At 37.5% G+C, this 512895-nt stretch overlaps 1 protein-coding gene across 7 annotated transcripts; it reads right to left on the bottom strand.

The window, feature by feature from the left end:
* Positions 1-132304: 132304 nt before the first annotated feature.
* Positions 132305-377253, bottom strand: MBD5 (methyl-CpG binding domain protein 5). Of its 7 annotated transcripts, XM_082630251.1 has the most exons (14): positions 377166-377253; positions 279704-279825; positions 198809-198983; positions 187491-187601; positions 186929-187207; positions 183360-183462; positions 182120-182300; positions 175158-177293; positions 161930-162955; positions 160103-160311; positions 155609-156817; positions 145038-145150; positions 136084-136159; positions 132305-132874 (listed from the first exon to the last, which is right to left on the bottom strand). In XM_082630251.1, exons 5-14 carry the CDS (start codon positions 187039-187041, stop codon positions 132803-132805), a joined length of 5238 nt encoding a protein of 1745 aa, XP_082486377.1. In that variant the 5' UTR covers positions 187042-187207; positions 187491-187601; positions 198809-198983; positions 279704-279825; positions 377166-377253; the 3' UTR covers positions 132305-132802. The 7 variants fall into 7 exon arrangements, with proteins under 7 accessions (XP_082486377.1, XP_082486380.1, XP_082486381.1 ...); XM_082630254.1 differs by having other exon boundaries at positions 145038-145111; positions 186929-187601; XM_082630255.1 differs by having other exon boundaries at positions 162629-162955; positions 186929-187601.
* Positions 377254-512895: the final 135642 nt, after the last annotated feature.

The following is a 512895-nucleotide window of genomic DNA, read 5'->3' as shown; positions in this document are numbered from 1 at the left end:
GGAGTGGGGGGAAGCAATGGTTGAAGAAATGAGTCATCCAGGGCTTTTATCTGGCACTTCTCAAGTTCAGAAATGATAGCTTTCTTCTGTTCCCTGTATTTATTGCTACCCTCTCTCAAGAGAAAATACTGAGTATCTATAATATACCAGCCACTCTAGGGGTACTATGTATCTATTATCTCAATTAATTGTATTTTAATAGAATCCCACTTAATTCTCATTATAGCCCTGTGAAGAAATTACAATTTTACTAATAAGGAAACTGAGGCTCAGACAGATAGTTTGCCAAGTTTCAACAATAATAAACTTGAAGAAGTAGGTTCAAATCCAGGTCTAGCCTGACTCCAAAACTCTTGTTTTCTCAGCAATGCCACCCTGTTATCCAAGCTCTTCAGTTTATTGACCATTCAACATTCTAAACTTGCTGATCCAAACTGCTGAGACCTTCCAACCAATGGCTAATAGAGTGCATAACCCAGAGCCTAAAGATACAATAGCCTCAAGGAGGGTAGGACCAACGTCTGCTCTGTTAATCACTGTATCCCCAGTTCTATGCCTCATGCATAGCTGGCACCTACTATATAGTTGTTGACTGATATTCCCTGAAAAAATTCAGTGATACTGACCCCGTTCCAGTCCCACTTGGAATTCACATATCTTATTAGCCTGTCACCTGACCTAGCCATTGCTGCCAGTATCTGCTCTTATGGCCTAACTGGCTCTTCAGCTTCCTCCTTTTGGGCCTAGGAATTTTAGAACCAATTAAAGCCATTCAAAGAAACTTTTGTGAAACCTGAAATTCAATTACAGGAATGGGTTTCTGCTGTAGTAGTTGTTGTTTTGTTCTTTTTCTTTGACCATGTAGCAGATTTTTTCCCCCAAATCTCCATTTTCCTCTTGCCCTGTAGGCAATGATTATAGAGCTGGGAATAAAACATTTTGAGGCAAATGACACAATACACTTTTTAAGTGAGACACAGCCTGTGTTTTCTTGGCTTCAAATTCAGTGCCTAAACCAGAATGCCTCTATTTCACATTTGGAAAGTAGCTTTCATTTGTATACAAATATTATTTTTCATAAAGTTTATTTCTAATCTATTTGTTGAATACCCATACACTTGTTAGTGCTAAAAACAGAAAATATTCTTCAACTTTTGAAGTAGAGCCTGTTATAAAATGTCTTTATCAAAACCTGTTTCAAATGATTGTGCAGCCTAATAGTCTATTTTAGTTTCCACATACAATGCACTGAATATAGTCATTCTAAAATCAGTCCACTTCAAATATTCCCTGGACCAATTCCAAAGGACATGCATTTGGCCAAGCAAGTGTAATATATAAACACCCAAGAATTAGAAATGGTTTTAAAGCTATATCAAAATAAAACTACTTCTAAATGTACTCTAAATTAGAAAGAAGGTCAAGTAACTGTAAGAATTGAAATTATATTCCAGTTTCTACTTCCCCGTCCTACGATCAGGGCAGGCAACTTCGAAATAATGAACAAATTACTTTTTGAAAGGAACCTTAAAACTAGTAAACACAGTTGCTATTCAACTACTCCAGAGTTTTGTAAATGTCACGTTCTTTCTAATTGGCTCCTTATTTCGGAAAACCCAATTGAAAGTTAATTGGGTTGGTATGTGAACTACATCCCCACCCCTCCCCCTTATGTTCCCAGGAATGAGCCCAGTACCAATAAAGCTTCCTTGTTTTCCATATGTAATCTGAATGTGGGGTCTGCATTCATTACCATCAACTGGAATCAGCCCCCTGGTTCCAGTGCCCTTTTACTGAGGCAACTCTGAATCTTTGAGACATGGGGACAGAGGCTGTGCTCAGAGGTGATATGCCAAACATCTACTTCCACCTTTATATTCCCCACAGTGGGAAAACCAGATGCTAAATAAAAATTGGCGGCTGTGCTTCTCTTAGCAGCAACGCTCCTCTCAGACCTGGCTGGAATCACAGGGTGCCACCTTGTGTATAAGTTGATGATTTACTTCCCAAGTTCCACAAAGGGTCCAGACAGACTCAAAAATAATCAGCCCATAAGCTTTGTATTTTATTAACCAAGGAAAAATGAGACACATGTAATTGGAGGAAACAGATTTGGAAACACATAGCTCCAGAGGGTGCACAACACTCAATTTTGAATCACGCCAACAGCCTGTCTCATTTGTTGCCCCATCCTGACCGGAAAACACACCCAATACCCCACACATGGAACAGATTGACGCTGCTCACTCAAGCTTCTGGATGGAGATACCAGAAATCAGTAAAGCTCTTGTGACAGAGCTAATGAATCTGACGAGGACAGTTATCTGTGTCCAAACAGCAAGTGAGCTATGTAGATTTAACTTCAGGACTCTGGATTTCTGAGAGGCACTAGGTTCCATGGAGGTGATGATTATGATCCTACTTATTTTAATAAAGTGCTGAGTTTGAAACAGAGAAATAATTGTTGGAGCAAGTCCACAGGAGGTAACATAGGCTCCTTTCCAATCCACCTACCTTGCCCTTGGGAAATTCCACACTTTAAATTCAGCACAGCTGCCATTCAGCTGAAGCCATGTTACATTCATGGAACTGGCTGGACCTTTCATGTTATTTTCAGTAGAGAGTTGGAGTGGAGAATCTGGGGCTTTGGGGCTGCAGTTGCACATCTCCTGTTGGTTTAGGTCTCCTGTAACATCCATTCTTCTCAGTTGCCTTCCCTGGCCTCCTCCACCAGCGCATCCTTTTCTCCTCAAGCATCTCTGAAAAGTAACTTGGAAGGTGGTTTCTCTCTCCCTGTGAGTGCAGTTCAGTTTCACTGATGTGCTGGCACATCTCAGACAAGTAAACCAGGCTCAGAGCATCGAGCTCTCTGGGGTCCCAAGTGTTAGATGAGAGGAGTCCATTGTTAGGAGCCTTGGGTTGCTATTCTAAATGTGGCTTCCTTTACCTATTTTTTTCTCTCTCCCACCACCAAAAGACTAATGTTGGGCTTCCCTGGTGGCACAGTGGTTGAGAATCTGCCTGCCAATGCAGGGGACACGGGTTCGAGCCCTGGTCTGGGAGGATCCCACATGCTGCGGAGCAACTGGGCCCGTGAGCCACAATTACTGAGCCTGCGCGTCTGGAGCCTGTGCTCCACAACAAGAGAGGCCGCGATAGTGAGAGGCCCGCGTACCGCGATGAAGAGTGGCCCCGGCTCGCCGCAACTGGAGAAAGTCCTTGCACAGAAACGAAGACCCAACACAGCAAAAATAAATAAATTAATTAATAAACTCCTACCCCCAACATCTTCTTTAAAAAAAAAAAAAGACTAATGTTTATAAACACAGATTTGTGAATGGAATATGCAGTTGGAATCCTGAATTAAAGAAAATTGGTAATTGATTTAGTAATAGCCACACTTTCTTGACCTCATCTTTGTGTTCCCAAGAACAAAATGGCCTGTTTCCTAAGAAAAGGGCCTGGTATCAGCATATTGAGAGACCTCTGAACTCCAGAGTGACTTGTTAGGAGGCAGAAAGGAAAACAACTTTGTCTCCAAATTAGAAAACAGGTCTGCTTGTCTTTCATCAGCTACTAATGGTGACTTTGGCAGAGAAAGAAACAGAAACCATTGAAATAAAATACACTAGTTACCTAGATATTTACTGGCTCACCTACACCCCTCACCTTTTTTTCAGAAGGGATTTCAGGTGGGTTTTGAGAATAGCTAAAATGCTAGGATAACATTTGGGCTGTAAGTTTCCTAGTAATGTGGCGTTTCGTAGCTGTGTGAAACTAGGAAACTTTGTCAGCTTCACAGATCACAATGTCCATTAGATAAAATGATTGCTCAGAAGATTTACAATTATTCCTGGTCCTAATCAGAATATCCAAGAGTAAATAGAGCAACTAGGTGGTATGAAAGACACCTTAACGGTATCCTTATAATAAACACAAAAAAGAGCATCCTCTGGCTATTTCTTATAGTAACTTTCTATATAAGCTGATGGCATCATATGCAATCCAGCATAAACAATCCTGCAAGGGTTAAAATGGACCTGGATGTCTGAGGCCAAGAGCCACACCCCATGCAGATTCTGGAGTGTGAATGGACTCTTCAGCCTCCAAGCAATTCTCCCTGAATAGTGTTTTTCTCTCAGCTGTGTCCTGATAAACTCTGTGACTGAGAGCTCAAAATTGTGGCTCTATTGCAACTGCCTGAAGTGTGGCTCTTCTAAGTGCCCAATTAAAGACAGCCTTAGGGCTTCCTTCCCTGGTGGCACAGTGGCTGAGAGTCTGCCTGCTGATGTAGGGGACTCGGTCCGGGAAGATCCCATATCTGCGGAGCGGCTGGGCCCGTGAGCCATGACCGCTGAGCCTGCACGTCCAGAGGCTGTGCTCCACAACGGGAGAGGCCACAACAGTGAGAGCCCCGCGTACCGCAAAAAAAAAAAAAAAAAAAAGGCAGCCTTAAATGACTGTGCTGTGGAGGACTGAGTTAACGTCCTTTTCTGGAAAGAAAGGAGATTAACAAGGACCAGTGCCTGAACAGAAAGCTGTCCCTCCTGCTCTTGCAGTGAGCTAAGGGTGCATCCACTAGCTGAGCCTAGAAGTAATTTTGCCTCTGCATAAACAAGATGTGCATTGCTCTCTCAGGTTAGATGGCATGGGGAGGTGGGGTGGAGAAAGGGTGCTTCTGCACGTTGCATCCACATGATGGTTGTCCTCTAGTTGGTGGCAATAGCTGTTGTTTGCCAGCTTTGTTTTCTAGCTTTGGGTGTAGACGCTTTTGTACCAAGTTCCCCATCTTCCACACTTACCCACTCCCACAGACCTTCGCAGCAGTGGTCATTCCCCTCTAGGGCTGGTACACAGGCCCGTGCCTACAGATGACCCTGGCACTTTAGGATAACTTAATGGGACTCCATGGACAAAGGGACTGTGGAAATGGACATCAGTTTGAAGGCCAATTTCCCCCACCACGTGGATGCCCTCCACTAAGTTTGGGGGCAGCTATAGCTTGGTCCAGAGTTTGCTGCTTGAAGACTCTACTGACCTTCTTGGTCCTTTCTCCTACTACTTCTCTATTTCATGGGGATGAAATGGCCTGAATAGTTTGTTTCAACCCATATATGCAATAGCTCCAGCTGTTTAAAACGTGCCTGAGTGCTTAACCAAAGAAAACATTTGAAACCTATTTTAGGCAGAGACAAGCCTGAACTATTCTACCGAAATATTCCCCCTAGTGAGGGAAATGAGATTGCAGGGAAAGGGGTGGTGGTAGAGAAAAATTCTTACTTCTCACTTCATAAACTCCTCTGTACTGAGTAAATAATAATAATAGTAATTCTAGATAGATGAATTTTAAAACTCCTTCTAAAAAATTAAAGTCAGATAAGGAAGCACTTGGGCTTGGGAGAGAGACCAAGTTGGTCTCCATGTATTCTACAACTCTTGTTATATCGCTTAACCTCTGTGAGTTTACTTGTGAAATTGATCTAATGTGCTTATCATGAGAACTAAATGAGACAACGTGGTACAAACTGGCTAACACAGTGCCTGGCAAATAGGAGAGGCCCAATCAACATTAAAACTACTATTTCTTTTCCCTGCCCTCTGCCTTTTTATTTCCATGGCTTGAGGTGGTTAAAATTAGATACAATTAGAACTGTAGCATATATAAGATGAAACCCTTCATTTCTACTCTGGCTTATGTTTTACTTTAAACTCTTTAACTTAAAACTAAACTAAAACAGAACATTCCTCCCACCCCCCAAAACACCTCATTCCCTGGCCCTGTTTGGGTCCCAGGCATGTAGAACTATTATTCAAATCATCACAGCCATAGGGCCCTGCCAAAGACATAACATTAGATCCTTCAAAGTGAGAAGATCTTATATTTATTAAGAATGGACATATTTATAGCTACATACTTAATCAAACCCTCTGAAAAGTTCAGTTTATTTTTCATTTTCCAGAAGTTCTCTTCAATAACTATCATGTGGCCTTAAGACCCAGATTTGAGGGGAAGGATCTGCTCTTCCTTCCTTCTTTTTTCTTACCCTCCTTCCCTCCTCCTTTTCCCTGCTTCCATTTGCTTCTTATTTTAGGAAATTCTAAAGCTAATTTTTAAAAGTTCAAGTGTCTGTCTAAACAGCAACACAGTTATTTCCTGTTCAAAATCAGACAGAGATAGGCTACTTACCCGTGAAAATTCTCATATCATAATCATGAGCTCGCTTGTGGCTGAGTTTATGTTCCCCTGGAAAATGAATGCTACCACCTGAGATTATAAAGGATATCAGCAGGGGTTCTAACATACTGGGAGGACTTCCAAAAGAATTTGTAAACGATGTTTGAAAATAAAGTTTGTCTGATTGTTTTCAACAAATCTGTTGGAACACATCCACCCTAATGTATGCCCTGCCTTGGCTTTGTAAAGAGCCAGACATTCCTCAGAGTCAAACCTGGTGACTAAAAGTGAGCAAGCCATTAGAGTAGTTTGTTTTTGTTTTGGTCACAGAGGAAGGAGGCAATGATATTGGTTTGCTTGCGTGATTCGTAAACTATCTCTGAAGGCCTTTTTCCAAAAGAAGAGTTCCATAAATGCAGTCAACTTGTCCAAGTCTCCACTTTGAAGGATCACACTGATTTGGGGGTATGTATACTGCTTACTATGTGCTTTTAAACCAGTCCCATCGCTTACTCACCTTCTCTTGTCTTTATGATCCATTGGTATAACTTAATTAAGAGGAAAATATTGGAACATAAGACAGGTAACCTTAATTTTACCCACCTTTCCTGACTCCTGAGCAATGAGAAAATTCTTCAGATGAGAGTTTAGCCAAAAAGAACAATAACATCCTTCTCGGCACTGTGTTCTCTGACAAGATATTTCTTCTTCATTATTTTTACACATTTATGAGCAGCTCTGAAGGCATTTTCTTTGAATAAGATGGAGAATATTCAAGCTTGACTTTGTTACTTTTAATATAGCCTGCAGTCTGTACAGAATTCATCACTTTCAGAGTCACCTTATTCTAATTAGAAATAATTTGCCATTATATGAAATAGTAAGAAGAGAGGGAATAGCCCCCAAAATACTTAGAATAGAGAATGTCAACTTCGTTTCCATCTGCAAACCGAAGATTCCTTTCCCACCCTTGAAGTTGTGCTTGCTCTCAATAGTACAGCTAACAGCCCAGAGCAGGCACAATTATTGACTTCTCCTCTGCCCTGTTGCTTGATCTATAGCAATAAATTCCCAGGGCGGCTGTGCAATTATACACAATGTGATCACTATCACAGCAGGCCCAGCTAGATATGGACACACAACATGATCACTTACCCAGTAGGCACCGTTCGATTTGATTACACAACATGATCACGACACAGCAGGTCCTTTAAATATGTATTCCTAACATGGCCGTGACTAATATACCAGGCAACTGGCATGCTTCTGGACTGCAACCACCATCCCTGCAGGAACACCTTGATGGGGACGTGTCATAAAATACCCAACTCCACATGTGCACTTAGGTGTAGACACCCTGCACAAGGTCGTTTAGCACAGCAGGTTCTGCCCTACAAAACTTTGACCATGGATACAATGGAAACAGATTTGATCCTGCAGACAACATGTGATGGGACCTTCCAATGGACTGCTAACATGGCAGGCAATATTCTGACTTTAGCCAAGTGCCTATAAGCAAAAGCCTAATGATGAACAAAAGAAAACGCTGCAACAAATTGCCCCAAAAGAATAGACAAGGAGTTCACTGCCTTCCGTGGAGTGTGGATTTTCCTGCACCCACACCTCCAGTGCCCCTGGCAGAAGAGGATGGCTTTAACATTATCCTGTTACTCTCATTAGAGCACATCCTTTTGATGGAAGGTGCTGTGTCTCTGAGCTGCTTTGATGTGTGTGAAAATACGCCAACTTCTTTCTGTAAAGTAACGTTATCAGCAGTTGTGTAGAATAAAAAAGAAAAACTTTTTAAGCAAATAAATGGAATACTTTTTTTTGCCAGCTTTAAAGAAACAAATGGATTTGCAAATTTGAAATCAAAATAAAATTTGAAATCAAATTAACAAAAAGGAGAGTAATTATTTTATCAAAGAACTTTTCATTTACTTTTAAATGATGTTACTCCCATAGATTCCAATTTGGCTGATCTGGAATGTGGCCCAGAAATGCACATTTAACAGATACACCAGGTGATTCTGCATCAGAGTATTACATACGGCTTCATCCCATTGGTTTTCTTTTCTCCTTCCTCTTTTCTTTTCTCTAATTTTCACCTTCCTCTTACTTTCCCTCTGTCTCCTCTCCCATTCTCTCATCTTTTTTCCCTTGGCTCTATCTTCCTCCCGTAATTTTTTGTTTTTTCTCTAGGTATGGGCAGGAATGGGGAGATTGGGTGAAGGGCCATAAGGAAAAGAGAAGAAAGAAAATGCTGTCAATTTCATAAGCCTCAAGTCACGTTCCAAAACAGTGTGAGGTCTCACTGTAGTCCCTGTGCCCCTTTAATTGTAGCACACAGATCATGCCACTTAAGTTTCTACAGTCATGGTTAATAGAGGGAGGTCACCAGGAGTCAAGAGAAGACAGGAAGAGATCTTGGACTGAGCCTGCAATCGTCCAAGTTTGTTTCCACCAACTAAAATATGCTGCATTTAAAGTACTTACAGCAAACCCAGGATTGGAACAACTATCGTCTTAAGTTCCCACTAATGGTCTTTGTAAATAAGGAGGATCCAGTATTCGTGGTCATCCCTTTCCTCTGCTTTCTACCCTGATTCTCCATCTACTTACTGGTCATCTGTTGTTTTTTTTGTTTTGGGTTTTTTTAAAATATTTATTTATTTGGCTGCTCTGGGTCGTAGTTGCTGCATGCGGGCTCTTAGTTGCAGCATGTGGGCTCCAGTTCCCTGACCAGGGATGGAGCCTGGGCCCCCTCCATTGGGAGCATGGAGTCTTAACCACTGGACCACCAGGGAAGTCCCGGTCATCTGGTTTTGTTTGCTTCTCCCCTGGACTGTTTCATTGAACACAGTGAAGTAATATAGTTTGACGAACCCTCATTTAGGAGTCAGGAGGTCTGCATCCCCATCTGGCCCTGGCATTAGCTACCCTGTGAACCTGGAGAAGTCCTGCAACCTCTCCAGTCTTATTGTCTTCACTGTAAATTAAGGGGGTTATCTGCAATGCTCATTTTAGCTCTAAAATTATATAGAATAAAAAGAAGTCATATTCCTCTCCTATAATGCTTCAAGATAAATAAGGCTAGGCATAAATTATAACAAAGTTTTTAGCATCCAGAATAAGTGATTTTTTTTTTGTCCTTAAAAAAATTAAAACTAGCAGTATCTTGTCTAGAGTCAGGATTAAATGGCTGCCAGATTTCCTACTGTATTTGTTAGCTCATAATCAAAGGTAGTCTGAATGGTAAAATATAAACTTAAAAAGAGGTTAATGTTTTGAATTAAACTACTAGTTTCTTAAATGTCCTGATTATTAAGGATATATTATTTTTATCATGATTATCATTTAAGGAAACTACAAGAATGCTTTTTTAAAATTAAACAGTTTGAGTGGATTAAAACATTGGCTTTATTATTATCACAACTCATATTTACGATCCCCCTGAGTAGCGTGGGGAAAAAATATTTAAACATCTTTTCTGAACACTTATAAACAAGATGAGAATAGGATATAGAAATAAGGCATATGAGTTCTTAGGACAGAAATCTTTCTCCTTGGACAAAAAGTATCAGTCTTTATGGTGATATTCCACAGAAGGAAGGAAGAAGGGTACAGGAGCTGCAGGGAGGGAGGAAGGGGAAGGACAAAACTAACACTTATGGAACAACGTCATTTATCAGGCACTGTGTCGTTTACCAGGCACTGTACGAGGCACTTTGAATTCATTTAGTACCTGACCACTGAATATCTTCTGTGCCTAGTATAAGAGCTGATCATGGAGTGTCAAGGAAGGAAGGCATGGCCTTTGCCTACATTTAATCTCATAAAAGTCCATCTTTAAAAGTCCATATTATTGACCCATGTTCTTTGCACAGCTCACCTTGCATTTTACTGCAATTCATAAAGTTTACAGTGTTTCCTCCCACCCCACCCCCACCCACAGGACATAAACATACCTTTCCTTTTCTATCCTATACCTAGTGTTGGTCATGAATTAAGTGCTATTGAGTAGAGAACTACACAGGATCTGTAAAGCAAGTATTACCTCCTTTTACTCAATTAACAAAATTAATAAGAATATTAGCATCCAACTTTTACCATCTTCCCAGACAGAGAAGTCAATCAGGAAAATTAACAACAGCCTGAAATTTCCTTGGATTTCATACAGTTCTATATTTTTTGTTTTGATTTTAATTTTTAAAAATTAAACTTACTTTAGTTAAAGTTTAAAATTAAATTAAAATTATTATTTTTTTTTTTTTTTGCGGTACGCAGGCCTCTCACTGCTGCGGCCTCTCCCACTGCGGAGCACAGGCTCCGGACACGCAGGCTCAGAGGCCATGGCTCACGGACCCAGCCGCTCCGTGGCATGTGGGATCCTCCCGGACCGGGGCACAAACCCGTGTCCCCTGCATCGGCAGGCAGACTCTCAACCACTGCGCCACCAGGGAAGCCCTAAAATTAATTTTTAACTGTACAGTTCAGTATCACTAAGTATATTCACATTGTTGTGCAACCAGCCTCCAGAACTTTTCATCTTCAAAACTGAAACTCTATGCCCATTAACTAACAACTGCAGTTTCCCCTTCCCCCAGTCTCTGGCAGCCAGCATTCTACTTTCCGTTTCTATGAACTTGACTACTCTAGGTACCTCTTATAAGTGGAATCATACAGTATTTGTCTTTTTGTGACTGACTTATTTCACTTAGCATAATGTCCTCAAGGTTCATCCATGTTGTAGCATGTGTCAGAATCTCCTTTTTTAAATTTAAGGCTAACTAATATTCCATTATATGTGTGTACCACATTTTGTTTATCCATTCATCCATGATAAGCACTTGGGTCACTCCTACATCTTGGCTATTGTGAATAATGCTGCTATGAACATGGGTGTGTAAATATCTCTTTGAGACCCTGCTTTCGATTCTTTTGAGTACATACTCAGAAGTGGAATTGCTAGATCATATAGTAATTCTATTTTTAATTTTTTTGAGGAACCTCTGTACTGTTTTCCATAGGGGCTATACCATTTTAGATTCCTACCAACAGTACACAAGGGTTTCAATTTCACCCTATCCTTGCTAACCCTTTTTATTTTCTTCTTCTTGTTTAATAATAGCCATCCTGACTGGTGTGAGACGATACCTCATTGTGGTTTTGATTTGCATTTCCTTAATGATTAGTGATGTTGAGCATCTTTCACATGCTTTTGGGCCATTTGTATATCTTCTTTGGAGAAATGTCTATTCAAGTTCTTTGCCCATTTTTAAATCAGGTTATTTGATTAAAAATAAGTAACTTGATTGTGTGGCATTTTGTGGTTTATGTAGTATTTTCACATACTTTACTATATTTTATATTCACAGTAACCCTGTAAAATTGGCAGGTAGGTATTTTGCCATCTACAATAACAAAAACTGAGAATGAAAGAAACTGAGTACTTTGACCAAATAGCCATTAATAGGCAGGACCAAGAGTTCGTGAGTTGAGTTCTATATTGTTTTTGTTTGAACATTTAAAAATATTTAGTATATGTAATCAATGGAAAAAGCACAGAATGAATTTCTGGACAACTCATTAAAAATCATAGACAAGATGGGAATTCCCTGGTTGTCCAGTGGTTAGGACTCAGCACTTTCACTGTTGTGGGCCTGGTCAGGGAACTAAGATCCCACAAGCTGTGTGGTGTGGTTTAAAAAATAAAAAAATCAGAGACAAGAAAACCAAGCTGTGAGTTTGAGATAAATTTCCTGGTGTCTTGTGGACCTAATCCCAATTTCCATGCCCCATTGCACTATATACATTTTCTTTTTCCAGATATCAGATCCAGGAATCTATTGTCAACAAGACTCTTTTCCAAACTATGAGATAGACATCCCTCGGCCTTCCTCCTGCATTCTGAGGGAGGTGAGACAAGGAAGCAGTGGGAAGGAACCCTGGGATATTCAGTCAAAGACATTTCCCATCACGGCCCTAGGATCCTTGTTCTTAATCAGATATGATTTAAGTTAAAGGTCCAAGACTCCCAAACATAATACTGGTTTTCCATATATCTTGACTCAAGTTTGATGCTCTTCCCTGGTTGACATTGTGTAAGAAATTAGGGGACTGTAAAATTAGGGGACTCATTAAAATTAAACAGAAGGTACACTGCTTGGGAATCTTTGAACTTTTCTAGAGTGTGTTTCTGCTTGCAACCCTGGAATAAGAGGGGATGTTGGGGAGAGAGGAAAGTTTTAGAAATAGTTTCTTTTCCAAAGACCATGTCCTTGGGACTTTCACCTTTTTCACATCATTCATTCAAACAGTCAGTAATGCCTGCTACACTATCCACTTTCTACCAAGTTAGTAATGCTTTCTACTAAGTGCTATAATGATCCAAAGATGAGAAAGTACATGCCTTCAGTGCCTATTGCCTAGTAGAGGAGACAAGACATATACACAGTTAACTATGATGCAACATAGAAAGTGATAGGTATCTTAAGAAGCCCACACAAAAATGCTATGGGGAGAGAAACTATGGAGAGATTACTTCTGGCTGATAGGCTTGGGAGTACGTCAGAGAAAGCTTTAGGGGGAAATATTCTCTGATCCTTGAAAATATATGAACATGTAGAAATGGGGCAAGAAGTTCATTCCTGGCAGAAAGAAATGTGTGAACAAAGACACAAAGGAGGAAAGGAGAGGATGCCTTCCAGGATCAGGAACCTGACGGATGAAGCATGGTGCGTGGAAAGATCTAAGAAACAGTCCACAACAATTCCAGTACTGGTCCTGCCTTTTAATGACTATTTGTTCAAAGTACTCAGTTTCTCTCATTCTCAGTTTTTGTTGTTGCAGATGGCAAAATATCTACCTGCCAACCCCACAAGTGTTATTGTGAATATAAAATGTAGTAAAGTATGTGAAAATACTATATAAACCACAAAAAGCTATACAAGCGTAAGAAGTTTTTATTGGTGGGTTGGGGCCCAATGATGGAAGGCCTTGAACATCAGACTGAGGGATTTGCGCAAGCCACCTGCATCAGACCCAGAGGTCCTTCACTAAGAGTTCCCATTGCTACCCAGGGAAAGTCCAGTTACCTCTTCTACACAATGTGATGTAATCTGGTACACCAGCTGTATACACATTTGGTAACTGGTATAGGTTACACACCTGTAACTCACTTTGTTAAATTAACTTGCTACAGTTTCAAAATTTTAAGCACAACCTTCCAGGTTTCTCTGTTTTCCTCTTCTATAGATAGACAGGTTTGTCCTCTCGCCTGGACGTTGGGGCCACCATTTCAAATTTCTTGTTTTCACAACTCCCCTTCTCAAGCCCACACTAGGACACTCCTCCCAGCTCCACTGATTCCTGAAGAATCAGACTCAGTCCTGGTCTGAGGTTTGGAATGCACTGCTCACCTCACATTGAAGGTAGTTCCTGCTTCACATAGATGAAAACAATTTAAATTCATTAAGGGTGAGTATATTCATTGGCGACAATGTCTCAAAGGACCTGCAGTAGAAGTTAAACTGTCATCGTTTTGAAATTTGTGCTGGTTTTTATTTTATACTTAACTTTTTGATTGTCATTAACAATGGATTATTTGCAAAATTAAAACCATTCAGAATAAAGGTAAAGTGAATTCCTCTTTCCTGCTGCCCACCCACTAATTGTTCCCAAATGCAGCACCATTTCTCTGTAATCAGATACTTTTGCCTGGACTCCTACTGGTCTCCTAACTCTACTGGTCTCCTAACTAGATGCTCCTGCCCAGTCTTACCTTCTTCCCATCCAGTCTCCACAACGGTGCCAGAATGGTCGTTCTGAACAGGTACACCTGTTTGCGCCTTTCCTTTGCTTCCTCAGCACTGCCTACAGCCCTCCATGACTTCCCCCTCTGCAACTTCTCCCCATTCCACACCACCCCTCACCACCCCACTCCGGTGTCATGCCCTTTCAGCCACACCCCACACCCACGGCACTCCAAGCCTGCTGTGCTCTTCCACAGTTGGCTTTTCCATGTGCTATCCCCTGGAGTTTCCACTCAGTATCCTCAGAGTCCACCTTCAAGTCTCATATCTATCAATCCCTCCTTGGTGAAGACACCCTGATGGGGATGCCCGCCCATCTTCCCCATTCCCACCCGGGACATCATGGATTCAGGCTTTCTCTCGGCATTTCGTGCAAAATTAACTCTATTGGGGCACTATTCGTATTTCATTATCACTATTTGTTTGCTCACTTGTTGCCACACTCGATGCTGAGCCTTTTATTTTTTCAAGCCTGGGTATCCAGCACAGTTGAGCCCAATAAATAGTTGTTAAAGGAATGAATAATGTACCCGCAAACCTTGACTTTAGAAAGTGCTCTACAAATCTTAGTTCCCTTTCGCCCATTTTCCTATCCCTTATTCTCTTCAGTGTCTTACAACCTTAATTTCCATTTCAGCTCGACCCAGGCCACCATATGGGGACCCCAACCACAGATGTCCACTTGGAGGGAGTCATCTTGCCAGTCATGATGAAGAGGCTATTTTCTATTTTCACGCAGACTAGAGTGAAAGAAAAAATTCTCACATCCATCAACTCTATTGCACTCTCTTGCCTGAATCAACCTTTCGGTTACACTTTGGAGAGAAATAGTCTTGTCATATTCATTTCTACCCAAGTCTTGTAAAATAGAATTTTACTCAACTGAGTAATGACAGAAAAGAAAACTAAAGGTGATATACCAACCAATTTAAACTGTAAATTCAGTTCAATATTTCATGGCTTCTCTGTGCCGGCTGGGGTGTGAGCTAGGCCTTCACACATATTCTTCCCTCTGTCTGGAATAATTTATTTAGTTCAGGTTTCTCAACATTGGTGCAATGGATATTTGGGGCCAGATAATTCTTCACTTTGGGGCTTTCCAGTGCATCCTGGGATGTTTAACAGCATCCCTTGCCTCTACCCACTCGATGCCAGAAACACCCCTGCCCCAACTGAGACGACCAAAAATGTCTCAAGGTATTGAGAAACGTCCCCTGGAAGGCAAAATCACCCCTGCTTGAGAGTCATTGACATAATTGATTCCTGCTCACCCTTCGTATTTTAGCTAATGTGTCACCACCTCTTGGAAGCTTTCCTTAACCCCTCAGAATGGATCAAATGCCCCGTTACATGTTCTTATAACATTGTACACCATTTCTTCAGAATATGTATCAAGGGTGGCAACTATATATTTATTAGCATGGCTATTTGCTTATTAGTTTTTCCTAGTCTATAAGATCCATGAAAATAGAAACTGGGTCTACTTTTCTCCCTGTCGTATGCCTTAGCACAGTTCCTATTTCATATTAGGTACCACCGTAAACAAACACTGTGTAAAAGAGAGAACGGGAATGCAGAGATCAAAGATGCCCTCAATAGAAAAATTCAAAAACTTTCAGAGGAAACATAGATATGAACCATTGGCCAGAGGCATCTAAGAAGCAATGTAGTTCATGGGAGATGGGAACTTGTAAGTAATATTCTTTCCATATACTTGAAAGACAGTGGAGAGCAGCTATGAAATTAATGTCTCAGGAAGGTCTCTGATGAGACACTATGGGGGTGTGAGAGGATGGGTACATACAGACGTGGAGTCATCTGCAAGAACAGTGCTGTGGAGGCTAACATTAGCCCAGGAACTGAGGCTCACGTAATGGACTACAGGAAAAATTTTACGATACCATCTTTAGATGGCAGGACTCGACCTGCACAGAAAGCAGCAGCCCTGTAGCCCTTAAGGGAACCCAGGACAGGAGGAAGGTAGGGGTGCATGGAATCATCCACTCCCAGTTTCTGATACATATTGTATCCATGGCTAAATTCAAAACAAAGTAAACATTTTAAAATTTCCTTTACTGAATGAATAACAGATCATTTTCCTTTGTGAAGATGTAAGCAAAATAGGAACTAAACTATTTATCTGCTGTCAACGTCTTTAAGGGCTCTTAAATTGTTCTCACCTTTTCTTACTCTAAACTTTCCATTTTGATTTGTTTGATGTTTGTTTATTAGAGGGGTGTTGGAGTCGGGGTCTTGGCAGGAAAAAGACGGACACAATAAAGGGATTGTTTATAGGATGTGTTGAGAAACCACAAGGATGGTGCTATACCTAGGGTCTAAGAGTGAGGCACTCTTGTCACCTCTAAGCCTGAGGGGGTAAAGGAGAGAGGAGTGGTTACAGGAACAGAGAGAGAGTTACATAGGTAGAGAATACAGAGGAGAATGCAGCCGGCTTGTAGTGAGGGAGGGAGGGAGGGAGCACAGAAAATAAATCTATACCCAGCTTTGCTCTGCTTCCCATCTCCACCTCCCTCTCATCTGCTTTTGCTTCTTAGTGGTAGCAATCCAGCAGGCAAGGTTACCTGCTGATTCAGTTCACAAAGGTGAGTCTCCAGGGTCCAGGACAGGGCGGAGAAGGGTACAAAGAGAATGTGGAGGGGCAGCAGAAAATATCCAGCAAACTGTTTCATTACACACCATTTCCAGATGGTGGACAATAATGTTATTTTGGAATTAACGCAACGTTTTGTAAAATAACATTGATTTTGTGATATCACTTTTTTACTGGGAGATAGAGAATATTTCAACTGTGTGCATATTTTGAAAGTAGACACAACATAGGAAATCCTGCATGGCTATCTCAGAGACTTGATAATTTCCATAGTCACTGTAGTGACTCAGACTAAGAACTAGTCTAGCGCCAGCTTCCAAGTCCCCTGTTACACTCTTGAACATGGCTGCATGACAGAGGCACAAAACTTAACCCGCTTCTGCCTCTCTCCTTTAGGGGTGTGATAGGATCACATAGTAGAGCCTTCTTAACTTTCCCTACAAAGGATGTAGGAGCAGCAGACGTGAGAAGAGTCATCATGGTTCTTTGAAGAAGTTTAGAGGGAGGGAGAGAGGGTGGGAGAGAGAGAAACAGAAAGAGAAATAAGCAGCTGTTGGGATGAGAGGGGTGCTGGGGCAATAGGTGGCTAAAAAGAAATGTTAGGATGTTTGCCTGTTTGTCATGCAATAATACATCTCTCCCCTTGGAATTTTCTGAGAGACCTAAATAAAGATTGAAATTACTTCCCAATTTAAATATGAAGCTGTTCAGAAAGAGACCCCAAGTCATCTCAGCCTTCTATAGGCTATAGGAGCAAAGAACAGATGGCCATCTGGACAAGGGCCCTAGAGCCAAAAGGAAAATCCAAAGAGCATGGGAACTCAGAGATGCCAGCATCAACATGATGCCTGGGTGAACTCTTCCCTACTCTCACCTACATTTTCCAGGAAGAGAGAGCACTTTCACCAAGGGCAACATGGAGAAAGTACAGCCTAGCTCAACACACTAATAGGTGCAAACATTAACAAATGGGTTGGCAGCCACACCTACTAGACAGACCCCATCTTGGGATGATGAAGCCTACTGGGGTGATTCTAGTTGCTGAGACCAAGCTTGGGCTTCTGTCTGTCCCACCTCTTGAGTCCTGACCTGGGCTTGTCGCCCATGCTCCCATCTGTCCTGCTCATTACTTGGCACTCTTTCCTGTTCACAGACTCAGCCTCCACCTGTATGTGCCGTTGATGAACCCCTTCTGCAAACTCTAGCCCTAGCATGCATTTGAATTCCAAGTTTTGATAGCTGATTTTCTCAGCACTGTATTTCTTCCAATTTTGTTTGGGATTCTTGACACTGTCTTGGCTTGAAATACTGATATACACTATTCTTACCTCATAACCAGGACCAGTTGGGGTCTGATGTTAAACCAAGCTCGTGCCACTATCCTCAAGATACTCCAGCCTAGCCAACTACCTCAATTCCTGCAAACCAATATTATATCACTAATATTTATTGTTTTTTTCCCTATAAGCCTAGAACTTTGCATGAATTCTCTCTTGTAATCCACAGGAAATACATGTATGTAAGAGAATACTGCCTTTCCTATTTTACAGATGAAAATACTAAAACATAGAAAGGTTGAGTAACTTGTCTAAGATCAGAAAGCCAGCTGGTGGTAAAGCTGGCATTGGAACCCAGGCAGCCAGACTGCTGAGCCTATGCTTTCACCCACGCATTTTAGAACATTTCCAACCTTCCGGAAAGGGGATGACCCAAGACCTTGCCTTCCTTCCAGTTTAGAACACCCTCCCTCACTCTGTACACAGTGAGATCCTTCTTCACATCTCAGTTTACATGTTTCCTCCTCAGAGAAACCTCCCTGTTCACCTGGCTAAAGATAGTCTCCCCTGCTTATATTCTCTCATGCATCCTGTTTTCCTCCTCTGTTAAATTTATCCCTTATAAAGCAGAAACTAATAAAAAAAAATTGGAATTAAAAAAAAATTATCCCAACAAACATTCCTTTGCGTGTTTACTTGTCGAATGTCTTACCTTGCTCTGTAAGGGACGGGGTCTGTTTTGCTCTGTACCATGTCCCTCACATTCAGCTCAGCAACTGACCCATAGTGGTCAATATTTTTTGAATAAAGGAACAAATGAATAGACTTCTTTCTGGCATTCTCCCCACTGTAGAACCTTTCAAAATTCCATGCAGTACCTAAATTGCTGGGTCTGTGGCAAATGCTTTTTGCTGTGTGCTTACTGCTGAGAAAGCACACATTCATCCTTTGAAGGTAGATTTTATTTTTAGAGGTAGATAAAAGCCTTTTGAGATCAAATTTGCAAGGAGCAAGTTTGTCACAACTAGGTAACCTAACTTTGGTTCAAAAGTGCCTTGTGATTATAAAATAGTAAGGCTGTGTGTGTATGTCCTATGGACACTGCAGAAGAGGGGTTCTAATGGTTGCCCGATGGCCGTGTTCCTCACCAGTGTACAATCTACAGGGAACAGCTCAACTGGTCACATACATTCTAGCACATCTGTTCAAGATTAACTTTACTGCTTTCTAATTAGATTTCCAGTGTGCCTCATTTAGTCCAGTGTCCTCAAACATTTTGGACTTTTGTATTCTTAAAAAGTATTGAAGATCCTCAAAGAGCTTTTGGAATAAGGATTATGTCTATCAATACTCACCATACTAAAAATGAAAACTGAGGAATTTAAAGGTCATCGATTTATTAGATCGCTTAAAAATTACATTTCTTTTGCTATGTTGTTTTGGAAAAAAAAAAATCCGGCGTCACCCACGTATGTGGTTAGAAAAGGAAAAGTGTTTTAATAGTCTTTTCAGATAATTGTGGAATTCTTTGATATTATACCCAAACTTAACATTTGGTAGTTTCTTAAAGATTAGTTCAATATGAAATAAGAAACCATGTCAATGAAATTTTTGTACTTTGTTACATTACAATCCATTCCCCTATCTTGCATGATTTGGATTGACCCATGCGTGATTTTGTAGTATCACGTATTTGGTCAGTTAGACCAAATATTGGTTCACTGAGTTATGCACATCTTCCAAAAGTTTTTGCATTTTGTCATACAATATCAAAAAATAACATTCATTAATATCACTACTAACATTGTCAGGAATCTTCAAGTACTGGGAAGTTGTCAAGTTGATAGTGGCGGATACGAAGTTTCCAAAATTAGTAATTTTACTGCCTGGTGTCTTGACTCGTGCAAAGGCACCAGCAGGTTTGCCCACCATTGCTTTCACACCAGTGCAAATGTCAACACAGCAGCAAGGCAAATAACATCTTAGTATCTTAATGAAAATAGCTTTGACCTTTCTAATCCCCTGAAAAGGTCTTGTGCACTTCCAGGAATCTGTAGACCACTCTTTGAGAATGGCTGTGTCCGTCTATCTGCTGTGAAACTTTCCAAAAGGCTTCAGCAAAGGTGTGGCATTATCTTCCAGCATAATGTGACCAGGCAATACACTGGTAAAACAGTGTAAGCCTGAAACTGGAAAATGGTTCAAAAACCATGAGAGAAAAGAGAATGTGTGAGAAGAGAGACTCAGTTATAGATGAGATTAGCAATTTTTGTTACAATATTTGGATACAAACAGATTATCGTGGCACTGATTCTAAAATCTGCTTTTCTTTGCCCACAACATGCTTCGAGAACAGTCGCAAGGGTCACGGTCTCTTGCTGGCTTCTTCTAATTCCTGTTTCTCAGAATGCAAACTCTAGAAATATTAATTTGCTTTTGAGGGGGAAAGGTAACAGGAATTCAGAGAGGAGGCCCATTTACCTGTAACCAGAATTTGCCTTTCAGCACAAATTCAGTTGCTTCATACCAGTTGGATTTGAGTTCTCACCTCTGGCTAATTTCACTTCATCTACAGTCTCTTTCCAGGGTGCTTTTCTGGTAGTGTTTAGTAGCTAATTCATAAATGCCTGATGACATCTGTGAGAGGACAACTTTGTGAGTAAGATATTTATTTTTAAAATGCAGAGCACAGTCGTTCCTTTAAAGCATGTGGCAGCCATAGAGCTGTTCTCCTCGTGGAGCAAACACATTGTGTTCACAGTCAAGGAGCAGTGAGCAGGGGAACCCAGCTCTTAAGTCCCTTTGTGTAATGTTGAACAACATGGGATGCTGTGTTTGCACAGCGGCCCTAGGGGAAGGGACCTCCAAGAGGGAGCAATCCAGGTAGGATCTGGATGAGGGGGGAAAGAGGGAGGAGAACAGGCCACATTTGTCACATTGGTGCAGTATGACTGTCGTCAGAGAAAACAAAACCTTCTGTCTTCTTGGCCTCTTCACTGGCTCTGAACGGTGCAGGCAGAGTTCTCCTGGGCAGAACCCATTCCACGCCTGGGGATTAGGCTTGTACCAAAACCTCACTCTAGCACCAGGCCAGTGAGCCAGAAGCACTGAGAGAGGTTGCTGACCAGCAGCCTTACCCTGAGACTGTGGAGGTAGGGTATGGGGGTACACACAGCAGTGGAATCCCAGAAGTGGATCAGCCACTGCTTCCTGTCCCCACCCCTAGAGTGGATGGCACGGACTCTGCTATAGCCCCTGACTGATGAATTGCAATCAAGAGAATTTTTCCCAACCTGCTGTGTCAATAGGCAGGAGGGAAAAGATTATGAAATATGAACCAGGAGAAGGGGAAGGGGAACCAGAATGTTTTTCTTCTCCTGAGGAAAGGCTCATTGACGGGAGAAAACTCAGCCTGAGCCAAGGCTGCCCATGGCAACAAAAACAAGGGTGCCTTACATTTTCAGAAGTACAACACTGTCGTGGGGCATTTCCACACTCCATGTCACCACAGCTGCAGCTCACTACAACCAAATGAGGTGGGCAAAGGGAAAAGCAAGCGTCACAACTCACAGAATTCTGGGGAATATTTCTAGAATAAGGAAGTATATGGCTTGAAAGAGCTGCCCGTACATTCGAGCCACAAGGCTGCTCCTCGGTGTAAAACTAAAAGTAGAAATGAATGCCAAGGTGAGTGCTTTTAGAAACATTTCTTTTTGATGTCACAAAAAAACAAGAAGGACCTGACCTTTCTCTCAGACGAAGAACATTCACAATGAGAACAGAAGGTATTCTGTTTTGGAGGTTTCTGATGAGATCGTTACATTTTTCTTTTCTTCAAAACAAGAATAAAGGCATCCAGTGACTTTCAGTTTGCCTTAGTCTCTATCACTCCAAGGGCATTAAGACTTGACAGTGCACACAATTCCAGTAATAAGCGTTTGTTTGGTACCCGGGTAAAATTGCCAGTATCAGGACTTTATCATCCTTAAGCTCCCATGGGCCTCCTGTTGGCACCTAGTGTCAGAAGAATTGGGAAAAGATTCAACTTCTTGGAGACCAGGCTTCACATCTGTGAAATGCGATGGCAATATCTACTTTACAAGTGCTGGAGTAAAGGAGACACAACACAGGTAAATGTGTACAGCACAACTGCCTGGCACTATAGTGTCAAGTAAACTTATTCGATGGTGTGCTGGAGTTGATTTGTATGAGCTCACAAGAGCTGATTGCTATACTTTCCTGAACTTTGCTAGCCAGCTGCTAAACCACTGGTAGCCTGAGACCTATCATGCTAAGAGTATTCACACAACAGAAATTAGCAAACTATAAGTCAGGGCTCCTCCCCACCCAGTCTCTAAAAATTTACAAATGTACAACTACTGCTCTTTTTTTTTTTTTTTTTTGAATTTATTTATTTATTTATGGCTGCTTTGCGTCTTCGTTGCTGCACACCGGCTTTCTCTAGTTGCAGCGAGCGGGGGCTACTCTTCGTTGAGGTGTGCGGCTTCTCATTGCAGTGGCTTCTCTTTGTTGCGGAGCATGGGCTCTAAGCGCATGGGCTTCAGTAGTTGTGGCTCACGGGCTCTAGAGCGCAGGCTCAGTAGTTGTGGCACATGGGCTTAGTTGCTCCGTGGCATGTGGGATCTTCCCGGACCAGGGCTTGAACCCATGTCCCCTGCATTGGCAGGTGGATTCTTAACCACTGCACCACCAGGGAAGTCCCTACTGCTCTTAATAAATATGTTTTTCTCTTTTCTCCTATTCAATATTGTGCTAAAAAATAGGATGAACTAAATATTTTTTGGGTATAAATGTCTTGCAGATGTGATGAATTTTCTTTCACTGGGGCAGAGCCTCTGTTGGTTTAAGGCGCCAATGAGCAATTGTGGGATTCCAGGAATCAGCAAGCTTAGTGGCTATAACAGACACTGTTGGCTGCCTCTCCAACAACCACTGCCCCCCACCCTTCCTTTCTTCCCTCATCACCAAACTAGATTCCTTGATTTCAAGGAAGGTAGGCTCCGATCCAAATTTACAGCCCCAGAGATGGATCACGATTGCTCTAGTCAGTCATGGCAGTGTGATTCTCCCTTACCATTGATTGGTCTAGCAGCACTCATATAACTGATTTCTGGCTTCCCTTCTCGGATAAAAAAGCAGACCCTTGTTCCATATGACCCAAAGCAATCTACAGAATTAATGTGATCTCTATCAAATTACCCATGACATTTTTCACAGAACTAGAACAAATAATCCTAAAATTTACATGGAACCATAAAAGACCCAGAATTACCACAGCAATCCTGAGGAAAAAGAACAAAGCTGGAGGCATAACCCTCCCAGACTTCAGAAAATACTACAAAGCTACCATAATCAAAACAGCATGGTAGTGGCACAAAAACAGACGTATGGATCAATGGAAAAGAATAGTGAACCCGCCCAGAAATAAACCCACACACCTATGGTCAATTAATCTTCAACAAAGAAGGCAAGAATATACAATGGAGAAAAGGCAGTCCCTTCAGCCAGTGGTGTTGGGAAAGCTGGACAGCTTGCATATAAATCAATGAAGAGAGAACACTCCCTCACACCATACACAAAATTAATCTCAAAACAGCTTAAAGACTTAAATGTAATAAAACATGACAACATAAAACTCCTAGGAGAGAATGCAGGCATAACATAGGCTCTGATATAACATAGGCCCTGACATAAATTGTACCAATGTTTTCATAGGTCAGTCTCCCAAGGCAATAGAAATAAAAGCAAAAATAAACAAATGGGACCTAATCAAACTTATAAGCTTTTGCACAGCAAAGGAAACCATCAGCAAAATGAAAATATTTGCAAACCATGTGACTGACAAAGCCTTAATTTCCAAAATACAGCTCATACAACTAAATAACAAAAAAAATACAACCCAATCAAAAAAATGGGCAGAAGACCTAAACAGACATTTCTCCAGAGAAGATGTACAGATGGCCAATAGGCACATGAAAGGATGCTCAATTTCACTAATTATTAGAGAAATGCAAATTAAAACTACAGTGAGGTATCACCTCACACTAGTCAGAATGGCCATCATCAAAAAGTCTACAAATATCAAATGCTAGAGAGAGTGTGGAGAAAAGGGAACCCTCCTACACTGTTGTTGGGAATGTAACATTGGTGCAGCCACTTTGGAAAACAGTATGGAGCTTCCTTAAAAAAACTAAAAATGGAGTTACCATACTCCTGGGCATGTATCTGGAAAAAACTCTAATTTGAAAAGATACATGCACCCCCATGTTCATAGCAGCACTATTTACAATAGCCAAGACATGGAAGCAACCTAAATGTCCATTGACAGCTGAATGGATAAAGAAGATGTGGTATATATATATATATATACACACACACACACACACACACACACACACACACACAACGGAATACTACTCAGCCATAAAAAAGAATTAAATAATGCAATTTGCAGTAACATGGATGGACCTAGAGATTATCATACCAAGTGAAGTAAGTCAGAAAGAGAAAAACAAATACCATATGATATCATTTATATGTGGAATCTAAAATATGATACAAATGAACTTATTTACAAAACAGAAACATTTTCACAGACATAGAAAACAAACTTATGGTTACCAGAGGGGAAGGGGTTGGGGAGGGGTAAATTAGGAGTTTGGGATTAGCAGATACAAACTACTATATATGAAATAGATAAACAACAGGGTCTTACTATATAGCACAGGGAACTATATTCAATATCCTATAATAAACCATAATTTGAAAGACTATGAAAAAGAACATGTATATATATATATATATATAGAGAGAGAGAGAGAGAGAGAGAGAGAACACACATACACACACACTGGTACTTTGCTGTACACCAGAAACTAGTACAACATTGTAAATCAACAATACTTCAAAAATAAAAAAAGCAGACCCTTGTTAGAAGAAAGCCTTTGAGTCTTTTTCTGCCCATTCACTTTGGTATGGGGATGGGATGCCACGTGACCATAAGACAACAGGCAGGCGGGAGAAAAGCCAACTTCCTGAGGAGGTCTGAGTGGAAGAGTGGAGAGTGTCTATTTCTGTGACAGCATTATTGAGCCATTGAAAATGGCTCTCACTAATAAAAAATGGTTTAAACCACAATTATATTTTTCTATTACTTATAGCCCAAAGAATTCCTATCTAATACAGGAAGGCAATATGTTACAAGTGCGGCCGTCTTTTCAAAGTTCCCTAGATTACATTTTGTAGTTAACACCTACTTATAAAGCCCACCCTGGCTCTAATCTCAAAGGGCAAAGGGCTCAGAGTGAGAGGGGACCATATTATGGTGAGAAGATAGGTATGGAATGGGAGGGGAGATATTAATGGGTCTGGGAACTCCCTTCTGGACCTATGTGGATTTATTCAACTATTATAATTGAATCAAGCAAAGATGGACATCACTTTGAAGTTCTTAAAGGAACTTATAGGGTATTCCTCTAGGCACAATTTCATTAGAATCTTCTTAGGATTACTTTATCCAGACTTATTTTGAATGCTTACCAGAAAGGATATCTGGGAAATTCATACACAGCTGGCAAATAAATGAAAGAGTTTTTTTTTTTGGAAGTATAGTTGCTATACAATATTATATAAGTTACAGGTGTACAATATAGTGATTCACAGTTGTGGTTGTACTCCATTTATAGTTATCATAAAATACTGGCTATATTCCCCCATGTTGTACAATATATCCTTATAGCTTATTTTATACCTAATAGTTTGTACCTCTTACTCCCCTACACTGGTCTTGCCTCTCCCCCCCTTCCCTCTCCCCACTGGTAACCCCTGTGGAATCTAAAAACTACAACAAACCAGTGAATATAACAAAAAAGAAGCAGACTCAAAGATACAGAGAAAGAGGTTTTCAGTGCTGGAGGAGGCCGTGGGGCTCTCTAGATGCTGTACCTATTACCCTTTCAAACAAAACTGGAGAAGAATGTGTCATCATACATGTGACAAAAGAAGAACCCAAAGACGATGAGGCTTCTCTAGCGGAGGAAATAGTGAACTCGCACATGATGTACTGGCCAGGTGTCAGAATCTGCTTATGACCCCTCCAAATGACACGAATTTTGCAGCCAAGTCAGGGGACTGCCAACAGCCATGGAGCAGGGAGGAGGACATTTCAATGAAGTCGGCAGTGTAGATCTTGTTTCTGGAGGCAGAGGCAGAGACCTCTCTGCTGGATGGTATGGTTTCCCTCCATGCTCTACAGCAGGGGTTTTTCCAGACTGCTATAGGAGCTCCGGGCTCAGGAGACAGGAAGTGGGATTCAGGAGGGTATGCAAACAGGCCTATATGCTTCATCTCCCACGGCCACAGTTCCCAGCTAATCTCTTTCTCTGCAGTGTCTGTGACCATGTCTGATGGCAGCTTCCTCGTACACCCCAAAGGCTATAAGCTTCAGAGAGCTCAGCTGGCAGGCAAGTGCTGGAGAGGAACAATGCCAATAGTGAGAAGCCACATTCAGGGCCTTTAGCACTGGGAAATGACAGAGAATGCTAGGAAGTCCATGAATGGCCTCTGAGGCTGTTTAGAGCTTATCAAGTCCTCCTTTCTCCTTTTGCTGAAAACTCCCATGGAAGTGAAAGGAATCTCTGTCTCGTTTATTTCAAAGGGGGGTTTGTAAAAAAAAAAAAAAATCCAACATTATCAAGTAGTTTCTTACTGCCTAATTTTCAGAGCTAAATATCTCAGCTGTTGCAAAACATATCTTTTTATATTAGTCAAAGAAACTGGTGGTGGGGTCTGACATCAGATGCATTTTCCATTTATACATTCTGTTTCTCTCTCTTTAAAGAAATAGCCAATGCTTAGGGCTTTTCGGAAACTATTTTTAAGGAACAACTGCTCACTGATAAGAGTTCATCAGGATAAAATCAACTTCAGGAAGCAGGGGAGTTACTGCAAAGTGTTCTTGTTATTTGGGATCAATGAACTCCAAATCTCTTAAAGCTGTCATAGACCCACAAAAGAAGCCTGTTCCCCACGTAGAAAAGTAAGCAAGGATGTGTCAGGGGCACTCAGGAGTCATGGCCTTTACTTGGGGGTGTGAGTGGAATATTCCAGAAGTGATGTCTGAGTGAGTGTACAACCACCCCACTTCTCCCTCATCCAGGAAGCAGGCACAAAAAAGCTGTGTGTGTGTCTGTAAGTTATAATCATGCTATGATTACATCATTCAAAATAAGACTATAAATAGTTTCAGTGACAGAGACAGAATCAAGTTACCTTTAAAAATGTGTGTTGGGGGCTTCCCTGGTGGCGCAGTGGTTGAGAGTCCGCCTGCCAATGCAGGGGACACGGGTTCGTGCCCCGGTCTGGGAAGAGCCCACATGCCGCGGGCATGTGCCTGTGGGCCCGTGAGCCATGGCCGCTGAGCCTGCACGTCCGGAGCCTGTGCTCCGCAACGGGAGAGGCCACGACAGTGAGAGGCCCGCGTACCGCAAAAAAAAAATGTGTGTTGGGAGCCATGCTTCTGCTGCTACTGCTGCCAATTTTTAAAAAATGGGACACCCCCCCCCCCAAAGCCAAATACCCTGCCATAGGGAGATCAGGAATTGGAGTAGCGTTGGGTGAAAGGGGGAGGAGGAATTTGCCCAGCTTCACACAGGTGGCCCATCACTCGCTCTTCCTCAGCTCCTCCGCCCTCCTGTGCCTCCATTTCACTATTTCTGCTTTCTCAGAGTTTTTGCTTCCTCATCTTACTCACAGTTTCTGTTTCCCCTTAACTTCTCTGACCATGTGTGGATCTAACTGTACCTCCCAATTTCTCTCAATACACCCTCTCAGCCCCTGAGCTTGCTTCTCCCTGCCTCACTGGCCAAGTGTTTCCTCATCCTGGGCTCTGGGAGAGGGTTTGATGGCTCAGTTCACCGCTTCCTATACAGCTAGCTGTCCTGAGGATTGATTGCCCTTAGATACAGCCAGTTGTAAGTTATGAATAGGGTCATGTGACTCAAAATGGGGAAGTCTTGGAGGTCTCTTGCTTGGGTGCAGTGCATGGGGCAGATAATAGGAGATTGTTAATAGTCCTATTAACAATGGTGGGTACCACGATTGACATGTCTAATATAAATGTGTAAGTATACAGTTAAAATATCCTCTTAATTTAAATTTATATTGAGGATTAAAAAAATTGATTTGTCTAACAGGACTAAAGTTTGTGTGTGTGTGTTTTATCCTGAATAAGAATTCTGAGCGAAGAGACAAATGCCATAGAATATGGATCTCAATTAAAATGTTGCCTCTTCATGGCCTTTCTTCACCATCAAATAAAGAGGAACCACTGAGCCACTTGCCCCCAGCTCCTCATCACTTTATTTCCTCCTTAGCTCCTATTATCTGAAATTACATTAAAAGATAATTTATTGCCTCTCTTTCCCTCCCCCTGAGACTGTAAGCTTCTTGAGGGCAGGGACTTGGTTGATCTTGTTTACCATTTTATTCTCCAGCACCTGAGACAGTGACTGACACAAATAAATATGAGTTAAATAAATGAATTAATAAATAAAATGGAGTTGATGATGAATATATAAGAGAAAAAGTACTTGTAGTCTTTAGAGCTCTAGCTTTAGTGTATATAAAAATCACTTGGTTCTTGGAAAAATGCAGATTCTTTGCAGATATCCTGATTGAGCTTTTTTGGGTTAGAGCCCACCATTGTAAACAACCACTCAGTGATTCTGATGTGAGTGTGCAAGGACCACATTTTGATATACACTGATGTAGTTGAACCTGCAAGACCTTTGACTTGAAATTCCCCACCCAATCAATACAAGAACAGATGTGAGATTACAGGGGCCAGAAGTTGGAAGATCAGAGCTTGTCCCCTTTGTCATCAGGGCTGTCATGAGCTATGTCTTATCAACTAGTTCACTGTCCCCAATTAGAGTATGCGCTGCTTTTACCAGAAGAAATAAATGGATGCTAGGCAAGCATAAACAACAGATTTCCACTACAAATACCTTGGTAAGATAGCGTCACTCCCAAACTCCTTTTCATGGTGGTGAGGCATTTCATGACCTGATTTCTGAAGATCCACCCAGGCACAGCTGTCACAACTAACCAATCTCACTATTAACACGGAAAGGCAGCCCTTCTGGCAGTTTCCAACAGACCAACATGCTCTTTATCACCTCTGGGCAAGGGTGTGTTGGTGAATGTTCATCAACTGGGTTTTCTGGGCCAAAAAGCCCTGATAAGTGGTGTTTACCCATTTCTGTGGTGTAAATCCTCCCACTGTGACTGAGTTCAGGCTGTCGGCATCCAGTTGGTAAATGTAGGGTTGCAAGGAGAGGCACACAGTCAGCTCTTCCAATAGGTATGAACAGGATCCAGCCCACCACTTCCTCTGGTTCTTCACACAGTCTGTTCTTTCTGCTTAGAACCACCTTCTCCAAGTTCTTCAACTTCTCCCCACACAATTCCAGCCTAATTCCTGCAGAGCTTCAACTGGTGGCCCAGCCATAGTCACCTTGCCTGGGGGTGGGAGGCAATGCTCCTCCTACCTGCTTCCGAGCCACCTGTGTTTCCCTCTAGTACAGATGCTCAGGAGTGTCTCCATTAGACCACAAGCTCCTGGCATCCACCAGACTTTGCACAGTACCCAGCACATAGTGAGTACTCCAAAATGTTTATTGCATGCATGAGTGAATGAAATCACTCATGAAATCTCTTCATGGGGGCAGCTGAGTCGCATGAAATCTCTTCATGGGGGCAGCTGTCAAGTTGACCTGGTACGAGGCCACGCAGAACATATTTATCAAAGATATAAACAATGCAGCTTGGAAAAGACTTTCCAAGAGTCAGGCTAGTCGCTGGCTCATTCTCACTTCATTAAGCTGCTTGTGCCCAAGAGATCAGTAATTGCATTTCTTGGTCCCTAGTCCTGCATTTGCCTTCCCTGTCCCTGAAGCCCCAGGGAGGCATATCATTAGTGAATGAGCACCTCTCACAAGGATGCAAGATGTCTGTGTGTGAGGTGAGTGCTTTGCTTGTTTTTGTTTGTGAGAAATGCTCACCAGAGGGACAATAAAGCCATCAGGATGGGGTGTGAGTGGCATGGCAGAGGATGCTGGGGCGATGGTGGGAGGGATATGGGGACAAGGAGCAGTCAGGAGGAAAATCTGAAGGATATTGATTCATTCTCAACGTATTTTCTGAGCTTGGAGGGAGTAAACATTCTGTATTCAAAGGGTTTTGAAGGTTGCTTTAATATCGCACCTTTTTCTGGGAAGTCGGAAATAGTAGATCTTTCTGACTCTCAGCAAGAAAAAATAGACCAGCCCCTCAAAGAAGGATCAGTGTCTACTTGTACAGGAGGTAGGAAATGAAGAGGTCAAGTCTCCTGGGTAGCCCATGGAAGAGACCTTCTGCCCATGTCCCTGTCCTGCCCCGTGCCTTCACCCCAAGGGACATTTAGGGTTGGAGTGCGTGCATGGGCACACATTTGCGGGCACACTGGCTGCAGTGCAGATGGGAAGCAGATGACGGACAGCTACTGCCTCGTGAGTGTGCCTTTATAGTTATGTGGACTCTGTTGAAAGGGAAGGGAACCATCATTCCTTGAGCCTTATAATATCTATAATATCACTGTTATTGGAAGAGTTTTTTTCCTCTTTATTCTCTGCTTCACTTACTCCTTACATTTCCTCCAACAGTTTCTAAAACAGTTTCACATGAGAACAAACATTTCCAGAGCTTCACTGAGTACCAGCCCTGTAGCTAGATGGAGGTAGAAAAACAGAGGCCTTGATCTCTGACATTAAGAATTTTACAGATAAAAGAAGTGGTTCTTTACCTGTGACCACGATCCCTAAGAGAGTCCAGGGATGGCCTTCAGGGGTCTTGCACATGCCTTGAACTTGAATGCAAAATTTCAGTTGTTTGGGGAAAGAGTCCATCACTTTCACTGGTGTGTCAAAAAGTTCCTTCCTGAAGCCCAAGATGTTAAGAGCTGGGCTGATGATGTAATAGAAGAAGGCTGCACTCAAGGTAGCAGGAAAGCACATGGTCTGAAAACAACCCTGTATGGGGGTCAGAGCTCAGAGGTGATGCCCTGAAGGAGAAACAGGTGGGCTTGGGCCTCAAACGGGTGAGCTTTAAATCCTGGCTCTGCCCCTGAGCTTTGGGGGACCTTGGGCAAGTTGGGTGACCTCTCTGAACGCAGGTCCTTCCTTGCTTTGAGATTTAAATGGGATAGGGTGCAGTGTGTTTGAAAAGCTGGGCGACAGGGCATAGATTATTTATTTATTTATTTATTTTTAACATCTTTATCAGAGTATAATTGCTTTACAATGTTGTGTTAGTTTCTGCTGTATAACAAAGTGAATCAGCTATATGTATACATATATCCCCATATCCCCTCCCTCTTAAGCCTCCCTCCCACCCTCCCTATCCCACCCCTCTAGGTGGTCACAAAGCACCAAGCTGATCTCCCTGTGCTATGCGGCTACTTCCCACTAGCTATCTATTTTACATTTGGTAGTGTATATATGTCCATGCCACTCTCTCACTTTCTCCCAGCTTACCCTTCCCCCTTCCCATGTCCTTAAGTCCATTCTCTACATCAGTGTCTTTATTCCTGTCCTGCCCCTAGTTTCATCAGAACCATTTTTTTTTAGATTCCATATATATGTGTTAGCATATGGTATTTGTTTTTCTCTTTCTGACTTACTTCACTCTGTATGACAGACTCTAGGTCCATCCACCTCACTACAAATAACTCAATTTCGTTTCTTTTTATGGCTGGGTAATATTCCATTGTATATATGTGCCACATCTTCTTTATCCATTCATCTGTCAATGGACACCTATGTTGCTTCCATGTCCTGGCTATTGTAAATAGAGCTGCAACTAACATTGTGGTCCATGACTCTTTTTGAATTATGGTTTTCTCAGGGTATATGCCCAGTAGTGGGATTGCTGGGTCATATGGTAGTTCTCTTTTTAGATTTTAAGGAACCTCCATACTGTTCTCCATAGTGGCTGTACCAATTTACATTCCCACGAACAGTGCAAGAGGGTTCCCTTTTCTCCACCCCATCTCCAGCATTTATTGGTTGTAGATTTTTTGATGACGGCCATTCTGACTGGTGTGAGGTGATACCTCATTGTAGTTTTGGTTTGCATTTCTCTAATGATGAGGGATATTGAGCATCTTTTCATGTGTTTGTTGGCAATCTGTATATCTTTGGAGAAATGTCTATTTAGGTCTTTATTTTACTTTTTTCCCCTGTGTAAGAAGCAGAGGTATGTGACTCCCAAAGACAGCAGTCAGCAGCACAAAAAGAGGTCCCCTCATTCCTGGGCTACATTCTATCAACTGTTTACCACCACATTGGCATGTGCGGCTGGCCACATGCCCTGTCCTCTGTCCCTCCCTCTGTTGCTCTCAACTCCAGTGGCATGGAGGCAGCTAGCAGCCCTCCTCCATGCTCTCACTCCTGACAGATGACTACCCTAGGTTTGGTCTGAGGGGAAAAGACTGCTGGTCAGAGAAGAGTTCAGTTGCATCTATTCATATGAACATGGTTTTTAAAAAATGATGGTTAGAGAAGAAGAAGCTTGGAGGAGTCTTTGTCATCCCCTCCTCAGGTGGGGTGACCCTGCTGCGTGCCCCCAGAGGGCCCTGCCCTTTCCTTCTCTCAGCTCTTTGCACCCAGATGGCAACTGCTTTCTGGGTGCTCTATCTTCCTCCCTGGCTCACATCCAGTGTTCACCAGCACAGAAAGTATCTTTCAAATAATTACTTCTTAAAGAAACTAAGGTCTTCCTGAAAATGTTGCTACTTGAGAGTACAGAGTTACACTTGGAGACAAAAGTTACTCAAGGGCTTCCCTGGTGGTGCAGTGGTTAAGAACCTGCCAATGCAGGGGACACGGGTTCAAGCCCTGGTCCGGGAAGATCCCACATGCTGCAGAGCAACTAAACCTGTGCGCCACAACTACTGAGCCTGTGCTCTAGAGCCCGTGAGCCACTTCTACTGAAGCCAATGTGCCTAGAGCCCGTGCTCTGCAACAAGAGAAGCCACCACAGTGAGAAGTCCGCGCACTGCAACGAAGAGTAGTCCCTGCTCGCCTCAACTAGAGAAAGCCCGTGCACAGCAACAAAGACCCAATGCAGCCCCCCCAAAATAAATAAATAAAGTTATTCAAGTAAGAAATGCCTTGTTAGTAAAGCCAAACATCTGAGCTACAACTTCCCAAATTCTTTTCTCCTGTGAAATTAACATAAGAAGATACTCAGGAAGCAAATAAGCCCGTTGGTGTGCTAACGGATTTTATTAATGCAAGGATAAGCATTGAGAAGCAAGGAGTGCTAAAGTGTCCTCTTAGAGTCCTACATCCACTTCACATTTGTTTCTCTGTGTGAGTAGCATACCAAAGACAACTTTGTGCCTGGAAACAGTGAGGGAAGTGGTTCCCAACCCCAGCAGGGCAAAGGATCACTTAGAAGGTTTTTGGAAAATACAGTTTCCCAAATTATAGTCCTGTAGATACTGATTCCAGAGGTCTGAAGTAGGGCTTGGAATCTGTTTTTAACAAATGTTGCCCATGACTCAGTTGATCAGTTAGGATTGGGGACTGACTTCTGAGGAAACTGTAACTGCCTAGACTTGAACTGATTCTCCATGACTCACGTCTTTAAAGCAGTGGATGAGTATGTGTAAGAATCACCCACAGAACTCATTAAAAATGCAGATTTCACATCCAGTAGAAAGTGGCTAAAATGACAAAGAGAGACAACAGCAAATATAGGTGAAAAAGGGGAGCAGCTGGAACTCTCATTACATTGTTGATGGGAGTATAAATCTGTAGTCTTTTTGAAAAGCTGTTTGGCATTCTCTTATAAGGTTAAACATACACCTACTCTGTGATCAAGCAAGTCCAGTCCTAGGAATTTACCCAAGAGAAGTGAAAGCATATGTTCACATAAAGACTTGTGTACTAGTTGGAGAAAAGACAGCCTCTTCAATGAGTGGTGCTGGGAAAACTGGACAGCTACATGTAAAAGAATAAAATTAGAACACTCCCTAACACCATACACAAAAATCAACTCAAAATGGATTAAACACCTAAATGTAAGGCTGGATATTATAAAACTCTTGGGGAAAACATAGATAGAACACTCTCTGACATAAACTGCAGCAAGATCTTTTTTTGACCCATCTCCTAGAGAAATGGAAATAAAAACAAAAATAAACAAATGGGACCTAATGAAATCTCAAAGCTTTTGCACAGCAAAGGAAACCATAAATAAGACAAAAAGACAACCCTCAGAATGGGAGAAGATATTTGCCAATGAAGCAACGGACAAAGGATTAATCTCCAAAATATACAAGAAGCTCATGCAGTTCAATATCAGAAAAAAACAAACAACCCAATCCAAAAATGGGCAGAAGACCTAAATAGACATTTCTCCAAAGAAGATATACAGATGGCCAACAAACACATGAAAAGATGCTCAACATCGCTAATTATCAGAGAAAAGCAAATCAAAACTACAAGGTATAACCTCACAGCAGTCAGAATGGCCATAATTAAAAAGCTACAAACAATAAATGCTGGAGAGGGTGTGGAGAAAAGGGAACCCTTCTGCACTGTTGGTGGGAATGTAAATTGGTACAGCCACTATGGAGAACAGTATAGAGGTTCATTAAAAAACTAAAAATAGAGCTACTGTATGATCCAGCAATCCCACTCCTGGGCATATACTTGGAGAAAGCCATAATTCAAAAAGATACATGCACCCCAATGTTGACTGCAGCTCTACTTACAATAGCCAGGACATGGAAGCAACCTAAATGTCCATCAACAGAGGAATGGATATTGTATGATATTGCTTATATGTGGAATCTTAAAAAATGGTCCAAATGAACTTATTTACAAAACAGAGTTACAGATGTAGAAAACAATTTTATGGTTACTGGGGGAAAGAGCGGTAGGGATAAATTGGGAGATTGGGACTGACATATACACACTACTATATATAAAATAGATAACTAATAAGGACCTATTGTATAGCACAGGAAACTCTACTCAATACTCTGTAATGACCTATATGGGAAAAGAATCTAAAAAAGAATAGATGTATGTATATGTATAACTGATTCACTTTGCTGTACAGCAGAAAGTAACACAACATTGTAAATCAACTATACTCCAATAAAAATTAAAAAAAAAAAGACTTGGTACTAGTATACATAATAGCTAAAAACTAGAAACAACTTCCGGTGGACACACTCTAAGGTGACTCCTGATAATCCACAGCCTTGTATAATCTCCTCTCCTAGCATCTGGGTGAAATCTGTGACTTGTTCTATCCAATATAGCAAAGGCAATGGAATGTCACCCCCACAATTATGTTATATTTTATAAGATTCCGTTTTAGTAGACTGAAGGGGGAGCCTCTCCTGCTGGCCTTGGAAGAGCAGACAGCCATGTTGTTAACCGTATATGGACAGGGCCACATGGCAGAGAACTGCAGAGGGCAGCTGATGGCCAGTAAAAAGCCGAGCTCCTCAGTCCCACAACTGCAAGGATCTGAATTCTGAGCTTGGAGGAGGTCCCTGAGCTCTAGACAGGAGTGCAGCCTGGCTGACACCATGCATGCAGTTTTGTGAGACTCTGAGCAGAGGATCCAGCTAAGCCGTGTCTAGACTCCTGACCCATGGAAGTTGTGAGATAATAAATGTGTGTTGTTTCAAACTGCTACATTTGTGGTAATTTGTTATACTACCTAGAAAAGGAATACACAACTCAAATGTCCATCAACAGGTGAATGTATAAACCAATTGTAGCACATTCCTGCAATGGGATATTACTTAGCAATAAAAAGAACTAATTTTTTTTTTTTTTTTTGGCGGTACACAGGCCTCTCACTGTTGTGGCCTCTCCTGTTGCGGAGCACAGCCTCCGGACGCGCAGTCTCAGTGGCCATGGCTCACAGGCCCAGCCGCTCCGTGGCATGTGGGATCTTCCCGGACCGGGGCACGAACCCATGTCCCCTGCATTGGCAGGCAGACTCTCAACCACTGTGCCACCAGGGAAGTCCAAGAACTAATTATTGATACATGTAAAAACATGGATAAATATCAAAAAACACGTTGAGTGAAAGAAGCCTGACTCAAAAGAGTATATGTGGGTTTGTCATATATGGCCTGTAGTATGTTGAGGTAGGATCCCTATATGCCCATTTTCTGGAGAGCTTTTATCATAAATGGGTGCTGAATTTTTTCAGAAGTTTTTTCTGCACCTATTGAGATGATCATATGGTTTTTATTCCTTAATTTGTTAATGTGGTGTATCACATTGATTGATTTGCGTATATTGAAGAATCCTTGAATTCCTGGGGTAAATCCCAATTGATCATGGTGTAGGATACTTTTAATGTGCTGTTGGATTCTGTTTGCTAGTATTTTGTTCAGGATTTTTGTATCTCTGTTCATCAGAGATACTGGTCTATAATTTTCTTTTTGTGTGATATCTTTTTCTGGTTTTGGTATCAGGGTGATGGTGGCTTCGTAGAATGAATTTGGGAGTTTGAGAAGGATTGGTGTTAGCTCTTCTCTAAATGTTTGGTAGAATTCGCCTGTGAAGCCATCTGGTCCTGGACTTTTGTTTGCTGGAAGATTTTTAATTACGGTTTCAATTTCATTACTTGTGATAGGTCTGTTTATATTTTCTAATTCTTCCTGTTTCAGTCTTGGAAAATTGTACCTTTCCAAGAATTTGTCAATTTCTTCATGGTTGTCCATTTTACTGGCATATAGTTGTTTGTAGTAGTCTCTTATAATGCTTTGTATTTCTGCAGTGTCAGTTGTGATTTGTCCTTTTCCATTTCTAATTTTATTGATTTGCATCCTCTCCCTTTTTTTCTTGATGAGTCTGGCTAAGCATTTCCACTAAATCAGGAACAAGACAAGGATGTCCACTCTCGCTATTTGTATTCAACATAGTTTTGGAAGTCCTAGCCACAGCAATCAGAGAAGAAAAAGAAATATAAGGAATACAAATTGGAAAAGAAGAAGTAAAACTGTCAGAGTTTGCCAATGACATGACACTATGCATAGAAAATCCTAAAGATGCCACCAGAAAACTACTAGGACTAATCAATGAATTTGGTAAGGTTGCAGGATACAAAATTAATGCACAGAAATCTCTGGCATTCCTATACAACAACAATGAAAAATCAGAAAGAGAAATTAAGGAAACACTCCCATTTGCCACTGCAACAAAAAGAATTAAAAACCTAGGAATAAACTTGCCTAAGGAGGCGAAAGACTTGTACTCAGAAAACTATAAAACACAGATGAAAAAAATCAAAGATGACATAAAGAGGTGGAGAAATATACCATGTTCTTGGATCGGAAGAATCAATATTGTGAAAATGACTATAGTGCCCAAAGCAATCTACAGATTCAATGCAATCCTTATCAAACTACCAATGGCATTCTTCACAGAATTAGAACAAAAAATCTTACAATTTGTGTGGAAACACAAAAGATCCCGAATAGCCAAAGCAATCTTGAGAAAGAAAAATGGAGTTGGATGAACCTAGTTGCAGGGCAGGAATAAAGAGGTAGACATAGAGAACGGACTTGATGACATGGGGTGGGAGAGCAAAGCTGGGGCAAAGTGAGAGTAGCATCGACATATATGCACTACCGAATGTAAAATAGTTGGCTGGTGGGAAGCAGCAGCATAGCACAGGGAGATCAGCTCAGTGCTTTGAGATGACCTAGAGGGGTGGGATAGGGAGGGTGGGAGGGAGGCTCCAGAGGGAGGGGATATGGGGACATGTGTATGCATATGGCTGATTTGCTTTGTTGTGTAACAGAAACTAATACAGTATTGTGAAGCAATTATACTCCAATAAAGATCTATTAAAAAAAAAAGTATATGTGGTGTGATAGAAATGAGAACCGTGGTTACTTCAGAGCGGTGGGGTAATTGACTGGAAAGGGGCCTAAGGAAACTTTCTGGAATGAGAGAAGTCTTGGTTGGGGTGGTGGTTACCTAGGGTATACATATTTTTCAAATCCCATTGAATGATATACTTAAAATATATGCATTTATTGTATGTAACTTATACTTCAGTTTTAGAAAAACACAAGCACCTCTACCTTCCAGATTCTGATTCAGTGGGTCTAACCTGGGCAGTAGGATGTGGCATTTTTCATTGTTAACAAGCATCTCCAGGTAATTCTAATGCAGAAATCCTTGGACCACAATTTTAAAAACACCACCGAGTAGTGGATTATTTAAGGAGGAAGGATGGAAGAATCAGGAACATATGGTTTCTTTTGACTCAATTTGGCTTTCTCCCAAGAGACCTGTATTCTAATTAGAACAACAATGTCTTCATTTGTTATTCAGCCAGTCAACAAACAGGCAACTTGATTCAGTTCAATTAATGGAGTATTTTTGAAGTACTTGCTATTTATCTTATTCAAAGCAACATAAGACATAGCCATTCTTCCAAAAGAGCTAAAAATTTAATTGAGGAAAATGCCCATATACGTATGAAACTGGAAACTGCAACTGTAATACAAACCAAACAAGAACCCACTCTTATTAGTTATCGGATCTCGTTTTTCTTGGTCACTTTCCAAAGTATTCCCAATGGTCTTGCTTCCCTCATATCATTTTATCTTTAAAGTCACATTTTTATGGGATAGTTAATCATTTTAATGATCATTCAGATGTTGTTCTCCCTTGTAGGTTTCTGTTTTTTCAATCTTAAGGGTTTTTTTTTTCCCTCTCATTTTATCCATTTTTGTTCTGGTTGGCCATGAATCATGCTGCCGGGAGATTTTAATAGCTCTCGGCTGAAGATCATAACAATAATCAGCCCCACCTGCCTTCCCTGATGTGTTGGCGAAGCTCTTGGTACTGCCCTGTGTTGCAAGAACCGAGGAAGGAGACTTCTTCCTGTCAGATGCCCAGCTGGATAGATTAAATACATCTTAATTCCCAGATGCTGCAGCTCTTCACTGAGCTTACTTCACTTGGGGAAATTTCTGTTAACTACCTAAGCATTGAATTTTAATCCTAATTAAGTATCACAATCCATAATGTTCATGCAAATTCATACTTCTGAAAGCTTCCTGACAAATTTCTACTTCATTTTCCTCGATTCCAGGTCATTCTAAATGATGCTTTTCTATTATGGACAATAAAATTGTCAATGGTCCAGAAAATAATGTTTATCTTTGGAAATACAGATGGAAACATTCTCTTTTATAATGGAACAATAAGATACTCCAAATTGGCAAAGGCTTTTCAAACATATTGTTGTTATAGTAAAGTCCCTTTGATCTAGAATGTAAATCCAGGGACCTAAACAAAACACTACATTAAAGAAAAGTAACCAGGGTGGAGAATGCACAGGGAACCTTTGGCCCAAAGAAGGAAAGGTTCAAATGGGCTGTATTCTAAGATAGGATGGGCTGTCTACATGGCTCCAAGAAATAAAGTTAGGTCTAATGGTGGAAGGAATGGAGTGACAGATTTTAGTGCAGTAAATAAGGAGACATTTCCTTACGAGGGCTATTCAAAGATAAGCTTCTTGGGAAGGTTTATTCATTTTCCATGGCTGCCATAAAAAATCATCACAAATTTAGCAGCTTAAAACAACCCTCACATACTACCTCACAGTTCTGTAAGTTTGGATGTAATGTGTTACAGAGCAGTAGAGAACTAATACACATAGATTTATCCCTAATGCCTCTTTTTTGCTCACATTCCATGTCTAATCCATCATAAAATTTAATTGGCTCTACTCGTATCTAGAATCTGACCACCTCGCACCATCTCCACTGCCACCACCCTGGCCCATCATCTCACTGCTTTCATGCCTGCACTACCTCAGTCTATTCTTTTTTTTTTTTTTTTTTTTGGTTTTTTTTTTGCGGTACGCGGGCCTCTCACTGTTGTGGCCTCTCCCGTTGCAGAGCACAGGCTCCAGACGCGCAGGCTCAGCGGCCATGGCTCACGGGGCCAGCCGCTCCGCGGCATGTGGGATCTTCCCGGACCGGGGCACGAACCTGTGTCCCCTGCATCGGCAGGCGGACTCTCAACCACTGCGCCACCAGGGAAGCCCCTCAGTCTATTCTTAAAGGAGCATCCACAATCCTTGCAAGACATTAGTTAGATCATGTCACTCCCCTGCTCAAACCCCTGCAATTGTTTTCTCATTTCCCTTATATAAAAGCCAAATTCTTACAGTGACTCTACATGTTGTTCCCTTCCCATTCCCATCCTCTCAGATCTCATCAATTATTAATCTACACTCCCTGTCCCCTCTCCCATCTCCCCCAACACTCCACACTCACCTCTTTGCCTCTATTTAAATTTGCAAGCCCCTCCACCCTCCACAGCCCTCCCTACATCCTTAGCACTTATCACCCCCTGACATATTGTTTGGGGTCAGGCCCTTGCTCCCTAGCCCAGGACTCCTTTAATGGGCAGTCTTACCCCAGAGTTCCCCTATGGGTTGGCAGAGGTGCTGTCAGATCTGCATATTGGTCTCAAGCCTTTCCCTGCCTAATCTTGCCTCCTTTTCCTTTTATCTTTTAAAGGCATTACACCCAATAATCTTTTGCATTCCTAATCCCACCTTAGTGTCTGCTTCCCAGAGACCAAAACTTACACATGTACTTTTTGCAGTTAGAAGCAATTTACCTATATTAACTCACTTAAATGCTTGGCTTTTTTTCCCTTCCAGCTTCTGTTCATACAGCTTTCAAAATTTCTTAGGATCTAAAACCCCAGCATCATGGGAATTAACTAAGCTTCCTAAATCCTTATTTTTATCAGCAAAACTCTCTTGTTCTTAACCTTAAATCATGGCAAAATTCCCCCATTTTTCTCTTTTTGGAGAGAAAATAAACCTTTGTTAGACCCTTTTGCCCCCTCTAATTATCTGTCTTTTCATTGCCACACTTCCTAAACAAGCTGTCTCCTTTATCTCCATGTACACTTGTCCATAGACCTGGCCATCTGATATCCCACAGCTCTCCTGGGACTACTGCTGTAGCCGGCACTCAGTAAATCCCTGCTTGCCTCTGTTGGTTAGTGGTCCATATCATCTCCTTTCCCCTCCACCTCATTCATTTGTTTCTTCTGGATTTTCTTTGCTTTCTCATCTTCTCCCTCCACCTCTGGTCTGGATACTCCCAAAGGCCCAGTACTCGGCCCTCATCCCTTCTGTCTCTGTGCACCTTCTCCCAGAGAACTCACTCACCCTCACAGCTTCGGTTGTCACTCGCATATTTCTAATGATGTTGATGTCTATCACTTCAGTGTTTTACTACCACTTCGGAAGAAATTCCACAGAGGAAAGCTTGACAGGGAAACCAGAAGCCCTAAACATAGACACTGGTAAGTTCGATGACCCAAAATTTAAAACATCTGCATGGCTAAAAATCCAACAAAGGAGTTTAAAAACAACCAACAAACCAAACCTACCATAAGCAAACTTAACAGATAAATCATCAATTGAGAAAAATATTTATAATTAATATGGCAAATGCTAATTTTCTTACTATACAGATGACCCTTACAAATTCATGAAAATGCCCCAAAACAACCCAGTAAGGAAAAAATGGGGAAAAGGTATAAATAGAAAATTTATAGGGTTAAAAAAAAAGGCAAGTGGGTGCCGAGATAACTGGATTTTGACATACAAAAGAATAAGTTTGGTCCCCTACCTCACAACATATACAAATGTTAACTCACAATAGATCAAAGCTCTCAGTGTAAGAGCTAAAACTATAAAACTCCTAGAAGAAAACATAAATGTAAATCCTTGTGACCTTGGATTAGGCAAAATTTCCTTAGATGTGACACCAAAAGCACAGCAACCAAAGAAAAAATAAAGAGGACTTTTTCAAAATTGGAAACTCTTTTGCATCAAAGGACACTATAAAGAAAGTGAAGAGACAAGTCACAGAATGGGAGAAAATATTTGCAAATCATATAATAAGGGATTAGTAGTACCTAGAATATGTAAAGAAAACTTACAAGTTAACGATTAAAAGTTTAAAAATTTAAAAGTGAACAAATAAATTTTAAATGGGCAAAGCATTTGAATAGATATTTCTTCAAAGAAGATATACAAATGGTCAATAAGCACATGAAAAGCTGTTCAATCTCAGTAGTCACTAGGGAAATGCAAATCAAAACTATGATGAGATACCTCTTCACATGTACTAGGATGGTTATAATTTGGGGAAAAAAAGGATGATAAAAAATATTGGTAAAGATGTGTAGAACTGGAACCCTTGTACACTACTGATTAGAATGCAAATGGTACAGCCACTGTGGGAAACAGCTTGGCAGTTCCTCAAAAAGTTAAATATAGAGTTACCATATGACCCAGCAATTCTATTCCTAGGTATATACTCAAGATAATTGAAAATATATGTTCATACAAAAACTTGTACACAAATGTATATAGCAACATTATTCATAATAGGCAAAAAGTGGAAACAACCCAAATGTTCATCAATTGATGAATGGATAAACAAAATTTGGTATATCCATACTATGGAATATTATTCAACCATAAAAAGAAAGCACTGATACCCGCTACAACATGGATGAACCTTGAAAACATTATGCTAAGTGAAAGAAACTAGTCACAAAAGTCCACATATTACTTGATTCCATTTATAGGAAATATCCAGAACATCTTGGAACTAGACAGAGGTGGTGGTTGTACTATCTTGTGAATATACTAAACAGCACTGAAATATATACTTTAAAATGGTGAATTTTATGGTATGTGAATTATATCTCAACAAAAAAATGAAAAAAAAAAGCAAGTGGCTAATACACATGGGAATAGATGATCAAACTCAATAGCAATCTTGAATATTCAATTGTTTTAATTTAACAATCAAGATTCACTTTTCCCGTCATTAGATTGGTAAAGATTTAAAATCTATAACACGGGCTTCCCTGGTGGCGCAGTGGTTAAGAATCCGCCTGCCAATGCAGGGAACACGGGTTCAAGCCCTGATCCAGGAAGATCCCACATGCTGCAGAGCAACTAAGCCCGTGCGCCACAACTACTGAGCCTGCGCTCTAGAGTCTGTGAGCCACAACTACTGAAGCCCGCGTGCCTAGAGCACGTGCTCCACAACAAGAGAAGCCACCACAATGAGAAGCCCACGCACAGCAACTAAGAGTAGCCCCCGCTCGCCGCAACTAGAGAAAGCCCGCGCGCAGCAATGAAGACCCAATGCAGCCAAAAATAAATTAATTAAAAAAATAATTTTTTAAAAAAGAAAGTTTTTTAATAGAATAAAATCTATAATACACATAGCGTTTCATGGTTGTAGAGAAACGCATATAGCCTGTTGGAGGAAGAGTAATCTGGCATATTGTGCTCGTACTCTTCGAGTAAATAAACTCAATTCCAAGAATTTACTCTATGCTTATATTTGTACAAATAAGTAATGTTTAAAGCTGTTAGCTGTAGCATTGTTATTAAGAGTTAAAAACTGGAAACCATTTAATTGTATAGCCACACAATGAATGGAATGTTAAGCTACTGCTAAAACAATAAAGCAGGCTTATATGGAAAGATGCCCATAATATACTGAAATGTTTTTTAAAAAGTTATCATATATACATACATGTGTATATATTATATATATATATATCAGCTATAATCTTTTAAAATGTTACATCACATATACACTTATATACCTTATACTTAAACATATATACATTATACATAAAATACATCCCATTTTTGTCCAAAGTGTATGTATGCTTGCATGCTAGTTTGTAGCATAAAGACTAGAGAAGCATACACTGAAATGTTAATAACGGTTGTTGGGGATGAAGGAAGATGAGATTTGGGGGAAATTTTACCTTCTATCTATCATTATTACTTAAAGTTTTGAATAAAGTTGGGACCTCCCTCATGGAGCAGTGGTTAAGAATCCGCCTGTCAATGTAGGGGACATGGGTTTGATCTCTGGTCCGGGAAGATCCCACATGCCGCGGAGCAACTAAGCTCGTGCACCACAACTACTGAGCCGGCGCTCTAGAGCCTGCGTGCCACAGCTACTGAGGCTGCGTGCCGCAACTACTAAGCCCACACGCCTAGAGCCCGTGCTCCACAACAAGAGAAGCCACCACAATGAGAAGCCCGTGCACCGCAGCAAAGAGTAGCCCCTGCTCGCCACAACTGGAGAAAGCCCGCGTGCAGCAATGAAGACCCAATGCAGCCAAAAATAAATAAATAAATAAATTTTAAAAAAAGATTCTCTCTAAAAATAAGCATGCTTAAATCTTCTATAATCAGAAAAACTAATCACTGTAAAAATTAGTAAATATCTTGAAAGCTCAAAATATAATATGAATACATTATGGTATATTTCAAGGTATTTTTAAAAGACCATTTTAGATAAGAAAATAAAATTTCTTAGAATCTAGGATATCCTGGAATCCTTTTTTCTGAAGTATTTCTTTACGTGTGTTTTATCATCAGTTAATATATTTGCCCCCCGCCTCTCACACAGTTACTAAGAGTTTTTATCTTTTTCTACCTGAAACATAAAAGAGCTGGGACTTTGGAAGTAAGAAGCTTCTGCTTGTGGACTATAATCCTGCTACATAGAGGATGGCTGTGCCTGTGAGGAATGATTAACTGCTAACATTACTCCGATTATCAATAACTTCACAGCTGATAAAGAACTCAGCGCATCTCACCTCCTTGAACCTCCTTGAGGGGCCTAATGCTATTCTAGGTTCCTTAAGATCAGGTTCCTGTCTCATTAACCACTGTGTCCCTGAGATCTGGCTCAGGCAATGTGCACAAGTAGGTGTTTTCTAAACTGAACTGAAGTTGGGGAGAGAAAGAAGCAAAAGGATCCCAATTATCCACATGCATTAGGGGGTAAGTAGGGGTGAAGAGGAGAACATTAAAATAGGAATCACCCTGAAGCCATTTAATAGGATTTCAAATTTCTCCCCCATCTCCCATCTCATTTTTTTTTTTATTAGTCTCTGCTTTACAACAAAGTGAATCAGTCATACATATACATCTGTTCCCACATCCCCTCCCTCCCGCGTCTCCCTCCCTCCCACCCTCCCCATCCCACCCCTCCAGGCGGCCACAAAGCACTGAGCTGATTTTTAAGATCTAGTTAAGAAGGCAAGACAGGAACTCCAGAGGAAAGTGACAAGAGGGAAATGGACAATGGGAAACGACAAAGGCAAGTTTCTCCTAGGTCCTGTTTTCCAGAAGCCAGTCATGTTCCCTGAACTACAGGCAAAGAGTATAAGGCTAGCCTCAATCAGATAAAAGTACCGGGCATTTCATTGTTTGTCCTCCAGTCATAGTGAATTTGTTTGTTGGTTTTTGTTGTTGCTTTGTTTTGTTTTTTGGTTTTTTTAAGCCAACCATGGTCTGGTCTCTCTTTGATATTTAGCTGAGCTATATCAGGAGGTTACTATTTGAAATTATCACGCTTTTCAAATACCTCAGCTGGTGGTGAACATGGCTATAATGCAAATGGTCTAAAGTCTCCTTTGAAACTGCCAAACTTGAGGTTTCAGGTTGAGTCTTGCAGTTGCTTTAAATTCTCTCTTTGCTCTGAATTCTGCTCAATTCAAATAAAATTCATGCTTCCTACATCAAGAAAGACAGGGAGCCATCTGAAATTTCCTGAAACACCTGGTACCAGGCAGGTTGAGGCAGGCAAACCTGTCATGCTGCCCTTGACAGGTTTGTGATAGCATCTTTTTTTGGTCTTTATGTTATTTACTGGCAAATTCCATGTAATGTCAGTACTGATGAATGCAAAACAGCTACTGTGACAGCGCTATCACCACTCCCCAGAGCACAGACTTCGATTGATCTAGAGCAGAGTTTTGCAGACTGCAGGTGGTGTGACCCATTGGTGGGTTACAAAAACAATTCAGCGGATCATGACGGTGTTTAAAAATAAAACCAAATAGGATAAAATGAAAAAATATCAGTTTATAGTTCATAGAAAATGTGAGAATTGTTCTATGAAACAAGTATTTTTTATATATTTTATTGCAGTATAATTGCTTTACAATGTTATGTTAGTTTCTGTTGTACAACAAAGTGAATCAGCTATACGTACACATATATCCCCATATCCCCTCCCTCTTAAGCCTCCCTCCCATCCTCCATATCCCACCCTTCTAGGTCGTCATAAAGCATTGAGCTGATCTCCCTGTGCTATGCAGCAGCTTCCCACTATCCATTTTACATTTGGTAGTGTATATATGTCAGTGCTACTCTCTCACTTCGTCCCAGCTTCCCCTTCCCCCCCACCCCAGGTCCTCAAGTCCTTTCTCTATATCTGCATCTTTATTCCTGCCCTGCCACTAAGTTCATCAGTACAATTTTTTTAGATTCCATATATGTGCGTTAGCATACGGTATTTGTTTTTCTCTTTCTGACTTACTTCACTCTGTATGACAGACTCTAGGTCCATCCACACCCTTACAAATAACTCAATTTTGTTCCTTTTCATGGCTGAGTAATATCACATTGTATATATGTGTCACATCTTCTTTATCCATTCACCTGTCGATGGACATTTAGATTATTTCCACATCCTGACAACTGCAAATAGTGCTGCAATAAATACTGTCGTACATGTATCTTTTTGAATTATGGTTTTATCAGGGTATATGCCCAGTAGTGGGATTGGTGGGTCATATGGTAGTTCTATTTTTATTTTTTTAAGTTCTCCATAGTAGCTGTATCAATTTACATTCCCACCAACAGCGTAGGAGGGTTCCCTTTTCCCCACACCCTCTCCAGCATTTATTGTTTGTAGATTTTTTGATGATGGCCATTCTGACTGGTGTGAGGTGATACCTCATTGTGGTTTTGATTTGCATTTCTCTAATGATGAGCAATGTTGAGCATCTTTTCATGTGTTTGTTGGCTGTCTGTATGTCTCCTTTGGAGAAATGTCTATTTTGATCTTCTGCCCATTTCTGGATTGGGTTGTTTGTTTTTTTGATATTGAGCTGCATGATCTGCTTGTATATTTTGGAGATTAATCGTGTGTCAGTTGCTTCCTTTGAAAATATTTTCTCCCATTCTGAGAGTTGTCTTTTCGTCTTGTTTATGGTTTCCTTTGCTGTGCAAAAGCTTTGAAGTTTCATTAGGTCCCATTTGTTTATTTTTGTCTTTATTTCCATTATTCTAGGAGGTGGGTCAAAAAAGATCTTGCTGTGATTTATTTCAAAGAGTGTTCTGCCTATGTTTTCCTCTAAGAGTTTTGTAGTGTCTGGCCTTACATTTAGGTCTTTAATCCATTTTGAGTTTATTTTTGTGTATGGTGTTAGGGGGTGTTCTAATTTCATTATTTTACATATAGCTGTCCAGTTTTCCCAGCACCACTTATTGAAGAGGGTGTCTTTTCTCCATTGCATGTTCTTGCCTTCTTTGTCAAAGATAAGGTGACCATATGTGCCTGGGATTATCTCTGGGCTTTCTATACTGTTCCATTGATCTATGTTTCTGTTTTTGTGCCAGTACCATACTGTCTTGATTACTGTAGCTTTGTAGTATAGTCTGAAGTCAGGGAGCCTGATTCCTCTGGCTCCGTTTTATTTCTCAAGGTTTCTTTGGCTATTTGGGGTCTTTTGTGTTTCCATACAAATTGTAAAATTTTTTGTTCTAGTTTTGTGAAAAATGCCATTGGTAATTTGATAGGGATTGCATTGAATCTGTAGATTGCTTTGGGTCATATAGCCATTATTGCAATGTTGATTCTTCCAGTCCAAGAACATGCTATATCTCTCCATCTCTTTGCATTTTCTTTGATTTCTTTCATCAGTGTCTTATAGTTTTCTGCATACAGGTCTTTTGCTTCCTTAGGTAGGTTTATTCCTAGGTATTTTATTCTTTTTGTTGCAATGGTAAATGGGAGTGTTTTCTTGATTTCCCTTTCTGATTTTTTGTTGTTAGTGTATAGGAATGCAAGAGATTTCTGTGCATTACTTTTGTATCCTGCTACTTTACCAAATTCATTGATTAGCTCTAGTAGTTTTCTGGTAGCATATTTAGGATTTTCTATGTATAGTATCATGTCATCGGCAAACAGTGACAATTTTATTCTTCTTTTCCAATTTGGATTCCTTTAATGTCTTTTTCTTCTCTGATTGCCATGGCTAAAACTTCCAAAACTATGTTGAATAATACTGGTGAGTGGGCACCCTTATCTTGTTCCTGATCTTAGAGGAAATGCTTTCAGTTTTTCACCATTGAGAATGATGTTGGCTGTGGGTTTGTCATATATGGCTTTTATTATGTTGAGGTAGGTTCCCTCTATGCCTACTTTCTGGAGAGTTTTTATCATAAATGGGTGTTGAATTTTGTCAAAAGCTTTTTCTGCATCTATTGAGATGATCATATGGTTTTTATCCTTCAGTTTGTTAATATGATGTATCACATTGACTGATTTGCATATATTGAGAATCCTTGCCTTCCTGGGATAAACCCCACTTGATCATGGTGTATGATCTTTTTAATGTGCTGTTGGATTCTGTTTGCTAGTATTTTGTTGAGGATTTTTGCATCTATGTTCATCAGTGATATTGGCCTGTAGTTTTCTTTTTTTGTGACATCTTTGTCTGGTTTTGGTATCAGGGTGATGATGGCCTCATAGAATGAGTTTGGGAGTGTTCTTCCTTCTGCTATATTTTGAAAGAATTTGAGAAGAATAGGTGTTAGCTCTTCTCTAAATGTTTGATAGAATTCTCTGGTGAAGCCATCTGGCCCTGGGCTTTTGTTTGTTGGAAGATTTGTGTGTGTGTGTGTGTGTGTGTGTGTGTGTGTGGTACGCGGGTCTCTCACTTTTGTGGCCTCTCCCGTTGCGAAGCACAGGCTCCAGACGTGCAGGCCCAGCGGCCATGGCTCACTGGCCTAGCCACTCTGTGGCATGTGGGACCTTCCCGGACCGGGGCACGAACCCGTGTCCCCTGCATCGGCAGGCGGACTCTCAACCACTGCGCCACCAGGGAAGCCCCTGTTGGAAGATTTTTAAGCACAGTTTCAATTTCAGTGCTTGTGATTGGTCTGTTCATGTTTTCTATTTCTTCCCTGTCCAGTCTTGGAAGGTTGTACTTTTCTAAGAATTTGTTCATATCTCCTAGGTTGTCCATTTTATTGGCATAGAGTTTCTTGTAGTAATCTCTCATGATCTTTTGTATTTCTGCAGTGTCAGTTGTTACTTCTCCTTTTTCATTTCTAATGCTGTTGATTTGAGTCTTCTCCCTTTTTTTCCTGATGAGTCTGGCTAATGGTTTATCAATTTTGTTTATCTTCTCAAAGAACCAGCTTTTAGTTTTATTGATCTTTGCTATTGTGAAACAAGTCTTAATTACATATACGTGTGTTTATGTATGTTGTAGGTTATAATTTAATATTAAATGCTTTTCTTATAGTTATGGTCAAAAGAGGTTGAAAGCCATTGATCTAAGCCAGAAGTTGGCAAACTATGGTTCAAAGACCAACTTGTTGCTTATTGTCTGTATGGACTGCAAGCTAAGAATGGCTTTAAAAGAAGTATATATCATGACATGTGAAAATCATGTGAAAGTCCATATTTCCTATTGTCCATAAAGTAAATATTATTGGAACGAAACCATACTTATTTGTTTACGTATTGTCTCTGGCTGCTTTTCCAAGAGTTGAGTAGCAGTTGCAACAGATACTTTATGGCCCATAAAGCCTAAAATATTTACTATCATTGTGGGAAAAGGTTACTGACCCACGATCTAGAAGACTTTCTTGATGCCTGTTTTTCAAGTCTAAATCTGTGCAATTTGGTTTGTAGAAGAAATAGGGCAACAATCTGACAGGATTGGAATATGATATTTGGGGAGTGTCGTGGACACTGCTGCTACCCCCCATGCCGCTGGGATCCCCATGCTCTTCTGTGTGACCCTCCTCTGGCATCTGTGCTTTCTAACAGCCCAGACCTGCAGCTTTCTGCACAGTCCTGCCCTTGGGCTTCTGGAGTAGCTCTGCCCACCTAGCAGTGCCTAGGAGTTTCAGCTCCTGCAGGCAGGATCTTGGCCAAGATGCAAGGGTATTAAATGCTAATCCTCTTGCCTCAAGTCATGAGTACAAAACTCTGAATGGTAACCTCCAGCTGCAGAGGTACTCTGTGGGATCAGGCCATGTTCACCTCCTCTGGGCTTTGCCAGAATCATACACCTGCTTAATTTCTCTCCCCTCTCCGTCCACCTGCCCCATTCCCTCTCAGAGCACTTCCTTAACACTTGAGGACACATGAATCCTAGTCTCAGCGTTGTCTTCTTGGGAACCCAGACACCGAGAGTGGGAGCGGGGTGGGGAAGGGGGGAGAAGTTCATAAAAGACAACTTTTTTAAACAGAATTCTGGCTTTAGTGGGTGCCACCAACCACTCTTGCTGAGTGCGGACTCTTTGCATGCTGCTGTTGGTGGTTTTCAGAAAGGAGGAAGGTAGTTTTTCTTACTGAAGATGAATTTGCAATGCGTTGTAATTTTAAAGAGCTCTGGGTGGAGTCAAGAGAATTGGATTCTAACTCTAATCGATCCACCGGGCAAGTAGTAATCTCTATAAAACTCCTTTTCCTCTGCTTGAAAAAGAACTAGATCAGCCAGTTTTTAAGGTTTCCTCTAACCTTCTGAGTCTCTTTGTGAAGTGGGTGATTGAACCCATCTTCTAGATGCTGACCAGTCTTGATCGGGCCATTGATCCCACAGACTTGGCTGGGCTCCAAAATCCAGACTCTACCCACACAGCAGAGGAGCTAGACCTGTCATCTCAGGTGGGTGCCCAGGGTTCAGCAGAGCCCCTCCAGGGGCCCCTGTGCTCCCCCTACCATAAACCCAGACCTTGGCAGCCAGTCAGCAGTGCTCAGAGACTTTGCTTTTATAATGTGGAGCCGCTACCAGTGGTTTTAGGCTTTAAAAACCTTTAAAACCTCTCCATCCCAGCCTGGACTCTGCTGTACTGGGCTTCGGACTTGGTACCAGATCTTTGGTCTGCTCTTATTTTCTGTCACGGTCACACTCCATAGCGGGCTGTTTTGCAGCAGTCCTATCAGTGTATCAAAGCACCTACCTGTGAGAAAGAGCATGTCTAGTAGACACACAGGGGGAGGGAAAACCCTAAAAAGGAGATGGGGAGCGTAGGGTGGGGTGGTGAGAAGGTGGGTGACTATAAGATGGCACCACTTTATTTTTATCTCAATCATTATAAAAACTTTAAACAACACAAGGATATAAAGTGTTTCTTCAACCAGGTCTAAGGATCCCTAGGGATTCCAGATATACTGTCTGAAAACTGTGGGCTCTTTATACAAAATTATTTGTAACTGTGTCTATTCATTTGCATAGCCTTCTTGATGATTAAGTGTGAAAAAACACTGTCATCCAGATTCCAGATGACTTAAAGCTAGACTTCAATTTTATTACCTTTGTTTTAATTTATGCTTATAACTTCAGGAGTCAAGTGACAAAGTGACAGCATATTATCTTTTTCTTTTTTCCCCACAATGAAACCAGCCTTATTATTTACTTTTAATGTTGTGTCAATAATCACAATCATTGAAAAACATTCCAATAATGCATGAAAGGGCAAGGAAAAAGTAAAAATCACTCAAAATCCTACTCCTCGTGCCATAAACATGACTTTTTCTGGTTTTTAACTTTTCATGAGCTGAAAAGCAGATCTAACTGCCATAATGTGGGCAGGTCCCAATGTCAAAATGATAACTGTCACCCTTATGTTGAATTATTTTCTAATTTGCACTTGAGTGGTATTTTCATATATGAAGACTTAAGTTTAAAAAAGTATTTAATAAATTGAGAATTCAAGCTGACATCCTGAAAATGAACATAATTAAAATGAGTAATGGACTACTTTAATTAATGAGGAGTAGTGAGAAAAGACCAGAAGCAGACTTAATATGAAGATGGTGCATTTGGGCTATCTGAAAGCCACAGGACATCATACTGTTGGTCATTTGAACATTTCATTTGCAGACAAAATAGAAACAATGATAAGAAAACTTGAATTATGGTCATTTTCTAAATGCTATGAATGATTCATATCTTTATCATTTTCTTTCTAAGTTTTGACTGTGAACTCTATGTTGAAACTGCATTTTTTTCAACATCTGAACCTGCTCTGTTTCAAAAAACAGAGCAAGTTCAGGTATTTTCCTGTTCCCCACGATATTTGATGTTTTAAAAATGTTATAATAATAACCTTACTTTTAAGGGAATAAAATCAATTTAGAGCTATCAAGTATCTTATCATTAAAATTGATCCAGAGTTTTGGTTAAATGTGGTCTGATAATCTTGAATTTCAAACATAGACCTGAAGTTTTTCATATTTTATAGCATGATAGCAATATAAAGAGTATTATTAAAGTCAAATGCAAAATGATTTAATACAGACTTCTACCTGAGGTTTCTCTACAATTGTAACTTCATCAGAGATCTCATTTCAGCATAACAACATCATCTACCAATTTGAGTTTTTATTATATAATTTTTTGGCATTTAATTTATAAATTGCCTTTGCATTTATATTTTTACTAATGCTCCAACTTTCTGGGATCCCCAGTTGATGCTAAAAGCACCAAGAGTGCACTGATTTCCAATTCTTGTACCTATTTAAATAAACTTTAGGATTAAAAATTTTAAACTAATAGTGAGTATCCAAAGAACTATTTTCCTTTAGAGGACTGATACATTACTCAAATTTGAGAAATTCCAGCGTAAGGCTAAAAAAATGTTTCTTGTTCCTGTTGCAGGCTTTAGACTGTAAATAAACATATATATTTAATATCAATGAGACCATCCCATACATGCTGTTCTGTAACTTGAATTTTTACCCAGTAATACACCACAGAACTCATTCTTTTCAATGTCTATAAAGTATTTGTTATATGACTGGTTAGCTAGTCCCTCATTAAAATACTTTTGTTGTTTCCAGATTTCACACTCTCATGAGGAACATTGCAGTATATTTCATTCTTCGTTTTGTAAACTTGTGTAGGGTAATTTTTATAGGTATGGAATTGCTGAGTCAAAGAGAAGGCACATTTAAATTTTTGATAGATACTGCCCAATTGTTTTCCAGAAAGGCTGTATCAATTTTCTATCCCACCCACAGAGTATGAAAGTTTTGCCACATTCTCACCAACACTGAGAATCACAGAACTTTTAAATCTTTGGAAATCTGACGGTTGAAAAGTTAAAAATTGTGTGTAAACTGAGTTGATGGTATTCTATGTTTCAAATCAAATGTGTATAGATGCTGCTGTGCTTGTTGAAATATAAAATCATTTCAAAATGTTATTTCATTAAGTTGTCTATTTATCATTACGCATTTTCTCAAGCAACAGCTCCTTAAACCACTATCATGCAGAAGTTTTTGATTTTGTTTCTTTCAAAAAAAAGATGCTCACAGTAAAATATCTGGAAGCCTGTAATTATTTGAGCTCTTGTCTACATGAGAAAACTACCCAATATGATGCAGAGAAAATGGCAGAACAACGCCTGGGATGGGGCAGCCCTGCCAGCTGCCCTTTCCCTTTGTACTGATAAATACCACCCTAGTTGCCCCTGTGTTCAAAGAGGTCCCAAGGAAAGATGGGGTCCTTCTCTAGGAGGAGCTTTTTTACTTAATTAAGGAATAAGAGTTTCCTTTGTCTTTTTTGTTTCCAAGTTCCAGAGTCTTAATTTCCATTATTGTGGAATCAGCATGAGTACACATTACCTTAAAAAAAAAGTGCTCAGCCATGTACCCAGGTGACATAAAAAGACATACTCAGCTGTGCCACTGCCCTTGAAGTTCCTTGATGGCAGGCTATGTGTCCCCTCTGTCCTTGCATCCCCCAGTGCCTGACAGAACACCTGACACGAATGAATGAATGAGTGAATGAATGAATGCTATAAGCATCCATGTTCACTCTGTAAACCTGTGCAGAGCGACATGCTTTCTAATAACTTTCTCTTTCTCACTCTTAACTGGGTTTTAGCCTTTAGAGAAATCCTTTTAGAAATTACTGGTACAGGTGTGTCTGATTTACTTTTGCTGGAATTGGTGACAAAATAGTTAAAAAGACGAGTACAAATTCTCTCTGAAAACACAACTGACTTCTTAAAAATGAACCTTCCTATGACAAGGGCAGAATATAACCTCCTAGCCTGCGTTCAGTTGACACTATTTCAAAGAGAAAATTTACACCTCTGCTAGTGTCGTGGATACTGGATTAACCACAGTTACCAATTCTACTAGTTACTTTCATCCAGAGACGAAAGTTTTGAATACAGATGGCAAATATGTTCCTAAGTAAATATCAAACACTACATTTCCAGTGACCTTTAAAACCTCATAATTTAGGGGACAAAAATAAAAAGCAAATCTAACAATCGCCAGTAAGAGAAGTCTCTCTGCCCTCTCTCGCTTTTCACTTCCTTCAAAAGACTTAAAAAATTGAGATATAATTCATATACCATAAAATTCACCCTTCTGAGTGTATAATGCAGTAGGTTTTAGTATATTCACTCATCAGCACCATCTAATTCCAGAACACTTCCATCATCCCCAAAAAGGAATCCCCTACTGTTCAGGGCCCTGAGATTCATTTCCTTTTAGTTACCTCTAGATAACAGTGCCTCTAGCCTTGGGGAAGTGGTGGCCATTAGTATCACAGGCCTTGAGAGAGTTCTGTTTCCAAGGATGCTTTTCTTTTCCTGCCACCATCAGCAAATGCTACTGACCGAGCACAGAAATCACAGGGAATTCTCTGTAGGGCAATTACTCTTTGTCATATTAAAAAAGAGTTGGGGAGGTGTTGTCTGGGGAAAGATTAACTGATGAGCACATGGATTATTGCCTTTGTTAAAGTATAGTATTTTTTTTTTTTTTTTTTTTTTTTTTTTTTTTTGCGGTACGCGGGCTTCTCACTGCTGTGGCCTCTCCCGTTGCGGAGCACAGGCTCTGGACGCGCAGGCTCAGCGGCCATGGCTCACGGGCCCAGCCGCTCCGCGGCATGTGGGATCCTCCCAGACCGGGGCACGAACCCACGTCCCCTGCATCGGCAGGCGGACTCGCAACCACTGCGCCACCAGGGAAGCCCTAAAGTATAGTATTGATTGTCATGGATGGCTGAAGACCACATCCTCCTGAAGAGATAAAGTAGCAGGGCAATTTCTTTCAGAGTTAAGCAAAGGCATTTGCCGTCACAGAGTCCAAGACTGGGTCTTAAATTCATTAACATAATACAAAACTCTTGCTGACAATTTTTGTCTGGGAATGGAGCAAGGTGGTTCAGGAAAGAGCTACATGGGAAGATGTAAGAAAGAAAAGCAGCCCAACACCCAGGAGTTGGCCTGGCACTCACAGCTAAGTCTTGTTCTCCCGTTGAACATAAACAATTGTACAGAACAATAACATACGGCAAGGCCGTTCTGTGACCACGATGGACCAAGACAAAGACCAGACCACTCTGTTATTACATCTGAATAGGGACTCACGTGAATATTTCCAAACCACAAAAATGACCAAACATCCTCCTGTCCTGGCTAATAGAAGTGGGTGCTGCTTCCTTACCAGCCCTAGCATTAGCTTACCTTCATTTCTCTCACCTTCTAGATAAGAGGTATTAAGATATCAAATCCTAGAATCGCCTGTCCTTTCTGATAGCATCCAATCCAGAGCAAAGCCCTGCTTGTTTGACCCTCCTCAAAATCACATAACTCAAACTCAAATCGCATCATAAGTCCTTTCCAACATCTCTTGCTGAAACAAGTAATGCACCCAACCTGTTCATCTACAGATATGTTTCTTTTATTGGTCTTTGGATGAAGGACATTGATGGGGGGAGTAGGTCATCTTCTATAAGGGTTACTTCAGGGAACCACAGAAGGGCTCCTACCTGAAACTATTTCACCTATGTACCTGCCACAAGGAAGACCTGAAATTCCACCATGAGAATGTTATTCCTTTGGGTCGACACTTAATGACTATTTAGGGAGAAATGCTCTCAGAGAAGAAAATGACCTTTGAAACACTCTCAATCATAGATGTTTAACTTTGAGGTAAGCCACTTCCATACTTCATTTGTTCATCAAATTTCCTTACATTTTAGCCCTTTGAAACTAGGATACCGCCTATGATCCATAGCATCTTAAATTCTTTGAAACATGGTGATATTTCTGAGCTCAAGTTTCCTCAATTGTGAGCCCCATTGGTGGGTTAAATACTATTTCCAAACCTCAGTCATTTGCATACAACTCTTACAATTTTTGCTCTGTGCACATTCTACAGTAATGACATTCATATTACATTTGTCTTTACAGTAGCTCACTTTTAAGATTTAAGTAAATCTAGCTTTCTCCTCATAATAATATCCGTGGAGTCCTGGGCAAGATATGCTAGTTATAGCTTTCTTTAAAACATATTAAAATATATACACAACTATTAAAAATTGTAAAATGTTGCTCACATTCCACCAAAAAACATCTCTCTTGTCCCCCAGTGGTAGCTGTGCCATCCTTGGACAACACTGAACTAGCTGATCCCTAGGTGTCTTCCTGGCTCCTATGTTTGGTGTTTCTATGGTTCTAAGAGGGGCACAGCCTGTCCACCAAAGTTTACAATCTAAGGGTCAAGACAGACATGAACAGGGAATTCTCTGTAGGACAATTACTCTTTGTCATATTAAAAAAGAGTGGTGGGGGGAGAAAACATATAATCAGACGTATTTCTAAACACAAAAATAGATCATATTAAGTATTTATCAATATATGGCTTTTAAGTAAGTAATAAGATAATTGTGTTGGAGTCACTGGACCTTGAAGGTTAATTAGCTTTATGTTTGTAAAAAGCACCAGATCTCTTGATACTTGGAAACACACATGAGGGATTTCAGATATAATCTTTTTCTTAAATATTTTAGTGGGTGTTGGGGATTTTGTTTGGGAGATAAGGGAACAGATTCATTTTGAGTAGTCTGGGAAAGCCTCTTAGAGGAGAAAAGATTTTAGAAATTACACAAATTCTTCCCTTTATTATGACCAGCCAGAGGTCCCCTAAGCCTTGCAATTCGAAGTATATTTGGTGAACATCGTCATGGCCAGGGAGTTTGTTAGAAATGCAGGTTCTCAGGTCGTAACTGCAGCCCTGCTGAATTGAATCTGCTTTTTTTCCTGATCCCAGGTGATTCATATGCACATTAAGTGTGAGAAGAACTGCTTTAACCACCGGAGCCTACCTTAGCAACTGCTTATCTAAAAATGGTCCTTCAAGGACATAGCCCAGGCCAGGTAGCAAGGAGACCAGAGGTCCCTGATAGATTAAATACATTAGATTCGTGTGTTTCCCCTCCACTGTCTTTGAGGGATGCCACATTAAACAGAAGACTTAGGAAGGTGTATTTTATTTAGGGGGAAAAAAATAACATCAATTTAAACTAAAATCAAAACCCCAAGCCATGACTTGTGGTCCAACAGCTGACTGAGTCTAAGAATCATATTAAAATAATACTCATTTTCTTCCTTCTTCCAAGCATCTCTACCATCTCACTGCCCCTGTACCCACTGGCTCAGAAACACATCTGTCCTCCATTGTAAAATTGCAAGCTTCAGCTTGAACATGTAAAGTGATAAAGATTCATATAAAGGAAAATATTTATGGGTGAATTTATTCACATGGAAAAGGAAGTGTCATCTTTTATGTGGAAAAGGCATGAGCATTTCTATGAGAAAACAGTTTCCCTGAAAGCATTAGCCCAGAGGACTCCTTTACTGAACTCAAGACCCCTGTTCCTTCCTTTATTCATTCATTCAGTCAATACCCAATATGTATTAATTGAAAGAATGAATGAATAAAATCATTTCCCTTCATGGGCAATAGCCTACAAAGCCTCCTTCTCCTCTCAGCCCCTCTGGAAACTCTGGATTCTTTCCAAAAGCCATTTGATAGAATGTTTTCTGCCATCCTATCAACAGAATAAATCAAAAGCATTTAAAAAATTGCCAGTGACTAAGTAGAAATTGGTTATTTAAAAGGCCAAATGAAATGAGCCAACCAGAAAATAAACAGTCAGTGGCTGCACATGGAGTTTCTGTCTTTTTAAGTGAGCCACACTCTAATCTTTAGATATAAGAGAAAAAGGTTTTATTTTGCATATTCAAATTCCTTATTCCTAGGTTTCCAATCTGAACTCAAAATACACCAGGCTCCAACACTGCCACCATTTTCTTTCTGTGTCTTATTTCATCAACATATTCAAAAATTTTCTTAACTAGCCTCTTAACATTTGCTGTGGGGAATAATAAGATGTTATTGTCAGAACATTGTCTTGTAATTATATGTAATAATGGACTTTGATATATCCATGTGAATAAGAGTAAAGTCATTTATTTGAGTTTAAATGTTCCTTAATAAGGACATTTTGATGAGCACATCTCAAACCCTGAATATTAATGTGCTTTAGTTTTCTCCAGGTATTTCTAGCAAGGAGGAAGAGTGGGAAGGAACTGCCAATTACTGTGCCCTTATTCCGTGCCAGGCAGTCTGCTGGGAGGTTGGTGAGAAATAAAGGTGGACAAAATACTAGAATAAAAGATATCGTAGGTGACCTACTATGTGGCAGGTATTGTTTTGGACTCTAAGTGTCTAAAGCAGAAACTCTAATGCAATGGTTCTCAGTAGTGGCTGTACAGTAGAATCACCTGGAGTCTTTCAAAATATATACTAATGCTTGGACCCCATTCCCAGAAATTCTGATTCAATTGGTTGAGGTGGGGCTGGGGACATCAGAGTTTTTCTGAAACTCCCTAGGTGATCTGCCTGTGGGCCAAAGTTGAGAACCACTGCTCTGAAATATGTGTATTATAGTATTATACTAATATCATCCATATGTAAGTCTGAGTGATAAATTTATTGAGATTTCAGTATACATAATAGATAGAACATCTTTCTTTATGATTCTTGAGAACAAGGGCCAAGTCTTTTATTTCCAGTACCTATCATAGTGTACAATCGATAAACATGTGTTGAAGATCTTAATGATGATGACTGGGAAGCTTCTTGAAGTCATATTCATACGGCCTGGCCCATCTCAATAAAATATATGTTTATTAAATGAAAAAAAAGTGATGATGGAGTGACATAGTACCATATTACTTCCTTGGAAAAAGAAGACATAGAAACTCTGCTAGCTCCACTGTTCCTGTCTCTGTGGAACTTTACTACCCATCTCCTCAGCAGCAAATGAGTAGCATGAGTTCTTTGCCACAGATGAACCAGAGTCCTGGGCCCATCTCTGCGCTAGCTGTAGAGGTCCTTGGACCCTCCCCTCCTTCATCTGAGCCTCGTCCTTGCCAGGGTCAAGTTGTGATCAGAAGGGGAGATCAGGGAGTGTCTTCAGTCGGGGGATGAGACACAACACTGGCACCATAGGAGAAAAAAGAATTCCATGAACATTGGTAGCCAATGACTGAATTCTGCTGTGAGAATATCTCCTTTATTTACTTACTTGGAGTCAAACCTTTGCCCTTTTACAAATTCTTCTCTTTTCGATATGACTGACTATGGTAGAACTGAGTTCTCAGGCATTCAATGAGATTCATAAGATCAAGGGATATTATGCATGTTTACGTGTGTCTACAAGTTGTATTCAAATGTCACCTTCTGTAATGGAGTTCCTTTGAACAATTTGTGATGCTAGAACCTAGGTAGCATATCTTGCTGTCTTGGTACACAGTATACAAGATGTATTGCATTGTGTTCTTACCGTACGAGCATCCCACCACATTACAACATTTTATAACAGAGATTTGGATAGACTGGGAGTCAAATTATTTCACAAAGCCTAAAATAAATGTTCTAATATTGTCAGCCTCTTTGGTGGATGCTAGTCTCTTCACCAAATACCAGTATGATAGAGAACTCTCCACTATTTGACATTAATCTATATATCTGGGGTGTGAGGCTCTATGTAGGATATTCTAGGAGGAGGTCACATGCTGCAGCATCAGCCACTGCAAATGCAGTTAGAGTTCTGAAGTGTTTCACCTAAGAAGATATTAGCTCTAACGGAAGCATCCACTGTTTCTCAGGCAGACACACAAAGAGCAACCACTAGGAATATACACAAAAGCAGGAGGAAGTTCCTCAATTCCGGAAGCCCTGACAACACATAGATCTGTTCCATGATACCACCTGGAAACCAGGACATTGCCAGGAGGGTTCACTTCCATATGATGGCATAACTGTAGGAGAAGGATCTGTGAACCAATTAAACAGCTTTTTTACAGCTCTTGTCTCCTCACTGGGTCCATCTCTCACTAATGCTCTTACCCAAACCTTCACTTTGTGTTCTTGATTACATTTTTAAATGCACCTGATTTCTAGAATGAGGAGATAAGATATAAATACACATCTATATTATATAACATATAAAAATACATAGATCCAAACATCTCATTCTTTCTTTGAAGTTTAATTCTTGTTATTATAGTTCATCCCATTTCACCTGCAAATTGCCTCTTTATCAACTTCTATCATATTTTTTTACACCTTCTTCTTGTAATTTTGCAGTAGCTTCTTACCATTCCAGCATCTTCAAAGTGTTCAAACACCCATTGATCAAACCAACTCTTTCCCTTCCACTCCCCACTGATATTTAACTGCCAGGGAATAGTTATGAAAAATAAAATCATATGAGGTGCCAGCCATATTGTCTTAATTTTCCTGACTCAAATCTTTTCTGGGATTTTGTTTATAAAAGATTGACTAAAAAAATAAAATAAAATAAAATAAAGATTGACTACTTTGTCCATAGTTTGATCTTTCTCTCCTTTCACATTTCTTCAGTTTCTCAGCTTCTTTACTGAGAGGAAATGATTGCAATCATCTAGGGAAATGTATCTAAGAATTAGAGTTGGACACTACAGGGGATATAATAGTTTGCTAGAGTTGCTGTAACAAAGTACCACAAACTAGGTGGCTTAAACAACAGAAATTTATTGTTTCACAGATCTGGAGGCTAGAAGTCCAAGATCAAGGTGTCAGCAGGATTGGCTCCTTCTAAGTGCTGTGAAGAAGAATCTGTTTCATGCCTTTCTTCAGTTTCTGGTGCTTTACTGGCAATCTTTGGTGTTCCTTGGCTTGTAGAAGCATCACCCCAATCTCTGCCTTCATCCTCACACAGCATTCTCCCTGTGTGTGTGTCTGTCTCCTAATTTCCCCTTTTTATAAGGACACCAGTTATATTGGATTAGAGCCCTCTCTAATGACCTCATTTTAACCTGACTACCTCTGTAAAAACCCTATCACTAAATAAGGTTACATTCTGAGTTTTGGGGGGGGTTAAGACTTCAAATTTTGTGGGGACACAATTCAATCTTTAACAGGGGATTACTTTTTCTGAGCTGTGCGTGGCTGGACTGGCTATGTCTTTCTTCCTCAACAGCAGACTGGACCAAACATTGGGCAGATCCTCTCAGTTTCTTTCTGCCTTTTGCTCACATGACAGTGGACTCACTTGGTATCATTTCAAAGGAAATAGTCATTACTGGAGAGAGTGAAAATAGTGACCGGGTTTCAAAGGACCTGTCCATCATCCCTATGGGAGAACAAAAACCCTCCCTACTCTACTCACCCTTGTTCCTACCACTTCTCACCCCTCCCATTCCGCACCTCTTCTCCCAAGCTATAACCCCATCTAACATTTTCTTCTGACCCTCCTCAGAAGTTACTCTGGCTTAAATCACTACCTGCTGCTTTGCAGAAAGCCAAGGAAGCAGCTTATTGAGGTGTCTTTCTCAAATAACAGATATGCTGAGCCCTCCTGCAGGGAACCCTTTGTCCCTCTAAGTCTGGAGATCAGGAAAAGTCTTATCTGTGAGTAAAGGGGTCAGTGGGACGAGCTGAAAATGCCACATCTGTGGGGGGTAGGGGGCAGGGAAATGAGTTGAATGAGACAGAAAGTAAATGGAGGAGCTCTGATGAAATTTTGGTAGATTTTTCCAACCCACGCATGATGTTTCTAGGCCTCCTTGTTACAGGACAGAACATACTCCTTAACTGTCTCTCAGGCCTAAGGGAACAAAGCTGCAAAGCTATGCGGTGGTTTAAGTGCCTCTGTGTTTTGTTTTTGACTTTGTTTTCCCAGTGGAAAAGCCAGTACTTTGTTCTCAACTAAACCATTTACAACCTTTGTGTTCTTCTGATTCTCTGACATCAGCCAAAATAAAAGGTACTTTTGCCTCAGGGAAACTTGTAAGCTAACTGAGTTCATACAGAGACCGGGAAAGCTTATTGAAAATCATCTCCTAATACATCAGGGTATTAGACTTTCTAGAAAGGTGATTACTAGGAGACTTGAGAGACTAAGAAAAAATGAAAAGAAAAGCACCTTTTGTTTGAGAGGATTTTTGGCAAAGGGCATAACCTGGGTGTGGTGGAAAAGGCAAATATTTACCTCTTACCAACTCTGTGACTTAACCTTTTTGAACCTCAATGTTTGCTTTTTAAACTTTCCAGATGAGGAAAATAATTCCTGCCTCAAGGGTGAATATTAAGTGAGATGATGCAGAATGACAATGACAGGTCATTTGTAGGCAAATTCTCCTGCCCATTTCAATAGAAGTATCTCAGTATAGTTTTGATTCAAAGGTAGGAAAGGAAAATTAGAAACAATCAAAGTGAGAAAAGGAAAGTAGTTATTAATACCGAAGCATCTCTCTGCCTGGAACTTGACAACAGGGCACCACTTACTAAGAGGCGTAGGATTGGCCAAATCAAGGTTGAGACCACAGGCACTCTCTGGCCACCCGCTCCCCAATCCAGACTTAGTCTCTTCCTAAAAGCATGTGGGTTTCTGGGCACAGAAACACATCCACCCGCACACACATGTTTACCGATTGACAAGGAGACTTCAGTGTTGTGCTGGCTCAGAAGGCGAGGAACCAGGGAGAGTCCCTTCTCCTAACAGTGTACTCTTTTTGTAGTGAGCAGTAACTGCATGTGCTGTCTTGTCCACGTGAATGAAGGGCAGAGAACAAGTCTGTTACTTCTCTTTCATGCACTGAAGTTCCGCAATGCTGAGCAGAGAGTAGATGCTCAGTGAATGCTTTATTAACTGGATTTTCACTCTGGCTATAACAGTCAGTTTACGTGGGACCAGCTCTCCACTGAACCCAACTAAAATATCTGGATTTTTAAAAAGAGCTACCTGTTTAAAGCCATCAGAGGGTTACCACAGCAGCAGAAATTAGGGGCAGGGTCCTGGAGAGAGAGGAAAGGCACTGAGGTGAGACCAAGGTTGGGCCATTTCTCCCCTCCAGGGAGTTGCTGATTCATAGGAGGAATGGGGTGAGAGGCTGAGGATACAAAGAGAAAGTGATTGTTAATCAACTGTATTTCAATAAAGCTGGGGGGAAAAAAATCAAAACAAATGCTCAGGGCTTCCGGGGTGGCACAGTGGTTGAGAGTCCGCCTGCCCGGTGCGGGGGACACGGGTTCGTGCCCCGGTCCGGGAAGATCCCACATGCCGCGGAGCCGCTGGGCCCGTGAGCCATGGCCGCTGAGCCTGTGCGTCCGGAGCCTGTGCTCCACAACGGGAGAGCCCACAACAGCGAGAGGCCCGCGTACCGCAAAAAAACAAACAAAAACAAATGCTCTTAGAGCTTTAAGGAAAAAAGAAAGCGATGATTAAGAGACAGAGAAGATGAGCAAAGTCTCACAGGGTTGAGAAAATAAAAACTGGAGCTGGGGGTTCACCAGGGAGAAGGGACCTCAGGCTCACAGCTGTGATACCTGAAGGGCTGCACCAAGGAGAAAAGACGAACCAGAAATAGCTCTGTCAGCAGCAAAACTGATATCCAACCTCAGATCAGATCAATCCAAGTCTGGATTAAGGCAAACAGCCCTATTCTAACTGCTTTCCAGAAGCAAAAGTAAATCTACTCTGGAGGAAGATGACACCATCCAGAACTTCTATACTTTTTCATACAATCATTCAATGATATTTATCTTTATATAGCTCCTCTCCCCTTGTCTTTCAGATCCTCTTGCTGAGATGTGGAAAAGGCATGGACAGTCAGAAACCCTGGCCTCCAGGTCTGTTTCCTTATTTAGAGGGTGAGACAGGTTTATCCAGCTTTGAATTTCTCTGTCTCTATGTGTGGAATACTCACAGCCATGTATACTCACACATGCTCACAGCCCAGGGAAGGAAGACACTCATGCCATGTGAAGCCACAGGAAACAGAGTGAACAACCAGGGGCTGTGGGAGGCAGGTTTTGTAGTACCAAGAGGGTAGGGGCGAGCCCTGCTTCCCATGGAGAGATGTGATTGGCTTGTTTGAAATGTTCCGTGGGCTGGCTGGGAAACGGGAATCCACTTCTCAGGGATAAGCAGGAGCTGTGCCTGGTCCCTTTGATAAGGAGGGTTGTTTGGCTAGAGGATCTCCTCTGTGGAAGCTGAGTGGGGAGGGGGGCTTGCATCTAGGCCATTTGAGGCTCTCCCGATTTTACCAGCCGTCAAGGTAGCACACAATTTTGAGCCTTCATTTCAGGCCTTACACTATACCTCCCAAGAAAGAAGCCCATGTATCTACACCCAGTGTCCAACTTCTGTTCCTCTCCTCAATTGTCTTGACTTTTCATGTATTCTCACACCTCATACGCCTTTCTTAGGGTCCTGTGGCTCTCACCAGAGTTTGGGTCCTTATCACTTCTGTCAGTGAAAAAATGTTGCCTGTCTCATCAGTAAACAAAGGATGTTGCATTAAGCCATCCCATTACAGCCACCCCGACTATGCACCCTGAGGAGACTCAGGGTGAGAAAGCACAGGATACTGGCCTCGGATAACTGAAGCACATATCAAAGGAATGATTTCAATGAACTCAGACTTTTGCATGTTCCCATACACAGAAAAGTGCTAAATTCGTTAACTTGAGATGTCTGGTTTTCTTTAATGAACAGTAATCTTTTGATGTTCTGACTACCCGGTCTTTGTTGCAAAAAAGCCTGGTCTTTGTTCCTATGTATCCTGGCTCTTCCCTTGCCTGTTCGGAGCAGTCCCTCAGAGCTATCTGAGACGCTGCCTCCCAGGCTTAAGTCCTCAGTATTGTCAGCCGAATAAAACATAATTATCAACTTTTAGGTTGTGCATTTTTTTCAGTCGACACCTCCCATCTGTTGTGATAACATCATGCAGTAGGTTTCTCTGCCTCTGTTTCTCCTCTGGTGGAATCTATTCTTGTCACAGCTGACATATTAATCTTCACAAAATACCACTTTAACCACACAGCCCCCCAGTACCTCCTCACAACCTGCCATAGCTCCCTACTGAACCTGTGATTTGGCCTTCCCAAGTTGTGTGAAAATGCAAGGACGGCTAGCACAGGACAGGCCAACTGAGCTAACAGTGATCAGCTGAGCTTCAGCAGCCAATTCTCTGACTTCAGGATGAAAAATTAGATACCTGGCTTCATGTTGCTACTTTCTAAACATGATCAGAGACTGAAACTTAAAAAGTAAAGTTAGTGCCAATTTTCTTATTGACATTTTTCTTTTCAGTGAAATAGGTCACCTTGGTTGTAAAAATAGGCTTCTTATTTATCAGCGTCAAAAGGAGCTATTTTCATTTTGAATGATTAAAAAAGGACGTGACTGTAATCATTTTTACTTTTTCTGAATTGATCCTTTGCAAGAAAAGATTGGGGAAGACAGACCCATCATAAAGGTTTTCATTTTCCCTGTTTACTCCCTGGATGCACTGCCTATCACAGGTACCACACAGCATCCCCGTCACATAAATCCATCACTCGTTCATCCAGCTGACTTTTTTTTCTAAATAGACTTTATTTTTAAGCACAATTTTAGGTTCACAGAAAAATTGAACAGAAAGTATAGAAAGTTCTCATATACATCCTGCCTCCATACTTGCATAATCTCCCCCACTATTAATGTCCCACTTCACATGGGATGTGTTACAGTAGATGAACCTACATTGACACAATGTAATCAATAGTTTACATTAGGGTTCACTCTTGGTGTTGTACATTCTATAGATTGGACAAATGTGTAACGACGTGTATCCACCATTGTAGTATCATACAGGATAGATTCCCTGCCCTAAAATCCTCTGTGCTCTGCCTATACATTTTTCCCTCCCAACTAAACCCTGGCAGTCACTGATCTTTTTACTGTCTCTATAGTTTTGTCTTTTCCAGAATGTCAATATAGTTGGAATCATACAATACGTAGCCTTTTCGATTTGGCTTCTTTACTAAGAAATATACATTTAAAGTTCCTCCATGTCTACTCATGGCTTGATAGCTTTAGTGCTGAATAACATTCCATTCTGGAGGTACAGTTTATTTATTCATTTACCTACTGAAGGACCACTTGGTTGCTTCAAAGTTTTGGCAGTTAAGAATAAAACTGCGGGGCCTCCCTGGTGGCGCAGTGGTTGAGAGTCCGCCTGCCGATGCAGGGGATACGGGTTCGTGCCCCGGTCTGGGAGGATCCCATATGCCGCGGAGCGGCTGGGCCCGTGAGCCATGGCCGCTGGGCCTGCACATCCGGAGCCTGTGCTCCGCAACGGGAGAGGCCACAACAGTGAGAGGCCCGCATACCGCAAAAAGAAAAAAAAAAAAAAAAAAAAGAATAAAACTGCATCTTGGGACTTCCCTGGTGGCGCAGTGGTTAAGAATCCGCCTGCCAATGCAGAGGACACGGGTTCGATCCCTGGTGCAGGAAGATCCCACATGCCTCAGAGCAACTAAGCCCGTGTACCACAACTACTGAGCCTTCTCTTTAGAGCCCGCGAGCCACAACTATGGAGCCCTCGTGCCACAACTACTGAAGCCCAAGCACCTAGAGCCCATGCTCCACAACGAGAAGCCACCAGAATGAGAAGTCCGCGCACCGCAACAAAGAGTAACCCCTGCTCGCCACAACTAGAGAAAGCCCACGCACAGCAACAAAGACCCAACGCAGCCGTAAATAAATAAAAATTAACAAAACAAAAAACTGCATCTTGCACACTTTTGGCCTTGTAAACAAACCTACCTGGGCTGGCCAGGCCAAATGAGACTGTGGTGGGATTCCCAATATGCAGCAATTCCCAATTAAGTGCTACTGTATATGTGTTTGAGTAAGATACTTTCTAACTGCACCCATGCCCAGGGCTGCATTATAAAATTCAGGTCTGGGCTCTTTCAGGGATACCAGATTCCCCCAATAGAAATTAGTCAGTTAGCCTGCACAAGCACTTATTGAGTGTATTCAATGTTCGGGTGGATGATGAGTGACTAAGATGACTAACCGCCCTCAGGAAGGCTTGAGAACCATGTAGAGAGCCTGTTACTACAATAATGTCCTTACAACAAACATTTATTGAGCAAGTACTAAGTGCCAAGTGCAATTGGAAGGTATTTCATCCAAGCCACACAGTGACCCAGCAAGGACATTTCACAGAACAGGGAACTGAAGCTTAGGCAGGTTAAAGGAAGGCCCTCCCCAGCTGAACTGCAGATACTTGTAGTGCATTTGGGACAATCCAGACCTGGCCCCTGTCCATTTGTTGCTATCCATAGGAAGCTACGCCTTGGGCCCTAAGATCCAAAATTATGTTCTCTATTACTTTCCTTTTAAGTCAAGGGAAGAGTCAAGGATGCCAAGCAAACACACACACACAAATCACAAAAAGTACAACAGGTCTCTTGTCCTAGCAAGGAAACTCGATGCCTTCCTGACAACAGTTTAGCCTCCTGAATTAGAGCAAGATGAAGACATCCAGCCAGGAATGACTATCCACTTAGGAGGGAAAGGGAAGAAGGGAAGTCATTCTGAGCCTTTGCAGCAGCAGACTCTGCAGTTTTGGGCTGATACCTGACCCAAGAGCTTTCTGTGACAAGCTGTTCAAGAGATATGCTGATTGAAAAAGAAGAGTGGCCAGGGAGATCAGAAAAAGAACAACTGCCATAACAAAATAACAAAATACTAAATAAAGCAAAGCAAGAAAAAGGAATTAATAAAAATATAAGGAGAAATCAGTGAACTGAAAACAGTAAAATTAATATAAACAACCCCCAAAGCTTATTAGTTAACAATAAAAAATACAATAGGTAATCTATATTCTTACTCACCAGGGCTGGTCTAGCTACTGCCACTGCTGAATGTCCAACCAACGGGCAACAGGAACAGGGCTGAGTTACCCATAAAGTGGGGACTAACCAACCAGTTGGTGGTAAGCTGATTACACTGGACTCCTCCCATTCTGCAAGGGTCAGTGCTTCCTCTTGACTGGTATGGACACGTCACAGGTTTTCTTTTGCCTTTCCAACATTGCTGTCCAAGGGCTTCCAGAATGTTTCATACACCAACACAGAATCTTGCATAGTAACACAAAAGACGAGGGAACTCATTTTACAGCCAGGGAGGCATGCTGTGGACACATGACCATGGGATCCACTGATTCTATTATATACCATTCCACCCAGAATTTGCCAACCTGATTGAATAATAGGATGACAAAGCCAAGGTGCCAGCTTAGAAAGGATACCATCTTCTAGGATGCAGTATGCACCCTAAAATAACGACCATTATGAAGGGCTGTATCTCCAGTAGGTAGAATTCATGGGTCCAGGAGTCAAGGGGCGGGGGGAGGGGTGGGAGAGGACGGCTGTGCTTATCATCACTCCCAGTGATCCACTTGGGAAATGCATGCTTATAGCCCCTGCAAATCTCTGCCTGCAGGTTTGGAGGTCCTGGTTCCCAGAGGGAGAAACTCTTCTATCAGGAGTCACAGAAAAAGTCCCATTCAGCTTTTTTTTTTTTTTTGGCTGCCTTAGGTCTTTGTAGCTGCGTTCAGGCATTCTCTAGTTGCGGCGAGTGGAGGCTACTCTTTGTTGCAGTTCGCGGGCTTCTCACTGGGTGGCTTCTCTTGTTGCAGAGCACGGGCTCTAGGCGCATGGGCTTCAGTAGTTGTGGCACGCAGGCTCCATAGTTGCGGCGCACGGGCTTAGTTGCTCCACGGCATGTGGGATCTTCCCGAACCAGGGCTCGAACCCGTGTCCCCTGCACTGGCAGGCGGATTCTTAACCACTAAGCCACCAGGGAAGTCCCCCATTCAGCTTTAATCTATGACTGCTACTTGTTCACTAGGGCTCCTTGAGCAAAGAGGCCAGCAGACGGGTTACTCTCTTGGCAGGGGTAATTGGCCCCAATCAGCAGGAGTAGGTAGACTACTTTTATACAATGGACGAGGTAGATTATGTTTGGCACCCAGGTAATCCACTGGGTATCTCTGGATGGCCCTCTGCCCAATTTTTAAAAAATTTGATTGAAGTATAGTTGATATACAATGTTGGGTTAATTTCTGCTATACAGCAGAGTGATTCAGTTATATATATACATTCTTTTTAATATTCTTTTCCATTATGCTTTATCACAAGATATTGAATATAGTTTCCTGTGCTATACAGTAGGACCTTGTTGTTCATCCATCCTATATATAATCGTTTGCATCTGCTAATCCCAAACTCCAATACTTCCTTCCCCCACCTCGCCTCCCCGCTTGGGGACCACAGGGCTGTTCTCTATGTCTGTGAGTCTGTCTCTGTTTCGTAGTCCTCTGCCCAATTGTGATGGTAAATCAAAAAGGGCAGCAGCTCTGTCCAGGGACTCAGAAACCTCAGGGACAAATTCCTGATTTCCCCCAACAGGATAGACACGCAGACTAGCAGAGACGCTCGCTAAGGTTGAAGAAAGTGGAGAATGGCCAGTAGATGATAAGCATCAGTTGTATCAAGATCAGCTATAGCAGTGGGGGCTATGGTTTGTGTCACTAACCTTACTTTAAGTTTCCCAGGGAACTGAGGAAAGTGGAGGACATGTTTGCAATGAGACAAATGTATTATTCTAAAAGGTATACTGAACTCACAAGGGGTGGACTGTCCTGGATGCTGTGGTGCATGCCCTGGAATCCCTCTTCAGGACTCAGGCACTCATTTCTCCAGCTGCTGGGGAAGTGTTGTTTGCTGGTGGCTTGGCTTTCAGCTGAGTCTCTTCCCAAGAACTGCCCTTGGCTGAAGGAAGCTACCTCACCCAAAGTTATACCCCTTGCTGGTCAGCCAGGATCTAGCTGACATGAGGGTCCAAAGGCCTGGCCTCCCTGCCTCAGTTGGAGACATCTCTGGAGGGTCTTCCCAGTTTCAGAGTTCAGGCCTCCACAACACAGTTGAACTTCTCCCTCCATCCTCCTGTTTCCCTTACTCTGTCACGGTGCTGTTTGTGAGAGCACACCCCAACAATCACCTGCACACAAAACCTCATCAGCCAGTCTGTTGCCTAGGAAACCCAACTTACAGTCCTGGTGATTGGACATTTTAGAAGCTGGCTCCACCGGCTTTTTTGTGGATACCAACCACTGCATCCTTGAGAGGTAAAGGGAAGCTGAGGGCAGGGAGTGCTGAAAGACGGCAGAGAAATCTCAGAAATACCCCCTTGCATCCTTGCTAATGGTTGGCTCTTTAGGGCAACAGCAGCAGGAGTGAAGTCAGGCGTTCCACAGGCCCAGACATTTTCCATCTCTCTCAACTTTTCTCATAGAGCCTGAAGCCTGAGGATCCTACATCACTCTTTTGGGCTGATTATTCTGCCTTTTGTGGCATCCTTGAGAGGTCTCCTGTTAAGCAATCAGCGAAAGAGGTAACTACAGCCAGGAATGAAAATAAAAGTGCTCCTTCCACCTGCTCTTAAATGTCTCCTCAAAGAGAAACTAAGGGATATTTCCTAAGCAGGACATGGCTTAACATCTTTCTTTTAAAATATATTTTTAGCAGTGTACAGTAAAAGGTAGCCTCATCTAAAAGGAAGCTTTATCAACCTCAAAACCATTTCTTCATATTTCAACTCTCTTCAACTTTTTAAATGTGACTTTCTAGTCTATTAGTCACCAAAAAGACATTTAGAGCAGACCAGAAACAAAGTTAGAGACAATGAATGAACCAGAAGATAACCCTTGTGGTTTGGGGGCCCAGCACAAAGTGAGAAAGTGGCTGTGTACGTTTTAGCCAGATTTTCCACAGCCCCAAATGTAGAAGTCTCCATGTTTTAAGGTTAACACTGGAGTAGGGACAAATGGCAAGTCGAAGAATGAAAAAAAAAAAAAGGTTAAATGAAGGATTGCTGCTGTTGCTTCCCTGCCAGCAGGCAATCATACAGAGGGAACCAGGGAGCACAGGTAGGTTCAAAGACACCTGCCGTCAGCCTGCTCAATGCCCTCCCCACTCAGTGCTCACTGTCCAGGCCCCAGAAACAGTGGCAGGAGATTGCCACTTGGTTTGTATCATAATTTTCTCCTCTCAGGCAGAAAGTAGGGTGTTGTGAGTGCCAACTGCTGCATGGAAGGAGATGACTGGAGGTATTTACTTCAGCCTGTCCCTGGCTTCCTGTCACACAGGGAAGGACTGGTCTGTAGGAAGGACGCTCTCTGTGCCACCTGAGAATCCTCAGGTCACTAAAGGGCCAGTTTACCATAAGATGCATCAATGCAGCATCCCGTTGGTCTTACAGTCAATTTCCTAATAAACTGACTCTCCTTTCCTCTCTTACAAAGGCTGAGCTATCAAATGTGCTTTTCCTCCAGCAGACGGTTTTGCATCTCAAGGCAGGAACAGGCAGTTAGAGGAATAAGCGCTAGCCCAGCGGAGCCCTGCTCAGCCCTCTGTGGCTCCCCAGCCCTGGCCCTCCTTTCCTCTCTTCCTGGCATCCTTCTCTGGCTCCTTTCCTGAGCACCGGGATGGGGATGTTTTCAGAAGGCTTTATCAAGCTGGCCCAACAGCAGCGCCCAACAGCAGAGCCAGGATGTGGTGATGCCGAGAAGCTCCACCACACACTCTCGAGGTGTGCCTGGTGGCGCAGCCCAGGCAACGCGTTCACACACACCCACGCTGCTTTCGCCAGCTCACACCCAGGTCTGGTCAACATTAGCCCCAAAGGGGACATTTCCTATGGCAGCCCAGAAAGCTCTTAGTTCATTTTCATTTAGAAATGGTTTTACCCCATGAGGATGGCTGCAGTCCAGCAAACATGCCCACCCTCAGGCTTAGGAAGCCTTCTGGTCCAACAGAAGGACACGGGACTGTGCTCTGTCATGGCGCAGATATTTTTCTTGAACACTTTTCTGAACCTTTACCTCGTTAGCCATGTCCTTTCACCTTTCTACCGTCGGAGGGTCCAGCGATCTTGTTCAGTCCTCTGGCTTCAGTCAGCTGGGCCACGGAAGAGACGAAACGAGAACACTGCTGTGGTGGAACGAGCTGATGAATATCACTTTGTGATCAGGCTGCTTCTAGAAAAATCTCTCCACCCTGAAAAACTTCTATGTGCTAACTTAGGATAGAAAGATGGCTGAGAAAGCACCATTCTAAAGTCCTGTCATTAAGGTGTGGCACATGTAATGATGAAAGCACATACAGAAACTGCATGGGAAGAACCAAATTATCCTTTTTCTTTTTTTCTATTCTTTTTGAGTTTTTTGTTTGCTTTTCCTTTGAAGAAGTGGTGGTCACGAAGACTCATAGAGTAGACAGGTGAGTGGGATGTTAAAATACAGCTCATAAAACTGTTGCAGGACTCACTGAAAGGATCAGGGCAGTGTGAGCCCTGGAGTCACACATCGAGGTCCAACTCTGCCTCTGCTCCCTGTCGGCTGTGAGGCCTTGGGGAAGTGACTTAACCTCTCTGTGTCAGGGATTCCTTATCTATAAAACTGGGGGAAATGAAAGGTCCTGTCTCGCAGGCTTACTGTGAGGACTGAATGAGTTAACACGTGTGAAGCTCTTAGCACAGTCCCAGGCAGGTATTAAGTGTTCAATACGCATTAGCTGGTAGACAATTTTAGAACATCTGCTTTTATCCTTCCTGTGACGGGAATCTTTCCATCTTGCCAGGTAGATATAAAAGTAGGGGAAAAACAAACCCCAAGAGATGGGGAGGGAAGAGGAGAGGATAAAAGATGGGACAGGAAGAGGAAAAAGGAGGGAAGAAGCAGGAGGCAGATCCCTGGGGTGGGTGGTGGGGTCCCCCACTTGCCTCTGTGGGCCAAGAGAGAGGCTTCTCCCCAGGGGAAGGAGTGAGTTATATATTCCAAAGAAGGTGAATTGCCCAGGGTCTCACAGGAGCCAGAATGAGAACATTTACAGGATTTCTGAGAAAACTGAGAAGCTGAGAGGCCACGACTGAATACATACCCCATAGTTTCACATGTCAACCCAGGAAATAATGCAGCATCAACAGTGGGGGAGCTGTGATTGCACCCTAAAGGACAGTCCACACACTTAGCATTTGTTGTCATATTTGTTGTTACATTCTGTGCAGAATTTTCTATTGATTAAATTTCTTGACGTAAATATGAAACAAGAGTATGAATCCACTACTTCATATATTCAAGAACGGTGGGGGAAAGGGCAGGGAGCTTCATGTCATTTGAGTATATTTCACGTCATTGAGTACGTGGCAAATGTACGTTAGAAAAATGCCTTGATGTGGATTCCACCAAGGGAGGAAGAGGAGTTTCCAAGTAGACAAGTAGGAAGGAGACAGACATACCAAGCAAGGGGAAGAATGTGTCTGAAGTCTAATATGCAGAACAGCATGGTTTGTGCAGAATGCACCAGCAGTAGAGTAAAGGGCAAGGAGAGGAAGATGAGGCTGAGAGCTGGGCCTAGGCTAGGACGCTGTGTATCTTGTCTGGGTACTTGAACCTGATCTTTCTAAGCTGTGATAAATCACTGAATGGTGTTGAGCAGGGGAATGTTGGCTTAGAAACACAGTGGAGAAGGGTTTCGAAGGGACCACGACTGGACAGTGGGAAAATTATGAGACCCCCAGCAATAGTTTGAGTAGGACTGATGAAGGCCTGAGCTAAATCAGGACTCCAGGGGATGGCAATTCACCTTCTGAAAGTGAAATCAGTAGAACTTGGAGAGCTTATCCATAAGAGAAGAGAGACTCCCTGGTTCTGGTTTGGGTGACTGAGGGGATGATGGTGATTCAAGAGACAGAGGGTGTACAAGTGGGGAAGATAACTTCCTTTTTGGATGCAGGATGGAGAGGAGGGGCTGGGTGGGTACGGGGATGTGTGTGTATATGAGTAGAAGAAGTGGACTGAGTGAAAGACACTTTCCAAAGCTAAATGGACAAGATATTTAGCTTATCTGCTGTTTTATACTGTCTTTGCCACCTCTCCTCTTTAGACAGGGAATATTTAAAGACACACCAAAGGAAGAACCAACAACTCACATTTACTAGGTGTTTCCTTTGTGACTTCTTCCGGTGGTTAAGTACTTTACCTATATTACCTCATTTGATCCTCAAAAGAGTCTTTTGAAATGAATATCATCATTCCTAGTTTACAGATGAACAAAGTGAGATTCAAAAGGATTAAGTAACGTGCTAAAAGCCTCACAGTTAATAAATGGTAGAGCTGAAACCACTCCATGAGAATAAAGAAAATTTCAGTAAAGAAGTAAGAAGTAAGAATTTTTCATTGTTCATATTTGGTGGGGGGAGGGATAGGCTGATGAGATATTTGGGTGAACAAATGCACTCTGACACTTACACTTATTTTATGTTCACGCTTTCAAAACATGTTCCCATTCCTTATCTCAGATTTCTCACAAAATATCTACATGAGGCTGCCAGGGCCGATACTTGTAACTCTATCAATCAATGAACAAACACTGGCCAAGTATCCCCACTGAGCGAGTCACTGCTCACAGGGTGTTTGCTGAAGTTTCCTTCATGGTCCTGCTCACAAGGGGTTGACAGTTGCTACAGGGGGCCATATAAGAACATAAGGCAGACGGGCAAAGTGCCAAATGGAGGCTACAAACCATTAGTTTTCAAACTGAGTCCTAGCTCCTCTAGGACAGTGGCTCTCAAGGAGTGGAATGATTTTGCCCTTTGGCAAAACGGGGGACATGTGGCACAGAGTGGAGATGTTTCTGGTTCTCGCAACGTTGTTGGGGGAGGGCGCTGACGTCTGGTGGGTAGAGGGCAGGGGAGCTGCTAGTCATCCCACAAGGCACAGGACAGCCCTCACAGCAGAGAATTCTCCAGCCCAGAACAACAGTGGTGCCAAGGTTGAGAAACCTGCTCCAGGGTAATACAATTACCTTGATTTGAATTTCATTTTTAAATTTACACTTTTTAATTTAATTTAATTAATTTGTTTGTTTATTTACTTTTGGCTGCGTTGGGTCTTCATTGCTGCACGTGGGCTTTCTCTAGTTGCGGCGAGCGGGGGCTACTCTTTGTTGTGGTGTGTGGGCTTCTCATTGCGGTGGCTTCTCTTGTTGCGGAGCATGGGCTCTAGGCGCGTGGGCTTCAGCAGTTGTGGCACGTGGGCTCAGTAGTTGTGGCTTGTGGGCTCTAGAGCTCAGGCTCAGTAGTTGTGGCGCACGGGCTTAGTTGCTCCGCGGCATGTGGGATCTTCCCAGACCAGGGCTCGAACCCATGTCCCCTGCATTGGCAGGTGGATTCTTAACCACTGTGCCAGCAGGGAAGCCCTACACTTTATTTTAAAATAGTAATAAAACAACAGATATGCTGAAAATTATTACATACTAAATTTTCACACACTGTACTCACCAAAGGATTAACTTGTGCTGCCAATTTAAATGCTTTTGTGGAGAACTTGGACTAAATCTTCCTAGCGTAGTGATTGTAAAGGAGAACAATTTCTTAACAAGATTACCCCCTTGAAGAATATCCTAAAATTTCTAGATAAGTCATTATTTTCAAACAATTTAGCCATTTCTAACTATTTGTGTGTATCAAGGTTTTTCTCAACAAAATACAGAAACACATTTGGAAGCTGAGGCTGACACAGACTACAAGCTGTAATCCACAACACGGTTTTATATTTTTGTATTTATCAAACAGCCTAAAGGATTGACTTTAGAAGTAAACGTCATTAAGTTTGAACTTATACATTTGAATGAAAGACATACTGATCTCATTTGGAAAAGAAATAAAGGTCTGTGCTACGAAAAAGACCTTTGAAAACCACTGGTACAGGGCATAAGATGTGGCTTGGCCCTGCAAGTGCGTCGTTCAGACTAGCAGCATCAGCATCACCCAAGTGCGTGGTACAAATGCAGAATCTCAGGCCCCACCATAGACCTTCTGGATCAAGACCTGCTTTTCAACAAGATCTCGTGCACCTTAGAGCGTGAGAAGCACTTGATCTATGGGACATCACAGAAATGAAATCAAATAGGGCTTATGGTAGGAACAGTAAGGCCTAAAAGCAAGGTGGGATTTCAGCAGGGTATGATTTGAATCAACTAGACTGGGAAACATGGGGCGGGTACTCTAGGCGGGGGGCGGGGCAAGGTGAGGGGGTCGGGAACAGACCGCCCTGGCCAGACAGAGGGTTCTGGTAGCAGAACACTTAGGAACAGTTTGAAGAATCTGGGGCAGAGAAGAACTTGGGGCTGAGAGAGCCCGGCCACCAGCCAGCTCTCCCACTCCGGGCCTGCATCAGACCCCCTTACCTTTGTTGACCTTGTTGATGAGCAGCCTCCGCTGAATTCCAGGCCAGGATTCCCAACCGTGTCGCCACCATGAATCAATTAAACCTTCAATAGCCCCGAGATGTAGGGGCTCATTATCTCCATTTTCTAGATGGGGAGCCAACCACTTCCGGAAGCTGTAATTACCCAAGGTCAGAGGGCACCTGGGGCAGGAAGTCTGGTCTGTAACAGCACATTCTTGGTCCTTCCAGCTTCTCTCTCCTAAGGGGCACAGAGGCCGCTGCTGCGAGCCCTTCCAGAGCTCCAGGCTTCACAGGGCCCCGGGATGGAGGAAGTGGGAGGCTGGCGGCTCGACTCGTCCCAGGCCGGGTTCTGTGGAGAGCACATGACTCTAAGCGTAGCCCGGAGGCAGGGGGCTGCTGAGAGCATTAGCTGGAAAGACGCTAGGACAGGGCAGAACTTGGGGAGTGAGGGGGGGTTGCTGGGGACGGTGGCAGAGGGGAGGCCTGCCTGCCCAAGGAGGCTTCTGGTGGGGCTGTTGCCAAGAGGAGTTTGAACCGTAAAAGCCCTCCAGTCCAGCAGCGAGGTAACTTCAGTTGAGTCAAGAATCACCTAGTCGGGCTTCCTTGGTGGCGCAGTGGTTGAGAGTCCGCCTGCTGATGCAGGGGACGCAGGTTCGTGCCCCGGTCCTGGGGGATCTCGCGTGCCGCGGGGCGGCTGGGCCCGTGAGCCGTGGCTGCTGAGCCTGCGTGTCCGGAGCCTGTGCTCCGCGACGGGAGGGGCCGCAGCAGTGAGAGGCCCGCGTACCACAAAAAAAAAAAAAGAATCACCTAGTCTTCTTAAGAATCCAGATAGGTAGAACTGAAGCCTTATGTGTCAGCTGAATTCTTTATAGGCCCCCCTACAAGCCCTGGGAAACAGAAGGTGCAGCTTGGCTGGCGGCCTGAAGCGTTGATTCTGCCTGGGACCACCTGACCAGCCCTGATTTTGCTAGGAGTCTGTCCTGGCTTTCTCTTGACCTCTTGAGAGGCCCAGTGAGGTTTCTAAGCCAAGGCAATGGAATGGACTCTAGCAGAGGGACCGGTGACCAAGGGATAAGGGGAAACCACTCCATCCCTGCAGGGCCCCCTCAGCCACCCGTCCTGAAGATGAAGCAGCTGGGACACCCCTCAGCCCTGCCCCCACTGCTCAGGGCACGTTGACATCCAGCTGGGGCCCCTTAACTCTGCCTGGAGGCTGATTCATCAGCTCCTGGGGGCTGAGTGTGTTAAGGCCCTGCCTCCCCTTGATGCTGCCCTTTGATTCCTGGTTAATGACTCCCAGCTGTGCGGGGTCCTGAGTTTGTTCAAACTTTCTGGTAAGAAAAGGCTGTGAAACCTGAGCTCTTCACAGGGTGGCTGTGGACACCTCTGGGGACAGAGCAAGGGCTGCTGGTCCTGGTGGAGGCTGCACCATGGCCTGGGCCATATCCAGAAAGGGAGGGAGACCTGCTGGCCAGGCTTCAGGCATGAGATCTGTCCCTAAATTCAAGGAATCGTCTTTGGGACAGGTCTCAGCCTAAAAAGCCTAGGACTTCACCAGAGCAGAGGGACATGGGTTTCTTGCCTCTCCCCCAAATTCCCAAAACTGACTCTTCTGGGATATTAAGAAACTGTTACTGACAGCAGCAAAAACCTAGGGAGGGGGTAATATTAAGCTGAGAATGTTTTACTATAGGAAGGCTTCTGCAAGGTACAGCTAACAGGGAAGTTGGCAAGGGTGGGAAGAGGTATGAAGGTAAACAAGGAGGCCCCAAGTTCATTGTTACGCACCTGGTTAAGGGGTCCAACAGGAGGGGTGCTCCTCAATCAGGAGGTCATGTGGGTGCAGGAGAATCTCTTGGGAAGCAGTTCCGGGGAAGGTGGGGGGCAGAAGAGAGAAAGGAAGACAGTGAAGCTCAAAGCAGAGTGGTCAGCCCAGCCCCAGCCCAGGCACCTGATTTCAAAACCTGAAACGCTAGATAAGGATAGTATGGCCATATCGTGGAATACTACCTAGCCACTAAACCATGCTGCTCTTTAAGACTATTTAAGTAGATGGGAAATGCTCATGATGTATCTGTAAGTGAAAAAAGCTTGTATTACAAATACTACATACAGATTCCCCTCGTTTTGTTGAATGCACACACAGATACACACGTGGAAATGTGGTAACTGGAAGTCGGCAAAGTGTCCACAATGGTTAGCTCTGCATAGTAGCATTTGTGGGTAATGTTTATTGTCTTCACATCTTTCTATACATTCCATATTTTCTATAACCAGTGTGCCTTGCTTTTGTAAACAGGGAGAACAGTAACTGTTTATGTAAATGTTGCACAGGTTTCCCGTAAACTGTGCGCCATGTCAAAGAGTCCATGGGCTGTGGGCCAGTGAGTTGGGGGCTTGGTGGGCACGGCTTGTTGCCCCAGAGCACCTATTCCCCCTTCTTCCTTCCTACAGAAGCCTCAGTGCTGTTTGCATCGTGCTCCATATCTTCCCTTTGCCCTTCCAGACCCACTTCTCTCTTCCTCACTTTGAGCCCTGGGAGGCTGACCTTCATGGACAACATCAAAAGCTCTGGTTGGGTTTGGCTAGTGGGGGACACCAGCAGGAGATCAAAGGGAGACAGGAGCATGTGGCTGTGGTATTGATTCCCCTGGCTTCCTCCCAGTGGGCTGGCTGTGTCTCTCTTTAGGAGGTCTTGACTCCTTCAAAAGGCTCACTCCACACAGCTCTGGCTTTGTGTTCCCTTCCCTGCCCCTGCAGGCCTTGGGGTGGTGAAGTGGGCAGAGAATGGTGGCCGCCAAAAGACATCCACGTCTTCATCCCCGGATTGAAGATGTGACCTTATTTGGAAAAAAGGTCTCTGCAGATGTAATTAAGGATCTTGAGAAGAGGAGATAATTCTGGATTATCCATGTGGGCCCTAAATCTAATGCCAAGTTTCCTCATAAGAGAGAGGCAGGGGGAGATTTGACGGGTAGGAGAGAGGAGGCAGTGTGACCACGGAGGCAGAACTGGAGTGATACGACCACAAGTCAAGGAACGCCACAGTCACCAGAGGCTGAAAGAGGCAAAGAACGGATTCTCCCCTAGAGCCTCCAGAGGGAGTTCCCAACTTCTAGCCCCCAGAACCCTGAGAGAATAAATTTCTGTTGCTTTAAACCCCAGTTTGTAGTCATTTGTTACAGTAACTGCAGGAAACTAAAACAGGCAGTAATGGTGTCCCCATTGTTACCTGCCCTGGTGGGAACGGGGTGCCATGGTATTTTTGTGGTCTCTCTATGCTTTCTCCACACTTTGGTAAATAGTCCCACTCTTTTAAAAAAATATTTATCTATTTGGTTGTGTTGGGTCTTAGCTGTGGCATGCCGGATCATTTTTTAGTTGTGGCATGTGGGATCTAGTTCCCTGACCAGGGATCGAACCCAGGCTCGCTGCATTGGGAGTGTGGAGTCTTAGCCAGTGGACCATCAGGGAAGTCCCAATAGTCCTGCTCTTAAACTCAACTCACATTACCCAGTTTTCATGAGCCACCCATTTCCTGCCTGTCTCACATGATGTCTGGGGTGGATCCTGGTTCATCCAAGCAGTCTCCTAACTCTGGCCAAGTCAGAGGGAAACCAGCGGCCTTCTGGGACAGTTCATTGCTCCTGTGAGGGAGCCACAGAAAGAGATGGTCCTTCCGTCCCTCTCCTTCTTCCAGACTTGGGCATGTCTGGGCATGATGCCTGCAACTGCAGCATCAGTCTTGACACCAGCTTGAGTCAACTAGTGAGCCAATGAATCAATTTACCAGCCCAGAAGGTGGTCCCACTCTTCCTGTCATGTGAAATAATACATTTCTATATGGCTTATTTCAGTTTGAGTTGGGGTTATGTTGTTAGTGGCCGGAAGCCTACTAATTGATGGAGAATTAGATTGGTTCTATGTTGCCTTAAGGCAGAGATGGTCAAATTGGCTTTAAATATCCTAGTGCCTAAAAAAAAAAAAAAAGCTTTCAAAATTTGAAAAATCTTGGTAAAAAAATGTTCATGACATATTCTACGTGCTCACACTTGGTTGGCAAATAGTAGGAAAGCAAAATGGGTAGAGATTTATAGTCAATCACCACGTTAAACAGGGAGAGGGCCTGAAATAACAGCGAAAAGGTGAAACAGAAACAATTCTTTGTAACATAACTGGATATTCAGTTCAGCAAATAACTATTAAACCTGCTATATGCTAGGCACTTAGCACTGGGGTGTCAGATGGGAATGAGACATTGGTCATTTTCCTTGAGGAGCTCATAGATTGTTTTTTTAAAAAATCTTTTTTTCCCAGGTTATATTTTATCCAAATCATGGAAGAATAAATGTGAAACTGTTCATCCAGCAACGCTTGTACTCTTCATTGCTGTGCTGCTGTTGATTGTATGCTTGGTGAGAAACGTATTGTTAAGGTCAAAATGAGCACAATTCAGAGGCAGAAAAATATTTAGAAAAAATTTTGATTCAAAAAGATCACATAAACAGAGTATGGGAGCAAAACTGGTCTTTACCCCAAAATGCTAAAAACGATGTTGTGCTTGTAAAGTATTACTTGGAACTGCAGCAAGTATCCCCCAGGGTCCCAGTTTGAAGAGAAGTGATTAAAGCTTGGGGTGGTGGGGTGGGGACAGGGTACACAATGATAGCATGCTGGGCTTACCCCCCAAACTTCACAGAACAAGGCAGATGGAGACAGAGCGGTTTCTTCACCAGCCAAGAACCCCGCCCCTCAATTCCAGGACCTGGAAGCAGACATCCTTCAGTAAGTATAGATGCATTCCTCAGTCAGAAACCACTCCCACCAGCCTGATAGTTCAACAGACAACCATTCCTTTGGGTCGAGTAGGACCACTCCATAAATCCTCTTTAATATACTAATACCCTCGGGAGGGATATTCAAATTAATTCACAACAGTGGGTGATTCTTTTAGTTTTTTAACAGAGCTCTGAGAGAATGGGACACAGGAGATGAAGAAGGGGAGATTAAGGGAGAGAATGGGACACAGGGGATAAAGAAGGGGAGGTTAAGGGGAGATATTAAGGGAATGAGGGCACAGGTGGCTCGTTCAAATTGGAAATCCCTGGGAAGCAGAAGGCTGAGTGAGGGGCCTGGTGACAAACCACTTACTTGTGCCTGTCTCCTTGGTCCTATTTCTCATCTCTGCTTAGCCTTCCTCTTTTGAGAAATGCTTAAATAGAAGCCAACCTCATCCAATGGACTTTCCCAAGGTTCACTCCACGGGACACTGGTTCTACAAGATACTCTTAGAAGGTGCTGTGTACTGAAAGTCCTTGGGGAGTCTACAAGTAGGTTAGCACGTTGATGCTTCTGAGAAGTACAGCAGCTGGGAATCCTAATTTGTGTTTACGTAACCCAGCATTTTCCAAACCTTTTTTTTTGATGAAATAACTGTTTAGTGCATATGAATTATCATGTCTTAAGAATGTATTCTGAGAAACGCTTATCTGATGCTTGTGGTCTTCAGTTGCAGTGTTTGCTATCTGAGTTTTCAGATAATACAGCCCAGACTTCCTTCTTTTGCTGTTTTCCCTTGCTGATGCCACCCCAGAGCACGTGAGCAGGAAAGAGAAGAGGCCAAATGCATACCGAACCCTCTGCTGTTTCTTGTCGGCTTTCCTAGCAAACAATTTAGTCGGGAACAGATTTAAATAATTCCTCACTTTATAGTTAGCTGATTAGCTACAGCTTGCAATAATCTAGACTCTCATTTTTTTTATTACTTTGGAAAAACTGGACTTATTCTCAGCAAAACTTTGCTCCTGTAAAAGCAGTAGCCTCCTTAGTAAGCATCTTTTCATTATTCTGTAATCTTTGGAAAGAGCCCAAACATCTCTCCTCCCCAAGGAGAGCTGGTTCAGGAAAACTACCATTGTTCCTGGCCAGAGAATAGTTAAAATAGAATCAGTACAAATGTGACTGGATGTCCAGGATGTTGCCTGGAAGCTGCCAAACTACCAAGTATTTGAGACCAAGTGAGCTCTCTGAACCAGACACTGAGAACTTGTTAGAAATGCAAAATCTGGGGTCACACCCTAGACCCCCCAAAGAGGAATCTGCATTTGAACAGATCCCCAAGTGATCTGTATCCCTTGTACCTCAAAGTCAAAGAAGTACCAGGATTCATCCCATCCTTTTTCATTTATTCAAAAGTAATTACTGAGCACCCCACTATACAACAGCTCTGTCCTACATATTGAGGACACAGTGGTAAAAAGGCAGAGAAGTTCCCAGTTCTCATGCACTTTACATTCTAGTGGGGGAGATAGACATAAGTTTAAAACAAAAGATTTCAGGAAGTGGTAAATGCTGGAAGAAATAAGAGCACCATGGATTAGAAAACAATTGGGGGTGAGAAACATTGCTCAGGAAGGGTCTCTCTGAATAAAGACCTGCACGACGAGAGAGAGGGGACATGAGACAGGCTGGAGCAGGCACACTCCAGGCAGATGGCACAGCTAGAGCAAAGGCCCGGAGGAGAGTATGAGCTTGGGAACAGAAAGAAAGAAAGAAAGCCAGTGTGGCTAAAACCTAGTCAATTAGGAAACTCAGAGGTCAGAGAGGTCAGAGGTAGGGAAGGGCCAGATTACGTGCATCTGTGATTCTCAAAAACTTCACATACATCAGAATCACCTGGAGAAGGGCTTGTTCAAACACAGATTGCTGGGTCCCACCCCAAGAATTTCAGATTTAGCCACTCTTGGGTGGTGCCCCATAATTTACATTTCTAACAAGGTCCAGGTGATGCTGATGCCTCTGGTCCAGGGACCACACTTTGACAACAACTGAGGTAGAGCCTTGTGGGGCCTTGTTGGGAGTTCAGTTATATTCTGTTTGGTGGAATGCCATTGGAGGATTCTAAGCAGGGGAGTGACAAGATCTGACTTTCTTTTCCTCTGTCACCACCAGAAGAGCAGACCTTTCCAGTCATCCATTGCCACCTGGAGTTGCATCCCTTTCCTGCTTTGCTCATCACCTGATTTGTCCCAATTTCCCACCCTTCCTCTCCATTTCCTCCCAAACATTCCCATTGTGTCTTCTGGACAACTCTGCCCCCCAACTCCCTGATCTCAGCCTGTAACGGCCTTCCCTGCCCCTCCTTGCCTTGCTTAGAGCCTGGCTGGTCCTGAGGACACTATTCCTGCAGTTCTTTTCTGGCAGAGCCTGTCTGATCTCTTAGAGTCCACAGACTTCAAGGCCAGGAGGTAGTGTTGGTGCCTGCTTGTTCTCCATTGTTGCTCCCAGAGTGTAAGTCTTATGGCCTCTCACAAAGCCCCTGCCCGTTAGAGGGTCCTGCTGTCCGACTCTAAGACTAGACCACGTGTTCTCGTTCACTGAGGGCTTCACCCCCTGTTCTCCATCTTCCTCTCTGCATGGCTCATGTCAACAGTGAAGTTAACCATACCGATGCTCCATCCAGCACACTGGCTTCTCAGTTTCCTCGACCTTCTCATCTCTAATGACCTTTTCTTCCTCCGTTCCACCTCAAGGTCATAGTCTGAACCTTGTCACCTTCAGAGTCTGTCAGGCCTCTGCAAGCTCAAATGCCCACTGTCTTCTACAGCCTCTGCTCCTACAACGCACTTGTTCGAGTGTCCATTGTAACAATTCTTCAACTCTGTTGGGATCGCCCTTCCATTGGCTCCACCACTTTTTACTATCCATCAGCTACCACCTGTGTTCACTCCTCTTGTCCAGCTTAGGGTTCCTGGTCCATCACTGTACATACTCCTTTCAAAAACCCTCATGCTAATAATTCCCTCCCCTTCTATTATAGCATCCTACAAAACACCATCCATTTCTCCATATCTGCCCTCAAGTAATTTAATGTTACTATGGAAAAGCCATGTCAGCAGACTGTTTTCACTTTAAGTTCATGATCACAGACCTCAAAGGGGTACTCACAACAGCTATGCAATTTTACTGTGTTTTTCTGGTAAACTAGCATTCATATTTTTTGAAGCAATTTTTCTATACCTTTTTTATCTTTAAAACTCCCACAACCCTTCCTGCTTCTTCCTCCAGCTGATGAACTCTGCTCATAATTTCATGAGCAAAGAGAAACTATCAGATGTGAACTCCCTCACTTTTCCACCTTAAATCTACACATCTACATTAGTTGGCCTCTTCTCCTTCTCTCTGGTTAGTGTGTCCGTCCCCTGTCAAAGGCCCATCAGTCCACTGGTGCTGAGTGGCCTCCCCTCATTTGTTCAATCACCCTCCATCAGCATCTCCCTCTCTATTGGATTATGCCCACTGGCATATACCCATGCTTTAGTATCTCCCATCTGTTTCTTCTGTAATTTATATCTGTACTTCTAAACAATACAGCTATTTTTAGCTTCTTCAATTTTAGACACTTTTGATTGCTTTCCTTCACCATCCTCATGCACATTTCCCCCCTTCCATCCTCCCAGTGTAGTCAGTCATATCACCATTTTTGGCTAAATCAGTGTTCAGTGTTTCCATTACCATGACTTAAGTACTCACAGCTGAACCATATAGGATGTTATTCTTTTATGGGTCAACTTTGTTTTTCTTGGGATTACTAATTACCTCATTTTTTCATTGCTTAGTTTTAAAAGTAGCTAGTACTAAGTTTTTACCAACTTTTCAAATTGTAAAGCCCCTTTCATGAGTCACAGGTAATGAATCAAGATGGCTTCATCACACTTGAGTCCGGTGCCTTGGCTTTTGTGGCTAAAGTATGACTTAGCTGGAAGTGTTGACCCGTGTTCTTGAATGTGGTCTCTCCAGCATGGTGGTTATAGAATGTAGCCTATAAGCCATTTTGTATCTTTTGTAATTTTGCATCATGTGCTTGAATTACCTTTTCAAAAAATTAAATATTTTTAGCCATGTCGCAGCTTTGCCTGGAGCTACACTTACCCCTAGAGGCCATGTCTAGTTTCTAGGACACTCTAGACCACTGTTGTCCAATAGAATTTTCTATGATGATAGAAATACCTCTGCACTGTCCAATATAGTAGCCATTAGCCACATGTGGCTATTACAGTTAAAATTAAACTAAGTTAAAATGTAATTCCTTAATCATACCAGCCACATTTCAAATCCTAAATAACCACATGTGGCTGGTGGCTATATCTTGGACAGCACAGCTCTAGAACATGGGAGGCGCTTACATGAATGGGATAAGCATGGGGAACATGGAGAGTCCTTGGGTCGATGGTCTCCCAATAGCTTTACACAGGTACTTCCTAAAACAACTTTAAAGAAATATATACCCCCTTGCAAAAATTAAAGTTGACGTCTAAATGCTTCATCCTTAGTTTGAAAGTTTATTTTTGTTAGGAGTTATAAAAGATTAAACATTTCATAAGATGAGAATGAACTATAATTAGAATAAATATTTCATGAAATGGTTTGATAAGATAGGTTTAATTACTGAATAATGCAGACTGAATCTGAAAGAAATCATGTAACAAATTTAGCACCACTAACCTATCCTGCTTTAGTTGCTCTAAATTTAGAGCATCTCAATGGGGGCCACACTTCATCCCTAACAGAAATACGTAGAAGACAGGGAAGGACAGAAAGCCGTAAGGGGCAAAGATGCCTTGATGAATCATTAAAGAAGCTCCCCAGAAACCAATATGTCAGTCTCCCCCTTTTCTGGCTCAAGGAGGTTTTTACACTCCAGAGCAAACTACATGTAAGAGTACAATGGGTGAGGGGAACATGGGAAATTTTTTGAAATAATTTTAGAAATCTGTACTTGGAAGTTAAGACTCTGGAAGTGGATTCTCTTTAGATCATTCGTGAAATTTTACCCCCTTGAAAAGTCTGTAGAACCTCAGGTGTACTTGAACCTGGATTTGAAGACAGCTGCCATTGGAAGATGGAGGCTGGGCTCAATACCCAGGTGCCTGTTGTTGCTGCTACTGCTGTGGAAGTTTCCACTGAAAGATGAGGACAGTTCCCTGGTGCCCCTCAAACTGAGACAGGGTGGCCCTGTCAGCATCCCTGCCATAGGCCACTGGCCTGCTCTCCAAGGATGTCACTAAGGTAGAACTATGCCTGGGGTTTCTTCCACAGAGGCTTGCTTCTCTTGTCTGGAATTTTTAAGCCTGTGCCGGGTGGAAAGGACCAAACGCAGGGCTTGGGAAGAATCAGCAGGACAAGACTTAGTTCCTCCCTACCAGTTGACTCAGCTCCAACACTTCCCTCCTCACCGTTGCCCCCTCCTCCCCTCTCTGTCTAGTTACTTCAGATGGAAGAGAGAATGGTGATGGATTTGGAGAAGCACAGTTCACTAGAAGAGGGGGAACGGGGCTGAGAGGGGCTGACACAGTGGACAGTAGGCTAAGTCGGGGCTGATCAGAGTGTCCTCCACACGGTGGTGTCATAGCTGACTTGCGGATCACTCACACGATGAAAATTGCACGTGGTCAACATTTCTCTTTAAAGTCTCTGAAATCGGCCTCTGAATACTGCTTATGGGGTGGTATTTTGGTGCCACATTGGAAACCAACACACCATCTCTCAAAACATCCAGTGGGAAAACCACATTTTTCTTCTGGCCAAGTAAGGATAAATTGGTGTTTCTTTGGTCAAACACTAGATGTGGGGCTGGCTTACGTCTAAGCACTATATTGTATAAAAAGTATATTTCTTTAAATTCGAGGATCATACTTAGCAGTGGGGGCCCACACCGGGAGGCGCTGGCAGGAGCTGAGACCCTGAGGGCGGAGCAGAGCCCCATCTCTCTCGCCTCCTTCACATCAGTGCGGGATGCACGGGCAGAGGCACTGAAAGCACTTAAATGGCCATTTAAAAATCCCCCTGCCCCTCTTTCTTGGCTCCGCAAATCTTTCGCTGAATTTTGTAAGTCTGCGTCTGTGTATGAAATGTCTCTGCTGTATTCCGTCGCCCCTCCACTATTTCCGGTCATTTCAGGAAGCTAGCAGGTATTCATGGGTTGCTACTATATGCCAGGCACTGCACTAAGCAATCTGCGCAGATCTTTCAGACAGGGGTTAGCACATAAGCCCCGCAATCTCACCCCACTCCCCATTTAAAAACTCCACCTCTGTCTACTTGCAGAGTCATAAGAGATACGGGTAACAAAGAAGATCTACACATTTGGCCCACTTTTTCACACACGAGATCCCTGAGACTGCCAGGAAGTGGCAAAAGTGGCAGCAATTAAACACCTAATGATCAAATGAGTGTCTAGATGGAGCCTGTCCTCGGGGGGAGGCAAAAGGAACCCAGAGACGCAGCAGCTGAACAAATTGAGTTGAAATTGAAGACGGACGAGTTGAGTCTGGAAAAATGAAGGCACTTCATTTGCCAAGAGGAATGTCATCTTGACAAACTTCAGTGGAAGAAGCTTATGCCAGCAATGTATTTTCTCTCGTTTTTTGCCTTGGGATGACATCTAAAACGTCAATTAACTTTTCCAGTATGTTATCAATTTGCCTATAATTGTCATTTTAAAGAAAAGAAATTGCCTACTGTGAAGATGGTTGATTTAACAGATTTTAAGACTTGTATCCATTTATTCTATCCTGTCCACCTTGGTGGCACATGCTCATCTCTTCTTGGAAATTGGTTCCATATTAACTGTCACAAGATTATTTCCTCGTTGCTGATTTTCTTCTCCCATCACATCCCCTTCATTAAACTTACACTGTCCATTTCCCAAAAGGCCACTGGGGAAGGTGTGCTCAGGCAAGCTCTCAGAGGGGTCCCCCTTGAGCTACTATCTAAATAGCCCATTTCACCCTGCAGACTCCAGAGAATTAACAAGCACAAACCAGCCTGAGAACAAGAGGCCAGCAGTGGGTGAGGTCAGCTCCTCAAGGGAATCGTATTTCTGGTCCAACGCTGCTAGTGACTGCCTTCTGGTATTTTTAATGATAACTTGACTGATACTATATTACCTCTGTCACTGTATTTTATTTGAAGCATTCATTACCAAACTATCAGGATGTTATTTATCCAAGTAGCTAAAAGGCTGGTGTTTCCCTCTTTAACTCAGAACCCAGCCCTTCTGCATCTCTCTGGACATCAGGACATGGTTGTTGATGTACCCCTGGTGCTGTCTGCCTGGAATTATTAGCTGGCTCATACACTCTCTCTGCTCAGGGGCTGAGTGTCTTTTAAACTCATGCTCAAGCCCCAGCTCACAATTCTGCTCACACTGCAGCCCTGTGAGATGCCTTTCCACTCCTCCTCTTCCTTCAAGGCCTGGTTCTAGGTCCCTTGACATCCAACAATCATTCTCTCCCTTCACCCATCCTGACATCTTCCTGATCTGAACTCCAATAGCCCTCCCAAGCTGCCTGATTCTATGGCACCTATTTCTGCCTTGGAGTTGTTAATGTGTTTCTATGGACAAGTGTTAGCTTCCCAACCAGACAGGCCTTCACCGTCTTCAGAGTGCAGGCTCTGGTTTATTTTTTATTTATTTATTTTTTAAAAACTTGTTATTTCGTATTGGAGTATAGCTGATTAACAATGTTGTGATAGTTTCAGGTACACAGCAAAGAGACTCAGCCATACATAAACATGTATCTATTCTCCCCCAAACTCCCCTCCCATCCAGGCTGCCACATGACATTGAGCAGAGCTCCCTGTGCTATACAGAAAGTCCTTGTTGGTTATTAGTTTTAAATACAGCAGTGTGTACATGTCAGTCCCAAACTCCCTCACTATCCCATCCCTCCACCCTTCCTCCCACCCCCACCCCCAGCCTCCGGTAACCATAAGTTCCGTTCTCTAAGTCTGTGAGTCTGTTTCTGTTTTGTAAATAAGTTCATTTGTATCATTTCAGCTCAAGTTTATTTATCTTGATGTCCTCCATCACCTCCCTTACCACCACATCTGGCACAGTACCTCAAAAGAGTAGGGGCTGAATTGCATGTGCAGCGTCAGTTCTAGAACTTGAGGGAGAACACTCCAGCCTCCAAACATGCAGCTTGTGGGCTTCATGGCTCTGCCAGGGTTCTTGCACAGCCTCCCTGTTCCATTGTGGAGCCATCAGAACTTTTGGTTGTGCCTGCCAAGGTGGCCCTTGGGAACCCCAGCCTGGAGTGCTGGATGGCAACTACCTGGGTGGCCTCTGTCACCCCAGGTGGGATCACACTGAGAGTCAGGGGTTGTTAAGTCCCTCAAGCAGTAGGGAACTTGAGACAGCAAGATGGAAAAGACCTGAGGTCGGCCCTGCATTTGCTGTATCTCTCTCTTGAATTCCTCAGGCGAGTGAAGAATGACCTTTTCATTCCCAGTCACCTGAACACAGTATTCACTGTTCCTAGCCCTGCCACCTTCCCCCCCTCCACGCCCCCATCTCCTGCAGAGGAGTTGTAGCCCTTCCATGTGGTCAGAAGTGGAAAGGTCCTCGCTCAGTTATTTGTTTATTCAACAAAGGCTTACTGAATGCCTACTTTGTGCCAGTGAACAAATCAGACCCCTGCCCTCATGGAGCTTGCAAGCTAGCAGGGGGAAGGCAGGCAGCAAACAAGGCACATAATCCATAATAGCCTTATCGAGGATGCTAGGAAGTGATTGAATGCGAAGGAAAAAAGCAGCTGGAGTAGGGTGGGGAAACATAGTTGGGCAGTGAAGGTCAACCAACCACCTCGAATATTATGGGTCACAGAATCCAAACCTCTAGAGAGCTCTTTCACTTATGGAAATGTCACTCTTATTTGCTGTGAGGAGATTTTCAGGTAAGAACTGGGAGCCTAGTAAAGCTCAGGGTTGGTAGCGGAAGAGGCTCTAGAAGGAAGTTCCTGGGATCTTCCTGATGGCGTTTGTATTAGTTTCCTAGGGCTACCACAATAGAGTGCCACAAGCTGGATGCCTTAGAACAACAGATAAATATTGTCTCACAGTTCTGGAGCCCAGAAGTCCAAAATCAAGGCGTCAGCAGGACCACGCTCCCTCTGAAAACTGTAGAACAATTCCTTGCCCCTTCCTAATTTCAGGTGATTGCTGGCAATCCTTGGTGTTACTTGGCTTATACCCACATCACTCCAATACCTGCCTTTGCTGTCACATGGCATTCTCCCTGTGTCTCTGTGTCTTCACATGGTTGTCTTATAAGGACACTAGTCAGACTGGATTGGGTCGTTATAAGTAGGGGCCCATCCTACTTCACTACAACCTCATCTTAACTAATTACATCTGCAATGACCCTATTTCCAAATAACATCCATTTTGAGGTACTGTGGATTAGGACTTCAACATATTTTTTTTTAGGGGGACACAATTCAACTATAACAGTATCAGACTGGAAAGAAATGGGGTGAGGGCCTCAGTATAGTCCAGCATGAGAGAGAGCCAGGGATGGTCATAAACTGCTCTTGAAGTGGAAACATTTTCGGAAAGCAAACAAACAATACTGGGCACAAGAGTATGGGTTTGGAAGAAAAGAAGTCTTGCAGAGGAAAGGGAAGGGAAGAGAAAGTAGGGCAAGAATAAGGATTGAGTTGGTGGAGAGGGAAAGTGGGTGTCTGAGCCCAGGAGGATACACGGGTGGTGAGAGGCATGGGAAAGGAGGGTGGGAGGCACGCTCTGAAGGACAGGAAACTACAGACTCAGTGTAGGAAATCTCATCTCTGCGAGTAATTATTTTCAAGTTCATGAAGCAACTTCCTGCATGAGGCTAGAAGGGCAGTGGGTGTTCTGACCAGCAGGCTGATGGTCTTGCTTCATGTTGGTTTAAAATGTGGAAGGGCACATGGGAAGAGCCCAGGGCTGTGGCATTTGGAGCCAGGTCCCCTGAGCTGTGGACCCGAGACCAGCCTGAGAGATACCACAGCTCGGGGGCTGGCAGAACTGCCTGGAGAAGCAGAGCTGCTTCCTGGGGGAGCTGAGCCCAGGGCCTGGCCAGGCACTGCCCACCCCACCCCACAGTGGGGAGCAGGCACAGCCCAGGTCCTCTCGGCTCCTTGAGAGGCAGACAGGAACTCACAGCAGCTAGACTCCCCAGTGCCATCCTGCCCATCTCTGCTCCGAGGGCTTCAGCCGTAGTTCCAGCCAAGAATGAAACAGCTGGGGTTGGTGGAGCAGATGTCTCCATCCGGGGTTCTAGGGAATCATGTATCGCCTCCTCCCAGACACAGTGCTGTAATTAGCACAGATCGTTGTAAAACACTGACCTATTTTTTAGGGTCGTCCCTCAGCAGATTTGGAAAGGAGGTGACGGTTTCTCTACAACCTCTAGTCACCCAGCATCCTGGGCTAACACTCTTGACTTCTAGATAGAAGTGAGTTCTGAACCTCTCATGTCCCTGGCAGTGTCCATCAAAATGTCTCTACCCTGTGTTTCATTTTGTTTCCTAATAGCTGGCAAGTCAGAACAACATAAAAGAACTAAGTTGTTAATAGATGATTATTCTCAACTGAGTTAGAGGTTTCGGTTGCCCAGAGCAGGAAGTGACTCTAGGCACCTAAGCAGAAAAGTCACTTACTTGAACGGCTAGGCGTCGTTCACAGTGTGTGGGCAGAGGGCACGAACCAGGCTTCAGTGGGAAACAAGGCCAAGCAGAGATGACTCTTGGGAACCATCTTCTTGGTTCCTGCCCCTGGTGACCCTGGACGCTTGGCACCATTCCTTTGGACTCGATGTGATCACGGCACCTGTGGATAATCTCCAGCTGGCCTGGGCCACTTCTCCAGGATTGACGGTCAAGTGCTGCAGCAGTGGGTTGGAGCACCAGGTGCCGTGTCTCTCTCCAGCTGTCTGGAGGTGGGGAAAAGACCATCCATAAATTTTGTTTCTATAGTAGAAAGTGGAGCCTGTTTTCCTATTTTAGGATTCTTCTTATTTTAGGATTCCTCCCAAATAGGAAGTGTTCAATGTGGACAGCCCACAAGAACAACTGTCTCTTAGAATAATATGTATGTATATTCATGAGGGTCCCCAGGACAACTCTAATCCAAAAGTTGCCTCTCCTGGGGACTTCAGGCACCATGGCAGATGGGTGGGGAGACTTGCCTAATCTCATAGGCAGAAACCCTAGAATCAATGCTCAGTTTCTCTGATTACAGATCCAAGTGCTGTTGACTGCAGTGGCCTCATTAAGTGCCTTGCACATAGCTGATGTCTACTAATATTTGCTAAGTGAATGAATGAATTATAGGTCTTCCACTATGTAATCACCTGCCTCAAACACATCATGAAAAGAGGCAGGATAGAATTATCAATCAATCAAATAAAACTTGAGGGCCCTGGGGTAAGTGATGTAATCTCTCCAGATCTCTGTCTTTATCTTGTAAGATAAAAGGGGGGATGAGGCTGATCTCTAAGAATTTACCTTTCAACAAACTGCAAAAAAAATTTTTTTTAAATTAATTAATTAATTAATGGCTGCGTTGGGTCTTCGTTGCTGCACGCCGGCTTTCTCTAGTTGCGCGGGCTACTCTTTGCTGCGGTGCATGGGCTTCTCGTTGCAGTGGCTTCTCTTGTCGCGGAGCACAGGTTCTAGGCGCGCGGGCTTCAGTAGTTGTGGCACGTAGGCTCTACAGCACAGGCTCAGTAGTTGTGGCGCACGGGCTTAGTTGCTCTGCAGCATGTGGGATCTTCCCGGACCAGGGCTCCAACCTGTGCCCCCAGAGTTGGCAGGCGGATTCTTAACCACTGCGCCACCAGGGAAGTCCTGCAAAAAAAATTTTGGTCACATACGAGACAATTGGAAATTTGAACCCTGACTGGATAATTTGATGATGTTAAAGAATTACTGTTACTTATTTTAGGTGAGATAATGATGATGTGGTTTGGTTTTAAAAAGTGCCTTTGTCGGGCTTCCCTGATGGCGCAGTGGTTGAGAGTCCCCCCGCTGGTGCAGGGGACGTGGGTTCATGCCCCCGTCCAGGAGGATCCCACGTGCCGCGGAGCAGCTGGGCCCATGAGACATGGCCACTGAGCCTGCGCGTCCGGAGCCTGTGCTCCGCAACGGGAGAGGCCACAACAGTGAGAGGGCCGCGTATCGCAAAAAAAAAAAAAAAAAAAAAAAAAGTGCCTTTGTCTTTTAAAGATACATGCTTAAATACTTTTGGATGAAGAAATATGATGTTCAAGATTTGCTTCATAATGAATTGGAAAGGAAAGCAGGCAGGAAAATAGGTGAAAAGGGCCTTGAGTTGATCATTGTTAAGGCTTGGCAATACATACGTGGGAATTTGTTACAGTGTTTTGTCTACTTTTTATACGTTTGAAAATTTCCATAATAAAATGTTTTTAAAAATCACAATTCTTTTCCTGCAGCCCCTGAAGTACCCATCCCAGTCAGAGCCTGATAGTTGCTTACCCAACAACTCTTACTCCCTGGCTCTTTCCTAAAAGAATCCCTGATTCCATCCAGGTGTCCACTCTTCCACACACAGCCCCTGTGATCAAGGCAAGGTGACCCCATCTCCACCTCCAGGCCTATTTGTCTCAGCCAATCAGAGCGAGCCCAACCTTCTCACTAATCATTGGTTCTGGAAGGACATGGGATGCAGGAGAAGTTTGCTGGGGCTTCTGAGAAGGTTCCTCTGTACTCTCCTGCGGGGCTGCTGGAAGCAGCACTTCTCTCCTGCCAGAAGGAAGGAGGTGGTCCCAAATGCCATCAGCAGCCATGCTACATCCTAGAGGAAAGTCAGCTCAGGATGAAGCTGACATGCTGAACAGCAGAGCAGAGACATGGACCTGAATCCTTGATATGAGTACTGAGCTTCTGGATCAAACAACCCTGAGGTCCACCCTCTCCCTCTGGACTCCCAATCACATGATATAATAGTTTTTCTTGTTGTTTGTGCAAATTTGATTTTTTCAGCCAGGAACGTATATAACCAAGAGTATCCTAACAGATGCAGTGCTCAGTGAACACTCGTCCTGACTACTGTGAAATGAGGACTATGCTAAAGGGAGGGAGCCCCCTGTCCCCCAGTGACCACCACTGTTTGGAAGCAGGAAGCAGACAGTGTAGGAAGGGCAGCGGTAGGAGTAGGTCTATCAGAAGGAGGAGGCATTGGAATGCCCTGCACTATTTTGAGCCTAGAGAGACAATTCTTCCTAATGTCAGACCATCCCTGCTTTGAATGCCACTAACATGAAGCTCCAGACACAAGACCAAGTGCTACCAGCAGGAAAGTTGTGCCCAGCCCTTGCTGCTGTGCATCGTCTTTGGAATACAATGGAACCCATTCCATGGCAAAATATCCATCACAGAAATTATGCTAATCCATTTTTATAATTAAGGGATGTCGAGAAAGGCCATTCACAGGAACAGGTGGCCGGGTAGGGTCTGCAGCCTTCAGAAGGCTCTGGCTTTCCCCACACATTAGAGATGGAATTGCTGGGCTTCTCCCCCATTCATGTGTCCCACACTTCTCATCCTTCTTAAGTGGACTTGAAATCCAAGATGGCACCCATGAATGGAGCATCTCTGCTTTTATGGGAGCTGGTGCTGAACATTTCAGGAAGCAATGAATACTTAACTGCGGAAATCCTCAGAGTAGGGGTCATGCAGGACTCTCCTCTCGCCCACACCCAACGCATGCAGCCAAGCCCCAACTTTTCACCCAATTACTCCTCAGCCTCTTGTTGATTCATCCTCCCTTTTCTAGTTTCTCTGCCACCATCCCTTTGCAAATCATCACTGTCTCTCACTCAGACGATTTCAATAGCCCAACCGATTCTTTGAATCAATTTCCACCCTTTCCAACTCCATTCCTTCCACAACAGCCTGAGTGCTCCTTTAAAAATGCAAATCTGGGGGCTTCCCTGGTGGTGCAGTGGTTAAGAATCCGCCTGCCAATGCAGGGGACACGGGTTTGAGCCCTCGTCCAGGAAGATCCCACATGCCACAGAGCAACTAAGCCTGTGCATCACAACTACTGAGCCTGCGCTCTAGGGCCCGCAAGCCACAACTGCTGAAGCCCACACACCTACAGCCCGTGCTCCGCAACAAGAGAAGTCACTGCAGTGAGAAGCCCGCCCACCGCAACAAAGAGTAGCCCCCGCTCACCGCAACTAGAGAAAAGACTGTGCGCAGCCACAAAGACCCAACACAGCCAAAAATAAAAATTAAATAAATAAATTTAAAAAAAAATAAAAATGCAAATCTGGGAAATCCCTGCTGGTCCAGTGGTTAGGAATCCGCTCTTTCACTGCTGAGGGTGTGGGTTCAATTCCTGGTCAGGGAACTAAGATCTCACAAGCCACAGGGGGTGACCAAAACAAAACCAAACAAACGAACAAAAAATGCAAATCTGCCAGTGCCTTTTCCTTGCCCAGAAGCTGTGAATTTCTTCCCACTACCAACCACGTCCTCCCTGTTTCTGCCGACCTCCCTCCGTACCTCCCTTGCCCCCTCTGCTCTAGTATCCTGGACATCTTGAATTCCTTATACACACCCATTCTCTCACCTCAGGGCTTTCCACGTAATCTGACCCCTCAGTTTGGAGCTGTCTGCTCTCCATCCCTCCACCCCCTCATTTGGGCATAGCCCACTCCTTACGGTCTTATCTTCATTGTTACTTCCTTGGGGAGAACGTTTCTTACTCTATCGCCCACCCCCAGCCAAGCGCCATCCTCTTTACCTGTGCCTGCGGTATCATGTCCTTCTCCTTCGTAATAAGCAGCACAGTTATTACGCTGCCACAGTTACAGGAAACTTTTACTTAATATCTTTCTTGCCAATTAGATTTAAGCTTAAGGAGGGTAGAGATTTTGTCCACGTTGCTCCACGCTCCATCCCAAGCACCTATCACAATGCCTGGCACATAATCAACGATTAGGCAATGAATACTGGTTGGCTGCCTGCCGGTGTAGCCGTCGCTGAGGCCTCCAAAAGTGAGGCCTCGCTGACCCCTCGAGACCCTATTTGGCCTCTTAAGCATCCACGGAGCTTCACATCTACCAAGTTCCTGCTCGAGGGGACAGATCACGGAAAGAAACAGAGGTAGATGGATCCAAATCCAGTCTGGAACCTGGAAGCAATGTTATTGCCTTACGGAGAGAAAATGGTTTATGAGAATGCAGGACCTTCCCCTCGTAAGCAGATTTGTTTCCCACTGTTTGTTCTAAAATGTTTGGTGTGACTCAAAGGTACACACCACAGACTTGAAACAGAAAGCAAAGGCGGAGAGGAAGAAAGGCTGGAGCCATTTCCTGTTCACCCACAGCCCGCGTGGGGAGAGGGTCCTTGTCCTTCTCCTGCTTCCTCGGTGATAAGTAGGGGCGTTTCAAGTCCCCACGTCAGTGCCCGCTCCTGGGTTGCAGGCAGACGTCTGGCGGGAGAAGCCACAGCTACGATGCCCAAGGCGGGGGCCGCTGAAGGGCCGTGTGGGGAACTGCTGGTCTCTCTCTCTCTCTGAGGCCTCTGGAGCAGCTCAGCTTCCTGAAAGGAAATGTGACCCGGGGTCACACCCTTCCCCCACCACACAAGGCTGTTGGGCCAGGCTTTTCAGGGTCCCGTGAGCCTCAGCTCCACTCTGGGTTTGAGAACACTCCCTTCTCTTCAGGGTCAGCCACGACCACTAGAAACTCATTGCCGTGTGTCCCTCTGGAAACACCATGAGGTCGCTCGCTGTCACTGGAGTCAGATGCGGAGCGGTTGACACTGTGCTGTCAGGGGTGGGTCACCGATGGGGTGGATTGGGAGTGTGGGCTCAGGTCGGGGCAGGCGAGGGCCAAGGAAGCCCAGGTCCCTGGACCCTGCCGGGTGGCTCAGGCAGCATGGCCTCTTTCAGGTGACCAGGCCACAGGGCCCCCGGGAGCCTGTCATGTTGGAGCTGGGGAAGGCCAGAAGCTGCAAGCATGGGGACGGTTTGTCAGAAGGGGCAGGATGGTGAGATGCAGCAGGCCATGTGGCTGAGAGCTCTTTAGCTCCCTGAGGCTCACTGTCCTCTGGTAACATGGGCTTGTAGGGGACCTGCAGAGAAATGCACGTGGATTCCCTGGCACCCAGGAGGCTCTGGATCCAAGAGCCAACGCGTACAATTACTACCCAGGGCCAAGCTCAGGAACCTGGCCTCCATTCCTCCCACCTCACCACGCTGCCTTCAGAGAGGTTTCTCTAACACACAGGCCAACCCTGTCAGTCATCAGCAAGGAAGCTTTTGGTGCCTTCCTGGGACCCACATCAAAACTTCTGCTGAAGTATCCCTAACAAGAGTAACGCATGCCCTGGAGCTGCAGAGATGAAATTTCTTTCAAGTCTCCTGTTCTATCTTAAAAATTCATGAATTTTTCTGTCTGACTCCATAATATATTCATGCTGGTTTTAATAGAAATATATCATTTTCTTCAAATATTCAGATAAAGTGTACAGCTCTACGAAGTTGCTGGGAGAAGGCGGCTGGGTGGTGAGGAAGAGATGTGAGAGTTTAACGCCTCACATCTGGAATTCCTTTTAATTTTCCCCATAACGGCATAAGGTAAAGCCTTTTTTTTTTCTGTAAAAGAATTAAAACATTACAGGCTTTATAGAGCAGGATGTGAGCATCCCCCACAATAGGAGTCCCTAAAAGAAACCCTGGTAAACAGCATCCGTGGCACCATCACGTCCCCGGCCTTGCCATGTTGTTGACCACCATCCCTGCCCCTGGAGTCTATGCAGTGTGTCTTGATCGTACAGTTACTTGCAGACACGGTTCTGAGCTTTTTAACTGAGAGCAGTGGCCGCCTGCCCATACCCCATTCTGTTAATTAAATGTAAGTTTTGGCCTGAAGTCAGCTCTGTCAGAAACCAAGAGAGGTGACAGAGGGAATCTAGCTTCTCAAGGTCCTTGCCTCACCTTGATTTTAGATGTAGCTGAACCTGTTGGGGAGTCATCGTCCAATGGACTCATGAGCTAGCAGGCAGCTCAGGGATCTGTTGGCATAAAGAGAGGAGTTGATGTGGACTTCGATTCAGAGCCTGGAGGGGAGGCAGGATGGAGCTGGATATTGTGGCATCGGTCCCCCTGCCCTGTGGAGGAGGGGATGGGATGAGAAAGAAGCTGCAGACCGTCAGTGAGCTGCTTGCAGCAGGGACTTTGGAGAACCAGATCCAGAGGATGAAATACAACACAGGGTTGCCCAGGTCTGCGGGGAATATAGAGGCTCAAAAGGAAGGCAGTGCTCCCAGAGGTCAGGCCAAAATGGTCATGAGCAGCTTCATGGGCGGCAGTCAGCAGTGAGGGGCCAGAGAGAGAGACGAGATTGTTCTTTCACGCAGACGAGACTCCAGCAATAGCCAGAGGGAGACATAAAGGGGATGCCTGGTCAGAGGCAATGGGCCAGGATAATTTACTGTTAACGTTTATGTGCCCTAATAAATATCCACATCCAGGGAAGGCTTGGGGAAATTCGGTTTAGAGAAAATTTCCATCAACCAAGCATTTAATTACATGATCACTTTTGCCTATATGAGTTCCTGGAAACAAAACCAAAAAAAAAAAAAAAAAACCAAATTGGAATTTATACATTGAATGAATTTGCCCCTTTAAAATGGTACCTCAGACAACAACAGGGATGGATTTGGAGGGTATTATGCTTAGTAAAATAACTCAGATAAAGACAAATATCGTATGATGTCACTTATACGTGGAATCTAAAAAATACAACAAACTAGAGAATATAACAAAAAAGAAACAGACTCACAGATCTAGAGAACAAACTAGAGGTCACCAGTGGGGAGAGAGGAGTGGGGAGGAGAGAGATAGGGGTAGGGGATTAAGAGGCACAAACTATTATGTATGAAATAAATAAGCTACAAGGATACACTGTATAGCACAAGGAATAGAGCCGATGTTTTATAATAACTATAAATAGAGTATAACCTTTCAAAATCATAAATCACTATGTTATACACCTGAAACTTATATAATATAGTACATCAACTACAGCACAATAAAAAAATAAAAATAAAGTGGTACCTCAGGAGGTTACACGCACATTCCAAGAGGCTCACGGTATTTGCAGAAGTATTTTTGGGAGCTGATTTCAGAACAATCCTGTGAGTCATACTTTAGAGTCAGTTGGTTTGATCACCCAGCTTATTATTCAGATTTGCCTTTAAGTAATTTTTGTTTGATTCCAAACAGAAAATCCTCTATTAAATGATTATGCTCTTTCACCAAGCCTGTTTCTCTGGAGACGGTAAATTTCTTGACCCAACAGGGCATGTCTGGTCTATCTTTGGCCACCCAAGCCCTGGCCAGGCACTTCAGAAATGCTTGATCGGTATTTAGTTGTGAGGTTGTTCACTCCATAGGGCTGTTTCCAACACTGTCACATCTTATACACATTGCAGGCATCAAAACATTTGCTTTCCTTCCTCAGGTGGCTTTTGGTATCAAATAGTTAATACTTATTCCAGAAAAGGAAGGGTTACTTAAATTTGCACCTCCCAAACCCCACAGTAGAAACATTTTCTGGAATGAGCATCAATCGTTTAGCTTTTTCTGTTGGTTGACGTCACAGACAACAGTCTGTCAACATTTTCCCCTACACTGGTTTTCTTTTCAGGGGCATAGAATCAAGATGAAAAAGCACAGCTCTGGGAGCACACAGAACAGAGACCTGGCACTCAAGGGATTGATTATGTATTCACTTATTTATTACAATTTTTTAAAAATGGCCCAGCTGCTTTGGCTCATACAAGCTGGGCTGCAACTTTTCACTTGATAGGATTCTCATCTGGTGGTTACAGTACTGAGTGATTTAATTCTAAGGGTTTTTTTAATCCACAGCCATGGATCCTGTGGGTTGATCCATAGCAGCCAGGTTCTCCGGTGGTGCACAGGACCACCTCACCTGACAGAAATCCTCTCCTGGGATCTGGAAGGCCCAGGCCCAGACCTGTCCATTTGTATCTTGTAAAATGTTCCCAGGTGATGCTGAGGCTGACCCCTCGTTGAGAACGTGTGATCTATATCCTTCTGACCACTGCTGCTCTGTGGTTTCTCTCCTGTGATGGTCATTATGCCTGATGAGTTATGTTTTGGCCAAATGACAGACTAGCCCAACTCCAACTGTCCTAGACAGAAGGAGAAATTTGTTGGTTCATGTAACTCGAAAGCCCAAGGATAGGTTTGTCACAAGAACAAGAAGTTGCCTTGAGTCAGCTACTCAAATGGTGTCATGATGAGGATTCTCTCATCTCTTGGCTTGGCCCCCTCGTGCTGGTGTTTTTCTCCGACCTCTTGTGGAGGCAAGATTGCGGCCAGCTGCTCTGGCCTCAAAACCCCCAAGAGTCCATCAGAAAGTTAACCTGTATTTCTCAACTGTTTGAATGAAATTCTGTGATCTGATCTTCTCCTTGGTCTAAATGGGGTCTGAAGTACCCATGTCATCTGTACCAGGTACAGGTATTCACTGGTAGAATACAGAAGCCACTCTAGATATTTAGAGCAGAGAGGGATTTAACTTTAGTCCCAGGAGCTTACAAAACTGTTGGATCGTCTGAAGAAATGCTCTAGGTTGAATCTTTAGAAGTGACTCCCAGAATACAGCAGAACTGACCTTCTCGGGAGAGATGGGGGCCACCATGAGAACAGGTGAGTTCAAGACCACCTGTCATATTTGTGAATCAGGGATCGGGAGACCAGGAGGCTGATGTCACCACTGCCACTACCACCAACCTACTTCTCAAACTCAAGACACGACTGACCAGATGCTGGACCACTGCTGCAGGAGAGAGTGTCTCTGTGAGCATGTATGCCTGCAGAAAACGTGAAAGTCATAGGGACACCATCTCTTCTGCAATTCTGCCTTCCAAATCTAGTTTCAGTGGAAAATTTTGGATTATAATTTGAATTCAGATCTTTGCCTATAGAAGAGTCGGGAAAAGGTATTTTTTAGCTGTACAGCTTCTGCAACACAGGACAGCACATTGGAGGGCACTGGAAAGGATTATGAGGGCCAGTACACCACAGGAGGAGGCTAGAGGAGACAAGGCTTTCCTCAGCCACGCCTTGAGCCACACCCCTAGCTTCTGGGACTGGGGGAAGGGTCAAGTCCACCTGCAGCCTGGGGACTAACAGTGGGACGAGGTTGGTTGTCCAGAGGAAATTAGGTTGTAGCATAACAATTATACTGTTACTAGAAGGAGAGGTAAAAGATGCTGGGTGACAAAACCCCCAAAATGTCCCCCAAAAGGTATATGATGCTTTATGGTTTACAGGTAATTTCACCTGCACCACTTCATTTGATTCTCACAAAAGCCCCACGAGGGGGAAGGTCAAATACTGTGATTCCCACCCTACCAACAGGGAAATCCAGACTCAGAGGTTAAAAGCTCACCCCAGCTAATCCCTTACAGCTGTAGGAGGCAGTGCTTCGATTCAGACTGACTCCTGATTCGAATCCCAGTCCCGTGGGCTGGAGCAGAATGTGGAAGAAACTTCTTTCTGAAGCAAAGTTTGCAAACCCCAGCCCTCGTGTGCAGAGCCTTGTGGCGGGACCTTGAGCAGGACAGCACTGCCGTGCTTTCTGGCAGCTACGGCCACGCTGGAGCACAGGGTCGTGGAGGACTCCACACAAGGAAAGGCGCAGGAAACTTGCACAAGCACTTGGGTGCTTTGCTCTCCCCTCATTTGGTCTTCATTTGAAGAATGAAACAGGGAGTTTCACGTTTGTTTGTTTAATGCTGAGTGTTCCAGGATGCCACAATATCATTTAAAATATCTGAATTTAGGGCATAGATGGGCTCATGTTTCTCCCAAACAGCAATATTTTTAGCATTAGCCATCCTCACATAGGTGCAAAATCTTCTTCGATAATAGATCAAAGCAAGTCGCTTCTCCTAGCCTTCCTTGTGGGCTGCAAAACGACAGGGTTTGCATAAACCAGATTAGGGCTGCGCAGAGCTGCTACCAGCATTACACATGGCTCCTGGTGTCATCACCCAGGCAAACCCCCAGTGCCGGATCAGCAAGCGATTCCTCGCCATTGACCCTCAGAGACTCGGGCCACCACAGTGACATAGACCTCAAAACTGGACTGCACAGTGTCCAAGCAATACCACATCTTGAGGAAGGGGACTTGCCTTGGGGTCAGTGGGGCAGTGAGAATTTGGGGGCACGTTCTTGGGGAAGTTGCCCCCTGGAAAACCTGCCCTACAGGCCCTGCACAGCTGCTGCCTTCAGACGGCTCTACTCACTGGGCAATGGGGCCAAAACTGTGATCAAGGAGGTTCTTCCTTTGCACATGTGTGGTTGGGTCATCACACCCCTAGAATTCTCACAGTCTGCCTTAGCTTGTCTGCTGTAACAAATGACCACAGACTGGGTGGCTTAAATCACAAACATTTTTAACAGTACTAGAAGCTAGAAAGTCCAAGATCCATGTGCTGGTGGTTTCTTTTCTGTTTGGGTGAGAGCCCTCTTCCTGGTTTGCAGATGGCTTTCTTCTCATGTCCTCACATGCTAGACAGCAGAGAGAGAGAGAAAGTTCTCTAGGCTCTTCTTATAAGGACACTAATCCCATAACGAGGGCGCTACCCTCATGATCTAATCACCTTCAAAGGCCCCACCTGTTAATACCATCACACTGTGGGTTAGGATTTTGACAAGTGAATCTGAAGGGACACAAACATTCAGCCCATATCCGTATTCTGCTATAGAGAAGGCCCTTAGTAGAGGCTGGTCACCCCTGGGTCCTGCCCAGAAGTGGCCAAGTTGGGCCAGTATTCTCACATTCACATCAGGCCCCAGTGAAGCCTTTATGACATTTCACACAGTGAGCTGTTTGGTTCTCTTTTCTCCTACTGTTTCATTTTAACCAAGCTGAGAAAATAGTTATGTTATTGGCTGAATTGTTTCCTCTCCCAAAATTCATATGCTGACACCCTAACCCCCAGCACCATCTCATCCTTGGGCCTAATTGCTCCCACTTGGAACACTGCTTTGGAAACGTTTTCGCCAAGTGCCCCCAGCCTCAGAAGAAGCCAGAACCTTGGTGATCTGACCCAGATCCCAGGGTTTCCCACAGCAACATAACTATCTCCCAAGCCTCCTCTTTGACTTTAAAAATTCACGTGGATTGTACATCCTATTCTATAACATAGCTGGGTTCACATCTATATTTTGAGTTACTTGCATCTGAGTGGAATGGATGCTCTCTGAAGATGTGGCACGTCTATGGTGGCTTCCAGTGTCTCCGGCACATCACTGTGTATGTCCAGGGGGTCTACGTACCCTAAGTGATCAGCCCCAAGGCTTAGGCTAGGATGCAGAGAATATATTAGAACTCCTACACATAGGTATTTTTTTCTTAACATCATTATTGGAGTATAATTGTTTCACAATGGTGTGTTAATTTCTGCTGTATAACAAAGTGAATCAGCTATACATATACATATATCCCCATATCCCCTCCCCCTTGCATCTCCCTCACACCCTCCCTATCCCACCCCTTCAGGTGGTCACAAAGCACTGAGCTGATCTCCCTGTGTTATGTGGCTGCTTCCCTCTAGCTATCTATCTTACATTTGGTAGTGTATATATGTCAATGCTACTCTCTCACTTCATCCCAGCTTACCCTTCCCCCTCCCCGTGTCCTCAGGGTACCACATCTTCTTTATCCATTCATTTGTTGATGGACATTTATGTTATTTCCATGTATTGGCTATTATGAATAGTGCTGCTATGAACATAGGGGTGCGTGTATCTTTTTTGAATTATAGTTTCATCTGGATATATGCACAGGCATGGGACTGCTGGATCGTATGGTAATTCTATTTTTAGTTTTCTGAGGAACCTCCATACCGTTCTCCATAGTGGCTCCCACCAACAGTGTGTGAGAGTTCTCTCTTCTCCACATCCTCTCCATCATTTGTTATTTGTAAGACGTTTTAATGATGTCCATTTTGACCAATGTGAGGTGGTACCTCACTGAAGTTTTGAATTGCATTTCCCTAATAATTAGCGATATTGAACATCTTTTCATGTGCCTATTGGCTATCTCTATGTCTTCTTCAGAGAAATGTCTGTTTAGGTCTTCTGCCCATTTTTTTGAGTGGGTTGTTTTGTTGTCGTTGTTGAGTTGTATGAGCTGTTTGTATACTTTAGAAATTAAGCCCTTGATGGTTGCATCATTTGCAAATATTTCCCCCCATTTTGTAGGTTGTCTTTTCATTTTGTTTATGGTTTCCTTTGCTGTGCAAAAGCTTAATTGTGGGCTTCCCTGGTGGCGCAGTGGTTGAGAATCTGCCTGCTAATGCAGGGGACACGGGTTCGAGCCCTGGTCTGGGAAGATCCCACATGCTGCGGAGCAACTAGGCCCGTGAGCCACAACTACTGAGCCTGCGCGTCTGGAGCCTGTGCTCCACAACAAGAGAGGCCGCAATAATGAGAGGCCCACACACTGAGATGAAGAGCGGCCCCCGCTTGCCACAGCTAGAGAAAGCCCTCGCATAGAAATGAAGACCCAACACAGCCAAAATAAATAAATAAATTACTAAAACTCCTACCCCAACATCTTCAAAAAAAAAAAAAAAGCTTAATTGTATCATTTTAGTGTATGTTCTACCCATATTTTTAATAGTTATAGTTTAGAACGCAGGACGTGTCAATAAACAAACACACACATATTGCAGGTGCCTTCAGAAAAAGTTTTCACTAGGGGTTGGTACTTTCAGAAATATTGGGAGACTCTTAGCCTAGATTAAGAACCAGGTGTTCGTGCCCAGCCCAGTGTCTGCACCCCAGCCCCCTACTTTGGGCTGCCCATGCTCACAGTGGTAGAGCACCTGTGAGCGGACCTTCCTTCTTTCCTTCCTTCCTCCCTCCCTCCCTCTCTCCCTCCTCCCCTGTCCTCTCTATCTCTCTTTCTTCTTCTCTTTGTTGGTTGTAGTCAGAGCTGGTGAGAAAAGGCGGGGGATATAAGAACACCCCTCGGGCAGGTTTCTCCCTGACTTGCGAAGGATGCAAAGACTGGCTTTCTTGGGCTTCCCTGGTGGCGCAGTGGTTGAGAGTCCGCCTGCCGAGGCAGGGGACACGGGTTCGTGCCCCGGTCCGGGAAGATCCCACATGCCTCGGAGTGGCTGGGCCCGTGAGCCATGGCCCGTGAGCCATGGCCGCTGAGCCTGCGTGTCCAGAGCCTGTGCTCCGCAACAGGAGAGGCCACAGCAGTGAGAGGCCCGCTTACCGCAAAAAAAAAAAAAAAAAAAAAAAGACTGGCTTTCCTGATCCTTCCATGTGTACTGCTCTCTCTCTCTTTTCTTCCCAAGCAGGTGGCCAAGCCCTTGTTTTTGGAAAGTCCAAGCCCTTTGAGGGGGTGAAGAAGAGGAGGAGGGAAGGAGAGAACAGTCCCTCACAGGAAATCGGGCCACAGGGAAAAGTAATTTGTTCCGTTTGACCTGGGAGGAGGAGAGTAGGTCTGAAGGCTCTGCAGGTCCCCAATCTCTGCCTTCTCCTGGCAGCACCTGGGGGAGCTCAACCTCCCAGCGGAGTGGCTGTGTGGCTCCTCACCCAGCAGGCTGTATGTCCTCCTAGTGCCTGGGACAAAGGACTTCTCTCAGAGGAATCTCAGGGATGTTGTGGAGAATAAACCCCAGGCTGGAAGGGGCTTAGAGAGTCTGGAGTCCAACTCCCTTATATAAAAAATGGAGAAACTGCAGCACTGAGATGTTAAAATGACTTGCCCAAGATCACACAGCTAGTTAATCCAGTTTCTTATGCTTTTTTAAGAAAATAATTTGGCTTACAATAAATGCTGGCAAGGGTGTGGAGGAAAGGGAACCGTCCAACACTGTTGGTGGGAATTTAAATTGGTGCAGCCACTATGGAGAACAGTATGGAGGTTCCTTAAAAAACTAAAAATAGAACTACCATATGACCCAGCAATCCCACTCCTGGGCATATACCCAGAGAAAAACATACTTCAGAAAGGCGCATGAACCCCAATGTTCATTGCAGCACTATTTACAATAGCCAGGACATAGAAGCAACCTACGTGTCCATCGACAAAGGAGTGGATAAAGAAGATGCAGTGTGTATATATATATATATATATATATATATATATATATATATATATATATACACACATACATATAATGGAATATTACATATATATATATAAAATGGAATATTACTCAGCCTTAAAAAAGAATGAAATAATGCCATTTGCAGTGACATGGATGGACCTAGAGATTGTCATACTGAGTGAAGTCAGACAGAGAAAGGCAAATATCATATGATATCGTTTATATGTGGAATCTAAAAAATGGTACAAATGAACCTATTTATAAAACAGAAATAGAGTCACAGATGTAGAAAACAAAACTTATGATTACCAAGGGGGCAAAGGCAGGGGGAGGAATAAATTGGGAGATTGGGATTGACATATAGACACTACTCTATATAAAATACATAACTAATAAGAACCTAATATATAGCACAGAAAACTCTATTCAATACTCTGTAATGACCTATATGGGAATAGAATCTAAAAAAGAGTGGATATATTTATATGTATAACTGGCTTACTTTGCTGTGCAGCAGAAACTAACACAACATTGTAAATCAACTATATTCCAATAAAAAATTTAAAAAATTAAAAGAATTTAAAAAAACGATAATACAAAAAAAAAAAAAACACCAACAACAAAAAACTAAAACTAAAAACAGAGCTACCATGTGATCCAGCAATCCCACTTCTGGGCATATATCTGGAGAAAGCCATACTTCAAAAAGACACATGCACCCCAATGTTCATTGCAGCACTATTTACAATAGCCAAGACTTGGAAGCAACCTAAATGTCCATTGACAGAGGAATGGATAAAGAAGATGTGGTACATATATACAATGGAATATTACTCAGCCATAAAATAGAACAAAATAATGCCATTTGCAGCAACATGGGTGGACCCAGTGATTATCATATTAAGTGAAATAAGCCAGACAGAGAAAGACAAATATCATATGATATCACTTATATATAGAATCCAAAAAAAAAAAGATACAAATGAACTTATTTACAAAATAGAAATAGACCCACAGACAGAGAAAACAAACTTACGGTTACCAAAGGGGAAGGGGGGTGGATAGATAAATTAGGAGTTTGGGATTAACAGATACACACTATTATTATAAAATAGATAACCAACAGGACCTACTGTATAGCACAGGAAGCTATACCCAATTTTTTTAATAATCTACAAGGGAAAAGAATCTAAAAAAATATATATGTATAACTGAATCACTGTGCTGTACACCTGAAACTAACACAACATTATAAATCAACTATACTTCAATTAAAAAAAGATGAAAACCAAACCCAAAACGAAACATGGAAGTGTACACTTTAAAAAATTAAATATAACACATTTAATATTTTACAAGCATTTCATAATTGCAAATGATTGCCCTGTTTCACCCCCTTTGATTTAAGCCTTTTTAAGACCCAGAACTGGTTACATTTCTTTAAAGGATTCTTTTATCTAAACGAATGCTTCTTACTTTTTATGAGGAGGTTTTCTCTGTCTGTCTTGTCTTTCTCAGCATCTCTGGCGCCCCCAGCTTGAATCACACAGTCGCTTTCGATCTGACTGCATCTGTTTAGGCACATGCATCATGTCACCCTGAGGTCACATTCTCTCATGCACACATTTGGAGGTTCTGTACCTAAGGGACAGTTTTCCCCTCTCAAGGTGTTTGTTCATAGCCACTGCTCAGATGCCCCTTGAAGCCCGCTTTAGATTTGCCTCAGCCACTGTCTTTGGAGTAACTTTGATGACAGCAAGTCTTTATCATTCAGGAGGTAAATTTAGTTTTAAGAACTACAGAAAGTCATTTCGGGCAAGTCTGGTGGATAGAGTGGGTAATTTAGCTGGGTGAAAGCATTTGGAGTCAAACATAAGAGGTGACTATGAAGCTAAAAGATATCCTACCCTCACCCCATGGCTATGCAGGCTCTTCCAGAGATGTTTAGACCAAGGACAGCATCATTGGAATATGCAGGAATGTCCTAAGAGGCCAATTCAGAGCGCACGGGGGTGGGGGGCTGCATTACTCATGCCAAAGACACTGCTTGTCCCTTCAACTTCTCTCCAGGGCCAGACTTCCTCGGGGGCATATTGATGCCTGCCTGTGGGAGACATTTTAGGGACACTAGAGTCTTAGACAAAGGGAGCAAGGGTTTTCCTGCAGCAAGAAGCCAGGAGGAAAGGACAGCAACATACACAGCACAGGGCAGTCTTGTCCTGGGAGGTGAGTGGGCTTCCCCCGCCCTGGGTCACAGGATGTATCATTTGGGGCCACTCCTCCTGGTTTTCTGTGGAGGAGCTTCAGCTAGATGGCCTCACCTGGCCTCTCTCCCTGCCAGCCCTCCCTCCCCCATGGGGAGTGAACGGATGGATGGTGAGTTTAGGAGAAACAGCTGAGGACCCTCCCCTGGGCCCCAGCTCCACTCTCTCCCCACAGTGTGGCAAGGAGGTGACCGGCTCAGACCACTAAGTCCTCAGAGATCACAGACTAGAGGCTGGAAGAGGATTTCAGAGATGATAGTAAACTGATTTCAGACCCTGCTCTGCAGAGCCTCACCTCGGTGGGCAGGATTCTGGAATTCACCCTTCCCCTTTGATTTGAGCAACTCAGCTCATATGTACCTCCCTTGTTTCTACTTCCTGGAAAAATTTCCTCTGAAGAAAGCCTTCTTGTGGTTAAAAAAACAAAACTTTTTTTAAAACCACAAATCTAGTACAACTGCCTCATTTTCCAGATAAGGAGGCCCAGAGAGTAAACTCTCACCTTCCTTGTTTTCAGTTCTGATTTGGGCGTTGAACATTTTCTTAAACTGGGTGATACTTTTTACCCAAGTTCCAAACTGGAACCAAAAGTATTACAGTGAAACAAATTTACCTTGAAAGCTGAATTCAGGTCAGTGACCATGACAATAGCCAACAAGAAGCAAACAAGTGTCAGGAAGCAAAGGAGGCATGGGTGTGAAGCTGCTTCTCTTCCCTTTACCTCCTCAAGTGCCTGCAGCCGGTGACCTCCGGCCTGAAAGCCGATTGGCAAAGGAGTCTGGGAGGCTCTGGTCTCCAGTGTTATACATTTTTCCATCCAGAGTTACATGCAGCCTTAGAAACATGTCTCTGCCAGGTGTCCCCTGGCCACTGACCCCTCCAGGGTCAGATCGTGTGAGGCAGGAAAGAGATGAGAGAGAAAATGGGGGACACGTGGGTGGGTTTATCTTCCTGCACCATCCTTCTCAGCCCCCTGCTTCCTGGTTACCTGTCTCCCTGTCTCAGTCAGCTAGGGTTGCCATAACAAAACACCACAGGCTTAGTGGCTTAAACAACAGAAATGTATTTCTCACCATTCTGGAGGCTGGAAGTCCATGATCAAGGTGCTGGCAGGTTTGTTTTCTCCTGAGGCCTCTCTGCTTGGCTTGCAAATGCCTCTTGCTGTGTCCTCACATGGCCTTTCTCTGTGCGTGCTCCCCTGAAGTGAGGATGCTCATTTCATAGTGTGTCCCCAGAATCAGGACTGGTACAATTCTCAGTAACTTAACAGCCCAGAAGTGGGCTGGGAACACACGTGCTGCAGAGAGCAGTTTCTATTTCGCTCTGGAAGCTCTGAAATCCTTAAAACCCCGCTGAAGGCCGGGAAAAGTGCCCTTGCCTAATATGACACACCTGAGACTTCCCTGCCCTTTGGAGATTTAGGTTAAACTTGGCCCAAACTGTAATTCTGTGGCCTCCCTAAAGTTCCCTTGCCTCATTATCTCCAGTTTCTCTCTGAATTTTTGTTAAGTTTCTTGGGCTTCTTGGCCTCAGACTAGACACAGGAGTCCTTTCTTTAGACTTTCCACACACATCCAGACACATGCAGCATTTTCACAGGTCATGTACTTTCCTGACGATTTCAGCTGGGGACACAGCGAGATCATATCAGTACAAGACAAGCTTCTGCCGTCTCCTCCTGGCCGCTTTCAGCCCCCACTTTCCCAAAGCCCAGGCTCCCTGCCTCATTTGGTCTCTGACGAGTGGTGTTCAGTTCTTTGTGCAGCAAGTGCTGTGGGATGCTGCCCAGACCCCCCCTTTCAAGGCTGAGGCATTCACTCCCCACTCGCATCTGCACAGGATGTTGCCTGCTGAAGCTCTCATGGCTGAGTCTCTCCCCAGGACCTGCCCTTGGCTCAAGGGAGCTGCCTCACCTAACAGGGCATCCCAGGCCCAGTGACTTCTCCAAGGGTGTGGGGTTCAAAGGCACAGCTCTTTGCCTCAGTTTGGGACAAGTCTTAGGGACCATCCTAGCTCAAGTTCCCCACGAAATTGGCTGCTGCCTTTGCTGCAATTTCTCCCTCTGCTCAGTCTGGCTGCCCTCACCCCTCACAGGTGTTGATCCTGAGAGCATTCCCTGATAAACTGCCTGCACTCAGCCTTCTACCTCCGAGACAGCCTCTGGAAAACCTGGCTCGAGACCCCGGGTCTGGCTGCCACAGGGGGCAGCCCTACCGTGATGCTCTGTACCTTGGTAGTTTCCCCAGAGTCCTGGAAAGTCACACGCTCTCCATTTTTTATCATCATCCTAATTTTATTGACAGAGCAACTAGGGCTCGGAAAGGAGGAGTCATGTAGGCCCAGTCTCACCGGCTCCATTAGTGGCTGGGTCAGCCAGCAAGGCACAGCCCCTGGGTTATGTGTAACTCCTCTTGGTTTGGTTAGTTGTCTAACTTGCCATTTGGCACTGTGGGCGCCTGATGGTAAAACTAAGCCATATGGTCCTGGCTATGGGACAAGAAAAATCTCTCTCTCACCCTTAATCCCACCCCTTTGTGCTTCCTTGCAGGTCTGCTCCATCAACAATCCCTTTTTCTCTCTAACATTTGCAGTCTCTCTCACCCAGAAAGCTCAAGTCTCCCATCTGATTTGGTTTGAGTTCTTTTGGTTGCCAGGAACTGAAGCCACTCTGGATGGCTCAGATGATCTCAGGAAATCCAATGAAACTCAAGTGCCTGACCTTAGGAAGGGTCGACTCCCAGGGGCTTCAGGGAGCACCTCTCATCTCCCTTTTAAGAGGCAGTGATCAAGGTGGCTAAAAGCCAGCCTATTTAATTTATATCATGGCTTTCCTGCAAGTCATCTTGGGCAAAACTTCTTTGTGTCTTGGGTTCCTCATCTGTAAAATGAGGACAATCATAGCACCCATCTCATAGGACAGTTATGATAAATAAATGAGGTAATATTAATATAAAGACTTACATCATGAGGCACCATAGGTTCATTACTGTCATCCCTTACTCCTGGCTTCTCCACTTCTATCCTTGTATCTGCTGTTCTCTTGTTCTCCTTTCCCAGCCACTTCCTGTGGGTCCTCATGACTTTGGTATGCACACGAATGGATAATGGCCACTTAATTCTCCTGTACCTGATTTTCAGCTCAAGGAACCATTCCCAAAGAATATCTTTCAGCTGTCTCTCTTGGCTCAGGACTCCTATGAGAAGGTACACGATTGTCCCCAGTCATCGTTTTTTTTTTGTTTTTTTTTTTTGACTTATTTTAAACATTTTATCAAGAAGGCACTTTTTTTAATACAGTAGGTCCTTATTAGTCATCAATTTTATACACATCAGTGTATACATGTCAATCCCAATCACCCAATTCATCCCAACACCACCCCCAACCCCCCGCCACTTTCCCCCCTTGGTGTCCATACATTTGTTCTCTATATCTGTGTCTCAATTTCTTCCCTGCAAACCAGTTCATCTGTACGATTTTTCTGGTTCCACATATATGCGTTAATATGCGATATTTGTTTTTCTCTTTCTGACTTACTTCACTCTGTATGACAGTCTCTAGATCCATACACGACTCAACAAATGACCCAATTTTGTTCCTTTTTACGGCTGAGTAATACTCCATTGTATACATGTACCACATCTTCTTTATCCATTCATCTGTCGATGGGCATTTAGGTTACTTCCATGACCTGGCTATTGTAAATAGTGCTGCAATGAACACTGGGGTGCATGTGTCTTTTTGAATTATTGTTTTCTCTGGGTATATGCCCAGTAGTGCGATTGCTGGATCATATGGTAATTCTATTTTTAGTCTTTTAAGGAATCTCCATACTGTTCTCTATAGTGGCTGTATCAAATTACATTCCCACCAACAGTGCAAGAGGGTTCCCTTCTCTCCACACCCTCTCCAGCATTTGTTGTTTGTAGATTTTCTGATGATGCCCATTCTAACTGGTGTGAGATGATACCTCACTGTAGTTTTGATTTTCATTTCTCTAATAATTAGTGATGTTGAGCAGCTTTTCATGTGCTTCTTGGCCATCTATATGTCTTCTTTGGAGAAATGTCTATTTAGGTCTTCTGCCCATTTTTGGATTGGGTTGTTTGTTTTTTTTAATATTGAGCTGCATGAGCTGTTTATATATTTTGGAGATTAATCCTTTGTCCATTGATTCATTTACAACTATTTTCTCCCATTCTGAGGGTTGTCTTTTCATCTTGTTTATGGTTTCCTTTGCTGTGCAAAAGCTTTGACGTCTCATTAGGTCTCATTTTTTAAAATATTTTTTTATTTCCATTACTCTAGGAGGTGGATCCAAAAAGATCTTCCTGTGATTTATGTCAAAGAGTGTTCTTCCTATGTTTTCCTCTAAGAGTTTTATAGTGTCCGGTCTTACATTTAGGTCTCTAATCCATTTTGGGTTTAGTTTTGTGTATCATGTTAGGGAGTGTTCTAATTTCATTCTTTTACACGTAGCTGTCCAGTTTTCCCAGCACCATTTATTGAAGAGACTGTCTTTTCTCCATTGTATATCCTTGCCTCCTTTGTCATAGATTAGTTGACCATAGGTGCGTGGGTTTATCTCTGAGCTTTCTATCTTGTTCCATTGATCTATGTTTCTGTTTTTGTGCCAGTATCATATTGTCTTGATTACTGTAGCTTTGTAGTATAGTCTGAAGTCAGGGAGTCTGATTCCTCCAGCTCCATTTTTTCCCTCAAGACTGCTTTGGCTATTCGGGGTCTTTTTTGTCTCCATACAAATTTTAAGATTTTTTGTTCTAGCTCTGTAAAAAATGCCATTGGTAATTTGATAGGGATTACATTGAATCTGTAGATTGCTTTGGGTAGTATAGTCATTTTCACAATATTGATTCTTCCAATCCAAGTACATGGTATATCTCTCCATCTGTTTATCATCTTTAATTTCTTTCATCAGTGTCTTATAGTTTTCTGCATAAATATCAGTGATATTGGTCTGTAATTTTCTTTATTTGTAGTATCTTTGTCTGGTTTTGGTACCAGGGTGATGGTGGCCTCATAGAATAAGTTTGTCTCCCTAGGTAGGTTTATTCCTAGGTACTTTATTCTTTTTGTTGAAATGGTAAATGGGAGTGTTTCCTTAATTTCTCTTTCAGATTTTTCATCATTAGTGTATAGGAATGCAAGAGATTTCAGTGCATTAATTTTGTATCCTGCAACTTTACCAAATTCATTGATTAGCTCTAGCAGTTTTCTGGTGGCATCTTTAGGACTCTATGTATAGTATCATGTCATCTGCAAACAGTGACAGTTTTACTTCTTCTTTTCCAGTTTGGATTCCTTTTATTTCTTTTTCTTCTCTGATAGCTGTGGCTAGGACTTCCAAAACTATGTTGAATAATAGCGGTGAGAGTGGACATCCTTGTCTTGTTCCTGATCTTCTAGGAAATGCTTTCAGTTTTTCTCCATTGAGAATGATGTTTGCTGTGGGTTTGTCGTATATGGCCTTTATTATGTTGAGGTAGGTTCCTTCTATGCCCACTTTCTGGAGAGTTTTAATCATAAATGGGTGTTGAATTTCATCAAAAGCTTTTTCTGTATCTATTGAGATGATCATATGGTTTTTATTCTTCAATTTGTTAATATGGTATATCACATTGAATGATTTGCGTATATTAAGAATCCTTGCATCACTGGGATAAACCCCACTTGATCATGGTGTATGATCCTTTTAATGTGTTGTTGGATTCTGTTTGCTAGTATTTTGTTGAGGATTTTTGCATCGATATTCATCAGTGATATTGGTCTATAATATTCTTTTTTTGTAGTACCTTTGTCTGGTTTTGGTATCAGGGTGATGGTGGCCTCATAGAATGAGTTTGGGAGTGTTTCTTCCTCTGCAATTTTTTGGAAGAGTTTGAGAAGGATGGGTGTTAGCTCTTCTCTAAATGTTTGATAGAATTCACCTGTGAAGCCATCTGGTCTTGGACTTCTGTTTGTTGGAAAGTTTTAAATCACAGTTTCAATTTCATTACTTGTGATTGGTCTGTTCATATTTTCTATTTCTTCCTGGTTCAGTCTTGGAAGGTTATACCTTTCTAAGAATTTGTCCATTCCTTCCAGGTTGTCCACTTTATTGGCATAAAGTTGCTTGTAGTAGTCTCTTACAATGCTTTGTTTTTCTGCAGTGTCTGTTGTAACTTCTCCTTTTTCATTTCTAATTTTATTGATTTGAGTCCTCTCCCTCTTTTTCTTGATGAGTCTGGCTAATGGTTTATCAATTCTGTTTATCTTCTCAAACAACCAGCTTTTAGTTTTATTGATCTTTGCTATTGTTTTCTTCATTTCTGTTTCACTGATTTCTGCTCTGATCTTTATGATTTCTTTCCTTGTGCTAACTTTGGGTCTTGTTTGTTCTTCTTTCTCTAGTTCCTTTAGGTGTAAGGTTAGATTGTTTATTTGAGATTTTTCTTGTTTCTTGAGGTAGGCTTGTATAGCTATAAACTTCGCTCTTAGAACTGCGTTTGCTGCATCCCATAGGTTTTGGATTGTCGTGTTTTAATTGTCATTTGTCTGTAGGTATTTTTTGATTTCTTCAGTGATCTCTTGGTTATTTAGTAACGTATTGTTTAGCCTCTGTGTGTTTGTGATTTTTCCGTTTTTTTCCCTGAAATTCATTTCTAATCTCATAGCATTGTGGTCAGAAAAGATGCTTGATATGATTTCAACTTTCTTAAATTTACTGAGGCTTGATTTGTGACCCAAGATGTGATCTATCATGGAGAATGTTCCATGCGCACTTGAGAAGAAAGTGTAATCTGCTGGTTTTGGATGGAATGTACTATAAATATCAATTGAATCTATCCAGTCTATTGTGTCATTTAAAGCTTCTGTTTCCTTATTTATTTTCATTTTGGATGACCTGTCCATTGGTGTAAGTGAGGTGTTAAAGTCCCCCACTATTATTGTGTTACTGTCGATTTCCTCTTTTATAGCTGTTAGCAGTTGCCTTATATATTGAGGTGCTCCTATGTTGGGTGCATATATATTTATAATTGTTATATCTTCTTCTTGGATTGATCCCTTGATCATTACGTAGTGTCCTTCCTTGTCTCTTGTAACATTCTGTATTTTAAAGTCTATTTTATCTGATATGAGTATTGCTACTCCAGCTTTCTTGTGATTTCCATTTGCATGGAATATCTTTTTCCATCCCCTCACTTTCAGTCTGTATGTGTCCCTAGGTCTGAAGTGGGTCTCTTGTAGACAGTATATATATGGGTCTTGTTTTTGTATCCATTCAGCAAGCCTGTGTCTTTTGGTTGGAGCATTTAATCCATTCACGTTTAAGGTAATTATCGATACGTATGTTCCTATGACCATTTTCTTAATTGTTTTGGGTTTGTTTTTGTAGGTCCTTCTCTTCTCTTGTGTTTCCCACTTAGAGAAGTTCCTTTAGCATTTGTTGTAGAGATGGTTTGGTGGTGCAGAATTCTTTTAGCTTTTGCTTGTCTGTAAAGCTTTTGATTTCTCCATCGAATCTGAATGAGATCCTTGCTGGGTAGAGTAATCTTGGTTGTAGGTTCTTCCCTTTCATCACTTTAAGTATATCATGTCACTCCCTTCTGGCTTGTAGAGTTTCTGCTGAGAAATCAGCTGTTAACCTAATGGGAGTTCTCTTGTATGTTATTTGTCATTTTTCCCTTGCTGCTTTCAATAATTTTTCTTTGTCTTTAATTTTTGCCAATTTGATTACTATGTGTCTCGGCATGTTTCTCCTTGTGTTTATCCTGTATGGGACTCTCTGCATTTCCTGGACTTGCATGGCTATTTCCTTTCCCACGTTAGGGAAGTTTTCGACTACAATCTCTTCAAATATTTTCTCTGGTCCTTTCTCTCTCTCTTCTCCTTCTGGGACCCCTATAATGAGAATGTTGTTGTGTTTAATGTTGTCCCAGATGTCTCTTAGGCTGTCTTCATTTCTTTTCATTCTTTTTTCTTTATTCTGTTCCGCAGCAGTGAATTCCACCATTCTGTCTTCCAAGTCACTTATCCGTTCTTCTGCCTCAGTTATTCTGCTATTGATTCCTTCTAGTGTAGTTTTCATTTCAGTTATTGTATTGTTCATCTCTGTTTGTTTGTTCTTTAAGTCTTCTAGGTCTTTGTTAAACATTTCTTGCACCTTCTCGATCTTTGCCTCCATTCTTTTTCCGAGGTCCTGGATCATCTTGACTATCATTATTCTGAATTCTTTTTCTGGAAGGTTGCCTATCTCCACTTCATTTAGTTGTTTTTCTAGGGTTTTATCTTGTTCCTTCATCTGGTATGTAGCCCTCTGCCTTTTCGTCTTGTCGGTCTTTCTGTGAATGTGGTGTTTGTTCCACAGGCTGCAGGATTGTAGTTCTTCTTGCTTCTGCTGTCTGCCCTCTGGTGGATGAGGCTATCTGAAACTGTGCAAGTTTCCTCCCCAGTCATCTTTTTGAGCCCGGTCACTGAAGCATTATGTCATTCACAACTTGGGTTGTCCTCCTCAAATCAGGTGCCCCCTTCGGTCCAGTCATCTGAGGCTGGGAGCCTGGCGTTGGCCAATTCCCTCTCCTCTCAGCAGGCACAGTGGGCGGGGTAGACTCTATGAGGAGGGAGAGTAGGGAGGGTGGAGACCCCAAGTATGCTTGCTGCCTCATCCTGCAAATGTCACAGTCCTTTGACTTCCCCTATCCCTATGGTTTCTCTCACTGCACATGTTGAAAGAGTAAACTTTTTTGATGGGTTTGCTTCCTCTCCACCTCCTTTACCCCTTAACTGCCCCCTCTACCCCCTCACCTGGAAGTATTTCCTCAGAGCCCCCTATTTGTCTTCTAGAAACAAAATCCACAGACATCTCCTCAGTCCTTTTTCTCTTTGCATTCCCTGCATCATTGAGCCTCCCAATCATCCCTCCTCTATGAAATCTCCCCTGACTTTCCATGCTGCTAACCGTCCTTATGGTCCTCTTGCCTCACTCATCATCTTGGCTACTTCTGCTGCTTTACAAGATACTTGGGTGTCTAACCTTCTTAGATTGTAAGCTTCTAGAAGTCAGAGACTACATCTTGTACAACTCCATATTCCACAAAGCCTTCCACACAGTAAGTGTGTAATTTACTTTATGAGTGTTTTATAACAATCCCCAAATCCTAGTGGCTTAAAACCACAAAGGTTTATTTCTTGCTCACGTTTCATGACTCTTGCAGGTCAGCTCCAGCTCTGCTCAGCTCTGCCCAGCTCCAGTCTCCAAATCTCATCCTTTTTCTGGGATTGAGACCAAAGGAATAACAACCGTGTAATTTACCTGGTTCTCACCATAGAGCTTTGGGTTAGTCTCAGTGAGTACTTGGAATTGGTTTCATAGACTCATTGAAGAATTGTTATGTGTCTGGACCAAGTGGGACCTACCTTCCTGGTAGATTCCTGGTATCTAGAGTGGGCAAAACAAGGTGAACAGCCCCTTAATCCAGAATTTAATGTCACCCAGGTTTGTTAGTATCTGGGTATGATCAGTGTTGTAGGCAGTCAGTAAGGTTATGCTCAGTCGAGGAGATTCATTCTTTCTGGAACAGACTGAGTCTGATGCCAATTCCTGGCAAGGATGAAGAGGGCCTTAGTGGGACTGCAACTAGTTAATGAATTCCAGCACTTTGTCAGGGACATGAACTACTTGTTAGAGGGCAAGATTTAAGACCCCAGAAGTTAATGCCCCCTCTTTGAGCACTGGCTGATTCTGAGCCATTTGTGATACAAAACTCAGCCCCTAAACTAGCTATAACAATAAATCGAACTACACCAAAACTCATCAGGAGTTGTTGCAATTTCACTGAAAATTTTCAGAGGCATGGAGGGAGTTCATGTTGCACAGCACGTAGCATCTTTCCTGTAAATCTCTTTACAAGAAGGAAATATCCTTTAGATAAGTCTCTTCTCCTAAAATCTCCCCCTGATTTGCCTGTGGGAAATGGGGTGGATTGAAGGGTGGGAGACCTGCCTCTTTCTTCATCCTTCCCCCACAAGAGTCAGCACTGCCTCTTCCAAGACGCTCTCTCTTGCCCTGCAACGTGGCTGGGGCATCTCCCTTCTACTCCACAAAAGGATTATCACAGCATCTTTCTCTTAAAGCCAACCTCCTTCCTCCAGAAACCTTTGCATAAGAGCTACCAGGAAGACATTTTCTCCATTTTGTTATGAACTGTACAAATATGCTTTTCATGTGAGGTTGGATACGGTTATACATTCACTCATTAACTTGGAGAAATCTATTTCAAATACCTGAACTTCATCTTATATATGAGCCTTGAGGAAATGGGTTAGTTTGGCTTAGTGGATGAGTGCTTGGACCCTGAGCCCACCTGGGCTCCTTTCCTGGGGCTGTCACTTTCAATCTGGGTAAAACAGACAAATTAGGGGCTTCCCTGGTGGCGCAGTGGTTAAGAATCTGCCTGCCAATCCAGGGGACACGGGTTCAAGCCCTGGTACGGGAAGATCCCACATGCCACAGAGCAACTAAGCCCATGCGCCATAACTATTGAGCTTGCACTCTAGAGCCTGTGAGCCACAGCTACTGAGCCCACATGTCACAACTACTGAAGACCGCGCACCTAGAGCCCAGGCTTGTGACAAGAGAAGCCACCACAATGAGAAGCCCGTGCACCGCAACGAAGAGTAGCCCGCACTCGCCACAACTAGAGAAAGCCCGCGTGTAGCAACAAAGACCCAACACAACCAAAAATAAATAAATAAAAAATAAATTTAAAAAAAAGGCAAATTACCTGAAATCTTTCAGTTTTAGATTCTAGATCTGTGAAATGGGGAAAAAATAGTACTTGTCCCATAGGATGGGGAGTGGTATGTCATTTAATTTTCACAACACGTAGAGTGCTTAGCATCGTTTCTCTCACATAAGTGTTCCCCAAATATTAGCAATTATTTTTATCTTAGCAATATTTATACCAGCAAAGAGACTACATTCCGATCACATATTTTGTTGAAAACCTATGTAGTGGCTTTAAATGTGTCTGCAAATTTTTGTCACTCCATCAGGGCAGGCAGTCAAATTCCCCTCTTCCAGAATATGGGCTGGCTTTAAGGCCTTGCTTCCAACCAAACGAATTGGGCAGAAGCAATAACATGTGACTTAGGAGGCTAGGTTAGTAAGGCAGTGCAACTTCCCACTGGCTCTTTCTAATGTGTCTTGGGACACTTGCTCTGAGAACCCAGACGCAATGCTGTGAGGATGCCCAGAGCACATGGAGAAGCCATGTGTTCTGGCTAACAGTGCCATCTGAGGTCCCAGTTGACAGCCAGCATCAATCAGCCACTGGACATGTGGGGAGGAAACCTTCATTATGACTCTGCAGGCACCATCTGACTGCAACCAACACCTCAGATGATAGCCATCTAGCTGAGCCTGGGGTAAGCACACCCAGGTGATGTGGATATAGCAGTGGTGAATCTTGACCAGAGTTGCCACTTATATTCTTTATTATTTCCTAGCTGTTTTCATGGGTGAATGTCATAGTTGCAGAACAACATATGAGTTACGTATCATCTAAATGGCCTCATTTTTAGGCATATTGACAAGTGGCCTTTGTAAAACAACATTATATGGTGCCATAGACTCCTATGGCCATCATAATACTCATTACACTTTAATAATTTCTTATCTTTGACAGTAGACTATCCATTCTGTGAGAGTAGGAACATGGCAGCCATAGTTACCATTGTATCCTAGAATAGTGCTGGCACATGCTAAGTGCACAACAAATATTTGTTGGTATGTGTATAGACGGATGGCTGTCGTTCATCTGGTTTAAGATGTTTCGAACGGCTTTCCAAGTTCTGCTGGCCTAAAAGACCTGCTGGCACCACACTTTTACCATGAGCTGGCTTCTGCTTACTTTCTGGGTTTATTGTCTACCTCTCTCCTTCCTGGACATCACATTCAAGACTTACAGGATCCCTCAGAGTTCCCGAAAACCACGCTATTCTCTACCTCTTTCCATCTCCCACCCAGCCCCTGGTCTTTGTACTTCTTTCCCTCTCTCTTGAATGTCCTTTACCTCTCCTGGAAATGCCTGAATTCCTGTACTTCCATAAGTCACTTACCTGATTCCACAATATTTAAGCCTCCCAGTAGTATCCAAAGCTGTTTGTAAGTCACATCTTGCCTGTGGCTCTTGTCAGTGTATGGCAATGATTGTTCACAAGTTTTTCTCATTTTCAGGAACAAGAGCCCTTGAGGAAGGGGCCTTTATCTCAGAGATAAGATGCTCTATAAATATTTATTGAAGAAATGAACAGACAAATCTCCTCCCTTGGAAATCTTGGCATTATCTAGAAAAATGGAAATCTACCCAAATTGCTTTATGGGAGTCACCATTGTCCATTTGGTTTCTTCTTTAGGCTTATGAAGCCTCCAGAACTCTGGGTTCAGATTAGAAATCTACTATGAACCAGTATCCCTCTGAGCTGGTCTCCTCAAGAGATAGTTTCTCAGGATAGTTAACTCCAAGATTTCTAGGAAAAGTTTGTCTTTGTGCCTTGAAAAGACCTTAACATATAAGTCTAAATACCTTATGACATCAAGATACTATGTTTTGCATTTTTTGCAAAATATCTTCATAAGCATGTTCATGTGAACTTCATGATAACCCTGTGGGTCAGGTAGGGTGACATCAGTTCCCCTCAGGACAGATGAGAAAACTCAGGTTGAGAGATGTTAAGGCACTTGCCCAAGGTCACACAGCAGAGCTGAGACTACAGCCTGGTTCAGCTCCTTTTCTACAATACTATGACCTTATGAATGAGCTGCCTAGAACCACACACATTGGGCTTCTTTCAAGAAAGCTCGAGAACTTTCCTGGGGCTGGGAGTGCATAGAATACACATGCATGCACACACTCAGGGTGCCTGGCCCAGGTAAGTGAGCATGGCATTGGCGTGTCCTCTCACTTCTACAAGGGTGGGAGCAGCAGTGTGGGGCCTACAGTCTGGCCCTTGCACATGGATCAGAAACTCTCCTGAGAAGGTGACCCTGTCTCACAGCCAGAGAGATAGATTTGATAGACACTTTGAGCTTATATAAAGATCAAGGTTAGTCATATAACCTAATATATAACATGGATTCCACGTCAGTTATCAGGTTTTCAGGACGCTTTCCTTCCTCTCTTCTTTCTTTACCTACCATTTAATTAGAACTGAGCATAGAAAGTTGAATAAGAAAAACTGGGTCCCTCCTCAAGGAGCTCCCGTTGATGGTGTGGTTCCATCGCTGCCTTTGGTATTGGAGCAACATGCCATGACCTCCCAGTATTTCATCACTTAGAGTGATCTCCAAAGTTGAGTGCACACACCCCAGGCACAGTGCAAGATAATCTACTGGGGTGAGAAAGAGGGAAAAAATAAAAATTTCTATTTCTGTTTGGTTCATCTCAGTCTTTCCTAATTTTTATTTTGGGTGTTTTGTAACACACATAATGTACTAATTCAGTAGTACACATAGTACACACACACACACACACACACACACACGTATACTTATATATAGTATGTCCCCAATTTTATTTTTATTTTACTGATAGGAATTTCTGATAATAAAGTTTGGAAACCACTGCTTCAGAACAAGGAAAGTTATTCTTTAAGGCAGGAGCCACATCTCTTTTTTATTTTGTTCTCTGCTCAGAAAGCTATGAGCTCCTCAGAATGGCCATTGCTATATGGCCTGATCTCTTGGCTAACCTGGTTGCCTTACGAAGCACAGAAACACAGTGCACACACTTTCTCCTCCTCCCGGGATGCCTCACCTGCTCCGTAATCACCTTGGACATTTGGGAAGAGCTGGGAAGCAAAGAGAAAGGTGGGGTGGGGGAACAATCTCTCTTCAGCTTTGCCTGCTCTTGTTCAGACAGATGGCTTGTCCAGAGAGAGCCGGTATATTACTCCACACCAGTCCTTGCATGCTTTCTTTCCTGGCTCCTGTGAATTTTTGCTTCCCAGTCTGTGCCAAATAAACCAGAACAATGAGACTCAGCCTGAAATCACAGGCTCCTAACCTCCATGCTTGTTTTGAAATTTGAAGGAACCTACCGATTCTAGATGATCCCTATTTGATTGGAAAAGGGGGACAGAAACTGTAACAGATCTCAGATTTCCTAAGGATATCTTTCCTGACCATGAAAGCTATTTAAGATTAACTTGGTGGGGAGAGCTATGTTCTGGGGGGATTCAGTCACAGTCCAGGGACCAAAGCCCCAGGTGACCAGTCATCCTGGCCACATTCCCCATAATCAGCGTTCCACAGAGGCCCATGGAGCTGAAGACAAGAAACCCTGGAGAGGCCCTGCCCCTGGCAACTAAGTGTTCAGCTAAACCTACTCCTTTCACCAGTGTTTGACAAATTCAGCCCCCTCTTTTAGCATGATGTGCCTAAGGCTTCAGTCTTAAAAGTATTTTTCATATACTTCAATACTATACCTAGATTTTTTTGTACCTAGACAAAAAAGTCTAGGTATAGTATTTAGATATAAACTTCCAAGTAAGAAACAAATAGTAATCCTTAATAGTGCTGAAAAATACTACCAGATTATTAGTTCTTTCCTCTCCTCTTTAAAGCATGCCTCCGTGTATTTATCTCTTTTCATTTTCATGCATGTCTGAGGACAGGCTCATCCTAGGAGAGTTATGAACTTCTTCTTCCAACCCTCCATATTCTCAAATCTTTGGGGAACTTCCTGACACTTGCTTGGTTCAAAGGCTTACTCCTCTAAAGAGCACCTATGTTGAAATCAGGGAAGAGAAATAAATGGCTCCATGTGAAGAGCAGGACTCCCTCAAGTGACCACCCCAAGAAGACTGGTTCAAGATAAGTGAGGGTTTCGTCGTTCCCATCTGTGGATGAAGGAACTGAGTGAGGCTCCACTTCTATTATTAACAGTAATAACAGTACAATAGCTAGACTTGCACAGCATTGACTCCAAGCCTACACTCTTCTAAGTGCTTCATGTCAATTAATCTATTTAATCCTCAAAAAATGTTATGATCCCAGTAGCCCCCCTTTCACATGATGAAACTAAAGCACTTAGAGGGTAATTTACTTGAGGTCACACTGCTACTGAATGACTGGACTCACACCCTAGGAGTCTGGCCCCAGAATCTTTTCAGGGGTTTGTCCTAACTCACGGAGCCAGTCAGGGGCAAGAACAAGGACACCAAATTTCAGCCTCTCAAGTCAAATACACCTTTCCCTGTTCTAAACGCTGCATTCTCTGATTTGACTGATTATAAATTGTTTAAACTTTTCACATCTTGAGTTACTTATTTGAAGGGCTGATTCTAACTTCACTCTGTGGCTGAAGTTCCATTTCTGTCCTGGTTACCACAGCCAATGCTCTTCTTGGAGAAATCATTTTCCAGACTAGTTTCTTGGGACATCATTTTGCTGGTCCATTTCTGCATGTGGCATTATAGACAACGGAATTCATCTGAGAAACACCCCGGGAAGCAGATTCAGAAACTGGGCTGGACAGCGTGCACCAGAGAGGGCTTCTGTGTTGCAGTTTGCCCTGGACAGGGGAACCACTCTACCTTTAAAAGGCTTCCTGGGGAGACAGCAACTTTACACACAACTCCTCCTTATGTTTGACAAAAACTTACCCTGGCAATAAGTTCCCTTTTCTAATTTAAACTTTCAAACTGCAGCTTAACAATAAACAGTCCCTGGGCTTCCCTGGTGGCGCAGTGGTTGAGAGTCCGCCTGCCGATGAAGGGGACATGGGTTCGTGCCCCGGTCCGGGAAGATCCCACATGCCACGGAGCGGCTGGGCCCGTGAGCCATGGCTGCTGAGCCTGTGCGTCCGGTGCCTGTGCTCCCCAACGGGAGAGGCCACAACAGTGAGAGGTCCGCGTACCGCAAAAAACAAACAAACAAAAACAATAAACAGTCCCTGAGTGCCTGCTATGTGCCAGGCACTAAGAGTTTATCTGCATTATCTCATTCTATCCCTCATCAACCCCATGAGGGAAGTGCTGTTATTATCCCTCTTTCTTAGACCTGGAGGCTAAGCACAGATAAAGTAACTTGCCCAAAGTCAAACAACTATTTAGTGGTACAGCCTAGATTTCAATGTAGACAATCCCCCTCCAAGGGCCAGTTTGTAAACGTTATAATGGGCTGTCTCTCTGTTGAGGCTCCATTTCCTGTGTACAGGACCCTGTGCCAGAGAGAAGGGCTGTTTGCTGGCATCTGGATCATAGAATTGCTTCTGGCACCCCCTTTTTAAAAACAGATAATTAGCTTTAAAAAGCCCTCGAGTTCAATGTTCATTGAATGTAGGAGGTGACTAATTGTGGTTGGGGATATTTTGAAGGGCATGTGCATAAACACTGGCTGGAATGGATGATGAAAGGCCATTGTGGTCCCCCTGCCGTGGGGCAGAGGTCCTTGTAGCCAGGTGGCCTTGTTCTGGGCCCTGACTCCCTGTGGTCCCGCTTTCCTGTGCTTTCATAACCCTTGGTAGTCACCTGGTACCTCTGACATCTCGCATGCTCCTCTGTAGCTTTCTGTTTTCCAGTGAGGTGTGTAGGATGAAGGGATGGTGCTGAGGGCCTGGACCTGACCTATACTTACCTGTGCATTCTGGGAAGCAGGCCTTGCTTCCTAACAATCTAACAAAATGCTTTGGGACTTCAAACGTTCCCAACCTCTGATCATCAAAGTAGAAACATTATTGCTCTACCAATAGAGGACTAATTTGTGTGAGAGACATAGGGAATCATGTTGGCAGTAACCGTAAGTGTACTGAATAGCATTTTTTCATGACTCTTAGTGTGAATTTACACAAACATAGTTATGTACATACCTCAAGACTGGGATGGAACTTGCTCAACAAATGTAATATGAAGAATTATGGTGGGCTCAGATCTTTTAAAAATTTTCCTTTTAAAAATGCTGCACCTGGAATATAGCCAATATTTTATAACAATTTTAAATGGAGTATATTCTACGAAAATCTTCAAATCACTAATCACTATGTTGTATACCTGAAACTAACGTAATCTTGTAATCAGCTATACCACAAAAAAATAAAATGCTGCGGGGACTTCCCTGGTGGCGCAGTGGTTAAGAATCCGCCTGCCAATTCAAGGGACATGAGTTTGAGCCCTGGTCCAGGAAGATCCCACATGCCGTGCAGCAACTAAGCCCGTGCACCACAGCTACTGAGCCTTCGCTCTAGAGCCCGTGAGCCACAACTACTGAAGCCCAAGCAACCTACAGCCCGTGCTCCGCAACAAGAGAAGCCACCGCAACGAGAAGCCCGCACTGCAACGAAGAGTAGCTCCTGCTCGCTGCAACTAGAGAAAGCCTGCACGCAGCAACAAAGACCCAATGCAGCCAAAAATAAATAAATAAAAAGTTATAAATAAATAAATAAATAAAATAAAATGCTGCACTTGATGTTGTCCCCTTCCAACTTCTTGTTCTTCACCTTCAGTCAGAATAATCTTTCTAAAACACAAACCTGGTCATATCACGCCCGTCCTTAAAACCCTGCCATGGTCCCCATTACCATCACGCGACAGTGCAGTCTCTTTTCTTCTTAATATTTTTATTTTTATGTATTTATGTATTTATTTATTTGCCATGTGGTTTAGCTTATGGGATTTTAGTTCCCCAACCAGGGATTGAACCTGGGCCCTCAGCAGTGAGAGCATGGAGTCCTGACAACTGGACCGCCAGGGAATTCCCTACAGTGCGGTCTTGACAGGACATGCCCTGACCCCCGCTCTGTTCTTTGCCCCACTTCTCTCCATACTCCCCCTAGCACTATGCACTTTAGCCGCTCTTCTTTCCTGCTTCCTCTAACCTCCAGGCCTCATACAAGCCCTTCTCTCTGCCCATAACAAGCTCTCCTTTACTCTCCCACAAGGCACACACTTCTTATTTGTCTAACTCTATACATCTTTTCCTGATCCTCACTCAAGCCTCAATTCCCCTTAAACTAGGTCAGGGGCCTGTGATGTGTACCCCATCCCAGCCCTTATCACCCTTTATCGTACTTACATGTTTAAGTGGTCTCCTCCTTAGCAGCTCTGTGAGGGCAGGAAATGGGTCTGCCTTATTCACATTGCTGCATATAGGTTGTGGCATAGAGTGGGACTCAACAAATGTTTACTGAATTAATAAATGTATCAATGACATCTCCAAGATCTATTGAACTTTTCTGTCAGAACTTCAAAGAGGATCACACAAAAACCACAGATACCTGTACCAGGCTGATGTAGAGAGCTATTAAAGTACATCGATATATACATACGTACATACACTTAGCCACATTCCTCATCTTGACTCAAGGGAGACAGCTGCACTATCATCGGGAAGCCTTCCACCAAAGTGGCCCATCAGTCTTCTCGCAAACTCTGAACCACACTAGGTAATTCTAAGCCCTACCTGGAAGTTCTCAAAACAGTATTGTCAGGCTTCCCTAGTGGCGCAGTGGTTAAGAATCTGCCTGCCAATTCAGGGGACACAGGTTCAAGCCCTGGTCTGGGAAGATCCCACATGCAGCAGAGCAACTAAGCCCGCGTGCCACAACAACTGAGGCTGCACTCTAGAGCCCGCGAGTCACAACTACTGAGCTCACGTGCCACAACTACTGAAGCCCGTGTGCCTAGAGCCTGTGCTCCGCAACAAGAGAAGCCACCGCAGTGAGAAGCCTATGCACCTCAACAAAGATTAGCTCCCACTCACCGCAACTAGAGAAAGCCCGCGCACAGCAACGAAGACCCAATGCAGCCAAAAGTAAATAAATAAATTAAAAAAAAAAAAAACAGGATTGTCCTGGGTCAATCTTACAATCAAAAGTGTCAAGTGTATTCAAGATGAAACTGAAGCTAGTATATGCACTTTCTTAAACATGGACTGAGAAGCATTCCTTTGGCATGGATTTTGTTTTGGATTTTGATCTAGGAATCAGTTTCCTGTTGATTACAGCATGCAAAACATGCCCATATTTTACACAGACATATGTTCCAGAACTGATTCCGTTAACGCAGTGGGTTTTGAATCTCATTTTGTCTCCCACCTGCGCCCCCCACTCCCACGCCCGGAGATATCTGGAAATGTCTGGAGTCACCTTTGATTGTCACAATTTGGAAGGGATGCTACTAGCATCTGGTGGGTAGAGGCCAGGGAGGCTGCCAAACATCCTAGAATACACAGGACAGGCCCCACAGCAAAGAATGAGCTCACCCAAAATGTCAACAGTGCTGAGGCCGAGGAGCTCTGAGTGGAGATGACACTCTGTAGATACCTTGGTGCACAGAACTAGGCCCTCTTTGTCTGTGTGGTGCTCTCCATGATGTATGGAAACAAAGCAGAAAAGAATACATTAAAAAGCAGTAAGAAGGCTGTGGTTCTCCCCTGCCTGTGATTTAGAAATTAAGATGCACAGCCTGTCTCTAAAGTAGAATTATTCAGTTTGAGGAGGTTTTCTAGGTAGATCCCAGTCTTGAATCAATGAATCTCCTATGGAAATATCATAATACAAGGCATTTAGTGTGGAATTGAATAGACTCTTGAGTGTGAAAAGGAGTTTTGGTGAATTCAAAACCGTATTTGTTTTTCACATTGAAACCGTTCAGGTCATTTTCTTTTTCTAAGAGTATAACCATTTGGACAAAAATATCCATTTGATATGCAGGTGAAATGTAAATTGCTACTCTGCTACACAGACAATCCAGTGTATTTATACTTAATCCATAAAGGCATGATGTTACAAAACACATTTGTATATTGTGAAGCCATCTGGCATCAAATTTTCCAATTTATAGACAACTTTGTATTTACATAACAAATTATTAAATCAACCATTTTTCCGGTTTATAAAAGGTCACTGAGGTACACACACAGTGTGTATAAAAGCAGATAAGGCTGATAATACATATTTACAGTAGATACAAATTAATCTTTCATATTTGAAGATAATGTTTTTTATATATTTTTTCTATATCAGACTGCCCACTGTTGGCAGGATTTCCCATGCTTGAGTTGTTTATTGCTTTTTGGCTCACTGATTTAATATTCACTTCTGGGTTGTTTACACATATGAATTACTAATTTTCTTATCTCTTTGGCTAATGCAAATGTGATAGAGTGAATGAAAGAAAAAGATAAACAATAATTCAGTATTACAGCTCTGGTTGGTTGATAGTATTTGTTCATAGTCCCCAAATGAGCCAAGTAATGCATAACTCATTTTATACACTACATTGAAAAGCCTTGAGTCTTGCATTACATCACTTGGGCATAAATGGGCAAAGTAAACAAGATATCAGATTTTCAGTAAGGTCTAGAATCTTGTCTTTCTTTTCAGAAAGAGCAATGTCACCAGCATCTTAAGCATCTTAGATTTTAAAATCTCAATGCGAAACCACTTGTGACTTACAAGGGAACTTTGCAAACTGCATGGAAGATGACCAAAGTTAACTACAATATGTTATCATGGTCTGAAATGAAAAAAAGAATCACCTCATGGGATAAGTCAGCTGAAAATCTTCATAAAACTTATGGAAAGTAGAACAACCACCCTCCACTCCTCCCAAAATTCTGCAGTGTTACGTTCAAAAAAGAAGCTTGTGTTTACTTAAAAAACAGACGTAGCAAATAACTCAAAGTCAGGGTTCAAATAAAAGACTAAAAGTGGCCCACGATATCACAGGGGATGAATATTCTTCTCAAAGAATTTTCATGCACAATAGGACTAAAAAGTACAAACCAAAAATGTTCCTTAAATAAATAAAAACCATGATTGCTTTTAATGCTACAAACAAGACAGATTAAATAAGTGCTGCTCAGTTAGATTTCACTCATTTGAAATAATCTTAAAAAAACACCTAAAGGTATAATTTATTCTCCTTGTGCTTCCTAAGATTGTTAAAGGGCACAAAATAAAATTAGGGACTATTAAGTTCTTTAAAAGAGCAAAATTTTTTCATTCTGTTTCCATTCTCAGATTTGTTGAAAAAAAAGTTTATTTTAGGGAATAAAAAAATGTACTAATGTAGAAGGGCTAGCCTTCATTTTAAAAAAATGAATTGGCTTTAATACAAAGAGAAAGAAATGGCTCTATGGGCAAAATTCAAGTACGAGTGACCAATTTTTTAAATTGTAAAGTAGGTGCAACATTTAAAAAAATGTTACAGCACTGCATGACCTGTAATGCTAACAATATTTACATTAACTGCTTACATGAAACCATAGAACTGTAGAAGAGAGAAAAAAAAGAAAAAAAACCGGGCTTCCCTGGTGGCGCAGTGGTTGAGAGTCTGCCTGCCGATGCAGGGGACACGGGTTCGTGCCCCGGTCCGGGAAGATCCCACATGCCACGGAGCGGCTGGGCCCGTGAGCCATGGCCGCGGAGCCTGCGCGTCCGGAGCCTGTGCTCCACAAAGGGAGAGGCCACAACAGTGAGAGGCCCGCGTACCGCAAAAAAAAAAAAAGAAAAAAAAAGAAAAAAAAACCAAACCTGTGTGGACTGAAACAATACCTAGCACCCACATCAAGCCATAAGCAACCAGTGAAATCACGGGCACAAACATACTTTACATGGTCTACTGATGTAAAGTATACACGGGTCAGGGATGCAGAAACCTAATTAGTTTAAAGTATCAAAAAGAAGGCTTGGCAGACATAAACTCCGTCTGAAGACAAAAAAGCAAAGGCTAAAAAAACTACATATCAACACACACAAAAACCCACATACACGCAGACACACCCAACACGCAAACACACATATGCTGTGAATCTGTAAATAAAAATAACCGTGTAGACAAAACAGTAGAAAAGCAGACTGGTACCAAAAAAAGGACAACATTAATGGTTTAAACATACCAAATACATCAACTTATAACAAAAATAGTCAACTAAAGTACACAAGGTTACTTCAGGTGACTGCAGGAAGGACCAGGCAGGCAATCCGGCCATGACAGGAAAGACAAACTCAACCTACCCCCAGAAGGAAGGGTTCCTGCCTCCAGGCCACGAAGCCCAGTGTAGCCAGTTGCATTCCATCAGGCTTGGGGGTAGGCGTGAGAGTGGGAATGGAAAGGACAGAGAGACACAGGAGACCTGGGAGAAGAACTAAGAGCTGTTGATATCAAAAGTGAGCCCAGGTGCAGTGCTCTGTGCTGTGGCCCCGAGAAACCAAACAGAGGAATGACCTTGGTCTCCTTTTTCCTGAGTGACTGGAACTCTGCTACATCATGGGACAGAGGAGCTGGAGGGGTGGATGAGAGAAGAGAAGCGAGGTGGTGGGCATTTAACGGGTTCAGAGTCTGCCATTGGAGGGCCTCCCAGAAGCCGAAGCAGTAGGCTGTGGAAGGAATCTCAGGTGAGGGGAAGAGGCAGTGCTCTCCAGAGGGTTAAGGGTTTGGAGGTGGGGTTGGTGGCTCTAAGAATAAAGGGATAAGGGATCCCTTCCTTTGACAATCCATCAATTGAATCCAATTCAATCAATTTCAGGCTGAAGGCCTGAAACTTGGCTCAATTGCCTGGGAGATAGGGTTATACCACCACCACAAAAACTGTGAAAAGAAGACATTTATGTTGTGCTACATTTCTTATTAATAACCTTGTACTTTACAATGGCTCACAGTTTTAGGTTTGTATACTTGCAATGTAGTATTTTCTCTCTACATTTGTTTCACATTGTTTTACTTAATATAATATAAATAATTTGGTTAATAGATTCAACCTGCACATTTCAGCCACATTAATATATATAAGAATCTGTTAATGGTATAAATAATTCTTTAAATAAAATAAATCTGATATCTTACATAATACTGATAAAAAATTACCATTGATAATAATTTCGTAAGCCACCTTAACTTCTGGTGTAAGTAATACTGATGAATGGATGTGAAACTTGTTTTGATGATTTGGACTTATTTTTGCTGCTATAGAAACACTGAATTATAATCAACCTTACCTCTGATAATGGTTTCAAAGTGGGGCTTTGCCTCCATGTATGGAAACAGAAAGTTTTATCTTGTCAGGTATTGTCTGCAAAAAAACCTCAGCTCTGAGCGTTAGTGGTGGTGCAGCATAAGCTTTCTAGTTCGAGGTGGCTATCAAATGTTAACTACAGAAATGATTCAGTAAAATATCCCATCTAAGAGTTTTTTCTTATAAAACCTATTCTACTTTAAAACTTAGGTAAAAAAAATATGCAACAAATGGTTGCAGTTTCTGAATTCTTAATTTAGACCTGTGAGCCCTTGTCCCTTTAGAAATCTGCAAGGTTTCGATTTCCTAGACACCCGAAATCAAGTCCAGTGCTTCCAGGCAAGGTTCATTCCAAACAGACAATATAAATGGACACTCAGTGGTGTGCAGTGTATGTCATAATTCAGTTAATACATTATCATGCCTTTTCTCTGCTGTTAAATACAAAAACAGCATCTTTTACATTATCATAGAAAAGCATTTAGGTTGTATTTTTATTTATCACTTTACACTTGTAGTCTCTGGTAGGTGTACTCCATAGAAACCAAAGAATTTTGTACACTATTTCTTTGTACAATAAAAGATAAAGTGTGCATTAGGTATGCTTGTACATGACAATATTGTACAATATTTACATTTTTGATATCCCCATGAAATTCTGCATTTTCTATATACAACATGGAAAACTCTTCAGAAACATTTGGACTATTTCTTATAATCACAATTTTAGTATTATAGAAAAAGAGTTTCTCAGTAATCTCTTGACTATCACTCTCATCATTCAGGGATTCTGATTGGTTTTCCAGCATTCATTATCCTTCCTGATCAAAAAAAAAAAATATTGTATCACTGTTTCTTTTAGCACCCTGTGGCGGTGTTAACCATCTGCCATAGTATAAATATTGATATAACAGTGGCTATATCAATACTTATATACAGCTATATCTGTGCACATTCCTTTAATAAACACTGCGCATTGGTGGAGTAGTCCCTGTTATCTGGAGATCTTCCTCCTCTTGGGTTTGGGGGGTCTCATTTGTCTGTCTCCCTGTGGGATTTGGTGAACCTGGAAATAAAAGAGATGGGAAAAAAACAACAACAACAGAGATTGAAATCACAAACACCATACGATTTCTGACAAAGAAACAGGGTAGGGAACAGACTCTGGCCCTCATTTTCTATCACTGCTATCCTGAGGCATTTAAAATTTTTAACAAGGCCCAGATCACAGCGTGCCCACAGTCACTACAGAGGATGAGGAATCTTGGAAACTAACAAGCAGAGCAATACTCTGTGGACCCCCACAACTAGTGGAATACAGAGGACGAACTGGAAAAAAAAATCAATGTGGGAAATGGGACTTGCAGTTGCTACCCCCGCTGTCCATTTAAGACAAAAATAAGACGTTTCCCATCAGAGATTCCCTGGATCACTGATTTCACTGAAGTCTGGAAAAGTGGATAAATATATACTAAACATATTTTCTTCTTTATTTCATCACTGTACTTATTTTATAACTGCTAAGAAGGGTCAAAGATAATACAAACATGCTCACAACTCAGCCCAAGGAGTTTTACTTAGGAAAAGAATCGGATGGAAAACAGAATACCACTACCATCTGTTGGCTAATCTAAGCTTGTGTAGTCTGGGAAGAGCAATTCATACAACTCATCTTTATATACAAATGCAGAAACTAGCCGCATTTAGGGCTGTGTATCAGATCGAATGGGGTGGAGCAGCAGCAGCACTTGGTTCCCAGGTATCAGACAGCATGTATAGTTTTGAGGGGCAGAGGACAAGTGCAAGGGAGGTGATCAGGTGCCCCACGTTGTATTGTGGCTGTTGTGATACAGATAGGAGGAGGCAAGGTCAGGACCCAGGAAAGGCAGGATGTGTCCAAGGCAATGGTGTAGTAAATGCTTAACAACCAGCTCCCTGTGGAGGGACACAAGCCCACTGTAGCATATGGCAATCTCTGTGGTATAATCCATGTTTTCACCGCGGCCAATGTCAGGCTACCAATGGGATGTCACAGAACTCAGACTTAGGAAGAGATGTGCAGAATCAGCTCTTAAGATCCACTAGAAGTTGGCTCAAATGCATGTTTTAAAGGTAATGTTTAGATAAAAGCAAAGGCCAATGCTATTCAGAGTCAAATACAGAAAACTTTAAAAAATATTGTATTTCAAAAATAACACCTATGAGTTTCTCACACTGCTTCATCCTCCTAACCCTTCCGTATACATTCTTTAAAACCACTAGTCTCTGATAAAGAGCCAACTGAAACCTTTTTAAAATTAAGGAAAGAAGCCTTTATTCAAGACTGCAAACTAGTAACCTGTGGATCAAATGTGGCCTGGAAAGGGATTTTATTTAGCTATATTGGTGTTTTAATATTTCAAAAATAGTTGGCAACACTAAAAAATGAGAAATTTTACTTCTAGACTTGTAGCGTCTCATGAAAAATGGGAAGATCTTGCAACACTGACACAATTCCTCACATGGCTCAGATGTGCTGCAGCATGGAAGCAGGAGCTCCTTCTGGACAGAGCACAGCCCCCAAGTCGCCAGGGTCCCCAGCACTGCTGACTGCCTGCTGGCCACAAAGGCCAAATGTCCTGAGACACAGGCTAGCGAGATATTGCCAAACCCACTTCTCTTCTTCCTGAGCAGGAACGGTGTACAGCACATTTACTAGTCCCCTTGAATTAAGAAGGCCACATGATGGTCTTTGGGTCAGGCCAGTGGAAAGTTAGCAGAAGTGATGAGCTCTCAGGTCTGGCCCATAAAACCTATCCTGGTGTCCTCTGTGTACACAGTCTTCTCTCCCCTGCTGGGCTGGATGCAAAGGATGTAATGGAGCACTCTAAGGCCCTAGGGAAGGGTGGACACTAGAAATAGAAAGAATCTGAGCCCCTGAATGATGGTGTGGAGCAAGCCCTTCCTCAACCAGAAGGAGACCCAAGTGAGGAACCATCTTTATGGTGTTGAGCCTCTAAGACTGAGAGTTGGTACACAGCCTACCTTGACCAGTGCATCTTGGTTGGCATTCCTTAATCCACTGAAATTGCTCTTTTACTCATACCTGACCCCTTTTACTTAATGATATTATTTGCCTGGCCCTAGAAGGCGTCTGAGTTTATAATCTCTGCTCCAGAATTTTCCTATAATTCTACCAGGAAAGTTAACATCTCAGGGCCTCAGTTTACCCACTTTTGAAATGATGTGTCGGATCACAAAATCTCTAAAGTCCATACCAATCCCAACACTCTATGAACGTATAACTCATCTGTCATTCAATAGCCACTAGACGACTTGTTAGGATTCAGATAACCTTCTTAACACAGTGTCAAGTAAAAGTAAATTACCTTTCATTGCTGAGTAGCTTTCGATAATTCACATTTATTAGAGATTATCAAAATTATATTTTGAGCATTTACATTATCCAATATATAAATTAGAGAATGATGAGTAAACTTCTCACATTCAACACTATTATATGCACCATCCCAAAAAAATGTAAAGAAAAAGTAGACTCTACTTCTTTAAAACCAGTGGTTAGGGCTTCCCTGGTGGCGCAGTGGTTGAGAGTCCGCCTGCCGATGCAGGGGACACGGGTTCGTGCCCCGATCCCGGAAGATCCCACATGCCGTGGAGCGGCTGGGCCCGCGAGCCATGGCCGCGGAGCCTGTGTGTCCGGAGCCTGTGCTCCGCAACGGGAGAGGCCACAGCAGTGAGAGGCCCGCGTACAGCAAAAAAAAAAAAAAAAAAAAAAAAAAAACAGTGGTTATAGTGTTAAATAATTTAACAACAGAATTTGGGGCCAAATATTTTATTTTTTTACGTAATAGTAGAAAGGAAATGAGAGGTCTATATACTCTTGATCTTGACCCTATGTTCAATTTCCCTTTTTGTTTTATGGGCAGAGTGAAATTTATATTACTGAATACTTAGGCCACACTAATGATCACTGCTATTCTGAGAGTCAAATGTAAAAGCCGTGATTTGAACTTCAATATTTTGCTGCTCTCATTTTAAAAGAATGTTATGTGGGGAAAAAAAGGTACTTATCTCAGGAAAAAAACATAGTTAATACCACTAGCTTATTTTTTCTTAAGTTATTTTTAATCTTTTCTGATATCAGTCTTTTTCTGAGCCTAGTAATTTAGTATTGCTATGTGAGTTGCTTGACAGTACTTAAGAGACTTTACCAAAAAGTATAATACAATTTATTTCCAAAGAAACATAATATAATGGAAAAATAAATTAACTTACAGTCCCAGACATTTTGTCCAGTTCACTCATGGCCTCATGAATAGCAGCTTCTAAATGGTTATTTAGCTTTCCACTTCTGGAATTAATGAAAACAACACACCAGATTAATAAATTAAAGAAACAAAATCTCAATGTAATTCCCTAATCAGAGAACAGAAGTACTCATTCCACAAGAGAAAGTCAATTTATATTCACATCTGACAATTCAGATGACAAAACACTCTGGGATTCTCACGACTGAATACTAATGATAGAGTCACATAACTACAGAGAAAAAATTGAACACATGATTGAGGAAAACGGATTCTTTCCCCTTCCACATGTTTCTTCCATAGTCTGATGATTTTGCAAGAAAGCTGGGCCACAGGTCTCTTTTCCCACAGATGTAGCTTGTCCTCTTAGAGTCCAGCCTGCTTTGCATTGCCTTTTGTTCTGGCTTGTCTCTTTTGCAGGCGGTCCGGCTGTGTGGCCAGAGGAAGGGCTCTGAACTTCAGGCTCTGGCCACTAGGGAGCTCCCTCTACCCTCTCTGGAGCGTCCTGGCTTCAGGAGTTGAGTAAGTGAAGGCTGAAATCCTGGTACACATTTGTTCCAGGTGGGAAACAGTTCAACTCGCTACACCTGAGGCTCTGACACATTTCCCCCACCCGCACAAACCAAAATGACATAGCTATTTGAGCAAATAAAGAATGATGGACTCAGAGTGTCTATCACTCGTCTGACCTTTTCTCTCCACTCAGCATACCATCACATGTACTATAACACATGGAACATCTGCCATGATTGAAAGTTTTATCTAGGAAGCTGTTGAACTAATTACTAAAATCAGGCAAATCTACACTATCCATGTCTATAGTTATGTCCACTCTAATTTTTCCTTCTTGATGCATATAATTACCCAATTATTCTGAGTACTAAGGTGATTCATTTCATTTATCTTGTCACAACAATTACCAGAAAAGCTGCAGAGGTAAACCTTTTCAAAATAGGCTGTTAGCATGGCTTTCCAAAGAATTAAGTCCTATCCCAGCATCTACATGGAGACTGGAAATTTGCAGTTGTAGAAGATTTTGGCTCACAGACCCATTTGGTTTGGCTCACATCATGTTTAGAAACATATTTGAGCTTTAGTGGAATGCTTTTATTATTTATTTATTTAAAATATTTATTTATTTATTTATTTTGTTTTTATAAATTTATTTATTTTACTTATTTATTTTTGGCTGCGTTGGGTCTTCATTGCTGCACACAGGATTTCTCTAGTTGCGGTTAGCCCTTCGTTGCAGTGCGCGGGCTTCTCATTGTGGTGGCTTCTCTTGCTGTGGAGCACAGGCTCTAGGTGTGCGGGCTTCAGTAGTTGTGGTGCACGGGCTTAGTTGCTCCGCGGCATGTGGGATCTTCCCAGACCAGGGCTTGAAACCGTGTCCCCTGCATTGGCAGGTGGATTCTCGACCACTGCGCCACCAGAGAAGCCCTTGTGGAATGCTTTTAGATGAGGCCTTTTGGTTTACCACAGCCCTCACCAAGTTTTACCCTCATACACCAGGACTGAAAAATTCATACATTTAGTTTCTGTATATAATCCTGAGTAGTGTACTTCTAGGCACCTTGTGGATGCTCCACATATTTACTAAATAAAAATATTTGTCTAAAGCTGAAACAACGGCTCCATATTTTGGGAAATATATATGCACTTAAGTCAGTTTAACTGAAAGGAAAGATTAATGTAGTGGTTGTAACTAAATTATAAGGGCAATGCAGCACCAACCTCTTCCCCCACCTTTTATTGGCCTGTAAGCTAGCCTCTTTTATATTCTTCCCACTTACTTTTAGAAATGTAAACAATGCAGAAAAGTGCATAGAATAAATTAGCAATCCCTACCAAACCCATTTCCAAAAATACTGTTAATAAATTACATATTTCCTTTAATTCTTTTTTATAAAAAAATTAAGCTGAAGTTCCCATTTGTTATCAATTCCTAGTCCCATACTCTCCCACCCTCCTCCCCAAATGCAACTAACTGTGTTGTGTATTCTTACAGTGTGTTTTAATATCTTATATATCCATGAACAGTACCTAGTATTGTCTTTTACGTGTTTTTTATATATATGAACAGTACCTAGTATTGTCTTTTACTTGTTTTTTATATATATATCATACAAATGGTGTCCTGATATACCTACCATTCTGCAACTTTTCTCTTTCCTTTTTACTGCTATTTTTGAGTACTGTCCAAGTTGATATAATCTATTCACATACTGTCTTTTATTTACCTACCTTTTCCAGTTTTAAGGGGCCCTGGGCATCTTGTGGAGTCAGACTGAGTTGTTTTCCCAGTGAGGAGTTTGCTAAGCATGATTCTGGGTGACTGGATAGGAATCCAATCCCAAGACTCTGTAGGGCAATTTAAGCTGAGCTGGGGTTGGGCTGGGGCCCCTTTTGTGGACTGTTTAACAAACGTCTTGACAGTATCACAAACTGCCCAGTTGCCTGACAATATTACACTTTGTGTAATGTGTTAAATAGCTTTATCCTTACTATTTCTTTTGTATAAAAGTATGAACATAAGTTTAAAAGATATTTGTTATGCATTTTTATTTGCTATCTTATGGGTTTATTTACTATCTTATGGGTTAATTGACTATGTAAAAGTTCTAAATATCTAAAAAGAGGTAAAATATTTCAGTGAAAAACAATCAGAGAATCTTGGTTCTCTCACCTTTAATAACAAAAACAGCTAGTATTTATTGAAAAGTTTATATGTGCCAAGAATTGTATTAAATCTTGATATACATTACTTCATTTAATCCTTATAACAATCTGATGAAGTAGGTATTATGACAACTGTTTGTATGCAATACTTCATGACTTTTTAGGGAAAATTGGTGAAACCAACTGCAATTTTATAGCGAAGAAGATGGATATTTAACTACAAATAGTTTTCAAAAGTAATAGAGTCATAAAAATGTTTTCTCTATGAAAAATTACAGTGACATCACCATTAGAGAATAAAAATAATTCAACATTATTTGTTGAATAAATAGACAAAATTTTAGGAGTTTGTTATTTCATTCTTCAACGAGATATTTAAAATGTTTATAAACACCTTGTATCAATTTAAGGTAATTAGTATGTTTTTCCTTTAACAAACTTAAGTAGTTATTAGAGGGTGAAATGACTACTTTTGGAAGAGAGAATAAATATGGAGACATGGTGCAGGAAATTACATGAATACATCATTGGAATCAAGAGGTAAAGAGAGTTTCCCAGATGTCAAATCTGCATACTAATTTTTACACTAGCTGGTCAAGTCAGGAAAAAATGAGCTTAAAAGAGGAAGAGAAAGCTCCATGAGTCCATGAAATGAAAAATTAGTCAAAATTCAGTCTTCTAGTCCAGAGGGCCTCCTTACAGAGTCTCTTCTACTATTTTCTCTTCCCCACTGACATTTAATAATAAACATTTTTACTGATGGACACTCTAAAAGCTACTTGATTAAGCAATAGATGTTCATATAATCACATTTCTAGTTATTAATGGAGATAATTGCCACTTACCTTCACTGCCTACATTGTCACACATTACCCTTATCCTCATTAGTTAAAAAAAAAAGCCAGGTACACATCTGCGAATGGTATGAGAAATAGAGGAAAATGAGAAGCGCACGTTGCTCTGGACTATCAGTTCAGAATTTAAGCAACTCACTTCATGTAGAACAGAACAAACTTGGATAAGATATAAATGTCAGGAAACTTGGATTCTAAAACCTAATCCATAGGGAAAGTATGCAGATTTAAGAAAATTCAACACTTGAGAGATCAAGATGGTGGAGTGTGAGGACACTGAACCTACCTGCACACCCCACCCCCTGCCCCAATGAATATACCAAAAATACAACTACTTGTTGAGCAACTCTCGCTGAAAATGACCTGGAGACTAGCAATAATGACTCCTCTACAACAAAGACTGTAGAAAAAGGTCCACATAAAGGAGTCTGGTAGGAAGGGAGGAGAAGATATCTGGTCGGGAGTCACACACAGAAGAGGAGGGGGTATCACCAGCTTGGAGATCCTCCCTGGGGAGCATGGGGTTCAAGCCACATTCAGGCATCCCAGCCCTGGGGTCCAACACTGGGAAGATGAGCCCCTTAGCTGGTTTGAAAACAAGTGGGGCTTACTGGAGGGCTGTAAGAAACCAAGACTCCGCTCTTGAAGAGTGCATGCACAGACTTGCTTACCCCCCCACCACACACACACACACACACACCATACACACACACACGCACACAGCGGAGAGAAAGCATATTGGAAACAGCCTGGTGCTTTGGCTGGCTTGCCAGCACACTCCCTAGCCTTCACTGGGTTCCTGCTCCAGCCCCTCTCGCTCTGGCACTGCTCTCCACTAGGGCAGGGGCTGCCATTGCCAGTGAGAGTGCACACATTTAGAGGGAATGGAGCCCGCACAGACCCTCTGACCAGGGCAGAGGCAGCCATTGCCAGTGCGCGTATCCCTGACCACATCTGGAGGGAGGAGAACTAGCTCGATATATCAAGTGAAGACACTACTTTAAAAAGATACATGTACTCTAATGTTCTTAGCAGCATTATTTACAATAGCCAAGATATGGAAGCAACCTAAGTGTGTCCATCAACAGATGAATGAATAAAGAAGTGGTATATATATACAATGAGAATACTACTCAGCCATAAAAAAGAATGAAATTTTGCCATTTTTAACAACATGGATGGACCTGGAAGGTATTATGCTTAGTGAAATAAGTCAGAGAAATACAAATGCTATATGTTTTCACTTACATGTGGAATCTAAAAAACAAAAACAAAAAAAATGAATCTAACAAAACAGAAACAGACTCAGATACATAGAACAAACTAGTGGTTACCAGTAGGGAGGGGGTGGGGTGAAGGGCAAGATAGGGGAAGGGGATTAAGATATATAAGTTACCAGGTATAAAATGAGATACAAGGATATAAAATACGGCACAGGGAATATAGCCAATATTTTACAATAACTTTAAACAGAGTTTAATCTATAAAAATATTGCATCACTATGTTGTATACCTGAAAGTAATACTGTAAACCAACTATATTTCAATTTTAAAAGATAAAGAAAATTTAATACAATAAGTATCATTTCTTGGTTTTAAAGTAAAAGTGTGATTTATGTTATTACTTTATCACTTTCCAGATTCATAAAAATAAGGTTACTGAACAAATATATATGTACATATAGGCAGAAGATTTGATCCTTACTTAAAATCACAACATATCTAAAAGCTATGTAATCTTTTTCTTTAATGAAGCTATTTCCTCTTTTAAGTAGAAAATTACCCTGAGTGATTCTTCAATAAATACATTAATATTTCTTTTGTGATTAGGCTGTAATAAGCACGTCACTTTAAAGATATTTATTTATTGTACAGTTTGATTTGATTATAGGATATTGAGAATTAAAATGACTACATAATGCTCTAAACGTCTAATATGGTGATAGAACGTTTCAACTGGCAAAAATACATGATGATTTTGTTTGTTTCAACTGTATCTTTACAATAAAAATAACTGTTTACTAAATACCACGTGCCAAGTACTATGTTAAGTTTCTCTTTAGAACAATTCTAAGAGGTTGGAATTAATATCCCCATTTTAGAAATGAAGAATTTAGGCTCAGAGAGGTTAAATAACATACCCAAGGGTACACATAGCTATGTAGTGATGGAAACAGGATTTCAACTCAGGTCAAAAACCAACTCCCCTACCCCCTGGTTCTCCTCCTCCTTTCTGATCACTATTCCCATCTCCTTCATTATCTCTAGTAAATGTTCAAGTGCCCCAGCGTTCAATCCTTAGCCCACTATTCAAATTGGTAATATGTGACTGCAGTCAATTTTACATAATCAAATACCACTTCTTCTCAGTTTCAGACTTGTACCTGTGGGATCACAGGTACCTCACACTGCACTCAACAGTTTTCTCCTGTGTTCCCCACTTCAGTTTCCACTACCCATGAAGTCATCCAAGCTAAAACCCTGAGAGTTGTCCTTGATTGCTTGCTCTCCTTCACATTGCAACCAAATCATCATGATGTTCTGTCAGTTTTACCTCCTAAATATATCTTGATCATATTCCTTCTCCATTCTCATGGCTCCCCTCCTGGTTTGAGTCCTCATCCTCCCCTGTCCTCTGACAAGGCCTCCTAAATGGATGCCCTTGTCTCCAATACTGTTCTCCTAAAATTTATCCTCCATATAGCTATATCTAAAGTGAAAATCCAACCACCTGTCTCCTTCAAGCACTTCCAATAACATAAAGACCCATGAGGCCTTACTAGGCCCTTTATGGTCTGGCTCCTGATTATATCTTTGGCTGCATCTTTTACAGTTTCCTGTCCCCTAAATCCAACTGCTGATCTTATCTAAATGCTATCTCCCACCCCCACCCCACCATCCTCATTTCCTTTGTCTGGCTAATACCTATGCATTGTGTAAGGCTTGGCTCAGCTATTAGCTCCTCTAGGATGTCTTCCATTACCTGAGTTTAATGCCACTTCTCTGTGATCCCAAAATATACTGTACATATTCCTGTCATTGCAACTTTAGCATCTTAATTATTTGTTTCTACATCTGCCTCCTTCACTGAACAGTGATGTCCAGGGACTATAGCATTGTGCCTGGTTGGCACAAATTTTTTGCTAAATTAATCTCCTTAAATTGGAGAATAGATAAATGACTAAATAAATAAATAAGTGATTGGGTTCAATATATCATTTATCATTATGTAACCTTCAACTAATTATTTAAGCTATTTTGGTCTGAGTGTCCTCATCTATAAATGGGTTCAGTAATTCTGGCCCATCTTCTAATTGGGAGAATAGAAAAATGGATTTTAAATCATATATGCAAAATGTAGAGTATTCTACTAGGCATTTATAAGGCAAGTCAGTCTACTTAGACAACAGTCTGATAAACAAAGCTGTTTTGCTTCATATTTTTGTCTTTTACCTCTCCAATCCATACTCTTAAGTTTATGGTTTCATGAGAGTTCCTTTAGATAATGCCACTTAGGACTCATATAAGTTCACCAGAAATAGTAAACTGGCTTTGAGGAAAAATGCTTAAACTGCTGTTTGTTACTCATTACCTTTCAGAAATTGCTTCATAGCAAATTTATTGGGAAAATACAGCTCATTTCAAGGCAGTATATCTAAATATTTGGAGGAGTTATTTTATTTCTGTGTTATCAACAGTTTTGGATATATTGCACATAATCCAGCTAACTGGCATACCTCACTGAAGAAAAGATTTCAGGGATATTTTACATCCAATAAACAAGTACTATCGGGCTTCCTTGGTGGTGCAGTGGTTAAGAATCTGCCTGCCAATGCAAGGGACACGGGTTCGAGCCCTGGCCCAGGAAGATCCCACATGCCGCAGAACAACTAAGCCCGTGCACCATAACTACTGAGCCTGAGCTCTAGAGCCCGCAAGCCACAACTGCAGAGCCCACATACCACAACTACTGAAGCCTGTGCGACTAGAGCCCGTGCTCTGCAACAAGAGAAGCCACGACAATGAGAAGCCTGCGCACCACAATGAAGAGTAGCCCCCACTCACCGCAACTAGAGAAAGCCCGTGCACAGCAACAAAGACCCAACACAGCCAAAAATAAATAAATAAATAAATAAATATATAAAAAATAAAAAATAAACAAGTACTATTGAATATTCTAAAGCAAATGGCCCACTGAAAATTTGTGACGTAGGTAGTTTGCAATTTCCCTCCTTTCATCCAGACCTTGTATGAATTTTATAGGCTTTATTCTACTACTAAGCTCTGCATTGGGTCACTGCAGTCAGAATAGAGGGGAGGGGACTTGCCTCACTGTTTGCCTTATCTATAGTGAATCTGGCAATTCACTTGGCCCTCACCACAACCAGTGCCAACTTGCTACCTTCCAAAGGAGTCCTGAACATAGGAGCACAGGAGTTTACTCCTTGCAGCTGGCATCTTTTTGAGACATTCTAGTGAGGTGGAGAGAGTCTCCCCAAGATTTGGTGAGTTCTAAAATTTTAGCTCTGGCAAGAATTACTGAAGACACCACTAAGAGAATGAGTGCCCTTTAATAGATATTATTATCATTATATAAGTCTTTTATACAAGATACGCTACTAATCATTATGTTTTCATAATTCTTAGATGTTGGATAATATGAAAATTATAGTAACTGAACAGGTGTATTGATTATATATATATTTAAAATAACTTTCCATGTACATATACAGAAGCACATTTATAGTTCTCTACCTTAAAATGAAATAATAGTTATGATATATAAAACTACATTGCATTACAAATTGTATTTCAAACATTATCTACTTGTCCATACTACATTTACTCAGACTACAAAGATCTAAAAAAAATTGAATAATAGTAATGTCCCAAAGTTCAACTTATTATTATAATTCCAAAGAAAGCCTATTGCCCCTGTCCCAAGAAAAAATAATTATTTACCATCATTTTGACTAACAGTTAATCTGCCAAAGTTATTCACATGTATACAACTAGGGGTGGGGGGGTATTCCCCCTCCCAAAGTATTTGAATTACAAAGGGATATACTTTTGTTACACTTTCAGAGACCAATTGCTACATGTTGAGAATATTAATCATATTTTCTTTCCCATTAAATGGGAGGGATGGAGACGGAAGGAGTAAGGAAAGAGCTGATGAAGTGGGAAACCCCACACACAGTATAAATTGTTAAGAAAATATTTTCTGTGTAGCTAATTTATCTATAATGGTCCTCTTGGATGATAACTATTAAGCAGTACTTAGGCAAGAACCAAAATGGACAAAATCAGTGAGATTTCATTGTCCCTTTGAAGGAAAACCAGTAAATTATATCCTTGAAAAACAAAACAGAAAGAAAATAGTGCTTACTTTCTGTTCCTTTTCCGGGCTCGGCTGTAAGCTTCTAAACCTTCTGTTAGTGTCTTCAACTTCTCGGGCTCCACCTGAGTGAAGGCATGAAGACCAAACCACATTACCCAGACCTGCAATTGTTAACAGTGTGTTTATTTTCCTGCTGTACAAGCAGGTGCTGCACTGGGGGAAGGGAGGCTTAACTCTCACTGCCCTGTCAAATGCTCTGTCCTCACTCCAGCAGAGGTTGATTCTGCGGCTCCCAGGCTGCAACATCAGGGGAAATGAAAGACTGGATTTCAAAAGTGTCAACATTTTCAAAATAATGTTTTAAGGGCAAAACTCGGAATTTAAATAACCTTCATTTCACAAAATCATATAAACAAGAGATCCTGGTTTGCTTTCTGCACTGCCTGATGCTCAGCAAAGCTGTATTCCATTAGGGATGAACAAGAGCGGTGGTTAGTGAAGGGGGTGGACTTTGGAGCCAGCAGATGGAAGTCTGAATCCAACCTCCTCACTTTCTAGCATGAATAAAACACTTACATTTCCTAAGCCTCAGTTTCCTCCTCTTTAAAATGAGGGCAATAATACCTACCTTCCTGCTAGAATCGCTGTGAGAATTAAAATGCAACAAGTCACGCTGAACACTTAGCTAAGCAGAGAGCAGCTAGTGTTACTCAGTATGCGTTAGGCTCTGTAGAGGCCAGAGAACGAGTGGGGCACTAAGCTGCACGTACTCCTTAATGATGTGGGAAGAGGGTGTTGCTACACCTGATGGGCGTGTCCTCTCCCCTGTCCTGCTTTCCCCCGCCAGCCTAGGTTATGTGACGTCTGCTATCTCATCGCAGCGTGCCACTAAATGGTGGCTGGGGGATTAGTGGGGAAGGGGAGGTGCAGCCTTTGCCACCTGCCCCTTATAAACTCTATCATGGTTCTTGAAGCCACTTCTCCTAAGAAAAGCAATTAATAAATAGGAAATGTTGTATGTGAATAAAAACACATTTAGAAAAACACTGCTACTTTTATTGATCTTAAACACAATCTAAGTAGAAACAGTACTGCTTGCTGTGTAAATATAGCTTCAAAGTAAGTCCCCCACCATCCCTTAACCCAGTTTCTCCCTCACCCCTACACTACTTTTGTATAAAAATTCAGAGGTTGCCAAAACGCCTAGTGGGTAAGAAAATTTACACTAATAAGCAAGGAAATGATTAACTTTTGTCTTTAAATCTTCCTGACTCATGAACACCATTCATAAATAATTTTTCTTTGGCCCCTTCAAATCTAGTACACAGTAATGATTAACAAAGGGTCTCCATTATCAAGTCTGAAAACAAGCATTTCTAATTATTCAATGAGAAAAACAGTCAAATAATGGAAACATTTTCCTTTTCATGACTTCTGTATTTTGTCCCAAAGGATCCAAATGTCTTATATACACACATTCTTTGGGGATACCTAATCTATTGTGCCAGAACAAGAGAGAACTTTGTTCCACTAACAATTCTACAGGAGTGATGAAATGTCTTATTGGGATGACTGGAAAAGCTTAAGTAAGATGAATATATCCATGTGTTGTTTTTTAAAAAAAGGTGCCTGGATACCTTTTCACATTTCACATTAGAAATGAGGTTCTATCTTGCATTCACTCACACAAAGAAAGTAGGAAAGATATTTCACACATTACATTTATGTAATTTATAGCTAATTCTGCTTATATTTAAATTATTTTCTTGGCAGCAAGCAGAAAGCTCTTCTGTAACATAAACTTCTATTAGACACAAACTGGTGTAGTGAGAGGTCTCAGCAGGGATTGATGCAGGCAACAGAAAGCAGATTCACAGTGAAACAAAGCAACACATCACAGTGAAAACTTACCCAATTGGTCTTAATTTTAAAAACTAAGTTAGGTTGAACTACTTTTAAAAAATCATCTATTTTTGTTTTTAATTAAGAAATAAGGGGCACTAAAAGCATTTCTTGTGCATTTATTATGTAGAAGGTACTGTTTTATTATTTAATGTGGTAATACTGCACACTAGTATTGTTTTGTCATATTACAGATGGGACTAAGTGAGTTTAAGCAACATGGCCAGCACTGAAACTCAGATCTGACTCCAAAGCAACCTCTCTCCACCACACCAACTCTAATATACATTGAAATATACATAATATATATAGGTATATATGTAAATATATACACACACATATATACACATGTAGGTATATGTGTATATACACATATACTCAAAAAATTAGGTCAAATTATTTTAAATCCAATTATAGTTTTATAGATACTTAGATGATACTTGCTCAAACTTATCTTCAAAAAATTTTTTACACTTGGATAATCTTCTGGTGATTTTTTTGAACTAATTCTCTACCATGATTTCTTCATTTAAATATGCCTCTAAGGTTCTATGGTAGCTCATAATAAATTACATTATTTATAAAGGATTCAATGACCTTGAAAGAGAAAGCAATTATGGTGCTTTCTGAAACTAAATATAAGACACACATCACTCTGTATTTCTGAGATGACAAGATCATACATATCCACAAGTAAATGTTTAGTTTATTTGGTTTCACAATTTTAGTGCTCTTCTGTATTATGAAATATAATACAAGAAGTGGGTGTGTTTTTTCTGGGGAAATATTCATCTACTTACACAATATTCAAGAAAGTCTTTAAAGATAACTCCCCCCCACCAAAGGTATCAGGGAACAACAAAATAAATTCCATCTCTGGTCAAATAGAAATCATATTTAATGATTTAATGAATACTCCCTCATAAATTACTTAGCTAACTTGTAAATGAAGAAAGTACTGGGAATCAAATACATAAATATAACATTAAAAAGATTAAACACATACATATTTTAAAATAAAACTTACACTGAAGGAGCAAGTAATTTAAGACACTAGTTTAATCTGTAATTTCATAATCTTATATTCTTGTATATGCAAAAGGCAGAAGCTCCAAAAGTTGATTCCTATCTTGGTGAGAAATTGGGGGAGAACTTTATCATGTATCTTTACCAATAATCTGCCAACATATTCTCATTCTAACAGTGATGATGCTAACAGTAATGGCTACCATGGTATAACTCTGCACATATGTCATTCTAGAATTAGAAAAAAGATATCCAGAACTTATATGTATTTATAGTACATATATTACCTCATGTATCAATATACACATATGTTGAATCCTAAGTCCCTTCTTTCATTCATTCAGATTCTTTAGATATAATAATTCTTTGACATAAATAGTCCTGTAGTCTGTTCCATAGGGTTAGAAACATACCCATAGAGCCAGCCATTATTATATGGTGGAAGTTTGAGTTTTCTGAACAAGTCTGAAGCTCTGGTTGCTTATTCTGTTCAAAAGGCACGTATTAAACATTTGGTAATTTAATTAAGTTTGATCTGGGGTCAGCACAGTAGCATGTAGTGTATCTCAGAAGTAAGTCTATAACAAAAGAAGACACAAACGTTTCAGAGAGCCAAAGTGACCCTCTGAAAGCGAGGTATAGTATGTATTAGAAGGACCTGGACCAAAGATCCTAGATCACTTTTGAATAGAGCCAGTTAACTAGAGAAGATGTCAAAATCCCCCCCGCAGGTTTTAATCCCTGATAACAGGATTAAATCTCTTAGTGATTACTTTGCTGGTACTTAGTGCTGAGGCAAAGCTGTCACACAAAGGTCAAAGGATAGAGCAGAGCCACGTCACAGATTTCATTAACAGAGATAAAACAGCTGACCTCAATCACCCCTTTTCATTCTTCACTTCCCATCCCATTTCTACAGTGTCATCAGCTCCTGTTGTTGGGGGAATGGTATCATGCAAAGAGTACTAAGCTTAGAGTTAGGAGACCAGGGTTGGGGCCTGGTTTAACTGCTTGTGACTTGTGCCCTTAGGAATGCCACTTCCCTGAGCATTATTTTGCATTATAATTATTTTGCATTAATTATTATGCATAATTGTGTGCATTTTTATGGAGAGGATCTAAAAAGATTATAAATAGTAAGGTGCTTTATAAACACCAAAACAGTCTTTCCCAAAGTGCCACCGGTGGCATGTGAAATTGTTTTAGGTGGAACATGGACAGACCTTTAATCATTTTTAATAGTTATATATCCATATAAATTTATATTAGAAAAATATGAAAACATTATACCTATGATTTCACATATGTCTTAGAATAAGACTAGAAGATATTTTTAAAGTGGCTTAAATAGTGCCTACATAATACGTGCCAAAAATATTTGTTGAATGAATAAATAAATGAGTAAATGAATTTAAAGAAAAATTTTAACTAATAGTACAGGTAACATGTGACTTGAGCTGAAGTCTGGGAAATGCAGTTCTGAAGCAATAAGCAAATAGGAGGCATTTATTAGGTTTGTTGTTTTCAAATATTTATTAAATAATAACTATTTTCATAGTAACTATTTTAATCTTCAAGCTAAAAATGTCTTGCTAACTTAAGTGCAATATTTCAACAGTTTTGCAAGTATGGGAATTAATGATAAACAAATAATTTGGGGGTAAAAAGTTGACTCACCTGTGACAGAAAGGATGAATCTAATTTTCCAACAATAGTACTTAAGGAAAAATCCATAAAGTGAACCACAATTTTTTTCAAAGGGATTAAGCAAATCCACATTATTACAGTTTTAGTCAGTGGCACTATCTGAGGCTTTTTCTTGGCTTCCTTTCCTCTTCAGTTCAGATAGCAGCGTTTTTAAGTACTAGAGAACTATACTATAGGACCAGAGTAAATCTATTCTAAGTATGACAATATATTTCATATAGAATTAAATGTTTTGAATAAACTTGTACTTCTAAGGATACACTGTTTAAAAGTCCGTATAACAGAAGCATGTATTTGCCTCATACCTGAGATTTCATTTGCTACTAACCATATGACACCTGTATTAACAAGCTCAAGAACTCTGTGCTTGGTCTCAGTTATCTATGAATGGAGACAGTCCTCCTTTTCCTCTTTAATCTTTCTCAGAAAAAAAAAAAAGTTCATGGTATTCCACAATTTACTAAAGTTTACCTAAGCTTTGTACTCAGTTTAGTCTTTTCCTTAATATTCATATTTTTGGTGTTACCTAGTTTTTCATTTTTATTACCTTTCAAATTTTGATCAGGCACTGACTTTGTATGCCTGGATTTTATCTTGCTTATTCCTTTTCAAAAACTATTTTGCTCCATTTTCAAAAAGATTCTGTTGCTACAGAGCATTGATTGCCCCAGCCACCCCACCAGCCAAAATGCAGCCCAAATATTGTGGATATTGATTGGGTATAGAGAAAATAATTCATTTCCAGAAGTGGTTAAGAAAATATATAAGGCAAAGGGAATACACAAAGAACACTTTCAACAGAGAATGATAGTACCAAAGAATATAAATAGTTAACACTGATAATCAAGCCCAGAAAGAATGTTCTTCAAAGTAACAGTGTTTAAACCTCACAGGAGGGCATACCTCCCAAATTTAGTTCCCAGGCTCAATTTCTTAAGTTACACATCCCCAGAATGCCACTGTAAGCTATCTCTGGTTTTGCTCCATACCATCAAAACGTGAGTGCATGTGATACTGAACTGACATACAGAAAGTGATTGTCTCAAAAAAAATTTGGCATGAGTTTTAATAATGATGTGTTCTTTCTGTTTTGAACAACCATTCAGAGAGCTACTTTAATCTCTACCTGTCAAATATAACCATGTGGAAAAAAGTCAAATTGTGAGTCTAGAGAATGAGCACCCTACCCATTGCTTTTAAAAACGTCTTCATTTAACCAGGTGATGTTGAACCAACATGTAGAACTTTTCTGGGTAATCAGGAGATGTCTCTACCTGTCCAACAACAACAAACATTTCACTGAAAGGAAACATTTTGGTGCCAATATAGAAATAAATTCTTTCCTAAATTTGGCTTGAGTCAGAACACACATCGAATGTAACAATTAAATATGAAAACCAATGGGACAGTGTGCAAAAAGAGTAAAAATAATCTACTCAGAAAAAAATAGGAATTTTATTTTTTGATTATTACTTGATAGTCAATCCTTTTAGGCTAGTTAATGTAAGATCAAAGATGGCGGATGATAATTACAAAATATATCTTAGAAAAAAAGAACATTTTTTCCTGTTTTAAAATAGTTATTGAAATAAATACATAAAGATAACCATTACCCCCCATAGTTGCACAGGCGTAAAATGTTTGTACATCATAGTGTATAGGTATAATGCCAGTGGAAGCCATTTTCCTTTCCAAGAATTCCTTAATACTGTGCCAAGATCTGGCAGTACATTTCTCCAGCCATGACTAAGCACTGAGGTCTTATTCTTGGCCACTAAATCTGAAACTATAAAGGGTTCATGGCTCAGATAGAAGCTTGTACCACTTCTTTAGAAAAAGTATAAATATCTTCTAGAATGTACTTCGTTACAAACTGATAGTCAAAGGAAAAAATGAATTAGTAAGGAGATACCACTTCCTGAATGGTATTATATAAGGCACATAACATCCTTCAGTGCTGTTACATAGCTTCAATATTGGGACAGTATTATATAGGGGTGATTCAGTGCAACTTTTCACAGACTGTTAAAAATCTCTACTAATTAATATTGTTGAGTGTTTTGGGGGGTAGGAAGGTAGAGGCAGAAAGTCTGAGTTTATAGTGTTTAGAAACATTGAGGAGAGGGGGACTTTCAAGTTCACTCAACAAACTAAGTGCTTTAAAATGCTTCCAAGCAGAACTCCTGCTTAAAATGAACAGCTAGTAGTAATTTATAATCAGATATGCCAATTTGTATGCAACGTCCTGAGGTTCATAAAAAATAGTTATAAACTATTTCATTCATTAAATATGTTATTATTATCCTTTCACCCCCAACCTGGTTAGTAAGCCCTTTTTACACAGATAATGCATAGGTAAACAATAATGAAGGTCAAATGACCACAATTCTATAATGGTGGAATCCAAATTCCTAAGGTTGTTTAATACAGTGCTTGCTTCGACAGCACATATACATAAGGTTGTTTAATATAGACCACAGAGAGGAGGAGGCTAACTTTTACTGACCCTCTTTTGTGTACCATCTATTTATGGTAATGCATTTAATTCTTAAACATCATTCTGAGTAGGAATTAATATTCCCACTTGAGCAGTGAGGGGATTTCAGCTCTGGAGATTAATATACCTATTCAGGACCATTTAGGTAACTGGCAGAGGTGCGTTTAAGCTCACACAAGAATGCCCGAAGCCCAGGCCTCTTTTTGCCACACCTGGCTTTCTCTCTAGTTCTCCGAGGATTGTGTTCACACAGTATTTGATATTTGGAAATCATACCTCTTAGAAAGGAACCTCAGAAATTGCAGGACATTTCTAATGCATTATTAGTAATTCTGCTACATTTAACACCCCACGGAAGATTAAAAATGTCTTTCTAAAATCATAAGCTGACCAAGTCATTTACTATCATGACAAACAGTTGGCTAAAGTATCAGGTTATGGACAACTTGGAGATCTCAGCGCCTGCTCCAATCACAGCCCTGACCTCTCAGTCCAGAGACCACTCATGCAACTTGAAAACATGAGAGGTGCCTGGCTTGCTCTGAACTAGTAACCTGCAATCGTGTTCATTAATTATTTATTTTTTTTCTACGTTGCCTGCTTCCAAAAAAGATTTGAAGTGACTTGCTGAGAACAAAGATTGTAACAGAAAACAAATGATAAGTTTGTGAGATGTGAGGGATGGGAGGAGGTAAGATAATAAATCTATTCTAAAACTTGAGTTAACACAGATTTTATCTGGTGGGGTCTGACAGGATCTTGGATTAAGTTACATACTTGGGTGGACACAGAAATACTAGTATGAAAATCTGAGAGGCTAAGAAGGTTTTAAATAATCATGTATAAGAAAACTGTTTAGCGAACCTTTTTTTCTGAGATACTACAGAGACACATACTGGGGGAAATAGTCCCACATTCCACATCAGCAAGACGGAATTAATAAGATTTTACTATAATAAACAAATGGTTTATGAAGTCAGTCTCTGTCTTCCTCTCTTGACTTCATTAAAATGTCAGGCAGTATATGGAAGGAAACCTAATACACTGCTTACCTTTCTAAAAGCAGAAGTCTAGTTATAAACGCGAAAGACTTTATCCAAAATTGTGAGGACTAAGGAGTTCTATGTAAATAAAATTTACATCATAATTGGTTCACAATTTTAAACCAATTTTACTGTAAAACATGGTTTACAGGAGATCTTTTCAAATAGATCATGCTTTGTCTTACACAGATATTAACCATAGTTTAATCTTTTCTAGGTGGACCAGGATCACCAAGACATCAGGCAGAGGACATGTGGCTTGAAGTCAGAGAGATCTGTGTTTGAAATTTCACCTTTCTTGGTATTATCAACTGAGAACAGGGTATGGCTAGCTGGGCATCATTAAATAAGGTATGAGGAAGTCCTTCCTTTGTTTGGTGAACTATAGGGGGAAAAAAGGGTTTGTGAAATGGCACTTTGTTTTTTTATGTGCAAAAGTGAGGTAGGTCCTGAAAAGACCAGAGGTTTTTTAAAATGTTAAGTGCCCTAGAGCTTTTAAGGCTCTTATACCTTGCTTTTTAATGACAGATAAATATTTCATGTGTTATCATTAATATTTTATTATAAATTTTCAGTTTTTCACCTCTAAATGTTTGCTTTCAATTACTTTTTCTGATTTACCGGAAGTATTTTTAGTGTATCATGATATCAAGGTTTTGATATCAAAGTTTTGAGAATGCAAAATTACAATGTCAGCCAATGGGAAGGGGGATATTTGAATTTACAGAAACAATTTTATGCTCTCTATTAGGAATCCACCTATTGTCTATAATAAAGAAGAAGAATCTGGATTTTTGAAACACTTTTATAGTGACTGAAAATCAGTTGATTATTTAAATAAAGTAAAATAAATGTTTCTTGAACTCTTAGATAATGATTTTGTTTTTAAAGTGCATCTCCTTAAACATCAGTGAGGAACTCAAATCTCAGGAATTTGCTAACACAGACTAAGCAGAAGATTAGGACCTCTGTTTAATGTGAAGTGTGTTGAAAGTACATGCCTTTATTCTCCTGAGGACATAAAAAGATATTTAGACAAGGCATTTAGGACAGGAAGAATGTTTCCAGGAAAGGGAGGCCATAATCTTTTCCTTAGTTAAGCTTTTTTTGGTAAAATGGCACACAAAAAAGACTTGGTTTCATTTGCACAGAGATTATAAAACAGTTTAATGTCTACATCTTGTATGTGTAGTAGTTCCGTTTATATCATAAAAGCCCAGTTTTGCTGTTTCTAATTATATTTTGAATAAACTGTCAAAAATATTTAGGTTTATCAACCTAAAGAATGATTGTCTGGTCTCAGAGAGATTAGAGAATAAAATGTTTTGTGAATAGAAGTATGGAATTCATTTTCTTATCAAAGGTAGAAACATTATGTCCAGAGTGTATCTTGACAAGTATATATTAGGCATTATAAGCGACGGGTTAAAGGACCTCCTGGTCATTTGGAGAAAGACAATCTTTTTATTGTGCTGGCAAGAATGCTTTTGGTTTCCTTTGCCATGAAACCTAAATGCCAGTGGAGGTTTGAGCAGAGTTGAAAGAGCTTTATACAATATACTCTTTAAGAGAATAATATATACCTGTAAGAGGAATTTTTATTTCCTAAGGAGATGAAAAATTACATGTTTCTTCATCATATGTGGGGAATGTACATTATTATCTCCTCCTGCTCGGATATAAATTTTTCTATCTACTTTAAACATTCTGCCTATTTCTTGCCTAGTGAGTCAATTCTACCAATTGTGAGGGGGAAAAAGAAGCTCAGAAGACTCCTACTAATTTCCTCTAAATTGAATGGTAGTTTCATGGAGAAGTTTTCATTTAATTTATGTGATCAGATTGTGTTAAGTAGAACCAGACTATGGGGTTAAACATTTCCATATGTTATAAAGACCCAGAACGTTTCCTGAAAGGAGACTCCATTCTGAACTCAGATGTTACCTGCTGCTTCCAGAAATGGCTGCAACTCCACCCCAATTTTACCCTCTTGCCAGCTCTATGTGTCACATATCAGCATGCGGGAGAGATGCAGTCCCCTGGCACTTCCTGCTGCCTGGGAGGACCCCTACCTCTGCCACACTGCTGGTTTCCAGCAACCACCATATTTTTTTTTCTCCCATCATTGCCATTTGCCTTCATTCTCTGTGTATGAATGAAGAATTAGGTACATGCAAGGAAGGAAGGCAAAGTTAACAGAATTCTGGAAATCTGGTTCCTGGCTTAGAGCCACCCTGAGCCCTAGTGGGATCTACGAATGCTTCACAACTCACCCCTTGATGATACGACATTTTGGTGACTACAACAATCCCCTCTTCATCTTATGCTCCAGAAGTTTGTGAGACCTCAATGAGTCATGAAGAATCCAAAGTGATGATAACAAAAAATAATAATTGATATCTGAACAAAGGTTAGTATTTGACAATGGATAAAGATTGGTATACCTTCCCTTCCTCGGGGCTTTGTTGACAAGAACTGTGAACGTCGTCTTCTCTTACTAATTTTCCAGGCCAGGAAGTCAGTCCTTTGATTTGGCCCCAGACCAAGTCGCCAACGTTGAACGTCCTTGGCCTATAATGTATCAATTCATTTGAAGAGGGGGAGTCTGGATTCCTTAGGTCATCTTCACTACTAATGCTTTTAGCGTCTGAAGGGCTAGGTACACACCCGTTAATGCTTTTGGCATTAAAGTCTCCATTGTAATGGATGTAGTCTTTGACCAGAGAACTTTCCAAACTATTTGAGGAGCTCGGAGATTGCTCCTCTAGGACCAGGTCTTGCTTTGTGGTGCTCAGCAGCTCTCCAAAGCCCCGACTCTGTCGAGGTCTGTTCCCATTGATGTGTGTACATCTTTCCACAGTGTTCTCTAGTCTCTCCTTAAAACTCATCATAGTTCTTTTGTAGTTATTATACCTGAAATTTTCCTCCAGAATTTTATCCCCTTGACAGTTTCTTGATGGTAACAGTATTGGGTGCTGTTCCCCAGGCAGAAATGGCAGTGTAGAGACATTGTTGAGTCTTTCGTGACAAGGACTATTGTGGATATGGCCTGGATGATCTAAAAATTCCTCACACTTCCACCTGTTTCGCTCCCCTCCAGGGCTTTGCTCCCCATCCCACTGTTTTTTAGATGTGTGGCAACTTGCCGACTTGAAATATTCAAACCCATCTCCTTCGTTTGAGTTTTTCCCATGGTCCAGATTGCTGGGCAGCCGAGACCCTCTTATACTTCTCAGCCTACCATCATGATCAACACTGCCCATGTTTCGTCCATGAATGACCGCACTGACAGCACTGGGGAGACTTAATGGGTCACCAATTGAAGCAGTGAAGGCACTCATGGCACTCAGAGCTGGAATGGGGCTGATCTGAGTTGTACTGTTGACTGCAGTGGTGATGACAACCTGCATTCCTTTGCTGGCTGCATCAACAACTGCTTTGTAAATAGCATCTATGGAAGCATCACCTTGGCCACCCACAATGAGGCCATCCTTCACCTGTTGACCAAGAGATGGGTCAATCCGCGATTGCAACTCACAAGATGTATCTTGGAAAGGTGGAAGTGTAGTGTTTGGATTTTCGGGAAGTGCTGTGAGCCCCGGCTGAGTGCTTATTCTTTTGTTTAGGAGAGCTGCATCTTCCTGCATTCTCACCTTAAAGAAATAGACAGGAAGCAGTGAGAGAGAGAGAAAAAAATATTCAAGTCCTTAAAGAGAAAGACCATAATTTTAAGATTTACCAGAAGACAAACAAATATAACAAGGAAGGCAATATAAAGAAAGAACAAGACTCAAAAATGAAATTAAAAGTCACTCTGTATAGAAAGGCTTATGTCTTGATTATATTTGGGTACTGTTTCTTTGATTAAAACATGTAACAGATTTTAAAAAAAAATCATCATTACTAAACACTCTCTAGGAAAATTAAAGTTGAGGTGGTTGGATACAAAATGTTTCCAGGTGATGACTCCATGTTTTTAGTGTCATTACAGGTTTTGCAACTTGGAATTCAAAGAGAGAAACAAGTCTGTCACCAGCACTGCTCAAATTAAAAAGGAAAGCAGATTTAAAAATGATTTCTAACTCACTGATATTTCTACTGATGTAAGTGAAATACAATATAAGATAAAACAAAACAAAATACATATACCCTTTTCTTAACAATAAACTATTTCTGATATGACACCAAATTTTTGAAGTCTTTAAATAGGGTAGTAATGCCTACTCTTGAACCTTACCAGGCCACTGCCTGAGGGACACCCCCATGCTGCCAACAGTGACAATGGCTCGCTACAGAGGTGATGCTTAATTGGGAAGAGGTGAAGGGAGGGAATGCCCCCTAGGGAAGAATATCAATACTCAGGACAGGAATGATGAGTACAATTTGAAAAAGTCCACAGGTTATTCTAATTTCACCAACCTCAGCTAAGAATTGCTGCTGTAGACCCTTGATACTTAGGATTTTTCCCCCACAATGATCACTCCCTTCCTGTCTTTATATCCTTTCCTACTAAACCAGAACCTGGGATCTATCAGCACATAACTACTCTCATGCCATTCTCCCCTTGTTTACACCTATCAGATAAAATCCCAATCTCGGATTAATTTAACTCCCTACCTTATATATCTATATGTACAGTGAGGATGCTGAGTATCTATCCACAGGAACTTATGGCTTCCAACCACAGCTGGGGGCTTACGTTCCCATCAATCCTATGATTCTCTGGTTAGGTATCACTCCCTCTCACAACTATTCAGATATTTATCCACTTCCTCAAGCCAGCTGCTATACTATATCCCACAGTATTCTTAGTAAATGACCTTACTTAGAGATAATGAAGTTCACAGGTTAAGAATTCTCATAATTCTTATACTCTGCTATTCCCTGCCTTCTGGCAGCACACACTTCTCTGCAATATATGTGTCCCTGATCCTGTCCTGCTTCCCAGTGTAAGAGGAGCCCCTTCTACTCTCTGAGAGTCGTCCTCCATTCATGCTCTGGATCCCAAGCCTCTCCTCAGGGATCTTGCCTTATCTGTCACCCCTTCTCTTCTTTATGTTCAATCTCTTCCACTTTTTTTTTGTCTCTTTCCTTTGGCATTCACCTATGTGCATGGCTTCCATATTTTAAAAGTTTGCATTCAACCTACGCCCACCTTGGGGTACTACCTTGTTTCTCATATGTTCTTCATAGTTAAGTTTTTGAAAGAGTAATCCATACTCTTTCTTTTCTCATCCTTACATTCATTGCAGTCTGGTTCCTGCTCCCACAACTCCACCAAAACTGCATTCCACCAAGTCACTGGTGATGCTCTTACTGCTAAATCTAATGGAGTCCCTTCAGGCTTTATCTACCTATTTACTCAGTGATATGGTTGAGCACGTCCTATTTCCTTCTAAATTCTTTTATTATATAAGACATATATGAACATTTTCTCATTGTCAAAAAAGAGAAAAGCTTTCATCACTTCCCCACCCAAATCTGTATTTTTGCATGCCACTCTGATGCCATTTCTTTCTCAGAAGTAATCAATGTTCTAGTGCATCCCTGCAGACTTGTTTTTAATACCTTAAGGTGTGTAGGTGTATATCTAGTCTCCCTTCTTTCTTCCATTCCTTCCTTTCTTCCTGCCTTATTTCTTTCTTTGACATAAATGGTATTGTATTTTAGTATTGTTCTATAATACTACAGTATTGGAGCTCTGTAATCTTGTGGATCTTGTATATCAGATTATATAAATCTACCTAATCTTGTAAACTACTAGATAGATGGATATAGCATAACATATTTTACTATTTCCCTCCTGATGGTTGCTTAAGTGGTTTCTAATTTTTGACGCCACAAATCAAGTTGTGATGAACATTCTAGACTGTGCCCTTTTGTTCACATTTGAAGATTTCTCTAAAATAGATACATAAAAGTTGAACTTCTGGGTCAAAGGAGGTGTGTGTATATATGTATATGTAAATATATATATATATATATTTTTTTTTTTTTTTAACTGCTGAACTATCAAATTACCCTCCAAAAGGACTATATCAGCATACAATCAGACCAACAATATATCTGAAAGAATCCATTTTCCCACACCTCTGTCAGCAAGGGATATCATCAATCTGATGAACATAGTACTGTTGTAATTTATATAACTCTGATTATTCTTTTCATGTTTATTACTAATTATTATTTAATTTTCTCTGAATTGTCTGTTCATTTCTATTGCTCATTTTTCTAATCAATTATCTTTTTTCTTCCTAATTTGTATGGGCTTTAAAAATATTATGAATGGCAATTATTTGCTATTATTATGCAAGTATTTTCTGCCAGGTTGCCACCTGTCTTGAATTTTGTTTAGAATACCTTTGGTCAAACAGATTTTAAAGTTTTATGTATTCAATTCTGTTACCTCTTTTCTTTTTGACTTCCTGGTTTTGTGTCTTGCTGAAAGAGCCTTCTCTACCCCAAGATTATTTTTAAATCTTCTATATTTTTTTCATGTATTTATTTAGCGTTACTCTTTCCATCCAGCTCCTTAATCTACCACGAATTTATTCAGTTTGTAGAACTAAAAGAAGACCATGTGGCTGAAGCCAGGGAGAGAATGGTGAGAGCTGGGGCTGGAGAGTGAGGCAGGGTAAGCATGTTAAGGATGTGGATATTAATCATGGGAGCAATGGGAAACCACAAAAGGGTTTAACAGGGTAACATGATCAGTTTTCACTAACAAACAGCTCCAAAAGGACCAGTGGTATGCTTCAGACAAAATAAAATGCTTCACACAAAAAACTGGAATGTTTAACAATATTCATTATTGAGAAATAATAGTAAGTAAAGGTGAAAAGGTACATAACTACGTTCTTTCGTCTCTTCCCCCCCAATTAAGTAAAACAAGTAGTAAATATTGTTTTCTATTAAAGTAACCCAGGGAAGGAGAGTACCTGAAAGTTCTGAAACAGACAAGCCATGGGGTTATTGTTAGCTGGGCAAGGAATTGTGGACTGTCCTTGAAAAGCCTGGAGATTCTGGTACCCCTGAAGAAGCTGCTGCTGTTGCTGATTTGGAGGAAACATCTGATTGTTGTTTAACAGCGACTGTAGATGAGTCAGTTGATGGTTATTCAAAGTACTGTTTATTGAGGACATGTCACCTATAGTTTGAAAAACATAAAATATAAGTCAGTGTGATTCTTTGGAGGTCCTATGCCTATCTTTGTTGAGGATTCCTAAAACAAAAACTAAAAACTAGACTTACATGGTAATTCTTTTTTCTTTTTCTCCTCAAAGTCTTACTAAGTGGTAAGGAAAGAGTAGTTTTATTATTTAATTTAATCTTTCATAATTAGTGTTTTGATTTTGTATCATGGAGAGACGAGTTAAGTCTTTGGTCTATCCACTAGCCAATCCTTATATATTGATCTTCAGTGTTACAGAATTCCTTGAAACCATTTTTGTTAGAGCAACTACAATTAAAAGTTAAAATTAGTCCTAACTGCTTTAGCAAGCATAAGTATTTGACAAGATAGTTAAAACAAGTGGGTCTGATCAGGCCTGTTTACAAAATTTAGTTCTCAAGCCACAGTCATCAATAAATACCATCAAATAAAATCAGATTTGGTCTAGAAATATGTATTTTGTTTTAATATGTATTTTTTTATACAAAATATGTATTTTGTATTTTGGTTACCTAAAACTAAAATTGTAAAGAAAGCTAATAATACAAAAGGATTCATTGTCACAGTCATTAAAAATAAATATTATATGATCAGATAGGATTTGTTAATAACTACATTTATATTCAAAATTCAAAATTAACTTGTTTTGAATTTACACTGAAATTATTTTGAGGATAACATCATAGAAATTGCCCTATAGCTTGAAATCTGTAAATCTGTAATGCTTTGTAGGTTACTTAACTACATTGATTTGACTGCCAAATAGAACTAATTAAACTTTTTTGTAAAGGTGTCCATGAAATCTGGAAACATATATTTTTTAAGATACTGAAGATACCCTTGACAATATCATGCATATTTGCCTATGTTTCCAGACTTTATGGACATTATCTCTGTACTTTATATTACAATTACTCACATCAAACAGTTGAATATACTTGAAATTATTTTCTAAATTTTTTGAGATAAGATAATCTACATAAAGCATTTTGTTTTTAAGCCACAAAGTTCTAAAGAATAATACTGTTTGAGAAAACCTAGCAGTAGCTATTGGGGCCTTCTGTTTCCTTGAACTTGGGCAAACTTTAACTTTGAATGCTATTATGCCTTGTTTCTTATTTTGCTGGATAAGCATTTAGTTTTGTTTATTTAGGGATCACATGGAAAAACACTTCCTCAATCCATTTTCATCCACAGTGCAGCTGCTCATACTAACCCTGTGATGCCACACCAACTAAAATTCAAATAAATGTTATTTTTAAGGTGCACCTGTGTTTTAATTATTTGAAAAATAAGACTACTTGGCTTAAGAGAATGATGGGTAGGTTAGGTTTAGGTGGCATCAAAATTAGAAGAGAAAGCAGATTAAAATGATATTTAGTATTGCTAGAATAGGGGAAAAGGAAGAAGTCATTTTCATGTTTGTATAACTATGGTTGTGTGTGGGTGTTATTATATTTAGTTCCTTAAGCAAGCTGTGACATAACAAAAACATTTTTAAAAATAGTGTGACAAAATGGAGTTTTTTTAAAAAGGAGAAAATGAATTAGAAAAACGTTTCTTTTGTAAAAATTTGTGAAAAAATTTAACTTACCAAGCAGACCTGTCCCCAGTAGAGGGTTAAGTAGCTGTGGCACCACAGAGTTACTGTTCAGTTTAGCTGGACCAGGTGTATTCCCAGCATTATTAGATATATTCAGCAATGTTTCTGCCATTGACACCACTGCTGTCCCACCAAGTGTTGAGACAGTCAGTGCTGCCACTGCTGATGATGTAGTGGTTGTGGTAGTGGTTGCCTGGGAAGAAGTTGCTATGGAAACCTCTGGATGATTAGCGGTGTTGGCCGATGCCGAGTTCAGGACACCTCCCAACAGCTGGGGATTCAAGGCCATTAATCCTGAGGCCCCAGTGACAGCTGGGAGGAACAGGGGGTTAAAAGTAGTGTCACTGCCTGCAAAGCTTGGTAAAGGGTTCCCCAGGGGGCTGGTTAAAAGGGTCTCAGCTCGGCTGTTCTCTGACTGATTGCTTGGCAAATGGTCTGGTGGGGCTGTCATCTGTGTTAATGAGGGTAAAGGGGTATTTTGCTGTTGCAAAAGATCTGAGATGGTCAGATTGAAAGATGGCAGGGGAAGCATGGCAGCTGCGTGGGCTTGGTTCTGAAGCAGGGCTGCTAAGAGTTGAAAGTGAACAGGCTGCAATACCTGCCCATCCATGTCACTGGAGAGAAAAGCTAAAGCAGCGTTTACATTCGGGTTGAGAAAACCTAAAGGGTGGAGGTTGATCTCAGACTTGCCTTCTCCTGCTGAAGGCTGGAGGATATTTAATAGATTCTGGTTTAGGAGATGCTGTTGATTCACTGGCAAAGAGATAGGTAGAGAACTGAGGAGGCTGGGGTTCAAGGGGTGTGGAAGATGGTTGTTTGAAGTGCTGTTGGATGGAAAATGAAGTGCGTGCTCCTGGCCAACAAAAGGAAAATCACTCCCAATGGGCAGCTGACTCTGCAGTGGGTTTCCAGCTGCGGTGGTGACTATGACGCCGTCTTGAAGGACAGATGTTGTCTTTGTGATGGCAGGGTGGTTGGTGCCAGCTATGGCTATGGAGGATGATGGTCCTGAACCGCCTAAAATAAAGGGAAAAAAACCCACTTATTAATTATGGATGTTAAGGAAGACAACTCTATAAAAATACATCAAGATACATTTCAATTAATATGTTACATGTCCTCTCTGTAGATTCTAACCAGATAAACTGTAGTTAGAGATGATTTGACATGTTAATGAAACTAGTTTGACTTCATACTTCTTGACCTACTTTGAACATGAATATATTGAAGAAGCTTAGTACTTTAAGCAATACCTGTTTCTAACTATCAAATATTTTGTTTTTCACAACCAGACAAGGTGAAAATGGGGGAAGCTGTGTTGTAGTCCATTCAATTGGGTAGATAAAAGTAACAATGCTTCATTTTTCAAAATATATTTTTACATTTAAAAAAAAGTTTTTGTTCTATATTTATAATACCAGTACTTTCTTTTAGTGGAAAAAAACCCCCAAATAGAATATGCATGAGAATACAAAACAGAAAATAAAAAGTACCTATGTAGATAACTATTAATATTTTAGTGTATAGTTTTCTGCGCTTTTCCCACCTATATGTATACACATATGCAGACATACATATACATGTTACATATATTTTTTAACAAAAATGGAATCATATTGTTTTGCAACTTTTTTTCATTTATCAATATATTGTGAATATCCTTTCATGTTAACTATAGATCCATTTTACTAGTATCATGTATGGATATACCATAATTTATTCAATCCATTGTTGTGGATATTTCGATTGTTTACAATCTTTTACTATTTCAAGCAACACTATGATAAACATTCTTATTAACTCATCTTTGCCAATATGCTCAATTATTTTCTAAGTAAAAATTCTTAAAAGTGGAATTCCAGGGACAAAGCGTTTACATATTTTTAAAGCTCTGGATACACATTGTCAGACTGCCTCCAGTGAAGCTGATCAATATATATTCAATTTATATTTCTATAAACAATGTAGGCAGTGCTCATTTTTCTCACCAACACTGTGTTTTATCATTATTTTTAAATCTTTGTCATTCTAATAGCATAAAGATACTTTATACTCATGATTCCTTAAATCAGACCAGTCTTCACCCAAACAGCATTCTTAACCTTGAAAGTCTTATGTATGCTAAAGATGTATATTTTAATGTATATTAAAGTAATGTATATTAAATTCAGGGAATTTAATAATAAAATTTCAGTTGTGTATTATAATTGTTTTAGTTGTTATCAATCCAAGCTACACAAAATAATTACCTAGAGAACTTAAAAACAAACAAACAAACCAATGTCTGGACCCTATCCAAGACCAGCTGAAAACTCATCTCTTGGGGTACAGCCTGGGCAGTAGTATTCTTTGAAATCACCCCTGGTGATCCAGATGCACAAGGGGTGGGGTGGGGAGGGTGAGAATCACATTCTGTTGAAGGAAACTACAATCATTTTTTGGAAAAACGTCTTACCCTAAAGAAATGCATTGTTTTATTTAATACATGCATTTGGCAAATATTATAAGCACATACACTTAATTTATTAAAATATTAAACATGTATATGTTATTATGAACAATACCAGTGTTACTGAAAATCTAAAATAATTCAAACACTTTACTGCTGTGCTATATGCCATAATAACAAACTTTATATTTGACCACATTACCTTTGAGGCCTTGTTCAAATACACAGAAATGTTTCCATAGTTGTAATAGTAGTACAAATATAACTATATATTATTCTTGTTTCCTCCTAACAGACTAACACAATAATTTTTCCTTTCTGACATAAAAACTCCATACTAATATTTTTAACCATGTAGCATATGGATTGATCATATTATTGATCCAATAAAGTTTGGCATTTATATTTTGATTTTTTCTTCATTATATATAACACATGGATGGACATCTTCCTGCATATGAAACTTTCCTACCTTTGAATTTTTCCTAAGGAAACTCATTGGCATGATTGTTGTGAGACTCAAAAATAGGTAAGTGAAAGGCTTGCAATGTGTAAAAGTATACAAATAAAAGGAGTTATCATTGTCATCATTATTATTGACATTAGTAGCTGCAGTTAGTTGTGATGACATGGTAATAGTAGTAAGTATAAATCAGCATATCCAACATATATATCTCTATAGCACGACTTTGCAATTTTTCCTAGGTGTTGTGGTCTTTTTTTTTTTTTTTTTTAAGCTCTCAGCGTTTCATTTAAAGGAGATAAAATGCCGAAGTAGGCATATGGTATACAATTCTTTAAATATTAATTCAGATTTGTAATAAAACAATCAACACCTTAAACATTTCATTGCTTCTTAAATCTTTCTGCTATTTCCGTTAAATAGGTATGTGATTATTTGCGTTTGGAATTCATCTTTTTAAACAAGCTAATAAAAACTCTTATTTACTAGTAATCACTATCTATGGCTTTTTTCCCTGTTAAATAATAATGGCATATTTAAATGTACAGATCACCCATTCCTTTAATCACAGTGAGAGTATATTTTCAAAATACTCTAGTGTGTGTATGACAAGGCTTTGTAGATGAAGGATTTCTGCAGAGGTTATTATTCTTTTATCTTTATTTTGTAAGAGAGAAACATCCATATTGAGGATTCATGAAAGTAGTCATTTGGGGACATTATTCTAAAAATTCTCCATCTAAATATGCTTGAGGAATGACAATAAAGAAAACATAGATACTCTGGGTATATTTTTGCATTACAAACAAGAAGGGGGTGAATACCACAAGCTTCTTAAGGGTAATATGCGGATCAGGCATATTTTTTATTTTCTCTAATTTTCAACACACCAATTCAACAGTCAAGTACACTCTACTGAACAAAAGGGTAGAAATGGTGATACAAACAAATAAACAACAACAACACAACACCCTGCCCTTTCTTTAAGGAACTCAGGGTTTAGGCAATGTGATAAACACACAGATCTCCCTGTCTCTCTCAAATATACATTTTTTGAGAGCTTATTACAAACCAGGAAATTTTAAAGCTCTTTTCATGTATCTAGTATAACTACAAGGCAATATGCCAGGAAGAACAGCAGGTATATAACAAGGGGACAATTGTAAAACTGAAGGTGTCAGGAAAAACTAAGCAAGTGGTAACATTTGATCTGGGATTTGAGAGTGGAAAAGGAGATAGAAAAGGCTTCTAAGCAGAAGCAAAGTAATTTTTTAAAAAGGCAAGGAGATAATAAAGTGTATGGAGGGTAATGTATCCTCAGAATAAAGAAATATGACTGAAAATATTGTATGCTGCTTTCCTACACACCCAAGCCCTCTCACCCATGGTTAAACCTGCTGCCTTAGACAAGCAGTGAAGAAATTTAAAATCATCTTTCTAAACCATTAAAGGCAAGGATCATGTCTTATTTCCCTCTGTATTTCCAAGACCTAAGAGTCTCTGACACGTGGTTGGCATTCAAAAAATGTTGGTTGAATCAATCTATTAAGATCGTAAAACTTGCATTCAACTTCTAGGAATCAGATCACTTGATGCTGTGTGTGTGTGTGGCAAGTGTGTATGTGGAGGAGAGAATACCACCCATTTGTGGAGAAAAGTGAAAACTGACTCTGTAGGGTATGATTGGTCCAATGCCAGGAGATAAGGGATGCTGGAAAGGAGATGGCTGAAAGATGTCAAGTTACTTTAGAAGACTCCCAGGTGTGCTGGGGAGTTAAAATAATCTTATGGAGGAAGACATCCATCCCAAAGTACTCTGAATTCTTAAAGTCAACTCATTAATGCTTGGGGTCATTGAAAGAGGATCGTGAATTTTTATGGCAGGAGGGAAACTGGAAATTGCTTATTTCTGAAGCACTTAATCTTGAACAGGCATTCTCTGGTGAACTTACTTCATAGTTCTGCATAAAAACCTATGGTCTGTTGAAGCATGTGGGGAAAAAGTTTTCTTAAAGCTGATTTTTCTTTTGGCAGCTAAGATGTTTTGAGCTTAATCTAATGAGGGAGACAGTTTTTTTTAAAAGAGTTTTTAAAATAGCAAACTATTCACTAAACATTTAGCAGTTAAATAACTAAAAGGCAGCTGGGAGCCTCGAACAAGTTAGTAAGTTGGAGAAGTCCTTTAATTAGAAAAAATTATTATTTCACACCAGCCAGCAGCACCATGAACTGGCATAACTTCTTTTTCTCATTGTTTCTGTTACTTTTAAAGAAGTAAGAAATAAGACTGGAAAGCCATCCAAATAAACTTTACTGGTGTGAGATCACATGCCTAGACACCCAATCACTGAGATAGTCCAGTACAATTAGGCAACAACAGTGGTAGCTTTTTCCAGTGGGGTAGATTTCCAGATATAAACAGTATTCTTTGCACACACATATAATTTATGATGTGTGTGTGTGTCTATATATGTGTGTGTATACAGAAATAGCATCAGTAATTTTTTTTTAGGATTTTTAAAGGATATTTTCCTATTACTAACAATTTCATTCTTGAGGTGTTTTATTTGCCTCATTTTGTAAACACTGCTTTTCAAAACAAAGGTAATGTCTACTTCTTTAGAGTTATTTCTCTTCTTCGTCACCAATATTCTTTGAGAAGAGTCATTGTTCATATCATGCTAAACTCTCACATGGTTGGCCCTTAAGTATTAATAATAGTGTTGTACATGTCTTTGTATGTGTACAAGAGAGGGCATAAAGCTTGTTCCATATGGACCAATAGGTGCTTTTAAAATGTCATTTTACCAGTTTGATCTATAGCTTCAATTTTGAATAAATACTACTTAATGCTAGAAAACTTTTTCTTAATTGATATGCCCAAATACTGTTTTTTATCCATAAATTCAAGAACCTAAGAAATACATCATATGGAACATACTCCTTCACTATTTGACCTTTATCATTTGCTTTGGCAAGTGTACTTTAATTGCAAACAGGGTCAATGATAATCCTTAATAAAAACGAATGCTTCTAGAGACAGGAGAAAATATCATGCCCTAGTGAGTCTAATAAATATAATTCACTTTTCAACCCCATGGAAATAGTAAAATTTTCTCTTCTATATTTAAAGGATTAAAAAAATTGAAAGATAACTTTTATGAGGTCTAGATCTTCCAGCAAGATATTATTTTCCCAAGCCTTAGTAATGACATGGTAATATGTATTTACAAAAATATACCAATCTCTATCTTTGTGCTTTGGATCCTGATGTAAATTCCTAGCATTCCTTTACCAGAAGTAGGCAGGAAGCCCTAGGGACTAGTGTCTATTTGTTCTCCATAAGGAAGCGAGGGAGGGACCCAAAACCAACACAACTTAGGAGAAAAGGAAGAGGGGAAAGGGATCAGTGGCAGTATCTGAGGAAATACTCTCCACCCTCAACAGGGCCAACCTCTTAGGGAAGAGGAAAGAACAGTGGAAGGACTGTATCTTGAATCTTGGAATATGAGGTCTGAGTGATTATGACTGTTGAGGAGGCAAGGCCAGTCTTTGGGTGGTAATGGGGTCAGACAAAAAAAAGGGTGTTTTACTACTGATCACTTCTGCTTCCTTTATTAATACATAGAATTACTCTGAAAACTGTTGAAATGAAAAAAATTGCTTGAGATTTTTCAGTTTCTCAAGTAACAAAGATTTTTTTTTTTTTTTACAAATGCTTTTTATCACATTTTTCTTAATATTTATTGTAAGGAAGCAAATGCTGAGAGAAGAGGTTAAGTCTCTTGCTTGGTAGGATTTCTGTTCTCTCAATATGCTAGAATAACAGTTAAAATGCTCCATCCATCAATATACCAACTGGAAGTTTATCTCATTTTGTTCAATGAGCAGAGCAAGTAGAGATTCTAGATTATGAAGTTAACTTTGTATCCTTCCATTGTGTACTATTTTATTTTCAGTGCTAAACGGTGCAGAGCACATACTAGGTATTCAATAAATATTTGCTGAGTTAATTACCTTATGAATATCCTAAGACAGTGCTTAGACCTATTTAAGACTGTAAAATCGATTTAGTATGCCCCCAAACCAGTATATTTTGATAAATGAAATAGAAAAGAAAAAAAAAAAAGAGTACATTGCATAGCTAGGATATTATTTTGTGGAAACTGTTTCTGTTAACTTATACATGTGAGTGCTGGGTCATGTTCTGCTGGTGGGTGGTGAAATCATTTCGGTAGATCATGACTGTCATAAAAAAAGAAATAGAATAAGACAGGATAAGATAGAATGGGATCTAAAATGTCAGAGTGCATCACACAGAGTGTTTTTTTCAGGAAACTTTTGTTGTACATTAAAAATATATCTCTAGTTAAATGGAATGCAAGTTAATTTCTTGCCGTGGTTAAAAGTAAAAATAAGTTTGGAAAACACTGCTTTAGGATCAGGCCTCTCAGTTGCTCAACTGTGTGGGGGATGGTCTATGGAGTTGTGCTCCAGGAAGCATGTTTATCAGACTCTAATGTGAGAGGTATCCCTGTGGAGTCATGCAGCACAGGAGCTCCGCTCTGGGGCATTGGTGATAAATACTACTCTTTCTTATACCTGTACCCATGGGTCCTGGACAGATATTTAGAATTTCCCTGGACTAGCTCCTACCCCAGGAGTATCTCAGCAACTCCTTCAGACTTCTGTTTGTCTAGTTCCATTCCTAATCTGTAAAAAGGTGAGTTGTTACTTTGACTTTGCAAGAAGTATAATTCTTAGAAAATAATTTTTACTCTACTCTTTGCTTTGTTAGCATTAATGTTGTTTGATATAAGTTCCTTGAAGGTAGGAAGTTTATGATTTGATTTATTTAGTACTCCATGCAGGTGGAAATGAAATCTATTTTGATGACACTAGGAAAATGTTTAAGCATTATTTTTAATGAGTCAAGTCTTTGTAGAGTTAACATTACTGCCTAGAATTTAGGTACTTTTAGAAGCTGCTTCAATGTTCTTAGACCACTTGATTTTAGTAAATAATAGCTTAGGCATCCCCTTGAGAATTGAAGGATTTCTAGTGATTTTATAAGTGAGCTTAGTGTGTTGCAATAGAATAAAATTCTCCCAATTTGCACACTGGGACAATTTATTTCTTGAAAGGTACAAAATAGATCATTGAATCAGCAAACATATCACACCACTCTGAGTTGTTATCACCTTTGATTACATAGACTCAGTGTCTAAATTCAAACATATTTTAACTCCTCTTTTTGTACACAAGGAAACATTAAACCTGGAATATGTAAACAAAGCAAGTGGTGTAACCCTGATATTAGGAAACCTTCTTAAACAGCAAGACACTGCCTGTTGTAAAAATAACTTACAGCAAAGAAGAAATGGCTCATTTTGCAAAAATTTAACTAAAAGAATAGACATAGATTTTTATCACATAATCAAGATTTTAATATAGTTTTGGTATTTGGTTAAAAAACAAGAGCAGAGGGCAAGTTTCAACTTAGAAGCCTATGCATCAATCAGGTGAGGCGTAAAATCTAGGCATTTAAAAACTTGGGTGGAAATACTTTCAATAGCAATTATTATTAATTCAGTCACAACCTTAAAGGAGTCTCTGCCTTTTTTCATTCTACATAAGTCTATAAAAGACTAGAGGCTTATTTCCACACAAATGTCCCACATCCTGAGACAGCTAACATAGAACAATCCATCCTGGAGTATTTTTAACCCATAATCTTTTTGCAACTATAACCTCAAATGAAGGGAATGACAATTTCCCTTTATTTTGTTTACTGGCATGCTCTGAGAATAAATAAATACATAGAACAAAAAACCAAGCTTGCACTTTGCAATATTTTATCCAAAGCATTCTTTTGTGATCTCTAATTTTCTTATACCTACCATATTAGTGGCTGCACTGAGTTTCAATCAAATGTATTTTGTGCTGAAAAAAACACTTTCTTTTCCAGAGTTAAAAAATATATATATATTTATATAAATATTCATGAGCAAATATTTATTCATAGGTTTATTTATATTCTTGTTAGTCAATGTATATCTTTAAGAGTTAAGGCAAATAAATGATTGAATTATTTTCTCTTTTGGTACAAACTCATACTCTGCCCTTTCACAGGACTACATTTTCATGTGTTTTAGAAGAGTTGATTAAATGTTTTTTATTAAAAAAAATGAGAATATAAAAGGCATTTTAAAGTGAAAAATTTATATTTAATGACTTTTTATCATACTGGAGGGAGGTAAGGTTCAGTTATTAAGTTGGTTAGCAGAATAATCTAAATCTTTTTGCTTCTTTGAAAATTGTGAAAACCCACAGGGCCATGGAAGGATGGGTTGTCATGTGGACACTGACAGGGCTGGGTCCTCTGCAGAGGCCCGGGTTACTGGCATGTGTGTTTTTGTTCTATGGTAAACAGGTGGGCAGCAGTCAGAGGCCCAAAGGGGCATGGACTTGATGAAATTTGTCAGTCAGGGGTACTTGATTTTGAATTCCTCCCTAAACCAAAACACCACAGGACACGTGCTGGAACCACTTAAGTGTTGAAACTTATCTCACTTCATAAACTGAAAGTTGCTTTAAATGTACACGAGTGATGGATTTCAGAACATACCTGCATTCAGCAGTTTGAGTGTTTGGACTGAGAATCAGGAACTGATTGGGGTTTGGTTGCCAGATCCACCAGAGCTTTGCTTTACAACTTGAGGAATGTCACCAAGTATCCTACTGGTCATTTTCTAAATCTGTTACATGGAAATATTAAACTTCACTTGTAATTTCATATCCAAAAAGCTAATAGAAACCTGTAAACTTTACAATGCAAAGTGTTTAGAGAGCTTTAGTGGAAAGGCAATTTCAAAACACCAAATAGAATTAATAAAACCTTGTATATTCTTAAGTTTTAGAAATGTTTTCTAAGCATTTCGTATCTTTAATCTGATTTTTTTTTTTTTTTTACTACTTTGCCTCTGATTCTCATATATGAGTTTTAATACATTTAAAATATGGACTGGTATTCACATATAGGCCTAAAAAATGAATATTTGGGCTGTTTATGATAGAAAAACTTTCTTTAAAAGAAGTTTTTGAAAACAAATAGCCAATCGAATTAAATGTTTTCAGAGTGATTTCTGGTCTTAAATAGGTCTTAATGTAACATTTTTGAGCTGCTGCTTAGGAGAGTGGGGAAAAAAGGCACTGGATTGAGCAGGAGGTCACTTGAGTTCTGTTCATGCTCCACTACCACAAGGAAGAGTTGGGCCATGTTACCTGTGGGTCTCTTTCACCCTCATTGTGCTATCACACCTGGAATGGCAGGGCTAGCGTCTGCAAAGTTGCCTTCTCCAAAGGCCTATTGACACATCACCCACTAGGAAACCCATTTTTATCTGAGTGAGGTGATACAAATTCATTCAAATAAAGGTTACCAAATGTGATTCACAAAGGAGGGGTAGTTCTTTTGATAATGTGGACATTTCATCTGCATTGGCACAAACATCCTAATTATTGTACACTAATAGGATATTAGAGTCCAAATAGAGAAGGCAAAATTACTGATTTTTGTCTAAAAGTGCATCAAAAGTTTACAAACGTGGTTCCTAACATGTATTGATATGCTTTGATTCACTATCTGTTGGGTATTTTTAAAGATTTGAAAGTGAAAACAGTATTTTTCACAACTATGTTTCAAATGAAGAACTTATGCAGCTGGGAAGAAAATGGATTTTAGAATCAGATGAACCTGAGTTCAAATCCTAATTCAATTATGTATGACCTTGGACAGTTATTCAAGTTCTCTGAGGCCCAATGTACTCATCTGTAAAATGAGGACAAGAATACCTTATACTTTGGAATACTGCACAAATTAGAAATAATACAGGCAAATCACCTGGCATATCATAGGTACTCAATGACAGCTAAAAGCAACATTTTAAGAATAAAATGTGGTTTTCTTCTAATGTCTTACTAGTATGCTAGGAATACTCAGCAAAACTTAAAGGGATAGCTGTAACTGTCATCAGCTGTCTCACTCTGAAAGCCCAGCTTTGGTGTGTATTTGATGGATGAATAAACGTCAGTGAAAATAAACATTAAGGCTAAGCAGTTATAATAACAGGACATTCAGTTGACACAGTTCACTGTGTATCTAAAAGAAACATGATATTAGAGACCTCTTCAATATTCAGCTCATCAAAAGAATTATATTAATTAGTAAATCTACCCATTTTTATTACCAGCTGCACATCAGAGCTATGCACATTAAGCAGTATTTAATTTTATTAGGTTTACTACTTTAAAAAGTTCTTATTGACCTAGATTTTTATCAGGGATATGCTTTCTGTTAGCTTACACATGACTGGTCACATCCATATCATTACTAGATATTTATTCTCATCCCTTTTAGCTATTTATATGCTAACACTTTACTTATATTAGTAAATTTTCAACATGCGTGTTTTGACACTCCCAGCACTGGCAATCCAGATCTGATGTTTTACAGAGATGCATGGAACAAGAAAATACATGTCTAAGACTATATAAAATAAGTCGAAACTTAACAATCAGAAGAAACAAGAATATAAATAAATGTTGGTCTTTTCCATTATAGATAAATTAAAATACATCATTAATAAAATACGTACACTTTGCAATATGAACTTAGACCTGAAACAAAGTAAGTTGAGGTAAGGGGTATCAAAATTGAAAGATATAATACAATGAGACTAACAACGCCTCATCTAAATGATTGAAGGTATGCTTAATAAATATAGTGTATTTTTAAATAGTTACTGATCTTATGTAACCTTAATCTGCTAAATGCATAAGATTAAATTTTCATTTGTTTGGGATTATCTAAAAAGGAATATGAGTCATTGAAAAGCTGGAAGCCCCTTTGGAATAAGAATCCTGTTAAACATGTAAAAAATAGTTTCATGAGATTCCTTAGACTAAGAATATCAAGAAGGCACTAATCATTTCAATTATCATCTTCACCTTATATTCTTTTTAACAGAAGAGGTCAATGAAGAATTCTTCATTAAATACTGACATCAAAACATAACACATAGCACAAGTTGTGGAGAATGGCAGGTAAAAGTAGTGACACCAGGAAGGAAAACACTTGATTTTACTATCAGCAACAAAGACATGTAGGTCATAATGCCTTTCCAGCATGGTGGTATAACACAGTCTATATATATCTATACAATAGATTATTAAAAGCCTCAGCAGTTTTCCCACTTCCAGTAACAATCTGGTTTTAAAAGCCCACTGTTTTCATAGCTGAATAATATTGTCTCTACAATCATCTTTTATTTCCTCCCTGTCATTTCCCACCAATCTCTCAAATCGTTATTGTTGGGTTTTGGGTATTCTTTCTATTATTTTTATAGTCAAATTTTCTGACGTCTCAATGAATTTATCTTTACAGTGCTTCTTTACGGTTTTTTGTAACAATTTCTGAGGACTCTACTGAAATAAAATATAGTTCTTTCTAATGTGTCTACTTTTAAATAAATTTGTCTCCTTCATTAATAGCGGACAAAGAGATACCATAATGTCAATGGTAAAAACAATGGTTTAGTTCTCCAAGAAAACTGTAAAATAATTTCAAGATCAAAAATTCTGGAAATCAGGTTTTCAAGCCTTTTTTATTGGAAAACTTAAATTATTACCTTTTTAAAAAAGGGAGTAGCCAATATCCATTTATGAATTTTTTCAAACAAATAATAATAAAGGATAGCAAACTAGGATAAGAAAACACATTAGAAGACAGCTTTCTATTTCATACAACTTCTAGTTACCTTTTCCTATCCATTCACCTATTTCTGGTCAGCAGCAAGAACAAAAAATCCATGTATTTCTGCCCTTTTTTTGGGGTTTTCCAAATGAGCTTCATTTACCTGAATACAACAAGAGCTAGGGGAAACAGCTTTTATATTGGCATAGACCAAGTACGTCTCATGTAGTTGGAAACCAGGAAATCCTGCCTTCTATGGCTTCTTTTGTAGTTTCGAGTCCAATGGTTATAGAACCAACTGAAAGTTGAACAAAATTCAAAATGACACAGGTTGACACATAACGGAAACACATGGAATCCTCTTGGCTGTTATTTTTTCTAAGAGACAAATCCCTAGCATTCTGTAAATAAAATTATAAATACTAAAGAAATGATGAGAATTTCACAATGGGGAAAGGATCATTTCTTATCATAATAAATATTTTGGTATAAATTTTAAAAAAACGTATAAAAGTTTAGTACCTTTGGGTACTTTTTTCTAATAAAACCATACCTGCTTCAGAACTTGTTTGATTATAGCTGCTAACAATGCTGTTTGGTATCACTGGAGTGGAGGACGTTGAAATTCTTGACTGAGGTGGATTGGGATGTAATGAATTTCCTAAGGCCATGCCCGACTGACTGAGCATCCCACAGTTCCCGCTAGCCTGAATCTGATTTATTAAACCTGCAAGATGGTGGTTTGGGACTGGACTGTTACTGTGAACAAAGTTAGTGTTTGCATTGTGGCAGTGCACGGCTTCCCCTCTTAAAGGTACGTCCTGTGTCAGTGGATTCTGAAGACCACTGGAGTTCACACTGGGGTCTGTAAAATGCAGCTGGTTAGCAGAGCAAGGCAAAGCAGTATTTGAGCGCCCACAACCCGGGCTACTATTGCTACTCAAGTGAGAGCTTTGACAACTCATAGACTGTAGTAACTGAGACATTGAACTGATGGGAAACGACCCCTGACCCTGCTTCCTTAGCAAGTCGGGTCCAGGTTTAGGAACTGCAGAACTATCCATTTGAGACTGTCTGAGCAAACTCAACACTGTGGTAGGTGGCTGTTTTCTTTTCCGCAGTGAGTCTTTTTGCTGAGACATCAGCTTATCTCTTAGTGCTGCTCGACCACTTTGCCCTTCACCTGTTGGGAGAAGCATGTTGGCAGCAGGAGGGAACATGGTGTTTAAAGTGCTACGTCCTTCAGTGTTGCCACTGCCAGCAACAGCTCCAGAATTGCTACTGCTGCTACTGTTGTTACCAGCAAGTTTGTTTTGATTTGCTAGCTGTGCTTTGGCTGCTGCTGAGAGTAAACTACTTGCTGGAAAGGAGGCAGCATTGTGCTGGTTCAAGATCTGATTTAAAGGCATTCCCAGCAAACCAGGCTGACTCTTTACAGAACCGCTTCCGGCAGATGCAGTAGGAAAAGCTGCACTGCTTGGGGTATTTAGTACATTACTCATTCCAGCAATTAATGGGTTGGGGATATCCTTGTACTGATGATGTCCATCGGACTTGGTAGAAGGGCTTGATGGCATTGATGGCCTTGGGGACCCTATTGTTGACCTTGGTGACCTGGGTGGAACCTTAATACCACTACAAGTGGCCTGGGGTCCTAGAGGTGGCATCATGAAATTTCCGTGATCTGATGATGTGGAAGATGAGCGTGATCTTTGGGGCGATGCCTCAATCCTTCCAATTCCAGTCCCCATCATGTGCACTGGGGATGTCACTGGAGAAGGGGACAGGGAGGTTGAAGCTGAATGCTGAACTCTTTGTACATGACTCCCATGATTCATGTGGCCAGGTTTTACGGTTGGCAAAGGGAGATTACTTGGCAAAGGAACAACAGCAGGAGGCATGCTTACATTCATCACAGGTACCTGAGAGTGGACATTTGAATGGAAACTAGTTGGATTAATGATAACAGGGTTCTGATTCACTGGTTTACTAGGAATAGGGTCAAGAATGCCAAGTGGATCTTTCTCAGATGTTAATGGCTTTTTCTGAAGAGCACAAGAAGGTGGAGGAGGGGGAGGTGGGCCTTGGGGTAGTTTGTGATGGAACATTGCTCGTGGTATTTCCATATTAGTTGAAAAATTACACATTGGTTTTTTCATTACTGGACTCTTTGTAGTCAAGGTTGGGGAAAGAGGTATATTAGTCCTTCCAGCCATTGCACAGGATGACTGTCCAGGAGAACCGTGTAGCATTACTGAAGGGGGAGAAAGAGGAGTCCTATTCAGGTGAATAGGACTAGAATTGGGAGCTCCATGAAAACCAGGATTATTTCTTGTGAAAACATCAGGGCTTCCAAGTGGGTCAGTCCTTGGAGAGATTGAGCCATCTCCATATATCTGGGAACCTGACGACGCTGGGCTGGGCAGGCCTCCATGGCTGCCACGGAATGGAGATTTCTGTCCGTGTTCACTGCTGCCCAATCTCTGCCGGGGGTAGACAGGGTGGAGTTCTTGTTGCTGGCTTCCAGGCAGTTCTTGTACATATAGCCTTCCCATGGCATTTGATGATCCAATCATTAATTTGAAAGGATTCTTACATTCAGGCATTACAGAATTTGTAATTCCTTCGTGAGACTTATTTCTTACAGATCTTGGAGTTGCTGCCCGTGAAGGTACTACTGGAGTTGCATCTGATGTGAAAGAGAAAAAAAATATCTGTTAGTAGTCTCAATTCTTTTGTGTTAGGATGGAGGGAGGGAAGGAAATGGGGAAGGGAGGGCATCTGAAAAAAGAAATCTGCAAACAGAAGCTGTGACTCTTTGCAATTAAAAAAAAGTTCTGGGGGCTTCCCTGGTGGCGCAGTGGTTGAGAGTCCGCCTGCCTATGCAGGGGACGCGGGTTGGTGCTCCGGTCCGGGAAGATCCCACATGCCGCGGAGCAGCTGGGCCCGTGAGCCATGGCCGCTGAGCCTGCGCGTCTGGAGCCTGTGCTCCGCAGCGGGAGAGGCCACAACAGTGAGAGGCCCGCGTACCGCAAAAAAAAAAAAACCAAAAAAAAAAAAAAAAGTTCTGTACTCTACAATAAATTTTGATTGTAAAAGATGCACACTATTCTCCCTTAGTTGACCAAAGGTTCTCAATAACTGCTCATTATGCTTGTTTCCCTCATGTCTGTTGAGAAAGGATGGGGATCTGAATTCGTACATACTGACATTAGCCATTCTAATAATATTTATAATATGCAAAATCAAGAATGACAGCCCAGATAGAAATGATGATGATTCTATTTTTTGGATTTGAATTTTCTAAGAACACAGTTACAACAGAAAATTGTGATCTGTGTGGCATAATATTTTCTTGAGTGATTTAAATGAATTGCCATTTTCACCAGAAAATTTGTTGCCCTATAAAGGTTTGTATAACCTTACTAAAACCTCCTTGGGACAGCTACAAAAACTCTTCCTCATCCCAATATTTTCACTGTGAGAGTAACAGAGTCTTAATTTTTGTGAATTAAGTAAATAAGATTCTGAATCTTTTACAAAGGGAGTGATAACAGTAAATACAGTGAAGTTAAACAATCATGCTAAACTTCATATCAAGTCTGTAATACTTTAACACTTCAATTTCTTTGCCATTAATTAGTCATTGTTGTAAAACCAGCCCCAGTCAACCAAATTAGGTAAAAGACTGCAATTCTTTTATTAGGATAGAATTCTTATGCAAAATTTAGTCAGAGTGCAAAAATCTTCAGTACTGGGCTCCAATTGAGTATTCTCTTTTTACAGGGTGCATTGCTCCCTCGCTGGCTTTTTGGAATCCCTTCAGTTCTTTCAGAGATCAGACAGAATACAGGCAACAAGAGCAACCTGGTTCATCATACAGAATTTTCATTTGATGTCAGAATTCTAGGTTTAAGTTTTTTTAGCCCCTAAGGAAGTTTAACTATTTTATAAGGTTGTGACTTCTAAAACAGGGATGGCAAATAAAATTAGTTTCATATACCAATTCCCATCAACTGGTGGTGGCTGCTTAGAGAGCTATGCTGAAAAGGGTGCTGAGCTCTAGCTGGACTCCATGAGAAAATGCCAATGAGTCTATTAGAGGCACAGGAGATGAGAGTGGTACTATTTATACTATACATTGGCCATCCCAATTCTTAGACTTACAGCATATCAGCAAGTATACTCGGATTCATTTGCAATCAGAGGTATATTTACTTAAATGGATAATTACACATTTAAGATAAATAAACTTCTACCTGCTGAGTAGTATACAGGTCAAATCATAACATAACAATTTCTAAGTCAGTGGTTCTCAACCTGGGATAAACAGAAGTCTTGGTAGTGTACAATCAAGAAGTAAGAGAATGTAGTGAACATATATTTTTCTTGGGAAATGTGGGCTTTCTGTTTCTGGCATGGTAGAGATTCTTTGATAGAGTGATTTCTGTATATAATACAGTATATGAAAAGTTGAGAACCAACCATAAAAGAAAATTGCAGCAGATAAACTCAACTGAATTCATTTTCTTGTTAAAGAAAGATTTTTAAAGTTTGTAATCAAGGAAATAACATATGAAAAATATTTGGGGCACTGAGCTTGGCATATAGTGAGAACATAGTCATCTGTATTAACATCACTAACATTATTACGGGATTGACTGTGTCCTCTTTAGTAATAAAACCACCAAGTTGTGTCTTTTCTTGTTCATTTATGTAGCTATCTACAATTCAATGATTTAAAATATAGACATTGGCATTTTTACATTCAACAGAATTTAGAAAGTAGCTGTCGTTTAGAAAGGATTTCTTCCATACTGGGGAAAAATAGTTACCATCTTTAAAATAAAAGGAATACTAAACAGATAAACAAACAGAAGTCATGCTGCTCTTATGTTGCAGTTAGGAACTAAAGTATTACAAGAGTTGGCAAATGTAAATGCTAGGTACTCATCAAGTGCTTTTGTGTATATTAAATAGACCTTTCGAAAGAGGTGTTGTATGTTTATGCATGTAAAATAAAGAGAGGTGAAAACTACTACATGAGTCTTCTTAATCTTTATTTAAATCCCAACCTTTTAATATAATTTAAAATTAGAAAATTGAAATAAATGCTATGTCTGAAGTTGGTAAAAGAGTAGAAATTAATCCAATAAAGTATATCATTTTAAAAGGATGTGGAGATATACCTCTTATACCTATACTAGTTAAATATTTACCTTTAATTTCAATAATGAAACTTGTATGTATAGAGTAGCACAAAGGACCTAGACCAAGATTCTGCTCCAATCATTAAAAAGGAAACAAGGCAGACTCTGTAGACAGAGCTGAAATGGTTTGATATGATGTGAAGTGAGAATGGCAGCAGATATGAGCATGTGCAAACACATGTGAAAGGTAAGATGCAAAAATGAAAACATACTTACATCAAGGTGGCAGGCTAATGATAAATTTTAAATAATTTATTACTGTTGAATGTCTTTAAGTTGTTGCAATATCTTTTAATTTAAAAAACATAGCTCATTAAAGAAAAAGAAAAATTCACTAAAATATATTTTTTTCTTACATACCTTAGTGGAGCAATTTTTTCTGATCATTCCTGTTAAAGTTTAAAGGTTAGAGGGTTATTGGAGAGGAGGTCTCTGCTAATAACTGCCAAATCTGTCTTTCCCTACCCTCTTCACATGAGTTCTAAGTGTGACTCTTTTTTTTTTTTTTCGGTATGCGGGGCTCTCACTGTTGTGGCCTCTCCCGTTGTGGAGCACAGCCTCCGGACGCGCAGGCTCAGCGGCCATGGCTCACGGGCCCAGCTGCTCCGCGACATGTGGGATCTTCCTGGACCGGGGCACGAACCCGTGTGCCCTGCATCGGCAGGCGGACTCTCAACCACTGTGCCACCAGGGAAGCCCCTAAGTGTGACTCTTTAATGGCCTGTTTGGTGTCACAACTGCTTCTCTTTGTATCTAAAACTATCAATAATTTGGCCTCAATTTACCTATGCAGGTTTAATTTTCCACTCAAGTCACATTAGTTTCCACATCATTTCTTAATTATGCTATACTCATTCTAGATAAGAATTTTCTTATTTCCCTTATGTGTCTAAATCCTACCATTTTCCAGGGCTGGTTCAAATCCAAGTTCTACCATAAAGCTTTCTCTGATCACTACAGGTTATATTCCTCATCCTTATTTTTCAGAACTCTGCAGAACAATGCTACTTACCTTTCATAAACAAATGCTTTGGTGTTCAGCTGTATTTTATCCAGAATTACTATTCAAGTGTTAAGCTAATTGTAATATTTTGGAGAGTTCATATTCTAGCCCTTACAAAAACAAGTTCCTCAGCCTCAAAGTATAATTCCACAAATTACATATAAATCATAAAGGGAAAATGTACCTCAATAATGGACATAATTTTAACCAAGAAATCAAACTTAATGTCATCAATATGGGATAGACTGCCATTATGTGCTTCCTAATGAGGATATAACATCACCTATGCAGTATTCGTATCAAACTATGTTTAACCTGAATATAAATATGAGGAAGCAATCAGGCAAATCAAAATTGAGGAACATCTATAAAACTGGCCTAGACTCTTCAAAAGTATCAACATCATGGAAGATTGAAAAAGACTGGGGAATTGATGTAGATTAAAGAAAAGTAATGTCTCTTTGCAGTTGCACAATCTTTGCATCCTGGATTTTAAAAAAGATTGGATTGAAAAAACTGTAAGAATATTATTAGGACAACTGGAGAAATCTGAATATAGACTGCATATTAGATAATACTATCATAGCAGTTTTAAATTTCCTGAACGTGATAATTAGACTGTGGTTTATATAAGAGAACATCCATGTGTGTTGAAATACTTAGGGGTGAATTGTCACAATATCTGCAACTCCTGAAACAAAACGTTAACTGGTAAATCTAGGGTACTCGAACTGTTCATGTAATTTTTCCGCAGCTTTGAAATTTTTAAAAAATTCGTGTGTGCATACGAGCGTGTGTGCATGTATGTGTTGGATGGAGGTATAAAAAATTCCTGGCAAGGTGATTTGTTAGTAGGTGTTCAATATGTAGCTATTAAATGACTGAAAGAATAACACTGCCAGTTCTTGATAACATTGCTAGTTGCATTTAAGGACTTAATACTACATATTCCAATACAGCCCTAGGAAAAAGGCTACATTTGTTTCCTAAAAACCAATGGCACTTTCTCTTTTGTTAGCTCAGCTCTATGTATCTCCATAGCATTTGTATGTGCTAATCAGTGTTTATTTTCCTCATTTAACTAAATGATTTGGATAGGAAACTTTGGGTGACAACTTCATGGGAATTTTTCAGAACTAATTTGTTATTTGCAATAAAATGATAAAACATACATAATTTTAAATGCATTGTGCATGTTTGAAAAGTGGACTCAGAAAATGCTTGGCAAAGTGATTTCTAGTGACTCCTCCAGGAGAGGAGTGGGGGAGGAAAAATCCCTAAAACCTTCACCATATTACATACTTGTTCCTCCTCCGGGACTGGGGAGCACCAGAGAAGGATGTGGGGCTTCCATGCTTTTATGAAGTGTGGCCACTGCAATGATTTTTCTTTTATGTATGCATAGCTTTGTGACATCTTCATCTGCTTTAACATCTTCTGCAGTTCTCTGTTTCACAGCAGCTCCAGGATCAAAATTAAACACCTGGAAAAAGCACAGCCTTCGTTTAAAATATGTCTGTAAAAATATTAAGTAAAAAGATCCCCTTGTTAAAAAAAAAGTTTTGCATAGATTAACCCATAAATCTGAATAAAACTTTCTCAAGTTTTTAAATTTAAGAAAAGCAACTTTATATATAATGGAATAAATACTTCTGCTGAACTCATGGTTTTTAGTGGCAGGGTAAATAATGAAGATTATCCTAATTCTAAGATAGCCAAGATAAATATATGGAAAGGAATAGTATCTGATAATATTCCCAATTTTAGATATTTCCCGATGTTATAACAGTACAAAACAGATGAAGTACAGTTAAGAAACCCTAAAATCTGACATTGCTATATGCTAACTTTTTCCTTGGCTTTACTTTATTGCTATATTAATATGACCTTTTCACTGATTTAAAAAATCTACTACTCTATTTTAAAAAATACTTATTGTGCATATACTTATAAACTGTTTCAAGTGCTTTTTTGTGAATGAGGTGACACAAAAAAGAAAAAGTTGTCTATTAATCTTTAGTTCTATGATTGGGACTATTATAGATACCCAGAAAACAATGACATGTTTCTATAGTAAATATTTTATCATTTAAAATGATTTTACTTTTTACCTTGTAAAGGAGTAAAACACTTTCACTTTTGGCTATGAGGGTTCAGCTTTGTAATTTAAGAAATATTTGTGGCAGATCTATCAACACCAGTGCTAAAAATAGCATTGCAGACTGAGCAGGAGGGAAAAAATACTGCACTATTAAATAGTGAGCATGGGTATAGCTGTAATAAAATGGTGCAAAAGGGGTTTTGATGAGATATTTAATATGAATATAGGTTTGTCACCTTTGAAAATGACTCTTGGACTTGAACTATTTTCCACAATCCTTAAGCATTCCAAAATGCATGCAAAAGATATATAATTTAAGACTTTAAAATGTATAAATGATTGGAGAAGTAATATAAAAATGAAATGCCAAATGAGAAAAGCAAATATATGAAACACCTAAAAAATGAAAAATTGCTGATACATCTATTGCGAAATGGTTACCTTGGGAAGAATAAGAGGACATTCCAAGCCACACTTGCATGTTCCGTCAGTAAGCAGGTATGTTTTAACCTGCTCCAAGCAAGATAACAAAGACCCACTGGGACTGTGAAAATAGTTTAAAAAAACATCAGGAAATAATTCTGACTGCACATATTATATGAAAAACGGCATAATTTATAGTCTTACTGTCCTTCACAGGGTTTTTTCCTGTGAAATATCTTCCTACTAAGGAAAAGCATTTTCTTTGTCAGTATTATGTTAGCTACTAAATTATAGCCTTTAACACTATCACTCTTTCTTCTGACCAAAATATTTCTCAGAAAAATACAGATCTTCATAGAAAAATAAATAAAAGTATGTTGACAACCAAGAGTGGACTAAGGATGGGAAAAATGTATTCTTAAGAAAGAGCAGGTAAGAAAGGAACAAGAAAACAACATGAAAGTAATCATTATCATTTTAAACTAGAAGATCTACTTCTAAAGCTGTTTGAGGAAAAACTGAAATTTAGGAACACGTTGGAGGTCAAACTAGAAAGTCACTAAATTTACAAAAATTCGAGCTAACAAGTTCTTCCCTTTAATATTGGAGTTTGGAACCAAGCTGCCCTTGTGTAAAAACAGGCTTCTCTTTTTCCTCCCTCATTCATGTGTTTCTTTGAAGATAGATAAGTGTGGCCCACCTCAAATTCTACTGAAGATCCAAGCTGTACTTATAAGGATGGGGAACTCTTGAGGAGATAGGGTTTTAGGTGGCAGAAAGGTGCCTTGCAGGCCTTGCGGCTGGTGATTGGGTAGTGCTCTCAACGTTACTACTCTTTGGGTCACAGAAGTTAGTATGATATGTGAATACTGATCAAATTTAAGTGTACAGATTAGGTACTAATTCTGATGACAGGATAAGTCTCTAATGTTTATTTACAATGAGGATTAGTTTAAAATGAGCGATTTGCATTTTAGGACTTGTATTATTAATGTACTAATTTTACAGCTTGCATGAATATTATATCTTGAAAACTATTATATACTTTGTATTCAAGAATATCTTTTATTTGTGACTATTTACCAAAACTTTCACTTAAGCCATCTGATAAAGTTTAACCAGAAACGATATCTCCATTTCATAAACAAAGTTTTACATTACCGGGGGTAGACTATTCTGCTTCTACAAAAACACAGGTAGTAGTTTGGTGTCTCTAAATAAACCAGCTTTAAAATGCAATTCATATTTTACTTATGGACAACCATATAAGTGACTTACGCATGTAGAAAATCACAATTAAAATCCTCAACTTTGTTAACTCTCTCATTTATTTGGGCTAACAATTTTTTTCAGATGATATGCAAAGAATAATAATTCCCATATTACAGACTGGAGTTCCACCATAGCGGTAGGGGCAGCAAGACGTTTTTGGAGGTCTGGTAATTTTGATAAAACAAAATCACGAGTTATGTGAAGAATTCATGAATTTTATGAAAAGAAACTGTCTAATGTGTTACAGTTAAAAAAAGTGTATGAATGAATCCTAGAGGCAGTTAATTGTAAAATTAAACTTGAGGACAAGAATTCCTGAATTCTATCAAAGTACTCTACTCTAGACATTTTAAAAACACTTCCTCTCAATCAGTCAGTTGGGTTCTTTCCTTTAGTTGCAGCTCTTTAATTAACTTTTGGGAGTAATAATTAACATAAAAATAGTTACAAGTCTTATGGCATAGATAAAGCTTAGAAGATTGGAAGCAGGTGGGAAATTTAATGTGCAGCCTCAATGCCACCCTGAGGCAGGAGCAGCTGGAGACTAACCTAAAAATTATAAGCAAACTGCACATTGCAAAGGAAGCTATAGAAGGAGGGCTAGCCTCTTCTACATGTTCAAGCAGTAATTTAACCAGTTATATACAAACAAATCAAACCCATGCTGGCTGAATTTATTTGAAGGTGTCTTACCTTATCTGGCAAAGTTAGTTTCCAAAATAATCTTTAGTGTACAGATTTGGATTGGGAGAATTCCAACTCATACTAACAGATAGTAAAGTCTACTCAGACTTGGAAAAGTCATGAGCAAGATAACTGACAGATTCCCAGACTTAATTTGCTTTAACCTAACTCTCAGCAACCTGAAAAGCTGATTATCTTTCATAGGGATAAAGATGAAGTAAAACAAAAACAAAACAAACAAAATCTCCCCAAAACTAAATTATCAAGATTTTTGGAGTTATTTGCTCTAAGCTGAATATATATTTGCTCCTTACAGACTAGAAAAACCATAAATATGAACATTAACACTGATATCTTGCTATATTATTGATACATTGATAACAAAGTATTTCTGGCAGTTTGTTAACAGCACTGACAATAGAAACACTTTGAGAAGGTTATTCTGTGTGTCCTCATCCATCTAAGCTACCATGGGGTGAGCTCCACATTCCCTGCTTTCTTATCCCTTCACTTCAATTCATATAGAGCATATCTTGAATATTACAGAAACAAAAAACACGTGTGCAAAAGAATTTCAATTGGTCATTAAGTTTACCTCAAGAAATACCTTCCACAAAACAAACCAAACAACCAACCAGCCAACCAACCAACCCAGGACAGAATCTGAACTGACAGTAGAGTTGTTATAGTATGAAATCATTTGGGTTTATATAATGGAAAATTCTTCATTTATATAAATATATATTTGCACAAATGAGAATTCCATTGAATCTGAGTACAAATAACCACAACGAAAGTAACAACATTAATGTAACGATGCAATGTGATATCTTTTAAAAAGTCCTCTTTGTAATAGTTTTTCTTATTACATCACAAAGAGATTTGTGGTATTCTAATCATATACTTACTGATAAACTACAAAATAAGGAACTTAGGTGCCAATTATTTAATAATAAGACTAAAACTTCTTGCCAACAGTTCAGTTACTTCATTCAAGTTGTTCAATGTAATAAAGGCTGTCAAAATTGAAGAGAACAGGCATTTATATATAATTTGTGTGATTTTTACTTGTGAGATGACTCCATCATGACTTTTTCTTTTACTATTATATGCAGGGAATAGATTAAAAACTGCACAGAAAAAATAGGGAAATTATTTTTAGTTAATATCAGGCATTAAGAAGCTAATAATTGAAACTGCCTATAGATAAAAACACTTAACCTTACATCAGAATAGCCAGCTGAAGCACTATGAAGGACAAAAATATTGTCAGGAGACATCGGGTCTGTTTTCAGTATTTTACATTCTCCTGTGAATGTAGTAATGATGCTCATGTGTTTCTTTTAGAAATCTTCCTATTTTTCTTTATCCTTGTTAGAGAGATAAGCAGGATGACATTTTATATAAACACAAATAATGCATAAAAATCCTCTCTTGTAATCTAAGGCAATTTACATCGCAAAACAGTACAGAATAAAAACACTTAAATATATCCAGCACGAAGATCATTTATTCAAATTGATTTCAGGTGCTGTCAGTTACAATATTTACACTCTCAGAGGAACAGACTGTACCTCCTTCACCTGGGGACCACAAACTTGGAGGTAGCGCAGGTAATAATAAGGGCTCACCTGACATAAAGCACTCCATTTTGATCCACACGACGCTGCCAACCCACAGGAACTTGTATAGCTGGAAGACCTCCATCCTTGTCCCCTCCGTCACACTCCTTGCCTCCATTCATTTTCTGTGTCTGCTTGGGACTCCCCAAAGATATCAGCAATAAGATGATATCCTTATATTACAGGGCATCATGGCCTTCAAAAATGGCCAATGCAGCACAGTTTTCCCCAGACTGTACAAAATGCATTGGGAAGCTTCGGCTCAGTTTGGAACCAAGTCCTTGAAATCTGCCATTGTAGAAAAAATCAGTTTCCCATTATAATCTACATTAAATAACCAATATTTAATTCCTAAGGATGGTCTACATGGGTAAAAACGAGTGCTTCTGACTAAGGAAAATCATATTCACCAATGCTGGTACCTGTCTGAAGTGGGGGAGGGGAGGAGTGTAAGTTTTTAGTTCAACATTTTGTCTTGAACCTTGATGTTGGACTAAAATAACCTCTATTGTTTAGAAACTGTTCTCATTTTTACAGTGTGAGTCAGTTAATATTTCCAGGTACTACCCGCCTTTATAGGCCACATTCTTTGAACTTTCTCTTCATCTTCCAATCTGAATCCAGGATGTTGCAGGTTGGTTCATCTGATGTTTTCATGTCTTCAAAATTCCAATAATGTAGCCTGAAACATATGTAAATATATAAACACTACATTTAATGATGAAAAATTGAGAAGCTGCACACTGTTTTTCTTTTTTTTTAACATCTTTATTGGAATATAATTGCTTTACAATGTTAGTTAGTTTCTGCTGTATAACAAAGTGAACCAGCTATAAGTATACATATATCCCCACATCCCCTCCCTCTTGCGTCTCCCTCCCACCCTCCCTATCCCACCCTTCTAGGTGGTCACAAAGCACCGAGCTGATATCCTTGTGCGATGCGGCTGCTTCCCACCAGCTATCTATTTTACATTTGGTAGTGTATATATGTCAGTGCTACTCTCTCACTTAGTCCCAGCTTTCCCTTCCCGCCCTGCGTCCTCAAGTCCATTCTCTATGTCTGCATCTTTATTCCTGTCCTGTCCCTAGGTTCATCAGAACCATTTTTGTTTGTTTGTTTTTAGATTCCATATATATGTGTTAGCATACGGTGTTTGTTTTTCTCTTTCTGACTTATTTCACTCTGTATGACAGACTCTAGGTCCATCCACCTCACTACAAATAGTTCAATTTTGTTTCTTTTTATGGCTGAGTAATATTCCATTGTATATATGTGCCACATCTTCTTTACCCATTCATCTGTCGATGGACACTTAGGTTGCTTCTATGTCTTGGCTATTGTAAATTGTGCTGCAATGAACATTGTGGTACATGTCTCTTTTTGAATTATGGTTTTCTCAGGGTATATGCCCAGTAATGGGATTGCTGGATCATATGGTAGTTCCATTTTTGGTTTTTTAAGGAACCTCCATACTATTCTAAGCTGTACACTTTTTTTTTTTTTTTTTTTTTTTTTCTTTTTGCGGTATGCGGGCCTCTCACTGTTGTGGCCTCTCCCGTTGCGGAGCACAGGCTCCGGATGCGCAGGCCCAGCGGCCATGGCTCACGGGCCCAGCCGCTCCGCGGCATATGGGATCCTCCCAGACCGGGGCACGAACCCGCATCCCCTGCATCGGCAGGCGGACTCCCAACCACTGCGCCACCAGGGAGGCCCTAAGCTGTACACTTTTAAAAATAGAATAAACTGGTAAGTGTACGAAACCACTCTTATGTCCTCTGCTGTCAAAATCACATGTCAAACTCAACATGTTTTCTTCTTCCAACTTGATCCACTTACTCCAGTTAAAACAATTTGCTTGCTCTTGCAACTTTCTAATTGCAAGACAGAGATAGACCCATAATTATGGCATTACACATATACACACACAACCTCCTTCTAACTGACAATAAAAACATATTTACATACAACCTCCTTCTAACTGACAATAGAAACATATTTATCACCTCTTATGACCTGACAACTAGAAAGTTGTGTGTTAATCCAATCACTTTTTTTTTGTTGTTAATTTTTTTTTGGGCTATGTGGCATGTAGGATCTTAGTTTGGGAGCAAGAAGTTTTAACCACTGAACTGCCAGGGAAGTTCCTCAAAAACTGTGTTAAATGACTTAAGATTCATATCATAATATTAAAACTTTAAAAAATTTAAATAAAAATTAATATTTTAGATTGTTTTAAATATACATGCATGTATAACTCAATCAACACATAGTGTAAGTATACACAAAACTACTCAATCTGCATTCTTAAAAGTCTACATATTTAAGTTGGCCCCAAATCTATTTTTAGGTCTCTTCATTGGGAAAGCAGGAGAATGCTTTATAGTAAAAGGCATCATGATTCAGGCATACACCTTACTGCAGCCTTGGCTCTGAGGCAGATTAAAGGTGTTGTAATGAAGCAAATACTATAATAGCTGAAAGTCAGGAACCATGGGGATGGGTGTGGGAAACACTGGCAGGCAATGGGAAAACCAGCAAAAATTTATTGGGAAAAATGTGGGGTGTAAAGGATAGTGCCAAGTAGTACATTCTCAATGGTGACTCAGGGTGCTAATTTGCATTTCTGGGCCCACTCCACTGGGCCTATGCCTCTCAAAGAAATGACCTGCTTGCAGGCACAGCTTCCTATTTCTGTCTCCCATTCACCGACCCCTGCTGATCACATATGTGTTTTATTCATGTTTCATTTAACAGTTAATGAGTGGCTATTATGTACGAGGCACTATGCTATGTTCTGGATTACAAAGACGGGGGCTTCCCTGGTGGCGCAGTGGTTGAGAGTCCGCCTGCCGATGCAGGGGACACGGGTTCGTGCCCCGATCCCGGAAGATCCCACATGCCGCGGAGCGGCTGGGCCCGCGAGCCATGGCCGCGGAGCCTGTGTGTCCGGAGCCTGTGCTCCGCAACGGGAGAGGCCACAGCAGTGAGAGGCCCGCGTACAGCAAAAAAAAAAAAAAAAAAAAAAAAAAAGACGGTAAGACACCAGTTTATCCAAAGCCCCAGGAAATATTTGTGTTTGGTACTAAAGAGGTGCTGAGGGACTTCCCTGGCGGTCCAGTAGTTAAGACTCTGCACTTCCACTGCAGGGGGTGAGAGTTCGATTCCTGGTCAGGGAAGTAAGATCCTGCAGGCAGTGTGGCAAAAAAAAAAAAAAAAAAAAAAAAGCTGCTGAGTGGGGAAGAATAGAAAGGAAAGAGGCAGGGAGCGGGATGAGAAAGGATGGAGAGAGCAAGGAAGGGACAGTTCCTGTCCTCAAGAAGTTTCCAGCCCAGTGGAGTTCCCAGTACTAGTGAAAGATGTGACAGAGATAAGAATTTTGTGTGATCCTGGACTCCCAGTTTGGCCAAATAGCAACAGACCCCGATGAGTGAAACTTTTTTTTTTACAGTCCTTTTTCATGCTCATTTTATTACCTTGCTTTTTCCTAAAGAAATCTCTTCTGTGGTCTGTGGTCTTTAGATTGGACCAGCTCTCAATTTCCTTACTTTCAAGCTTTCTGACTTTTTGATGCCTCTTTCTTTCTTTTTTTTTTTTTTGTCTGCCTGCTCTTGCATGTGACTCCAACTTCCCCAAGACTCACTGGCTCACTCCATTAAGTAATTTGTAGATCTGCCAGATAATGACATTGGATTCATTTCTGCCAAATGTCTCTCTCATATTTCAATAATCAAAAATAGAAATATCTGACGGCTGGGTTTTGCTTAGACTAGCAGTTCTCAAAGCATGGTCCTGCGACAAGCATCATTATTGTCACTAACATCTGGGAAAATGTCAGAAATACAATTCACAGGACTGACCCCATACTTTCTAAATTAGAAACTCTGGGGGCAGTCTGTTTTTTTAACAAGCCCTCTAGGTGATTCTAATGCATGCTCAAGCTTGAGACCCACTGGCTTAGACTAATGCCCCTGCTTTCCCTCCCCGGACATGACCGGTTTTACATTTCTACACCATGCAGGCAGTCAGCCTGCTACTTCCTTTTGTTCCTGGGAGGGTCATCCTTTTTTTGGCTGATACTTCACCGTTCTAGAGGCAGCTCAGTTGTAAGGGCCTTAGGAACCCCTCATGCAGCTGAGGTCCAGTAACTATATAGTTATCATCTATTTATCTCTAAGTGGCATTGATTTCCTCAACATTCATTTTGTAAATTTGGAAAATTCAGAGATGTTTGAGATGAAAATTAAAATTGAACTGTAATCTCACTGTTGACTCATAACCACTGCAAACATGGATGACTTTCTTTCAGTCATTGTTTTTGGAAATTTCTAAAAGCACACATTAAAAACAAGAACTTAATCTAATAAACAATGAACCACTACTCCAAATTCACAATGTAAGCATTTTGTCACTTTTGCTTATTTTAAAAAATAAAACACTTTAAAAATATTACAGATGAAGTTAAATACTACCCCTCACCCCCATCCAGTTTCTCTTTTTCATCCTATTCACCTCCCCTCTGGCTTAAAGGCAACTAACATCCTTATTTTGGTCTGTATCTTTCCAGGCTACGTTTTTTTTTTTTTTTTTTAAATAAATTTACTTATTTTATTTATTTATTTTTGGCTGCGTTGGGTCTTCAGTGCCGCGTGTGGGCTTTCTCTAGTTGCGGCGAGTGGGGGCTACTCTTCCTTGCGGTGCGTGGGCTTCTCATTGCGGTGGCTTCTCTGGTTGCGGAGCATGGGTTCTAGGCATGTGGGCTTTAGTAGCTGCAGCATGCAGGCTCAGTAGCTGTGGCTTGTGGGCTCTAGAGCGCAGGCTCAGTAGTTGTGGCGCATGGACTTAGTTGCTCCGGGGCATGTGGGATCTTCCCGGACCAGGGCTCGAACCCGTGTCCCCTGCATTGACAGGCGGATTCTTAACAACTGCGCCACCAGGGAAGCCCGAGGCTATGTTTTTATATGTTTATTCCTTATGTATATATGTTAACAATATTTGGTTTTGTTATATGTATTTTAAAGTTTTTACATAAATACTATTATACATATTATCATTCTGCAACTTCCTTTTTAAAATTCAACATTGCTTTGAGTGCTATCTCTGTTGAGATACATAGATCTATCTCTGTTGCAGATACATACATCCAATTTGTTAATTTTAAACATTTGAATGGTATTCTAACATATGACTTTACAATTATTCATCTATTTGTATATCAATCATATTAATATTGGGTTGTAGGGTCTGCACATTTAAACTTTAGAGGCACTGCCAAATTGCTCTCTAAAGTAGCTACACTAATTCCATTTTTTTCTATGTATAATAGTGCCTTCTTTCCTTTAAATATTGAATTGTTACCACTTTATACTTTATTTTCACCTTGAGCATTTTACTATGGCATTAAATATTTTTCCAAAATATGACTTTTAATTGCTTAGAATTTTCTTGGACAGAGGTTTGTAATTTATTTACTTACTTCCCTTTTGTGGACATAGATTTTCTCCTAAATTTTCACAATTACAAATAAATCTGAGGTAAATATCTCTGTACATAAATCTATGGCCATTTTGATAATTCACTTAGAAGTACCTGCTAAAATAGAATTGCATAATTTTAGGGCCTTTGATAAATTTCCTAAAGTGCCAAGAGGGTAGTTTTAGGAAAACATTTCAGGCCATGCTTCTCAAACTTTTGAAATCCATGCATGCCCTCTTTTGCTGAATATTAAAATCTATTCTATTTGCCTCCAAGATTCTGATAACTTTATCTTCTATATAGACCAATCATTCAAGATTTAGTCAAGTTTTATTTTTCTAGTTTTATGATGAAAACACCAGTTGCTCCTCTCTTCCAAATTTAACATAAAAACTACATATCCACAACTTTTCCCTTCACCCCTTCCCCAAAGATTCCATTATGACACACCCTGTTTATATAGCTTGGTTCAAGCCCAGTAGACACAGGTTAAAACAGAAAAGTTATTGTAATATGAAAGGCACCTCCATCTCACTAATACTAAGGATCAGGGATAGATCTTATACTTAGAACATAATTTAAATTTAAATTAAATTAAATTAATTAATTTAAACATTTAAATGTTAATTTAAACATTTCTGGTAGCAATAACAAAATTCAAAAAGGTGTGTGTGTGTGTGTGTGTGTATGTGTTCTGAGAATATCTGCCACCATTCTACCAACAATTTCATTTTCCAACCACCTTTCAATATGCAAATTAGTCTATGAGAGTCGGCTTTTGGTGAATTGAATTTTAGTGACTTGATTCACTTCTTTTCATTGGCTTCATTCAGAATTCAAATTAGATGTCACCTCCTCAAGGAGACCACACTGTAAATCCTAGGTATTCTGTGAAACTTTGTTAATTCACTGATACCTCTTATTACCCAATTTTTTTCTTATCATTTTTTGTTTGTTTATTGCCTATCTCTCCCCACAGGAATGTAAACTCCTCACAGCAGGGACTTGTTTCTCTAGGTTCCTCCAATAGTCCCACTTCCTGGTGTAGTACCCCTGGCCTACAGGAGGTGCTTAAATACTTGATGAAGACTAGTTACAAGTTACTACAATGGCTACATTCTAGTTAGCCAATACAGCTTTATATTTTGATTTTTACGACGTAGACCTGTAAAGTTTTAGCAACACAGGCGTCTAAAATGAAAGAAAAGTTTTTAAAAGAAGTCAATAGAAGCCGGTGACTATGCATGTTGACAAAAAATACAAAGGATATTTTTTGCTCTAGATTTGTCCCTAATGATCTCAAAATCTCTGAGTAATAACTTCTGTGTAGCAAAAGTATGATAGAGCTTCTAAAAAAAACAATATGCTGGGCTTCCCTGGTGGCGCAGTGGTTGAGAGTCCGCCTGCCGATGCAGGGGACATGGGTTCGTGCCCCAGACCGGGAGGATCCCACATGCCGCGGAGCGGCTAAGCCCGTGAGCCATGGCCGCTGAGCTTGCGCCTCTGGAGCCTGTGCTCCGCAATGGGAGGGGCCACAGCATAAAAAACAATATGCTAACTTTATACTTTATTTGTAAAGTGCATCAGAGTTTTATTTAAATGGTTTATATATACACTTTAATTGGATTAATAATGGAACCACTAAAATAGATGAATGCAACCATATAAAAATGAAACTTGTATTTCAACAGGATGATAATTAATGCAATAGACCTTTTTTCTCTATCTGCTTTACTGACATTCTTGTCAACCTAAGAATAAATTCACTATGTTATGCAGTGATAAGTGTATATTTTAAAAGTTACACCCAAAACACCATGAAGACTAAATATCAGAGAATATGACATCATGAAAATAAGTAGGTAATCTTCATAAATCTTTCTGAATAACATCAAACCATACATTCTTCTGAATAATGTCACACAAACTTGATTAATGGTAAAAATGAATTGATTTTTAAGTCATGTGATATTATGAGTAAATTCTATTAAAATGCTTATAATGACATCACGCATTAATCTTGTGCTCATTACCTGGATACACAGTAGGACAGAATGAATCCTGAATGAGCTATTGATTTACCAAGGTGAGACGATGTAAATTAGGTAAAACACCAATATTTAATGTTATATAAGTTATCTTTTGTACTTTTTATACAATGATTATAAACTTAACTCAGGAAATATTCAAAGTTAAGAAGTCTCCTCCAGTAAATCAACTGTATACTTCAATAAAAAATTTTAAAAAAATAGAAAAAAGAAGTCTCCTCCATTCTGACATTTGCAAGGGTGAATGCCTCATGTTCTCCAATTGAGAAAAAAGGCTCACATAAAACCTACCTCTATACTTAAATTCCAAAACAGTATGTACACGCAACAACAGGTATAATTGGATTAAGAAATAACATAAGCATTAGCATTTTGAAGAGTAATGTCTGAGTGGCTACAATGTTATCATTTGATTGGGTAATGAATGGATATACTCATCATCTTTCCATCATTATTAAGTTAAATTATGCTTGTTAGGGTAACCCTGAATGACATTTCCCTTTTCAGTGATCTTTCATCCTCATATCAATTATTTAAACAGTTGCTTAAAAGTATTTAACCAGCCTTCCCATTCAAACTTCCCATTTTTTTCACCTTTCACCTACTTACTCAAGCTATGCATTTTTATGAGCACACTTATCTTACAGTTATATCTTCTTTCATTAAAAAAAAAAACCTTCCAAAAAGTAGCCTCATTTTAACTCTGGTTATTATTTTCATTTGGTTCTTATATTCACTGTGCAGCCACCTCTTCCAAAACATACCTCTCAGATACATCTTTTGTAAGAGACCTAATGCCTCTGCCAGGCTCTACTTACTCACCCCAAAGTACCCCAGTACATTTACACCTGCTTTATACAGTTGTATCAGGATACCGCATGCACATCTTTCCTGCTCTGATCACTAAAACTCTCTAGTTTCAAACGTCCTTGCCCTTTCAGTGCAGAAGAGTGTAAACATTCAAAAACTGTGCATGAGGATCACATTCACGTGGAAGGTTACATTTTTTCACAAACTCTGAAGGTATAGGGATAGGCTCCTGAGAATGAGGCCAGTCTTCAGAGTCAAGGTAACAAGCATCCTGACCTATGTCCATCTATGGTCAGGAGGATTACTTACACAGGCCATTTCATGTTACCAACGTTCAGCAACTTACACATTCTCGGCACATAGAAGCCTTTGGAGGATTAAGTGCTGAATGCAGTAGATTGCAATTGGCCACAAATATTTTGTAGTTCCTTCCATCAGGAATTGGGATTTATTACTCTGTGGAGAGAGAAAAGTCCAGCTGGTCCAGCTAGTCCAGCTGAAGCCCCAAACATGTAACTGAGCCCAGCCAGCACCATGTGGAACAGGGATGAGCTGTCCCAGTTAAGCCCAGCCTAGACTTCCAACCCACAGAATCATGAGTATTATTTCAAATAGCCAAACACTATACTGGAAATGATCTAGAAGTCTAAAATAGGGTTTTATTTAAATTAAGTACAGTACTGAGATGCTATGTAGCTGTACATTTTAATTGCTTGTGACCTTGGAAAAGTTTAAAAAAAATTCTTTCCTTATAAAATGGAGATTTTATAGAACTGTTCTGTTCTGGGGATACAGTAAGTTAAAAGTCTTAAACTAGTACCTAGCACATAATAAATATCTAAGTTGTTATTATTTATACATAGCTATTAAAATCATGTTATCGAAAAGGTCCATGACATTGTCAGGTGAAAAAACACATGACAAAGTTGCATGTATAGTTATAAATCTTCATTTACAAAAATGCTACTGTTTATGTAGATATAGGAATAGAACAGCACTATCTTCCCCGTGCTTGTCCCTGGATAGCAGGAACATGAGTGACCTTTATTTTCTTCATTGCTTTTCTATATTTTCAAAAAATTTTTTATAATAAAACTGTGTTGGGTCTGTAATTAGGAAAACTATTATTTCCAAGAAAATTAAATGTTATATCCATAGAACAGCTAATTAATGTTTCCCCAATACTTAAAAGCATTAGGGAAGATTTTTATTGGAAATAGTCACAAGCTTTGTGCCTAGTATTATGCTATTATTTCTCTTTCTGTTTTAGCTAAGTGGAGAAAAAGATAGGGAGAGTCAGAAAGAATACCACATTAACCTGACTGACCTAAATAGTAGAAAGAAAAATTAAGGCTATCCCTTTGATTGGTTCTAAAATGCCTCAGGCTATCACCCTTACTTTTCTGCTTGCAATGTCATCTGCCATCCCCATGTTTTTCATTAAACCAACTACTGTTTATCTCAGTTTACATGTCACTTCCTCAGAGAGGCCTTCCCTGGTTTCTCCAGTCATTATTTGGCTTTCCAGGTCTAAATTTAGTTCTCTTTATAACTCCCCCTTATAATATTCAGGAATTCACATGCATTACTACACATAACTGAGCTTTTTCTTTGCGCTCGTCATTCTACATGACTACAAAGAAAAAGCAATTGAGGCACCTAACTTCAAGTTACAGCTTCCCTTGTGCCTTTAAAAATATAGAAGGGGGCTTCTCTGGTGGCGCAGTGGTTGAGAGTCTGCCTGCCTATGCAGGGGATACAGGTTCGTGCCCCGGTCCGGGAGGATTCCACATGCCATGGAGCGGCTAGGCCCGTGAGCCATGGCCGCTGAGCCTGCGCATCCGAAGCCTGTGCTCCGCAACGGGAGAGGCCACAACAGTGAGAGGCCTGTGTACCGCAAAAACAAACAAACAAACAAAAACAAACAAACAAAAATATATATAGAAGGAAAGTGAGGGTTTGTATGTACATGTAGAAAATGCTTATGATGCATTTTACTTCCTTAAAAGCCAAAAAGTGAACAATCACAGCTCCCAAGTACATATTCTTTAAAAAAAATTCAGAGAACTGTTTTAAAGTGTAATAACAGGTCACACCAGAACATTTATAAACTAATTAATAAACTCACGATAACCCTGAGGGAAAATTGATTTATGATATATTTCTGTATATTTGGCATCAACATAGTTAGCTATTTTTTTTTTTTTTGCGGTACGCGGGCCTCTCACCGCTGTGGCCTCCCCTGCCGCGGAGCACAGGCTCCGGACGCGCAGGCTCAGCGGCCATGGCTCACGGGCCCAGCAGCTCCGCGGCATGTGGGATCCTCCCGGACTGGGGCACGAACCCACGTCCCCTGCATCGGCAGGCGGACTCCCAACCACTGCGCCACCAGGAAAGCCCCATAGTTGGCTATTTTTGCTTTTCTATGGTATAGTAAAATTTCTCATAAAGATTATTTATAAAAAATACTTGCTTACATTTACATAATCTTTTTAAGAGTGCATTAAGCAAGTTTAAGGGGTTATTTTCACATTTTGTCTGTGAATTACTAGTGTTTTGGCTATTCAAGGCAGCTCAATAGGTCAAATCATTGTTAAAAAAGAATGCATATCAATTTTTTAAAATCAAAACTGTACTAAGAATGAAACAATCGTGATTTTTGTTCATCTGGGGGTTGTACAACATATTGAAACAATTAATGTTTATGTACTCTTTTACTTAAAAAATGTTTTAGCATTCTTCAATTCACCTGGCAATGGATGCCAAGTTCCTACCTGGAGTAATTAGTTCCACACAGAGGTAATGATTCCCACCCACCCCCTGTAACACTGACAATCAAGTTACTCAAGGTGAAAATAGGAAGATTCCTCAGCCATTGAAGAAACAAATACATTGTCTCTTTATATGCATAAATATCTAGGAACACTTAAGTCTAATCAACATCTCCAGCAAACATAATTAAATGTAAAGGATAACCATAGTCTAATTAATTATCTGATAAGGTTCTCAAGATGCAAGAGAAAGAAGACAGTCTCTGTGTAAATTCTAGAAGGGGGAGCCCAAAGCATACAATCTCTAAGTCCCATGATCTTTTACTGTGTTTATTTAGCTTACACATCGGGAAGGAAATGAGTAAGTAGTAATACCTGTAGATGTTTAGTGGTGGCATAAGAAAAGTGTCTCAAGGAGACTCCATCTAGCATTTGACTGCTCAGTGGAATGCTGATGGTGGCAGAGAAAATATAGCAGCCAAAGAAAACTTATGCACAAAATGTTCAGGTTGGAGAGGAAGGTAGTTTCAATAGCACAAAACCAGGCATAGAATATTTTAGAGAACATGCTGAAGAAAAGCAAAACCTGTAGAAAATAAAGTCTTCAATTTAACAAAAAGGTAAGCAAAATATAAAACCAAGTTACAAACACGAGGGCTCTGGGCCAAATCTCACCTGTGGAAGTATCTGGCATGTGTACAGTTTGAGAATAATAATACAAGTGAATTAGTTGACAATATTTAAATCAAAAGATGTCACATGAAAATTTGCATTTCCTGCTTTACCTGAGAAACTGGACAATGTGGTAACACTAGGTCAGCATTCCTGCCTTGCAACAATTATCTGGAACGGAGCAGTGGCTGCTCCTTCAGAAAGGACTTGGCTCTCCAGTACACTGCAGTGGCTTCCTGCTTCATTCCCACCAGCCTGGCCTCTGTAGGCACTTGGGTTTCCAACCTTCTGGAATAGAAAGGACCTTGAGGTAAGGCTTGAAGGACAGACTGTAGACCTTGACAAGAGGTACAACTTATTTCTCTTAATGACCATTTAACCTATACTTCATTGTTTCTTCACAAGGGTAGAGGATGAACTCTCTACTCTGTAGTGGATCTTCACTCATTGTTAGTATATGAAGGAATACCAACCAGTAAGCCAGCTAAAACCACAAGCACACACAGTCAACCTTCTTAATGAAATTGATTTGACCCTGAGACTCTGGTGATCGTTGAATTAGAGGAGTCAGAGGGTACAGAGAATGCTCATCCAACTTTAATTCTCTATCTTTCCTTCTTTCTTAGCACCATTGTCAGCAATACCACATTATCATTATTTTAGGAACCTAATGTTGGGATCAAAGAATTATGAAACCAAATTGTACATTACCATTATTGAGTTACAAAAAGACATTTTCCCCTGACTTTTAAAACTGCTTCCTTTGAGCAAATAAGGAAAAAATTTATAAGGACTTTCAAAAGTATACTTGAGACCTTATTACCCCTTACTTAATTTTCTCCTAGCCATCAGGAAGACAAGGACAAGGTTGCTCCTCAGCGTGGGTAAAATAATCCTTGGTGCAGTTTAACTCATTTTGCTCTGTTTCCACAGGCATTGAACAACCCTCTGATTATTTGAAGGATTTCATAGGGGCTTTGATATCATTAAGTTAGTGACTTAGATATCAGATACAGGTATTTCAAACAATGAAAACAAACCAACCAACAAACAGGTCACCTGGTTTATAAATTAAATTCTTGCAAATATCGAATCAACATTGTAAAAATGACTGTACTACCCAAAGCAATCTACAGATTCAATGTAGTCCCTATCAAACTAACAATGGCATTTTTCACAGAACTAGAACAGAATTTTTCACAATTTGTATGGAAATACGAAAGACTCTGAATAGCCAAAACAATCTTGGGAAAGAAAAACAGAGCTGGAGGAATCAGGCTCCCTGATTTCAGACTATATTACAAAGCTACAGTAATCAAGACAGTATGGTACTGGCACAAAAACAGAAATATAGATCAATGGAACAGGATAGAAAGCCCAGAGGTAAACCCACGCACATATGGTCAACTAATCTATGACAAAGGAGGGAAGGATATACAATGGAGAAAAGACATTCTCCTCAATAAGTGGTGCTGGGAAAACTGGACAGCTACGTGTAAAAGAATGAAATTAGAACACTCCCTAACACCATACACAAAAATAAACTCAAAATGGATTAAACACCTAAATGTAAGTCTAGACACTATCAAACCCTTAGAGGAAAACATAGGCAGAACACTCCATGACATAAATCACAGCAAGATCCTTTTTGACCCACATCCTAGAGAAATGGAAATAAAAACAAAAATAAACAAATGGGACCTAATGAAACTTCAAAGCTTTTGCACAGAAAAGGAAACCATAAACAAGATGAAAAGACAACCCTCAGAATGGGAGAAAATATTTTCAAATGAAGCAACTGACAAAGGATTAATCTCCAAAATTTACAAGCAGCTCATGTAGCTCAATATCAAAAAAACAAACAACCCAATCCAAAAATGGGCAGAAGACCTAAACAGACACTTCTCCAAAGAAGATATATACAGATTGCCAACAAACACATGAAAGGATGCTCAACATCACTAATCATTAGAGAAATGTAAATCAAAACTACAATAAGGTATCACCTCACACCAGTCAGAATGGCCATCATCAAAAATCTAAACAATAAATGCTGTAGAGGGTGTGGAGAAAAGGGAACCCTCTTGCACTGTTGGTGGGAATGTAAATTGATACAGCCACTATGGAGAACAGTATGGAGGTTCCTGAAAAAACTAAAATTAGAACTGCCATATGACCCAGCAATCCCACTACTGGGCATATACCCTTAGAAAAACATAATTCAAAAAGAGTCATGTACCACAATGTTCACTGCAGCTCTATGTACAATAGCCAGGACATGGAAGCAACCTAAGTGTCCATTGACAGATCAATGGATAAAGAAGATGTGGCACATATATGCAATGGAATATTACTCAGCCATAAAAAGAAACAAAATTGAGTTATTTGTAGTGAGGTGGATGGACCTAGAGACTGTCATACAGAGTGAAGTAAGTCAGAAAGAGAAAAACAAATATCGTATGCTAACACATATATGGAATCTAAAAAAAAAAGTTCTGAAGAACCTAGGGGCAGGACAGGAATAAAGACGCAGATGTAGAGAATGGACTTGAGGACACGGGGAAGGGGAAGGGTAAGCTGGGATGAAGTGAGAGAGTGGCATGGACATATATACACTACCAAATGTAAAACAGATAGCTAGTGGGAAGCAGTTGCATAGCACAGGGAGATCACCTTGGTGCCTTGTGACCACCTAGAGGGGTGGGATAGGGAGGGTGGGAGGGAGACGCAAGAGGGGGTAGATATGGGGATATATGTATATGTATAGCTGATTCACTTTGTTATACAGCAGAAACTAACACACCATTGTAAAGCAATTATACTCCAATAAAGATGTTAAAAAAAATTTTAGATGGTCTGTGTCAGACCCTAGAGGCCCATCACCCTTGAGAGGAATGGCGAAGTCAATGTTTTTTAAATTGCAAGAGTAGGGATCACATCCTGGACCACAGTACTCCATGGGGTGCTTCTCTACCTTTGAGGTCTTTCCAGATATCTGGCCTTTTTCTTTTTCTTTTTGATTTTGGGCCAAAGCAGGACAGGGGACTGTGTAGGACAGGACGTAGCAGCATGCTTGAGCAATGCTATTCCTCAGAAAGCAGCCAAGAGAGACAAAGAAACAACTAAGGGATGTGGGACCAAGGTTAAATAACTACGTTTCTATAATCCTTATGTACTAAAGGTACTCCTGGCATTATATTTAATGTTTTAAGTTTATTGGGAATCAACTACATGTGAAGCACTGTAACAGACACTCGGGGCCCAGACATAAAGAGAACATCGTCCCCCTAGCTCAAGGAGCTTACTGTCTGAGAGGTGGAGGGTAGGGAGTTGGGCAGTCAGGTAAACAGGTGATTACTTACAACACTGAGTGACACCAGCTGTGCTAGGGATAAGTACGGAGCGCTAAATGAACACAAAGAAAGAGCTAGTCCAGTTTTCAGGGATCAGAGAAAGGGGGAAGCAGGATACATCTAAGGATGTGCAGAGGTTACACAGGTAAAGAAAGGTTAGTAGGAGACCTGAAACCTTACCTAATCCAAGCAAATGATCTTAGTTCCAAAAGATTAATATTGAAGATTTTATATTTATCTGGCAATAATAATCCCAATATGGTACTCATTTTTAGCTGGTAAGCAAGCATAAAGGTCTCATTTTGTTAGACCTGTTAACCTTGAGATGTGATAAGCGATGAGACATTAATGAATATTTTCCACAGGAAGATCTTGATGCCTGCCTGATGCCTTAAATAGAAAATGATGCCCTGACATCCAGATAAGCAAATATTGTTCTGTAGAAGAAATACTAAGAAAGAATGATGATTCACTTCAGTAAGAAAGTGATATTAGATGTGACTGCATTGGAAGCAGAAGCTAAAACAAACAAGATATGGATGAGGGAGCCTTCCTCTATAGATAAAGTAGTTCAAAACTGTTTGGAAGTATATCCTTTAATAAAAGTATGTCTTAAAATAAAACAAGTCCATAAGTGATGAAAATAAGATGACTGTTGTGCTAAAGTTATTCTGGCCAAATGTATAAATAATACTGGCTGACATCCTACCATCTTCTGGGACTTAGCCTTGTCACAGCCCTGTAAGTAAGTACAACTACCTTTTCTTTTCTAGAGTTGAGGAAACTGAGGCAAGAGAAATTAAATAATTTTACCTTCCCTTTTCCTGTCTGATAATCAATTTCTCTCTTTTCCTACTTTACTTTTCTTCTTAGTATTCACCACTATCTAACATACTGTATTTTACTATTTATCCTATTATTGTCTGTCTCCTCTGATAAGAACATAAGCTCTGTGAACATATGGATGTATTAGTTACCATAACTGACAAAAACCCTTGCTAATTAAAAAAACTTTTTAAAATTGAAGTATAGTTGATTTACAGTGTAGTGCCAATCTCTGCTGTACAGCAAAGTGACTCAGTTTTACACATATAGACATTCTTTTTTTAATATTCTTTCCCATTATGGTTTATCCCAGACTAATTTGTGCTTTGGGCTCAATAGCTTCTTGAAGGCTGGCTTTGTATTGCAACTTTTTTTTACTTCTCATAGCACAAAGTATAGAATCTTACACATGCTGGAGCCAAAAATATTTGTTGAGTGAATGATGAGTGTAATTAATCAGTAAGGATATACAGAGCCCTTGCCATGTATGGCGCTGAACTTGTCACCATAAATGGGCAAGTACAAAATACCATCAGTGTTCTTAAAGAACTTAGGAATAGAAACAGGTAGACGCATGAGGAATACCTGGTGTACAATATAAAAATTCCTCATATTTCATTACTTCCGTTGTTCAAACATATAATGTTGCCTAAAAATGCTTATTCACCACTTCTCTCAAGACATCCTAGTATTCCAATGCATTAATCTTTCTTGGAAATGCCACAACTGTTCACAACTCTATGCCTATGCACGTGTTGTTCCCTGGGCATAGAAAGATTTCCTCTCACTTTCTTAAAGCAAGCTTCTGTCCTTTAACTAAATTCCAGGGTCAACTCCTCCATGAAGCCTCTTCCAGTCTCCTGCTTAGAGTTATTATCTCATTCTACAGTATTGCTTACATGCATGTAACAGCCCTTACCATATCCTGTTTTTTTTTTGTTTTGTTTTGTTTTTTGCGGTACACGGGCCTCTCTCCACTGCAGCCTCTCCCGTTGCGGAGCACAGGCTCCGGACACGCAGGCCCAGCGGCCATGGCCCAAGGGCCCAGCCGCTCCGTGGCATGTGGGATCCTCCCGGACCGGGGCACAAACCCGTGTCCCCTGCATCAGCAGGTGGACTGTCAACCACTGCGTCACCAGGGAAGCCCCACCATATTCTGTTTTATGTACTTACATTATCAGGTAGTGGGTATGAAAACAGTGTGCTTTGAGTTGAATTATTTGTTTTTCTCACCTAGAGAACTTTTTTTTACTCCCCTAAAATATAATCACAAATAGAAAAGTTCTTAATGATATGTTAAAACCAATCAGTGATACACGAGGTGATTAATTGTAGGTGTGTATTTATTTAACCAAAATCAAATGAAGGCTGAGTAGAATCTACTTTTCTTATTTTATTTTCAGCTCAACTTTTGGATTCAGAGACTATTTCCAGTGTCGAAAAGAGTATCTGGCATGGGCTTCCCTGGTGGTGCAGTGGTTAAGAATCCGCCTGCCGATGCAGGGGACACGGGTTCGTGCCCCGGTCCGGGAGGATCCCACATGTCGCGGAGCGACTAAGCCCATGCACCACAACTACTGAGCCTGCGCTCTAGAGCCCGCGAGCCACAACTACTGAAGGCCGCGTGCTACAACTACTGAAGCCCGCGCGCCTAGAGCCCGTGCCCCGCAACAAGAGAAGCCACCGCAATAAGAAGCCTGCGCACCGCAACGAAGAGTAGCCCCCGCTCACCGCAGCGAGAGAAAGCCCGCGTGCGGCAGTGAAGACCCAATGCAGCCAAAAATAAAATAAACAAATATATAAATTTATTAAAAAAAAGAGTATCTGGCGCACAGAAGATTACTTGTTGAATAAATAAATGAATGCCTGTATACAAACCATGGCATTAAATGCTAAATGGCATGGCATAAACTAAATGTACTATAGGACCTCAGAGATGAGATAACACATAATAGAAAGAACAGTGAACAAACAGGAAGTTTGGTATCTACAATTTTCCAGCTTATAACTTTGAGCAAGATATGTAACCTGAGCTTTAATTTTTCAATTTGTTAAGATTAATGGACTGAACTAGATCAGTAGTTTTCAAATTATTTTAGCTGTAGATCTCTTTTGTCTAATAAAATCTAAATGGAACTTCCATTATAAAAAGCAGAAAAAGATTTGTTGGTAATAATTCATTTTGGAAGACCAACTTATAATATTACTTATTAAAATCCATCAATAAGAATAATGGGCTATTTTGATTAATAAAACATATGAAACCAAGGGATATTGGTGACAGTTGCAATTTAAGTAATCTTCATCAACAAGTTGATTTCTGTACTTTGTTTTGGTTTTATAATATTGAGACAATTCTGATTACCACATAAAAGCTATTGTAAATGGCAACTTTTTTGAAAAATAGCAAATTTGGCTTTGGCAATATTAAAATCGCTGCAATCAAAATGGTCTAGAAGCTTGAAGGGAAGTAAAGAAAATCCTGTTTCCAAAATTGAATGACTATATCTAATAATTACTCATGTCTTTGGTCATGAATACAAAATATGGGTAAGAACTACCAAAAACTTAAATTAAGCAAGAAGACTTTCGTTAATACAATATTATCACATTAATTTGCCATTGCAGAATTGTTAAGGAGTGATAAGGATACATGGCAGGAAGACTCCTCTATGTCGTATTTATATTTATTTAATGGAGCATACATATGCTGCAGCTATTCTCTTGCTTGCATAATTTGATTTGGAGATATAATAATGGACTCAAGTTTTAAAAAAAAGGCCAACTAAAAACAAAAATAAAAATGCATACTCATAAGAAGTTCAAATATCTACAGGGAAATTGGTGGCAAGGCTTTAGTCAGCAGTTCATAAAAATATAAACTAGCAGCACAGTTTATTTTTGTTTCATGATATGTTCATGTGTTACAATTTGGTATAACACATGTGAGTGGGCATGTTATTTTTATGACTGTGTTAAAATACTTAATATAATTTAAAAATGTAAATTTGTGTCCAACGTTTGGAAAACTCCGAAGAACCTCCTCTGAGCTAGATGTTCTCCTGGTCATTCCAATGCTATCGTTTCTACATAAGCTAGAAAAGTAAGAAATATTTTATAAAGATGACTTCAATGTTTTCAGCTCAATCTTATATATGTTTACTGAGATTAGATACCCGTGGGATGGGGGAAGAGCCTGACCAGATTGAAGTGAAGAATTTGTGCTAGGGAGTATCAGAAATATGGCTTTAAAAAAACATGTCAGTCTTCCTAGCATAGGATGAATCTCTATGCACATAAAGCTAAAAACAGCTTTGGTATCATAGATCCATGACATTTCTAATATAAGCATTGCTGGTCTACAAGTATCTTAATTTACAAATGCAATTTCATTCCTATGTACTTATTTTCTGATAATGACATCTGTCAGATGGAAAATAACTTTTCAGTGATTTTGCCTCTATTTACTTAAAGAACATATTCTGATTTGAACTACAGAGGAAAGTCTCTAAACTGACCTCCACATAAACAAATCACTGAATTAATCAAAACAGCATTTCCATTTGAAAACAGGCAAAAGCTTACTTCTGCTCTTACCACCTGAATTATATGCTTTTGAATATCAGTTGTGTTGTTTCCAAAGCTGTCTGAGTCAATAACACTTGCTGGTGTCATTTAGGAATTTAATAAAATATTTTGTAAACAAATGAAAGATAAATATAAAAAGAGAATGACTGTTTCCATGAAAATTAAGTTGAAAGCAGAACTTTTAATACCCGCCTCTTAAAAAGTGAGGTTGAACAAGATGGAAAAGAGCAGAATCTTGGGGGGAAATCCCTAAAAATTGTGGTTAAGAGCACAAATTCTGGACCCAGACTGCTGAAAGTAAAATTTCAACTCTACCTCTTGGTGTGTGACTTAGGGTAAGTTACATCTCTGTTCTTCAGTTTTCTCATCTGCAAAATGAAGATAATACTAATATATACCACACAGTGTTGAGCAAATTGAATAAGTGAAGATTTGTAAAGTACTTAGCTCCTGGCCCATAGTAAGCGTTATGTAAATATTTGGTAAATAAATAAAAATAGCTGGCCATAAAGGAAATCTCAGTGACTCCAGACAAATGAAATCACACACAATGTGTCATCTGATCAAATTTCCATACAGAATGTCATAACAAAATGATATCCCCAAACATCCCTGTATTTGTAAATTTAAAAACAGTCACTCATATAAAGGTAGCGGTGAAAGCCAATTTGAGGTCAATGATCATGAATTTATGGCAGAATCCAAAAGGTGAACTTATTCACCAGAACATGACTTATCAGACAAGACAGCAGTATGGACAGAGCTGGACTTCTGGCTTATTGAGTATAGGCACAGAAAAAATAAAAACAAAACAGATTATATGAGTTTTGCAATTTAATATCAAACTATTCTAAAAATATACACAAACACTCACATAGAGTGGGGCAAGAGAGAATGATAAAGGAAATATGGCAAAATGTTAATTGCTGAATTTGTGCGAATAGAGTTCTTTGCACTATTGCAACTTCTCGGTAAGTTTGAAATTATTTCAAAAAATGTAAGAAAATCAAACAAAAATAAAATAGGACCATGGTTTTGAAGAGGGGTGGGCAAAAGATAGAGGGGCAATGAAGTCTGAGATATGGCACTTGTGTGACTGAAATATGGAACACAGAATCTAAGCCGGAATACAGGTTTATATGAAGTTAAAGGACATGCAGTACAGGTATCAGGGGAGGAGGAAAGGAACTGTGAGTATATGAGGCAGGAGAAATAGTCTAATCAGAAGGAGTTAAAATGTTGGGGAGACAAAACATAGACTTCTGAAGATTATAAGGCAAAGTGATTAAATGCCCAAATAAATAAAAGAGAAAGAAAAATTCGACTTCAGGTCAGAAAAGATTAATATAATGGGCTATTCTACTTTCGAATCGCTTCTCTACCTTGTTAATTCCCCTAGCCCCATATATTGGTTGGAGTAACTCAAGCTTAAAGAACTGTTCATTTAAAAAAAAGAAAATAAAAGAAAGAAAGAAAAAAAAGGAAGGAAGGAAGAAAGAAAGAAAACTCCAATCCATCTTGCGTGAATGGAGGACAAAATTTGGGAGAGGGATAGGGAGAGAAGGATAAAACCTTCTGGAGAACTTGATAAAAATGTGTCCCTTCTTAGGTGTTTATGTGGAATTGGCTTGGTCTTGAATATTTAGTAAGACATAAAACTATTAAATGAGGTATGATTAATAGAAATAAGGAAATAAAACTGTCAGTACTTGAAGTCAACATGATCATTTTCCTAAAGAACCCAAACTGGAAAATTATTAGAACCAAGGACAAAGGTATTTAGAAGGTAGCTAAGTATGAAACTAACATACAAAAACAAGAAAGGGATAATTGTGCTATCAAATAGTAAAACATATTAAAAAGTTGTAGTATTGGTACAAGAATAGGCAAATAGTATAATATAAGAGACTGGCCACAAATAAACCCATAGATATGCAAATTTAGTTGATGATAGAAGTGGCATTTTATTTTATTTTTTTTTACGAGGTGGTATCTTAAATCAGTAGGAAAGGGATGGCCAGTTCAATATATGGCATTGGGACAACTGTATACTCACTTGGGGAAAAAAATGAGTTACTTTCATAACTCATGTAATTTACAAAAATGCATTCCAGATGATTCAAGACATAAGTCAAAAACAAAATCAAGCTAAAACATAAATGCAGTAAGACAATATAAAAGAATATGTTTATTTAAACTATATTTATGAAAGCCTTCTAAAGGAGATCCAAAAAGCAAATGCAATAATGAAAAAGACTGTTACATTTGACTACATCAAAATTTAAAACTTCTGTTCAGCAAAAGAATCACCAAAAAACTTAAAAGACAAATGATAGGGGGAAAATATTTGCAACATATATAACAGTCTAAAGCATTAGTATCTGGAAGGTATAAGTAACTTCCAAAGGTCAATAAAAAAAAGATATAAAGCCCAAAAGAAAAATGGACCATAAATATGGATAGGCTGACAAGAGGAAATGCCAAAAGGCCTGTAAGCTTAAGAAAAGATGTTCGATCTTCGTAGTAATCAGAAAATGCAAAATAAAGCAATAACAAAGTATCACTTTTCACTCCTAAGATGTGTAAACATTTTTTAAAAGACTGGTAATAGCAAGTTCAGTCAAGAGTATGGTGTAACAGCTAGTGTCAAACTACTGGTAGAAGGACCATTTACCTCCTTTTAGGAGGTATATATATCAGAATCAATATTAACTTAAGATATGCATATTCTTTGAAACAGTAGCTCCTCTTCTTTATCACGCTTGGAAAAATAATAAAATATGTGCACAAAGAATTATGTAAAATGATCACTAGCTGTGATCATTAGAATGAAAAATAAAAAACAACCTAAATGCCTATTAACTAGGGAATGGGTAAATAATAAAACGTTCATAATATGGAAGATAATACAACAGTTAAAAGAGGTAGTTCTACAGTGATATGGAAAATTTTCTAAGACATACTGTCAAGTGAGGAAAAATGAATTGAAGAACCTATTCTAAAAGTAAAAACATTTAGAATGGAGATGATCACTAATGTACTGCTATGGAGAGATCATCAGGATAGAATGCTGTTTACTGAAAAGGCGTAGAAGCAAAGGCCAGCCAGTAACAATGAACATTCCCAGGCTAAGCCTAAGGACTCTAAACACCATGGTCGGACTGAAAGAAACCAGATCTCCAGTTGGCTGTGATGCACAGACTTGCTAAAGGCAGGAAAGAAAAGAAATCAAATTCCTATGAATTTCCCTAGGCATTGGAGGGTAATTAATGAACTACTATTTAATAGACATACAGCATCTGCCAGGCAATGACAGACACTTCAATGATTTCATTTAATTCTGACAATGCCAGGGTAAGTGTTATTGGTTCCACTGGACAAATAAAGAAAGTAAGGCTCAAAAGTTAGGTACCGTCCCTAACTTTAAATGATCACTTAACTACTAAGTGCTCTTCAAAGTGAGGTCTAGAGAGCACTGTCAGTCTGTAAGAACAGTGTGTGACAGAGTGAGAAACTGTGCTAGCAATTTAACAGAGTTATGTTCACTGAATCTTATAATAAAATTTGGGCTTAAAAAAAAAAGATGCAGAATTTTAAAAAATTGTATTTGTATAAAGAAAAATAAAAAGTTACTTCCTAAAAAAAAGTAGAAACATTTAAGCTACATTAAAATAAATACAGAAGGATGTATAATAGTATTTTTTGTATCTATTGATGGTGAAATTAGGTTCCTTTTCACATCAAATGCCATGAATTTTCAACCTTTTCTTCCTTGGGTGCCTTTTGTATCTTATTTTAGGCTAAAATTACATGTTAATAAGAAACATGTACTGAGTATCTACTAAAAATCTAGGTGCTCAAAAACAAGTAACACAAGGTATGTTCCCTCAAAACCTGAGGAATAACTTTCAGAAACCATTTGGGATCTTCACTCAAGAGGCATGAAGCAATCAAGTACTTAGGACAAAATTATGTTTATTTTTGGCAGTCTACACAAGGTGAAGTTCGACTTTTAAGAACTGGCTCAGGTACGAATTTTAACATATTACGTAGAGGTGTATAAGGTCCAATTACTCAAATCAAATACTGTTTTCTTTGTTCATTAACTTGAACTTTAATATTTTATAGCAAAAAAGCCTAGAATACTACGTATAAGCCTCTATAAAAGCATCTGATTTTGTTTCTTTATGTTTATTAGGTAAACGTCCTTGAAATGCTTCAGCTTACAATTCAAAGTTTTTCCTTGATGACTTAAAATGTTTAAAACACTTTTTTTGGACCAAGAATGAAAACATGGCAGTAACCTTGATATTAACATTGAACACATCAGTGTGTTACATTTGAGTTTCAAGAATACTCAGCACGGCAGAAATTCTTAGGAATCTGGAACTTGGAGGTTAAACCACTGAAGTTGGCTTAGGAGGCTTTAGGAATATTAGGAGATGAGATTATGTAAGCAATTTCATCTCTGGAAAAATCAATCTAATGTTAATGAAGAAATTTCCATGGCAACCTGAGACAGAAGCAAAGGTGCAGAATAAAAAGATAAAGATTTTTTTAGTTCTAACTATAGGTACTGTTTGAAAACTTTACTCTTTATTGAAGCTTTTTGTTTCTAACCTTCAACAGGGATATGTTTTAATATTTTTATTTTTATAGTTTTCAAGAAGGATATTGATGACTCAGATTAACCTGTAAGCTAATAAACTAGTCTCTAGTGATCTAGAGAGGCAAAGTATCTGGAATAAGTTATGTAACTTTTAGGAGCATTTACTAATTCTAGTTCATAGCTGAGCAGTAATACTATTTATTGATTCATTATTTTTGTCAGAAAGATATCCAAATTAGAATCAGAAAACAGATGCTGGGGGCTTCCCTGGTGGCGCAGTGGTTGAGAGTCTGCCTGCCGATGCAGGGGACACGGGTTTGTGCCCCGGTCCGGGAAGATCCCACATGCCGCGGAGCGGCTGGGCCCGTGCGCCATGGCCGCTGAGCCTGCGCATCCGCTGAGCCTGCGCGTCCGGAGCCTGTGCTCCGCAACGGGAGAGGCCACAACAGTGATAGGCCTGTGTACCGCAAAAAAACAAACAAACAAAAAAAACAGATGCTGACATATAAGTCATCTATTAAACACAGCAGGTAACAACAAAACATAGCTATGAATTTTTACACTGAAAACAAGAGGGACAAGTAAAAGGAATTTACCAAATTTATAAGAAAATAATCCTGAAACCCTCAAGTAAATTTCAAATTTATATTACCAGGTCATTTGTTACTAGTAATAAACAATAAATAAATCCGAAGATGAGACTGCAATGATAGTTTTAATGTTTCAGGTATGAACATTTCAAAAGACGACTGCAGCAATAATTTCTATATTTTAAGTATGAACACTTCAACAGACAATATCTTTTTCTTTTGTGGCCACATTGTGTGGCTTGTGGGATCTTAGTTCCCTGACCAGGGATCAAACTCGGGCCACGGCTGTGAAAGCTCCGAGTCCTAACCACTGGACTGCCAAGGAATTCCACGCCCCCCACCCCCTTTTTTTTTTCAACAGACAAAAATATTCTGTTTGAAAAAAACACCAGGATATTGTAATACAAGTGCTTTAACTGTATTATGCAAATAATGCTGAATGATAAAGAGATAAAATTCCACACTATTTCATATTTTCAACTTTGGTGTTATATCAGACATCACAAACAGCTCACTACTGTATAAATTCTATTTTTCTAGGAAAATTTTTGGTAGCCTCAATCTACTTCATATATATATGACTATACATATAAATATATAAATATTCATACACACAATATATATAAAATACCAGAAAGCCACAGGGAAATTTCATATACCAAGTCTTGATTACTCTTATAAAATACAAAAAGAAGACTTGCCATTAACAATTAAAAATGAAATTATATTTAGTAAAAATGCATTTTGTGAGATGATACTGTTCTTAATCTTTTTCATTTGTTCAGCTATAGATGTGTTTAGAGTAATTGGGTCGTCACACTGAACCAGTAATTCAGATAATGAGAATTTTACAATACCTATATGTCCTTTCCCTCACTGGACTTTTTAATACTTCAGTATTAAAGAAAATCTTTGTTGAAAAGTCAGTTTTATTCTAAGTTTTATGATTTGTTTATAATATGGTTATTCATTCATTCATTCCAAAGTATATGAACTAGGTATAAAATCAAATGAAATTATTTAAATCCTTCATTATGGCCTACTACATATCAGACATAGTTGTAGGCACTGGGAATCCTACAATTGGGAGGCTTACAATGCAGTGGTGGAGACAGACCAAAAATCAAGAAGTGAATATATAAATAAAATAACTGGCAGCCATGTTAAGTGCTATGAAAGAAATAAATAAGGACCTAAGGGAGAACAAGGGTGAGGGGTAGGAAAGATCTCCCTTAGAGAGATGGGAAGTCCTCCCTGAGGAGATGAAATTTAAGTGAGACCTGAAAGATGAGAGAGAAACTGGCCATGAGAAAGGAATATGGGCAAGAGTATTCTAGGCAAAGGAAAGAGCATGTGCAAAATTCCAGAGCTGGAAAAGAGTTGGGTGTGATCCAGAAACTGAAGGAAGATCCACGTTGCTGAAATGTAATGAGGGAAGTGGGGAGTGGCATGAGATGAGGCTGGAGAAATAGGTTGGGAGGGAATAATGTAGGGCATCATTATTCATAATCATGTTGTGAATTTTTTTTTAATTGCAACGGGAAGCTTTCAAGAGTATAAGCATAGGATTGACAAGACTTTAATTGCACTTTAGGAAGGTATCTCTTTTTTGCTGTGTTAAGAATGGATTGGACCAGGGGACTTCCCTGGTGGTGTAATGGTTAAGACTCCATGCTCCCAATGCAGGGGGCCTGGGAACTAGGTCCTACATGCATGCCACAACTAAGGAGCCTGCCTGCTGCAACTAAGATCCGGTGCAACCAATAAATAAACATAAAAAAAAAAAAAGAATGGATTGGGCCATATGATCCAGCAATCCCACTCCTGGGCATATACCTGGAGAAAACCATAATTTGAAAAGATACATGAACCTCAATGTTCATTGCAGCACTATTTACAATAGCCAGGACATGGAAGCAACCTAAATGTCCATCGATGGAGGAATGGATAAAGAAGATGTGGTACATATATACAATGGAATATTGGAATGTTACTCAGCCATAAAAAAGAACATAATAATGCCATTTGCAGCAACATGGTTTGTTATACTGAGTGAAGTTAAGTCAGACAGAGAAAGACAAATATGATACCGCTTATATGTGGAATCCAAAAAAATAGTACAAATGAACCTAGGAACAAAACAGAAATAGAGCCACAGATGTAGAAAACAAACTTATGGTTATCAAGGGGGAAGGGGCAGGGAGAGATAAATTGGGAGACTGGGATTGACATATACACGATACTATATATAAAATAGATAACTAATAAGAACCTAGTGTGTAGCACAGGTAACTCTACTCAATACTCTGTAATGACCTATATGGGAATAGAATCTAAAAAAGAGTGAATATATGTATATGTATAACTCATTCATTCTGCTGTACAGCAGAAAGTAACACACATTGTAAATCAACTACACTCCAATAAAAATTAATTTTAGGGGCTTCCCTGGTGGTGCAGTGGATGAGAGTCCGCCTGCGGATGCAGGGGACATGGGTTTGTGCCCTGGTCCAGGAGGATCCCACATGCTGCAGAGCGGCTGGGCCTATGAGTCATGGCTGCTGAGCCTGCGTGTCCGGAGCCTGTGCTCTGCAACGGGAGAGGCCACAACAGTGAGAGGCCCGCGTATCGCAAAAAAAAATAAAATAAATAAAATAAAATAATAATTTTAAAAAGTTAAAAAAAAAAGAATGGATTGGGAGAAGCAATCTGATAGAAGTTTTTGTGATAAAGGCTGGAGAGCCTGACAAAATTTTGGATGCCTGTTCACAACTATCTCTTTAAAGTACTTCTTTGTGTTTAACTGTGAATAATAATAATAGGTATAATTGGAATATAATTGGAGAGATCGGTCATGTTCTCTTGGAGATTGTAATAGCCTAGGAAGTGCACACTGGGTGTGGTCACAAAGGTGTATTACACTTTGGGAAAGCATATGTCAAAGTATTCAAAGACAGACAAAAGTGCACTGTCAGCATCTATTATAAGGAACGCAAAGAAAGTTTAAAAAAAAAAAAAAAAGGACACTCTGACCATGACCATACAACCAGCCTAAGCCCAAAGATGAAGAAACCAGAGAGTTATGTAGAGGCTCAAGGGGTTGAACAGGGAGCTTTCCATGTGGCTTAGGTATAAAGAGGTATGTTTCAAAAGCAAAAGAAAAGTCATATAAACCGAAGATTCAGCCTTTAAGACTTTATGTGATTTGACTTCTTGATATTTACCTGACTACATTTTGTACCAGTCTCTTCTTTGCAAATGACTCTCCAGTTGTGTCCTTTTTCAGTTTATTGAATATGTCACACTTATTCTTGACTTTGGGCTTTTGCAGTTGCTGTACCCTCTCCTAAACTCTTCTAATATCTGAGCTCAAACATCACCTCAAAATGCCATCTTGTTTATCTTCTTCATAGTACATGTTCCTAACTAAAATAATCTGTTTATGTTTATTGTCTTTCTCTCATCACTAGAATTTAAACAACAGAGTAAGGACTTTGTCTATCCTTTCCATAAGTTATCCTCAGTGCTTAACACAGCATCTGGCACATTATAGGCTTTCAATAAATACTTACTGAATGGAAAGAAGGAAGAAAAGTAGAAAGAAAAGAAGGGAAAAATGAAAAGGCATGCAAGAAAAATATAAAAACTTTTATCAAGTACAGAATGAATTGGGCTTTAGAAAAATCCTAAAGATATAAAAGGAACTTTTAAAGTTATGATTGGAACAAGAAGAAGATTCAGGGAAAGACTTTCATTTGGATAAACACTGAAATAATAAAATGAAATTAAAAGACAATTAAATTTCAATTTTGTTTCTGTTTTCTTGATCAAAGAGAATAAATCTTATATCAAAATGAAAAAATAAATTTGATTAAGAATAAATCATAGAGGACTCTGGCTTCCAGCCAAGATGGAATAACAGGGGTCATATTTGCCCACTTGCTTGAAATAACAAAAAAAAACCCCAGACAAAATATATGAAACAATGGTTTTTAAGACATTAGACATCAGTCAATCAAGGCCAGTGATCTTTCAGAAATAGGAAACAAAGGAGATGAGCCCTAGAAATGCCCTAGCTTATTGCCTTGAGTGAGTTTCTATTCTGTGTGCAAAGAGGGTGAACCCAGTTGGAGCTCAGCAGACTAAGTTGAGGAGATGTAGCTGAAGAGTCAGGGGAGATCAAGGCAGTGTGAATTTGTAGGACAGAATGCCAGAGAAGAGAGAGCCGCAGGGAGAGAAATGCAGATATCTGTGGAAGGCTCCCTTTGAGCATCCCTCAGAGCACTGATAAATGCATGCATGTGAGGAAAATAACTGAGGCTGAGGAAATAATTCTCTGAAAGGATAGAGAGGATAGCACTTGGCATTCACACTGGGCTGGGAACTAAAATACTTCATAATTCATTAGGTACAGAGTAGCATACTCAGAAGTGTCTTGCCTAATAGTGGGGAATACGTAGACTTAGACTAAACATTGTTCTGGTCCCACCTAATGAGTTTTAAAAGACTTAAAAGGATCAAACTGTTATTTCCAAGTAGCTTAAGTGCACTCCAAAGCAAAGCTGAAGAATATTTAAAGGCATATAAAAATACCCAGGACTCAAGAAGGAAAAATTCACAGTGTCTAACATGAAGTAAAAATGATCAGACATGGAAAAAGCAGGAAAATAAAACATGTGGTGAGGCATAAAACCAGTCAATCTTGAATGAAATTCCAGGGAATTATGCTGAGTGAAAAGAGCCAATCCCCAAAGGTTATATACTATATAATTCCATTATTTAACATTTTTGAAGTGACAAAATTTTAGAAACAGAGAACAGAACTTACACATGGGACAGAATTGCACACACGGGATAGAACTGTACAGAACTAAATACACATACACGCACATGAACGAGTACCAGTAAAGTCAAGGAAATCTGAACAAGGTCAGTGCTTTGTATCAGTATATTCTGGTTATGATATTACACTGGTTTTACAAGATGTTACCATTGGCAGAAAATGGGTAAAGAGTACATGGGATTTCTCTGTATTATTTATTACAATTGCAGGTGAACCTACAATTAAATGAATAAAAATTTCAATTAAAAAAATCAATCAATTGAAACTGATCCAGACTCACAGATTTTAGAATTAGCAGATAAGAACATTGGCAGAGTTACTGTAACTGTAACATTGGCAGAGTTACTGTAACTGTAAAAGAGATATGCAAGATAGAAAAATATAAAGAAATATGCAAGATAGTAAAGCAAAACAAAACAAAAAAAACAACCCAACTTGAACTTCTAGAGACAAAAACTATGAGGTGAAAAATACACTGAATGGGATTAACAGTGGATTAGACACTGCAGAAAAGATTAGTAAATGTGAAGACATAAGAATAGAAACTATCCAAAATGAAATGGACAAAGAAAAGAGACTGACAAAAAAAAAAAGGACAGTGTCAGTGACATGTGGGGTGATTCAAGTGTAATTCAAATGTGTAACTGGAATTCCTGAAGGAAAGAAGAAAGCAGGAACAAAAAAATTTAAAGAAACAATGGCTAAAATTTTCTTGGATTTAGTGATAATTATAAGCCCAGAGACCTAAGAAACAAAATAAATCCCAAACACAAAAAGTATGAAGAAAACTACCCTAAGGCACATCATAATCAAATTGCTTGAGATAAGAGTCTGAAAAGCAGCTGAGGGATGGGGGAATGTGTTATGTACAGAAGACCAAAGTTAAGGATGACAGCAGATTCCTCACTGAAAAGAATGCATGTGAGACGACTGTGAGCTCCCATCTTTAAAGTACTAAAAAATCCCCCCAAATCTGTCAACCTAGAGTTCTACAGACAGCAAAAGTATCTTTCAAAAATGAAGGTGAGGGCTTCCCTGGTGACGCAGTGGTTGAGAGTCCGCCTGCCGATGCAGGAGACGAGGTTCATGCCCCAGTCCGGGAAGATCCCACATGCTGCAGAGCGGCTAGGCCCGTGAGCCAAGGCCGCTGAGCCTGCGCATCTGGAACATGTGCTCCGCAATGGGAGAGGCCACAACAGTGAGAGGCCCGCGTACCGGAAAAAAAAAAAAAAAAAAAAGAAGGTGATATAAAGACTTTTTCAGATATACAAAGCTGAAAGAATTTAAGTAATGATAAAGAAAGTCCCTCAGGAAGAAGCAAAATAATACCAGATTGAAATCTGGATCTAAGACAAAGGGAATGTAGAGCACCAGAAATAGAAATTATTTGGCTAAATATTTCAAATCTTTTTCTTGCATTTAAATATCTTTAAAGATAATTAACAATTTAAATTTTAAAAAATGTAACATGAAGTTTATACTACACAAAAAAGGAAAATAGAAGGAGAAGGGGAAAAGAACAAAGATCAAATGGGATAAATACAAAATAAAAAACATGGGACAAACAGCAAAATGATAGACAAACCTAACCAAATCAATTACCATATCAAACATAAATGGTCTAAATACCCCAATTAAAAGGCAGGGGTTGCACTCTCACCACTATTATTAAACACAGTTTTGGAAGTTTTAGCCACAGCAATCAGAGAAGAAAAAGAAATAAAAGGAATCCAAATTGGAAAAGAAGAAGTAAAACGGTCACTGTTTGCAGAGAACATGATACTATACATAGAAGATCCTAAAGATGCCACCAGAAAACTACTAGAGCTGATCAATGCATCTGGTAAAGCAGCAGGATACAAAATTAATACAGAAAAATCTCTTGCATTTCTATACACTAATAATGAAAAATCTGAAAGAGAAATGAAGGAAACACTCCCTTTACAATTGCAACAATAAGAATAAAATACCTAGGAATAAACCTACCTAAGGAGAGAAAAGACCTGTATGCAGAAAACTACAAGACACTTATGAAAGAAATTAAAGATGATACAAACAGATGGAAACTCCCTCTTGTGACAGCACCGGAATCACAAATAACTGCTGAACAATCATTGACAGGAAGACACTGGAATTCACCAAAAAAGATACCGCACATCCAAAGACAAAGGAGAAGCCACAGTGAGATGGTAGGAGGGGCGCAATCACAATAAAGTCAAATCCCATAATGGCTGGGTGGATGACTCACAAACTGGAGAACACTGATACCACAGAAGTCCACCCACTGGAGTAAAGGTTCTGAGCCCCACATCAGGCTTCCAAACTTGGGGGTCCAGCAACGAGAGGAGGAATTCCTAGAGAATCAGACTTTGAAAGCTACCAGGATTTGATTGCAGGACTTCAACAGGACTGGGGGAAACAGACTCCGCTCTTGGAGGGCACACACAAAGTAGTGTGTGCATCGGGAACCAGGGGAAGGAGCAGTGACCCCACAGGAGGCTGGACCAGACCTACCTGCTAGTGTTGGAGGGTCTCCTTCAGAGGCGGGGGGTGGCTGTGTCTCACCATGAGGACAAGGACACTGGCAGGGGAAGTTCCGGAAAGTACTCCTTGGCATGAGCCCTCCCAGAGTATGTCATTAGCCCCACCAAAGAGCCTGTGTAGGTTCCAGTGTTGGGTTGCCTCAGGCTGAACAACCAACAGGGAGGAAACCTAGCCCTACCCATCAGCAGACAAGAGGACTAAAGTTTCACTGAGCTCTGCCTACCAGAGCAACAGCCAGCTCTACCCACCACCAGTTCCTCCTATTAGGAAACTTCCACAAGCATCTTAGATAGCCTCATCCACCAGAGGGCACACATAGCAGAAGCAAGAAGAACAATCCCGCAGCCTGTGGAACAAAAACCACATTCACAGAAAGATACACAAGATGAAAAGGCAGATGGCTATGTACCAGAAGAAGGAACAAGATAAAACCCCAGAAAAACAACTAAATGAAGTGGAGATAGGCAAGCTTCCAGAAAAAGAATTCAGAATAATGAGAGTGAGGATGATCTAGGACCTCGGAAAAAGAATGGAAGCAAAGATCGAGAGGATGCAAGAATGTTTATGTTTAACAAAGACCTAGAAGAATTAAAGAAAAAACAAACAGAGATGAACAATACAATAACTGAAATGAAAACTACACTAGAAGGAATCAATAGCAGAATAACTGAGGCAGAAGAACGGATAAGTGACCTGGAAAACAGAATGGTGGAATTCACTGCTGTGGAACAGAATAAAGAAAAAAGAATGAAAAGAAATGAAGATAGCCTAAGAGACCTCTGGGACAACATTAAACACAACAACATTCTCATTATAGGGGTCCCAGAAGGAGAAGAGAGAGAGAAAGGACCCAAGAAAATATTTCAAGAGATTATAGTCAAAAACTTCCCTAACATGGGAAAGGAAATAGTCACCCAAGTCCAGGAAGTGCAGAGAGTCCCATACAGGATAAACACAAGGAGAAACACGCCGAGACACATAGTAATCAAATTGGCAAAAATTAAAAACAAAGAAAAATTATTGAAAGCAGCAAGGGAAAAATGACAAATAACATACAAGGGAACTCCCATAAAGTTAACAGCTGATTTCGCAGCAGAAACTCTACAAGCCAGAAGGGAGTGGCATGATATACTTAAAGTGATGAAAGGGAAGAACCTACAATCAAGATTATTCTACTGGCAAGGATCTTATTCAGATTCGATGGAGAAATCAAAAGCTTTACAGACAAGCAAAAGCTAAAAGAATTCTGCACCACCAAACCATCTCTACAACAAATGATAAAGGAACTTCTCTAAGTGGGAAACACAAGAGAAGAAACGGACATACAAAAACAAACCCAAAACAATTAAGAAAATGGTCATAGGAACATACATATCGACAATTACCTTAAATGTGAATGGATTAAATGCTCCAACCAAAAGACACAGGCTTGCTGAATGGATACAAAAACAAGACCCATCCATATGCAGTCTACAAGAGACCCACTTCAGACCTAGGGACACATACAGACTGAAAGTGAGGGGATGGAAAAAGATATTCCATGCAAGTGGAATCACAAGAAAGCTGGAGTAGCTACACTCATATCAGATAAAGTAGACTTTAAAATACAGAATGTTACAAGAGACAAGAAAGGACACTACATAATGATCAAGGGATCAATCCAAGAAGAAGATATAACAATTATAAATATATATGCACCCAACATAGGAGCACCTCAATATATAAGGCAACTGCTAACAGCTGTAAAAGAGGAAATCGACGGTAACACAATAATAGTGGGGGACTTTAACATCTCACTTACACCAATGGACAGATCATCCAAAATGAAAATAAATAAGGAAACAGAAGCTTTAAATGACACAACAGACCAGATAGATTTAATTGATATTTATAGGACATTCCATCCAAAACCAGCACATTACACTTTCTTCTCAAGTGTGCACAGAACATTCTCCAGGATAGATCACATCTTGGGTCACAAATCAAGCCTCAGTAAAGTTAAGAAAATTGAAATCATATCAAACATCTTTTCTGACCACAATGCTATGAGATTAGTAATGAATTACAGGGAAAAAAACATAAAAACACAAACACATGGAGGCTAAAAAATATGTTACTAAATAACCAAGAGATCACTGAAGCAATCAAAGAGGAAATAAAAATATACCTAGAGACAAATGACAATGAAAACACGATGATCCAAAACCTATGAGATGCAGCAAAAGCAGTTCTAAGATGGAAGCTTATAGCACTACAAGGCTACCTAAAGATACAAGAAAAATCTCAAATAAACAATTTAACCTTATGCCTCGAGAAAGAAGAACAAACAAAACCCATAGTTAGCACAAGGAAAGAAATCATAAAGATCAGAGCAGAAATAAGTAAAACAGAAACGAAGAAAACAATAGCAAAGATCAATAAGACTAAAAGCTGGTTCTTTGAGAAGATAAACAAAATTGATAAACCATTAGCCAGACTCATCAGGAAAAAGAGGGAGAGGACTGAGATCAATAAAATTAGAAACGAGAAAGGAGAAGTTACAACAGACACTGCAGAAATACAAAGCATCCTTAGAGACTACTATAAGCAACTCTATGCCAATAAAATGGACAACCTAGAAGAAATGGACAAATTCCTAGAAAGGTATAATGTTCCAAAACTGAACCAGGAAGAAATAGAAAATAGGAACAGACCAATCACAAGTAATGAAATTGAAACTGTGATTAAAAATCTTCCAACAAACAAAAGTCCAGGACCAGATGGCTTCACAGGTGAATTCTATCAAACATTTAAAGAGCTAACACCCATCCTTCACAAACTCTACCAAAAAATTGCAGAGGAAGGAACACTCCCAAACTCATTCTATGAGGCCACCATCACCCTGATACCAGAACCAGACAAAGATACTACAAAAAAAAATTACAGACCAATATCACTGATGAATGTAGATGCAAAAATCCTCAGCAAAATATTAGCAAACAGAATCCAACAACACATTAAAAGGATCATACACCATAATCAAGTGGGATTTATCCCAGGGATGCAAGGATTCTTCAATATATGGAAATCAATCAATGTGATACACCATATTAACAAACTGAAGAAAAAAAACCATATTACTGTCTCAATAGATGCAGAAAAAGCTTTTGACAAAATTCAAAACTATTAATGATAAAAACTCTCTAGAAAGTGGGCATAGAGGGAGCCTACCTCAACATAATAAAGGCCATATATGACAAACCCACAGCAAACATCATTCTCAATGGTGAAAAACTGAAAGCATTTCCTCTAAGATCAGGAACAAGACAATGGTGTCCACTCTTACCACTGTTACTCTACATAGTTTTGGAAGTCCTAGCTATAGCAATCAGAGAAGAAAAACAAATAAAAGGAATACAAATTGGAAAAGAAGAAGTATAACTCTCACTGTTGGCAGATGACATGATGCTATATATAAAGAATCCTAAAGATGCCACCAGAAAACTACTGGATCTAATCAATGAATTTGGTAAAGTTACAGGATACAAAATTAATGCACAGAAATCTGTTGCATTCCTATACACTAATGATGAAAAATCTGAAAGAGAAATTAAGGAAACACTCTCATTTACCATTGCAACAAAAAGAATAAAGTATCTAGGAATAAACCTACCTAGGGAGACAGAAGACCTGTATGCAGAAGACTATAAGACACTGATGAAAGAAATTAAAGATGATACAAACAGATGGAGAGATATACCATGTTCTTGGATTGGAAGAATCAATATTGTGAAAATGACTATACTACCCAAAGCCATGCAATCTATACTACCCAGATCCAATGCAATCCATATCAAATTACCAATGGCATTTTTTAAAGAATGAGAACAAAAAATCTTAAAATTTGTATGGAGACACAGAAGACCCCGAATAGCCAAAGCAGTCTCTAGGGAAAAAAATGGAGCTGGAGGAATCAGCCTCCCCGACTTCAGATTATATTACAAAGCTACAATAATCAAGACAATATGGTACTGGCACAAAAATGGAAATATAGATCAATGGAATATGATAGAAAGCCCAGAGATAAACCCACGTACCTATGGTCAACTAATCTATGACAAAGGAGGCAAGGATATACAATGCAGAAAAGACAGTCTCTTCAATAAGTGGTACTGGGAAAACTGGCCAGCTACATAAAAAAGAATGAAATTAGAACACTCCCTAACACCATACACAAAAATAAACTCAAAATGGATTAAACACCTAAATGTAAGGCTAGACACTATAAAACTCTTGGAAGAAAACATAGGCAGAACACTCCATGACATAAATCACAGCAAGATCCTTTTTGACCCACATCCTAGAGAAATGGAAATAAAAACAAAAATAAACAAATGGGACCTAATAAAACTTAAAAGCTTTTGCAAAGCAAAGGAAACTACAAACAAGACCAAAAGACAACCCTCAGAATGGGAGAAAATATTTGCAAATGAATCAGCAGACAAAGGATTAATCTCCAAAATATATAAACAGCTAATGTAGCTCAATATTCAAAAAACAAACAACCCAATCCAAAAACGGGCAGAAGACCTAAATAGACATTTCTCCAAAGAAGTCATACAGATGGTCAAGAACCACATGAAAAGCTGCTTAACATCACTAATTATTAGAGAATGCAAATCAAAACTACAATGAGGTATCACCTCACACCAGTTAGAATGGGCATCATCAGAAAATCTACAAACAACTAATGCTGGAGAGGGTGTGGAGAAAAGGGAACCCTCTTGCACTGTTGGTGGGAGTGTAAATTGATACAGCCACTCTGGAGAACAGTATGGAGGTTCCTTAAGAAACTAAAAACAGAATTACCATATGACCCAGCAATCCCACTACTGGGCACATACCCAGAGAAAACCGTAATTCAAAAAGACACATGCGGGCTTCCCTGGTGGCGCAGTGGTTGAGAGTCCGCCTGCCGATGCAGGGGACACGTGTTCGTGCCCCGGTCTGGGAAGATCCCACATGCCGCGGAGCGCCTGGGCCCGTGAGCCATGGCCGCTGAGCCTGTGTGTCCGGAGCCTGTGCTCCGCAACGGGAGAGGCCACAACAGTGAGAGGCCCGCGTACCGCAAAAAAAAAAAAAAAAAAAGGACACATGCACCCCAATGTTCATTGCAGCACTATTTACAATAGCCAGGTCATGGGAACAACCTAAATGCCTATTGAGAGACAAATGGATAAAGAAGGTGTGGTACATATATACAATGCAATATTACTCAGCCATAAAAAGGAACGAAAATGGGTCATTTGTAGAGACGTGGATGCACCTAGAGACTGTCATACAGGGTGAAGTAAGTCAGAAAGAGAAAAACAAGTATCATATGTTAATGCATATATGTGCAACCTAGAAAAATGGTACAGATGAACTGGTTTGCAGGGCAGAATTTGAGACACAGATGTAAAGAACAAATATATGGACATCAAGGGGAGAAAGCAGCGGGGGGTGGTGGTGGTGCTGTGATGAATGGGGAGATTGAGATCAACATATATACACTAATATGTATAAAATGGATAACTAATAAGAACCTGCTGTATAAAAAATAAATAAAATTCAAAAATTCAAAGAAAAAGATGATACAAACAGATGGAGAGATATACCATGTTTTTGGATTGGAAGAATCAATACTGTGAAAATGACTATACTACCCAAAGCAATCTACAGATTCATTGCAGTCCCTATCAAACTAACAATGGCATTTTTCACAGAACTAGAACAAAAAACTTCACAATTTGTATGGAAACACAAATGACTCCGAATAGCCAAAGCAATCTTGAGAAAAAAAAATGGAGCTGGAGGAATCAGGCTCCCTGACTTCAGACTATATTACAAAGCTACAGTCATCAAGACAGTATGGTACTGGCACAAAAACAGAAATATAGATCAATGGAACAGGATAGAAAGCCCAGAGATAAACCCACGCACATATGGTTACCCTATCTTTGATAAAGAGGGAAGAATATACAATGGAGAAGAGACAGCCTCTTCAATAAGTGGTGCTGGGGAAACTGGACAGCTACATGTAAAAGAATGAAATTAGAACACTCCCTAACACCATACAGAAAAATAAACTCAAAATGGATTAAAGCCCTGAAATGTAAGGCTAGACACTATCAAACTCTTAGAGGAAAACATAGGCAGAACGCAGTATGACATAAATCACAGCAAGATCCTTTTTGACTCACCTCCTAGAGAAATGGAAATAAAAACAAAAGTAAACAAATGGGACCTAATGAAATGTAAAAGCTTTTGCACAGCTAAGGAAACCATAAACAGGATGAAAAGACAACCCTCAGAATGGGAGAAAATATTTGCAAATGAAGCAACTGACAAAGGATTAATCTCCAAAATTATGCAGCTTATGCAGCTCAATATCAAGAAAGCAAACAACCCAATCCAAAAATGGGCAGAAGACCTAAATAGACATTTCTCCAAAGAAGATAACACAGATTGCCAACAAACACATGAAAGGATGCTCAACATCGCTAATCATTAGAGAAATGTAAATCAAAACTACAATGAGGTATCACCTCACACCAGTTAGAATGGCCATCATCAAAAAATCTACAAACAGTAAATGTTGTAGAGGGTGTGGAGAAAAGGGAACCCTCTTGCACTGTTGGTGGGAATGTAAATTGATACAGCCACTATGGAGAACAGTATGGAGGTTCCTGAAAAAACTAAAATTAGAACTGCCATATGACCCAGCAATCCCACTACTGGGCATATACCCTGAGAAAACCATAATTCAAAAAGAGTCATGTACCACAATGTTCACTGCAGCACTATTTACAATAGCCAGGACATGGAAGGAACCTAAGTGTCCACTGACAGATGAATGGATAAAGATGTGGTACATATATACAGTGGAATATTACTCAGCCATAAAAATAAAGGAAATTGAGTTCTTTGAAGTGAGGTGGATGGACCTAGAGATTGTCATACAGAGTGAAGTAAGTCAGAAAGAGAAAAACAAATATCATATGCTAGCACATATATATGGAATCTAAAAAAGAAAAAAAAATGGTTCTGAAGAACCTAGGGGCAGGACAGGAATAAAGACGCAGACATAGAGAATGGACTTGAGGACACAGCGAGGAGGAAGGGTAAGCTGGGACGAAGTGAGAGAGTGGCATGGACATATATACCCTACCAAACGTAAAGTAGATATGTAGTGGGAAGCAGCTGCATGGCACAGGGAGATCAGCTCGGTGCTTTGTGTCTACCTAGAAGGGTGGGATAGGGAGGGTGGGAGGGAGACGCAAGAGGGAGTGGATATGGGGACATATGTATATGTATAGCTGAATCACTTTGTTATAAAGTAGAAACTAACACAGCATTGTAAAGCAATTATACTCTAATAAAGATGTTTAAAAAAAAAGGCAGCAGTTGTCAGACTTTGTAAAAAATAAAAAGTAATGCTGCCTACAAAAATCATACTTTAAAGATAGCAAAGAAATGACAAAGATAAATTCTATTAACACTAATCAAAAGAAAGGTAGAAGGGGCATTTGTGATAGCCCAAAGTGAAAAAAACCAAATATCCATCACAGGTGAACATATAGATAACCTAACTGTGGTATATCCATATAGTGGAATATAACTCAGAAAAACAAACGAAAAACTATTGACTCATGTAACAGCAAGAATAAAACTCAAAGTCATCATCTTGAGCGAAAAGTGCCTAATGAAAAAGAGTATATACTGCATTATCCCATTTATATAAAATTCTAGAAAATGAAAACTAATCTACAGTGACAGAAAACAAATCAGTGATTGCTTGAGGACATCAAGAGGGTGTGGAGATAAGGGAGGTAGAAATTATAAAGAAATATAAGAAAACTTTTGGTGGACATGGATATGTTATCTTAATTGTGGGGATGGTTTCACATATGTTAAAACATCAAACTGTACTCCTTAAATATGTTTATTGTATGTCAACTATATCACAATAAAACCATTAAAAATAAATAAAAGGAACAGCTCTTCCTTACAGAATAAGTCAATAAATCCAGAAGAAATGAGGAAGACAGAAAATCACTATTTGACCACCACAGTAGTAACTCTGGCAGGCATGATCAATGAATGCTAAAAATAGTAGACGAGTGTATAAGAAGAAACAGGATATTTGCATAGCATAAAAGTATTTCCTTCCAAATATTTATTAATTACAAAGGGGGAAAATAGTAACCTTACAGTGGAGAAACCTGACAGACACCCACTAAGCCAAGTGATCAAGGTTAACATCATCAGTAGAAAGACATATCAACATAATGCGCCACCTGCTAGAATGCACTGAGAAGGGGACATCATTTCCAAATATTTGTCCCACAAATGCATAATGGCAATCTAATCAGACAAAACTTCAGATAAACCCAAACTGAGGTACATTAAAGAAAATGCCTGAGTAGCTGGTACTCAAAGGGTCAAGGGCATGAAGGGTAAGGAGAGACTAAGGAACTCTAACAAATTGGAGGAGACTAAGGAGACATGAAAATAAAGTGTAATGTCGGTCCCTGGACTGTATCTTGAAAAGAAAAAGTACATTAATGGAAAAACTGGTGAAATCAGAATAAAGTCTACAGTTCAGTTAATAATATTGCATCAATATTAATTTCTTAGCTTTGATCACTTGATTATGCCCTATGCAAGATGTTAACATTATGGGAGGGTAGGTAAAGCCTACATGGAAATGCTCTGCACAATTTTTATAACTCTCTGTTTAGTCTAAAATTATTTCAAAACAAAAAAAAATTTTTTACAGAATAAATCACAGGGATTTCCCTGGCGGTCCAGTGCTTAAGGCTATGTGCTTCCGCTACAGGGGGCACGGGTTTGACCTACATGATTGCCTGAAAGAAATGAATGATAGAACCTGGAGATGAAATGACTGGATGGATGATGGTAATCCTTTTTTAAAAAAATATATTGTTAAAATTAATTTATTTTATTTTTGGCTGTGTTGGGTCTTCGTTGCTGCATGCGGTCTTTCTCTAGTTGCAGCGTGTTGGGGCTAGCCTTCGTTGTGGCACATGGGCTTCTCATTGCGGTGGCTTGTCTTGTTGCAGAGCACGGGCTCTAGGCATGTGGGCTTCAGTAGTTGTGGCGCACGGGCTTAGCTGCTCTGTGGCATGTGGGATCTTCCCGGACCAGGGCTCAAACCCATGTCCCCTGCATTGGCAGGCAGATTCTTAACCACTGCACCATGAGGGAAGCCCTGGATGATGGTAATCTTTGAAGAACTACAGAGACTAGAAGAGATGATAAGAGACTAGATAATGAAACTAATTTTTTTGAAAAGGAAAAGAATGTGGAAATCTCAAATTATAAACCAGTCAGGCTTTAAATCGTGCTTTTTAAGCTCTGCAAGGTTCTGGAAGGAACTAATGAACAGATAGCTTTACATGTGTTTAGAAAGGAAGACAGTGATAACTATGAGCTAGTTCATCTTTACCAAGAACAAATCATGTTAGACTAACCTCAGTCATTTCCTGAAAGTATCGCTTGCTTGGCAGATCTGAAAAATACTCTAGCCCTAGTAAATTTGATTTTAAGAAGGTATTTGGAAAAGTCATTAGAAAGCTTGTGGACCAGATGCTAAAATAAGAGCTAGATGACATTTCCAAAGTCGTATATATTCTTATTGACTGAATGACTACAGATTTATGACTCAATGTCCAAGTTCAATCTATTAGAATTCTCTATTGGCAGATCGAAAGGCTTCTTCTCTGCAATCCTATCCAAATAACCATTTTCCATTAACTAGGATGAAGAAACTCTGAGACGGAAGAATGGTTGATGGTTGCAGAACAGAATTAGGATCCTAATGTCCTTAAAGGGATTTTAAAAAAACCACCTTAAAAAATAAGATCAAGTGGAAGACGGAGGAGATATAATTTATAGTATATGATATAAAATCTTGCTGTACAATATAGTTGGTAGAAGGGCCAACGGGATCATACTTATCAGAGAGTGATATTCAGCCTACATTAGAATGGGGAATTCTGTGGACTTCCCTGGTGGTGCAGTGGTTGAGAATCCTCCTGCCAATGCAGGGGACATGGGTTTGATCTCTGATCCGGGAAGATCCCACATACAGTGGAGCAACTAAGCCCGTGAGCCACAACTACTGAGCCTGCGCTCTAGAGCCTGCCCGCCACAACTATTGAAGCCCGCTCACCTAGGGCCCACGTTCTGCAGCGGGAGAAGCCATTGAAGTGAGAAGCCCGCACACCGCAACAAAGAGTAGCTCCTGCTCGCCGCAACTAGAGAAAGCCCGCGCACAGCAACGAAGACCCAATGCAGCCAAAAATTTTTTAAAAAAAAAGGTTATAAAGAAAAAGAATGGGGAATTCTGACAAACTGTAAAATTTTCCATATTTCACTCATCACATTTCTTTAATTCATAGAAAAATTAGAATAAGTAAATTCTTATGATAGATAGACTTTCCAAATGCCTTTGAAATGAGAATCTTTCTTGAGAAATCATCTCCCCCAGATAGAATGAGAGCCAGGATCTCATTTTAACCAGTTTCTGATTACCCTGGTGAATATAGGTAGAACTCTCAGTTAGCAAAATGGAACAGCCTATTTATTAATGTATCATGGCTAAGGTCAGGTGAGAATATTTATACATGCTAATTTGGCACAGGGCCAGGATGGCAGTAGAGTTAGAGCTGGAGGAACTAGGAGAAAAATAATTATTAAGCACTGGTAATAGATGCTGAGCAGTAATTTTCCTATTGCGTCTGAAGTACTAACCTTACTTTAACAAGAACCAGCTCCACTTTTATTTTATATAAGAGGATTCTATTAGACAAAAGATTCCTACATTTATAAATAAAACAACCCCCTGCCCCCAAACAATGATCTTTTAAAATATAAGGAGCAGAAGGCAAAAGTATAGGGGCCACAGAATACACACTCGTGAATTAACCAGAGAATAATAAAACCAAATATAATCAAGTAGGCCATGTAATCAGTTTTCCAGGGGTTGGCAAACTTTGTTAAATAGTTCGCCTCAATATCAATCCTTTTCCATTTCATACATTTTTATCTCATAGAGAGATACTGTGGGCCTGAACTAGGATTCTGAGAATGAGACTAGAGAGAAGGAATACAATTGAGCAATATTTGGGTTCTGAAATAAGCAAATCTTAGTTATTATATGGATGTGTGGGGCCTGAGGATGATGTAAGGAGTCTAGGAAAGGGATGGCAAATGTTTTAATTCACATGCTAGCTGATATAGCATGGATTTCAGCAGAAAATAGGACAACAGTACACTCAAATTGGGTAATTTGTGAAAAACTTTACCTGCAAAGATGTGGAGTAGATTTAGGGGAACTGGCAAGGGATAGTATATGACCCCAGGGCTGGCAATACCAAAGACCCATTACACCCCTAAGTCAGAAAAGAGAAGTTTCTGGAATTGAAGAGGGTATTGACAGGAGTTATGTCCTTCACTGTGATGACACCTGTAAAAATAAATATCAGTATCACTCTTCTTCCACTTTTTGATCTTCTGTGGATGCCTCCCAGCAAACCCACCCAGAAGACACAGGACAAGAAAGCTCCTGATGTAGTCCTAAAGGTGACTGCACAAAGAGTTGGGTGAAGAATAAGCCGGATACTAAGCCTAACTGATTGACAGTAGTTGCCTACAACACCATGTAGAAAAGGATTCTGTGATGTCATCCAACCTCATTAGGATAAACAACCATGAGAGCCATATACCTATTATGAGAATGGGGTGAGGCAGTGTCAGCATATGCTCATGAATCCTATGCCTGTAATAAGCATGTGTGTCTTATGTTTCCCAAACCTGGACTATGAAGACTTTCATACTTCTAGTTTGTCTGGATGATAAATAGCTATACCAACAAATGAAACAAAAAATACAAGAGGAACATATTAGGGAGCAGGGATGATAAATTCAGTTTAGGTTATGTTGACTTGGAGATGCCCAAAGATCATCCCTGGATATATGAATCTGAAGTTCAGTGGGGAAGTCTAGCCTGGAAATGGGAGTTTTGGAATCAATAGTTTATATATGATAGTTGAAACCATAAAAATAGAGAGAACACAGAGAAAAAGAGTCATGGGTAAGTATGAATACTGGGGAATATCAACATTTTAAGTGGAGGGCATAGGAAAAACCTGCAAAAAGAAAAAGAGCAAGAATAGTCAGAAGGTTACAAGCAGCACCATGGAATGTAGATTCACAGAAACCAAGGGAGTAGAATATTTGTAGAAGAAAGTTGCCGTGAATGTCAAGTGTTGAAGAATAGCCATGAAATAAGGACTGAAAAATTTCCACTGGATATGACAATTAGGAGATTACTGGTGCCCTTGATGAGAGCAGTTCCAGGAATATAATAAAAGAGGAAGCCCAATTTTTCACAGAACTAGAACAAAAAATTTCAAAATTTGTTTGGAAAAACAAAAGACCCCGAATAGCCAAAGCAATCTTGAGAACGAAAAACGGAGCTGGAGGAATCAGGCTCCCTGACTTCAGACTATACTACAAAGCTACAGTAATCAAGACAGTGTGGTACTGGCACAAAAACAGAAAGATAGATCAATGGAACAGGATAGAAAGCCCAGAGATAAACCCACGCACATATGGCCAACTTATCTTTGATAAAGGAGGCAGGAATGTACAGTGGAGAAAGGACAGCCTCTTCAATAAGTGGTGCTGGGAAAACTGGACAGGGACATGTAAAAGTTTGAGATTAGATCATTCCCTAACACCATACACAAAAATAAGCTCAAAATGGATTAAAGACCTAAATGTAAGGCCAGAAACTATCAAACTCTTAGAGGAAAACATAGGCAGAACACTCTATGACATAAATCACAGCAAGATCCTTTTGGACCCACCTCCTAGAGAAATGGAAATAAAAACACAGATAAACAAATGGGACCTAATGAAACTTCAAAGCTTTTGCACAGCAAAGGAAACCATAAACAAGACCAAAAGACAACCCTCAGAATGGGAGAAAATATTTGCAAATGAAGCAACTGACAAAGGATTAATCGCCAAAATTTATAAACAGCTCATGCAGCTCAATAGCAAAAAAACAAACAACCCAATCCAAAAATGGGCAGAAGACTTAAATAGGCATTTCTCCAAAGAAGATATACAGACTGCCAACAAACATATGAAAGAATGCTCAACATCATTGATCATTAGAGAAATGCAAATCAAAACTACAATGAGATATCATCTCACACCAGTCAGAATGGCCATCAAGAAATCTAGAAACAATAAATGCTGGAGAGGGTGTGGAGAAAAGGGAACACTCTTGCACTGCTGGTGGGAATGTGAATTGGTACAGCCACTATGGAGAACAGTATGGAGGTTCCTTAAAAAACTAAAAATAGAACTACCATATGACCCAGCAATCCCACTACTAGGCATATACCCTGAGAAAACCATAATTCCAAAAGAGACATGTACCAAAATGTTCATTGCAGCTCTATTCACAATAGCCCGGAGCTGGAAACAACCTAAGTGTCCATCATCGGATGAATGGATAAAGAAGATGTGGCACATATATACAATGGAATATTACTCAGCCATAAAAAGAAATGAAACTGAGCTATTTGTAATGAGGTGGATAGACCTAGAGTCTGTCATACAGAGTGAAGTAAGTCAGAAAGAGAAAGACAAATACTGCATGCTAACACATATATATGGAATTTAAAAAAAAATGTCATGAAGAACCTAGGGGTAAAACGGGAATAAAGACACAGACCTACTTGAGAATGGACTTGAGGATATGGGGAGGGGGAAGGGTAAGCTGTGACAAAGCGAAAGAGAGGCATGGACATATATACACTACCAAACGTAAGGTAGATAGATAGTGGGAAGCAGCTGCAGAGCACAGGGAGATCAGCTCGGTGCTTTGTGACCACCTGGAGGGGTGGGATGGGGAGGGTGGGAGGGAGGGAGATGCATGAGGGAAGGGATGTGGGAACAGATGTATATGTATGACTGATTCACTTTGTTATAAAGCAGAAACTAATAAAAAAAATAAAAATTAAAAAATAAAAAAATGGTAATCTAGCAAAAAAAAAAAACAAAAAACAAACAAACAAAAAAAGAATCCAACCATACCATACGAGACTTCTGAATTATAGAACTGTGAGATAATAAACAAATGTTGTTTCAAGCTAAAAAAAAAAAAAAAAAAAAGAGGAAGCTCAATTTCAGTGGGATGAGAAGTTAATGAGAGACAAGGATATGAACACTGCAAATATTGTTCTTTTGAGTACAATGGATGAGATGAAAAAAAGAATGAGTTGATGGTAGCCAGACAAAAACAGGATCAAAAGAGTATTTTTTTAGAGTGACAAAACAAAATTAAAGTACGAGGAGAAGGAGCTAATGGAGTGAAACCGAATAAGTAAGAACGAGAGAACTATCAGAGGCAGCTGGAGCCTGTTCCCTAAGGCAAAGTGTCTTGCCCACACCCCTCAATACAGGTGATTGACTATAGTAGGCATATAAATTGGTTAATGACCTATTAAGAAAAGATGAATTGAGCCAAATGGATTCTCTTTGTTAGGAGTATGAACTAAGAAATATGGAAATAATTGGCTGATTAGCAGTGGAAACTCAGAGGAAAGAGTAATGATTAAAAAAAAGAAGGCACAGTGCAGCAGTGACGAGCAATGTTAAAGCTGAAGTCAGACAAAATAAAAACCATGAGTGGATGATGGAATCATCTGTTAGGTAGAGCATAAGGAAGTTAGATCTTAGAGAAACAGAAGAGAACAGAGATGTGGGGGGGGGGGGGTGGAGGCTCCAAGAGAGGCCATGTCCCTCTAAGGGAGTGACACAGAGAACTGCTTTGGTATCTGATAACTTTCCAGTTACGGTTCACTGGTATCCTTACATTAACTCATCTTTTCTCTTAATGTGAATGAGTTTCTGTTCCTTGAATCCCAAACTCCAACACTAAGACAAGGACTAAAAGCAAAGCTGCGGAGGAGTCAGGAAAGGAAAAGTCAAGTGAAAAGGGTTGCTTTGAACAGAACTGAAAATCTAATACTCAGTGATCCTAAGAAAGAAAGGACACGTGTTGATGCAGGAGCTGGAGGAAGTCCATAGCTCAAACATTTATCAAAAAAAAAAAAAAAAAAAGATTAAAACTAAATGAAGTTGGGTTTCCCTCGTGGCACGGTGGTTGAGAGTCCGCCTGCTGATGCAGGGGACACGGATTTGTGCCCCAGTCCAGGAAGATCCCACATGCCATGGAGTGGATAGGCCCGTGAGCCATGGCCGCTGAGCCTGTGCGTCTGGAGCCTGTGCTCTGCAATGAGAGAGGCCACAAAAGTGAGAGGCCCACGTACTGCAAAACAAAACCAAAAACAAAAAAACTAAATGAAGTTAAGCATCCAGCTAAAGAAGTTGGAAAAGAGCCACAGAGCAAGCCCAAAGAAACAAGAAGGAAGGAAATATAAATATAGGGGCAGGTGATGTAGAGAACAACATCAACAACCTCCACCATAGTAACAAACAAGAATAGCAACCCAAAAGCTGATTATCTGAAAAGATTAATAAAATAAGCAGACTTCAGGCAAGACTGAAAAAAGATAAGAGAATGTACAAACAAACAAAATACAGAATTAAAAAAAGGAAATAACTACAGACACCAAAAGATTAAAAAAGGAGAATGGGTATTATGAACAACTATATATTAAAATATTTGAAAATAGAGATGAAATAAATAAATTTATAAATAAATAAATTCCCAGGAAAATGTAAAATATCACAACTATTACAAGAAAAAGTAAAGAACCTGAATAAGTAATATAGAAATTGAAGTAACAGTCAAAGACCACACCTGTGAAGAAACCCCAGGACCAGATGGCTATGCTGGTAGGTTCGACCAAATTTTACGACATATAGAACTCTTATTTCATGTAATTTGATCCAGAAAAATACAAAAAGAATAAAGTCTACCCAAGTTATTTATGAAGCTAATATAATTTTAGCTAGTCAGATAGAAATAACACCGCAAAAAACAATCCAGCTCCACGGTGAATTTAGTATGGAAGAAAAGCAAAAATATGACCTCATATGTTTGTTAATGCAAAAATGCATTTGCTATTTGTAAAATCTTAAGTCAGAAGATTTCTGACATAAAGCAGTAAAAAGTGTAAATAATATACTAGACAGTAATAAGTTAATATTGCCTAAATATCTACCTTAAAGTTATAAGCATGACCTTTTCCTTTCAATTCAAAACTACAGTGAATCCTCAGCGGTCTCAACAACTCCTTTTCTTACTCCAAATCTGCCAACCTCCCCTCCTCTGCCACTGTACTTTGTCACTGCTATTAATCCCTCAGGTGTGTTAGGGTTGAACAGAAACTTAAGAACATCTGCTTTATCTCCAGTTCATCTTAGAGGAGGCTGAACTTTTTCTTTCAAAGTTGGTGAACTTCTCAGGCTAGGAAAATCAGACTTCCCAAATCAGGATAAAAGTGAGAAGAGAACGGAGTCCTGGACAAGGAGATGTCTGCCATTGGTCCCCCAAATCTGGTATGTCTGGTTAACCTGTTAGGATAACTTAGAAGCACTGGTTTATAATGCATAGGAACCAATGAAATTAGCAGTTCGTTGTTTTGACTGCTGGGGGTACACAATCTGTTTCTCATGGCTTCAACGTATACTCCCTGCTAACCTGTGAGGATGACATAAGGCTAGCAATGCCTTTGGAAAAGGGAGATGTTAATTACAGACCACGTTGCTTTTCTATTTTGTTATTTTAACTGGGTAGGGGAAGAGAAAAGCTTGAGTAGTGTACTGTTTACTTTCCTTAATTTCAGATTTTTGACTCTGGAGGTGATTTATTTCTTTATTGTAGTATCACAGGAATTAAAGAGGAGATTCCGAAAACTATGGAAAACATAGATGGACATACATTTAAAAGATTAGATAGGAATACTTCCCACAGGATTGTCAAACTTCTCAATTCTCTAAAACATGCTGACAGTTTCCTTCTTTTATCCAGAAACTCTTACAGGAGTGAGAGCTGAATAATTTGCTGGAAGGTCTTTTTTTTTTTTTTTTTTTTTTTTGCGGTACGTGGGCCTCTCACCGTCGTGGCCTCTCCCGTTGCGGACACAGGCTCTGGACGCGCAGGCTCAGAGGCCATGGCTCACGGGCCTAGCCGCTCCGTGGCATGTGGGATCTTCCCGGACTGGGGCATGAACCCGTGTCCCCTGCATTGGCAGGCGGACTCTCAACCACTCCGCCACCAGGGAAGCCCCTGCTGGAAGGTCTTTATCTTTACCTCCCTTGGTCTCTACATAACAAAAAGGATATCAAAAGGCCTATAGCCTATAAGGTTTCTGGAACTAACTAAATCCTAGTAATGTAGAGCTAAAATTTAGAAATATACCATAACCCCTGGTAGAGAATTACAAGCTGTATTTAAGAGGCTGAAGGGCAGTGAATTTTTTTTTTAACTTAGTTAAAAGCTGCTCCAATTTGCAGTTACACTGAATTAAAGAATGAAAGCAAATCTTTCACTGTAAACATTATCCCCTAAGTTAATACTGGACTAAAATATTTCTTTAAATAAATCAAGAGATAATAATTCCTAAACTCTTTGTAACAAGAAAGAATGGGACAGATTTTTACAAATGCTATCTGTACTCCAGACCTGACAGACAAACACTGGGCAGCCATAGGCTGTAAAGGATGAAGAGAAGTTCCTCAGGTAAACTAGTGTAGGGAAGACCATTTAGCTGAGAGTTGGAGCTGAGGCTGCTTCTCCTTGGTTTGAGTTGTTGTTTAAGGGCTATAATGCAGATATAATAGCATTAAGAAGTAACTTGGAAAGGTGTTCAACATCACTATCATCAAAGAAATGCAAATAAAAAGCACAATGAGATATCTCCTCACACCTGTCAGAATGGTTATCATCAAAAAGACAAAAAAAAAAAAAAAAAACCAACCAAAACCACACACACATACACTACCCCCCCCCCCAAAAAAAAACAGTACTGGCAAGGATGTGGAGAAAAGGGAACACTTGGGCACTGTTGGTGGGAATATAAATTGGTGCAGACACTATGGAAAACAGCATGCAGGTTCCTCAAAAATTTTTAAATAGAATTTAAATTTTAAAATAGAATTACCATATAATCCAGCAGCTCTACTTATGAGTATTTATCTGAAGAAAGTGAAAACACTAATTTGAAATGACATATGCACTCTCATGTTCATTGCAGCATTATTTACAATAGACAAGAGATAGAAACAACCCAAGCGTCCATCAATGGATAATGAATGGATAAAGAAGATGTGGTATAAAGATACAACGGGATATTATTCAGCTGTAAAAAAAAAAATTCTTGCCATTTGAGGCAACATGGATGGAATGTGAGGGCATTATGTTATATGAAATAAGTCAGACAAAGGCTAATACCATATGACCTCACTTACATGTGGAATTTTTTTTTTTTTGCCATGCCACTCGGCTTGTGGGATCTTAGTTCCCCCACCAGGGATCGAACCCGTGCCCCCTGCAGTGGGAGTGCAGAGTCCTAACCACTGGACTGCCAGGGAATTCCCTACATGTGGAATTTAAACAAAACAAAACAAAGCAAAACAAAAATCAAGCTTATAGATACAGAGAACAGATTGCTGGTTGCCAGAGGTGGGGAGTCAGTAGTGGGTGAAATGGATGAAGAGAGTCAAAAGGTACAATCTTCCAGTTATAAGATAAATAAGTCGTGGGGATGTAATGTACAACATGCTGACTACAGTTGGTAATACTGTGTTACATATTTGAAAGTTGCTAAAAGAGTAGATCTCAAAACTGCTCATCACAAGGAAAAAAAAAATTTTGTAACTATGTATGGTAATAGAAGTTAACGTGACTTATTGTGATGATCATTTTGTAATATATAGAAATATTGAATCATTATGTTGTATACCTGAAACTAATATAAAATATATCAATTATACCTCAATTAAAAAGTAGTAACTTGGAAGATGAAGTATACCAAAAAAGGCAGAGAATAATGTTTCTTCAGTTTTCAGGCTATAGTGAGCATTAGTGGTTCTGGAACTGTAGAGTGCTTAAGAATCCCCAGTGCTGCTTGTTAAAATGCATATGTGCAGGCCAGACTGACAGTATTCTAACTGAGAAACTATAGGGTAGCATTTAGGCATCTGTACTTTTTTTTTTTTTTTTTTTTTTTTTTTTTTTTTTTTTTTCTGTACGCAGGCCTCTCACTGCTGTGGCCTCTCCCGTTGCGGAGCACAGGCTCCGGACACACAGGCTCCGCGGCCATGGCTCGCGGGCCCAGCCGCTCCGCGGCATGTGGGATCTTCCGGGATCGGGGCACGAACCCGTGTCCCCTGCATCGGCAGGCGGACTCTCAACCACTGCGCCACCAGGGAAGCCCCAGGCATCTGTACTTTTTAACAAGCACTTCCAGGTAATTTTGATAGAAGTGGAAGTCTAAATGCCACATATTGAAGAACACTGGTCTAAAATATAAAAAAAGAAATAGAGTATTTGGCAGTTCCCCAGTTGATTTTGTTAATAAAAACCAATCAAATCCCATAACAAAGATTTGGAATTTGGAATTATGTTATGTTACTGTGTGTTGTCTACATTGCTCTTATTACAGAAATATCTATGGCAATAATAAAATGTGATATTACATCTTCCAGAAAACCCATTCTAATATAAATTTTTTCTACATTATTAGAAAAAGACATCTGCAATAAGTAGCACCACTTTTATATTCAGAAAAAAAAACCAATGAAGTAATTTCTACTTTATGATAAAAAAGTAAAACAGAAATTTATATAACATAGTACACCAAATTGAGGGATGCTACAGGAAAAAAATTTTAAATGTTCCATTTGTTTTTCAACAGTTCAATACTTCAGAGAGAACTGAAAAAAACAGATACATATAAAGGTCAACAGAAACATTCCCTTAGAGAATACATGTTATATATCTACATCCCTTGAGGAAGAAATGCAAAACCTGAAACAAATGAATATCATCTTTCAGAATAATGATTTGTAAATATTTGCTTTTATCCCACAACTTTATCAATCTATCAGGTTTCAGGCTATTAAGCTTTGAAAAAATACAGAATAATTGAAGCCTATTGTAAAAATATCTGGGCACTTCCATTAATTCTTACATGCTTACTAAAAATCAGGCAGACTGAACATATTAGATGGGAATGGTATCTGCTGGTAAGAAACCCATTTTTTGTTTTAGGTGACCCCCAAAGTCCATTACTTGTGAAATATGTGATGTCAAAAGAAAAGCATTCTAGAGTCAAAATTTACTTTCAGGCAGGAAAAAGAGATTTAAACAGTATAAATTACATTAAATTATTGGGTAGTTGGTAAAATTCCTTGCATTCAGTGCAGAGAGAAATATTAAGTCATTTAGTCATTCAGTCTAGCAAAGCAAGAATATGTCAAAAATATAGCTGGCTGCAAATTAAACCTGTAAATTTTTTTTTGTTTGTGTGCTGAAATATAAACTCATGTGATAAAACTGTTTTTAGATACAGATGTTTTTCCTAGTAAGTATTGTTCTTTAACATTGTTTTCTTAAACATCTAAAAAATAATCAACATTTCTCCAAGTCCTTTATAGAAGATAAAAAATACCTTGAAATATAACTTGCAACTATCTAAGATTAAATATTCAGAAACCTTGGAATGTTTTCTTTGGTCTCTTCCATTATTAGGTTTTTAAAGAGTCCTGGGAGTTTCAACTTACTGGCTTGAAATGCAGACTTTACAGACTTATGTGATTTATGACTATGTCTGTTTCCTATTCAGGACCCTTTTCTTGCTTTTCTTATAGAAATATAAAAAGGAATTCCAAGAGAGGTTAATATCAAGTAGATATTCCGAAGTAGAATTCCTTAAAAATCCTGTTATGGGCTTCCCTGGTGGCGCAGTGGTTGAGAGTCCGCCTGCCGATGCAGGGGACACGGGTTCATGCCCCGGACCGGGAGGATCCCACACGCCGCGGATCGGCTGGGCCCGTGGGCCATGGCCACTGAGCCTGCGCATTCGGAGCCTGTGCTCCGCAACGGGAGAGGCCACAACAGTGAGAGGTCCGTGTACCGCAAAAAAAAAAAAAAAAAAAAATCCTGTTACAATTTTTCACTGGCATCACATTGATCTATAAATCAATTTGGAAAAAACTGAGTATACTGAATCTAATATATTAGTGCAACTCTCCATTTAGATCTTTACTGTTGCTCAATAAAGTTTATAGTTTTTCCATAGAGATCTTGTGTACTTTTGTTCATTTTATTTCTATGTACTTTAAGTCTTTGTGGCTGTAGTAAACAGCATGTTTTCTAACTTTTTTAACATTAGAAATTCAACTTATCTTTGTCTATTGATTTTATAGTCAGTCAACTCGCTAAATTCTCATATTATTTCTAACAGTTTACCTGTTCATTATTTTGAGTTTTCCATGTAGACAATCATGTCATCTACAAATGAAGGCAGTTTTATTTTTTCCTTTCAAATGCTTATACTTGATATTTCTTTTCTGTTCTTGCTGTGGGGACTCTGACCTCCACTACAATGTTAAATTGTCTTGTTCCAGTTTTAAAGAAAATGTCTGTATTACATTGGTAAGAATAATATTTGCTACATATTCTTGATAGATACCCTTTATGAAGTTAGGGAATCTTCCCTTTTTTCCCACTTTTGCTAAGAGGTTTTATTCCTCCTCCAATTTAGTTGAATGAGTCAACTAAATTATTAAAAAATCTATTGAGATGACCACGTTTTTTCTCCTGTAAATATGCTAAATGACACATACAGATTTCCCCCCACCCAATGTCAAACCACATTTGCATTCTTTTGATGCCCTTCTTAGTCCTGATGTATTTTCTCCTTTTATTCATTGTTGTATTCAGTTTGCTAATGTTTTGTTTAGGATTTGATATTAACATTTGTGAGTGAGAATGAATCATACTTTTATTTTCTCTTGCTGTCTTTGTCTGGTTTGGATATTAAGGTTTTGATATAGATGTATTTGCTGAATTTGGGGATATTTATTCTTCTTCTCTTCTCTGGAAGAGGATTTAAGTTTGAAAGAATTTTTATTTGAAATGTCAGAGGTCAGTTGTAACTCTGCCAGAAGTGGTTTTGTTTTTTTTTAAATGAGAAGGTTTTGACAAAGTATTTAATTCTTTAATGATCACAGAGTTATTTTGGTTTTCATCTGGTTCTTGAGTCACTTCTGGTAAGTGATAATTCTTAGGAGTTTGTATATTTTACCTAAGTTTTCAAAATTTATTGGTATCAAGTTGTTAAGAGTATCCTCTTATCCTTTAATCTCTACTTGATTTGTAGGTGTGTACCTTTAAAAAAAACTGATAATATCATTTATTTCTGTTTTTTCTCTTTAATTTTTAACTGATTAAACTTCCAGAGGTTTATCTATTTCATAGGTGTTTTAAAAGAAGGAATTTCAGGTTTTGTTGATCCCACCTGCTAAATGTTTTCTATTTCATTTGTTTCTGCTCTTTGTTATCTCATTCTTACTTTTTGTTTTTAAAGCTATTGTTCATTTTCTAACTCATTAAATTGGAACCCTAGGTCATTGACTTTCAGCCTCCCTTCTTTTCTAATGTAAGCATTTAAGGTTATGTACCCTATACATTTGAAATGTTTAGTTTTTGTCCAGTTAGAAGTATTTCCTTTCTGGTTCATGAGTTATTCAAAAGTCTTTTTTCTTTAAATTTCCAAATGTATAGTCATTTAAAAATTTATCTTTTAGCTATTGACTTTTATTTATATGTCAGAAGATATGGTCTGTAAGATAATTCTCTGAAACTTATTGACATTTTGTGGTTAAAAAATATGGTGAATTTTTATAAATGAGTAATCACTTGAGAAGAATGCATACTGTCTAATTGTTGGGTACATAGTTCAGACAAATCTATGTTAAAATTTATTATGGTATTGAAGTTATCACTTTCTTCCTTTAAGTTTATTGAATTTTAATATTTTAATATATTTTGAAGTCATGTTTTTATGGGCATAGAGGCTTAATATTGTTATATATATATCCTTTTAACTCTTCAGTTGGCTTGATTGTTGGGAAGTTTAGGCATGTCAGTTCTCTAACACTTGTTTTTGTTCTGTTTAAATTTCACCCATTTCTCTCACCCCCCAAACCCTACCTCTTGCAAGCACCAATCTGTTCTCTGTATCTATGAGCTTGATTTCTGTTTCTTTTTTGATTCCATATATAAGTGAAATCATACAGTATTTGTCTTTCTCTGACTTATTTCACTTAGCATTATGCCCTTGAGTTCCATCCAAATCGTCTCTAATGGCAAGATTTCAGTCTTTTTTATGGCTGAATAATATTCCACTGTACATGTACACAACATTTTCTTTATCCATTCATCCACTGATGGACACTTAGGTTGTTTCCATCTCTTGGCTATTGTAAATAATGCTGCAATGAACATGGGGGTGCATATATCTTTTCAAATTAATGTTTTCACTTTCTTCAGATAAATATTCAGAAGTGGAACTGCTGGATCATATAGTAATTCTGTTTTTAATTTTTTTGAGGAACTTCCATACTGTTTTCCATAGTGGCTGCATCAATTTACATTCCTACCAACAGTGCACAAGGGTTCCATTTTCAACATGCTCGCCAACACTTATTATTTTTTTACTCTTTGATGACAGCCATTCTAACAGCTGTAAGGTGATATCTCATTGTGGTCTGATTTTCATTTCCTTGTATATTAATGATGTTGAGCATCTTTTCATGTACCTGTTGGCCATCTGTATGTCTTCCTGGGAAAAAATATCTATTGAGATCTTCTGCCCAATTTTTATTTTTGAATTTTATTTTTTGTACATTTGGGATATTTGTTCCTTATCAGATGTAAGATTTGCAATTATTTTCTCCTATTCAGTAGGTTGTGTTTTCACTTTGTTGACCGTTTCTTTTGCTGTACAGAAGCTTTTTAGTTTTATGTAGTCCCCCTTGTTTATTTTTGCTTTTGTTGTTTTGTTTTTGGTGTCAAATTCAACAAATTATTGCCAAGACATGTCAAGTAGCTTACTGTCTATGTTTTCTTCCAGGAATTTTTATGGTGTCAAGTCTTGTGTTCAAGTCTTTAACCTATTTTTTTTTTTTTTTTTTTGCCGTACGCGGGCCTCTCACTGTTGTGGTCTCTCCCGTTGCGGAGCACAGGCTCCGCGGCCATGGCTCACGGGCCCAGCCACTCCGCGGCATGTGGGATCTTCCCGGACCAGGGCATGAACCCACGTCCCCTGCATCGGCAGGTGGACTCTCAACCACTGCACCACCAGGGAAGCCCATCTTTAACCTATTTTGAGTTAATTTTTGTGTATGATGTAAGCAGTCCAGTTTCCTTCTTCTTCATGAATGAGACTGTCTAATTTTCCCAACACCATTTATCAAAGAGACTATCCTTTACCCACTGCATATTCCTGGCTCCTTTGTTGTAAATTAATTGACTATACATGCATGGGTTTATTTCTGGGATCTCTATTCTGTTCCATTGACCTACATGCCTGTTTTTATGCTAATACCATATTGTTTTGATTACTATAGCTTTGTAATATAGTTTGAAACCAGGGAGCATGTTATATATTATATCTTTCTAGTGAACTGAACTTTTCATTATTATGTGGTGACTCTTTTTATCTCTAGTCATGCTTGTCACATTAAGATTGACACCCCAGGGCTTCCCTGGTGGCACAGTGATTGAGAGTCCACCTGCCTATGCAGGGGACACGGGTTCGTGCCCCGGTCGGGGAAGAGCCCACATGCCGCAGAGCGGCTGGGCCTGTGAGCCATGGCCACTGAGCCTGCGCGTCCGGAGCCTGTGCTCCACAACGGGAGAGGCCAAAACAGTTATAGGCCCATGTACCGTAAAAAAAAAAAAAAAAAAAAAAAAAAAAAAAAAAAGATTGATGCCCCAGCTTTTGTTTGTTTGGTGTTTGCCCAGTATAACTTTCTACTACCTTTTTTTTTTTTTTTTTTTTTTTTGCTGTACGCGGGCCTCTCACTGCTGTGGCCTCTCCCGTTGCGGAGCACAGGCTCCGGACACACAGGCTCCGCGGCCATGGCTCGCGGGCCCAGCCGCTCCGCGGCATGTGGGATCTTCCGGGATCGGGGCACGAACCCGTGTCCCCTGCATCGGCAGGCGGACTCTCAACCACTGCGCCACCAGGGAAGCCCTCTACTACCTTTTATTTTTAACTTTTTCATGTCTTTGTTTTCAGAGTGTCACTGATTGTAATTGCTAATGTATTTAGACTTGTTTCAATTATTTTACACCTTTTGCTTTCTATTGGTTCCACTTTTCTATGCTTAAAATACAAACTCTGTTCTTGCCTTAAAAATTGATTGGCATAATTTTTATTTGTTTGGAACTTATTCCATTTTTTCCCTTCTATTGGACTGGATATCATACCCTCTCTCTCTCTCTCTTTTTTTTTTCCTGCACTGTGTGGCTTGTGAGACCATAATTCCCCAACCAGGGATCAAACTCCAGGCCCAGCAGTGAAAGAGCTGAGTCCTAACCATTGGACTGCCATGGAATTGCCCTCATACACTCCTTTTATACTCTTTTAATTTCCTTGGAAATTTTACTATGCGTACTGATAATCTCTGCTGTATCCCTCCCCAGGCTTTCATGCTGTTGATGTCTAACATTACATTCTTCCCATTTTCTTCAACCCCTGAAACGTTAAATAATAATATCTATTATTACTACTAGTAGTAATGGTTTTTATATAGATTTTAGTGGATTTATTTTATCGGCTAATTTTTTCACTCATCATTACTTCTAGCATCATATATTTGACTTTGAAATTATTTCCTTTTTTCTGTCATTTTAATGATATTTTTCTTAATTAATCATTTCCTTTTAGAAGTTCCTTTAGTTTATGTCTGTTCCTGGTAAACTGTTTTTGGTTGTTCACATTTTTTAGAACTTTGGCTTGAAAAAACGACTTGCTAGGCACACAATTTTAGGTTGACAAGTGTTTTCTCTCTGCACTTTAAAGATATTCCATTGATTTCTAGCTTCCATTGTTGCTTTTGAGGGGTCTGCTGTCCATTTCATTGTTTCTTTTCAGCTTATGTGTTTTTACCCCCTCAGGCTGCTTTTACTACCTTTTCTTGTCTGATGTCCTACAGTTTTACCGTACAATCTCAAGATATGGATTTATTTTTATTTTTCTTGCTTGTTACATCTTGTGCTTCTGCTATTTGTAGACTCTATTCACCATTTCTGGAAAATTATCAGTTATTAGCTCTTTAAATACTGTCTATACTTCATTTCCTCTATGTTTTCTGTGGGAAGCTTTGATTAGTCTCAGAATTTCCCATTTAAGCCTACAAATCTCTACCTTTGTTTCATGTTTTCAATGTATTTGTTTTTCTCATATATTCTGTCATTTTAAAACATCCCATCTAACCCGCCAATTCTCCCTTCAGCTGTGTTCAAACTGATACATAACCCATTCTGCCAACTATTTGTCTGTTGACTCTTAAAGACCTCATTGTTTCCACTGTTCTATGCTCTGCTTAGTATTGTATGAGGTGAGGAGTTTGAAAATGCCTGGTTCCCCTGACAAGTTTCCTATTGAATTCTTCCAGTAAGAGACACCAGTTGCAGATTATAAAGAAAGCGTTGCTATTTGGGCAACAGGGAAGAGGTGATTCTGGAACGCAGCATTTTGAGAAGAGGCAGTGTGACTTTTTGGTAATTCTGGCTGAGATGACACCACTTTGGTGGATCCAAAAGTGACTGCAACAGCATCTCAGTGAATCTAGGATCACAGGCTCCAACCAAGAAATGTTAGCAGCTTCTGAGCTCTGGCTATTACTCCTTTTTCCTTTTTATTTGCTCTGCCAGTCATCCTCTCTTTGCCTTCCTGGTCCTTTCTAATAACCTGTGTAACCAATTCCTTGTATTAAATCGTCTCTGTATAAAATAATTAGAATGGTTTTTGTTTTTCTGACTAGATACTGACTAATACACCTGTCCATTGAGGATTTCTTTTTCATTTCGACAATTAAATTTTCCACTTGTAAGTTCAATTCTGTTGGCTTATTTTTAAAAGTATTTCAGGTTTGCTTTTACATATTCTACATCAGATAATTTCAGTATCTGCAGTCCTTGGGGGTCTAAATTTGTAATTTGTCATTTCTACTGTAAAAATTAATAAACAGAAACCTCAATTAAACAGAGTCGTGATACCAGAAGAGGGAGCTCTCATGCTCTGAGATGACGGCAGAGCCTAGAGGAAGAAGAAAGACTTCTCTTCTTTCCTGGCAACAATTCTGCCAATCATAAACTCTTAGTTTACTATAACCCTTCCAACTTCTTTTTCTCTTCTATAAAGGAGTTCTCCTTTCCTTGTTTTGTGGAGACTTGCATGTGGCTCACCATGGATGCAGACTCCGAATTGCACTTCTCTGCTGATCCCAAATTAACCCCCGTTTTTTTCCCTGGAGAAATAACTGGCAGTCTATTTGTTTTAGGTCAATACTGCTAAATCTCACTCACAATGGGTTATTTCCTTGTGTTTGCTGGACTTTGATCATGAACACATATATGGTTGACATAATCTGTAAGTAAAACAGGAGGAAAAAAACCCCACCTGGGGCTTTAAGTGAGAATTTCTTCCAGCTTCTTTATCTTGTTGTTGGCCTATAGGTTTCTTTCTGGATTAAGTGTTTTTACTTTCATTTGCCATTAAGACAATCCACCTGTCTTGTATGTTTACTGCTCATGCTTTAGTTTCAGCCCAAGTTTTTATTTTTCCTTGCTTGTTGAGGTTTTACTTCAACTTGTGGAACATAACAATGAAATAATATTAAGTTTTATGCAAGATTTGGTTGTTTACAATTAAGACAGCTCTTCAGAGCAATCTGTTACACTGCTAGAAATGGAGGTCTTCATTCTGATTTTCTTATTCCACTATTTTCAAAATAGTATTATTCTATAATAAAAATTAATAGTTTCTAAAAAATTTAATGATAATTCAGACTTGAGCAAGAATGTATTATCTTCTCTTTCCAATTAAATATTTTCTTTAATTTTAACCATAAATAATAAAACATGAATATCAATTTCTTATGTGTAATTATATTTTACACAGTATACCTCAGACTCTCCAAATTCTTTTCATTTGATGCATTATGTAAAATTCTAACCTCGCTAATATTAAAAATAGGAAGATGTAAGCCACAAAATATTTGTTACTTTCCAAATAGGTCAACGGATAGCAAAAAATTATATGTTTGTGATTACCTAATCACACATTTGTAAATAAGTATTTTTCCTATATATACTGTTAAAACATATCTGAGCTATAACAAATTCTAAATGAAATTAGAATAATAAACACTCTGGAGATACATTAAGCTAAAGTTAGCCAAAATTAATAAATAAAAATGTATTGTTTAGAATTAGTGAATTATTTCAAGACAGAATAACATCAACATTTCTCTTTCTTTCTTTTTTAACAATAGAAAAAACTTAAGTATTTCTGGCAAGGAGAAAAAAATCTCTTTCACACTGCTGATGAGCTATTTATGATACAGTATAAAAACTGAAACTATTCTTATAAAAATCTGAATTATTCATTCTATTTAAAAGCAATACAAAAAGAAATTTAATAATGTTCTTATACTTGCAAAGCTACAACTTATTAAGCAGTAAAAGAAATGCATAAAATAAGGAAATTAGATGTCACTTTTCAATTTTGGAAAAGCACGCTCCTAAATTCTTAAAGCAGGTTAGCAATTTTGCAAGTTAATTTGAAAAAGTAGCAATATGATTCATGTCAACTTTGAAATTTATCAGGAAACCAAATGTCATTAAACTGATTTTCTTTTTACTATTTTATTTTTGCTTAGGATAGTTAAGGATTAATATATAAAACCATCTTACTCATATAAACTATTTTTTAAGGAGTGATAATATATATAAATTAATGAATACTGCAATAAGCATGAAAAGAAAAAGGCAATTCATGTGGCTCACCTATATTTCCCTGTGCATGCTCTGAATTACAAAAGGAAACATCGGAAGATTTTTTAAAGAGGCTTTCCAGGCTCTATCCCAAATCTTGACTACATAACAGCTAATTTCTGTATCCTGGGAACATCTTTTCAAGTAAATTTAATGTAATGACAAAATGGAAACTTGTATTTCATTTGTTCCAATGATAAGCTTAAGAAATATGTACTCACTCAATCAACCAAATTTCTGGGGCACAAAGTTTAAACTGAAAATATGAACTAACTTTTCTTCTCCCTTCCTTCCTATAAGTATCCAATGTCAAGACTACCCTTGAAGAAGGGAGAGGATGTAGAATAGTTACACTGTGCAGAAGGGACAGAAGACAAAGCAAAAGGGAAGTACTGGAGGAAGCTACACAGAAGGGATAATTTTTCAACCTCCTTTATAGATTTATACAATTCCTTACATTTTGATGAAAAGAGTTTAGGGGAAGCAGTGAGAGACATATAACTACAACATCAATGGTGAGAAACACAGATAAAGTAGTCAAAGGTGGCTTCCATTTATTTGTGTAAGCTATCCACTAAGCAAAAACACAGCTGTAACTTAGTGGCTCTCAACTGGCAGTGATTTTTTTTTAAAATATTCTGTTCATTTATTATTTACTTGTTTATTGTCTGCCTCCTTCCCATCCTCCACTGTTTTAGAATATGAGCTACACGGGATCAGGAGCCTTGCCTGTCTTTTTTTTCTTTAATTAATTATTTTTCTTATTAGTCATCCTCTTTTTTTTTTTTTTTGTGCGGTACGTGGGCCTCTCACTGTTGTGGCCTCTCTCGTTGAGGAGCACAGGCTCTGGATGCGCAGGCTCAGCGGCCATGGCTCACAGGCCCAGCCATTCTGCGGCATGTGGGATCTTCCCGGACCAGGGTATGAACCCGTGTCCCCTGCATCGGCAGGCAGACTCTCAACCACTGCGCCACCAGGGAAGTCCAGTCATCCATTTTATACACATCAGTGTACACATGTCAATTCCAATCTCCCAATTCATCACACTACCACCCCCATGCCCCCTCGTGGCTTTCCCCCTATGGTGTCCATACGTTTTTTCTCTACTTCTGTTTCTCAATTTCTGCTCTGCAAACTGGTTCGTCTGTACCATTTTCTAGGTTCTACATATATGCGTTAATATATGATATTTGTTTTTCTCTTTCTGACTTACTTCACTCTGTATGATAGTCTGTAGATGCATTCATGTCTCTACAAATGACCCAGTTTCGTTCCTTTTTACGGCTGAGTAACATTCCATTGTATATATGTACCACATCTTCTTTATCCATTCAAATGTCGATGGGCATTTAGGTTCCTTCCATGACCTGGTTACTGTAAACAGTGCTGCATATATATGTGTCAGCATACAGTATTTGTCTTTCTCTTTCTGACTTACTTCACTCTGTATGACAGGCTCTAGGTCCATCCACCTCATTACAAATAGCTCAATTTCGTTTCTTTTTATGGCTGAGTAATATTCCATTGTATATATGTGCCACACCTTTACCCATTCATCCGATGATGGACACTTAGGTTGTTTCCATTTCTGGGCTATTGTAAATAGGGCTGCTATGAACATTTTGGTACATGTCTCTTTTTGAATTATGGTTTTCTCAGGGTATATGCCCAGTAGTGGGATTGTTGGGTCATATGGTAGTTCTATTTTTAGTTCTTTAAGGAACCTCCATATTGTTCTCCATAGTGGCTGTATCAATTTACATTCCCACCAACAGTGCAAGAGGGTTCCCTTTTCTCCACACCCTCTCCAGCATTTGTTGTTTGTAGATTTTCTGATGATGCCCATTCTAACTGGTGTAAGGTGATACCTCATTGTAGTTTTGATTTGCATTTCTCTAATAATTAGTGATGTTGAGCAGCTTTTCATGTGCTTCTTGGCCATCTGTATGTCTTCTTTACAGAAATGTCTATTTAGGTCTTCTGCCCATTTTTGGATTGGGTTGTTTGTTTTTTTGCTACTGAGCTGCATGAGCTGTTTGTAAATTTTGGAGATTAATCCTTTGTCAGTTGCTTCATTTTCAAATATTTTCTCCCATTCTGAGGGTTTTTTTCATCTTGTTTATGGTTTCCTTTGCTGTGCAAAAGCTTTGAAGTTTCATTAGGTCCCATTTGTTTATTTTTGTTTTTATTTCCATTTCTGTAGGAGGTGGGTCAAAAGGGATCTTGCTGTGATTTATATCATAGTGTGTTCTGCCTATGTTTTCCTCTAGGAGTTTTATAGTGTCTAGCCTTAAATTTCAGGGCTTTAATCCATTTTGAGTTTATTTTTGTGTATGGTGTTAGGGAGTGTTCTAATTTCATTCTTTTACATGTAGCTGTCCAGTTTTCCCAGTACCACTTGTTGAGGAGACTGTCTTTTCTCCATTGCATATCCTTCCCTCCTTTGTCATAGATTAGTTGACCATAGGTGCATGCGTTTATCTCTGGGCTTTCTACCTTGTTCCATTGATCTATATTCCTGTTTTTGTGCCAGTACCATATTGTCTTGATTACTGTAGCTTTGTAATATAGTCTGAACTCAGGAAGTCTGATTCCTCCAGCTCCGTTTTTTTCCCTCAAGACTGCTTTGGGTATTCGAGGTCTTTTGTATCTCCATACAAATTTTAAGATTTTTTATTCTAGTTCTTTAAAAAATGCCACTGGTAATTCGATAGGAATTGCATTGGATCTGACTAGTATAGATTGCATTGCTTTGGGTAGTATAGTCATTTTCACAATATTTATTCTTCCAATCCAAGAACATGGTATATCTCTTCATCTGTTTGTATCATCTTTAATTTCTTTCATCAGTGTCTTATAGTTTTCTGCATACAGGTCTTTTGTCTCCCTAGGTAGGTTTATTCCTAGGTATTTTATTCTTTTTGTTGCAATGGTAAATGGGAGTGTTTCCTTAATTTCTCTTCCAGATTTTTCATCATTAGTGTATAGGAATGCAAGAGATTTCTGTGCATTAATTCTGTATCCTGCAACTTTACCAAATTCATTGATTAGGTTTAGTAGTTTTCTGGTGGCATCTTTAGGATTCCATATGTATAGTATGTCATCTGCAAACAGTGACAGTTTTACTTCTTCTTTTCCAGTTTGTATTCCTTTTATTTGTTTTTCTTCTCTGATTGCTGTAGCTAGGACTTCCAAAACTATGTTGAATAATAGTGGTGAGAGTGGACATCCTTCTCTTGCTCCTGATCTTAGACGAAACACTTTCAGTTTTTTACCATTGAGAATGATGTTTGCTGTGGGTTTGTCATATATGGCCTTTATTATGTTGATGTAGGTTCCCTCTATGCCCACTTTCTGGAGGGTTTTTATCATAAATTGCTGTTGAATTTTGTCAAAAGCTTTTTCTGCATCTATTGTGATGATCATATGGTTTTTATTCTTCAGTTTGTTAATATGGTGTATCACATTGATTGATTTGCGTATATCGAAGAATCCTTGCATCTCTGGGATAAATCCCACTTGATCATGGTGTATGATCCTTTTAATGTGTTGTTGGATTCTGTTTGCTAGTATTTTGCTGAGGATTTTTGCATGTACATTCATCAGTGATATTTGTCTGTAATTTTCTTTTTTTTGTAGTATCTTTGTCTGGTTTTGGTATCAGTGTGATGGTGGCCTAATGGAATGAGTTTGGGAGTTTTCCTTCCTCTGTAATTTTTTGGAAGAGTTTGAAAAGGATGGGTGTTAGCTCTTCTCTAAATGTTTGATAGAATTCACCTGTGAAGCCATCTGGTCCTGGACTTTTGTTTGCTGGAAGTTTTTAATCACCATTTCAATTTCATTACTTGTGATTGGTCTGTTCATATTTTCTATTTCTTCCTGGTTCAGTCGTGGAAGGTTATACCGTTCTAAGAATTTGTCCATTTCTTCCAGGTTGTCATTTTATAGGCATAGTGTTGTTTGTAGTAGTCTCTTGGATGCTTTGTGTTTCTGCAGTGTCTGTTGTAACTTCTTTTTCATTTCTAATTTTATTGATTTGAGTCTTCTCCTTTTCTTTTCTTTTTTTTTTAATTTTTAAATTTATTTATTATCTATTTTTGGCTGTGTTGGGTCTTCGTTTCTGTGCGAGGGCTTTCTGCACCCGCGGTGAGCGGGGGGCCACTCCTCATCATGGTGCGTGGGCCTCTCAATGCTATGGCCTCTCTTGTTGCAGAGCACAAGCTCCAGATGTGCAAGCTCAGCAGCCGTGGCTCACGGGCTCAGTTGCTCCGCGGCATGTGGGATCCTCCCAGACCAGGGCTCGAACCCATGTCCCCTGCACTGGCAGGCAGACCCTCAACCACTGCACCACCAGGGAAGCCCCTCCCTCTTTGTCTTGATGAGTCTGGCTAATGGTTATTCAACTTTGTTTATCTTCTCAAAAAACAAGCTTCTAGTTTTATTGATGTTTGCTATTGTTTTCTTTGTTTCTATTTCATTTAATTCTGCTCTGATCTTTATGATTTCTTTCCTTCTGCTAACTTTGGGTCTTGTTTGTTCTTCTTTCTCTAGTTCCTTTAGGTGTAAGGTTAGATTGTTTGAGATTTTTCTTGTTTCTTGAGGTAGGCTTGTATAGCTATAAACTTCCCTCTTAGAACTGCTTTTGCTGCATCCCATAGGTTTTGGATCATCGTGTTTTGATTGTCATTTGTCTCTAGGTATTTTTTGATTTCCTCCTTGATTTCTTCAGTGATCTCTTAGTTACTTAATAACGTATTGTTTAGCCTCCATGTGTTTGTGTTTTTTATGTTTTTTCCCCTGTAACTGATTTCTAATCTCATAGCGTTGTGGTTAGAAAAGATGCTCAATATAATTTCAATTTTCTGAAATTTACTGAGGCTTGATTTGTGACCCAAGATGTGATGTATTGTGGAGAATGTTCTGTGTGCACTTGAGAAGAAAATGTAGTCTGCCGTTTTTGGATGGAATGTCCTATAAATATCAATTAAATCTATCTGGTCTATTGTGCCATTTAAAGCTGTGTTTCCTTATTAATTTTCTGTCTGGATGATCTGTACATTAGTGTAAGTGAGGTGTTAAAGTCCCCCACTAATATTGTGTTACTGTCAATTTCCTCTTTTATAGCTGTTAGCAGTTGCCTTATGTATTGAGGTGCTCTTATGTTGTGTGCATATATATTTACAATTGTTATATCTTCTTCTTGGATTGATCCCTTGATTATTATGTAGTGTCCTTCCTTGTGTCTTGTAACTTTCTTTGTTTTAAAGTCTATTTTATCTGATCTGAGTATTGCTACTCCAGCTTTCTTTTGATTTCCATTTGCATTGAATATCTTTTTCCAACCCCTCACTTTCAGTCTTTATGTGTCCCTAGGTCTGAAGTGGGTCTCTTGTAGACTGCATATAGATGGGTCTTGTTTTTGTATCCATTCAGAAAGCCTGTGTCTTTTGGTTGGAGCATTTAATCCATTCACGTTTAAGGTAATTATCGATATGTATGTTCCTTTGACCATTTTGTTAATTGTTTTGGGCTTGTTTTTGTAGGTCCTTTTCTTCTCTTGTGTTTCCCACTTAGAGAAGTTCCTTTATCATTTGTTGTAGAGCTGGTTTGGTGGTGCTGAATTCTCTTAGCTTTTGCTTGTCTGTAAAGCTTTTGATTTCTCCATCGAATCTGAAGGAGATCATCGTTGCTGGCTAGAGTAATCTTGATTGTAGGTTCTTCCCTTTCATCACTTTAAGTATATCATGCCACTCCCTTCTGGCTTGTAGAGTTTCTGCTGCGAAAGCAGCTGTTAACCTTATGGGAGTTCCCTCGTATGTTATTTGTCGTTTTTCCCTTGCTGCTTTCAATAATTTTTCTTTGTCTTTAATTTTTGCCAATTTGATTACTATGTGTCTCGGCATGTTTCTCCTTGGGTTTATCCTGTATGGGACTCTCTGCGCTTCCTGGACTTGTGTGGCTATTTCCTTTCCCATGTTAGGGAATTTTTTGACTATAATCTCTTCAAATATGTTCTCGGGCCCTTTCTCTCTCTCTTCTCCTTCTGGGACCCCTATAATGAGAATGTCGTTGTGTTTAATGTTGTCCCAGAGGTCTCTTAGGCTGTCCTCATTTCTTTTCATTCTTTTTTCTTTATTCTGTTCTGCAGCAGTGAATTCCACCATTCTGTCCTCCAGGTCACTTATCCGTTCTTCTGCCTCAGTTATTCTGCTATTGATTCCTTCTAGTGTAGTTTTCATTTCAGTTATTGTACTGTTCATCTGTTTGTTTGTTCTTTAATTCTTCTAGGTCTTTGTTAAACATTTCTTGCAACTTTTCAATCTTTGCCTCCATTCTTTTTCCGAGGTCCTGGATCATGTTGACTATCATTATTCTGAATTCTTTTTCTGGAAGGTTGCCTATCTCCACTTCACTTAGTTGTTTTTCTGGGGTTTATCTTGTTCTTTCATCTGGTATATAGCCCTCTGCCTTCTTGTCTTGTGTATCTTTCTGTGAATGTGGTTTTTGTTCCACATGCTGCAGGACTGTAGTTTTTCTTGCTTCTGCTGTCTGACTTCTGGTTGATGAGGCTATCTAAGAGGCTTGTGGAAGTTTCCTGATGGGAGGGACTGGTGGTGGGTAGAGCTGGGTGTTGCTTTGGTGGGCAGAGCTCAGTGCTGGCAGTGATTTTGCACCCCAGGGGACATTTGTCAATTTCTGAAGACAATTTTAATTATCATTGTGTGTGTGTGTGTGTGTGTGTGTGTATGCTACTGGCACCTAATGAGTAGAGGCTAGAGATGCTGCTAAACGTCCCATAATGCACAGGACAGTCCCCAGCAACAAAGAATTATCCATCTGAAATGTCAATAGTGCTAAGGGCAAGAAATCTTGCCTTACACCACAGATGTGCTCCTCTTGTTCAGTTCAACAATGAATGGTGGTTAGAGAAGTTAATATATGGTGGGTGATTTACTGAGAAAATAATTTGGATGGTTACTGAAGGCAAAGATTGGAATAAATTTCCCAGAGAAAGACAATGACCTATATCTGACCCCTAAAAATATAAAATGCTGCAAAGATTTAACATGAAAATTAATCTAGGTCACTGTTGTCTGTGGCATTGGTCACCCTGGCTGCCACAACGTTTTGCATACTTCCTTTATATTTTGTTAACTTTCTACAATATGATACCAATCTTCTTAAGGCAGAGATCAGAAAACTAGCATTCTGAGACTGTCTTGCAGCTAGGCAAGTATCTTTGGTTCCAGCAATCAAATTCACAGAGCGTGATTTGACACTGGAAGCAAACAACCTGAGGATACAACTCTTCTTGGATAACTTGATTTGTTGGTAGAAATATCAGGTATTTCTTTGGGATATTTTTCTGGGACAGTAGTGGTGTTCAGACGGATGCATCATAAGTGCTGGGTGCCAGTGAAAAGAGTGTTTTTCGCTAGAGGAGCTCCTGAAAGATGCTTGGAAAATGTTATTAACTTCAGAGCCAGTTCTCTGGTCCTGCTGGAGTCTGTTAGCTACTTAATAGCTTTTATTGTGTTTCCTTTGATGTTAAACTAGTCAAAGAGAATTATGTTATTTGTAATAAAGAATCTTGACTGATACAAAAATATAAGATTTAAAAATATTTCTTCCCTAAACTCTCTTTTTACTAATAAAGTAAAGATTCAGCAGTAGGCCTAAGATATACTATTAAACCATGGTGTTTTGGAGCGGGTGCTTATAGAATTTTCATTAATTACATGTATTATACTTTGGAAAGGATGCTAAAATAAAAGTCCAGGGCTGTGGCATTCAGGATCAATGTTTAACATAATATTTGTATACAACAGGCATTAAATAATGTTAGCTAAGAAGTTAACTTGAATCCAAAATAAAATCATTATACTGGAATAGTGATCAAGTATTTAAAATAGTATTGTTTTTTAATGTTAAGAAAAAAGCACACTTAGGAGTAAAAAAAAGAAATGCTCTAAAATATAAGTATAGTCATATGTATGTGTGGCAGAAAGGAGGCTAGATATGACAATTCAGGAGGACAGTACAATCTGTATTATTATTACTTTGTATCTGTGGCACCAATTTGTACATCGTCTGAAAGATCATTTTCTTCAGTATCCCAGGGTTCTGAGAGGATGTACTCTGTCCTCCACACCTCAACCCCAGGGCAAGGGAGCAGACTGGTCACCTGCAGATTCTTCTACTATGGGGAAACACTTAAATGGAAGGTCAACAGGGGCCACGGTTTCACTTTATTTTCTTTAATATTACTTTAAACTTTAGGTTACACTTAGAAAGTGTTCAACAAACACCTGTTAACTAACTAATTTATTGAGAAATAAATTAGGATACCTTAGACCCATAACAAGAAATACAGAATATGGTCTTATATTGCTTAATGTTGCTCAAGGGTCTTTTACACTGTACAAGATAATAAGATGACTGAGGATTGTTAAACACCTATGTATACATTCAGAATTGTTCTGCCCTCTATCGCTGTAATAAAGATCATTGAAATAAAGGAATACATGGGCATATGTATATATACACACACATACACAAAGATACTTATTTAGTCTGGAACAAGTAAATAGGCCTGTGTGCCATGTTCTAAGCTTTGCAACATTCTGGGTGTGGCAAATTGGCATCTAGTAAGTCACTCCAACCCAATGAAGTATCTCAATATATTATATCAGTAATGTCATTAGGTAAGGCTATATTCAACACTTAAAAGGACTGTGCTGAAAAAGGAGGGTGTGGAAAGCCAATTACAGTATTAAGAATAATTCTAATTGGTAAACACACAAAAAAAGGATTATAGTAACCTAATGACTATTGAGAGTATTTTACTTGCTTCACATTTTAATTGGCGATTTTTCAGTAAATGTAACTGGTTTCAGAATCTCCTAAAAAGGTGACTTGCAGGTAGACAGAAGCTTGTCCGTTTTAAAATTTAAGCCATCATCAACATTTATGTCATATGAATACCATCAGTTTGAAATTTTCAAAATCCTAAAGGTTCCAATATACTTTGGTCCAAAAAGTCTTATGATTTATCAATTATTGAAAAGATAATAGATGTAATGCATGATAAGTGAAAGCAAAAATGGTATTTGTAAAACCTCTCCTTTCAACAGCAAATACAGATGAACATGTTTTTATTTTTCCCCATATGAGATATAAATCAACAAGAATCATTACTGTGTTAGGTCATTATCCGGTTATTCACTTTGTACTTCTCACTGGAATGAAATGGTATCACTGAACAAGAGGTATTGTTCCCCCAATTGACTGAGATCTACTAAAATCATGAGTGGAAATAAAAAATAAGTAAACATAACCTTCTCAAAGATATTCTCTCCCTCTGCTTCCTGAAAACGTTGAATGGTTCAGCTTATTCAAAAATTGGGCCTGCTTGCTTTCCTGTGATATTACAGAACAAATTTTTCATTTACCGCTAAAGTCTGTTCTTACCAAAGTTAAAAATTAATTCTGTAGCCATATCAACACATAGTTCTTTTAAAAATTAGATGACTATATACGACTAAACTATGTGTTTACTGCAGTACGCAACTAAAGATAAGATATAGGTCTTCATTACACTATAGAGAGCTAATTAGAACTGATCAAAGGCTAAAGTAATTTCCCTCAGTTACCGTGGTAGCAGAGTCGGTAAAAATCAGAGACAGAATTGTAGAAAATAACAAAGACGGCCCAACATCCCAACTTCAAGTACAAGTGAGTTTCCATTAAGTCTTTCTGTATGATATTTAACTATTAATGTCCTCAAACTTCTTGAGCCTATTACATTTTCTTCCACTTACCTTACTTCACTTAAACTCATTTTCTCTTTGCTAACCTTTCTCACCTTCTTATCTTTCGTCTTAATTTCTGTATTCCCTTTTTCTTGTGTTTGGAAATCTCCCTCTCTGTTCAAGGCTGTTTCTCCAAATTCATTACTACTACTTTTCAGAAACACTACATCACAATGCTTTTTCCTACCACTGAGGGCTCACAATGTAATCATGAGTTATTGTCCTTCACACACTAGGATGAAGGGAATGATCCAACAATCATTAGTATGACATGAGTTTGAGCTGGGTTTATAGTAGTAAAGGATGAATTTTTACTAATGAATCCATAGTTTTCCTTGGGTATCTCTGAAAGCCAACAGTACATGAGAGCTGTGTGCCCTGAATTGGCATATACCAGTCTTTATGGTTTATACCACTCTTTATGGTTATAAAGAGCCCAACAATCAGAAGAAATAAGACAAATATTTTCTTAGGGAAAATTGTCATTATTATTAAGATATCTAATATAGATGATAAGACTGCATTTGTTGTAACATTTAACATATCATAGACATTCAATACATTGCTAATGTTAATAAGACTAATGTTTGTCTTGAAAAAAGCTGATTTGGATCACAAAATTCACCTCATATTTTACTAACCCCATCTTTGGTAGTCAAAATCACTGACTTCTACAGCTACCCACTTTGGGTTAGGAGCTATTACTACATACCTCCATAGCACATTGTTTTTACTTATATCATATTTATTATGTTGCATTGTTATGGTTCAGTCGGCTTGTCTTAAGCAACTTGAGAATGGGAACTATATCTTCTATGTCTGCAACATTAATCCAACTACAGAACCTGGCACACATGTGCATGAATTATACTTAATGAATGAAAGCCAAAGCAGCTTTTCCAACTGGGCATTCAATTACTAAGGGTAAATTTAATACATTGATTTTTTTTAATAGGAAGGTCACTAGATGTATAAGAGAGTCACAACACTGGTATTATGGGGGAAAAAATCACTTTTCTATTCCCAATTGAACGATTTTTTGAACTGACACCAATGAGGAGATTAGAAAACCAAAAATGGCTTTCACAGGAAGTATAAGAGGATGATGAAACCACCTGAAGTATACAGACCTCAACTTGAGATTCTGTGCCTTTCTTTCACACTCGAAACTATGAATTTCTTACTAAAAGATCAGAGAGTTTAGAGAAGCTTTAGCAAAATTTTGAAAATCTTGAAGTTCTGGAATTAACCTAGTATTTATAGCCTAGCTTCCCACAGCATTTTTTTTTTCTCCATCTGCTGGCTGTTGATATGGTATAACCTGATATTCAGATTACAGAAACACAAGAAGAATGAATTTCTCTTTTTAAATACGTTACGATAAAATTCTGGTTTCAAATCTTGGTGTGAGACAGTTATTCTCTTGCTAAAAAAATCTGAATGAGAAAAAAAAGTAGGTCAACATTGGTGTTGAATCCTTTCTTATGTAGATAAGAGCGCCAAGATTTAATTCTATAAAATAATTTTACATGATGACACAGGACCATTTTCTCAGAGAAATTATATGGTTGTTAAAAGGGCAAGAATATTACTGACATGTTTTATTCAACACATTTTGAATGTAGACTATAAAATTCTTGGTGGAATTAAAAAAATAAGATTCAACAGAAAAAAAAATCATTTGCTGAAATGCTTATATATTTACCTTTACTTAGAAAGCCATTAAATGTTCTGTGAGAAAACAATCCTTCATCTCTCTCAATATTTATAACGTTAAGAATAAGAATATGTCTTCTTGAGACTTCCCTGGTGGTCCAGCGGTTAAGACTCTGAGCTTCCGCTGCAGGGGGCACAGGTTCAATCCCTGGTCAGGGAACTAAGATCCCACATGCCATGCGGTATGGCCTAATAATAATAATAATATTCTTTCTTACACAGAAACATCAAAACAATTTAAAAATCCTGCTTCAAACATACTCATATATTCACACATACTTTGTTGCTCTTAGTTTACCCCTCTTACACATTTGTTTTTGGTCTAGACTCTTGGATTCAAAAATTATACCAGCTGATATCTGAATCTATTACAGTCTTTGTCTCCTGATTATCTATTAAACGGAAAATATCTTAAAAAAATTAAACCGCAGTACAATTTAGTCCTCTGGATTTTACTCTGACTTGCCAACTCGCAATGTTGCAAATGTAACTTCTGAAAAGAAAACAAATATTAATTAGTGTATAAAGACTATATAGCTTATGTGTCCAAAGAAGGCAAGATTTGGGGCTTCTCTAGTGGTGCAGTGGTTGAGAGTCCGCCTGCTGATGCAGGGGACACGGGTTCGTGCCCCGGTCTGGGAAGATCCCACATGCCGCGGAGCGGCTAGGCCCGTGAGCCATGGCTGCTGAGCCTGTGCGTCCGGTGCCTGTGCTCCCCAACGGGAGAGGCCACAACAGTGGGAGGCCCGCGTACCGCAAAAAAAAAAGAAGGCAAGATTTATACTTTGAGAAGGGTAAAAGAAGTAAAACATATTTTTACTTCCTTTATGTAAATATATATATAATACCTGTAAATAACATACATAATGTAAATATACATATTGTGCCAGGTTTTAAAAAATGGCAATGCACTCAAAATATTTAAAAGGATAATTTAATGATTATCCCACTTAAAAAATAAAACATAGTAATATATGACACAAAGAAAATATCAAAAACTAGGTAATTTTTTAAGGAGAAAGTCTTTTTAAAAAACCTTTCTTAATTTAATACATAAACTATCACCTTTATAGAGCGGTGACAATAATTACAAAATATAGAAGGCAAAAAAGATTACCGGACAAAGCTCTTGTTACACTTGAATTAGCCACATAAAGTGGAGGATGAGGAATAAACAAGCGTGTGGCACGTGGGGTGGAGGTTGGGAAGAATGGATGTAGTCTAAGTTTTATGTGTATCTTGAAACAGCTGTCTGTTGTACATTCTCCAAGTGCATTCACTTAAAATATTAATACCCTGAATTCATATGGTACATATAACATAAAGAATTTAACATGAGGGACTTCCCTGGTGGTCCAGGGGTAAAGAGCCCACCTTATAATGCAGGGGACACGGGTTTGATTCCTGGTCAGGGAACTAGGATCCCACATGCCGCGGGGCAACTAAGTCCGCATGCCACAATTACTGAGCTCGTGCGCCTCAACTAGAGAGCCTGTGTGCCACAAACTACAGAGCCCACGAGCTCTGGAACCCGCACGCCACAACTAGAGAAGAGAAAACTCGCCCACCACAACTAGAGAGAAGCCCACGCTCCGCAAGGAAAGATCCTGCATGCCTCAATGAAGATCCCGCGGGCCACAACTGAGACCCGATGCAGCCAAAAATAAATAAATAAAATAAAATAAATAAATCTTTAAAAAGAAAGAATTTAACATGGCTCACAAATACACTATAAATTACCTTTTCTTGAGGGAGGGGGATTAATCACCATATTAATTTAGCTTTATAATTTTATCAATTTGGACAAAGAGCAAGGAATACATTTCTAAGGTTTGGCCTTTTTTCTTAGATAGTTGGAACAATTTGACCCATGATAATGAAACAGGTTTTAACTCTCAGTGGCATACTCGAGTTCAAAGAAGTATTAAAACTTTTTATTTTGGTATAAATTCAAACTTAGAGAAATGTTGCAAGAATAGGATGAGGAACTCTCCAGAAACATTATCTAGATTCCTCAATTGTTTACATTTTGCCCCATTTGTTTTGTCATCTAAGTATCTTATCTATTTATCTAATTTCTTATTTTGAGAGTAAATTGGAGCAATGTGCCAATTTACTTCTGAAAACTTCAGTAAGCATTTCCTTAGAACATGGGCATTCTCTTATATAACCACAATACAATTTTTGAAATCAAGAAATTTAATATATGTAACTCACAGTTCATATTAAATTTTTGATAACTATTAAATAATGCCCTTTTAGCATTTTATACTTTTTAAAAAATCCCCTGGGCCAGGTTCCATTATCACACATTACATTTAGTTGTTAAAGATTCTTAGTTTCCTTTAAAATGGACCTTTCACTTGGCCTCTCTTTGTCTTTCTTGATCTTGACATTTTTGAAGAATGCAGGCCAGGTATTTTGTTAAATGTCCCTCATTCTGAGTCTGTCTGACGTTTCCTCATAATTAGCTTTGCGTTATGCATTTTGGCGGAATACTAGAGGTAATGCTGTGTGCTTTTCAAGTGCATCATATCAGGAGGCACATGAAATGTCAGTTTAATACAATATTGATGGTGTTAAATTTGATCAGTTTGTTAATGTGATGTCCACCGGTTTCTCCACTGTCAAATGATTGTTTCCTTTATAGTTAAAAAGTTATTCGTGGGGAAATATTTTGGAAGTATTTTACGTAAAATTTGACCCACTAATTTTAGCATCCCATTGATGGTTTTCTAACTCCACGATCTGATCTCTTGTATTAGTTGTCGTTCTAATTTAAGAAAGAGCTTTCTTTTCTCTCTCATTTATTTATTTATTCATTTAATGGTTAGATTCTTATTTTATTCAGTGTGTTATAATTCATTATCATCATTATTTATTTTGATACTCAAACTGTCTCAAATTTGGCCAGTGAGAATCTTTTCAAATGGTCTCCTGTCCCAAATATTTTTTGCAACTAAATTTTCCTTAAGAAAATCCCAACCATTCTACGTTCCACTCTACCTCCAAAGAAATAAAATATTTTCCCTTTATTTTTGTTTTTTTTAATAGCAGAAAGCTACTATAATGTCATATTCAAAAATGTTTTAGAAGAATATGCGATGACACATGACACTGATGAATTACTAAATTAAGTGACAAAAACCAACACGGTTTCTATTTTGGAAAAACTATTTCTTCTTTAGCTATTATTTCCTTAGAGTTGTAACATGCAATTTTTTAAAGTAAAAAATAATATGTTCATGATTTTAGAGTATTTTATCTAGAAATCATAAAGACCAATACTATAAAACAACTTTAAAAACCTTTAACACTCTAAAATCATGCATATATTATTTTTAATTAATTAAAAATTAAAAAGATCTAATTAAATGTTGAGTTGTTATAAGATAATGCTGTAACCTAGGACATTTTTCAAATAGCTCTGGTCCCTCACAAGCACATGGTAAAGTTCTTTGCTTATAAAGAACTTATACCGTCCTCTTTCTTGTAAGGAGAAAAATGTAAATATATAATTTAGAATAATTGAATATAACATTTCAGAATTACAAGGAATTTTGGAATATATTTAGTCCTGTATTTCCCAAACTATGTTTGGAAGATCACTTAAAATAGAGCGTAACAGAAACTTTTAATACTACATCCATCTTTTGGAAATTCACATTAATATTGGGTAGAGAATGAGCATAGAACTTAGAATTTTTTAGAAGTTCATTCTTAATATCTAGCTGGGAAGTAGTAATCTCCTCATTTTTCAGAAGAGAAATATCTTTTATAATGTCTCATAGACAGCTGATGGCAGATCCCGAACAGAAAGTATAAATCTCCTGGCTACTGGCAGTTCTGTGTGTCTTGTTAACACAAGACCACTTCAGGACCCTTTTAGTTGGAGTCCTCTTTACCAAGAATTACTAAGAGCACAATATAATTGTTGTGAAACATGCTTTGATGTTCTTATTAATGAATAGTGATTGCTGCCCCAAATATGGGATCAGTGGTTCTGTGTGGTAGAGTCTAGCTTATATAACTCAACACACTAAGTGACCTTTAAAAATAAGTAGCTATAGTGATTTCCTATTTGTCTGACTATACAAATAATAATGTGAGCCCTTCTTGTATCAAAGACTGGATCTTGTGTGAAGTTGAAACAACTATATTAGTAAATATTGGACAAATTCATTCATTTATTCAGCATATATCCTACCTTTTAAAAATGGCTTTGCAACAGCTTATTGAAATAGTTATAAAAAAAGACAGTTAGTTTCCCAAACTGGTGTCCTGAAGAACACAGCTCTAAAAGATGGAACTTGATATGATGCAAAATAGTGTTCCAGGTCAAACATGTTTGGGAATGGTTGGGTTTACAGATTTCTTTTTTCCAGGACTACTAAGAAACTTTTACATGATAAGGGCATTATGCATTTTCAAGAAAGAAAAATATGAAGAGTATATATGTGTGTGTGTGTGTGTGTGTGTGTGTATTTTCATTTTCCAGATTTACTCGACAACTGATATTTTCTCCCGGCCTTCATGATACAGCTTTTAGAAGACTGTTCCATGAAACACCAGTTTGGGAAATACTGATTCGGGAAAAAGGACGAGTAAATTCATCCAGGAGCTGGAGACAAATCAGAGCTAGGTGTACTGTTCAATTATAATAAGTTTCTAGTCCTGATATGCCTCCCATTCTCACTCCCCCAAAAGGTATTAATATGCTGTGCCCACACTTTCTGTTAGAGTCCTGGTTCCGGGCCACTCTCTTTATTTGCTTATTGTTTATTTGTTTACTGCATCTCATTCTACCCAGCTTTGGCCAAACCTGGTTGTATTCCTTACTTATTTCTGCCTCTCCTTGTACTTCAGATTGGATTCTAGGCACTGAGTTTCCAGCTTATGGTCTTAGACTTCTCAATACGGATTCTGGTCCTCTGCCCTGGTACTCTGTAGTTTTCCCTGGCTATATAAAGAAACCTATGAATTAGTTTGGTAAGCTAATCTCTCTGTCATCAAGAGGACAAACAGGGCTTCCCTGGTGGCGCAGTAGTTGAGAGTCCGCCTGCTGATGCAGGGGACACGGGTTCGTGCCCTGGTCCGGGAAGATCCCACATGCTGAGGAGCGGCTGGGCCCGTGAGCCATGGCCACTGAGCCTGCGCGTCCAGAGCCTGTGCTCCGCAACGGGAGAGGCCACAACAGTGAGAGACCCGCGTACCGCAAAAAAAAAAAAAAAAAAAAAAAAAAGGACAAACAAAACTACAAAGCTGATCCTTAGCACATTTGTGCTTTAATTTTCTTAGCTGAGAGTTGTTACGTAATCTGTTATTTCCTCTATTTTATAATATTTTTACAGTGAGTAAAGAGAAAACAAATCAGATTCTTTCACTACATACATGACTTGAAAGTCAGTCACCTGTTCAGATGCTTTAATTCATTCAGTGCTTTCCTTTCTGGGTTTTATTTTTTACACAAAAGTATTAAACGGTGAAAGAGCTTTTCACACTGGGAGAATATGGCTTCCTGAATGTAAAAGCTGACTTCTTGAAAGAGATGCTCTACACCAATCTGACAGATGGTAAAATAACTTCTCTTGATGAGCACAATTTTATACTGCAGACTCTAGATACTATTTTATTTTTAATAATTTAACAGAGTTCACCCCAAGTTAGGAAATAGCAACAGACTAATTGCACCTTACTGGGGTTAGATTTCAAAACAAGTAGATTACTGTAATTCTAAACACAGGTAAATAATGGGGAAAAAAATCCATAATGAGTCTTATCTAGCACGATCTAAAACTTTAAAATGAACAATTATTATTTGTGCATTTTAAACTGGAATATAAAAGCATTATGTTCTATTAATTGAATATTTTAAAACAATATTTTAATGCCAGCTTTAAAAATGATTGTGCAGCAATATTAAATGGTGTGCACCCTGTAATTCTAGCCTGTGGAAGCAGTTTCTGAGGTTTCACAGTAAATATCAGCAATGCAGCACACTCTACCTCAATTTTCAATATCTAGGTCACATGACTCACTTTGAATACTGTGAATAGAAAAAAAAACAAGCAGGAAGATTTCTGTAGTGCTACCAAGAAATCATAACAACATTCAAATTATGAAAGAAAATAGCATAGTATGGTTTTAAAAATAATTCCTATATAAAAACAGAAGCTAGTGCCCTAAAAATGAACTTCTGATCTATTATTTAAAATGAATAAAACCATTGAGGAGCATTACTTAATAAAATGCCTTGTGGTTTTACTACTCCCTCAGATGTGTGTGTGTGTGTACGTGCACACACTGTATGTGTGTGTGTGAGCACTGAACAGTCAGAAAGAGACAAGAAGAAGATACTGAAAATTTCCAGTTACAATAAAGGCGAATAGGTAGGACAATAATGATATCTGAAATTACAATCTTTTTATTTATATAAAGAAACTCGAAGGGTGGACAATATATTTTAACTATGAAAAATGCATAGTGGTTTTGCAATTTCTTTAAGCCACAATCACATAGTTGTAGATATCTGGAGTCTGGAATCTTCTTTACTGTAATTTTTATTATTTTCCTTGAAATCTACTGAATTTATTAGGTTTTGGATTTAAAATTTCTCCTTTCCCCTTCCCCAGGTTATGTGAAAGACAGGAAGTAAATGAGAGACCCTAATAATCTATAATAAAACTCTGCTACCACTTATAATTTTTATGTATGTATATTTCTTTTTAAGGGAGAGTCAAATGAAAGCAACTTGTCTAAGTGCACTTTTCTTAATCTATTCAATAACATTAAAGAGAAATCACACATGACAGCGCAACAAATTAGATGGGAAGTACTAAAAAACTGCATTTAAGTGACTAGAATTTATAAAGATAGAACTTTGATAAAGAAATGATTCATAGTATAAAGACTTGGCTATAATCAATGTATATTTCTTTAACAGCACTAAAGCTTACAAGTATCTTTTAATCAAGTACCCAAAGGAGCTGCTTAAGACAACAAGGAAGCAGGAAAAGCACTTTTTAGATGTAACATTCCATGAGCTGGCAACAATCCTCTTTAAAGTACCAAAATTTTCATATAGATACAGGTTAGGGGATTTGGATTAGCAAATTTACTCTAGTTATGGAAATATTCTAGAGGTGGTTTAAAAATGGGTCCACAGTATGAAGAAGGAGAAAATGAAATTATATATTTTATCTCATTTAACCATCATTGCCACCCTATGAGATAGTATTTTGATCCTCATAGCTGTCATCTTACTGCAAAAAAAGGATTACAAGCTTTTAGAAGTCAAAGGCTGGTTTAAGACCAATTTACTGCTATTCTATGCAAAATCATGTTTATATTCAATAATAAAAGAGATAGGTTGGTATTCAGCAATAGATGGAAAGCACTGCTAGAGTAGGTAGAGATTAGATGATTTCTGAAGAAAGTTACTTCTGTTTTAGCCTGGGGGATAATATATTATATAACATATTAATATTTTATGTAATATGATAATAAATATATTTTGCTTAATATTTATTTCATTAAATATTGATCTATTTATGTCTAAGAACATATATTTATGTCATTATTTTAATAACTAGTTTTATTATCTATATCACGTGCTAGGTGCTATAAGCATCACATAATTATATCCAGGAAAACCTAGTCAGTTAGTTTATGCTGCTATACTTCAAATGACATTTGATCTGGTCATTTTTCTACTTACAAATATTCAATGACTTCTAGTTAAAGACGGGAGGTAGACCATACTTGTTTTTACTTCTTTTAAGACCTACTAAAATGATAGTAAAGGAATAAAAAATAAGTGACACCACAATGTATGGGGGGCAGACCATCAACAGATGAGAGATTTCAAAAAATTAATGTGAACAGGAAAATACAGAGAGAAAAATGCTGCGATGGAGCACAGGAAACCTCAGCCTAAAGTAGACATGGAGTGGCAAAAGCTAAGATCGGATCCATCAATCTGCGGAACTACAGAGAGGTCCAAAGGCTCGCAGATGCCCAGTGAGAGGGCAGCAATGAGAGCAGCAGTGAGAGGTTGGGCTGAAAACGGCGGGGTTAATTTAAGGTTTGTATAAGGAACAGCTGGCACCCACATCCACTGAAGCAAGGCATTCCTAAAGAAATAATCAAAGGGCTCCTCTTGGGGAAAATCAATCCTATGAATAGTTTTTATCTCTGGCATTTAGGGACTCTTGATTGTAATGAATGGGTCCTGTCCTAGCCACCCTAAACACCTGAAATCAGGAAAAGCTGCCTTTGTATGCAAAACTCCCAATCAGCTGTTTATTTCCTCACTGTTATATATGAACCTGTATCCAAGAATTACCAGATTATTTAAAGAAAGCTTCCTGCATAAAAAAGAGGAAAAAAAAAAAGCAAACAGAAAAATGAAGCTGAATTGGAGGAAATGGGTAACTTAGGGAAAAAAAGATGAATTTTAAAAAGAACTCTAGCTAGCATCCTCAGGGACAGTGAGCAGACATCATACACAAAATAGTATTAGTGATGATTATAACAGTAATGACAATAGCAAATACATATAAGGCTTACTGCATTCCAGATTTTATTCTTAACGTTTTATGTTTACAAACTCATTTAATCCTCAGAACTCTGAGATAAGTAGACTATTATTATCCCCATTTCAGATTAGGACAGAGACAGAGAATTTAAAATTGCTCAAGGTCACAGAGTTACTAAGTGGGAGATAGGGATTCAAGCTCAGTCTGGGTCCAAAATCTGTGCTCTTAATCACTACCCTCTTCATCTTTAACAAACAAAGACAAACAAACAAAACTCCCAGAGAATATGAAAGACTCTTGGAAAATGAAAACTTAATTTTATATTTCAACCCTCCTATGAATCTCTTTTTTGGGTTTGGTTTTAGGAATTGAGAGCATTGCCTGGAAATAGATTTAAAACGAAATAGAAAATATTATTATAAAGAAGAGACATTAGATGTTCAGCTCATGTGGTCCTTCATAGAATAGCAACAGTTACAGAAGGAAAGAACAAGAAGAAAAAAAAGAAAAAAAGGAAGGACACTACTAAAGAAATAGTACAAGATGACTTTCTAGGGATTAAACTCCTCAGATGAAAGTGCTCACTGAATACAACATGAACAGAAAAAAGCCTATAACACGCACATCATTGGGAACTGAAAACACCAAGAAAAACAAGAATGGACCCCAAAAGTTACCAGAAGGAAAGAATAGATGAGCTACAAAGGACCAACTCAGGCTGGTGCAAATAAATTTTAAAAGATTGTGGAGCATCACCATCCAAGTTCAGTGGGAAAATGATTTGTACCCTAGAATCCCAGACAACCTACAATTCAGATGGCAAGCAGTTAGATAGGCAGCAACTGCTTATCCTCAGCACATTCTTCAAAGGCAGTACTCTTTCTACAATTTTTAACACAATGATTGTTAAGACTATTATAGGGCTTCCCTGGTGGCGCAGTGGTTGAAAGTCCGCCTGCCGATGCAGGGGATGCGGGTTCGTGCCCCGGTCCGGGAAGATCCCACATCCCACATGACGTGGAGCGGCTAGGCCCGTGAGCCATGGCCGCTGAGCCTGTGCATCCGGAGCCTGCGCTCCGTAATGGGAGAGGCCACAACAGTGAGAGGCCCGTGTATGGCAAAAAAAAACAAAAACAAAAACAAAAACAAAAGACTATTATAAAAACAGTCAGTTGTAGAAGTGGTACAAAATGTCAGTTTTTAGACTGTGTCTCATGTAGAGCAAGTAGTCGAACGTGGCACCTTTTAATGCTTTTTCTCCCTCTCCAATACTGATGCACAAACCCCACTTCTCCCCTTTCCCCCAGTCAGACCCTGCTCCCACGCTTGCACCTTCTGATGTTAGAACCTGGATACACTCCTAGTGAGAATAAAATAAAGAACATTCAAACATGTGAAAGTTCAAAAAATTTATCATCCATATATTCTTTCTTAGAAAGTTGCTAAGGGATATGCTTCATTAAAGGAGGATGTACAACGAAAAAGAGAAAAAATGTGGGTTGAGGAGGAAAGGGAAGCCTTAGGATGACAGTTGTGTGGCCAAAGGATGTAAGGATCTAGAAGAGCAGTTCCCAGGGAAAACAACAAAAGCAAAAAGAGATGCCCAGAATGTTTCACATAATGAAGAGTCGGAAAGAATTGGGAATATGACAAAGAAAAACAATGCAAGAAAAACAAAAATAGGCAATTAGAAATTTTAAGAAAACTGAAAAATGGCCTAAGTAAGGGAATATAACCAAAAAAGACTACTTGGGACTATAATTAATCATTAATTCAAATGATACTGTATCTGGCACTATTTTAGCCACTGAGATTATAAAAGTGAGGGGGAAAATAGTAAACCAAAAAAATCAAAGAAATTAAAGTAGATAATCCTTGTCTCCTTGAAGCTGTAGTCAAGGATGGGGAGAGTGACAATAATTTTAAAAATTAAGTGAAATACAATATATGATTTGTATTAACAATAAGTGCTACAGCAAAAAATACAACAGACAGTAAAGCAAGAATCCTAGGTAGGGGAGTTGCTATTTCTGATAAGATGGTCAGGAACAGCCCTACTGAGCAGCTGCCACTTGGGTCAAGAACTTAAGGAAGGGCAGGAACAGTCAATGTGGTCCTGTGGGTGAATGGATGTTCCAGGTGGTGGGAACAGAAAATGCAAAGGCACTTTTCACACAATAATATATAAATGCTTAATTATGGTTATAAAGTAGATGTAAATGGCATCAATTTTAGAAATACAAAGATGAAAGAACTGAGAACAGAACCACGGAGAATGTGGACACACTTGTCCTCATCTGCTAGAGGGGACGATCCCAAAGCAGCACCTATAGTTAATGGGATAAGAAATAAAGGTATTATAAAGGTATACTGTTGTATCCACAGTTACAACAGAGAAACCAAAAATAGAGGTAAAACCAAATGAAGAATGATAGAGAAAAGGTAGAGGTGGGGTAGGGTTAAGTGAGTGAATTTATAATGCCTCCTTTATTTGCGTGTGTGTGTATGTGTGTGCGCGTTACTATATGATGCCTGAAAGTGATAAATTAAAAAATTTGAGGTGGAAGCAAATTACTTTTACCTGGATAAATGAAGATAAATATCAGAAGGAAAAGTGGAAAGAGAAGTGAGGCATCAGTGGGAAAAGGGGAACCAAAGAACTATTGATTTTAACCATGTGCATATATTAATTTGACTTAAGCACACCCACCTACCTACACACACACACACACACACACACACACACACACACACACACACACACCCTTTGGAAGCTCTTAGGATAAATAACACTGCCTACAGGGCCCTGACTGACTCACAAGCCTCACTTCATGCCTCCCTCCCCTGCACTCTCTGCTCTGACTACACTGGCCCCCTTTCAGTTTCCTGAGCAAGCAAGTCCCTATGCTGTTCCTCCCATCTGAAATGTTTGGCCCAATATTTACCTTCAGGCTGACTTATCCATTAGGCACAGCGGGCACAAGTGCCTAGGGCCCAAAATACTTTTAGGAGTCCATGAAAATGTTTTACTTTCTATTAAAATACGGAAAAAAAAAAACACTTTTCGTTGAAAGAAAATGTTTTAGTATATAATACTAACATATTTGTCTTCATACCAGTATAATCACAAAATACAATTTTTAATATTCTTATGGAGGAAGGGGCCCATGAAGGCAAAAGTGTCTAGGGCCCATAAAAGTCACACTGTGGCCCCTGCCTATCCTACTCCCCATTTCCACCTGACCTTGTGGATCATACTCATCCCTCAGATCTCAGCTAAAATGCCCCTTCTTCAGAGATCCTTTGCCTGATTTTCCCAGACTATATGAGGTCCCTACATATGTTCTTGCATTACCTTATAATGTGGAAATGAAATAAATTGTGTAATTTTCTGTTTAATGAAATCAGGAACTGTGCCTACCTCATTTACCACTATGTTCCCAGTACAAAGCCTTATATGTATTGATGTGAGACCATGTAGAACTGAGAATTTTCTACCGTGGCTCCCTCAAGCCCTGGTTCAGGTTTCTGATCCCAAATTTACTACTTACTATTTAAGCTCTTATTGACTCAGTTTCCTCATTTAAAATTGGGGATGATAATGGAGTTTTGAGTTAGAATGTGAATTAGAATAGTGACTGGCATATAGTAAACCCTATATAAAGCCTCGTTACCCTTTTATTAGATGATTAAAAGAACACTACCCTTTTTATTAGTATTATCATTATTATTATTCATACATTGTGTGAGTTAAGTAAATGTTTTAGTTTGTTAATTTCCTCCCTCTTACTATCTATTATGTAAATATGTTTTAAAAGAGGGTGGAGTCATTTTAAGAACTTAAGTCACAAAGTTTTTAGAGAAGAGTTAGAGCAAAGAGCTATAAGGATGGAAGGAAATGGAGATTTTGGTAATTGAAAATACATAATTATCCACGAATTCAAAACTTCAGGGCTTTCAAGATAGCCACACTAACCAGTTCATAATTTTACATGATAAGATCGGGCTAGAAGAATGTTTTTAGAAAAGAGTAGTAAATCAGAATTCTCTCAAACATAAATTTCCATGAAAATCTAATAAAAATGAGAGGTGGAATTTATTATCTTTTTAAAAAAAATCTTACCCATTTCCCCTGAATAGATGCTCTACACAGTTGAACACAATTTTCAATAGTGATATTACTTTCTTGGGGTTACAATTTTTTATACATAATTCCATCTGAGGGTAAATAAAAATACATACCCCCAAAGCAGTAAAAATAAAATAAAGCAACAGTAAATGAAAAGCCGGCCAACGGTTTTCATTTTGGTAAACAGTTATCTTAATATTTAAGCTTCAGACTCCTGAGATGACCCTTGGGATAAAATGACAGACTCAAGTCTTGATTCCTTCTGGTAATTCAAACAATACTCCACAAACTAAGGACCATTTATTTCGAGGATAAATGACTGTCTAGGAGGATTAATGTCCTCGGGCTTTGCCTGGGGTGTGTAATCCCACCTAATCATTACTCACAATCACCCAGAAAAGCCTCAAGTTAAAACTGTGATTGCTACTTAGAACTAAACTTGAAAATTCATTAAAAAAAATTCTTCTTTCATGATTTCATTTTTTTGTTTAATTCATGTGCACCTTTAGACATGAACTGCAGCAAACATTAAAACCTAGAGCAACAGTCAACATGTTTTGAGTGTTGCTTTCTTCATTAATTTATGAAAAAGATAAGCCATCTTTTTATTTGAAAACCAAAATAACTTTTATAAATGCAAAAATGAATTAAGGGATGCAGTATTCCCTGAAAATTAGGGAATAATCTAGAGTCAAATCATGCCACAAATTTCTTTAATTAGACCTTTCACATTTTTTTTCCTTAGGATGTTATTTCTTGCCATCTATCTTGCCAAAACTTTCCATTCCTGCTTTATCTCTAGGATTGACTGCTGGAATCCTCTCTCTGTTCTTCCAGTAACTATGTCTACTTTAGTTGATAGAGAAATACAATTTCTTACTGATTATAACATTTAAGAGTCTCTTCTCTGAATAACAGCAATTAAGAGTGAGGGCTATGTGTCTCGGGCTGCCTGGGTTAGAGTCAGATTCCTTACCTCTATAAAAGGGGGTAATAAAAGATTTTACCTCAAAGCACACTGTAAGGATTAAATGAGACAAATAATTCAAAGTATTTAGTAGATTGATTGCTATACAGTAAGCACTGAATAATTGTTATTGTTGCTAATAATGATAACTTTTTAGAACCTTTTATTTATAATACTTCTTAAATAGCTTCTGAGAAAACTGGATAAAAAAACAATTCTTGTGACTTTGGATAAGCTTCAGTTAAGCTCTCTGCTCTTCTATTTTCTCATTTATAAAATGAAATAATCTGGCAATATTAACCCAAAGTACTCTCTTAACTATAAAAACTTACATGATATTACTTAGCTATGATGAAGGTTCAGATTTATTTTCCTTCTCTGTGTTTGATATGTATTGACAATCTTATTTCCAGTTGAGACTAACTCTGGGTTTTTTTAGCCTTCTTCTTTGAATAAGAATCATGTCTAATGATATTCTGTACTCTTTCTGGCATTAGTAATCATGAGATACTTTCTTAACTTCTTATGATGAACTTTTACATTCAGTATCAAACCCCGAAGAAGACGCTAAGATGATATTGCTTTCTTCTGAACTGATAGCTCAAAAACTAATCAGATATTAACCACATATAACAAATGAAATTCTATCTAATCCAAGGATTTTAAAAAAACAAACCCTGTTATGTTTCTGGAGAGGTGTATACAAAGTTTTACTCAAAAGGCTTAGAAAGTCTTTTTAATATAGTAACATAATTCACAATTTAGGATAGTGCCTTCTGAGGACAGGAAAATAAAATTTATATCATGGTATAAGAAGCGTTATAGATTCTAATAAGGCATAACTTTAGTAAAAAAGGAAGCTGAATTTTTTTATTAAGATATAACTTTAGTAACAAAAAAGTTATACAGATATCATACAGATATGTATATTTAATCAATGAGAGAGGAGTAACATAAGTATTTAGTATAATTAAATTCTCATAGAGGCTATTTTAAAATCCTAAATTATGTAACAATAAACTTAACTAATGCTGACGTTTGGTTTAACATTATAAGTATCTTGTAGTGAAAGTCAGTGATTCCAGCAAGAAAAACTATGGCAGATGTAAAATACAGGTTAGTTAAAAATACCTTTAAAGTCAGTGTGCATACTGAAGTATTTAATGATTTAATATCTGAATTTGCTTCAAAATAATACAGACGATATAAGTGAAACAAGATTAGCTGTGAGTTCTTAATTACTGAAGCCAGACTGAGGTACATGGGGGTTCATTATACTATTCTGCCAAATACTTTGTGTTTAAAACCGTCCATAATATACACAGTTCCAAAAAAAAAAAAAAAAAAGCCAATGTACTAGCAGACACCAAAACCAGAACCCATGAGGAAGATGATAGATTTAACCTCATAAAAATGCTAACTTTATACGGCAAAAAGTAAGTACATAAAACAAAAACAACCAGCTTTACAACAAATGTTAAAGGAACTTCCCTAGGTGGGAAAGAGACCAGCAATACAAAACAACCTTGTATACATATAGACTGCTATATCAAAACCTCATGGGAACAGCAAACCAAAAAATTACAATACATACACACACAAAAAGAAAAAGCAACCCAAACACAACACCAAAGATAGTTATCAAATCACAAGATAAGAGAACAAAAGAGAAAGGGAAGAAGAAAGACCTACAAAAACAAATCCAAAACAATTAAGAAAATGTCAATAGGAACAATCATATCAATAATTATCTTAAATGTAAATGGATTAAATGCTCCAACCAAAAGAAAAAGGCTGGCTGAATGGATACAAAAACAAGACCCATGTATATGCTGTCTAAAAGAGAACCACTTCAGCTTTAGGGACACATACAGACTGAAAATGAGGGGATAGAAAAAGGAATTCCATACAAATAGAAACCAAAAGAAAGTTGGAGTAGCAGCTTTTTAATTAGACAAAATAAACTTTAAAATAAAGACTGTTACAAGACACAAGGAAGGACACTACATAATGATGAAGGGACCAATCCAAGAAGAAGACATAACAATTGTAAATATATATGCACCCAACATAGGAGCATCTCAATATATAAGGCAAATGCTAACAGCCATAAAACGAGAAACTGACAGTAACACAATAATAGTGGGGGTCTTTAACACCCCAATTACCCCAATGGACAGATCATCAACACAGAAGACCAATAAGGAAACACAAGCCTTAAATGACACATTAGACGAGAGAGACTTAATTGATATTTATAGGACATTCCATTCAAAAGCAGCAGAATACACTTTCTTCTCAAGTGCGCATGGAATATTCTCCAGGAGAGTTCACATCCTGGTCCACAAATCAAGGCTTGGTAAATTTAAGAAAACTGAAATCATATCAAGCATCTTTTCTGACCACAATGCAATGAGATTAGAAATCAATTATATGAAAAAAACTGTAAAAAACACAAACACATGGAGGCTAAACAATGTTACTAAACAACCAATGGATCACTGAAGAAATTAAAGAAGAAATAAAAAAATACCTAGAGGCAAACAACAATGAAGACACAATGATCCAAAACCTATGGGACGCAGCAAAAGCAGTTCTAAAAGGGAGGTTTATAACAGTACAATCTTACCTCAGGAAACAAGAAACATCTCAAATAAACAACCTAACCTACACCTAAAGCAATTAGAGAAAGAATAAAAAAACCTCAAAGATAGCAGAAGTAAAGAAATCATAAAGATCAGATCAGAAATAAATGAAAAAGAAATGAAGAAAACAATAGCAAACATCAATAAAACTAAAAGCTGGTTCTTTGAGAAGATAAACAAAATTGATAAACCATTAGCCAGACTCATCAAGAAAAAAAGGGAGAAGACTCAAATCAATAAAATTAGAAATGAAAAAGGAGAAGTAACAACTGACACTGCAGAAATACAAAGGATCATGAGAGATTACTACCAGCAACTATATACCAATAAAATGGACAACCTGGAAGAAATGGACAAATTCTTGGAAAAGCACAACCTTCCGAGACTGAACCAGGAAGAAATAGAAAATATAAACAGACCAATCACAAGCACTGAAATTGAGACTGTGATTAAAACTCTTCCAATAAACAAAAGCCCAGGACCAGATGCCTTCACAGGCGAATTCTATCAAACATTTAGAGAAGAGCTAACATTTATCCTTCTCAAACTCTTCCAAAATATAGCAGAGGGAGGAACACTCCCAAACTCATTCTACGAGGCCACCATCATCCTGATACCAAAACCAGAGAAAGATGTCACAAAGAAAGAAAACTATAGGCCAATATCACTGATGAACATAGATGCAAAAATTCTCAACAAAAGACTAGCAAACCGAATCCAACAACACATTAAAAAGATCACACACCATGATCAAGTGGAATATATCCCAGGGACGCAAGGATTCTTCAACATACACAAATCAATCAATTTATACACCACATTAACAAACTGAAGAAAATAAAACATATGATCATCTCAATAGATGCAGAAAAAGCTTTTCACAAAACTCAACACCTATTTATGATAAAAACTCTCCAGACAGTGGACATGGAGGTAACATACCTCAACATAATAAAGGTCATATACAACACACCCACAGCAAACATTATTCTCAATGGTGAAAAACTGAAAGCATTTTCTCAAAGATCAGGAACAAGACAAGGATGTCCACTCTAGCCACTTTTGTTCAACATAGTTTTGTAAGTCCTAGCCACAGCAATCAGAGAAGAAAAAGAAATAAAAGGAATCCAAATTGTAAAAGAAGAAGTAAAACTGAAACTGTTTGCAGATGACATGACACTATACATAGAAAATCCTAAAGATGCTACCAGAAAACTACTAGAGATCATCAATGAGTTTGGTAAAGTTGCAGGATATATAATTAATACACAGAAATCTCTTGCATTCCTACACACTAACAACGAAAGTTCAGAAAGAGAAATTAAGGAAACAATCCCATTTACCATCACATCAAAAAGAATAAAATACCTAGGAATAAATCTACTTAAGGAGGCAAAAGACCTGTACTCTGAAAACTATAAGATACTGATGAAAGAAATCAAAGATGACACAAACAAATGGAGAGATATGCCATGTTCTTGGATTGGAAGAATTAATATTATCAAAATGACTATACTACCCAAGGCAATCTACAGATTCAATGGAATCCCTATTAAACTAACAATGGCATTTTTCACGGAACTAGAAAATTTTTTTTTACAATTTTACAACACAAAAGACCCTGAACAGCCAAAGCATCCTGAGAAAGAAAAACGGAGCTGGAGGAATCAGGCTCCCTGACGTCAGACTATTCTACAAAGCTACAGTAATCAAAACCATATGGTAATGGCACAAAAACAGAAATATAGATCAATAAAACAGGATAGAAAGTCCAGAGATAAACCCACACACCTATCTCAACTAATCTATGACAAAGGAGGCAAGAATATACAATGGAGAAAAGATGGTCTCTTCAATAAGTAGTGTGGGGAAAACTGGACAGTTACATGTAAAAGAATAAAATTAGAATGCTCCCTAACATCGTACACAAAATAAACTCAAAATGGATTAAAGACCTAAATGTAAGGTGGCAAAGTATAAAACTCTTAGAGGAAAACATAGGCAGAACATTCTCTGACATAAATTGCAGAAAGATCTTTTCTGACCCACCTCCTAGAGGAATGAAAACAAAAACAAAAATAAACAAATGGGACCTAATGAAACTTAAAAGCTTTTGCACAGCAAAGGAAACCATAAACAAAATGAAAAGACAACCCACAGAATGGGAAAAAAATATTTGCAAATGAAGTGACCAGGGAGGGATTCATCTCCAATATATATAAACAGTTCATGCAGCTCAATAACAAAAAAAACAAACAACCCAATCAAAAAATGAGCAGAAGACCTAAATAGACATTTATCCAAAGAAGGCATACAGATGGCCAACAAACACATGAAAAGATGCTCAACATCACTAATTATTAGAGAAAAGCAAATCAAAATTACAATGAGTTATCACCTCACACCAGTCAGAATGGCCATCATCAAAAAGTCTACAAACAATAAATGCTGGAGAGGGTGTGGAGAAAAGGGAACCCTCCTACACTGTTGGTGGGAATGTAAATTGCTACAGCCACTATGGAGAACAGTATGGAGGTTCCTTAAAAAACTAAAAATAGAAGTACCATACAATCCAGCAATCCCACTCCTGGGCATATATCTGGACAAAACCATAATTCGAAAAGATACATGCACCCCAGTGTTCACTGCCGCTCTATTTACAATAGCCAAGACATGGAAGCAGCCTAAATGTCCATCGACAGAGGAATGAATAAAGAAGATGTGGTACATATATACAATGGAATATTACTCAGCCATAAAAAAGAACAAAATAATGCCATTTGCAGCAACATGGATGGACCCAGAGATTGTCGTACTGAGTGAAGTAAGTCAGCCAGAGAAGGACAAGTATCGTATAATATCACTTATATATGGTATCTGAAAAAATGATACAAATGAACTTATTTACAAAATAGAAACAGTTACAGATGTAGAAAATAAACTTATGGTTACCAAGGGGGAAAGTGGCAGGGAGGGATTAATTGGGAGATTGGGATTGATATATACACAGTACTATAAATAAAATAGACAATCAACAAGGATCTACTGTATAGCACAAGGAAGTCTACTCAATATTCTGTGATAACCTATATGGGAAAAGAATCTGAAAAAGAATGGATATAGGTATATGTATAACTGAATCACTTTGCTGTACACCTGAAATGAACACAACATTATAAATCAACTACACTCCAATATAAAATTAAATTAAATTTAAAAAAATTAAATAAGAAGCATTCTAGCCAAGGAGCATTTATATTCTATCATTTCTAGTCATAATATATGTACATATGTATATAATAATATAATGCATAATTATATATGTATTATTATGCATCGTATAGACATATATCAATAAATTCAGAAAGACATATGACAACATATAAAAAGTACTTATCTCAAGGTGGTAAGATTACTATACTTTTCCATATTGTCTTTTCTTTTTTTTACAATGAACATGTATTAATTTTATAATAGAATTGTATGTCTTAACTATTTCGAGAAGTCTGGCATTTTATTTATTTTTATTTATTTATTTTTTGAATTTTATTTATTATTTTATACAGCAGGTTCTTATTAGTTATCCATTTTATACATATTAGTGTATATATGTAAATCCCAATCTCCCAATTGGCATTTTAATGTATAGATGTCAGATGTTTTTCATATTCAATAAATATTAAGTTCACAGACAAGAAAACTATAATTATATGAAGAATTCATGGAGAGAAAACAACTCCTACCTTCTGGAGAGAAACTGATAAAAACATAACATGTGCTGTGAGACCCAGCAGCGTAATGGAGGCAGTAAATCTCTAGATGCTCTATGCCTTTACGAGTCCCTATAAAGGAGTACCTCTTCTCTCTGTAACAGAAATAACATAGACACACATATTTATTTAAAGGACAGGCTGAATGAAAAGTATCCTTACGTATACACTGGAGCTATATAGGCTGCTGCCTGTTTTCAAGTGGGGTCTCACAGAAAAACAGTTGGAAATATTACCACTTAAAAAAAAATAAATTTATTTATTTATTTATTTTTGGCTGCATTGGGTCTTTGTTGCTGTGTGCAAGCTTTCTCTAGTTGCGGTGTGCGGGGGCTACTCTTCATTGCGGTATGTGGGCTTCTCATTGTGGTGGCTTCTCTTGTTGCAGAGCATGGGCTCTAGGCGTGCAGGCTTCAGTAGCTGTGGCAAGCGGGCTCAGTAGTTGTGGTTCGCGAGCTCTAGAGTGCAGGCTCAGTAGTTGTGGAGGATGGGCTTAGTTGCTCCGCGGCATGTGGGATCTTCATGGACCAGGGATCCAAGCCATGTCCCCTGAATTGGCAGGTGGATTCTTAACCTCTGTGTCACCAGAGAAGTCCTATTTTTTTTTAATTTACCATTTTAACCATTTTATTTATTTACTTTTGACTGTATCGGGTTAGTTGCGGCATGAGGGACCTTTGTTGTGCTATGTGGGTTTCTTAGTTGCAGCATGCATGCAGGATCTAGTTCCCCGACCAGGGATTGAATCCATGCCCTCTGCATTGGAAGCGTGGAGTCTTAACCACTGGACCACCAGGGAAGTCCCCCATTACCACTTATTTGTTATATAACCTTGGGAACATTACTTATCCTCTCTGTGCCTTAGTTTCCTCATCTGTAAATAGGGATAATAACAGTACCCAAGTAGAAGGGTTATTATAAAGATTAATATTCATAAAGTACAACAGTGTCAGATACAATAACAACAGTGTATGCCATATATGTGGTTTTTAAAGATAAATACCTGAGTGGGGTTGATTATATTAATACAGGCTCTTCACAGAGCATATTACTTTCAGTGATATTTTACTTCTGTTAACATCTCAAGTAATTCTCACTTCAGTGCTATGAATGGATATTATTACCACCTGGCCCTCAGTTTTGCAAATTAGAAAGTTGATTTTATCAGAGCTCCCCAAACTGTTACAGACTCACAAGACCTGATAAATTTAAAAAGGCAACTTTTTGTTGTTCCAAAATGATAGCAAATGGACTGCATATAATACTATTTCCTGCTACCTGGTCTATTTAAGTACAAACCACTTAGAAATTACCTGTTTAGTGTAAAGTTAAAGCAAGTAGAATTGAAAAACTCAAACTGGACCTTCCATCAAACCATAGTAGTGTGCTTTTCTACTGTGTTACTAATCTCCTCTTACACTTGATATGATACCTTGAGAAAGCACAACATCACCAATGGAATATTCTTGCCACGAATGTTTAATCTCAATCTAATAATCAAAAAAAATCAGAAAAATCTAAATTAAGGGACATCTTGCAAACAATTTGCCCAGACTTTTAAAACATGTCAACAACATGACACAAAAAAGGCTGGGAATTTTTCTTTTTTTTAAGTTTAAAGGAGATTAAATGGATATGACAACTGAATACAATGCATGATCCTTGACTGGATCTTGAAATCAGGGGAAAAGAAGACAGCTATAATTACTGAACAGTTGGGAAATTTAAAATACAGACTTTTAAAATCCTTATTAGTTAATACATTTAAAATTAGGTGGATTATTCCTGTAAATAAAAATTATTCATTCATGCGTTTATATGCATCATAATTAATTAAACATCTATTCAGTGTGATAGGCCTGCAGATAATAAAAATTCTTGCAAGTAACAGACCCTAAAATTCAGTCTTGGCCTGGCCAAAGAGGTCAGGTGAAGGGTAGTGCAGACCCCTCTATCTTAGTCTGGCAAGTTAGCAAAGTGGCTAAACCACCGTCTGATATATTTGGGACTCAGGCCATCTTCCTATTGAAGTGTTTTCCCTTCTAATGAAGGGGAAAAATTCAGAATGTTGAAGCAGGCTGCTGCTTCATGCAGCCTTCAATAAAGTTCTACAAGAAAGAGTGGCACATCAGGAAGCAGAGAAGGGAAAAAAAGATAGCTTTGCCAAAAGAGCTACTTTCTGTCTGTGGCTGAGAATCAGATGATCTGGAGCTTGGCAGGACTGAAGAAGCCAAATTATAAATGTTTTATAATTATCTTTTATTTATTTTTGAATAGGTTATTTGCATGATATAGAATTTGAGAGATATAAAAAGGCAGTGAAAAATTTCCCATCCAGTCTTGTTCCCCAGACATCTATTCCTCCCCCCCACCACCGCCAGAGGCAATCCCTGCTACCGCTCATGTATTCTTCCAGAAATGTTTAATGCATTGCCATATCTATACATGCATTTACAGAAATGGAGCAGGTTATATACTCTGTTTTATACCTTGCTTTCTTTATGTAATATGTTTTGTCAATTGATCACTTCAGTACATAGAGAGCTGCATTATTATATATTATTTTCATAAAGCTTATACTGTAAAAACTATAGAGTAGATAAGAATGCAAGAGGACACAACAGGTGTTTTCCCATGGAAAGGAAAAAAAATACTGGCCACCAGACAAAAAGAGCATTGAGGTATCTGAGTGTAGAGTACTGAAGATGACGACTGAGAAAGGTAGCTGGGAGGATTTATCTGAAGACATCTTTGGATTCAGAGAGTGCCAGTGCATTGTGGCAGAACATCTGAAAAGTTACTGAAGCCTTTGCCATGAGAGGGGTGCAAAAGTGGCTAAGACTAATCTGGCAGACATTAAAGAGACTGGGGTTTGAGGAAACAGGGTGAAGAGTACCTGGTCCTCACAACTGGAGACCACAGCAAGAACCGCAGCAGTAGACTAAGTATACGAAGTCCAGAGGCCCAGCAAGAGGAAACACATCTCAGCGGATGACGGCACATGGTGCCCAAATGCCAAGGGCCCTGAGTAACTCAGCAGAGACCAGCAAGCAGAGAGAAGAATGTGGAAGCCCATGCTTATCCGCTGATATCAGGACGATATGAGTCTCCCCAGGAACTTGGGGAAGAGCAGAAGGGAAGGAGAGGATAAGAAGAAGAATCTTAAAGCCTAAATTGACTCAATTTTAACTCAGGAGTGACCAAGTTAGTACCAGTTGGTAAGATTAAGTTTTCCTTTATCTATGGAAGTGATGGGGTGGGGGGACCAGGAGAAGAGGTTTGTGAGTTAATTCTGTTTCACACATAGGCAAATGGTATTTTACACACTTAATAAAATTTAAACCTACATAGCTCATAAGGCTGTTACAAGGATTCAATGAAATGGTTGTGTGAAAATGTACAAAGAATAAATGGTGTGATTTTCTGGTTACAATTTTTTTTTTATATCTTTATTGGAGTATAATTGCTTTACAATGTTGCGTCAGTTTCTGCTGGTTACAGTGGCAACCTTTCTGTGACTTCCCCCCCAAGTTCCGGGGAACTTTACTGTGGTCCCATAATTCCAGATTTTATTATACACGCCCACTTCCAAAGACTATTGTTTTTTTTTTTTTTTTTTTTGCGGTATGCGGGCCTCTCACTGTTGTGGCCTCTCCCATTGCGGACGGAGCACAGGCTCCGGACGCGCAGGCTCAGCGGCCATGGTTCACGGGCCCAGCCGCTTCGCAGCACGTGGGATCCTCCCGGACTGGGGCACGAACCCGTGTCCCCTGCATCGGCAGGCGGACTCTCAACCACTGCGCCACCAGGGAAGCCCAAGACTATTGGTTTTGAAGTAAGTGAATCCTCAGTTCAAATTCTACCTCTGTCACCCACTAGCTGTAAGAATCTGGGGAAGTAACTTAACTTCTCTGAGTCTCTGAATCTTTATTCATAAAACATAGTGTGACAACCAAAAATTATGTTATACTGTATTAAGTGAAACATTGAAAGGTACACATGACACTGTCTTTAATAACCAAAAATCACTGTATACATATATTAAGATAATGAAAAGAACAATTACTTCCTCTAAAGGTTAAACAATGTTGCCCAGTTTTTGATTTGGAAATTTTGATAATCTTGTCCATGTCCTGACTCTAATATATTGAGCTCTGTAATATATGGCTCTTAGTTATTGTTCCCAGGGCAATGGAGTACTAAACATCCCCACACACTGTGAAGAAAGCAGGCCTGTGTCATAATAAAAGCATTCAATATAAAATATATGATACATAAACAGCAATCTCTTCAAATCTTACTCTGAGACTCAGTATAGGGATTGGATATGGTAATTTCCCATTTTCTTAAAATAAATTGTCTTTTTGAAAAAAGATATTTAAAAAAAAGGTATTTCTCTCAAATCTAACACGTTAGAAAGAAAAACTACTCAGTAGATAATAATGTTGATTTCTGGTTAAGGATGGTAGATTGAACATATATTTAATTCCATCCCCTTTCAAAGCCACATTAAAATACAGTATAATATTAAATATTTCACTAAAAAGCATGAAACAAGAAAGAAAAAGAGAATGAGGGATGAATGACAGTACCAAAATTTGGAAACTAGACGGCAGAAGGACTACAGCTAACTGACTTAGCAAATGCAAACAAACTAAATCTTAAACTAGTAGGAGATAAAGCCAGGAAAAAAATTTTATTTGCATTACAGTTTCCAAGAAACTTAGTAATTGGTAGCACCCAGGCTTATGGAAGTAGGTTAAAGGTAGAAATAAGAGCAAGGCTGGTTGGAAGTCTGTTTAAGAATTAGTCTCTTGCATTCCCTCTCTACCATCTGCAACTGGACAAGTACCCCTCCCTCTATCATCCTAGCAGAAGACAATGTTTATTCTTTGGAGTGGTAAAACAGAAGGTTCCCAAACTGGGAAATTTGGAGAATTCTGGTCAGCAGAGTACTCTACTGAAAACAGAACTGAATGAAATTTTATACTTTGAATATGACATCCCAAGTCCTCTTCTACTTAGTTTGTAAAATGCTAGCAGCGCATCTTATAACCTCTAGGTAGGAGATTGAATGATTCTTCTTTGGAGAATCTAACTGGATTAAAGAGAATCTAACTGGCTTAAAAACTGGATTAAAGTTCTCAATAAATTGACACCGGGAGTTCCTGAACAAAACAGCATGGTCAGATCTATGGAATCCACAGTCATCAAGCCCCAATTATGTATTATCTAGATATCCCCCTTTCTTATCACCTTAAACATGAGCAGTGGGAAATTAATGGATTAAATGTGAAGCTGAAAAAAAAATCAAGAAGTAGGAATATAATCATTTATTTAGAGATACTGTTCTTCATAAACACCAAAAGAAACACCTAAAAAGAACCGAAAGTGATTGCTTCTGGTAATTGGAAAAATGGTGAAAAGAGGTGTAGAACAGGAAACTGCTAAGTTCTTTAAAAAATAAGTCTTGTAGGACTACTTGATTTTTTAAACTATGTGCATGTGTAACTCTGATAAATATAGAACAAAACAGTATAAAATTAACATTAACAATGATCTGTAGGAACTTAGTAATTCAAATTTAAATTCTTAAATGTGGCTGCGTATGAACTGCTGTATTGTCCAACCTTAAAGGGTATGTTTCTAGAAAACAGGTGTTACACCAGACAAATATCTGCTATGGCAGCCAGCACATGGCAGGTAACTAAACATTGCTACTTTAACTGGTAACAATGAAAAACAAAAACAGGCACTGTGGTGGGTTCTAGACCTCCTGGGTTCAAATCTTGACTCTAACCCTTTCTAGTTATCTAGTCTTGGACAAGATATTAAATCTTTTTGTTTATGCTTCCTTATCTGTAAAATCCTCATTTCATAGGAATGTTGTGAGTGTTAACATATATTATAGGAAGAGTGTTTAGCACAGTGCCTGAGGCATAAGGAATGGTTAATAAATGCTAGCTATTTTAATTTTTATCCCCAAATCCTAACTCTGGATGTTAAGGATCATGTCTACTGTACCTCCTACTACTCCCTTGCACAGACCTTACGACATTTTATTTCCCACAAATGTCTTGTTCAACAACTCTAACCCTAACCATCACCCTAAAATCAATATTGCCTGGTTCACTTCAAAACACAAACTAGAAATAAATACCTGGAACCACCTCTTTTGTCTTATCCATTCTTACTTTCCTTTTCCTTTAAGGCAGCCTGGAGCAGGATTTGTAAGTAGAGGACCTAAGTTTGGGCAGGTCATTTAGCCTCTCTGACTATCCATTTTCTCATCTGTTAAGTGGAGATGATAATACCTGCTGGAGTGGATACTTGAAGTTTGTCTCTCCACCATGCTTTCCTGCTATTTCTGCTAACTGTATACCAATTTTCCTTTTGACAACTCACCTGTTTGACAGCTTTAGAGGTGGGCCTAACTGCCAAAGCCAGTCTGCATAGCCTTCTATCCCTCTGTCCACAGTGAGGTTTCCAAGGATGGATACTTAATCAGATCAGGACCACTGACACTCAAAAATGTCAGTGACACCAAGTGTGGAGCTGACAATGAAGCCAATTCAGGGGATAAGAACTGGGAGCCTCAGATTAGTCTTTCTGGAGACCATTCTTTCCTATAAACCACAATATCTCCTTTTAGCCTAAGCTTGTGTGTGTGGAGTGGGGAGGGAGGGGAGGGGGGAGGGGAGGGCAGAGAGGGCGAGTGCTTCTTCAGCTAAATGAGTCTTAACTCCTACCAACCATGTAAGTATTATCTCTACTGTTTCTAAGATCAACTGAGATAATAAATATAAAAATCTTGGATAAATGTAAAAGAGTATGCAAATGTTAATTGTTAAAAATTGTAATAACATAAGCCCAATTTCTTCACAAAGTGTACTATCCTTGTAATAGTTATAACTTATTTTCACAAAAATCAAAGTACCTTATTAAAAATCTGGACATGATGCATAGTATTTGTAAATATATATTTTGCATAAAAAATATAAGAATGCACAATTGTCCAAATTATTCCAGGTCATGCATGTGACAGCAGCTCAGACGGCTTCCTTATCTACCAGATTTAAAAGGTTAGGCTAGTACACCCTAAATCTCTATTTTACCCTTTGATATTTAAAGTTGTATGCTCCATAAACCTATTTGAATCCTTTTGAAAATATGTATTCTGTACTAATTACTTATAAGTGAATTTTATCAGACTTAATTAGTAAAGTCTAGAGTAGAACAATTATTTTATTATTTACAAGTAAAACATGAATTAAAGAGAAATTGAAAAATGGTACCTAGTCCCTATAAAAGCTGATTTTATAAATGTATGAAATAAAATACTCTGAAGTCAGAATAAAAATTAGAAATAAATGATACCCCAAATGACCTCAAAGGCTATAAAAAGGCACTTGTTTTCTTAAATAGATTCATCTCTTCATGTCTACAGGATTAGTCTGACTGATGATTCTTTTCTTTCTGGCTAAAGCAAAAGTAAACTTTAGCTCAACTCCTGTTTAATTTCTCAGAAACGAAATAAGTGCAATTGAAATAAATGCTGCTTTATAGTATTTGCTTCATCTGATATCTCCTAGGTCTTATCTCTAGATTATACTCCTTCAGGTAAAGGATCAGATAATCAGGTAATAAGGATGACTTTGGTCTCATCTTCCATTATCAATACCTAATGATAACAATGAATATAATAATGAGAAAATCATGAGCATGAATGTATACATTTTTTTCATGATGGAAAATATCCAATACAAAATAAAAAAAAAAAGACTGGGCTGTAATGGCATTTTTTTAAAGAAAGAAAATGATGAGTTAAGAATGCTATTCTTTAATTAAAAAAAGTTATAATATCAGGGTCACTGGTAAAAGTTTAATACCAATTAAAAATAGTATTAGACAGATAATTAGTCAGGAAACATAATAAAATGCTTAAATTCCAGTTCAGCAAAACCAAGAACTCTTCTTAATAAACTGGACTATGAAGAATGTGGTATTTTAATAAATATACTTTAAGTCAGTTTTGTCCTTCAAAATGGTTATCTTCGGAGGCTGTAAACCAAGCCCAGAAATGCCAGGATTGTGAAAAATATTTCTGGAATTTCTCTTTTGTAATTGCCTCTACAGTTAACTTTTGTACCACACAAGATTCCTTGTTGTTTCTGACCCCAAAAGGCATACATAACTTTTGACCCACTAAGCTTAGTTTGACATGACATTTAATTGGTTTAAGAATTCAGATGAAACTAGTATGTGCATGCAAAATAGTATGTTAAGGAACAAAAGCAATTCCATAAATATTTTGTGCAAAGGCAGTATCCATGGAGTAAGTCTACAGTTTCCAAAAGTGCTTCTGAGAGTCAAAAAATAATAAAGATTTTAAAATGTTGTTTGTCGCCTTCCCTATAACTATGTCTTAAATTAAGAATAAAATAGCAGTCTGAATATGCAGACATAAAATATCAAATTTCAGATTGTGAGAATAAATTTTTTAAAAATAGCAGCTTCTAAAAATTAATTCAATTTAACATTTATTGAATGTATTCTATATATCTATAGGAGTGCTAGATACAATAGAAAACAGCAAAATAAATAATACACAGGCCAGGTGTTCAGAGCAATTATAAGCTAAGTGGAAGAGAAAGTTACGTACAATAACCAGTACAACATTCTACTTCGGTTCTAGACTTAAACATTCTAAATAAAGCTAAAATCTTAGTTATATAAGCTAATTTACATTCAAACGTTTTAGTCCATAGTTTCTCATGTCATTCCTTTTACCACTAGCATTGTGTACCATTATAAATACATATCACATCACATTGTATAAACTTATTTATATGTCTGCTCCCTCAGCTGGTCTATGAGCTCCTCCACATGAACTAGAGGTCATGGCACAACATCTACTGTAATGTACATGAACAACAACTGTGTGAATCATAAGGCAGGAAGTTAAATTACTGAAAGAAAGGCAAAGCGGTATGAGAAAATCAGAAAAGGAATGGTTTTAATTCCCACTGGAGAAAGCTTCAAAAACAAGGGAGCATTTAAAGAAAACTGAGATCTTAATATACAGAAACATAACAAGAGAGAGAGGATTATGGGCAGATGGAACAGGAAAAGTCTGCAAAACTCTGAAGGTAAGGAAGGTACTGAGTATGCTGTAAAATCTTCATAATCCAGTATCACTAGAATTCCAAGCTTTTGTGATTGATTGATAGATGTATTAACTATAGGGAGGGGTACTGGGAATAACACTTAGACAAATTAGCAGCAATCTGAGTGGGTCATCTTTCCCAGACCTTTACTACCGGGGGACCAACAGTACAGGTCTATCAAAATGGTGCCACAAAAAAATGGCCTTTGAAAATCTATTCATATGTCTGAACACAATTCAGATGTCTATATTATTTTAGAATAATGTAGAGCACTCCTTACCAAATGGCATTTCATGGAATAATACACTCTTAGAGAAATGCAAACACGTGCAGAACCCAGTTCAATTCAGTGTATTTTCCCAAATAATTTGACCATGGAACATTTTTGTCATAAAATTCCTGTTAACATCTCAGTTTGGAAAATATTATTGTAATTTCCCTATTTTTAATATATAAGGTATCACTATACTTTAAAATTTGAGTTATCAAATGGGTCTATTTCAGGCATTATGATGTTATAGTACTACTGGGAACAACTCCTACTAAATATCCACCAATTTGGTAGCAAACAGAGGATATGAGACAGTATCATGATAATAAATTATCAATATAAGTTTACTTCATCTTATATACCCAAACCTACATGGATCATTTAATAGTTTATGGTGAATTAATCATAGACTACAGTGAAATTTAGTCAGATAAACATAAGGTTTGATTTAGCTATATCTCCTTAAAAAATATAAAGAAACTGGAAACAAGATGAATGTCTACAAATAGCGGAATAGTTAAAAAAATTTTGGTACCTCCATACTACACAATATTGCAGTCATTAAAAAAATAGAGCTATTTCTACAAAGCACTGTAGAGTGAGAAATGCAACGTGCAGGTGTGTGTGTATGTGTGTGTGTAATCCCATCTTTTAAGCAATGAACAATTCCTCTCTCTATATGTGTCTATATATATATGTGTATACACATTGAGTATATGGAGGATATATACTAGATTAAGAAAAAAGACTGCATAAAATATGATAATAATTTTACTGGTATATAAAATAAAAATAAGATCTAAGAAAATGAAGAATATTAAAACCTAGAGAAATTACATCAAAGTTGATTAAAACTAATACAATAAATGTTTCCTATTTGATTTCTTTGATGAATTCCCATTAATCATGGTAGGGGCTGGGACAGGTGAGATGTACATTTCGTAGCATGAGTTATATATTCTTTCATGGTTTGATTCCTACTTTTCTCACATTCCCAGTATATATTCAACATTCCAGCTACAGTAAACAACCTAGCATTTACTGGGATACTCTGTGCTACTTCATAATCCTGTGCCTTTGTACATACCGTGTCCACTGCAAGAAATGTCTTTTTTTTTGCTTCTCTGCATGTTGAACTCTTAAAAAGTTTATGTGTAAGACTTAGTCAAACAAATATTAAAAATGTAACCTGTTGTATAATAAGCATTGAGTAAGTATTACAGGAATTCAAAGTCCTGACTGGAGTAGTCAGGAAAAGCTAGTAAATGAATTAGGTCTTGAAAGATTAGCACTTTAACAGAAGTGAGGAGAGAGGGTGCACGCAAACCTCGGAGATATTGCAGGTTCAGTTCCAGACCACTGCAATAAAGCAAATATTATTCTCAAAAAGCAACTCACACAAATTTTTTGGTTTCCCAGCGCATATAAAAGCTATGTTTACCCTCTACTGTTGTCTATTAATTGTGCAATAGCATTATGTCTAAAAAACGGTGTACATACCTTCATTAAAAAACTTTATTGCTAAAAAATGCTAACAAACATCTGAGCCTTCAGTGAGTCATAATATTTTCCCGGGTGGAAGGTCCTGCCTCGATGCTGATGGCTGCTGACTGATCAGGGTGGTGGTTGCTGAAGGCTGGGGTGGCTGTGAGAATTTCTTAAAATAAGACAACAGTGACGTTTGGTGCATTGATTGACTCTTGCTCTCACAAACAATTTCTCTGTAGCATGCAATGTTGTTTGATAGCATTTTACCCATACCCACAGCAGAACTTCTTTCAAAACTGGACTCAATCCTCTCAAACCCTGCTGCTGCTTTATCAACTAAGTTATTGTCATTTCAACAATCTTCACAGCATCTTCATTAAGAGTAGATTCCACCTCAAGAAACCACTTTTTTTGCTTATCCTTAAGAAGCAACCCCTCATCCATTCAAGTTTTATCATGAGATTGTAGCAATTCAGTCACATCTTCAGGCTCCACTTCTAATTTTAGTTTTTTGCTGTTTCCACCACATCCACAGTTACTTTCTCCACTGAAATCTTGAACCCCTCAAAGTCATCCATGAGGGTTGCAATCGATTTTTTGTAAACTCCTATTTATGTTGATATTTTGACCTCTTGCCATGAATCACAAATATTCTTAATGGCATTTGGAATGGTGAATCCTTTCCAGAAGGTTTGCAATTTACTTTGCCCAGATCCATCAGAGGAATCACTATCTATGGCAGCTATAGCCTTATTAAACGTATTTCTTAAAGAATAGGGCTTGAAAGTTGAAATTACTCCTTGATCCATGGACTGCAGAATGGATGTTGTGTTAGCAGGCATGAAAACAACATGAATCTCATTGTACATCTCCATCAAAGCTCTTGGGTGACAGGTACATTGTTAATGAGCAGTAATATTTCGAAAGGAATCTCTTTTCTGAGCAGTAGGTCTCATCACTGGGCTTAAAATATTGAGTAAACCATGTTGTCAACAGATGTGCTGTCTTCCAGGCTTTGTTGTTCCATTTATAGAGCACAGGCAGAGTAGATTTAGCATAATTCTTAAGGGCCTTAGGATTTTCAGAATGGTAAATGGTCACTGGCTTCAACTTCATCAGCTGCATTAGCCCCAACAAGACAGTCAGCCTATCCTTTGATGCTTTGAAGCCAGGCACTGACTTCTCCTGTCTACCTAAGAAAGTCCTAGACGGCATCTTCTTCCAACATAGGGCTATACTGAAAATCTGTTGTAGAGTGTACCAATCTTCATTATCTCTTTTTTTTAACATCTTTATTGGAGTATAATTGCTTTACAATGGTGTGATAGTTTCTGCTGTATAACAAAGTGAATCAGCTACACATATACATATATCCCCATATCTCCTCCCTCTTGCGTCTCCCTCCCATCCTCCCTCTCCCACCCTTCTAGGTGGTCACAAAGCTCCAAGCTGATCTCCCTGTGCTATGCGGCTGCTTCCCACTAGCTATCTATTTTACATTTGGTAGTATATATAAATCCATGTCACTCTCTCACTTCATCCCAGCTTACCCTTCCACCTCCCCGTGTCCTCAAGTCCATTCTCAACGTCTGCATCTTTATTCCTGTCCTGCCCCTAGGTTCTTCGTAACCATTTTTTTTTTTTTTTTTAGATTCCATATATATGTGTTAGCATACAGTATTTGTTTTTCTCTTTCTTAACCTTCATTATCTTAGCTAGATCTTCTGGGTAACTTGCTGCAGCTTCTACATCAGCACTTGCTGCTTTACCTTGCACTTTGATGCTATGGAGGTGGCTTCTTTTCTTAAACCTCATGAACCAACCTCTGCTAGCTTTAAACTTTTTTTTTTGCAGAGTCCTCAACTCTCTCAGCCTTCACAGAAATGAAGAGCATTAAGGCCTTGCTCTGGATTAGGCTTTGGATTAAGAGAATGTTGTGGCTGGTTTGATCTTCTATCCAAGACCACTAAAACTTTCTTCATATCAGCAATAAGGCTGTTTTGCTTTCTTGTCATTTGTATGTTCACTGGACTCACACTTTTAATTTCCTTTAAGAACTCTTCCTTTTCATTCACAGCTTGGCTAACTGTCTGGCACAAGAGGCCTAGCTTTCGACCTGCTTTAACTTTCTACATGCCTTGCTCACTGAGCTTAATAATTTCTAGCTTTTGATATAAAGTGAGAGATGTGCAACTCTTCCTTTCACTTGAACACTTAGGGGCCACTGTAGGGTTATTAATTGACCTAAATTTGGCCTAATTTCAATATTGAACAGGGAGACCCAAGGAAAGGGAGAGAGATGGGGGAACAGCCAGTTAGTGAAGCAGTCAGAACACACACAATACTGATTGAGTTCCATGTCTTATATGGGTGTAGTCCCTGGTGCCCCCAAACAATTACACCAGTAACATCAAAGATCACCGATTACAGATCACCATAACAAATACAATAATAATTAAAAAGTTTGAAATATTGCAAGAATTACTACAAAAGCTTGACACAGAGACATGAAGTGAGCAAATGCTGTTGGAAAAATAGCGCCAAAAGACTTGCTTAACGCAGGGTTGCCACAAACTTTCAATATGTAAAAAATGCAATATCTGTGAAGTGCAATAAAGCAAAGTCCAATAAAATGAGGTATGCCTGTATTACAAGTGGGAAGAAAGGACAAAAGCCAATATATATAGGTGGTATACAGTACATGACATCTTTAGGAGAGTATGTGGTAAATACTTATGGATGGGTAGATAGATTTATCAGAGGATTAATACAGGGAAACAGCAAGTTATAAGATGGGAAGGTTGGAATATGGCCAGATAACTTAGACTCTAAAATATGAAGCAGGGTTTCCCTGATGGCTCAGTGGTTAAGAATCTGCCTGCCAATGCAGGGGACATGGGTTCCATCCCTGGTCTGGGAAGATCCCACATGCTGTGGAGCAACTAAGCCAGTGCACCACAATTACTGAACTTGAGTTCTAGAGCCCGCGAGCCACAATTACAGAATCCTGTGTGCCTAGAGCCCGTGCTCCGCAACAAGAGAAGCCACCACAATGAGAAGCCCGCGTACCACAACGAAGAGTAGCCCCCGCTCTCCACAGCTAGAGAAAGCCCGTGCACAGCAACAAAGACCCAACGCAGCCAAAAATAAATAAATAAATAAGAAGCAAAGGCACCTAAAATCTATCCTGAATACCCAGGCTCTTCAAATAGGAGAATGTAAACCTCATGTGACACTAGAAGGCCCAGAATAAATATAAAGCACCTTTCTGGCTCATCAATTTTATTTGAAAATTTGCAGAATTAAGTAATTTAAGTTTTAATTTAAATTTAAAACACTATTTAAAAACATTTATTTAAATTTAATACATTATTTTTATATTAAAACAAACAGATTTACTATGGAGTGGGATGTAAAATTTGTGCAAATTTTTAAGATAAAACAGGAAACCTCCAAGAAATACTGAGCTTGTGGTGAGCTATGCTACCAGATCCTAGTGGGTGCTCTCATTTACATCCTTTCCTGGCAGTGGAAATATAGTCATGAAAGCAATTTGAGCAAGGTAGTAACAGGACTGAAGTGATGATTTACTTGTATTAATCTAGCAGCAGGATGCAGGCTGGCCTAGAAATGGGGGAGAAGATTAGAAATCTGTATCCTGGCTAAAGAACTATTGCAACAGTCCAGAATAGCAGCTATTAAAATGGAAAGAAACTTGACAAGCTCCATTAAGGAACTTAGTATTTCAATTAATATAGCAACCTTGCAGTATATTAGAATTGACTGAATGATGCTAGACCTTCTTTATATTGACAGGCAGTTTACTGTTGGTTAAGTACCAACTCTGGTGCCAGAATTCTTAGGGTTAAATTTCAGCTCAGGCACTTACATGCTGTATAACTTTGTACAAACTGTTCTGTATCTCTACTTCCTCATCTGTGTAATGGGAATAATGACAGTACTAACTACTTCACTGTATTGCTGTGAGGACTAAATGAGTTAATACATGTAAAGCACCTAGAACAGTGCCTGGCACAGTAAACACTATTTAAGTGTTAGCTGCCACAATTACTTTAAAAAAAACTGTTTATATTAACCCTCAACTTTCCTGAGATTTTAAGTTCCAAGGAACTAGGGAGATCTACAGTGTGAGTATATCTTCTCTAATTCTGTGACAGCTCTGGAAAAATCCCTGAATCCTAGAATATCAGCCCAGAGATCAATGAGGGCTTTAAAAACATTATAGGTTAAGCCAGTTCATCAGTACATTTTATACCCTGTTGCCCCTTCGTTACCATTAAAAATATTACCATCAAATTCTTACAAATTTGATAACGTATTTAAAAAATGTCCACAGCAAGTGTTTTTGGCATCTAGTAAGACTAAATTTTTTTGATAGAAGATAATTGTTGATACTAAAAAATGGAGAAAAATGTATATCTATCTTCTCAGAATAGACAAACTCAATGATTTGCTATATGTTATGGTATGTTATAGTGCACTGGTAGGTTTTATTAGGTTGGACCACATAAAATTGTCATATTCAATCATTTTTGACTTACAAAAATGACAAATTCATATGGTTCAGCTTCATATTACCTTAAACGTACTTTGGACAAATAATATATACTTCTATTTTTCTTAAGCAAATTCTACACTTTTCTTTGTTTGTTAAAATAAGCATGGAATGGGACTTCCCTGGTGGTGCAGTGGTTAAGAATCCGCCTGCCAGTGCAGGGGACACAGGTTCGAGCCCTGGTCTGGGAAGATCCCACATGCCATGGAGCAACTAAGCCCGTGTGCCACAACTACTAAGCCTGTGCTCTAGAGCCCACGAGCCACAACTACTGAGCCTGCGTGCCACAACTACTGAAGTCCAGGCACCTAGAGCCTGTGCTCTGCAACAAGAGAAGCCACCACAATGAGAAGCCCACGCACTGCAACAGGAGTAGCCCCCGCTTGCAGCAACTAGAGAAAGCCCACGTGCAGCAATGAAGACCCAACACAGCCAAAAAAAAGCACAGAATGATTTGAACAAACAAGGTCAACAAAAGCAAACAAAATCACTCTTATGTAAGATACCAGTCTGGAACTTGCAAAACTCCTCTGTCTCGACCTTTAACCTCTGATTCCTCCCCTAGTTTCTGCAGTGCTGTTGTGAGCAGGCTGGCCTTAGAGATATCTCCCTACCAACTTTGCATGTATTAGTCACCAAATGCCTTGCCTTTGTTCTTAATATTGCTTTTTAAAAAATTATTATTGAAGTATAGTTGATTTACAATATTGTGTTAGTTTTAGGTGTACAGCAAAGTGATTCAGTTATATATATATATATATATGTACACATATTTTTCAGATTATTTTCCATTATAGGTTATTACAAGATATTGAATATAGTTCCCTGTGTTATACAGTAAATCACTGTTGCTTATCTATTTTATATAGAGTAGTGTGTATCTGTTAGTTCCATGCTCCTAATTTATCCCCTCCTTTCCCCTTTGGTATGATATCACTTACATGTGGAATCTAAAAAAAAATACAAATGAATCTATATACAAAACAGAAACAGACTCATAGACTTAGAAACAAACTCATGGGATATTGCTTGGAAAGATTTTCTAGAATGGTAACATTATTCTTCAGAAACTGAAAGGTTTTTGACTATACTAATGAATGAAAAACCAAATTGTTGACTTTCACTGAATGCCTTTTGTAATGTTTTGGGGGATATACTAAAATTCAGAAGGTCATACTTATTAAAATCAGTAGCAGCTGTAATTATTTGGCTGGCCATGTGCAATCTGGCCATGTGCAATCATTGTTTCATTCTCTGAGACCAACTAAAAATATAAATAGTATCTTCAGATTTAATTTTAGTTTGAATAGCTCTTGTAATATAGCCATAGTATACATAACAATACATAAAATAATATAAAGACACATTATTAGCATATGTTTTAGTGTGATACTTTCATTTTTAGTTTTAAAAGAGTAAGATGAAATGTACCCTGGCTCTTAAAAACCAAACAAACAAAAAACAAACCAGAACTGCTTTAATTCCTGGATATCAAAAGAATCCAATCTAAGTTATACATCTATATGAAATTAAATGGACTTGATAAAAGTTTAAGTATCTTTATTAGCAATAGCTATTTATAAACAGAAAGAAACTTGGAGAAAATATTGCCCCAGACTGCTCTGCATGTTTAGTTAGCTTTAAAGGTTAAAGGGCTCTCTGACAGGAGAGGGAGGATTTCACCCTGGATTACTCCAAAAGGAAAATTTTAGAATTAGTAGAAAGACATAGCTAGAAAGCAGTGATTAACTTGGAACAATGTAGAACCTCATAATACTATGAGCAAAGCTCAAATACAAGCGAATTCCAACCAGCATTTCCCCACCTCCAATTTATTCTTTATGTGACAGAGTAATTTTTTTTCAAAATATAAATCGGAGCGTAACATCTGCCAGTTAAAAACCTTCAATAGCTTTACATTGTTAATGAACTTAAAATAAAAGTGTCTTCAGATGGTCTTGTAGAGTTACTGTGATCCAGTTACTTAATTCCTCTAACAACTTTCTATCCATTGACATCTTTCACCAATTAGTTCACTTTATCTTCTGGACACACTGTCCCTTCAGTGGCTGGTATTCTCTATGTTCCTTCCAGCCATATGGCTTCCTGCTATGCCTTCTGCCTAAAATGCTCTCTCCTTCCCTCTTGACATAGTTAACCCATATTCTACTGGCAATTAACTATAAGACAATATAATTCATTATTATATTGGCCTGTGAATGAAGTGTAATGGGGTGGTTATTCTATTAGGTGTCCCTGTATCTTAGTTACCAGCAATAGAAACCAACTCAGTGTAATTTCAGCTGAAAAAATTATTAAAAGATAGGAAGCATCTCACAGAATTCTCCAGGGAGTCCTAGAATCAACTTTGGAGGTGACCCAGCCAGAAAAGAGGCAGCAGTGTACAATGCTCCCGCTTGGGAGCTGCAAGCTGGATGCTGCCACTAGAATGACTTTTCTGTTATATTGGACACTGGAAGTAGCTGCCACTGCTAGTACTACCTTCTCTGTAAATGGAGTCTGTGGTCTGTTTTTAAATGTCTCTAGGTTTTGCTTCAAAGATGTTGTGTGTATGCGTGATTGAGAGTCTTGTTTGTGGAGTTGCACTCAATATGTGAGGAAGGCTGAGAAAGTCAACAGTTGGTATTTTAAGTCTTTTAGGTAGGAACTATCTCTAATTCAGAATGTAGGGAACTCTCTGAGCACAGAAAGAGGACCCTACTGCTAATTAGCCAAGAGCAACAACATATATCCATTAGATTAAGAATGGAGACAGAATTGACAAAAATTTTTCAGAGAAAGTAATATTTTAGTTGGGTCTCTGTCTCTTGTTTCTGTTGAACAAGATTTTGTCAGGAAATGTGAAAGCAAGTGAAAGGGAAGATGCTGCAAAGAGAGAAATGAGAGCAGCAATGGTTCCTAAGTAGCTTTATGATCAACTAAGGAGCTTTTAAAAAACTCATCATCTGTAAAGAATCTGATTCAGTAGATGTGGACTGGGGCCCTACCACCTCACATTATTTTCAGGATATTTTTGCAATCACTTGGTTTAGCATCTCTGAAAGGAAAGGCATGAACATGTGAAGTAAATGATACGTTCGGAGAAAGTAGTAAGTTGCTGGCCCAGTATAAGTAAAGCACAGGCAGAAGATCAGAGATGAGGCAAGATCAGTAAACTATGGCCAAACAGGAAACATTATAAAAGACTTCCTGAGCAGTCTTAAGTTTATTCTACAGGCCACCAGACATTTTTGAAAATTGGAATAACACAACAGAGAAACCTGTTAACCCTGCATGTGGGTGAAATATTAACACTTTAGTGAACAATAGGAAATGACTAGATATCAATTATTAAACAAAACAGAAAAATTATCACCAAGAAAATGGAATAAAACTGAGCCTTTTTTACATATTGTATGCAGGTGCCTGAAGGCTTAATCAAGCAATAGATCCAGAAGATCTTTTACTCTAGTTTTCTTGGGTGAATTAGAGTGGAGGATTAGTAGCCAATGCAGACTGAGTGGGGAGAAGTGAGAACTCTTCAAATTCTTTAACTCCTTAGAGTCAAACTGTTAAAATTTAACTTCAGAACTCTTAAAATTCTAAAGAACTTGAGACAAAGTTCTTTAAACAGAGTACAGAGCAAAGATCACCTTTTGCCAGGGAGGCTCTGGGAAGAGAATGGCTGCTGGAGAAGGAAGGAGGGCCTGTCCCATCCTGGCTGGCACAGCCTGGGTTAACTAGGGAATCATCTTCTCTCAGAGAAAGCAGAAAGTTTCCCCTTTGGCTTTGTTACATTGCTTATGGATGAAGACAATAACATGACAAAAACTAAGATTGGCTGTGACCCAGAATTGCTTATTTCCTTTCCTTGTATATGACTTACAAAGTGTCATCTACATAAACAGGTGATTTTAGTTAGGTTGAGTATCTATTCACACTGTTGGCCATAAGTCTACACATGTATTATTGATATTTGGAGATGCTATAATTCATTGACATGTAATGTATAAAGTGATTTATGGCATGATGACGTTGATTTCTAGAGCTATACCAATATATTAATAAATTATAAATCACACAGTAATAAAGGTCCTCTGTGAAGAACAGAGAGGTTGATAGGATACCATCCAAAAGTTAATGACCAAGATCCACTTGTGAAATGGATGAGGAGCTCACCAGTAAAACAATCATAACTGGTAGAAATTATAAAAACAAAGTCACTGAAAATTTCTGGAAATTGTCCTAAGGGTACAAAGTAAATGAAGAAACATTATACAAGACAATTTAGTAACTCTTGGTAAGAACAGTGAGAATCACTGGCACTTGAATCATGACCCACTCACTCCCTCATCTGTGCCCACCAGCTCAGTAAGGAGGAGGGAGGGAGCAAAGCTGTATTGCAGTAAGGAAGTGACACCAGATTGTAACTCAAATCCGCAAGAACAAACAAAGAGAAAAAGAAATGGTAAATAAGAAGGTTAATGTAACAAACTATAAATACACACTTGTTTTCTTTTCTTCTCTTAGCTTCTTAAAAGACATAAAATTATACAAAGTGTTGTTATGTTTGTAACACATATACATTTAAGTGCATAACACTTATACAGCACAAAAAGGCAGAAGAGGAAATAGGTCTATATAGAAATAAAATTATCTCATTGGAATTAAGTTAGTAAAATCTGAAGTAGAATCTGATAAGTTAAGGTGTACACAGTAAGTCCAAGAGAAATCTGTCAGAAAATAACTTTAAAATATAATGAAAAATCATTAAGGGAACTAAAATATTACATGAGAAAATATTCACTTAATTGAAAAGAAAGCAGTAAAGGAGGAATAGAGGAACAAAAAAAGATATGAGACATACTGAAAACAAAGAATGAAATTTCAGACATAAATCTAAATGTATTAATAACATTAAATGCAAATGGATTAAACAATCTATCAAAAAGCAGAGACTGTCAAATTGGATTAAAAAAACAAAATCTAACTATATGCTATAGGTGAGACAGTTTAGATTCAAAGACACAAATAGGTTGAAATTTTTTAAATGGAAAAACACAGCTCATGAAAATGGCAACCGAAGGAAACTGGATAAAATAGGTTTTAAAACAAAATTATTATGAAAGATAAAGGACATTTTATAATGATAAAAAGTAGAACCATTGGAAGATATAATAATTATAAACACATATGTATGTAACAACAGAGCCTCAAATTACATGAGGCAAAACTGACAGAACTGAAGGGAGAAATATACAATTCAACAATAATAGTCAGAGTCTTTAATATCCCACTTTCATTAATGGAAGGAACAACTAGGCACAAGGTCAGCAAGGAAACAAAAGACTTGAATAACACTATAAACCAACCAGTTAGATTCAATAGACATTCATAAAATATTCTACTCAAGAATATCAGAATACACATTCTTCTAATTGGACACAGAACATTCTCCTGGCTAGACCATATCTTGTGAATAAAAAAAAAAGCCTCAATAAATCTAAAAGGATTGAATCAAAGTATGTTCTCCAATCACAACAGAATGAAATAAAAAATCAGCACCAGAAAGAAATTTGGGAAATTAAAAAATATGTAGATATTAAACAACACATTCTTCAATAATCAGTGGATCAAGAAAGAAATAAAAGAGATATTAGAAAATATTTTAAGATGAATGAAAACAAGATATAATGTACCAAAACATATGGGATGAAGCTAAAGCTTCATGAAGCTAAAGTGCTTAGAGGAAAATTATAAGCACCTATATTAAAAAAGAAGAAAGATCTCAAATCAGTAACCTAACTTTCCACCTTAAGACACCAATAAGAGAAATTAAACTGAAAGAAAGTAGAAGGAAGGAAATAATAAAAATTATAGTGGAAATGAATAAAATGGAGACTAGAAAAAGTAGAGAAGAACAAATAAAACCAAAATTTGGTTCTTTGAAAAGATCAACCAAATTGACAAACCTTTAGCTAGATTAATCAAGACAAAAAAAGAAAAAAAAAAGACAGAGAAGGCACAAATTGCCAATATCAGAAATGAAAGAGAGGATATTACTGACTTGTAGAAAAAAAAGAATATAAGGGAATACAAAATCAATAAACTAGATAACTTAGGTGAAATAGGCAATTCCTGAGATATAAACTACTACAACTGACTGAAGAAGAAATATAAAATCTGAATAGACCTATAACAAGTAAAGTGATTGAATCAGTAATATAAAAATTTCCCACAATGTGTTAATGTAGATTCATCAATATAACAAGTGTACCACTCTGGTGGGGGATGTTGATAATGAAAGATTCACACACGTATAGGGACAGGAGGTTTTATGGGAAATCACTGTATCTTCCCCTCAATTTTTCTGTGAAACTAAAACTGCTCTAAAAAAGTCTTAAAAAAAAAAACCTTCCCATATATAAAAGCCTAGGCCTAGATGGATTCGCTGGTGAATTCTTTCAAACATTTAAAGAACAATCAATACCAATTATTCACAAATTGTTCCTAAAAAACAGGAGAAGAGAGCACTTCTCCTTTCATTCTGAAGCCATTATTACCCTGATACAAAAATTAGACAAAGACATCACAAGTAGGGACTTCAGGGTAAGATGGCGGAAGAGTAAGACGCGGAGATCACCTTCCTCCCCACGGATACACCAGAAATACAGCTACACGTGGAACAACTCCTACAGAACACCTACTGAACGCTGGCAGAGGACCCCAGACCTCCCAAAAGGCAAGAAACTCCCCACATACCTGGGTAGGGCAAAGCGGAGAGATTCCCGCACAGAGGATCGGTGCCGAGCGGCACTCACCAGCCCGGGAGGCTTCTCTGCTCGCCCGCCGGGGCGGGCGGCACTGGAAGCTGAGGCTCGGGCTTCGGTCAGAGCGCAGGGAGAGGACTGGGGCTGGTGGCGAGAACTCAGCCTGAAGGGGGCTAATGTGCCACAGCTAGCCGGCAGGGAGTCCGGGAAAACTCTGGAGCTGCCGAAGAGGCAAGAGACTTTTTCTTCCCTCTTGGTTTCCTGCTGCGCGAGGAGAGGGGATTAAGAGCGCTGCTTAAAGGGGCTCCACAGACGGGCGCGAGTCACGACTGAAAGCGCGGAGCCCAGTGACGGGCGTGGGACGCTGGGGCTGCTGCTGCCGCCGCCAAGAAGCCTGTGTGCGAGCGCAGGTCACTGTCCACACCGCCCTTCCGGGAGCCCGTGCAGCCCGCCACTGCCGGGGTCCCGGGATCCAGGGGCGGCTTCCCTGGGAGAACGCACGGCGCGCCTCGGGCTGGTGCAACGTCACGCCGACCTCTGCCGCTGCAGGCTCGCCCCGCACTCCGTGCCCCTCCCTCCCGCCCGGCCTGAGTGAGCCAGAGTCCCCGAAGAGGATGCTCCTTTAACCCTGTCCTGTCTGAGCGAAGAACAGACGCCCTCCGGCGACCTACACGCAGAGGCGGGGCCAAATCCAAAGCTGAGACCCAGGAGCTGTGAGAACAAAGAAGAGAAAGGGAAACCTCTCCCAGCAGCCTCAGAAGCAGCGGATTAAAGCTCCACAATCAACTTGATGTACCCTGCATCTGTGGAATACATGAATAGACAACAAATCATCCCAAATTGAGGAGCCAGGAGTCAGTGCTGGGCCTCTGAGGTGGGAGAGCCAACTTCAGGACACTGGTCCACAAGAGACCTCCCAGCTCCACATAATATCAAACGGCGAAAATCTTCCAGAGATCTCCATCTCAACACCAGCACCCAGCTTCACTCAATGACCAGCAAGCTACAGTGCTGGACACCCTATGCCAAACAACTAGCAAGACAGGAACACAATGCCACCCATTAGCAGAGAGGTGGCCTAAAATCATAAAAAGTCCGCAGACACCCCAAAACACACCACCAGACGTGGACCTGCCCACCAGAAAGACAAGATCCAGCCTCATCCACCAGAACACAGGCACTAGTCCCCTCCACCAGGAAGCCTACACAACCCAATGAACCAACCTTAGCCACTGGGGACAGACACCAAAAACAACAGGAACTACGAACCTGCAGCCTGCAAAAAGGAGACCCCAAACACAGTAAGATAAGCAAAATGAGAAGACAGAAAAACACACAGCAGGAGAAGGAGCAAGATAAAAACCCACCAGACCTAACAAATGAAGAGGTAATAGGCAGTCTACCTGAAAAAGAATTCAGAATAATGATGGTAAAGATGATCCAAGATTCTATTTCCCAGATCCAAAATCTTGGAAATAGAATAGACAAAATGCAAGAAACAGTTAACAAGGACCTAGAAGAACTAAAGAGGAAATAAGCAATGATGAACAACACAATAAATGAAATTAAAAATACTCTAAGAGGGATCAATAGCAGAATAACTGAGGCAGAAGAATGGATAAGTGACCTGTAAGATAAAATAGTGGAAATAACTGATGCAGAGCAAAATAAAGAAAAAAGAATGAAAAGAACAGAGGACAGTCTCAGAGACCTCTGGGACAACATTAAACGCACCAACATTCGAATTATAGGGGTTCCAGAAGAAGAAGAGAAAAAGAAAGGGACTGAGAAAATATTTGAAGAGATTATAGTTGAAAACTTCCCTAATATGGGAAAGGAAATAGTTAATCAAGTCCAGGAGGCACAGAGAGTCCCATACAGAATAAATCCAAGGAGAAATACGCCAAGACACATATTAATCAAACTGTCAAAAATTAAACACAAAGAAATCATATTAAAAGCAGCAAGGCAAAAACAACAAATAACACACAAGGGAATCCCCATCAGGATAACAGCTGATCTCTCAGCAGAAACTCTACAAGCCAGAAGGGAGTGGCAGGACATACTTAAAGTGATGAAGGAGAAAAACCTAAAACCAAGATTACTCTACCCAGCAAGGATCTCATTCAGATTTGATGGAGAAATTAAAACGTTTACAGACAAGCAAAAGCTGAGAGAGTTCAGCACCACCAAACCAGCTTTACAACAAATGCTAAAGGAACTTCTCTAGGCAAGAAACACAACAGAAGGAAAAGACCTACAATAACGAACCCAAAACAATTAAGAAAATGGGAATAGGAACATACATATCGATAATTACCTTAAATGTAAATGGACTAAATGCTCCCACCAAAAGACACAGATTGGCTGAATGGATACAAAAACAAGACCCATATATATGCTGTCTACAAGAGACCCACTTCAGACCTAGGGACACATACAGACTGAAAGTAAGGGGATGGAAAAAGATATTCCATGCAAATGGAAACCAAAAGAAAGCTGGAGTAGCAATTCTCATATCAGACAAAATAGACTTTAAAATAAAGACTACTAGAAGAGACAAAGAAGGACACTACATAATGATCAAGGGATCGATCCAAGAAGAAGATATAACAATTGTAAATATTTATGCACCCAACATAGGAGCACCTCAATACATAAGGCAAATACTAACAGCCATAAAAGGAGAAATCGACAGTAACACAATCATAGTAGGGGACTTTAACACCCCACTTTCACCAATGGACAGATCATCCAAAATGAAAATAAATAAGGAAACACAAGCTTTAAATGATACATTAAACAAGATGGACTTAATTGATATTTATAGGACATTCCATCCAAAAACAACAGAATACACATTTTTCTCAAGTGCTCATGGAACATTCTCCAGGATAGATCATATCTTGGGCCACAAATCAAGCCTTCGTAAATTTAAGAAAATTGAAATTGTATCACGTATCTTTTCCGACCACAATGCTATGAGACTAGATATCAATTACAGGAAAAGAGCTGTAAAAAATACAAACACATGGAGGCTAAACAATACACTACTTAATAACAAAGTGATCACTGAAGAAATCAAAGAGGAAATTAAAAAATACCTAGAAACAAATGACAATGGAGACACGACGACCCAAAACCTATGGGATGCAGCAAAAGCAGTTCTAAGAGGGAAATTTATAGCAATACAATCCCACCTTAAGAAATAGGAAACATCTCGAATAAACAACCTAACCTTGCACCTAAAGCAATTAGAGAAAGAAGAACAAAAACATCCCAAAGTTAGCAGAAGGAAAGAAATCATAAAGATCAGATCAGAAATAAATGAAAAAGAAAAGAAGGAAACGATAGCAAAGATCAATAAAACTAAAAGCTGGTTCTTTGAGAAGAGAAACAAAATTGATAAACCATTAGCCAGACTCAACAAGAAAAAAAGGGGGAAGACTCAAATCAATAGAATTAGAAATGAAAAAGGAGAAGTAACAACTGACACTGCAGAAATATAAAAGATCATGAGAGATTACTACAAGCAACTCTATGCCAATAAAATGGACAACCTGGAAGAAATGGACAAATTCTTAGAAATGCACAACCTGCCAAGACTGAATCAGGAAGCAATAGAAAATATGAACAGACCAATCACAAGCACTGAAATTGAAACTGTGATAAAAAATCTTCCAACAAACAAAAGCCCAGGACCAGATGGCTTCACAGGTGAATTCTATCAAGCATTTAGAGAAGAGCTAACACCTATCCTTCTCAAACTCTTCCAAAAGATAGCAGAGGGAGGAACACTCCCAAACTCATTCTACGAGGCCACCATCACCTTGATACCAAAACCAGACAAGGATGTCACAAAGAAAGAAAACTACAGGCCAATATCACTGATGAACATAGATGCAAAAATCCTCAACAAAATACTAGCAAACAGAATCCAACAGCACATTAAAAGGATCATACACCATGATCAAGTGGGGTTTATTCCAGGAATGCAAGGATTCTTCAATATATGCAAATCAATCAACGTGATACACCATATTAACAAATTGAAGGAGAAAAACCATATGATCATCTCAATAGATGCAGAGAAAGCTTTCGACAAAATTCAACACCCATTTATGATAAAAACCCTGCAGAAAGTAGGCATAGAGGGAACTTTCCTCAACATAATAAAGGCCATATATGACAAACCCACAGCCAACATCATCCTCAATGGTGAAAAACTGAAACCATTTCCACTAAGATCAGGAACAAGACAAGGTTGCCCACTCTCACCACTCTTATTCAACATAGTTTTGGAAGTTTTAGCCACAGCAATCAGAGAAGAAAAGGAAATAAAAGGAATCCAAATCGGAAAAGAAGAAGTAAAGCTGTCACTGTTTGCAGATGACATGATACTATACATAGAGAATCCTAAAGATGCTACCAGAAAACTACTAGAGCTAATCAATGAATTTGGTAAAGTTGCAGGATACAAAATTAATGCACAGAAATCTCTGGCATTCCTATATACTAATGATGAAAAATCTGAAAGTGAAATCAAGGAAACACTCCCATTTACCATTGCAACAAAAAGAATAAAATATCTAGGAATAAACCTACCTAAGGAGACAAAAGACCTGTATGCAGAAAATTATAAGACACTGATGAAAGAAATTACAGATGATACAAATAGATGGAGAGATGTACCATGTTCTTGGATTGGAAGAATCAACATTGTGAAAATGACTCTACTACCCAAAGCAATCTACAGATTCAATGCAATCCCTATCAAACTACCACTGGCATTTTTCACAGAACTAGAGCAAAAAATTTCACAATTTGTATGGAAACACAAAAGACCCCGAATAGTCAAAGCAATCTTGAGAACGAAAAATGGAGCTGGAGGAATCAGGCTCCCTGACTTCAGACTATACTACAAAGCTACAGTAATCAAGACAGTATGGTACTGGCACAAAAACAGAAAGATAGATCAATGGAACAGGATAGAAAGCCCAGAGATAAACCCACGGACATATGGTCACCTTATCTTTGATAAAGGAGGCAGGAATGTACAGTGGAGAAAGGACAGTCTCTTCAATAAGTGGTGCTGGGAAAACTGGATAGGGACATGTAAAAGTATGAGATTAGATCACTCCCTAACACCATACACAAAAATAAGCTCAAAATGGATTAAAGACCTAAATGTAAGGCCAGAAACTATCAAACTCTTAGAGGAAAACATAGGCAGAACACTCTATGACATAAATCACAGTAAGATCCTTTTTGACCCACCTCCTAGAGAAATGGAAATAAAGACAAAAATAAACACATGGGACCTAATGAAACTTAAAAGCTTTTGCACAGCAAAGGAAACCATAAACAAGACCAAAAGACAACCCTCAGAATGGGAGAAAATATTTGCAAATGAAGCAACTGACAAAGGATTAATCTCCAAAATTTATAAGCAGCTCATGCAGCTCAATAACAAAAAAACAAACAACCCAATCCAAAAATGGGCAGAAGACCTAAATAGACATTTCTCCACAGAAGATATACAGACTGCCAACAAGCACATGAAAGGATGCTCAACATCTTTACTCATTAGAGAAATGCAAATCAAAACTACAATGAGATATCATCTCACACCAGTCAGAATGGCCATCATCAAAAAATCTAGAAACAATAAATGCTGGAGAGGGTGTGAAAAAAAGGGAACACTCTTGCACTGCTGGTGGGAATGTGAATTGGTACAGCCGCTATGGAGAACGGTATGGAGGTTCCTTAAAAAACTACAAATAGAACTACCATATGACCCAGCAATCCCACTACTGGGCATATATCCTGAGAAAACCATAATTCAAAAAGAGACATGTACCAAAATGTTCATAGCAGCCCTATTTACAATAGCCCGGAGATGGAAACAACCTAAGTGTCCATCATCGGATGAATGGATAAAGAAGATGTGGCACATATATACAATGGAATATTACTCAGCCATAAAAAGAAATGAAATTGAGCTATTTGTAATGAGGTGGATGGACCTAGAGCCTGTCATAGAGAGTGAAGTAAGTCAGAAAGAGAAAGACAAATACTGTATGCTGACACATATATACGGAATTTAAGAAAAAAAAATGTCATGAAGAACATAGGGGTAAGACAGGAATAAAGACACAGACCTACTAGAGAATGGACTTGAGGATATGGGGAGGGGGAAGGGTAAGCTGTGACAAAGTGAAAGAGCGGCATGGACATATATACACTACCAAATGTAAGGTAGATAGCTAGTGGGAAGCAGCCGCATAGCACAGGGAGATCAGCTCGGTGCTTTGTGACCGCCTGGAGGGGTGGGATAGGGAGGGTGGGAGGGAGACGCTAAAGGGAGGGGTTATGGGAACATATGTATATGTATAACTGATTAAATTTGTTATAAAGCAAAAAATAAAAAATAAAAAATAAAAAAAGAAAAAAAAAAGAAAAAAAAAAAGACATCACAAGTAAAGAAAACTATAGAACAATATCTCTTATGAATACAGACACAGACATCCTCAACTAAATAGTACCAAACTAAATCCAGCAACATATGAAAAGGATCATACACCATGACTAGGTGGAATTTATCTCAGGAATGTAGGGTTTGTTGAACATCCAAAAATTAATTAGTGTAATACATCATATCAATAGAATAAAGACAAAAATCAGGCGATCATCTCAATAGATGCAGAATAAGAATTTGACAAAATCTAACATCTCTTCATAATAAAAGTATCCAATAAATTAGAATAAGAAGGGAACTTCTTTAACTAATAAAAGGCATCTATGAAAAACCCACAGCTTACATCATACCTAATGAAGTAAGAATGAGTGCTTTCCCCTTAGATCAGGAAGAAGACAAAGGATGTCCACTCTCACTACTTTTACTCAACATTGTACTAGAGTTTCTTGCCAAGGAAACTAGGCAAGTAAATGTAATAAAAGGCATCTGTATTGATAAAAAGTAAAACTATTTGTGTTTCAGAAGATATGATCTTTTATAAAGAAAATCAAAATAAATTCCCTAAGAAACAATAGAAATTAATAAACAAGTTCAGCAAGGTTGCAGGATGCAAGATCAATATACAAAAATCAGCCATATTTCCCAATACTGGCCATGAACAATATAAAATGAAAGGAAGAAAAAATTCCATCTATATATCAAAAGAATAAAATATTTAGAAATACATTTATTAAAAGAAGTGGAAACCTACATTCTCAAAAGTATAAGACATTGTTGAAAAAATTAAAGAAGACAAATAAATGGAAAGACATCTCATGTTCATGGATGAACATGAGACTTAATATTTTTAGGATGCCAATATTCCCCAAATTGATCTCTAGATTAATCTCTATCAAAATTACAGCTGGCTTCTTTACAGAAATTCATAAGCTGAACTTAAAATTCATATGGAAATTCAAGGGAACCAGAATAGCTAGAGTAAAGAAAAACAAGAACAAAGTTGGAGGACTCATACTTTCTTATTTCAAACATCACAAAACTATAGTATTTAAAAAAAGAAATGGTGCTATGCCAACTGGATACTCACATTAAAAAAATAAATGAAGTTGGGTATGTTTCTTATACCATACACAAAAAAATTAACTCAAAATAGATCTTAGACCTAAATGTACAAGCTAAAAGTATAAAACTCTTAGAAAAAAATATAGGAATAAATTTTTGTGATCTTTGGTTAGGCAGTCTTCTTAGGATATCAAAATCACAAGTGATAAAGAAAGAATAAATTGTACATGATCAAAATGAAAACTTCTGTGCTTCTCAAGAATGAATTTATATTTAGAATATATAAAGAACTCTTAAAACAATAATAAAGACAACTTGAATGCAGGTAAAGCATCTGAATAGACATTTCTTTAAGAAAATAAACAAATGGTCAATAAGCACAAGAAAAGATTCTCAACATCACTTGACATTAGGGAAATACACAACACCACAATCAGGTACCACTTTACATCCATTAGGATGGTAATAACAAAATAAAAAAGATACTAGCAAGCACTGACAAAGATATGAAGAAAGTGAAAGCCTCATACACCCTTGGTAGGCTACAAAATGGTGCAGCCACTCTGGAAAACAGCCTCATAGTTCCTCAAATGTTAAAAATAGAGATACCATATGACTCAGTAATTCCACACCTAGTTATATACCAAAGAGCAATAAGAACATATGGTCACACGAACACTTGTACATAAAGGATCAAAGCAGCATTATTCATAATAGCTAAAAAGTAGAAACTACCTAAATGTTCATCAACTGATAACTGGATAAATAAAAATGGGTATATCCATAAATGGAATATTACTCAGTAATGAAAAGGAACAAATTAATGATATATGCTACAAAGTGAACATTAAAAATATTGTGCCTAGTGAAAGAAACCAGTCACAAAAGACCACATATAATATGATTCAATTTTTAAGAAATTCCAGAATAGGAAAATCTATGGAGACAAAAAGCAGATTACTGGTTGCCTAGGGTGTGCCAAAGTGGGGAACACAACTTGGGGGAAATGAGGAGTTATTGCTAATGGGTATAGATTTCTTCTTGGAGTGAGGAAAATGTTCTAAAATTCATTGTAGTGAAGGTTGCACAACTGTGTGAATATACCAAAAAACACTGAATTATATAATTTAATTAGGTTGATTGTATTAGATATGAATTATATGTCAATAAAGCTATAACATACTAAAACACTGAATTACATAATTTAATTGGGTGGATTGTATAATATATGAATTACAGGTCAATAAAGCTGTTACATATATTTTAAAAAGTTAATGGCCCAACTATACTAGTATGTGCAAATTATAAACAACAATGCCTGAACTAGAACTCTGATATGAATTGAGTTTCAGAAAACGAAGTTTTGTGTCTGCGATTTGAACCACCCATGTCAGTGACATTAAACAATACACGAGAAAGATTAAGAGTAGTCCATCTCAAATAGAGGTAAGGCTTTCCTTCGGTAGTTCACTAGTCTGTTTCTTAAAACATGAGGTTGGACTCAGCACACATAATTAGATGAAAGCTACAAGGGCCAATTCTATCTGGTTTCATAAGAAGGAAATGAAGAGTAAATAATGGGTAGTAAGGGCAGGAGTCTGGAAGTTGCCACATTGAAAGGGGCAGGCATTTGGCTTACTCTCTGGTAAGTCAAAAGAAGGCCTGTAAGTACCCACTGTATAGGACAGGGAACTCTACTCAATACTCTGTAACGATCTATATGTATAAATGATTCACTTTGCTGTACAGAAGAAACTAACACAACATTGTAAATCAACTATACTCCAATAAAAATTTATATACATATAAGATATATATAAATGAATGTACACAAATAAAAATAAAAATAAAAATTAAATAAAATTATAAATATAAATATATGAGAGAGAAAAGGCCAGATGAGAAAAGGAGTCTGATGAGTTGCATTGAGGCCTCTTTCATTTGGAAGGAGGAACAGTCATGGCGGAATGACTGTGAATTTGATCAGGTCCTCAGTGTTTTAAAGTAGTTCTAGTTTTCCTTTTTTATTCTGAAGTTCCTAAAAACTATTAAAACACAGGGTACTCATTTTCTTTCTTTTTTTTTTTTTTTGCGGTACTTGGGCCTCTCACTGTTGTGGCCTCTCCCATTGCGGAGCACAGGCTCCGGACGCACAGGTTCAGCGGCCATGGCTCACGGGCCTAGTCGCTCTGTGGCATGTGGGATCTTCCCGGACTGGGGCACGGACCCACGTCTCCTGCATCGGCAGGCGGGCTCTCAACCACTGCGCCACCAGGGAAGCCCGGGTTCTCATTTTTTATAAGTATGTCTTTCCCCAAAGAGATATGATTTAAGTTTTGCTTCATAGATTAAAAAAAAAAAAAAAGGCAGGGCTTCCCTGGTGGTGCAGTGGTTGAGGGTCTGCCTGCCGATGCAGGGGACACGGGTTCGTGCCCCGGTCCGGGAAGATCCCACATGCTGCGGAGCGACTAAGCCCGTTAGCCATGGCCGCTGAGCCTGTGCGTCCGGAGCCTGTGCTCCACAACGGGAGAGGCCACAACAGTGAGAGGCCCAAGTACCGCCAAAAAAAAAAAAAAAAAAAAAAAGAGGCAGCTTGTTTTTGCATTCTAAAAATAATACATGATTTTTATAGGATTATTAGAGAATACAAATAAGTGTAAGAAAGAAACAGTTCTACCACTCAAAGACAAATCACTGTTAAATAGTTAGTTTTTTTTGCATAGCTTCTTCCAGACATTTTTCCCTATGCATTTCTTTTGTAAAGCAGTGATAATAGGATACCTAAATTTTACATATTTTTTAACAAAAAAGTCAATGTTTCAAATTCCTTGCAAACATTATTTATAATAACATCATATTATTGTACTGTAATGTGCCTATTACCATTCACTCTTATTATTTAGGTTTTTCCCAAAGTTGATTATTATAAATAATATTGCAGTTTCCTTAGAATAATGCTTTTTCTATACTTCTCTAGAATAGATTTTTAGAAATTGGGTCAAGGGATAATAATATCTTTTGGCTTCTGGTATACATATATATCTTAATTGCTTTCCAAGAGTTGTACCAATTTACATCCACCAGCAGTGTCAGAAAATACTTGTTTCTGAACACCTTCACGAACACGTCATCTCACCCTCATAAATGCTATCCTCTTAGAAAGTCTTTAGAGCATGAATCTGCAATTGTACTCACAATGCATATTAGAAGAATTCATTACAAGCTTAGTAATGGGGTATTGGTTAAAATTTGCTATAAAGGCTTTTTGTAGTTTCGTGAAAGTATTGTACCCATACATTAAATAGGAATCAAGTTAATTTTTCTTATTCTGGAAAGGAATGGGTTTGTATCAGCCGAATCAAATAAATATTTTGGCTGTGTCTACCATTAACAAGGTGTAATAATAGAAATTGGGGAGTATGATGGATTATAAGAAGCTTAGAGTTTGGTTGGAAAGGTATAAGCACAAAAACAGTTCAGTAACAATGTAAGATTTAAATAAGTTTCAGAAAATAGCAGAAGAGTTGTTCATGGTTGGCATAAAATTATCTGTCAAAGGAGCAATATGGAGAAAGAAACTTCTAGAAGTTCACAGGAAAGAGAAATCACTTAAGGTTAGAATGAGATTTATTTGCTAATCAAAGAACTTACTACATATATAGGAAACCTAGAAAAGTCTTCGTCTTAACATTATTCAAAAGTCTTTGAACAATAAATGTCAGAATTTTTAAAGTTCTGTTTAATTAGAGTTTTATAACATATGGCCATTATATCCCCCGTTTCTAGACTACTGTTCTTTCATTTTTTAAATTTCTACTTTAAGACTCACTTCTAATAAATTAGGTTGTGACAGATTAACTAAATTCATCCTTGCAGTGAGTGGTTAACTGCACGTGTGGTTCATCTAGTTCTGTCCTCAGGGCTTTCTTTTCCTTGGTATGGATTTGTCCTTGGAGCATCTACTGTAATGCAGTAGTGAGTCACCTGGTGCTATGCTCTTTTGTCTAATATCTATTACATAGAAAAGTATCTTTCTTGGCTGGTAGAATATTATTCATGCTAAATGAATATCAGTATCAACACTGGCAGCCTAGTTTAACCAATGCTATGAATGAATTTCCATCTTATTACTTTGAAGAAATCAGTTCACTTTTCTCAAAGTCTAAAGGTTACACACACACACACACACACATTTTTATGGTACTTAAAGAAATACATAGTTGATGAGTTTATGTCAGATAGGAAGCTTTTACATTAAACTCGAAAAACTTCAGAATCTGCCACCCAGAAAGGCACAGTTCCATATCCAGAAGACTAAAGACCCAACAGAGTTCCCATTATCTGAATATTCATCACGCAAAAGTTCTCACACCATAAAATACTGACTAATGTATGCATCACTCACTAATTGTTCCCTACTCAAATATTCTTCCCAGCTCAACACTAAAGAGCCTGTCCTTACCCATCATGACCAAAGTTCTGCTGGTCAATCTTTCCTTAATCACTGGATGATGTAAATGTATACGTTTTTTGGGATGCTATTTATGGCTATAAATAATGTAATCCAAATTGACTCAAAGTCAATACTGGAAAAAATGCAGAATTTCATGAGGTTAATGAAAGTGATATTTAAATACTACTCAGATCATACATAAAGCCAGTTATACCAGTTAAAATGAAATAGAGAAAATGGATGATGATTCAATGGGTGCTACAAAGGAGAATAATTTGAATATCAAAGGATTGGAGAGGGAATTGGGAAAATTGAAAAAACGCTCTGAATATTTTTGTAAGAAAGGAATCTTTTAAAAAGCATGCTAGGAAGTTAAACATTAAGGACAGAATGTCATATTGTGTTATCAACTGTGTTAGACATCAGAAAAAAATGTTATTCACTCTTTGTTGATTTTTGTTATTCCCACAGTTAAAATTATAACCTGTCTTTAAATAGCCTTTGGTTTAATACTTTTCATAATACTTTTCATAATACTTTTCATAATACTTTTCATAATAAAGTCTTACTAAACCTTCCTTCTTCACTCCTATGCTCCTATTTACCATAAATCTTTTTTTTTTTTTTTTTTTTTTGTACACGGGCCTCTCACTATTGTGGCCTCTCCCGTTGTGGAGCAAAGGCTCCGGACACGCAGGCTCAGGGGCCATGGCTCACGGGACCAGCCACTCCACGGCATGTGGGATCTTCCCAGACTGGGGCACGAACCCGTGTCCCCTGCATCAGCAGGCAGACTCTCAACCACTACGCCACCAGGAAAGCCCGCTACCATAAATCTTTAGTTCCTATTTCATTTAAATTTCTCATCCTGGTACCAATTATTCTTAGATAACAATAATAATACAAGTCATGAAAATAATTTTGATTTTTAAAAATGAATAAAACCAGATTTAAGTGAATTTCTTTTTAACAGAGATGTGAACCTTAATTAAGTGTGCTAATAAACAAAGCATTCCACAGTTCTGGTACAGTGCAAAGAAAGCAATGTCCATCATCTTCAATCTTTGCTTATACCATTTAAAAATGAGCCATTTTAAGAGTGCAGGGAGGAGGAGGTTCAAGATGGCAGAAGAGTAAGGCATGGAGATCACCTTCTTCTGCACAAATACATCAGAAATACATCTACATGTGGAACAACTCCTACAGAGCACCTACTGAATGCTGGCAGAAGACCTCAGACCTCCCAAAAGGCAAGAAACCCCCCACGTACCTGGATAGGGCAAAAAAAAAAAAAAAAAAAAAAGACAAAACAGACAAAAGAATAGGGATGGGACCTGCACCAATGGGAGGGAGGTGTGAAGGAGGAAAGGTTTCTACACACTAGAAGCCCCTTCGTGGGTGGAGACTGCGCGTGGTGGAGGGGGAAAGCTTCGGAGTAGTAGAAGAGAGCACAGCAATCGGGGTGGAGAGGGCAAAGTGGAGAGATTGCCGCACAGAGGATCGGTGCCGACCAGCACTCACCAGCCCAAGAGGCTTGTCTGCTCACCCGGCGGAGCGGGTGGGGGTTGGGAGCTGAGGCTCAGGCTTCGAAGGTCACACCCCAGGGAGAGGACTGGGGTTGGCTGTGTGAACACAGCCTGAAGGGGCTAGTGGACCACAGCTAGCCGGGAGGGAGTCTGGGAAAAAGGCTAGAGCTGCTTAAGAGGCAAAAGACTTTTTATTGACTCTTTGTTTCCTGGTGCGTGAGGAGAGGGGATTAAGAGCGCTGCTTAAAGGAGCTCCAGAGATGGGCGTGAGCCGCGGGTATCAGCGCGGACCCTAGAAACGGATATGAGAAGCTAAGGCTGCTGCTGCCACCACCAAGAAGTCTGTGTGCAACAAAGGTCACTATCCACACCTCCCCTCCCGGGAGCCTGTGCAGCCCGCCACTGCCAGGGTCCCATGATCCAGGGACAACTTCCCTGGGAGAATGCACGGTGTGCCTCACGCTGATGCAACGTTATGCTGGCCTCTGCTGCCACAGGCTCTCCCCGCATCCGTAACCCTCCCTCCCCCCGGCCTGAGTGAGCCAGAGCCCCCTAATCAGCTGCTCCTTTAACCCCGTCCTGTCTGAGCGGGGAACAGACACCTTCAGGTGACCTACACGCACAGGCGGGGCCAAATCCAAAGCTGAACCCCAGAAGCTGTGCAAACAAAGAAGAGAAAGGGAAATCTCTCCCAGCAGCTTCAGGAGCAGGGGATTAAATCTCCACAATCAACTTGATGTACCCTGCATCTGTGGAATACCTGAATAGACAATGAATCATCCCAAATCGAGGAGGTGGACTTTGGGAGCAACGATATATATATATTTTTCCCTTTTTCTCTTTTTGTGAGTGTGTATGTGTATGCTTCTGTGTGTGATTATGTCTGTATAGCTTTGCTTTTACCATTTGTCCTACGGTCTGTCCGTTTTTTTTTTTTGTTTTTTTTTGTTTTTTGTTAGTATACTTTTTAGTGCTTGTTATCATTGGTGGATTTGTTTTTTGGTTTGGTTGATCGCTTCTTTCTTTCTATCTTTTTTCTTTTTATTACTTAAAACATTTTTTTAACAATTATTTTTTATTTTAATAACTATTTTATCTTATTTAATTTTATCTTCCTTCTTTCCTCTTTTTTTCTGCCTTGTATTCTGAGCTGTGGGGATGACAGGCTCTTGGTGCTCCAGCCAGGTGTAAGGGCTGTGCCTCTGAGGTGGGAGAGCCAAGTTCAGGACACTTTTCCACAAGAGACCTCCCAACTCCATGTAATATCAAACGGCAAAAACCCCCCAGAGATCTCCATCTCAATGCCAAGACCCAGCTCCACTTAACGACCAGCAAGCTACAGTGCTGGACACCCTATGCCAAACAACTAGCAAGAGGGGAACAAAGACCCACCCATTAGCAAAGAGGCTGCCTAAAATCATAATAAGGTCACAGACACCCCAAAACACACCACCAGACGTGGACCTGCCCACCAGAAAGACAAGATCCAGCCTCATCCACCAGAACACAGGCACTAGTGCCCTCCACCAGGAAGCCTACACAACACACTGAACCAGCCTTAGCCACAGGGGGCAGACACCAAAAACAGCGGGAACCACAAACCTGTAGCCTGCAAAAAGGAGACCCTCAAAACAGTAAGTTAAGCAAAATGAGAAGACAGAGAAACACACAGCAGATGCAGGAGCAAGGTAAAAACCCACCAGACCTAAAAAATGAAGAGGAAATAGGCAGTCTACCTGAAAAAGAATTCAGAATAATGATAGTAAAGATGATCCAAAATCTTGGAAATAGAACGGAGAAAATGCAAGAAATGTTTAACAAGGACCTAGAAGAACTAACGAGCAAACAAACAGTGATGAACAACACAATAAATGAAATTAAAAATTCTCTAGAAGGGATCAATAGCAGAATAACTGAGGCAGAAGAATGGATAAGTGACCTGGAAGATAAAATAGCGGAAATAACTACTGCAGAGCAGAATAAAGAAAAAAGAATGAAAAGAATTGAGGACAGTCTCAGAGACCTCTGGGACAACATTAAACGCACCAACATTTGAATTATAGGGGTCCCAGAAGAAGAAGAGATAAAGAAAGGGACTGAGAAAACATTTGAAGAGATTATAGTTGAAAACTTCCCTAATATGGGAAAGGAAATAGTTAATCAAGTCCAGGAAACGCAGAGAGTCCCATACAGGATAAATCCAAGGAGAAACATGCCATGACACATATTAATCAAACTATCAAAAATTAAATACAAAGAAAACATATTAAAAGCAGCAAGGGAAAAACAACAAATAACATACAAGGGAATCCCCATAAAGTTAACAGCTGCTCTTTCAGCAGAAACTCTGCAAGGCAGAAGGGAATGGCATGATATACTTAAAGTGATGAAAGGGAAGAATCTACAACCAAGATTACTATACTTAAAGTGATGAAAGGGAAGAACCTACAACCAAGATTACTCTAGCCGGCAAGGGTCTCATTCAGATTTGATAGAAAAATCAAAAGCTTTACAGACAAGGAAAAGCTAAGAGAATTCAGCATCACCAAACCAGCTTTACAACAAATGATAAAGGAACTTCTCTAGGCAGGAAACACGAGGGAACGAAAAGACCTACAATAACAAATGCAAAACCATTAAGAAAATGGTAATAGGAACATACATACCGATAATTACCTTAAATGTAAATGGATTAAATGCTCCAACCAAAAGACATAGGGGGGCTGAATGGATAGAAAAACAAGATCCATATATATGTTGTCTACAAGAGACCCACTTCAGACCTAGGGACACATACAGACTGAAAGTGAAGGGATGTAAAAAGATATTCCATGCAAATGGAAATCAAAAGTAAGCTGGAGTAGGAATTCTCCTGTCAGACAAAATACACTTTAAAACAAAGACTATTACAAGAGACAAAAGACAGTACCTAATGATCAAGGGATCAATCCAAGAAGAAGATATAACAATTGTAAATATTTATGCACCCAACATAGGAGCAGCTCAATACATAAGGCAAATGCTAACAGCCATAAAAGGGGAAATCGACAGTAACACAATCATAGTAGGGGACTTTAACACCCCACTTTCACCAATGGACAGATATCCAAAATGAAAATAAATAAGGAAACACAAGCTTCAAATGACACATTAATCAAGATGGACTTAATTGATATTTATAGGACATTCCATTCAAAAACAACAGATACACTTTCTTCTCTAGTGCTCATGGAACATTCTCCAGGATACATCATATCTTGGGTCACAAATCAAGCCTTGCTAAATTTAAGAAAATTGAAATCGTATTAAGTATCTTTTCTGACCACAACGCTATGAGACTAGATATCAACTACAGGAAAAAATCTGTGAAAAAAACCACAAACTCATGGAGGCTAAACAATACACTACTGGGCTTCCCTGGTGGCGCAGTGGTTAAGAATCTGCCTGCCGATGCAGGGCACATGGGTTCATGCCCCGGTCTGGGAAGATCCAACATGCCGCGGAGTGGCTGGGCCCGTGAGCCATGGCTGGTGAGCCTGCGTGTCCGGAGCCTGTGCTTTGCAATGGGAGAGGCCACAACAGTGACAGGCCTGCGTACCACAAAAAAAAAAAAACCCAACAATACACTACCTAATAACCAATAGGTCACTGAAGAAATCAAAGAGGAAATCAATAACTACCTAGAAACAAATGACAATGAAAACACAACGACCCAAAACCTATGGGATGCAGCAAAAGCGGTCCTAAGAGGGAAGTTTATAGCAATACAATCCTACCTTAAGAAACAAGAAACACCTCAAATAAACAACCTAAACTTACACCTAAAGCAACTAGAGAAAGAAGAACAAACAAAACCCAAAGTTAGAAGGAAAGAAATAATAAAGATGAGATCAGAAATAAATGATAAAGAAATTAAGAAAACAATAGCAAAGATCAATAAAACTAAAAGCTGGTTCTTTGAGAAGATAAACAATATTGATAAAACTTATGGCAGACTCATCAGCAAAAAAAGGGAGAGGACTCCAATCAATAAAATTAGAAATGAAAAAGGAGAAGTTACAACTGACACCACAGAAATACAAAGCATCAAAAGAGACTACTATAAGCAACTGTATGCCAATAAAATGGAAAACCTGGAAGAAATGGACAAATTCTTAGAAATGCACAACATTCCGAGACTGTACCAGGAAGAAATAGAAAATATGAACAAACCAATCACAAGCACTGAAATTTAAACTCAGATTAAAAATTTTCCACTAAACTAAAGCCCAGGACCAGATGGCTTCACAGGCGAATTCTATCAAACATTTAGAGAAGAGCTAACACCTATCCTTCTCAAACTCTTCCAAAATATAGCAGAGTAGGAACACTCCCAAACTCATTCTACGAGGCCACCATCACCCTGATACTAAAACCAGACAAAGATGTCAGAAAGAAAGAAAACTACAGGCCAATATCACTGATGAACATACATGCAAAAATCCTCAACAAAAAACTAGCAAACAGAATCCAACAGCACATTAAAAGGATCATACACCATGATCAAGTGGGGTTTATTCCAGGAATGCAAGGATTCTTCAATATATGCAAATCCATCAATGTGATACACCATATTAACAAATTGAAGGAGAAAAAACATATGATCATCTCAATAGATGCAGAGAAAGCTTTAGACAAAATTCAACACCCATTTATGAAAAAAACCCTCCAGAAAGTAGGTGTAGAGGGAACTTACCTCAACATGATAAAGCCCACATATGACAAACCCACAGACAACACTGTCCTCAATGGTGAAAAAGTGAAACCATTTCCAGGAAGAGCAGGAAAAAGACAAGGTTGCCCACTCTCACCACTCTTATTCAACATAGTTTTGGAAGTCTTAGCCACAGCAATCAGAGAAGAAAAGGAAATAAAAGGAATCCAAATCGGAAAAGAAGAAGTAAAGCTGTCACTGTTTGTAGATGACATGATACTATACATAGAAAATTCTAAAGATGCTACCAGAAAACTACTAGAGCCAAACAATGAATATGTTAAAGTAGCAGGATACAAAATTAATGCACAGAAATCCCTTGCATTCCTATACACTAATGATGAAAAATCTGAAAGTGTAATTAAGAAAACACTCCCATTTACCATTGCAACAAAAAGAATAAAATACCTAGGAATAAACCTAACTAAGGAGACAAAAGACCTGTATGCTGTAAATTATAAGATACTGATGAAAGAAATTAAAAATGATACAAATAGATGGAGAGATATACCATGTTATTGGATTGGAATAATCAACACTGTGAAAATGACTATACTACCCAAAGCAATCTACAGATTCAATGCAATCCCTATCAAATTACCAATGGCAGTTTTCACAGAACTAGGACAAAAAATTCACAATTTGTATGGAAACACAAAAGACGCCAAATAGCCAAAGCAATCTTGAGAAAGAAAAACGGAGCTTGAGGAATTAGGCTCCCTGACTTCAGACTATACCACAAAGCTACAGTAATGAAGACAGTATGGTACTGGCACAAAAACAGGAATATAGATCAATGGAAGAGGATAGAAAGCCCAGAGATAAACCCACGCACATATGGTCACCTTATCTTTGATAAAGAAGGCAAGAATGTACAATGGAGAAAACACAGCCTCTTCGATAAGTGGTGCTGGGAAAACTGGACAGCTACATGTAAAAGAATGAAATTAGAACACTCCCTAACACCATACACAAAAATAAGCTCAAAATGGATTAAAGACCTAAATGTAAGGGCAGACACTATAAAACTATTAGAGGAAAATATAGGCAGAACACTCTATGGACATAAGTCACAGCAAGAGCCGTTTTGACCCACCTCCTAGAGAAATGGAAATAAAAAGAAAAATAAACAAATGGGACCTAATGAAACTTAAAAGCTTCTGCACAGCAAAGGAAACCATAAACAAGACGAAAAGAGAACCCTCAGAATGGGAGAAAATATTTGCAAATGAAGCAACTGACAAAGGATTAATCTCCAAAATTTACAAACAGCTCATGCAGCTCAATATCTAAAAAACAAACAACCCAATCCAAAAATGGGCAAAAGACCTAAATAGACATTTCTACAAATGAGATATACAGATTGCCAACAAACACATGAAAGGGTGCTCCACATCATTAATCATCAGAGAAATGCAAATCAAAACTACAATGAGATATCATCTGACACCGGTCAGAATGGCCAGCATCAAAAAATCTACAAACAATAAATGTCGGAGAGGTTGTGGAGAAAATGGAACCCTCTTGCACTGTTGGTCGGAATGTAAATTGATACAGCCACTATGGAGAACAGTATGGAGGTTCCTTAAAAAACTAAAAATAGAACTACCATACGACCCAGCAATCCCACTACTGGGCATATACCCTGAGAAAATCATAATTCAAAAAGACACATGCACCCCAGTGTTCATTGCAGGTCTTTTTACAATAGCCAGGACATGGAAGCAGCCTAAGTGTTCATCAACAGATGAATGGATAAAGAAGATGTGGCACATATATACAATGGAATATTACTCAGCCATAAAAAGAAACGAAATTGAACTATTTGTAGTGAGGTGGATGGACCTAGAGTCTGTCATACAGAGTGAAGTAAGTCAGAAAGAGTAAAACAAATACCATATGCTAACACATATATATGGATTCTAAAATTTAAAAAAATGGTCATGAAGAACCTAGGGGCAAGATGGGAACAAAGATGCAGACCTAGTAGAGAATGGACTTGAGGACACAGGAAGGGGGAAGGGTAAGCTGGGACAAAGTGAGAGAGTGGCATCGACATATATACACTACCAAATGTAAAACTGATAGCTAGTGGGAAGCAGCCGCATAGCACAGGGAGATCAGCTCGGTGCTTTGTGACCACCTAGAGGGGTGGGATAGGGAGGGTAGGAGGGAGGGAGATGCAAGAGGGAAGTGATATGGGGATATATGTATATGTATAACTGATTCACTTTGTTATAAAGCAGAAATTAACACACCATTGTAAAGCAATTACACTCCAATAAAGATGTAAAAAAAATAAAAAATAAAATAAGAGTGTAGGGTGTTAGGTGAGCAAGTGATTAAAGCTTACCCCAATAGAAAAGAAGTGTGCAAATTCTGGAAGATTAAAATCAATGAGAAGTTATATGGTAAGTCAGCTCATCAGCTCAGGGATCGAAATGCAGAAGAAATATGATCGTAATTCTGATCATAACTTTGCTGTATCATTTCTCAGCAACTAAAGTATTTTAAAGTTACAATATGTATCTTTAGAAGTCAAATGATATGGATATGGAATAATTTATAAGGTGGAAAAAAGGCAAAAATCATTTGGAAAGTGATAAAAATCAATGAATGTTTTCCAAGATGCTAAGAAAATACGTTCATTTATTAGGAAGAAAAGAAATTTCTATGGTAAGTAGTCCAACCACTAAACCAAATGTCAGATTTCATGTTTGTAAGCACAAATAGTTTAATCATGATAACTACATTTTTTTTGCTGAAATATTACTGCTAAATACTCTATGGAAACCTAAAAATACTGGTAATAAAAACAAGTGTTTGCTGATATTAAAACTTGTTAAAATTTTAACTAAATTATATAGTATTCTGAAGAGGATGTAGGAAAAAAATAAGGGAAGTAGTCATATACAGAAATGTAGTGAATTAGAGTGCATGCCCCAATCAACAGTGGCAGTGCAATAATTCGTGTAACTGTGGCCAGATAGTCTGATTATTCAAGAGAAACCAGAGATTTGGATTTTAATGCAAAATCTCCCCATTTTGAAAGATTATGTGATACAGATGATACAAGCCTGCTGGCTGAATCTGGCCTGTAGGACAGTCGTTTGCAAACCAAGTATAAAGGAATGTTATTTTGGTTATCTATGGCTGATTTACATTTTTAGTGCAGAAAGAAAATGTTTCAAACACTTTAGTCCAATTTTTTCATGTCAATCCTATTAATACCATTCTTTTTTTAAAGTAAATTTACAAATGAAAATATAAAATTGTAATATCGTTTTATCCATTTCTAAATGTTTTGACACTGGATAAGAGGCAGAAGAGAAAAGAGAAGATATATGTGCATCTGAGCTTGGCAATATTTAGTGAAGAACCGTTATCATCTCAAAGATACACAACTGCAATCCAGACTACTTTTTCTGCTTTCCTTTAGGTTTCTCTTAGTTATTCAGAAAGACAGAGTGCTGAAAACTGAGCTGTCTACTTGTTTCAAGAGCAGATGGGAAAAGTAGCTACTCTCAAATGTGATTAAAATGTGAGGCCTCCATTTAGTATTTATTTTTCTTTTTAAGCTTCAGATTTGGGGCTTAAGCAACTTTAATCAAGAGAAGAAGGACCAGACAGCTGCTGCAGCCTTAGTCCACTGCTTATGTCTCTGCCAGGAGAATGCTATAACAACAGTCACAGCAAACAATCAACTCTATCTTTTGTCAAAGCTATGAGAAAAACTCATTCATATATTGTTGGGGGGAGTCCAGTGAAGGTGTAAAAGCTTCATTGTGGAGAGCAACTAGCCATTTTATTTTATTTAATAAAATAAAAATGTACTTACTATTTTGTATCCTGATTATGGTGGTTGTGACACAAATCTACATATGTGTTAAAAATTTATAGTATGGGACATCAAAAAGAAAAAAGTCAGTTTCACTGTATGATAATAAGAAAACAAAGCAAGTGAGCATAGCACGTGGGCATCAGGGTTGTAGACATTTTCAGGTTGATAATCATAGTACCTTAAAGGTGGGCAATGCTGACAATTCTCATCCATTATCTCATCTAATTTCATAATCACCCAATTAAGACAGCCTGGTCTCCAATTTTTGCAGAGGAGTACACCAAGGCTCCGTGAGAGGGGAAATGACTTGCCCAAACCCACATGGCCAGGGAGTAAAGAAGCCTGGACCAAATCCAGGCTGTCTGCACAACTCCAACAGGCTCCATCCCTGATGCCTCTACTCTCTGTTTTTTTTGTGGTGGTTGAAACAATAAACTTATTTTTAAAAGAATGAACTTATTCTTTCACCCTGTAAATCCTACTTTGGAAATTTATCCTATAGATACCCTACACATGTACAAAATAATAATATTCACATTTTTTAAAACTGTAGCAATGGTTATATCAGCAAAAGACTGAATACAACTCAAATGTTCCTCTATGAAGGGCTAACTAAATGAACTATGGAAAGCACTTCCAATAGAATACCATGAATGGTATTCTAAAAAAGAATGAAGAAGCTCTCCATGTACTGATAAGAAAACAAAATAAAACTCCAAGATAAACTGTTCAGTAAAAAAAGCAAAGCACAAAACAGTATACGTAGTATGCTATGATTTGTGTAAGAAAGGTAAGAATCTTTCTGTCTATGTTGTTGTGTTTGTGTGTATAAACAGATACCAGGATACATAAGAAACCAGTAATAGCTTTGACCAGAAGGGGGTGATGGTGGGAGCAGATGGGAACAGGACTCAAAGTAAGATTCTCAGTGAATACTTTTTCATACTGCTTTGTTTTTTGAACCATACATGGAAAGTTAAGAAGACAGTTAAGAAAGGGGTTAAAAGGAGCTGAGTGGAACTACAAGTTTACGTGCTAACCTTTTACTGGGCTTCCAGGAACTAAAATTTTAGTTTAACGTTTACCCTGCTCTGGTAACGACAAAGCATGTTCCACTTAGAGTAGTTTCTGTTACATTTGAGTCTGGAGAAGGAAGGGAAAAGCTGTATTGGAGACTTAGGTGGGGAACACATTTCTTGTGACTTAAAATAGAGCCATTGGGACATCCTTGGTGGTGCAGTGGTTAAGAATCTGCCTGCCAATGCAGGGGACACAGGTTCGAGCCCTTGTCTGGGAAGATCCCATGTGCTGCAGAGCAACTAACCCCGTGCGCCACAGTTACTGATCCTGCACACTACAGCCCATGAGTCACAACTACTTAGCCCGCATGCCACAACTACTGAAGCCCGCGCACCAAGAGCCTGTGTTCTGCAACGAGAAGCCACCTCAATGAGAAGCCCACACACCGCAACGAAGAGTAGCCCCTGCTCACCTCAACTAGAGGAAGCCCACATATAACAACGAAGACCCAATGCGGCCAAAAAAAAAAAAAAAAAAAAAAAAGAGAGAGACATCAACTAAGGATAAACCTCACTTCTTAGAGTTTGGCATAGTCCACTAAAGGTATGTAGTAATTTTATCCAAATAGGGAAGGAAATGCCTGCTCAGCTGACTCCAGAACTAAAATTAGGATTCCTTTATTGCTTTTCCAAATTGCTAAGAACTAAATATTGTATGCTGTGTTTGAAAGAGCAAAGGATTCTAAAACTTCGGTCTCAGCAGTTAAACTGTCAAATATAAACACTAGATAATGTATATCACTACCATCCCCTAACAATCATTCTTCATAGACTCCTCTCTGAGAGTTTATCCTTATTACAAAAGTACAGGATAGACTGCAAATGAAACAAACTTTATAGGCTCAGGGTAACCTGGTTTCCATATGAGCTCCATAAAGCCACTGTAATGAAGGCAAGCAATCACAGCTTATATTTCTACAGTGATTTACAGTTTACAGATTGCATTCTCATAACTTATTTAACCTTTGCAAACACTCTGGTATGTGGGTATTATTATCTCTGTTTAAGAAATTAAGAAACTGAGGTTCAGAGAGGTGATGTTGTTGGATAAAATCCCACCTCCAGGGACTGGCAGAGTCCAGATGTGTACCCAGATCTTCTGATTCTGAGCTCAAATGATTTTCTATTATCACACAGTTATATATAATTATCAATGCCTGTCATAAATACCCACCTGATTAGTTTAGATATAACTAGTGATAGTTATATCTGATGAGACGATTAAGACTTAAAGTTGGTCTGTAAGGAAAAAATATCCAGTAGTCAAAATTACCTTTGAAGCTAATTTAAATCACCCATAAGGTATAAAGATAATATGGGGGGGTTAACAATCTTGGTAATACTTAATTTCAAAGTACAAATCAATAAATCACACTTACTAGGGTATATACCTAAATATAATTTTATACATGTGTTATTTACATATATTTCACAAAAGAGAATGGCTCTAGGTGAATTTATATAATTTAATGTGCATATTATGAACTTCACTGTAAAAATAATAGCTAACATTCATTGAGGGCTTACTACAAGTCATATATTATACTAATGTTTTATATATTACCATATTTAATCCTTTACATGTCTATGAAGTAGATACAAACTCATAAATACAGATGAAGAAACAAAAGTCTTGGAAAGGTTGAGTCACACAGGGAGTGAATACCAATTGCCATGATTTGAAACCATTCACTCTGAGTCTAGAAATTATGCCCATAGAATATGAATTGGTGTTCATTTTCTTGTTCTGGTGCACCAAATCTATGGCATTAAATAAGGCAGCAGAATGAATCTTATATATATATCAAAGATGAAGGGTTTGACAAAGATTCATATCCTAACTTCCAAATTCTTACATAAAAACTATATTGATAGGACTTCTGGTCAAGATGGCAGTGGGAGTACACATTTTAGAGACTTCTCTGTTTCAGATACTTAGTAATAACAGATAAGAGAAAATAGTAAAAAATATAATTGTATAAAAATAAAAATTGACATGTAACAGAACACAAAGTAGTAAGCAAGGTTGACAGCATAGACTTGTTTGGTTCCAGGTTTGGTAGCAGTCAGAGGCACCAGGGGTTGGATACTGCATGGGGGTGGGGATAAAAATAACTACCCAGCAAAAGACTTGCGCCAGTCTCAGTGCATGATACCTATACTGAGGAATGACTCCCCAAACTACGAAAAGAGGCTGAAAAAAGTTCTTAGAACTAAAGGTTATAAAAATGCAGGAGTCCAGAGGACACTAAGTCTACTTCCTAAAACACAGGCCAAGCCACATACTGACTCAGTGATAAAGCAGAAAAAGATATAGAGAAAAAAGTTTCCCTTCAATATGAACCTGCAAAATAATTTCCAAAGTACATGAGGCAAATTAAAGCCAAGAAAAAAAGTCAACAACCTCAACAATTAGGAGAGTATGTATGTCTTCTTTGGAGAAATGTCTATTTAGGTCTTCTGCCCATTTTTTGATTGGGTTGTTTTTTTGATATTGAACTGAATGAGCTGTTTGTAAATTTTGGAGATTAATCCCTTGTCAGTCGCATTGTTTGCAAATATTTTCTCCCATTCTGTGGATTGTCTTTTTGCTTTGTTTATGGTTTCCTTTGCTGTACAAAAGCTTTTGAGTTTAATTAGGTCCCATTTGTTTATTTTTGTTTTTATTTTCATTACTCTAGGAGGTGGATCAAAAAAGATCTTGCTGTGATTTATGTCAAAGAAGTGTTCTGCCTATGTTTTCCTCTAAGAGTTTTATAGTGTCTGCCCTTACATTTAGGTCTTTAACCCATTTTGAGTTCATTTTTGTGTATGGTGTTAGGACGTGTTCTAATTTTATTCTTTTTTTAAAAAAAATTATTTATTTTATTCCTTTATTTTCCTTAATTTTTTAATTAATTAATTTTTTTTTGGGCTGCACCGGGTCTTAGTTGCGGCACACGGGATCTTTGTTGAGGCATGTGGGATCTTTTCGTTACGGTGTGTGGTCTGTTAGGGTTTCTCTCTAGGTGTAGTGCTTGGGCTTCTCTCGAGTTGTGGTGTGTGGGTTTTCTCTCTCGAGTTGTGGCGTGCAGGACTCCAGGGTGTGTGGGCTCTGTAGTTGTGGCATGCAGGCTCCAGAGTGTGTGGGTTCTATAGTTTGCAGCATGCGGGCTCTCTCGTTGAAGTGCGTGAGATCAATAGTTGTGGTGTGTGGGCTTAGTTACACTGCAGCATGAGGGATCTTAGTTCCCCAACCAGGGATTGAACCCGTGTCCCGTGCCTTGGAAGGCGGATTCCTTACCACTGGACCACCTAATTTCATTCTTTTACATGTAGCTGTCCAGTCTTCCCAGCACCACTTACTCAAGAGACTGTCTTTTCTCCATTGTATGTCTTGCTTCCTTTGTCATACATTAATTGACCATAGGTATGTGGGTTTATTTCTGGGCTTTCTATTCTGTTCCATTGTTCTATATTTCTGTTTTTGTGCCAGTATCATACTGTTTTGATTACTGTAGTTTTGTAGTACAGTCTTAAGTCAGGGAGCCCGATTCCTCCAGCTCCATAGATATTTATCCAAAGAAGACACACAGATGGCTGACAGGCACATGAAAAGATGCTCAACACTGCTAATGCAAATCAAAACTACAATGAGATATCACCTCACACCAGTCAGAATGGCCATCATCAAAAAGTCTACAAATGATAAATGCTGGAGAGGGTGTGTAGAAAAGGGAACCGTCCTACACTGTTGGTGGGAATGTAAATTGGTACAGCCACTATGGAGAACAGTATGGAGATTCCTTAAAGAACAAAATAGAGCTACCATATGATCCAGCAATCCCACTCCTGGGCATATATCTGGACAAAACACATGCACCTCAGTGTTCACTGCAGAGCTGTTTACAATAGCCAAGACACAGAAGCAACCAAAATGTCCATTGACAGATGAATGGATAAAGAAGATGTGTTACATATACACAATGGAATAGTACTCACCCATTAAAAAGAATGAAATAATGCCACTTGCAGCAACATGGATGGACCTGGAGATTATCATACTAAGTGAAGTAAGTCAGACAGAGAAAGACAAATATCATATGATATCGCTTATATGCAGAGTCTAAAAAAATGATACAAATGAACTTATTTAGAGAACAGAAACAGACTCAGAGACTTCGAAGACAAACTTATGGTTACAAAAGGGGAAAGGTGGGGTGGGGGGGATAAATTGGGAGTTTGGGATTGACATATACACACTACTATTTGTAAAACAGATAACCAACAAGGACCTACTGTATAGCACAGGGAACTCTATAATATTCTGGAATAACCTAAATGGGAAAATAATTTGAAAAAGAATAATATATGTATATGTATAACTGAATCACTTTGCTGTACACCTGAAACTAACACAACATTGTAAATCAACTATGGTCCAATATAAAATAAAAATTTAAAAAGAGTATGTAAAGTTAAAAAAAGAAAAAAAGTATGCAAGAACAAATATACACTTGGAGGAATCAGAAAACATCTTAAAAATAAGAGTTTAAAATTCACAAAGAAATACTGAATAAACAACATCTATAAAAATAAAAAGAAAATACAAAACAAAATCAAAAGAAAAGACGAGTAGATGTATATGGAAAAATACAACAAAAATTCTTGGAGATGAAAATATGTTAGTTGAAAAAGAAAATCCTAGCATACAGTAGAAATTCTAGACTAAATACAGTAGAAAAGACAGTAAACTAGAAAACAGGATTAAGGAATTCACAAAGAGCGAGATACAGAGAGGTGAAAATTGTGAAACAGCGACTAACAGTCATGGAGGAAACAGGCTTTAACAAATATCAAAACAGATATTTCAGAAATAGAATATAAAAGGCATGGCAGATAAGCAATGTTTAGACATGTGCCTGAGATATTTCTGGTACTAAAGATCAATGTGATATCTAAGATCAAAAGCAACATCACCATTAAATCTACAGAAAGATACATGAAAATAAATCCACACCTCAACCCCCACATAGAGCAAATGTAAAAATCAAGGTGGATAAGAAAATCTTAATACTGTTAGAGAGAAAAAAAGATTAGCTGTAAAGTAATAATAATTTTATAGCAGACTTCTTATTGTATCCAAATGCTGAAGATATTAGAGGAATATCTTCAAAGTACTGAGGGAAAAACAACTGCAACCTAAACATTTAAACTACCTACCATTAAGTAGTAAGGCCAAAATAAAGGTATTTCTAGGCCTATAAGATCTAGTTTACCTGCTAGACGTGTTTGTTGAAATAGCTACTTCTTAAAGCAAGGAAAACACTGAACACTGAGGGAAAGCATGGGACATAAGACATAACTCTAAGCACAAAAATCAAATTAATCTTTTAAAAAGTAAAACCAACAAAACACAAAGGCGTTATTACAATTCTAGAAAAAATTATTAAGAAAGGTGGGAGATAAACCATGCAAAGATTGCTTAGGTAGAGGATAGAATAAATGATTTTAAAATTTATGAGAAAATACGATAGTACTTACGTATATTAAAATTTATGGGTAATGATTAAAATGATCAAAATATAAAGTTACAGCTTCCAAACCAGCAGAGGAGAAAAAAAAAGCAGAAAAGAATATAAGTTCAACAGATAGCATGAAAGGAGGAAAAAAGGAAAGAAAAATTAAACAAAACCAAAATAAAATGGTAAAAATGAATCAAATGTGTCTATGTCTACAATAAATACAAATGCGTTAAACTAACTTCTTAAAAAATATGAGACTGGAATTAGGGAAATGAATCCAGCTTTATGATGCTCAGATGAGACACACCTAGAACCAAATGATTCAGTGGTATAAAAACAAAGAAAAATGGAAAAGATATTCCAGGCAGTACTAGTAATTCTTTTGGCTAAGAGGTAAGAATGCAGAAGATTTGAACAACAGAATTAATAAGTTTTTCTAGCAGCTGTATATAGAACACAGCACCAAAAAATAGAGAATTCCTTTCAAGTACATATGAGATCATTGATGAAAAATGAGGACAAAATAAACTTCAAAATAAGCCTCAATAAGTATCAAAGATTCAGAATCATACAGACCAGTAGTCTGATCATAATACAGATAAATTTCCATGTAAAAATACAGATAAATTTCAAGTGTATTACATTAAGTGAAAGAAGACAAAATCAAAAGGTACACATGGTATGATTATATTTATATGACAATCTGGAAGAGACACACTATAGGGACAGAAAACAAACCATTGGTTTCCAAGGACTGGAGTTGAGGAGAGGCATAGACTACAAAAGGGCACAAAGAAATTCTTGTGGGTGATGGAGGTTCTATAACTTCACTATGGTGGTGGGTAAATGAATATATACATTTACCAAAGCTCAGAACTGTACACTAAAAAGGTAATTTTACTTTGTGCAACTTATACCCTAATTAACCTGATTCTGAAACCGCTTAATTAATTAAAACAGTAATAAAGGTATCACTTCAGATGCATTTATTAAATTAGAAAAAGCTTAAAAATCAATAAAATGTTTCAATCAAAGAAGGGTGAAAAAAAGAGTGAATATAAGTAAGAAGGGGACTTTCATGGAGGTCCAGTGGTTAAGACTCTGCACTTCCAATGTAGGGGGCACGGGTCTGATCACTGGTCAGGGAACTAGGGTTCTGCATGCCGCATGGCGCGGCCTTAAAAAAAAGAGGAAAGAAGAAGGAGGGAAATGATAAAAATAACAATGTAAACCAATCTCTAGCCAGACTGATGAATAGAGCAAACAAAAGACATTATGAATGAGAAGGGGACACTACCACAGATAAGGTATGAAAAACAACAAAATATTAAAAACCTTAGGACATATTTGCTAGTGTGGAGGAATTGAACAATTTATGCCTGTTTGCCTGTTTTTTTAATCTGATAGAATTCAAGTAAAGGGGTAGGTTTTACAAAATGCTTCATAGTGGCATACTAAAATCAAACTTTAACGATCTATATTCCTCCTGAGGTCTCACTAGGAATCTCTTCCCTATTACACAAATCTTATGCATCTTTTCAGTCCCAAGGCTCTGAACTTTCCATAAGTTCTTCCCATTTCTCATAGCTGCTAATTGCCTTCTCTACATGATTATTGTCCATTCAACCAGACTTTACACTTACTTTGTATTCTCAGATGGGCTTAACAAAATGCTCTATAAATACTGTGAATAACAACTGAAAATTGTTCCTGGGGCTTCCCTGGTGGCGCAGTGGTTGAGAGTCTGCCTGCCGATGCAGGGGACACGGGTTCGAGCCCTGGTCTGGGAAGATCCCACATGCCGCGGAGCGGCTGGGCCCGTGAGCCACAGCTGCTGAGCCTGCATGTCTGGAGCCTGTGCTCCGCAAGAGGGGCCGCGATGGTGAGAGGCCCGCGCACCACGATGAAGAGTGGCCCCCACTTGCCACAACTAGAGAAAGCCCTCGTTTAAAAAAAAAAAAAAAAAAAAAAAAAAAAAAAAAAAAAAGAAAATTGTTCCTGAAGAATGATGTTGAAGAAAGGAAGACACAATTGTTTTCTGAAGTTATAGAGCCAAGAGTAAATCAACTGAGTATATTAAAACTAGAAAAAGACAAACTTTCCCTTTCCTCTTCCCTGGGTTTGAAGTTTTTGAAAGGACTAATATAAGCTTTATCAAATTCTGAACTCCTGATACTGGATACATATACAACTGCTCTTTATGATAAGAAAACAAACAAAAAAAGTCATATATATGAAAAGAAGGTGTTTGTTCTGAAGAGGCACACTAAATATTTCCCTATAAAACAGATTTATGTCAAGAAAGAGCATATCATTTCAAAAAAATCTCCTAGATGGTAACTAAAGTCAATGCATAATTCTCGACTGGAAACTGGACTGGAGAAAAAAATTACTATAATAGGACAGTATTGAAATAACTGGCAAAATTTGAATATAGACTGTATACTTAGATAACAGTACTGCATCAATGTTAAATTTAAATTTTTTGATTTCAATAACTATTTTAAGTCATGTAAAAGAATGTCCCTACTTTAGGAGATATTACTGAAGTAACTATTTAGACAAAAGTCAAGGTCTGTAATTTAATCTCAAATAGTTTAGCCAAATAATGATAAGTGATTTATGGATATGATAAGACATAGACCAAATATGGCAAATGTGAAAACACATTGACCTAGGTGAAGAGTATAATGATATTAATTAAACTATTCTTCCAAATTTTCTGTAGCTTTGAGATTTTTCAAAATAAATTTTTAAAAAATACTCAGATAATAAATAGTTACAAAATAACAATTTTTCAAAAATCAAAAAAAAATTTTAATTTGTTTAAAAACAAACATATAACTATCCAAGAAATATTTCAAATTAAAATAGAAAGTTTAGGGCTTCCCTGGTGGCGCAGTGGTTAAGAGTCCGCCTGCCGATACAGGGGACACGGGTTCGTGCCCCAGTCCGGGAAGATCCCACATGACACGGAGTGGCTGGGCCCGTGAGCCATGGCCGTTGAGCCTGCACGTCTGGAGCCTGTGCTCCGCAACGGGAGAGGCCACAACAGTGAGAGGCCCATGTACCGTAAAAAATAAATAAATAAATAAATAAAATAGAAAGTTTATAACAATGAAAAATATGAAATCAGTAAATATTGCTTTTAAATAAAAACATGATCACCAAATTTTTAAAAAGCAATAAATGCTGCAAGCAGCAAATAGGTGAATTTAGAAGACTGTTTTAGAAGACTATTCTCCTAGAATTCAAACTAAAAGGGAAAAGAAATAAAAAGCAAAGAGAAAGTGATTCCGAGGATATGATGGTTAATTTTATGTCAACTTGGTTGCACTCTAGTGCACAGTGGTCTGATCAAACACCAGTCTAGATATTCCTGTGAAGCTAATTTTTAGATGAAATCAACATGTAAAATCAATAGATGCTGGACTTCCCTGGTGGTCCAGTGGTTAAGAATCCGCCATCTAATGCTGGGGACGTGCGTTCGGTCTCTGGTGGGGGAACTAAGAACCCACGTCTCATGGGGCAACTAACCCATGCACCACAACTACAGGGCCCACTCACTCTAGAGCCTGCACACCACAACTAGAGAGCCCCTGCGCTGCAACTACTGAGCCTGCACATTCTGGACCCCATGTGCCGCAACTAAAGAGAAGCCCGCGTGCCGCAATGAAGGATCCCATGTGCCACAACTAAGACCCGACACAGCCAAATTAATTAATTAATTAGTGAAAAAAAATCAATAGACGTTGAGTAAAGCAGTTAACTGGTAATGTGGGTGGGTCTCATCGAATAACTTGAAGGCATTTAGAGGAAAGACTGAGGTCCTCCAAGTAGAAATGAATTCTGTTTACAGACTGCCTTGGGATGCAAGACTGCAACATCAACTCCTGCTGGAATTTTCAGACTGAAATCTGCCTACAGATTTCAGACTTGCCTGCCAGCTGCCACAACTGCACAAACCAATTCCTTAAAATAAATCTCTTTATATACATAAAAAAATCTCTTTATATATACAAATATGTATACATTCATACATATGGTATGTATACACATACATATATCCCATTGGTTCTCTGGAGAACCCGCATACAGAGGACAAATCCAGGAGGTCCAATATAATAAGAATTTGAGTGGGAGAAAAGATAGTAGATGGGAGGGGAGCAATCAAATAAATAATACTAGAAACTTTCCCGAGATAAAGGAAAATATGAATTTTCACAATAAAAGGGCTTACTCAAACTTAAACAAAGAAGTCTTACTCATAAAAAACCCTGGTGATACATTTAAATCTAAAGAATTTAAATAATAAAGGAAAGACAAAACCCTATATGGGTTTCAAGCAGAAAAAACATGTCATCTAAAATGAAATACATCAGATTGACACTAGACTTCTCTCATACCATATGTAATAGAAGGCAGTGGACCATAATCAATTAATTTTTAAAAGTAAAAGATTTCTGCCCAAGAATCTAAAACTAGCCTAGCGCTACTGTTCACTTTCAAAGACACAAAAGTATTTCACAGTCATGCAAGGACTCAGAAACTTACCATCCATCATAAAAACAAATGAATTTGGGGCTTCCCTGGTGGTGCAGTGGTTGAGAGTCTGCCTGCCGATGCAGGGGACACGGGCTTGTGCCCCGGTCCGGGAGGATCCCACATGCCACGGAGCGGCTGGGCCTATGGGCCATGGCCGCTGAGCCTGTGCGTCCGGAGCCTGTGCTCCGCAATGGGAGAGGCCACAACAGTGAGAGGCCCACGTATCGCAAACAAAAACAAAAACAAAAACAAAAAACAAATGAATTTAAGAAATGCAAAATATTTAATAATGAAGAAGTATCACCAAAAAACTATTAAAGCTTTGGATTATATGCCCAAGTTAACATGGGTCTAAGCCAAAGAACATGTTAAAATAATCATTTAACAAAATTTAAGTAATGTAAAAAAGATAACATTGATCTAAAGCTAAAAGTCAAGATTATCACAACAAAAAAGTGGTATGTGTGCATGTGCACACACACTTGTGTGTGTGTGGTGAGGGTAAGAATGGGAGTAAGTAAAATGTTAAATCTCTCATTGTACATGAGGGGTACTATTACATAATTTTATTCATGACCTTGAAAGAAAAAAAAGCACTAGTAGAGTAAAAATATAATGTAAAACTTCCAAGTGGGAACTAGAATAAAGAAAGATCAAGAAAAACTCAGCAGATATAGCAGAATATAGGAAGAGAAAAAGAAAAGAGCAAACTAAAAAAATACAATCCAAAAAGAGATGCAAAAATCCTCAACAAAATATCACCAAACCAAATTCAATAATACATTAAAAGGGTAATATACCATGATCAAGTGGAATTTATCCTAGGAATGCAAGAATGGTTCAATATCCCCAAGTCAATCAATGTGATACACCACAATAACAAACTGAAGAATAAAAATCATATGATTATCTCAATAGATGTAGAAAAAACTTCTGAAAAATTCAATATCCGTTTATGATAAAAACTCTCAACAAAGTGGGTGTTGAGGGAAATCTACCTCAACATAGTAAAGGTCATATATGACAGCCCACAGCTAACTCCATACTCAATGGTCAAAAGCTGAAAGTATTTCCAAGAGCAGGAACAAGACAAGGATACTCACCCTAGACACATTATTCAGCATCTCAAAAGTATTGGAAGTCCTAGTCACAGCAATCAGATAAGAAATAGAAATAATCCAAAATGGAAAGGAAGAAGTAAAACTGTCACTGTTTGCAGATGACATGATACTATACATAGAAAATCCTAAAGATGCCACCAAAAATCTACTAGAGCTAATCAATGGATTTGGTAAAGTTGCAGAATACAAAATTAATATGCAGAAACCTATTGCATTTCTATACACTAACAACGAACTATTGGAAAGAGAAATTAAGGAAACAATTCCATTTACAATTGCATCAAAAAGAATAAAATACCTAGGAATAAATCTGACTAAAGAGGTAAAAGACCTGTACTTGGAAAACTACAAGATACTGATGAAAGAAACTGAAGATGACAAAAACAGATGGGAAGATATACTGTGTTCATAGATTGGAAGAATTAATATTGTTAAAGTGTCCATAACTACCCAAGGCAATCTACAGATTCAATGCAATTTCTTTAAAAATACCAATGGCATTTTTCACAGAAGAAATAATTTTAAACTTTGTATGAAAACAACACAAAAGACCCTGAATAGCCAAAAGAATCTTGAGAAAGAAGAACAAAGCTGGATGTATCATGCTCCCTGATTTCAACTATACTACACAGCTACAGCCATCAAAACAGTATGGTACTGGCACAAAAACAGACACAGAGATAAATGGAACAGAAGAGAGAGCCCAGAAATAAACCCACACACTTATGGTCAATGAATCTATGACAGAGGGAGCAAGAATATACATTAGGGAAAAGATAGCCTCTCCAAAAAATTATAGGCAGTAAGCTCTTTGACATCAGTCTTAGTAATATTTTTTTGGATATGTCTTCTCAGGCAAGGGAAATAAGAGCAAAAATAAACAAGCAGGAATACATCAAACTAAAAAGCTTTTGCACAGTGAAGGAAACTATCAACAAAAAAGCTTTTGCACAGTGAAGGAAAGTATCAACAAAATGAAAAGGCCACCTAGTAAATGGAAGAATATATTTGCAAACAATATATCTGATGAAGAGTTAATATCCAAAATATACAAAAAACTCATACCAGTCAACATCAGAAAAACAAACCACCCAATTACAAAATGGGCAGAGGACCCGAACAGACATCTTTCCAAAGACATACAGATGGCCAATAGGCACAGGAAAAGATGCTCACCATCACTAATCATTAGGGAAATGAAAATCAAAAGCACAATAAAACATCACCTCACACCTGTTAGAATGGCTATTTTCAAAAAGACAGCAAATAAGAATTGTCAAGAATGTGGAGAAAAGGGAACTCTCATGTTCTGTTGGTGGGAATGTAAATTGGTGCAGCCACTATGAAAAATAGTATGGAGGTTCCTCAAAAAAACTAAAATGGAACTACCATATTGATCCAGCAATTCCACTTTTGGTTATATATCCAAAGAAAACAAAAACACTAATCCAAAAAGTACATGCATCCCAATGTTCACTGCAGCATTATTTACAAAAGCCAAGATATGGAAGCAACCTAAGTGTCCACTGACAGATGAATGGATAAAGAATATATAATGGACTATTATTTAGCCATAAAAGCAATGAAATTTTGCCATTTGCAACCACATGGATGGGCACACTTATATGTGAAATCTGAAAAACAAATGAGCAAACATAACAAAAGAGAAACAGTTATAGATACAGAGAACAATCAGGTGGTTGCCAGAGGGGAGGTGGGGGTGGTGCAGAAGAAATAGGTGAGGGAGATTTAGCAAACGTCCAGTTGCAAAATAAATCAGTCATGGATATGAAGTGTACGGTGTGGGGAATATAATCAACAACTATGAAATACTTTTGTATGGTGACATATGGTAACAGACTTATTGTGATCATTTTGTAATGTATAGGAGTATCAAATCACTATGTTGTATAACAGGAACTAACAGTGTTGTAGGTCAATGACACTTCAAAAATCAAATAAATAAAAAACCAAACTCATAGAAAAAGAAATCAGATTTGTGTTTAATAGAGGCGGGGGTAGGGGGAATTGGATGAAGGCAGTCAAAAGGTACAACCTCCCTGCTAAGTACTAGGGCTGTAATGTACAACAAGATAAACATATAATTAACACTGCTATATGTTATATATGAAAGTTGTTAAGAGAGTAAATCCTAAGAGTTGTCATCACAAAGAAAAATATTTTTTTCTTCTATTTCTTTAATTTTGTATCTATATGAGATGATAGATGTTCACTAAACTTAGTGTGATAATCATTTCATGATGTATGTAAGTCAAACCATTATGCTATACACCTTAAACTTATTCAGGGTTGTATGTCAATTATATCTAAATAAAACTGGAAGAAAAAACAGTCCAACACTGATAAGTATATGTGATGACAGTGAACTGCTCATATTCGTAAGGGACAGAGGCGAATTCAAGCACTGTCACTTCCCAGGGCACATATGAGAGATATAACAAAAGAAAAAAAGAGAAATGTTTTCTAAAAATAAGTGTAAAAAATAGAGAACATGGAAACAAACATATTTCTTCTCATAGTAACAGTGAGATCATTCAGTTCTTTGTCTAGAAAAATAAGACTCTTAGGCTAGTCTAAACAACAAAATTGATTTCTATGCTGCTTTCTATGCTATAAGAAAGCAATTCTATGCTATATAAGAAATTATATGCTGTAAGATTCACATGTTAAAAATTTCTAAGCAAAGGTTAAAATTAAAGGAAAAGATAAAGATATATCAAGCAAATACGAACAAAAAAAGGAAGAGGGGCAACATTAACAGCACATTTGGGGAAATCAAAGCAAATGCACATTCACCGACAAAGTGAATTAAAAAAAACTGATCAGAAGTGTAGATCTACAATAAGGATATATATATATATATTTTATGAAGTTTTATACTACAAATAACATAGCACTTAAAAAGGAAACAAAAGAAAGCTATTTGAAATTCAAGGAAAACAAGAAAAGATGGAAGTAATTGTTTTGGGAAAACAGCTTCTCTAACACAGTCATTTACAAATCAAGCATCTAGAAGTAAATTAAAGGATTAACCAACATAATGGATGCACATAACTTTGTATATAACAGAAACACATTTTCTTCAAACGTCCATGTAGTGTTTATCAAAACTGATTATATTCTGTACTACATAGAAAACTTCACTGAACTCCAAAATTAAAAAAATTTATAAGCCAGCCACTAATCACAGGGCAATAAAACTGGAAACTACTGACTAAAGATAAAGAGTATAAATAATACTATCTAGAGACTAAAAATCATTCTCCAAAGAGGAAATAAAAACATAAATTGCAGATTCTATGCTTTAAAAAGAACAATAACGGCAGTCAAAAACTCTTAAGATGTGTTTCTGCTATGAGATGATAGGTTGAACTCATATTTCCATTTCCTCTCTCTTGAGATTTCCTTAATATACTAGTAATGAAATACTTTTTTAAACGGAAAAACATACAATAAGGAAAGAAAATGAAGGCCATCTATCTGTAGAAAAGGGAGCTTAATAACTTTGGAAAGAATGAAAGTAGAAGGAGTGGTAAATGATAAAGCAGAGCTTAGAAAGTAAAGTTGAGAAAAGTCTTTAAAAAGTAGAATTACAAGCACAAGGAAGGATATAGTAAGTTAAGAGTTACAAAGGACTGATTCTAAAGGGTTAACATTCAACTAAGTCTCAGAATGAGAAAAAAATAAGGACATAGAAATGAAAAAAATAATCATAGAAATAACAGAAGGTAGAATGCCAGAGACAAAAAGGATATAAGACCTCAGATTTAAGGAGACCTGTATGCCAAGTACAATAGATTTAAAAAATACCTATAATTAGACATATCTTTATGAAAATTTGGACCACCAGATAAAGATCTCTTACAGGCTTCCAGAGGGAAGAAACAAGTCCCAGATCAATCATCTGATAAGCAACACTGAAAGAAATGGAGCAATATCTTAAATTTGTGAGAAGATGATTTTGAAATCAGATATCTAACAAACGCAGTTTTCGATCTTTTCTTTTTTTCTTTTTGGTTGTGCCACACAGCTTATAGGATCTTAGTTCCCTGACTGAGGACTGAACCCAGGCTCCCAGCATTGGAAGTGAGATTCCCAACCACTGGACCACAAACGCAGTTTTCAAATATGAAAAGTCGAATAAAAAGACTTTCAGGCATACAAGAATTTCCTATTACCCTTTCTTGGATGATTATTTGAGCTTGAGCATCTAGCAATAGAGAGGGAATCAAGAAAGAGGAAAACTAGGGAGTGTAAGAAATGGCAGATCCCACTCGGAAGAGTTGATTAGACACTCAGATGTTTAAGTGTCAGACTAAAATATACTCTAGCAAATGGAAAAAAATGGAGAGACTGAAGGAAAGATGAGTGTCAAGGAAGAATATTGAGCAAAACTACATGCAAACTTACAGTTGTACATTGGCAAAATGAAATTTAGTTATAATGTATAATGGTTGAGGGTGGAGAGAATGCAAGGAAAATCCAAGCATGTTAAGGGTTTGTTTTGGTAGAATATGCTGATTACCTCTATACTTTATTAGTAAACAAAAGTTTATACATATGGGCATAGGCAAAAATGAAAACAGAATACAAAATATCCAAACCATCAAAAGAAAAACCAAAATAAAGAAGAAAAGTTAGATCAGTTCAACAGAAAGCAGGGAAAAATATAAGATGAATAAACACACAAAAAAGTAATAAGTAGAAAACTAAACAATTATGGGGTAGGAAAAAGTATAAACTATGCAAGTATATCAATAGTCATAATGCATAATAACGAATTTTATTCCTCCATTAAAAGATAAAGACGCTGGCAAAAAAAAAAAAAAAAAAAAAAGGAAAGAAAGAAAGAAAACCCAGGGCCATACTAGTTAAAAAAGACACAGTTAAATCAATATGATGGAGATGCTGAAAATCAAAGAGTAAAAAAGATATACCATGAAAATGCCAACAAAAGTATGCAGGTACCAGAATAAAGTTGTTAAATTGAAGACAAAATTCATTAACTGGGACAAGAAGGATATATCAATTGATAAAAGTCAAATTCTAACCAAAAATACATAATAATCTTCATACATTAGTAATACTTAGAAAAATATGTTCTCTCTCTATACACACATATATTTACTATTAACAATATATGTATGTGCATACACACATACACACACATAAATACTGTTTAATAATACAGCAGAAATAGTCATATTTACAACCATAATGGGAAACTGAATAGAGTGCTCTCATAAATCAACAATCAAGTAGTCAAAAATACATGGCAGAAAAACCAAGCTGTATCAACAGAGAATATGTATTATATTTAGATGTCCATAGAAAGTGATTATATTATTAGGTAATAAAGAAAGTCTTAATAAATTCCTCAAGTAGAAATTATGCAGACCACATTATCTAAATTAAGAAATAAAACTAAATCCACAACAAAAGAATAGTTAAAACCATATCGCCTTAGAACTTAAAAAAAAAAAATAGAAAAAGCATTTTCCTAAATAATGCCTGTATTAAGGAGGAAGTAAAAAATAAATTGTAGACTGTTTAGAAACAATTGACCTCAGAAGAAAACGTGGAGTTTTAAATCCATTTCTTAAAAAAGAAATAAAGTTTGAAATATGTATACCAAGCATTTAATTCAAAAAGCCAGAAAAGAACAATAATATAAACCTAAAGAGAAAAAAGATAGTGATAAAAATAGAAAAAAAAAGAAATAAACCCCCAAAAAGTTAGACTTGAATAATCACAACAAAAACTAGCTCTTTTTAAAACAGATAGCTCTAGTGCTATTTCAATAAGTTGAATGATCTTAGAGAAAGAAGAAAAGTCTTTAAATTCACTTTATGAAACTATTATACTGTGCTATAAAATATGACAATGACAAGTCAATGAGAGAAACTGAAAACTAATCTCACTTATTCTTTAATTTAGTAAATATTTCCAGAGTATCTACTCTATGCCAGGCAATGTACCAGGAACTAAGGACAAAACAGTAAACAAATATGATCATCTCAATAGATGCAGAGAAAGCTTTCGACAAAATTCAACACCCATTTATGATAAAAAACCCTGCAGAAGGTAGGCATAGAGGGAACTTTCCTCAACATAATAAAGGCCATATATGACAAACCCACAGCCAGCATCATCCTCAATGGTGAAAAACTGAAACCATTTCCACTAAGATCAGGAACAAGACAAGGTTGCCCACTCTCACCACTCTTATTCAACCTAGTTTTGGAAGTTTTAGCCACAGCAATCAGAGAAGAAAAGGAAATAAAAGGAATCCAAATCGGAAAAGAAGAAGTAAAGCTGTCACTGTTTGCAGATGACATGATACTATACATAGAGAATCCTAAAGATGCTACCAGAAAACTATTAGAGCTAATCAATGAATTTGGTAAAGTTGCAGGATACAAAATTAATGCACAGAAATCTCTGGCATTCCTATATACTAATGATGAAAAATCTGAAAGTGAAATCAAGGAAACACTCCCATTTACCATTGCAACAAAAAGAATAAAATATCTAGGAATAAACCTACCTAAGGAGACAAAAGACCTGTATGCAGAAAATTATAAGACACTGATGAAAGAAATTACAGATGATACAAATAGATGGAGAGATATACCATGCTCCTGGATTGGAAGAATCAATATTTTCAAAATGACTCTACTACCCAAAGCAATCTACAGATTCAATGCAATCCCTATCAAACTACCACTGGCATTTTTCACAGAACTAGAACAAAAAATTTCAAAATTTGTTTGGAAAAACAAAAGACCCCGAATAGCCAAAGCAATCTTGAGAACGAAAAACAGAGCTGGAGGAATCAGGCTCCCTGACTTCAGACTATACTACAAAGCTACAGTAATTAAGACAGTGTGGTACTGGCATAAAAACAGAAAGATAGATCAGTGGATCAGGATAGAAAGCCCAGAGATAAACCCACACACATATGGCCAACTTATCTTTGATAAAGGAGGCAGGAATGTACAGTGGAGAAAGGACAGCCTCTTCAATAAGTGGTGCTGGGAAAACTGGACAGGGACATGTAAAAGTATGAGATTAGATCATTCACTAACACCATACACAAAAATAAGCTCAAAATGGATTAAAGACTTAAATGTAAGGCCAGAAACTATCAAACTCTTAGAGGAAAACATAGGTAGAATACTCTATGACATAAATCACAGCAAGATCCTTTTGGACTCACCTCCTAGAGAAATGGAAATAAAAACAAAGATAAACAAATGGGACCTAATGAAACTTCAAAGCTTTTGCACAGCAAAGGAAACCATAAACAAGACCAAAAGACAACCCTCAGAATGGGAGAAAATATTTGCAAATGAAGCAACTGACAGAGGATTAATCCCCAAAATTTATAAACAGCTCATGCAGCTCAATAGCAAAAAAACAAACAACCCAATCCAAAAATGGGCAGAAGACTTAAATAGGCATTTCTCCAAAGAAGATATACAGACTGCCAACAAACATATGAAAGAATGCTCAACATCATTAATCATTAGAGAAATGCAAATCAAAACTACAATGAGATATCATCTCACACCAGTCAGAATGGCCATCATCAAGAAATCTAGAAACAATAAATGCTGGAGAGGGTGTGGAGAAAAGGGAACACTCTTGCACTGCTGGTGGGAATGTGAATTGGTACAGCCACTATGGAGAACAGTATGGAGGTTCCTTAAAAAACTAAAAATAGAACTACCATATGACCCAGCAATCCCACTACTAGGCATATACCCTGAAAAAACCATAATTCAAAAAGAGACATGTACCAAAATGTTCATTGCAGCTCTATTCACAATAGCCCGGAGCTGGAAACAACCTAAGTGTCCATCATCGGATGAATGGATAAAGAAGATGTGGCACATATATACAATGGAATATTACTCAGCCATAAAAAGAAACGAAACTGAGCTATTTGTAATGAGGTGGATAGACCTAGAGTCTGTCATACAGAGTGAAGTAAGTCAGAAAGAGAAAGACAAATACTGTATGCTAACACATATATATGGAATTTTAAAAAAAATGTCATGAAGAACCTAGGGGTAAAACGGGAATAAAGACACAGACCTACTTGAGAATGGACTTGAGGATATGGGGAGGGGGAAGGGTAAGCTGTGACAAAGTGAAAGAGAGGCATGGACATATATACACTACCAAACATAAGGTAGATAGATAGTGGGAAGCAGCCGCAGAGCACAGGGAGATCAGCTCGGTGCTTTGTGACCACCTGGAGGGGTGGGATGGGGAGGGTGGGAGGGAGGGAGATGCATGAGGGAAGGGATGTGGGAACAGATGTATATGTATGACTGATTCACTTTGTTATAAAGCAGAAACTAATAAAAAAAAACAGTAAACAAAAAGATAAATCCCTATTCTTCCTCCACAGAAATTTGATTTTAAAAATAAGCAAGTTAAATATATGACCAAAGAGAGTTTACATGGGGAATATGAGATAGATATCTATGTTGGGAAATTTAATAAAATACATTATTAAATTAATAGGTTAACCCCCCCATATGATTATTACCATAAATGACTCAAGTTATTTGATAAAGTTCACTCTTTACTTCTATTTTAAATACCCTAAGTAAATTAGAAGCGGTACACTTACCAACATTATTTTGTAAGAATTAGCCAATGCAACCAAGTAAGAAAATTGAGATACAAATATTAGAAAAGATTTGGAATTACCATTATTTGCTAATGTTAAAATTATTTACATAAAAAACCCCAGTGTACCAATTAAACTAATACAATAGTTCATGAAGGTGGTCTGTTAAATATTAAATTGTACAATAAAAATAAGAACAAGAAGAGTTTCATATAAATAGAAACACAGTTGAAAATGTAATAGGAAAAAGAGTTCACAAGAGAAACAAAAAAGCATACACACTTGGTAATGGTAATAAACCTCATAGAAACTATACTATTAAAATCAGTAGGAATAGGATGGGCTCTTCTGGACAATAGGTTATTTATATTGAAAAATTAGATCCCTACCTTAAATCATATGTAAGGCAAGTTCCAGGTGGATTTAAGCCCTACACATGAACTGCAGATTTAAACATAAGATTTAAAAAAATTAATGAATACTATTGTTTATCAACATATATTTAAAAAGTACATAAAAACATCCATGCATTTGAATATGTTAATTTCAGAATAGTGGTTACCTCTGTAAAGGGAGGACTGGAGAAGGGATGGAAAGTGGGCTTTAGCTTTGTCAGTAACATACTATTTTTTTTCTTAAATGAGAGAGAAATCAAAATTAAATGTAATTTGATTTGATTGAAAGTTACTTAATTACCCTGTAGTTTTCAGTATATTTGAAATATTTCATAGCGAAAAATAAGGTGAGAAAAATTGCAACATTTTTAACCCACCTGATCTTTATTTTGGTGTAAATTATGAGACTAGTGTATTAATTTCATTCCAAATTGCCACAACACTATTTATTGCATAATCCATAATTTTCCCATTTTAATTTGAAATGCCACCTGTATCATGTTGTAAATTTTTTACACTTGGGCCTATTTCTTTCTTTTTTGTATGTTCATTGCAGCATTATTTTAAAAAGCCAAGACATTGAAACAACCTAAATGTCCATTGACAAATGAATGGATAAAGAATATATAATGGACTATTATTCAGCCATAAAAAAGAATGAAATCTTGCCATTTGTGACAACATGATGGACCTCGAGGGCATAATGCTAAGTGAAATAAGTTAGACAAAGACAAATACCATATGGTCTCACTTATATATGGAATCTAAAAAATAAAAGAAAAAACAACAAACAACCCCCCTAAACTTATAGATACGGAGAATGGATAGGTGTTTGCCATAGGCAGGGTGTGTGGAGATGGGCAAACCTGGTAAAGGCGTCAAAAGGTACAAAGTTCCAGTTATAAAATAAATATCATGGGGATGTAATGTAAAGCATGGTGACTAAACTTAATACTGTATTGCATATTTCAAAGTTGCTAAGAGAGTAAATCTTAAAAGTTCTCATCACAAGAAGAAAAAATTTCTATAACTGTGTATGGTGACAGATGTTAACTAGACTTCTGTGGTGATCATTCTGCAATATATACAAATATCAAATCATTACATTGTATACCTGAAACTAACTTAATGTGTTATATCAATTACACCTCAATTTAAAAAAATCTTTATAATCAAGTTGAAAATATACAGACAGCCCAGCCTGCATTACTCCTCCCTCTCTTCACAACCCTTCCTACTCTCTCAAATCAGCATTAACCTTGTACTTCCTTTACTGTTCCTCATAGCATTCAAAGTAAATGTTGGAAGAGCTGTGAAGCTTGGAACTATTTATGTCAGCTCCATGAATACAGGGATTTCCCTGTTTTGTTTTTTGCTGTATCCCAATAGCTTCCACAGATTTTGATACAAGGTAGTCCCTGAATAAGCATCTGTTCAGTAAATTCATTCATTTTCCCTAAAAAAAAAAACAAACCCAAAACATGAAAAACCCTGACAAACTAGATTCACATTATATTTACAGACTAACGTGGAGGAAAATTTGCACCTTTTTTGTATTTAGTCAAACCAACATATATCTATTTGTTAATGTGTTTTTAAATGTCTCAACAAAGCTTTATAATTTTATAACTTTCTTCAGATAAACTGTTCAGGACATTCCTTTTATGTTTATTCTTGGTATAATTTTTGTTATTACTGATAGCCTTTTAATCTTTTTTTGTTTCAATATTAAGGTTATTTATTAATCACACATAATATATAACAAGCTTCAAAGACAGCTAAATGACATCAGGATTCTTTTAAAAGACTGATCATTAGTAGATAAGAGAGTTACTGATTTTTGTGAGTTTATTTTTTATCCAGCAAACTTGCTGATATGTTCTTTTAATTCTACATAGATAACAGTACCATCTGCAAATAATGACATTGTGTTTTGCTAGCTAATCTGTATATTTCTCTTTCCTTTTTTTATTGGGTAGAACTTCTAGTATGTTGAGAAGTTGGAAGAATAGGCAACCTTTTCTTTTATTCAGACTTTCAAATGGCATGCTTGCTGTTTTTGGTTTTACTTATTTAATTTCTGTAGATAACATTTATCAGGTTAAGGAATTTTCCTTCTATTTCTAATTTGCTAAGTTTTTCTTATAATTATTGTTGAATTTTATTAAATGCTTTTTACTCATCTATTGCAATGATCATATAATTTTCCGCTTTAATTTGTTCAATGTAATAGATAACACTGATAGATTTTTTTTAAAAACTGTGCCATTCTTGAATTCCTTCCATAAAGCCTAATGGTCCAGAGATACTAACGCTCACATAAAACATTACTCACCTCAGTTTACCAATATTTTATTTAGGATTTTTGCATCATAGTATTCATGTGAGACTGGTCTATAACTTTTCCGACTTATCTTTGCCTGATTCTGATATAAAAATCAAAGAGAAAAGCTTTCTCACTTTTCTTGAAACCCTTCTTTCCTCCTCCACCCTAGTCCAAGCCACCAACTGGATTATCCTCTAATCCTCCCTTTTTTTCAAATATATTTAAGTATTTATTTTTTCTCTTTCCCAAACCATTTTTCTTACCCTCAGCTTACCACCTCACACACGCTCTAAAATGTAACCTCCACAAGAATAAGGAACTTGTCTCTTCCCAGAAATTAGGCCTGTGTCAAATCTATACAGCAGGGGCTCAAAAATATGTTAAATTGAAAAAAAAATCCTACTTTTCATCAATCAGATTAGCAAAGACAAAAAGCTTGAAATATCCATATTGGGACTTTGGGGAAAAATGAACACACATTTATATGCATATATCGAGATAACTTTTCGGAAGACTAATTTGAAGATAACAACCAGAAGTCTTTAAAATGTGATACCTTTTGACCAAGTAAGTGTATTTCTAGCATTTTTTTTAAAGTAATCTAATCTAATGAAAAACATTTTTTATTAAAGCATTGTTTATGATAAAAAACTGTAAACAACCTAAGTGTTCAAAGATTTGAATAAATTATGATACATCTATACAATGGAACTGTATGTACTTCTAAAACTGTCATGTAAGATGTTCAGTAGAAATTGTGAAGTTGCTGGAGTTCTGGGAGAGAAATTAGAAGTAACCTATATATAGCCAAGCTACCTTTTGGCCAGACTGATAATACCATGTTCAGATAAAAACAAACAAAACAGCAGTCTATATCCAAAAAGCACTGAAAAGCAGAAAGAGATTTTAAATCATTACTAAACTCTCATGAACAAGCACTAATGCATAGTAAAAGATTTTAAAATTCTCTGTCCAGAGCAGCACGGCTGCCCCAGAATCTCATCTCATACCCGCAAATATTCCTCAAACTATCTCTCCAAGCCCCACCCAATATGACATTTTCCTCCAATATATATCCTCCTCCAGTTTTTCTGGATTGATTATTTTCTCCTTCTAACTTCCTAGTGTAAATCAATCAAGTTTTCTCAGCTTCTTTCAATTCTCCTCCCTTCCAACATTATAAAACAGCCCAAGAATTGACCTCGAAGCTGAGCAGGCAAACAGGAAAAGATTTATTAACTTTTAAGTATTTACAATCTTTTATCCTCCCCAATGCCTTCCAAGATTTCTCCTTTTTCTTCTCCTCTCCCTCTATCTTCCCCCCACCACCATTTCTCTCTCTCTCTCCCTCCCCATTCTCCCCTCTCTCTCTCTCTCTCACACACACCCCCCACAATTTTATAGATTTGGGCCATGACATATTTCGACCTAAAAACCTCAACTATGTCTTTAAAAATGCTTGGCAATCCTACATTTCCCTGCTTGGTCCTTTTCTCTATTTACAGCCCAGGCCTTTCTCCTGAATTCCAGATTCAAAAATGCCTCTGCTTTTTGGATATCTTCATTTGGGTGTCTTAGAGCATTCCCAACGTAAAATTTAAAGAGAATGGAAAAACTTAACAACTTTCTCTCCAAATCTTCTTTTCCCTCCTGTATTCTCCATCCCAACTACCAACTTCTCACTTAGTCAAACAAAAAGCCCTCGTGTGATCCCTGACTTTCCTATTTCCTTCATATTCCATGTTAATTAATCACCAAGTCCTGATCTTTCCAATTGTTAAAATCTCTTGAATCTGTACACTACTGTACACATTAGCTGCCACTACCCAAGATCAGACCAGCAGCCATTCTTTCTTCTATTTCACCTTCCTGTCTCCAAATCTGTCTCATTTCAGTTCACTGTTTATACTATTGTCAAAACAACCTTTCTAAAATGCCAATCTCATTCTATCACTTAACAGCCTGGGTTCTGGAGTCTGACTGCTGAGTTCTGAACCCTGGTTTAATGATCAAGTAGGAGAGAGAGTGTATGCTACAGTGGTTAAGCACACAGACACTATGGTTTGTCTGCTTTGGTTCAAATCCCAACATTTATGAATACGTGATCTTGGAACAATTACTTAGCCTTGTTGGGCTTAGTTTTCTTAATTGTAAAATTGAAATAACAAAAGCATCTATATTATAGAGTGGTTGTGAGGATTACAATAATTAGTATAACACTCTTGCAGATTAAGTGCTATATGAAAAATTGTTATTATTATTATATGGCCTTATATAGATTAGATTGCCTTTTTGTAACTTCAGTCTCATCTATAAATAGAAATAATATGTACAACATAGTTTTTTTGATATTAGATGATATAAAGAGACTCATACCAGATGCCACATCCTCTGTTAAAGCACTTTCAGACCTCACAATTCTCCAAGTCAGGAATAAACGTATATGCCTCCACTGTACCAGTAGGTACTCCATATCATAGCACTTATCATATGTAGTTACAGTTGACTGCTTCTGTGTCTCCCTCATCATACTGGATGTTCTTGAATTGCAGGAGCTATATATCCCCCAACAGTTTTCCTACTGTATATCATAGCAAAATTTAATTGTACAAATGAATGTATATATACATAGCGCCTTTCCCAATGTCTAGCAAATAGTAGGTGGTCAATATATGTAAATTCCCTTTATCAATTTTCTCAGTCTATGGTGGGGATGGTAGTATGACAGTCTCCTACTTGGGTTCTCTCTGCTTTGAATCTTGACCTTTACCAGATAAAGTACCAGGCCACTTAGTGAGCCCTTTTACCTGAATCTAAACCAACTGTCATTGCTGAGCTTCAGTATCCCAACCTTAATAATCTCCTCATAATAAGAGATTAAGTCTCTATTTTCATTTCTGGGCCTTTTTCTGAAGGGCTAACACTGGAGAAAAATGCTTCTAAGAACAGTTCAGGATACATTCTTCAAACACCTAATGCCATGTGACATGGATAAACTTTATTTTTACAACAAACATCTTCATGAGTGGAAGAGGTTTGTTCAGTTTAAAGATTTTGCCTTGGAGATGCCTTAACTCTCAGAGATTCCTCATAAAGGTGCCTAGTGTCTTATACTTGGTGATAAAAGTAGAATATGAATCAGTATCTTTCAGTGTTTCTTAATGCAGACATCTGATATGTTGGATAAGAAAAATCTTTGTTAGTGGGGACTGTTTCACGCTCTGCAACTAATTTAACACTACTGGAGCCTTCCAGTCGTGCTCAGTTCCCTCCAACCACTGTGAGAGTCAACAGTGCCTCCAGACCTATCCAAACTCTTTCTGGCATGGGTGAGGGGGAATGAAAATGATCACACTTAGTTGAGAATCATTTTCAGTAAGATCATTCACATAACCTCTAAAATATATTCATTTCTCTAATATACTTAATACATACTTTGTCCCTGATTTCCTATTGATGAAAGCAAGGCAGGAGTTGTGAAGGTTATGATTACGTATTTCCCCTCTCAAAATGACCTGTACTCTTGACATATACAAGTAAAACGTTAAGAGAAATCAACATTTGTATTAATTGTTGAATATGTATACATTTAAAAAATATTACCTTTGAAATGTTTTTACATTTACTCAGTTTTAAGTTAAACATACAGAACTTGGCACTCCCTATTAAAATTAGAAAATAATTCTTCTGAAAAATGACCACAACTCTTAAAAAACCATGACTAACAGGTACTTTAAATTGAAGAGAAATTATGTAAAATGTATGCTTTAAATCAATTAATATAGACAATTACACCTCTATCTTATTAGCTATAGTAAGCTACTGAAAACTTTTTAAAATATTATGCATAGGTATTGAATATTTTCAAATGACTGTTGTCATTTTCATTAAAATGGTCATACAAACAAAAAATGTTATGAAAGTGAAGCCCAATCATTTTTTATTGTGATGATAACAAGAATGCTGAGTCACAAGGAAGTCCATAATGCATGGGAGGTCTCGCCTTTCTTTACTCATCATGACACTTAACCTCACTGCAACAAGAAGATACAAACCAGTAAGATAAATGATTCAAAGACATCAAGCAATAAGGGCTTCTGAAGTACAGTACTTCTTGAGTCAAAAGGAAATATAAACAAAGTCCTAATTTATAATGCAAACCTAGCCTTTTCTGTTTTGAAATAACTGCTCTGGCAGGTTTCTTACATTGTTTTGAAGAAGTCAGGCATTCCTACCTTTCTTCTTTATACCCATCTGCCCCCCACCTGTATCTTTTTTCTTTTTAAAGAATATTTATTGAGCATTTTTGTACCCATAGCACTATACAAGGCACTCTGAATTATGGCAGGGTGGAAAAGGAAGAAAAGGGGAAATGCAAATTAAAACAACAACGAGATACCACTACACTATTAGAATGGCCAAAATCTGAACACTGACATCAAATGCTGGGGAGGATGTAGAGCAAAGGGAACTCTCATACATTGCTGCTGGGCATCGAAAATGGTACAGCCACTTTGGAAGACAGTTTGGTGGTTTCTTACAAAACTAAACATACTCTTATCACATGACCCAGCAAACCCTTGGTATTTACCCAAGGAGTTGAAACTTACATTCACAGAAAAATCTGGACATGGACGTTTATAGCAGCTTTATTTGTAATTGTCAAAGTTTGGGGGCAACCAAGATGTCCCTTAGTAGATGAACAGATAAAGTATGGTATATCCGGACAATAGAATATTAACCAGTGCTAAAAAAAAATGAGCTATTAAGTCATGAAATGACATAGAGGAATCTTAGATACGTATTAAGTAAAAGTAGCCTATCAGAAAGGCTACATACTGTATGATTCTAACTACATGATATCTGGAAAAGGCAAAACTATGGAGACAGTAAAAAGATCAGTGGTTTCCAGGGGGGAGGTGGGTGTAGGGATGAATAAACAGAGAACATACAATTTTTAGGGCAGTGAAAACAGTATGATATTATAATGATGGATATATGTCATTATACTTTTGTCAAACCTACAGAATGTACAGCACCAAGAGTAAAGGCTAAGGACTCTGAGTGATTATGCTGTGTCATTGTAGGTTCAGCCTTGGTAAAAAATGTACCATTCAGATTAGTGATATTGATCATCGAGGAGGTTACACATGTGTGGGGTTGAGGAGTATATGAGAAATCTCTATACCTTCCTCTTAATTTTGTTGTGAATGTAAAACTGCTCTAAAAAATAGTCTTTTAAAAAAATGAAGGAAAACAAAAAAAGAGGACCTATTTTTTAAAAAGTCACAGTATTTTTCAAATAGTATTCGGTTATACAGTATTTTTCTGGATAACAGAATAAAGTCTTTAAAAAGGACTAGATAAAACAGGCATTCTGCAAGTAAGTCTAAAGTGGTTGAGTGGGATAGTAGAAAGAACACTAACCCTGAATTAGAAAACTTGGGATCAAATCCCAATTTCTGTGTGAAACTGGGAAAGGCATTTATGTTTACTTTTTCTAAGTCCCAGTTTTCTCTTCTGTAAATTAAGAATAATAAGATTTCTCTTAGAGTTGTTTTGAGAATCACTGAGCTAAATCTCTGAAAGCACTGGCTTAGTATAATGATTGGCACACATAACTTGCCACCCAGTAAATGCTTCTCTTCCATATAGTCTGGGAATGAAAACTAAGGCAGGATCACTATCTGTGTTTTATTAATTTGCCTAAGTTCATAATCTATAGGGGAAAAAACACTGATACAGGAGAGCAGGGAAAACACTGATATAGGAGAGCAGGGAAGCCCTAGCTATCTTGATTCAGACCTATTTCTGCCACTCCATTCTCCACTTTCTGTACTATTTTGTGGGACTCAGTGAAGAAAAAGGCTATCTTATGGCTAGATATTAGTTGCAGTAACAGAATTCAGAACAGAGTGTTTTATTACATTAGGAAGGTGGCCTAGGAGAGCAGGTACATCCAGAAGAGTCAAAATTAGAAAGAAGCATGATAAGAAATTAGCTCAAAAGGCAGTTATATGGGGCAGGGCTTCTCAAATTGGCACTATTTACATTTTGGGTGAGGTAATTCTTTGTTATGGGAGGCTGTCCAGTGCATTGTTGGATGCATAGCATCATCCCTGGCCTCATATTACACTGCACCCATAACAACCCAAAATGTCACCAGACATTGCCAAATGTTTCTTTAGGGAGAAAAACTACCCTTGGTTGAGAAACACTGATTTATTATTTATTTATTTATTTATTTTAAACATCTTTATTGGACTATAATTGCTTTACAATGATGTGTTAGTTTCTGCTTTATAACAAAGTGAATCAGTTACACATATACATATATCCCCATATCTCTTCCCTCTTGTGTCTCCCTCCCTCCCACCCCTCTAGTTTGTCACAAAGCACCGAGCTGATCTCCCTGTGCTGTGTGGCTGCTTCCCACTAGCTATCGGTTTTACATTTGGTAGTGTATATATGTCCATGCCACTCTCTCACTCTGTCCCAGGTTACCTTTCCCCTGCCCCGTATACTCAAGTCCGTTCTCTAGTAGGTCTGCGTCTTTATTCCTGTCTTGCCCCTAGGTTCTTCATGACCATTTTTTTTTTTTTTTTTAGATTCCATATATATGTGTTAGCATATGGTATTTGTTTTTCTCTTTCTGACTTACTTCACTCTGTATGACAAGACTCTAGGTCCATCCACCTCACTACAAATAACTCAATTTCGTTTCTTGTTATGGCTGAGTAATACTCCATTGTATATATGTGCCACATCTTCTGTATCCATTCATCTGTCGATGGACACCTAGGTTGCTTCCATGTCCTGGCTATTGTAAAGAGAGCTACAATGAACATTGTGGTAATGCCTTTTTGAATTATGGTTTTCTCAGGGTATATGCCCAGTAGTGGGATTGCTGGGTCGTATGGTAGTTCTATTTTTAGTTTTATAAGGAACCTCCATACTGTTCTCCATAGTGGCTGTATCAATTTACATCAAACTCTTAGAGGAAAACATAGGCAGAACACTCTGTGACATAAATCACAGCAAGATCCTTTTTGACCCACCTCCTAGAGAAATGGAAATAAAAACAAAAATAAAGAAATGGGAGCTAACAAAACTTAAAAGCTATTGCACAGCTAAGGAAACCATAAACAAGATGAAAAGAGAACCCTCAGAATGGGAGAAAATATTTGCAAATGAAGTAACTGACAAAAGATTAATCTCCAAAATTTACATGCAGCTCATGCAGCTCAATATCAAAAAAACAAACAACCCAATCCAAAAATGGGCAGAAGACCTAAACAGACATTTCTCCAAAGAAGATATCCAGATTGCCAACAAACACATGAAAGAATGCTCAACATCATTAATCATTAGAGAAATGTAAATCAAAACTACACTGAGATATCATCTTGCACTGGTCAGAATGGCCAGCATCGGGGCTTCCCTGGTGGTGCAGTGATTGAGAGTCCGCCTGCTGATGCAGGGGACACAGGTTTGTGCCCCGGTCCGGGAATATCCCACATGCTGCGGAGTGGCTGGGCCCGTGAGCCATGGCTGCTGAGCCTGCACGTCCGGAGCCTGTGCTCCGTAGCGGGAGAGGCCACAACAGTGAGAGGCCCGCATACCGCAAAAAAAAAAAAAAAAAAAAAAAAAAAAGAATGGCCAGCATCAAAAAATCTACAAATAATAAATGCTGGAGAGTGTGTGGAGAAAAGGGAACCCCCTTGTACCGTTGGTGAGAAACACTGATTTAGATGGTAACAGTGGTAGGGACAAAAAGAGTGAGATAACTAATAATACTGTCCAAAAGATTCACAGTTGAAAAAAGGCACAATTTAAAAAGATTTATGAACACAAAAATGATATGTTTATATGAATCATGTCTGTGGAAAACTATCAGCAGTAACTCTTAAGTAGATAATGTAGTATCTATTTGATACTACAGAAGAAGAATGAATGTAATATAATGACTGTGTCAAAGGTCAGAAGCTGAGAGAAGGGATCAATGAATTGGGTGGGGGTAGACAAAGATGTGAGAGTGAGTCAGCTTAGAGGTAACTTTTCCAGTGTAACAATTTAAATTTTCTCCTTAATTTTTTTGCCAAAACAGTAACTGAGGAACACACAATAGCGGATTTTGCCCCTTTAGATAAGTGGGCAGGTGGATAGACAAGTAAGAGGATCAGAAATAAAAGATCATCTGAAAGCAAAATCAGATTAAAATGTAGTAACTCTTTGGCCCATTTTTCTGTTTGTTTTCCCATAATGAATAATCAATGAGCCCAATATCATTTACTGAAAGGTCAATCCTTATCATAACACTAGCTCTGTTATATAGTAAGTTTCCACCCACATAGATATTCCTGGGTTATTTTGTTTCACTGGCCAATCCAGTTACCTTTGCACCAGTATATTGCTGTATTAATTAGTAAAGCTTTATACCAAATCTTTATATGTGGTAGGTCAAGTCTCCCCACCTTATTATTCTTCTTTTGTGACCTAAATCCCTATTATTTCTTTATTAAACACATTTGTTTTATATTGTTTGATAATTTTTTTTTTTTTTTTTTTTTTTTCTTTTCCGTACGCGGGCCTCTCACTGTTGTGGCTTTTCCCGTTGCGGAGCACAGGCTCCGGATGCGCAGGCTCAGCGGCCATGGCTCACGGGCCCAGCCGCTCCGCGGCATATGGGATCCTCCCAGACCGGGGCACGAACCCGTATCCCCTGCATCGGCAGGCGGACTCTCAACCACTGCGCCACCAGGGAGGCCCAATATTGTTTGATAATTTTAATATCTGAAATGTTTACTAATCTTATTCTCCTGAATACTGCTTCTGATACTCATTTATGACAACTTGTTTTGTAATTTTTGATTGCAAACTCGTTTTTTAAAAAAAAAAATTTACCTGTGGGGATTTTTTGAGTCCTGCATTGAAGGTAGAGTCCTTCAGAGGGGATTTTTGTTTGCTTCTGCCAAGTACTTGGGGGGATTTTAAACTTAGGACTACCGTAAATTCTTGCATTAATTTTCTTTTTTATAACACCATGTAGTGTGAATTTCAGTAGCAAACCCACAAGACCAGCTTGTGGTTACAAGTGATCAGGGAGATATTCTTTTCACTATATTCAGTGCTAAGGTTTGAGCCAATCAGTTTTTTTTGCAGTGCTGTGGAAGGTGACAGGCTGATTTTATTATGCACTCTTACAATGAAGGTGCAGAGATTTGGAAGTCTATGCTGAGGGGACCTGAAGTTTAAACTCTCCACCAAAGAAGAACCTAGAGTTTGACTGCTTTCTGTTCCTCTTTCACTAAGGAATGAGTGGGCTTCCCTGGTGGCGCAGTGGTTGAGAGTCCACCTGCTGATGCAGGGGACACGGGTTTGTGTCCCGGTCCCGGAAGATCCCACATGCCGCGGAGCGGCTGGGCCCGTGAGACATGGCCGTTGAGCGTGCGCGACCGGAGCCTGTGCTCCGCAACAGAAGAGGCCGCAACAGTGAGAGGCCTGCGTACCGCAAAAAAAAATAAAATAAAAATAAGGAATGAGCATGTGAAAACCCTAGCCCAGGGTTTACCAGGTTCAACAAATACTCTAAGGCATACCTCTCTGGATCACATTTTTACCTAGGTTTTTTGTTATTTGTTTTTGTTTGTTTTAACCTCTTTGGCTAAACAAACCATCACCATCTTCCACTCTGCCTTTCCAGTTCACAGTTGCATGCAAACACTATTTTTATATCTATCACATCATTTTTAGTTGTTTACCCTGAGACATTCGGGTATGTAGTTCACCATACTAACAAGACGTAAAGGCTACATTTTATTTTTTTCCTTCAGATTTATCTACCCTTTACTTATTTCTTTAAGATGTCTCTATTTTTCTATTTTTCTGCTTTCAAAAACTCAGATACTCATCTTGAAGAACCTCAAATGATATGGAAGTATAAAAGTTACAGCCCCCCACCCCACCTCCACATAACCCTATTGCAAAGACACTGTTAATACTTTGCTCTCATATGATATATATTTTTATTTTATATATTTTGTTATACAAAATAGTATACCTACTCATATTTCCCTATTGTTCTTTAACGTGGTTTTAAAAAAGGAAACACTGTATCAGGTAGAATTTAACACATTAATTATAGCTCTTCTTCATGAACCTTTTCAAAAGAAAACACTGTCTTGCAAATCTTGAATTTATTTCTCTTTTGTTCAATTTAGAATCCTACTTTCTGAAAGACACTCTGAAAGTATATTTTAACATACTTTACTGAATATGCAATGTTTGCTTGGAGACCCACACTCACCAATTCACTTTATGCTATTTATTAGTAAATAATTTAAATAGACTCAACATGACATATTTTCAAGGCTTGACATTCTCATTTCTTTTTATAAAATTCCATCCCTGGATTAGGATTTTGTAAGTCATTAGGTATAGTGGGATTACAAAATATTTTCAATATGCTCAGTATACTACATAAATTTTATTTCAAATGATACTAAGTAGATTTAAAGTAGCTGTTATATTCCTGAAAGGGACTCAGTACTCTCACCGGCTTTGAGCTACCATCTTCTCTGGTTGCTCCTATATGCTGCAAAAGCATACCTCTTTTGAGGGATCAAATGACCAGTTAATGACATCTACCATTTCAATATTTTGGAGGTCCACTAACCAAGAGGGTATCAATACACATTTTTTTTTTTTTTTTTTTTTTTTTTTTTTTTTTTTGTGGTATGCGGGCCTCTCACTGTTGTGGCCTCTCCCGTTGAGGAGCACAGGCTCTGGATGTGCAGGCTCAGCGGCCATGGCTCACGGGCCCAGCTGCTCTGTGGCATGTGGGATCTTCCCGGACCAGGGAACGAACACGTGTCCCCTACATCGGCAGGCGGACTCTCAACCAGTGTACCACCAGGGAAGCCCCAGTACACATATTTTTAAGCTGTGCTGAAAACCCATTCTAATTTACTTAAAGTACTTACTGATTAAAATAAAATACTGCTCCTACCATAGAAGCTATTTATTGTGAGAAAAAGAGCAAAGAATTCTGTTTAAATTTTGTCTATCAAAAGATGTTTTAAATGTGGATTTTGGCAAACTTTTGGAATCAAATGCATTGGCTCTTTGAGAATTAAAATGAATTTCTGGCAGGGATGGGTTGCAGAGTCTACAAGAAAACCTGTTGCAAGTTTAATAAAGAAACTAACTGGATAAAAGTTAACATTTATGTCAATCATGGTTTCAAAGAATAGTGATAGAGATAGGAAAAGAAACAGGTGAAAAGAAAGTTTCTTTCTGATTGTAAAAAGCTTGTAACAGAGAATGAGAGAAAAACCCTAGGCAATAAAAATTGTTGTACAAGAAAGGAAATGTAATTATAATATATTACTTGGTTTTGCAGTGAACAATATTTATATAACATCAATAAGGTAAACATTAATTTTTAAAACTATATTGGTAAGATAGGGGGACACAGAGCTACTAGGTGGTATAAGTGAGCTAAGTCATCACCTATGATAAATAAATTATCTATAATTTCTATCTATAAATAATGTCTAATATTGGTAAACCTAGACATAGCATTATTTACAATTAGGTGGCTAAATACTTGAGAACATTTGAAGCAATTAAAAACTAAAAGCAATTATCTTCAGGTGGATTCCTATGGAGGGGACACTCAATACTATTTGATTTAACATGTGCCTGTAACGAGTAAATTTTTTAAAAAAGAAGTAAAAAGAGTAAGGCCATAACAGGGAATTGAAGGCATATGCTTTCTCACTCCACTTCTGCGTTTTAGCATGCAATAGAGAGGCAATATGGTGCAACAAGCACTGGATTCAGATCGGCACAAACATGCATTTGAATTCTGGCTGTGCAACTGACTATTTCAAATACCTGCGGGAAAGTCAGTTAATGTTTTTGAAGACCATATTCTTTTATATATAATTAGGCAATAATTATTCCTATCATGCAGAGTTACTGTGAGGACTACCAACAATCTATATGAAGCATATGGCACCTAGAAAATGCTTAATTAATAGTTGCTGCTATAATTATTCATTATTTCTTGCCAATAAAAACAATAGCTAGCTATATCAAAGTTTATGCATACTTTCTAAAGCCTCATTCTTATTTTGAAATCTGAATCACATAACTCTCTGGCGAGCTTTATCATCTGCACTTTACAGCTGAGCAAAAAGGACAAGCCTATTTGCCCAAATCCTCCTACTGGTAAGAAATTAAACTTGAAACAAAATTACAAATGCTGGGCTTCCCTGGTGGCGCAGTTGTTGGGAGTCCGCCTGCCGATGCAGGGGACACGGGTTCGTGCCCCGGTCCGGGAGGATCCCACATGCCGCGGAGCGGCTGGGCCTGTGAGCCATGGCCGCTGAGCCTGCGCGTCTGGAGCCTGTGCTCCGCAATGGGAGAGGCCACAACAGTGAGAGGCCCGCGTACCGCAAAAAAAAAAAAAAAAAAAAAAAAAAAAAAAAAAAAAATTACAAATGCTTAGTTTGCTCAGTCTGTCTCAAAAATAGTTCTGTCTCATTCAAACAATAAACAGAAAAGCAGAGAAGGCAAGGACATATAGCCTTTTCTGAGGTTTAGTACACTGTTTTCATCATACATAATGATAAAATCATTAATCATAAATAAGTTCTTTCATCACAGTTAGCAATAAGGTGATTAATGGTGGGGAAAAGAGAAGAAAAGTTCTAAACAGAAAATAGCTATGAATCTAGGTATCAGTCCAAGGCCCAAAGTTTTCTAATATTCAAAAGACAGAGAGAGAAATTTAATTATTTTTACTTAATGTAGCCTAGATAATAGAATTAATAGAACTCTAATAGTAGAGTTAGAGTCAACTGGGATCATGTACTTCCTGACCTAACTTTGTTATTCATTTGTACCTAAGCCCTCATAATTTCTTAAAGTATGCTAAAAAATTTATCTTTCCCTTAAAATGACAGAGGAGAACAATTAAATATAACTTTATGGAATGTGGGCTATAATGTAATTTTTCAAGCCTGATGGTGTCTGGCCTTGTTATAATTCATGGAGTCAAAAAAAGAAACCCTCATTCATATGCCATCTATGCCTAGGACACTGCTCACCACCTGTGAACCACCTCTGAAGGGCTGGACTTGTAAATCCAGGTCTGTGAACAATGAACTAGAACTCCAACTAAATGTAAATATCTTGAAAGCAGGGAGTTAAGTCTTGTTCACTGCTCCATCAACAGTGCCTACCTTACGAATGCCTTGCGAACACTAGATGCTCAGCTGACATTTGTGGAATGGATGAAAGAGTAAATAATCATTCCTAAGTGATTGAGTTTTCACTCTGCAAAGACAAAATTACTAAGTATAAAATCTAATAATAAACTTATTTTATTTATAACTCATGACATATTTTTCCTTAATTAAAAATCAACTAATATAGATAAAATGAAGTGCTATCCATTTGGAATTAAAATTCTGCTACTTATAAAATGCAATGTCAATGTTATGGTTTAACTACTTCTGTTTCATAATGAGGTACTTTCACCCATCCTTTATTTGTAAAAATAATGAGAACAGTAAGAGTTTCTAACAATTTTTTCTAACCTAAACTATTATAGCCACTATAAATAGGCCTGACATATATTAGCTCATTCACTCTTTACAACAAATTTATGAGACAGATATTATCACCACATTTGACAGATGAAGAAAACAGAGTTTAAAATGGAGGTGTCCAAGGTCACAAAGATGGTAAAATCCATATAAAATTACTAATTCTAAAATAAACAGTTTAATCACAGAGACAGTTGACATACACACACACACACAGAGACTCACAATACATCTAGCCTGCTACCCAACCGCAAGCATGAGAGAATGTTCATCTACTCTTTCAACATTTATTGAATACCTATTATGCTCCAGGCACTATGCTGGGCAACCTTAAAGATCACTTGTAATTCTGAAATAAGTGGCATACAACAACATTGCTCTCTGAGACCTTACTGTTGAAAACTATACTTTGAAAGTTTCCCCACTCTGTTCATATCCAGGTGTAACATGTGTGCTTTTGTCTGTCCTACTAGCTACATACTTCTTTGAGGCAGAGTGGCACCAGATTCATTTTCTTGTATTCCCTAAAAATGCCTAGGCACAGTGTGATGTTATAAAAAGTTCTCAATAAACATAGTTTGAACTAAATTTCCTGGGCTGAGAAAAAATGTAGATGAAGATTTTATCTTCAAATCTTCCATGCAATTATTCTATACTTAAAAATATATATAAATGCCCCAAATGAGACAGTTTTATTTTTTTAATATTTTATCGGTTTTAATAAAATTGTTAAATTTTCATAGAAATAAATATAAAATCTATTCTTATAAATCTCATGTTCTATGTAAACAGGCTTTGCTTGCTTTTCATATATTATAATCTTAGGTGATGTTCCTTTTATAATATGGCCTTTCCCTACAATCTAATTTTGTGCATATGATTTCAAAATGATAAAAAGATTCTATTTTAAAAGGAATAAATAAAATTTTTTCTATTTTTTCTCAGAGCCATTATTATGATTACAGAAATATATGAATACTTGATTTCACAAGAATCATATATAAAAAAAGAACCCACAGCTTGACAGGAATTATTTTATTTCCTCTTCTGACACTGCATTTTGCTTTTTAGTCTAGATAAAAATAAAATCAATTTGAAAGGACAGATTTTAATCTCAGATGCTACTAAGGATTTTTTTTTTTTTGGTAGAAAAAAATATGTGGCAATTCATGCTATGCATTAGAGATCAGAATCTAGCCCTAAGTTTACATGCCTGATGGGTTTCTATTTGAACAGGCATAAATGTGAATAGTAACTGTAATAATGCTTACCAGAGACAGAGTTGATGCAACATCAACCAGTTTCCCCTCTTATCTATAGCATTAAATTGCTCCACTATAGCAAAATACTTTAACAAACCACACACAAAATCCTATGCACTGCCTAGATATAACCCCAAACAATACATATGCACATCTATAACATGATTCCAGTAGACAGAACAAATACTGATGTTAACTATTCATAGAAAAGCTCATTCAATAACCAATTTCTGAAGTTCCACGTTTGCCCAGGGTACAAATTAATCATTTGTGAGTCACAAGTAAACCAAGAGGAGAGAAGAGTTCATTACATAGTGGTATATACTATTTACTGACCATATATATGAGGACCACTTATTTTACTGGGCCTAAGTATTCTCACTGAATATTCTGGCTGGTTCTAAAATTGGAAACTTAGCCTCTTTATTCTCTGTTAGGAAAAAAAAAATGCTACAGTAGCATCTTCTGGCCACTAGTCAGTTGGCTGGCTCTTAAATGCTCAAAGAAGAGAAAAGGACATTGCCCAGAATGTTGACCATGCAGCCTTACTGTTAGTAATCCTCGTTTTGCTATTCCTCCTTCGAATTATAATCTGGCAGTTTCTCCTTCGTATATGGATAATACTGACACAGGAACCTCTGGGAGGCATAAACTTATCTTGCAGAATTGATTTAATTGATTTGTACTCCTATTACCTAGCAGTAAGATCTTAGGTAAGTCATCCCATATAGTAATATCTGACCTTCCAATCTTATAGAATACTTATGTTAAGAAAAGTAGCAGCATTTATGAGTGTCAGTGAAGTTCTAGGCCCTGTGCCCATGTTTTACATATGTTTTCACATTTAATATTCAAAAGCAACCAACCTTTTAAGGTACATAGGCTCATTTCCATTTTACATATAAGGGCCATATAAACGCACTAAAGATCAGAAATTTGAAGTAATGACATAATAAATGTCAGAGCCAGGAATCAAATCTAGGTCTAAGTGACTAAACTGATCATGAAGTAAAATAATAAACATGAATGCGAAATAATGAAGTAGATAGATAAATATGAAAATAAAAATCCTTTGGAATTCCAATTAGGTAATTGAGGAGTAATTTGAATCAGACTTGTTATCCCACTGATAACAATTATAAACTGCAGAAAAATACTAAAACAAACAAATTAAAAAGAACTATCTGAAGACACAATGGAGAGTGACCAAAAGCAGGCAGAAACAGAAAGAGAGAATTTTATGCTTGAAAGAGGAGAACATCACTGGGCAAGATCTACATTTATATGGGTTTCCCTTGAGGTAAAAAGATGAGGGAGGAGCTAGAATTAATGCAGAAGGCCACACTTTTATTGAGTGAGCTATCAGAGGCCAGAGTTCAAAGTTGAGAGAACGGTTGACAATTGAGTGTTCGGGGAGGTGGATTTCAGAAAAAAGGGAAACACAGAGAAGGAGTTTAAAAATTTGCATGTATACTCCCACCAGGGTTGATCCCTGAACTGCATATTTTTGGGGAAGACTCTAAAGAACCCAGTGGAAAGTAACAGATGGAAGGTTGAAACAGGGATTTCTATTGCTGCTCACTGTGTGAGACAGAGTTTGGAGTTTGAATCCCACCAAATTAAAGCAGCTTGGTGAACAACTCAGGGTTTCCACAGAAATCCCTCAAAGGCAACATTTTAGGAGTAAAGATTATATCCCTGTACTAAAAGAGTCACCCTTTAGGGTGACTAGGATTAAGGGCAAATCCCAAAGAGATCTACTCTAACAAAACATAAAACCAAGCCTTTACTAGATAAAGACAGCAGCCAGTGAAAGTCAATACTCTTCAGAGGAAGATGACAGAATCCAGAATCTCTAATGTGTATATCTATCCAGTATACAATAAACATGAACAAACAGTAGAATGTGACCCAAAGTCCATAGAAAAAGCTTCCCATAGAAAAGACTCTGAGAAGACTCACACAAGTATTTTAAGGAAGCTATTATAAACATTATCAAGAACATAAAGGAAAATATCATCATAATGAATGCACAAATAGAGATCTTATCAGGGAAACAGAAACAATAAGAAAGAATTGAGTATACTTAAAAATGGTTAAAATAATACATTTTGTTATGTATATTTTACCAGAATACATTTTTTTAAAAGAATCAAATTGAAATTGTAGCAATAAAAAGCTCAGCATCAAAATGAAAAATTCACTGTTCAGGCTTAATAGCATATTGGAGATGACAGAGAAACCAGCTGGAGAACTGGAAGACAGATGAATAGAAATTTCTCAAGGACAGATAGAAAAATATTAGGAAAAAAATCCACAGTCTCAGTGACCCATGTACCTAGCCATTGAATAATATCAAGTAATCTAGTGTACATGTATTTGGAGCCCCTCAAGGAGAAGAGAGAGAAAATGGGGCAGGAAAAAATATGTGAATAAGTAAAAAGATTTCAAAATTCCCCATGTTTGGTGAAAAAAATCAACCTACAGATCCAAACAGCTCAGCAAAACTCAAGAAGGAAATATACAAAGAAACATACTCTAGGCACATCATGTCAGATTGCTGAAGATCAAAGATAAAGAGTAAATCTTAAAGTAGTCACAGGAAAAAAGAGATAATAATTCTATTAAAAGCAATTATATTAATATTATTCTGAATATACTAGCTAATTAGAAAGGAGAAAAAGAATAAAAGATATAAATATTAGGAATGAAAAGGTACCACTCTCAACAATGGATAGATCAATCCATACAGAGACCAAATAAGGAAATAATGGATTTGAACAACACTACAGACCAAATGGACCTAAGAGACATGTACAGAACATTGCATCTAACAGCAGTGGAATACACATTCTTTTCAAGTATATATGGAAAATTTTCGAGAATAGATCATGTATTAGGCCACAAAACAAATGTCAACAAATTCAAGAAGAGAGAAATTATATCAAGGATATATTCCAACCATAATGGTATGAAATTAGAAATCATAACAGGAGGAAAGCTGGAAAATACACAAACACATTGAAATTCAAGTGTACACTCCTAAACAACCAATGGATCAATGAAGAACTCAGAAGGGGAATAAAAAATGTTGAAACAAATGAAAATGGAAACAGCACACCAAAACTAGCGTGATACAGCAAAAGCAGTTCTAGTAGGAAGGTTTATAGATATAAATGCATACATAATAGAAAGATCTCTAATAAACAACTTAACATTATACCTCAAGGAACTTGAAAAAGAACAAAATAAGCCCAAAGTTAGCATTAGGAAGAAAATAAAGATCAGAGCAGAAATAAATGAAATAGAGAATAGGAAAAGAATAGAAAAGATTAACAAAACTAAGAGTTGGTTCTTTAAAAAGATAAACAAAATGGACAAAACTTTAGCTACACTAACTAAGTAAAAAAGAGAGAGGATTCTAATAAATAAAATTATAAATGAAGGGGGAGACATTACAATAGACACCACAGAAATATAAAGGATAATGAGAGACTACTATGAACAATAACACACCAATACGCTGGACAACTTAAAAAAATGGTCACACTTCTAGAAATATGCAACCTACCACAACTGAATCATGAAGAAACAGAATACATGAACAGACCAATAATGAATAAGGAGACAGAGTCAGTAATCAAAAACCTCCCAACAGGCTTCCCTGGTGGCGCAGTGGTTGAGAGTCCACCTGCTGATGCAGGGGACACGGGTTCGTGCCCCAGTCCGGGAAGATCTCACATGCCGCAGAGCGGCTGGGCCCGTGGGCCATGGCCGCTAAGCCTGTGCATCAGGAGCCTGTGCTCTGCAACGGGAGAGGCCACAACAGTGAGAGGCCCGCGTACTGCAAAAAACAAAACAAAAACAAACAAAAAAACCTCCCAACAAACAAAAGGCTAGGTAGGTTTAGATGGTTTCACTGGTGAATTCTACCAAACATTTACAGAAGAATTAACACCAGTCCTTCACAAACTCTTCCAAAAAGCTCAAGAGGAGAGAACACTCCTAAACTCATTTTACAAGGCCAGCCTACCCTAATACCAAAGCCAGATAAGGATACCACAAGAAAAGAAAAATACAGGCCAATATCCCTAATGAAAATACATGCAGAAATTCTCAACAAAATATTAGCAAAGTGAATTCAACAGCACACTAAAAGGATCATACACCATGATCAAGTGGGATTCATTCATGGGATGCAACGATGATTCAGTACATGCAAACCAATAAGTGTGATACATCACATTAATAGAATGAAGATCAAAATCAAATGATCTCAACAGATGCCCAAAAAGGCATGTGACAAAATCCAACATCCTTTCATGATTAAAAACTCTCAACAAAAACCTCAACATAATAAAGGCTATATATGACAAGCCTACAGCTAACATTATACCTATGGTGAAAGGCTGAAACCTTTCCTCTAAGATCAGGAACAAAAGAAGGATGCCTACTCTCACCACTTTTATTCAACACAGTACTGGAATTCCTAACCAGAGCAATCAGGCAAGAAAAAGGAATAAAAGCCATCCAAATGGAAAAGAAGAGGTAAAACTTTCCCTGTTTGCACAGGATATGATCTTACATATAGGAAAACCTTGACTCCACCAAAAAACTGTTAAAATTAAGAAGTGAATTCAGTAAAGTTGCAGGAGAAAAATCAATATGCAAAAATCAGTTGCATTTCTATATGCTAACAATGAATAATCTGAAAAAGAAATAAAGAAAACAATCCCATTCACAATAGTAGCAAATAAAATACTTAGGAATAAATTTAACCAAGGGGCTGAAAGATCTCTACACTGAAAACCAGAAGACACTGATGAAAGAAACTGAAGAAGACACAAATAAGTGGGAGGATATCTCATGTTAATGGATTGAAAGAATTAATATTAAATAAAATGTCCATACTACTGAAAGCCATCTTTAGATTCAATGCAATTCCTATCAAAATTTCAATGGCATTTTTTACAGAGAAAAAAAATGCAAAAATTTGTATAGAACACAAAAGGCCCCAAACAGCCAAAGCAATCCTGACAAAGAAGAACAAAGCTGGAGGCATCAAGCTTCCTGATTTCAAACTATATTAAAAAACTATAGTAATCAGTATAGTATGGTATTGGCATAAAACAGACACAGAGACCAATGGAACAGAATCGAGAGCCCAGAAATAAACCCACACATACGGTCAGCAAGGGACCAAGCTGACAAGGGAAGCAAGAAAATTCAGTAGGGAAAAGAGAGTGTCTTCAACAGTGTTGAGAAAACTGAATATCCACATGCTAAAGAATGAAAATGGACCTCTATCTTACACCACTCACAATAATTAACCTTAATTGGATTAAACACTTAAATGTAAGACCTGAAACCATAAAACTCTTAGAAGGAAACATAGTGAAAAAACTCCTTGACATTGGTATTGGCCACGATTTTTTGATTAAGGGGTTAATATTCAAAACATATAAGAAACTCATACTACTCAATAGCAAAAAAATAAAACTGATTTTTAAAAACTGGGCAAAAGAACTGAACAGACACTTTTTCCAAAGAAGATATACAAATGGCTAACAGTTCCATAAAAAGGTGCTCAACATCAATCATTGGGGAAATACAGATAAAAACCACAGTGAGATACCACTCTACACCTGGTAGAATGGCTATTATCAAAAAGACCAAGAGATAACAAGTGCTGGCAAAGATGTGAAGAAGAGGGAACTGTTGTGGATTGTTGGTGGAAATGTATATTGGTATAGCCACTATGGAAAACAGTATAGAGGTTCCTCACTTCTGGGTACATAGCTGAAGAAAATGAAATCAGTATCTCAAAGAGGTATCTACATCTTCATGTTCATTGCAGCATCATTTACAATAGCCAAGACATGTAAACAACCTGTGTCTGCCAATGAATGAATGGATAAAGAAAATATGATAATGTATATATTGATAAAAATAAATGAAATAGTACTCATCTGTAAAGAAGAAGGAAATTCTGCCATTTGTGACATCAGACATCATGGATTAACCCTGAGGGCATTATAGAATGATTTCACTTATACATGGAATCTTAAAAAACAAACAAAAAAACAAAACAAACAACTGAACTCAGAAACAGAGAGTAGATTGGTGGTTGCTAGAGGTGTGGGGAGGATGAGGTTGGGGAAATGGGTACAAACTTCTGGTTATAAGACAAATAAGTTCTGGGGATCTAATGTACAGCATGGTGATGATAGTTAACAATACTGTATTGTATACTTGAAAGTTACTAAGAGAAAAGATCTTAAAAGCTCTCACCATACACACACAGTAGCTATTTGAGGTGATGGATGTGTTAACTAACATTGTGGTAATTATTTGCAGTATATACACATATCAAATCATTACATTGTACACCTTTAACTTACACAATGTTTTCTGTCAATTATATCTCAATAAACCCAAGAAAATAAAAAGAGGAGGCAATTATATCCTAGTTTTCCTGATGACATGCACGTATACTTGAAAACCCCAAGAAAATCAATGGAAAAACTAAGACAAAGAAGAATTTAGAAAAGTAACTAGTTATACAATTAGTATATGGAAATCTAGGACTCTCCTTACAAGCCAAGTTAAAAAAAATAAAAACTAGAAATAAACCCATTTAATATGAAAAACACTAGAAAAATAAATAACTCAAATAAATCCAGATACCTGCAAGACATATAATTTGTTTTCAGGATATATCAATATTCTAAGACTGCTGATTCTCCTAAATTAATATATTATTTTACTAAGATTCTTATTAAAATACCAATAGAATTTTTTAATTTTGAGAGCTTGAAAGACAATACTAAAGTTCATATGGCTAAAACATGTCATTACCTAGGAATATTTTGAAAAAAAGAGGAGTAAAGAAAGGACCAGTCCATCCAGATGTTAAAAGCATTGTAAAGGTGCAGTAATTAAAGAGTTTAGTTCTAGAGAAGAAATAGACAAATGGAAAAATGTATAATGAGAATCCTGAAATACACTACAATATATATAAGATTTTAATATATGATAAAGGTGACATTTTAAGAAAAGGTTATTTCAATAAAAGCCACTGGGACATGAACAAAATTCCAGGTGATTTAAACACAAAAAATTTTATAAAGTAATTGGGGGTGGTGGTAGATGAATAGGCAGAACATAGAAGATTTTTAAGGCAGTGAAATATTACGTATGATACTATGATGGTGAATACATGCCATTATACATTTGTCCAAATCTATAGAATATACAATACCAATAGTGAACCCTAATGTAAACTATAGACTCCAGGTAGCAATGATGTGTCAATGTAGGTGTATCAATTGTAACAAATGTACTGCTGTGTTGGGCATATTGATAATGGGAGGTTATGCATATTTGGGGGCAGGGAGTCTATGGGAAATCTATGCACTTACCTGTTAATTTTGTTGTGAAACTAAAACTGCTGTAAAACAAAGTATCTTAACAAAAATTAAGCCATACAGGTAGGGAAGAAAAAACGGTGTTATATATTTTATAATCTTGGACATAAATTCCAGAAGCCATAGTAGAAAATAATGATAATTTGACTAAACCAAAATTAAAAATTTCAGTGTGAGAAAAAGAGACTACCATAAATCAAGTTGAAGGACAAAATTAAACAAAGAATTAATGTTCAAATTAAACATTTGAAATGCATGAAAAAGGAATATTTTATTAGTATACAAAGAGCTCTTAGAAATCAATAATACAGAGACAAATAGCAGAAAGGCCACTAGCAAACAACAATAGATCTGCTGTGTTTATGTACAAAAAAAGTCATATAAAAGTATATGCAGTGTGTAAATGTGTATGCATATGTGTGTGGCACATGTATGTACATACATGTACTTGTATATGGATAGAATTCTGAAATGATACATTAAAAAAGTTAAGAAGTTACTTGTGGGAAGTAGAAACAGGATGGCTTCAAATTTTACTTTTTATTTTACACTTTTCCATATTATTTGTTTCTTATTTTAAAAACCATGAGTTGTATTATTTTTATAATTCAAAAGCAAAACCTGATAGAAACACATTACTTCTGTAGAACCCCACCAGTAATATGCTGACTGTTTGAACCAATATATTCATTTCTGTAGTCCCTCTCCTCACTCACTGACAACATTACATGCTGAATTCTATTATGGCATTAGAAACATTTCAAAAAAAGGGAGTGACTTAGTAAAATCCGGTCAAACAAAAAGCAGTAAAACTCTAGACTAAGGGAAGTTTACTAAATAAAGGTAGCACACTTTTACATATGAACTTTTTTTATCCTTAAATTGTTTTTGAAATATACAGCAGAAAAAACAAAGTGATTATTGCTGTTTTCATTTTGGTTCTTTAAAGTCAGAACTAGAGAGTTTTGTCTAGAACTCCCTTTCTCTTCATTCCTTCTGGGACTTTAAAATCAATCAAGTCTCGCCTTTCAAGGCCTATCACACTCAGACTTCTCTCTTATGGATGCATCTTCTCTAACCTCAGCAGTTTTTCTTCCAGGAAAACTGGTCTCTCTGCCCAAGATTCTAGTTATTAACAAGCAATAGCTGCGTGAAAAGCACTTGACCAGTTGCATGCTCAATAAAGAAGCATGCAGACAAGGAACAATGACAGTAATTAATGTAAGGATCTGGGTCTGACCCATTAGTAGAGTAATTTGAGATACAGTATATTGCATATTGTAGAGAGTTTTAAGAAGTTTCTCCTCAAAGATGCCGGATCAAGGTGACACTTTTTCTCCAATAAATTGGACAACCTAGAAGAAATTGACAAATTTCTAGAAACATACAATCTGCCAAGACTGAATCAAGAACAGACAATTTGAACAGACTGATCACTAGTAGTGAAACTGAATTTTTAATTAAAAAAACTCCCAGCAAACAAAAGTCCAGGAGTGGACAGCTTCAAATGGAATTCTACCAAACATATAAAGAAGAGTTAATAACTATCCTTCTCAAACTACTTCAAAAGACTGAAGAAGATGGACTACTCCCAAATTCATTCTACAAGGCCACCATTACCCTGATACCAAAACCAGATAAAGACACTACAAAAAAAGAAAATTACAGGCCAATATCTTTGATGAATAGAGACGTAAAAATCTCCAGCAAAATATTAGCAAACTGAATCCAACAATATATAAAAAGGATCACACAGCATGATCAAGTGGGATTTATTCTAGGGATATAAGGATTGTTCAGTATTCACAAATCAGTCAGTGTGATACACCACATTAATAAAAGGTTAAAAATCATGTGATCATCTCAATAGACACAGAAAAAGCATTTGACAAAATTCAACATCCATTCATGATAAAAACTCACATCAAAGTGGGTATAGAAGGAACATATCTCAACATAATAAAAGCCATTTATGACACACCCACAGCGTGAACTCAGTAGTTGCGGTGCACGGCTTGGCTGCCCCATGACATGTGGGATCTTAGTTCCCTGACCAGGGATTGAACCAGCGTCCCCTGCATTGCAAGGTGGATTCTTTACCACTGGACCACCAGGGAAGTCCCCAAAAGTCTACTATTCTTATTGATTGCTTGACTGATTGAAGTATAGTTGATTTACAGTGTTTTAGGTGTACAGCAAAGTGATTCAGTTATACACATACACACACATATACACATATATATTCTTTTTCAGGTTCTTTTCCATTATAGGTTAATATAAGGTATTGAATATAGATTCCTGTGCTATATGATAGGCCCTTGTTGTTTATCTATTTTATATATAGTAGTGTGTATATGTTAATCCTAAATCCCTAATTTATCCCTCCTCTTTCTTTCCCCTTTGGTTTGTTTTCTATGTCTGTGAGTCTATTTCTGTTTTGTAAATAAATCCCTTTGTATAATTTTTTTAGATTTCACATATAAGTGATATCTTATGATACTTGTCTTTCTCTGTCTGTTAAGTCTACTACTCTTGTATCATATCCACTTTTAGAGAATCTGATTCTGTGGACTAAATAAAGCTCAAAGTCATGCAGCTAGTAATTGGCAGAATCAAGATTAACCTGTAGAGACAGGACCAAAACATCTGTGTTTTTAAAAAGCTTTCCAGGTTATGCTGAAGCACAGTCAGGGTGGAGAACCACCACTCTACTAATTTGATCCGTAGTTTAGAAAAACTCACTCCTTAAATACACAGTCAACTATTCATTTAACCACGCATTTTGTTTTTTTCCCCAAAGTCTAAACATTCTTTTGGAAAAATAGATAAAAATATAAACCAGAGTTTGGAATCCTTTAGGCTTAAGTTCTGGGAAATAAAGAACATATCTCCACTTTTCAGCACTGCAAATTCTCTAGTTCCTACTTCTGTTTATCGTTTATACCAAACTCAAGGAAAATATTTAACATGAATGGTATATAACTTAGTTGGCTTTAGAATTAACTTACCTTGCAATAGCAATCCTTCTGGATGCTGTCTACAGCAGAGGGCCTAATTACAATTTTCTTCATTAACTTCAAAAACATTTACTGAGTGTCTATTGCATGCAAAAAATAATTTGAAGCAGGTTTTACCCACAAGAAAAGTATGTTTTGGAAACTTCACGTGCTTCATGCAAGAATGGAAAAACACAAGGACCCTACAATAGGATTTTATAATGCTTTACTTCCCTTCCTTTCGGAAGCTCAAAGAGAAGAAAATAAACATAAAATCTTTTTATTGAAGTGCTGAAATAAGAGTGTACACCCTGTATAAGTTTTATTATATGAAAAATCTGTGGCAATTGTCTAAATATATGGGAAATGAATGCAAAAAAAAGATATGATAAAAATGTACTGATGATCTATATACCACATACCAAGTATAAGTTAGAAAGACTTGACTAGAATAAAGCGTAGAATTAATGTTAAAAATATATAGTGGCTATGTTCATTTTGAAAGGTCATCAATTTTTCTTAACTTTATTTAAAGCGAATTTCTTACTCATGGAAATAAAAAGTAACCTTGGTTTGAATCAAGTAAAGGAAAGGAAAAACTGACTCAGTTCATTTACAAAGTACAACTATCAGTACAATTATAAATGCAAATGCTAAACCATCTTTACAGTCTTTAGGGTGTTTCATTTGTTGATATGTGTAATATGGACTCAAGCCTTTGATAATAAAACAATAATGCTATTATTTGAACTTTGATCTCAAGTAAACAAATAAAATGATAGCTATTGTTATATAATTTTAAGAAATAGAGCTATAGAGGAGATGGGAAAAAGTATCAAGAAACAATGTTCAAGAAAAATACTGCCAAATCATTATAAGCAAAATTTGTCTTTTCACAAGTGTAAAAACTTCTTTCTTAGGAGAAAAAACTCTTTGTTTTTAAAATCAATTTTTCTTCCCTAACTTTATTTTCAGTTAAAAAAAATACATAGATATATATATAAAAGACAGTGTTATTGTTGAATTGTGTTCCCCCAAAAGACACTGTTCAAATCTTAACCCTCAACATCTATGAATGTGACCTTATTTGGAAACAGGACCTTAGCAGTTGTAATCAAGTTAAGATGAAGTCATGCTGAATCCAATATGACTGTGTCCTTACAATAAGAGGAGAAGAGACACAGACACACAGGGAGAAAACCATGTGATAAGGGAGGCAGAGATTGGAGTGATGAGTCTATAAACCAATGCATGCCAAGGAATGTCACCAATACGTTAAGAAAAAGGCATAGAGCAGATTCTCCCCAATGCCTTCAAAATAACATGGCCCTATGGACAATTTGATTTCAGAATTCTAGTCTCAAGAACTGTGAGTGAATAAATTTTTGTTAATTTAAACCATCCAGTTTTTGGTAATCTGTTACAGAAGCCTAGGAAACTTTAAAAGAGAACCAAACTGCCTGTTTACTTTTATTTTTCTAGTGAAATGTCAAATCGGTTTCTCAGACTAAATAAATATCTGATCAATGTGTACATAAAGATATTTAATCCAAATAAGAAAATTCTTCAAATCATTCTGCCTTGCACATGGAATATTTTTCCAAATAATAGTGGTTGATATGAAGTTAAATTTTATAATAGGCAGTGAGTCCTTGAACACCCAAGTAAAATTTCTTGCAAAATTTGGAATATACATAGTTTTCATGAGACTAAAAGGATAACAACCATTTTTTAAGAATTATGGTTTTTAATGGTTATTTCTGGATAAACTATTTTTACATGTTTAAAAATCAACTTTAAACTGCTGATTGGGAAACTTCAATGGGCATAAAATTTACTAGCAGTACAACAAACATGATAAAAGAAATTTGGCATGAGTATAATGGACAAACTCATTATTGCTTTTGCAAGAGTTCAGCAGCTTGCTACTATGAGGAAACCTGTTTTTATTCATTTTGCAAAAAGTAGAATAATTGCAACACCTATTTATTGAATTATGTACTACACAAGTGCTAGGTAGCTAAGCTTTTTACTTATATTATCCATCCTATTTAATCCTTACAATTATATTATTATTATCAAATTTAAAGATGTACAAACTGGGGGTCAGAGAGAATCAATTTGTTCAAGGTCACACAGCTGGTGGGTGTGGCACAGTTGTGGTTAATCAGTCAGTCTTAATCTGTTCTATGAATTTGTGTTCTTGAATAGCAAGCTTGTAAGTCATACCCGCTATGTTCTAATTGCCTTTCTAACTACTGAAATTTTTTTAAATCATAATTTGCAAATAAATATTAAAATATGGGAAATAAATGAAATAGCACTTTTGATTAGAATTATAAATATCTGTGGCTTATTAATGACATGGTCATAAATAGAATGCAATTCAAAGAGAACAAAGGGCTGGTTCTTAATATAATGTGGAAGAAATATAAATTACAGCTATCTGACACAAGATACGTTGCTGTGGTTAAAGAATAACTGAAGATCAAAATAAGATATGACATGTGGATGAGTTAAAAAAGGAAATATTAGAGAAAGAAGAAATTTGACTACAGGTTGCTTACAGAGAAGCACTGTTTATAGGAACTAGTTCCATTAATTTAGCAATGGTCAATTTTAACTATTTTCTTAAATAGGTGAATTATGTATATCAAACTAAGAGAAGATTTAAATCATGATTAAAGTGTAATTCTGAGAAAAGAAGTTTTAGAAACAGTCACTTAATAAAAGGGTTAAGAAAGATCTCCCTACTCCTGAGAGCTGTTATACTAGATTCGTTTACTGAAGGAAGCAATGAAATCTATTTTTCTGAAGATCCTTAAAAAGAGAAGGCATACATTATCAGCAGTTCAGAAAGGCTTAGGTGTCTCTCTGCCAGAAAGCCGCCAGTGGATAATCACTTATGGTTCTATAAAGCCTAGTGACTGCATAATAATGCTATTCTTATAACTACGAGGAAAGGGCAACACAGCTGCTTTTTCTTTTCTTTTGTGATCAGGATTTGCTGTCCAAAAAGTTGCAGAATAATTTGAATGTAATTAGATGAAATTTTCCCCAACAGAAAAGCAAGAACTAATTTTGACTCTAGTTACTGAAAGAAAACTCAGAAGCTCTACACTGGGTTTTTTTAAACATTTATGGTCTCCTTTACCTAGAAAGCATCCCTTTATGTACAGCTTAAAAAGCAGACTCATTTGCTGGATGACTTTAGGCCTATGAGTTGAATTAACACTAAATTAAAAATTCTGAACATATCTACAGTTTCTTTGTTTGTATAAAATGCTTGGAGAAATTCAACTTTAGTGCATTCTACTCAAATTTTTATGTTTACTTTTATTTCATTTTATATTCATCTACTTAAGTCTTTATTTTTCATGAAAGTAGAGAAAGCAGATTCCATACATTTATTATTTTTTTCTTTATAATCCAGTCAATTTCTTTCCAAGCAAACCCCCTTTAAAGGGTAATGTAATTAATTTCAGTTTTAAAGATGGCACTATGGTCCATAATCCTTGGCCAGTTATTTTTCCAGGAGCAATAAAAGCTGCTGTGAAAGTAACGAAATGTTCAATGGGATCTTGTGGTGTATGATTCTCATAAAATATAAAGCTATTAGGGATGTAAAGGGATGACACCCCAAGATTTTGGAGCACTTCAGAATAGTTGTTTAAAATAAGTGAGGGAAAAAATGTAGAAATTAAACAAAAAAATTCATACATGGTATGGATAATTTTAAAATAAGTAGAAAATAATTCTAACTTCCCAAACTATTTAGTATTTGTAGTGATATGTGTGTCCAAGATAGATGCAAAGAGCCCTATTTTCAAACATGGGTACTTAATTTTTATTATTTAAATTTTTTGTATTTAGGGATATAATGTAGTCCTATACTATATAGTACTCCAGGTAAGGGCAAAAGCAGCTTTCTATAATTTTTGACATGCAGCAGTGCTCAGGAAAAAAAAAAAAAAAAAAAAAGAAATAGCTATGCTTATATAAATTGCTATACTAAAGACTACTTTTTATTTTTTCATTAAAACATAAGATAATTCTACTTGTTTCTACATACTTAATAACAGAAAACTCATAGCACAAATATTTCATTGCTTGCCTCCAAAAAATTGTTGACATCCTCTGTGGCCATCTGTCAAGGTGATCATTCCTTTGTGTTTGATGGAATTAGAGGAGTATCACAGTTCTACAGATTGATGAAGAAAAATATTCTGTGCTCTTGGCTTCTGGTATATATTTCCTTGGTCCTGTTAAAAAGGAAATAAAGGTGAATTCTGAACAGACAGTTATTCTATGTTTCTTTAGATTCACATTTAAGGACATTTTGAGATTCTTAATGAGTTCTCGTTAAGAATCATAGAATTTTAGTCTTACACACAGGACTTGCTAAATTTATGACTCCAGGTAAGAAAGAGCTATATAAATCAGATGATTCAATCCCCATATCTTACAGGATAGGAAACTGAAATCCAGACAGGTTAAACAACTCAACCACTGTTACAATCAACTGGTAGCAGAGCCAGCGTGAGAAACCAGTTCTTATCATTCCAAATCCAGGGCTCTTTCCTCTAGTTATCTCCCAGCAGGTAGAAGAGAAGACTCTCTGGAAAAGGGAGGGAGACTGGGAATAGCATTATCATGACCAAGCTAGTTTCTCAGCCCTAATGCTTAGATAAAAATCTAGAAAGAACAAACATGATAGTTAAGTAATATTTAGATTATTAATTCAAAGCACAGCACTTGCTCAATGAACACCTAAGATACTATTTTATTAAAGTACAATTAAGAGTATTTTATTAAAAATGACCAATCACTGTTAAATTTCTGAATTTCAAACAGTTATGATCATTTATTTTTTCTAATCTTTGGTACTGCAACAATCTATTAACCATATAGCAAAAAAAGGATATTTTTATTATCCACAGAGCAATATTTTTAAAAAGAAAATTGGATTTTAGACACTCTTGATCAAAACACTTCAAAGATATCCCAGAACATCTATGATAAAATCCAAAGGCCTTATCTTGCCTTAGATGATTGGGCTCTGGCTACCTCTGAGAGCCTATCCTATCATTTTTCCCCTTGCTGTGTAATCTACAGCCTAGTGGTCTTCTTGTTCTTGTTCTTGTTCTTCCTTAAATATACTAAGCACACTTTTGGGTAAGGTCTTTGACCTTGGTTCCTCCTCAGACTGGAACATTTCTCCACCTGTTCCCAATGACTGAAACGTTCTTTTCCCTGAGAGCTCCATTGCATGTTTCAAGAATCTGCTCAAATGTCACCTCCCAGAGAGGTTTTCTCTTACTACTAGCTAAACAACTTTCCCACCCTCCAGCATTCATCCCTCTCCCTACTGACCCTCATTTTCTATACCCATCCGTACTTCATTTCCAGTCACAGTATTTACAATTTCTAGATATTAAACAACCCAATATAATCCCTAGGGGGCCATATGTGTTTTGGGATTAAGTATTATTTGCGTTTTTAAAGGTAATATGGTAAATGGACTATAATTATGCGGCCTCTCCCCCTAGTCTGAGAGGTCTGGGACAGCACTCTGAAATAAAATATGTTAATATCTCTACAGCAAAACATATATCCATTCTCAGTGGTATTTGTAAAAAGACAATAAATAGCTCATATCAGTTTTACTACTAAACAAGTTAAGATTAGGTCAGGTTTTACCATTATATGAATTGCAAAAACTTTCAGTTTTAGAGCTTTTGGATGTTGGAATTGCAGATAAAGGATTGTTGAATATACTATGCATTAGTTTGTTTATTGCCTGTCTCCTCTATGTAATGTATGCTCACAAGACCAGCTATTTTTTTCTTTTTCTGCTGTATGCCCAAGTGCCTAACAGATAAGTACTCAATAAATATTAGTTAAGTAAGGTAAGTGAAGGTTTCTGTAAGGATTAGTTTTTTTTTTTAACATTATATAAGTAAACCCTATCCTATAATGATATTCTTCTCAATTGAAGGAACAGTTGAAAAAATTATTTTAAAAGCTTCTTAAAATTATTTCTTCTTATATGGGTTGCTGAAAGAAAAAAATATGATAAACAGCACTTAGATAATATTACTCAGCCATAAAAAGGACTGAAATTGGGTCATTTGTAGAGACGTGGATGGACCTAGAGACTGTCATACAGGGTGAAGTAAGTCAGAAAGAGAAAAACAAGTATTGTATATTAACGCATATATGTTGAACTTAGAAAAATGGTACAGATGAACCGGTTTGCAGGGCAGAAATAGAAACATAGAAGTAGAGAACAAACGTATAGACACCAAGGGGGTAAAGTGGCGGGGGTGGGATGAATTGGGAGATTGGGGTTATACGTATACACTAATATGTATAAAATAGATATCTAATAAGAACCTGCTGTATAAAAAAATAAAATTCAAAAATTCAAAAAAACCCCAAAACAAAACTACAGGGAACAACACCTGGGCTGTGTAATATAGTGGGAAGAGTTTTCAACTGAAATTCTAGAGATCTAGGTGCTTCCTTGCATTCCCATTTTCTATTTAATTACTTATCTATTTATCATTTATCTATCCAACTTCCATCCATCTATCTCTTTATCTTTGATTTAGATACCTCACCATTCTTGGCCCAACACATTATCTCTAAAATGAGAAGGCAGAACTCAATCTTTAGTAGTTCTATGACTTTACTGAGTTAAGTAATTGAGGCAGTAACCACTCTGACTATCCCAGAAGCTGGCTGGCCAGTCTGAAAGACATATAATCTTGTTCATCTAATCTACAATTTAAAAATTAGAGATAGGTTTTTAATTAAATTTAAGCATGCATGTTTTGAAGTGACACATTGTAAAATATCTACTTTATATCACAGGTAAACAATACTAAACTTCTGTGTGAGTTTCTGCATAACAGTATATCTAATAATAACACATATTTATTGGGCATTTACTATGTGCCAAGTGCTATTCTAAGCTCTGTATGTATAGTATTAAACTTACAACAATTCTATTAGCTAGATACTAATATTAAATCTCTGTGGTATACTAGATTATTCCTTCCTTTCCCCACCACACATTCATGGGAGGTGCATGTGTACCTCTCTGCTCTTTGAGTTTGGGCTTGGCCACGTGATCTGCTTTGACCAAATAGGATAACAGCAGGCAACACACAAGCAGAGCCTTGAAATATGTAGCTTTAGTAAGTGGGCTTCCTCCTTGCACTCTTGCTTTTTACTCTGAGAAAAAAATGTTTCAGGTAGCTATAGGTCCAAGGAAGATGAGACATTTGGCACAGACTTAGGCCCATTCTCCACTTGGAACCACGTCCAGTTGAGCTCAACCTGGATCAGACCTCCTCCTACTTACCCCCAGACTTCTGAGCATTTATTGTGACATGCCAGTGAGATTTTTGTGGTGGTTTATACTGCAGCAAAAGCTCACTGATAAACTTCCTTTTTATAGACAGCAAAAATGAGGGTCAGAGATTGAGTAATTTGTCCAAACTTTCACAGCTAATAAAGCGGTGGAGCTGGATATGAAGCCATGCAAGTCTAGCTCAAGGGCCTACACTCTAAGCCCCTATGCTATATTGCCACTACATTATACTGGCATACTGTATTATAAGATATTAAGCCATTTATTAATACGGCAGTGGGTGATCTGGCACATACTGAAATTCATAATTGTAAATGTAGTCTAATTGTCAGTGGACAAAGATGTCTTGTAGCTTTGAGTGTAAAGTTTCATCTTGAGACATTAAAAAATATAAAACAAATTTACTATTTTCTGGAGTCAAACTAGTAAGTCTACACATCTCTTGAAGTAGCTTCCCAGCTCACCCTGACACCGAACAGTGGCCCTCAGTGCTCATAGCTCTACTGCATAATTCTACCCTCTGACTTTGGCTGACCAATTCAGGAATGCATCTGTGATCCAAGCTGAATCATCCAGGTTTCTCTTTTAGAAGCTTGAAATTTCGACATGTAAGTGGGAGTCCCCATGAATGGCTCTACTCTAGAGAAAGGTGAAATCCCCAGAGCTACCCTTGTTCCTTTTCTTCCCACCTGTGAATTTCATGATACTCTAGTATCTTCCTAGGCAAATGCCCTTTTAAAATAAGCTTGCCTAACTCTGTTTTTCTTACTGCAACCAAAAGAAACTTAAGCAAACTCGGCTTTAAAAAATCCATTGCTCTTTTTGTTATAATTTAAAAGTGCAGAGGAAGGATTTCTTAAAAAGACCAAATGAAGTTTGCATTTGCTTTTTGATCCTGTCAAAGTAATTTTGCAGTTTAGAGTTATGGATTGTGTGTCCCCTGATACTAGTTAAAAATTCTTCCATATTTTAAAAACCAGGGTTCATGGACCCTAAAGGATCTGTGGATAGAACTACATTTTAGTAAGGTTGCAAAAAGTAGATTTCCTTTGTAATCCTATGTACTTGATGTATTTCAATACATTTTGTTTGTAAGGAGCTTTCTATATTCCTTTTGATAATGAAAGGCAAGTAAACATATGGGATTATTTTCGTCATTGATTCACTCAGCAACTATTTATGAGACTCAAATATATTACAGACATTGTTTTAGGTACTGAAGATACAACAGGGATGAGACAAAGTCTCTGCCCTCATAAAGGAATAGGAAAGAATATGAGGAATATAATTTAAAAATTTCATAGTACTGTTAGTAATGAACTTGGTACATCTATAGTAAGGAGATGAGGGTAGCTTGAAAGTGTGAGAGTATGTGGTGGTAAAATGCCTGTGGAAAGTTTATGAGCAATCCTTAATCTATACCTAATCTTCAAAAGGAATATATCAGCATATATAGGGAACCCTGCAAGAAATCTTATGTAAGAGTAAATAATAAAGCGTTCAATACTACCACCACCACAATGGCAATGATTTTTATGCTTTTTACTTTACCAGTGATTTCATATCTACTACTACAATATAACCTCAGTACTTCTTCCAGATGAGCAGGAGAGAAAATGAAGCCTCAGAAGTTTGAGAAACTTGACCACTTTGAGTAGTGGTAAAACCAACTACACCCTGGTTTCTAAGTTTCCCAACTTTTCTTTCCATTATACCACACTACATCATCTTAACAAAAGACGATTAGTTTCACAGCAGGCAGTGTTGAAATTTCCTTTTATTTACTTCTGTGAGCTACTTGTGAAGTGGGAGAAAGAAGCAACATTATTGGGGTCACACAGAACCTGCTGGTAACAAATTGAACATCTTTTGTCTTCAGGCATAAGCTCACATCACTTTGGGATGTCATGATAGAATTGGTAGTGGAGGAGTTTAAGAATGTATTACTACAGCAGACTTTTCCCAACCAGAAGATTTAACCATGTAGAGTAGGGGTTGGCCAACTTCAGCCAGCGAACAAATCCAGTTTGCCACCTGTTTTTTGTATGCCTCCTGCGCCCCCCCAAGCCAAAAATGGTATTTACATTTTAAGTGGTTCAGAAAGCACCACAAGAAAAAAAAAACATCATGACACCTGAAAATTATATGAAATTCAAATTTAAGTGTCCATAAATAAAGCTGAAACACAGCCATGCTCATTCGTTCATGTATCACCTGTGACTTCTTTCATGCCTCAACAGCAGTTGAGGACCTGCTGGTCAGTCAAGCCTAAAATATTTACTATCTATCTGGCCTTTAACAGAAAAAGTTAGCTGATCCCTGATCTAGAAGGTCACAGAGTTTTCCAAGGAGTTCATGTTAAAGGTGGTAAAAACATCTGTTTAAATTTTTAAGAAATTAATAACTGCATAGTTATTTAATGGAATGATTTGAGAGCACCCGAAGCCTATGAGTCAATGACTATCCTAGGGGCCTGAGAAGCATGCTTGCATCTCAGCCACTCAGGCAGCTGATCACTCGGATGACCTCCTTGACATCGTGGTGTTTGTGATTATTACAGAGGTTTAAATTGTTTAACTACCAGTCCTACATTTTCAAATTTACTGTCACACAGATTGCTAGTTAAAGACAGCGAACACAAAGAAACTTTTGGTGACATATAATCAATGAAGGGAATAAAAATTCTATGAAGCCTGTAAATCTGCCTTAAGATGACTGTCATCAAATCTGTAAGTTGCATTTATCTAATCAAAAGGAACCCCTAAAAGACTCAAATATTCTAAAAGTCAGTATTAAAAAGAATATGGTGATGATCATTTTCAAAATTTTCTTGAGTAAAATTTTCTCTTATTTAGAAATTAAAATCAGCTGATTTTGCAAGCAGATTTACAGGCTTCATAGGAGTTTTATGCAATAAACAGTTTTCTAAATATTTATGTTTTTGCAACTTGTCGTATTTAGAAATGTTACTTCTCTGAATGTTCACTATAGAGGTCCATTTCCCCTTGATTTGTAATCTTCCTTCATAAAGCTTTGGGTTGTGATCCAATTTTTAACAATATAGGTTCCCAATGTTTTTGTAACTGAAAAACATGACATTCTTCTTGAAAGCTTTAGCACTTACCTATTAAAAAAATGTTGAGAAACACTGTACCAAAGAATAGGAAAAATAAGTGATAATATTTATTCACTCTACATATTCATTCATTATTCTTCCAGCAAACAGATGAGTAGAAACTCTTTGCCAGCCTTGTAGAAAAAAGCCAAGAGATAACTGACAGTTTTTGTTTTCAAGGAGCTTACAGTCCGGTAGCTAGAAAAGTGACAAGTACACCGATTGTTAAAATTCAGTTTGTTAACTTCTTTAATAGATGTAAAGTAAGGTGCTCACAGATGTAAAGAAGCTGCTACTTTATAATCTAGAACAAAAATGAACTCAGTTCCTGGTGGTGAAAACAGAAGATAGACACTCTTTTCAAAAAGGATGCACTTTAGTTACAGATATCAAGGAAGGCAGGGTCTAGTGAATGTTTATCTCGAAAAAAGGATAAATTAAATATTCTCAACAGATGACCAAATTCTCCTTTTCTCTTAATTTCCAGAGAGCTTACACAATACCTTCATTCAAAGCTTTTGGGAGTCAGATGTGTTTTGTAATTAAGAACTTTTTAGTTTTGAAAGGTAAGTTTAAATCCATTATAACTGTTAAAAAATGTACTAAAATTAAAAAAAAAACAACAAAAAACCATAAGTTTTTAATGCCTAAAACATACATCAAAGACTGCTCTGTACCAAAAGATAATTTTAGGCTTCTTGTCGCTGATAATAACTGATTCAAAAAGAACAAACTATCATGAATTGATGAACAGATACATAAAATGTAGTACCATCCATACAATGGAATATTATTTGGCCATAAAAAGGAACGAAATTCTGACACATGCTACAACATGGATGAAACTTGAAAACATTATGCTAAGTGAAAGGAGCAAGACACAAAGAGCAGAATAATGTATGACTATATGTATATAAAATGTCCAGAATAGGCAAATATATAGAGACAAAAAGAAGATTAATGATTGCCAGGGGCTTGGAGTAGAGGGGAATGAAGAGTGACTGCTAAGGGGTACAGGGTTTCTTTCTGGGGTGATGAAAATGTTCTGGAATTAGTGGTAATTGATGTACAACATTCTGAATACACCAAAAAGCACTGAATTGTACAATTTAAAATTGTGAAATTTATAACAAATTATATTTTAATAAAGCTGTCATCAATTTTTTTCTATGAAGAAGAATGAACTCATTTTATCAGAGAATTTTCAATCTCTAAAGTATTAAAAATAAACTGCTAAGATGAACTATCCTAGGGAACTATTTCTGTTTGTGACTGTGAATAACCACATTGATCTTGTAAGATATAGCTAAAAGAAAGTAGTAATAAAGTTCTTCAGACACTTCACGTTTAAAAATCTAAGCACATACACAAAAATCTAAAACATGGAACACATATAATTAGTATGGATAAGTAAAGAAACATAAGAAAAGAATCAAATGATAGACTAAACCTGGTTTAGACTATAGTTTGTCCTTACTTCAAACACATAACAAAAATTAAAAATTCCAATCAGATGATGAAAATAGTCCTAAAGAGTTAATCTGGTATTTTTTTCCCCTCTAAATTCAAAGTCCAAATTCTTTTTATTCCAAATTAAGTTAGGAAATATTTATAAACCAATCTACAACCACTACAACAGGATCACTGTGAACAATGGTATTTGGGAACTGGAATAAATTTAAAATTGAAGATTCAATCAGAAGAATGAAAGAATGAAGAAATTAGAATCTGTCTGAATTTGAACCTGAAGTTTTAACATAGAAAAGGTGAATTTTAGAGCAAAAAACAAACAAGAAAAGAGACAGCAAAGTCCACCAAAATCTATGTTCATTTACTTGGGTCCCATACTGATGTTCCAGTTAGGCTTGAGCTGAAGATATTACTATCTAGAATACTTAAATTGGCTTGATGATTCAGGTGTTAAGATCAACTGAATGACTGCTTCCACTGGTAAATCACAACTAGTCAGCAACGGGTAAAGAGAGAAATTTACTCCAGTGGTTTGGGAAAGTCTACAGTGAAATTACAACTGCATAATCTTCATATATATATATGAAAATTTATACATATACTGAAAATTTATAAGAAGACTCAAAAAGCTTTATATATGTAGCAAGAAACACTTTCTTTAATATTCATAGAAAATAAATTATAACAGGATAAAATTCTTACCAAATTACCAATATTTATTTAGTTATATATTTTTTATACTTTGTGTCTTATTCCTATTGGGCAACATAAGTAAAATAAGTAAATTTCAATTTATAAATATAACATAATAATATGATTACTAGATTCTAGGAAATGACCATGAGATAAATTCAAGCAGCTCCCAATATTTACTTTAATATGTGGTAAATCACAACAACACTATTAAAAATTCTTTTATTTGTTTTGGTTTTTTAAGATCATAATATAAGTTTATTACTAGAAAGCTTAATAATATAAAGTATAAAATATAATTGGATCTAGGTAATTTAGCAAAATATGAGCTTCTCAATCATTTTATAGAAACTGCTATCTCTTGAATAGTTTGTATAAAATAATGTGGTATATTTGAAGTATGAGAAAAAAGAGAATTCAGAATTCTTTCATAAGTAGGACACTCAACATTGGAGATAGAAAGGGATGATGGGTAGGTACATATATGTGACAATAACATAGCAATAGCAACTGATTTGTATGAAAATCAGTCTATAGGTCCTGTTTAGGATGAAGAAATTGGCTAACGCTTGCAGCTGGAAATAAGTAGTTTTATAGCTTTACTTTTCTTTTTGGAATGAAAATTATATTAAAATAACATGTAAAGAGGGACTTCCCTGGCGGTGCAGTGGTTAAGACTTTGCCTTCTAATGCAGGAGGTGAGTGTTTGATACCTGGTTGGGGACCTAAGATCGCACATGCCTCGTGGCCAAAAAAACAAAACATAAAACAGAAGCAATACAGTAACAAATTCAATAAAGACTTTAAAAATGGTCTACAGCAAAAAAGTCTTTACAAAGAAAACCCATGTAAAGATACTGTGATCAGGAGACCTTCAAGATGGAGGAGGAGTGAGACTTGGAGATCACCTTCCTCCCCACAAATACATCAGAAGTACATCTACATGTGCAACAACTCCTACAGAACACCTACTGAACGCTGGCAGAAGACTTCAGACTTCCCAAAAGGCAAGAAACTCCCCACGTAGCTGGGTAGGGCAAAAGAAAAAAGAAAAAACAGAGACAAAAGAATAGGGCAGGACCTGCCCCTATGGAAGGGAGCTGTGAAGGAGGAAAGGTTTCCACACACTAGGAAGCCGCTTTATGGGCAGAGATGTGGGGTGGTGAGGGGGAATCTTCGGAGCCATGGAGGAGAGCACAGCAATAGGGGTGCAGAGGGCAAAATGGAGAGATTCTGGGACAGAGGATAGGTGCCGACCAGCACTCACCAGCCCGAGAGGCTTGTCTGCTCACCCGCCAGGGCGGGTTGGGGCTGGGAGCTGAGGCTCCAGCTTCGGAGGTCAGATGCCAGGGAGAGGACTGGGGTTGACTGTGTGAACACAGCCTGAAGGGGGCAAGTGCACCACAGCTAGCCGGGAGGGAGTCTGGAAATGCCTAAGAGGCAAGAGACCATTGTTTCCGGGTGCGCGAGGAGATTCAGAGCACCACCTAAACGAGCTCCAGAGATGGATGCGAGCCACGGCTATCAGCGTGGACACTAGAGACGGGAATGAAACACTAAGGCTGCTGCTGCAGCCACCAAGAAGCCTGTGTGCAAGCACAGGTCACTATCCATACTTCCTCTCCTGGTAGCCTGTGCAGCCCGCCACTGACAGGGTCCCGTGATCTAGGGACAACTTCCCCAGAACACACAGCACACCTCAGGCTGGTGCAACGTCACGCCAGCCTCTGCCACCACAGGCTTGTCCTGCATTCCGTACCTCTCCCTCCCCCTGGCCTGAGTGAGCCAGAGCCCCCGAATCAGCTGTTCCTTTAAGCCCCTTCTGTCTGAGCGAAGAAAAGACACCCTCAGGTGACCTACATGTAGAGGTGGGGCCAAATACAAAGCTGAACCCCAGGAGCTGTGAGAACAATGAAGAGAAAGGGAAATCTCTCCGTGCAGCCTCAGGAGCAGCGGATTAAATCCCCACAATCAACTTGATGTAACCTGCATCTGTGGAATACCTGAATAGACAACGAATCATCCCAAATTGAGGAGGTGGACTTTGGGAGCAACTGTAGACTTGGGGTTTCCTTTCTGCATCTAATTTGTTTCTGGTTTTATGTTTATCTTAGTTTAGTACTTAGAGTTTATTATGATTGGTGGATTTGTTTATTGATTTGGTTACTCTCTTCCTTTTAATATATAGATATAAATATATTTTCCCTTTTTCTCTTTTTATGAGTGTGTATGTATATGCTTCTTTGTGTGACTTTGTCTATATAGCTTTGCTTTTACCATTTGTCCTAGGGTTCTGTCTGTCGTTTTTGTGTGTGTGTGTGTGTGTATAGTTTTTAGTGCTGCTTATCATTGGTGGATTTGTTTTTTGGTTTTGCTGCTCTCTTCTTTCTTTCTATTTTTTAAAATTACTTTTCAAGATTTTATTATTAATAATTTAAAATTTTTTTATTTTAATAACTTTCTTTTCTTTTCTTTCTTTCTTTCTTTCTTTTTCTCTGAGCCACATGGCTGACAGGGGTCTTGGGGCTCCAGCTGGGTGTCCGGCCTGTGCCTCTGAGGTGGGAGAGCCAACTTCAGGACATTGGTCCACGAGAGATATCCCGGCTCCACGTAATATGAAACAGCAAAATCTCTCCTAGAGATCTGCATCTCAACGGTAAGACCGAGTTCCACTCAACGACCAGAAAGCTAGAGTGCTGGACACCCTATGCCACACAACTAGCAAGACAGGGATACAACCTGACCCATTAGCAGAGTGGCTGCCTAAAAACATAATACGGTCACAAACACCCCAAAACACACCTCCGGACGCAGTCCTGCCCACCAGAAAGACAAGATCCAGCCTCAGCCACCAGAACAAAAGGCACCAGTCCCCTCCATGAGAAAGCCTACACAAGCTACTGAACCAACTTTAGCCACTGGGGGAAGACACCAAAAACAACGGGAACTATGAACCTGCACCCTGTGAAAAGGATATCCCAAACAATAGTAAGTTAAGCAAAATGAGAAGGCAGAGAAACACACAGCAGAAAAAGGAGCAAGGTAAAAACCCATCAAACCAAACAAATAAAGAGGAACTAGGCAGTCTACCTGAAAAAAAATTCAGAGTAATGATAGTAAAGGTGATACAAAATCTGGGAAATAGAATGGAGAAAATACAAGAAATGTTTAACAAGGACCTAGAAGAACTAAAGAGCAAACAAACAATGATGAACAACACAATAAATGAAATTAAAAATTCTCTAGAAGGAATCAATAGCAGAATAACTGAGGCAGAAGAAAGGATAAGTGACCTAGAAGATAAAATAGTGGAAATAACTACCACAGAGCAGAATAAAGAAAAAAGAATGAAAAGAACTGAGGACACCCTCAGAGACCTCTGGGACACCATTAAATGCACCAACATTTAAATTATAGGGGTCCCAGAAGAAGAAGAGATAAAGAAAGAGACTGAGAAAATATTTGAAGAGATTATAGTTGTAAACTTCCCTAATATGGGAAAGGAAATAGTCAGTCAAGTCCAGGAAGCAAAGAGAGTCCCATACAGGAAAAATTCAAGGAGAAACACGCCAAGACACATATTAATCAAACTATCAAAAAATAAATACAAAGAAAAATATTAAAAGCAGCAAGGGAAAAACAACAAATAACATACAAGGGAATCCCCATAAAGTTAACAGCTGAACTTTCAGCAGAAACTCTGCAAGCCAGAAGGGAGTGGCAGGACAGATTTAAAGTGATGAAAGGGAAAAACCTACAACCAAGATTACTCTAGCTGGCAAGGATTTCATTCAGATTTGACAGAGAAATTAAAACATTTATAGACAAGCAAAAGATAAGAGAATTCAGCACCACCAAACCAGCTTTACAACAAATGCCAAAGGAACTTCTCTAGGCAGGAAACACAAGAGAAGGAAAAGACGTACAAAAACAAACCCAAAACAAGTAGGAAAATGGTAATAGGAACATACATAATGATAACTACCTCAAACGTAAATGCATTAAAGCTCCAACCAAAAGACATAGACTGGCTGAACTGATAAAAAAACAAGACCCATATATATGCTGTCTACAAGAGACCACTTTAGACCTAGGGACACATACAGACTGATAGTGAGGGGACGGAAAAAGATATAACATGCAAATGGAAATCAAAAGAAAGCTGGAGTAGCAATTTTCATATGACAAAATAGACTTTGAAATAAAGACTATTACAAGAGACAAAGAAGGACACTATATAATGATCAAGGGAGCAATCCAAGAAGAAGATATAACAATTGTAAATATTGTAACTTTGTAAACACCTAACATAGGAGTACCTCAATATATAAGGAAAATGCTAACAGCCATAAAGGGGGAAATTGACAGTAACACAATCATAGTAGGGGAATTTAACACCCCACTTTCACCAATGGACAGATCATCCAAAATGAAAATAAATAAGGAAACACAAGCTTTAAATGACACATTAAACAAGATGGACTTAACTGATAATTTTAGGACATTCCATCCAGAAACAACAGAATACACTTTCTTCTCAAGTGCTCATGGAACATTCTCCAGGATACATCATATCCTGGGTCACAAATGAAGCCTTGGTAAATTTAAGAAAACTGAAATCATATCAAGTATCTTTTCCAACCACAATGCTATGAAACTAGATATCAATTACAGGAAAAAACCTGTAAAAAATATAAACACATGGAGGCTAAACAATACACTACTAAATAGCCAAGAGATCACTGAAGAAATCAAAGAGGAAATCAAAAACTACCTAGAAAGAAATGACAATGAAAACACTAAGACCCAAAACCTATGGGATGCAGCAAAAGCAGTTCTAAGAGTCAAGTTTATAGCAATACAATCATACCTCAAGAAACAAGAAACATCGCAAATAAACAACCTAACCTTACACCTAAAGCAATCAGAGAAAGAAGAACAAAAAACCCTCAAAGATAGCAGAGGAAAGAAATTATACAGATCAGATCAGAAATAAATGAAAAAGAAATGAAGAAAACAATAGCAAACATCAATAAAACTAAAAGCTGGTTCTTTGAGAAGATAAACTAGATTGATAAACCATTAGCCAGACTCATCAATAAAAAAAGGGAGAAGACTCAAATCAATAAGATTAGAAATGAAAACGGAGAAGTAACAACTGACACTGCAGAAATACAAAGGATCATGAGAGATTACTACCAGCAACTCTATGCCAATAAAATGGACAACCTGGAAGAAATGGACAAATTCTTGGAAAAGCACAACCTTCCAAGAGTGAACCAGGAAGAAATAGAAAATATAAACAGACCAATCACAAGCACGGAAATTGAGACTGTGATTAAAAATCTTCCAATAAACAAAAGCCCAGGACCAGATGGCTTCACAGGTGAATTCTATCAAACATTTAGAGAAGAGCTAACATTTATCCTTCTCAAACTCTTCCAAAATATAGCAGAGGGAGGAACACTCCCAAACTCATTCTACGAGGCCACCATCACCCTGATACCAAAACCAGAGAAAGATGTCACAAAGAAAGAAAACTACAGGCCAATATCACTGATGAACATAGATGCAAAAATCCTCAACAAAATACTAGCAAACAGAATCCAACAGCACATTAGAAGGATCATACAGTATAATCAAGTGGGGTTTATCCTAGGATTGCAAGGATTGTTCAATGTATGTAAATCAATCAATGTGATACACCATGTTAAGAAATTGGAGGATAAAAACCATATGATCATCTCAATAGATGCAGAGAAAGCTTTCGACAAAATTCAACACCCATTTAAGATAAAAACCCTCCAGAAAGTAGTCATAAAGGGAACTTACCTTAACATAATAAAGGTCATATAGGAGAAACCCAGAGCCAACATCATTCTTAATGGTGAAAACTGAAACCATTTCCTCTAAGATCAGGAACAAGATAAGGTTGTCCACTGTTACCACTATTATTCAACATAGTTTTGGAAGTTTTAGCCACAGCAATCAGAGAAGAAATAGAAATAAAAGGAATCCAAATCAGAAAAGAAGAAGTAAAACTGTCACTCTTTGCAGATGACATGATACTATACAGAGAATCCTAAAGATGCTACCAGAAAACTACTAGAGCTAATCAATGAATCTGGTAAAGTAGCAGGATCCAAAATTAATGCACAGAAATCTTCTGCATTCCTATACACTAAAGATGAAAAATCTGAAAGAGAAATTAAGGAAACACTCCCATTTACCATTGCAACGACAACAAAAACAAACCTAGGAATTAACCTACCTAAGGAGACAAAGGACCTGTATGTAGAAAACTGTAAGACACTGATGAAAGAAATCAAAGATGATACAAAGAGATGGAGAGATATACCATGTTCTTGGATTGGAAGAATCAACATTGTGAAAATGACTATACTACCCAAGGCAATCTACAGATTCAATGCAATCCCTATGAAATGACCACTGGCATTTTTCACAGAACAAGAACAAAAAATTTCACAATTTGTATGGAAACACAAAAGTCCCCGAATAGCCAAAGCAATCTTGAGAAAGGAAAACGGAGCTGGAGGAATCAGGCTCCTGGACTTCAGAGTATATTACAAAGCTACAGTAATCAAGACAGTATGGTACTGGCACAAAAGCAGAAATATAGATCAATGGAACAGGATAGAAAGCCCAGAGATATACCTATGCACATATGGTCACCCTATATTTGATGAAGGAGGCAAGAATATACAATGGAGAAAGACAGCCTCTTCAATAAGTGGTGCTGGGAAAACTGGACAGCTATATGCATAAAAATCAAACTGGACTCCTTACTCACACCATATACAAAAATAAGCTCAAAATGGATTAAAGACTTAAATATAAGAGCTGAAACCATAAAGATTCTTGAAGAAAACAAAGAGAGTATGTTCTTTGCCATCAGTCTTAGCAATATTTTTTTGGACATGTCTCCTCAGGCAAGGGAAACAAAAGCAAAAATAAACCAATGGAAATATATCAGACCAAAAAGCTTTTGCACAGCAATGGAAATTATCAACAAAATGAAAAAGCTGCATATTGAATGGGAGAAAAACATTTGCAAGCAATATATATGATAAGGGGTTAATATCTAAAATACACAATGAAATCATACAACTCAATAGGAAAAAAAAAAGTCCTATTAAAAAATGTGCACGGCATCTGAATAGAAAAGTTTCCAAAGAAGACATACAGATGGCCAACAGGCACATAAAAAGATGCTCTACATCACTAATCATGAGTAAACCACAATGAGATATCACCTCACACCTGTCAAAATGGCTATTATCAGAAGGACAACAAATAACAAGTGTTAGAATGTGGAAGAAAGGGAACACTTAAGCACTGGTGGTGAGAATGTAAATTGCTGTAGTCACTGTGGAGTACAGTATAGAATTATCTCAAAAAATTAGAACTACCATATGATCCAGCAATTCCACTTCTGGATATTTTCCCAAAGAAAACAAAAAAACTAATTCAAAAAGATATATGCACATTATATACATATAATGTTCACAGAAGCATTATTCACAATAGCAAAGATATGGAAGTAGCCTAAGTGCCCTCTGACAGATGAATGGCTAAGGAAGACGTGGTATATATATACACACATGCACAGTGGAATATTACTCATCCATAAAGAAGGATGAAATCTTTCCATTTGCCACAACATGGATGGACCCATAGGGTATCATGTTAAGTGAAATGAATTAGACAGAGAAAGACAAATACCATATGACTTCACCGATATGTGGAATCTAAAAAACAAAATAAGTGAACAAACATAACAAAACAAAACAGAGTCATAGATACAGAGAACAAACAGGTGGTTGCCAGAGGGGAGGAGGGGAGGAGGATGAGTGAAATAGGTGAGGGAAATTAAGACGTACAAACTTCCAGTTACAAAATAAATGAAACATGGGAATGAAATAGAGAGTATGGGAAATATAGTGAGTAATAATGTATTTGTATGGTGACATAGTAACTAGATTTACTGTGATCATTTTGTAATGAAAAGAAATATGGAATCACTATGTTGTCACCAGGTACTAATCTAGTGATGTAGGTCAATTATACTTCAAAAAACAAACAAGCAAATATACTCAAAGAAAAAGAGAACAGATTTGTGGCTAACAGAGGAAAGGGGAAGGACAGAGGAAACTGGATGAAGGTGGTCAAATGTACAAACTTCCAGTTATCAAGTAAATAAATACTAGGGATGTAATATACAACATGATTAATATGATTAAACTGCTGTATGTTATATGTGAAAGTTGTTGGGAAAGTGAATCCTAAGCGTTCTTTCTCATCACAAGTAAAATACATTTCTTTATTTTATACCTATATGAGATGATGGAGGTTCACTAAACTTATTGTGGTAATCATTTCATGATGTACTTAAGTCAAATCATTATGCTGTACACTTTAAACTTATACAGTGTTATATGTTAATTATATCTCAATAGACCTGGAAGCAAAAACCTTCTGTATTCTTGGAGAAATCAAATGAAGAAGTTACAATATATTATACCAATATTAATGAAAAAGAGAAGTAATAATAAGGGTTAAAAATCACATTTGGATTTGGAAACTTTTTACATTAAATACAAAAAGATGTTTAATAAATCCTATGCAGAAGTATTACTGGAGACATTTAATTAAAATTTAATTTGCTTTAAATAAATTCTTTTACTATAACTTATAGAAGAGAGGCACTTGGTGACACTATTTCTATTAACTTTATACTTCATGAAAGTATTTGCTTTGTTATGAAAAGTTTTGGTTTAAAGTTTCTAAGAAAAACAAGTAATTAAACAGAAAAGTTGGGGAATGAAGAGTCCATATAAGTGACAGACAAAAGAATCTATAAAAATAACTAATAGTCAAGTGATGCTTATAGGCAACTTAAAAAAAATTGACTGCTAAAAATGTAAAACAAGAAGTAGGTATATAGCAAGATCACAAAATTGTTTCTAGTCACACATTTCACTTAGAAGAAATGAAATCTTATAATTTAAGCCTATTAGAGTAGTTATCTGGGTGAAGCAAAAACACAGTACAATGTCATTATTTCATGTCTTGAAAACTGTATGACACGCAAGCTATGTAAAATCCATTAATTAACTAATGTGGAATAAAGCAAGGAAAGTTCTACTAATTACACATTGCTGAATATTTTCAAGTCCCATACATAGAGATTAAAGTATAACTGCATAATATAAAGTAAAAATAAACAGATTTGTACAATTAGCAAGAAGCCCCAAACAAATTATACACTATATGTATTTTCATATAATATAACCCTTTCTTCTGGTTTGCTCTTCATCGACTTTCTTGTTCTCTAACCCCTCACATTTTAAAACTTAGCCCCAAGACCCAGATTTATGCAGTCCATCCTACCCACTCTAGCTCATAGTATGCTCCCCTTTCTCTGGACTCTTGGTTGAGAGTACTACCCACTTAAAAGTCATGAGACAGAGCAAAAAGCCAACTGATTTTTTCCCATAGCACAGAGATAATCCATCGTATGTTTATTTCTAAGGTAATTTTAAAAAAATTATTAAAGTAATTCATAATGCTGGTAAAATTCAAAGAGCACTGCAGGTTGTAAAGTGAAAAATAAAAGCCCCATCTCTCTCTCCACAGATGAACACCATTATAATTTCCTTCATATCTCATTCTATAGATTTTATACACCTGTCTTAGAAACTCTTGGGGACAAATGTATTTAGGAATCTTGAGTTTTTCAGATTTAGAAAGATAATTTCATGCATTTATTGAATTTTACCACTAACACCAGTCAACGGTGTCCAGCCAGCAGCTCATAATCAAAGACATTCAGGTTATCTGTAGTGAATATTCACCCTTTGATATAAACGTAGAACATAAATAATTTCACATATTAACAAGTAGCTTTTATTTTTTCCCTCAGAGGATGTTTTATTCCTTCAGCTTTGTTAAGATATAATTGGTATATTTCTGTACAACATGATAATTTGATACACATAGTGCAAAATGATTACCTCAGTAAGGTTAGTTAACCCATCTATCACCTCACTTAATTACAGTTTTGTGTGTGTGTGTGTGTGTTTGTGGTGAGAACATTTAAGATCCACTCTCTTTGCAACTTTCAAGTATATAGTATAGTAGTGTTAGCTATAGGCACCATGCTAAATATTAGATCCCAAGAACTTATTCCTCTTATAACTGGGAGTTTGTATACTTTGACCAAAATCTCCCCATTTCCCCTACTTCCCAGCCCTTGGCAATCACCCTTCTAATCTCTGTTTCTATGAGTTTGATTTTTTTTTAAAGATTTCACATATATGTGAGATCATGCAGTATTTGTCTTTCTCTGTGTGACATATTTCACTAAGCATAATGCCCTCAAGGTCCATCCATGTTGTCACAAATGGGAGGATTTCCTTCTCTTTCTACGGCTGAATAATATTCATATATACATACATATAGATATAGTCATATGTAAATATATATGTGATATGTATATATCACATTTTCACATATATATCCCATTTTCATTATGCATTCATTCATCAATGGACACTTAGGTTGTTTCCATGTTGTGGCTACAGTGAATAATGTTGCAATAAGCATGGGGGTGCAGGTATCACTTTGAGATAATGATTTCATTTCCTTCCAATATATTCCCGGAAGTGGGATATATATATGCAGATGTGGGGCCATATGGTAGATCTATTTTTAATTTTTTCCATAATGTTTTCCATAATGGATGTACCAATTTACATTCACCCTTAGGGTTCCCTTTTCTTCACACCATTGCCAACACATGTTGTTTATTTATTTTTTGATAACAGCCACTCTTACAGGTGTGAGGTGGTATCTCATTGTGGTTTGATTTGCATTTCCCTGATGATTAGCGAGGCTGAACTCCTTTCCCGGTACCTGTTGGCCACCTGTATGTCTTTTTTTGAAAAATGTCTATTCAGGTCCTGTGCCCATTTTTAAACCAGATTGTTCACTTTTTGGCTATTGAGTTGTACGAGTTCTTCATATATTTTGGATATTAACCTTTTATCTGGTGTGTGGTCATAAATAGCTTTTAAATTCTCAGTGAACTCAGGTGGGCTCTTAATGTTCCTAGGTCAGTCAGGTTTTACCGCCAAAATGTACTGAGGGAAAAAGAACCTTTTGTATTTCAGAGCCTTTTTCCTTTTAGAATTGCAATTATAGACCTGTATTAACTCTACCCATGGAAACACAATATATTACCATATACCTAAATGATACATTGTGTCCTTTAATTCATTCACATGCTTCACTATAAATGAAACACAATCTTGTTCTTAGTCATGGTATTCAATGACTGAAATCTAAGAACACTACATATTTGACTCTCACTAAATACAGGTAGTAACTTAGTACCCACTAGTAAAGGGTCTCATTGTTATTTCTGGATTTGTGTATATTTCCTAGAAGCAGCTTATACAGAGAATTCAGAAAAGATAACTCAGTTAGTTGGGTCAAGTGAAAATGCTCTATCACATGGCATGTGGTGTATTCATTCAATGTCTAACTATTGTCTCCAACACTGCAACATCATGCCTTGCATTGCTTCTGGATGTATCCCATCCACATTCCCTCTTTCCTATTGATTGTGGGTTATAATTATTTATATCTTTTATATATGTTTGGTTCAGCCTTTGATATTTGCCTCTTTTCATTTCCAACTTCTTTTTTGCCCCCTCTGTATGTTCTCTTACCAGCTGTTTTCACTAGATGTTCAATCTGGCTAATAATCCTTCCAACTCTTTTGATATTTTGTAAGCATTTGTTTCATAGTCTCATGAAGTTTTTACACACTAAAACTTTTAAGGATTTTGAGTTAACAAATGATCAGAAACACATAAAATCCGTATAAACAATTTTATATACTATATTAAGTTCAAAATAAGTACGATGTTCATTTTTAAAACTGCATAATATAAGCTCAGGTGTAAAAAGATTAAATATGTAAGTGCTCTGAAATGCACTCCTGCCTTAAATGGTCACTACCTGCCTGTCACCTCAATTTTTTAAAAATTATTTATTTTTGCTATACAGTAAGTCCTTGTTGGTTATTCCTCTTAAGCACAACACTGTGTACTCATCAATCCCAAACTCCCAGTCCATCCCCACCCCCCTCAATTTTTTAATTGAGATCTATCTTATATTTGCCACCTGCTAATATAGTAAGAATAAGAAGCATGGTTTACTAAGGATCATTTGATGCTTGTACATTTATGTCTAGAATGAGCATGTAAAAACCATGTTCAGCTAAACCTTGGGGAAACATATCTAAGTTTTGTATAAATATAAATAAGCATATATGTATTCCTTTTAAAATTATTAAGATGAGAACATTCTATGTATAATGTCCTATAACTCAGTTAAAAAAAATTTAGCAAGAGTATCCTTCCATTATACCACAGACATCTGCTTGTTTAGACTGGATGAGACCTAAGTCATGCAGCTGAATGCAGCTGGAGAAAAACCAATAAATATACAGACTGGTCTCACTTTTAAATTCATGAAGAACTCAAGTGGGCTCTTAACACTCTCAGCCAATCATAGTATAATTTCTTAATCCATTCAATCTCTCATTTTCCTAGATAATGTCTTCACACCTTCTGTTCCTTGAGTCCTCTCTCTAGCACTCCACATCTAGTCTGTCAGGAATCCAGTTGATTTAATTTCAAATTACATCCAAGCTCCAATGACTTCTCACCACTTCCACTGCTATTCCTCTGGTCTAAGGCACCATTATTTCCAAATTACATCCCAGGTTTTACACTTGCTCCCCATCAGTCTATTTGTAACAATTATCATTGGTAAAACCAGAGTAAGCTTTTCAAAACTTTGTCAGATCATGTTACTTCTCTGCTAAGACAAAGTCCAATGGATATCATTATCTTTTTGGCCCCATATCCTACCACTGTCCCTCTTGCTCTGCTAAACACACTGGCCTCTAACCCTTTTATTTAAAACATCTGACATGTCCCTCTCCTAAGGAGTCTACACTGGTTGTTCTCACTACCTGGGAACATTCTTTCCTCAGATATCCACATGACTAACCCCCTTGCTTCTTTTAAGTCTTTGCTTAAATTTGCTCTTTCTTGATAAGACTTACCCTGCTAATCATATTTAACATTGCAACACCTTCTCCTAATTCCACTGACACTGCCAATGCAACTTACTGTTTTATGTTTTTTTTTCCATAGCACACATTATCTTCTGAGGTACAACACTATGTATTTATTATGATTATTTTTAAATGTCCCTCTCCCACCACTTGAATGTAAGCTCCATAAAGGGTTTGGATCTTTGTTTTGTTCACTGATCCCAAGCACCTAAAACACTGCCTGGCACAAAGTAGGCCCTCAATAAATATTTGAGAAAAAAAAATGAACAAAAGTTTATTCATTTAATTTAAATAGTTAATATATATATTTATTTGAATAATTTTTAAAAGCTTAAAATATTTTATAGTAAAATCTACCTCCCACTCCTGTTCTCCATCTATCTAATTCCTATTCTCTCTCCATGAGATAATGTAATCACTGTTATTATTTCCTTGTGTATCCTTGCAGTGATTTTTCTGCATAAGCGTATAAAAATGAACATTCTCTTCCCCATTATCTTTGAACCACAAAGGTAGCATCCTATACATACTGTTCTGTATGTGTAATATTTTAATTTTAATTGTAACTTGAAAAAATAGACCATGAAGATTTTTCTTTATTAGAAATAGCAAGTTCCTGGTTTGCTTTTAACAGCTGCATGGTATTTCATCTGGATAGCCCATAGTTAAATTTGTCCCATATAGATGCACATTAGGTCTCTCCAACATTTGCTATTAAATATTGCTAAGAATAACTTTGTATCTATCTCATAAAGTAATATATCAGTGGATAAACTCCTAGAAGTAATTAACTAGGTCATTGGAAAACATGCTTTTCTAATTTTGACAGATCTGCCAATTACCCTCCATATGATTTGTGTCAATATACAGTCCACCAGGAACATAAAAGAATGCCTCCATTCTCACCAAAACTATTATATCCAATTTTGAGAATTTCAGAAATTCCAATAGGTGACAGGTAGTATTTCACGGTGGCTTTTCTTTTATTAAGAGTGAAGTTGAAATTTTCATATGCTTATGAGGCATTTGTATTTCTTTTTCTGTAAACAGCCTGTTCATATACTTTGTCATTTTTCTGACTGCAACGTTAGTCTTTTAACTTATCATTTTGTATTTTTTAGGTATATTTTAAAAAATTTAGCCACTTTGGTGTTGGGAAAGCTGGACAGCCGCATGTAAATCAATGAAGTTAGAACACTCCCTCACACCATACACAAAAATAAACTCAAAATGGCTTAAGGACTTAAAAGATATGATCCCATAAAACTCCTAGAAGAGAACATAGGCAAAACAGTCTCTGACATAAATTGTAGCAATGTTTTCTTAGGTCAATCTCTCAAGGAAAAAGAAATAAAAGCAAAAATAAACAAATGGGGCCTAATGAAACTTACAAGCTTTTGCACAGAAAAGGAAACCATAAACAACAAAAAGACAACCTAGGGAGTGGGAGAAAATATCTCAAACGATGTGACCCACAAGGGCTTAATTTTCAAAACATACAAACAGCTCATACAACTCAATATTAAAAAAACAAACAACCGAATCAAAAAATGGGCAGAAGACCTAAAGAGACATTTCTCCAAAGAAGACATACAGATGGCTAACAGGTACATGAGACAATGCTCAAAATCACTAATTATTAGAGTAATGCAAATCAAAACTATACAGAGGTATCACCTCACACTGCTCAGAATGGCCATCATCAAAAAGCCTGCAAATGATAAATGTGCAAGAGGGTATGGAGAAAAAGGAAACTTCCTACACTGTTGGTGGGACTATAAATTGGTGCAGCCACTATGGAGAACAGTATGTAGGTTCCTTAAGAAACTAAAAATAGAGTTACCATATGATCCAGTGATCCCACTCCTGGGCATATATCTAGAAAAGATGAAAACTAATTCAAAAAGACACATGCAACCCAATGTTCACAGCAGCACTATTTACAATAGCCAAGATATAGAAGCAACCCAAGTGTCAATCAGCACAGAATGGATAAAGAAGATGTGGTACATATATACAATGAAATATTACTCAGCCATAAAAAAGAACAAAATAATGCCACTTGCAGTGACAGGGATGGACCTAGAGATTATCAAATTAAGTGAAGCCAGATAGAGAAAGACAAATATCATAAGATACCACTTATTTGTGGAATCTAAAAACATGATACAAATGAACTTATTTACAAAACAGAAACAGACTCACAGACATAGAAAACAACCTAATGGTTACCAAAGGTGAAAGGAGGGAGAAGGATAAGTTAGGCATTTGAGATTAACAGATACACCACCTACTATACATAAAACAGATAAATGACAAGGACCTAATGTATAGCACTGGGAGCTATATTCAGTATCTTGTAATCACCTATAATGGAAAAGAATCTGAAAAAGAATATATATATAACTGAATCACTTTGCTATATACTTGAAACACAATATTGTAAATCAACTATACTACAATAAAATTTTTTAAAAAAAATTTAGTCACTTCAGTAAAAATTGCAAACTTTTTTTTCTATGTTCAAGTTTGTCTTTTGAGTTTTGCTTCTGTGTGTGTGTGTATTTGTGCGTGTGTTTGTGTTGCAAAATGAGGTGAGATTTATTAGTCATGTCATTTTGTAGCTTACAGATCATGTTTTGAAGACGTTTTTCTACTCTAAAGTCAAAATAAGAAAAAAAGAAAAAAAACACTCCCGTGTTTACTGAGAACCTCTGTAGCTTCATATTTTACATTTAAATATTTGGTACATTTATAATATATCTTGGTGTATGGTGTGAGGTATGGATTCAACTTTTCTTTCCAGACGGCTAACCAGTTGTCCCAACATGTATTAAACAATTGCCTACTGATATGAGATGCCATCTTTATTATTTTCAATATTCCTGCATTTATTAAGTCTATTGCTGAAGTTTATAATCCTGTTCATTCTGTCATTTCATACACCAATATAGCCGTTTCCAACTAGGTTTCTGTGAGAGAATTAAATTCTACAAAAATATGTGAATAAAATTTTAACTATCCCAAGGGTAGTACTTTCCTGATTCTCCCAAGAATGGTACATAGTACCATTCTAGATGCATAGGAAGTTAATTCACTACATACATTGGCTAAATAATGGCCACCCAAAGTTATCACGTCCTAATCCCTGTGAACTGTAAATGTTACCTTATAAGGAAGAAGGGTCTTTCCAGATGTGATTAAATCAAGGATTCTGAAATGAGGACATTGTCCTGGATTATTCAGGTTAGCCCTAAATGCAATCACAAGAGTCCCTATAAGAGAAAAGTAGACACACACAGAAATGGAGGAGGCAATGTGGCCATGGAGCCCAAGACTGAAGTGGGGATGTGGCCATAAGCCAAGGAATGCTGGCAGCCACCACAAGCTCGAAGAGGTGAGGAAACAATTCTCCCTGGAGCCTTAGAAGGAGAATAGCCCTTGATTTTGATTTTGGCCCAGTGACACTACTTTCAGACTTCTGGCATCTGGAACTGTGAGAGAATAAAAAATCTGTTGTATTAAACCACCAAGTTTGTGGTAATTGTTATAGAAGCCATAGGAAACTAATAATATTCTTAGGCTTATGGCACATACTCAAACAATATACGTAAGCACAATGTGGCACTAGGGCTTAATTTAAAATTATTTTCTTACACATGAAAGTTGCCCATATGGATACATTAATCTTGTGTTACAATAGCTTAGTGAATGCTATTATTTGTAGTAGTCACTCAGTTGATTAAGTAAAATCTACTGGATGGCAGTTCCAAGTATATAATCATATGATCTGCACATGGAGCTTTTAACTTCATCTTTCTAAATTTCTTTTATAGTTCTAGTATTTTTCTCTTGGCTTTTTCCCCTCATCACAATGTCAAATGATAGTCATGACACTGGGCATCTTTGCAATGTTCCTGACTTGTGCAAATGCTTTCAGTGTTTCCTCATTCTTCCCTCACCCCCACGCCTGGCTGATCTGTTTTGTACTGAGAGAATTAATAAACTTTACAAGTCTGGTGTGTTTTTGACTATTTTCCCGTGTACCTACATTGTTTTTGCTTTATAAGTGTTGGCACAATGTTATTTGGTTTGCAGATATTCATAACTGATACATCTTCATTGTGTATTGAACTTTTTGCATTAAAAATGACTTTGTTCATCTCATTTGATATTTATGTGGAATGATTCGTCTGGCCTGACATTAAGTATTTGCTTGCCTTTATCTGTCTTAATTTTAATTTTTATCCTTCTTTAGTTTTCAATATTTTAAAAGCAATTTCTTGTATTTCTTGTATATATCAGAAAATAGCATTTTGCTATGTGATTTAGTTGGAAATCCACTTTCTAAAAAACTAACACAAGCTAAAAGCCCACTTACATTAATTTTTCTCTTGGCTGATTCTCTTCAGTATAATCTTAAATGATAATTTTGACAGTGGGCAGCTGATAAATAGAATTGCTTTTCATTCTTTTTATTTTAACTTACTTTAGGGATTTTTTTTAAAAAGAAATATTTTATCATTAGTTATCTTGTTTCTCTCCATGTGTAGCTTCTCTGTACATATCTTTGTCCCAGTAGTTATGTTTTTATAACTTTATGCAACTTTGTATTTATAAATTAACTTAGGTAATTTATACAACTTTGTCTTTTATTTCTCTATTCAAAATCTATTAGTTCATTTCTATAAGCAGTTAAGATATTAGCATATTTCCTGTTACTCTGTCCCGCTCTTTCTTTCCTTCATATTTCAGTTAATACTTTTTAGTATTTTTCTCTGTACTGTTAAACTCTAATACTTTTATTATTTGCAGCTTTAATGGACATTCTTTGAGTTTCAAGTATCAAAGAAGTGGAAATCCACAAACTTACAACTACAAAACCCAGGAGGAAAAGGGGAGAAAATAGGTCAAGGTAGTGCGTAATTTCTATTTTTAGAGAGTATAGTGTTTACATTTTGTTCTCATCTTTATTTTACAGTTAAAACCTTTCAATGCTCACTGCTTATCCTTCTGTGGTAATTTACGGTATTTCCATATGAATGGCAGTAGTTCATCTTCTAGGAATTTTTTTCAAAACGATAATCTTTGAGTTCAAAACTGTCTGTAGTCTTTATACCTGAAGACACTTTGAATTTAAAATACAAAATACTTTGTTTTTTATATGGTCATGTAGATGTTACTCCACTGTCAACTGGCCCTAAATGTTACTGTGGATAAATCAGAGACAAGGGCAAATATTTTTCCCCACCTCCCTCTAATCAGTGACTTAATCATTCTTTCTTCATGTTTAAAGTCTGGAAGTTCATGAAGCTATGTCTCAGTATTGACAGTTCTTGGTTAATTTTCCCTGGCCCATGGTGTGCCTTTTCCATATGTGCCTTCTATTTTATAAAAGATATTAAATTTTATCCTTAAATATTTGTTCTTTTTTCTTTAGTGTCTATCTCAATTTATCTATCAATACTTATAGACATAACACAAAATTTTTCTATAATTATTCTATTCTTTCTTTGGCTTCTTTTGTTCATTCTTCTCATTTTAACCTTTTATATTCCTTAAAAGTACTTTCCATAATGTCTAGTCTCTTCTCTGTTCTTTCCAACTTCATCTTTGAAGAAAGTATTTCTTAAATTTGTTTTGGCCAGCTCATAATTCACCTTCTGTCATTTTATAACATGTTTCCCAGAGTTCTTGCTTTCTGGATCAGTTCTGCTCCTAGAGTTGATTGCTTTATTCATTTTCTCTCTTCTCTCTCTGTCTCTGTGTCTTTCTATCCATCACTCCGTGTCTCTCTCTTTCCTTTTCTTTCTTTATGGAGAAACACATTTAAACATATTTTCAGTCATATTAGGATTCAGTTGTAATCCCCAAACTCTGAAATAGGCAAAAGCAGCTGAGACCTGATAGTAGCCACATGAGAGTAAGTGAAGAGAAGCAGTTTTGGAGAAATGTAGTGGTAAAGGACACCACAGTGTGGATTTCAGAAAATGATGGCAAAAAATATGCCCTGAAGGTACATAACACAACCTAAGTTGTTACAGGCCTTGTTTATAATCACAGGTATGGGAACAGAGGTGAGCTGTGTTATCAGCAGAATCCAGTAGACTCCTTAGGTTTAGAGAAGTAAAGAAGGTAGGGGTTACACAAAGAATACATAAACAAGCCATTTTTACAGGAAATATTTTGTGTCTGTGGCAGCAGAGAAGACTGCTCCTTGGAAAGCAAATTGGGAACAATACTCTGGACCCTCTCCAAGCACACACACACACACACACACACACACACACATACATGCCAGGTAAAACCATTACATTCGGTCATGAGTAATAAAAAAAAGGACCAGCACGACACTGATAACAAGGATACTCTAAGCGAATGAAAAGAATAGCAAAACATAATGATAGGCAGCAACTGATCACTAGAAAAATGTTACTACAATGCAAGGGAGAGGTTGGAAAATGGAACATTTTCATGTTTGTTATCCATTTGCATTTCTTCTTTGATAAATTACATGTTCAAGTCTTTTATAAAAATGGGTTGTCTTTTCCATATTGAATTGTTGACACTCTTTGTATATTAAGAAAATCAGCATCTTCCTTGTTGTAGCTACTAACTATTAATTCTTAGGTTTTGAAGTGCTTTTTTAAGTTAATTTATAGATCTTTCTAATTATTTAAAAGTTTTATAGTAAAAATTACACATCTATTATTTTATGGCTTTTAAAGAGTTGCTTTTAAAACAAAATACTAAAGTCACAGTTATCATCCAATGTTTTCCAAAGATGTTTTAAATTTCAGAAATCACATCAATCCTATGTTCAAAACCCACCAATGGCTTCTTGTACAGTTAAAATAAAACCTAAACTTTAAATTCCTTAATAAGACCTCTAAGTCCCATACATAATTTGCCCCTGCAAGAATCTTTTTAGGGGAGATATATATATATATATATATATATATATATATATATATATATATATATCTTTATATATATATAAAAAGTTTTTTTAAGTAAGAAAATTAAAAAGAAATAAAGATATAGTATGAAAAGAAAAAGTGTAAGAAAAACTGAAATAAGATGGTAGAAACACATTCAAATGCATCAAAAATTATAATAACTATTATATGTTTATTTATCATTTCTTTTTGTTAGTGGGTCTATGAACTTCCTGCTTGTGCTCTCTACTCTTTTTTCTTTTTGTACATGGAAATACCTTTAATTATTCTTCTGATAATAAATGGTTACAATAAAGTGTCAAACTCTGGAGGTAAAGCAAAAATCTTCCAAAGTTAACTACAATTTGGTATATACTGTACAGGACATTAGACCAGATGGTTGCCTAATTTTTTTCTGAATACTTAACCTTCCCTGAATATAATAACCTTACTTGTTCTTTTGTCAAAATATTTACCTTTTACACAACCTTGACACATGTAACCAGCAGTATGGCAAAGGTTTTAAGAGATGTAAAGAAGTCAATTCAGAGCATTGTTAACCAAAGTTTCTGGTTATAGAATAGTAGAAAACTATTGGAGTTCAGGATTAATTTAGATATGTGTCAGTGGCAGTTTAAGTCAAGCAAGATTGGGCAGATCAGAGCCCATTGGTCAGGGTTAGGACATTAGCTCAAAACAGAGTGACTGTTACATGGCTCAGATGTGGACACTGAGATTGTCTAGATATTTCCTGACTGAAAGGAAAGTGGGTCTGGCCTATTATACCTGCAGGTGGGAGGACAATCAGGTGTTAGCAGTACCCATGGGAGGGGGACTGGAAGAAGCTGAGGGGAAAACTTGAATAGATCAAAAGGGATTAAAGACATAGATAGCATTCAAAGAAATCTCACAACCAGCTACTTTTACATATGAGTTTTAACATACATTAAAGAAACAGTAAATTCGTATTATATAATGTTATTCTAGAAAACAGAAAAAGAGTAAAAGCTGCTCATCTCATTTTATAAGGCCAGTGTAATCTTAATTGCAAAACCAGACAAGGAAAATGAAGAAAAAAGTATAGCACATTCCACTTAAGAATGTAGATTCTAAAATCCTAAATAAAATATTTGCTAACCAAATACAGTAATGTATTAAAATAATGCACCATGGTCAAGTAGGGTGTAAACTAGCAATGCAGGCATGGTTTAACATTAGAAATTCTATCCATATAATTCACAACATTAATATGCCAGGATAAATATCACATGATTATTTTAACAGATGCATAAAAAAACATTTTATGGGTTTGAAAGTTATTTATGGTAAGAATGCATAACAAGCTAGAAATAAGAACCTTTCTTAATTTGGTAAAGGTTTTATATTAAAAACCTTCAGCAAGCATTATGCTTAAGTGAGAAATTAGATATACTCTCTTTAAGACTGGGCATAAGATGAGAATGGTACTGTCAGTACTACCATTTAACATAGTTCCAGAAGAACTGACCAAAGGTATTGGAAAGAAGAAAGAAGTAAAAGTATGTAAGGATGAGGAAATTAGAAATAAAACCGTCATTATGTACAGTTGATAATATGGTCACCTCCCTATAAAAAACGGGAATAAAGACACAGACCTACTTGAGAATGGACTTGAGGATATGGGGAGGGGGAAGGGTAAGCTGTGACAAAGCGAAAGAGAGGCATGGACATATATACACTACCAAACGTAAGGTAGATAGATAGTGGGAAGCAGCCGCAGAGCACAGGGAGATCAGCTCGGTGCTTTGTGACCGCCTGGAGGGGTGGGATGGGGAGGGTGGGAGGGAGGGAGATGCATGAGGGAAGGGATGTGGGAACAGATGTATATGTATGACTGATTCACTTTGTTATAAAGCAGAAACTAATAAAAAAAAATGAATGAGAGTACAGTAATGTTATTAAGAATGAGAATTCAGTAATGTTGGAACCAAGGTCAAGTTTCAAAAAATCAGTAGCATTTCTGTACACCAGCAGTAGACTTCAAGAAAATATTTTTAATTGAATATTTAAAACATGAGTATCTACTTAAAGGACATCATGCATAAAATTAAAAAGTTGAAAAACTGGAAGATTGTTTTTAATATCTAAAACTGATAGGAAATGAAGATCTAAAATATATAATAAACTCTTAAAGAACATTAACCAACAGATAGGAACCCAAATGAAAAATAAAGAATATGAACAAGGAATTTCAGAAGAGGGAAGCCAAAAGGCCAACAAGAATATGAAAGAGATACTCAAACTCGTTAGTGATAAGAATTCAAATTAAAACAGTGAGCTACAGAATTACACACATTAAATTGAGAGTATTAGAAAGCTAGATAATGTCAAGGGTTGGCAGGAAGGAGGAGGTTACCACTGGTGAAAGTGTGGTCCAAGTATTTATTTGGCAGAGCATCTGGCAGGACTCAGACAAATTAAGTATAAACCCAGCAATTCTGTTCTTGGGTATGTATCCCAAAGAAATCCTTGCAAAGTTCTATGCTAGGAGAAATATGAGGATGTTCATTAGGGCATTGTTTGTTGCAACAGAAAATTGGAAGCAATATGGATGGAAATCACTGGAAATGTGGATAGTTAAGACATGATAGCTACAAACCTTGGAATACTATGCAGCAGTTAGAAGCAATGTAAACACAACAACATATATAAATGATAAAAATGTAAGGATAAGTAAAAAGAAAAAGTAATAAAGAGAATGAGATACACAGCACAATACCATTTATGCATATTAAAATTTAATGTGCATAAGTGGGGGAGAAGGCATAAGATATAGTTAAGACAAGCTCAACCATGAGATAACTGTTGAAGCTGAGAGGAGGCCACATGAAAGTTCATGATATTATACTCTCTTTTCTTTTTTATTTATTTAAAATTTTCCACTTAAAATATTTAAAAAATACATATACGTAAACCAATACTCATGTTCTGAAAATACATATAAACAAAAGAGAACAGTGCAACAGATATTAGACTATCACATTAGAATGATTTCCTGAGTCCAGGTCAGCAGCATGAGAGTGGAAATGAGAATAAAAGAAAATATATAAATAAATAAAGTAAGTGCTTTTCATGGACCAGTGATGATAGTGTGTCATGTGAACTAAGGAATGTGATTAACTCTATTTTCTATGCAAAAGGTACAGTAAAAAGGAAACCTTGGGCTTCCCCGGTGGCGCAGTGGTTGAGAGTCCGCCTGCCAATGCAGGGGACACAGGTTCGTGCCCTGGTCCAGGAAGATCCCACATGCCGCGGAGCGGCTGGGCCCATGAGCCATGGCCACTGAGCCTGCGTGTCCAGAGCCTGTGCTCCGCAACGGGAGAGGCCACAACAGTGAGAGGCCCGCGTACCGCAAAAAAAAAAAAAAAAGAAACCTTTTTTTTAAAATCAGAAGGATCTATGTTAGACTGTGGAGATAAAGGAACTATAAAAATAATTGTCTAATTATTATAATTCAGAAAACAATTTAATAGCTCTTCTAAGCAACCAACTCACCATATAAAACTATAGAAACAAATTTTAAAAAGTAATATTTATATTTTCAAGAGAAGTCATTTCTGACAATAATATTCATCACAGAAAACTAGCAAAAATCACTAAGCTGCTAACCAGAAATTAAGGGGAAAAAAGAGACTCTAAGTACCTACACTCAAAAAGAAGAAAAATAGAGAGCAAAGGAAAAAAAAATTCCCACACCAGAGGCTGTATACTGTTTTTTTTTTTTTTTTTTTTTTTTTTTTTCCGTACGCGGGCCTCTCACTGTTGTGGCCTCTCCCGTTGCGGAGCACAGGCTCCGGATGCGCAGGCTCAGCGGCCATGGCTCACGGGCCCAGCCGCTCCGCGGCATATGGGATCCTCCCAGACCGGGGCACGAACCCGTATCCCCTGCATCGGCAGGCGGACTCTCAACCACTGCGCCACCAGGGAGGCCCTGTATACTGTTTTATTTGATTCACACAGTAGCAGAAGTGGAGTTTGTCACAGGAAAAATTTTATGCTGATATTGAAAAATTAGGACTTTTCAAAGTATTTCTGGTTTCTTCTGAAAAAAAAAATAACAAAATTTGATTTTACTGGTCTAATATTCCCACTTAGAAAGGATTCTAGAGCTAAACAGAAGTGCCCCATTAACAGGTCACATATTCTCCAAGGTTCCAGTGTACCTACCTGACACACAAAATTATTTAAAGTACCTTTTTTGCATTTTGTATTCTTTGTATCTCACTCAAAATTTTACCAAGTGTCTTCAGAAATTTACTTAGTAACATAAGCACGTAAACGGTCATGGGAGACATGAACAGAATATAAGTGAAATGATATGGTAAGTCAAAACAAATCTTTGGGGGCTCAAGAAATAGTGAAAAAGAGGTTTGGTATTCAGAGGTAATACTTTGAGTATCTGAAACTATGACAGTGTTTTTTGGAGTGGTTAAAAAACACGTTTTTAATATGGTTAAGGACATAAATACATTTAAAAAATACAGTGGATACTAGTTTCTGTAAAATTATTTTTTCAAGTTAAACTCTACTGAGTTATGCACACAGTTTTGATGGAGGCTTACTTAATCTCTTCTCCAGTCTTCTTAACTGGTTTGCACTCTTCCATAATACATCAATTTTATCAACTTCCCATTATAAATGAAATCTGGTACTTCCTGTCAAGATGGTATTAGGGCATAAAAATTTGTTTCCGAATATGAATGAATGTGGTTGTGAGGTTTCTTAGACAGAGCCAGTGACAAAAAGTAAGCAAGTTTAGCAAATTAAATTATAATTTGGCAGCCCTAACCATTTAAATTAGCTTATTTATGAGGCTATATTTATTACTTACCTTGAGTGTCTATCTTTTAAAGATCTTGTCTGTAAACCATATACCCTTCAATATCTACTTCCCATACGCAGAAACTGTTATCTTCAATAAGCATCTAGAAGAGAAACATAAGAAAACATCATGACTTTGAGGTTATAAATATTTTTCCACTTATTTTAAATATTAAAGGAGATCTTGAAATTATTCTTTATGATTTCTTTAATAATTGTGGGCAAAGGGAGGTATGTATCATAGGACATATTTTATGTAATTAAACAGTAATAATAATTCTTCCCTTTAGAAGATCAGAAAGTTTTGTGAAACATATATTTTGATCCCTGGCATAGAGTTTAATAGTTTTTTTTTTTTTTTTTGCTGTACGCGGGCCTCTCACTGCTGTGGCCTCTCCCGTTGCGGAGCACAGGCTCCGGACACACAGGCTCCGCGGCCATGGCTCGCGGGCCCAGCCGCTCCGCGGCATGTGGGATCTTCCGGGATCGGGGCACGAACCCGTGTCCCCTGCATCGGCAGGCGGACTCTCAACCACTGCGCCACCAGGGAAGCCCCGAGTTTAATAGTTTTTATAAGTACTAATTTTATCTCGCTAACCTAGTTTCTATCAACATTTTTTTTTTTTTTTTTTTTTTTTTGCGGTATGCGGGCCTCTCACTGTTGTGGCCTCTCCCGTTGCGGAGCACAGGCTCCGGATGCGCAGGCCCAGCGGCCATGGCTCACGGGCCCAGCCGCTCCGCGGCATATGGGATCCTCCCAGACCGGGGCACGAACCCGTATCCCCTGCATCGGCAGGCGGACTCTCAACCACTGCGCCACCAGGGAGGCCCCTCTATCAACATTTTTAAGAAATATAATTTTAAACACATTGATTCTGATGTCCTCCTACATGAATGTAGCCCTACCTTAGAAAATACTTTCCTTGTTCAGAATGAATAATTACCAAAAATATATTCTCAATTACATTTGAGTTGCCTATAAAAGTCAAAATCATAGAAATCAATTAGTTAAATATTCTGTCCTCATAAAAAGGTATTATTTACCCCTTATCACTTCAACTGCCCAATCAGCGCTTTACATCAACCTAGTAAAGCTTAGCAGGGGTCATTTAAAAGAAATTGCCTCTAACAGAGAACTGGGATTATTCAGAGAAAATGCTCTTTGTTGAAATAATTTGATTCTGATTTCCTTTGATTTTTAAAATAAGCCTGAGACAAGCAGTTAGGGAAACAGGATTTGGATGCTACAGTGCCATACCTTTAGCATGTGTTTTTCAGTACTATGGATTCCAAAACCAATCAATAATTTTTTGATTAGGAACATCATTGTTCCTTTCGGTCATTAGTGCAGATCCCTGTTTCAGTTGCAGCTACACATTAAAAACACCTGGGGCACTTCTAAATGTATGGAGACTCAGTCTCTTCCCTAAATATTCTGATTTAATTGGTATCACATGGGGGCAGAAACTAGCTATTTTTCAAAAGCATTAAGGAAGGATATCTGTTCTGCAGGTTAAGAAACAATCTCACTGCAACTATTTGACTTAGTTTCTACAGATAACTCTAAGGCATGAACTTAAAAAAATACTTACTACAGATGTCTATGAAAAATAGTAAGATACTTGTTAATCTCACTACTCAATATTTAAAATGACTTCAAAGCTTCCATGACACACATAAACCTACCTCAACAATCTATATGTTAGATTACATGGATCCAAGCATGGCATAAATAATGGTGGTTGTAGTGAATCTCAAACTATAATGCACTTAAGGACCAAAGGTACTACTTTAAAATAAAATGTAGATTCCCAGGTGCCATGCCCAGAGATTCTGATTCAGAAGAACTAGGCTAATAGGAGTCTCTATTTTTAGAGATATCTCCGGTGATCATAATACAGAAGGTCTACAGTTCCTGTAAAACAGTGTTCTAAGGGAGTTCCCTGACAGTCCAGTGGTAGGACTCTGTGCTCTCACTGCCGAGGGCACAGATTTGATCCCTGGTTGGGGAACTAAGGTCCCGCAAGCTGTGTAGCGCAGCCAAAAACAAAACAAAACAAAAACAGTGCTCCAAGTATTTATAAATAGTGACTATTACTAGAACTTCATTATAAGCATTTATAAAAAAACTTATTGAGTTTATTCTGTGGTTACATTTCTAATCTTTAAAGATAATCCTAAAACCCACTGGTAAAAAGTAACTTTAAACAAGAGTAAATAGGATTTCAGCAATAAATCAATGTAGTTAAGCTCAAATAATGTTTATGGATCATAAATTTTGTAAGCTTTGCTATCCTCCTAAATAAACTGTGTAGGTAATTGATAAAATACTTGTGGCCCAAAAAAGAGAAAATCAGGTTTTATTCTATAATGAAAATTTAATCTAAAACCTCATATATAACTAGAAACATGTCCTCAATGTCTCAAAATTAAAATTTTTTGTCCTTAACTTAGTGGGGGGAAAAAGCTACTCTAATATCGTTTGCTCTGTTTAAATACAAAGCCAAGAAAACATCTTGATTCATTTTCCTCAAAAACATAAACACACACACAAACATAACTTACTAAAAATAACATGAAATAGGCTGTTAACATTTTAGTTTTGAAAATTCTTATAAACAGGTCCAGAAGTACTTCACAATAAAATAATATATTCAACATCACTTACTCTTTAGATTTTTTCTGAAAAAGAAAAGTCTAATAAACAGAGGTAAGTACCGGAGTCTCTGTTATACACGATAAAGATGGTAATCAACAAGTACTAAACACTGAAAGAAAACTATACATATTTTCTCTTCTCTGCCTAAGATGGAAGAGCTCCTAATAAAGTATTCTTCCTACATGCATGTGCTGCTAAAGACTTTAGGTTTTTCTACTAACTTAACATCAATCTAAAGTTCGTGACCAAAGTCGATTTTTTCTCCCAGGCTTAGTGCTGCTTAACAGCTGGGCAACAGTCATGGACTTCCCAAATGTCTTCACAAAAAGGTAGCAATTCCACCTCTCAAACCAGTAGCAGAGGCTGTATGTCTGCCTCTGTGATTCACAGCTATGAAATGAAGTCCCAGTGTCTTTTAATAGAAGACTCTTGACCTTCTATTATCTGACCCCAGCTGCCTTTTGCTGTTTATCTCTCATCTCTTGGTCAACCAAAAATTAGCTCAGATACTGCTTGCTCCTTAACAGAAATTTCCATCAACCTGACACTAAAGCTATCTTTCTCTTCTGACTTCCTTCACTCATTATTGCAAATTACTTAGCTAATTAATCAGGTACTCACTTGTGGTCCCTTATTTCTACCTTTTGTTATTATTTAAGATTTAGCATGTTTTTCTAGTCATTAAGTACAGTGTTTTACAGTGATTAAGTGAGGCACCCAGCTTTTCTCTTTAGTATATTTTATGACTATGAATGCTTTAAAAATTGTAATCTCCCTATGCTGCATGAACTTTCCCATCTGTTCTGAAGACTATGGCACCTAACTCTCTTAATGTCTAATAAGCCAGGTAATTTTGGATGAGAGTAATAGCATAATAATTACTGGTATTAATAGCAACTAAATTAACAAGAATGAACAATTTTCAGTAAATTAGAATCTATTTAAATATATTTAACACAGAAGTCATAGGAAACATGGTTCAGTGTTTCCTTAGGAAAACCACCTGTTTTAAGAAGAACCAATAACTCTAAATCACACAATACTCTACATCACCAAAGAATTCACAACCTATATATATTACTCTTCAATGATTAAAAATACAGACTTCAAGATAATGGACATTAGGTATCTCCAACATTTGTCATATAAGTTGCTAAAACTTCCTCCTTGCTTTTAAATACAGTAGTAAGAACTAACATTTATTGATTTCTAAATTCTAAGTAGCATTAATTAATTTAATCCCCACAACAATACTAAGAAATGCTTTTATCATCTACATTTTACAGATAAGTAAGTTGAGGAAGAGAGAGAGTAACTTGCCCAGTGTTTCACAGATAATAACCTGCAGAGCTGGGTTTTCAACTCACGCAGTCTACAATTAACTATAGCATTTCATGAAGTCCTCATCCATTAGCTCTGGTAGCCTTATCTAATACATCCTCATATCATTTCTGCCTTACGCCTTCCACCTTTTTGCAGTTTATCAGGTTTCCCACAGAAAGGAAAATGCCATGGTGGTCTACTTCCAACACTTCTGCCTCACAATAAGATGATTTCTAAGTTCTCATTTAGCGCTACATGCTTCCTATTATTTCTGTACCATTTACATAATAAAGCCTCTGTGATATAAAGGGTGTATCCTAAAAACCTCAGTCTTGCTTCTGAATGTAATGTACTATAAGCCTAATCACATTAAAATCCATGAAGTACGGTTCAATACTGGGATATAAAACTTACGGTTTTAACTCAATTTTTTCTACAACAAAATTTACCTTCTTAAAATATCACTGCACTCCCAAGTTTAAAACATGGCAGGTTTTTTTTTTTTTTTTGCTGTACGCGGGCCTCTCACTGTTGTGGTCTCTCCAGTTGCAGAGCACAGGCTCTGGACGCGCAGGCTCAGCGGCCATGGCTCACGGGCCCAGCCGCTCCGCGGCATGTGGGATCTTCCCGGACCGGGGCACGAACCCGTATCCCCTGCATCGGCAGGCGGACTCTCAACCACTGCGCCACCAAGGAAGCCCACATGGCAGTTTTTATAGGAAGAAAATACTTTCTACTTCCCTGAGCTATGGAATTATATTTAACTAAACTTTTACAGGTTATTGCTTTCATATCATTAGCAGTATGCAATTTCATAGCCCTCAAGATCCCATTCTGATCTGACAGTGACGTAAAAAATTTTTTTAATTCACAAGTTTCATATATGGCTGAACAGAAACAGATTATAGAAAGAAATTATAGAATTAAAAAAAACTCACGAAGTCTTAACAGAAAACAAACATTCAAAGAATTAAAAATATTTTTAGCCTATGTTTGCTTTCTTAAAGTTTCCAAATTTCTTCAGTACTAGAGCTCTAATCATGCAATCCATGGAAGATTTGTTTTCTCAACTGTTTTTATCATAGAGAATAATCTTAGCCTGAGCATATTCAAGCCATTCTTAGTTCTAGGACCATTATTAGATTTATTCCAGATCATTCTTTTAGTGGATCTGGAATAACTTTTATATACTTTTTTTGTAGCTATTCTATTTTTTTGTGGTAAACAGCCTAAGAGGCCCTTATTGAGTATGCCCAAGTCACTTTCAAAAACAAACAACCATAGGTTATTCTAAATCCTGTCCACCAAATTAAGCCTTGTCTTTAGCCCTCTTGCAACTTGTCCATATGATCTGGCTTCAGTAGGAAACTATAAGGTCCAAAGCAACTGAAGTTCTCTCTATGAAAGTTGATAATAACCAGGGTATTCAAGGTATTCACAGTAAATGATATATTTTCATTAAATAAAGAAAAAATGGCCATCCCTTTTTTTTTTTTTTTCCCCTACTAGCATTCTCTAAAAACATCCATCTGGTCTAGGCAGGGTATCTCTTCAGCTAAAATAAATAATCAATTTGGTTGTGACAGACCTCCTTAATTACATCTGTTATTTGGAGAATACTAGTGAGTGATTTTTTGGCTACACTAATATGCAAACACCTTGAGAACTGACCTTTCTGGAGAGAAAGAACTAAGTACAACATTTTTCCAAATACAGTACCAAGAACATACATATTAATATTCTGGCAATACTAAATTCAACTTTAATCTTATTATCCTATTGGGCTTGTTAATAGACAAATAATGAGCTAATAGAGTTGGACCCAGTAAATGGGTTGGCAGCTCATTTATTACTATAATTCTATATAGTCTCTCTCAACCTCAAAAATAAGGTTCTCATTCCTCAACTACTATGGAATGAGAACTCAAGGTTGACAAAAATGGATTGGGAGAACGAAATCAAGTGAATATGAAGGTCTGTGTTAATAGGTTTACATTCAATAAAACAAAAAATTTTTAAAGGAATCATTTCATTTATCCTTCCATGTGTTAGAAATTTTCAAGGACTTCCTCAGAGGCAGTGCTATAGAAACACAGTATAAAGCTATTTATAGGATAAATAGCTAGGATGATGTTGATGCTATCTTCTTATCTTCTCAGGTTCTGCCTCTTGCCTCCTGAGTCCTGTCCCAGTAGTCTCTCAACACATTTCTAGCAGTTTATCCCCCCTTTAGCTTTGTGTGTGTGTGTGTGTGTGTGTGGCTTCCTTAAAAAGTCACTACCACTGACATCACCTCAGTTTTCTTTTCTAAAACATCATATTCCTCTTTCTCTGATTATCATCACCAACAGGAGCTGCCTACATTTCCAGAACACCAGAAATGAAGTATTTTTCAATGCTGGAAAATTCTATAGAGAGGAAAAAGAAGGGAAGAAAAGTAAGAGTGACAACAACTACTGATTTCACTGTTCAGGATTATGCTAAAAGGGTAGATGAGATTACTGGACAAGAGACAGGGATATCAAAGAAGGAATTTCAACATCAGAGGGTATGCTTAAATTCCTTCTGAAACATGGTAATCTTGAAGGCCCCTTCCAACTCCATGATTCTTTGAATTTATGATTAGGAATCACAACAAATTTTATGAGCAAACAAGAGAAGAATGTTTTGAAAAAAGCATTCATAAGTCAAAGTTGTACTGCCTCCTTTTGGAGGAAGACAACAGAAATTCATGAACATTTAACAGAGTATCACTGATTTTTTAAATTCTAAAGCAATATGGCAAAATACAGGCATTAGTTGTACCAGTCAGCAATTTACTACCTAACATATTTAACTAACCCCAAGGTTAAAACAAACAAAATATTATAAATTGATCATGAGCCAACATGAAGAATAAAGCCAAAACCTGGGGAATGATGCTGAACTCATGCCACCAAATGAAAGAACTGGAATTTCGCCTAACAAAAAAGATGTTCTGCTGCTGCTGAAACAGACGAGGTCCATGACCTCATGTGCGTGTGCACATGCACGAGAGAGAGAGAGAGCGAGAGAGAGACCATTGTTTTTGTGCACAAAAATTAGGAGGTCTTAAAGAAGTTTCACATATTTTCGAGTATATTAATGGTGCTATAACAACATTTTGGGGCATTTGACATAAAAGACACTGACATCTCAAAGAACACTATTATGAAGAAAGATTTCATGAAGTTATCATAAATCCAGTCCACTGCCTAAAAAGAAATCCAGATCCAGAATATGAACCATAATGTTTTATTTACATGGTGGTAACAAAGAAAACAGGTCTAAAATAATAGGTCCACTGTATTTAACTGAACAAATTACTACAGTGTTATAGGAGCTTTAGCAGAAAATATTGAATCAAAACTCAGAAAAAGTCTTTTTGGAAGATGTTCTCTATATAAAGACAAAATCATGTAAGTTAAAAAATTAATAAGATATGCTAGACTCATTAATTAGTACTTGTTAATTAAGACTAATTTGAGAGAAAACTAATTAGAGGGAAGATATATTTACATTAACTTATAGAAAAATTTTAAATAAATACAATTTAAAGTATGTGCATGCAGACTAAAAATTGCTCTCTTGTAGATATTTTTTAAATAAGCAGCTTCACAATACAGCTATAGATTATTAAAACTGGCATAAAAAGTGCTCCTAGGCAAACACCAAATTTATGCTATAAGACTTTTTAAACGTCCTTTAATATGTAAATACCCTCCTTCCAATATTTATACCATTGATAATGTAAAGAAAGCATAATCTTTTTATATAACATATACTTTATATATAACACATAGTTTATATAACACATGTAAAGCCAAAGTGACTTTTCAAATTATAAACAAAACAGCCCTCCAAAATGATGAATCATCACTCCTCATTAATGGAAAAAAATACTCAAGGTAATATCCTAATAAGAGAGACTTTAGCCAATATAACTGAAAAAAGCAACAAGTGGTTGTATCTTGGGAGAATATTAAAAAGTTATAAAAGAAAGAAATGGAGGGAAAAAAAACAAAATGAAAATTACCTACATAACCAAGTCAAATTCTACCACAATTTCCAATAGAAACAAAAAGATAGCAGGGAGAGGTGATAGAGCTCTGTGCAAGGAGGTGAAGTCCCCATATGTCAACCCATTGAAACAATAAAATGACAAGCAGAGAAAATGCAAATAAATGCACAGAAGAACAGGAATATCGTCCTTAGTGATGTCTGAAAAACACATTAATGTGACTGAAGTATCAAAGCCACCAGTGCTTGGAGGAATCACTAGGCTCTGACCTTCTGCAGATTTTTGGTGCTGGCACTCATAACAGCAAAAGAAACCATATTATGTAAGAAATTCTGTGAGCTGCAGTAATGACTGATTTTATGACATCTGGAAACAGCTATCTTTTACCAAAAGAACAATATTTCAAAAACAATATTTCAAATCCTACCAAGAACAGCTCAATATTATGCCAACTTGTCAAATAATGAAGAGTTTTGTTAGAGAAAATAACACACTGCTAAAGGAATAAATTCCTTATAAACAGAAAAAGATGTCTGGATTACACAAATTACCTCTAGGATTAAACAAAGATGGAGTCATTATTGACTCGGTGAAAGATAATTGAGAAATCAAAAAATGAAATCCAAATATGAGCACAAATGCAACCAAAAAGAGCTTCTGAGTCACTCTTGTTTATTACAGATTTTTCAGGTTTAGAGGGTTGTCCTGTCAAGATTTTGTGGGATGTATGAAAAATTAATGGAATATCATTCTAGATCTTTCAAAGGTGACAAGTCAAACGCTATACATATAAAATGTGAAGTCTTTCCAGAAATTTGTTCCATCTTCTCTGTGTTTATAATGAGCCGAATGACTATGCAGAAAAATACCTGAATGTTTAAACTGCAACATTATAGGCCATTTTTTTCGGAGTGATTTGTCTTAATACCACCTCTCACACATAGCTTTAAATGCTACTTAAAATTAGTCGAATATTAAATGTTCCCAACATTGCCAGCATTTATAATGCTGTGATCTTCTGATGATTCCTTAGCACTGAGAATACAGCTGTAGGTACCACGGTAGATACAGAAATAATAAAATGCACCCTATATAAATATATAATAAGTAGATCTTTAACTAGGTACAGTAAACTGCAAATTAATATGTGGAAGGAAAATTTAATATGGTGGGTTCATGTTCAGTAAAAATTAAATATAAAACATTTAAAATATTTACTGATTGGCTGGTTGCAACAGAGAGCAAATGAAGCAAAAAATAAAATGAAATATTCAGTTCTTTCATATAAAAATAATAGAAAGAAATGTTCTCAAAGCAGTTAAAAAATATGAAATATTGTGATACAAACCAAGAAACAATGTATTCATTCACTGAAATCTGCATTTCAAATAATTTTTCTATCACACAAAAAGGTGAAAGAATAAATACTCTCAGTCATTTTCTGTTGCTCCCAGATTATGAAATTAAGAGATTAGGTTTTTAGCAAATTTGAACATACACTATATAGATTATTAGGTAAAAATCATCATTGTTTTATTCTTCTTGGATGTGGATAAAGAAGATGTAACAAGAAGAGAGCAAATTCACATTTGGAAAAGCAAACCGACAAAGTCTTTACAGTAACTTAATACAGTTTTTGGTCAAAGAACCATAAATTGCAAGTTTCTTCCAAACTATTGTAAGTTCATAATTTTAAAAAAATTGTTGACTGTAAATAAAGGCAATGTATGTTAACTGGAGATTGATCAATCATCAATCAATATAACTGAAAAGGACCATACAATAAAAGTTTAGCAGAAATCTCAAGGAAGGAATTCTGAGTTATGCCTGATTCTATAAATGTGTCTTAAAAAACATTAAAAATTAATACAGTATTCAAATCTTTTCATATCTATCCAAATATTAGATGTATCAAAATTATGTATTTTGATATATCTAATGTTTGCTCAGAATGAACAGTGTGGCTGTACCAGTTGTTAAATACTAATTAGTAAAAGACTTCCATACTTGTTGGAAAATAGCCACTGCTCCAACCTCTCCATATGTCCCCTTCTCTCTCCTGTGCGGGGAGGGACCTCTCCCCCTACCAAGAGTTCTCCACGTTCTAATCCCTAAGGAGCTAACACTTGGCAGAGCATAAGGCCTACAAGGCCCTGGCATCCACTATGGTTGGTGCTTGGGCCATACCAGCCCTTACATAATTCGAACCTCTCCTCTATTAATAAGACAGGGCACAAGCTTTAAGCTTGGAGTCAGAGAGACTATATTACAGCAGCTCTGCTATTTAAGCGAATCACTGGATCTTTCTGAAATTTCAACTTCTTTTGAAATAAAGTTATTACTAGCTACCTAGTAGGGCTGATTGTGGATTATGTGAAATGACATAAAGGGCTTATTATTAGCACACGGTAGGTATACCATTTACTTTCTCCTCACCTTACTAGGGACATAGTAAATATTACATGGAAAAATAAGCAAAAACTGCAGTCTTTTATCACAAATGGGTCATGTTTTAAATATTCATTTTTGAAATGAGTAGAATTAGAATGAATTTTCCCCATAGTAATCATTATATAAAAGTAGTTATGTATCTCAACAATTTTATAAATTCCAATTTTATCCATAATGCACTGTTCTCATACATGAAAAATTTATTAGGCATTCATATATGATAAGCACTATTCTAAGAATTTTACATTTAAGTTATTTAATCCTCAAAAACTCTTATGGAGTAGTATGTTCTTATCATGCCTACTTAACAAATGAGGAAATCAAGGCAAGGTGAAGTAACATGTGCTTGGTCACATTAGCTAGTTAAGTGGCAGAGCCAGGATTTGACCAAGGGCCTATGTTCCTCCTAATCACTATACTGTATTGTCTTTGGAGTTATATAAATCATAAAACCTATAAATACTTACAAAAATCAAAACATTGAGAAGAAATACACAGTAGTTTCTCAATTTGTGATATAAACAAAGCAGGTCAAACTGAGCAAAAGAAGAAAAAAGTGCTACACTGAATTTATCCTGCATGCTGGTGGCTGGAGGAAAAGCAGGCTAAGACAAATTAGATTTATGGAGATATAAAGTTTGTCTATTGTCAAAGGCTTTAAATGCTGTTATCATTGGTTCTTCATCACAGTTAAACTTCCTGAGTTATCTTTCCTTTTCTTATTTACATATCTATCATAGGTCTTACAAAATAACACTTAAAGGGTGGAAAATCCAGCAGAAAATCTATAGTCCCTAAAATGGGCTTGATTTCTCCCTCCTCTTTCAGGGTAAGTGTCCTTTAAAGATAGTCTGCAAACAGTTTGCAACTGGCTTTGGCCTGGGCTCCCAAAACTGGATTATCAACAGTGACCAGGCTCTTGCCTGGCACCTTTCCCTCAGATCAAGAGAATGGGCATATTTGATCTAAGGGGGTTAAACTCAACCACTGCCTGACTCCCATCTTCAAACTAGACCTAGGCCTTCCTTTTACCCTTGAGACTCCTCTGAATGCTCTGTGACCATTTCTGGCTTTGAAAGGTTACTTTTCAAATTCACTTCTTGGTGTGCTAAATGATTTATCTCTAACACTCCTAGTATTTTTAGATTGCTCTTAATATTTTCCTCTGAGCAATTAATTACATTTTACTTCTAGAATCAAGGTGGCCGCTAAGTATTTTATTCATTTATTTGGTATATTAAATGTGCTGAATGCTAGTTTCTAGTCTCTCAGGATCTTATTACTTTATTATTTTGTTTTCAATTCTTAGCATTTTTAGGTATCCCTAAACATTTATATTTGAGCATTTTAAGAGTATTAAGGCTTGTTTTAATTTAGACTGTACGTTTCAATAAATGTTTTGTTAGAACTATATGCAATTTTTTGGTTAAAATGCATTTTTCTTACTTCCAGACTTTACTATTTATATTGATTCTAGTATTTTAAAGTTATGTTTAGAATTTTAATAAAAGGGTGACCATACAAGATCCTTTTACTTACATAACTTTGCTAATTTTTACCAGTATTTGATAGCTAGTAATTTTAACAGTTTTGTATCATACAAAATACTATCATACTAAATATTTTCAGTCCCAAACAATTAATAGATAACCTTTACAACTGCCCATTTACTCTAAACAATTTATCGTAACAGTATAAAATAAATTATACCAGCAAAATGGGAAGGATTCTCATCTTTGGGTTTATTAGTTATCTTAGTGGGGTTTCCAAGGAAGCAGACCCTGAGACTAGGACTGAGTGGACATAATTTATTTGAGGGGTTCAGCGAAACTGGCAGGGGAGGGGGCAAGGTGATAAGAGAAGGGCAGGCAGCTAATACAGGGTACATTATTAAGCTAGCTATCACAGAAGCCAATAGAAACAATCTAATCGGGGAACCTGGAAAATGGTATAAGATACATGTCTCAGAACTGCCTAAGCCAAGGACAAGGAAGCTGAAACCTATCACTCATTGCTCAAAGTCTTCCCCCAGTAGCTTCCAGCAGCTCAAAGGCAATCCTATGGCTTAGATGCAGGTGCTGGCCTTTGGAAGGCTGATGTGTACAAAACAGTGAAGGGCTACAAGAGCATATGGACAGAGTACCACATTACCTATTAAAGCTGTTAGGTAGCCCCCAATCACCACAGTGATCATTCCAATAAAGTAAATTGAGCCCAAAATGTTGGTGAAATTTTGGCAAACCAGTTCTGACTGGAAGCTGAAATTAGATATTGGTGACAATATCTAAGTATTGGGCTGTCCAAAAAGTTCATTTGGGTTTTTCAATAAGATGTTACAAAGACCCTAACAAACTTTTTGGCCAGCCCAATATTACTATTAATAAGGTAGTTTGTAACTTCTCAATTCAAAATGCTAACCTAATAGGAGCCTGGTACAAAGACACTAGGAAACATATAAGTTCAAGGAATAATACCAGCCTATGATTTAACTCTTTCAAGAAATAATCCTTACAGATTCCTATAATGTCTCAAACTATAGCAAGGACCAACACCCATCAGAACAAAGAATGTGAAGCTTCAAACCAAATAATCAGTCTGGCTGGTCCCTAATAAATGGCTACATTCCTACTGCAACTTGAAGGCCCATACTATTAAAAAAAAATCAAAGTATGGATAAAGTCATTTGGAGGACCCACAAACACTTTTCCTGAGAAGACAATACTGCCCTGACCTAAGTAGAATTTCTCTTACTCAGATTTGAATTATTCCTCAGCTTTAAAGTCTTTCTTTGCTCCTCTTAGTATTCATCCGAGGTGCATCTTAGAGCCTCCTCCTTTTGGAGTATTCGATAGCATTTATGTTCCTTGGGGTCAGTTGATAGTTGCTGACTTGGAGAGCTCAGGTCCAGGTCCTGGTGTTACCATAATGCCAGAGCTCCTGTGGTCAATGTGATGCCAAATCTGATGGATTACTATTTCTGGATCTTCACTCTGCTCAATGTCTCACTTTGGATTAGTGCTTACAGCCAACTGGATAGCTAAACCAAAGCGGATGGCTGTCTTGAGCTCTGTGGGCCATATAGGGGCATCTTTGGTCACATACTACCCACTGATGTAGGTTTATTAAAGAGTGGTGATCTTTCAAAAGCTAAACATACCAGTGAGAAAAATAACTGTATATCAACTATATATCTGTACCAAGCAAGATCAATACTGTAGCTATGAAACTGATTTGTAGTTGTGATCTTTTGCAGAGAACAGACAAAAAAGGTGGAAAGCAAGTGCTGTGTGAAAGTAAAGAAATGACGTTTCCCCTTAAACTGTGTCATGTTACTTATCATGCTATTTGGGACAATTATGCATGCATTTACTTCCTCTGAATTATATTTTTACGACATAGTTGCCAAGCATTGGTCTATCTCTACTGCAGAAAGTAGCGCCCCAGACTTTGTCAGGGCACCTCTGTTGTCACTCTGTGGGTTCTGTGGTTGTCAGACTTACTTTTAAAGTGTGAATGCACAGGGTGGGTATTTTTGAAGGGGTGGGGTTGGGTGAGAGGTAGTAGGAAATGAAAAGGGTAAGAGATTCACCTTGGAAAAATATTTTCCTTCTCAAAATGAAGAAGTCTGGTAAAGAAATATAGCACATAAAGCACTAAAAACTTGGGAAAAAAGAATAAAATTGTACTTTCGTATATTTTTAAAAGACCAGTTTGCAATATAAAATTATATACTATTAATAACTCTTGAGTAAAACAATCATTTTATGTACAATACACCTAATTTCTTATCATCTCAATTTTAATAACAAGAATAACAGAAATTTATAGCTGGGTAGCAACATGGACGGGCCTAGAGATTATCATACTAAATGAAGTCAGAAAGAAACAGACAAATGCCATATGATATCACTTATATGTAGAATCTAAAATATGACACAAATGAACTTATCTATCAAACAGAAACAGACTCACAGACATAGAGAACAGAATTGTGGCTGCCAAGGGGGAGGGAGGGTGGAAGAAGGATGGATTAGGAGTTTGAGATTACCAGATGCAAACTATATATATAGAATGGATAAACAACAAGGTCCTACTGTATAGCACAGGGAACTATATTCAATATCCTGTGATAAACCACAATGAAAAAGAGTATGTAAAAGAATACATATGTATGTATAACTGAGTCACCTTGCCGTACACCAGAAACTAACACAACATTGTAAGTCAACTATACCTGAATAAAATACATTTTAAAAAGAACAAATTTACAGCTAGAAGAAACCTTAGTAATCTCCCAGACATTGCTTCATTTTCAAGAAAAGAAAACAGAGCTAAAAGGTTGACTTGCTGAAGGTCATAACAGCGATAAAAGGGCTAGGATCCAGGTCTCCTCATTTCCTCTCACATGTCCATTTTACAAAAAACTTTAAAATACTATTAACATAGTTTTTATGCAATTTGCAGAGCTTTTCATTTGTGCTCCACAACATAATACCTTCTTCATATATGTACTTGTAGGAAGTATTATAAGCACTGCACCACCTCCGAACTTGAGCATATTTCAAATCTGTATATGTCTTTTAATTATATTCTTACTAACAGTGTGAAAGGATGTTTGTGTACAGCTATATATTAAGAACTACACCTTGACTGTTAACAATTCCATTAACATGAAATACATCTGAATTACTGTAATTCTTTTAAAATTTACAGCAAGTCACCAGTCTCAAAAGATAAAGAGCTATTTTCTGAAAGTCATACCTTCTAAAATTAAGCAAAGTGTGGAAAAGGGAGATGTGGACATGTAAATTAAAAAAAAAATTATCCCAGCACTTTAACTCAAAGTTTTTCTCCCCTGCCCACGTTTTTTAATTGTTTTTCACTCTGCTCCAAAACTACAAATAAATAAGAAAAGTGCTTCTAACAGCTCTTCATTGATCCATAAAAGGTTTTTAATCAACAGTACAGTACTACTTCATTAACAAGTCATCTGGGTACAGAGTTTTTTGGCTTGGACATGAAACCGGTTGAAAGAAGTTCCTGACTGAAGAAAATGCTGGCTCAGAATGAAGGCCAACATGAAGATAACTAGTCTAGATGCACCTGAGGGAAAGGCCCATTTACAATAAGAAATATAGTGAGTATAAATTATATTCTCACAAGTGCATAGTTGTTTAATTATATTAAGAGTAAAATAGCTTTGGGGGGAAACCAAAACAAATCAATCCTATTTACAGCACAACTTCTCTAAGAAGATGTGTTTTAGGTTCCTGCTTTGGAGGCTTGGAGAACGTCTTCCTCTTGTTGTCTACTGGCATAGAGACAACATGGGAGGATCAAAGAATAAGGCTTCTTCTCTAAAGGGAGCTCTCTAGGCACAGCACAAACGTGGCATTCATTAGATCTTTACAAACCAGATGCTCAGAATCCAGAATGCCTAGACTCATTCCTTGTGAATGGGACAACCTATAACAATTCAGTCACAGGAATTACAGGTTTTAAATGAACAGAAATCAAAATATTTTTTCCCAACTTGTGAAAATCTGATCTGGATTCAACTAATATTTAACTAACCTTCTAGTTTATGCTATATACTTTCCTAACATAATGTGATTTCATCATCATTAAAACCTTAGGGTATAGGTGTTCTCATCTTCACTTAGCAGATGAGAAAACCAAGAGACTAAGAGAAGACAAAGCTCTGGCCCTGGATTGAAAAACTGTGGTGGTAGAACCCAAGCCCAAGTCTAGTGCTGACTCCATCTTTCCACATTGTTTTGTTAGTTGTTAGTATCAAAATTCAGATTTATTACATTTTAAAATTATTTGTCTGTTTTATTACAAAGTGATCGAGATAGCTTATAAAGTACCAGTACCATATATTAAAATGGAAATAAGTGAGAAAATTGAGATAAAGAAAAATTATGAGTGGGAAAAGTTGAGATTAAGAAAGAGTTGTAGGAAATGAATGTTTTTATATATCATTATGATGACAGTACAGGAACATATTAATATATAAGACCTACTTTAGCAATATAGTGCTTTTTAAAAAATATCATTCAAATATGATCAAACTCATTTCAATAAATTACATTAGTATAATACCCAGTTTTGATCTTATTATATATTATGAAAACTGGAAGGTATATTACATATTATATATGGAAAATAGAAGGAAGATATCAAAGCCTAACTTCTCCTAAGTGTTATTAGCACTTTCCAGAAAAACACCTATGCAATCCATTTCAAACCCATCTTTTCAATTAAATATTTATTAATTAGTATTCAAACTACAATTTCCTCCTGGGAAGAAACAGAGTGTATCCATTTAACACAGCACAAAAATAGCATACAGTATAACAAGGTTTACAAGCCTGGCTTTTATCCTATAAATGTTTTTGGATATTGTGACATAACCAATTCCTCATTAGAGTAAAGAAAGCTGACACACTCCTCAACTGGGCTAAGGGGTAAAGAGTCGAGTTTATATGTCAGTATTTAAATTTATGTGCCTCTGAAATGACTGATATAAGTGGAAAAAGTGCAAAGGGAAAGAAGTTTAACTCCACCCCATCTCAGTCCCATTCTCATGATATACTCCTGCTCAGCACAAACTTCGGTTTTCTGAGTAGGTGCAGTCCTTTGTGGTTTACTGAGAATCTGACATTCCAGGTCCTCTACTTCCAAGTCTGCCACTATAATATCTTGTGAGGGGACAAAATTACACACGATATACATTTTAAATTCTCCTCTCTGCTCACCTACTTACCTATCCTCTTTCCTTTCTTCCCTCACCTATCCTCTTTCCTTTCTTCCCTCTCTTTCTTGCTTCAAAGATAGAAATTAGATATGGTATGAATTACTTCTCCCAACAGACTATGGGAATAAATAGGCATCACTATGTTTGACACTAAAATTTAAATATTATGACTAAAATAGATCTTGGAAGAAATAACAAATGCTCACCTACCAAAAGCATTTCCTGGATTGTTAATAAGACCTGGCTCTTGAAGCTATAAATAATTTATTAATTCCAATGTAGATATCTCAACATATACATAATTTTAGACTTGCATGTTGTTAGTATTATATATACATCATAGTTCTTCTATTAAACTAACATTAAAGAACATAACTGGGTCTTCTCTCTTAATTCAATACAGTAAAATTTGGAAACCCTACTGTGTGAGACCGGTTTCAGGTGCTCTTGAGTGTTTTAAGGAGTACAAAGAGTTGGAGATATCAATGTGCACAAACCACCATAAAAGCAGAGATACAAATAAAATACCATGGAAACTAAGAGGTGGGAGGGAGTAATAAGTCCTTTGTAACTCTTTAAGAATTAAGATATTAAGTAAGTCAAATTCTGGTGGACTGAGATTCAAAATCTAATACTAAGGAACTCAGATGCAAGTCTATCCCTAATTATAACTTTCAACACGAATCTCATAAACTCCTCTGCTTATCCATCTCAAAGATATCTCCCACAATAGATCCAATGTCTTGGAAAGATCCCACTCAACAGCTTCTTGTTATATTTCACATGACCTCTGAAAATGCCATCAACTCTAGGAAGCTCTCTCACCTGGTCTCAAACGCTGTGATTGTTCTCTATAACATGCAATGACTACCCTACCCACATTACTTACTATTTATGATATCAGTGTACACTTACATAACTACCTTAAACTTTGGTACCTTTACTGTCAGGTACTGTGCTGAACTGCTTTACTTGTATTTATCCTGTTGATCCTCAACAACAACCCTGCATGCTACTCAACAAAACCAACTTTATTTCATGCATCAAGAAACTAAGGTTTACAAAAATTAAGTCACATGCGGAAAACTAACAAAATTAAAAAAATTATAGTCAGGAAGTCTAGTTCCAGAGGCCACACTACCAATCAATAAGCAATACTACCTTGCTTAACATTGTTGTAAATGTTATATTAAAAAACTCTTGCCTATGAGAGCCTGAGATACCATGCCAATTCCAATTGCTTTGTGTATACATGAGATAATTGCACACCCAAATCATCTGTGGAACATCTTAACATAGATATCCATAACCCACCCTAGAAGATATTGATTCATTTTGTCCACAGTTGGATTGGGCCTCTGTATGCCTAGAAAACCCCACAGGTATTTCTGATGTGTAGCCAGGGTTGACAGCTAATGTACATTACACATTTTTACAACACAGACAAATTTTAAATAGCATGAGCGCCAATTTGGATTTCTCAGTGGCTGCCATGAACACTGTATTAAGAAGGATACTAGGGCCAGTCAAGCTCAGATTGCCTGGATTCAAATCTTGGCTTTGGCATTAATTACCTGTGTTACCTTGTGTTCAGCTTCCTTATATGAAAACATGAATAATACTGGTGTTTACTAGGGTTGCTGAGATGAATAAAATCTTTACTAAGTAAGGAATTTAGAACGGTGCCTGGCACGCGGAAAATTTCAATAAATATTAGCAACTGCCATGGGAGTGGCATCCTAAGTACTAAGTATTTGCCAATTCAGACCTGAGAAATGACACTCTTGGGGGTTGAAACAATGAGTTTAATGCTATACCTATGAGAAAAGACATTTAATATGTACACTTCTAACTGAGAAACATACTTAGAACACAATTTATTTGCAAATTGAGGACTATTTGTATTTGAGGCTTTGTGGTAGTGATGTCCAGCGTGGCACAGAAAAATGAAACCTATGTTATATAGTAGAAAAAGCACAGATTTAGAAGTAGGGTACTAGTGTTTGAGCTTCAATTGACTACTCAATTTAGTAATTTACTCAATTTAGTACTCAACTGTACTCAATTTACACTTGCTCTGTATAAACCAGAGCAGAACATTCAACTTTTTGTTCTCCTCTCTGTAAAGTGGGTATATAAAGTTTTAACTCTGCAATGTTTCTGTGAAGATTACATGAGATGATGAATGTGAATGTATTTAGTATACAGTTGGACACATGGTAAATATTCAATAAATTTGATGTTCCCCCCATGTGAGCCCCCCAATCCTATTTAACCTATTTAAAGCTAAAAGATAATAAAAACTGCCAAGTCTAACCTCCCAATTTAGTATGTTAATAACATTTTCTCTATTCTGGCTCTTTGTACCATGATGGTTAAGGTTCTGGATATAATGAACAGACCACTGACAAAATTGGAGCCCCCAGGGCTGATGATCTTAACAGAGTCAACTGCAAGAGACTCGAATGGAAAGCCTGCCATTTAAACCCAAGGACAAGGGCTTCATGTACTTAAAGGAGCTCAAGGAATACTCACAATTTTCTTCCCATCTTTTTCTATGTACACTTGTTTTACAAAACTGTCCAAAGGAATAATTTTGTATTCAATGTTCTTCATATGACATATTCTCGAGCATTTCCCCATTTCGTTAAAAATTCTTTACAAATATTATCTGCGATGGCTGAATAGTTGACTAGCATAAAGATGTATCATATATAATTGCTCCCTTTCTGTTAGGCTTTGATTCTGTTTATAAATTTTTTTTCTTAATAAATTTATTTATCTATTTGTTTTTATTTTTGGCTGTGTTGGGTCTTCATTGCCATGCGCGGGCTTTCTCTAGTTGCAGTGAGCAGGGGCTACTCTTCGTTGCGGTGCGCGGGCTTCTCATTGTCACGGCTTCTCTTGTTGCAGAACACGGGCTCTAGGCGCGTGGGCTTCAGTAGCTGTGGCTCGCAGGCTCTAGAGCACAGGCTCAGTAGTTGTGGTGCATGGGCTTAGCTGCTCCGCGGCATGTGGGATCTTCCCGGACCAGGGCTCAAACCCGTGTCCCCTGCATTGGCAAGAGGATTCTTAACCACTGCATCACCAGGGAAGCCCAGATTTTGTTTATAAATTTTTGCTATTATAAATAATGCTGAATGGAATATCCTTATTCATTAACATTTCTATATTATTTCCTTAGGATGAATATTCTAAAACATAATTTATTGAGGTAAAATTCACATAACATAAAATTAACTGTTTTAAAGTGAACAATTCAGTGGCATTTTGTACATTCACAATGTTGTGCAACCACCACCATTACTTCTGAAACATTTCCATCAGGATGAATATTTTGAGGTATTAATAAGAATGAACATAAAAAAAAAATCAATATATACTGTTAAACTGCCTTCAAAAAGTAGGCCAATTTATATTTTCATCAGCAGTATCTGAGAGAACCCATTTCATAGTACACTTATTTCCAAGTATATTAAAAAGTAAAAAACCTTGACACCAAGAAAGGTTTTACAAAATATCTTTCTTCATTTTCAGTGATGAACAGTAAGGCTTTGATTTTTAAAATATTTACTTGCCATCTATGTTTCTTCTTTTCAGAACTGTCTAATAGTAATGAGACAATTCTGAGATTCTATGAGGCATCTGCAGTAGTTTTTACAATGGATGCTTTAAAGGTTCCTATGTAAGGGATACATGGGCTCGGATGAGGTTAAACTTGAAACTATTCAAGGTCTCTGGAAGTGCCAGGAAGGTTAGTTTTGTGTTTTGGGATACTTACATACCTACATTGGTGAAATCATTCCATTGTCTATGATAAAACACTAAGTTTTTAAAAAATAGTAAGCAGAGATGAAAAACATAAAGATTATAAGAAAACAAAAATGACAAATATTTGCATTCAAATATTAATTTAGAAAATGATTTAAATATTTAACAGTGAGCCTATCACTCTGTGGCTAAAAGTAAAGGAATTCTAAAATTACTAAAAATGATTAAGAGTGCACAAGTATGATAGGGAAATTTCTGCAAGTTTTGAAAGTCAAAACTAAAGATAATGCTAAATTAAGAATGTAATGCCTTTAGATTCTTTAAAAAGATGCAACTCAGATTCATACATGAGATCGATTTGGGTGGGATAGTCTCTGAGAATTATAGCTCTAAGAATTTATTATATTAAATTCACTAAACATTTGTTAAGTGTGGCTAAGTGCCATGCACTATACTGGGGCTAAGGATACACAGATGAAAACAAAAACAAAAAACCCATAGACCTTCAACGAATTCACACTAGTGGAGAAGTTTAACATATAAACAAACTGTTACAGATTGAGATAATTGCAATGAAAAGATCACATAGTAGTGGGTGGTAGCAAAGAAGAGGAAATGATTAGCTTTGAGTTTTCAGGGAAAGATTCTTAGAGAAGAAGACATTTGAGATTAATTTTGAAAGCAAAAATGAACTCATGAAGTTGGCAAGGGCCAAAGAATATTCCAAGTATTTGCTAAGGCCTGGAGACTTAAAATTTCTGTGTTCTGGAGGGTAATTACAAGCAGTTCCACACTACTAGTACATAAACGTAAAAGTGGGGTCTTAGGGAGCTGACACTGAAGAGGCAAAAGGCAGATTAATGAACCCTGTGTGCTGAAAAGGGAACCCGCACACTCTGCTGCTGGGAACGTAAATTGGTGCAACCACTATGGGAAACAGTATGGAGATTTCACAAAATATTAATAATTGAGCTACCATGTGGGTATTTGTCCAAAGAATCCAAAAACTCTAATTTGAAGAGATATATACATCCCTATGTTCTTCACAGCATTATTTACAATTGCCAAAATATGGAAACAACCTAAGTGCCCATCAACAAATGGATAAAGAAGATGTGAAAAATATATATGTATTTGTTTTTATTTATATTTATATATATATACACACACATACAAGTATATGGAATACTACTCAGCCATAAAAATGGATGAAATCTGCCGTTTGTGACAACATGGATGGACCTTGAGGGTATTCTGCTAAGTGAAATAAGTCAGATGGAGAAAGACAAATATCGTATTATTTTACTCATATGGGGAATCTGAAACACAAGCAAAATAAATGAACAAACCAAATCAAACAAAAACAAACATGTAGATACAGAGAACACAGTAGTGGTTACCCGAGGGTAAGGAGTGCGTGGTGGGGGTGTGTGAAATGGGTAAAGAGGATCAACCAGATGGTGATGAATGGAAATTAAATTTTTGGTGGTGAGCACTCTGTAGGGTATACAGAAGTGGAAATATGTTGTACATATGAAACTTATGTTATAAATCAGTGTTACCTCAAATAAAAAATAAATAAATGAATGTGTGCTATATTATAGAACTTGAATTTAACATAAAGCCAATAGGAAGTCATTGGTGGGTTTTAATTCTGGGAGATAAATTACTATATTCAAGTCATAAAAATGATCATTTTGGTAACAAATGAATTAACTGAACATTTTAAAAGGACCTGAAGATACTAGACATGATCTGGCTCTTTGTACCTCTCCAGCTTGAGTCTGAGCTACTCTCCTCTGTCCTCTAGAAGGTCACATTATGCTACATTCAGTTCTATTTTCTGGGCATTCACACAAGTGGTCCCTTAGCTTGGAAAGGTCTAACTCCCACTTTGAGGGTCTAACTCCCACTTATCTTTTATTTTTATTTATTTATTTATTTTACGTGGGCCTCTCACTGTCATGGCCCCTCCCCTTGTGGAGCACAGGCTCTGGACGCACAGGCTCAGCGGCCATGGCTCACGGGCCCAGCCGCTCCGCGGCATGTGGGATCCTCCCAGACCGGGGCACGAACTCATGTCCCCTGCATTGGCAGGCGGACTCTCAACCACTGCGCCACCAGGGAAGCCCTCCCACTTATCTTTTAGATCTCAACTGGAAGATAATTTCTCCTGGAAAGCTTTCACTAACCTTCATAAATCAGAGTTGCCCACCCACCACTAAGTACTAAGACTGCTATAACTTCCAATCTCAAATCACTTATTACACAGTCATGTTACTAACTGCCCGTATGATTTTCTCTCCAATTACTGTGAATTTTGTTAAGGACAATGGTCATGTCTAGCTTGATGACCATTATATCCACAATACCTAGCGCAGGGCCTGGAACACAGAAGTTGTTCAAAACAATCTCTTGAATGAGTGATGAACATAAAGTGTGCGGCTAGCAGCAGGTCAGTTAGCTGATCAATAATAAAGGCTTGAACTAAGGCAAAAGCATTGAGAATGAAGAGGATAGACAGGAGCGTAATATAGGAGTTGTAATCTGTAAAACTTGGTGAGTTACTAGATGTAAGAGGAGGAAATGAAAGGAGAATGATAGATTAAGTAGTGAAGGCTAGTTCCCTATTTTTAAGAAAAGTATAGGCAGGACCAATAGAATCATGTTTCCTATAACTCTTTGACCTCTCTCCTACTGCTCTCTCCCTCACACAAGCCAGGCACAATGGCTACCTTGTTGTTTCCTCAAAATGCCAGGCACACCCTTGCCTCACAGTGTGCAGCTGCTACTTCCCCATCCTGAAATAATCTTCCTCCAGATATCCACATGGCTTGCTCCCTCACCTTCTCAGATCTTTGCTCAAATGCCACCTTTTTAGTGATTGACTCCCTGCCAAATCCTACTTAGAATTGCAAACTTTATCCTCATCTTGGCTTTCCTTAGTTCTCTTCCCTGCTTTATTTTTCTCCACAGAATTTATCAATATCAGACACACAACATATTTTATTTTCTTTGCCTCCCACTAGAAATAGGTTCCCTGAGGGGTAAGGATTTGTAATTTGTTTACTTCACTACTGTATCCCCAGGGCTTAGAACAGAGTAGGCACTCAATGAATACTGAATTAATTGATTGAATGAATGAACAGTGTTGTCCATATGGGCAGAGAGAAGAAAGAAAAAGTATGCAGGAGATGATTATAAGTTCATTCTTAGATATACTTCATTAGGAGACGTCTGTGGGATATCCCAACTGGTGCTCAGGGAAAAGCTTTCAGCTGGTGCCATGAAGCATTTCATACCCAGAGACAATGTGTAGAGGAAAAAGGAAATTATAAAGACCTATGGAAATTGGGAAACACCAGTATTTAAGGAGTGGGCAAAGGAAGAAGAGCAAGCAAAGAAATCTGAAGAAGAATACCCACAGGAGTAGGAAGAACCCTAGAAAAGGGGAAAAGAAACAATTTCAAGAAGTTCAATAGCATCAAATATAACAGAAACTAAAATAAAGGAAGAGGACGATCCATAGGATTTCATAACTAGGTCAGTGTTGAGGCAATGCAGGCTTAGAAGAGCACAAAATAATCACAAGAATAATTACCACTTACTGAGCACCTACTTATATGCTATGCAAGATGCTTCATGCTAAAATATACCATATCTCGAATCCTCCCAACCACACTGCCAGGTAGCTATTCTATTACCTAAATTTTATAGAAGAAACTTAGGCTCAGAAAGGGTAAGTGGCTCAAAGCTGTATAGATGAATAACAAGTGAAGGAGCTAAGGTGTGAGTCATAATGAAAACACACTTAAAAATATTTTGTTCATTTGACACTCAATATAAATTCCACATAAATTAATTTTCCGTGTAATTAATTTTCCAGGTACAAAAAGCTTGCCACTTTAAGCACCAATACTCACATATTTTAAAAATCTTTAAAAGAAAAAATTTTAAAGCTTACACTTGATAACTCAAGAATACCATTATGACTATTACTGGCTGTGTTTATGCCTTTGGGAACTCTTGAGTTATCTGGAGTTTTTGCTTTTATGATGAAAGGCACTACAATGATTTTTAAAATTTGAGTATCTGTATCTTCAATTCATAATTTTTCTGCCTATGGGCCAGAACCATGCTAACTGCTATACATATGTCATTTTATGTAGTCCTCACCACGTGTTTATAATTTAAGTTCTATTATAAGAAAAAAGAGGCATAGACGGGTTAAATAACTTATCCAATGTCACATAGCCAGTCCTAGCAAACATTCTAAGTGTTTGAGCCTCCAACTCCGAAGCTCAAAGTCTTAATTCTGACTCAGCTGTTTTCCAGGCTAATTTTCCAAGGAGGTCCTTAGTCACTCTGCAAATAGTTCAGATTTCCAGATAAGTAATTGCAGATAGAAGTATTGCCCTAAATAATCTCTGAGTTATTAAACTTCCAGAAAATGTAATGTTAACTGGAAAAAAAAAGCTAAACTTTTAGAATTCTGGACAAATTCTAACAATTTGAGAAAAAAAATGGAAGCAGGTAGCATATTAAGCATAACTTTACCCGCCCGTTAAATGTTTACCAACACAGCAAATCTGCAATATTTGTGAGTGCTCTGTCCTAATCGTTTAGTAACTGCATTAATTTCCTATTTGCTGCCAAAATAAATTACCACAAACTTACCTTGTTGTTCTGTAGGTTAGTAATCTTGCATGGGTCTCACTGGGCTAATATCAAGGTGTTGGCAGAGCTGCATTCCTTTCTGGAGGCATTTAAGGAGAATCAGTTTCCTTGCCTTTCCCAGCTTCTAGAGGCCTCACACACTCTTTGGCTTGTTTTTCCCTCCTCCATTCTCAAAGCCCGCAAGGGCAGGTTGAGTCCTTCCTTTTCACACGAAATCACTCTCACCTTCTCTCCTGCCTTCCTCTTTCACTTTTGAAGACTCTTATGATTACACTGGGATCACCTGCATAATCCAGGATACTCTCCCTTTTTTAAGGTTTGGCTGATTAGCAACTTCAACTTCACCTGCAACCTTAATTCCCCTTTGCCATTTAAGGTAACACATTCACAGGTTCTGAAGATTAGAACATGGACATCTTTGGGGAGCATCATTTTTGGTATTGTGTCTACCACAGTAACCAAGAAAATCCTCAACCATAGTATGATATGATCCTACTATTGAAGAACAGGGTGGAGACGTGTGTTTTCCATTTCTTTTTATTTCTCTTACCAACAGAAAAAGAAGGAAAGAGATACTAGCCTGATGGGGAAATACTAAATTGGACTATACTATATGGCAGGAAAATTTAGACTGAATTTTAAAAATCTATCTTTCAGATCTTAAAAATAATCTTCAGATATCCTCAGTCTAGGCAATAATATTTAGCAGCATATTGCTATGGTCCTGAAAGGTACTTACCTTCTGTAAAAGTAAGAGTATCTTTTTGTTAGTCATCATTCCTTCATTCTTTGCCCTTGCAATTGATAAAGACTTTCACCCTGCCTGGGACTGCCCTTTGCCCTCTAAATATACATATATTTAGAGCTCAAGCTATTTGAATAAAAAATATTAGTAATTCATCTTAAGTGTTAAGCAAGGACTACACTTTTCAGAGGTTTTACTGTATTTTAGAAGTTAGTTATCCCAACTAATTTTTCCAGCAGTAGAAACACATGTGGGCAATACATTTTAAGCCATGAGTGGGGAAAGCTTTGGAATCATCTGCTTATCACAGCTCACCTTCCTTTCTTTCCCTGTTTCCTCCAATTTCCCAGATGGTAACTTAAAACTACTCCCACTTCCACTGCAAGAAGCTGAACAAGGAGGAACTGTTAACCATAAATAAACAATAATTCACAAATTGCCAAATAAAGGAGGGATGTCTCTGATATTAAGTGAAACTATAAACTAACCTTTATTACAAAAGCAACAAAAAATAAACTGCGTAGGAATAAACTTAAAACTTAAGTAGGATCAATACAAAGAGAACTTTGAAATTCTACTGGGAAAACAGGACAAAAATGACATAACATACCTTGTTGTTAGAATGATGTTAACACTGGAAGGGTAACAACTATCCCAAACTTAATGTATAAATATATTTACTGCAGTGTTTCTCAAAGTATGGTGCCTCAGACCAGCAGCATCAATGTCACCCTTGGATTTTTTAGAAACGCAAATTCCCCAGCCCCAGCCCAGACTTAGTGTTTCAGGAACTCTAAAGGTAGGGTCGAACAAACTATGTTTTAACAAACTTTCCACATGATCCTGATTGATACATGCAAAAATTTGAGATCACTGTTTTTTTTAATGTAATATCAACAAAAGTAACAACAGGATTTGTTTCTTCAAGAAGGAAACAGAATTAGACAAGCTGATTCTAAAGGTCTCATGGAAAAAATAAACATTAAAATTTGGCACTAGAGAAGGGACAAATTGGCAAAGACATCAATGGCAAAGAATGAAGAGTCCAGAAATATTCTTTATACATAAAAGAATGTAGTGTCCAAAAGGAGTGGCATTTTAAATCAAGGGGAATGGTGCAGAGACAACTCATTAGCACTCACAAACAATGAACCAGTCAAATGAATAAATGGAACAATAAGTTCTTGGAAGAAATTGTTTGAATTTTCATAAACTTAGAAAAAGCAAGGACCTTTCTAAAAAGACATAAAACCACAGGAAGAAGACTGAAAAATTTGACTATTTTTAAAAAATTAAGAAAAAAAAATACTGTAAACTATGCCAAATGATAAATAATCAACTAGAGATAGGAATATTTGTAATACATAAAACAGACCTAAAGTCTAATCACCCTAACTCACAAAGATCTATTACAAATCAAAAACTCGCTTAAAAAAAAATGAATGAAGGATATGAAAAGAGGCACTCTTAAGGGTGGTGTGTGGTGGTGGAGGAAGATTTACAAATATGTAAAAAGGTATTAGAGAAGAAAATTAAAATGATATATTTTTCCATCTTCGAAATTGGCAAAATGTATTTTGTAATACAATGTGGCAAGGGTGAGGAGAAACAGCATTCTCTTTTACCAGGGACAGAAGTATAAACTGATGAAACATCACTGGAGCAGCAATTTATCAACATCCATCAAAATTTAAAAACAAATACATCTTACATTACATAGGTAGGGATTTATCCAATAGTGATGTCAGCACACACGGTCAAGATGTAAATGCAATAATGTTCACTCCATCGTTGTTTGAAATAACAAAACAGTAGACCAACCCGAATATCTAATACTAGAAAATGCATAAATAATGGACTATCCATCATGGAATACCAAACAACTACAACAAGAGCAAAACCAGACTGAGATAGCTTCATCAATATGGATCAATATGGACCAATACCTAAGGTAAATTATCAAGTGCAAAGAAAATGCAATAGACTATAGTATACAGTATATTTCTATATGTATAAAAGGAAACAGATCTTATCTCTTTACACATATATGCTTCTCTAGGCATATATTTATGAAGAACACAATTGCTAATACTAGTTAATATTCCAGTTGGGACTGGGGAAAAAAGGTGTTTAGGGTAGAAATCTTAATTACAGTACTCTTTTGTTCTATTTGTACTATCTGAATTGTTTTTAAGGAACAGAGATCAATATTTGGAATGGTAGAATAAAGACATCCAAAAATAGCTTCTGCATAAAAGCAATGATAATACTGGAAAAAACTATCAAAATCACCTTTTTCAAAACTCTGGAAATTAACTGAAGGCTTAATGACAATCCAAGGACTGTTTATTCAAGATAAATGGCTGAATCTTGGTAAGAAGAGCAAATCTTATGACATTTTAATTTTTGTTAATCCCATTCCCCTCTCAGGTTCCGGAGTAGCCTTGAAAACCAAGAGCCACATAATTCTGGTAGCTATATAAACTTGCAGCTTATCAGCCACTTAAGGGATTAGTACAGATTTAGAGTTCCCCAAAATGTCCATGCCCAGAGAACTGTCACTATTTGACTAATCTTGCAGGTCATCACATGGTTCCATTTTGAACTTCATTTCATTTGACTCAGACCTACCTCTGTAAAAACAGTCCTCCCCCAGGGCATTTGTTGAGGACAATCAGCAGCAATTGTTTAACACTAAAGCTATTGGAGGTGGCTTTGATAGTTGGGACTAACAAGAGGCTGATCAAAAAAATTAAAGGGAAAACTGGAGAATGGGATGTCCACAAAGGGCTATGAAAAGGTCCACCATACCCTGGAGGGTCATGAACAGGCATAGGGCTTTGTGCATGACCATGAAAGACTTGAGAAGGTTCTAAGCTCTCACCTCTGGCTGACTTTGAGGCTCTGTGTAAGGAGAAAGTGAAGGCTAAGTCTAAGGCAGAGTTGTAAACTGCCTGATGGAGCATTGAGAACATACCCCAACACATACACAGAGCCTTCTCAGGAAAGGCTAAGAGATTTATTAGTTCAACCTCCCATCAATCATTAGATAGCTACTAAGGTAACAGAACAGAGACTTTAGTGATCAAAAATAACAAATAATACAGACTTTATAGAAAAATCACTTAAAAAGCAAGTAGCGGGGCTTCCCTGGTGGCGTAGTGGTTGAGAGTCTGCCTGCCAATGCAGGGGACGTGGGTTCGTGCCCTGGTCCGGGAGGATCCCACATGCCATGGAGCGGCTGGGCCCGTGAGCCATGGCCGCTGAGCCTGCGTGTCCGGAGCCTCTGCTCTGCAGTGGGAGAGGCCACAACAGTGAGGCCCGCGTACCGCAAAAAAAACAAAAACAAAAACCAAGTAGCAACAACAACAGAGACAGCAACAATAACAAACCTTAGGGAGGATGGCATCTGATTTCTAGAGTTGATAATTATTCAAAATGTCAAGTTTTAATAAAAAATATGAGATATACAAACAAGGAAGTATGGCTCATAAATAGGAAAAATAGCAATCAATAGAAACTGTCTCTGAGGAAGCCCCAAAGTTAGACTTATTAGACAAGATTTTAAATCACCTATAATAAATAAGTTCAAAGAACTAAAAAAAAAAGTCCAAGAATTAAATGAAAATATGCAAATGATGTTTCACCAACTACTGAATCACAATAAAGAGAGAAAATTAAAAAAAAATAAAACAAATTCTGGCATTGAAAAGTAAAATAACTAAAGTTTGAATAGCATATATAAACTGGCAGAAAAAAGTATCAGTTAACTTGAAGACAGGTCAATTGCAATTATCCAATATAAGAAGCAAAAAGTAAAAAGAATTTAAAAAAATTAACTGAGCCACAGACACCAGTGGGACAGCATCCAGCATCCCAGGGAATGCAAAACAGAAGTCCCAGAAGAAGAGGAGAGAGAGAAAGGAGCAGAAAGAATATCTGAAGAAATAATGACTGAAAACTCCCCAAATATACTGAAAAAAGCAACATTAATCTTAATATACCAGAAGCTCAACAGAAATACAATAAACTCAAAGAGATCCACACTCAAACACATCATAGTCAAAATGTCAAAAAACAAAGACAAGAGATAATCTTTAAAACAGCAATAGAAAATAGACTCATCGTATACAGGGGACCCTCAGTAAGATTAAAGGCTGACTTCTCATCAGAAGCCATGGAGGCCAAATGGCACTTGGATGACATATTCAAAGTGCTCAAAGAAAACAACTGTCAAAAAAGAATCTTACATCCAGCAAAACTATTCTTTAAAAATGAAGGAGATGGACCTCCCTGGTGGCGCAGTGGTTGAGAGTCCGCCTGCCGATGCAGGGGATACCGGTTCGTGCCCCGGTCTGGGAGGATCCCATATGCCGCGGAGCGGCTGGGCCCGTGAGCCATGGCCGCTGGGCCTGCGCGTCCGGAGCCTGTGCTCCGCAACGGGGGAGGCCGCAACAGTGAGAGGCCCGCATACCGCAAAAAAAAAAAAAAAGAAAAAAAAAATGAAGGAGAAATCAAGATATTTCCAGAAAAACAAAAACTGAGGGAATATGTTGCTAGCAGTTCTGCCCAGGAAATAAAAAAGAGAATCCTTCAGCCTAATACTAGATAGTAACTGTAATCTACATTACAAAAAGCACCAGTAAAGGTAACTACATAGATAAGTATAAGAGACAGTTTAAATATACATTTTTATTGTAATTCTTTTCTTCTATAAGATTTAAAAAACAGCTGCATAATTTTAAAACTTTGTTGGTGGACTGATAGTGTATAAGAAATGTAATTTATATGACAATAGTAGTACAAAGTAAAGAAGGGAATGAAAGTATAGTGGAGCAAAGTTTTTACAATGAAATTAAGTTGGTATTAATCTAAACTAGATTGTTTTAGGTTAAGATGTTAATTATAGTCACCAGGGCAACCATTAAGAAAATAGCTGAAAAATACAGTAAAAGAAGCAACAAGAGAATTAAGATGGTATACTAAAAAAAAAAATCTATCAAACTCAAAAGGTGGTAATAATGAAGAAAGAGGGGGAAAAAAACATAAAAAACACAGACAGCAAGTAGCAAAATGGCAGATGTAATTCTTACCTTATCAGTTATTACATTATATATAAATGGGACAAACAAACACCCCAATCAAACGTCAGAAACTGGCAGAATGGATTAAAAAACATGATCCAGTTATATACTGTCTACAAGAGAAACACTTTAGATTCAAAGACAAAAATAGGTTGAAACTTAAAGGATGAAAAATTTGCCATACAAACAGTAACCAAAAGAGAGCTGGAATGGATACACTAATATGAGACAAAAGAGACTTTAAGACAAAAATTTTTACTAGAGATAAAGAAGGACGTTTTATAATAATGAGTCAGTTTATCAGAAAGACATAACTATTGTAAACATATATGCACTTAACAAAAAAGCCTCAAAATACTTGAAGCAAAAACTCACATAACTGAAGGGAAAAAATAGACAATTGAACAATAATAGTTGGAGACTCCACTATTCCATTTTCAACAATGGACAGACTAGGCAGAAAATTAGTAAGGAAATAAAAGGCTTAAAGAGTACTAAAAATCAATGGGACCTAACAGAGATCTATAGAACACTCCAACCAACAACAGTAGACTATCATTCTTAAATGTACATGGAAATTCACAAATATGTGGAAATTAAATGACACATTCCTAAATAATCAATGAGTCAAATAAGATATCACAAGAGAAATCAGAAAATATTTTAAATGAATAAAAATGTAAACAGAATACACCAAAACCAGTATGATTCAATGAAAGTAGTGTTCAGAGGGAAGTTTATAGCTGTAAATGCCTTTAAAAAAAAAAAAAAAAAAGAAGAAAGATCTCAAGTCAAATCATGAATAGAAGAGGGCTAAACAACACAAAATTAACTCTTACTTTCACAAAAAGTAGGATATTGTATTTTTAAAATTGATTTTATTTTTATCAAGGTAACATACGTATGTAGTTTATAAAGTAAAATAATATTAAAAGACTTCTAGTGAAAAACAGCATTCTTCTGCCACATACCTTTCTATTCTATGTCCTCAGAGGCAATCATGCTCAACTCTTCTGGCTTTTTCCTTTGGGATTAACCTATATATTTCTAAACGATATTCTTATTCTTCTATTTCTTCACTTGTCAATTTTAAACACTATTGGTTGATTCCCAATCATACATGAAGACTTAACTCTTCTGTACACTTATCCCACATTTCTATACATCTCTGATGCCAAAATAATGTTATAATTTTGGGTTAATCGAATAGCCAATGTTTATGTAACATGACTTATAAACACTACAGGGCAAGAAGTGAACTAGGTCCATGCCTATTTTTTTCTCTGGAGTTAATAATTTCCTCATTTTTTTCACTAACCTAGTCTTCTAGGTACTTAATACAATTATTATGTACTCTTCCAACATCACTGCAACATGCATATCAATATTTTTTCTATATGCTCAAACATATCACTTTCCTTTGTTTCCTGGGGAGTTCCTTTTTGAAGGTTCTCTTTTAAGAGTACAATGTTAACTGGCTGTCTTTTTGGTTTGCTGAATAGCAGCCATGCTGACACTTTTCTTTATCCCTCTCCTGAGTGGGATCCCTTATTTTCAGTTGTCTACGTCTTTTTCCGTCATAATTTACTTAATCATCTAGCAAAATCACATTCTGCAGTAATTTCCTAGGAATCAGTACATGGAAAGTATTTTTGGGGGGTTGGAGGGAGTACTCTTTCTATTCTACCATCACACTTGATTTGTCTGGGGATAAAATTCTACGTAATAAAATTGTTTCCGTTACAATTTTGAAGAAATTGTTCCACAGTGTATTTATTTGTGGAGAAGTCCGATGCCATTATACTCCTTTGGATGTGAACTATCCCCATTCCTTGCCCTTGGGAAGCTCTTACCATTTTTCCTTTATCTTTGGTATGCTGAAATTTTGTGAAAAATTTCTGTGGTATGAATATTTTTCATTTATTGTGCTGGGTATTCAGTGGGCTTTTTCTGTGGGAAGACTCACATCCTTCAGTTCTGAGAAATTTAATAATATATCTTATTTCATTGACAATTTCTTTTCCCTTCTACTTTTTTCTATTCTTCTTTTATGAGGCCCTATTTGCAATATCATGGGGCTCCTAGTTAAGCCTTGAATTTCATGTATTGTCTGCCTTTTGGTTTCTTATTCTTTGCTTCTTGTTCTATTTTCTAGGAGCTCACCATACTTTCTTTTCCAGCCTATTAAAGTTTATAATTAAATTTTATTTATGTTATAGTATTTTTAACTTCAGAGTTCTGCCTTTTCTAATTTAAAAAATTTAAATAGCACCTTGTTTAATGAATTTTGTATTTTCTTATTTAATGGACTCCATATTCTCTCTTAACTCTTTGAGGATATAGTTTGTTTTTCTCTAACTTGTGTATGTTTCTTTTCTTTTTGCTTTTGTATTTTAATTATCTGGCTACCTTCATTGTCAGTTCCCTCTGTTGGTTTAGATTTATCATGTTTTTCATGTTGGAGGCTTTCCTTAAATTACTGGAAAACTGTTGGAATGAACTGTTGGACATTCACTCATATTAAGAATGAAGCACCAAAAGAAAGTGTCTGGGTAGGACTTGTCAACTGTGGGCTTCACTGAGAGTTAATCAGCTTAATCAGATAAGATGTTCTATTTGTAGGAGGATCTCCAAATGTTAGGATCTGAAGATCTCTTACTCTTTAGAGTAAGAGATACTCAAGAGGAATCCAGAGTAAAGTGCTATTTCCTTACTCTGTTTTGCTGTACAGGTTGAAGCTACTTTGAGCAGGCTATACAAAACCTATAGCAATTTCAAGGATATTTCATAAATACATTCACCTAATCTGACATTACAAAAATTATTTTATAATTAATTCTGACGCTAATTTTAAGTGATTTGCCAATTTAAAATGCTTTAGGCAAAATAAAGTTCAAACTAGTTAAGACATTTCCACAGACTTTCACAATGTTAGACATGTTTTATACATCCTTATACTGAGGAAAAGACTGTCAATAAACAATTCTATGCCCAACTAAATATATCATACATTGTGCAGGTTAGAAGAAAGAACTGTGGATATCCAACCATGAGAGATAATACCACTCATCTAAACCATCTAATGAAAATACTCAAAAAAGTACTTGAACCAAACAACATATGAATCAGAATAGACACCCCAAGACAGAAGATGATGAATAATAGAAAACAGGGCAATAGCCTTGCAATATATATGTTAAAACTAAATGGAAAATGATTGACTGGGAATTTGTAATGTAACTATGAAGTAAGGATTCTTAAAACAGAGGAGACATATGGCAAAGGAAAAGTGTAATAAATCTGGAACTAAAAGTACTGAATTATGTCAGCAAAACTGAGTTGGAAGGGGGTAAAGGAAAGTAAAAGGTCACTCTAAAGGTCATTTGGGAAGGGGAATGGAATGGGGAATTAAAACATTCTAAAGCTTTCATCTAGGAGAGGGGAACAGAGTGGATTGGTGGAAATTTATTTGGTTTCTGGTTTTCATATAACTGTGGAGAAATATAAGTCAGATAATGAGTATTAAAATAAAAAAGCATATTATTTCCAGATTAACAAGGCACAAAAGGAAATAATAACAAATGGAAAAATGAAATTAATAGTAATTTGAACAAATCAGTAAAAAGAAAGGAAAGGGAAAAGAGCAAACAACAAAATAAATAATGAACATAAAATAATATGGAAGAAGTCCAATGAAGTATATCAGTTGTCACTCTGCACAGTGATATGAGGATTCCTCTTAAATAGAGGGAGTTTCAGACAGGGTTAAAAAGTAAAACTCAGCAATGATATTTAAAAAAAACCACACATTTATTTAACACATTTAAAAGAAACTACTATATATCTTTCTTGTTTCAGTGCTAAGAATTTAAAAATATAAATGTAAATATATATATATGTCTGTCCCTATCTAACCATTAAGATAAAGAAGAGCTAGGCATGATAAGCAGAAGTAAAGTCAAATTTTGTTCAAAGGTTGGATGATACACAGCTATTTAGCAGAAAAATATTTTCTTCACATTCCAGATAACTCCAGAGGAATATTTTCTTTGTGACATGCATGGCAATTTATATATCTATCCTCATTACCCGTGCTTTGCAAATAAATTTTCGTAATGTAGTGTGAATTTCGAGACAATTATTTTTCTTTTCAAAATAAGTTAAAAATAGTATGCTTAACTTGCCTTTTTTCTGAAAATAGGATGGTTTTACTTATACATTCTATTTTCTATGTTTGACAACTAAAATGACAAGAAAAACGAAGAAAATGAAGTAAAGGCAGAATGTCACAGTAGGAAAGTTTATCCAAATGAAAGTTAAAACTTGGAGATAAACAAGGGCAAATTCATACCTCAATATTGTACTGAGAATAACTTACTTGAAATGGTATAATTTGTAAATATAAGGTTTTTAAGGTAAACTACAAAACCGAATCTCTTGAAATATGAAAAAAGAAAACACATTCTACCCTAAATGACATTTGATTACCATAAGAAAAACTTATACAAAGATTGTCCTAAAAATATGATATGTATGCTTCTTTAAAAGATGAAGAAACAAATTAAAATATTACTGGACCTCAGGAATAGCAGAGATAAACTTTTTAAATTTCCTTTATAAATGATTGTATAATCCCTTCAAATTACGTATTCTGAGACACTAACTGTGAATTTTTTTTTAAAGTAACATTCTGGTATGGTGCTATCAATATCCCCACTTTCTAATAAAAAATTTATTGTTAATAAATGGACCATCCAATTATTTTTGTGTAGCAACAATAGTATAAGAATACATAAGATGACAGATTACTAAATCATCCTTCAGATAAGTGTTCTCTGTTTCATGCATTTTATGTAAATGAACAAATATTCTTATGGAAATGTATGCATGTGCCTGTAAAAGAAAGAAGAACATTGTAGCTAGAGCCTACAAAACCAGGTTCTGGTTAAAAACAAATCACATTAGGTTTTAATATTCCAGTGATATACAAAATATCTTGAAAAATGATGTATGGCTAACAGATGATTTAAGAAATTTACCAGTCTACCGTCACTGAACTAACCTAGATAAAGAAACTGATTACAACTGAAATCTCACTTTCACTCCTGCATAACTTTGTCAAAGATTTGTTTGGGAACTGTCTCATGCTTAGTCACCCTCTAAATATGATTTTTATGAGCAAAAGCAGTTAGCTATTTTTGTGTTATGCAAGATGGGAAAAGATGTATGAGTATTCCTTTTCGAGCAACATAATTTGATTTTTATGCTTATTCAATATTAAAAAGTTCATTTTTATATTTTAGAATTGCCATATGGATGTACTTCACTAAAGATCCATTCCTATTGAAAGCCTAGAGAACTTTTGTTTACACTAAGAGGTAAAAGCAACAGAGAGTAATTTATGCATTGTCTATGTGTATTTTATTTTCATTCTAGTTTTTGAACAGTTGACTCTGAACAGTAGACTAAGTAGATTTTAGTCTACAGAAAAATAAAAGCACGAAGGAGCAGATCTAAAACACCACCACAGGGCTTCCCTGGTGGCGCAGTGGTTGAGAGTCCGCCTGCCGATGCAGGGGATACGGGTTCGTGCCCCGGTCCGGGAAGATCCCACATGCCGCGGAGCGGCTGGGCCCGTGAGCCATGGCTGCTGAGCCTGCGCATCCCAAGTCTGTGCTCCGCAACGGGAGAGGCCACAACAGTGAGAGGCCCGTGTATCGCAAAATAAAAACAAAAAACAAAAAAGTACCACAATACATATAAAATTCTCTTTTTCCAATCTTCTAAAAATAGATTTGATTATTTACTGAGAACTTTCAATGTGCGAGGCATTGTGCTCAGTGAATTATCTCACTTAATCCCCATAATACAATAGATCTATGCAGCAAGCAAATTATTCCCATTTTGCTAGTGAGGAAACAAAGTTGGAGAGGTCACATGGGCAGAATCATAGCTCAAGTCTGACTTCAAAGCTCTTTCCTCTAAAATAATATAAAAGTCATTTATCAAAAACATTTAACTCTAAGATGACAATGTGCAAAGTAGTCATTAGTGAATAGTATCCCAAAAGGAACATATGCATACATACTCATACACACACACACACACACACACACACACACACACACACACACCCCATAAGTGAAGAGGTCATCATGCTGAAAAGATACTATAACATCTCAGTCATCTGGAACCATCAAAGACTTAGAAACTTTAAGTAAAGGAGATTTTTCCAGATAATTAAAGCACAGCACTCTATTCATCATTTAAAATATTTAAGGGCATTTTTCTAAATACACATAATACATTTTCCTATATTCTTAATAGAATAAACTTTTTAGAATAATATAACTTTTCTTAATAATGCAAATTTATTCATATTAAAATTGGAATCTCTTCTGGTTAAAAAAATTCAGTGACTGTGCTGTAACTATAGTGGTGACCTTAGCTGTCAATGAGAGTAGTGCTATTTGCCCTTATTGTAATAGGACCCAGGTGACCATACTTTTTGACTTCTTAAATCTTTTCTAACATTTCCCTATTTCTTCTTATTAGTTGGCTACTGCAAGCATGCCTACCTCTGCCTGATATGCCCCTCATTCCATTAAAAGAAAAAAACCTTAAACAACTGCAGGTTGGGAAATAGAAAAACAAGTAGATCTTTTAGTCCTTCCAACATCCTCCTTCTCTTCTATCTATTCACTCAACAGATATTGTGTGGCTATTTTAGGAGCCAGGCACTGTGCTAGATGCTGGTCAGAATTAGATTTTATGTTCTAACAACCATGAACATGACTGATAAACAATTTCTCCTGGGAATACTTTATTAAATCACCCAGCCGACGTTGATGCTGGTGGTCCAGGATCCACATTTTGTTAAATACAATATTACAGGGAACTGAGGTAAAAAAAGTATCAATATTATACTTAAAAAAAGAAAGGTAAAGTTTGATACAAATTGGAAAAAGAAAAGAGAATGGCTGTGGCAGTTCAGGTATGAACCGGGTATGGGTTTAGGTGCAGTATCTCTCAGCATGGTTCATTTAGTACCCGTAAAATCATCATCCACAGTGCTTATTAATAAAATGTGGATTCCTCAGCCTTATCCCAGACCTACTGAATTAGAAAATGTGGGGCCTAGGCATGAGAATCTCCATTTCTAAGAAACTCACGTCTAAGATAAACAGCTACAACTGGAAGCTATGTTAGAAACAAGATACCCTTATAACTAAGACAAAATTGATTTTCTGGGACTTCCCTGGTGCGCAGTGGTTAAGAGTCTGCCTGCCAATGCAGGGGACACGGGTTCAATCCCTGGTCCGGGAAGATCCCACATGCTGTGGAGCAGCTAAGCCCACATGCCAGAACTACTGAGCCTGTGCTCTAGAGCCTGCTAGCCACAACTACTGAGCCTGCATGCCACAACTACTGAAGCCCGCATGCCCTAGAGCCCGTGCACCACAACTACTGAGCCCACGTGCCACAACTACTGAAGCCTGCGTGCTCTAGGGCCCGCATGCTGCAACTACTGAAGCCCGCACGCCTAGAGGCTGTGCTCTGTAACGAGAAGCCACCGCAATGAGAAGCCCATGCACCTCAACGAAGAGTAGCCGTTACTCGTCGCAACTAGAGAAAGCCTGCAAGCAGCAACAAAGACCCAATGCAGCCAAAAAAAAAAAAAATTAATAATAATAATAAAAATAGATTTTCTATATTACATACACATGAAGGCTATTCTTTCATTCCTTCCTTAAAGATTTATGGAACATTCGTTATATGTCAAACAGGGTATCTAGATGTTCATAGTATAAAGATGACCAACAGACAGTCCCTAAACTAAAAAAGCTTAGAGTCTAATGTTCTTAAAGACAGCAAAATCAATAGTCTTTTCACCTAATAAGCTCTAATTAATTTCTATTTTTGAACATGGACAAGTGATTACTGTAATTAGTTGATAGTATAACTTGAACCATAAATCCTCTTTAAAAATAGGAACAAAATAAGTCCTTTGAATGGCCTCTATACCACATTTTATGACTAAGAATTTCTCATTCATCTCTTACTACGAGGAAATAAGATGTTATGGATGAATGCAGTTTTCAGGTAAGTGAAGCTTCACTTAATAACTGTCCAAACTATTTTGACTCTAATCACTTTTGGCGAGCTTTCTAAAATTTATTACATATTCTCTGGTCTCCTCAACCTTGCCCAGGAGAATCACTAATGATCATTAAGTGAGTAAATCCTTGCTGCTACTCACTCTGGAGTATGCTACACGAGAAAAAGCTGGATTGCAAATCAAGGTCTGCAATTTGGCAGGTCCATCCTTTGGACGTTTGTTTGGACACTTGTAGTTAACACCACTGTTTTCTCCTTGTACAGTGTGTTAATACACATCCCTGTCTCTCCTGACCAGGAGTCATAAGAACTTCTTTGGTATGATAATTTAACTGGTCTATGAGGTAGGTCCTCAGTTCCCAGAGTAAATTTTGTTTCTATCATACAGCTTATATTTCAAGTTAGACAATCTCAAACAAACGTTTCAAATTTGATGAATTGTGATGAAAATTTTCTACACACTTATTTCTAGATGTTTGTATGGTAACAAACAGAAATACCCATTATAGGAAGCAATATATTGAAAATAAATGTGCATGGTTTCATTGACCTAGTTTATCACTTAAAGATGATATTCTAGAGGCATTTGCTATACTGTGTCAACTTCTAGAAGTACAGTGTTTCTAACGTACTATGTAGGAAGAGTTGAGAGCTGTCAGAAAAACCAGAAGACGAACTTTATTTAATCAATTTACCTAAAACTTATATTAACATTTTCTTAAAGTAGTATATTAACATTTTTTTTCAAAATAGTTAGAATGGTTATAGTTTTCTCTTTTAGAAAATAATGCATGGGCTTTGAAACTATTATTTCCCTAAATGTTCAGAGACTTTGCTTGTAGATCCATGGAGCAAAGACTGTGCTCCATCCATAACAGAATTATTTCAAAGCCTACAGAAGCCACCAAAATCTCTGTGATGTCACAAAATTTCTTAAATTTGAAAACTATTTGAATCACATACACTTAAACAACAGGAAATTAAACTTTTTGAAAGTGTCAGGGAGGTAGGTAGTCCAAATTTCAGAAGGCTATTAAATTATGTTTAAGTATTCTATAGATGGAAGTTAGTACATAAAGTAAAAAGAATTTAAAGTCCTGTATTATTTAATAATAAATTAAATATTAATACCAAATTCTACATTTGTCCTGTCAATTATTTAGTAAAATATACTTAATGTCTGAATTATCAATTTTTATAGCGTACAGCCACAAAAAAGCTACGGAGATATAGAACTAATGAGTTCTTCCCCCAAATTTCAATATTTTCATCAATTGCCAAGTTTTTAAAACTTATTACCAACAAAATATTCCTTTTTCTTAATGATCAGTGACTTTCAATCCAGTGACAACTTTCTTTGTACAACGTGTCAGCCGTATTTCCACTGAGCCTATCTTTTAAGACGTAACACTATGATCTGAGTCACTATTTTGGTTAGGAAGTTCCTTAAGTTTCCCTCAGCCATAGCTTGTGTTTTCTTGTTCAGGACTGCTGACAGTTCTTTGCTGCTTTTAATTCTCCTGAACTTTAAGATCTTCAAAATTGGGAATGGATAGATAAAGGCATTTTGGAGATCATTATAAAAAGGACAAAAAGTAGTCTGAAATTGATAGCCTAAAAAAATAGAGTTAAAGCTTCAACTCTTACAAGATCAAAACTTTGCATCAAATCTTAACAATTGTGCTGACAGGAGCATTCAATTAGATGCCAGACTTTTTTTTTTTTTCTTAAAGAAACAGGAATTGTGCTGGTACACTGAATAAGAATAAGTGTAAACACTTTATACACATGAAACCTATTAACTTTAAGGTTTTTCTAAGAGAGAGGTGGAAGTGAAGCTTCAGATATTTGCTGCTGGTAAAACAGTTTTCAGATATTTAAAGACTGACTCACTAGCAATACATGCATATACATGAATGTGTATATCTGAGTATCTGTATATGAAAATTTATACACTACTTTTTGTGCTGATTGTCATTTTCAGTCCATACATGGCTATGTGGTATGACGGAAAAAGGACAGGCCCATGAAGGAAGAAACTTGGGACTTAGTTTCTTCTCCAATCCTAATTAACATGTGACTTTGGAAAGACAAGTGTTTGTAATTGGCCTTCAGGATACCAGGACCTTTACTACCCAAAATACAGGTCTATTGTAAGGGTCAATAATATATGTACTGTATTATATGCATGTAAAGAAATATATGTAGATGTGGTTTTTAAAGTACAGTTTCTCAACTAAAGTGTCACAGTAATTAATTATTAATAATTAAGTACTGAAACTTGCAAAACATTTAAAATTTATTTTTACTTTAAGGAATATTTAATACTATTGTTCAACTGTAAATTATATCCTCTCTTTCAGTTAAGTGCATTCTGATATGCTTTTCTGAGTAAGAAATGTGCTGTACATGTGACTACTACCCATCATGTAGTCATGTTGGATAAGAGATTGCCAACTTCTATTTCAGTATAAACAGTTAGGGGAAAAAATGGTATTATCATTGTTCCTATTATTAACATAGCCCAGGTTAGAGCCCTCCTCTTAAAGCTGTAATTCATACATCATTCTGAGAAACATAAGCACAAAGGATTGCTTTGTTTGTTTTTTCCCTTTGGTGTATGTGTAAAGTATGGGAAGGAAGCATTTAGGAGTAAGCACTCAGTATATATAGTGAAATATAACAAGAACATCCTGGTTATCACATATGGAAGGTAATACTTAGCCATCTAATGACTAAAGTTATAGTTCTTTATCCAAAGCCTTTAGTAATTTTTCTTTTGTAAAGGTACCTACTTCTTGACCCGTAATTCTCAATGCCTTGGCTAGCAGATAACAGATCTCTTGAACACATTTTTATTTTAGTTACTGCTTGCTCTTAAGATGGCTAAAACCAGAAAAAAGCATGTACTTGTAATACCAACATATTTTTCATTTCCTTCCAAGCTAGTCATACAGCTTTGTAAATTTCTCTTTTTACTTTCCTTTTCAGCATAACAAAACTTTTCATAGCCAATATTTTTAAAACATTTGGAAACACTTTAAAAACAATCACAGTATTATTCATTCCTTCAATATTTACTGACCTATCAAGTGGCAGCTACTCCTTATGCTAGCTACACAGTCCCAGATCTTAAGGAAGCCGAATACAAGAGACAGAAAAATAAATAAGGTATCTGCAGTACAATTATGATAAACGTTGAAAGGAGTTAAGCATAGCGGGCTATTGAGCAATGCTGGAGACACTCTTGAGGTTGAAGATAGTTTTCCAAGATGACAGACAGCAAGGCTGAGTCCTGAATTCTTCACGGGCAAACAAAAATTTGGGTAGGGTATTTCAAGTGGAGGGAATATCATAAGAATTTATAGGGGCTTCCCTGGTGGCGCAGTGGTTGAGAGTCTGCCTGCCGATGCAGGGGACACGGGTTCGTGCCCCGGTCTACGAGGATCCCACATGCTGCGGAGCGGCTGGGCCTGTGAGCCGTGGCCGCTGGGCCTGCGTGTCCGGAGCCTGTGCTCCGCGACGGGAGAGGCCACAACAGTGAGAGGCCCGCGTACAGCAAAAAAAAAAAAAAAAAAAAAGAATTTATATACTATATTACATAATTGTCATAATCACATTTACTTTTTTAGAAAGGCCTAGATTAGAATATGGAAAATGAATTAGAAAAAGGCAAAAACCTCCACAGCCTAGAGTAATGAAAATAACAGAAATAAACAAATGGGACCTAATTAAATGTAAAAGCTTTTGCACAACAAAGGAAACCATAAACAAAATGAAAAAACAACCCTCAGAGTGGGAGAAAATATTTGCAAATGAAGCAACTGACAAGGGATTAATCTCCAAAATATACAAACAGCTCATGCAGCTCAATATCAAATAAACCCCAAAAACCCAATCAAAAAATGGGCAAAATATATAAATAGATATTTCTCCAAAGACATAAAAAGATACTCAACATGGCTAATTCTTAGAGAAATGAAAATCAAAACTACAATGAGGTATCCCTCACATCAGTCAGAATGGCCATCATCAAAAAATCTACAAACAATAGATGCTGGAGAGGGTGTGGAGAAAAGGGAACCCTCTTACACTGTTGGTGAGAATGTAAATTGGTACAGTCACTATGGAGAACAGTATGGAGGTTCCTTAAAAAACTAAAAATAGAACTGCCATATGACCCAGCAATCCCACTACTGGGCATATACCCTAAGAAAACCGTAATTCAAAAAGAATCATGTAGGGCCTCCCTGGTGGCGCAGTGGTTGAGAGTCCGCCTGCCGATGCAGGGGATACGGGTTCGTGCCCCGGTCTGGGAGGATCCCATATGCCGCGGAGCGGCTGGGCCCGTGAGCCATGGCCGCTGGGCCTGCGCATCCGGAGCCTGTGCTCCGCAACGGGAGAGGCCACAACAGTGAGAGGCCCGCATACAGCAAAAAGAAAAAAAAAAAAAAAAAAGAAAAAAAAAAAAAAAGAATCATGTACCACAATGTTCACTGCAGCTCTATTTACAATAGCCAGGACATGGAAGCAACCTAAGTGTCCATGGACAGATGAATGGATAAAGAAGATGTGGCATATATATGCAACGGAATATTACTCAGCCATAAAAAGAAACGAAATTGAGTTATTTGTAGTGAGATGGATGGACATAGAGATTGTCATACAGAGTGAATTAAGTCAGAAAGAGAAAGACAAACATCGTATAATATTGCTTATGTGTGGAATCTAGAAAAATGGTACAGATGAACTTATTTGCAAAGCAGAAATAGAGTCACATATGTACAAAACAAACTTATGGTTACAAAGGGGGGAAATGGGGGGTGGGATGAATTGGGAGATTGGGATTGACATATATACACTATTATATATAACATAGATAACTGATGAGAACCTATTGTATAGCACAGGGAACTCTACTCAGTGCTCTGTGGTGACCTAGATGGGAAAGAAATCTAAAAAAGAGTGGATATATGTATACATATAACTGATTCATTTCTGTGTACAGCAGAAACTAACACAACATTGTAAAGCAGCTATACTCCAATATGAATTAACAAAAATAAATAAAAAGAAAAAAAGATAAAAGGCAAAAACCAAAAAGTTAACCACTATTACATTTTAATAATGTATATAAATTAGCAATATAGCTTATAAGCATTTATTTAAAATGAAATAAACACAACATTTAAAGTAGAAAAAGAATGTTAATTAAGCCATCTTTGGTAATAATAAAAAGCTAAAAGCAAAATGAAAACCAAAAATCATAATGAACAATAACAGAAACCCCTAATTTGTAAATAAGGGACTGGTTAGAAAATTATGAAAGACTCATACCATGGAAAATATGCAGCCAAGAGAAAGACTTAATCACTGTATTTTTGAGTCTAAGATGCTAGAAATGGTAAAATATAACCTGGATTCAGAGACCTTAAAGTAAAAAATAGTACCTCTTAGAATTGATGAAATATGAAATTATGTATATATATGATTTTTGTATGTCAAAAACATCTCAAAGTTAAAAAGCATTTCTAAATAAATATCTTCCTAGCTCCACTTGTACATTAAACATGTTTATACTTATATGTATTTTATTGTATATCATTTTATGTATTTTTTTACATACATACATATATATTTCTTTTACTTAGATAACTACATTTTCTTGATTTGATATATTATAAATATACATGTACTTTTATTTTTTATTCACTTACATTTTATATTATTTCCATTCCTAGACTTCCAAATGGTATTCATTTAATATCAGCCTTTCTGGAAAAAAATTCATTAAATTTAACATATATATCTATCATAAGATATATCCTAATTTCAGAAACGTTAAAATGTGAAAAAATTTGCATTTCAGACAGTAGGAATACAGTAATGCTCGCATATGCAAGAAAAACGATTAGAAAGATGCAGGAGAAATTAAAAATTTAATACTCTAGGGAAGAACACAGTGGGGAGAGGGGCACTAATTTTTCACTTTCTACCTTTTAAAACTCTTTCAGCAATTAAAAAAATTAACATAATACTCTTAAAATTAACATTTCTTAGAAAAATCACTATGAACATTTGTTTTAACTTCTATAGTTTAAGTGATCTATCCTTTGTCTTGTTGGATACTTCACTCTTTTGACTTCCAGCTTTAGTGTTCTATCCAATCTCCTTCACTGGTTCCCCTTCTATGACCCAACTTTGTTATTGTTCCCCCATGTTTCAGTTCTCATCAGTCTTCTTCCTGTACAGATACCTCCTTTGGAGACTTTACCTATTTAATGGTGTCAGCTCATATCTATTATGTTCCTTAGGTCTCACTTCTCACATGTGAATAATAGATAAATAAAGTTGGAAATAGTTTATTACCAGTTGTCTGAGGGACTTTTCTAAGTGGATATCACACAGTCAACACTCAGTGAACATATTCAAAACACAACCCACCTTATTCATTCTCAATCCTACTTTGATAATTGCTCCATATCTTGGTTAATGAATCAAACTTTCATTCTAGAAACCTCAGAAACACCTGTGATTCCTATCCTTTTTACAAGGTTACAAAGTCCCCAACATAGGCAGTCACCAGTCAGTAATTAATAAACAATGTTGAATTTATACCAACATTGTTTCTAACATTCTCTCCCTTTCAAAGTCCCATAACTTGCATACATCTCTCATTTGGATTATACTGGGTTAGCTGAAAAGTTCATTCTGGTTTTTCTGTAAGCTGTCACAGAATAACCCGAATGAACTTTTTGGCCAAGCCATAATAGCTTTCTGAGTTCCCTGTTTCTAATCTCCCCATGCTAATTCACATTAAAGTCATTTTCCTAAAATGTAGAAAGTCTATTCAGTTAATACTGCTAATCTGAAAATCTGAAAAGCTTCCCACACTATAAAGCTCAAACTCCTCAGTTTCTAATATTTCCACAAATTTTTAATAAGTACTTTTTATGTGCCTATATATGTGATAAACAGGAGAAAGATTTAAAAAAAAATTAGGATTGGAGGTAAAAGCTAAGGAGAAGAACAGCACTTGATGAGACCACAAAGTTGCATACTCTTAGCAATCACTACTCTCTACCCAACTCACCATTGCCCACGTCCATCTGTCTACCCTTAGTTTACCCTACCTTTGGCCAAGTCATTTGGCTCGCATATGGCCTCTAATATTCACCTATCCTTCTTCTTTAAGGGCCAGCCTTAAAGGTGATAAAAATGGCCAAGAATGAACTCCATATAACATTTTAGAGTTTACAAAAGCTGCTTTCATATCCACTGCATTAACATAATTACTCACCATTTATTTGACATTTTGAGTCTAACATAGCATAGTTTACTATTACAGGCAAAAAAGAGTCAACCTAATAAATAGGTAAAGGTATATGCTATTTTCATCAAGCCATCCTAAGGAAAAGTTAAGAAAATAAATATATCATTTATGCCAATTTTTAGGAAATGAAATGTTTGACATAATTAATTTTCTAAGGAACGGATATTTACCTCCTTAGATGTCAAACTTTAAAAAACTTTAACCACTTTTGAAGAAAAGCATTCTAAAATATACCACACACATTCCTACCTTGCTAATTAGAAAGATATAGAATGATTTTAACTTTATGATGATTTCAGTCCATCTATTATGATACACTGTCATAATATTACTGTGTCTCTCATTTTTTTAGATTGTTCTTTAAATAAAGGTTGTATCTCTTCCATCCAAATACTTTTACACATCTCTATATTCAGGTATTACTTCTAATCTTTTTTGTACTGGACAGCTAGAAAATGATGTTAAGATTTAATAATGTTATTGAGGGTCTAAAGAGAAAGTAAACTGCTTTAATACAAGTACTTCATGAGAACTCTTTACATGCTCTGAGTTTTTATATTACTTTATCTCTGTATTAGGAGTTGTACTCAAATGGTTGCTTGTACTAAAACTTATTTCATATCAAAAGTGGAGAGGTCCATTAATTTTGGAATTTCTCTAGATAGCTAAAAGAACAATTTAAGTTGGTATTCATATATTAAAAGATGAGAGTAAATCATATGTTATGATTGTTCATAAGGTAAGGAAAGTCACATGCTGAAACTGATGCTTTCATAGTTGACTCTAAAGAAATGCAAAGAATTTCATTTGGAAACTTCTTAGATCTGTATGTCTAACTCATAATAACAGGAAATAAGAAAACATTATATCTGTCTCCTTTCTTTCAATTTCCATCAAAGGACTTCTCAGAACACAAAATGATTTTTTTTTTACTCTGATATAAAAGCCTGGAAACTTAGTTCTTTAAATTTTAGGATGTCCCTTATATGACAACCCCACAGCCAACATCGTTCTCAATGGTGAAAAACAGAAACCGTTCCCTCTAAGATCAGGAACAAGACAAGGTTGCCCACTCTCACCACTATTATTCAACATAGATTTGGAAGTCTTACTCACAGCAGATAGAGAAGAAAAAGAAATAAAAGGAATCCAAATCGGCAAAGAAGAAGTAAAACTGTCACTTTCTGCAGAGGACATGATCCTATACATAGAGAATCCTAAAAATGCTACCAGAAAACTACTAGAGCTCATCAATGAATTTGGTAAAGTAGCAGGATACAAAATTAATACACAGAAATCTCTTGCATTCGTATGCACTAATGATGAAAAATCTGAAAGATAAATTAAGGAAACACTCCCATTTACCACTGCAACAAAAAGAATAAAATACCTAGGAATAAACCTACCTAAGGAGACAAAAGACCTGTATACAGAAAACTGTAAGACACTGATGAAAGAAATTAAAGATGATACAAACAGATGGAGAGATACACCCTGTTCTTGGATTGGAAGAATCAACATTGTGAAAATGACTATACTACCCAAAGCAATCTACAGATTCAATGCAATCCCTATCAAACTACCACTGGCATTTTTCACAGAACTAGAACAAAAAGTTTCACAATTTGTATGGAAACACAAAAGACCCCAAATAGCCAAAGCAACCCTGAGAAAGAAAAACGGAGCTGTAGGAATCAGGCTCCTTGACTTCAAACTATACTACAAAGCTACAGTAATCAGACAGTATGGTACTGGCACAAAAGCAGAAATATAGATCAATGGACCAGGACAGAAAGACCAGAGATAAACCCACGCACATAAGGTCACCTTATCTTTGATAAAGGAGGCAAGAATATACAATGGAGAAAAGACAGTCTCTTCAATAAGTGGTGCTGGGAAAACTGGACAGCTACATGTAAAAGAATGAAATTAGAACAGTCCCTAACATCATACACAAAGATAAACTCAAAATGGATTAAAGATCTAAATGTAAGGCCAGACACTATAACGCTGTTGAGGAAAACATAGGCAGAACACTCCATGACAGCAAGATCCTTTTTGACCCACCTCCTAGAGAAATGGAAAAAAAAACAAAAATAAAGAAATGGAACCCAATGAAACTTAAAAGCTTTTGCACAGCAAAGGAAACCATAAACAAGATGAAAAGACAACCCTCAGAATGGGAGAAAATATTTGCAAATGAAGCAACTGACAAAGGATTAACCTCCAAAATATACAAGCAGCTCATGCAGGTCAATATCAAAAAAACAAACAACCCAATCCAAAAATGGGCAGAAGACCTAAGTAGACATTTCTCCAAAGATATACAGATTGCCAACAAACACATGAAAGGATGCTCAACATCACTAATCATTAGAGAAATGCAAATCAAAACTACAATGAGGTATCACCTCACAGCAGTCAGAATGACCATCATTAAAAAGCTACAAACAATAAATGCTGGAGAGGGTGTGGAGAAAAGGGAAACCTCTTGCATTGTTGGTGGGAATGTAAATTGATACAGCCACTATGGAGAACAGTATGGAGATTCCTCAAAAAACTAACAATAGAACCATCATATGACCCAGCAATCCCTCTACTGGGCATATAGCCTGAGAAACCCATAATTCAAAAAGAGTCATGTACCACAATGTTCATTGCAGCTCTATTTACAATAGCCAGGACATAGAAGCAACCTAAGTGTCCATCGACAGATGAATGGCACATATATACAATGGAATATTACTCAGCCATAAAAAGAAACGAAATTGAGTTATTTGTAGTGAGGTGGATGGACCTAGAGACTGTCATACAGAGTGAAGTAAGTCAGAAAGAGAAAAACAAATACCATATGCTAACACATATATATGGAATAAAAAAAATTGTTCTGAAGAACTTAGGGTCAGGACAGGAATAAAGATGCAAACATAGAGAATGGACTTGAGGACACGGTGAGGGGGAAGGGTAAGCTGGGATGAAGTGAGAGAGTGGCATGGACAGATATACACTAACAAATGTAAAATAGATAGCTAGTGGGAAGCAGCCGCACAGCACAGGGAGATCAGCCTAGTGCTTTGTGTCCACCTAGAGAGGTGGGATAGGGAGGGTGGGAGAGAGATGCAAGAGGGAGGAGATATGGGGATGTACGTATATGTATAGATGATTCACTCTGTTATACAGCAGAAACTAACACAGCATTGTAAAGCAATTACACTCCAATAAAGATGTTAAAAAAAATTAGGATGTCCTTATTGAATCTAGTCCCTCATGGCAAGGTGTATTGTTTTTCATAGCTTTCATTCATGTTCTCTAAGGAATTAGCTTAGCTAAATAACTAAATATGAAAACCAGGAAGATGCCTCTCAAGTATTTTTAGACATAGTACATGGCTTTGTAAAAGAAACATGATTGAAGAACCAAAGTCATCTGAAGGAAAAGGTAAGACATAAAAAGAAACCAAACTAACTTAAAAACTTTCCAAATATTGAAGAAGGGTTTCTGAGTCTTACATTGCCTAATTTTGTAGGTGCTAGATATGAAGACTTAGAAAAGCTTGCTTGAATATTCTTCTACTATGAGAGATATGTATTATTGTAAACAACAACAATGAGATTGAAATAAAGCTCTGAAAGACATGTTATTTTTTTAAAGAAATCTCTTCTAAACAAGCTGTACATGTGAAAAAATATATTGGGATTAATTCAGGCATTAACTATGCATATCTTTAATAAGAACTGAGATATATTATTGCTTACAATGGGGACATCAGCTATTCTAAATGCTTTACTTGTAAACAGTCTAGTCTTTAAAAAGCTCTGTAAGGTAGGTAATGAAATCAGTCAAACCCAGTTTTACAGATGAGGAAACTCAGGTGCACAGAAGTTAAAGTTGCTCAAGTTCACACAACTGGAAAGAAGAAGCACTGTTTGATAAAAAGTAGAAGAGCTGATAATATAACTGAAGGATATTTTAGTTACTGCAGTCTTTATATGATGTAAATTCTAAAATGCAAAATGTTAAATCCAATGTAAAAATGGAGTACTGAGTATTTTTAATTCAACAATTTAAACACTGCCCCAAACAAACCAGAAACAGAAGGGAACTGCCACAACTTGATACAGGGCATCATGAAAAACCCACAGCTATCATCATACTTAATGATGAGAGACTGCATGCTTTCTCTCCAAATCAGGAACAAGTCTTTTGCCCCTTGTATACAATATGGTACTAGAGTTTCTAGCTAGGGCAATTAGGCAAGAAAAAGGAGGGGAAAAAAAAAAAAGAAAGGACAGCCATATTTCAAGGGAAAAAGTAAACTGATCTTTATTTACAGAGGACATTACTTTTTTAATATGTAGAAAATCCTAAGGAATCCACCATAGAAACCACTAGAATAAGTGAGTTCAGTAAGACACCAGGATAAAAGACCAATATACGAAGTCAGCTGTACATCAATACACTAGCAATGAATAATCTGAAAGTGAAATTAAGAAAACAATTCTATTTACAAGAGACTGAAAAGAAAATACTTAGAAATAAACTTCTAAAAAGTATTAAGACTTAATCTTTAAATTTTTAAAAGTACAAAATATTAAGATATTAAAGAAAACCTAAATAAGTTGAAGAATATGGCACACTTCTGAATCAGAAGACTTACCATTATTAAGACAGTAACAGTAATATTCCTGAAATTGTCTACAGAATAAATGCAATCACTATAAAAAAATCTATCAAATTCTGCAGAACTGACAAGCTGATTAGGATTTCACATGGAAATGCAAGAATAACCAAAATAATCTTAAAAAAGAATAAGAAAGTAGAGAACCGACACTTCACGTAATGAAAACAATGTGATAATGGCACAAGAATACAGGCGTAGATTAATGGAACAGATCTAAGAGTCAAGAAATAAATCCTTACATTTATGGTCAACTGGTTTTTGACAAGGATTCTAGGACCATTCAATGGGGAAATAATAGTCTTTTCAACAAACGATGCTGGGTGCAATCAAATATCCATATGAAAAAGAAAAAAGTGGACCCCTTCCTTATATCATACACAAACATTAACTCTAAATGGGTCACACAGTTTGCTGTAAGAGATATATTATAAAACTTAAAAAAAAAAAGATAGGAATAAGTGTTTGTGACCTTGGGACAGGCAAAGCCTTCTTTAGATATGACACCAAAAGCACAAGCAATAAAAGAAAAATAAAGTTACACTTCACCAATATTAGGAACTTTTGTGTTATATAGAATATCATCAAGAAAGTGAAAAGACGGGCCTCCCTGGTGGCGCAGTGGTTGAGAGTCCGCCTGCCGATGCAGGGGATACGGGTTCGTGCCCCGGTCTGGGAGGATCCCATATGCCGCGGAGCGGCTGGGCCCGTGAGCCATGGCCGCTGGGCCTGCGCATCCGGAGCCTGTGCTCTGCAACGGGAGAGGCCACAACAGTGAGAGGCCCGCATACCGCAAAAAAAAAAAAGAAAAAAAAAAAAGAAAGTGAAAAGACAACCCACAGAATGGGAGAAAATATCTGTAAATCATGTACCTAATAGGGGACAACCCAAATGTCCATCAACTGATAGATGGATAAACGAAATGTTATAACCAAATACTGAAATACTATTCATTAATGAAAAGGAATGAAATTAGGATACATACTGTAACATAGACAAGCATTATGTTACATGAGAGAAGCAAGTCACAAAAGACCACATATTATATGATTCTGTTTGTATGAAGTGTCCAGCATAGGCAAATCCATAGGAAAAAAATGAGTAAATTAGTTATTTCTTAGAGTTGGAGGGTGGGGAGAATAGGGAGTGACCACTAATGGGTACATGGGTTTTTTTGGGGGTAATTAAAATACTCTAAAAATTGATTGTGTTGATTATTGCACTATTCTGTGAATATATTAAAAATCACTGAATCATACACTTTTAGTGGGTGAGTTATCATATTTGGTATAAGTTACAGCTCAATAAAACTGTTAAAATAACTTAAATATCATATTTTTACCTTAATATAAATTACTTGTGAGTGAAACCTACCTTAGGTGACCTGGGGAGGTGCCCCCTTTGTGAAAGAGAAAGGTTAAAATCTTCTTTGTCATGTGCTGCCTATTTTGACCAACACCAAGCTAGAACAGTTCTACTATTAAACTATTATCAGATATAATGGTTTAATATTAATGACTGTAAAGCTAAAATGATTAACTTTTAATAGTTTTTCTTGAAAATACAATTGATTTATAACAATAATTTAATACAGCAAATTAATTCATTCCTGTAATTGGGGGCACATTTTTGAAACTAACTTATTTGGTAGAATGAGACTATGTCACCCATTGTTTTAGTCAGTCCCTGGGGACATTACATAGGTTCACTCATCTTTTGTGAATATTTACTGAGTACTGATTATGGCGGCACTGTGATAAGTGCTGGGTATTCAGTGGTGACCATTCTTTGAGGGGTATGGTGGAATAATGGTAATGCCTACTTTAGTAATAAGCAGGACAAGATGTTTTGTGGTGTTTTATGCTTTATGGTAAAGATTTCCCAGGTCTCAAACAGTTTTTTCCTGTGTCCTGGAGCAGACCCCAAATTCTCTTTTAACTAAAGATGCAGCATGCTGTAAGCACGAATTTTTAATTTAATCTGTATGACTATTTTTTTTCCCTAGCTATGAGACCTTGAAAAAGTTATTTAGATTCTCTGTGCCTTAATTTCTACATCAACAAAATGGGGATAATGGTTGCCCTTTGCAGAGACTCCATTTTTTAATTGAAAAAGTAGAGAATAAATAGCCATAAGAAATCTATTTAAGCACTGTTATTGAAATTCTGTAGATGCTCTAGCCATGTACCTTTTCATCATAATCTCCAAAGATGTTTTCACATTGTAGAAATGCCTTTTTTTCCCCAGCTTCTCTTGTGGGTAATTACTTAAAAAAACAGTAAGAGAAATGATGTTTATGGAAAATTATTTGTAAGCTATGTTTTTTTTTTTCAACTTTTAGGTAGTATTCTTATACTTTCACTACCAGAAGGCTAAAAACTCAAACTATGTTATCTTATCTATATTATATAAAAGGGTATAAAATAACAAGGAATGACTTATTTGACCACTGTAATTTATGGAAAAGGACTGAACCTCTATTCTACAAGTTGATCATATTCAGTAATAAAAATTCACTATTTCCCAGCCAGGGAACCCCTGCAGCCAGACCTATCGATGTGCTGAAGAAGCCCAAGAGAGACAACAATACTATTAATGGAGATCTATCTACACAAATAGAAATTACTGGATATAAAAGAAAAAGCAGCAGCTCAAAAGAGAAGAGCAATGTGAACAAGCTGTGCAAATGGCACCCAATGAAGAGAAACAATGCAAGAAACAAGAGAGGTGATTGAAATTTTCTAATTTTGTTTTCAGTTACATTTGAGGGGTACTGTGGCAATAAAACAAGAATAAACTCCCACGGAAAAGGAGCAATCAATAATAAAACAAAAACAAAAAAGGTTGTACTATTCTACATACTCCCCCTGGTCCATGGAATTCAGATTTTCTCTACATATTCAGGTGTTATTTTTAAACTCAACCTGAGAAGCAATCGATTAAATCCACTGTTATTTTTATTTTTAATTCTTAGATGTTTAGTTTTCAGATGTTTGTTGTTGGCAGAAATCAATGGTAAGATTCAGAGGTCTGGCAAGGCACTTCTAAGTCAAGGAGGACTCAGGAATTCTTTGTTGAGGGAAGTTCTGTGCACTAAAGGAGTCTGGCCAACATCCCTGGCTCCTGACCACTGAATACCACCAGTAGTCCTTTCTCAATCATGGTGATAACCTAAAAAGGACCCTAGCATTTCCAATATATCCCTTGGGGGAATATACAAGGGAGCTGAGAAGGAGCAGTACTAGCCACACACACATACAAAAGAGGTAAATACTTAAATGTAGAAAATAAAAAGATCTCTAGGCTAGAATACAGGATGATAATTTCATAACCTTGCAGTAGAGATTTCCTTTCTTAGCATGACAGAAAGACCAGAAATCATAAAAGAAAAGATTGACACCCTTGACTAAACCAAAATGTGGATATGATAAATTGGGAAAACATATATATAACTTACCAAAGGGACAAGTAAATATTCTTAATATAAAAAATTCTCCCACAAATTTAATAAAGAAGAAACTATCCAAGAGAAAAACAAACAAAAGAAATGACTAGAAAATTCACTAAAGAAGAAAATTTATATAACAATAGGGATATTTTAGCACTTATTATGTGCCAGATGCAATAGGTACATAGCATCTGCCTTACATGAATTTTGTTATTAAGGAGAGGCTATAGAATTCTCAACAATTCTACAAAGTGTCTTCTAAATTCAGATCAGTATTATAGTAAGGTCAATTAGCTTGCCAAAGTTACACAGCACGTTAGGGATGGAGGCTGGGATTCAAGCTCTAATACCAGAACTCAGGGTTTTATCACTGTTTTCTACTAGTAACAATGTCACTGCTGCAGGTGTATTTACTTTAATGGAATAACAAGTACACAGATGTCTGTACAAGACAATAAGTGCACTCACTATTTATAATTGAGAAAAAAGTAAATAATCTGAATAATTATCAACAAGGAATTTATTTACTAACATATAGCATATCCACCATACCATGTAATACGCAGGAATTAAAAACATAAGGTAAATCTATGTAGCAATATGGGAATATTTTAGTAATATGTTGGTAGATTTTTAAAAATCAACTTGCAAAACAGAATTAGAGTATGATCTCATGTTATTTTTATGATTTAGAATAATTAGTAAAAACATCCCCCTTTTGGAAAAAAAAGAAGGGAAAACTACATTTAAATCATTTCCTATATAAGCTCATAGCTTTTATATATTGGTAAAATGTCTTATGCTATTACATAGGTATTACCTTCAATTTATACTGGAAATTTCTGATATGTTATTTCTAATGACAGCGGGTAACAACTAACTTATTCTCACCTCTAAACAATTAACCAACAATTTTATAGCTTGCTAAGATATTATCTAGCGTACTCATAGTATTTAAGTCAGCCACCTTCCTTATTGGTTTTCTCTAAAAATTCCATTAAGCTATTTCAGGATAGAGTACTTTAAAAAAAAGTAGTTGAGCAATATGTATCAAAATTTTTAAGATTTCAATCCTCTTTGATCTAGCAATAGCTAGATTTTTCATTCAAAAGAAATTGTGACCGAAGATTTATTTCATCAGTGTCATCAGAGTGCTAGTATAATAAAAAATTTAAATCAATCACAGGAAGCTGTTTAAATAAGTCATGGAATAACTGCACAATATTATACAGCCATATAAAATAATAGTGCAGAAAAAATTAAATAACCTGGAAAGAGGTCCACAGTATATTGTTAATGACAAAATTCAAGTAACAAAGTGGCATACACAACATGAACTCATTTCAAAACTAGAACTCCCTAAAGAGAAAGATCTGGGAGGGTAAGCACCAAAGTGATTATCTCTGGATGGTGTAATTACATGTGATTTTTATTTTCCTCTTCTATATTTTCTAAAAGAAAAAAATTACATTTGTAATAACAAAATTAGTAGTTGAAAAAATTGAAAAGAATCAAAATTGTGTGCTGTGTTATATTTACCATATGGTATATAGTCATCTTCAGATTATTCATAGAGAGGGGAAAAATGGGATACAAAAGCAAAGTGATGATCATTTATTAATCCAGTTCACCATCTTGTCCTACTCTTCCTAGCAGCCTCTTCCATGCTAAAAATTGGCTGTCACAACAGAATAAGGTGTACTCAGGCTACTCACAATCCACTGCAACACGGAAAGTAGTGAATGGGTCCTCCATGCATGTCATTTTAAGCTCCTCTATCCTCTAACAAAACTGGTGATGTCAACAACATTTTAATTAGAGATTAGAAGCTGTTAACAGTAAATGCCAAAAATATCAATAGTACAAGTTTGAGAGTAGTTACTATAAATCAGAAAGTTTTCCACAAGGTAATATACCCAGCAGATGAAATATAATGTACCTATTTTTTAAGAGTTAAAATTTATGTGCAAAAGGGAAGCATCAATCATTGAAAGAATTATTATGAGAAGTAAAAAGACACTCTAAAGCCATACCACCTATTTCTCAACCAACCCCAAAGTCACCTGAGGTATTACAGATGGAGAGAACGTGATAAAACCAGCAAGATTTTTAGCTATGGTTTGAAAATGCACAGCTGCAGATGCCATACAATAGAGGGTCCAACTCATTGTATGCTAGAGTAGAAGTAATATTGGTGATTGTTTTCTACATATCTGGTCTAATAAAACTTTTAGATTACCAAACAGATACCTGAATTTTAGAGCTAGTCAGAGGCAGAACTGGGCCTCCAAGGATTTCTGAGTCTAACTGAAAGAATTTTTAAAATTTCAAGTTCAGCACTATAATAATAGACAAAATGAGATAGACAAGCCATAAACAGAATTATCATGGGGATTAGATGTAAATACAAATCAGTATAATTGGGTGGCAAAGTAGATAATGACTCAATGATAAGCATTTAAAAACTAAATTTTTAAGAGAAGAAATAGCACTTTAGACTCTTTTTATTAAGTATTAGAGACCACGAACTACAAAGAGGCTCATGTGATAATTCCTCATGCTTTTTTTATTTTGAAATGTGTGAAAAATTCATAAAGACATTCATTTTGCACCCAGTAGAAAGTATTTGGTGCAAAGGTTTGCTAGGCCAGTTTAGAAAAACAATTCAAGAGAAGCTAATAAATGGTATAGTTTTTTAAAGAAAGAAAGAGCATTTTAGTTCAGGATATTTATGACAGAGCAGAACCTCCAATAAAAAATATACATGCTGAGGAGATTCCTTGGAGAACAGGATTTCAGTAGAGACATTAAAGGTTCTCACAAATGAGTATGTGTACACATACTCACACACACACACACACATAATTTCTTATATAGGCTGAAAAAAAATGAATCAAAACAAATTGCTAGAGAAACAAATTGTTCTCTTTTACTACTAAAGAGATATAGTTGTAGATACAGAATAGCTAAATTTAAATTCTGTGACACTATACATCAAAGTTACAAAACTATATTTCGCTTTTCCAACATCTCTGAAAACTTGCAAACTTAAGGAAAGTTCCAATAATAGTACCTCCAGAGAACACCTAATAACTTTCACCTAGTTTAACATATTTTTAACCACTTGCCACATTTGCCCTCCCCCCTTTATGGGTATGTGCTTGTGTGTCTGCATATATGTATCTATACATACACTTTTTTTTTGCTGAACTATTTGAGAGTTACTTGTACACACTGCAGTACTTGATTGATGTATACTCTTTAGTATGTATCACCCAAGAATAATGATACTCTCTACATAATTGTGATAATATAATTATCACATTCAGGACACTTTACATTGATAATGTGATAAAATTTATAACCATATTTCTATTTTACCATTTGTCTCCCAAGCCATTTGCCTTTTGTTGGTTTTACTGTTTTTTTTTTTTTTTTTTTTTTTCAAATTATGATCCAATCAATCTTCCTTCTCCTTTCATCTAGAGCAATTCTCCAATCTTGTCTAGTTTTTCACATCACTGACATTTTGGAAGTCTAGATCACTTGTTTCTCAGACTATTTCTCGATTTGAATCTGTCTGGTTAATTCCTCATGAATAGATTTAGGTTAAACATTATTGGCAGGACTATAATGAAGGTGCATCTTTTCCTTCTGAGGTGCAACATATTAGGAGGCACATGATGCCACACTGTGCTTTATTGGTGTTTTGAAGTTTAATCGTATGGTTAAGATGGTAGCTGCCAGATTTCTCCATTTTATAGGTAATATTCTAATTAATAAGTGATCTGTGAGGTGATACTTGGAGACCATGTGAATATCCAAGCAGTCTTTTTACCCAATAATTTTAGCATCAACTGGTGACTGCTGCCTTAATTATTACAATCGTTGTAAAGAAAAGTGATTTTCCATTTCTTTTACCCTTTCTGCATTTGTTAGCTGGCATTCTGTAAAAAGGCACTTTCCCTTCATCCGTTCTTCTCTCTAATTTCTTTTATGTATCAGTGTGGACTTACGGATTATTGTTTTTAATTCAGTGTGTTATAATCCAGTTCTATCATTATTCTTTTGATTTGGGACATAACTGTCTCAAATATGTTCAGAGGGAGCCCCCTTAAAGCTAGCTCCTATGCCCTTTGGACATGTCTCTTCAGTTTTTGAGCCTGTTCCAAAATACACTTAAAAATAATGATATTTCAAAACAAAAGTCAATATTATATCAAATAGAACTCTACTAGAAGTACTCCCTCCAAACTCAGGAATACAAATAAGGATATTAATTATTACCAATATTATTCAAAGTGGTTTTGAATATATTTTACATATGTAAAACAACAGAAAAATAAACATAAGGAATTAATATAACATAGGAAGAGGCAAGATATTATTTTGATGAAATGTATACTATGAAATCTAAAAGAATCAGTGCAGAAATTATAGCATTAATGAGTAGTAATTTTTCCAGATGTAAGTTAAACATGCTAAAGTAATATCATCAAGTTACAACTAGGTAGAAAATAGAAAGGAAGAAGAGACTCCATTCCAAATAATGAGGAAAAACTGCATTATTTAGAATGTAATTTAATAAGAGCTGCATTTAATCTCTATGAAGACAACCATTAAACTTAATTAGTATATTTAAACTATGACTTCAATAAATGAGACATATTCTTGAATGGGTGGCCATAATATTATAAAATGAGTTTTTTAGTTAAACATAGTGGATTAAACATGTTCCTTTCTACTCCTTCCTGAAACACCATTTAAAAGATAGTAAATGTATATATACATTTTAAATTATAATACTATAAGAAAAAAAAAAGAAAGGAGATGAAACAGATAGAAGGTATCAATATATTTTTTGAAACTGGAAACTGAGTTGATTAAAAATAACCCAAAGGGTGAGAAAGGTAAGGGAGAAAGAGAAGGAGGTAGGCAGGAAGCAGGGGAGGAAGGGAGGGGAAGAGAGAGAGAGAGAGAGAGAAGGCAGTTCTATCGCAGAACTTCAGAAAAGCTAAGGAATTGTATTTCTGGATAGAAGGGTATAATAAGGTAGGCCTTCAAATGGAAAGATTTGTTCACAATTTTTTAAAAGAGGATACCAAACTGATCTTCCCTATTCTGGAGCCAGGTGACTACTTAAATAGTTGACTGAAGTTTTATTCTGTAAAAGTTTGAACCAAGAGGCTTTAGATTATGAGTCACCAAGAAGAGATGAGAGTGGAATAATTTGTCTTACTTAACAACTGGGATTAAGTAAAGGTTTATTACACCACACCCTTTCCTCCCTTTCCACTGATTGCCTCCCAGAATGCTGGCATCCAGGGTTTTCCTCCAGAGACAAGATACTGGAAAATTCCTCTCTGTGTAATCTGACCTGCCTAAGAGTAAATACCTGCAGATACTGACATTTGGTGACCTCCCAACAAAGAGATCAGTTCATCGTGCATTCAAATCTCAGTGAAGCTCTCCAATCAACAAGCTCTGCTCATAGTACACAGAGACAGGAATTCAAACCACATAAACAGAAGAACTGAATGTGGAGAAACATACATTCAGAGAACAGAAGAAACTTCAAAAAATGCATTTAAAAACCTCACAGAAATAAGAAACTATATTGTATCCAGGAAGCAAGAATCAGAAGCTATAAAAAAAAACTCTCAGAGAACAAGAAAGATCAGAAATGAAAAAAAAAAGCATAGAGTTTTAAAGTGTATTCAAATATAAAGCTAAAAACTCTTCCCTAAGGTAGAAACAAAATAATAGAGAAATGAACAATAGGAAACAAAAGATATGACAGTAAGAGTCTAAGAGGTCTGGTATCCAAATAAAAGGAGTTCCAAGGATACAACAACAACAACAACATGGTCAATAACAGCAAATTAGAAGACAGGAAACCATCAAAGAAATAAAACACGAAAAATCTGCAAATGGAATACCCAGGTCAAAGGATGAAAACTGAGCAAACAACAAGATGAATCATTAAGAGAGTAGAAAGCACTGAGGAAAAAGAGAAGGTTCTAAAAGATTCCAGAGATTGGGCAGGGAGAACTCCTGTGTGCCTAAGATGAGACTCTGAAAGGTTACTGGTCTTTTAACAACAATACTAGAAACTAAAAGATAATGGTCTCAAAAACTCTGAAATAGATATGGGATTCAGGAAACTGAATTAAAACTATTTTTCATCCCTGCTAATATTTCCTGTTAATTATTACAGAGCACAATTTTACAAACTCTAATGGAAAAAGCTTAGCTAAATCAGACATACAATCAGACAAACCTGGATTGAACTCTAGCTCAACCTCTCACTAGCTTTGTAATCAACGGGTTATTTAGCTTCATTTTAATAAGAGAATAATAATGCCTAACTCATAGAATTGTTCTAAGAATTATATATAACTTTTATGAAACACCAAAAAGGTATTTGATAATTTGTTACCATTATTTTCAGAACCATCATTTGTATTATTTAATTGAAGTGCTAGCCATAATAGATAAATGCTAAAAAAGTAAATATTTAAATAATTGTAGAAAATACATTAAATTTTAGTAATTAAATAAACAGAATATCAATATGATGTGGTCATCAAACTGATCACTGCAAAGCTATGTAGAAACATGGAAAAATAATTAGAAATTGTCAAAGAAAATGTCAGATTATAAAATACATGTACAGAATAATTTTAACTACATAAAAATATATATGCCTAAGCATTAGAACTGAAAAGTCAATATACAAAAATATAAATCGTTTTATTAGAGTACTGGCATCTTGAATTATGATTCTTATTTAAGAATTTATTTAATGGCATGTTATCTATTTTTTTTTTTTTTTTTTTTTTTTTTTTTTTGCGGTACGCGGGCCTCTCACTGTTGTGGCCTCTCCCGTTGTGGAGCACAGGCTCCGGACGCGCAGGCTCAGCGGCCATGGCTCACGGGCCCAGCCGCTCCACGGTATGTGGGATCTTCCCGGACCGGGGCACGAACCCGTGTCCCCTGCATCGGCAGGCGGACTCTCAACCACTGCGCCACCAGGGAAGCCCATGTTATCTATTTTTAATAGTGTTTAGATCACGGTAGAAGCTACAAATAAGTAAAAAGAAAATGTGTTAAAAATCACCCCAAACCTCATGCCCAAGAGCTATTAATTTTAACTTTTGCAATGGATTATGATTATATATATATACACCATTGTTTTTTAAAAATTAGATTGTATATTTTAACTTGCAACCATCTCTGTTTCCCCTCAACAAATTACCACAAACTTCTTCTGATGGCATTCAAAGAAATCTTTTAAAATTGCATTTAGCATTTCATTATTTGGATGTTTCACACTCAACTCAACCCATTCTCTTATTGTGAGGTAAATGTTTGTTTCCAATATTTTAATTTTCTGTAAAGTGATGTAATGTCCACTCTTATGGCTAAATCTCTATACATACCTTTAATTGTTTTTATAAATTCATAGAAGCGAAATGTATGTGTCATAAATATAAATCTTTTAACTTGGATATACACTGCCAAATTGCTCTGCACAGGAGTTGTAGCAATTAACATCTTTGCCAATAAGAGATAAGAAAGTTTCTGGATTTTTGAATGCTTGTTAATTTGGGGTTTCAAATTCTGTTTCCTTCCTTCTTCCTTTCTTTTCTTCTTTACTTTTCTAATTTGATAAGAAAAACGGTACTGTATAGTTCCTTCTATCAGTATTTCTTGGATTACTAATGATTTTAAATATTTGAAACATTCATGACTGTATATGTCCGCTGTCCAAATTCCTTGAAGCACCATGCTCAGAGTCAGTTTGGTACTTTAGTCTTAGTTTTGCCATTTACAAACTGTATAACAGACTTCTATATCCTGTAACACAAGTATTACCTGAAAACAACTAAAATAAAATAAGAAATACAAAAAATACTTCTTAAATGATCCCATGAGGTTAGAAAAAAAGTAAGGAATTCTGGGGACAGGACTAAGTGAAGACTGGTATTCAGAGTAGTAAGGTAAGCACTTGAGTTGTCTTTTGTCTTAAGAATATTTGCTGAATCAGCTGAAGTTGAGTATTAATTTTTAAGGCCTCAAAAGGTAGGATGTCTAACAGCAGACCACCCCCCCCCACCAAGAGTGCTGGGGCCACACAGCACTACTCACTTAGTATAAGAGTTAGTTAGACACAATAATGATGATCATGATAATAACAGGAAACACTTATAGAACTTACTGCGTTCTAAGTGCTTCAAAGATATTAACTCATTTTATCCTCAGAAAACCCATAAAAAGGGCACCATTATAATCTTTATCTTAGAGATCAAGACACTGAAGAACAGAAAGGTTAAGTAATTTGTTCAAGGTTAGCAGTAGAGCCAAAATGCAAATTCAGACGGTCTGGGTCTAGGCACAATGCTCTTAAGCATTATGCCATAACACCCCCACCCTCTTGCTTCCTTCCCTAAGAGGAAATGTAAGGGAAATTGCCTATACAGAACTTTGACACTGGACGGATGGGAAAAATAAGTCCTCTCTGATAATTTGTAACCACGAGCTAACCCTCACTGCAGTCTGCAGTCTGAAGTCTCACTACTCTTTTGCTCCACAAAATCTCAAGCCAAGATTTTAAAGTGGTCCTATATTAATAGTACCATACTAATACTGTCAGGCATCTGATAGAAATGAATGTACACCTTGAAACACAGGTATCAAAATACTTTCCCATGTAAAATTCAAAGAAAAATGAGTAGCTCAAGGTTTAAAAAATCACTTAAATATATTAAAAAACAAGGCATCATACGTAAAACAAATAAACAACAACGTATGGCAGAATCCCTCCTAAGAAGTTGCCAGGTATTAGAATTACTGCACATACAATAAGTATGTTTAGTATGTTTCAAGAAGTAAAAAGTTTAACAATATAAGAAAAGATGAATTCTGAAAAAAGGAGAAAAGAGAATTTTTAAAAATGCAAAGTATGATAATCAAAGCAAAAGAAGTCAATCAATAGGTTAAACAGTAACTTCAATATAGTTGAAATGAGAATTAGAGAACTGTAATAGAGAAATGAATAAATTATGCCAAATACAATCCTGAGACATAAAGAGGCATGGAAAATATTGCGAAAAGATCTCATGTACGTCTGAATTAAAGCTCTAGCAAAGACAGAAAGAGGTAGAGAGTGAAACTGTTAATACAAGAAAAAGAAAAGATATCAAAAGCAAACAAAAAAAGATAAATTACATTCAAAGGACTGACAGAAAAATAATTAAACTTTTGAAAGAAATAGAATCCACAAGACAGTGAAATAATAACTTTAATGGGCTAAAAGAAATTAACCTAGTAACCTAGAATTTTATACCCAATAAAATTCTTCTAACAATGAGAGTGAAATAAGGTCATTTAGAGATAAAGACTGAGAAGGTTTATCACTCTCATGTCCTCACTGAATTTATTTTCAATCAAAAGTTCTGAAATGCCTAAAGAATGATGAGGTGAAAAAAAGTGGTAAATATAAACAATATTAACATTATAAAATATGATATTTATTTCTTACAGAATTAAAAACATAAGCAAAAATATAAAAATTGGGAAACATTAAGCAGAGTTAAAATATTCTCTCTAAGGTCTTTTTGTTTGGGTAGAGAGTAAAGGTATGTATATGATTTAAACAGTATACATGATAACATTTCTAGGGTAAGCAAGTATAACCTCCAAACCAGTAGGAAAAAAAAAATGAATGAGAAAAAAGTAATGAAGAATGCACAAAGAAGTCAATAAAAGAAAGAAAGAGAAACAAAGAAATGATGGGAAAATAAATATACTAAATTAAATGGCAGAAATAAACCCAAATACATCAGTAATTACAATAAAAGTAAATGGGCTGTATAGTCTAGTTAAAAGATAAAAATTGCTATATTGTTCAATTGTATATTGCTATATTGTAACAATAGCTATATTGTTCTCTTTTCAAAAGATACATCCATAACATAAATAAAAGTACAAAATGGAAAAAGATATTAATACAAATATCAAAATTATATTAATATAAGGAAGAAAGCATTACTAGAAATAAAGAGGATCATTGTTAAATGATAAAAAGTTTACTTCTTCAGGAAAATATAACAGTAACAAAGTTGTACACAGCTAACGATCTCAAAATACATAAAGCAAAACTTGACAAGGAAAACTAAGCAAACAATGTAAAATGGGAGATTTATAGTTTAGCTTAGTAACTGAAAGGTCAAGAAGACAACGTCATAAGAACATAAAAGATTTGAACAATTACCCTTATCTAATGGACATATGTATAAAATGATACCCAGAGTTGTAAAATAAACATTATTTTCAAGTACATTTCCAAAATAGAACATTTCAAAAGCTGATCACAAACTAGGCCACAAAAATAAGGCTCAGCAAGTTAAATAACTGATATTATACAAACCACATTCTTTAACAACGAGATTAAGATAGAATTTAATAACAAAAAGATAACTAGAAATAATTCAATTGTTTTGAAAATAAGCAGCATACTTCTAAATAACTCGAAATGGAAATTGGAACTAAATATTCAGAACTAAGTGACAAGCTAATATGAAAACCTGTGGTATATATGAAAATCAATAATTGAAGAGAATTTTATAACCTTAAATGCCTACTATGGAAAAGGACGAAAATTAGTGACCCGAGAATCCAATAAAACAGGCTTTATAAAAGAAATACAATAAACTTTAAAAAAAAAGAAAAAAACAGGAGTTGAAAAAAGCAAAGGACAAGAAATAATTAAAATAAAACCCCAGAAATTAATGAAATAGAAAATAAAGATAAAATAGAGGTGACGGGAAAGCTAAAAGTTGACTCTCTGAAAAGCATAAAACTTCAAACCTCTGGATAGATTCAGCAAAAAGTTGTAAGGAAGAAAGGAAGAAAAAAAGGGAGGGAGGGAGGAAGCGAGGAAGAGAAGGAGGAAGGCAGGCATGCAGAAATAGTTAATGTCAGAAACTACATAACTACAGATGCTGCAGACATTAAAATAATAAGAGCATATTAAAACAGCTTCATGCCAATACATTTGAAGACAGATGAAATGAACACACTAGAAAAATATAGCTTACTGCCACTGATTCAAGATTAAATAGAAAATTCTGAACAAAACTACTAAAGAAATTGAATCAACAGTAAAAATCTCCCCACAAATAAAATTCCAGATTCAGCTGTACAATCTAAGGTGTTATTTAACCTCTATGATTCTTTGTTTACTTATTTATGATATCCCATATTATCTCGTAAGTATTATACTATCTCACAAGCAATTTAATTTGAAGATTATATAAAAAAGTACATAAGGCAATCTGTGAACTCTAAGGTGTTACAAAAACTATAAATATTATTCACCCAATTTTAGATTAAAATCAGAAAGCCCATAACTTTAAAAATAGACACATTCCAAAGAATCTTCCACAAAGTTACAATTTTCTCCAAAAGGCAAATCTTAGTTTGCTACTGCATTCACTAAATACCTAATGATACATTCTTTGGGAGGAAAACTGGCCACAAAATAATATAACTACAAATTAAAAATGCTGAAAAAATTTACAGTAACCTTTACAAATAGTCAATATTGTGTGTTAAAAACTTACTGACACAGTTACAAAATGTAGTTTAAGTAGTAACTATTTTTTGTTTAGTGCAATAGGTTAAAGATCCAAAGAAACAAAAAATAATATTGCGGAATGGGATGAAGAAGCATAACAAGACAATGTTCCATGGGTAATGAGTTAATGCTTTTTCCTTGTGAAACATAAAACTTCTATGAATGTGCGCTTCATAAAATACCTATAAATCTATTCATATTCATATTTTCATGTATGCCTTCATTCAACAAAATGTTAGTGCCTACCAGGTATGAGGCACAAGTTTAGATGTTGAGGATACAAAGATGAAAACCAGTGAAGCTCACAACAATTTTACAGTCCAGTGAAGGAGAGAGAGATATATAAAGAGAAGTACCTGAGTATGCACAGGATACTACAGATGTTCACAGAGGAGGTACACCTAATGCAAAATGAAAAGATCGGAGAATGTCCGCAGAAGGGATGACTTCTAAGCTGTGTACGAGAGAAGAAATTAGAGTTAGCTACGGGGAGACGGCTGGCCATTCCAGGAGGAGGGAACTCAGGCCACTGCTGTCACAGCTCCTCATACCCCCTCTTACAACCTCATCATGCATTCATATGTTATATTACACTGGTCAAGCATGGCACCTGTCACAAAAATTATTTCACAAAGAACAGGATTTTAAATTTACTATTGGATAATGCTAAAAATGGGCTTTAATAATGTGAGTTATATAATGTGTTTAAATTATTCTCCTAACTCTGGCAAGATACCTTAAATTTATTTTGAAATCAAACTTTAGACATCCATGTTTAACTAAAATACAGGGAAATTTAAAAAAAAAAACCATGCCCATCTTGTTTCAGTTTTCCATGCACTGACATAGCTAGAAATTATAAGAAGCCAAGGGATGTATGACGGGATGGGAAAGTTGGACGTATCTCTGGTCCAGAACAAAGAAAGGGCACTTCACTGAATTCTGAGGCTACCTTTCCAAACTATTCCATGTACTAACTTGCCACCTTAGTATGCAGCATGTATCAGAACGTCAACAGGTTGTGTGTTTTCCTGAAAAGGTTTCCTGAACTAAGGCCACTACTATCCTGGGCTCTTCTTCTAGGACTGATTGGCTTTGGGGACTGTTTCTTATACCACTACTTCTATCTTAACTTTTCTATGACTCCAGTAACATTTACCCATGAACCACTAAATTAAATATTAAAGTATTTTCAAGGCCATAATGTTTTCAATTACATTAATTTTGATCTCTGTAAGAAATGCACTCTACCATTAGGGTTAGCTGTTACTCTGAAGAGGAAAAAAGTCACTGATGGAAAGCAAAATAATAGAAAGATCAAGTAGTAAGTAGCAACACAGCTGGGGCTGTGTTTGGCTTTGGTACAGTAAAGAAAAAGTTGATAATGTACATTTTATTTTCTTCATGCTGCTTACATGGATACATGAGGAATTTATTCTAAGGCAACAGTCTGATTTTCCACAGAATGCTGTATTTTCTTACAGGAACTTATATTCTGATTAAATTTTTCCCATCTATCTTCTCTTGGTGAGTAGGAATGTTCTAGTCTTATACAACATAATAAATTATGCTTTTCATAGTTTCTTTTGTCTGACTTTAAAATTTCTTTGATTTGCCAGTGAACAGACTGTGAGCTCCTAGTAGGGCCAACGTTCTGTTCTCATAAGTCTTCTGCTTTGTAAATGCCTTATACAAACAATCCAGGTTTATATGTTCAGCTAGCTGAATAAAACAAGCGATTCTGATCACTCACATAAATGTTACATCAAAATCAAAATACTCAGCTGAGAAATATTACAGAAAAACTACAGGTACTGATACTAAACTGAAAGAACTCAGCATTTGGAGTTAGATCTGGCTAGAATCTTATTGTCACTACTATGTCACAGCTGTGTAGCAGACAAGCTACTTCATTTCTTCTAGCCTTTTGCTTTCTTCTCTTGAAATAAAGAGAATAACATATACTCTTCAGAGGATTAAATGAGGTAACAGATGTACAGCAACTAGCAAAAAATAGTGGACATTACCATTTTCAACTCTGCTTTTTATCAAAGTAGATGGGGAGGTCTTTCTTAGGTCAGTGACTTTGAGATTTGGCTGAAGTAGATGAAAGCAATATCCTGTTTAACTTCATGCCCAGATCAACCTTGTTCCTACAATATTTTTGAGGCAGAAGAAAGGAGGATGGGATGGATTAGAACAGCAAACTTGAAAACCAGACTAGATACATGACTTTTAAACATTTTCCTTCTAATTTAATTCAGGCCCACCTGGATCACTTTAAATTGGAGGATCCTGTGAATGGTTAAGATAGGCTAAGTGAAACAACAAAGAGCTTGATTTGCATTTATGGGTATGTATTATGTATGTATATAGAGATTGTTCAACATATTTGTGTATGTATAAACACGCATGTGTGAGTACACACACATACCTTACACAAACACACATAAGACAAATCTACGCATGGGAAAATCAGGACCAAACAAAGAAAAAGAGAAATGTAATGAGTTGTACTTTAAAATTTAACATCTATTTTTACTGAAAGAACACAATTTTTAACAAGTTTAGTATTCAGTTTATATTATAGCTGAGGCTAGTAGTCAGTATAGTGAAATAAAATGAGGTGAAAAAAACAAACCCAACACTCTCCTAACCTAGCTAGCAAGCATAAAGACGGTAAAGTAGTACTGAAGTTCCTTTACTTACATTTATTTTAGATTCTGAAAGGATGTGCATTTAATTTCATATGTTTATATGTTTAAGGTGACAACATACAAGCATTAGTTATATTGTAGTTTTATCTCTGTTTTAATTTTAAAACTTTGTTGATTTTTCTTAGAACCATGTCTAGCCTTCTTTCCTGCTTTTGCACTTATCGGACAGGATGGAGCTACTAACATTTATAAAATCCCTCAGAAGTAATGTCAAAGACATCGTGGATGAATAACCGACAGGTGAACTATAAAGGGAAATTAATGACTGTTACTGGTGCAGTGGAACATAGATTTGATCTTATTTGTGAACATTCTTAAGTGAGGAATATGCAAGATTGTACCTTCCAAAGATGCTAATCAATAAATCAGTCCTTTCCCACATTCTCTTCTTACAATGTGACTGACACTCCTCCCACTGAGAGGTAGGTGGTATTTTCCCTTCCCTTCAACATGAGCCCATGACTGTTCTAATAAGTAGAATATGGTAAAGATGATTAGGTCACCTGAGGTTAGATCATAAAAAGTATATAAAACTTCCACCTAATTTTCTTCTTCTTGAGACACTTGCTTTTGGGTTCTGGTCCCCATGCTATGAGAAAACTCAAACTAGCCCATGAGGAGAACATACAAAGTAGTCCTTTTAGAGAAGAATTAATTCCCCAAGCCAACATCCGAAATTAATTGCTAAAAAGTTGAATGAACAATGATGCAGATGACTTTAGCTCTCACAGACTTCCAATCCTCAAGCTGGACCCCAAACATCATGGAACTGAGACAAACCATCCCCACTATGCCCTGTCTGAAATCCTGACCCAGAATCTGTGAGTATAATAAATGTATGTTCTATCCCATTAATTTTGGGTAATTTGTTATGCACCATTAGATAACTGGAATAAGGTACTTCCATACATGCAAGTTTGAGACTCTGGCATTTGAGGCCTATGTGTAGAGGTTGGTACTTGTATGAAAATCTGAGTATATCTCTAATGATGGAAATGGGGAAGACAGGGGGGGTTAACATCTGATCTAATTTTCCCAGTCAATATATGGCTCTTGCTTTCTCTTGCCTTAGGGACATTCTATTCTATTCTCTCAGCCTGAACATTCATCCTCCCCTGTGACCCAACACTCACTTTGATCTTCACTTGGTAAATTCCTACTCTCCTCAAAGGTCTTAGGTCTTACATGAAATGTCACATTCTCCCAGAAGACTCATCTGACTGCTAAGGAATGGATTTAGGTGCCCCTTCTATTGGATTATAGTGAATTTATCACACTATATTCCAGTTATTTATCCCTCCATCCTACTAGCCTGTAAGCTCCTTGAGGGTATGAACTTTCTTATTTACTACCGCATACCCAGCATTAAGTAGTGATGGATGATCAATAAAAATCATCTTGATAAATGAGTATATGAATGAATGAATGCTTCTCTCTACCTCTACCCTGCTATAAAGGACTGAAAGGCAAGACCTTGGAAAGCTGGAGAAAGTAGATATTCAGAAACTGCAGTAGGTTAGACAGGAATGAACAAAGACACAACGAAGTTAGCAGCTAAAGTCATAGGGTCTGAGGAATTTCAGAGACAAAACAGTCTCCATTCTGGTTTCAGAAAATTCTGCAAATCAGACTCAGTTCTCCCTCAGTTTGTCTTACCTTTCTCTCCTGACACACACTTTCATTTCCTCATGTTACCTTGGTTTGTAGACCCTCATGATAACCTCCGGAAATTCAAAATCTCCTAATTTATCCAGGTCTGCCATTAAAAATGCCCCATACTTAGGATCATACACCTGGCAGTTTCCAAGACAGTACTGATTTCATACATTTTTTTCTTTTCATTAATCTAAACATCAATCTACATGAAATAATATCATTATAAAAACTACCATACAAATGCATTCATGAATTGATAAAAGTGTAAGATGGATCCCAATTTTCTGGAGAGAAAAAAAGGACATCTGACTAAAGATTCCAAAATTATGCTCCAATTCTTGGAAGTTTTTGCTTCCATTCCTTAGTACTGATTTAAACTAAGTGCCGATTTAATTATAACAATTAACTCTAGAGTATGAATCACTTTATCCCTCCCCAGGGATTATCAACGGGAGATGAGGGACTTGTTTCCTTAAACAAATTACCCAGTAAAGAATTACTTTTGAGTTAGGACTATCTTTCAGCATTCATTGTCTACTGCAGGTAGTGTATACAAAAAGTCTCTCACGGAGTACAAGTCTATGCCTTTTGCAGACTTGAATATTTACCCCTCTTCCTCGTTGTCACCTACTAGGTAACTTCCTCTTCAAAAACTTCATTTTTTATCCCCTTGCACCTTGCTCATAGGCTTTTATTTTTATCCCAAAGTTGCAATCAACCAGAGTAACCACAATATGCTACATTAATAACCCCATACTTATCTTCCATTTCTTGATTTTTCTTAGTGATTCAATCAACCATTTTTTTTTCCATGGACATGTCCCAGATGTCATTACTGCTCTACCCTCAAAATAATAAATTTAGACATTCTACTCTCTGACCATGACCTCCCAACATCCCAGCATTCTCTTCTAATTACAGTCCAATATATATACATTCTCAAGGCAAGTCATCTCCAAAGTAGGAAGTGTAAGACAATTGTAAGACAAGTGTCTTACAATATACACTTGTAAGACAAGTGTAAGACAGTCCTGTAGAGTACAGGAAGAAAGTCTTAGAACTTTTTAATCTTTCATTATTTATATTTTATATTTTTATAGTTTATATTTTTGCAGAACATATAAAGTAGGTTGCAGGTTATATCAAGTAGATTTTATTATACTTATGTAATTTAATATATTTTTAATAAGCTTTATATAAAGTATATGAGTATACAGGGAAATACATATAATTTATAAATACATATATACATCGGTGGTATGTGTTAAAACATTGAAGACCATTTCATTGGTTACTTTCTACATTTTGTTCTTTCTCTTTACTGCCTTCCCTACTCTGTTTTTATTGTGTTGTACATCACTTATGCCACTCCCTTGTCAATATATTCAATTCCCCTGCCCCACTGTCCTTCCATTGTACCTGGGGTTCCTGAGTGCTTCAACAGAAAAATTACAAAATATAAAACTCTACAGATAGTGGCCATGATAAATTCTTGGTAAGCACCCTCAATTTGGGCCTCAATGATGCCTGGTAATCAATCCTATTAGCTTTTCCTCTTTAGCTCTCTCAACCTCCCTAGTGATTGTTTCAAACATTCATCACTTCTCTAAAAACTCTGTCCTTACCAGCTCTTCCCTCACTCCCAGCAGAGCATATAAAGTGCTGGTTAATAGGAAAAAAAAAAAAAAAATCACTGCCCTTAGATGAGATGAGAACTCAGCTCCCTCGATTTTCTACCACCAATGCTACAAACTACTATTCATAGATTTCCAACATTTCTTCTTCCCTCCTCTTACTATGCAAAGGTATTTCTTTTCGTGCTCTGGCTCTTTAGTCTCACTCCTCTTACCTGTTTATCATTTCTGTTGCTAATTTGTTCAGTCCCTCTATTACCCTTAGCAGTTAAACATGCTTAAGTCTCTCCAATTATTAAAAGAGCTCTCCTCCAGTCTCAGGTTCTTTCCAGCTAGTACCCTTTTTTTCTCCTTCTTTTTTACAATCAAACTCCATATAAGAGTGGAGACATCAACTGTCTCCTTTATTCCACCTCTCACTTACTACTCAATTACAGCAACTAGGCTTCCATTACCATTAATTTAGGTCATTGATTAATATTTATATTGGTAAATTCAATGACACTTTCTGATCGTTATTTTTCATTGCTTCTCAGGAGCTTTTGACTCACCTCTTTCTTTGCCTTGGAGACACCAAATAGTTTTCCACCTATCTCACTGACTATTTGTCTCCTTTATGTTCTCTTCATCATCAATGGTTCTCAACTTTGGCTGAATCACTGGGGAAGCTTTTGAAACATAGGATATCTCAGGACACATCAAGACTAACTGGATCACAAGCCCTGGAGTGTGGAGCCTAGGTAACATATTTTTAGAAACCTCATTAGGTGATTCAGACACAGTGTGAAAATTAAGAACCTCTGCCTTAAATGTTGTCCACAGGGCTCTGCCACAGGCCCTCTTCCTTTTTACAGTATGCATGTACAAACTCATCTACTCTTGTGGCTTAAGTTATGATCTATATGCTGATAAATCCCAAATCTGTATCTCCAGCTCAGATCTCTCTTCTGATTTCTAGACCTATCTATGTATTCAAATCTTTCATTCAGACAGAAACACTCTGATGGTTTATATGTTTATGTCTTGAACTCAAAATATCTCAGACTGAATTAATCACTCCCCATCCCCCAAATAACCCACTTATTACTGTTCTTCCAATGAACTACTAAATTCCAACAACTATAACTCTTAAATCTCTCTCCAATCTATTACTTTCTATCCCTATTCTTCCTACAGGTCACCATCATTGTTTAACTGGACTGATACTGGAGATTCTTAACTGGCCTCGCACCTACAATCTTGCTCTCCTTCAATCCATACTCTTCACTGCAACCAGAATGACTTTTCTAAAATGCAAACTTTATTACATTACTCTACTCACATTGCTCAAACTTTATCATGCTTTAAACCTTCCAGTGGCTTCTCCTCGCCTTCAGAATAATTTTTAAATACCTTAACACAACTTATAAAGTCCTTCATGAATGTGCCCCTGCCTGCCCTCCCCCTACATTCAAAGCTCAAATACTGAATTTCCAGTTCTTTGAAGGGTCGTCCTTCTCTCTCCTCTAGGCATTGGTACAAGATTATTCCTACCTGAAATAATTTTTCCATGTCTTTACTGGTCTAGGTAACTACTTATTTTTCAGGTCTCAATTTAAATGCCACAGCTTCCAGGGAGGCCTTTCCTATGTCCAGTCTGTGGTATAGGCCAGTGGCAGAGCTGGTGCTCAACAAATAGTCAAATGTACCTCCTCTGCATTTTCTAGCATGCCTTCCAGTAAGGTTGGGGGAATGAGGTTGATTTCTGGCCAGTAAGATGAGAGGAAAAAGAAGTAAACAACTTACAGGATTGTCCTTAAAAATGTCCAATTCTCTACTTCCTACTTCCTCTGTCATGACACCTGAAGAAGCGACCTGAAGAAGCAAGATGGAGGAGAAATGCCTGATATAAACTGGATATTACTTGTGTGAAAAGCAAATTCCTTGTGTAATAAATTACTGAGATATCTGGGTTAATTTGCTACCAAGATTAACCTAGCCTACACTTACTAATAACAATACAGGGCTTCTGCCTATATACTCCCACAGGACTCCTTTATTACCTAGTATAGTTTGTTATTGCCTACCTGTCTGTCTGCCCAGATAAGACTCTTAGCATTTTAAGGAAAAGTTTTGTGCTTCTCCTGTTTCCTGCCTTATGTCTAGAATGTAGCATAGTGCTTGAAACTTACAAGGCATTAAGAAAATATTTTGGTACATGAATGAATGGATCAATATAACCTACTTTGTTTAGTAGAATACTGTAGTACCACCAGTTTGAATTTGTAAGTAATACTATATACCAGATATTTTATCTGCCAGTATTTTTTCTATATCTTTTATTTTTCGTCAAAAGCAGCTATATATATTTTGTATCCTGTTTTAATTTTTTTCACTAAACATGAGGATGTACCTTTGTTATTACAAATTCATCATAAACATCATTTATAATGAGTACATAATAATCCTTTATATTTAAATATTGTCATGTACCTAAACATTTCCTGTTCATGGACATTTAGGCAGTTTCCTGCAAACAATTTTAGATGCAAGATAGTTTCTATCCTTGTTCAACTCACCTTTTGAATAATTTCTCTCACATTTTAAAGGTTTCATTTTCTTTTATACTGTAGTTTCCCTCAAAGCTAGAATTTTGTCTTAAAATTCTTATACATTTATGGTATGCCTTACTAGATACCTTGAATTGAAAAAAACATTGATAGTATGTATCGATTAAGTTTTTAATGGGGAAAAATTGAAGCTATCAATTCCAAAACAAAGGGTACTACCAGAGACTGCATAAATAAGACATCTAAAAAAACAAAATATAAACCCAATTATACTACAATTAAGAGGAACATAACAGAAATGGAGACATAGCATTGACTCTGATGATTCTCTTGTTCCTCCTCCACTCCACCATAATTCTCCAAAGATAAATGAAATTTTGATTCTAAGGACAGTAAGAGCCAAGGAAAGCACAATGCCTGGCATCAGAAGATCCAAGTTCAAGTTCTGGCCACTTCATTTAGTAGTTGTATGGCCTTATGCATAATCTCTCTGTATTTATATTATTTTTGAGAGAGGTGTGCCTCTTTCTACATCAGAGTTTCTCAGCCTAACACTACTGATATTTTTGGACTGGATAACTCTTTGTTGTTGGGGGTTGTCTTGTGCACTGTAAGATGTTTAGCGCAGCATATCTGACCTCTACCCACTAGAGGCCAGTAGTAATATCTTGCTACTCTCGGGTGAGGACAATCAAAAATATCTCCAAACATTGTGCAATGTGCCATGAGGAGTTGAGAACCACTGCTTTAAGATAAGGAAGAACAATACTTTATAGTTCTGTAGCTTTTTCAGCAATTTATCTCCCGTTTTTTCCAGAACATCTAACAAATTACCAGGTTAAATTAAATGTTCATAGTCTGTCTGCATCATTTTCCTTTTCCTTCTCTGTTCTCTTGTAATTAGCTTTTAAATAGTCAAAAGCATATCAAAGAAAGAAAGAAAAGGAAAAGTGTAAATGTTAAACTGATTATACAATTTGTCCTGGGGTAATTAAAATTTGATAATATTGCTCTTTTAACTCTTAACAATATTTCAATGACTTTCTATATTCTTTTTTTTTTTTTTTTTTTGCGGTACGCGGGCCTCTCACTGTTGTGGCCTCTCCCATTGCGAACCACAGGCTCTGGACGCGCAGGCTCAGTGGCCATGGCTCACGGGCCTGGCCGCTCCGCGGCACGCGGGATCCTCACGGACCGGGGCATGAACCCATGTCCCCTGCATCTGCAGGCGGACTCTCAACCACTGCGCCACCAGGGAAGCCCCTATATTGTCTTTTAAGAAGAAAAGGGTACTTCAATTTCCCTTCTCCCACACATGGTGGCTTTATAGCTCAGGGATCCCAATTAACATTTAACACTTGCAAACACTGAAAAACACCTGAAACTGCTTCTTCACTCTGAATTTTTTTTTTTCCAACTCTGTTGAAGGTAGCAAGAATACTTCAAAAATAATCTGACTCAACTTAATGGAATTAATTTAAAAATGAGTATTATGCATGGAGACATATATTGCTCATAATAAGTAATTTGTATTTATACTATTCTACACACTCTCAAAACACTTTATAAATGTTAAATCTAATTATTAAATGTTCCCACCTTTCATAAGAAAGGAATAAATTTTAAGCACCTGAAAATAAAGTCTTCAAATAAAGGTATTTCCTTAAAATACCCCCTATATTACTAAAGCACTTTAATACTAAATAAATCAAGTGTACTTTTTACTTAAATATAGATTGTATATGTATTAAAGGGATTAAATAATGCAACCAATAATATAAAATATGACAGGCTGTCAGCTATAAATAATTTCCCAGCAATTACATTTAATTTTGTATTCCCTTCAAGATCTAATGTAAAAATAACATAAGGAAGTAGTTTTAATTTCTAAAGCAATAGAATATGGGGAAATTTGTTCACTCTCAAATACTTCTTTAAATAATGTTATCTTAATATTCACTGTGTTCTTTCAAGAATTTGAAAATGAACATTTCTATGACAAACAACATTTTCCCACCTGTTAAAAAGAGTTGTTGAATCTGGATTTCTTAATTGTGATCCAACATTTTCAAGTGATTAGGCATATGCTGAGAGTAATGTTAACCTTTTAACTATATTTAGTGAAGAAAGAGTATAACTTGTGGTAATTTTAGTTTTCATTTATTATTTATACCCTGCTAGCTTCCAGTAATGTTTTAAGACGATTCACCTGGTCTTTTACACTGGCATTATGAGGCAGCATCCAATGGTAGAAAAAGCACTGGCTTTGGAAATAGACACACTTAGGTTTGAAGCCTGTCTCTGGCACAGAACCCATGGAATTTTGGTCAAGTCACTTATCTTACTCTCTGAATAGCAGATTCTATACCTATTAGCTCTGATACTTGTATGTACCTGGCTTGTGGCTGCCATTCCATAAGTTACAATACATTTCTTCCTCTTCAAAAATGGTTAGACTTTTAGAAAATTAAGCATATTATTTTTTACAATATTATCTTCTAGATCAAAAAAGATAAGGCTTTGGTACTGTGCCTGATAGAAAAAACATCAATATCTCAAAATATCAACGCAGATGCCATTCTGGATTCATTCTTTTTTTTGAATTACTTTATATGTACTCATACCACTAAACTTAGCTGAACACTACTTAATGGGTACATATGAAAATGACAGTAGAAATCAATATTTCAAGACAGATAAAATTTAAGTGGGATTGTGAAAATATTTTAATGTCCCTGAGTAAACCTTCAGTTTAGAGCAATGGGCTTCAAATACAGGGCTCTGTACTTAATTTTCCTTCTAAGATCTATAGGAGATACTAGATTATACTAATCCTTAGAATGCCAATGCATTTCTTTGATCAAGCTTTGTCTGCAACTTATTAAAAATTTAATTACTCTTTGGAGCAGCTGGTCTCTGTTTTAATAAAAAACAGACTGAGAGGTCCCACCTCCAGAGTTTCTGATTCAATAGCTCTTGGCTAGGTCCTTGGAATTTGCTTTTCTATCAAAGTCCCAGGTGATGCTGATGCTGCTAGCCAGGTTATTTTAGCAGGCTATGAGAATCACTGGTCCAAATATCTCTAAATCCACATTATTCCTAGTTTTCTGTAATCTGAATAATCTGTTATATTTTCTAGACACAATTTATTCATTTATTCCTACAGCTATTTCTTGGCTAGGCTGTTTAAGGTTCTGGTGATTAAGTGGTGAACAAGATAGACAAGGTTCCTGCTCTCATGGAGCTTACATTCTATTAGTTAGGGGGACAATAAATACATAAATAAACAGAAAAATACAGGATAGTAGTAAGTGCCATAAACAGAATTAAAACAAGGTAATGTGACTTGAGTGATTTCTTTAGATTTGGTGGTGGTTGGAGAAGACTTTTCTAAGGAGTTAACATTTAAGCTGAGATCTGACTAACAAGAGCCACCTATGGAAAGACTGAGAGAAGAACATTCTAGGTAGAGGGAACAACTTGTGTAAATGTCCTAAAGGAGAAACAAGTTTGGTGTGTCAAGAAATAGGTTAATTTGGATTGCAAATGAGGGTAGATAGATACTCAGGGGCCAAGTCAATCACATAGTATCATCTGGGATGGGGTAAATAGTTTGGAGAGTTTTCTGTAAGTGAAGACCTCCAATACACCATACTGAAAAATTCTGCCATTGGAGTACAAATAATGAATACTGTAATTAATCTGATGGCATTGTATCTGTAAGAAAAGGTCTCACTGTCTCACTATATAATAACAGAATATACCACTAATTGGTCAAAGGATAGTAGGCATGGTGTAAAAAATTTAGGGCTAAATACAAAAGTCAGAGGCTCAGAAGCCATGTGATCAAGGACATGGTAAAATCTTCAGTTCTCTGGATCTCAATTTCCTCATCTATAAAAGGGAATAGAGTAAGTATCTCCAAAACTGTTATGAAGATTAAACAAGATAATGAATATATAATACCCAGTAATTACCCATTATTTTGTGGGTACTTAATAAAATGTTATTCCAGATCAGTCTCTTCTGCTCTTCCAGATAAATTCATCAGCTCAAAGCAATGAAAGAAGAATTGAAACATGCTAAGTTTTCAAGAAAACTCTTTCTTTTATATCTGAATTTCCATAGCTTCAACTTCCTAATAATCCATATCATTTAGTGTCTGTATCTGAATGTTTAAATGTTACAAAATAATAAAGCTAAGAATAGCATGTATTTTAAATTAACGTACAAAAACCTATACACCAAATAAATGTTGCTCTATTCAAAGTACAGGATTACAGGGACTTCCCTCATGGTCCAGTGGTTAAAACTCCATGCTCCCACTGCAGGGGGCATGGGTTTGATCCCTAGATCCCTAGTTGGGGAACTAAGATCCACATGCCACAGGGTATGGCCAAAAAACCCCAAAAAACAAAAAACAAAGTATAGGATTACAGGGCTACATTGTTCTGAATAGCTTTGAACCTTCTCTTCTAGAACTACTGTAAGAATCTATTTAAAAGCCCAACAGAATTCTACTGATTTTAAACTTTCACTTCTTTTTGACCAAGAAACAAAGCACAAAAGCAAAACTTTGCTTATCAGACATTACTCAGAAAGACAGTTGCTTGTTAATTCAAACTTAGCCCTCAAAAAATGACTGATAATACAGATAACATTCAAAATGATGTCATACTGTTTAGACAACCTAAGGAGTTCCAAAAGTATTTAAGCAAAGCAACAGCACTGAAATAAGTACATAGTCTCTCATATGATTACTTTCTAAGAAAAGATACTTGTTTGCATGGATAGTTTCTAGGATATTTGTTCAAAAGCAGTGTACCAATATGTACATTATGTGTATACATACAGGACAGTGAAATTGGGAAATCATTTATAGGAAAAGGTACTAATGGGTGTATTCCTTAGCAAACTGACTTGTCATATAAACTAATAATCTGCAAGAAAATAAAAGGTCATGATGGACAAGAAGCCATGCTTCTAGTTTTTCTAACTTCTTGGTAGTAGTGCTCTAATCTTTCTTTCTTCCTGGTGTCAGTTACTTAATAGCTCACCTACCATGCAGTTTTGAATAAAAACTTTTTTATGAAAGGAAAATTGAAAGACAGAGAAGAGTTAAGTGGATAGTTCAAAATTAAAGACAAAGGTAAAGTGGTACATAAGAAAGAAGGGAAAATAGTCGCATTACTTCCAAATAAACATGAAAATTACAGATGGTATAAATGGAAAAGGATTAGGCAGTGCAGTTCCTAGAGTCTAAAGATGAAAAGAATGATAGGGAAGCCAGAAGAAGCAAAAAGAACTCCATTCCACCCTGCATCCTGTTGGTTAAAGGAGCCTTTAGCAATGGTCTGGGCCTGTTGGAATTGCTACTCTCATTGCATGATGGGATAAGTGAGACTCAGAAGTCACATGAAGGCTGCAGTAGGGGTGTGTTTATGTTTGAGGACTAGCCAAGATGGAGTAAAGGAGATAGGTGCAATTTAAAAATATTTTCTATAGAAACACTGCTAATATTAAATACATAATTAAATAAATAAATAATATAAATATTAAATACATAATTAAATAAATAATATAAATACTGCTAATATAAATACTGCCTTAAATACACTATGGATTGATTAAAGGGACATAATACCACCAAGCATAACCACCAGGTAAAACAGCATTTCTATGATAAAGCGATTCTGAGTGAAAAAACTGATATACAAATTACAGACTGCCTGTATTACTCTCTTCAGGATGATGAGGTCTATCATAGTTAACGGTGACTAAGTATGTGACCCCAGGGTCACATGACTAAAACTACTAACAGACACAGTATCTCTCACTCAAAACCATTGGGGCTAGCAGAATTTCAGCACTGATATATATGTGTTTTGTTTTTAATTTTAGAAAGGTAATAGAGTGCATTTAGTATATATGATGTGACATCCCCAGAGGTGACTGGGGCAGCACCTGAGAATCAAACATAAATATTTCTGCAGTAAAATATAGCAGTATTCACATATGGGAAACATAAAGCCTACAAATAGCCTCACATAAACTCAGTTCTGGATTTGCGACCAACTGAGTTAAGTTCAAGTCAGATTTTGCTGCCTTAACTAAATACACTTTTAGTTAATTTTTTATTTAAAAAGTGTGAGTTCCCTCCCTCCCCCCTCTGAACTTTTTAAAGTTCAGAATTATAGATAAGGGACTATGGACACATATCAGTATCTGTAAATGTTACTCTCTCAACGTGATCCATGGTCACCTTTAAAAAAGAAAAGTTGGGGGGCTTCCTAACTAGCTAAAGACTATGTGACAATAGCCAAAAAGCTTTTAAAAGCCCTGGATATCAGAAATTGTTCTAGTGCCCAAGGAATCTTGCAAAGGTTTCAAAGGCTGAGGTAATAACAACAGTTTCTCTTGGACTGGATGTTAGAAAATGCCATTTTTAAAAATATGAGATTTAGATTAGCTTCTCTGCCACAATCAACAATAATTACTATAATAATTATAACAGTGATGTGGGAAACCTTGCTTTACACTGGCTGCCAAGAAAACCAGCCATTCCTTGTTTCCTCACACTCAAGCAGAAATGCCCTGAACCTGGACAGTGTTTCTTAACCCCGCCCTTGTTTCAGTGGTCAGGACCTGCTCTGTTGGCTACTCAGACCAAATACATTTTTGTGACACAGAGGATCCATCCCTGGGTCAATCTGCCTAGTGTTTCCTTCTGCCTCCTTCCTACTGATCCCTTTTCTGCCAGCTTCTTAGTAGTTGGAACCTACTCACTTCTGCTTTCAGGGGCTTCTCTGACTTAAAATTAGACTCCACCTTCTATTATTTGAGAATTTATATTCTCTCCAGGGTAGCTAATTTTCTGCTTGAAGCTCTGTGTTTGCAGAGACCCTCATTATCTGTCACCTCTTATCAGCCTAAATCAGCTTTGGTCCCAGGCCTCTCTTGGCCCGCCACATCCTGTGCCATTGGTAGGAAAAGAAATGCTGTTACTCTTCTGAAAGTATTGGTTTGCAGTTATAAAATATGTACTCCTTCTGTGTTTTCTCTTCTTCACAGATCTCCCCATCAACTTCCATAATCAAATACAATGGAAGCCATTAGCCAAATATTTCAAAAAAAGACAAAAACGTTGTATTAGAAAAATAAGAACAAATTTAAAGACAATCAAAAATGTTTAATACAACTCTTTAAAAACCCACTGTCATTAACAGTGTCAATTCTCAACCAAATAAATAAGGAAAAACGATGGCAACAAGAAAATGCTATTAGTTGGAGATGGAGGATAGGGGAGTGGATTGTTTCAGAATGAGAGAAAAAGGCCTCGGTGGGGGGGAAAATCAGCCACCATTAAATGGCAAAAATATTCTATAAATAGTAACAAGATAACCTGTATTTACATAATGGCTTTCTTCCAAAGAATTCAAGGTGATGTATTTTTTTTAAAGTGAAGACAATTTTTTCTTAAAGAAGATGAGCCAATATAGGGTAAGCCTGAATCACTCTTAAAAGTATATATTTGCACAGTGAAGGTTAATCGCTTGGTTCTAAAAAACAAAACAAAAAACACAGACTATTAAAGACATTGGTTTTTAATCTGAGACAAAGACTTTAACAGGCCCAAGTTTCCACTGAAAGATCAATGTAACATGATGAAAAATTTATACATACTGAAATAATGACTTGGAAATCAACAAACATTATACTGAAATATTTAAATATTTTAAAAAGTTATATTTTAAGAGGTAGAAAATAAGGGAAAATATTAACTGAGATCTGTCAAAATTGTTTTATTTATTCAATGGCTATTATAATATAGTATCTTTTGTTTTATATGTCCTTGTTTTGGGAATATTTTAAATTCTAGTTGGGTGAATTTTATAATCGCAAAATAAAGATGAAGCTTCAGTTAGGCATGTCACAGGGAGCTGGTGGCATCTTATATGAGAAGAGAAGCATGGAAAAGGTTAGGTAGTTAAGTGATTTGCCCAATATTAATGGCAAAACGAGGCAGAGATCTTGTTATTTGACTTCAAGTCCAATGCTTTTAAGTACTACATAAATCTGTATTCTATAAAATGAAACTAAGTATTAAATTGCAAACAGGCAAAAAAAAAAAAGACTTTATATAGTATTTCTAAGCCAGGTTTTCGATTTTTTTGTGCAGTCTTTATCTAGCAGAAAAAAGTTTCCTGATAGCGAAAATGTGAAGGATTAAAAAATATTTTTTATAAATGATATAAGCAATGGATAAAAAAGAAATATTTCAATAAGGGCATGGTGGAATACAGGGCCTTGCTTGGGATGCTCTATATATAATTTTTGGGTGAAATATGTTAAGTGAATATTATAAAGTGAAAAATATACAAAATATACTTGGGGGAAGCACGTACGATAACTTTTCATCTTCTCACTTAAAAAATTTTTAACAAAGTATGTTTAGTGACTCTCAATCAAGCAGAGGTTGATTTAAAATCGTAAATAATACTAATATGCAATCAATCCTTTTACAAAAATATTTTCCACTTGAGAGTATTTCCCAATGTTTCAAAAGTCATAATCTCTTTCATAATCAAAATGAACCAACCAAAAAGTGGCTTTGTGAATATGGTTGTATCTTGATTTTTGAAACAAAATTCCTTAACATATTACAGAGCAGATATACTGGATGGTTAGTAAGAGCAAAGGGGCAACACAAATTTTATACATTTGACTTTTAATTTCACTTGTGGTGGAAATCAGCAAATATGAGCAATAACAGAGTTCAGATTATGGGACTGAACAGACTTGGATTTGAACCTCCACTCTCTCACAGAGTGCCTGAATAACTATGGCCACTGACTTCTTTGTGCCCATTTCTTCATAAATTTGTTGTGAGAATCATAGGAAGTCATGCCTAAATGGCCAAGAAGAACATTGGTTACAATTATTAACAAGATTTTTATAAGGGATAACCTACTCTTTTTGTTGGAAACATGCCAAATGGTCTTGAAATTATGCCGAGGCTACCAGTAAAAAGGTAAGATTATCTTATTCCTTTTTGGGTTGCAAATGCACAAGACGGTTCTGTAATAAAAACTTACTTCCCCTGAAATCACATGCAGATTAAGGAATGCAAGTATAACAATTGTATAAGTATGAGGTTAATGTTTAATCCTTCAACTGGACAGAAGACTCCGTAAGGTTTCGGACAATGTTTGTTTACCACTTACCCTAATACCTAGCACAGCTCTGGTGCATGGTGGTGACTCCGTAAATATCTGGTGAATGAATAAGTGAATGAATGAGCTAATGTCAATCAGAGAAGATATAGAAAGACCAAAAGATGAATAATGGGAAATATGACCATCTGAGATGAAGAACAATCAACAATGAGATGCTGGTGGTCCTGGGAAAATGGCAAAGACCTGAGGAGTTTAGAGAACCTGTGAGAGTCTAAAGGAGTAAAGAGACTTGAAGGAAGCTTGACAGGGAGATGGATATGTGCTCTAGGAAAGGGAAGATACCACAGAAAACACTGAATGAGTGACAAGAATCAGAAAATTCAGGTTTCATAATGAGAGATACTGTCATATAAACATTCCAGTGGTTCTGGAGAGAGCAGTTTCAGCCTGAAACTATAGAGGTGTAGGACTAGAGAAAAGAAATTATACTTTCACAAAGTCTAAAGGATCCATGAAAAATGCCTCTGATATTGCACAAGAAGGGCAAAGTATTTCCTTAAAGAGGAAAGAAGCATGGAAGGACACAGCAACCAAAAAGAATGAGGCTACAGAACAAAAGAAAGCAGAAAGATTCAGAAGAGTCTAAAAATTATTTACATAGTATCTATCACACTAATGAATAAAAGGAAATGAGTATACTGGCCATGAGGAAGATTAAATGATTTGCCTCCTAAATTAATGTAATCACCTTCAAAATGAGCAGTTACTGATATTTTGTATGGTTTGTGTGCTAAGATACCTGAAATTCCCCCACAAAAGCATGAATGACAGTGCAGTAGGCACTATGTGGAAGAAACAGAAGGATTAAAGCTATGATTCTGGGGTGGACCCAGAGTGGGGTGCATCAGGTCATCTGAGCATGCATGGAACCACCTAGGAAGCCTTCTGAGTGAGTGCCGCCTCGGGTTGTGCTGCAATACAGGGTCCATTTACGGAAAGCAGATTAGGATTTATGGGATGTGCCTATCACCTCTCTGCCCTGCTAACTGTACAGCAGTCCCTTGGTATGTGCACTGGAGTGGTTCCAGGACCCAATGTGGATCTGCAGATGCTCAAGTTCCATAGTCAGCCCTTCCACAAATGTGGAACTTGCCGATACTGAGGGCCAACTATACTCTCATCCCTCCTCAGAGCCAGATGTTTTGCTACGAATAATGGGGATGTAACTGCTTATCAAGGTTGATTTTGCTTGGCTCCATGTTGATACATTCTCTGTAGTTCAAGGTATCTTTAATCCTTGTGACAAATTTCATATTCCTCTGGTTTTACAGCTTAAACCAGGGGAGACAGTAAGGGAACAGAGAACATAAGTAATTTACACTGGAACATAATTAATTAGGAGTTAACTGCATATCTCATGTGTTATTTATTTGCTCATTCAACATATACTTATTTTGCTACTACTATATCCCAGAACGATTACAAATGCTAGGGATATAATAATTTAAAAAGAAAAGAACCCCATCCTCGCAGAGTTTTTATTCAGGTGTTTGGGGGAATGCAAAGGTTTGGAGACAACAAACAAGTTAACATTTATTTAACCGCCTTTACATTGCCTAGAACTCTGACTCTATGAGCCATGAGCTGCTTCTTATACTGATACATACTCTAAAGGAAGTATGGTCTTTTGGGTACTTGAATTATCCTTACATTTAATATAAGTGCCTTTGAAACATTTGACATAACTAGAAGCAGCAAATGCTTTTCTATATTTAATTCTAGCTTCCTTTATTGCGTTTTGTGAAAACATATTTATTCTTCTCATCATAAAAGTAACAACCATGTTACAGAAATATTGGAATCTAGAAGAAAGGGAAAAAAGGGCCCTAATTTTACACCTTAATACAAATCATTCAGGATTTCACTACATTTCCTTCTAACATTTTTAATGTTTAAATAGTTGTATATTTACATAGTTGTAATTATAATATGCAATCCTTTTGAATATTTTTGTTTTCTTTTAAGCATTTTCTCCTTACTTCATAATTCTTGTTTACTTTAAAATTTAGTAGATCCGAAAAAGAAATGATACAAATGAACATATTTACAAACAGAAACGGACTCACAGACTTAGAGAATGAACTTATGGTTACCAGGGGGGAAGGGGGAAGGGAAGGGATAGTCAGGGAGTTTGGGATTGACATGTACACATTGCTATATTTAAAAAGGATAACAAACAAGGACCTACTGTATAGCACAGGGAGCTCTGCTCAATGTTATGTGGCAGCCTGGATGGCAGGGGAGTCTGGGGGAAAATGAATACATGTATATGTATGGTTGAGTCGCTTTGCTGTGCACCTGAAACTATCACAACATTGTTAATCAGCTATACTCCAATATAAAATAAAAAGTTAAAAAAAATTTAGTAGATCCACAAATTAGTGAAAAGCCACATATGTATTTATCTTTCTCCCAGACCATCTAAAAACTTTAAGAATGAATGTAAAAAGTCTATTTTAAGCCTAACTAGTCTTTAAAGTGGGGCTCAATGCTAAAGGTTTTAGGCCTAAACAATGCTAGGTCAAAATGTGATGTTAGGTATATTTTTTAAAGTATTATTATATATAGTAAGTGTTGTATTTACATTATCACACATTTCTACTTTAGATATGCTGTTGGATAAAATGGGAAAATCAATGAGATCATTTTTCTCAATAATAAACATTTATTTACCAACTAGTAAAATACTAGGTTCCAAACATATAACTCGAAAGTTCAGAAAACTAAAGAATCACACGTTTCAAATAAAAGAATATTTATACAAATTAAACTACTGCTTCTCTCATGACTCTACATTCCTGCATCATTTTCTGATGTTAGCTGAAACTTGCTAGCTGTAGAAGACATGTCTAAAACTAAATACAGAATACACAGAATTTCCATATATACTAATTTTATTGAAGGGTTATGATTTTAAGACATCTCTTGCATCACAAGATATAAATGCCTCAGCTGAATGACTACTCACTCATAAATTTAGTATATGAATACATGTCTCTTCTAACTGAGGGAAAGATTAATCATTTGCCCCTAAATCCATACCTTCAGACTTCGCCTTCACGTTGATTCTAAACTTCCTTTACACAATAAGACTAAAGTTTTTGTTTGTCTGTTTTGTTTTGGTCTCAATAATCCCCAAAGATCCACTAGAGATAAAGTAGTATTTATTAACTGCAAACATGCTTTATTAAATTAAAATTAAATTAACTTCTGTGATCTGGACACTAATGAAAATATGCAAAGGCAAGTTTTAATAGGCAGGAGAGTGGTCACAGCTATAATTGAGATAGGGATGCCATGGATGGACAGGGACTGCCTCTCCGACTTGAGAATCAAAGGCACATAGAAAATGGTTTATTTTCTGTATTCACCCACTAACAAAATATTCTATGAAGCTTCACTTTCTCTCATTTGCATGATCAAAACTGACTTTGCTTCTCTAACTACAATATCCTCAGGGGCAGTTACTCCTGCCAACCGTACTGTCACCCTCTAAAACATTTGAAAGTCACTGACATAAGACTGATATAAGAGAGGATAACGCCGATATATGTTAAGTCTAACCCAGTACTCAGGATATTGACAACACAAAGCCAATGGTTTTGACATTGGCAAATAGAGTCAAATTATTCACAATTCTGCTGAAATTCCAGGTCAGCATTTTATGAATTAGAACTGGCCTGGGTGGCAATGAATAACTTCAGATACTTGATCATTTCAATTTTGTCTTAAAAACTTTAGTGAGGTTGACCTGGAAATATATTTCAGTGGATTTCTCAAAATGAAGACAGAAAAGCTATACATGGAGAATAGATGAGAGAGATGGGTCAACAATATTAAACATTTTTCTTTAAACGTGTCTTAGAAGGTTAGGTATTGGGTCATTAGTTCCAGTCTGTATAGCATTTATCCCCATGAATAAAATATTTTGATGATAAAATATTTTGATAGTTAATAAAATATTGACAATTATACACCATTTTTTTGTGATATTAAATTTTCCAACATAATGACAGGATTATTGGCTGATTCCAAATTATAGCTATGATAACCCGTTATGTGAAATTATGTTTGCAATTAGCATTAACCAAAGGAAGTTCATGATTACCAGCAAACATACTAATAGAAATTAGAGATCTGAAAGGGTCAAAGGATGTGTGTTAAAAGAAGTATGGGTAGGGATTTCCCTTGTGGCGCAGTAGTTAAGAATGTGCCTGCCAATGCAGGGGACGTGGGTTTGAGCCCTGGTCCGGGAAGATCCCATGTGCCACGGAGCAACTTAGCCCGTGCGCCACAACTACTGAGCCTGCGCTTTAGAGCCCGCGAGCCACAACTATAGAGCCCGCGAGCCCGCGAGCCGGAACTATAGAGCCCGCGAGCCCGCGAGCCACAACTATTGAGCCCGCGTGCCACAACTACTGAAGCCCACGCGCCTAGAGCCTGTGCTCCGCAACAAGAGAAGCCACCGCAATGAGAAGCCCGTGCACCGCAATGAAGAGTAGCCCCCACTGGCGGCAACTAGAGAAAGCCAGCACGCAGCAACAAAGACCCAACACAGCCAAAAATAAATAATAAATTTATGTTTAAAAAAAGGTATGGGTAATATACACTTACACTGGACTATTTTAGCTACCGTAGAAAGGGCAGTCAGTCACATGACCTTCTTATGTAATGGTACATTTGCAGTGGCTAAATTGTAGGGTAGTTCACTTAATGCAAATTAACAATAAAATGACTACATAAGGAAAAGGTGATTTTAAATGATAATCTCAGAATTACATATAGCAGCAGTCAATAGCCATGGGAAGTGGATCACATATAATCCATAGTAAATACTGGCACATTTGGCATATTTAGAGCAATCTGCTGGTCCTCAAAACAAATAGAAGGCTAGTAAAATACTATGCCAACAAGCACCCACTAAGTACACAGGCCATTTAGTATACAAGCTCAGAATCTGATTAGAGTTACTGGAATCATAGACCTGAGCCTCGTCTGTCATCCAGTCATAGTCATAAAACTAGAAAGATCCTTCGGAATCACTTGGAAAGGTATGCTTCCTGTTGTTAAGAAAACAAACTCTAGTGCTTGTAAAATAGTGGAGAGGAACGTTTAAGAGCTCAAGCTCTGAAGCTCCAGAACTGAAAGAGGATTTTCCGCAGATCTATAAAAACCTGGCTCCTATAAACTGAACAGGATAGAAGCTAACCTTGGCCAAGACTAGAATTCTACAAACTGTTGTTAAACAGGTGTTTTTGCCATGGACAATCTACATTCCACGTATTAGAATACCTTAAGTAGATTCTAAAACTGGTGTGGAATCTGTCAGAGTTCTAAAATCTTAAGTGCAAAAAAAAAAAAAAATAAAATTGGGTATATAATTGAATTGAGCTCTGATGGTCAATATAAGACTGTATAAAATGTAAGCTCAAGGCATCTTTTCTCTCCTCATGCTATAAAAGTTGTATATTTTGGAGGCTTTTCCTCCAACACTGCTGTAGAATAAACCATATTTGCTTCATATAATTTCTCTCAACCTGAATCAGAATACCCTCTTCCTTTATTTTGAACCTGAAGTACCAGGAGTGATTTTCATTTGTCCTTCTATATCAAGTGCTGCCTCATTCATGGTAGGGACTTCATATATAGTCTTTGAACCCCATATACTTTGAACCACAGCCTCTTGTTCAGTTTAAGAAATATCTACAATTATAATCCTTAATTGAGAAGCCCAATCCATAGAATGGAAAATAAAATATCTACTTTTATGTGTACTTCCATCCACTGCCTTTGATTTCTAAAGTCCATAAAATTTAGATGTTACTTCTCTGAAGAAGCAGATAACCTTATGGCTGCTTTACCTCCTGTTCCCAAAGAAATCATTACTTAATATCTACATATACCCACTTTAGGGGTCTGACCATCTTGTGGCTATGCAACTATGCATCAAATCTAATACAGATCCCATGTCTCCAATGCCCAGTAACAAGACCACTAAAGATGCCAATAAAGTCACCATTCCAACAACACAGAAAAATATATTTCCATCGAAATACAGTAACAGGTCAAACAAAAGGCACACCGTTGAGATATCCTGAGCTTACAAGATAACTGTGTGCCTTTTATCTGACAATGGGCTAGATAGCAATGAGTTTGAGGAGCTTCAAATTTAAATACAGATGTTACAGAACAGAGGTCAGCAAACTTTTTTACTGTAAAGGGTCATATAGTAAATATTTTAGGCTGTGTGGGCCACTTACAGTTTCTGTTGAATATTCTTTTTTGTTCATTTGCTTTTTCAACTGTTTAAAAATGTTAAGACATTTTTAGCTTAAGGGCCATACAAAAACAGGCTGCAGGCCAAATTTGGCCTGTGGGTGACACTTTGCTGATCCCTAATATAGAATAACCTGCTTCTTGTCTCTACTAGACTCTAAGAACCTAGAGAGGAGGGATGAAAAGCATTCAACCACTTTAATATTTCCACTGTTCAGTACAGTGACTTGCACATAGCAGCCATTCAATAAATATTCAATTAATGAATGAATAAACAAGTGAATGAATGAATGAATGAATGAATAGATATGTCAACAGTCCAGTAACAGAATTATTACTTACAATATTATTTGTACTGCCTACCAATAGCTAGTTCTTTACTCTTAGGCAGGTAGGTGACTAACTTCACAACCTCCTTGTGATTGGATGTGTTACTTCTGGTCTGGATCATTTAATGGCAGACGTGAGACCTTCCAGGGCTCTTTTCTCCCCACTTTCTTTCCAGTTTGATGATCAGCAATGATTGAAATGGTGGCTGCTCCATAAGATCCCTAAGTGATTATTATGAACAGAGATACCTCTGATCATGATGGTCATGCAAGGAGAACAAGAAACAAACCTTTGTTGTTTTAAACCACTGAGGTTTTGTGGTTGTTTCTTACTACTTCATAATATTGTCTGTCCTGATCGATACAGTACCAATCATACTCATCTTCAGACTACATACAACCTATTTTAAAATTCACACCTGGTTGTAGTACAAAGCAGAAAGACAAAAGCATCTTTATCACTCTGCTAAAAAATCAAGTGCTCTGAGTTTTCAAATCGTTTCTAAGGGTGATCTAGGGCAAATCACCAATCATTTCAACTTTATGACCTGTTTTCCTAAGCAGGATAGGATAATCAGAATACTTACTTTTTTTTTTTTTTCTTTTTAAATTGGGGTATAGTTGTTTTAGGATAGTTACTTTCTAAGATCACATTTGCAGGGCAAATTAAGAAAACAACTACACAGATGTTATTTACAATTGAATAAGTTGGCTAATTACTAAATTTCCTGTTTTCTGAAAACTAGTTATTTTGATCATTAATACATTGATGTAGAAACAATAAAAAACTGGATAAGTACTTTCTTATATATTTCTTACAGTATAGATTGCTATTTGCTAAAACCCCTGTAAGAGAAATTGTATCTATAAAAGTATGTCTAATCAATAATATTAATCCTGAGAGGGAAAAGCTATAGATTCAGAAACACTTAAGAGATACATCAACCAATTGCAATGTATGGATCTTCTTTAGATCCTGATTCAAGTAAACTCTAAAAAATCAGAAAACAAACAAAAACCCCCCTCAAAAAACCAAACTTACAACTGGAAAAAATCTGAAAACTGACATGTATGATGATAATTAAGGGCTATTTCTAACTTTTTAACGTGTGATAGTAATAGTACGGTTTTTTAAAAAATGAGTTCCTGCTTTTAGGTATACATATAGAAGTATTTATAGATGAAAAAAGTTCTAATAGCTAATGTTATAACATTTTCAGGACAATTATTTCCAGTTCTCTTACCCTAGTCTAGAGCTTTAGTAAAGAAAGGTAATGGGGATAGAGATCAGACAAGGAAAAAAGGTACACAGGCAGGATTCTAGACTCCTATTCTGATTTCAAACAGAGTAAATCAGTTTTTACTTTTGCCTGTGACTACCAAAAAAACCCAAGAAACAAACCTGACTAAATCCAGTTTATCCCAATATGCCCTACAGCCCCATTATCATTAGCCACTCCCTGAGTCATCTATAGTCTTCCTTGGTTGCCTCATTCTACTCTTGTCTTCTTCCCTGAGCCATCTTTTCAATAATCCCTTCCGACAATGCTTTTTCTACTGCACCTCTGTTACTGCTACTGTAATTACTAATGAACAACTGACAATCCCCTATGCCTCACTGTCTTCACAAAATGCTCTGTCTAGAGACCTATTTGCCTTAATAGAAACCCAGAGGACACCTTTCTCTGGTAGTCCTTTCTAGAGGAGGAAACCTTTACTCTCCCAGCACCCTTGTATTAACACTGGGGATTAACAGCCTCCCCCAGAGGCTGGGGGAAGTAGGAGGACAGCATTCCTCCAGCCACTCATTTCCAAATCATGACTGCCACTCCTCATATAAAAAATTCTATTCCTTTGAGGTTTATTACTTTCCACTTATACGCACTACATTTTTTGTTTCCACCGAGGCAATGTTTTTAAATGAAAGAGCAAGGAAGGAAAAGGGATAAGAAAATCATTCAAACAGTTTTAAACTGATTCATGAAAAACAATTACAATACTGAATTTTAATATTAACTTCACACCCACCAATTTTAGCAATGTGTCCTCCCCTTAAGCCCAAGAGTTTTATTTGTACATCAAGAGAAAGGGTTTAATACGCAGTCTGACTTACCTACTACCACCTCCCCCAACACAAACACAAAGCACAGTAAATCTAAAATTAAGGCAACAGTGACCTTTTTCTCTTCTAAACTGACTTCATCACTACAGTAGGGTCTTGACCTGATCTATCTTCTTGTCACACAGTAACAAAAAATCATCACAGTGAGAATCTCACACTTTTAAGGAGAGCAGGCTATTTAGATTAAATCAGGTACTAAGTGGAAGACTAAAATATTTCTTTGTGAGGATTCTTGGCCAGTTCTATGGGAGGGGTCTAAGGCCTTGGGTTTGCAAAGAAACCTAGATGGAGTATTCACTGCATCTATCACTTCATCTCCTATGCCATTTTTGGTAAAAGGGTAAACTTTAGGGCTACATATGTGTACTCCAGAACATTAACAAAATAAAACAGAAATTTATATTTCTCAGTCAAATCACTGTAGTTTAGAAAACTTGCAGAAAACATACATAAACAGTTACCCCTGGTAAAGGAAATACTACTCCCAGTCAGACCCAACTTATCTAGCTTTCAGGAGATATGAAAATTTAGAATGATAAAATTTTTGAGTTAATAAAGAAATCTGATACATTCATAATACAAGAGCCTGTCATGGAAAGTAATATTCTATTATCAGGGGGTAATCAAGTGCCATTTTATTCAGTTTTTATACAACAACGAATTCAGATGCCCCCTGAAGAACTAAAGTGATATGCTATGTGATGTGTTAAATCTAAAAGCATTCAACTTACTACTCAATCAAACCCTTGGTTGGTATATAGGTTATACCCCCAGAATAAAAACAACAATAAGCTGAACTAAATCACAATGAAAGGAGCCAGTATTTTTCTTTATGCTGTATAACATAGATACTTCTAAAAGCATTTTTTAGAAACAGAGCAAACCATGTTGGTAATTTCTAAAATAGAAATATTACCTATAAAGACAAAAGTCTGTATTTTGGCCCATAAATTTTTTAGATGTTTGATCCCTAGTAAAATGGGAATCTGTTTTGCATCCAAAAATATATTATCCCAAGGGATGACACTGTGTGAGATGGTATAATTTAGTAAACTTATTTTTAACTAAATGATGACACATTTTCACTATGCAGACTTCAGGTAACTACAATATATGTATACATAGTCCCATTACCTAAATGTGTTTCGTATCTGACTTTCAGTCAATCTCAAGATGTTATATCTATTTTAATAAATGCTAATATTATATTAGATAGTAATGATCAGGGCAGAAACTATGTTCAAATTAGGCATATTGAATTCTCTAGATGCATATTATGATTAAAAGAAGGTGAATAGATATGTACACTTAGCTATAATTTCCTCCAGAAGATAACATCTGATCATGTAAGACATTTTGTTAACATGTACTATCCAAAGAACTTTAAATTTTTTCTTCATATAATCTTTCCTATTTAGTATTTGATCGCACCATGAAAATTATTTAAAAACAAAACTTAATGATTACAAAACTCACAGAATGTTAACCATTTATTGCATTTTCAACTAAAAAGAGAGTTATCCAACATAACATCTGCTAAGAAAAATTTGTAGGACAAACAACCAGTTTAAAGAACAAAACAACCAGTTTTGTTCTTTAAAAGTGTTTTAAAACAGAATGCATTTTAAAGACAGAGGGTAACCTAGGAGGACTCGAGGACAGAAATGGGTAATGCTGAACTAGCACAGAGAAAACATCTAAGATCATCTTTAATGAATAGACAGTCCAATAGGTAGAAACATACTGGGCATATATATTAGCTATAATACCATTAAAGCATTGAGAGACCTCAGTCTGAGTCCCAAGGTCTATTATTTAATGATTGTATAACTGTGGACAAGTCACTTCTCTCTACATGTCAATTTTCTCATCTCAGAAAAAAGGGATAGGGCTTCCCTGGTGGCGCAGTGGTTGCGAGTCCGCCTGCCAATGCAGGGGACACGGGTTCGTGCCCCGGTCTGGGAAGATCCCACATGCCGCGGAGTGGCTGGGCCCGTGAGCCATGGCTGTTGAGCCTGCGCGTCCGGAGCCTGTGCTCCGCAACAGTGAGGGGCCGCAACAGTGGGAGGCCCGCGTACCAGCAAAAAAAAAAAAAAAAAAAAAAGGGCTAAGAAGAGTACCTATTTCACTGGATTATTAAGAGGATTAAATGAGAATATAAAGTGACTTAGCACAATGTCTGCCTCAATAACTGTGGCCCTCTGCTAACTGTTCACATATTTGTATGTACATATACATAAACCCACATTTTTATATATACACACATATAAAGAAAAATACATCATACATAAATATCTATGTATATTTACTTATGTTAGACAGTTGGAGTGTGTCAGAAATAGGGAGAGAATATCATAATCTACTAGACTAATATTAGTGATTTTAACTTTAAATGAAAATAATTCTCAATATTTTAAACTATGTCTATCATTTTTAGACATAGTTTAAACATAATTTAAATTATTACTTTACTTGGAGTTACCATCAATTTATAGTAATATTAAAGTTTTACACTTACATTTTAAAAGACTTATATAAACAAAATAGTATTAAGTTCTTTTATAATGTTATTTCTGTATTTCCAATTTTCACAGCAGTGAAGTTGCCAGACTTTTCTATAATTCTAACAATCTAGAATGTGCTATGTAGTATCAGAGGAATGGCATAAAGTTTAACAATGCAAAAATGAAAAAAAATCTCCAAAATACACTTTTGGACAAGATGGTGAAATGTGAACTAGAGATATGCCCTCAAACTTTTATACCTGGTACTCTACTCATTTCTCCATTAAAGAACCTTGGTCCCACATAATAAAACAGAATGGTCATTCTGTCTGAGGATTATTTTGTTGGTTTGTTTTTCCAGAGGTTCTCTTAATGATTTATGTTTTAACAATTGTGGTGATACTTTTGAATAAAGCAGCTGGGATTACTTCTCTGTCCTACTAGTAGCAAACATACTACAAATATCAAATTACTGAAATGGATATTACATATATCATCACATAAAAGCACCAGTGACTTAATCTTACCCCTAAAATAGAGTGCTATGTTGATATACAGAGAAATCTTTACGGAAGCATAACATGCTTTTGTCCTTTGATCTTATTCAGTATTTGTGTTATTTAATTAATGAAGATATTGAAAAAATAAGGATAAAATGACTTAGCAATACTTTATATAAATAGGAACCACCTACTGTAGAGTTTCCCACAAGCTCCTTATTATCCAGCATTGTGACACAGCTGCTAAACACAGTAACATAGTATAAGGTGACATTTATATAAATGTTAAATCCAGAAAAAAGCACTGACTGTATAACCATTTACTGTGAGCTCTTAAGAAAGACTCCTGTCAATAAGGAAAAAACATAAATGCCAACAATAGTGAATTGATCAAATAAATTATGGTTCTTCCATTTAGTATAATTCTATCTTGAATTTTAAAATTATGTTGATAAATACGTATGGTCATGAAAATATATTTACGATGTATCAAATGAAAAAAGGTTGTGTAACAGTATGCACATTTTGATCCCATTAAAAAAATTATAATAGAATAGATATGTCTCTTTTTCTCTGTCTCTCACTTCCTCCCTCCCTCTACCTTTACATTGTATATTCACACAGAGTAACAAAAGGTATGTAATGAAAAACATGTATACTAACAGTGGGCGTCTCTGAACAATGAAATTACACATTTGGAAACTTTACTCTCATTTATCCATACATTACAATTTTTCAAAAGAGAACTACTTGTTTCTGTAATATTAAAAAAAAATTAAATGAATGAATCCTGCATTAGCTAAAAATTTGGGTTTTAGTCTAAAGTGTTTTCTCAATTCTTAAGAACCTTTGTGATATTTTCCTTTACCTACTGGTAACAACACATCACTTAAAATTATAACCAGAGAATGAAATCCTTTCTTATAAATGACCTAGAAGGGCACATTTTAAATAGAAGAATTGAGTAACTGTTAGTAAAATTAGATGAAGAATCTATCAACATGGTACAGAGAGCAACGACATAGTGAAAGTGAAATGAGGTACCCACAAAGTGCTAATTGGTTACAATTATCACTCATCATCTCCTTATTTCTTAAGATGATCCCTAATTCATAAAAGCAACAAAAAAGGAAACTATCAATGCACCATCAGTGGGAATACTTGACAAATGAACAAATAAATACTACAGTGTACAACCAAATCAGACTTTCTCCAACAGAAGTTACTTGTTGGAAGTATTCTACAACCCAGTGTGGAAAAAGCTCCTGGATTCAGATATGATCTCAAAGGGAGCATTACTGTGAAATAACTAATCTAAGATCTGCTTCTGTTCTTCCAATACATTCTCTCCTTAGCATGATCTCAGAAACAAAGTGTACGTTGCCAGATCCTCAAAGCACACTAAAAAATCTTCTTAGATCCAACTGAATATGCAGATTCACAGGACAACCACAAGCTACAGCAGGCAACAGTCTACCCAGAATGTTACAGGACAAGTACTGATATTTGCCAGCAGGGCAGTGTCAGCTGTTCCTCTTCTGCAGGAGTCCTTGTAGCAGTCCACGTAATGGCCTCCTAGATCATGGCTTCAGTACAAGATGAGACCCACATCAGACAGATGAGGAAGCTGCACTGATTTAGAGGCCTCATGCCCCGTCAGGTGTCAGTATCTCTTGTAACAACTCCATAGGCATAGCTTCCAGGATCCCTTCAAGGGACACATCCATTTATAAGAGTCACCACATTCAGGGAAACCCAAAGATATGGCTTCCTGCCAGGTATTTGTAGTGCTATCAGTACAGATGAAGTTTATCAATTTTTACCATAAGCAATGTTGCCTAGTGACACAGCTGATATATTACCCTTATCAGGTTACCAAGGAAACAGAGCGAGCAGTTAACAGAAGGTCAAACTCTCATGTTGAAGGGGAAAAGGTTTTCTTAAACCTTTACCCACACAGGGCAAGATGCTTTCTATAGCACCGGTGTGAGATGAGTGTAAGAATGACCACTCAGTTATCATGAGATTTTAAAAGTCAGCTTTGAAGGATAGGGGGAGGCATGGAAGTAGGGGGTAGTGTAAGACAGGGGAAAGGAACTGAATGAAATTATTTTGTAACCCTGAACAGCATCCTATTTCCACTTGTTTTAATTTAATTGTTTTAATTGTTTAATGTTCTGGAATTAAATGGAATTAAATTCAATGCTTTTGTTTTTTAAGTAACATTGAGAGTGAGATCCTAAACAATATTTACTTATGTAACGAGTCATCTGGAATGAATCTATAGGATACAGATTAATTTATTGAGTCTTGGAGGTATCAGAACTTAAGAAAAATTTATTTATGTCTTGGCAAATGAGATAAGGTGTTTACTGAATTCTTGAAGACTTTATCTTGCTCCATGTCTAATGATAATTTGTAAAGAAAATCAAATATAACAAAAATGCCTAACAATTACTGAGTGGCTCTTAATTGGGGTTCAAAATACTTCTTTTGATGTAGATACATTTAAAGCTCATAGACATTTCAGCATCTAGCATAGTGTCTGGTTCAGAGTCAATGCTCAATAAATGTACTGAATTAATGAATATTCAGAGTGCATGCACCCTGTGTATTCTATTTTGCACAGTTACTGTGAATAGAGTCAAAACTTCTAACAACATTAACTTGTGTTTCTTAGTATTAACCAGAATAGATACAACTAGTCTTAAATCTATATTCAGTTCCACAAATACTTATTGAGCACCTTGATGTGCCATGATCTATGCTAGGCGCTGGGAACGCCATCTTTGCTCTCTAGGCATTCCCAGAAAATTCTAACATGACAGAGTACAAAACTGGATGGTGCCAAAAATTCTCTGAAGAACAAAAGAAGCCTGACAGTATGTCCAAGCCAAATCTCAAATGATAAGAATGAAACAAGCACAGATAAATGAAGGGCATTCTTCCCTGAAAGTAGAGCTTGAGCAAAGCCCTGGAGGTGAGAAAAAACATAGTATATGTGGTAGATTTAAAAACAGTTTAGTACTGCTGAAGGAAATAGTAAATACTAAGGTGAGTAGATTGTGAGAGATGAGGCATCATTATGAGATGAACGTAAAATATTTACCTATTAACACACAGCATTTAAAATCAATAAGTACCTATAAATCTACCCAGTGAAAATAATGTTGTAAATGCCTCTTGGCCCTCCCTATCCCCAAAGCTTTAACAATACCATCTGCTTAATTTTGGAACATACAAATAACAGATATGTTTTATTAACCACACATCAATTAAATGCTTAATTCATCTTTTCAGCTCTGCTTTGAATATATTCCAGCCAATGAGCATCAACAGACGATCTTCCTACCTTTAAGAAAAATCCCACAAGGCACAGAGTTTACAGTGTTTTCTATTAAAAAAAAAACAACCCTATAATCTATAGAATATTCAAACTTACCATGTTATTTTGTAACATTCCTATCCCACACTTTCCATGTCATCTCTAATTTATCTAACAGGCGGTCATTTAATTTAACACACACTCAGCTTTGAAAAAACTCACATTTTAATTCACATTTTAATTCATACTGTGCTATCCCTATATTAATTTCCTTTCCTAAAAATGGCTGTCCTACATCTTTTTTTTTTTTTTTTTTTTTTTTTTGTGGTATGCGGGCCTCTCACTGTTGTGGCCTCTCTCGTTGTGGAGCACAGGCTCCGGACGCGCAGGCTCAGCGGCCATGGCTCACGGGCCAAGCCGCTCTGCGGCATGTGGGGTCTTCCCGGCCCAGGGTATGAACCCGTGTCCCCTGCATCAGCAGGCGGACTCTCAACCACTGCGCCACGAGGGAACCCCCCCTACATCTTTTTTGAATGATGATCTGAAATGTTCATGACAGCTTCTGAGCTGTTGCTGTCAAAGAAAACAGTCTGGTTTCAACTACGGGATAGGGAATGTTCACAGGCTAGGAAAACACAGAAACACCTCCCAAACTCATAGGTTTGCTCTTCTACCTTCCTCCCACTTCTGCCTTAACGACGCTGGGAAATACCAGGCTATATGAAGAGAGCAAAGCCTCAATATGGGGGCCTATGAGGCTGGAAAGAGGCCTGCCAGGCCCTTCTTGGTACATGCTCCAGAATCAAGCAAAGATGTTTCACCCTCCCTCTGTTTCTGCTCTGAGCAGTTGGGGCTTATACATGTGAAAACTGGGGATGACGTTGGGAGCTACCTAGTCCCAAATCTTCCTTTTGGAAAGTGGTGATGCCTAAATTTATTTTCTCAGATGCTGGCTGTGCAACTCCATCTCTATCAGACTCTAAAGCAGTAAAGAATCTCACCTAATCACTGGGTTGTAGGGCTTGAAGGAGGTAAGACAAGCAGGAACCATAATTTTAGGTATCAAGAAGTGACCACAATATACAATTTCACCTCTCAAGTATGTTAACAGAAATACATCAATATAAAAGCAGTGGACTATACAAAAGAACAAATTGCTGTCAGTATTTTAAGTATTGTTTTTCATACATCAATTACTAAAGGAATAAAGGGAGGAAAGGAGGGGAGGGAAGAAGGAAGGAAGGGAGGGGAAATTGGCCAACATAAAGCTTCCAATCATTTGTCAGGTAGTTATCTCAAAGTTAGTGCTTCTTTGTCATTAGGTAAGAGGAGGGTGAGTTCAGCTGTGAGGCTTGATGGGCCCTATGAAAAATGGCTGGGAATGGATACGGTTGGGGCTGGGGGCATTAGCTAGCTGCAGAGAAAGGTGAGGAGCAACAAAAATTAGAGTGTCCAAAGTGTTATGAGGAAAAATGTAGGTTTGATCTAGGGTAGCACTAACTTCTAAATGATCTTAGCTGGTAGAAGGAGCAATATGGAAGGGATCTTTGTGAAGTGATGACACATGAAGATAAGTAGTAGAAGCAGTAAGTTTCCTGAGATCAACCCTATATAAGGCAGAAGCATAAGGATTCTCTGCCTGGTATAAGAGGCTGCAGTCCCATGAGATCCCAGGACATGGAAGTTTACCAATACTGGACAAGTTATCAGACTCTAGTCTGATCAAACAGGGTGACAATGGTGGAGAAGGGTATATCTTATTGGCATTAGAGCGCTTACAGACTCAACCTAGGCATTTGGACAATGTGCTAAAAAGCACAAAGGTTAATTTCCAAGAATGAGATCACTAATACCCTGACTAGGAACTGGGTTGGGCAGGGTCTGTAGGTCAAAGGTCTCAGATACTGGTAAATAAGAAAGCAGCAATACTATAATTGGTACATTCATAGGTTTTACAGGATGTATAAATTGTACAGTGATGGCAAAAGGGGCCATTAGAGAGGCCCCATCAAGATCACCAACTTTTTTTTTTTTTAATAAGTGAGCCCTTGTTCACACGTAGGCAGTCTCATCCAAAATATGCATTAGCACAGGAATTAGCAAACTAAGCCCACTGTCTGTCTGTTTTTGTAAAAAAAGTTCATTGGAACACAGTCATGCCATTCATTTATGTATTGTCAGTGGCTAGTTTTGTGTTACAAAAGCAAAGTTGAGTCTAGCTCATAAAACATTTAGGGCCTTACCGGGTGGCCCTTTACAGAAAAAGTGTGTTGACCCCTTTATTAGGGGAATACAATTTAGAAAGAATCCTAAGGATCCCCAACTTCTGTTCCTAGCATTTATTTTACTTCTATTTCCCAGGTAAATTAAAATCTGGATGTTTTTCAATGGCAAGGTTTAAACTAAAACAGAGACAAGAAATGTATAAAGCTCCTAAAATTTCAGGAAAGACACAAGTTCAAAACATCTGAAGAATAACTTAAATTCTAAAGAAACCAACCAAAGAAACATAGGTACTCAAACCATCCACAATCCCTAAAACAAATTCTAAAAGTAATGTGTACCTCATATTTCTTTAAAAACATTTTGTGTTTTTTTTCCCCTGTTAGTGATGAAGATAATTCTCAAAAATTTTATTAGAATA

This window comes from Mesoplodon mirus (assembly GCF_964341445.2).
Source record: "Mesoplodon mirus genome assembly, chromosome: 8".
Taxonomy (NCBI): domain Eukaryota; kingdom Metazoa; phylum Chordata; class Mammalia; order Artiodactyla; family Ziphiidae; genus Mesoplodon; species Mesoplodon mirus.
This window is presented reverse-complemented; position numbering and strand designations above follow the sequence as displayed.

Bases quoted from the DNA above. Each gene is read 5' to 3' on its own strand.
- MBD5 (XM_082630251.1), bottom strand. From the start codon at position 187,041: ATGAATGGAGGCAAGGAGTGTGACGGAGGGGACAAGGATGGAGGTCTT. The intron at 183,463-186,928 runs GTGAGCCCTTAT...CTATTTTCACAG, and splicing joins AATGGAGTGCTTTATGTCAG to TCCCAGTGGGTCTTTGTTAT. The intron at 177,294-182,119 runs GTATGTAATATG...CTTTCACATCAG, and splicing joins CAGTCCCGGAGGAGGAACAA to ATGCAACTCCAGTAGTACCT.